This window comes from Salmo trutta, chromosome 16 (genome assembly GCF_901001165.1).
Source record: "Salmo trutta chromosome 16, fSalTru1.1, whole genome shotgun sequence".
Lineage (NCBI taxonomy): Eukaryota > Metazoa > Chordata > Actinopteri > Salmoniformes > Salmonidae > Salmo > Salmo trutta.
The window spans coordinates 51411132-51987847 of NC_042972.1; the positions used below are offsets into that span (position 1 = coordinate 51411132).

Here is a 576716-nt window from a genome sequence, read left to right on the forward strand (position 1 = left end):
AAAAGCCTATTTTATCTTGACGTCAGCGACATCTGCATGTTCTTTCATTTTTTTTCAACTTTAGGATTACTGCAGTTGACATTCGCCAAATCTGGGCAAGGGAGATAAGATGGGAATCTCTGTATGATATTCCTGAAGCTGCCAGGGGTACTTATGAATGATTTATAGGAGTGAGAGGAGCGGCAAGGCCAGTAATGTTGAGGAACTGCATTTCATCTTATTAGCGGCCCATGTAATTTATAGACAAAATTACTTGAAAAGATATCGCCCCATGCTTTGGAAAAATGTTTACTTGAACTGTCTGACGACTGAAATGATTGTTGAGATGTGGAGCTGCTAGCATCCAGATGTTTTAGCATTAAATTAGATCGGAAAAAAGCCGGAAGCATGTTGATTTGAAGAGCAAAGACCATCTGCAGCTGAAGTTGTAGTGAAATATTATAATTACAATAGATAGCACTATTTTCTCGTTTCCATTTCCATATCTGTCTGGATCCACATTCTGTACTCTGGTAGAAAATCGAATGGTTTTCAAATTACGGAAAATATCGACTCATAGAGAAAAGGACATATGTCTGTACAACCTACTGAATATACGGACTGATTAAGAAAGGGGAATTATATTTGTCCACATGTGACAACCATATTATTTAGTACCGGTATGTTTGGATACAGAATGTTTGGATACAGAATTGTAATGTTAGTCTATACTGTCCTACGTATACTATTAATAGGAACATACATTTTGACATACGTTAGTCTACTGTACAGTATGTGCATGTATTAGAATGAGGGATGCAATCCCTGTTTATATTAACCACCATTGTTGTCAGGGTAATATATGAATGCCAGAGCCTCAATTACCAAAGAGATGCAGTCATCATTTGGTTCAGTGAACTGTCACCCATTATGTGTGAAGAGACTCATTAATTTTGGAAAGACTTGTTGACTTCCATATTAAAGCAGCAGCGACAGCAGCAGCTTACAAACTGTTTCCCCAGCCTCTGCCTTGTGTATCGATTTTGCAGATGACAGGCAGAGGGAGAGTTTAGTGGCAAATGTTGGGAAGTTTTCTGTCTGAATAACGAAGCGTTCAGCATTTAACTCAAACAGCCTCTCTTTTCATTCCCTAGGAGGAAAGTTTAAACAACTGTCTCCAACATCTCCTCCGATTACCATCATGACAAAGAACACTGCTGCTTCTAGGTCTAGTGACATGAATGAATCAACAATATAAAAAAAAAGTATTCTATTGATTGAATAGCACTAAAAGATAAAGACATAAAATTGGCTTCTCAGACAAAATAGTCTGACTTACCGAGACACAGAATCCAAATGTGCTTTTAGTCACTAGGAAGAACAATCTTGAAGAACGATCTGGCCATGTACTCTTATAATCTCCATCAGGCACAGCCAGAAGAGGACTGGCCACCACTCAGAGCCTGGTTCCTCTCCAGGTTTTTTCCTAGGTCCCTGCCTTTCTAGGGAGTTTTTCCTAGACACCGTGCTTCTACATCTGCATTGCTTGCTGTTTGGGGTTTTAGGCTGGGTTTCTGTGTAAGCACTTTGTGACATCTGCTGATGTAAAAAGGGTTTTATAAAGAAATATGATTGATTGATTAGTTGATTGAAGCATTGGTCCTCTCAGACCCTTGAAACAACAGAAGAAATAATGAAAAACGTTGTACTAAGTTTATGTATTTAGAATAAGATTTTACTATAATCTATGTACACGTGCTGATATAATCCACTGGGCACAGACGTCAATTCAACATCTATTCCACATTGGTTCAACATATTTTCATTGAAATGACATGGAACAATGTGGGAAAAGATCTGATGTATAACTTACAGTAAGGCTACAATCTGCCAGTAATAGTAAGTCATGTGTCTGATAGGCCTATGGTTATGATGGTTATATATTGTTTATATTGATATTTCAATGTATGAAGTCTGGCATGTCAAGCCTTGAGCCTGTGTTTGCTTTATTGTAAGATTAAATGTTATATTTTATAAATAATAGAAAACATGCACATACAAACGACAACGTCGTATAAACATCAACTACATCACACCTGCCCAGACCCAGAAGCACACACACCCCCATCTCCAGCGCCTGCATCACTTCCCACCACATGGCCTGAAACCTCACCATTTTGTTTCTTTCCGTAGCCCACACACTTTCAATATTTAAATCATAAATTGTGTTAATGATAGCGGATTGATTGATTTCCAAAATTTGAGTGTACTTTTTTTCAACATGAGTAATGAGAAGAGAATGGTCAGTCCTGCTTTAAATTACGTGCAGCTTATAAAGGCTTTATAAAGCCTTCGTAAAGCCTTCATAAACACTACATAAATGTGTTATAAATAGGGTTGCAAAGGGTCAGAAACTTTACGGAATTCTTTCAGAAATTTTCCATGGGAAGTTAAGTCCGGGAATTTGGGGAATTTTGCTTAAATTCATCGAAAAAATAAGCTTATAACTGTGAACCTTTTTTTGTGGGACACATTTAAGGCAATTCTAGGTCTTGTGGCATATTTTGGTTAAACTATCCCCAATTCAATGGAATTGAAACCCTCTGCATGCACAGTGCATTCTTCCACCACATCAAAAAAAATCCTATTGTATTTGTCACATGCACCGAATACAACAGACCTTACAGTGAAATGCTTACTTACAAGCCCTTAACCAACAACGCAGTTTTAAGAAAATACCAACAAAAAAATAACAGATAAGAAAAACTAATAATTAAAGAGCAGCAGTAAATAACAACAGCAGAGCTATATACAGGGAAACCAGTTCAAAGTCAATATGCGGGGGCACCGGTGTCGAGGTAGTTGGGGTAATTATGTACATGCAGTTAGGGTTATTAAAGTGGCTATGCATAGATGATAACAGAGTGTAGCAGCAGAGTAGGGGGGGGGGTGCAAATAGTCTGGGTAGCCATTTGATTAGCTGTTAAGGAGTCTCATGGCTTGGGGGTAGAAGTTGTTTAGAAGCCTCATGGACCTAGACTTGGCGCTCCAGTACCGCTTGCCAAACGGTAGCAGAGAGAACAGTCACTGACTAGGGTGGCTGGAGTCTTTGGCAATTTTTCGGGCCTTCCTCTGACACCGCCTGGTATAGAGGTCCTTGATGGCAGGAGGCTTGACCCCGGTGATGTACTGGGCCGTACGCACTACCCTCTGTAGTGACTTGTGGTCGGAGGCCGAGCAGTTGCCATACCAGGCAGTGATGCAACCCGTCAGGATGCTCTCGATGGTGCAGCTGTACAACCTTTTGAGGATCTGAGGACCCATGCCAAATCTTTTTAGTCTCCTGAGGGGGAATAGGTTTTGTCGTGCCCTCTTCACGACTGTCTTGGTGTGCTTGGACCATGTTAGTTTGTTGGTGATGTGGACGCCAAGGAACTTGAAGCTCTCAACCTGCTCCACTACAGCCCCGTCGATTAGAATGTTTTTCCTGTAGTCCACATTCATCTCCTTTGTCTTGATCATGTTGAGGGAGAGATTGCTATCCTTGCACCACACAGTCACAGTCAGCTCTGACCTCCTCCCTATAGGCTGTCTCATCGTTGTCGGTGATCAGGCCTACCACTGTTGTGTCTTAATGATGGTATTGGCGTTGTGCCTGACCGTGCAGTCGTGAGTGAACAGGGAGTACAGGAGGGGACTGGGCACACACCCCTGAGGGGCCCCCGTGTTGAGGATCAGCTTGGCGGATGTGTTGTTACCTACCCTTACCACCTGGGGGCAGTCTAGGATGCAGTTGCAGAGGGAGGTGTTTAGTCCCAGGGTCCTTAGCTTAGTGATGAGCTTTGAGGGCACTATGGTGTTGAACGCTGAGCTGTAGTCAATGAATAGCATTCTAACATAGATGTTCCTTTTGTCCAGGTGGGAAGGGGCAGTGTGGAGTGCAATGGAGATTGCATCATCTGTGGATCTGTTGGTGCGGTATGCAAATTGGAGTGGGTCTAGGGTTTCTGGGATAAGGGTGTTGATGTGAGCCATGACCAGCCTTTCAAAGCATTTCATGGTTACAGACATAAGTGCTACTGGTCAGTAGTCATTTATGCAGGTTACCTTAGTGTTCTTGGGCACAGAGACTATGGTGAAAATGTCAGTGAAGACACTTGCCAGTTGGTCAGCGCATGCTCGGAGTACACGTCCTGGTAATCCGTCTGGCCCAGCGGCCTTGTGAATGTTAAATTGTTTAAAGGTCTTACTCACATCGGCTGCAGAGAGCGTGATCATACAGTCATCCGGAACAACTGATGCTCTCATGCATATTTCAGTGTTACTTGCCTCAAAGCGAACATAGAAGTTATTTAGCTCGTCTGGTAGGCTCGTGTTACTGGACAGCTCTCGGCTGTGCTTCCCTTTGTAGTCTGTAATAGTTTGCAAGCCCTGCCACATCTGACGAGCGTCGGAGCCAGTGTAGTACGATTTGGTGTAGTACGATTCAATCTTCATGAACATGTGCTGTGCACTCTTCCATCACATGTACTGTACAGCTGATTCTCACGATCTTGCACACTAACGAGATGCTATTGAGCCCATACTACTACACTGTCTGAGCCAAGGACTACATGCTTTCTGTAAGTTTTGATTACAGTACTGGGTGGGGTGAATATATTTTATATGACACATGATTTTTTGTTAACTAGTAAATAGTAGCCTACAGCAAAGTGTGTTTACTTAATTTCTAACTTGTTAACAATTTCTGATAGTTAGTTTTTTCTACCATTTTGGTTTTTGCTTGCTTGACCCTGCTAACTGAGGAGTGTTAATTCACCTGTTTCCATACATGTTTCATTTTAAAACATATATCTTACAAAGGAGTTGTTTAATCTAACTGCTTAACTATTTATCTGTACATTGAATTGTATTCTGTTTTTTTTTACTCATTTCTTTTCTAATCTTTACAGGAAAATGCCACAGATGCTATCTGATGTGAGGAGACATTTCACTGCAGCTAATGTAGATGGAAAAGCTGTGTACATTTGCAAATACTGTGCCAAATCATATGTGAAGAATGCAACAAAGATGCAGAATCATCTGGCCAAGTGCATAAAGTTCCCTCATCGCTCACAGCAAGCAACCTCTGACAAAAGTCCCTCTACTTCTAGTCAAGGTGAAAATGATGAATCAGACACCTTATCGATAGCAACAGCTCATGGTCCTCCTGGAGTCAGAAGTTTTTTTGACTCAATTGAGGAACGTAGTCAGAGAAATTATGATGAATGTCTTGCTCGATCTGTGTATGCAACTGGTTCACCTCTGATGCTCACAGGCAATGTGTATTGGAAAAGATTTCTGAATGTTCTTCGCCCAGCATACACCCCTCCAACCAGACATGCTTTATCTACTAAATTACTGGATGCAGAGTTCAACAGAGTTCAAGTGAAGGTCAAGCAAATCATACAGAAAGCAGACTGTATTGCAATCATCTCTGATGGGTGGTCGAATGTTCATGGGCAAGGAATAATTAACTACATCATCTCCACCCCTCAATCAGTATTCTACAAGAGCACAGACAAAAGGGACAACAGACACACCGGTCTCTATATTGCAGAGGAGCTAAGGGCAGTCATCAATGACCTTGGACCACAGAAGGTATTTGCACTGGTGACAGACAATGCTGTGAACATGAAGGCTGCTTGGTCTAAAGTGGAGGAGTCCTACCCTCACATCACACCCATTGGCTGTGCTGCTCATGCATTGAATCTGCTCCTCAAGGACATCATGGCACTGAAAACAATGGATACACTCTACAAGAGAGCCAAGGAAATGGTTAGGTATGTGAAGGGTCATCAAGTTATAGCAGCAATCTACCTCGCTAAGCAAAGTGAGAAGAATAAGAGCACCACATTGAAGCTGCCCAGCAACACCCCTTGGGGTGGTGTTGTCATTATGTTTGACAGTCTCCTGGAGGGGAAGGAGTCTTTCCAAGAAATGGCTATATCACAGTCTTCCGATATGGACAGTCCCGTCAAGAGGATCCTCCTGGATGATGTATTTTGGGAGAGAGTGGTAAGCAGCCTGAAACTCCTGAAACCTATAGCAGTAGCCATTGCACGGATTGAGGGGGATAATGCCATCCTGTCTGATGTTCAGACTCTGCTTACAGATGTAAGAGAAGGAATCCGCAATGCCCTGCCCACTTCAGTGTTACTCCGAGCAGAGCAAACTGCAGTTCTGAAATACATCAAAAAGCGTGAAGACTTCTGCCTGAAAACCATACACCCCGCAGCGTACATGTTGGACCCCAAGTATGCTGGCAAGAGCATCCTGTCTGGTGCAGAGATCAACAAGGCTTATGGTGTCATCACTACCGTGTCTCGTCACCTTGGCCTGGATGAAGGCAAGGTTCTTGGCAGTCTGGAGAAGTACACTTCCAAGCAAGGGCTTTGGGATGGAGATGCAGTATGGTAGTCGTGCCAACATATCTCATCAGCCACCTGGTGGAAGGGACTTTGTGGATCTGAGGCTCTTTCCCCTGTTGCCTCCATCATCCTCCAAATCCCAGCAACATCAACCGCCTCAGAGCGCAACTGGTCCTTGTTTGGGAACACACAAACCAAAGGACGCAACAGGCTGACCAACATAAGGGTTGGCTATCCTGGCAAATTTGAGGCTTTTTGAGCCTGACAACGAGCCGTCCTCAACAAGGTTGGAAAGTGACAGTGAAGATGAGGCCTCAGAGTCTGATATTTAAGAGGTGGACATTGAGGTCCAGGGAGAAGACATGGAAGTCTGAGAGGAAGACAACCAAAGCTTAGTTTCTAGAATATCATTTTACAGATACTATATATTGAAAACGTTTTTTGGAGATGCGATGGATCATTGAGAATCATTCAATATTCCCTTTCTTTTGTTGTTCAGTGAAATCATCCCATGCGAAGAGTCAACTAATTTAATTAAAGTTCAATTCGTAACAATTTAAATATATATATATATTGGAAGGATATAATAATTTGCAATTATGTCTACTTATGATAAGGTAAAAGGTTTATGTTTCTGTCTCCATATGATATTGTAACGGTTGTCGTCGGGAATGGAGGACCAAAACGCAGCAGGAATGTGGATGCTCATCTTGTATATATTTTCAGCCAAGAGAACACCAAAATAACAAACAAAGAACTCACGAACAACAAAACAGTCTTATCATGCTCACACACGCAAAACAAGAAACAATCTCCCACAACACTACACCAAACAATTACCCATATATAGGACTCTCAATCAGAGGCAACGAGAAAGCACCTGCCTCCAATTGAGAGTCCAACCCCTCATTAACCTACACATAGAAATACCACAAACCAGAAAGAACATAGAAATACAAAACATAGAACATAGACCAAAACCCGGAAATAATAAATCAAACACCCTACTACATAAATCACCACCCCGAACCACATAAACAAAATACCCTCTGCCACGTCCTGACCAAACTACAATAACAAATAACCCTTATACTGGTCAGGACGTGACAGATATGGTAAATATATCCAATTAAAAAAACATCTACATTTAAATGGTATTAATATTCATTTGCATATATTTCCGTTAATTCCCATATATTCCCATTAATTCCCATATATTTCCATGAATGCCCATGGAAAATTTCCACCTCTGAATATTCCTCCAAATGCGCAACCCTAGTTACAAATCATCTGTAACCGTATGTCATGCTTAAGGGTTCATAAATGTGGCATAACTGTGTGACATAACCACCAATGTCAAATGTGGCATAACCCACTATGTCAAATAGGACATAAACCTGTGCTTTATAAAGGGTGGCATGAGCACCGCTTAATAAAGGCTTTATAAGTCATATTAAATTGAGGCTTCACAAAGCATTTTTAACCCTGTCGTGCATCTTGGTAGAGCATTGCAACGCAGGGATAGTGGGTTCTATTGCCAGAACCCATGTCAAAATCTATTCACGCAAGACTGTAAGTCGCTTTCAGGCCCATCAGGTCTTTGACACATTCACCCACTCCACCGCTGAAAGATCATCCACAAAATGCTGGCACCATTGTAACAGGTAGTAATCAAGCCCTGATCTCCAGCATGGGAACAGAAGAGGAATACCTGGTGCGGTGGCCTCAGCTGGGACTACACCAAATCATCTTGGCTCTGACACACACACACACACAAGCTTTGCAGGTCCATCAACCCATTTAAATAGCTCTCACACCCTACAGTAACCTGTGGATCATGAGAGAACCTTCATTAATCAGCGGAACGTTAATAATCTATTTATTGACACTTTATGCAGTATCCTGTTATACTTAGTTTGAAGTGAGACACCGTCGGCCATTCATAACACATCCATAAAGACTCTATATCGCATGACACTGTACTTAATTTAAAGTTAGACCCCTTTGGATATTTATAACACATAAATGCCTTGTATCATATGACGCTGTACTTATTATAAAGTCAGACACCTTCGGCCATTCATAACACATACATAAAGGCTTAATGATGCAAACACAAATGTATTAACACTTAGGTAATTATCGGGATAAGGTAAGACCCAGATGCAGATCATGTCGAAGTAACAATGTTTATTACAGCAACAGAGGCAAAGGCAAAGGATGGCAGGCAGGCTCAGGGTCAGGTCAGGCAGAGGTTGGTAATCCAGATAGGGGCAACAGTACAGGACGGCAAGCAGGCTCAGGGGCAGGGGCAGGCGGGCGGGTTCAGGGTCAGGACAGGCAAGGGTCAAAAACCAGGAAGGCGAGAGAAAAAAGAGACTGGGAAAAGACATGAGCTGACAGGACAATCACTGGTAAGCTTGACAAACAAGACGAACTGGCAACAGACAAACAGAAAACACAGGTATAAGTACACAGGGGATAATGGGCGACACCTGGAAGGGGTTGGAGACAAGCACAAAGACAGGTGAAACAGATTAGGGCGTGACAGGTAATTATCACTAACAGGTCTTTATGAAGCCTTTATAAGCTGCACTTCATTTAAAGCGAGGTCGAATTGTCCAACCCATCGGGTATCTCATTACACCCCATTATGCCATGTCTTGAGAAATTCAGACAGACGGAATCAAAGTAAGTTTACATTGTAATACTTTTGACAGACAACTTTCTACCTTATTAAGTCTGTGTTTTCATTACACTAACTCACTGTACATATCAACCCCTCTGTGTCCAGGATTGTTTTTATCAGGCAAAGTTGAGCTGTATGAATAAAATGGAATGAAATATTTTCCTTCTCTGACATGTGCATCACCAAATACTTGGTAAAGTGGAGCAGCCACCAGAAATTTGGAAGGAGTCAGAGCCATTATGTGATACAATTTCCATTCAGAATTTTGCATTATGGTACTTCGCAGAACCATTTGCCTGGTTGTTTCTCAATGTTGGTCTGTGTGGACATGGCTTCCTTGCATTGTTTTCCCAAAAATTACTGAATAGGTATTTTGAGTTTTACTGGGGTTAGACCTGAGCCTCAAGGCTCCCATTTCATCTGAACCGCAATGCAGTATTTACGCGGTAGCTCTTTTGTCCATGGTCAAATACAATCATCAGAAAGTATTGGGTTGTCTAAAAACACACTACTAGATGCTAGCCTATAGATTCCCCTCACAGGTAACTGCTTTCTGATTTTAGAATAAGAAGTGTGTTTGAATGGGCACTAGTTTGCGAACAGAAACATTGAGCAAACATTGCTATGGTGGATTCGGTTGAATTTAACCTCAATTTCAGGATTCTCTGTGTCCATTTGTATGTGCATTTGTTCACCTGCTTGCAATGGTGAAGTTTTTCTTTACCACTGTAAGGTGTTGCTGTAGCGGTTCACAATGTCCCTAGGCAACAGTTATTATCTCGGCTATGATAAACATTGCACCCAAGAGGTCTTTATCTTGCCAACACTGCCTGTGTAACTTTTGTCCATCATCCTCTACTTGGCTGTCTGGCCTAAACCTAGACATGAGCTGTGATCCACATAGCCTACTCTGAGTATATCACACCAGCCGTGCTGCTGTTGTCTACTCCATTCCTGGAGGCTGACCAAAAAAATCTCTGACTTCATTTAGTGCCTTGAAAGGTTTCAGGTAAAAGCACGTCACAGCTGGATACGCAAAAAAAAAAGCAATAGTAATCTAATACAAATCCAACACATTTAAATCTCCCTGGCCTTTATTTTACTGGTTCCACATTGGCATATTTGCTCCTTGCCAGCCGTTATTACAGGTAGCAGACAACATCCAATTGACAGGGCAGGTTTATTTGAGTAGGCCAGGGAAAACAACTTTTTCAAATGGTTGAACAGGGCCATATATGCCAATCCAAATGTCACCCGAGGTGTTTACAAATCTAATCAAAGGCTCCATTTGTCATAGCTTTCTTATTAGTTCATGATTTGTTGTTTGTTTCTTTTTGTTGGAAATGCCAGCTATGCCGCTATGGATTTGGTTTTGAAATGCGTTTTGGAATTGTACAGTAGTTTCAGCACCAACTTTTCTTTATCAGACTACAGTAGTTTACAACAGTACTGAGGACACTTGTGTTTTGTTGCTTTGTTTAGTGACATTTTGTAATAGAAAAATATATATGTATTGGCATTACAGTCATATAATAACTTCTACAATGCTTTACAGTATATTTCAATGATAAACCAGAAAAAAGGTATTGGCAGCATTTGTACTTTGTTTACAGTGACAAATAAGCTCTCAAGAGGTATGCAAATATATTCATCAGTGCACTTTCACTCTCAAAGGTCAACCTGCGAGGCAATTAGCACACCATGTGACTGTACAGCTAAAACAAATTAAATAGGGCGGCAGGTAGCCAGTAACCAAAAGTTTGATGGTTCAAATTCCTGAGCTGACTAGGTGAAAAATCTGATGTGCCCTTGAGCAAGGCACTTAACCCTAATTGCTCCAGGGTCGCTGTCAATATTGGCTGGTCCCTGGCTCTGACCCCACTCTCTGAAGGTGTCTCAGGGGGTGTGGGATATGCAAAAAAACAAATGTTCAATTCACACGTGAAATAGGACAAATGGAAGCACCCACCTAAATATCTTATTAGAATTACCCAGCATCCCTTTCTTCCAGCATGAAGGTGTGTGTGGTTGAAAGGTGTGGCTGTCTAATTGTGACTCAGGAGGAGTTGCTGAGGGGTAAAATGTTCCTATGCCATTGTGTCCTCTACGGCGAGTCAGACAGCCAGTGACAGATATAGAGAGTTGATGAATAACTAAAACCCCTACAGATCTGGGTGTCAGGCAACAGATGCTGATAACAGCCACAGATTAGGTCTTAGATTGGTGACGGATCCCACCAAGATGGCAATGCTATATTTACCCCCTTCGCCTCCCCTCCTATATCATCGCTGCCTGTGCTGTGTGTGAGGGGGTCATTGGGTTTTGCCACATTGCATGGAGCACCGAGTGTGAAGTGTATATGAAATATTAATTGAAGAGGTAGAAAGAATGCAGGCTTTTGATAAGTAGGGCAAGGCAGAGGTGGAAAATAGAGAAGGGAGCTCATTCCTGTGTGGAATGCAGGTTTTCAACTTAGACTCACATGACATAGTGTGATATTAGAATGCCTTTATAGAGTTAACAAGGGGCTATGTGTATTTGATCCTTATTGTGATTTAAGGTTGTATCATAATGATGATGTCATAAGGCTCAGAACCATTCACTAATTTGCTTAGTCTAGCCGATCCATTACATTTTGCCCATGCTGTCACGTCCTGACCAGTAAAAGGGGTTATTTGTTATTGTAGTTTAGTCAGGACGTGGCAGGGGTGTGTTTGTTTTGTGTTGTCAGGTTTTTTGGGGTATTGTTCTATGTTTTGTATTTCTATGTTCGTATTTCTAGTTGTTCTATTTCTATGTTAGTTTTGGGAACGACCTCCAATTAGAAGCAGCTGGTTGTCGTTGCTTCTAATTGGAGGCCATATTTATATGGGTTTATTTTTCTCTTGTGTTTGTGGGTGGTTGTTCTTTGTATAGTCTATAGTACCTTACAGGATTGTCATTCGTTTTGTTTAGTGTTCACTGTTAAATAAAAATATAAGTATGGACACTTACCACGCTGCGTATTGGTCCGATATTTCGTACTCCTCATCTGAAGACGAAGCTTATGACACATGCATCCCAAATACATTTGTCCATCCACGCTTGAGGATCCAAGGATCCTCAAACATTGTTGGAGCCAAAATGTATTTTTCAGCCAAATATGACGACTGAAATCGACAGTGAATTTTCTTTGTAAAGTTTGCTTCTGGGCATGACTGAAGGCAGCCAGCACACCTTGAGGAGAATGTTTATTGAACATAAAAACACTCCTCTCAGCAATTATGTCAGTGGTAATAAGTAGAGAGGAGGAAAAGTTTCTGAATTTAAAATGAAAGAAGAAAAATACAAAAATAAAAAGCTATCCCAGCTAGCACATTTGGTTCCTTAGAAGTTGTGGGAATTCACCTGTACATGACTGACCAGCTGAAAGCTGTGTTCCCTTATTGATGTCACTTGTTAAATCCACTTGTTAAATCTAGATGAAGGGGAGGAAACAGGATAACAAAGGATTTTTAAGCCTTGAGACAATTGAGACATGGATTGTGTACGGTGCATTTGGAAAGTATTCAGACCCCTTGACTTTTTCCACAATTAGTTACGTTACAGCCTTATTCTAAAATGTATTAAACCCCCCCCCCCAATCAATCTACACACAATACCCCACAATGACAAAGCAAAAACATGTTCTTAGACATTTTTGTAAATGTATGAAATATCACGAAATAAGTATTCAGACCATTTACTCAATACTTTGTTGAAGCACTTTTGGCAACGATTACAGACCCAAGTGTTCTTGGGTATGATTTTACAAGCTTGACACACCTGTATTCGGGGAGTTTCTTCCATTCTTCTCTGAAGATCTTCTCAAACTCTGTCAGGTTGGATGGGGAGCATCCCTGCACAGCTATTTTCAGGTATCTCCAGAGATGTTTTCAGGTTCCAGTCCGGGCTCTGGCTGGGCCGCTCATGGACATTCAGAGACTTTTCCCGAAGTCACTGCTGCGTTGTCTTGGCTGTGTGCTTAGTGTCGTTGTCCTGTTGGAAGGAGAACCAGTCTGAGGTCATGAGCGCTCTGGAGCAGGTTTCCATAAAGGATCTCTCTGTACTTTGCACCGTTCATCTTTCCCTCGATCCTGACAAGTCTCCCAGTCCCTGCTGCTGAAAAACATACCCACAGCATCATGCTTCACCATAGGGATGGTGCCAGGTTTCCTCCAGATGTGACGCTTGGCATTCAGGCCAAAGAGTTCAATCTTGGTTTCATCAGATCAGAGAATCTTGTTTCTCATGGTCTGAGAGTCCTTTAGGAGCCTTTTAGCAAACTCCAAGCAGGCTGGTATGTACCTTTCACTGAGGAGTGGCTTCCATCTGGCCGCTCTACCATAAAGGCCTGATTGGTGGAGTGCTGCAGAAATGGTTGTCCTTCTGGAAGGTTCTCCCATCTCTACAGAGGAACTCTGGAGCTGTGTCAGCGTGACCATCGGGTTCTTGGTCACCTCCCTGACCAAGGCCCATCTCCCCCGATTGCTCAGTTTGGCCGGGAAGCCAGCTCTAGAAAGAGTCTTGGTGGTTCCAAACTTCTTCCATTTAAGAATGATGTTGTCCACTGTGTTCTTAGGGACCTTCAATGCTGCATAAACGTGTTGGTACCCTTCCCCAGATCTGTGCCTTGACACAATCCTGTCTCGGAGCTCTATGGACAATTCCTTCGACCTCATGGCTTGGTTTTTGAAACATTCCCAGAATATTCTGAGAACTACTTTCCCAGACTGTGTGGAATGTTCTGTGGAAGCACTGAAATTCCCACAGAAGAAGGTTGTTTCTTAACGTTCTCGGAACAATTTGAGAAATTGACTTTAAATAGAACTATGAGGAAACCAATAGGAAACGTTATGCTGAAGTACTGAAATTCCCACAGAAGAACATTGTTTCTTAACATCCGCTGAACTATTAGAGAAAATTGCCAATGCCAAACCAGTTGGAGAACATTCCTAGAACAATACCAACATTTTAATTAAATGTAACCATGTTTAAACTTTTAGGAAACGTTCTGTCAAGTTCCTTTTTTTGTCAAGATCCTTAAATGTGTAGAGAATGTTGACAGAGGAAAGCTGCATGATAGAGCATCTTTTTCAACTATATACAATTTGTTCTTACCATTATCTTCTATCTCGACCATTCTGTGGATGCTTTACCTAATTGTAAATGTTTATACAATTCTGGAGACAATAAAAACAATCAGAACACAGTTTAATCGCACAGCACTTGATCCCCAGAGCTACCCATCAAAATGCAAATACCAAATCTATTCAAGGTGAGTCCATGAAAACAACACTCCATTTGGAAGAACACAATCTACTCTCACCCTTGCTATTACACTCTGACTTTATCTGGCTCTCATCTCACAGAACCCCTACAGATAAAGACCAACCATTAAAATGCTGCACAAACGTGACTAACCGGGAGTTGAACCTATTCATGGAAAGTTATTCATCATCATGTAGGTGTTGTTCACTGAACCACCACAGCGACACAAGAACATGTATTATCACAGACTAATGACTAACTTCATTCATTGAGCTCTTACACTTCCCTTATATTATGAATTATATGTTTGAAAATAGGCTACCAAGCACTATCAGTGTTACTTCCCTGTGATTATCAAATAATTTTGTGGAGTACTGTAAGTTGTGTTTCTACTGTTCATGGGTAGAAGAGTCCACTGAGTTCTATGGAAGAGCGCCATTGGCATTAAGGCCATTCATTAGCTTGGCTTGAATAACCTAGCACTGCTCTCTACTGGCAAATAGGGTGTATTGCATTTGCAATAGGCAACAGTGGTTCATGAGGCAAACAAATCAAAGATTAAAGTTTTTTTTAAAAATACAATTCATTGTGTTATGCAGTATAAACTCCTTATTGTTTATATATTACACCACTGTATTGTTTTCCTAATGTTAAGAAGCATTCCTAATCCCTACTCAAAAGCTTTCTGAGGAAACGGTATACTAATAAACAGAGAATGCATGGGTACTAGCCAGGTGGTGATGAGTAAAACATCACACGTGGGATGATGTGAGACCATCCTGTCTGAAGTCACAGAGAAGAATGCATCTCTAGCCACGGGCAAGTCAACACCTGCATTTGGGTGACTGCTATGTTGACTGTGTTTGTTCTACTGGGATGTGGATCATTTGAGAGAAACCACAACACAAGACAGGATGGCAGACTTTGACTGGAGTCTGAACCACAGCTAGGCATTTTAGGTGTAGTAAAGATACTTACATGAAAGCACAAGGAGAGAGACTGTTTCACCTTCTCAGTGTCTTACAAACAAGATTTGTATTGTCTCTACCCACCTTGTGGTGTGTAGTAATAACAGATGGGATTATTTTAGAGGAGAGAACTGTAATCCCCTCTAATCCTGCTAAAAATCACAGGGATTTTTATGTTAAATGTGTTTGGGAAACAAAGGTTTATAAAGTCAGGTAGTCATGAGACATAAACTCATGTTATCCGTTCACCTTAAATTTAATTGATTAGATCACTTTATAAAACTTATGATGATGATTTCATGTGTTTACATTTCCATCTGTCTGTGATTATTAAAGTAGCCTATCCAAAGTGCATAATTTCGAACAGTGAAAAATGAAGTGTTATGACGTTATCATTATTAGAGTGGCCTATTTGAAGTGAGTAAAAGTTACAGATACAGCAGCGTGGCTACTCTGGAAACGTAAATGGTCCATGATCCCGGCAGATTTTTTTACTATCTGATAGAAATCACAACATACCATAAAGATATTTTACGTGTGCTCCTCATATCTTATGAGCTGGCAATGCGACCTGAAAACGTCTCCTTTAAAACTAAACCACCTTGAGCATAGAACAACATTTTTACATGAACATTTCAAGTAAGCACAGTTTGTAAGAGATAAGGCAAAATGACGTAACGTATAAGAAATGAACAAATCCAGATCTTTGAAAGAGGCAAAGACTTAGGGGAAAGATTCTAAACAAAGAAATCCATCCTAACCCATGCAACAGCCTCCTTTCACAGCCTCCTGCGTCTGAGGTAGACTAATCTTATAGGTCAAAACTCTGAATTCGGACTTGCCTATAGGCTGATGGACTTGTCACATTTGAACTAATTTCTTCCGTATCGAAAACTGAAGACTCAAGACAAGACAATCTTTAACAATTGGTGAAGTTGATGTTGGAGTTGACAAAGGCATTGAAAAGACATATGAAGGTATGTTAATTGTCGAGGATAAACTTTGATATAATTATGAATAGCCAGACACTCGAATCACACACAGCAGTCGTAATACAATTGTTTATTCTTAAATCTATGGATTATCCGCAGTAGTTTCTATTCAAGAAAATCTAGAGAAGTGAAACATACATGAAACATTGTTGCTCATTAACTCAAGTAAACTTAGAGGGGTTTTGTAGGATCTTCAATGTCCAGATAGAGATTGGCGAATACTATAGAAATATATATTATTTATGTGTTGTGCTTGTTTCTCTGTTTTATTTATCCTGATTTGGTAGACATGCTTATAATGAAAGTCGGTCCTTAATTTAGTGATGTGAAACCGGACTATATCATGTGACTGACAAACGTTATAAACTGTCTATTTATTTTCTAGTGTTATATGTTCCACCTCTGTCAGAAAAATATAACCTCACACAATAGCATTTTACATTGTAACATTGTTGCAACAAATAGACAAGACTACACGAGTAGTTTAGCCACTAGTTTTGATTTATCATTGAGACGGTTAGCTAGTATTTCCTAAAGCTGTTAATGTGAGGTCAGACATTACATCAGACTTCATGGAAATTAACCAGGAGGACGTCAGTTAATTAGAATTTTTTGTTTGGAATAGCACTGACATGATACTGATATTCTAATTATTGCACACAGACATGGATGAGAACACACATTTAGGTAGCTACAGTATGCTGCTAACTTTGAAAAGGAATGTCAGTTATTACTTTGATCTGATCCAGTCTCTTGACACAAAGAGTTGTCTGTTGTGACCTGCTTAGCCCAAAGGCTGGAAGGTGGCGATATTGAGTTCATTTTACCGTCCAAACGAATTGTATGCAGCCGGTAATACACTCATATCCCTCGTTGGCCGTTTGTATCTAAAACATTATCAATTCAAGCTGCAAAGGCTTCGATTTCCTCCTTAACTTTATTTAATGGTGATAAGGTGGAAAAAACGGGCAAAATACACGTAATTTCTTTATGAACACACAATTTTCCACCAACATGATAGAGTGGCTAATGCCAAGGAATGCTACTTCCTGATGTTGCGCCCGCGTCCAGCCAGGGGTAAACAACAGACAGCTGCAACCTGATTGGCTGAACGCGATACGCAGCATCTGGGATTAGTATTTAACCACTCTAGCATTGTGGTGGAAAATTGTGTTTCATAAGGAAGAATGCATATTTTCCTTGTTTTTTTCCCACCTTCTAAAAGTTAAAGTTAAGGAGGAATCGAAGCCTTTGCAGTCTGAATAGAGGAGAATGTTTTAGATACGAACCGGTCCACGGGGGATATGAGTGTGTTGCCGGCTGCATACAATATGTTTGGAGGTAAAATGAACTCAATATCGCCATCTGCCGGCCTTTGGGCTATGACCTGCAGAGACTGAGCCAGTCAGACAGTCAGTCAGTCATCGTGCAGCAGGCCAAAGGCATCTTCTACTTCTGTGCTATGACTCAAGGACAGTACTGATTGGCTTAGCCAGAACTGGGAAGTATGTTGGTCAAATCAAATCAAATTCTTTTAGTCACATGCGCCAAATACAACAGTGAAATGCTTACTTACGAGCCCCTAACCAACAATGTAGTTTTAAAAAAAATATATGGATAAGAATAAGAAGTAAAAGAAACAAGTAATTAAAGAGCAACAGTAAAATAACAATAGCAAGACTATATACAGGGGGATACCGGTACAGAGTCAATGTGCGGGGGCACCGGTTAGTTGAAGTAATATGTACATGTGGAAAGAGTTATTAAAGTGACTATGCATAGATGATAACAATAGAGAGTAGCAGGCCTACCACTGTTGTGTCATTGGCAAACTTAATGATGGTGTTGGAGTCGTGCGTGGCGGATGTGTTGTTACCTACCCTTACCACCTGGGGGCAGCCGTCAGGATGTCCAGGATCCAGTTGCAGAGGGAGGTGTTTAGTCCCAGGGTCCTTAGCTTATTGATGAGCTTTGAGGGTACTATGGTGTTGAACGCTGAGCTGTAGTCAATTGAACAGCATTCTCACATAGGTGTTCCTTTTGTCCAGGTGGGAAAGGGCAGTGTGGAGTGCAATAGAGATTGCATCATCTGTGGATCTGTTGGTGTCAGTGAAGACACTTGCCAGTTGGTCAGCGCATGCTCGCAGTACACGTCCTGGTAATCCGTCTGGCCCTGCGGCCTTGTGAATGCTGACCTGTTTAAAGGTCTTACTCACATCGGCTGTGGAGAGCGTGATCACAAAGTCTTCCGGAACAGCTGATACTCTCATGCATGTTTCAGTGCCATTTGCCCTGAAGCGAGCATAGAAGTAGTTTAGCTCGTCTGGTAGGCTTGTGTCACTGGGCAGCTTTTGGCTGTGCTTCCCTTTGTAGTCTGTAATGGTTTGCAAGCCTTGCCACATCCGACGAGCATCAGAAACGGTGTAGTACGATTCGATCTTAGTCCTATATTGATGCATTGCCTGTTTCAGGGTTCTTCGGAGAGCATAGCGGGATTTCTAATAAGCTTCCGGGTTAGAGTCCTGCTCCTTGACAGCAGCAGCTCTAGCCTTTAGCTCAGTGCGGATGTTGCCTGTAATCCATGGCTTCTGGTTGGGGTATGTACGCACGGCCACTGTGGGGACGACGTCATCGATGCACTTATTGATGAAGCCAATGACGGATGTGGTGTACTCCTCAATGCCATCGGAGGAATCCCGGAACATATTCCAGTCTGTGATAGCAAAACAGTCCTGTAGCTTAGCTTCTGCTTCTTCTGACCACTTTTTTATTGATCTAGTCACTGGTGCTTCCTGCTTTAATTTTTGCTTGTAAGCGGGAATCAGGAGGATAGAATTATGGTCAGATTTGCCAAATGGAGGGCGAGGGAGACTTTGTATGCGTCTCTGTATGTGGAGTAAAGGCGGTCCAGAGTTTTTTTTTTTCTCTGGTTGCACATTTAACATGCTGATAGAAATTTGGTAAAACGGATTTAAGTTTCCCTGCATTAAATCCCCGGCTACTAGGAGAGCTGCCTCTGGGTGAGCGTTTTCTTGTTTGCTTATGGCAGAATACAGCTCATTCAAGGTTGTCTTAGTGCCAGCCTCTGACTGTGGTGGTATGTAAACAGCTACGAAAAATACAGATGAAAACTCTCTAGGTACAGTTGAAGTCAGAAGTTTACATACACCTTAGCCAAATACATTTAAACTCAGTTTTTTACAATTCCTGCCATTTCATTCAAGTAAAAATTCCCTGTCTTGGTTCAGTTAGGATCACCACTTTATTTTAAGAATGTGAAATGTCAGAATAATAGTAGAGAGAATGATTTATTTCAGCTTTTATTTCTTTCATCACATTCCCAGTGGGTCAGAAGTTTACATACACTCAATTATTATTTGGTAGTGTTGCCTCTAAATTGTTTAACTTGGGTCAAACGTTTTGGGTAGCCTTCCACAAGCTTCCCACAATAAGTTGGGTGAATTGTGGCCCATTCCTCCTGACAGAGCTGGTGTAACTGAGTCAGGTTTGTAGGCCTCCTTGCTCGCACACGCTTTTTCAGTTCTGCCCACAAATGTTCTATGGGATTGAGGTCAGGGCTTTGTGATGGCCACTCCAATACCTTGACTTTGTTGTCCTTAAGCCATTTTGCCACAACTTTGGAAGTATGCTTGGGGTCATTGTCCGTTTGCAAGACCCATTTGCGACCAAGCTTTAACTTCCTGACTGATGTCTTGAGATGTTGCTTCAATATATCCACATATTTTTCATTCTTCATGATGCCATCTATTTTGTGAAGTGCACCTGTCCCTCCTGCAGCAAAGCACCCCCACAACATGATGCTGCCACCCCCGTGCTTCACGGTTGGGATGGTCTTCTTTGGCTTGCAAGCCTCCCCCTTTTTCCTCCAAACATAATGATGGTCATTATGGCCAAACAGTTCTATTTTGGTTTCATCAGACCATAGGACGTTTCTCCAAAAAGTACAATCTTTTTCCCCATGTGCAATTGCAAACCGCAGTCTGGTTTTTTTTATGGCGGTTTTGGAGCAGTGGCTTCTTCCTTGCTGAGCGGCCTTTCAGGTTATGTCGATGTAGGACTCGTTTTACTGTGGATATAGATACTTTTGTACCTGTTTCCTCCAGCATCTTCACAAGGTCCTTTGCTGTTGTTCTGGGATTGATTTGCACTTTTCACACCAAAGTACGTTCATCTCTAGGAGACAGAACGCGTCTCCTTCCAGAGCGGTATGATGGCTGCGTGGTCCCATGGTGTTTATACTTGCGTACTATTGTTTGTACAGATGAACGTGGTACCTTCAGGCGTTTGGAAATTGCTCCCAAGGATGAACCAGACTTGTGGAGGTCTACAATTATTTTCTGAGGTCTTGGCTGATTTCTTTTGATTTTCCCATGATGTCAAGCAAAGAGGCACTGAGTTTGAAGGTAGGCCTTGAAATACATCCACAGGTACACCTCCAATTGACTCAAATGATGTCAGTTAGCCTATCAGAAGCTTCTAAAGCCATGACATCATTTTCTGGAATTTTTCCAAGCTGTTTAAAGGCACAGTTAACTTAGTGTATGTAAACTTCTGACCCACTGGAATTGTGATACAGTGAATTATAAGTGAAATGATCTGTCTGTAAACAATTGTTGGAAAAATTACTTGTGTTATGCACAAAGTAGATGTCCTAACCAACTTGCCAAAACTATAGTTTGTTAACAAGACATTTGTGGAGTGGTTGAAAAACGAGTTTTAATGACTCCAACCTAAGTGTATGTAAACTTCCGACTTCAACTGTAGATAGTGTGGTCAACAGCTTATCATGAGATATTCTACCTCAGGCGAGGAATAGCTTGATACTTCCTTAGATATCATGCACCAGTTGTTATTTACAAAAATACATAGCCCACTTCTCCTTGTCTTATCAGACGCCACTGTTCTATCCTGCTGGTACAGCATATAATCAGCCAGATGTATGTTGAAAGTGTCGTCGTTCAGCCATGATTCCGTGAAGCATAAGATATTACAGTTTTGAATGTCCCATTGGTAGTTTAATCTTGCGCGTAGGTCATCTATTTTATTCTCCAAAGATTGTATGTTTGCTAGCAGAATGGAAGGAAGTGTGGGTTTATTCGATCTCCTACGAATTCTCAGAAGGCATCCTGCACTTTGGCCCCTTTTTCTCCACCTCCTCTTAACGCAAATCACAGATATCTGGGCCTGTTCCCGAGAAAGCAGTATATCGTTCACGTCGGGCTCGTCAGACTTGTTAAAATAAAAAAAGGATTCTGCCAGTCCGTGGTGAGTAATTGCAGTCCTCATGTCCAGAAGTTATTTTTGGTCATAAGAGACGGTAGCAGAAAAATTATGTACAAAATAAGTTACAAAAAACGCTAAGAAATAAACAAAAAAACACAAGTGGTTGGGGACACGTAATTACGTCTGCCTCTCTTCTCAGGCACCATCTTCCCCAGCTATCACATTTTGTTCCTTGGAAGTTGTCGAAACGTATGTTTTTGGTTTCAAATAGTTTGTAGGAAAGAAGCCATGCTTTTCCTGACCGGTAAAACTGAATGTTTTTTAAACGTTCTGAGAACAGAAGTGAAAATTTTTCCTGTTCTGGGAACGTTTATTTGTAGGTTGCAGTGAGGTTCTGAGAATATTTTACTCTGGATCCTTGAAAGTTTTCCTGGGAGGTTTTATTAAGATCAGTTGTGGCCAATAGGTCGTTTTCAATAAAATGTCACAATACGTTTGATTTGACTGCTGGGGAGGCAAGGAGACCCCCAGCTCCACTAAAACCATTGACAACTACGTGCCTTTTTCAAGGGATTGTTAAATACATTTTATAACTATTTGCTTTTAATATCATCACCGATTGGGCATAGTCAGAACTACAAATTTCTGATTTACCTGCAGCCTGATTAGTCCATGCAAAACAATTGCGCACATTCATCTCTACCATCAGAATTATACAGCAGGTAACTGCATGCTTTTCATGATCATTAAACATCAATGATCATGTAATTTCAGATACATGAAGGTACCAATCCATTTGGCATTTAGCTAGCTAAGCAAACAACAAAGTTTAGCTTGCTTCATCAGAGATTAGGCTTTTGTCAGTCAGACTACTGTCATCGCCACTATAGATGGCAAGCAAATCAAACAATATTTGGATATTGTCATCTAGTTTATCCCCTGGAGGTTCGCTTGTTAACTAGCCATATTGACGTGATCTGTTATTAGCTAGCTAGCCAATTTCGACGTGGTCTATCAATCAATGTAGCCTATATCATGTCTGTCAGCAGCAATTGTAATTAAACACTCTTAAAAACAATGTTGAAAAGGGGATCATGTTAGCGAGCTTCTCTAAGTAGGCCTACATTGGTTGGAGAAAAAAGTACATTAGGTCTACTTACCGTTATATGTTTAGCCAAATGTACAACGTTTCTACTGGTAGCTTGCAAAGTAAACATTATCAGCTAACAGTACCACGGCAACTGCACCCATACTTGTCAGGTATAGTTCAGTTTTATTTTATATCACGCAAATATCCAATTGATGGTGGCCAATATTGAGAGATATCGTGAGGCTATCCTATGTATCTGAAATTACATGAAAAAATGATGTTTACTGATCATGAAAAGCATGCAGTTAGTTGCTGTATAACTCTGATGATAGATGATAGAGATAAATGTGAATAACTGTTTTGCATGGAATAATTAGTGGGCGTGGCCAACACACCTGAACACTTAGCAAGATTGAGAGTGTTTTGTTGATGCTGAGAACGAATGTATCCGTTTTTAAATAGCATTCTTAGAACCGTCTCTGAACATCACTGAAGTTTTCTTGTGTTTTGTATGTAAAGTTTTCTTAACAGAATGTATGTTTTTAAATATCATTCTTACATGCTGACTTGGCCAGCCACGCGAGTGAGCCATTATGCGCATGTTGATTTTGTCTATCCCCACCAGACGCGATCACGACACGCGGGTTAAAATACCAAAATCTAATGTGAATCACTCTATCAATTTCGGGGCAGGTCGAAACACACATGAGACATTTGTGGACATTTAGCTAATTAGCTGTTGCTAGCTAGTAGTGCTGAGCGATTAACCAACATTTTGGTTATTTTTCATTTTTTAAACAACTAAATTACATATGTTGGTTGAATTATTTGAATTCCATTTCGTATTTTTTTTATGTGAGGTCAATGCGCACATTTCACAGTTTATTTAAAGATAAATCAGATCAAGCTTGAACTGTGCAATGTTGTAGGGAGTTGTAGTTTCCAACAGGCCAATAGTCCACATAATTTAGAGCATAAAATGTGGTAATTAACATGTACGGAAAAAAACATGTATGAAATGTATGCATTCACTATTAAGTCGCTCTGGATAAGAGCGTCTGCTAAATGACTAAAATGTAAAATGTACAATGACTATAATCCATTACGCACCTTTATTTGTCTGGTCTGTATTTCTTTTATGCCTGCTATGGAAGAAACAGGAATGCGGATTGTGAGGGGAGAGCAGCGATTGTGAGAGAGCAGCTGTTGCTTCGCAAAGTATCTCTACTTGAAAATACATGATCAAAGTGATTTATAGTTGGTATTCAGCAGTCATAAAAGTATGCCTTATTTACTTTGAAGAACTACAAAATAGTGATTTTGGCAGACTGCATAGGGAGCACCTCTATAGAGATGAGATGATGACTTGGAATGAAATAATAAAGTAATCAAATAAAACAAATGTAATATACTCAACAAGTGAAATATTTTGTTAAAGTAAACATTTTTGAATAAATTATGGTTAATATCTGATAAGCAGCGGTGGCGGTTCTAGCTTGTATGGCTCCCTGGGCCCCCCCTTCACACATTGCCACGACTTCCACCGAAGTCGGCTCCTCTCCTTGTTCGGGCGGCGTTCGGCAGTCGACGTCACCGGCCTTCTAGCCATCGCTGCTCCATTTTTCATTGTTCCATTTGTTTTGTCTTGTTCCCCGCACACCTGGTTTACATTCCCTAATCACATTGTATATATATATTCCTCTGTTCCCCCCATGTCCTTGTGTGGAATTGTTTTGTTACATGTTCAGTGCGACGCGCCAGGCTGGTTATTTCCCCCCTGGGTATTTGCGCATTTCTCTTTTGCATTTTGGCTGGAGGTTTGACGCTGTTGCGTCCGTTTGTTGTGCTTCTGCCCAATAAAGAGTGCGCCTGATCACAACTCTCTGCTCTCCTGCACCTGACTTCAACACCAGTAGCGCATATGCTGACATACATTTCTGAGAGCTTCCTTTCGTGTATAAATATCAGCATATCAAGCAGGGTCATGGTCTTCGATGGCAAGTCAGGCAAGTTCTTCAGTTCCTGTGCATGCTCTCTGCCATCCAAGTCTGAGTGTTCTTTATAGTGTAGTGTCATACTAAGGGCCTCACACTGTTCTGTCAGCTCCTCATTTGAGAGACTTTGGACGGTTGACAGCACTCCAAACTTCTCTCCCACATTTTCCAATGTGGAAAATCTTTCCTGAAGGGCTGAGGTTGCAGAATCAAGAACGACATTGAAAAATGTCACCTCCAGCTTCTTCAGGGCATCACTGAAAGGCTCATCAAATGAGTTGTATGAAAGTGCCGCTTTGTGGACCTCAGCCTTTTTTGTTGTAGAACGGCCTTTACATTCATACCCTCGCAAATATCCTTGGTTGGCGTTTGTGCAGTCATAAAGCATGTTACCCAATAGTTGCTGAGTCTTCTCTCTGTCTTTCTGAGAAGACTGACTGCAACATCCACATGCATACTGGGAGACTGCATCAGCTTGCTCACATGTTGGATCTGACTCAAGATGTCATACCACACCACTGTACAGATGCTGAAGAGTTATGATCCCATCTCCTCTGACAAGGACTGGGCCTCAATCTTTATCACAGGGTCTTTGGTTTGATCCCTCACCTCAATCAGTGCCTCTCTCACCGCTGCTGCCTGATACCTCAGTGGCTCGACACTTAACTTTACTCTCCCACCTTGTCTCAGTTCACATCCTCAAAGTGATGTCCACATGTTTTTTCAGGATGGCCTATCGCTGTGTGGAGGCTGAGAACAAGGTGTACAGTTTGTGTAAGATGCCAAAGTAGCCTATGGCATCGACAGAGCTTTTAGCTGCATCAGCCACAACCAGGTTCAATGTGTGAGCCCCACATGGCACAAATAGAGCTCTTGGATTTATTTCCAGAAGTTTGACTTGGACACCTTTGTTTTTGCCTCTCATGTTGGCCCCATTATCATAAGACTGTCCGCTGCAGTCCTCAAAAGGAATTTTTAGCTCCTCTAATCTTTTGAGAATCAGGGATGCCAAATGTTGCCCGTGGACTCCTCTGCCTCCAAAACCCCCATAAAATGTTCCTTTATGTGGAGCTCCTCCTTCAGTGACACAATTCTAATCACAACTGACAATTGTTCAGTGTGGTTGACATCTGAGGTGCAATCTAGAATGATAGAGAGGAATTTTGCCCGCTTGATGTCACTCACCATTATTGAAATGACCTTGCTGCTCAACAAATCAATGAGTTCAAATCAACGGTTAAGGTGCTCTTTCATGACTGGATCAAATTGTGTCATCAGTTCAACCTCTTTGAGAAAATGTTCATTTGATGGGGAGTGCAGTGTTTCTGTGTGGCCCCTTAGTGCCAGATTTATAATTGCCAAAGACTGCACAATAGCAGTCAGACATGTCAACACCTCTCTCCATCTTATCCTCTCAGCCTCCATAAGTGCCATCTCATGCTTAATCAATTGTTTCCCCTTTTTTGATCCTCATTGTCAGTTCTTTCCATGTTTTCATGCAGTTTTGGTGTTCTGGACTTCTGTCGTGTAAAGTCAGCAAAGAACTTGCAGTCTGTCAGTCCTGAGTTTGCTAAATTATATTTCTTCTTAGAAAAGAGTTTGCAGCAGAAGCAGAAGAGGCTGTTGTTTCTTTCAGAATACACCAACCAACTTCTAGGGATGTGTTCACCACTCACCAAGGTCTTCCTGAAATACTGGTGGTGGCAACTTCTTCCATCACTCTCATTCCTTGGGAAAACAAAGTTAGGTGGTACCTCTGCAAACTTGTTGTGTCCGAATTCTGTCAGTCAGAACTGAAACTTAAAACTTTGCAAAAGGGAAATGATTTATTGTGTTTATGTTATGCAGGGATGCACACATAAACACATGTGCTTGTAACCATACACACACACACATACACGCGCGCACAAACACCTGAAGAATCCTGCTGGGGTGAAGTGGAAGCAGATGGGTCTTCATCCTCATCCTCAGGCTCAGACAACATTTGTGAAGACACCAGTGTGGCTGAGGTGGATGGCTCCGCATCCTCGGGCTCTGAGATCATTTCTGAAGAGGCCTGTGTGGCTGAGGAGGTAGATGGCTCCTCATCCTGGCCAGTACCAAAGGGTGCTCCCAAAATATTTCAGAAGTCCCCCTGAATCTGCATTGAAATACAGTATATGAGTCTGACACCCAAACTCTTTTTTGTTGCACAATTTTTCAGAATAGGAACCAAATGAACCATACAACCGCCTTGGCTAATTCTAGTCATAAGACACCCCAAAAGACTCAATATATCACAAAAGATACAAAATATCAGCATAATATAGATGTATTTTAAGTTAGCCTACAGCATTGGAAATTCCCCTTACTGAGCTCAGGACTTAGTCAATACAATCACAGAAAACCTTTATGATGTCACCTCAATGAAAGTTAACCAAATCAATAATGTGCTAGTATCAGGGCAAGACCCAGATGCAGACACAGGAGGCAGATGGTTTGAGTCTCTGATATGTATTCGTATCCAAGGGGCAGGCAAGAGAATGGTCTTGGACAGGCACAAGATCATAACAAGGTCAGAGTCCAGGAGGTACAGAGTGGCAGGCAGGCTCGAGGTCAGGGCAAGCAGTATGGACACCTGGAGGGGGTGGAGACAAGCACAAGGACAGGTGAAACAGATCAGGGTGTGGCAGCTAGTTAGGTTGTAATCGTTTTGCTGCAGGCTACACACATTATCATGATGAAACTGTGAAATTATATCCAATGTTATGTAAGCTTGTTGGACAGAAAACGGAATATTGTCGCCCTATGTGTAATAGGGCGACAATAGGCTAACAAACATAGCAACATAGGCTAACAAACATAAGTGTTATACTAGCCTATTTCATTACATGCATAATATTATAATCATAAAGAGATGACATAGCTGCATACCTTTATCTTTTGCGCATTTCTCCTCTCCTCTTTTTTTCCTAAACTGGAAACCTGATGGTTTAGACCTTTTCTTATCCATTTGTGTTGATTTGGCACTCGAGCATCAATACATTACTCATCCTCCAACACTGTCAACCAACACTGTCAACCTCGGCCTTCCAGTGGCGAGACCTGAGGTCAACCTACCCCCGCCCCCCTCCCCATCTCCTACTTCTGAGTGGGAGACCTTCCCAGGCAGTAGCCTGCCTAGCACACAAACTAGAATCAGGGCGCCCACTCCGACAAGGTTAATTGACCCACAGTCCCACACGGTGACATGATATCATTGACGTGACGTGCAAATGAGCGATAGAAAACCTATCGCGCAAATGTCACCATTACGTTTTTTTTTTGCCCTGGGCGCCTGCCCATGTCGCCCATACCTAAATCTATCACCGATAAGCAGTAATGGACAGTCAATACCATCATGGGACGTTTCCCTTTAACCCTTTACACTTGTGGCTAAATTGAAATGTTTCTTAAAGAAGAAAATGAAAAGCATATCTATAACCATGGTAGCAATTGAAAGGGAAGAGTTTGGAGATCATGGGGAAATGATTAGACCAAAGGTGAGTACACAACAGTTCACCTGACACAAGACAGAATCCAAACATTACACTGTTGATTTTATGTGCATTTTACTGTACTATTCGCAGCCTTTGTTGATAACAAAATCTGAAAGTACTCTGCATACATTCGGTAACATGATAAATCTATTCCTGGAAAATTTGGGGTAGATGCAACATAAGACAAAACATTACAAGGGTTTGAGTGAGAGGACTAACTGGTGTCTCCAAGTGGACACACCTCTCCAAAGTGCACACAGTTCCTAAGCTATTTTAATGCACTTTTATGACTCAAAGAAGTGTCTTCAACTATAAGGTATTTTTTTGAGCTCTCCTACCTGTGCCGTTGAGGAACTAAACTAGAGCAACACAACCCTGCATCCCTGCCATCACACAATTACTGTTGTTTACGCAATCCAAAAACGGTCCATTTTAAATCACAATCTGGGTCAGGTGGGCCTGATTTGAAAGCTTGTTCTATTGCCAACATGGCTAGCTAAGTTATAAAATATAATCTTACAGTGTTAGGCTTTCACAAGGCAATTCAGAGAAACAGATTAGAGGTCGACCGATTAATCGGAATGGCCGATTAATTAGGGCCGATTTCACGTTTTCACAACCATCGGTAATCGGTATTTTTGGACACCGATTTGCCGATATTTTTTTTTTTGTTTTTTTTTTTTTATTATTATAATAATTTTTTTTATTCATTTATTTTACATTTTTTATACCTTTATTTAACTAGGCAAGTCAGTTAAGAACACATTCTTATTTTCAATGACAGCCTAGGAACGGTGGGTTAACTGCCTTGTTTAGGGGCAGAACGACAGATTTTTACCTTGTCAGCTCGGGGATTCAATCTTGCAACCTTACGGTTAACTAGTCCAACGCTCTAACCACCTGCTTTACATTGCACTCCACGAGGAGCCTGCCTGTTATGCGAATGCAGTAAGAAGCCAAGGTAAGTTGCTAGCTAGCATTAAACTTATCTTGTAAAAAACAATCAATCAATCACAATCACTAGTTAACTACACATGATTGATGATATTACTAGTTTATCTAGTCTGTCCTGCGTTGCATATAATCGATGCGGTGCGCGTTCGCGAAAAAGGACTGTCATTGCTCCAACGTGTACCTAACCATAAACATCAATGTCTTTCTTAAAATCAATACACAAGTATATATTTTTAAACCTGCATATTTAGCTAAAAGAAATCCAGGTTAGCAGGAAATATTAACCAGTTGAAATTGTGTCACTTCTCTTGCGTTCATTGCACGCAGAGTCAGGGTATATGCAACAGTTTGGGCCGCCTGGCTCGTTGCGAACTAATTTGCCAGAATTTTACGTAATTATGACATAACATTGAAGGTTGTGCAATGTAACAGGAATATTTAAACTTAGGGATGCCACCCATTAGATAAAATACGGAACGGTTCCGTATTTCACTGAAAGAAAAAAACGTTTTGTTTTCGAGATGATAGTTTCCGGATTCGACCATATTAATGACCTAAGGCTCATATTTCTGTGTGTTTATTATATTATAATTAAGTCTATGATTTGATAGAGCAGTCTGACTGAGCGGTGGTAGGCACCAGCAGGCTCGTAAGCATTCATTCAAACAGCACTTTCGTGCGTTTTGCCAGCAGCTCTTCGCAATGCTTCAAGCATTGCGCTGTTTATGACTTCAAGCCTATCAACTCCCAAGATTAGGCTGGTGTAACCGATGTGAAATGGCTAGCTAGTTAGCGGGGTGCGCGCTAATAGCGTTTCAAACGTCACTCGCTCTGAGACTTGGAGTAGTTGTTTCCCTTGCTCTGCATGGGTAACGCTGCTTCGAGGGTGGCTGTTGTCGATGTGTTCCTGGTTCGAGTCCAGGTAGGAGCGAGGAGAGGGACGGAAGCTATACTGTTACACTGGAAATACTAAAGTGCCTATAAGAACATCCAATAGTCAAAGGTATATGAAATACACATCGTATAGAGAGAAATAGTCCTATAATAACTACAACCTAAAACTTCTTACCTGGGAATATTGAAGACTCATGTTAAAAGGAACCACCGGCTTTCATATGTTCTCATATGCAAGGCACTTAAACGTTAGCTTTCTTACATGGTTGGTGTAACAGTGTAGGTTCCGTCCCTCTCTTCGCCCCAACCCGGGCTCGAACCAGGGACCCTTGCACACATCAACAACTGACACCCACCGAAGCATTGTTACCCATCGCGCCACAAAAGCCGCGGCCCTTGCAACGCAAGGGGAAACCCTACTTCAAGTCTCAGAGCGAGTGACGTCACTGATTGAAATGCTATTAGCGCGCACCACCGCTAACTAACAAGCCATTACACATCGGTTACAATGGCACATATTGCACTTTTACTTTCTTCTCCAACACTTTGTTTTTGCATTATTTAAACCAAATTGAACATGTTTCATTATTTATTTGAGGCTAAATAGATTTTATTGATGTAGTGTTCATTCAGTATTGTTGTAATTGTCATTATTACAAATACATTTAAAAAATTGGCTGATTAATCGTCATCGTACTTTTTGGTCCTCCAATAATCGGTATCGGTATTGGCGTTGAAAAATCATAATCGGTCGACCTCTAAAACAGATAGTAAGTTTGGTGCGCATAGAAAGTCATGAGGGCATTCAGGTGCATGTGCCGTGGCAAATTGTCTTACAAATAAACAAACAGGCTCATTCTGTTCAGAAAAACCCAGGGTATGACACCATGTGATCTTGTAACTGTACATCAAACATAGTGATCATAAATGTTGACACTACTGTATATGACATGAGTTTATGATTTGGAAATGTGAACTGCACATTTAGACTCATGGGTGTTTGGCGTGCTTGTGTGACATCAAAGCGGTATTTATTATAATCTTCAACGTCTTATCTTTCGTAATACAAGTCATCTTAATTTACAGCATTTCACTCACTCAGACGACCAAAAATTTGCTGAAATTGTCAAATTAGGGAGGGATGGGGGCAATTTCATGTTACGCGTGGTGCTCAGAACCCATACAGTGCTGTGAAGTGCAGAGCCAGAGCGCTTATTAGTGCCCAAATCTGTCATTTTCAAACCGTATACGGGTACAAGTGTAAAGGGCTACCGTTCTCGGAACAACTTGAGAAAATGAACCACAAGGAAACCTGTAGGAATTGTTACGCTGAAGAACTAAAATTCCCACAGATGAACGTTGTTTCTTAACCTTCTCTGAACTATTTGAGAACATTCCCAATGTCAAACCAGTTGGAGAATGTTTATAGAACATTTCCAAAATTGAAATGAAATGTAGCCATGTTTGAACTTGAAGGAAACGCTCTGTTAAAGTAATGAAATACCAAGAAAGTTATGTTTTTTTGTCAGGTTCCTTTAAAAAAACAATTCCAGAATGTTGTGAGAATGTTGTACGCAAAATAACCATAGGACAACCACGCTCTCACCAAGCACAAATAAACATATGGTTCTCAGAACAATATGTGCTAGCTGGGTTCAAGTTAAGAAAACTGACAAATGCATGACAAATCTGGCCACCTGCATAAGCTTGAACACACAGAGAGTGAGAGAGACAGAGACCGAGAGATACGCAGAGAGACACAGAGCGAGACGGAGAGAGACAGAGAAAGAGAGACACACACAGAGAGAGCGAGAGAGAGCCTCAGGTTTAGTTAGAAGTTTGTTATGAGGCAATGTTTGTGTAACGTACCATTATAAAGGGCACATGGCTGACTAGGCTTCAAACAAACAAGGATAAAAGGATTATAGACGCAGGCATTTCTTTAGGAAGCGGAAATGAACGAGTGTGGGAATATTTTGGATTTTCCCATGCGTGCCATCTCTTTCAATAACATTACCCATGCTTTCTATTTGAATAACACATTACTAGTGAGCGAATATTCAGTCATACAAGCGGCTGTGAAATTAGCGAGACTATTAAAGCAGGCTGAAGGAAGTGGGAAGTTTAATTAGCATGCTAACCATGTGGTCAGCCAACGAACCACACCATGAGGGTCTGGAGATTGAAGAAGACACATCTAAAGACCATAGATCTGCTACACACTACAGTTTGTTCTCGGATCTGGGAATGTATTAGTGGAATAACTTTAGTGGAATAATAGATTTAGACGAGAGGAAGCAAATATTTAGCTTCATAATATTATTATGTTTCTATTTCTGCTGCTGTATCCTTTGCTTTTGTCCCAGAGCTCAGAAAAATGAATTGAATTGATTCATATCCCATAGTCTAGACATCCGTTCAGATGTTTTAAGTGTCTTGTTATTTGTATGACAGATGCGGGGAGAGCTTAGCCCCCATGATGCTGTACAGTAGCAGCTCTAATAAAAGCTCCCATCTCATTATGCAACGCTCAGAGCTCCTGCGGCCCCTCCTGATGACTTCATGATGTGGAAACTTTTCCTGGGCGACCACAGAGCTCGTATTGGATAAGGCCTGCAGAAAGCTTAGCGGTTGGAGCAGCGTGGCTAACAGACTGTGCTGGGTGGATGGGGAACTATCCAGAGCTTTTGAGCTCCGACGAAGGCCTTGAGGCCGATACGTAAAGCTTAATAAAGAGCAGTGATAATAGCAAAAGCAGTGTGAGGGTTTCTTATATTTTCACATTTTTTCCTCAGGTTTTCTATTATAGCCAAGAATAATCCGATATGGGGATGCTGATTGGGGGAGGTACAAGGACATCATAATAGAGTGTAATGCTCCCAGGTTTATTATGATTTATTTCTGGTCAGGTCACCTGGTCAGGAAGTCCTCCTGGCCCTGTTGGTTCATCCAAGTTCAACAGAGCACCCTCTTGATTATTTTGTCTCATATGACAGTCTCTTTCCAACCTACTAATAATATCCCATAGAGCACACCATAAGTTTTCTACTCTTTTAAGGATCCCATCACTTAGTGGGATGCTGTATGAACTACACTGATTCCAAAGCCTGGCCTGCATGTGTTGGCTGGTCAGAATGTGGTTGTATGTTTGAGGTGTGGATACCACAGAGTTGTCAACAGACCCAGGGCAGCTGCACTAAGTAAAGAGTACATGGCGCCTACAAAGACACCACAGCAGATCTTAAACATTCTCTACCCTGCCTTTTAACAAAACCACAAACTCTCAAGAGGCCCAACCAAAAGTTGGAGGGAGAGAGGATCGCAAAGCACAACTTGTTGAGTCTTGATGTGGACAAAGAGGAACGAATGAGGGCAAACAGCTCATTGTCAGTTACTTAATATCTTGTCAACAACTTTGTGACAATGTGGATGCAGATTGGGACAGGTTTTTTTAATCTGCTCACCATATGTTGACCTGTGTGTGTGTGTGAGGCATTTGTCTTCACATGTATGATGTTCACAGGCTCCTCACAAAGACAAATGAACCATGAGAGTGAGTGGAAAATCCAGGGATTTTCTCTGTTTACAAAAGCTTTTAGCTTGTATTAATGATCGTCCAGGCTCAGTAGGGCCTGGTAAATGCATCTAGTGTTTTATTAGTGGAGCTATTGGATTAAAATGTTGCCTGATATCCAAGTCTTTGCCAGATTTGTACTACATTTTGAGCTGTAAAAAAGGTTCAAAAAGGTTCACAATGAACCACAGGACTCAAGGATACTTTAAACGAAGTACATTATTGGCCAATCATATCCAATTATCATGTATAAATACAGAAAACAAAAAATGTATTCACATAACTTCTATGTTGGTCTATTATAACAATGAGTAAAGGACACAACTTCCTGCACAATGTATTTACAGTGAACATTAGAATAGAGAATGAATTGTGCCTCTTGTAATGATCCAGCTCCTGTCCCCTGCCCACAGGAGGCCCAGATGAACATGGAGAGCCTGAGCAAGCCAGAGCTGCTGATGCTCTTCAGTGTCCTGGAGGGAGAGCTGGAGGCTCGCGACCTGGTCATCGAGGCCCTCAGGGTAAGAGCTATCCATCGTCTTTCCCCTTGTGTAATTTCCAGCCAGGACCCGAAGGCCCCTCAATGATGCCACCATTACCTATAATATGAGGTCTGAAGCATAAAGATAAAACTATGATTTATAATTATGTCTGAGAAGTTGTTACCAGGGTTGCGGTCAATTTGGAATTTCAGGATTTCATTCAATTTAAACAATGAATTTGAATTGAATTTGAACTGGCAACACCCCACAGGAAGCAACATTTTAATTGAAGGAAGTAGAATTGAATTCAAAGTAATTCAAACCCATTCAACTAAGACATGAAACATGAAAGTCTTATTCATTTGACAAATACTTTATCAAAAGTATATACCACTTATTAATGCAAAGAATATACATACCATTTCAAATATTAATTTGATTACAACTCAGATTTCCTTTATCATGAAATGTTAGATCAGGGCGTGGCAGGGGGTGTTTGTTTAGGGTGTTTCAGGGTTGTTTGGGTTATGTTCTATGTTAGTGTATTTCTATGTTATTTCTAGTTGGTCTATTTCTATGTCTAGTTTATTGTTTTGACCTTCAATTGGAGGCAGCTGTTCCTCGTTGCCTCTAATTGAAGGTCCTATTTAGTAGGGGTGTTTTTTCTATGGGATTTGTGGGTAGTTGTTTTTGTGTTCGTGCACCTGACGGGACTGTTTAGTGGCGGTTGTTGGTTTTGTATACGCGTTTCTTTTGTTTTCCTACTTTAATAAAATAAGAAGATGAGTTTACATGTTCCCGCTGCGTTTTGGTCCAATCCCTACGTGACATGCATCCACGCATGGTGTCCTAGAGTGCTACAATCCGTAGGCCGGAAAATATTTGGCAAAAATGTTTAGGGGGTTAGTTGTTTCCCGAAAATCCTGTTACTGAATGCATATCTATAATCCGTAACTCCTTGTCCATCCATCCAGATTGTATATATGTGGATATCTGTATAGAAACTGTCTGAACCAAACTTTTCTCCAAATCGGCACTGTATAATTCGCCTGTGGTAGACAGTGGTAGGCTATGCGTTATAAAATCCAGACGGATTGACAAGAAGTTACGGATTATAGATATGCATTCAGTGACAGTATTTTCAGAAACAATTACCCCCCCTTTAAAATGTTTGATAAATATTTTCAGGCCTGCATTGTACCCACTTAGGACACCATGACACAAGCTAATGGGTGTGTCTTCATGTAAAACGGTTGTTTATGAGATGATGATATGTCTATGGTGGTAAATTATGCATTTATTGTAGAAATTTATTTTGAGCTATCATGTTGTAACATTACTAGCGAAGGACGGTTCCTGGAAAGAGTAGGCCTACATGCTCAGATTGGCCTTTGCCGGTGAGATAGCAGGTTGGGCGGGTAACAGGTGTCTAGAGTGGAGCTATACCTGTGTTCAATGATAGGCATTATACACAACGTGGCCAAAAGTATGTGGACACCCCTGGATTCGGCAATTTCAGCCACACCCGTTACTGACAGCCATGTAATCTCCATAGACAAACATTGGCAGTAGAATGGCCCGTACTGAAGAGCTCAACGTGGCACCATCATAGGATGCCAGCTTTCCAACAAGTCAGTTTGTCAAATTTCTGCCCTGCAAGAGCTGCCCCGGTCAGTGGAAACGTCTAGGAGCATCAACGGCTCAGCCGCGAAGTGGTAGGCCACACAAGCTCACAGAATGGGACCACCAAGTGCTGAAGCGCGTAACGCATAAAACTCATCTGTCCACCGGTTGCAACACTCACTACCGAGTTCCAAACGGCCTCTGGAAGCAACGTCAACATGAGAACTGTTCGTCAGGAGCTTCATGAAATGGGTTTCCATGGCCGAGCAGCCGCATACAAGCCTAAGATCATGCGCAATGCCAAGCATCGGTTGGGTTTGGCGGATGCCAGGAGAACGCTACCTGCCTGAATGCATAGTGCTATCTGTAAAGTTTGTTGGAGGAGGAATAACGGTCTGGGCTGTTTTTCATGGTTCGGGCTAGGCCTCTGAGTACCAATAAAGGGAAATCTTAGCGCTACAGCATACAATGACATTCTAGACGATTCTGTGCTTCCAACTTTGTGGCAACAGTTTGGGGAAGGCCCTTTCCTGTTTCAGCATGACAATTCCCCCATGCACAAAGCGAGGTCCATACAGAAATGGTTTGTCGAGATCGGTGTGGAAGAACTTGACTGGCCTGCACAAAGCCCTTACCTCAACCCCATCAAAGACCTTTGGGATGAATTGAAACGCCAACTGCGAGCCAGGCCTAATCGCCCAACATCAGTGCCCTGCAGCAATGTTCCAATATCTAGTGGAAAGCCTTCCCAATAGAGTGGATGCTGTTATAGCAGCAAAGGGGGGGACCAACCTCATATTAATGCCCATGATTTTGGAATGAGCAGGTGTCCACATACTTTTGACCATGTAGTGTAGTTGAATGCCTGAACAGTTTTTTTTTTTATTGCTGAGAATATCTTTCATTCATTCAAGTGTTTATGTCATCTTCAAGTTTGTATTTTTTTTTTTACTGGCCAAGTCATACTGCACTTGTAAATATTGTAAATAAAATCCTCTCACTGAGGTGAACCGTCAACATCCTGTTGGACTCCTAATTCTCCACTCCACCGCCTTCGGCTCATGCTTCACAGGAGTCGCGGATGTAAGATAGCCAGGTTAGTGGTCCACAAACTGGGACAGGGGTTTGAGAGCAGAGTTAGCCATTACCTAATAGTCTCTCTTATCATGATTCTAGTGGTACTGTACTGTACACACGGGACAGCTGGAGACGAGACAGACTACCCATTACTTGACCTCCCATGATTTAACCTGACTTTAATTGATGGGATGTCCTTTAGCCAACCAGGGAAAAAGCTCTACTTGGCCACGGTGCTAGCCACTTATGCCAATTCATACTGTCCATGCACCTGGGATGTCTGGCTGTGGGAAGATTACCCTCCTATCTGTCTGCAGTCTGAGGATTGTCTCTGCTTGATAACCCACATATTCCATTCATCCTTTTTAAGGTAGACTCAGGAAGATCACATTCATATACACAATGTGGTTTACAGACAACAACAAAAAACAGAACAGCAGCATAATTAAAATCTGCCAAAAATGCTGCAGGCTCATCCTGACGTGTTATGATTTAGTTGTTCGACAAGTCATGTTGAGTTTATATTGATCGCCGTGACTGCTGATTAGTACCAAGTACAACACAAAGTGACCTGAGTAATACAACAAACTGTATCCAGGTGAACAAACTGCAGAAATCAAGGTCCCCCTAGATCATTCATGTGTTGTGTCTAGACCACAATCTACACATCTCCTGGGCACAGGCCATCTAAGGCAAGGCAATTTAATGCACCGTGCTGAGCGGGTGGAAGATTACTGTGAGCAGGGAGACTTGGAGTGAACAAATAAACAAAGGCCTTAACTGGAGCGGTCAGGATGTGTGGCTGACTGTGTGTCTTCACTGACACTAAATCCCCCTGATCTGTTAACTCATTCCTTGGTTGCCTAAGCAGTAGTCTCTTGTGGCCAGCAATGGTTCTGAGATGACCTCAAAACAGTATACACTGGAATATGGAAATCCCTTCTCGTGCTCACGTGAAAGAAAAGTGGGCCGCATTACAACAATGGATCCCGTAGTTACTCAAATGGAGAAAGGCTTAGAGGACTATAACAACATTTCCTCTTTTGGGTTTCAATAGGTGTATGTTTTCATTTCTCGACCACAAAACAAAGAACCGCGTGTCAGCTAGCATATGAACTCCCCAGTATTTGGAGCGACGGATCATGTGAACAATTGTTATTGGTCAGGGCGCTCAGTCTCTTACTAATTCTGAATCACCCCAGGAAGTCATGAGAACTATAGAGTACGTGGTTCAACACTGTCAGTCACAGGGGGATTTCCTTTTTCCAATGTGTCTAAAAGTTTGTTATATTCCCTTTTTTTTTATTTTATTGTATTTTTTTTTACTCATTTCTTATAATGGCATGTTTTGCTGGGAAATCAAGTTGGGTTAATATGACAGATATTCCTGTGTTCTGTTTATACAACGTTTGATGATCATGTCTGAAGCTATTCTCACTGTTAACCAGTATCCATCCATGGCTCATCTTACCTGCTTCATCTTATGCTGTGGCATGCTGCAGAAAGTTGGAGCCCAGCGGTGCCCATATTTGGCGCACACTAGTGTGGGAAAATAGGAAGTACAACATTTTAGAATTGGGACCGTTTTGTGCCTGTTATCAGTGCCACATTAGCGCAGGAATGAGTGAATAAGCTTTGGTTGACCTGGCTGTTAAACATTAACTACATCAGGAATGTGTTTAATGGCAGTCCTCCTCCTCCTCCTCCTCACACTCCCCCCTTCTCGAAAACACCACTGGAACACGAAACAGCCTCCCTTTGTGCTGGTGTGTGTGTGTGTGTGTGTGTGTGTGTGTGTGTGTGTGTGTGTGTGTGTGTGTGTGTGTGTGTGTGTGTGTGTGTGTGTGTGTGTGTGTGTGTGTGTGTGTGTGTGTGTGTGTGTGTGTGTGTGTGTGTGTGTGTGTGTGTGTGTGTGTGTGTGTTGAGTGAGAGCTGGAAACGTACAAGGCCTGGATGGATGACAACAATTGTCAGAGGAGTTGGCTGTAGCACAAACAGATCTGGGACCAGGCTATAACATAGTGAGAGAGGAGTAAGCTACAGTACATACAGATCTGGGACCAGGCTTGGTGCTTGGTGTGGGGACCATTGTGCTAGACGGTTGTGTTGTTATGTCTGATGCTAAGGAATGTTCCCTCTCTCTCCTGGGTCATACAGGTCAGATACAGGACCGGGGTATTGGGTAATGGCTAATGACTAGCTGTCATGCACCAGACTGTGCCCACTGTGTGTTTCAGAGAAATGTTTCAGGTCTTGCAGGACTCCTGTGCTTTCCTGCCTCTCCTTATTTTCCATCCTTTTTGATCTGCTCTCTCATATCCCAACGGACCGGATCAAATAACAGCATGATCAAGACTTCACAGCCTCTGTATCCCGATATCTTTACCGATGGACAGATATTATATATGACATTGGCATTTGTTTTGTTCCTGCCTAGCAGAGACACATCGAACTCTACTAGCTTAGCCGACTGTTCAGCCGAGCGCAAAATTGGGCGCACACTACCTGCCTTCCAGGACACCTACAACACCAGGTGTTGCAGGAATGCCAAGGAAATCATCAGGGGCCACCCGAGCCACGGTCTGTTCTCTCCGCTTCCATCTCTCAGACGCGGGCAGTAAAGGAGCATCATGGCAAAAACTGACAGTCTGGCCAATTGTATCTACTCCCAGACCATCAGGCTACTGAATAGCCGCCACTAGTCAGCTCAGAGGCAAGTTGCTGAAGTCACCATTGTTCCCCCTGCACTGGTAGTGTAAAGGTCTAGTCAGACCTGGCCCAGACCCCAGCAAGAGCAGCCACCCTACAAACGCTCTGACTGAAGACAGACAACATCTGTTGCTTCTTCCTCTCTCTCTCTCTCTACCGCTCTTTCCTCTTCTGCCTGCTCCCTCGCTCTCTTCTCCCCCCTCTCTCTCTCTACTTCTTCCTCCTCTGCCTGCTCTACCTCTTTCCCTCTCATCCTCTCTTTCTCTCTCTGCTGCTCTCTCCCTATCTCAATCTTCCTGGTAGGGATGGGAATCCCCACTCCCATAGAAAATATGGTTGATGTTTCTCTTGGCATGTTATGTTTGCCGCTGTGGCTGACTTCCTGTTTAGCAGACAGTGGAAGGAAGATTATTGCAGCAGGCTTGAAGGAAGGGAAAGAGCAGCATGCAGAAATTGAAAAAGAAACAGATTATGGCTTTTTTACGTTGCTGGGAAACCAGGTTACACTTGTGCATAGTACATGTATTGTTTATAGTACATGCAGCTGCATAGTACTAGTGACTGTCTGACGATGATGTTTGACTTTCTTATATACTTACAGAACTATAAAATATCTCAGGGACAGAGTCTGTTTATTCAGCTAGAAACTTAAGTGACTGTTAGTAAGAGCCGATTGAACAACAACAATAACCATTCTACACAATATAGCCCGCTTAGACACATATACAGTACTCTACCCCAGTGTTTCTCAACCCTCGTCTCCTCTCCTCTCTCAGGCCCAGTGCAGAGACACATATGTGGAGAAGCGCTATGGGAAGTACAACCTGAGCGACCCGTTCCTGGCTCTGCAGAGGGACAGTGAGGCGTTGGGGGGGCAGAGCCCTGGGGTCCACCAGGCTTCAGCCTGCTCTAGCCCCCTGGTTGTGCTCAAGCAGGTGGTCACCCACTGCAGGAGGATGCAGGAGAAGATGCTCGCCCAGCTAGCTGCAGCCGAGAGCAGACACAAGAAGGTAGGGCTGGGGGTTGTGACTGGGCCTTAGATGCCAACCCCTCCACTTTTGATTAGATTAAAGATGAACTAAACTAGCTTGCACCCGAAGCATATCTAATCAGAAGGGGTTCTTTTCCACCCAGGAAGTTGTATTTAGTTAGCAGATTATCCTGACCTGGGATCTTATCATTTCTGTGTCTTTGTCTCCTCCCTGTGGTTGTGTCAGGTCATTGCAGATCTGGAGGAGGAGAGGAGAAGGCATGCAGAGGACACCGCCGAGGGCGATGATGTCACTTGCATCCTGGAAAAGGAGAGGGAACGCCTCTTGCAACAGGTAGAGTTAACATCAATATCTGAGTGATAACTGCTATAGGATTTAGTTTTTACAATTTAACCTATTGTACTCTATTCTGCCTGTAGCTGGAGTTTGAGCGGGGCCAGGTGCGTCGTCTGGAGAAGGAACAGAAGAAGGTCCTGGAGCAGCTGGAGGAGGAGCGGGTGCAGCACAAGCAGCTCTCCTCTGCCCTGGCCAAAGAGTGCAAGTGGGCCAGCCAGCGGGCCCTGGAGGAGGACCACCGCCTGGCTGAGGCAAGCCGTAGGCTGGAGAAGGAGCAGAGGGAGATCTTGGCCCTGAAGGCTGAGCTGCAGAAGGAGAGGAGGAGGGCCCTGCAGATGGAGGCCAGGGTGGAGGAGTGGCTGGCTGAGTTCGACACGGAGAAGGAGCAGCTCCGCTCTCGGCTCAAGAGGGAGGAGGCCCAGTGCTGCCTGCTGCAGGAGCAGGTGGAGGCGCTGAGGAGAGAGCTGCAGGGAGAGAGGGGAGCTGAGGAACTGGATGAGAGGAAAGACTCTCCTGTGGACACCAGTGGAGGGTCACCACTACTACGACCACCACCACACTCCAGCCAGGCAGAGGGGGGTGAAGAGCCTAAAGTCAACGGGCATGACTGCCTCAGGGAGGACGCCCTTCCAGACAGACTGGGCCTGGACAACCGGAGTGAGAACAGCAGCCCTGTCCTGCTGTCTCCTGCCCTCCTGAACCAGAGCCTGTCCCCCTGCAGCACAGGGTCCTCCTCCCTCACCTCCTCCCCCTGCTCCTCTCCTCAGCTGGCCAAACGGCTGGCCCTGGCCACCAGCCCCAGCTACCAGTCCTCCTACCAGGCAGGCATCAACCAGCGCTTCCACGCTGCTCGCCACAAGTTCCAGGGCCACACTGATCCAGAGCAGCAACAGCAGGATGGAAGAGGGGGTGGCAGCCTGCCCCACTCCCCTAGAGACCTGTCCCCGTCCCCTGAGTGCATCCCCGTCCCTGTCCCCAGCCCGGCCAAGCAGCTGGCCCGCAGCACCGTCACCCAAGTCCTGTCCCGCTTCACAGTCCAGCAGGGGGCCAAACCTGCGCCACCTAACAGCTCTCCCTTCGGCACTGACTACCGTAACCTGGCCCTGACCCCCTCCTCCCCTGTCATCCCCAGGGCCTCTGGTGCTGCTCTGCCTCTGGGGGTCCGCTCCCCAACCATCCCCCGAGCAGACAGGGGCAACCCGCCCCCCATCCCCTCTAAGAAGCCTGGCCTGGCCCAGTCTCCAGCGCCATCCATCCCTGGTACCAGAGCCAGCCACTTTCCTGAGCTGTCAGGAAGCTGCGGTCTCACCAGCAGCCAGGAGAATGTTAAAGAGCTGGACATGGTGGTTTCCTCCATCAGTTAGCCTAGCCTGCTACTGAGTGCTACTAGCGCTGTGTTCTTTAATTCCGCTCACACGTTTGTATGCTGAGGCACGCTCCAAAACACTGTCAAGTTAACTGTATTTATTGGATTTTTGACATGCATTCTGCTTCATTCTTCTTGTAGCACTATAGATGTATTTGTATTTATACATTTTGGGTTTGTTGATAATATAATATAAGAAGAATAAGCAGTAGTACAGAGTAATGGGCCAACATGTATGTTAGTTGCTGGGTACTTTTCATACGTTTGCTAAGAAGAACATGTAATGTCATGGGACAATCAAATGTCTCTCTACTTATAATACAGCTTTTGAATTTAAGTTAGGAAATAAGTATATCTCTAAATCAAGATTTGGATTTAGCCTACTCTGTTGTTCTGGAAATACTGAACAAAATAAGAGAGCTTATCTTAAACTGCAGAGTTTAATACTGAAACTAGGCTGCTCACAAGCACATTATTATAATGTTGTATTTCCCGAAAATGGCACATGATTATAACATTCCATATCTTCAAGGCTTAATAAGTTGGCAGTATTCTGTGTATATGGAGTATTCTGTGTATATGCAGTATTATTAATACTATTATGTATTATGTGTAGTGTAACTACTATGAAAATATATTATATTTGCTCTCATACCAATCGTCTGGTCAAACATTTAGAATGTATATTTTTACACATCATGAGCACAATATATCTATTTTACACCCGCATATTGGTTTGTCATATACAGTTGAAGTCGGAAGCTTACATACACTTAGGTTGGAGTCATTAAAACTCGTTTTTCAACCACTCCACAAATTTCTTGTTAACAAACTATAGTTTTGGCAAGTCGGTTAGGACATCTACTTTGTGCATGACACAAGTCATTTTTCCAACAATTGTTTAAAGACAGATTATTTCACTTATAATTCACTGTATCACAATTCCAGTGGGTCAGAAGTTTACAGAAGTTGACTGTGTCTTTAAACAGCTTGGAAAATTCCAGAAAATGATGTCATGGCTTTAGAAGCTTCTGATAGGCTAATTGACATAATTTGAGTCAATTGGAGGTGTACCTGTGGATGTATTTCAAGGCCTATCTTCAAACTCAGTGCCTCTTTGCTTGACATCATGGGAAAATCAAAAGAAATCAGCAGAGACCTCATAAAAAATGTGTAGCCCTCCACAAGTCTGGTTCATCCTTGGGAGCAAATGCCTGACGGTACCACGTTCATCTGTACAAACAATAGTACGCAAGTATAAACACCATGGGACCACGCAGCCATCATACCACTCAGGAAGGAGACGCGTTCTGTCTCCTAGAGATTAACGTACTTTGGTGTGAAAAGTGCAAATCAATCACAGAAAAACAGCAAAGGACCTTGTGAAGATGCTGGAGGAAACAGGTACAAAAGTATCTATATCCACAGTAAAACAAGTCCTATATCGACATAACCTGAAAGGCCACTCAGCAAGGAAGAAGCCACTGCTCCAAAACCACCATTAAAAAAAAGCCAGATTATGGTTTGCAACTGCACATGGGGACAAAGATCGTACTTTTTGGAGAAATGTCCTCTGGTCTGATGAAACAAAAATAGAACTGTTTGGCCATAATGACCATCGTTATGTTTGGAGGAAAAAGGGGGAGGCTTGCAAGCCGATGACACCATCCCAACCGTGAAGCACAAGGGTGGCAGCATCATGTTGTGGGGGTGCTTGGCTGCAGGACGGACTGGTGCACTTCACAAAATAGATGGCATCATGAGGGAGGAAAATTATGTGGATATATTGATGCAACATCTCAAGACATCAGTCAGGAAGTTATAGCTTGGTCGCAAATTGGTCTTCCAAATGGACAGTGACCCAAGCATACTTCCAAAGTTGTGGAAAAATGGCTTAAGAACAACAAAGTCAAGGTATTGGAGTGGCTATCACAAAGCCCTGACCTCAATCCCATAGAACATTTGTGGGCCGAACTGAAAAAGTGTGAGAAAGAAGGCCTACAATCCTGACTCAGTTACACCAGCTCTGTCAGGAGGAATGGGCCAAAATTCACCCAACTTATTGTGGGAAGCTTGTGGCAGGCTACTCGAAACGTTTCACCCAAGTTAATACATTTAAAGGCAATGCTACCAAATACTAATTGAGTGTATGTAAACTTCTGACCCACTGGGAATGTCATGAAAGAAGTAAAAGCTGAAATAAATCATTCTCTCTACTATTATTCTGACATTTCACATTCTTAAAATAAAGTGGTGATCCTACCTGACCTAAGACAGGGAATTTTTACTTGGATGAAATGTCAGGAATTGTGAAAAACTGAGTTTAAATATATTTGGCTAAGGTGTATGTAAACTTCCAACTTCAACTGTAGCTACTATACTGCACATATAAATATTTAATTTGGTTTTTATACGGTACATTAAATATTGCCTTAGTATATCACTTGGCTATCAGGACTAGTAATCAGCACTGCTGAACGGGGAGAATCTCAATTGCATACTCCTCACATCCTCTCTCCTCTCCTCCTCAAAACCCATTGGAGGCGAAAGTCAGAGAGGAGGGACCTCTGGCTTTCTCATCCAATGGGTTTTGAGAAGGAGGCGAGGAGAGTGGATGCAAGGAATATGCAGTTGAGATTATCCCATTGTTTAGTAAGATAATCAAGTATTATAGTTATAGTATTATAGAGAATTTACTGTAATAGCTTGTGTTATTTACCCCATAGCTGTTTTGGCAATGATGAGGGGGTAGTTGTGGGGGGGAAATATCATAAAGTATTATATATTAGAAAAATGTATGGTAATATATTTATTATTATCACTTAATTATTTCCGCTTGCGTTTGTTGTTCATTTGATTGAATGTGAGAAAAGTCAGAGGAAATTAGTAGTGTGTCAAAGACAGTGAAAGTAGAAAAGGCCGTTTTTGGTGCTCCCAAAATCATATTTTACAGATTAGTATGTACTGTATTGCATTGCAAAACCTTTTAGACTTCCATGCATATGATTGAATGTTTATTTGTTTCATACCTTGCTTATCATATGATTTGTTACAGCATTATCCATGATGGATATAAAAGAAGAACACTCGCTTCCTCAACCTCACTGCATCTATTCATACATGTATATCTATTGATCAATTACGCTGACCCGGTAGTTTTAAATATACATTTAAAAATCAATCAAGCTTTTCTGTTTTTAACTGTTTGTCTATCGCTTTCTTCCGGTTTATGTTTTGAATCCCGCTGCTTGTGGTTCTATCCACCAGGTGTCCCTGTCTCATTACCAAGCAGTCGAAGGTACTCTCACTGTCTCTCATGTCCGCTGTAGAGCCCCCCAGCCAGCAGGTAACACTGTAAAATCACTGTGTACACACACGCACCTACTACATACACAATGAATGGAGCTCGCTCTAATCACAGCCAACAGAAAATGATTGGAGGACTTAACAGCTCTGGATGAAGTGGTAAAGTTGCAATTACCACACCACACACACTTCTGACTTACCCATGAATAAGGTACTCCTGTTAAGTACGAATCAATAGGATCAAACACATAACTCTTCCACTTTGATACAAGCTTTAATAAAATAAATACCTACATATTTTCCCTTTGAAAGAGTGGTGCTTTTCATTCACACTCAGTATTATATTTTAAGCGAATGCAACTTACATCATTGCATTAGTTCTATGTAATAACTCGAAACAGTAACATGCACATGAAGAAGTCAGGTTTAATGTTGTGGTATTCAAGGTCACACTTGAACCACTGAGGAACTGATCCAAATTCCATTCTCTATGCGTTGGTCATGACCTGCTGTGTGTGTGCGTGCGGCCTGGGATACGTGGGCCGCTGGGGCTTGGAGAGGGGAGAGGAGAGGAAACCTCAACTCCTACCCAGTCACTTCAGCACAGCACAGCAAGTAGTGGCTGATTAGGAATGTGAAGTTAGGAAATTGTTGCACAAATGGCATGTGAAATCTTGTGCGTTACTCTGCACCTCATTACCAGTGGTGCTGTTGCTATAACCCAAAACATGCATGCGGTATTCTTGTGGTGTGTGTACATCTGTTGGGTGTTGATTCAGTCTAGAGAAGCACAAAGGCAGCCACTACATGTTATAAAATTGAGATTCAAATTGTGGGGCATTAAAAAAAAAAAAAAACATTTTCAACTTGTTTCATGTGGTCTGTGGTACGAAATGTAACAGTACAGTACAGTTATGCAATTGCTGTCTGATCCAAAGTCAGTCCGTTAAGCTCAGCACTCTGTTGCTCGTATTTAACATGTCTCTTACATGGCTCAACATGTTACTTACTTTGGCCCGGTATCTAAAGCCAAAGCCAGATCATTTCAGTGACCGTACATTACGGAGTGTAGAGCAGAGACCATACGGCCGACCGGCAGACAGGCGGTTGCTCATCTCCTCTCCTGCCTGACATGCATGTGAACGGAGCGAGTCACCTCCCCTGCTCAACTCACCTCATTAACATTCCTTCGTGGGACAGCAGGGACGCGTTGCGAGGCCAACACAGACATGTCTGGCCTCCAGCAAAGCTCTCTCAGTAAACACAGTCCCTGGATGATGAGCTGTGAGTGGCCACGTCCGAGCTGCTGTGACAGGCTAGGGCTTGGCCCTCGCAGGGTTCAGGCAGGCCCTATTCGCTGGCCCGGGCCGAGGGAAGCTCAGGGGAGGCAGACTAAGCTCCCATATCTGATGGCAGCCTGTCATTTAACCTAGAGACATTTTTTTCTGTCCTCTAAGACTTGTTTGCTAATGCAGCACTTTTTCTTAGAAAAGAAAGTGGTTCTTTGAGTAAAAGAGAGCACTACAGTTGTGGTTAAATATATTGCCACCCTTGCACTTTTCTTAAATAATTCCGTATTTCTTCTCAAATAAGTGGACATTTAAAAAATATTTTGCCCTTATTATCCTTCTTATTGGATTTTCAACATTGCAGAACCAATTTTATTTTTGTAAACTTAAGTTTACTATTTTCATTAAGAAAATAAAGACAAATGACATGGACAAAATTATTGCCACCCCAGATCTAGTAGTTGCTCGCACAGCCTTTGGCCAAGATAACTTCAGACAAACGTTTCTTGTAGTCATCAATGAGCTTGTTGCACCTTTCTACCGACAATTTGGCCCACTCTAATTCTTTACATTTTCAGGGGTGCCCTTCACCAACTGCTGTTTTCAGATCTCGCCATAGGTTATGGACGTGATTCAGATATGGACTCCTCGCTGACAACTCCAGAGCAGTCCAGCATCTTTTTATGTGTGTCCTGGGTGCTTTTTGGTATGTGTTTGGGGTCGTTGTCCTGCTGGAAGACCCACAAACTTCATGGAGACCCCATTTTTGGAAACTGGGTTGAATATTGCACTCCTCCAAAACACATTGATAATCTGCTGATTTCATTTCGCTTGCACACGTTCAAGGCCACCAATGCCAGAGGCAGAAAAGCAAACCCACAGCATTATCAATCCTCCCCCATCTTTGATTGTAGGGACATGCTTCATTTATACTGGTAAGTATGTCGGTAAAGGTATGAACGAAATGGGTGCCTGAGAGGTCAAGGTGAACACATTAGCTTTCTTGAATTACAAAGAGAATTTACAAGCCCTTCGCGGATCTCCAACCACAGACCAAAAAATATGCAGAGTGACTGTTCGCACTGTAAGAGGAGATATATTAACAGGCCAAAGGAAGTGACATGCGGTGGTGGCTGGCTCAACCGTGTCGTCATCTAGGCCAGGGCAGACATCTGATGTAGCCGGCGGGCACAGGCACAGTCTCTCCCCTTCCCCTGTCCCCATCCCCCTGTCCAAAATTAGCCTGGACCATGAGCCTGGCCCAGAATAGGAGGCGGGTGGCATGGTGGCACGGCGCTAAGCCCTCCAGGTCCACAGCTGGAGCGCTCTAGACAAGGGGCCCATGGGGGCCTGCTGGCCCATCACCTGCTTCCTGTAAAGCAATTTGTTATAGAGTTGTCACTGTAAAATCTACAGCCTGTCCTGGAGGTAAAGAAAGACAGGGTCACATGTAATGAGGATACAGTCTGGCTGTGATGTAACCGAAGGAAGGACACACACTTTGGGCTTTGCATGTAGCTGTGGGTAGACTATGTGTGTCTTTGTATGTACAGTAAGGCACATATGTGCTGTGTTTAAGAATAAAAATATTTGTGAGTACAACCAAGATCTATCATGTCATATAATTAGGCAAACAATCATTTCATGAGGTTTCTGAATCACCCCACCCCCTCGCTCCCAGGAGAGACACACACATACCAGCACCACCTCCACTGTCTGTGTGCTGGTATTTTTAGGCAGCTGCTGTATTGTTTTTGACCTTTACTTAGGTGTGTGACTAATGCTTCTGGATTTGTGCTGATTAATATGACCCCACACACTCACACATGCTCCCATTGTCCAGTGGCCTCTTCCCTAGCTGCGCAAAGCCCAGGCACACAGCACCTAGCAACTACAACTGAACCGTGGTAAGTACAAGGCCAGGAGTGTCCTTGAACATAGCTCTTTGTTTCCACATTAACCAGATGAGCTGCTGAACACTATCTGCCCAGAGTCTTCTCTGTAATGAGGGCAGGATACCAATACACTTCCATTGAATAAAAAGATACTGTGAACTTGAACTGTGATGTTGAGTATTAAGTCGCCCACTGGGTGTTTGTTTGACAGGTGAGTGGCCATAAGTCAGGAGAAGTAGATGGATCTGACCTCAAGGTCAGGGTGAGTTATGCATGACCAGACCTCTCAAAGTGGAGCGGGCAGGCCAGCAGCAACACAGCTTCTGCTCTTCTTCTATATGCAGACCCAGGACATAACTTTACCTGGCATAAGGTCAACTTCTCTTGTTCTTCCCCCTAACCTATAGGATCTCCTACCGTCAAACAATAATAGCTCTTCAAATATAGACACCTCTACATGGATGTTTTGACCAAGGTCCATTGTCAAGGGGATTCAAGATTGCCGTGCTTCAAAGGAAAACATTTACTACAGCATCACAATTGATATGCTAGTCCATAAGCTGTTTGTTCTAAAGTATAGAGGTTATAGGTGAGGTTCATTTAAGGGTTAGGGTAAGGGATAGAGCGTTTAAAATAATTTATTTGAAAGACCTTGTACTTCCGTCCTTTGCAGTGTGGCCAGATAGTGGCAACCATTTGATCTCAAAGGCATCCAGCTGAGATCCAATGGCAGGCCAGGCCAAGCATGTGCTTAAACAGCCAACCAACCTCTGGGACAGATTATGAGGTCTTTCAGTCTATCTCTATGGAGATACCAAGTTCCTGGTTAATGATGTGTCAAAGCATGAAAGCTTGACCTCTCATAGTTGAAGGTGCCCCAAGCAAAACTTTCTCCAGCGCTTGCTGGGCTGACACAATGTAACTCCAGACATACCTGTTTAACTCCCACATCATAGCTTACAATGCTATGTACAAAACGTAACATCTAGATAAGGAAAGTTGACGTCATCTCAAGAACATCGGTAGATGTGATTTATGGAAGTTATCCACCTCATTGGAAAGCTCACAGCCACCCTTTTCGCAATGTATATGCTCTTGCATGTGCACTCACTGTTGTACAATACAGTGTCAATAATGTTCTGTTTGTTCTCTCATTTCTGTTGAATTGGTAATTTCACAGATACATCTGATAGGCCTAAGCGGTGTGCCAATGTGCAAAGTTATCTCCTAAAATAAACTACAGACTGTGTGGTCCCAGCTGTGTGGTCCTCATAGTAAATTGTTTTTTTATGGGCTTAACACAACACCATCATTTGCATGTAAGCAGTGAAATATAGAAAACCTTTGGGCTGTTTCTTAGTTGACATGTATTTAGATAATACACATTGATGTATTAGGCTGTGTTTCGTGAGGGAAATGGTGGACAAAGGAAATGAAGGGCAATTGGATGAAAAGGAGACCAACACCAAGCAACATGAAACTAGAATATCACCACTGTCATCCATAATTTCCTGAAGTCATTTCTGCAGTTTTCCATTTGGTTGGAGCCACGTCATACATGCTCTTGTATTATTACTTAACTATTATAGTGCGTGTAAAGGGACAATAGGGAAAATTCTTGCCTATTCGCATAAAAAAAATTGTTAGATTCCTTAATTATTTTAGTTCCATATGACTCGGTAATTGTTTTGTTTTTTTAAGTAATTGAGATGAAAAACCTAGTTGGGTAATTTTCCTCATGGCGCGCATCGAAACGGTTTGTCATCAGTCAATGAGGGTGTCAAAATCGTTCCAATATGGGGATCACCAATATTTAAACGGCTATGTAGGCAAGATAACTTTTACATGCCGATATCTATATATACCCAAGTCCCTCACCTCACCGTGCACATACCAGTGTTTGTAATTGTCTAACAAAAGGGGGGGGCATAGACAGCTGACATGCTGGTGCAGTGTTTTTTCCTGCGGCGCATCTTCAGTCCCGACTGAGAAGAGGAGCGCGGAGTAGCTATCTGTCTCATCCTCGGACAGATGAGTGACTGACTTTACCTTCCAGGGACAATAAATGGTTTCAGTGTCATCATTTTTCAGCGTCTGGTATACCTGTGTTTGGTGTTGGCAACTTTTTCACCTTCACCTGCTATTCAAGTCGAACGTCTAACAAATAGCCCAGGCTACAAAAGAACACGCAACAGCAGAGGAAATAGTTATCGTTGGCAACAGAACAACTGTTTGGACATTTGGGACGGTTTCTCAGAAGATGTGTCTTCATTCGATGTACTTTTCCTCGACCGACTTTTGATAAGCACTGACTCGATAAATAAGAGATAAACACTTAGAAAACATATTTTTTTCAAGGCGTCAATGAACTGACAATAACATCAAATGAGCCTTTTGAAACTGGATGGATAGAATGTTTCAACTTCTTTAGACAGACAGGTTTCCCCCAATGATGATCAGCAAACCGTCGCCAAGGACTTTTATTCTTTATTATATGTTGTATGCCGTCTGTACATGAAATTAGAAATGTTTTGTTTCTTCAAAACCCGAGGATATTCCAGGAACAGGACGGGGTCTCGTAATGGGATACTATCCCGACACCCCTCAAGGATATACTTCACCTTTATTCTGCTGCTTCTCATCTTCACACCTAGAGCAGATTCTTCTTGGTGGTGAGTGGTGTCTTCCATAATGCACTTGACGCTGCAGAAATAATCCTATCATTTCTAGCCAAGATTACATCTATAATTGAAGTCATTGACATCCAAGATTAGATATGAGTTTCCAGTAGTTCTGGATGACCAGTTGTCTTATTAATTAGCTAATTATAAGACGTTCCAAGACCTTACAAAAGTTAGGCCTATTTATGTTGGCTATTTAGGAGTCAAAAATACAAGTTAGGAGAAATCATATGGCCTAATGCATATATGCTATAACGGATGGATTAAATATATAATTATAAACTGGGTGGTTTGAGCCCTGAATGCTGACTGGCTGAAAGACCTGATATATCAGACCATATACCACGGGTATGACAAAACCTGTATTTTTACTCTCCTAATTATGTTGGTAACCAGTTTATAATAGCAATAAGGCACCTCGGGGGTTTGTGATGTATGGCCAATATACCACGGCTAAGGACTGTATCCAGGCACTCCACATTGCATATTGCATAATAACAGCCCATAGTCATGGTATAATGACCATATACCACACCCTTCGGCCTTATTCATTAATTATAACCTTACTGAATTATATGAATTTAATAAATAAAGCAAAAATTATAAGCTCATCATTAAATATGCAAAACGTTTTGAACAAAATCAAATATAAAGCATGTTTGGATGTCAATGAATTTGTAATTTTTCCTTTTGCAAGAGCATATTCCAGGTAGCTACATTTGCTTTTCACTTAAACCTTGTCTATATTTATCCCAAGCCTGAGAATGCTAATTATGTATTGGGGTGGCAGGTAGCCTAGTGGTTAGAGCGATGGGCCAGTAACTGAAAGGTTGCTGGATCAAATCCCCGAGCTGACAAGGTAAAAAATCTGTCGTTCTGCCCCTGAACAAGGGGGCAGTGTTCTCCACTGTTCTCTGGTAGATAAGAACTTGTTCTTAACTGACTTGCCTAGTTAGAAAAAAGAGATTTGAATTAGGAATGCAGGAGATTGGGAAATAAGTTACACTAAATTATGGGATATATCAGTTATGTGGCCAAAAAAATTCATGATTTGAATAGTTTAACAATAACTCCGTCAGCCCTATACCCTGCTGGTACTTGTGAAGAAATTGCTGCCAGGCTCCAATTCCAACAGCCACAGGGGGGAATGTGTCTGGATAGGAGTTTTAGAACATCAATAGTCTATTAAGTGAGATCAACCAACAGCAGCACACTGTCTGGTGTTCATAAAGATTAATGGACTCGGGGACTTTCCGCTATCAATCTTGCATATTAGAAGTGGCAGGTGCAGGCAGTGGTGCATGAAAAAGTGTTCCTTGATGATTTCTCTTGAGGGTAGGAACCAAGGGTGAATAAAGGAAGTGCTTACCACCTCACGTGAAACACTGTTCTTATGCCACAATACTCCAATCTTACTGCACACAACATGGTAAACCATAAATAGTTGTGTTCTTATAGTTGATCATCCAAACCACGATAATACCACATACATTTTTACTTTTTTTTCCTACATTTTATGTAGACAACAGTGAGACATTTTAGACATTTATATTTTCCTAAAATATCCCTGTGGTATTGTTGAAAAAGGCTTCTCTGTCTCACAAAATATTATTCTAAAAAGAAGGCAGTGCAATTAAACAGTGACGTGAGGCGGAGCAGGGAGACATGGTAGATCTCTCCAAGGACCTACATATTTATCTAATCATGATTTATATAGTCCGGGGGGTTATTTCCATCATGATTGTGATTATTCAGATAAGAAGTAGTGTGTTTTCTAGTGTGCTGGATTGATTGTCCTCTCTCCAAACTAAGTATGAGGCGTAGAGACAGTCGGGGTCTTTTGGCTCAGTTCTCTATTCTCTCTATGGAGAGAGTAAACACTGTGCGCCTCTGCTCTGCTTTATTGCTCAGACTCGGGCTGCGGGGAAGGAAGGCAGATTTTTTCGGGGGGGGGGGGAAGAGACAACCATAACAGGAGTGGAAACACTTTTCTGTTTCTGTATCGGTGGCACGACAAATAATGTAGCTGTGATTAAGCCTGGCGGTAATGATGTCCGGTCGTCGCAGGGAGAGGGCGAGTTAGAGGAGCGTGCCAGCTTATAGGAGACAATGTCACACTGTATGGCTGCTGCACTGCACTTGGGTGTTTCTGTTCTAGTCTCAGGGGGTCTCTCCTAGTTAACTGTGTGGATTCTTTCCTATCTGTGAACAAGCATCTGCAGGTCTCACATTTCATAACACTGTCCTCTGATGTACCGTTTATGGCATCTATAACCGCGTGGGATTGACAACGAAGCGGGACAGAATTGTTAAACGCATGCTTTGTAAGAATTCCTGCTGTTCAATCGCCAATTCAATTAATGAATAATACCCATTGATTCTTGAAGAATATAACTTGTCACACATCTTACTCGACCTAACTTTCAAATCTGTACGCCTATGTAGATATTCCATAAAAAATTAGCCGTTTCCAGCTACAGTAGTCATTAACAATGTCTACACTGTATTTCTGATCAATTTGATGTTATTTTAATGGACAAAAAATGTGCTTTTCTTTCAAAACAAGGACATTTTTAACTGGCCCAAAACTTTTGAACGGTAGTGTTTATACAAAAGTATATGGATACCCCTTGAAATTAGTGGATTTGGCTATTTCAGCCACACCAGTTGCTGACAGGTATATAAAATTGAGCACACCGCCATGCAATCTCCATAGACAAACACGGACAATAGAATGGCCTTTCTGAAGAGCTCAGTGACTTTTAAAGTGGAACCGTCATAGGATGCCACCTTTCCAACAAGTCAGTTTATAAAATGTATGCCCTGCTAGAGCTGCCCTGGTCAACTGTAAGTGTTGTTACTGTGAAGTGGAAACGTCTAGGAGCAACAACGGCTCAGCCGCGAAGTGATAGGCCACATAAGCTCAGAACTGGACCACCGAGTGCTGAAGCGTGTAGCACTCACTACCGAGTTCCAAACTGCCTCTGGAATCAACGTCAGCACAAGAACTGTTAGTCTGGAGCTTCATGAAATGGGTTTCTATGGCCGAGCAGCCATGCCAAGCGTCGGCTGGAGTGGTGTAAAGCTTGCTGCCATTGGACTCTGGAGCAGTGGAAACATGTTCTCTGGAGTGATGAATCACGCTTCACCATCTTGCAGTTTGACGGACAAATCTGGGTTTGGCGGATGCCAGGAGAACGCTACCTGCCCCAATGCATAGTGCAAACTGTAAAGTTTGGTGGAGGAGGAATAATGGTCTGGGGCTTTTTTCATGGTTCAGGCTAGGCCCCTTAGTTCCAGTGAAGGGAAATCTTAACGCTACTGCATACAATGACATTCTAGACGATTCTGTGCTTCCAACTTTGTGGCAACAGTTTCAGGAAGGCCCTTTCCTGTTTACGCATGACAATGCACCCATGCACAAAGTAAGGTCCATACCGAAATGGTTTATCAAGATCGGTGTGGAAGAACTTGACTGGCCTGCACAGAGCCCTGACCTCAACCCCATCGAACACATTTTTTACATTTTAGTCATTTTTTGGGATGAATTGGAATGCCGACTGCTAGCCAGGCCTAATTGCCCAACATCAGTGCTCGACCTCACTAATGCTCTTGTGGCTGAATGGGCGCAAGTCCCCACAGCAATGTTCCAACATCTAGTGGTAAGCCTTCCCAGAAGAGTGGAGGCTGTTATAGCAGCAAAGGAGGGACCAACTCCATATTAATGCCCATGATTTTGGAATGAGATGTTCGACGACCAGGTTTCCACATACATTTGGTCATGTAGTGTATCTTGTTCTTTAACACATTTTTTTAATGGACATCTGTTTTTACACAACAATATCCCCTGGCAGTTTTACTGGCCTACTGACAATGCACCTGTCTATCTGATCTGCAGGTATATTGGAGCCCTGGGTGCACGGGTGATCTGTGACAACATTCCAGGCCTGGTGAACAAGCAGCGCCAGCTGTGCCAGCGCCACCCGGATCTCATGCAGTCTATTGGGGAGGGTGCCAAGGAGTGGATCCGTGAGTGTCAGCACCAGTTTCGTCACCATCGCTGGAACTGCAGCACGCTGGACCGAGACCACACTGTCTTTGGTAGGGTCATGCTACACAGTAAGTCTGTTTCAGTGTGTTTATCTCTCTGTGTGTGTAATCACTTGCATCTTGGATGTAAGATTCACTACATTAATCTGATTCAACACATACAAGTTTTCACATTGGTGGTTGTAGGCAATAGCAGAACATTGTGAGGGACCGCTTCCTTGCCTTTTAGACTTACAGATATTCAAGCCTTAAGGGTATAGCTACGTATACCTCAGCTCAACACATAATACAACAGTTCACTTCCATATATGTCTCCTTTGTTTGCCCCTCTCCGATAAGGTAACAGGAGAACGTACTAGTTGTCATTTCCGGTTGTACAATACCCAGAGAGAATGTGTGCAAGTAAATGTATCTAGTTTCACCTTCTCCAGGAATGAGGAGGGTTGGGAGAAAGTGGATATTCTCCGAAAACTAGTAGCAGATAGAGTGATCCACAAGGGTGATGTCTAAACAGTAATAGGAGATGTAAATATTTGGGTAGATGTTTCTGGCAGGCAGACAAAGCCGTACTCCCTGACATATTGCCTGTGTTCTGGTTCATTGCGTGAGGAGGAATGAAAACTAGAGGTGGGTGGGAAAAGCAGACCAAATAACCCTGAATCTGCTCTCCTCTCAAATGAAAACATACCTAGTGACTGAGAAAGCTGCCATCTGTGCAAATTAAAGAGTGACAGATGTTTATTAAGCCTTTGCACAAGGCAGGAATCGTGGTCACAGGCAGGCAATGGTCAACCACAGAGTCAAAAACAAACAATACCTCACAACCATACAAACATAAAGAACTGAACTAAATAGGGAGCTGATGAGACCAGGTGAGACACGAACACAGGTGAAATCAATGAACAAAAATGAAAGACAGGGCTATGTTCCAGAACAAAGAAGAAAAAAACACAAGGTTGACTAAGAAAAGAAAAGCAGAACCTTACAGTACCTTCCCTGTCACAGCTGTTTGAAGGAGCGGACCAAAATGCAGCGTTTTCGTAGTTCCACATGTTTTATTAAATCAGTGAAACCGAATGCAACCATTAAACACTACAAGTATATACAAAACAACAAACCGTGACGCTGGAGGAACAATAACCTCACGAAGAACAATCACCCACAAACACCTGTGGAACAAACCTAACTTAAATAGGACCTCCAATTAGAGACAATGACAACCTGGTGCCTCTAATTGGAGGTCATGCCAAACACCACCAACATAGAAATGCAAACCTAGAACCAAAACATAGACATACAAAACCCAGACAAACACCCCCTGTCACGCCCTGACCATTTCTACCATAGAAAATAACACTCACTATGGTCAGGACGACCTAGGAGGGTGGAGCGGGCGGGCGGGGGAGCAGAGCGGACAGGTCTGGCAGGCTGGTTCGACGAGGTCATGGACTGACCCAACGTTCTGCGTCGAGGCTGATGTCCAGTGGATCTGTTCGGGAGTTGACCCCAAGTTCAGGGAGTGGGATGATCCGGACGGTTATGGTGAAATGCCTGAATCATCTCTGGGTCGAGGATGTCTTGGTCGAGGACCCAGGACCAGTATTCAGGTCTATAACCTTCCCAGTCCACTAGGTAGTGGATGCGACCTCTCAGGTGTTTGGAATCAAGGATGGCCCGTATGGCGTAGGCAGGTTCCCCTCCGACATCCAACAGTGGTGGCGCATTGCGGTTAGAGACTGGAGGATGAAGAGGACTGTAGGTGACTGGTTTTAACAGAGACACATGGAAGGACGAAGAGATTTTATACTGACGGGGTAACTGGAGGTGGTACATGACAGGGTTGATGTGATGGGTTATCTTGAAGGGACCAATGAAGCAACGACAGAACTTTTTGCAGGGGAGGTGGAGCCGGATGTCTCTGGTAGAGAGCCACACATGCTGTCCGGTGTGAAAGAGTAGCGTATGTCTGCAGCGTCTGTCGGAAAAGCGTTACTAGGTATTAGAGGCTTCCTGCAGATGCCGGTGAGCGGTCTCCCATACCCGCTCACAATGCCGAAACCAGTCGTCGACAGCTGGGCCAGTACCAGGCTCCTCCTCCCAGGGAAACATGGGGGGTTGGTAACCAAGGACACACTGAAACGGAGTAAGGCAGAGGGATGAGTGCATGAGTGCGTTCTGACCATATTCGGCCCAGGCTACATACCAACTCCAGTCGTGTGGAGAGCCAGAACATTGTTGGCGGAGGTACTTCCCTATTTCTTGGTTCAGGCGTTCTGTCTGCCCGTTGGTCTGGGGGTGGTACCCGGAGAAGAGGCTGAGGGCGACCCCCAGTTGGTCACAGAAGGCTCGACACACCCGGGAGACAAACTGGGGCCCACGGTCAGAGACGATGTCCTCCGGAATCCCACACAGATGGAACACCTGCTGGAACATACACTCCGCCAATTCCATGGCGTTAGGTAGATGAGGAAGAGGAACCAAACGACACATTTTTAAAAAATGGCCTACTATGACAAGGATGGTGGTGTTACCAGAGAATTCAGGAAGGTCTGTGATGAAGTCAACATCTATGTGGGACCAGGGTCTGTGAGGGATTGGCAAAGGTTGAAGCTTCCCGGAAGGGGGATGACGAGGGCTATTGGTTTGGACACAGACTTGACAGGAGAGTACGTAATCCCTTACGTCAAATGCCAGTGAGGACCACCAGAACTTCCGGGCTAGACGTTCAGTGGTTTGTGTAATGCCCGGATGTCCTGACCCCAAGGACGTGTGACACCATTGCATCAGTTGGGGTCTAACAGCTGCTGGTACGTAACTCTTCCCAGCTGGTGTCTCAGGAGGAGCCGGGTCTGAGGCTAGGGCTTCTTGTATGGCTGAGTGAACCTCCCACTGTACCGGTCCCATAATTCAAGAGGGAGGAAGAATGGGTTTAGGGTCTGAGTGACTGGTCGGAAGGTCAAACTGGCGGGAGAGAGCATCAGCTTTTACGTTTTACTTTCCAGGGATGTAAGTAACATGAAAATGGAAGCGTGCGAATAAGAGAGCCCAGCGGGCTTGTCTGGAGTTTAACCTCTTGGCCCCTCTGATATATTCCAGATTACGATGATATGTTACGATGAGAAAGGGATGTTGTGCGCCCTCCAACCCGTGGCACCACTCCTCGAGGGCCAGCTTGATGGCGAGGACTTATGTTCCCCACATCATCATTCCTCTCAGCAGGGGATAACTTCCTGGAGAAGAAGGCACAGGGATGTGATTTGGGAGGTGCTCCCACCCACTGAGAGTGTATGGCTCCTACTCCTACTTCAAAGGCATCCACATCCAGGGTGAAAAGAAGGGTCGAATCAGGTTGGCGAAGGACAGGAGCTGAGGTGAAGAGGCGTTTCAAGTTGTTGAACGCAGTCAGGGCGGTATCAGTCCATTGAAGTGTCTTGGTCTTTTGGCTGGTAAGGGCAGTGAGGGGAGCGGTAGTAGAACTGAAGTTCCAAATGAACCGGCGATAGAAGTTGGAGAACCCAATGAAACATTGGAGTTCCTTAACGGTGGTGGGTTTGGGCCAGTTACTGACAGCGGTGACTTTGTTCTCATCCATGCTGACCCCTCCAGGTGTCAGTACGAAGATGAGGAAGTTTACCGAGGTTACATGGAAGGTGCTCTTTTCAGTCTTCACATAAAGGTTATGGTCAAGGAGCCGTTGAAAAACCTTTTGCACATGCTGTATGTGTTCCTTCAGGGAGTAGGAGTAAATCAGGATGTCATCAATGTACACGATGAGAAAGCTTGATCATATCCTGAAAAGTTGAAAGTTGGAAAGTTGATCATATCCTGGAAAACCTCGTTCATAAAGGATTGGAAGACGTAAGGCCGTATGGCATGACCAGGTATTTGTAGTGCCCTTGAGTGGTGATAAAGGCCGTCTTCCATTCGTCGTCTTCGCGTATACGGACAAGGTTATATGCACTTCGCAGGTCAAGTTTAGTATAGATGTTGTCGCGGCCCACTTGTTCAAGGGTCGCTGGGATCAGAGGAAGAGGGAAATGGTCCTTGACCGTGACGTCATTCATTGAACGATAATCAATACATGGACGGAGACCACCGTCTTTTCTTCCAATGAAGAAGAAGCTGGACGCAGCCGGGGAAGAAGAAGGACGAATTAAACTGTTTGAGTGATTCATCAATGTAGTCCTCCATTGCCTCATTTTCCATGATAGATGGGGGGTAAACATGGCACTTCGGTGGGGACACTCCAGGGAGTAAGTCAATAGCACAGTCTCCTGGGCGATGTGGTGGCAGAGTGGAGGCCTTGATTTTGCTGAAGACATTGCTGTACTGGGCGTATTCAGATGGTATGGTGGGTGGCACAACTCTGCCTCGGCAGAGTCGTCAATGGTGGTGGCTCTGCAGGGTAGGCTGAGACAACTGGAGAAGCAGGTAGAAGACCAGGACAATAGTTTGGGGGATGAGAGTTCCAAGAGATGAATGGTTTTGGTGTGGAAACTCCAATCTGGAGGGTGACGCTCTGTGTCAAGTGTGTGATGAAGCCCGTGCCCAATGGCTGCCCGTCCAGGGTGTTAATCCTTAAGGGAGGGTTGACAGGTGTTAGATCAATGTCAAGCTCTTGTACTAGCTGGTGATCGAAAAAATGACCTGCTGCTCCCGAATCTATCAAGCCTTCTACGTACTTGGTAACCCCCTTCACGGTTATTAATACTGGGATGGAGAATTGCTTCTAGGAGATATTTAGAAATAAGGACACACCTACCTGCATGGCAGTGAGGGGACCCTTCTCATCTCTCCGTGTGGGGAGAACAGGGCAATGGCTGAGTAGACGATCTTTCCCTTCACAGTGTAGGCAGAGCCCTTCTTGGATCCACTCTTGACATTTGATATACTGGAGAGGAGCATGGCCCAACTGCATGGGCTCTGGAAGACTCGGACGGAATCATGGAAAGAGAAGGTTTTGGGTTCCTGGGTGGCAGAGTTCTTAATCGGTCGGCGATGAGGTGGTCGATGGAGATAGACATACGAATGTATTGATTTAAATCCTGAAGGTCACCTCCACAGGCCAGCTCCGCCTGAAGTTCCCTGTTAAGCCCTCTTCGGTAGACGGTAAGAAAAAGCAGCCTCATTCCATCCACTCCCTGCAGCCATGGTGCGGAACTCGAGGGCATACTCGGCAGCTGAATTGCGTTCTTGTTGAAGTTCTATGAGGAGGTCTCCTATAGGACGACCGGAGGGAGAGTGATCGAATACCTCTTTGAAGAGGGTGTGGAAATGGGGCTCGGATCCGAGTTCTGCGCCGTTGGCAGTCCATATGGCGGTGGCCCAATCCAGGGCTTTGCCTGTGAGTTAGCGACAACAAAATCCACCCTGCTCTTGTCGGTGGCGAAGTTAGTGGGGTGGTGCTCAATGTATTTCCTGCATTTCATCAGAAATCCCTGACATTTCCCAGGTGAACCATCATATTTTCCAGGCATGGTTATAAACGAAGGAGGGCTATGAGTTACGATACCTGGCATCGGAGGAGTAGGCTTGCGGAGAAGATGTCAAATTTCCTCCATAAGCTCCTCTTGCTGGGTTAGGCGCCGCTGTAGCTCCGCTGAATCCATTCCGTTTTTAGGTGAGGTATTCTGTAATGAATACTCAGGGAGAAAAAGGTGTAGATTCACGCGCAGGGGGCGGCAGATGTTTATTAAGCCTTTGCAGAAGGCAGGAATCGTGGTCACAGGCAGGCAATGGTCAACCACAGGTAGGTAGTCAAAAACAAACAACACCTCACAACCATACAAACAGAAAGAACTGAACTAAATAGGGAGCTGATGAGACCAGGTGAGACACGAACGCAGGTGAAATCAATGAACAAAAATGAAAGACAGGGCTACGTTCCAGAACACAAAAAACAAAAACACAAGGGTTGACGGTTGACTAAGAAAAGAAAGCAGAATCTTACAATAGGCCTGCTGTACATGGACTGATTGTACATGAACATTGTACGGAGACAACCAAACCTATTTGATTAAAATTTGTTTGTGCTCTATATTACATTCTATATAAATGTTAACAGTGTCTGCGTTCCAAGTTTCAAGGAGCGTAGACATATAGGCATGTTTGTTTCTGTGCAATGTCTTTGGACTATGCAAGTCCAAAGCTTTCAGTTGGGCGTATGTTAGTGTTCATAGCATGAAATCTGCTCTAGATGATGTACCATAACTGCTGTGTAACGACATGGTTACTACAACAAAACAAACTTTGCTGGTATAGTGTAACCGCCAGTATAAGACTGACTTTGTTTATATATAAAACCAACCTGGGGCCACGTGTTTGAAGAGTATATTGTTACAAGCAATATGTCTAAAAATAAGCAAAATCAAAAAGGGTAATTTTGAGGTAATAATATTCATATTTTTAATGTTGAATAAATGAATGTGAAAATGTGTATTTCAGAATCTAGACATGCTCGATATTTGAGAGAACACTATAAGGAGGATAATGACTCCAAGATGTTGTCACAGATCATAGGGAGGAGGCATGTATAGGTTTAAAAAGGGTCTAAAATGGCATTTTTCATCATTATTTTCTACACCCAAATTTTTATACAAAGGTAAAAAGGATGTTAATCACCCTTCCTTCCAATGAAGTTCCTATGTGAGAACTTAGCTCCCGCTGGCGTGGAATCGCCCAATGACATCTTCTTACACATAATCTCCTCCATCATATCACCCCAGGTAGCCGGGAGGCAGCGTTTGTGTATGCCATATCCTCGGCGGGTGTGGTCTATGCAATTACCAGGGCCTGCAGCCAGGGGGAGCTCAAGATCTGCAGCTGCGACGCCCACAAGCGAGGCCGAGCTAGAGACGACAAGGGCGACTTTGACTGGGGCGGCTGCAGCGACAACATCAACTATGGCATCAAGTTCGCCAAGGCCTTCGTCGATGCCAGGGAGAGGATGGTGAAAGACGCTCGGGCGATGATGAATCTACACAACAACCGCTGTGGGCGAATGGTGAGCAATGGCTTCGGGGTTAAGGTGCCTTTTTGCTTTTTTGATACGGGCAGTCCCTTTAAACTAGTGCTAGGACATGCTGTAACTACAGTGTAACAACATTGTTACTACAGTAGAACAGACATTGCTAGTACAATTTAAGCCACTCTGTTGAACTGATTTTTTTATAAATACTCTAGACATGAATAGTGAGTATACTAGGTTGGCCACAGGTGAGGCTTTGTCTCAACCTCTAACGAAATTGTCCAACCTTCTTGATTTCAGGCAGTGAAGCGCTTTATGAAACTGGAGTGCAAGTGTCATGGTGTCAGCGGCTCTTGCGCCCTCAGAACCTGCTGGTTGGCCATGTCGGACTTCCGGAGGACCGGGGACTACCTCCGAAAGAAGTACAACACGGCCATCGAGGTGACCATGAACCAGGATGGCACAGGGTTCATGGTGGCTGACAAGGACTTCAAAGGAACCACCAAGAATGAGCTGGTATATGTAGAAAATTCCCCTGACTACTGCCTCATGGACAGAGCAGCAGGTGGGTTAACTCATGCAATTAAAGATGTTAGGTAGGGCCAGGAGTTTTTCTTCACCACATGACCTGACAGAGAAAAACCCAGAAGTTTTAGCAATGTCTAAGTGGAAATTAATTTTAAGAGAAATTACATTTCAGTATATGATTCAACATAATATCACATTTAGTCATTATTAAAATGTATGGGACGTTATTTAAGTACTTATCACCAAACTTGGGGAAAATATTGTCATCAGAAACCTAGTTGCTCTAAGTAAAAAGTATTACCCAGACGCTAGATAATACAGAAGCCTACGCATCAAATACAGCTATGAGAATCCCAGACTCATCTGCCGAAGGCCTGCATACCTTCATAGCTTAGAGTTCATTTATTTGACCTTTAACTTCTCTCTAATTCCAACTGTGTTTTCTCTGCCTTGATAATCTCTGTCTCTCACGCCCCTCATGTCCTATCACTTCAGCAGAGCGTCCATAGAGCTCTAGAACAGCTAACAGGCTCTGGTTATGATACTTTGGATGTATTGTGTGTTACTGGCATCATCCTCATCTCTGTTAGGCCTATAGTTATAGGTTGACACCTAGTAAACTGCTGTTAAGAAGAGGAGCTACGCTACGCCCCTAGCCTACTACAAGGTGAAGCAATAATCTATTGTATAGGAATTCACACCCTAAGGATACAACAGGGTCATTTTTTAAATCCTTCTGTGGTCACTATTAAGCTCCACTCCCAAATGCTCAAGGGGAATACCTCCGCTCACACCTATTCTCACACCCCTTCACTCATGGGCCGGCTGGTCTGTCTTGTGCTCTCTCCACAGGCTCCCTGGGCACGGCAGGGAGAGTCTGCAACAAGTCTTCCAGAGGCACGGACGGCTGCGAGGTCATGTGTTGCGGACGGGGCTACGACACAATGCGCGTCAAACGAGTCACCAAGTGCGAGTGCAAGTTCAAGTGGTGTTGCGCCGTGGAGTGCAAGGACTGCGAAGACATGGTGGACGTTCACACCTGCAAGCCACACAAGAGACCCGATTGGTTGGACCTAACCTGACCCTGAGGCCCGGCCTTTCAAAGGATCTAGCAGTGGCCAACTGCATTGTGGGATATGTAGTCCCTACTCCCGACTCATTTCTGACCTCCATTACCTCTGGCATGGTTCTCATTTGACAACCCCTTCTAAAGTGACATCCTCAATAACTTTTTGCCAAGGGGCCATATCCCAATTTGGATTGGATGGTGCAGTACTGTATGGTACTGTTCTATAGGAAGGCAGTCTAAGAGAGTGGTTGGTCCAGGAGAGGGGATAGTTCCTATTTATGTTTTTGTTTGATCGTGTTGATCTGGGGAAATACTATTGTGTGCTGCTTCCAAGGTGCTGAGGACAGTTTTTTTCTACAGAAAATAATTTACACATGATCTGTTGTGGAAATGCAGCACAGGACATTATACTGTGAGCACACCAGAGATGGAGTTAGGATTGTTGGGTGGTGTATGTGTTGTTGGTTTTTGCTTGGTTTAAAACGATGTTCTCTTTCTATACCGGTGACCACTTTGCTCAGTGTTTCATTGTCTGCTTGAGACACTGGACATGGAAAGACTGACTTGTATTCAGTAGTTAGGAGCGTGAACTTTCAGAAAAAAAGGACATCATGCCTCACCCGACTGGTCAAATGCATCGGAATGGATGTACAACAGAAAGTTAATTCAACTCTAACATCCAACTGTTACCACGGGCCAGAGAGCTGCACTATGGACACTAATATAACCCAATATTGAGCAAAGCAATTCATTTAAACAAATGTTTCTGTTATACGAGTTAAGTGAAACAAAAATTGTCGTCGACCGAGATGGATAGTATGTCTTCTCTCCCTTTAGTGTGACAGTTACCCTATCAGCCTATTATTGTACGTGTTTCCTAAATGAATACGGTATGATGGACGGTAGCTGTTATCTCTTGCTTATTATTTATCACTGGTTACTGAAGCTGCTAGTTGCTATATCTCCCAAGTTAGCGTTCTCACTATGGGGCACTTTCATTATGCATCCGTATAGTCCTTTCACTCTCAGGGTTGTTTTGTAGGCTACGTGGGGCTCTGACTGATCTATGAGAAATGAAGTACTTTGTGAAACCCAGGCCGAGATGTTGCATGACGTAGAGGAGCTGAGAACCAGAGTTGATTTTTCAAATCGACATTCACAAATGCACATAGGCCTATAGGGCCAGCGGGATATGACCAATCGAGACCGAACAAATGGTACAACGATTGACCGAAAGCAGTGAGGTCCATGTGACGATCACAACTACTTGTTAAAGACGTTTGTAAGATGAATGAGATTTCAGTTTATGTTAAAAAGATCAACATTTTCAAATGCAAATGGTCACTGATATGATTTTAATGCAATGTTCTCAGAACGGTAGGGAGTCGCGGGCCAAGTTGTGCTGTGGCGTTAGTTGGAGTGTTATTGTCACCTTGGGAGGATCCTAAAATACCACACTTGTTCTATATTAAACCTTGTTGATCCTTCTGTCATTCACATCAGATCTCATCCATCCTCATATCGCTGACCACGTGACACTGTCATTGTCACTGACACACAAGGTGATATTCACTGAATCTACGACTCGCGGTTCTTGAGTAATTCATTAAATTATGATATATTCCATTTTTATTCCCCCCTCTAATGTCAGCGCTTGGCTCGGCACTCAACGAATCCGTGGTGTAGGTCCTCTAATTACAGCATTACTCTTCCCCCGAGCCAAACATGGGAATTATTTATCTATTTCATAGTCTGTGTAAACCAGGTGATATTATGCAGACTGTTTTCTTTACACAGAGCATTATTGTAAAAATGATTAGTCACATTAATCACTTTCGAAAAAGCTTTTATTGGTCTCTAAATCTTTTTAAAGGGCAGCGCAACTGTGTCCTTGTGGAAATGTCCTGCCAAATCTCATATAGTATACAGTGAACAGGAAGCGCTGGCTTTGCTTACATCAGTCTTCTAAAATAACCAGCGTGTCACTGTCTGTATTCTCCTCCCATCATTGTGATATCTAATGGGCATCTATTTAGTGACAGCATGATCACTCTAAAATTGTCTCGGGGGGGGGGAAGAAAGTTGAGGATGGAGGACCTAAATGTTTGGCACTAAGTGACACAATGTCATTTTGTTGCCCTTCAATAAAAATAAATGAGTCTATCATAGACAGGGGCGTAGGAGTGACTCTGACAACCTGAAAAACTGGTTTTAAATGCTAATTTCTAGTGACTTGTGAGAAAAGGTTACAGACAAATCTTATCTTACAAACGGGCAAATTTACAAGTGTTAGGGGGCCCTTGCAGAGGGGCACATACTCTGGTACAGTCCAATCAGTCTTAGGGCCATTGCCATTCATGCTGTACTGAATACCGGTCTGTTCATGTGGATATATTCAATTAAACAACCATTTTGTACTCATTCGCTGCTACTGTATGACTCATTTCCTATTATTTTCTCACTTCCTCTGTGTCAGGTTGTTACTACTGCTGCTCTACATACTGTATGGTTGGAAACTTAACATAATATTTTCCACTTATAATACAGTTATTAGACTGTACTATAAACTGGATGGTTCAAACCCTGAATGCTGATTGGCTGACAATTGTGGTATATCAGACCGCATTTATTTTTACTGCTCTAATTACATTGGTAACCAGTTTATAATAGCAATAAGGCACCTCAGGGGTTGCGTCGTGCCTAAGAACAGCCCTTAGCTAGTCATATACCACACGCCCTCGTGCCTTATTGCTTAAATAATAACCAGCAACATACACAGTTAAAAACTGTTTTATACAGAACAAAAATATAAATGCAACATGTAAAGTGTTGGTCCCATGTTTCATGAGCTGAAATAAAAGATCCCCAATATTTTCCATATACACAAAAGGCTTATTTCTCTCATATTTTGTGCACAAATTTGTTTACATCCCTGTTAGTGAGTATTTCTCCTTTGCCAAGATAATCCATCCACCTGACAGGTGTGGCATATCAAGAAGCTGATTAAACAGCATGATCATTTTACAGGTGCACCTTGTGCAGGGGACAATAAAAAGCCACTCTAAAATGTGCAATTTTGTCACACAACACAATGCCACATATGTCTGAAGTTTTGAGGGAGAGTGCAATTGGCATGTGTCCGCCAGAGTTACTGCCAGAGAACTGAATGTTCAATTCTCTACCATAAGCCATCTCCAACATCGTTTTAGAGAATTTGGCAGTACATCCAACCGGCTTCACAACTGCAGACCACGTGTAACCACGCCAGCCCAGGACCACATCCGGCTTCATCACCTCGAGGATCGTGTGAGACCAGCCACCCGGACAGCTGATGAAACTGAGGCATATTTCTGTCTGTAATAAAGCCCTTTTGTTGGGAAAAACTCCTTCTGATTGGTTGGGCCTGGCTCCCCAGTGGTCGGGCCTATGCCCTCCCATGCCCACCCATGGCTGCACCCCTGCCCAGTCATGTGATATCCATAGATTAGGGCCTAATTAATGTATTTAAATTGACTGATTTCCTTATATGAACTGTAACTCAGTAAAATCTGTAAGGAGTGACGCTGGAGAGAAGCAGGTACGGGGAGTCAAACATTTAATAGGGAACAGACATAGAACAAGACAGGAACAGCATCCGAACACGGGTAACATGGACATATGACAATCTATCCCGAAGCAGGGAACAGAGCTTGGGAACAGACAGATATAAGGAAGGTAATGACACAAGTAATTGAGTCCACATGAGTCCAATGATCACTAATGCGCGTGACGGGGAAGGCAGGTGTGCGTACTGATGGTGGCTTGAGGGCGTAATGCTGGGGATCCTGGCGCCCTCGAACGCCAGGGGGAGGAAGAGCGGGAGCAGGCGTGACAAAAATCGTTATAATTTGTGTTTATTTTTCTGTTAATTTTAATTAAAAAAGAATTACTCATGAAAGGTCAAACTGAAATGAATCAATCTCCACAAATATCAAAAATAAAATATCATCATGGCTGCCTCTCTCCTGCATGAAGTTAACACATGCAGTACACCCTCTAGGCATAAGATGCTATCATTTCATCAGAGATAAATCATATAATTCAGATTGATTCACACTATGACAGAGCATCAGTCTGTGAACTCTATGGGCTTGGAGAGGCACTTCTCACTATCTTACCTGTTATTTTGTGGCCTCTCTGCATGTCTGTCTGTTCATGGCTGTCTCTCTCCTGCCATGATCATGACGGCACCAAACAAAGTCTTAACACATGGAACACACCTTCATGACCCATAATCACTGTGATGAAGTTAAAGACATCTAAGCTGAAAGCACTCAAATTTGCCAGCTAGTTTGCCAAGGGTGGTTTCTCTTTTTTTGACTGGTGGCACATCCATTGCTACCTTGCTGACCCTATGCTGAAGATTAAGACAGTGATTGAGCAAGTAATTCTGTAGCTAGCAAGTATTCTTTTCTTCAAAACATTCACTATTAGTTTTTCACACAGAGAGCATTAGTTAGATAAGTTAGTTAGATAAGCTAGTTAGATAAAACCTGACACAACTAAATATGAATAAATGGTAGTTGTAAAGCTAACTAGCTACAAGCCAGGAGAAAGTTTATAGATGCTCACGTTCATACTAACGTATCAAAGTTTATTCACATTCATACACTTTTTAGTTAAACTTACTTTGTTGTTGCCAACAACAATTACTTTCCCTGGTGGGGTTAGTGATGATGTTGATGCTGCAACATGCTTTTTCTCTCACTCTCACACTGCCTCACTGCTTGTAACAACCAAGAATGCAACCTGGTCTCAGAGCATTTCGTATTATTATGTACGGAAATCTGAAATACTACATTTAGTATGATATGTTACCTTTGGTATGGTTACATAAGACAGATGGTTACCTAAAGCAAAAATGAAAGTAGGGCAGTTGGTTGGGATGGATGGGTAGGTATATATTGCAAATGTCTAGCAACCCAAAGGTTAAGAGTTGGAATCTCCTCATGGGCAACTTAAGCATTTTAGAAACTTTTCAAGTACTTACAACTTTTTATCTACTTCGAAACTACTTAGCATGTTAGCTAACCCTTCCCCTAACCCAAACCTTAACTATTTTATCTAACCCTTCCCCTAACCCTTTAACCTAACTAGTGATGTACCAATATGACATTTTTGGCCGATACCGATATCGGATATTTTCCTTGCCGAAAAAAAAATGATACCGATACCGATAACCAATATTTACAATTTTAGCGGCCTTTCAAGCATTCTAGTACAGTTAAATAGTTAACACACACACATGGACGCAGTGGTCTAAGTCACTGCATCTCAGTGCAAGAGGTGTCACTACAGTCCCTGGTTCTAATCCAGACTGTATCACATCAGGCCGTGATTGGGAGTCCCATAGGGCAGCACACAATTGGTCCAACGTCGTCCGGGGTAGGCTGTCATTGTAAATAAGAATTTGTTCTTAACTGACTTGCCTGGTAAAATAAAGGTTACACACACACACACACACACACACACACACACACACACACCACTGACCAAAAAGTTATTTTGTTGGCATTTACCTATATCCTCATTACCAAAACAAACATAATCAAAACCTACTTCTTTCACTTACTTGCTGTGCTGTTTCGTTGTTCATTTGTTCAGTCATTTCATTCTCAACCAGGATTTCTATGGAATGCCGTTTGGGTCTTTGCGTGTCAAAAAATATACTATTTAACACTGTTTGACGTGTCAAATAACACTATTTGACGTGCCAAATAAGCTTGTTGACCAACCAGGACCTAAATATGACTGCACGTCAAATAACAATTGAACACATTCATACATTTTTTAAGTAGTTATTACACATTGATTACACTATCACTCGTATTTCATATGTCACAACGATTCATCGATACGTATGCTATGATGCTGGTAAAGGTGTCTCGCGCACCTACAGTGCTGGTCATAAAAAAATCTAGCTAGCTCATGGATGCAAACAATGTTCTTCCCCAAAAACATAGCAAAAGGGCATAATCTGTTTCATTATCTATAGTTCGCTAGCTAACTATATAGCTAGGAGCCATTATCTAAAATAACCCTAATTTATAAGACAGTTCTTATTTGATTAATGGTGGTCGGACCCATCTATGTGAAGCTAGCCACAATAAGGATTAGCTACAATAGTGGAGTTTGCGGTTAGCCTTCAAAATAAAAGTATGGCATAATTCTACTATTTGTATTCATTTGCATCACTGTCAATTATATACTTTTTGAAGGCAAACCGCAAATTCCACTATTGTGCCTAATCCTTATTGTGGCTAGCTCACAACAAAAAAACAGGTCTGGTCGAGCATCACTAGCCAGGTGAAGCTAGCTGGCTGCTTATAATGTCAGCTTTGGGCAACAGGGTTAAGTAACTGGCTAGCTATTATTTTCATGAACTGAACTTCAATTTCCATAGGTGAACATCAAGTGGAAACCTAGCTAATACTTACTCACAAGGATTCCTAAATCATTGCTAAAAATAATGTAAATGACTGTAGTTTCTACTGGTCATTGTTTTCAGGCTGGTTGTATTGGTGCTAGCTACGTACCAAGCTAAAGCTAGCTACCCCAGCAGTTGCGGTCGAACAAATTATGCTTTATTACCAACGCGGTATTGTAAACACATCGTTCGTGGCCGGTGTTTGCTTGTTTGAAGACTTTTTTGTACAGCTTTGACAGTCTTTTTTGACACACAAACACCCAAACAGTGTTCCATAGTATGTATGTTGTGAAGCTAATAGCAGTGACTCTATTACTGTGCTACTCACGTAGGGCAACATCTGAAAAATAGCACACTTGGTAGTGTGTACTGGTGCGCGACCAGTCGGCGAAAGCCAACATCACCCACAATACAAAATGGTTGATTGTCAAGGGCAATGAATTCCATTATCTTGGCATTAATGGATTTCGCCTTTGAGTGGTCTCGCTGAAATTTTCTTACTCATTCAAATGACTGCTCGACTTGTTGATTGTGCGATCCACACAGCAGACATTGTGGGCTAGGTTAGAAATGCTCTGTTGCACATGTAGCGCAAAATTTTACGTGGCGTCATTACATCATGTACCTACGTTATATACAGTAGGAAGTTTACATAAACGTAGGTTGGCGTCAATAAAACTCGTTTTTCAATCACTCCACAAATTTCTTGTCAACAAACTATAGTTTTGACAAGTCGGTTAGGACATCTACTTTGTGCACATTGTGCATTTTTCCAACAATTGTTTACAGACAGATTATTTCACTTATAATTCACTGTGTCACAATTCCAGTGGGTCAGAAGTTTACATACACTAAAGTGACTGTGCCTGGAAAAATCCAGAAAATTATGTCATGGCTTCAGAAGCTTCTGATAGGCTAATTGACATCATTTGAGTCAATTGGAGGTGTACCTGTAAATGTATTTCAAGGCCTACCTTCAAACTCAGTGCCTCTTTGCTTGACATCATGGGAAAATTAAAAGAAATCAGCCAAGACCTCAGAAAAAACACCATGGGACACACAGCCATCATACCGCTCAGGAAGGAGACGCGTTCTGTCTCCTAGAGATTAACGTACTTTGGTGCGAAAAGTGCAAATCAATCCCAGAACAACAGCAAAGGACCTTGTGAAGATGCTGGAGGAAACAGGTACAAAAGTATCTATATCCACAGTAAAACGAGTCCTATATCGACATAACCTGAAAGGCCACTCAGCAAGGAAGAAGCCACTGCTCCAAAACCGCCATAAAAAAGCCAGACTATGGTTTGCAACTGCAGATGGGGACAAAGATCGTACTTTTTGGAGAAATGTCCTCTGGTCTGATGAAACAAAAATAGAACTGTTTAGCCATAATGACCATCGTAATGTTTGGAGGAAAAAGGGGGAGGCTTGCAAGCTGAAGAACACCATCCCAACCGTGAAGCACGGGGATGGCAGAATCATTTTGTGGGGTGCTTTTCTGCAGGAGGGACAGGTGCACTTCCCAAAATAGATGGCATCATGAGGAAGCAAAATTATGTGGATATATTGAAGCAACATCTCAAGACATCAGTCAGGAAGTTAAAGCTTGGTCGCAAATGGGTCTTCCAAATGGACAATGACCCCAAACATACTTCCAAAGTTGTGGCAAAATGGCTTAAGGACAACAAAGTCAAGGTATTGGAGTGGCCATCACAAAGCCCTGACCTCAATACTATAGAACATTTGTGGGCAGAACTGAAAAAGCGTGTGCGAGCTTCCAACGTATTGTGGGAAGCTTGTAGAAGGCTACCCGAAACGTTTGACTCAAGTTTTTTAATATATAAAAAACCTTTATTTAACCAGGGAGGCCAGTTGAGAACAAGTTCTCATTTACAACTGTGACCTTGCCAAGATAAGCATAGCAGTGCGACAAAAACAACAACACAGAGTTACACATAAACAAATGTTCAGTCAATAACACAAAAGATAAGAAAAATAGAAAGATCTATGTACAGTTTGTGCAAATGTAGAAGAGTAGGGAGGTAGGCAATAAATAGGCCATAGAGGTGAAAATAATTACAATTTAGCATGAATAGTGGAGTGATATATGTGCAGATGATGATGTGCAAGTAGAGATACTGGGGTGCAAAAGAGCAAGAGGGTAAGTAATAATATGGGGATGAGGTAGTCGGGTGTGCTATTTACAGATTGGCTGTGTGCAGGTACAGTGATCGGTAAACTGCTCTGACAGCTGATGCTTAAAGTTAGAGGGAGATATAAGACTCCAGTTAAACAATTTAAAGGCAATGCTACCAAATACTAATTGAGTGTATGTAAACTTCTGACTCACTGGGAATGTGATGAAAGAAATAAAAGCTGAAATAAATCACTCTCTCTACTATTATTCTGACATTTCACATTCTTAAAATAAAGTTGTGATCCTAATTTAAGACAGGAACTTTTTACTAGGATTAAATGTCAGGAATTGTGAAAAACTGAGTTTAAATGTATTTGGCTAAGGTGTATGTAAACTTCCGACTTCAACTGTAGGTATGCACGTCAGCTTTGACGTCGGTTTTGCACATCGGCATTAAACTAGACATCCAATATATCATGCATCCCTAAACCTAACACTTAAACATAACCCTTGCCTTAACCCCTAACCCTAATCCCAAGCCTAGCTAACATTAGCAACCTAGCCACCTAGGAAGAATTCATAATCATAACATATTGTGCGTTTTGCAAATTCGTACATATAATACAAATTGTAATTTGTAACATGGTGATGGACATCCACAAATTAATACATACCATAGGACACAAAATATCATACTAATGTGTGTTCTGATTTACTTACAGAATAATACAAAATGCTGTGAGACAAGGTTGGAAAGTGAGAACAAAGCAGTCAGTGGGGGCAGGGGAAGTGACTCACTTTCCAGCAGTGGAGGCCTTTAAAAAACATTTTTTTACCCACTTCGTACATTTGGGGAGACATGTCCCCCCCTGTCCCCCTGGCTCCTACGCCCATGATCATAGAGTATTAACTTCTTAAATCATCCACCAATTTTGATTGCATCAAAAAACAGTTTTATCAGTATGATGAATGAGCAGGCTATAATTACCCTTTATTTATTACAAAAAGTTCATGGGGGCCTACGGCCTTATCTGTCCTTTTTAACAAATTCTGCAGTTCACCCTGCACTCCTTGCCAAATCTGTTTTGTTGAGTAATAGAGGAAAAGATGTATGTTTACTTTAAGAAGTTGTCAAATGGCTCCCGGGACTGCATGCGGAAACGTGTTGAAAGTTACCTATGTCTTTGAGAAAACAGCCCGCCAGTTTCATTAGTTTAGTTTGGCCCTGAGCAGAGCCTCATCAACTGTAATCAAGATTTGTAGGTGCACACACTAGTCTTCACTGTGCTCTACAGAACAGCAGCTCCAGCCAAGTGACATCAGCACTAGCTGCTGAAAGAGAGTCAAGAGTCCAAGTCCTTTTCTTTCGCATCCTAAATTAAAGCTTCATGACAACACAGGCCCATATATCACACACAACCCAAATACGTAGCCCACCCTAACGCATGTAATCTACGATGAACTGCTTAATGGTTACGTTGGCTCATCCCTAATCTTATTTATTTCATAAATTCAACACCATATGAATCATACCACACTGATGTAATCCCATAATCGCTACATATTCCGGTTCTGGTCACACTGTGCTGCGGCCTAGGAGGCTGCTTTAGAGTTGGGTGGTGGGTCTGTCTTTGGTTGGGCCATGTGCTTATTACTTACCTGTCTGTCCGATCCAACCACAGCCCACTGCAGCGCTGCATAGCAGCAAGCTCAGGGTCCGTGCCAGTGAGAGGTCCCTGGGGCAGATTTATAGGGGAGTTTAGTGTATTATATACGTGACCTTCCGGGGCGTGCATGGCAAGGCTCCCAGGCTAGGTTCATGGTCTATTAACACACTCCCTGTCCGGGTGAGATTACCGGGCTGGCGGCAGAGGATTAACACATAAAAACCCTTATCTAGTGAGTCAACTGTCAAGAATGCGTCCCTCGCCGAGTTTTTGTCAGACGCAGGAGGCGGAGGTTCTGTCTGTCTGTTGCTGTAGAGAGGATGAACCGAAGATGGATACGAAGATAGTGTCTGCTCAGTTATAGGCCAACCATTTTCACCCTCTCATGTTCACACAAACCGTATCATGCTGGCTCAGATTTTTTTGTCTTTTCTAGTATGGTTTCCAGCAACTGTGGTGAATGTGAAACCAGGTCAGGTACGCAGTACATCTAAGCTTGGCTCAGTAGTGTAATAAGGTATTATTCTCCCAGCCATTCAGAGACTTATTAGCCTGGCCCCAGATTCATATTAAACCAACACATCTCACTATTGTTGTATTGCCTACATATTCAGAGGAATTGGCTAAAGCACTTAGATCGGGGACCAGGCTTGTGGCTAAGCCTATATGCCCTAGTTTGTCTACCCCGAGGCAGACAGCTTACCCTCTCCTCTCCAGCTTCTGACCTCTGACCACCAGCGTTGACCATCTAGGCCAGCCAGCTCCAGCGTTGTTTGGTTTGGTTGAGGTGACACCAAGTATATACAATACATCAAAAGGATGTATCAAAGGGACTTGGGTCCCACATCACTCTATTCAGTCTTCAAGTGCAGGAACACACCAAACGATCATCTCTATATATGTTATCAGGCGTCCCAACCAGAAGAATGAGGGCCAACCAGAGAGAATCAACTCCAAATCAGGGGTTGAAACCGGTTCAGGGAACAGAACAGAAAAATCATAATTTTTCGATGAACAGAATCAGAACCGAGAACGAAAGTGATCTATACTGTTCCGGAACAGAACCTTTATTTTAAAACAGAAACTGGTTAATGTTATTTTATATTCTAGGCATTTTTTTCCAGTCCCACAAAAAACGCAACCAGGTGCCTATGCAAAGCCCTCACTCTGAAACGTATTCCTGTGTCTGCCTGCCAGCCAGCTGAAAATCTTATCCAGTGTGTGCGTAGGCTACCTGCCCTTTCCCCCTCCGAAGCAAAGTCTAGTAGCCTACTGACGTTACAAGCGTGATTCAGAAATTAGGGAGAGAGATTTGTAATTAGAGAAGAATGGATTAACCTTTTCAATGCTAGTTAAGGATAATATAGGTAGCATGTTTCACATTGGATTTATTAACTTCAAAAAGGTAAGACGTGTTTTTATTTTAATTCTGGTGCCGCTTTGCACACACAAGCTTGTTAGCTAGCTAGTTGGTCCAACGTTAAGCCAACTCTCTGAAGTTCAAAGACATTCAAAGTTCCTTCACAGAAGCCGCTCCTCTGTAGGTATAATTATGTGGGCCTGATTCAGATAATGAATGTCATAACAACAAGATGCCCAGTGCTTCAAGCCAAGCCTCCTCCTCCACCCCCTGTTGCTCTCTGCCCCACTCACAAAATTTCAGTCGCACCTTGCGCCTTACACTCATTTGTCTAATGCATGTAAATAGCTTGCCCGCTCCATAGCAAGCTACTCTATCCACATTGATTGGTGAAGCAATTTAATGTTGAGCTAAATGTTAAAAATAAAAATTGATTTAAGAGGTTTCAAATGGAACAGAAAGGAACGATATAAAGAGTTACATTTTTTGGGTCAAACCTGTTCAGAACTTTTTTTAATCTGTTAATAAAGTTCTGAATCTTAATCTGTTCCAACCCCTGCTCTAAAAAGGAAATTCTCTCAGTGTAGCTTTGAGAGTATACTGTAGCTACTGCCATCTGGGGGTATGTAGTGTGAAGTTGGATTTTGCCCGTAATGCTTATCCAATCCTTTCAGAACCACACAAGAACCTAGGGGATGAGGGTTGTTTCAAACCCCACCACTTTTGTGTTGCAAATACTAACCCTAACCCAAGCACCACGCTCCAGCCCAATGAATTATGGGAATCACTCTCTATAAGTCTCTGTGTATCTCTCCTGACAAAGACAAAGTGGCTGTTTGTGTATCTTCATAGTGGGACCGATGAGAGTGTTTTGTCCCTGCTGTTGTTGTCATCGCCCCTGAGTCTGAGGAACATTCAGCAGCAGTTTGTTGGTTCAAACACAAACATCATCATTAGTAACTTTCACAAACCCCTGGAGCTAATACAACTTCAATAAGTGGCCAACTTCCTCAGCCTCAAATTGCACGTATAAATGTAAATATAACAGTTGAACAACCCCTAGTCTAGTGTTAGGAAATGGACTCTATCTTTCACAGTGTTGGGGAAAGGGAATATTGAGTGGGCCATAATGTCAAAGCTGGTTCGCATCCTACCACCAAATACAGCGAAACAGTTAGAGCATATAATATAGGTGGGTGTCTCTATAAACCAGGGTACGTACCAGTGAGCATTTCTGGAGCTATTACAAAGGCATTAATAATTATTAGATTTTTTTTCATGTGAATACATTACAATATAAAAGGGGAACATACAGTACCAGTCAAAAGTTTGGACACACCTACTCATTCAAGGGTTTTTCTTTATTTTTACTATTTTCTTCATTGTAGAATAATAGTGAACACATCAGAACTATGAAATAACACATATGGAAACATGTAGTAACCAAAATGGTGTGAAACAAATCAAAATATATTTTATATTTAAGATTCTTCAAAGTAGCCACCCTTTGCCTTGATGACAGCTTTGCACACTCTTGGCATTCTCTCAACCAGCTTCATGAGGTAATCACCTGGAATGCATTTCAATTAACAGGTGTGCCTTGTTAAAAGTCAATTTGTGGCATTTCTTTCCTTAATGCGTTTGAGCCAAACAGTTGGGTTGTGACAAGGTAGTGGTGGTATACAGAAGATTTGGTAAAATACCAAGTCCATATTATGGCAAGAACAGCTCAAATAAGCAAAGAGAAACAACAGTCAATCATTACTTTAAGACATGGTCAGTCAATCCGGAAAACTTCAAGAACTTTGAAAGTTTCTTCAAGTGCAGTCGCAAAAACCATCAAGCGCTATGATGAAACTGGCTCTCATGAGGACCACCACAGGAAAGGAAGACCCATAGTTACCTCTGCTGCAGAGGATAAGTTCATTAGAGTTACCAGCCTCAGAAATTGCAGCCCAGTTCAAGTAACAGACACATCTCAACATCAACTGTTCAGAGGAGACTGCGTGAATCAGGCCTTCATGGACGAATTGCTGCAAAGAAAACACTACTAAAGGGCATCAATAAGAAGAAGAGGGTATGAATAGCAAGGGTATGAATAGTAGACATGTAAATAAATCCTTTCACTGTTTACAGCAGGTCTTCACCTACCCAGACCTGTCTGATAAGCCTGATAGGGTGCCGTGGATGTGTCCAGCTTACACCTGTGCAAATCTCTGTGTGTATAGCAATGGAATTAAACATCCAACCAACGCCTCAAGTGTCGTGCTGTCGGTCAACCACACACCTGAGGTGGTTTGGGGTCCTGTCCAGAAACAGCCCCTACTGTAGCTCCTACCCCTAGACACTTGTGGAGATCTGAGAGAATTGGACAGGTGTAAGCAATACCGCCAAAATTCAACCAAGCCGATCAGAGAGTAAGGTGGAGCTCTCACCATGTCACCACCCATCAATCCCTCTAAGATCTCCACAAGTGCCTATACTCTTGGCAGTAGAGGCTAGGGGTTGTTTCTGGAAAGGCCATGGGTATTATGATAGCTCAGTAAATCAGTCAGTCTGGCACTGTCAAATACTTGCTTCCCCTGTCCTTGGGAGAATCTCAATTGCATTTTCTTGATTCGTTGCATGCTCTCTCCTCGTATCCTTCTCAAAACCCATTGGATGAGAATGTCAGAGTTCCCTCCCCTCTCACCTTCTTATCCAATGAGAGAGAGCGGATGTGAGGAATGAAGGAAATGCAATTGAGATTCTCCCCTTGTATACTCCATTCCTCACCTCCTTCTCAAAACACATTGGAGGAGAGGAGGAAAGGTTCCTCCCATCGGGCTCCAATGCACTTTCAAGGAGAGGCAAGGAGCGGAGGAAAGAAGGACAGAGGAAGCAAGAATCAAATCAAATGTTATTTGTCACGTGCGCAGAATACAACAATGCTTACTTACAAGCCTTTAACCTAACAATGCAGTTTTAAGAAAATATTGCTAAATAAACTAAAGTTACTTTATTGTTACTTTTTTAATTTGTAACAATAATGAGGCTATATACAGGGGATACTGACCGAGTCAATTTGTGGGGGTACAGATTATTTGCGATAATATGTACATGTAGGTAGGGGTAAAGTGACTATGAATAGATAATAAACAGCAAGTTGCAGCAGTGTAAAAACAAGGGGTGGGGGGGGGGGGGGGGTCAATGCAAATAGTTCAGCAAAATAATTGTTCAGCAGTCTTATGGCTTGGGGGTAGAAGCTGTTAAGGAGCCTTTTGGACCTAGACTTGGCGCTCCGGTACCGCTTGCCATGCAGTAGCAGAGAGAACAGTCTATGACTTGGGTGACTGGAGTCTTTGACACATTTTTGGGCCTTCCTCTGACACTGCCTAGTACAGTATATAGGTCCAGGATGGCAGGAAGCTTGACCCCAGTGATGTACTGGGCCGTACGCACTACCCTCTGTAGTGCCTTACGGTCGGATGCCGAGTAGCTGCCATACCAGGCAGTGATGCAATCGGTCAGGATGCTCTCGATGGTGCAGCTGTATAACGTTTTGAGGATCTGGGGACCCATGCCAAGTCTTTTCAGTCTCCTGAGGCGGAGACCCCAGGATCCAGTTGCAGAGGTAGGTGTTCAGTCCCAGGGACATTAGCTTAGTGATGAGCTTGGAAGGCACTATGGTGCTGAATGCTGAGCTGTAGTCAGTGAACAGCATTCTCACATACACTACCATTCAAAAGTTTGGGGTCACTTAGAAATGTCCTTGTTTTTTAAAGAAAAGCACATTTTTTGTCCATTAAAATATCAGCAAATTGATCAGAAATACAGTGTAGACATTGTTAATGTTGTAAATGACTACTGTAGCTGGAATCGGCCGATTTTTTTATGGAATATCTACTGTACATAGGCGTACAGAGGCCCATCATCAGCAACCATCACTCCTGTGTTCCAATGGCACATTGTGTTAGCTAATCCAAGTTTATCATTTTAAAAGGCTAATTGATCATTAGAAAACCCTATTGCTATTATGTTAGCACAGCTGAAAACGGTTGTTCTGATTAAAGAAGCAATTAAACTGGCCTTCTTTAGACTAGTTGAGTATCTGGAGCATCAGCATTTGTGGGTTCGATTACAGGCTCAAAATGGCCAGAATCAAGACCTTTCTTCTGAAACTCGTCAGTCTATTCTTGTTCTGAGAAATGAAGGCTATTCCATGCGAGAAATTGCCAAGAAACTAAAGATCTCGTACAACGCTGTGTACTACTCCCTTCACAGAACAGTACAAACTGGTCCTAACCAGAATAGAAAGAGGAGTGGGTGGCCCCGGTGCACAACTGAGCAAGAGGACAAGTACATTACAGTGTCTAGTTTGAGAAAGAGACGCCTCACAAGTCCTCAACTGGCAGCTTCATTAAATAATACCCGCAAAACACCAGTCTCAACGTCAATAGTGAAGAGGCGACTTCGGGATGTTGGCCTTCTCGGATAAACTTGGATTAGCTAACACAACGTGCCATTGGAACACAGAAGTGATGGTTGCTGATAATAGGCCTCTGTATGCCTATGTAGATATTCCATTCAAAATCTGCCGTTTCCAGCTACAATAGTCATTTACAACATTAACAATGTCTACACTGTATTTTAATGGACAAAAAAAAAGTGCTTTTCTTTAAAAAACAAGGACATTTCTAAGTGACCCCAAACTTTTGAATGGTAGTGTTGGTGTTCCTTTTATCCAGGTAGGAAAGGGCAGTGTGGAATGTAATTGAGATTGCGTCATCTGTGGATCTGTTGGGGCGGTATGCTTATTGGAGTGGGTCTACGGTGATGTCTAAGAATGTGATGTCTAGTTTTAACACACACACACTCAGCTTGAAGAGTTTAGTGATAATAATGATTTCATCATTGGTTATTGTTATCATTATTATTGTCAATGATTATGGTGACAGAACCCATTGTATTATATTATTGAATTAAATTATTATATCAACTATTAAAACTACAGAAATGCTGTTGTTTATCCTTCCTGGAAGGGTTAGCATGGCTATAAATGATAGAGAAGTTGACTAAAGCACAAACAGACCTGGCTACTAGGCATGACAAAAGAAACATGCAGTGTCCATGTTTCATATGACATTTTGAACGACATGTAGATGCTTTGTTGTTGCTAGGAGTTACGATCTCATTGTGTCTGTGTCTGTCTAGACTCTTATTCCTGTAACTACACAAGAGAAGCTGCTAGAAAATCAAACCTTTCAGAAAATGTGACCTTGATGCCACACATTGGCCCCGCTATAGAAAGACCCAGGTAGTCTGGACTTGTTTTACATGTATGTTCTCTGTCTAGGTAAACCATAGAGCCTCCTAGGCCTACATCCCCAAGACATAATCATAAAACAATTTCCATCTTGAATCGCTTTCTTATTTATTTTATTTGTTCACAATGTACAACAAAAAAATTCAAAACACAAACACATTAAAATGACATTCAATAACCAATTTATTGTGAGCTATCCGACTCATCATATGGTAGTTAGGTCAAACATTAGGACTTCTGTCTTCAGCATTTCATCATGTTACTCAAACATAACCCAAGAGTATGGAATTTAAATAGTGTACAGTAAATACACCCAGATAGTGCACAGTATAGCCAGATAGGAATGTTGATGGCTTTGACACATAAGTTGAATGAGAGCAAACCAATTATTTATTAGTGCTGTTCAAGCAATGTGTGAGAATTGACCATGATGCCAACGCACCACCGGCAACCAATAAACGGTCAGCTCTCACTGCTGTCTTGACTCATAATTGGGTTCATGTATACTCCAACATATAATACAGTTGAAGGAATTAGCAAATGAATGAGCATGTTCTGAAACCACTGGTATTCTACGGTGAATAAGGCACTGTATGCCCGCAACGTCGGTTCATCAATACAATAAATATCTGGCAGTACCGTGGGCAATGTCTTTCAATTTCATCAAGCCGATTATTTTCCAATCTGTCTGTTGAGCCAGTGAGGCACTTCATGCTACTCAAGTCCTGCCACAAAATACTGGCTATTGACTAGTCTTAGATCATGGTTCAGAGTATTTGCTGATGAGGATAAAGTGAGATCATACAGTACTTCAAACAAATAGTGTCCTGTTGTGATTGCTATTGCCTCATAACCAGTGCTTGACTTGGAGTGAAATAGGTGCAGGTACTCATTTTGGGTGCCGGTACTGTATATATTTTGGTGCAGGAGCTCCACAATACTTTTGAGCTAATATTTTCTAAGAGGAACAGGAGCTCAAGCAGTAGAACATGCCGGTGCCGGTACTCAGCTCTGGTGAGCTCCTGCCCAAGTTAAACACTGCCCATAACACCTGAGCAATACGAGCTGCCTCCAACTCATAGAAGAGAAACTAGAAATGCAGCTTTCCGTTATGTAATTGGCTGTGAGTGATGCCATGACTGCCCATGGTCTCACAAACTCCGCCCCATAGGAAGACTATGTACCATAAAGGTTATGCTTTTTTTTTTTAACCTATCTGAACTGTCATGCACTCTTTTGACACACATACTTTGTTCTAGTGAACAGGAATGTGTCTGTACATAACTGTGATCCTGGAAAACAGGCCTTCTAGTACCGTTTATCCTATTCTTTACCTCTATCTCGCTCCTGTTGCACCAGCTAACACAGGCAATACATTTGGCCAGATATTATCAACAGCAAATAGAACAGAGTAGGAACTGTAGTGTTAGCTTTCAGAATGATGAAACGTGAACCATCACTGCACACCAAAAAAAAAATATGAATTGTGTGCTCATTTAGAATCATTCATTTACTGTTTCGGCACTTCATCTATGAGAGAATGGCCCAATTTCGAGGTCAGACTTGAGAGTAAACTGTGGGTTGAAATACTCTCAATGTACCATTCTGTGTTACTCAACGTAACTTCAAGTTCATATTATAATAATAATAATAATAATGAAAAATGAATGACTGTGTGAATATCTGGTAACGTTTACTTTAAAGAAATCTGTCTCATGATACAAGACTTGGCCAACAGAATCATTACCAAAGTGTGTGCAAATGCTGAAGACAGGAGAGCAAACATTTCTGTCTATAGTTTTGGAGTGTTGGTGTCTGAGGAGTGTGTTTGTGTATGTGGTGTGTGCGTGTGTGTGTGTGTGTGTGTGTGATGGGGTCAGATGCGAGTCAGCTGATGCCAAAAACTGGACGGCATGAAGCTCTGCATCTTGTCAGCGAAGAAACCCAGGGGTGCGAAGAGGGTGCTGAAGAACTGAGGAATGAAACAAAGATATTTCAATACACTGCTTTCAATAGCCTACACAAGGGGTACTCAACTCCTACCCTACGAGGTCCCTGCTGGTTTTCTGTACTACCTGATAATTAATTGCACACACACCTGGTGTCCCAGGTCTAAAATCAGTCCCTGATTAGAGGGGGACAATGGAAAAAACGCAGTGGAACTGGCTTTGAGGTCTAGAGTTCAGTTTGAGGGGCCTACACCATCCCAAATCATACCACACAGCTCTATCTTTGTACATGTATATCTTTACAAGCTCAGTCACAACAATAACACAATTGTACATGTGCTAGAACTATATGTCTTACAATGCTATGTTGTGGCACTGACCTACATGGGGTGGCTACCCCAACACGACAGAAGTGACGAACGGAAATGAACACACTTTCATTTGAATTTTTGAGAACTGATATTCCCCTGTATTCGACAAACGACACAGACTGCTGTGGGGGAAAAAAAGAGACTAGTATGATGAAATCGAAGTGAGAAGACAAGCACTGGGTTGTTGTATTGAGGGGGCATGTTAGAATGTACCCTTCATCTAGGGCTGAATACCAGAGCTTGCATCACTACTACACCCTAGGGATCCAAGGTCTAATTCTATAAAACGCTCTCCCAAAACAAATAAGCAAGGAGAGAGGAGACCCGTAACCCTTGTTGAGGCCTCTATCGCCAGCTTAACCAATTGAAATTGGCCCACGACCGCGTATCTGAAAAATGTTTCAACCTCAATAGTTAAATCCACCGTAAACAACACTTTAATGTGTTTATGAAGCAATACGTTTGCGAGGTGAACAGATGGTTGTGACAGGATAGGGGAAGCAAGACCACAGCAAGGCTCTAGTATCTGGAACCACGGCCAAAGCTTAAAGCATGCAATGCCATGGGTCTCTCTCCCCCAATGCATTTAGTCTCAACCTACAGCGATGACACTGCCCAACGTGATAGAAATAGGCTAGTTCTCATGTCTAGTACAACCACAGGAATGGAAAATATTTTTGAAAACATACCTCACGTTAAGATATTAGCCCAATCGATCAAGGTTTTTCCAAATACAGGTCTGCAAATTGGAAAGTTATTGAGCGTGGCCTTCACACATTATTTTGTTGAAAGGTATTTTGTCCAACTATTTGCTGGTGTTTATAAAAACAAGCCTTTAGGTAAACATTTCAATAATCACAAGTCTACAGACACGTCCACCCAGACCAAACAGCGTGCAGTGACCATGAGTCAGATGTGTCAAAGTGTTTAAAAACACCCAGTCAAATAAGATACACTATATATACAAAAGTATGTGGATACGCCTTCAAATTAGTGGATTTGGCTGTTTCAGCCACACCAGTTGCTAACAGGTGTATACAATTGAGCCCACAGCCATGCACTCTCCATAGACAAACATTGGCAGTAGAAAGGCCTTACTGAAGAGGTCATTGACTTTCAACGTGGCACCGTCGTAGGATACCACCTTTCCAACAAGTCAATTTGTCAAATTTCTGTCCTGTTAGGGCTGTCCCGGTCAACTGTAAGTGCTGCTGTTATTGTGAAGTGGAAATGTATAGGAGCAACAACGGCTCAGCCGCAAAGTGGTAGGCCACACAAGCTCACAGAACGGGACCGTCGAGTGCTGAAGCATGTAGCGCGTAAAAATCGTCTGTCCTCGGTTGCAACACTCACTACTGAGTTCCAAACTGTCTCTGGAAGCAACTTCAGCACAAGAACTGTTGTCAGGAACTTCATGAAATGGGTTTCCATGGCCGAGCAGCCGCACACAAGCCTAAGATCACCATGCGCAATGCCAAGAGTTGGCTGGAGTGGTGTAAAGTTCGTCGCCATTGGACTCTGGAGCAGTGGAAACACGTTCTCTGGAGTGATGAATCACACTTCACCATCTTGCAGTCCGATGGACAAATCTGGGTTTGACGGATGCCAGGAGATCGCTACCTGTCCCAATGCATAGTGCCAACTGTAAAGTTTGGTGGAGGAGGAATAATGGTCTGGGGCTGTTTTTCATGGTCCGGGCTAGGCCCCTTAACGCTACAGCATACAATGACATTCCAACTTTGTGGCAACAGTTTGGGGAAGGCCCTTTCCTGTTTCAGCATGACAATGCCCCGGTGCATAAAGGGAGGTCCATACAGAAATGGTTTGGCGAGATCGCTGTGGAAGAACATGACTGGCCTGCACAGAGCCCTGACCAACTCCATATTAATGCCCATGATTTTGGAATGAGATGTTTGACGAGCAGGTGTTCACATCCTTCTGGTCATGCAGTGTATATAAAAATAAACTCTCTCTCGTCATACCACTCAGTCACCTACTTCTGAAGACTTTGAAAACATCATCCATCCTCCATAAGATGGAGTGAGTTACAAAGCACACTTTGAATTAGGTTAGGCCTAGCTCTACTGATCAACTGCCACCAATGACCCACAGAATAGGTAACCTAATAAAAGTTGGTTGAGGACAGACATGGCTGCCATATAGTGGGGCTAGGAGTAGATAAAGAGGAAGCGTGGGGGGGGGGGGGTGTCACCCCACTGTCCTGTTTCAGGCCGGGGATTTTTATCCTCTTCCGCAGAAATCTGTTTTTCCTCAGAGAACGGTGTGGGCCTGGGCCGTTCCCCTCCCTCCAGCCTCTGAGGCTTTCATGTAGTGCCTCTATCTGGCCCTTACACAAACCAGGCTCTCCACTGCGCTGTAAAAGTGCTATCTAGAGGCAGTCTTTCCCATAACAAAAGTGTGAGTGCGCGGCGGTCTCTGCAGGCTTGTTTTTGCCCAGGCTAATGGCCCTGCTCTGCTGCGTAAAGTGAGAGCTAATAAACAGGGCCACCGTAAACAGAGGATTAGCGTGAGAGAGGGCCTAGCCAAACAAGCTAAAAACAGAAACACTGACAGTCTGCCACACTGTCTTATAAATAAACAAGGGACTAAATCACATACATCAAACCCAATGCTTATACCCTGGAACTAATGCGCATGCTGTAAGCCTATGTCGAATTGTGTTATCAGCTGCTGGCTTACGCTCTTTCGGCCCCCATATATTCCCAGAATGTGCGGGAAAAGGGGCTCTGTGAAATGGGCTATGGGGGCAATTGGACTGCAGTTCTTTACTTTTGATGTTTAACAGGCACGGTGCATTAGGCAATTGAGCCTGGGCTGGAAAACTGCCCTTTGAAAAGGACTGAGTGGAGGTGTTAACCTGTTCTGCTAGTGACAGGCACACTCGATCATCCTAAACCTTAACCTCCACATTCCCTGGAGACCCTCCTGACAGGGTGCGGCTCTGTGGAAAACCGGCATCATCGAAGCCAGTTTCCTCCTCAGGTCTGCTATAGTAGCCGAGTACAGTGCTGCTGAGCGAAGGTGTTGTTCGCTTGTTCTCAACCAACATTTCCGTCTTTCTCAAGAGACTTGGAACCGGGAAGTGTGGCAACGCAAGACTAGCCTGTTCTGGTTGAGAAAGGCCCACGTCACTTATCTAGTCTGAACTAATCACTAGAGTGGCCCTCTTAGCTGTTGCTCTGTGGATGATCTTCAAGTCCTGCTATCCAATACATGAATGAACTACTAACTACCTGGCTGGGACAGGGTTTAGTTGGAGATGCTGCTTTTGCGCCAAGTCGCACAGTACAGTACTCTAGGAATCTACTTAGACAACAGGATATGGTTAAGCTATATTTTATTCTCACACCTTGGAGACAAAAACAGCTCGATTAAATGATACAATATTAAATCCTAAGAGATTCTGGCTGTATTTCTCTAGCGCTGTGCAGTGAAAGACACAGGACCCTCTTACAACCAGACCCAGGCATCCCATGACCCTCGTTGTTGACAGAGATGAGAGGCGGCGACTACACCAGAGGTCAACTGAGTACATGAGAATAATAACACGCATACAACATGTCTTAGTAATTTCATCGTTCCAATTAAAAACGCTTCTAAATGTAAAAACAGATCCAGTTTGATATCAGCAAATAACTCTAGGTTAATGTTATTTTCTATACTAGGATATGTCAATGCCACACCTCTGCAACTCCTGAGAAAGTTGATCACAAAGCAGAGAAATACCACATCCAGATTCCATTTATATATTGATAACCTTGTTTTTTTTTGCTAGCCCAAATGACCATGTATTCATTCAGTGAATGTAACATGAAAAGCCATGTGAAGCGGCACATAGTAAATATTACCCCCCCAACAACCAAAACGATCAGCGGAAGAGAATTGCACGACTTACTGCTTTGGCAAAGACGCCCATGAGCTCAGGAAACTGGTGTGTGAGCATGGCCAGCATGGCAGTGAACGAACAAAGGCCCGCTGTGAAGAGGATGAAGAAGGGAAGCTCTTTCTTTGGGTACACAGACACCTCGTGGAAGGCTGCAGAAGAGAATGAGAGAGGGGGGGACAGAGAGAGAGGAGAAGAGAGAGATAGAGGCACATATTATCATCAGAATTGACCATTGCATTGAGTTTACTGTATAGTAGTGACTTGTCCTACTACTTACAGGGCAGCAGTTCCCGATCTGCTGTTTCTGTGCACCCAGGGTAGGGGTAAAACAGGTGACCCTTCTCTAGAGGGTAGGGAATTATCCGAAAAGCTTCAGGGACAGGAGAGAAATGCAGAAAAACACATCAAGCATGAGAATAGATTGAATAGATTTTAATGTCAATTATTTTTTCATGCGAGTACTGCCAATGCATTGATGCATGTGTAACTATGTTGTTTTAATTGCCAGAAATGCAATCAATGAATTAATCAACCTACTAATTAATCAAACAATCAATCAATGTCCCAGTACGTACTGCCTTCCCAGGTGCAGTGTAGCAGGTTTAAGGCTCCCTCGGCCCTCTTCCAGTGCTGCAGGTGAAAGAAGGCGTAGGCCACCGCCTCGCTGTCCCCCCTCTTCAGGATGTGTTCTGGAGGCAGGATCAGACTCTTCATCTCTAATAAATACTACAGACAGAGAGGCAGACAGGAGATAACGCCGTTACAGTACATTACAGGCAAATGTGTTGACATAGACAGCAGACGCTCTTATCCAGGGTGGCTGACAACCAGTGCTAGGTAAACAACCGCATTTCGCAATAATAGTCGCTATCGGCAACATTTGTGCCGTTCAGAAGAGAGAAGTGTGAATGTGAGTGCAAGGAAGACAAGGGCAGCGTAGTTCATTTATTTTAAATGGGAATTAGTCAGCACCTCATCCATATCCTGTTGAGCAATAATTCCCTAGGCTAAGGCTATCTGACCGATAGACTGAAATATACTTTTCCTCGTGAGGTATTTGTTGAGAGCCCTTGTTTTGCAATTGTTCAAGTGGGGAAAATCTGAAGCCTCTCTCTGCTCTGTTACTGTTAGATTCAGAGTGTAACCTCCCCTTGTAAGTTCCTCCCACCGAGTCAGGCAGTACTATGCTGTGTGGTGCTGCCGACTTTCCTCCGTGTCTGGACTGTGTGTGTGTGTGTGTGGCGTTAATCCCCTCTGAACTGGTCCCCTGGGCTGTGGGGCCAGCAGGGACCGTTGGGGTTGGGCCTTCTGGATTCCCAGGCAGCCTGCTTCACAGGACTATGGGTCTTAGACTGACACTTTGGGAAGGTTACCCTAAAGCTAATCCTGTTTAATCCCCCCCATGGTCACAGGCTCAGCCAGCCAGCCAGCCAGCCAGCCCAGTGCAAAGCAGCCCAGAGCCGCCCTGCTCGCCCAGGAGGCTGCACCCAGGGCCCGAGGGGCAAATCAGCCCTCTGCACTGCTCTCCTCTTCCCTCAGGGACAGTTAGCTGGTGTGTTAGCTGGCTGGCTACAGTGTGTCTGCATGAATATGATGCTGATTGGTTATGCTTGGATAACTGTCTGAGTTTCACGTTTTTGAGAATGACTGTCTAGCACTTTTTAAAGACGTTTTCAGCGCACTCCACTTCTCGTTGCAGTGATTTATTTGAGTTGCAGTCGTTCAATGGCGTGCGCGACTTTCATGTCCTCGCCAAATTTGAGACTTTTACGCCAGTCAGCACTTAGGCTTACTGTACAGATCAGCTCTCCCACCCTGTCCCTGGAGAGATACCCTCCTGTAGGTTTATGCTCCAACCCCAGTTGTAACTAACCTGATCCAGCTTTTCAACCAGCTAATTATTAGAATCAGGTGCGCTAGATTAGGGTTGGAGCGAAAACCTACACGGTAGCTCTCCAGGAACAGGGTTGGAGAGGCCTGCTATATAGATGCTGAGCATACTTCATTCTGTTAGGAGCAGCACTTTTAACCAGGTATACCAGTGTGTTTAATAAGGGTAGAGGTGATGGTTACCAAAGCATTTGACTGGCAGCTGTCCTTCCTGGCATGCCCTGGCATAAGGGTGGGTAACACCTCGGCCCTCTGCGCTGCCTCCCTCCTCCGTACCCCCCCCCTCCCCCCTTCACCAGTCGCCTCTTTGATGAAGGGATTGAGTTTCATTGACGTTCCTCTTTTATCTTGGAACACTCATAAGCCGTAGCATAACTCATAAGCCTCCCTCAGATTTTAATCTTCGGCATTTAGCACAATGGAACAAGTCGACGACATCTAGCCGTCGTCTCATTGGCTCACGGTGCTGTTGAAGGATAGGTGACCTCTGAGGACGTCTGTCATGTTAGGTCACCCGAAGGTAGCGGTGGACTGAACTGGACGGATGCTGGAATAGGAGGATGATATTGACCCGAGAAAGTGATCTAAAAAGGTCCGTTTTGTATTGTTCCTTCCAATGATTAAGGTTAGGATCTGGTGAAGGTCAGCTGACCCTAGAGCTGTGCCAAGGCACTCCTTACTACCGTCCGTCTCCTCCAGTGAAGTGTTGGATCACACCTACTACTCCCTAAGTCAAGCCTCCATCCACCTGAATTCTGAACAAGGCTGAGGAGGCCATCGCCACAACATAGGCTACCGGGCACAAAGCAGCACACTCCAAATGCGCGAGGAAGTGTTAACCACAGGAGTGTGCTAAATATAAAACACATTCAGGTGTCCTTAACACTTGACCAGCCATACAGGCTTCCCTCTGTCCGGTTCCTCAACCTTCCTACTGTTCCTTGGAGAGAGAGGGAGAGAGAGAAGAGAGAGCGAGACTGATTGGGACAGACAAGAAAAAAAGTGGCGAGGAAAGGGGGAGCGAGCAGAGCGGTTAAGAGGTTGAGCACTGAAACAGCTGGGTGTGTGGAGCATTTAGTGCAGTCTGCTCATGTGATGTAGCGTGATGTCCATATATAATCCCCTCAGGCCTGCTGCGATGCTGGCCCTAACACTCCCCACGCCTGACCTCCCAGAATGCCCATAAATCTTGCCTTCATTACACCACTCTTCCAAGGCTGCCTGGTGGGGGCTGGCTGGTGGACTGACTGACTGCTGAGGGGTCACGTTGCCGAGGCCGGTGGGAGGAATCGGGGGGTCTCGCTCGTTGATTGAAGCAGGGGAATGCGGGGAAGCTGCTGGGAATGGAAGCCCACCCACAACAGAGCCAGAGCAGCTCGCTCCAGTCCAGTGAACAACTGGTATCTGTGTGTGAACACTGGCTGCTGGGAAGAAAACAACCCACGCCAGGCATGCCTCGGGCTCTACGGCTACAGGTGCACTCACTGACCATTTAGACAGACAAGAACAGGGGTCCCTTGTGAAAGAGATACACACCGTATCTTGATAAGATCTCAATGGGACTCACCTTGATAAATAAATAAAGACAAGTCTGACACAAATCATTTAGACCAGGAAATAATCCCGCTGCATAATCTCAAAAGCTTTGACTATAAGACCAAAGCACCCAACCTCTAGTGGACTCAATGAGTTGACTTGAAAACGGTGAGGCCGACAGAACATGCTTCACTCCCGCGCTCCTGAGGACAATCTGACAGACACGACTCTTTAAAAGTCGCTGTGTTAAGTCAGTCGTCATGTCTGTCTCTCTGTCCGTCTGCGTGTACCAAGGCGCATGCCACCCACCTGAGGATCTGCCTTTTTCAGCCATTTATTTCCTGTGTTTGAGGGGTGCAAAATCCAACTGTCACTTCAATATCACTGGATTGATTGCTTTCATTTGACTCCGGCGAACCTTTCATACTCTTGCTTGAGCCTGTCATTTTTTCTCCGTTAAAGGTACGACTGCAGAAATGTTTGTAACGGCCTGTCAAACACACCCTGGTAACGGCTGAAATGGACTCAATGGGAGACGTTGTCTTTCCGTTGCGTCTATAATGACGCTAAAGCTTCACCTGGGATTCAACGCATCGTTTCGATACTTACATCACAAGAAAGAGAAGAAAGATAACTTTATTTTGATGGGTGTTGATTTTTTTTGTGGAATTAAAAAAAGGAAATTTAACACAGATGTTTACAAGTTAGATGCGCTGAAATGAAACAAGTACCAAAAATGAACACTTGAATTATAGTGGTATTATGTCTGATCTCGCAAACAATGTACAGTATGTTTAGATAGGTGTAATCTAGAGCCGAGTGTGGTGATTTCTAATCTCGGATATCCTGCTATTGACACACTTGTTGAATTACGCAACAGAAAGTGACAACAACAGTAATTAATTAGGCAGTCTAGACAGCACAGGTGAGTGCAGGGAGGCGTAGACAGGGCATGTTTCTGCAGCCCTGTTCCATCCCGTTACGCTAATGTGTTCATGTATGAAAATACACCCATTGTATTTATGCAAATGAGGCAGCTCATTTGTTTTATTTTACTAAAGAAAAAAAAACACCTGATACCATTAGAAAATGTACAGTATCATCAGAAAGTATTCATACCCCATGACTTATTCCACATTTTGTTGTGTTACAGCTTGAACTCAAAATGGATGAAATAAAAACAATTCTCATCCATCTACACACAATACCGCATGACAAACTGAAAACATGTTTTTAGAAATGTTAGCAATTGTATTGAAAATGAAATACAGATATGTATATAAGTATTCACAGCAGTGAGCCAATATACGTTAGATTCACCTTTGCCATAGATTTTCAAGCCGATTTAAGTCCAAACTCTAACTAGGCCAATCAGGAACCTTAAATGTCGTCTTGGTAAGCAACTCCAGTGTATATTTGGCCTTGTGTTTTATGTTATTGTCCTCTTGAATGTTGACTTTTCTGGTGGAAAGCAGACAACCAGGTTATCCTCTATGATTTTGCCTGAGCTTAGCTCTATTCTGTTTCTTTTAATCCTGAAAAACTCCCTAGTCCACTCCTTGCTGGTGACAAGCATACCCATAACATGATGCAGCCACCACCATGCTTGAAAATATGAAAAGTGGTACTCAGTGATGTGGTGTGTTGGATTTTCCCCAAACATAATGGTTTGTATTCAGAACAAAGTTCATTTCTTTGCCACATTTTTTACAATTTTATTTTAGTGCCTTATTGCAAACAGGATGCATGTTTTGGAATATTTTTTATATGTACAGGCTTCTTTTCACTCAGGCAATTATGTTAGTATTGTTGAGTAACTACAATGTTGTTGATCCATACTGTTTTTTCACTACCATTAAAAGCTAACTGTTTAAAGTCACAACTGGCCATGAGCGGTTTCTTTCCTCTCCGGCAACTGAGTTAGGAAGGACACCAGTATGTTTGTAGGGACTGGGTGTATTGATACACCATCCAAAGTGTAATTAATAACTTTACCATTCTCAAAGGAATATTCAATGCCTGCTTCTTTTTTTTCTCTTACACATCTACCAATAGGTGCCCTTCATTGGAAAGCATTGGAAAACCTCCCTGGTCTATGTGTTTAAAATTCACTGCTTGACTGAGGGACCTTACAGATAATTGTATATGTGTGGGGTACAGAGATGAGGTAATCATTCAAAAATGATATGTTAAACACTATCCATGCAACTTATTATGTGACTTGTTAAGCACATTTTTATTCCTGAACTGATTTAGGCTTGCCATAACAAAGGGGTTGAATTGACTCGAGACATTTCAGCTTTTCATTTTGTATTAACTTGTAAAAATGTCTAAAAACATCATTCCACTTTGACATTATGGTGTAGGCCAGTGACACAACATCTAAATTCAATCACAACAAAATGTAGAAAAAGTCAAGGGGTGTGAATACTTTCTGAATGCACTGTGTATATATAAGTGCAATCTAAGAAAATAAGTGACATATGACAATACATGTTATACCTGAATTTCCACCAAAATCCCTGAACTCCATTAATTATGTGTCAGTGCCAGTAAAATGTTTTATGTGCTATAATTCAGTCGATATCTGATGGATTTGAACAATTCTATAAGGTTTGGAGTGTCTCCTGTCTACTATGAGATCTTCTTCAATGGGACAGAGATTGACAGACGGAGAGAACATATTAGTCTCTCCTAGCTCAACGGTCTAGGGCAGGGGTATTCAACTCTACCCTACAAGGTCCGGAGCTTGCTGGTTTTTGGTTCTACCTGATAATTCATTGCACACACCTTATGTCCCAGGTCTAAATCAGTCCCTGATTTGAAGGGAACAATAACAAAATGCAGTGGAACTGGCTTCAAGGCCCAGAGTTTAGTTTGAAGGGTCTAGGGTATCACCAGTTGAAAGCAGAGGTGCTGTAGATGTGCACTATCTCTGGGATCACTACTTTATAGTCTGACCCGCCCTGTTTGTCAGTGCCGTGGCAGGGGAATGAGATGGGGCAAAGGGGGGCTGAGAGGGGAGCAGAGAGGGGGGCAGCAATGCCCCTGGGGCGGGGTGGGGGACAGGGAGACACTCAGGATGAGGGCCCTCACATCAAAGCCTGGATCAAAGCACTGAGTTTCCCCCTCGCTGCCTGTGACTGCCACACATCGCAGCTCACACACACACACACACACACACACACACACACACACACACACACACACACACACACACTGTAGGGAGACTTGCGACCACTGTGTCCGTGCATGTGTATGTGAGTGAGTGAGTGTGAGAGAGAGAGAGTGTGTGTGTGTGGGGGATTGTGTGTTTTACTATAGGACATCCAAGCCTAATCCCTGTGGGAAGAGATGTGCAGGAATTGTTTCTGTCCGTCTACTGCAGGGGACACATCAGGGCCCCTTGTTGTCACCCAGACCAGAGCCCAGCCCAGTCATGTCATGTCCATGATCAACGAGGTTACACCTCAGGTTCCTGTTCAGTAGGTAGAAAGGATTTTGAAACGGGGGATGTACTACCTGATTTTATGCAGTAAAAATACAGATTTGTATTTTCTGTTGCAAAAGATCTTGCTACAGTATGCCCTACTGAACACGATCCAGATCTCACCAGGAACTCTTCATAGTCAACTGATAGATAGCTAATGGAATAATAATTAGGCTTATAGTTTTACCTTTGGAAAAATCCACTAAGTGCAGGGCACCATGTTCTACCGTGCTACAGAGAGAGTGCGTAGAAGTGGCTCACAGGTCCAGTCCTGACTACAGCAGCTACATTTACGATACAGTGCAATACTGACACCTGCTGGCTATCCTAGGTCATTACAAGTACTAAAAAGTCAGCACACTTCTGATAGAGACTTTGATGCTCTCTGCTGCCATCACCTCAGAAGAGAATGGAGTACAGCAAAATAACTAAATAGCCATCACCTGTGTTTGTAAAATATGACAGAATTTGCTCAAATAAAGCTAACGGAAAAAACATAAAGTCATATCAGTTGTTGCATTTCCCCCACTAATTGTTCAGGTTAGGACTTGACTAAGCTGATTCTAGATATGTACCTTTCTGGCAATTAATGGTTACGGTTAGGATTTGGATAGGGTAAGCTTATCCTAGATCTGTGGCTGAAGGTCTCGACTGACCTTTGGCACATGTGGGTTGAACTCCACAGCTCTGTGTATAGCCTCCACAGCGTTCATCTCCGCAGTGCTCAGGCCCCGCCGGGACGCTGCCTCAGGAGAAAACCTGGGACGGATGGAGAGAGAGAGACAGAGAGAGAAAGACACACCCGTGTTAAGACAGAAGTCAGGAAGACAGCTTCAAGCGTGGGGGAGGATCTCCTGCACTTCAGTCACAAAAAGAGTTGGATGTCTCACAAAAAAAAAGTATTGATCGTTAGTAGACAGAATTCCCCCTGTGCTACTTGTCTGACCTATAAAAACAGATGCATCTTTGTCAAGTATAGATCACGCAATATACTGTTTTTGTATGTCTTATAAAAATGGTACAATAATGGATCTTTAAATGAATATTTCCCCCACGGGGACACTTACTTCTCTGATACAGCCCGTGCTTTCAGCAGTGCAGACGTGTAGCATATAGTGGCTGACTTTGGCAAGCTGATATCTACAACGAGAACACATACCGGTTATTTCACTTTAAGCTCAAACTAGGAGTCTGGAAATCATGAACACAGAGGACTGGTTCAAAGTTATTGTAGTTTGTTGGCTTGAACCCTGTTTTTCCTCATGTGGTCCTACGTGGTTCAGTTGGTAGCATGGGGTTTTCAACGCCGGGATTAAGGGTTTGATTACCGCTGGGTCCACTAATATGAAAATGTACGCACTCATTACTGTCGCCTTGGATAAAAGCATCTGCTACATGCCATATAGCTTACCGTCATATTTGGCAAGGACTGCTTGTACATCAGCGTAAGCCTGCAGCTCCAGTAACGCCTCCAGGAGATTTTCATGTATATTCAACATTCCCAACAGTGGGAATTCTTTCATTAACTGGGAAAAAGTAAGGAACGGTAAGTGAGAGAAGGAATCATAAAATGTCAGGACTAACCAGTATTAAAAGTTGCATAGAAGAGGGCTAAAGACAGGAAAATAAACATCAGGGCCTCCAGGTCCACATTACTTCTGTTTGTTCTATCCTCTAAACTGCGACTAATTCAGACCTGGGATACCGGGGCTGCGTTCAGTATGACAAAACGGTGTAAAATGTTGAAATCAACAGAAATGGTACTGTACTGAAAGACCAGTTGAAAAGCTTTGTGATTATGGTGGCCCAGAGGGCGATTATGAATGGTGTGCTGCAGGAGTTTTGTGATTTCAGATGGTCACACCCATATCGATCCGGCCACACCTCGCCACACCCACCAAACGGGAGCAAACATACCACAAAGGCTGTTTTAGAACGATGCAAACCGTCACGCAATGTAGCAAATGTTGAAGCGAACTGAACGCATCCCAGGTAAGTGAACTCTCCCTCTAGCCAATCAATGGCTTCAATCAATAAAAATAAATCTTACATACACCGGATAGGTACAGTGAAATGTGTTGTTTTTACAGGGTTGCTCCAGGGCACAGACAGATCTTTCACCTTGTCGGCTTGGGTATTTGAACCAGCAACCTTTCGGTTACTGGCTCAATGCTGTAACTGCTAGGTTACCTGCATAAACAGCCATAATGCAGAACTCAAGGCCCTGATTTTAACACCCCTGGTTAAGGAAATGGCAACACTCACATCTCTCATCATTTTCACTGCCTCCTTGATGCGTCCCAGCTTGCGTGCACACATGGCCAGTCTGCGTTTGATATACACCAGCAAGTTGATGTCTTTGCCAGCTATGCAAGAGAGGAAATGTATTGCATTTAATTACAAAAGTCCCATCCCTGACTAATGATTTCAAAAGGTCAAAGGCCTGAGGCTTGTGATTTGGTCCTGTACTCTCTGTTCTCTCTTACCGCTCCGCAGTGCTTGTTTGAACAGCCGCTCTGCCTCTGTGATGGTGGTGGCTTCCTCCTCAGCCAGGAGTACATAGGCAGCAGCACACCTAAAAACCACAAGGAAGACACTTGCTATGCTTTCTACTTCATAGAATACACATATTTGTTTGGCTGAATAAGACTATTAATTTTGGATTTCCCTAAATGAGCATGCAATGTCTTTTGAACCGCAACCAAAACTGTCATGATGGTAGAGCTCACTCGTGGTTCATCTCTATGGCCTGGTAAGCTGCTCTGATCCGGGCTTGGGGATTTCTCTCCCGCCAGGCCTTCTGCATAACTGTAAGAGAACAGAAAAATATAACAAATACTGAATGTATTGCCTAGACATGGATCCAGAAGACTGTCCGCAGGCCAATAAGACCCAAAGCAGTCTTTTACAAAGAATTAAGGATTCTATTCCTTCCCAGAAATGTAAACTTTGGCTTTCACTATATCATAATATACCGGTTGAAAAGCTTAGATTCAAACCAGTATCTTCAGGCTTGAGTTGCTGAGTGTCGCCAGTGAAGAAGGTCTGGTGGTCTTGAGCAGACAGGTTCATATCGTAGTAGGTCAAAGGCTCTTTTCCAGTCACCCATGTGTACCTTTAGAGGGGTACAAAATAAAGAGTGTCAGGGGCAAAGTATTTACAAATAGCAATTTACCTTTAGATAGAAGGCCAGTGTAGCTGGGGATGTACGTACCTGCTGTATTCTGCTCCTCTGAATAGATTTAAAGGATTCCTCCAAACTTTACACTCTGCAAAAGACAAGTGTCATTACAGTGATGGCCTTGAACACCTGAGTCACATATTCACTGGCCACCAAATGGAAGAAAAATAGACTGAAACAGTGAGAGAGTACCTGAACTTGTCCAAACAGAAATGCTCATTTTTGTTGTCCATTGCAAAATGTTTTGTTGCGGTTTGCTACAGTGTGCTGTGCACTAATTAATTTGACCCAGGTTTGGGGAACCATACAATTGGTGAAATGTTTACCTGAGACACTGGGTCTAGGCTCAGCCTCTCCGTTGACTGAGGAGAACAGGCCAGTGGTCGTGCTGCTCTCCACCCCACCTAGGAGAGGCCGCAGATGGCTAACAGACACCTGCTCAATGAACGAGGTCCCATACTTACGGAAGTACCACCACTCAAATATCTGCAAGCAGGGGATTGGGACAGTCATACAGAGAGCAATGTACCAGTATACAAATCTTCTTGACAATTAAATTGATTGCCATTTATTTTTATCGTATCATTGTGCACTAGCTAACACATCTAGGTTACCTTTGGTGTTGGTATTTGAAATGCACATTTGCAAATGTGGAGTGTCCAATCTACAATCAGGGCTAAGTATATTCACCAACCCCATGCAGTGAATAACCCTGTAATCTTCACAACTCACCAAGATTAGGCCAGAGATGAGAGAGGATGTTCCAGTGAGTGCCACATAGAATTTAGGGGTCAGTGTATTCAAGAACACAGATGCTGAAACAACAGGTTATGTTAGATCAAATGCATAACACATAAATTAATGACACTGCACAAGCCTGACTGAATAATAAGACTGGGATTCAGATTTAACACTGAACGTAAATTAGAGGCTGATAATGCAGAGCCCACTACAGACAGAGCCTGAGTCCACTACAGACAGAGCCTGTGCTGGGTCAGTGTAGCTAGCTAGCGATGGTGAAGTACCATGCCCATAGATGAAGATAGATATAGCTGGTTAGCTATGTCTCTAGCGAATAGCCACACTGACTAAGAAACTCATGCAAATCTAGCAATCACTATGCATTGCTAGTTTGAATGATGTAAACTAACGACCTAGCTAGCCGGTTAGTTGTTATTCATAAGCGTAACAGCTAACGTTAGTTAGGTGTCTAATATCTAGCTAATATTTAATAAATAAACCAACCTGAGATGCTGGCTATGGAACTGTCAACCTTTCACTTCATCCACCGTCTCACGATTTATATTTGTTAGCTAGCAGGCTGGCTGGCTACATTAGCTAACTAGCTAGCTCTCCCATTCTTTGATGGCTCTGCATTACAGCTAACGTTACTTTAGCTAGCTAACTCACCTGAGGTAAGAGTGTCCTGCAGTTTCAAGGGGCTTCGCAGAACATAGATCATAGTTAAAACCATGGCAAACCAAACTGCACATATGTATGTCCATGACCAGGACAGCCACGATTTTAATTTCTCTGTAAATCCAATAGATTGAGGATTACTGCTGGTGGCGTCCTCCATGTTTTTACCGGATGGCTGTGCTGTAAACAGAGGAATCATGTGCCAGTGGCACCAAAGATTTGTTATAAGTAACCCAAGAAAGATCAGAGCCTGTCGTTTCCAATGGGAGCGAATTAATCATACTGACCAGAACAAGCAAGGAGGTGGGCAGAGCCAAGCACGAGATAGCGAGCTCCTATTGGCGCGTTCTAGCCTAATTTGCATATTTCCGTTAGGGAACGCCTACTCTGTGAAGTGCGCGTATGCAATAACACAATTCGCCCTCGCACTCCATCTAAACAACGCTTTTTTTTAACTTTGGAAAAGCCTAAAGTCGACAAAACGCAGTCCCATCTGTTTGTTACAGATTCTAGTTTTGGAAACAGAAAACTGAATGGAGATCAAATGTTTCATCGATGAGAAAATGTTCAGAATGTCGGACAAAAACCATCTCGCTCCATCTTCTCCCACTGCCGGCCACTGGGCTTCCTCTCATCACCATATTTGGTAGTGAGTGGAACGCCAATCGGATGTTTGACATTTATACATCCGGTGAAATATCTGGCACCTTGTTATGTCTATTGTGACACTGTGGAGATCCGCTTCCTCACTGTTGCAGATCAGCCAAGATGGCAGATTTCGAAGAACAGCTCACTGGGGAAGAGAAGGTAGCTACATAACTAGTCAGTATTTTGATAAGCTTTGTTCACTGTTTTACGATTTTTAGTAAATTAACTAGGTTGTTGTGTTCTTCCTAAATTATTTTGGCAGCAAAAATAACGTTAGCTAGTTTGCTAAGCTAGTTCCTAGCTAAAGTTAGCTTGCTGGCTGGCTAACGTTACCTAGTTAAAAACATATTTGAGCTAACTATCCTGTCTGCTAAGGAATAAACTGACGGAGTTAATTGAACCAACTATACTCCATACGCATCATGTAAATGATACCGAACGCAAGAAGCAGTTTGCGTAAACACGAGTCTGTAGTTAGATCATAGTTAAAACCATGGCAAACTAAACTTAAGACTTAGACACATATACCCACTGTGCTAGACACAACTCCGAAGAACATAGCCATAGGCATCATTCTATTCATTATCACATTGTCTGTCTTGGTGGTATTACATTGCTTCTAGCCGATTGACTATAACAACCAGGGCTGTCAAACATTAAATAAAAATCTTGATTAATGTCAAATTCAGAATTAGTTCAAATTAAGATGTAATTAAATCAGATTTAGTTTTTTTTTTTTTTTTACTTTATCATAATGACTTCTTGGTTTTGTCTAAAGTAACGGTTAGCACAATTAGGTAAATTGAAAAATAGCACTTGTTTTTTTTACTTAACAAAAATATAAACGCAACATGAAACAATTTTGAAGATTTTACTGAGTTACAGTTCATATAAGGAAATAAGTCCATTTTAAATAAGTAGATTAGGCGCTATTCTATGGATTTCACGTGACTGAGAATACAGATATGCATCTGTTGGGCACAACAACAAAAAAGGTAGGGGCGTGGATCACAACCAGTCAGTGTGACCACCATTTGCCTCATGCAGTGTGACACATCTCCTTCGCATAGAGTTGATCAGGCTGTTGATTGTGGCCTGTGGAATGTTGTCCCACTCCTCTTCAGAGGTTGCGGGAAGTGGAATACGCTGTTGTACACGTCGATTCAGAGCCTACCGAACATGTTCAATGGGTGACATGTCTAGTGATTATGCAGGCCATGGAAGAGCTGGAACACTTTCAGCTTACAGGAATTGTGCACAGATCCTAGCGACATGGGGCCGTGCATTAACATGCTAAAACATGAGGTGATGGCGGCGGATGAATGGCACAACAATGGGCCTCAGGATCTCGTCACGGTATCTCTGCATTCAAATTTCCATCGATAAAATTCAATTGTGTTCATTGTCCGTAGCTTATGCTGCCTGCCCATGCCATAACCCCACCGCCACCATGACATTGACATCAGCAAACCACTCACTCACAAAACGCTATACATGTGGTGGTGAGGCCAAATTCTCTAAAATGACTTTGGAGGCGGCTTATGGTAGAGAAATGAACATTCGATTCTCTGTCAACAGCTCTGGTGGACATTCCAGCAGTCAGCATGCCAATTGAACAATCCCTCAATTTGAGAAATCTGTGTCATTGTGTTGTGACAACTGTACATTTTAGTGGCCTTTTATTGTCCTGAGCACAAGGTGCACCTGTGTAATGATCATGCTGTTTAATCAGCTTCTTGATATTCCACTCCTGTTAGGTGGATGGACTAGCTTGGCGAAGGAGAAATGCTCACTAACAGGGATGTAAACAAATTTGTGCACACAATTTGAGAGAAATTAAGTTTTTGTTTGTATGGAAAAATGTATTTAAGCTCATGAAACATCGGACCAATACTTTACATGTTGCATTTATATTTTTGTTCAGTGGACATTGCATTGTTGTTTTTAGCAGTTTACCTTAGATTGTATTTGGGTTGCCCAAAGGCCGACAGATGGCGATATTGGGTCATTTCATCTTACCGTCCAAAGGGAATCTATGCAGCCAGCTATACACTCGTATCCCCTGTGGACCGGTTTGTGCATAAAACATTATCCATTCAGGCTGCAAAGGCAACAATTTCCTCAACTGGATTAAAGGCAAGAAAGCAGATTTTGTTGTTGTTGAAATATGCATACTTTCTTTATGAAACACCATTTTCCACCACCATGCTGCAGTGACTAATGCTACTCCCGGATGTTGCGTATCGCGTTCAGCCAATCACCAGGAATGAAAAAACACTGCTGCAACCTGATTGGCTGAATGCGATACACAACATTTGGGACTTGCATTAGCCACTGTAGCATGGTGGTGAAAAATAAGGAGGAAATTGACACCTTGCAGCCTAAATGGAGATTGTTTTGTGTCTGAACCGGTTCACAGGGGATACGAGTGTATAGCCGGCTGCGTAGATTCCCTTAAGATGAAACGACTGAAAATCGCCATCTGCTGGTCTTTGAGCCAGTATTTGGGATGTTTTCAGTGTATTTTAAAAGGGTGAGTAAACACCCCGACTGGCAGGTGTTTTTCTGTTGCTCATTAGGCAAATTTGATTTCAGTCTTGGTGTGTTTTCTGACAGCTTCCGTGTTTGTTGGAAGCCTATTTCACTTCCTCAAAATCCACAGAATAATCTAAGGACTCAAAATATCTGTAATTAATTAGACGTTTTTTGCACAGGATGTTTTATTTGACATCTAACTAGGGTCTTTGCAGTATTTCTGAAGTAAAAACACGGGTAATGTTTTGTATTAGGGTAAACAAATTCGTGCTGCTGGGCAGGTCTCTCACTGCCTATGCTATTGGATAGAGAGCATTCACCACAGCTGTTAACCCCGTGTTAGAAGGCAAATGGACATCGTCCAATCAAAACCCAACCTTAATTTTCTCCTTGTGACGCACGTACAGTGTCGTGAAAGTATTTGCCCACATTCTGATTTTCTCTATTTTTGCTACTGTATGTTATCAGATCTTTAACCAAACCCTAATATTAGATAAAGGGAGCTTGAGTGAACAAATAACAAAAATAATTGATAACTTTGTTGATTAAATAAATAAGTATGCAACATAATTCTTGTGTGTGGAAAAAGTAATTGTCCCCTTACACTCAATAACTGGTTGTGCCACCTTTCAGCTGCAATGACTGCAACCAAATGCTTCCTGTAGTTGTTGATCAGTCTCTCACATCACTGTGGAGGAATGTTGACCTACTCTTGAATGCAGAACTGCTTTAACTCAGTGACATTTGTAGGTTTTCAAGCATGAACAGCTCGTTTCAGGTCCTGCCACATCTCGATTGGGATTAGGTCTGGACTTTGACTAGGCCATTCCAAAACTTCAAATTTCTTGCTTTTTAGCCATTCTCATGTAGATTTGATTGTGTGTTTTGGATCATTGTCTTGCTGCATGACCCAAAGACAACTGGTGGCACAACCAGTTGAGTGTAAGGGGGCAATTACTTTTTCACACAGGGGAATTGGGTGTTGCATAACTTTGTTTATGAAATAAGTATTTCATTGTTGTATTATCTGTTCACTCAGGTTCCCTTAATCTAATATTAGGTTTTGGTTGAAGATCTGATAACATTCAATATCAAAAACATGCAGAAGTTGAGAATTTGAAAGGGGGCAAATAGTTTTTCACGGCACTGTATGTTCCAAACTCAGTTTTTGACGAGACTGACTTTATGACCAAAATTATCCTATTTACTTTGTAGTCATTTTGTATACTACAATAACGGTTTCTGACTCATATTGATGCCACATAGGACATTTTCAAAGGGATTTGTTGCTTTTAAAGGCAGTCGCTCTTGAACACTTTCAGATAATGCAATACAAATTGTATTACAATAACTCTGACAGCCCTAATTACAATACAAGGAACTTTTGACTTCTTACTTGGTGTAGGAATCATTGATCCCATGAAAAGTCCACACGAACATACTGTACAACCATATTCACAAGACTTCTGAAGGTAATACATTATCATAGTGATTGTGGCCATTGCGATTGAATCACCAAAAACTAAACAACCTTCATATGAAAGCTTGAAAATGGACTGTTCTTGCTGTCAGCCACATGCAGATACATGTTTGAAGCTGCCTAGTCCCTACTGAGGTGTAGCATTCCTATCACTTTAATGGCAGGCCCACAGCAGGGATACGGTCAGATACATGTACAGACCAGTAGAATGAGTGTATGTATTTTGCAAATACTGCTCTGTGTCGGAAGGTGCCTAACAGTCTTCGGGAGCATCTACAGTGCTTTCAGAACTATTCACACCCTTGACTTTTTCCACATTTTGTTTTATTCAGGTTGTAACAACAAAAATAATCTCACCAATCTAGACACAAGACCCCATATTGACAAAGTGAAAACATGCAAATGTATTGAAGATGAAATACAGATATCTCATTTACATAAGTATTCACACCCCTGAGCCAATGCATGTTACAATCACCTTTGACAGAGATTACAGCTGTGAGTCTTTCTGGAGAAATTCTATAAGAGCTTTACACATCTGGATTGTACAATATTTGCACATTATTCATTATTCTTCAATCTCTGTCAAGTTGGTTGTTGATCATTGGTGGACAGCCATTGTCAAGTCTTGCCATAGGATTTCAAGACTATTTTTTTTAAAGTCAAAACAGTAACTAGGCCACTCAGGAACATTCAATGCCATCTTGGTAACTTTGGCTTTGTGTTTTAGGTTATTGTCCTGCTGAAAGGTGAATTTGTCTCCCAGTGTCTGTTGTAAAGCCGATTTGAACCAGGTTTTCCTTTTAGTATTTAGCCTGTGCTTAGCTCTATTCTGTTTTATTTTTATAAAAAAAATAAAAAAAACTCCCTGTTCCTTGACAATGACAAGCATACCCATAACATGATGCAGCCACTACCATGCTTGAAAATATGAAGTGGTACTCAGTGATGTGGTGTGTTGGATTTGCCCCAAACATAATGCTTTGTATTCAGGACATAAATTTCATTTTAATTGCCACATTTTTGACAGGATGCAAGTTTTATTTTTATTCTATACATGCTTCCTTTTCATTCTGTCATTTAGCTTCGTATTGTGGAGTAATTACAATGTTGTTGATCCATCCTCTGTTTTCTCCTGTCACAGCCATTAAACTCTAGCTTTTTTTAAAGTCACCGTTGGCCTCCTGGTGAAATCCCTGAGCGTTTTCCTTCCTCTCTGGCTGCTGAGTTAGGAAGGATGCCTGCATCTTTGTATTGACTGGGTTTATTGATACACCATCCAAAGTGAAATTCATAATTTCACCATGGTCATTGGGATATTCAGTGTCTGCTTCTATTTTATTTACGCATCTACCAATAGGTGGCCTTCTTTGCGAGGCATTGGAAAACCTCCCTGGTCTTTGTGGTTGAATCTGAAATTCCCTGAGGGACCTTGAAAATAATTGTATGTGTGGGGTACAGAGGAAAGTTAGTCATTCAAATCACGTTAACACTATTGCACACAGAGTTAGTCGATGAAATTTGTGATTTGTTAAGCGAATGTTTACTCATGAAATTGAGGCTCAACAAGGCCATAACAAAGGGGTTGAATACTTACATATTGACATGACATTTCAGCTTTTCATTTTCAAATAATTTGTAAAAATGTCAAACACAATTCAACTTTGACGTTATGGGTTATTGTGTGTAGGCCAGTGACCCCAAAAATATATTTAATCAATTTTAATTTCAGACTAACACAACAAAATGTGGAAAAGCCACGGGGTGTGAATACTTTCTGAAGTCACTCTAGGCCTAACTGTGCAGCAGCATACACACAGCAGAACTTGTTTGTTTCAATTTTTGACATGCACTAGTGAAGAGTTGCAAAAATAGAACTATACAGTGAGTACTTTACTTGTATTGAATTAAGCTATATAACCCACACAACCTTTGGGTATGCACATACACAGTACCAGTCAAAAGTTTGGACACACCCACTCATTCAAGAGTTTTTATTTATTTTTACTATTTTCTACATTATAGAATAATAGTGAAGACATCAAAACTATGAAATAACACATTGAATAATGTTTTAACCAAAAAAGCCTTAACCAAATCCATATATTATATTTGAGATAGCTTTGCACACTATTGGCAATCTCTCAACCAGCTTCACCTGGAATTCTTTTCCAACAGTCTTGAAGGAGTTCCCACATATGCTGAGCACTTGTTGGTTGCTTTTCTTTTACTGTGCAGTCAAACTGATCCCAAATAATCTCAATTGGGTTGAGGTCAACTGATTGTGGAGGCCAGGTCATCTGATGCAGCATTACATCACTCTCCTTCTTGGTCAAATAGCCCTTACTCAGCCTGGAGGTGTGTTGGGTCATTGTCCTGTTGAAAAACAATGCAAACCAGATGGGATGGTGCATTGCTGCAGAATGATGTGGTAGCCATGCTGGTTAAGTGTGCCTTGAATTCTAAATAAATCACTGACTGTGTCACCAGCAAAACACCATCACACCACCACCTCCATGCTTCACGGTGGGAACCACACATGCGGAGATCATCTGTTCCCCGCATCTCACAAAGACACGGCGGTTGCAACCAAAAATCTCAAATTTGGACTCGTCAAACCAAAGGACAGATTTCCCCCGGTCTGATGTCCATTACTTGCGTTTCTTGGCCCAAGCAAGTCTCTTCTTATTGGTGTCATATTTAGTAGTTGTTTCTTTGTAGCAATTCGATCATGAAGGCCTGATTTCACGCAGTCTCCTCTGAACAGTTGTCTGTTACTTGAATTCTGAAGCATTTATTTTGGCTGTAATCTGAGGTGCATGTAACTCTAATGATCTTATCCTCTGCAGCAGAGGTAACTCGGGGTCTTCCTTTCCTGTGGTGGTCTTCATGAGAGCCAGTTTCATCACTGAGCTTGATGCTTTTTGCGACTGCACTTGAAGAAACTTACAAAGTTCTTCAAATTTTCCATATTGATGGCCATTAATGTCTTAAATTAATGGGGGACTGTTGTTTCTCTTTGCTTATTTGAGCTGTTCTTGCCATAATATGGACTTAGCCTTATTTGGTAAAAGACCATCTTCTGCATACCACCCTACCATGTCATAACACAACTGATTGGCTCAAACTCGTTAAGGAAAGAAATGCCACAAATTACCTTTTAACAAGGCACACCTGTTAATTGAAATGCAATCCAAGTGACTACTGCATGAAGCTGGTTGAGAGAATGCCAAGAGTGTGCAAAGCTGTGAAGGCAAAGTGTGGCTGCTATGAAGAATCTCAAATATAAAATAACACTTTTTTTGGTTACTACATGATTCTGTATGTGTTCTTTCATAGATTTGATGTCTTCACTATTCTTCTACAATGTAGAAAATATAAAGAAAAACCATGGACTGAGTAGGTGTGTCAACTTTTGACTGGTGCTGTACATAGGCCTACAATACTGTCGTTCCATCAACGGATTTCAGTCCACTCTAGACTTTTTCTTCAGGGGGGCCCTTGTTAAAATGTCCTAGCTCCCTCCACCCCCTGTTTAACTGTCAGTGCCTCTGACACCCCACATACTTACATATGCATTACAGCTGCTAAGAAAAGCTCCTTCCATCTAAGGAGTGGCTTGGACAGAGCAGAGGTAGCCAAGCCAGTCGCTGCTCTCATCAGGCAGCCAAGCCAGTCACTGCTCTCTGCTTCACTCTAGTGACCAGGGTATAATGGCTATGTCATTACACTGTCTCTGGGTATAGTATCAGTGGTAGAAATATTAATACGCAAATATCATATAGTTCCAACATTCTTTCGACTGACAGTCAGCCTTTAAAAGTTGTATGGCAAAAAAAGTGGATAATGGCCTGTTAATCACATTGTGTTGTCTTTCCCTCAGGTCCGCATTGCGGCTAATTTCGTCATCCATGCTCCACCTGGAGAATTCAATGAAGTCTTCAACGGTGGGTATGCTTAGAAATAGTATAATCATTGTACTGTTTATTTACTACCCAGACACTTCTTTTGTTATAGTCTGTTAATGCATTGCTGTTGGTAGTCTCTTGATAATGCCATCTCTTGATTTTAAGATGTGCGGATACTGCTCAACAATGACAATCTTCTCAGGGAGGGTGCGGCGCAGTGAGTAGAGTTCTTTTATTTTATTGATCTATGTTCTGTTCATGCATTGTTGTGCAAATATAACCTTTTAACCTGCTTTATTTCAACAGTGCCTTTGCCCAGTACAACATGGATCAGTTCACCCTTGCCAAACTTGAAGGGTATGATGATCAGGTAAGATGCTCAGTCACCTGAGTTGTGACTCTTACCCAGCTGTTTTGAAACTGGTTGGTCTCATACTGTGACATACATACATACATACATACATACATACATACATACATACATACATACATACATACATACATACATACAGTACCAGTCAAAAGTAGCCACCCTTTGCCTGGATGACAGCTTTGCACACTCTTGTTTGTTAGTATGTATGTTTGATGTCTTCACTATTATTCTACAATGTAAAAATAAGGAAAACCCTGGAACGAGTAGGTGTGTCCAAACTTTTGACTGGTACTTGTACGTATGTGTAAATATCACATTACCTGTAAGGTCAATGCAGCAACTGATGCCCTCTTTCTGTGTCCCTGTGCTCTGCTCCTCCCCCTCTCCAGGTACTGATCACAGAGCATGGAGACTTGGGCAACGGCCGTTTCTTTGACCCCCACAACAAGCAGTCATTCAAGTTTGACCACCTGAGGAAGGAGGCCAGTGACCCCCAGCCCCACGAGGGAGAGGCGTCTCTCAGACCCTGGAGAGATGCGTGTGACAGCGCCCTGAGGGCCTACGTCAAGGAGCACTACCCCAGCGGCGTCTGCACTGTACGTCCTGCCTTTCACCTGCAGGATAAGATTCTTTTTTTATTTAACCTTTTTATTTAACTAGGCAAGTCAGTTAAGAACGTTCTTATTTACAATAACGGCCTACACCGGCCAAACCTGGACGACGCTGGGCCAATTGTGCGCCGCCCTGTGGGACTCCCAATCACGGGTGGTTGTGATACAGCCTGGATTCGACATAATAATATTATCTTTAAAGAGCTTTTCATGCTGGAAACATTTAATTATTTCGGACTGTACAAGTGTAGTTGATAAAGATGAGCATGGTAAACATTGACAGAACCTTGTTTTATTCATCACAGGTTTATGGGAAAACTATAGACGGCCAGCAAACCATAATTGCTTGCATTGAAGGTCACCAATTTCAACCAAAGAACTTCTGGTAAATGACAGTGTACAATGCAAGTACACTTTAAGAAGTCTTAATTTAAAATCAATGTGTTTTTGTTTACAACATAATGCCCACTTCTATGACTAAATATGGGTAAGGAGTCAGGACTCATATTTGATTTGTGTTCTCAGGAATGGCCGTTGCAGGTCTGAATGGAAGTTCAATATATCCCAATCTACAGCTCAAGTCGTTGGAGTCCTCAAAATACAGGTAGGCAAGTGTCTGTCGTCAAGTGTCCTCCATTTTGTCCGGCTGTGTAAAAGCCTGTTCAAAGACAGCGGGTTGGGCACAGGCCCCTGAAAGTAAAATTGATTTACTGAAAATGTATCTTGCTCTCATGTCATATTGTATATTACTTCTCACCCATATCTTGCGGTTATAGGTGCATTACTATGAGGATGGAAATGTGCAGCTGGTCAGCCACAAGGATGTCCAGGAATCCCTCACAGTGAATGTGAGTTTCCCTTTCAGTAGAATGTGCCCACAATCAGTAGCACTAAAGGAATGCTTATTTTGCAAAGGACACTGGTAATGATAGAACTCTTAGTGTCAGTCAACCCTAGTAGAGGAGACACTTATGATACTCTACTGTGGTTTTGTGGCCGATTTCCTGTAAACCTGCACATAAGTGTTAAAAGGAAGTAGAAGGGTGCAGACTAACTGTTCATTGGTGCATGAGGGGAAGTAGGATGAAGTGTAAAAAAATATATATATAATAAAAAAAGTCATTTTATGAGAGAGTCTTCAATCTCTGTCAAGTTTACAGGCAATTGTCAAAGGCATGAATTCTGATGTTTTTGTTAGTCCTTTGGCATGACAACTCTTATCTTACATCAGAGGTGTGACACTTGTTTTGTGTTCTCTTGTTTTGACAGAATGAGACTCAGACTGCAAAGGAGTTTGTGAAAATCATTGAGGATGCAGAAAATGAATACCAGGTATGCAACTTATGTTTCCTCCCAGTAGTATTTTGATAAATTGAAATAAATCAAATGTTTTGTCATTGTCCCCCAATGAGGGGGCGAGAGTCTAAACATTTCTCTCATTTCCAGACGGCCATCAGTGAGAATTACCAGACCATGTCTGACACCACGTTCAAAGCCTTACGCCGACAGCTTCCTGTCACCCGCACCAAGATTGACTGGAACAAGATCCTCAGCTACAAGATTGGCAAGGAGATGCAGAATGCCTAGAGGACATTGTGTCGGTCGGTCGGTCTGTCTGTGTGTTACTGCAAAGACAAATCGCTTGAACGGGTGAAATCAGAAAAGGAGAGGGTGGTCTCATAAAATTTGTGGTCTAATGTGTCTATTTTGTCTGTGTTAAAGAATGCCACGATTTGATGTCAGGAGTTAGTGTACTTCCTTCGATGCGTTACGAGGTGATGCCTTCATTTTAAGAGGACATTTTGTTGGGTTGTTTAGCTCTGGCTCATTTGCAACAACAACAAAAATATTTCAACCAAATGCCTTTACTGACACTGAAAGTTTGGGTCATTGGGTCATCCCCTCCTGCCCGCACACACTCACGCTTCAAATTGTAGTCATACCCCTCAGTTGGTTGTCTGGGTAGCAATCTGTTTAAGCCCTGTTTTGTAACCCTACAAGCGCTGGGATTCAAACAAATGCAGATAAACGACCTGTGTTCTGTGGTTGATCTTTGGTTTAAGGTGGTTTCTGATTGAGCTGCCATCCGCTTCGTTTACGGCTAATTTGATCTCTGTTAATGTCTGGGGAAATTGCCTTTAACAGCATGCACACAGCGATAGGCTTTTAATCTGTGTTGGATTGAATTCTGACCTAATGTAAATTTGTAGGTATTGGAAAATCTTTCTGTAACCCAATGTCTCCTCTGAGTGAGGTGTATACTCCTTTTAATATGACAAAAATATAAGTGCACCCCCCCCCAACACCCAAAGAAAAGACCCAAGTAACAGTTCTGTTCAGTGCAGTCTTTCCCGTGGTAAAGATATGTACTTTGAACTGTTTGAAAAAAATGTATAATAATTCATCACACTGAATGAATCTTCATTTCACACACGAGGCAGGCCTACATGCTCGGCTCTGTGGTTTAATCAAGCCTAAACAAGTACAGTACCATCAGTATCCTCTCAGTAATTAGGCTAAGTTAATATATAATACCTATATTTCCTTTTTACCTCCTTTTAGCTTTTTACTCTTTATTTTTATTTTTTATATACAAAATGTCAAACATGTATAATTAACAAGAGGAATGAAGAAGTTGCACCAAATGCAATGCTGTAACTATTGTGATCATTAACTGTTAACCATAGTGTTTCCCATACCAGTGTGTAGAAATATTCTGATTGGGTGAAATTCAAATCAGAATTGGTTGCCAAATGTGTAAATGCTGAATAACACTGGAAATACAGTGAAGGGACAATTTGAATAAAGACACATTATTGTATATCACTTTATAATGAAGTACCTCTTGAAATGCACCGCTTGACTGTTTACATATGATACAGATTCATTGTCTGTGTACTGGTACATTTGTGTCCAATGCGTAAAAACATTTTGGACAATACACTATTTTGCCATATTGTCCTCTGCTTTCAGTTCTTGTGTCTAAACTATTCTATACAGTGCATTCGGAAAGTATTCAGACCTCTTGATTTTTTTTCCACATTTTACGTTACAGCCTTATTCTAAAATGGATAACATTTTATTCCCCCCCCTCAATCAACACACATTACCCCATAATGACAAAGCAAAAGCAGGTTTTTAGTAATTTTTGCAAATGTATATAGCAAAGGGTCTGAATACTTATTTTTTAAGTACACTGTTGACGCACCTTTGGCAGTGGTTACAGCCTCGATTCTTCTTGGGTATGAAGCTACAAGCTGGCACACTTGTATCTGGGGAGTTTCTCCCATTTCTTCTCTGCAGATCCTCAAGCTCTGTCAGGTTGGATGGGGAGCGTTGCTGCACAGCTATTTTCAGGTCTCTCCAGAGTTGTTTGATCAGGTTCAAGTTTGGGCTCTGGCTGGTCCACTCAAGGACATTCAAAGACTTGTCCCGAAGCCACTCCTGCATTGTCTTAGCTGTGTGCTTAGGGCTTAACCTTCGCCCCAGTCATGTCCTGAGTGCTCTGGGGCAGGTTTTAAAGGATCTCTGTACTTTGCTCCATTCATCTTTCCCACGAATCCTGACTAGTCTCCCAGTCTCTGCCACTGAAAAATATCCCCACAGCATGATGCTGCCGCCATGCTTCACCGTAGGGATGGTGCCAGGTTTCCTCCAGATGTGATGCTTCGCATTCAGGCCAAAGAGTTCAAGTTTGGTTTGATCAGACCAGAGAATCTTGTTTTCCATGGTTTGAGAGTCCTTTAGGTGCATGTTGGCCAACACCAAGCGGGCTGTCATGTTCCTTTTACTGAGGAGTGGCTTCTGTCTGGCCACTCTACCATAAAGGCCTGATTGGTGGAGTGCTGCAGAGATGGTTGTCCTTAATCTGGAAGGTTCTCCCATCTCCACAGAGTAACTCTGGAGCTCTGTCAGAGTGACCATCGGGTTCTTGGTCATCTCCCTGACCAAGGCCCTTCTGCCCCAGATGCTCAGTTTGTCTGGGCGGCGAGCTCTAGGAAGAGTCATGGTCGTTGGTGGTTCCAAACTTCTTCCATTTAAGAATGGTGTAGGCCACTGTCTTCTTGGGGACTTCCAATGCTGCAGAAATGTTTTGGGACCCTTCCCCAGATCTGTACCTCGACTCAATCCCGTCTCGGAGCTCTACGGACAATTCCTTTGACCTCATGGCTTGGTTTTTGCTCTGACATGCACTGTCAACTGTGGGACCTTATATAAACAGGTGTGTGCCTTTCCAAATCATGTCCAATCACTTGAATTTACCACAGATGGACTCCAAGTTATAGAAATATCTCAAGGATGATTCATGGAAACAGGATTCACCTGAGCTCAATTTCGATTCTCATAACAAAGGGTATGAATACTGAAGGTATTTCCGTAAAAAAAATATACACTTGCAAAATTTCTTAACCTGTTTTTGCTTTGTCGTTATTGGGTATTGTGTGTAGCTTGTTCATTTGATCAATTTTCATTTGATCAATTTTAGAATAAGGCTAAAGTTTAAAAAAATGTAGAAAAAGGGAAGGGGTCTGAATACTTTTCGAATGCGCTGTTATATAAACCTTGCCATCATAATACTCGCATGATAAATCTTATATTGACGTGCTGTTTTGGTGAAAACGGTATGGCCCAGTTAGATTATGAAAAAAATATATATATTTTGTATGGATTTAAACTATTTGAAATACACAAAACACAATCATACCAGAATGAACAGGGAAGGGTTGACAGACAACACAATCACTTCTCTTGGAATACTAAAATCAAAACCTAGAAAGCCATGTTTTAGATAAGAAATAAGTGATGTGCGATCCATGCCGGATTGTTTGCATCACGTACACAGTTTCACAGTTCCATTGTGATGGTTTCAATTGTAAGGATTATGTAACAAATTACCCTGGGAGGGACTATCATTAATTTATGTTAACGTAAAGACTTCTTTTTTTATCATGAGTATATTTATCTAACATGTATCAAATAAAGGCACTATGTGATTTAATATGAATACTACATAATTTGCACATTCATATTCTGTGAAAATGTGGTTTCAAACTACTTTTCGTTCCTGCTCTCAGTCAGCACTTTGCAGATATGTCCCAGAAACGCTGAAACAGTTTTTACTGAATGCACACGTGAACACACGGCGCCGAAAAGCGAATAGGGGGTTGCCATTTTGACCATCGCCAATACCTTTAATTAGTTTCCACTGTCTGCAAAACAATCATTTTTCAAAACACTATCAATCGTTGTTACGTTGCAACATGCCGTCGCTCATGGACTCGCTCGAATCCGGATTGGACTTCATAGAATTCCTCGGAGAGAGGAAATCAACTATGTCGGATAGAAAAGAACTTCGTGACATTTACAACATAGAATTCAAGTGCAGGTAATGAAAAGGATTGGTTTTCAAAGGCTGACTAACTGTGACACCTGACCTGTCATAGACGGCCTAATAGTACACGGTATGCTTCAGTCAGACAGCTGAAATATGACTACATGGTTTTGTTTTTCAGGGAAGGAATGAAAGACCCCCACTTTTCCAACGTTCTATATGCCCTGCTGAAATTCAACAAAGTCCGCATACGACAGGGGAAATTATATTTTAATGTCAAACCCCAGGTAATAATACATTATTGCACTTTGCAAACCTGATCAGCTCTATTCTACTGTAGTTATTGTGTTCTTGATGTGAGGCTCAGCCTCAAACTAAGGCACCACTCAATGTTTGGCCAAAGGGAAGACAAGTGAAACAGATGATTGATCGGCATATGGGGTATGTGCTTGTCAGGTAATACATAGAGCTCAATATCCCTTGTGGATATGCCCTAGACCAGGTATTCCCAAACCCAATAAAAAAAAAATTGTTCACATTTTCAAACAGTCCATTTATATTTTCCAACAGGGCTATACATTTGGGTGAGGTTTTTTTCTCGCCTGAGTAGCCTCGTTTAACTGCCAAAAATAAAATGAAACCATCTAGTGTTCAGTGAAGTAACAACACAATGTCAAATACAGGTTAGTCAAATAATTAACATCCAATCACATTTACCGTTACTCTCTCGCGGGAATTCCACTAACGGTCCGTATGTAGCCGAACATAGCTGCTGCTCATTCTGTTTGCTCGAAAATGGATAAATGGCAACAACAAAAAAGTAAGGCCCCTGTGACAACAATTTTGGACCCCCTTGTGGCCCCCCTAAATGTAGTGTATGAAATCATTTTTACATACATTTTTGCTATCGTTCTTTTTTTACATCCGTTATTAGACAGTGGCAACGCGGAACACTAATGATTATGAACATGGTATTTTGCCTGCTAATGCCTGCAATGCAGTGAAGAAAACGATATGACAACAATAACGTCTAATGTAACTGGCCCCTCTAACAGTACAACTGCCCCAGCTTGGCCCCCCCAGTTGAAATGGTCTAGAACCGCCACTGCAAACAACACTGTTTCACGACGCATCAGTGACATGGCAGGTGATGTTTTGAAACAATTACTGCTTCGCATACAAGCCAGTGAATTATATGCGTTTCAGCTGGATGAGTCAACAGACGTGGCGAGCCTGGCACAGCTCCTGGTATATGTCCGTTACGTTTATGGGGGGTCAATTAAGGAAGAGATGCTCTTCTGCAAACTACTGGAAACCCGGACAACAGGAGAGGATATGTTTAAAGTACTGGACAGCTTTGTGACATCAAATTGACTTTGATGTATCTGTACTTATGGTGCAAAAGCCATGACAGGGAGACATAGTGGAGTGGTAAAGAGCGTGCAAGCAGTTTGTCCCGACGCCACTTGGGTGCACTGCAGTATCCACTGAGAGGCTCTTGCTGCCAAGGGAATACCGGACAGCTTGAAAGATGTTTTGGACACTACAGTGAAAATGGTAAACTTTGTTAAAGAAAGGCCCCTAAACTCTTGTGTATTTTCTGCAATTATGCAGGTACTTTTCCGAAACGGATGACACAAACTGGATTCGTTATCTCATTCATGCCCTGCCTCCAGTCCATTTACCGATATCTGAACAAGAGAGCCTCATTGAAATTGCAACAAATGGTTCTGTGAAAATTTTATTTAATCAGAAGCCACTGCCAGATTTCTGGATTGGGCTGCGCTCAGAGTATCCTGCCTTGGCAAATCGTGCTGTTAAGACACTGATGCCCTTTGCAACCACATACCTACAGTATGTGAGAGTGGATTCTCGGCCCTCGCTAGCATGAAAACTGGATACAGGCACAGACTGTGTGTGTAAAATAATTTAAGACTGAGACTCTTTCCAATACAACCCAGCAGAGTTATGTGCATCCTTTCAAGCACAACCTTCTCATTATCCTGTGGTGAGTTATTCACAATGTTCGATGAACAAATAAGGTTTTATATGTAAGATAGTTAAATAAAGAGCAAAAGTATTGATTATTATTATATTATTATCTGTGCCCTGGTCCTATAAGAGCTCTTTGTCACTTCCCACGAGCTGGGTTGTGACAAAAACTCACACTCATTCTTATGTTTAATACATTTATCGTATAGTGTGTGTGTGGCAGGCTTACAATGATGGCAAACAAACAACATTTGAGAGTGCGCTGACCCTGGTGCTAGAGGGGGTACGCAGCTGGAGGTTGAATGTTTGGAGGCGTACGGGACTATTAAAGGTTTGGGAACCACTGCCCTAGACAATATCTTCTTCCTGGTCTCTGGTATGACAGGTCCGTGTGTACTACTGTGACCAGTGGAGGAGACCTTCAGTACGTCAACAACAGGACAATATCACACCTCAGGAAAATAGAGGAGCCCCAGAGCCTTTCTTTCCTCTCCTCCCATCCTGTTCCTCTTCCGCTACCACTGTTGACACTGTGTTGACACCCAAGAAGAGGCTTGCTAAAGAAATCCTCCAAAGCCTCAAGGTGAACAGGTGAGATATTGTGTGAGCTCCTACTGTATAAGACTGGTTGGTGACCAGTCAGATATGACAACAAGATAGACATTAGATTAGTTGCAGCAGTTGGTCCATGTCCTATCTAGATTGAATGGTGATCATGTAGATGATGATTTTCTGTGGTTTGACTGGTATGTCCTCCCCTCTCTCTCGCTCCCTCTCTTCTCTTTCTCTCTCTCTCTCAGGGCAGAGTTGACCTCTGACAAGGGCGGCATTGAGATCACTTCAGATCCTGGGATGACCAATGGTAAGGTCACGTTCAGCGTGGAGCGCCTGCAGGAAATGTTTGTAGTCAAGTTCTACATTTCTAACAACGGAGCGAGCTGTGTGTATTTCACCTATTACACAGCTCTGCACAGGATCTGCTGTTTTACACTGATGGACAAGAGGAGAGTGACTCGGGCCTGTCCGGTCTTCCTATGTCCAGGTGAGAAAAAGACGAGCACCATCTGTCTCAATGCACTGTCAAAATTGTCTGAATACATTAGGTTTTGCTAACAAAAGAACACCTTAAAATAAAGGAACTTCCAGTGAGTTTGCCCTCACCCTCTCTATTAAACCCTGCCTGGGTATGTGTTCTGTTGTAATTTCACAGGGGAAAGCTATGATGTAGAGGTTCACTATTGGCTGCATCATTATGGCCATTTCCCTGCCACCATGTACTTTGAGTTCTGCACGGAGTCAGACCCTCCAGGCTCCTCTAAGCCCTTCTGCATAGTGAGGGAGATGGAGGCATCAGCCAGGACTCACTTAGCTGTGGAGCTGGGGCCTTTCGCTCCCTTCAAGCCTTATCAAGTGGCGCCATACAAGCCTGTGGACACGGTGATAGTTGAGGGAGAGCCCCCTGAAAGGTACAGTAAGACAAAGTGATGTTTACCCATTTGTTTACCCATTTTCATCAATAGTCGTATACTGTACATACTTTGTTCTAATTCTAATGAGCTTTCTTTTCATATTGTTTATGTGGCTTGATAATAATATTCCTTATAGTCAAATGTTACATTTAATCGTTCTCATTTGTCACGGCAGATCTGTTGTCCAGCCTCTGAAAATGCTAGTGAAACTCAGAGACTATAAGTATCCCTTTTATCTGAAGGACCTGGCTAAACAGAGACTGGAGGACTCTGAGTACCTTTCACCTACAGCCAGACAGAAGCTCTCATCGGTGAGGTCAGTGTGCTACCTGCCTGCCTGCCTGCTGGGATCAATAACTTGATCCTCAGAAGCTGCCTAGACCCCATCCTCCCCAGACTGAGATCTTCTGTACTTGAAGGTCATTCTCATTGACAATTCTGTCTTGTCTCTGTCTATGTTCTTCCCAGAAACCTCCTTAAATGCCCTCTGAAGATGAGGAACTACCACCATCGCTTCCACCTCCTGCTGCACCTGGAGGAGATCCAGATGGAGGTGGACATCAAGAAATACGACCTCCATAACCAAACCATGACTCAGGACAGGGACAACAGAAGACTCCTGGTTCTACAAGTAAGAAAAGGCAAAAGGCCATAATGTACTGTATGTCTGCAGTCGTCAATCAATCAATCAAATGTATTTATAAAGCCCTTCGTACATCAGCTGATGTCACAAAGTGCTATACAGAAACCCAGCCTAAAACCCCAAACAGCAAGCAATGCAGATGTAGAGAGAGAGAGAGAGAGGACCATGATCAGAGAGGACAATGATGACTTAAAGTGATAGTTCATTCCTAACTAAATTGAGTCTTTTTTTTTTTTTTTTTTTACCTCAAAGTTGTGTAATGAGTTCCCATCTCGTGCTCTGTTTTGTTTAGATCCAGTGATATAACTCAACCCAAAATGAATGGGTACGATCACTGACTCTAAATATCACTCTAACCCTAAGTATGCTGAGTGTCTTTCTCCATGATATTCACCAGGTCCCGGGTGTGGCAGAGAATAGGCCGTCTGTCCTTAGGGGAGACTGCCTGAAGGTGGCCAAGTCTGAAGACAAGGTCCAACCCATCACAGTGTACACAGGCTACGTTCACAGAGTGGAGCTAGAAAGAGTCAAGCTGGGCTTCGCAAAGAGGTAAGAGAGAGACCCCCCCCATAATGTTACAATGCAATGATCTGTAGGATACTTCCCAACCCCCTCCCTGCCTCGCAGGCTGGTGCAGAGCTTCATCAGTAACACAAAGTTTGACGTGGAGTTCACCATCAACCGTTTCCCCCTGAAGCTTCAGCACCGGGCGGTGGACCTGGCAGAGAAGCACCAGATGGACGAGGTGCTCTTCCCATCGGGCTCTGGAGTCCGGACTACCCCCATGCCCAAACTCAGGTCTGGATCCCCCCCCCTTCCAGCCAATAGCAAAGCACTCACACTGGCTTTGCTCTGTTGTTGTGGGTAGATGGTTGTGTCATTATACAACAGGAATAGAGACGGTTTCTTGTAACACTCATGTAATAGCAAGAACCGTTCAACTCCATTAGTATGGAATCACAAACCAATTACGATTATGTATCTGCGGTAATTATAGTGTCGCTACACAAGTACGAGAGCAACTTCATCTAAAGTGTTACAATGACATTTCATATCAAATGACAAACTGTAGGTGTGAAGGAATGAATATCTCTCTCAGAGGAAGGTTAACGGACAGACGCTTTGGTGTGATTCCCATTATATAATGCAATTTTGTAAGGAGTGTCGCAATGACATTTCAAAACGTAGATTGTGAATTGCTCCTCTCATATTTCCAATTTTGTTCCCTCCGGCCTCTTGGTTTCATGTCAGTGACTAGACCTCATTAATGAGTTTGAAATCTAGACGGTCTGCCTTTTGTTAGCCTAAAAAGTCCCACGCTTATCACAAGATAGCAAGACATTTCCCCAAGGAGTTTTATTCAAATAGAGGATGCAACTGGCAGCTCTGTCTGTGTCAAGTTGGCGGGGCCCATATCTAGTTTCTACACCACATACCTTCTCGTAGTTTAGTGGCTCCATTTCTTCGGTTCAGTGTGTACTTGACATGCAAGAACATATTTTCCTATTCCGGATCAAACCGTTTGAGTGGAAACAGTTGATGACAGCAGATAAGCCTGGCGTGTGATCTAAGTGATCGTTATCTCCTTCTGTCTCCAGTATCTTCTTTTTAAACATATTTTTGATTGGAGAATACAGGTTCACACGTATGATATGACATTGTAGTAACAATGGTCCAATGTTTCCAACACATTTCTCCAGCATGTTTAATCGTCAGCTGGAGAACAACCCGGAACAACATGCAGCCATCCAGCGCATCGTGTCTGGGGCCTCAAAGCCTGCTCCTTACCTGGTGTTTGGCCCTCCAGGGACCGGCAAGACTATCACTCTAGTCGAAGCCATGAACCAGGTATAAACTCCCTCCATCACACAAAAATAAAGTATAACATATTGCATACATCTTCTATGATGTGTCTTAATATTTACCATTTCGTCTTCGCTCGCTTTGATGGGGCGGTGGAGCACTCATATTCTATATACCATATTTAACATTACATGTAAATAGCATAACATAGCACTACATAAAAACAATAGAAACAACATGTTCCCCCCCAAACCTGTCTTAAATTCGGAGTGCTGGAATTCATTCTGACTGTTGATCTTTCAATCGTGTAAATATTCCATAATAAATGATCAATTGCAAAACGAATGCATTTACTATGTTAAAATATGTCATAAGAAACCTCAGGACACTAAATGTAAATTGTAATAAGTCTGAAAATGTATATATTGATCCAGAAGCGCATAGACTGTAAATACTAAAATAAGACGATAATGTATTTTCTGACTGTAAGACATGAGTTGCCTGCCCAGTTAATGGCCCATCCAAACTACACCTAAACTATATTGAAAAATGTTTGCACGTACAGTATAATAATAGATGTAGCCTAAAGACAAAATTAAATTGACAATAGTCTGATGGGTCAAATCATCCTACAAAGGTCCATGTAGGCCAGAGGTTTTGATTTGCTATACCCTATTGGAAAGAGCAGATTGTAAGGTTTCTAATAAACCTGGTTTTGCCAATAAGCTCTCAAAATTGTGTGGATGGGCTCTTTTTCAAAACATAACAATTTCCTAGAATTATCGTGGCTCCACGTGTTCCTCATGTGAGTACTGGCGACAATCAGCGATAGCCATTTGGAAAACATAGAATTTATGTTTTATCCTGTTATATTCTTACTGTAAAATATACACTGAATATACAAAACATTAAGAACACCTGCTCTTTCCATGGTGTAGACTAACCAAGTGAATCCAGGTGAAAGCTATGATCCCTTATTGAGGGTGAATGGGTAAGACAAAACATTTAAGTGCCTTTGAACAGGGTATGGTAGTAGGTGCCAGGCGCATCGGTTTGTGTCAAGAACTGCAACGCTGCTGGGTTTTTCACAGTTTCCCGTGTGTATCAAGAATGGTCCACCATCCAGAGGACATCCAGCCAATTTGGCACAACTGTGGGAAACATTGGAGTCTGTAACAACCGTCGTTAGGAATGGACCAAGGCGCAGCGGGAATGTGGATACTCATGTTTATTGATGAGAAACAAGTAGAGCATCCACATGAAAACCAACAAAACAATACTCACGACGGCAACAGTGTGACACTCGGGAGCAAGACCTTTAAACAGGTCAACATTCACAAGGATGCGGGGCCAGAAGGACGTGTACTCAGAGGGCCAGATGGAATACTAGGACGTGTACTCAGAGGGCCAGATGGAATACTAGGACGTGTACTCAGAGGGCCAGATGGAATACTAGGACGTGTACTCAGAGGGCCAGATGGAATACTAGGACGTGTACTCAGAGCATGCGCGGGCCAACTGGCAAGTGTCTTCACTGTCATTTCCAACGTTTCCCTGACTGAGTCTGTAATACCTACATGTTTCAAGCAGACCACCATAGTCCCTGTGCCCAAGAAAGCGAAGGTAACCTGCCTAAATGACTATCGCCCTGTAGCCCTCACGTCGGTAGCCATGGAGTGCTTTGAAAGGCTGGTCATGGCTCACATCAACACCATCATCCCGGAAACCCTAGACCCACTCCAATTCGCATACCGCCCCACACATGACGCAATCTCAATCACACTCCACACTGCCCTTTCCCACCTGGTCGAAAGGAACACCTATGTGAGAATGCTGTTCATTGACTACAGCTCAGCGTTCAACACCATAGTGCCCACAAGGCTCATGACTAAGCTAAGGACCCTGGGACTGAACACCTCCCACTGCAACTGGATCCTGGACTTCCTGACGGCCGCCCCCAGGTGGTAAGGGTAGGCAACAACACATCAGCCACGCTGATCCTCAACACCCTCAGGGGTGCGTGCTTAGTCCCCTCTGTACTCCCTGTTCACCCACAATTGTGTGGCCAAGCACAACTGCTGACGACACAACAGTGGTAGACCTGATCACAGAAAACGATGAGACAGCCTATAGGGAGGAGGTCAGACACCTGGCAGTGTGGTGCCAGGACAACAACCGCTCCCTCAACGTGAGCAAGACAAAGGAGATGATCATGGATTACAGGAAAAGGAGGGCCGAACACGCCCCCATTCACATCGATGGTGCAGCGGGTCGAGAGTTTCAAGTTTCTTGGTGTCCACATCACCAACAAACGATCATGGTCCAAACACACCAAGAAAGTTGTGAAGAGGGCCCGACAACGCCTTTTCCCCCTTGGCATGGTTCCCGAGATCCTCAAAACGTTCTACAGCTGCACCATCGAGAGCATCCTGACCGGTTGAATCACCGCCTGGTATGGCAACTGCTCGGCATCCGACCGTAGTGCGTACGGCCCAGTACATCACTGGAGCCAAGGTTCCTGCCATCCAGGACCTATATACTAGGCGGTGTCAGAGGAAGGCCCTTAAAATTGTCAAAGACTCCAGTCACCCTAGTCATAGGCTGTTCTTTCTGCTACCGCACGGCAAGCGGTACCGGAGCGCCAAGTCTAAGTCCAAAAGGCTCCATAACAGCTTCTACCCCCCAAGCCATAAGACTGCTGAACATGACATTGTAACCCCCCCGTTTGTTTTTACACTGCTGCTACTCGCTGTTTATTATCTATGCGTATTCACTTTACCCCTACCTACATGTACAAATTACCTCGACTAACCTGTACTCCCCCACATTGACTCGGTACCGGTACCCCCTGTATATAGCTTCATTTGTTATTGTATTGTGTTTTTCATTTTTTACTTTTGATTATTTACTAAATATTTTCTTAAATATTGCATTGTTGGTTAATGGCTTGTAAGTAAGCATTTTACAGTAAGGTCTACATCTGTTTTATTCAGTGCATGTGACAAATAACATTTGATTTAATTGGCATTGTGCAGCCTAATAGCCTCGGCTACTAAGCACAGATAAATACAAAAAAAAGAGTATTTTTAAAATAACTTGTCTTAGTATCATGTTTTTTATGACCTTCCTAAACAAAATATTAATGTTTTCTTTGTGATTGTGTATATTAAATGGATTTATTCGGCTGGCGGCTATTTTTACTCGTGGAGGCCGGCTATTCTACTGTTAAATATGCATATGGTCATTTTGAACGTCCTAGCCGCTTTGAGGTAGAAATGTTCAAAGTTTTTGTATTTTATTATAAACTCAGCAAAAAAATAAACTTCCTCTCACTGTCAACTGCGTTTATTTTCAGCAAACTTAACATGTGTAAATATTTGTAGGAACATAACAAGATTCAACAACTGAGACATAAACTGAACAAGTTCCACAGACATGTGACTAACAGAAATGGAATAATGTGTCCCTGAACAAAGGGGGTGTTGTCCCTGAACAAAGTAACAGTTACTATCTGGTGTGGCCACCAGTTGCATTAAGTACTGCAGTGCATCTCCTCATGGACTGCACCAGATTTGCCAGTTCTTGCTGTGAGATGTTACCCCACTCTTCCACCAAAGCACCTGCAAGTTCCCGGACATTTCTGGGGGGAATGGCCCTAGCCCTCACCCACCGATCCAACAGGTCCCAGACGTGCTCAATGGGATTGAGATCCGGGCTCTTCGCTGGCCATGGCAGAACACTGACATTCCTGTCTTGCAGGAAATCACGCACAGAACGAGCAGTATGGCTGGTGGCATTGTCATGCTGGAAGGTCATGTCAGGATGAGCCTGCAGGATGGTTACCACGTGAGGGAGGAGGATGTCTTCCCTGTAACGCACAGCGTTGAGATTGCCTGTAATGACAACAAGCTCAGTTCGATGATGCTGTGACACACCGCCCCAGACCATGACAGACCCTCCACCTCCAAGTCGATCCCGCTCCAGAATACAGGCCTCGGTGTAACGCTCATTACTTTGCCGATAAACGCGAATCCGACCATCACCCCTGGTGAGACACAGCCGCGACTCGTCAGAGAAGAGCACTTTTTACCAGTCCTGTCTGGTCCAGCGATGGTGGGATTGTGCCTATAGACAACGTTGTTGCCGGTGATGTCTGGTGAGGACCTGCCTTACAACAGCCTACAAGCCCTCAGTCCAGCCTCTCTCAGCCTATTGCGGACAGTCTGAGCCCTGATGGAGGGATTGTGCGTTCCTGGTCTAACTCAGGCAGTTGTTGTTGCCATCCTGTACCTGTCCCGCAGGTGTGATGTTCGGATGTACCAATCCTGTGCAGGTGTTGTTACACGTGGTCTGCCACGGCGAGGACGATCAGCTGTTCGTCCTGTCTCCCTGTAGTGCTGTCTTAGGCGTCTCACAGTACGGACATTGCAATTCATTGCCCTGGCCACATCTGCAGTCCTCATGCCTCCTTGCAGCATGCCGAAGGCACGTTCATGCAGATGAGCAGGGACTCTGGGCATCTTTCTTTTAGTGTTTTTCAGAGTCAGTAGAAAGGCCTCTTTAGTGTCCTAAGTTTTCGTAACTGTGACCTTAATTGCCTACCGTCTGTAAGCTGTTAGTGTCTTAACGACCGTTCCATAGGTGCATGTTCATTAATTGTTTATGGTTCATTGAACAAGCATGGGAAACAGTGTTTAAACTCTTTAAATCTGAAGTTATTTGGATTTTTATGAATTATCTTTGAAAGACAGGGTCCTGAAAAAGGGATGTTTCTTTTTTTGCTGAGTTTAGTTTTCTCAAAGTACTGCTACAGTGTAAAATACACATATTTAGGAAAAGTCAGGGACAGGTGGGTTCAAGGTTTTTATTGAAATTAATTTATTGAATTTACGAAGTTTGAAAACGGTCAGATTGACCTTCTTGGCGGTTCTAGTGTTAAACGTTATGCCTGTGTTTCAGCTGAACAGAGTGGATCCTCTGTGCCACATCCTGGCATGTGCCCCATCTAACAGTGCATCAGACCTGTTGTGTGAGAGGCTGCTGGGTCACATGGACCCTCACTGTGTCTACCGTCTCTACGCCAGCAGCAGACCCCTCAGCACTGTGCCCCAAAACCTCCTGGTGAGGTTCACACATATCACATGAGGTTGTAGGCCACTTGCATGGGGAAAAAAAAGTGAAACAAATAAAATACATTGAGAATACAAGTCTCAACAGATTTTGATACTCACTGACATTTCACTGTGTGTCCTTTCCAATGACTCTCCCTCTCTGCGTTCTTCGGCGTTCCAGAAACATTGTAACTGGGACGCGAGCCAGGACAGCTTTGTGTTTCCCACAAAGGAGGTTTTGATGGGCTACAAGGTCATCATCACCACACTGGTGACAGCAGGACGGTACAGCTCATTTTTACAGTAGAAAGGCTGAATGGTTTTATACTGCTGTAAGAACCGATTTGCAGTGTGTAATTACTAAAGGTTGTTACATTGTACTTACAGATTATTACAGTTTTACACAAAATATATCCTTATTCCTGAAGAAGTCTCTGTTTAACCACTGTGTGTTGGTGTTCCTTTCCTAGGCTTGTGTCCGGCGGCATCCCAGTCGGTCACTTCACCCATGTGTTCATAGATGAGTCGGGTCAAGCAGTGGAGCCAGAGAGCATCATTGGGATCGCAGGTGAGATAGATAATAACAGGGAGGGTACTGCTCAATGTGTGAGCCCTATATTAGATTGTACACCATAGGCCTGGCTTGTGGTCAGTAGGGAACAACTCAGCAAAACGTTCTGTAACAGATAACGAAAATCGGTCATCGTATTGGATAAACTTCTGTTGCACCTCCTCTATTTCACTACATTTCAAAAAGCTTCATCCGGTTTTGGCCCTAGTGAACATGACCATATTGTCTTGATACTATCCAGTAGCCAATGGCTGTCTCTTGTATCCACAGGCCTGCTCCATCCAGAGGAGGGCCAGCTGGTATTGGCTGGAGACCCTCAGCAGCTAGGACCCATCTTACGATCCCCCCTGGCCCTGCAGTATGGAATGGGTAGGCTCTAATACGCAATCAATGAATCATACCCAATGACTATTGTCAATAAACAATCCACATTTCTGTCATGTCTCGTAGCTGGAATATCAGCAAGCTCCATGTACTATAAGCGGGGGTGGAAGTAAGGCGGTACGGTCTGGTGCGGCGTCCCAGCAAAATAAATAGTACTGGTAAAACACGAGCCTATCACAATAATTAAAACAAAAGAAAACTAGGCTATTATACCACTTTTTATCATTACTGCATGAAAAATGAACTTGAAAACGGGTGAGAGAACCTACGCTCCGAAATGTGATGTCGTTCGACGAGAACACTGACATTTTGTCAAGGCAGAGATGAGTGGCCGACACCGAGACGCGCGTGGACAGCAGGGTACGCATAAATTCTGCCCTAATGACATTTGCCAAATGTTATGACTCTTTTCTGTGTAACAGATGTCTCTTTCCATTCACCACCGTTTGGAGGCTGGAAATATGTTGCTAGTGGATGAACGTGCACGGGTAGCCTAGTAAAGGAGCCCTTTGAAGTGATTGTTTGACAATCAGATGAAACCATTATGACTGGTTGTGTTTATGCCACAGTGAAAGGTAATACATTTTATAAGTTAAATGACAGATCTTTACGACTATGCCAACAGAGATCCTATTGAATTAATAGGGGTTCTATATGTCATTCTATGATTAGGCCCAGAATTTTTGGGGGGCACACACACAAGCTTGTGCGCATATCGAACGTCCCGTACTGGGAAGAAATGAATTCTGCTTTCACCCATGACTATAAGATCAACTTTTGTGTATCCCAGGAATTTCTTTGCTAGAGAGACTGATGAAAGACAACCCACTGTATCAGAAGGATGGAGAATTTGGACACTTTGACAGTCGCTTTGTGACCAAGCTCCTTCGCAACTACAGGTAGCAGCTCTGGGATTTCTTCCATCCTGTTCTTTCCAGTGTTGCTCTTTTGTAACATCGTTTGATTAAATAGTTCTGAGCTCATCTACCTTAACTATTTTCTTTCCCCTCTTCCTTTCTTCTCTTCCTCCCCAGGTCCCACCCTGCTATTCTGAAGATTCCCAATGAGCTCTTCTATGAGAAGGAGCTGCAGGTGTTTGCAGACCAGTGGGATCGTGAAACCTACTGCAACTGGGAGCATCTGCCCAAGGAGGTGTGACAGTGTTCCTTTTGTACAGGTTCTGCTAAGCACCATCTCTGATTGAAACGTTTCCTTCCGTTTAGTGCCTACTGAACGTTATTCTGATTTGAGGTTTGTTAGGTGTGTGAGTTACTGTTGTTACACCTCTCCAGGGTCTCTTCTCCTCAGGCAGCTCAGTAATTATAATGTCAGCACGTGCTTGTCTGTCTGTCTGAGGCATGGCTGCTCCACTCTGACCACAGACCTATTCCTGAATCCCCATTAACATTAGTAGCAGCATATTTTAAAAAAAGCATCTCCCTCTTTCTCAAACATGCAGCAACAGGTCTATGTGGACTGCTGTTTCTCCTGATTTCTTAATGAATATTTAAAAATAAAATATGAGTGGCCATGTTGCAGAAAGCTGAATCTTAATCATTGGTTAAGTTGGGATTGTGTGGATGGTGGAAATGTCTCCAGTTTTGTTTGCATTCGTGTGGTCCTTCTGTGTAGGGGTTCCCACTGATATTCCATGGAGTGTTGGGAAAGGATGAGAGAGAAGGCAACAGTCCGTCCTTCTTCAATGTGTCAGAGATTGAGGTCCTGGTGGACTACCTCACCAAGTTGATGAAGACCCAGGGCAAGAAGGGCCTGCCCAAACTATCCCCTAAAGACATTGGCATCATCGCTCCCTATAGGAAACAGGTGAGACGTCATCCATGGAGTTAAAGCACCCATCATTAACTATACCTGATGTGCAGGAGTTTTACCAAAGTTAATCTGCTGTTTTTAACAGGTTGAGAAAATCCAAAAAGCTCTGAATTTTGTCAAAGAGTTGAGTCAATGGAAGGACATCAAGGAGCTCAAGGTGAGTCCTGTGTTATACATCAGTCTTACAACCTGAGGCCTTTGTTTAGATGAGGCGTTAAAGGTGCAATATGCAGAAATCGCTCCGCCATTTCCTGGTTGCTAAAATTCAAATTGTTCACCTAATTTCAGTTTATGTGACAAAACACATTGTACCATCTAATCCGCTGTGAAATATATTTTCAATAACCAAAAATATTGTATTTTCAGCTGTTTGAAGCTAAAACTAAAACTAAACGGGAAGCAAAGAAATAGAGCACATAGAACAGATCTACAGCTTCTTAGACTTTCTTTCAATGAAAAGGACATATCTATAATTTACATTTCTATGTGAATTTGGTCAGGTCACCCAAAAAGTTACATATTGAAGCTTTAAGTGTTGATGAAGCATGTTGTTGTTTCAGGTGGGTTCAGTGGAGGAGTTCCAGGGACAGGAGAGAAAGATCATCATGGTCTCTACTGTCCGCAGCAGCATCAACTACGTCAAGATGGACCAAGACTTTAACATTGGCTTCCTCACTAACGAGAAGGTCTTTCCTAGCACTTACCTTTTACTCACGCTTACTCTATATGATGTCTGTGTGTGCCCACATGCGTGCGTTTTGTGCTGCGTGTGTACGTTGTGTGTATTCATAAATAATAGTGTAATAGGGCATCATTATCATATTTCCCAGCATGCTCTATTGCAGGTTGATTTTTATATAATTTTGTTTCAATATTTATGTTTTTGCATGTATATTGACTGATTAACTAATCTTATGCTACTCAAATATAAATAACATACATTTTTCTCAACTAATCCAATATGTTAGTTGGACTAATTACACCCGTTACTGAAAAGGTAATTCCTGTTTAGATGCTTTAGGTAGTCTCCTTTCTTACTCTTCCCAAATCTGGCAGTCATTCTGAATGCAAGTTGCGGGTGAATAAATATTAAAAATGATGGATATCCCCACTCTGGCTGGATTCCAATAGGAATGACACATTACATTGCAAGCCAGCATAATGTGACTTGCAGGCCTGATGTGGCTTGTAAACCATGAATTTCAGGCCACTGTATCAGGGTAAAAACTAGGCCCTCAACATAAGGCCTTATGAAATACATGTATTGTCTTAAAGAATTCCATTTTAATGATTACATATTTGCTTAGGATCTTACTTGGTGAATGCAACAGGAATGAAAATGGATGAATGCAACAAATATAGTCATGGGTGGTAATTCTACAATTCACTCGAAAGGCAAGGCACTCTGGGAAATATGCAAATAATGCTTTACACTTATCAATATGTTAATTTAACACTGAAAAGTGTGGACCCATATAGACACTGGACCAGTGTTAAATTTAACACTCTCAGTGTTGATTTAACACTGGCTAATTTTCTGTGTACTAGACCCAAGAGAAAGTATTAGCTTTTCACCATGTCCTGCAGTGAAACACTAGGATTTAGAACGCCAGCAAACTGCAACTGTAAATCGCAATTTTTACATCACTGGCAGGAGAGAACATTTTGGAACTCCCAAAAATGGCTGAATTTATAGAGAGTAGCTCCGAGTCTGAGAATGAGTTTATGGCAGAGGATGAAATAACGTTACTTGGGGAGCCAATAAACCTAGTGAAGCCGTTCATGTTTGAGCCGATCGTTGCCCCAGATCAGAGAGTTCGTTCTCGTAGCGCTAATAGCACGGACATGCCGCCTGAGACACCAACTACAGGGCTCAGCGTGAAAACTCAATACCATAGACAATTTACTGATTCCTGCCAGTGAAGCGCTAGCATCAGTCGTTACTATGGCAATTTAAAATGGCACTGTCAATAGCTGAAATAAACCTTGTCGTCGATCAGAATACTAAATATAGAGATATTTTTATGTTAAATGAACATGTTTAGTATTAGTGGATTGAATAAATCTTTGCTAAGATTTACTTCCTAAGGTGTTTCCATTCCACTTTAAGTACAGTACCAGTCATGTTTCTTTTCTTTATTTTTACTATTTTCTACATTGTAGAATAATATTGAAAACATCAAAACTATGAAATAACACATGGAATCATGTAGTAACCAAAATAGTGTTAAACAAATCAAAATATATTTTAGATTCTTCAAAGTAGCCACCTTTGCCTTGATGACAGCTTTGTACTCTCTTGGCATTCTTTCAACCATCTTCACCTGGAATGCTTTTCCAACATTCTTGAAGGAGTTCCGACACATGCTGAGAACATTTTGGCTGGTTTTCCTTCAATCTGCGGTCCAACTCATCCCAAACCATCTCAATTGGGTTGAGGTCAGCTGATTGTGGAGGCCAGGACATCTGATGCAGCACTCCTTCACTCTCCTACTTGGTCAAAAAGCCCTTACACAGCCTAGAGGTGTGTTGAGTCATTGTCCTGTTGAAAAACAAATGATAGTCCCTCTAAGCTCAAACCAGATGGGATGGCGTGTTGCTGCAGAATGCTGTGGTAGCCATGCTGGTTAAGTGTGCCTTGAATTCTAAATAAATCACTGACAGTGTCACCAGCAAAGCACCATCACACCTCCTCCTCCATGCTTCACGGTGGGAACTACACATGCGGAGGTCATCCGTTCATCTACTCTGCATCTCACAAAGACACGGCGGTTTGAACCAAAAATCTCAAATTTGGACTCATCAGACCAAAGGACAGATTTCCACCGGTCTAATGTTCATTGCTCGTGTTTCTTGGCTCAAGCAAGTCTCTTCTTATTGGTGCCCTTTAGTAGTGGTTTCTTTGCAGACATTTGACCATGAAGTACTGATTCACACAGTCTCCTCTGAACAGTTGATGTTGAGATGTGTCTGTTACTTGAACTCTGAAGCATTTATTTGGGCTGCAATTTCTGAGGGTGGTAATTAATGAACTTATGCTCTGCAGCAGAGGTAACTCTGGGTCTTCCTTTCCTGTGGCGGTCTTCATGAGAGCCAGTTTCATCATAGCATTTGATGGTTTTTGCGACTGCTCTTTCAAAGTTCATGAAATGTTCCGTATTGACTGACCTTCGTATCTTAAAGTAATGATGGACTGTTGTTTCTCTTTGCTTATTTGAGCTGTTCTTGCCATAATATGGACTTGGTCTTTTACCAAATAGGGCTATCTTCTGTATACCACCCCTACCTTGTCACAACACAACTGATTGGCTGACGTATAAAATCTCACATATAGAATATCACATGTAAAATATATTTCGATGGTTACTACATGATTCCATATGTGTTATTTTGTAGTTTTGATGTCTTCACTATTATTCTACAATGTAGAAAATAGTAAAAATAAAGAAACACCCTGGAATGAGTAGGTGTGTCCATACTTTTGAGTGGTACTGCATGTCTCGTCTTTCTGTGCAACTCAGCTGACCCCACCATGTCCTCTCTTCTCTACAGAGGTTCAATGTGGCCATGACCAGAGCCAAGGCTCTGCTGATAGTGGTGGGAAACCCTGTTATCCTCAACAAGGACCCAACTTGGGAGCGGTAAGACCTTTGTTCTCCCAAGGGCCAAGGATAGTTAACATGAGGAGAATGTTAACTATCCTCTGTAGAATGGTATGAATCTACTCTGACTACTGAGGATGACAATTAGTGTAGGAGGAATATGATTGTAATATAATAATTCAATCTGACTCCATAATCACGTGAATAAATGCAATAGGCCTTAAGCATCTCTGGCAAGTCCAGCAAGAAAGTTAGTCTTGCATCACCTGTCCCATTAACTATAATTACACGTGTCTAAGATAACCGTTATGCAATTAACAATGTCCAGACACTATGTGCTAATTCTAGCCATCAAAGTTCCAGCATTGAGTCACGCTTAGCGCAGAGATGTAAAGTTACAACCCAAGCATAGGCTGTGTGTAGTGTAAATAAAAATGTACCATTAGACCATTACATCAAAGAATAATTAAGGAAAATATTACTCTGAAATATGAGGACTACCGTACATATTGTGTGTCCTGTATAGTCATAAGGATTTGGCGGATGTCCGGCCCCCTAGTAACCTCCCTAGAAACCTATCAGGGTCAGGGAGAGTTTAAGAGACAGGTTTATGGTACCCCCTAGACTCTCAGGCTCCGGTCGTGGGGGATGGGGAATGGAGTGTGCAGGAGGTGCTGATGACGGTCACCAGCAAGGAATTCGTAACAATTACAGTTATGCAATAAGAATACATTTATCAAAGAGTACACACCAGAAGTCTTACATTTTAAAAGATACAACATTATTAAGCATAACAAATACACCACTATGGCATACAAAGTATGACATTGTTTTACAATGACTCCCTGAACGAAGCAACTCTTTTTTTGTCCTAACCAGGACAGAACTCCACTTCAATAACCCCCATTGTTTAATTTCCATCACTCTGCTTTGCCAAAAAAATTCAACAAAAGCATAACAATTCACACACATTCTCTAGTCTAATCAACACAATAATAGGAGCGCACAATCTTGGCTGCTCCCACTTTGAACTGACCGGCTCCCGGCCAACACTTTAACACAGCAACTCTGGGGAAAAAATGAATCCATAACATGTACAGTACAATAAGGCATATCAACATTCACAGCTCTTTATGAACTCTTGAAACAATTGAAACATGACAATTTAGTTCACAGTAACATTCATTTTGTCAAGTTTCATCAGTCTTTACACCTCCGTCAGTAATCCCCAGGGCTTCATGGGAAGGTTCCGCCCTGGAAAAAGCCAATGGCGAAGGTGTGTTTCACTCCTGTGATATGCAAACATATGGCCATCCAAACCTGGACAATGCCATAAATTGTGATCAAATCATCAAGCTGTGCTGGCGTCAGCAAGTCACCAGACACAAGGCCCACCCTCTCTCATTTCTTTCCCACTACACTCTTCGGGAAAATAGGTGCTATCTAGAACCAAAAAGGGTTCTTCGGCTGTCTCCATAGGACAGCCCTTTTAAGAGCTCCTTTTGGTTCCAGGCAGAACTCTTTTGGGTTCCATGTGGAACCCTTTCCACAGAGGGTTCTACATGGAACCCAAAATAGTTCTGCTTACACCAAAAAGGGTTCTCCCATGGGGACAGCTGCAGAACCCTTTTGGAACCCTCCACCGCCACATACACATATTGGTGCGCTCTTCTCTTTTCTTACATACCAAAGTAGATTAAATAACCCAGGACAACTCCTAGTTACAGTTGCTATATGTATGGCTCAGTTGGTAGAGCATGGTGCTTTCAATGCCAGGATTGTGGGTTCAATTCCTGAGGCCACCCATATGTAAAATGTATGTACGCATGACTGTAAGTGGGTTTGGATTATTATTATTAATTTTAGCTCACTCAACACTGTCTGTTTGTTCAGGTTTATCAGCTATTGTGTGGAGGAGGAGGGGTACACTGGCTTCGATTTCACTGACGCTGAAGGAGAAGAAGATGTAGTAACACGACTGGCTTCCCTTAAAATCACGGTGGAGTCTTCCACAGGTCTGGCAGAGGAGAGTGACCTCTAGCAGTATGTCCATCCAGAGTGGAGGACTGAGCAGTAGCCCTCTGGACACCAGCAAAGCTGGGCAGGAGCTAGGGCTGTGGCGGTCATGAAATTTTGTCAAATAAAAAAAAAAGTCAAATAAATCCATTTTATTATACACCATCACAATAAAGCCATTATTTATTTTAGGCAGGTCTAAAGAAACATGATATGAAGATAATTTTTTTCAGAAGAACAGAATATGAGTTGAGAATTATTATTTTTTTCCAGGAAAGGCTCATTGAGATTTGAAATCTCTTTTTCAAGAGCATCCTGGCCAAGATAGGCAGCACCAAGTCATTACACAATTACAGACGGACAACATGAACAACTACAAGGAATCTAGTAAAAACCATAGAATTCACAAGAGTAAAACTAAATCATAAAACAGAAAATTAAAAACATTGACAGGTCAGGGAATCAGTCTCAAAATCCTTCATCAGTGATTTAAAAACACCAATCGGGACAAAGTTCTTCCAGGTTAAAAGTATTTGGTAAGGCGTTCCAAGCAGATGGCGCAGAGTACATAAAAGCCCTTTTACCAAATTTAGTTCTGAAATTTGGAGCAGTTAGCAGGATAAAGTCCTGCGAACGAAGAGAGTACCCACCACATTTCTGAACAATAAAAATGCCCAAATAAAATGGTAGTAAACCCAAAATGGCATTGTAAATAAAAGTATACCGGTGAGTGAGCCTACGAGTGACTAGAGAAGGCCAGCCAACCCTGGTATACAAAGTGCAGTGGTGCGTAAGGGTTTTGCAGTTTAAAATAAATCTCAATGCGTCATGGTAAAGGGTGTCAATTGATCTCAAACACTGAGGGGAAGAATTCATATATAAAATATCCCCATAGTCTAGTAAAGGCATAAATGTAGCTGATACTAGCCTCCTTCTGGCTTCAAAATAAAAACAGGCCTTATTCCTAAAATAAAATCCCAACTTCAGCTTAATTTGTTTTGTAATATGTTGAATATGCAATTTAATAGAGCCGTAATCAATAAAAATTCCAAGATATTTATATGAGCTTACAGTCCAAATCTCATTGCCCTGACAGGTAGTAATAGGGGAAAGGTTCAGAGATAAAAAAAATTAAATTACATTTATTTCACCTTTATTTAACCAGGTAGGCAAGTTGAGAACAAGTTCTCATTTACAATTGCGACCTGGCCAAGATAAAGCAAAGCAGTTTGACACATACAACAACACAGAGTTACACATGGAGTAAAACAAACATACAGTCAATAATACAGTAGAAAAATAAGTCTATACAATGTGAGCAAATGAGGAGAGATAAGGGAGGATAAGGCAAAAAGGCCATGGTGGCGAAGTAAATACAATATAGCAAGTAAAACACTGGAATGGTAGATTTGCAGTGGAAGAAAGTGCAAAGTAGAAATAGAAATAATGGGGTGCAAAGGAGCAAAATAAATAAATACAGTAGGAGAAACGGTAGTTGTTTGGGCTAAATTATAGATGGGCTATGTACAGGTGCAGTAATCTGTGAGCTGCTCTGACAGCTGGTGCTTAAAGCAAGTGAGGGAGATAAGTATTTCCAGTTTCAGAGATTTTTGTAGTTCGTTCCAGTCATCTATTTCTTGCTTTAGAAAGCACCATTAGTTTAGTTTTGTCAGTTTTTGAGGATAAGCTTCAATTGACTCAAGGTATGTTGAACAGTATAAAATCAGTTTGCAAGTTCTGGAAAGCTTTTGTGAGAGATGAGGCACAACAATAAATAACAGTATCACCAGCATAAAAGTGAAGTTGCGCATTTTTCACATTTTTGTCTAAATTATTTATAGAAATAGTGAATAAGAGGGGACCAAGTACAGAGTCCTGGGGCACACCATTACAGACAGACAATTTAATATGAGTATGTTATCTGGCTGTAGGCTGTTGGCTTGTTAATTTAGTAGATAAGAAATGCTTTTAAGTCCCATTCCATTATTTTATATTATAGGATTTTAAGTAAGAAGAATATAATTGAACTTAGCTGAATAAAACAGAAAGGATATTTTTCCCATTTCTGAGCGAGTGCGCATATGAAGTGGCGATGTTGAGTGTTAAAGTGATCATTTGAACAGGTCCTATACAGTGCACTGGGAAAGTATTCAGACCCCTTGACTTATTCCACTTTTTGTTACGTTACAGCCTTATTCTAAAATGGATGAAATTGTTTTTTTTCCCTCTCATCAATCTACACACAATACCCCATAATGACAAAGCATTGTTTGCAAATGTATTCAAAATAAAAAACTGAAATATCACATTTACATAAGTATTCAGACCCTTTACTCAGAACTTTGTTGAAGAACCTTTGGCAGCGATTACAGCCTCGAGTCTTCTTGGGTATGATGCTACAAGCTTGGCACACCTGTATTTGGGGAGTTTCTCCCGTTCTCTGCAGATTCTCTCAAGATCTGTCAGGTTGGATGGGGAGCGTCGCTGCACAGCTGTTTTCAGGTCTCTCCAGAGATTTTCGATCGGGTTCAAGTCCGGGCTCTGGCTGAGCCACTGAAGGACATTCAGAGACTTGTCTCGAAGCCACTTCTGCATTGTCTTGGCTGTGTGCCTAGGGTCATTGTCCTGTTGGAAGGTGAATCTTCGCCCCAGTCTGAGTTCCTGAGCGCTCTGGAGCAGGCTTTCATAAGGCCTCTCTCTGTACTTTGCTCCGTTCATCTTTCCCTTGATCCTGACTAGTCTCCCAGTCCCTGCTGCTGAAAAACATCATGATGATGCCACCACCATGCTTCACTGTAGGGATGGTGCCAGGTTTTCTCCAGACGTGATACTTGGCATTCAGGCCAATGAGTTCAATCTTGGTTTCTTCAGACCAGAGAATCTTGTTGCTCATGGTCTGAGAGTTTTTAGGTACTTTTTGGCAAACTCCAAGCGGGCTGTCGGGTGCCTTTTACTGAGGAGTGGCATCTGTCTGGCCACTCTACCATAAAGGCCTGATTGGTGGAGTGCTGCAGAGATGGTTGTCCTTCTGGAAGCTTCTCCCATTTCCTTAGAGGAACTCTAGAGCTTTGTCAGTGACCATCGGGGTCGCCTCCCTGACCAAGGCCCTTCTCCCTCGATTGCTCAGTTTGGTCGGGCGGCCAGCTCTAGGAAGAGTCTTGGTGGTTCCAAACTTCTTCCATTTAAGAATGATGGAGGCCACTGTGTTCTTGAGGACCTTCAATGCTGCAGACATTTTTTGGTAATCTTGTGCCTCGACACAATCCTGTTTTGGAGCTCTAGTTTTAGAAACATCTCAAGGATGATCAATGGAAACAGGATGCACCTGAGCTCAATTTCGAGTCTCATAGTAAAGGGTCTAAATACTTATGTAAATAAGGTGTTTCTGCTTTTTTATTTGTAAGACATTTGCTATATTAATTTAATCCATTTTAGATTAAAGCTATAATATAACAAATGTGGAAAAAATCACTGTGTGCTAGATTTAGAGTCATTTGGCAACTTTAAGGTTTGCATCATTTACAACTAGAATGTCTTACAAATAAAAAAAAAACATGATTTGACTATAGGCTATTGATGATTTGAAAGTCGCAAAAAAAGCTTGCTCTCTATTCCTTGCCTCTCGTCAAGTGATCATATTTTCACTATTCACAATCTAATCTTGTCTTTACTAATATGTCAAATTTGTTTCGATTTAGAATGGCCATTTAACAAATGGGGAGGAACGGGGCAGGGGAAAAAATACATGTCATCAGTATGCACTCGAATAGCGAATGGAGGCCGCTTTCCCACGGGTTCGTTTTTCAATCATGCATCAACCACTGTGAGGATAATGCAGCTTCTTGCTAAACGATAGGTTCATATTTTTGCGTCAAACTCTGTTTGCCATGGGCTCTCCAACCCTGTTCCTGCAGCTACCCAGTGCTTAATTTGGGAAACCAAGTGAAATCTGTTCGGGGACATCGATAGTAACATGTTTTCACAACAAAACATATTTCATGAAATTGAACACCCATCTCTCTGAGTCCTGGCGAAAGGAATGAAGGAGAGAGAGGAGGATATGGAAATGCACGGTGGTGAGATATATTCTGTAGCTAAAAGTAATGTCAGCCGATTCATTATGAAAATATAAAAAAACGCCCTAGGCTATTCAAAATCCAATAAAAATGTACTATAATTGTAGGCTTCGCCACCCTGCATAATCAATGAACCAACAGCATCGCCTAGGCCTAAATGTTTTCTCCCAGACTCATGGATAGAACGTTTTGGAGTGTAGCATAAGGTAACCAGTCCATCCAGTATGCATAATAATACTGTCCACACTCAAAGGTGATTACTAGAATTTATTTCATTTTGTAGTATAGGCTGCTAGACAATTATGTACCAAATACATCTTAAATGCGTAAAATGCAGTAGGCTATGTATTGTATAACGGCACAATCATTATTTTAATTCAGTTTTTGTTTTCGGGCTTGGGCTCATAGACCTATGCATAAGCTTTAATATGAATTAATGATCAACCTTTGAAAGCGCTGTCCATTTCGGTGTGTTAGGCTTTGAAACAACATCCTCAACGACCATGTTTTCCACTCAGTTTCAACCTGCTGTTTAACTTCTTTCTTCGAATTGATCATTCACAGTGAGGTACGTTTTAAAAGCATAATACTGTTTTGATGTGATTTTTGAATGCATTTGCATTGATGTCAGAGTGGTTAGAGGGACAATAGAGCCCTGAGTACCAGGCCATTAGCGACCTGATGGTTGTGAGCGAGTTGGGTACAACCAGCGCATGTCCAGAGTGGATAAAAGGAGATTCCTATGACTCAATGATCACATGAAATTTTACTGCGGTCATGACTGCCAGTGGCGGTAATATAGTCACCGCAACATCTCTTGAGAGCTACAAAATTATACTGGAGGTTCTGTACCTCTCAAACTGACATTCCACAGAGATATTTTTGCTGCCTTTTGTGAACTTGACATCAAAATGAAGTATAGCGTTCCAATCAATTGGCAACAACTATATTTTGGAAAGGTTTGGAAAGTTATGTCTCGATGGATGATTGAAATCCTTGCTCAGCAGAAACTGGATGAAATCTTCAGCCTGACTTGTAATAGGAAATGTCCCACTGACAAGTGACCAATGGTAATACCTACTACTTTAAAGGCAGTATCTCCGCAGAGCATATGATGGGAGTGTATTTAATATTCAAAATACATATTTTCTGCTTGTGGTAATGTATTTTTATACCGCCACTGTATTTTCAGCATGCCGACAATTGAACGACTACATTTTAGATACAGTAGCATGATGACTATTGGATCAGTGTCACCTGGTCTAACATTCATGTTTCAGTCGCTCAGGAATCTATAACCATGTACTGTAAGTTCATGTCTCACTACTACATCCCTAACTGAAGCAGTGGCTGCTAAACTGGAAAACAAGCAATAAATGATTTTGGATTCTCACATAGCTTTCATCGTCTTTGTGTAAAATGGAACAACTGGAATAGGGAGGCAGTGTATAATCTCGTCTCAAAAATAGTTTATTAACATTGTTCGTGTTCACTTTAATCAAACATTCACTACATCACTTTCCGTTTAAGCATTATTACAATGAGCTTTCTTATACAAATCTGGATTGTTATTTTAGATACTTCCAGAAAGAGAAGTTAGACACTGAGCAGATAGAAGCTGTTCCCATAGTGGAGCAACTGCTGTAGAGACCATAGTTTGACTCATGCAGACACCGACATAATAAAAGACAAGATTAGGTTTAGTAGTAGTGTGATCTAGGTTTAGTAGCAGCGTACACAAAACAGCAGTCTACATGCTTATCTTGATATGTAGTTTGCCTTCTGCTTTGGGGTTGAGGTTGGTTTTAACATTATGCTGGACATATAGTCTTTATTTAGATGCCCCAGGATTCCTTGGCATTTAGGTTGGCGTAAATGTCTGAAATCTTAAAAGTTGCTGTCCTTTTCATGGGTTGGCGACATGGAAACACTGTTTAAACATACACCCATACAAAAAGGTAATATATGGCAAATGTATGGAAAAAGTTCCATTTTGTGTAGACAAACATACTCCTGAAGGGACAAACTTATATTTCCTCTGAGCTTCACTCCTGAACAGTCACAATATTGGGTGATACAGGGATACCGCTTATAACACCGCCCGGGTTTCTGTCTGCTTGAACGTGAAGTCATTTTCCTACCACAGTAGAAGCTCTTTTAATATGGATGACTTGGCCAGCAGAGGGCTGTCAATCGAACCGGCTAATATTTTTTCGTTGGCATTATGGAATACCTGTTATCGCTAGCATCACACCAGGTCGCATGCAACCCTTTAAACCGGTCATGTGACATTGCTGATGGACATTTGGAAAGTTGAGCCCTGTTTGGTTGGACTGACCGGTTTATGGACACAGGCAGAAGAACGACAGACACAAACCAGGAGAAATAGGAACGCTGTGAAGAATCAGTAGAGAAAGGCTCATCGGGCTCCCGTTAGACAAATGGTCAACATCATAGGATACAAAAGAGTAAACTTAATGGTCATTTCCACTTCCATGCAAGTGAAACGTCCGAGCAATACAGAAAATAGACATCATGCATATTGGAGTTGTTGTGTAATGTTGGAGCCATGGTGGACACAAGTAAAAAGTTTAATAGAAATATGTGGTTTAAAAAGCTAAAGACCAAAAGAAGCCAGGATACAGTATATTCCAGCGCCAGTCTCAGGCATGCTATAGCTCCATTGGTGTTCCATTACGTAAATCAAGTCAAATGACAAAACGGTAACAAAAACCACAGCCTAGGTTGACCAGTGACTTCAGCAACCCCGATGCATTTTATTGTTCTCAGCAGTGCAATATAAAAATGACAGAAGACAAGAAATCATGTCCGAATGTAAAAGTAATTTCCAACTCAGTAGCACACCCTCCAAACGTTACTGTTAACATAACACAGTGCAGAACACGTCATTTTAGCTGTGCGACAGGTAGGGAGAGAGAATTGTTTGGGGACTTTCTTGGCAGCCAACAGAAGCCTCTCTCAAAAAAAAATTCTGGTCTTTCTTTCTTGTCAAATAGCGCCAAGCCAGAACAAACTGAGAATTGACAAACCAGTTCCTGAAAAATCAGGCAAAGCACACTGGGAGTTTCCTTCCTCAAATGAAATACAATCAACCACCGAGCTGAAGAGATCTCATCTATGGATGATCGAATTCTAACTGGGGTTTCAACCAGGTATGTTTTGGGAAACGCTGTGGCAAAGTGTACCTTGGAAAAATATTCAGTGAAATTCTTAATTTGTCAAGCATCATTTGCCCGACATTCTTTATGGCTGTGAGTGAGTGTTGAGCTTTGTAACATGACATGTGTCAAAGTTGACTGGCTGTGGCATGTTGGCATTGAGCAACCAGTCCGGTCTCTCTGCTCGGCTCTCGGGGAGGGGAACGCTAAAGTCACACAGGTTATCAGGAAAGAGAAGGCACTGAAAAACACTCATGTGGCTCCTCAGAATGCTGCTTTAGAATGCAGTCAGACTGGAAGTCTCCAGGCCTGTCAACCCTGACAGGATCTCGAGGCAGGATCCACCAGTCCCCCATACCATATCCCTCATACCCCAGTAGCTCCAGCCTTGTGACAAATACATTGGCATTCTCATTCTAAAAAGAGGATTGTGTCAACTCATACAAACCTACTGTAGCTACTGTAGACCATGCTCCCCTAATCATCAGGCGACACCCGTTTTAACTTGTCACGTCCTGGTGTGGTGGTACTTTAAAGTCATGTTCGCTTCTGTTTATGTGGGGATATTCAAGCTTCTCTGTACAGGTGTTCAGAACAACTGTGGAATAGCTGTTCAATCCAGACCTTATTAGAGGGAGCGGATGGACTTCTCTGCACACATATCAGTAGGGTCATGTTACAGTGCCATGAGGTGCTCTGACTACCAGTCCTTTACCATGTGTGTGTGTGGGGGGGGGGGACGGGACTGATTTCAGACTGTTATACGGACTAGCTGATATGTTCTCCTAAGTAAAATGAACTCTGAAGTCGTTTCTTGCGGCGAGTTGTCGACAACCCTCAAAGCCTAGGTTACATGCAGGAAAGCTCGGATTGCATTACAATACATACTGTGTATAATTAACGTGAGGAGGCCCTCCGCTCCCCTGCTAGTGAGTTGACCAACAGGTCAGGAGGCGCTTTACTTGGTGGTATGCAAGGACTTGAAAAATAACACAAAAAAAGGCACTGGTTCTAAAGAGCAAAACCTCTCCCCTGGAAAGTAGACCCTCTTACCATTAAAATCTATGCTAGCGGACAGGACGGGTTACAAATGAACAAGAGTTTGGATGAGTCCTGATTCCAACAGTGTGCATGTTGACAACACAAGCTCAGGGGACCGACTGTTTGTACAGGCCCAGGGAAGGACAGCCAAATATGTTGCATACAAATACATGTGCATTTATTATCTTCTCAAAAGCGACAGGGAAAAGAAACGCTTGTGGAAAAACTAGACGAAAGACAGTGTGCCCATTGCATGAAAGACAGTGTGCCCATTGCATGAAATAAGCATAACAAACAAAAACAATGCTGAGAAGTTTAAACACTAATTTCTAACCTGTGTTACAGACCAGTCCTTTTCCTTGTTATTTTACTTTCAGCACTTTCGGCCACCAACCTCTTTAGCGTGAAATGAGATACAGTACAAAGATGCCATTTGGTAAAAGGTCAGTCCTGCGTAATATATATATATATATATATATATATATGTTGTTTTGTCAGTTGACGACTGAGGTCTTCTTCCTCCTCACAACAGCAGGCAGGCACCCCTCTTCTTGCGCTTGCGCACCTGCAGCGCCGCCCTGGTGGCCATCTCAAAAACCTCTCTCACGCCATCCTTTGTCTTGGCTGAACACTCCAGGTAGCCAAAGGCACTGATACGGTTAGCCATGTCCCGGCCCTCCTCTGGCTTCACTGGCTCCTACAGGGTAAAAAGACAGGGTGTTAACTGGTGTGGCCACACACACACACACACACACACACACACACACACACACACACACACACACCTCATGGGACACTTGACTGTAATACCATCAAGACAATAAAAACACAATGTAAAATGTATTTATCCTAGTACATGTAGCCTACTGTGTTTAGGTTGCATCACCTCTCCCCTAGATTTAATGTTTGACCACAAAACCCATCAATCCTGGGAAATAGCATGACTCCACTGCCTGGGTACAACATAGTCACCACCAATGTTACTTTTAACATCACGCTAAAACACTTAAAAGTGATGACTTGTGGTGATCGTAAATCCTCTCTCACAACCCTCTTTGTTACACAGTTCCTGCTCTCTGAGAGAAAGAAACGGCTGACAGAGTCAGAGGGCTTTGTAACCCCCCCCCCCCATTATCATCAGCAACTGGACCTGGAGACGAGTACCACAGACAGTAGGCCTACACAGAGAACATGCCGTTATGCAACGTATTGTCTGCCGTCCATTAGAACCCGCATTGAGGAGAGGAAAAGACTTCAGACTAAACAAACAAGCTAATCAGTGACTTGTAACTTCTAGGAGCAGTTGCTCCTCCCCCATGCCATGACAGGCAGAGCAAAATCAGGCCCAGCCATTTCAGACCTGTCGAGCTACACGTTTTTCCAAGAAAGCAAGGGATGCCAGTGACTGAAGAGTCAAAACAGCCTTTTCCTGAAAAGTTTTCCACAGTCTAGTCAGTGACGACATTGGTCACTCAACCACCATCTTAGTTTGGCTGGTTATCAAGCCTCACGTACCCTGAAACAATGACTCGACTCAAAAGGGGAACACTAATATCCTTTGACAAATTGTCATCTTAAATGTTCTCCCTTCCAGAGGCCTAGTTGAGGACACCAGCCACATACACATCTAAAAAGTGTTAGATAGATATAAGGTTAGACAGACTACTTAATCCAACCCTTTCAGATTTACAGGAGTACCTCCTACCTAGGGGTTAGGAGCCTGTTTGAGGGTTTTGTGCAGTACACTCAGTATGGAACTATGGTACAGTACCTGCTTCATCTTGGCCAGCTCCCTCCGTGTGTGTTCGTCGTTCCTCAGGTCCTTCTTGTTGCCCACCAGGATGATTGGAACATTGGGGCAGAAGTGCTTCACCTCAGGGGTCCACTTCTCTGGGATGTTTTCTACCAGAGGAAGAAGGAACAAGAAGCAAGTAGATATTTCAGATACTTATGGGCAGTGGCGACCCGTCGCATTTTTATTTTTACATTTGGGGGCTTGCCTGTTTTGTGTGTTAATTTGGCATTAATGTGTAACACATCAGTTTGCAAACAATGTTCTTTTTCCAGGACCCTGTCTTTCAAAGATAATTCATAAAAATCCAAATAACTTCACAGATCTTCATTGTAAAGGGTTTTCCATGCTTGATCAATGAAGCATAAACAATTAATGAACATGCACCTGTAGAACAGTAGTTAAGACACTAACAGCTTACAGACAGTAGGCAATTAAGATCACAGTTATGAAAACTTAGGACACTAAAGAGGCCTTTCTACTGACTCTGAAAAACACCAAAAGAAAGATGCCCAGGGTCCCTGATCATCTGTGTGAACGTGCCTTAGGCATGCTGCAAGGAGGCATGAGGACTGCAGATGTGGCCAGGGCAATAAATTGCAATGTCCATACTGTGAGGGCTAGAAATGTCCGATAACTTGCAGGTGCCTTGGTGGAAGAGTGCGGTAACATCTCACAGCAAGAACTGGCAAATCTGGTGCAGTCCATGAGGAGGAGATGCACTCCAGTACTTAATGCAGCTGATCGCCACGCCAGATACTGACTGTTACTTTTGATTTTGACCCCCCCTTTGTTCAGGGACACATTATTCCATTTAGTCACATGTCTATGGAACTTGTTCAGTTTATGTCTCCGTTGTTGAATCTTATGTTCATACAAATATTTACACGTTAAGTTTGCTGAAAATAAACGCAGTTGAAAGTGAAAGGACGTTTCTTTTTTTGCTGAGTTTATAATAAAATACAAAAACTTTGAACATTTCTACCTCAAAGCGGCTAGGACGTTCAAAATGACCATATGCATATTTAACAGTAGAATAGCCAGCCTCCACGAGTAAAAATAGCCGCCAGCCGAATAAATCCATTTAATATACACAATCACAAAGAAAACATTAATATTTTGTTTAGGAAGGTCATAAAAAACATGATACTAAGACAATTTATTTTAAAAATACTCTTTTTTTTGTATTTATCTGTGCTTAGTAGCCGAGGCTATTAGGCTGCACAATGCCAATTAAATCAAATGTTATTTGTCACATGCGCCGAATAAAACAGATGTAGACCTTACTGTAAAATGCTTACTTACCAGCCATTAACCAACAATGCAATATTTAAGAAAATATTTAGTAAATAATCAAAAGTAAAAAATGAAAAACAATAAAATAACAAATGAGGCTATAAACAGGGGGTACCGGTACCGAGTCAATGTGGGGGAGTACAGGTTAGTCGAGGTAATTTGTATATGTAGGTAGGGGTAAAGTGAATACGCATAGATAATAAACAGCGAGTAGCAGCAGTGTAAAAACAAACGGGGGGGTTACAATCTCATGTTCAGCAGTCTTATGGCTTGGGGGGGTAGAAGCTGTTATTGGAGCCTTTTGGACTTAAACGCAGTTAACAGTGAGAGGACGCTTCTTTTTTTGCTGAGTTCATATCATGGAGTTAATAAAGCCACATACAAACATGGTCTCTTTTTTAGTTGTTTTCTTCAGTAAGGCAGCTTCAAAATGCAGGTGTTTCAGCCTAACTCTGGGCTTTCTGTGGTGGTGGGGCAAGCCAGCGGAAAATACAGAGCGTTGCGCCATGATTGGCTCGGTTTTCTGTCACTACGTCATGGCGGAGTCCAAGGGGAGACCTCGATAATTCTAGTCCTTTGTGTGCTGACATAGTTACATTAGAAGTGCCCTTCCAAGAAGGCCCAACGTCATTGGCCACAGATAAAATGACATCAAATCACATATGTACAAGAGCTTTGATTGGACTGATCATGTCAATGTCATACTTTCAAAATCCTAGTTGGCTGTCATGAATCAAGTCAAAAATCCACAGGCAAATCCTTTTCATTTGAAGAGAAATAATGAAGAGAAATTATAGATAACGTATCGGTGCTCATCGGCCATTACACAGCAAGTTGGAAATAGCAAATTCAACAATGAGTGGTTTGGAAGGAAGTGAGCACAGCACAAGGTGAGTCCAAAAATGTATTGTATGCTGCTGCATAAATTATGTAATTTGCCAGGGAGATATGTATACTGTAGTTATAAAAGTAATACTAAGTATGTTGTGTAGTAAGCTGTTAGTAGCCCATGTGGCTCACGCTAATAATTTGGTCACTTTTCCCTCTCTTAATTTCACCAACTGTTCTGACTTGGTGGTGCACATGTAGCCTATAGCCTGTTTTAGAGAAATGTCATCAGTGAATATTGTAAGAGCTTTCATTGTCTGCTTATATGCATTTTTAAAAAAGGCAGTAAATGAGGCTGAATTAACTGTTTCGCTGCCAGACAAGGCTCTGCTGATAGCCAGGTGTAGCAGTGGTAGGTTTGCGGTCCCAACATCTTAACAGTTTGTGGGCACCGTTTGTCACTGTTATAGTGTAATTCATGTAGGGTTTTGTGTAGTGGCTTTGCTGGCATGCATACATTTGATATTTTATTGTCCCACTAAGATGTACATGCTAAAATTGCTACTGCTTATGGGACACTGACTGGAGAAAGAGCTCAGCAGACAAGTCCATGCAGATCATTTATCCCACATCCCCCCTATACAGTGCATTCTGAAAGTATTCAGACCCCTTCACTTTTTTCCACATTTTGTTGTTACAGCCTTATTCTAAAATGGAATAAATTAATTGTTTTCCTCAAATCTACACACAATACCCCATACTGACAAAGCAAAAACAGGTTTTTAGAAATGTTTGTACATTTATTAAAAATAAAAAACAGAAACACCTTACTTACATAAGTACTCAGACCCTTTGCTATGAGATGTGAAATTGAGCATCCCGTTTCCATTGATCATCCTTGAGATGTTTCTACAACTTGGGAGTCCACCTGTGGTAAATGTAATTAATTGGACATGATTTGGAAACACACACACCTGTCTATATAAAGGTCCCACAGTTGACAGTGCATGTCAGAGCAAAAACCAAGCCATGAGGTCAAAGGAATTGTCCGTAGAGCTCCGAGACAGGATTGCGTCGAGGCACAGATCTGGGGAAGGGTACCAAAAAATGTCAGCAGCATTGAAGGTCTCCAAGAACACAGTGGCCTCTATCATTCTTAAATGGAAGTAGTCTGGAACCACCAAGATTCTTCCTAGAGCTGGCCGCCCGGCCAAACTGAGCAATCGGGTGAGAAGGGCATTGGTCAGGGAGGTGACCAAGCACCTAATGGTCACTCTGACAGAGCTCTAGAGTTCCTCTGTGGAGATGGGAGAACCTTCCAGAAGGACAACCATCTCTGCAGCACTCCACCAATCAGGCCTTTATGGTAGAGTGGCCTGACAGAAGCCACTCCTCAGTAAAAGGCATGACAGCCCGTTTGGAGTTTGCCAAAAGGCACCCAAAGGACTCTCAGACCATGAGAAACAAGATTCTCTGATTTGACAAAACCAAGATTGAACTCTTTGGCCTGAATGCCAAGTGTCAATCTGGAGGAAACCAGGCACTGCTCATCACCTAGACAATACCATCCCTGTGGTAAAACGATTTAATCCATTTTAGAATAAGGCTGTAACGTAACAAAATGTGGAAAAAGTGAAGGGGTCTGAATACTTTCCAAATCCACTGTATAAAACTGATACACACGGCCACAGTCACTTCCAGTTGAGCAAACACATTTAGCATGCTAGATACTGTGCTAGTTTCAACACACATTAAAACGACATAGCCAGCTGTTAGACAAGTACAGTTGGCTGTTGGAAATCAAAACATCAGAGAAAATCAGCAACTGAGTGTCCCCGGAATAGAAATACTGTACCTAAACTGTCGGGGCTGTCGATAGAGAAGCACATGAGGATGACATCTGTGTCGGGGTAGGAGAGAGGCCTCAACCTGTCGTAGTCCTCCTGGCCGGCTGTATCCCACAGTGCCAGCTCCACCTAAAACATGCCACAAAAGAGAAGAGGAAGTGTCAGGACTTCGCAGATACAGGCAAAATGGCTGCTCTTAAAAAAAAAAGCTAAATCTTTCTGAAGCAAATTTCTCTCAGACCTGAGAGTCCTATTTTTTTATATGATGTTGAGTAATAGATGCAGTAGCATGTGCAGATGAGCAAAAAGAAACAAAGCTAAATAAAAAAAACGCACTTAACCATCCTTGGTCACTAAATAATGGTGATTCCGGTTTAAGTTACCAAAAACAGGAGCGCCATGACTGGGCTTGGCAGTGTCGGGCCAAAAGCAGTGGAGCAAAGTGCTGGCACCTCTTTTACTGTGGAAATCATTACAAAGATACCGTAGCTGTAATTTTGTTTTCACCATGTTCTCATAGGGCAATGTAAAACACCATCAAAACAATAAAGCAAAACAAAGCATTCCAACTGGAAACAGTCATGCCTTAGAAACAGCTAATAGCGACTAATATGAGCCGGAGCAGTGTTTCAGTTTCACTGTTCCTCACAGAAAAGCTGCTTCCAAAATGGCACCCTGTTCCCTATATAGTTCACATTGGGTCCTGGCCAAAAAAGTAGTGGGAATAGCGTGTCATTTGGGATGTAGAAATACTGTATCTCTGAGATATCTCTCAAGTGACGCAGCAGGGATTTGGAGGAAGATTTGCATATGGGACACACTCTAGGTGTGAAGTCTTAGCAGTTGAACGTCTTTGGCGGCCGTGAAACTAGTTTCATCATAGCTCTGGTCTTGGGGGGGGGGGGGGAAGAGAAACCAGTGCAGCAGCTAACGACGGGTCGTTTGTCTCATTCCATGGGCAGGTTTTCACAGGGATGCAGAGAGGAGGCATGGAGGCTTTATCCCATCACACCACTGATTAATTCCATTAGGGAAATCAGGTGATTAAGGAGAATCAAACCAGATACCTTCTGTTCCTCAGGGGAGTAGACCAGAGCAACTACATTACAGTCTGCTGGATTCTACAACTGAATCATAATATTCAGCCACAACTTGCTTTTTACTGTATACATGATTTAAGCACTATTTGAAGAGAGAGAGAAAAAAAAGTCCAATGTCTTTGAGAGGAAGAGCCTGTCCTTCATACAACATACATCTAGTTAAAAGGTTAGTAACATAACTTTGAAAGTAGATCAATGTATGACCACAGTACACACATTATTCAACCATCCCAAAATAGCAGCTATCGCAGAGGTTTGTAGGGCGGGTGCGAGTGGGAGGCTACATACTCTTGGCATGAGAAATGGGGTTAGGAGCCATATCCCCTCTGGACACACTGACTGACTGTACAGCACAAGGTTTTGGGGGGGGGAAAAAGGACAAAAAAGGGCTATATTTAGAACTGGGCCCGGCCCCGCCCACTGAAGGTGAGAGAAAGAGATTACCATTCTCCCTGAAGGAAAATAAGATTTAAAATGTGGACTGTGGCGACTATATACTGAGAACACTGATCTTATCCACATCAAATTAAAGTGGGGTAATTCTGGGGGCGCAGTGCAGCCCCCTGGGAGAGCTAAGCTGAATGGGGTGCTGGGAGGTGGCATGATCCATCTTGCACACTTGGATCCCTGACTTTGTGTATTTCCTGTACAGAAGACAACAGTACATCAACCCCTCCCCCACATGCATGTTGCTCCCCCAGAGCAGGAAATGAGAGCCGTTTATCGGGCTGAGGGGCAGTCTTCAGGGGGTGGGGGATTGCCAGTGGACATCCATGTTCCCAGTCGGTGCAGGAAGCCCAGGAGTACAGTCATTTCCTGTTTTGCCAGGCTGTGATCCTGTGCTGGTCAGTACAGGAGAACAAAGCCCATTGACATAACATCCCATCTGCTGTGGAGGGGCCCTGGCCTCCAGAACACAGCTAGGCTACGCCCCAAGAGCCCCGCGCCACTCCCACTACACTCCATAACAAGACCGTTTGTTAACCAAAGCCTTATGATATATGTTTACTGTGTGGGTTGGCTGTTTGGTTCATGTGTATGAAGACTTTACACTTAAGTACGGATCATTTCTGTATTTATTTTTTTAAATGTATTTCCTGGATGGTAGTCTACACACCTGTTTGCCATCAACCTCGATGTCAGCGATGTAGTTCTCGAACACTGTGGGCACGTAGACCTCGGGGAACTGGTCTTTGCTGAAGACGATGAGAAGACAAGTCTTTCCACAGGCTCCATCCCCCACGATCACTAGCTTCTTCCTAATGGCTGCCATTACTGTGGAGAAAAGCAGGGAACACTTTACAGTCACGTCACTGGATTTTCAAAAAACTTTGACAACCCTAATAACTGTTGGATTGTAAATAGTCTGAATATCCTCAGCGAGAGAATAGAGCCGGGAAACCCGTGAGGGAATAAGAGTGTGATAAGGAATCAAGATGTAGCTAGTCTTAGTTCTGTTCTACCCCTGAAACAAGGGATTCTTTTTTTTTATTTTTTTTTAACAAACATTTGGACAACTGACACCATGACATCCCATTTCTAGAAGGAGGCTGTTTGATCTCCAGGTGGGGATGGGGGGGGGAGAGATGAGGCAAGCTGGGACAGGGAGGAATGCTGTGTCCCATCAGCCCATTCTCTGACTCCACCCTTCTTGCTTCCTACTATGGTCGGTCTGTGGAAAGGCAGGCAGCACGCGGAAAGGCAGGCAGCACGCGGAAAGGCAGGCAGCACGCGGAAAGGCAGGCAGGAAACTATAAGTGCTCCTCCAGCTGTTTCCTTAAACTATTACAAACAATATTGTTCCTTCTCTGTCCATGTCCCTCTTAAGTTGCCTGGTTACCTACATTTCATCAGTAGGGTATAGAGTAACTTTTAAAATGTGTGGTCTTTTTATTTATAATGTGATTTTCCCGTGTTTTATATATATTTTCACACTATGAGGTTAGACTAATACTGTGAAACTTATGAGAATGCCCTTTTAGTTCCAAAAAGCTGTTTGAAAACACCGGCTGAAAAATCCACCTGTTTTGTTGGGATGGAGTTTTAGCCTGCCTGGTGACCCAGTAAATTAGGCATAGTTAATAGGCCAATAAGAAAGAGTTCCAAACCTCTCTGCCAATAACAGCTAGTTTTCAGTTGTCCCCTCCCTACTCATACCACTCCCAGACAGTCCTAATAAAATTCTTAGTTGAGAAATGCTCTTCGCAAAGAAGCGGTTTTGTTTATTTTTTTACCATTTTAAAATAAAAACAATCATAGTAAGGTACTTAAAAAGTGGGTTGTGTGAAACACCAGGCAGTTTCAGAATAACTCAGACAAAGAGAGAGAGAGAGATGCCCTGCCGCTGACCAGATCCCAGCGCTGTGTGGGATAAACGTCCTTGATAAACGAGGCTTCTGTAGTTGTCTGAGAGGAAAGCAGAGCAACTATGCATAGTCATTTGGCTGCCTCCTCCTCTGCTTCTACCCCGACGGCTTGGCTGACAAAGCCCCTTTACCGAAAGCAGAGAAAGTATTGGACATGCATCATATTGCTGCCTTCTAGCAAAACAATTATATTCTCCTCCTGTGTTCTCTCCTGCTTGGCTGTCAGGATGATGATGCCGCCGAGTAGAGATAAGATTCAGACAAGCACGAAATCTGTCTAGATAATGAAAAAAGAAGAAGCATAAAATAGAAAATATATTAAATCTAATGACTGACTTGTATTAAGGTACAGAGGTTTCCCACCCCACACTGACAGCTCTGTGAACCACAGATTAACTCCCAAGGCAGATAGTAAACTGGGCTGGATAGGAGATGGACCAAAACGCTGGATGGGCCTGAGACTGAGGCCGAGCAAGTGGGAGGGGAGACAAGAGCACCAAGCCAGGCTCCCGAAGCTCACCCTGTGAAACAAAACAATCCACTTCCTGTGCTGGGCTACTGTGGTGGGGAGGGGGGCTGGGGAGGGGCCCTTGGCTGCTGCCCTATTTGTACAGGCCTCCATGGAGTCGAGCAGAGGAGAGTGCTGCCAAAGACTAAACACACAAAACCCTCCTCTTTTTGCACACCACTAATGATAAGACAGTGACTGCATGCATGGGCCCTTAGTGTCCAAGAATCACTAACAGCCATTAAGGAACATCTTGTATTGAAAAAGGTTATAATTCTTATATTTCCATGTAGACAACATCCATTATACACACACACACACACACACACACCTTTTTAAATGGCAAGCTTATGATGTTGCTGACAATTAGTGTTAAACACAATGCACTGGATCAGTAACACAGTAGAAGAAAGACTAGCCACTGTACTCTCCCTTTTCTATTCCGTCATCAAATTCAGACAATTACCCAACAAGTTATTGGGACAGCCACCAATTTAATACAGCAGAACCATCTGCAGAATGTGAAAAGGATAAGCCATCAATCCTGTCTTACTCATCCCACTTTCCACTAGGGGTAATGACCCACAAACTCATTTGCTAAAAAAAGAAATGAGCTTGATCCTCCTCTCCTGAGGCAAAATGGAGTGAAGTACGCCAAAATATTCTCTCAGTTGAGGAAGTTACAGTTCCTCCCTGAAATCACTGCTCTAGACATCCAGAGAATGAGTCACATGACGGGTGACTTAACTACACCTAAAACGCAACATGTCGGCACCATGTTTAATGAGCTGAAATAAGACCCCAGAAGTGTTCCATACTCACAAAAAAACTCATTTTTCTCAAATGTTTTGCACAAATGTGTTTACATCCCTGTTAGTGAGCATTTCTCCTTCTCCTCCAAGATAGTCCATCCACCTGACTGAGGTGTGGCATATCAAGAAACTGATTTAAACAGCACCTTGTGCTGGGAAAATAAAGGGACACTAAAATGTGCAGTTGTCACACAACACAATGTCACAGATGTCTCAAGTTGAGGGAGTGTGCAATTGGTATGATGACAGCAGGAATGTCCAACAGAGGTGTTGCCAGAGAATGTAATGTTCATTTCTCTACCATAAGCCAACGTTGTTTTAGAGAATTTGGCCGTATGTCCAACCGGCCTCACAACCGCAGACCACGTATAACCACGTCAGCCCAGGACCTCCACATCTGGCTTCTTCACCTGCGGGATCATCTGAGACTAGCCACCTTGACAGTTGATGAAACTGAGGAGTATTTCTGTTTGCAATAAGTCCGTTTTGTTGGGGGAAAAACTCATTCGGATTGGCTGGGCCTGGCTTCCCAGTAGATTAGGGTCTAATGAATTTATATCAATTGAATGATTCCCTTATATGAACTGTATGAGTAAAATTGTTGATATATATATATATTATACACTGAGAAATGTTTGGCACATCAAATCACAATAATGTCGCAGTATCGATTCACAATACATATAGAAACGTGAGATGCATATCGAAATGTGAGAATTGCAATGCATATCGTATCAGCACCTAAATATCGTGATATCATATCGTGAGGCCCCTGGCAATTCCCAGCCCTAATGTGTAACCTTGAATATATATATATCTTTAAAACAATGACACAGAAAATATATTTGTAGTCGCTGGGACGGCAGCCATGTTTTAATTCAACTAACATACCATTGAGACATATCCAGCTGTACATGTAGATTTGGAGGGATTTGTCGATCTTCGTTAATACCATATTGACTGAGGCCATAACACCGGGAGCTGTTTGTTATTCTCAGTTAAAATGTCAATGTTGGTAAAAGACACTTTCTCAAAACAAGAAAGAGGCTGTTGAGGTACAAAACAAGCTACTTTTCCAGGTATATAACATTCAGCATTGAAGGACTACTTGAATTTATGTAACTAATCTACAGTGTACAAAACTGAATATTAGGAAGGTGTTCTTAATGTTTTGTACACACACGTATTCATGGATGCCAGGTTTTCCCCCCAAAAAAGACAATGAAACAGAGAAACTAAAAGATACAGTACCAGTCAAGTTTGGACACACCTACTCATTCCAGGGTTTTTATTTTATTGTAGAATAATAGTGAAGACATCACAACTATGAGACAACGCATTTGGAATCATGTAGTAACCAAAAAAAAATTACATCAAAATATGCTTTTCAAACAGTCTTGAAGGAGTTCCCACATATGCTGAGCATTTGTTTGGTCAGCATATGACACCAATAACAAGTCTCTTCTTAGTGGTGTCCTTTAGTAGTGGTTTCTTTACAGCAATTAGACCACGAAAGCCTGATTCACACAGTCTCCCCTGAACAGTTGATGTTGATATGTGTCTGTTACTTGAACTCTGTGAAGCATTTATTTTGGTTGCAATATCTGAGGCTGGTAACTAATGAACTTATTCTCTGCAGCAGAGGTAACTCTGGGTCTTCCATTCCTGTGGCGGTCCTCATGAGAGCCAGTTTCATCATAGCGCTTGACGCTATTTGCGACTGCACTCTAAGAAACTTTCAAAGTTCTTCAAATTTTCAGAATTGACTGACATTCATGTCTTAAAGTAATGGTGGACTGTCGTTTCTCTTTGCTTATTTGAGTAGTTCTTGCCATAATATGGACTTGGTCTTTTACCAAATAGGGTCATCTTCTGTATACCACCCCTACCATGTCACAACCCAACTGACAGGCTCAAACGCAATGAGGAAAGAAATGCTACAAATTAACGTAACAAGGCACACCTGTTAATTGAAATGCATTCCAGGTGACTACCTCATCATGCTGGTTGAGAAAATCCCAAGAGTGTGGAAAGCTGCCAAGGCAAAGGGTGGCTACTTTGAAAAATCTCAAATATAAAATATATTTTGAATTATTTAACACTTTTTTGGTTACTACATGATTCCATATGTGTTACTTCATAGTTTCTACAATGTAGAAAATAGTTTTAAAAAAATAAAGGAAAACCCTTGAATGAGTAGGTGTCCAAACTTGACTCTTTCACTCACTCGGATACTTTTTCTGGTGAGATACATTCAGCCTCTTGAAAATTGAAGAAAAATGTAAAAAAAAAGATATTTTTTTTTCTTCCTTCAATTTGCAAGAGGCTGAATGTATCTCACCAGAAAAAGCATCCGAGTGAGGGAAACAGAGCCCTTCTGTATGTGTAGCCAGATGGCTATATCAGATGGCCTATCTGATAATGTCTGGTCAAAAAGAGTATGATATTGTTGCCGCCTGTAGCATTGAATGCAAGGGAAGCTAGCAAACATTTAGCCTCCCTTGATAAAAAAAGAATTCAATAATAGCCAATCAGCGCTGAGCTAAATTGAGTGAGCTCGACTGTGAATGGTTTTGGTCCACCCCCAAAAAAATATTTGTCAGAGGAAGCCAGTTTGGATTTGGCTTCGCACCAATCACATTCCATCAAGAGCAATAAGTAATTTACAGAAACAACTTGAATTGTTGCATCTCGTTGTTGTCCGGTGGATAGCTAGCTAAAATTGTCCCTTTCCTAAATGGATGGAGATAGGGATTTGGACTTGTGGTTTTACTCAATTATCCGTACTGGCCAATGATTATAAGGTGGATTTTGATAAACCATATATTTATACATTGGGGCCCTGGCTTAAGAGAATGGAAGTTAAATATGTAGAAGGCTAATGTTACCTAGCTAATGTTGCCCACCAAAAAGGAAGTTAGGCTAGCGAACAAGCTTTTTAGCCAGGTAGCGTAGGACAACAAAAAATAAGTGTGTATGGTATTGACAGTCATAGACCGTTTCGGCAACATGAAAGAGGATGGCATTGGCGTTTCTCTAGTAGGGTGAGTCAACATGTTTTTCTAGTTGCACGAATGTGCACGCACACACCAGAAGCATGGACAGCCACATCATATTTAGCTTACGTTGATTGGACTAAACAGTTTTTGGTATATTTTAGTTGTCACTGTATTAGACTAAGCAGAGGTGATTTGATGATGTTGAAATGGTGTTGGAATAGTGGAGGCAGCTCCTGTTCTTTGCTACTTGCGGTAACTCTGTGGTTCTAAAATCAATAGTTAAGTAGTACAAAAATGTTGGGAACATTAACTTGTTTGACCATGCTGTAGGTCACGTAACTGTTTGTTACATGCAATATGCTTTGTGAACTTCACCGAACAGAGGTTGCTCTCCGGTTTTGTGCTGAAACAAAAAATGTGTGGTTGAATTTATTCTGCCCCCGTCTTACCATTGTCTTGGCCTTAGGCCTATGTATCACGGTGGCAAGGCATATGAACTAACAGGTTATAGAGTACACAATGCAATCATCACAACACGTAGGTTGTAATATGGCTTTTTCCCCCCCTGGTCTGGCTTGTATCCTGTCTGATTTTACCCCCGCTACTGCCTACATCTAGCCTAATATTTGGTAATACACATCATGCATGACCAGAGAAGGAAACAGGGTCATAATTAAGTTCTGGTGAAACTAAACCACGCATAAACCAATATCCACCAGGATATCAAGGCCTTTTGACCTGTTCAGGGAGCATTAGTCTAGTGTGACACAAACAGTATATATTACAAGAGAAGAGTGATGCAACTGTGTGCGGGAGTGAATCCAATACTAGTAGAAGAACCCTCCCACTTCGAGTTAACATTTCACTTTTCCAAAGTTTTCCAGAGGCCTAAACCAGTCAGCCAGTAGAAGTTTTGCAACCAGAGCAGTGCGAGTAGTGAGTACTGAGAAAAGTGACCCAGGCACGGTCGGGTGGGGCAGCTTCTCTGTCGATTGTAGGAACAATAAACAACACATCAGGAGACCAGGAGTATGGGTTCACACACACCCGGGAAGAGCTTCTTAAAGGAAAATATATCCACCTTTTTGTAATGTGATGACCAAACAGACTTTCAGGAGTGGTATATAAGTGAAAACAACACAGGCCATAATCCAAACAGCATTGTTTCATATCTCTCAACAAGCTACAGTGTGAGAGGTTTCTTATTGTAGCCTACAAGTGCAGCATTTTAAGTCAGCTGACATGATCAAAAGGTCATTTCCTGATTAGGAAGTCTCACCAGCAAGTTAAGGAACTTTAGTAGTCTTACTAAACACAAATAAAACCCTCACAGTTGTAGAGAAACTTGTTTTGTATCCTGTCTGTAAGTCATAAAAATGTTACTGGAAATATTAACTTGTGTTTTACTACACCAGTCAGTATTGACATTTTTTATTTTAAAGGGTTTGTACCAAAATGTACACAATCCATTCTCCACTGCCAGCAAGACTGTAAACTCTCCTTCCAGACTCATATTAAGTATCTCCAATCCAAAATTAAATCTAGAATCGGCTTTCTATTTCGCAACAAAATCTCCTTCGCTCATGCTGCCAAACATACCCTCGTAAAACTGACTATCCTGCCGATCCTTGACTTCGGCGATGTCATTTACAAAATAGCCTCCAACACTCTTCTCAGCAAATTGGATGCAGTCTATCACAGTGCCATCTGTTTTGTCACCAAAGCCCCATATACTACCCACCATTGCGACCTGTATGCTCTTGTTGGCTAGTCCTCGCTACATATTCGTCGCCAAACCCACTGGCTCCAGATAATTTATAAGTCTTTGCTAGGTAAAGCTCGGCCTTAGCTCACTGGTCACCATAGTAACACCCACCTGTAGCACGTGCTCCAGCAGGTATATCTCACTGGTTATCCCCAAAGCAAACACCTCTTTGGCTGCCTTTCCTTCCAGTTCTCTGCTGCAAATGACTGGAACGAATTGCAATTAAAAAATAATTATTATTTTTATTTTTAAAATCACTGAAGTTGGAGACTTATCTCCCTCACTAACGTCTAGTATCTTACCGATCGCTGCAGCTGTACACAGCCCATCTGTAAATAGCCCATCTAACCAACTACCTACCTCATCCCCATGTTTTTTTCTGCTCTTTTGCACACCAGTATTTCTACTTGCACATCCTCATCTGCACATCTATCACTCCAGTGTCAATTGCTAAATTGTAAATGGCCTATTTATTGCCTTACCGCCTTACTTCATTTGCACATATATAGACTTTCTATTGTGTTATTGACTGTACGTTTGTTTATCGTCGCACTGCTTTGCTTTATCTTGCTTTATCTTGTTCTCAAATTGGCCTACCTGGTTAAATAAAGGTGAGAAATATATATATATATATTTTAAAAGACAGCCTAGACCACGAGGTACACTCACTGCATGGTTTTTGTGTGGGTGGGACAAGCATTAAAGTTGAGGTGACTGCGAAACAAATGTATTTAACCTCTGAGCTTGAGACGATTGTCCCACGTCCTCCGTCACCTAAGCCAATTATAAATGACCAGAGATGACAAATGGTTCATGATGAGAAGCACATTTATTATTTGTATTGCTGTTGTCCCGATATGCTGATAGTTGACGTAAAAGAGAAAATAAACATGTATTAAGAGTTTGGAAGCAGACAGTTTGGCGCCGAAAGTTTTTGTTGTGCGTTTCCAGTCAATATAGCCCGTCTTTCTATTCATGCCATTGATGATCAAACATTACTGCTGCGGTACATTGGGATAATGTGTAACAATTAAACGTGAAGGTAGATCATCAGAAATGGCTATGGTTACCATGCATTCCTCGTTAATTGTAGGGTTTTCTGGCCATTTCCTGGCTGGAAGTTTCACCGGCAGACGCATTCCAGAGCGCAGTTAATGAATGGTACGGATAATGCGGTAGTACCTTATCCCGGGTTGGCATACACATTTATATCCCTGGTGATATTTATGCTTAAAAGCATGTGTAGCACCTTTTATTGGTGTGTGCTTGTAGTGATTAATGTATGTTCATCGTCTGTAGCTGTGAAATTCATGCATTGTTAATTGGACACGATCTAATATGGCTGTTACATTATGAGAAGGACTATTGAAACTCCTGCCGTTTGTTGAATAGACAGGCAACAGGTCGGCATGCTGCCGGGTTAACCGGCATCCTTGAAGCCCGGGTTCGCTTCGATAGAGCTGTACTTATTTTGATTCATTCAGTTTGTCTTTGATCAACGCCGTTTGTTATTTTGTAAATATTTGTACAGCGGCGGGCGTTATTTCGTCACTTGCAAATACTGGGCAAGTAAAACCAGATCTACCATTGTGGCCTTCTCAATGTTAAAGTCCAGCCCTTGGGTCACTTTTACAGAGCATATCTGAGAAATGGGCTAAAGTTCACAGGTTGGCAGTAACCGTGGCTGCTGTTTGAGTGAGTGAGTGAGTGAGTGAGTGAGTGAGAGAGAGAGAGCACACAATGACCCAGGTTGGCTCCACTATAACTACCCATCACATGTCACATTACACATGCTAACACCACTGGCTATCAGTGTAACTAGGACCAGTCACATCTATCACTAGAGGTTGTATGGCAATAGACTTTGTTCTCTCTCAAGAGGATAATCACCATGTTAAATATTACTCGTTTAGCAGACGCTCTTATACAGAGCGACTTACAAGTAACGAGAGACTGCTATGGGCCTAAGCGCTACTGTAACGTGAAATGTATTTGCAAAAAGCTTATTAGGCCTAATGATCTTAGGATTTAGGCCTAGGCTCATAACACACATTGTTTTCCATCTTCAATCAAGCATAGTTAAAGTTGGAGTACCTCTGTCAGGCTTTTCAGGGCTGCCATAGACAAGGCTATTTAGTTTCACATAAGTTAATTCTCAGTGTAACGGTAGTCCTCATGGTTAGAGAGGAATCCTGGCACTGTGTGAAATTAGCATAATATGTGGACTGGAAGTTATACATTGTTTCATTCTCAGTCGGTGAATGGGTCTTTCACAATGTCACTCATATTTTTGGGGCGTACATTTTATACACACACTGGTTCTTTCACCTCCATTTCAATACAGTGTAAACCTATTTCGCTTACGGGGAACCGTTGATGTAAGAATCGAACACCCACTTCTAGAATTACAAACTCGTGTAAAAGCAAATTCCTATCCTTGTAATTTCCTTTCCTTTCAAGAATCAATGTTTATAAGAGCAATGACGGACAGATTTGATCCTTTTAAGAGCAATACATTCTGTGCCCTGTTCAAATGAGGAGAAAACAAAGTAGATTGGTCGGTGTATGGCCATTTTGTTATAAATCCAAAGACATGAAGTTGGTGGAAATAGTACAACAGAAGACAGACACTGATTTACCATTACATGCTTTAGCATTAGGCTCAGGGATAGTGAGACTGACAAGATAGAAAGTGTGCTGGTTGGTAGATGTCCAGGACATGGCGACCCTGAAAGGTATGCCATTGGCCATCCCACATGTGGAGATTCAGCAGGCTGATATCTCAAAATATGAGACCCAGGCTAAACTTGATTAAGGCGTATTTAGACATTTTTTAAATGTTGAAATTATGGCATGGGGTCTAATTTTATTTCATGGCAATTTCCTACCTTCCACTAGGGGCAACAAGCACCTTTTATCATCTAGTAGACCTTGCGATGAGCTAGAGCAGCGGGTCCAATCCCAGTGCTAGGCCCACTTTTTTTGTTAACCCTATCCCAAACCTTAACCACTCAGAATTATTACGTAAACTTAACCATCAATTTTAGTTTCGGTATCCCTTTTGCAGTTTAACTGACAGGCAGCTAACATACACCAAAATATGCCTTAATTATAAACCGTCAACACTCTCCATAATCTAGACGCAACCCGGTCCCACGCACAGTGAAAAACAGCCAGCCGTGCCACATCTCTGCTACTGCAGTTATGTCACTTTCACTCAACAACTCAGGCAAAGCAGTCCAAACAGGACCAACAGGTCGGCTCTGCAAGCCTTCTATTACAGCTCTACTCTTCAGAAAGAGGGCATAGGCATACAGCCTACATTCCTTTCCAAATCACAGAACAGTCTCAGCCTTAAACCTTGTTCACAATACTCATAAGCCTCTTAAATTGCACCGGATGTCATGCATTTCAATGGGGACGTCCACAACGGAGTTAACGCCCCCTTGCGGTTGAAGGCTCTGTTGCGAGACGGACTCTACATGCCTAGATTATTATTATTATTTATTTTTTATACTTTGTGTCGTCTTCAGTCCAGCCAGAGTCCATCGAAGACCGGGAAGTTACCAACCACAGATGAGGAAAATGTGGTTTTCGGCGGTGGCTTTATGGGATAGCTAGCAACTTGTAAACAATTACCCATTCCTATAAGTGATTAAGTACTATTTTAATAGCAATGTTAAATAATACACATTGGCTGCTAAGCCAATTATATTATATGACTGACTCCCGTTTAAGAATATTATGATGGTAATGACCTTTGTTTGATAATTATTAGGTGGAGGACGCTAGCTACAGTATCTTCAACCTAGCCTAGCTATTTGCTCTGCAGTGCAAGGTAGCTTAACTTGCTATAAATTTAGAGAAATTAACTAAACAAAACATGTTTTAAAACCTGAAATAATATATTTATCCCGTCTTGAATGAAGAGGTCATATTTTCCAATCTCCCAGGCTCTCCTCCATCTTGTGCTACAAACACTACACTTGTCTGTTCAGTAGCGGGGCCAGATGCCGCATTTAGAACTGGGAACTCAGAACTCTTAAAATGGGAAATCTCCGACTTCCGACTACAGTGCGTTCAAGAGAACTGGGAACTCTGGGGGAGGGAATCTCCAACTGAGAAAATTCATTTTGAATGGTCATCAAACTTGGAATTCCAAATCGTGAACTCTGGCCTCATTCTTGAGCTCGAACTTACAGACCTCCTGGTTTGGTCCGTGTAGCCCTTGGATATCAGTTTGGTCTTAACTGACTTGCCTAGTTAAGTAAATGGTGTACATACGTCACGATTTGTACAGGGCGTTAGCCCTTAGCCATGACTAATGCCGCGTTCACGTGCTTGTCGGAACTAGGAAACTCAGAAATGTCCGACTTGCTAACTGGTTATAGTTTTACACCTGCCACATTCAACTAATCAACTAATCTCCTAGTTCCGACTAGCCTGTGAACGTGGCATTAGCCAACTCAACTCCACGATTTACGATTGAGTTGAGCAGCAACTAGTGTGGGCAGATTGGAGGGCCGACGTCAAAATGAAGTCATCAAAAACTACGGATTTCAGAACACAAACAATAGCACGCAATTAAACAGAACATTGGGTGGTGTAACACTTTTCTGCCAATTGTATTAGGCTGTGGAAATGCCTCTAATAATTTCTTCCCGGCTGAGAAACTCAACCGCCCTTTCGTTCAGAAATGACAAACAACTCACCGCCCAGAGATAGATTATTTAAATTCCTACAACAAATAAACTCGACAGGGCCTGCGTGTTTTAAGTTGACCGCTTAAAAAAAATAGTTATTGAAACCTTTAAAATGAACATTATCAGTGTAATATGAAAAAATGTGGACTTGTTCTCAAATACTGATTAGCGAGGTTGCTGCTTTGAGTTCCGTCAGTAGCCTAGGCATATGCTGCATTCGTAACCAAGTGAGAAGTATGAATTTACCACATATGACTGGGAGAAAACCACTCGAACGCCCCTCCAACTCGTAATTACTAGTGGCAAACTCATATTGAACTCCCACTTCTTTCGCATGTTGACCTCTTGAATTCAATTACTAAGGATATGACCTCGATAACAGCCTTTTCGGCAGTTAAATGCAACAAAGCATTATACAAACAATCTAATATGTACATTTTGACACTAATTTGTTTACAAACACGATATGTATTTTTTGTTTATGTTTTAGCAGCTTGTTGGCCAATCAGCATCTCAATGATAAATACCAGTGAATGCATCCAACTGTTATTTTTTATTTCAAAACTGGTAAATTCCCACCTCCCACTTGGTTACAAACGCAGCATAAGAAGCAACAGTGTATCAACAATTACATCGAAATCAGTGAAACGGTAAAGGGCGTGATACAATAATGAGTCACTCTGGAATACCCAGGAATAGATTAAACCTAAATCTAAGAAATAAGAAACATAGGCTAACTTGTCGATTGACTAACTATCGCCACAAGCCACCACCTACTTTCCCGGCCCGAAGCAAAGTGGCCTAATCAATTATTTCCAAACGGACAATCCTTGTCCACCCCGCTAACTATAACAATTGAACATGATATTTAAACGAAAAAAATTACCTCTCTTCTGGCCGCTGTTCAGATTTTACTCCCGACTTGCCTTCCTTCTCTCTGGATCGTGACACCCTTGCTGCAGTATTCGGTAAATTAGCCTACATAGAGGGTGCTAAGAAACAGGACAGACAAACATAGGATCCTCCCACCGATCAGGAAAGGCAGTGGTGGCGCTTAATCTCTATTGGTTAGGGACGAGGTGCAGCAGTTGGAATCAGTGAGGTCCCCTCCCTTTCCACGGTCAAAAATAATGACATCATTCGTTCTAGAATACAGGGAGGGGGCCAAGGAAGGACACAAGTAGGGTGTGGATGAAATGGTCACCAAATCAGTTATTAACCAGCATCCTCAGAACTATTATTTCCCTATAAAATATATATGTTCTATAAGTAGTCTGTGTTACAGTATTTGTTCAATTTTAGGGTAGTTTATAGTTTATATTTAACTAGGCAGGTCAGTTTAGAACAAATTCTTAATTACAACGACAGCCTACCCCAGCCAACACTGGGCCAATTGTGTGCCACCCTCTGGGACTCCCAATCACAGCCAGATGTGATTCAGCTTGGATTTGAACCAGGGTCTGTAGTGTCACCTCTTGCACTGAGATGCAGTGCCTTAGACTGCTGCGCCATTCGGGAGCCCAGAATGACAAACAATACCTCTTCTCAGATTACTTTTTTTTGTCATCTGTATTAGACATGTAAGACATTATTATATATAATATTATTAATATTAACAACCCATCAAAATGAACATAAACGAAACATTATGGTATCAACCATTCATTTCCGTAATCACTCTAAATATCCCCTTTGTTTTCCCTCTAAACCTTCCCTTTCCAGTGCAGAGATTTCTGTATAATTGTAAGGGATTGCACACATTTCTGAAAGATTAACAGGGTTTATTCCTGGACTGCATGGTCATTACCTAACTGCATTAGGTATAATGCCATCATTTACCAAGTTATTATTTCAACATCTGGTTCAGAACAAATGGTAGTTTGTTCAAAGATTAATTTTAGAGGAGTTATGATATAGGTTCAAAGGATATGGAGAAATTAGTATAGAGATGTACATCTTATTTTGGTAAGGATACACTTGATCCCCTACCTCTTTATTATAAATAAAGCAATATTTATGATACAGCTATTAGCCAACGTTCTCAAAAGCTAGGGATAACATACTAGGGATAATGGCTACACATAACATGTAAAAAAACTAAAAAAACAGAACAATCAAAGAGAGAAGCAAGACATTTGAGGGCATACATTTGTCTTGGCAACTTCTCCCAACTTAAATGAAATGAAGACTTTGATATTAATAAGTTAACATATAAACATACAGTCCCTGGCCCACAATGCTCCTCGAGTGTAGTAAGGCAGTCAAGTGAAATTGATCACATCCTGACAAACAGATTATCTACTACAAGTTCTCAATCCAGAATAAAAAGTAGAAAACAGTACAGCACACTATTGTGGATCTTTTATATCTGGGAGACAATACTAAAAATAACCAATACAATCTATAGGAACACTTTGAGAGGAAGGAAACCATAGCTTCATTACGATTCAAAATGACATTGCACCTACATGCCAAAAGAGCCTTCGATATTTGAGTTTGGATCGAATATATTATATGATGATATTACAACAAAGGTCATGCACATCTCAGCCCTGCTTTGTCTTTTTTTTTGTCATGGTGACAAAACTAACAATAAGTTAAACAAAAATATCTCTAAACATACATAATTCAAGAAAAATCATTGCAAGTGCCATTGAATTCATAACCACTAATCAGACTGACTTTCTTAAAGTGCTTCAGGTTTCACATCCTCCATCATCATTCACTGCTGCTTTGACATTGGAGTTTCTGCAATACTGGCACAGGACTGGTAACAGACTGTTTCCTCTTCATTCTTTGTATCTTCCTCATGCAACATTCCCATCCGTGTTTCAGAATCACATGTGGGGGTCATAAGGTAATAAGGAGCTATTTAGAAAGACTAACCAAGCACTTCTATCAGAATATGGCCAAACCAATCCTGCTGCAATTATCAGCCAATTAATTAGAGAGATTAAAACATGAAACTACAGGGGGAGGGTTCTCGTTAAGTAGCGATCAAAAAGAGCAGGTTTCAGAAATGGACATGTTTTCGGTCGGTCAGGTAATGTCATTGAACACCTGTTACACGAGTACCAAACAAAACAATAATTAGAGCCCAGTGGGTTGTTGCAGAAGCCAGGAAGATGGGCCGGTTGACAGGTGTCAGCAGCCAGCAACTCCAACCTGAGGCTTCCCTATAAAGGGAGGTGTTTTCTTCACCCTTCCCCCAGGGTAGAGGGGGTAAGGGGGAAGGATTGACCCTGGTCGGTCCTAGGGAGTTAGTCCTCTCCTGGTAGGGTGGTGGGACAAGGCCTGTCATGTCTCTGTTTCGGGCCCTGCCGGTCCCGCCAAGGGGATCACATAACAAGTGATGTCGTCTCCTGAACCCAGCCTCTCATTGGGTAACCGCCAGCCCCTCTCCTTCAGGACTCCTCGCGACCGCATCAACAGGTCCTGGGCGGCCAGTGTGTATCTGGATGTAAACAGGGTTGCAGGTCAAAACATTGAAAAGTGCTATTTATTTCAAATGAGTATTTTTTATGTTCATGAATTGAATTTGAAATGTAATTCATCTCAAATATGTGTATATGAAGGTGTTCGTCAAAATGGTATTGCCATTTAAAAATGACCATACCAATTTGTACAGGCTACATACTGACCTCTAGTGGATATATCCTTTAATTACTCCTCATTTTCTAACCAATATTCAGTGTTTTTTTTTCATGGCTAGCTGAATATTCAATATATACCCTGTTTTTATTGGTAGCAACTCTAATAGTATAAGCCCTCTCACAATGTATCCCCCTAATAAGAATCACATCCTTCCATGAGAAGGCCCAGCTCCTATATACTGACAAGGCAAACGAGCCATTCTCTGCTTCCGGTATGTTGGTCAATCACCTCCAAGCATGCTCGCCTTGGGAGTCAGGTGAGTTTACAAAAAAGAGGGGGGAACGGTCATTGGTGGGAGTAGACTAGTCAAGTTGTTTGAGTCGTGCGTTCATTCAACTATATTGTTTGTACAATGTTGACTATCTTAATATATTTATGGTACTGTGTTTTTGCTTGTGTTGAACTTCGTGCATGTCCTGGTATTGTCTCGCGTTACCACAATGCTTTATTATTAGATTGTTTGGTATTGCTTGTAGCGCTAACACACTAATGCTAACATATGCATGCTCAATTACCAAACTGCTCAATTACCAAACTAATGGCGTTGCCATAGTTATGTCAAGCTGTTTACTGAAGCATTATAGTTCTGCTTACCATGTTATTATATTAGCTACCGGTGATATGGCAACGCTTCCATTCACCGTTACACTGTAGCTAGTGCAAAGCACCGGCAGTAATCTTTCAACTAACCATTATTTGCCGATACTTTCTTCGTTCTCGATTCGGAAGACACTTCTCTTACAAACTTCTGTTCCCAGTTGCAGGTGGAACTCCAAAAACCAGAGAATATTCAGAAAAATATTAAATTCTTTATTTGTATTGAGCGAGAAATCTTTGTTTTGGTCGCACTGTGTGACGCTCTGTCATTACTTCTACACGTGGCCGTGTTGCATAGAAACTGCTAGTTCCTGCAAAGATGTTGGGAAATGCAAGCTGTCTGGAACCTAAAATGTTGAAAACACTCCTCACGCTGTGAAATAAGTGGATTTAATATCTTTCTGAATAATCAATGTTTTATGGAGTACCACCTGCAACTGGACACGAACGTTTAAGATGTTTTTTTTTTAATCAAATCGAGAAAGAAATTATCAAGTAAAGGCTAGTTGGAAAATTGCTACCAGTGCGTTGCACAAGCTGTTGTGTAATGCGCAAGGAAGCATTAACATATCACTGTTACAATGTGTAGCTAGTTATTCTGTGTCTCTGCATTTGGTTGGTTTCTGAATGTGGACCCTCCATTGACATGTTGACCTAGTCCAGATATTACTCAGTCCTCATGTTCAGGTTTTACCTGGTCTTTATACGCCTATATTAGTTGAATGCCCCATTCCCCTGACATTCTTTGGCTCTGTTGTGTTCATCCCTGTGGTTCTTCAGACATCCCTGAATCAGTGTGTAGTTCAATGGCTCTCAAAAGGGAAGTACATTGCAAGGATAGGAATATTTATCTTCCACATGTTTTGATAAGCGGTTGATTCTTACAAATGGAGTGTATCTTGCCGGCTTGCAAACTCTTGTTCAACATAAATCTAATTAATAGATTATATTTGATACATGCAGACATGCATGCAAGCTGCCCAAGCAACATGGCTGTATACTGTTTTTAGATTATAGACAGAAAGCAGCACGACCAGATACTGTACTGTGTAGATTATAGACTAGAGATTACAGTACATACCTCACAGGATCAGTGGGCTCGCAGCAGGACAGGAAGCCTGAAACTGCGTCTGCTACCTCCCTGTCTGTGGTCACGTCCCACAGCCCATCTGTACCCATCACCAGTACGTCATTCGGGCCATGCTTGTACTCAGACATGTCGTACACTATCACCTGTAGGAGCCACAGTTAACGGAGGGAGGAAGGGAGGAGCCACAGTTAACGGAGGGAGGGAGGGAGGAGCCACAGTTAACGGAGGGAGGGAGGGAGGAGCCACAGATAACGGAGCGACGGAGGAGAGAGGGAGGAGCGACGGAGAGAGGGAGGAACGACGGAGGGACGGAGCGAGGGAGGAACGACGGAGGGACGGAGCGAGGGAGGAACGACGGAGGGACGGAGCGAGGGAGGAACGACGGAGGGACGGAGCGAGGGAGGAACGACGGAGGGACGGAGCGAGGGAGGAACGACGGAGGGACGGAGAGAGGGAGGAGCGACGGAGGGACGGAGAGAGGGAGGAGCGACGGAGAGAGGGACGGAGAGAGGGAGGAGCGACGGAGAGAGGGACGGAGAGAGGGAGGAGCGACGGAGAGAGGGAGGAGCGACGGAGGGACGGAGAGAGGGAGGAGCGAGGGAGGAGGGACGGAGCGAGGGAGGAGCAACGGAGGGACGGGGCGAGGGAGGAGCGACGGAGGGACGGGGCGAGGGAGGAGAGACGGAGCGAGGGAGGAGCGACGGAGAGAGGGAGGAGCGACGGAGAGAGGGAGGAGGAGGAGGGAGGAGCGACGGAGAGAGGGAGGAACGACGGAGAGAGGGAGGAGCGACGGAGAGAGGGAGGAGAGAGGGAGGAGCGACGGAGAGAGGGAGGAGCGACGGAGAGAGGGAGGAGCGAGGGAGGAGCGACGGAGCGAGGGAGGAGCGAGGGAGGAGCGACGGAGAGAGGGAGGAGCGAGCGAGCGAGGGGGGAGGGATGGAGCGAGGAGGGAGGGATGGAGCGAGGGAGGAGCGACGGAGCGAGGGAGGAGCGACGGAGCGAGGGAGGAGCGAGGGAGGAGCGACGGAGCGAGGGAGGAGCGAGGGAGGAGGGACGGAGAGAGGGAGGAGCGAGGGAGGAGCGAGGGAGGAGCGAGGGTGTGACGGAGAGAGGGAGGAGCGAGGGAGGGACGGAGAGAGGGAGGAGAGAGGGAGGGACGGAGAGAGGGAGGAGCGAGGGACGGAGCGAGGGCGGAGCGAGGGAGGAGCGAGGGAGGGATGGAGCGAGGGCGGAGCGAGGGAGTAACGAGGGAGGAGCGAGGGAGGGACGGAGCGAGGGAGGAGCGAGGGAGGGACGGAGCCAGGGAGGAGCGAGGGAGGGACGGAGCCAGGGAGGAGCGAGGGAGGGACGGCGCGAGGGAGGAGCGACGGAGGGACGGCGCGAGGGAGGGGCGACGGAGGGACGGCGCGAGGGAGGAGCGACGGAGGGACGGCGCGAGGGAGGGGCGACGGAGGGACGGAGCGAGGGAGGGGCGACGGAGGGACGGAGCGAGGGAGAGGCGACGGAGGGACGGAGCGAGGGAGGGGCGACGGAGCGAGGGAGGAGCGAGGGAGGAGGGACGGAGCGAGGGAGGAGGGACGGAGCGAGGGAGGAGGGACGGAGCGAGGGAGGAGGGACGGAGGGACGGAGCGAGGGAGGAGCGACGGAGGGACGGAGCGAGGGAGGAGCGACGTAGCGAGGGAGCGAGGGAGGAGCGACGGAGGGACGGAGAGAGGGAGGAGCGACGGAGAGAGGGAGGAGCGAGGGAGAGAGGGAGGAGCGAGGGAGAGAGGGAGGAGAGAGGGAGGAGCGACGGAGAGAGGACGGAGCGAGGGAGGAGCGACGGAGGGACGGAGAGAGGGAGGAGAGAGGGAGAGAGGGAGGAGAGAGGGAGGAGCGACGGAGAGAGGGAGGAGCGAGGGAGGAGGGACGGAGCGAGGGAGTAGACACGGAGCGAGGGAGGAGCGACGGCGGAGGGAGCGACGGGAGGGAGGGAGGAGCGACGGTGGGACGGAGGAGCGATGGCGCGACGGAGGGAGGGAGGCGCGACGGAGGGAGGGAGGCGCGACGGAGGGAGGGAGGAGTGACGGAGGGAGGGAGGGAGGAGCCACAGAGGGGGGAGCGACAGAGGGGGGAGCGGAGGAGCGACAGAGCGAGGGAGGAGCAAAGGAGGAGCGACAACGGAGCGACGGCGGAGCGACGCAGGGACGGGAGGGAGCGACGCAGGGACGGGAGGGAGGGAGGAGGGGCGGGAGGGAGGAGGGACGGGAGGGAGGCGCGCCGGAGGGAGGGAGGAGCGACGGAGGGAGGATCGAAGGACGGAGGGAGGGTGGGAGTGACGGAGGGAGGGGGGAGCGACGGAGGGATGGAGGGAGGAGCAACAAATGGAGGGAGGAACAACAGATGAGGGATATTCAGGATATTCAATAAAATATTGGACAAAATGTTCACTGATGAGCCAAAATAAAGTAAACGTGTCATTAGATGTCCTCCAAGCTTTGGAACAAACTGGGATGCTTCTAGACGAGCCATAATCTTCCATATGGTGTATGATACATGGCTCTAGACACTAGAGGTCGACCGATTATGATTTTTCAACGCCGATGCCGATTTATTGGAGGACCAAACAAAGCCGATACCGATTAATCGGCCGATTTAAATTTATTTTTTATTTGTAATAATGGCAATTACAACAATACTGAATGAACACTTATTTTAACTTAATATAATATATCAATAAAATCTATTTAGCCTCAAATAAATAATGAAACATGTTCAATTTGGTTTAAATAATGCAAAAACAAAGTGTTGGAGAAGGAAGTAAAAGTGCAATATGTGCCATGTAAGAAAGATAACGTTTAAGTTCATTGCTCAGAACATGAGAACATATGAAAGCTGGTGGTTCCTTTTAACATGAGTCTTCAATATTCCCAGGTAAGAAGTTTTAGGTTGTAGTTATTATAGGAATTATAGGACTATTTCTCTATACGATTTGTATTTAATATACCTTTGACTATTGGATGTTCTTATAGGCACTTTAGTATTGCCAGTGTAACAGTATAGCTTCCGTCCCTCTCCTCGCTCCTACCTGGGCTTGAACCAGGAACACATCGACAACAGCCACCCTCGAAGCAGCGTAACCCATGCAGAGCAAGGGAAACAACTACTCCAAGTCTCAGAGTGAGTGACTTTTGAAGCGCTACTGCGCGCACCCCGCTAACTAGCTAGCCATTTCACATCGGTTACACCAGCCTAATCTTGGGAGTTGATAGGCTTGAAGTCATAAACAGCACAATGCTTCAAGCACAGCGAAGAGCTGCTGGCAAAATGCACGAAAGTGCTGTTTCAATGAATGCTTACGAGCCTGCTTCTGCCTACCACCGCTCAGTCAGACTGCTCTATCAAATCATAGACTTAATTATAATATAATAAACACACAGAAATACGAGCCTTAGGTCATTAATATGGTCGAATCCGGAAACTATCATCTCGAAAACAAAAGCGTTTTTCCTTTCAGTGAAATACGGAACCGTTCCGTATTTTATCTAACGGGTGGCATCCCTAAGTCTAAATATTCCTGTTACATTGCACAACCTTCAATGTTATGTCATAATTACGTAAAATTCTGGCAAATTAGTTCGCAACGAGCCAGGCGGCCCAAACTGTTGCATATACCCTGACTCTGCGTGCAGTGAACGCAAGACAAGTGACACAATTTCACCTGGTTAATATTGCCTGCTAACCTGGATTTCTTTGCTAAATATGCAGGTTTAAAAATATATACTTCTGTGTATTGATTTTAAGAAAGGCATTGATGTTTATGGTTAGGTACAGTCGTGCAACGATTGTGCTTTTTTCGCAAATGCGCTTTTGTTAAATCATCCCCCGTTTGGCGAAGTCGGCTGTCTTTGTTAGGAAGAAATAGTCTTCACAGTTCGCAACGAGCCAGGCGGCCCAAACTGCTGCATATACCTTGACTCTGTTTGCAAGAGAAGTGACACATTTTCCCTAGTTAAAAGAAATCCATGTTAGCAAGCAATATTAACTAAATATGCAGGTTTAAAAATATATACTTGTGTATTGATTTTAAGAAAAGCATTGATGTTTATGGTTGGAGCAACGTGTACCTAAGCTATTATATGCAACGCAGGACAGGCTAGATAAACTAGGAATATCATCAACCATGTGTAGTTAACTAGTGATTATGATTGATTGATTGTTTTTCATAAGATAAGTTTAATGCTAGCTAGCAACTTACCTTGGCTTCTTACTGCATTCGCGTAACAGGCAGGCTCCTCGTGGAGTGCAATGTAAAGCAGGTGGTTAGAGCGTTGGACTAGTTAACCAACCGTAAGGTTGCAAGATTGAATCCCCAAGCTGACAATGTAAAAATCTGTCGTTCTGCCCCTGAACAAGGCAGTTAACCCACCGTTCCTTGGCCGTCATTGAAAATAAGAATGTGTTCTTAACTGATTTGCCTAGTTAAATAAAGGTGTCAAAAAAAAACCGGCCAAATCGACGTCCAAAAATACCGATTTCCGATTGTTATGAAAACTTGAAATCGGCCCTAATTAATCGGCCATTCCGATTAATCGGTCAACCTCTACTAGACACAGACAGCATGACATCTCTCACTCACCTCTGGGCAGCAGGAGAGAAAGGGTTTGATGTAGATGTTGGAGTTGTACACCTTCAGGTCATGATCCCCTAGGCCACGTGTTACCCCAATGGTGGCCATGACACGGGCCTACGCACAACATAAACACACACATAGTGAGTGATCTGGGTTAGTGCCTGTGGGTGTTCCTTGATTCTAGGAAAATCCACTTATGAGGGATTAGTGACTCAGGAGCACTTTTCTGCGTGGGAAAATAACGTTCTCAGTGTGTCTCTTTTACCACACAGCTAAAGACTGGGAGAGTTCAGCAACAACCATGAACTTGCATTAGAAGTCCTCCCACACATACAGCGGAATGAATAACTAAAAGTTATTATCTTGCTATATCTGTCCTGCTGGTGAACTAACAGCTAAGCATACATGAAGGTTTCTGCCTGTCAGGGGTAACATATGATTAGGGCAGGTGGACAACAGTAAACCTACATTTTGTTTGAAGACCAAGGTATACTGTGCTGTGCATATCAAATGTCCCATGACTTGGGCAGGGTTTTACCTGGTCAGGTGGTAATGTGGTTCTTAACAAACTACTGTGGCCCTGTCTATGGCAGACCTTACAGCACCATGCATATACTGTGCTGTTCTGTTATGATGTCCACCAGTACCCAGTCCATAAACATGACAAAGTCCTTCACCTTTTTACCCTCCCCATATATAAGCGGGAACTTGAGGTCGTCTTCTATGATGGTCTTGTAAGCCCTGCAACAAACCAACAGGATCACAGGTTAGGGATTAGTGATTATATTCTTCACGAAGTATATAGCCTACTTTTTTTTTTACATCTTGATCCTGTACACTGTCAGAGGCTTTTATAGGGCAACGAGTTTTCCTGGTCAGGTTTTGTGGTCTGTAAAAACTCCTGGCCCTTACCATTAAAAATACAATGGACCGAAAAGTAACAAATTGAACTCCTTATGTTAGACAATAGCTGTAATTTACCAGCCGTTCATTGTGTGGTCCCTGAAGAGCATCTTCTTGCCCAGCTCCTTGTGCTGGATTCTGCGAGGGAACTCCAAGTGTGTGAACTCATTCCCAAGCAGCTCCGGTCTCAGTAAGCCCTGCAGGGACACAGAGCAGAGCTAACATTGACAAAACTATGCATGACAAACTGTCATGTCAAATTGACTTGTGACGAAATGGCTCTTACGAATCATACTTTTGTATATATAGTGTATGTGGATATCACTTCAAATTAGTGGATTTGTCTATTTCAGCCTCACCCATTGCTGACAGGTATAAAATCGAGCATGCATACAATCTCCATAGACAAACATTGGCAGTAGAATGGTCTTACTGAAGAGCTCAGTGACTTTCAACGTGGCACTGTCATAGGATGCCACCTTTCCAACAAGTCAGTTCGTCACATTTCTGCCCTGCTAGAGCTGCCCTGGTCAACTGTAAGTGCTGTTATTGTGAAGTGGAAACGTCTAGGAGCAGCAATGGCTCAACCACAAAGTTGTAGGCCACACTATGTCACAGAACGGGACCGACAAGTGCTGAAGTGCATAAAAATCGTCTGTCCTCTGGTTGTAAAGCTCGCTGCCATTGGACTCTGGAGCAGTGGAAATGCGTTCTCTGGAGTGATGAATCGCGCTTCACCATCTGGATGGACAAAGCTGGGTTTGGCGGATGCCATGAGAACGCTATCTGCCTGAATGCGTAGTGCCAACTGTAAAATTTGGTGGAGGAGATAATTGTTTGGAGCTGTTTTTCATGGTTCTGGCTAGGCCCCTTAGTTCCAGTGAAGGGAAATCTTAATGCTACAGCATACAATCTACAAATACATTCTAGATGATTCTGTGCTTCCAACTTTGTGGCAACAGTTTGGGGAAGGCCCTTTCCTGTTTCAGCATGACAATTCCCCCATGCACAAAGCGAGGTCCATACAGAAATGGTTTGTCGAGATCAGTGTGGAAGAGCTTGACTGGCCTGCAAAGAGCCCTGACCTCAACCACATCGAACACGTTTGGGATGAATTGGAATGCCGACTGCGAGCCAGGCCTAATCGCCCAACATCAGTGCCCGATCTCACTAATGCTTTTATGGCTGGATGGAAAGCAAGTCCCTGCAGCAATGTTCCAACTAGGGATGCACCGACATACCGCTGACCGTTATTTAAATGTTTTACGGCCTTAAAGCATTTTATTACAGTTAAATAGTAAAAAAAAAACACACACTGACCAAAACGTTATTTTGTTGGCATTTACAGCCAGTTGTGATACAGCCTGGATTCGAACCAGTGTGTCTGTAGTAATGCTTCTAGCACTGAGATGCAGTGCCTTAGACCGCTGCACCACTTCAGCCCATAATCAAAACCTATTTCTTTCACTTACTTGCTGTACTGTTTCATTGTTAATTTGTTCAGTCTCAACCAGGATTTCATCATACATGTCAAGCATGAGGTTTCAGCTCTGTCTGTCCGTGGCCTTTTTTCCTCGGTGCGCACTGTCACTGTGTCCGTTTCCATCTTGTCCAGCTGTGGCTGTAACATTTCACGTAAACCCCGTTTCTTGTCTGCATCGAAGTAGTGGTCCTTGTACCTAGCATTGAGCATGGTGGTTCACAGCCTCTAGGAGAGTACTTTTCCAAGTTAACCCGATGGTCTGTGTTGGCATTTTTGTTGAGCAGGCGTTTCAATGCCATGACAGGGTATCACGTCTGCTGCAGATGCAGTTGAGCTTATTTCTCGAGTCAGTTGTTTGATTGGAGCTAGGAATGTTCATGTTTCAAACATGTTCTCAAATGCCATTGCAATGGCAGCAGCGGTATGAGGACCAGCACATTCTTGAGCATACAATACGGCTTTTCTCAGTACGAAATCCTCGTCGACCCACTGTGCTGTCAGACTCATAATGCTCATGGGGCTGACATCGCTGGTCCAAATGTCAGTCATGAAGCTAATAGCAGTGCCGCCCATAGCAAGTAGCTCATGGATGTGAGTTTCAACAATACTGTGTAACTCCGGTAGGGCAACATCTGAAAAATTGCGCCTACTTGGTAGTGTGTACCGGTGCTCGACCAGTCGGCAAAAGCCAACATCATCCACGACAGAACGGTTGATTGTCAAGGGCAATGAAATCCATTGTCTTGCCGTTTTATGGATTTCGCCTTTTGAGTTGTCTCGCTGAAATGTCTTACTCTTTCAAATGACTGCTCAATTTGTTGACTGCTCGATCCAAACAGCAGACATTGTGGACTAGGTTAGGAATGCTGTGTTGCACGTGTAGCACTATATTTTTCGTGGCGTCATTACGTCATCGACCTACGTTATATAGGTATGTACGTCAGCTTTGACATTGGTTTTACACATCGGCGTTAAACTAGACATCGGGCCGATTGTTGGCATTTTTATCTAATATGCTTACCGATATATCGTGCATCCCTAGTTCCAACATCTAGTGGACAGCCTTCCCAGAAAAGTGGAGGCTGTTATAGCAGCAAAGGGGGGACCAACTCCATATTAATGCTGATGATTTTGGAATGAGATGTTCGACGAGCAGGTGTCCACATACTTTTGGTCATGTAGTGTATCTTTTTAGTGTAAATGGAGCAACAAACATATCCTAAAGGAAGTATCATAGCAGTAGGAAAAGTGACAGTAGAACATTATATAACTGTGAAACACAAACTTGGTACTTTTCATCCCCTTCCCTGAGGGTTCCACCACTCTCCCACACAGCCATCCACTCCAGCTTAATTTAGACCAACAGACAGTCAATGAATAAAGATGTAGTCTGAATCATACGTTAAATAACAATACCCTCCCTCCCCCGTGCATCTTCCTCTTGGCCAAGGCACCCTTGAAAAAGCTATTCATATCTCGTGGTGATGGGACTCACCTGGTTAAAGGGATATTCCACTTTCAAACCAAAGTTTGTCAGATGTTTTCAAACCTCTAAAGTCTGGAAACATCTGACACTTTAATTTATGAGTGAAATCTCTTATTAAAAAAAGGAAAACATAAATGCATTAACCCCGTCCTCACCAGATACTGCAGGCGCTGCCTCTCGGACTCGGGTGTGAACTCGTTGGACATGGGGAAGACCTCATCGTTACGGATGATGATGGCTCTGTAGAAACAGAGTAAGAACCAAAGTAGAATGAGTAGTGATTCTATTTATATGGGAGGGACAACGTACTGTATAAAGACAGACACCATAATGTGACCCCATATCAGGAGGACACTCAGGACAGACAATGTGGGGTTAAGAGGGTCAGCACAGCATGATAGAGGATGATTATTGCGCCAAGACACTGATCTAAAGTCAATTTGTTCCCCCCTAATGGTTGAGGTTAACATTTGAAAACACTATACCAGTCCTAGATCTGTGCTTATGGGCATATTCTACCAGGAGTTTACAGTAAATGATGAATGGTGTTGCCGTACAAAGAGCGGCCAGCAGAGGTCATAAGAACTGCTGTTTGAGAATTTGAGCATGACCAATGGGAACAGCTTTCTTTGAATCAACGGCTATGGGCATCATGTTGTGTCACTTCCTTTAACCTCTCTTTCAGTCATTCAACTCTGCATTGAAAACACTGAATTGAACAAGTAGGCCTGTAATACATTAGTCATTATGGGCATTAATCAATCTGCTGCTATTAGAGTTTGACCTGCAGTTGACCTACCTGCTGTCTCCTGCATTGGCAACATAGAGCTTCCCCATTAAATGGATGGCAGCCAAGGCACAACATCCACCAGAGATGGTAAAGGACGTCTTCTCTTTCTCTATCAGTTCATCCTGTAATCAACCGGAAACAAAAGGTTATTCACTCAATGGGTAATAGAAGGAATTTAGCAGCCCTATGAGGAGGTTATACTTAACATGAAATGTTTATAATTATTGACAGATAAAGACTGCCTAAAAATAAATCTGTGCATTTGATTCTGGAAACCATTTTTTCTCTTGGATGCCCAGGCGTCGCTGAGACGAGTAGAACACTATTTCACAAATTTAAGGTGCTATGCCGTTAGCGTTCGCCTGTGTCTTACCATCTGTTTGAAGGCGTTTTCTATGATGCCCATGATCAGACTCTCCAGACTGACAGTCTTCTCCGTGTGGAAGCGGATAGAGGGGTCAGTGATGGCATTAGGGTCCTCTGGGTCCTGGGTGGAATTTGCTCCCTTCTTCACCTCCACCTGGTAGGGGCTGCCGTTCTTGGCCAGGCAGATAGGGGGCATCACGGAGGGGTTCTCCAGCAGGTGGGCGATGTCCCCCAGTCTGTCTCTGATGAGGCGATGGAGGAGTTTAGATGCCATGATGGCACACCCTGAGCCTGCATGACCGTCGAACACGCCCCAGTACTGCAGTGGGATCCCTGTGCCGTCCTGGAAAAGGTTGAGCAAATTAAGTCAAATCAAGATCAAATAATATCAAAACATGCATTTTAGATGTATCAATAGACAGGCTAACAGTAAGAAATGAGAGAAATGGCAGGAAATGCAACGCTGGCCAGGGATTCAGTCTCTTTAACAGGTCTCTCTTGCAAGAGTTTATCTCGGTGAGAATTACAAACTCGGAGAATGCCTAAAGTACATTTCTGTCAGAGAATGGATGGGAATACTTCTCATCCATTCTGTTTTGAGCCTCACCGTTTAGCTAAAAAAATATATACAGTACCAGTCAAAAGTTTGGACACACCTACTCATACAAGGGTTTCTCTTTATTTTTACTATTTTCTACATTGTAGAATAATAGTGAAGACATCAAAACTATTAAATAATACATATGGAAGTAACCAAAAAAGTGTTAAACAAATCAAAATATATTTGAGATTCTTCAAAGTAGCTACCCTTTGCCTTTGACAGCTTTGCACACTCTTGGCATTCTCTTAACCAGATTCATGAGGTAGTCACAAGGAATGCGTTTCAAATAACAGGTGTGCCTTGTTAAAAGTTAATTTGTGAAATTTCTTTCCTTCTTAATGCGTTTGAGACAATCAGTTGTGTTGTGACAAGGTAGGGGTGGTATACAGAAGATTTGGTAAAAGACCAAGTCCATATTATGGCAAGAACAGATCAAATAAGCAAAGAGAAACGACAGTCCATCATTACTTTAAGCCATGAAGGTCAGTCAATCCGGAAAATTTCAAGAACTTTTAAAGTTTCTTTAATTGCAGTCGCAAAAACCATCAAGCACTATGATAAAATGTAAAATGTAATGAAACTGACTGTCAAGATCCAGTTAACTGCATCTCAGATTGCAGCCCAAATAAATGCTTCAGATTTCAAGTAAACAGGCACATCTCAACATCAACTGTTCAGAGGAGACTACGTGAATCAGGCCTTCATGGTCAATTTCTACAAAGAAACCACTACTAAAAGAAACCAATAAGAAGATGAGACTTGCTTGGGCCAAGAAACATGAGCAGTGAACATTAGACTGGTGGAAATCTGTCCTTTGGTCTGATGAGTCCAAATTTGAGATTTTTGGTTCCAACCATCATGTCTTCGTGAGACAAGGAGTAGGTGAATGGATGATCTCTGCATGTGTGGTTCCCACCGTGAAGCATGGAGGACGAGGTGTGGGGGTGCTTTGCTGGTGACACTGTCTGTTTATTTAGAATTCAAGGCACACTTAACCAGCATGGCTACCACAGCATTCTGCAACGATACAAATTCCCATCTGGTTTGGGCTTAGTGGGACTATCATTTGTTTTTCAACAGGACAATGACCCAAAACACACCACCAGGCTGTGTAAGGGCTATTTGACCAAGGAGAGTGATGGAGTGCTGCATCAGATGACCTGGCCTCCACAATCACCCGACCTCAACCCAATTGAGATGGTTTGGGATGAGTTTGACCGCAGAGTGAAGGAAAAGCAGCCAACAAGTGCTCAGCATATGTGGGAACTCCTTCAAGACTGTTGGAAAAGCATTCCTCATGAGGCTGGTTGAGAGAATGCCAAGAGTGTGCAAAGCTGTTATCAAGGCAAAGGGTGGTGGCTACTTTGAAGAGTTTGTTGAAAACTTTTTTGCTTACTACATGATTCCATATGTGTTATTTCATTAGTTCTGATGTCTTCACTATTATTCTACAATGTAGAAAACTGTAAAAATAAAGAAAAACCCTTGAATGAGTAGGTGTGTCCAAACAACTTTTTCCACATTTTGTTACGTTACAGCCTTATTCTAAAATTGATTACATCGTTTTTCCCCCTAATCAATCTACACACAATACCCGATAATGACAAAGCAAAAACAGAAATATCACCTTTACATAAGTATTCAGACCCTTTAATCAGTACTTTTTTGAAGCACCTTTGGCAGGGATTACAGCCTTGAGTCTTCTTGGGTATGACACTACAAGCTTGGCACACCTGTATTTGCGGAGTTTCTCCCATTCTTCTCTGCAGATCCTCTCAAGCTCTGTCAGGTTGGATGGGGAGCATTGCTGCACAACTATTTTCAGGTCCCTCCAGAAAAGTTTGATCGGGTTCTAGAACGGGCTCTGGCTGGGCCACTCAAGGATATTAAGAGACTTGTCCCAAAGCCACTTCTGCGTTGTCTTGGCTGTGTGCTTAGGGTTGTTGTCCTGTTGGAAGGTGAACGTTCCCCCCCCAGTCAGAGGTCCTGAGCGCTCTGGAGCAGGTTTTCATCAAGGATCTCTCTGTACTTTGCTCCGTTCATCTTTCCCTCACCTGACTAATCTCCCAGTCCCTGCCGCTGAATAACATCCTCACAACATGATGCTGCCATCACCATGCTTCACCGTAGGGATGATGCCAGGTTTCCTCCAGACGTGATGCTTGGCATTCAGGCCAATCTTGGTTTCATCAGACCAGAGAATCTTGTTTCTCATGGTCTGAGAGTCCTTTAGGTGCCTTTTGGTGAACTCCAAGCGGGCTGTCATGTGCTTTTTACTGAGGAGTGGCTTCCATCTGGCCACTCTACCATAAAGGACTGATTGGTGGAGTGCTGCAGACATGGTTGTCCTTCTGGAAGGTTCTCCCATCTCCACAGAGGAACTCTGGAGCTCTGTCAGATTGACCAACGGGTTCTTGGTCACCTCAATGAACAAGGCCCTTCTCCCCTGATTGCTCAGTTGGCCAGGCGGCCAGCTCTAGGAAGAGTCTTGGTGGTTCCAAACTTCTTCCATTTAAGAATGATGGAGGCCACTGTGATCTTGGGGACCTTCAATGCTGCAGATATTTTTTGGTACTCTTCCCCAGATCTGTGCCTTGACACAATCCTGTCTCGGAGCTCTACGGACAATTCCTTCGACTTCATGGCTTGGTTTTTGCTCTGACATGCACTGTCAACTGTGGAATCTTTTATATAGACAGGTGTGTGCCTTTCCAAATCATGACCAATCAATTGAATTTACCACAAGTGTACTCCAATCAAGTTGTAGAAACATCTCAAGGATGATCAATGGAAATAGGATGCAGAGGCGCTTAATTTTGAGTCTGAATACTTTCAGATTTTTATTTTTAATAAATTTGCAAAAATGTCTAAACCTGTTAGTTTTGTCATTATAGGGTATTGTGTGTGGATTGATGAGGGGAAAAAACTAATTCAATCAATTTTAGAATAAGAGCTGTAAATTTACAAAATGTGAAAAAGGTCAAGGGGCCTGAACTTTCCGAATGCCCTGTAGATCTATTTTTTGCCTGTTTTGCATGTTATTTTGGCAGTTAAAAAAGCCACATACAAACATGGTCTAGTTTTTTGCTTTCTTGAGTAAGGCAGCTCCAAAATGCACGTGTTTCAGCTCAGTGTTTTCTGTGGTGGTTGGGCATCCAGTGGAAAATACAGAGCATAGGGGTTGGTAATGTTCTCTTGTTGAGCCGTGATTGGCTGTGTTCTGTCACTCATGGGGACACGAAGTCAATGCAAAATCAACGGGGAAAGCTCGAAAATTCAAGCCCCTTGGGGTGCTGCCATAGAGTTACATTAGAATTGCCCATCCAAGAAGGCCACAGATAAAATTACGTCAAACCACGTTATATCTACCTTAGCTTTGATTGGACGGATCATGTCCACATCATACTTTCAAAATCGTAGCTAACAGCTCGACAAGCAGTCATCATCATGAATCAAGTTGACAATCTATTGGTAATCCTTTTCAAACCTTGTCATATGAAGAGAAATTATAGATCAAATGTATCGGTGGTCATTGGCCATTGGACATAAACATTACACAACAAGTTGGAAATTGCAAATTCAACAATGAGTGGTTTGGAAGGATTCAGTGGCTAACTGCAAGCGTTGCAAAGCAATTGATAGCCTGCTATTCAGCGGAGTGGGTGTGTGGTCCAAGTCTGGGTTTAGAGGTCTCTTTTCTAAGCTTAAAAGGATAAACATGCACAACACACCATGGGCCAGAAAAGGTTGAATACATTGGCCATGCTTATGCCACTTTGACTTATGCCACTTTCTTAACAACTGGAAACTCGGAACTCTCAGACTTCAGTGAGAATGCAGAAAAAATTAGCTCTGACTGGGAAAACATGTTTTGAATGGTCATCCAACTCGGTATTCCAAGTCAGGAACTCAGGCCACTTTCCAGAGCTCCGACCTGAAGATCACTGACGTCATGATTCATAAATCCAGAGAATGCCAAACTTTGATTTAAGTTTGATGGTAAAATTTGCCCACAAGAAGGACCGCCACGCCACCTTCCTGTTTAAGTGAGCACAGCACAACAAGGTCCAAAAATGTCTTGCTGCATAAAAAATGTAATGTGCCAGGAGATATGTATACTGTAGCTAAGAAAGTAATACTAAGTGTATGTTGTGTAGTTAGCTGAAGCCCATGAGCCTCGCCCTAATAATTTGGTCCCTTTCCCACTATTAATTTAGCCTACTGTTCTGACTTGGTGGTGCACATGTAGCCTATAGCCTGTTTTAGAGAAATGTAATCATCGAATATTGTAAGAGCTTTCATTGTCTGCTTATATGCCCCTTTATTTATCCTACGGTTCTGACTTGGTGGTGTACAGGGAGAATACTGTAAGAACGGCCCATTACAGAAGTGCTGAACAAATAGTTATATTGACTACGTCCGTCCTAGCTCGCTCATTAATGTCTTAATCGAAATTACGGATTGCCTCTTATTCGGTCATCATCCCCTTATGCCATAGTTTGTACATCTCAGTTATCAGTAGAAACCACATTTGTTTAAACAAGTCAGACCTAACAGTTTGTTGGCACCATTTGTCACCGGTATAGTGCAATTAATGTATTGTTTAGTGTTGTGTTGCGTAGTGGCTTTGCTGGAATGAATTGCAACAATTGTTTGAGTTTGCCCCACCAAGATTTACATTCTAAATTCGGCAATAATATTTCTTACTTTATGACACTATCACTGTAAATATGTGCTCAATGACAGCAGTCACTGTGCTGGATTAAGACAGTGAATATTCCACTTGATTTCATTCACTTCCACAGGATTTCATCATGGCAGTAAATCCCACTAACAAGATGTCCACCTATCGGGTAAATCTTACTTCTCACCTATACTGTCTTCCTTTACATCTATGCCAAGAAGTAAAAGTGTTTAGTATAGTAATAGTGTCCCGTCAGACGGTTAGAGCATATCTACTGTACGAGCCCAATCCACAGAATGGATAGCAGTATGGGGCATCTGTTGACCTCTTACTAGAGTGGAGGAGGGGCACAGAAGAGATGATGTAATTTAATTAACAGGAGGGACAGAGGGTAAACATGGAGAATAGAGGAGGGGAGGGGGTTGCGAGGCCACCAGAAGGACTGAAAGGGATTGACACAACACAGACCCAGTACAATACTGTATACTATAGACTGCTGTGTAAATACATTTGAGAGATTATGGGGCAATCTCTGAGTGAGTGGGTTTTGGTTTTGTGTGCTAGGGGCAGTAGCTGCTCTACGGACCCACAGAAAGCTGTTTCTAAATATAGCAGCACACAATGGCCAATGTCTTAATCAAATTGTCTTTTCTTTGTCAGTTGAAAAAAATGAATCCCCAGCTACCCAGTGATGTCTGGAGACATTTAAACAGAGATGGTTTTATTAGAGAGAGCGAGACCTGTGAAAACCTTGCTGCAGTGCAGCGTGTCACCAAAGGTCCCATCTTAACAATAGGGCAGTAGTCCATAACAAAACAAACATTGGACCAGATGTGCCTATACTCAACCTGGTCTCAGAGAATTTCTTATTATTCTGTACATAAATCCATGACAAGCCATTTAGTATGCTATTACATTTTGTATGGTATGTATAAATTTAGGGATTTCCATCACCCATTTCGTACGATATGTTACGAATTATAATTCGTGAAAAACATACATTATGTTACAAATGCTAGCTAGCTGGCTAACGTTAGCTGAGGCTAGGGATTATGGTTAGGGTTAAGTTTAGGAGTTAGGTTAACCCTTTGACACGTACGAACACACGCTTGTGATCATTCTACAGTGGTCACTCCAACCGGTATGATTAGAACACTTATTTAGAACGACCAGTTAAGATTGACGCAACAGTTGAGGTGGCCACTGTTTTTCTTCAGAAACATTTTGCACAAACAGTCTTTACAACGTTATGTCGTCAATGTGAGCAGTTAATTTTTGGATGCAATGTTCAGATATTCACAGAAATGGCGACAGCATAGCACAAATCTCATTCACCCCAGAAAATGTAGGCTACATAAGTCGTAGCGCTAACTGAGGAAAGAGTGACCTAACACGAGGTCATATTTAGCTAACTCTCGGCTGACAGAAACCATAATCTGAATTAGCTAATAGTAATTACTATTTACAATTCATCACATCACGGGTGAGCTCACCAGTGAATTAAATAATTGAGTAAAACACTTTCTAAGAATCTAAAGTAATCCAACGATGGGTAGTTTATGGTGCTGCCATTTTTTTGTGTGTGCTAACCAAAGATAAGAGGTTACAAGATGAGTTAGGTCTGTTTGCAGTATGCAGGTTGAAGGTGGTGTGTCATCTACCATCATTAACTTACGGAAGTTTACTCGATAGAAGAGGAACATCCCTTCACCTCATTTTATTATAACATCTTTGGTCTGACAGGCATTTACATAACAAACAGAATGCATTGTATGATGTCAACAAACATGGCGCCACACTTAACTGGCAATCAGCTTAGCATTAGCTCATCATAATCAGTACAACCTTCAAAAAAGTATTTTATGCACATGCATGTGTCCATGAATCTATGTAATAATTGGAAAGCATGATTTGTCACCGGTACTTGAAAACGTGAATAAAATAGTAAATACATTATGCTCCATACATACATATGGTGTGCTACAGTAGAAACAACACAATATACAGAAACTATAATGATAACATAATAATGCACTTCATTTGACTGGAACACACATGGCCAAAGTTATTATTAGTAAGGAAAACAACAATGAAGGCAATGTGGGCACCAGCTGGAAAATGTGCCAGGGAAATGTACATCATTCTGTTCTGACTGGAGATGTGCAAATGTCTGGATACTTGATCCCTCGTCGAAGAGAGAAGTTTGTCCAGCTCAGTGATGCCTCATACTTAAATTGTTGTCAACAGTGAAATGGGCTACTTCTATGTGAATTAATGAGGAGGGGGAGCACACCTCAAATCAAACTGTTAGAAAAGAATTTGAAATGGCAATTTGAAACACAGCCTATAGATAATTAGCAGACCGCGTGCTTTGGTTTGAGGGCAGCATGGGTTAACTGCCCTGTTGTGTAACAATCACATGGAACAGTGAGTATATTCTGACATCACACACATAAAAAAAACTCACATTGGGGCAATCGTTAGAGATATTTGGAATTCACTCGTGAAAAGGGTTAAGATTAGGGTTAGTGGGAGGGTTAAGATTAGGGTTAGCTAATATGCTAAGAAGTTGCTAATTAGCTAAAATTGTCTGTTATTTGATTCGAACTCGAAACCTTTGAGTTGCTAGACATTCGCGTTATGCCATCCATCCACCAACCACTCTACTTTCATTTTTGCATTAAGTACCTATCTGTCTTATTTAACCATACCAAATGTAACTTATCATACCAATTTGGATGTCCTGGATTTACATTTACTATGTTACATCTAGTCTATCAGACCAGGCTGGTATGCTTTACCCTCTCTCCTATTGTAGTGCTGTAGACCCAGTCAATGAGCCTTACCAGTGTTCTACTTATATAATTACCAAAACTGATTCTCATAATTCTTTGATTCCAGTAGTCTCACCCCATTGTCGTCCAGCAGTGTGGAGTTGCGCTGTTTTTTGCTGCTCAGCTTCTTCACGTACAGCAGCTCACAGGACGCCTGGTCCTCATTCAACATGCTCTTCCCAGCATTGATGGTCCTGAGGGGAATGGGGGTAGAGAAGGTATGGGGAGATCATACATCTATAAGAAAATATATATGCATCCCCTTGGTTCAGGTGATGGACAGAAAAAAACACCCAACCAAGGTGTGTCTCAGATAAATCAGTGTTCAGAGTGGCAGACGTTGTTTCATTTTATCACGGGGAGATAGTAATGTTATGATTTATGTACAAAACATAAGAAAGAAGCACATACCCACTGGGCAAAAACTGGCTGAATCAATGTTTCCACGTCATTTTAACAAAAACATTCAATGTGATGATGTTGAATCAGTGTGGAAAATGGATTGGATTTGAAAAAAGTTAGCAATGTAAGGGAATTTCTTTTTTTTTTTTTTACCCAACTTTTAACCTACAATCCAACGACATGGTGAAATGTTTTGTTGAATTCACACTAGTTGACAACTCAACCAAATGTAAAGCAAAACTAGATGTTGAACTGACGCCTGTGCCCAGTGGGTAGTGCTTAGGGAAGCTGCAGGACTGCGACTGGAATGAGTGTTTTCATTACTGGCCTATCCCTAACGATAATGGCTTTATAAAGCATGACTTCATATTCTGACCATCTCAGTGGACCAGTGGCTTGTACAGAATGTGGGAGTAGACACTGTAGTAGTCTGAGGAGTGGTGGAAGAGGTAGTGATTTTTGCTCATACTTGTGTAATATTATACCATCCATTAACATGTATTAGATATAGATCCTTTACAGGGCAACTGAGCGCAAGAACCAACTTCTCTCGTTGAAAACAGCCTGTGGCATCGATACGAGTCAAACATTTATCCCAGAGCTAAAATTTACTAAAAAGTCTAAGTAGGATAATTTGGGTCATAAAGGTAGTATATTCCAAAACAATTGTTTGGTGATATTTGTGTATCTGAGTTCGTCACGACTTACATGGGGTTGGATTTTTATTTTGATTATGCCCACTAACACGGGATTGTAATGCCTATGGAGATTTGTCATGCACGGACAAACACCGTGAGACGGACCTGCTCCCATTACGCAGCGCCTAGGACTTGTTTACATAAGAAAATGCGTCGCCAATGTTGTTGAAAGAACACTTAGCCCCTGAACCCTTTATGGAGTGGCCACTTGCTGATGTGTAGTGATCACTCAAGTCTGATCAGTGCTCGACTTTGACTGAAACAGGTGCCGGTAGCCTACTCAATTTGGGTGCTGGTACTATTTATATTTAGATGCAGGAACTCCATAACACTTTTTAGCTAATATTCTATAAAAGATGCAGGAACAGAGGTAGGCTAGTAGAAAATATGAGGTGCCAGTACTCAGTTCTATGACCTCCTGCCCATGTAAAGCATTACATTACATTACAGTCATTTAGCAGACGCTCTTATCCAGAGCGACTTACAGTTGTGAATGCATACATTTTATTACATTTTTTTTTTGTACTGGCCCCCTGTGGGAATCGAACCCACAACCCTGGCGTTGCAAACACCATGCTCTACCAACTGAGCCACAGGGAAGGCTTGAGTCTGCCACTGTTTTGGGCAAAATGACAATTAAGACGATGCACCCTTGTATCCCAACTGCCACTTGTCAATATTCCAAAATTCCAAACCCATTCGTGAGCATCCTGTTTTGTAACATGATTCGCTATGAAACACTGGCAGACATACGCGCACTCTGGTAATATATAGCAGCAGAGTTGATAACTAGTAGTGAACTGCAGACTTTCATACACATTTTTGAAATGTAGAAATGCTGCACCAAACACCTTACATGTTGACCAAACTGCTCGCGCGCGCGTGTCCGCAATTGATTTTAGTCTACCCACACCAGACGCGATCAGGACAGGCAGGTTGAAATATCAAAACAAACTCTGAACCAACTACACTAATTTGGGGACAGGTCGAAAAGCATTAAACATTTATGCCATTTTAGCTAGCTAGCGTGCTGGCTCTCCACAGTCTGTGAGTAAGACCTTTAAACAGGCCGCAGGGCCAGACTGATTACCAGGACGTATACTCTGAGCATGCGCTGACAAACTGTCAAGTGTCTTCACTGACATTTTCAACCTCTCCCTGTCTGAGTCTGTAATACCAACATGTCTCAAGCAGACCACCAAGAACACTAAGGTAACCTGCCTAAATGACTACCGACCCGTAGCACTCACATCTGTAGCCATTAAGTGCTTTGAAAGGCTGGTCATGGCTCGCATCAACACCATTATCCCAGAAACCCTAGACCCACTCCAATTTGCATACCGCCCCAACAGATCCACAGATGATGCAGTCTCTATTGCACTCTACACTGACCTTTCCCACCAGGACAAAAGGAACACCTATGTGAGAATGCTATTCATTGACTACAGCTCAGCGTTCAACACTATAGTGCCCTCAAAGCTGGTCACGAAGCTAAGGACCCTGGGACTAAACACCTCCCTCTGAAACTGGATCTTGGACTTCCTGACGGGCCGCCCCCAGGTGGTAAGAGCAGGTAACAGATCCGCCACGCCGATCCTCAACACGGGGGCCCCTAAGAGGTGCGTGCTCAGACCCCTCCTGTACTACCTGTTCACTCATGACTGCACAGCCAGGCACGACTCCAACACCATCATTAAGTTTGCCGATGACAACAGTGGGAGGCCTGATCACCAACAATGACGAGACAGCATATAGGGAGGAGGTCCGAGACCTAGCCATCTGGTTCCAGGACAACAACCTCTCCCTTAACGTGATCAACACTAAGGAGATGATTGTGGACTACAGAAAAAGGAGGACCAAGCACGCCCCCATTCTCATCGACAGGGCCGTAGTGGAGCAGGTTGAGAGCTTCAAATTCCTTGGTGTCCACATCACCAACAAACTAACATTGTCCAAGCACACCAAAACAGTCAAGAACAGGGTACGACAAAACATATTCCCCCTCAGGAGACTGAAAAGATTTGGCATGGGTCCTCAGATTCTACAGCTGCACCATCAAGAGCTTCCTGACTGGTTGCATCACTGCCTGGTATGGCAACTGCTTGGCCTCTGACAACAAGGAACTGGAGAGGGTAGTGCGTACTAGGGCTAGGCTGTATACTGTATTTTATTATATACCGGTATTTCTGCACAGACCGGTTTGGGTTTTTACTTTACCTTCTATAATGGTATTTTAATGTTTGGATTGTTAAATGTGATATGCCATGTGTAACGTCCATTTCTATAGTTTACTTCGCTACTTGAGTCATCCCTCTCCGCTCTCTCCATGCCGCTTTCCACCCAGACCTAGTCCCACCCCATGTCACTGAAGGTGTGCATTTGTTGTTGCTTGACCACGAGACACTTTCCTTCAGTCTGCATGGTCAATGCAGCACATGCAACAATGTTGATGACAACAATGTTGCTTCCACTTTGATCTTAATATAAATCCACAAGCGTTCTATCATTACAACATTAGTTTGTGTTTCTTACATCTGCAAACAGCTAGTTTGTATTTTCTTAGCAAGTTAAGCTAAATCGTGTTAGCCACTAATGCTAATCGCTAGTTAGCTGGCTAGCTAAGTACTGAGTCAGAGCAAATGTAGCTAGCTAATACAGCCTTGTACTGGTGCAGGCTTAAATCGGCATGTTGTTTGCGCAACAGTATCTTCTAAATCAAACAGGAATAGCCGAAGCATGAATATGTTGGCTATATGAATAAAGATGTAATGTAGCCAAAGATTATAGGGTCCCCTGAACATCACTTTGGTTCCTACCCTGTCACAAAAACTCGTCCATGGCATTTTCATTTGTTGTCATGTCAAACAACACTGTATTTAAAGTGCCCACTATTATTTATATTCTAACTATAGAATTATAATAACCATTCTATTTCCATGATTCCAAAAGTTCACCCAAGTGTTTTGATCTAAATCGCAATTGCAGCATTTGGTTAAAAATAAGGCCTAGTATTTTCTTTGTGTAAGTGCAGGAAATGCAGACATTTATGGAAATGCAGAAAATTATTTTAGGTTGAATTGAACAGTATAAAAAAAATTGAATGGAGAAAGACCCATTGAAATAACTTAGTATATATGTGTTGCCACCCTAGGGTCATGCACTTCTCATGAAGCAAATGTAGAACTTTTATAAATCAAAAACATAAAATACCGTAAAAAAATAGAAAGATACCATACAATATGATATATTGGCCATATCGCCCAGCCCTAGTGCGTATGGCCCAGTACATCACTGGGGCCAAGCTTCCTGCAATCCAGGACTTCTATACCAGGCGGTGTCAGAGGAAAGCCCTAAAAATTGTCAAAGACTCCAGCCACCCTAGTCATAGTCTGTTCTCTCTGCTACCGCATGGCAAGCGGTACTGGAGCACCAAGTCTAGGTCCAAGAGGCTTCTAAACAGCTTTTACCCCCAAGCCTACACAAATGACACATTATACAAAATAAATGTGCAAGACTATCCACCTTCTCTAATTACCTGGCTCCACTGTACCTTATTTTTAATAAAATCAATATCTTGTCTATTTACAACATTAAATGTACACCAAATATGCACCTACAACTACTCATACCTCCCAGACAGTTTACCTAAACCCTTCAATAGATACTTCCATGCTAATTCCGAAATCCATCTATATGCAGTTGAAGTTGGGTTGGAGTCATTAAAACTCGTTTTTCAGCCACTCCACAAATTTCTTGTTAACAAACTATAGTTTTAGCAAGTCGGTTAGGACATCTACTTTGTGCATGACACAAGTCATTTTTCCAACAATTGTTTACAGACAGATTATTTCACTTATTCACTGTATCACAATTCCAGTGGGTCAGAAGTTTACATACACTAAGTTGACTGTGCCTTTTAAAAGGCTTGGATAATTCCAGAAAATTATGTCATGGCTTTAGAAGCATCTGATAGGCTAATTGACATAATTTGAGTGAATTGGAGGTGTACCTGTGGATGTATTTCAAGGCCTACCTTCAAACTTAGTGCCTCTTATTCTGACATTTCACATTCTTAAAATAAAGTGGTGATCCTAAATGACCTAAAACAGGGAATTTTGACTAGGATTAAATGTCAGGAATTGTGAAAAACTGAGATTAAATGAATTTGGCTAAGGTGTATGTAAACTTCTGACTTCAACTGTAACACAAGTCACTGCGATACCTCTAGCCTCCCCTCTGTCACACCTCACATAGTCAATTCTCTATCAGATACAGACGTACCATACTCTGGAATTCATATCTTCACATTGCCAAAACCTCATCATCCCTCAATAACTTCAAGAGAAGACTGGGTGTTAGCCTGATGAACCAAACTACAAAATAATCCCCTCCATGTAGGCTAACTCTCACACACATGCACACGAACACATAATCAAACATGTTTTTTTTTTGTATACTGACTATATCATGTACAATTATAATTAATATGCTTAGCTGATTGAACAAAAACATGTCTGTACTTAGATGTGGTGTGATTTTCATATAAGCCCGTTTGCACACTGTTTTTACCAATTTCTGTACTGTTTTGTCTTTCACTTATTTTCTTTAATGCGAATAAATAAAACCCATTTCTAGGAAGCGGTAGCCTAGTCGGTATATTGTTGCGGTGTCTTAAGAGTGACAAACAACAGCAACTGCCGGGGTAAGATAACAACACCCACAAGACTGAAATCTCGTTTTTTCCTTAATGAGCAACAGACAAACACATTGGGAATCGATGAGTTCGCTCTTTAAGATTATTTGGCCACAGAGGATAGTTTCCAGCTCTCTCCCTTCACCTCAGACAACTGCAGTGTTTACTTTTCAGGACACTGAAATGGAATGAAGTCATGCATTGCATTAGAGCAAAGCCATTATCCTTGCGAAGAGGGGCTGCCAAAAGGTTTCACCCCTGTTGTACCATTAAAGCTGAGAAACAATGACTCTCTGCCACTTCGGTGCGAGGATCCAACAGGGTCAAGCCACTCTGTTACATAACATTTTTAGATTAAATTACTGGCATCTCGCACAATTTGGAGTATTACCCTTAAAGTGTCCCCAGAAACACTTTTACAGAGAGGATTAATGATGTAGTAAGAGTAGTGTAGAGAGAGGAGAGGGAGTCTGTTTGATACAGTTGTGCCCTGACGCCAGTCATATACGATAGAGGAGAGATAATGCGTCACCAGAGAGGATGGGTGATATCTAACCAACTGGTTTGTTTATTTATTTATTAGGATCCCCATTAGCTGTTGCTCATGCAATACTCTTCCTGGGGTCCACACAAAACATAAAATGTGACATAATACAGAACATTAGTAGACAAGCACAGAACTAAATAGACAAGGACAAAACTACACGATCTGGTACATAATGTACAATGGCCACCTATCTAGGATCATTAGGATGAGTGTATTTGAGTGAGCAGAATCAAGATGCTGACTGTCACCTTTTCACAATGTTCTCTCACTAAACAAGGACAAATTAAAATGCTTAAAGGCTCAGACACACCGGTAGGATTGTCAAACGTTCGCATGTTGACAGTACTTAGCCCCTCTGAACAGAGTGTCGGCAGTCACTCTTTTGTGTTCACACAGCAAAGATCTTGAAGTCGTCAGCCACTCAGCCTTGTTAAAATATTCCAAACCAGAAGGTGGCAGTAGCGTTGTTTGGCAATGCATGTCCGTGTGTGTTGCTTTATGGTCTAGATAGCCAATGTTAGCTAGCTAGCAGCGCTAATGTTGCTATTGTTGTAGAAAGCCCTTATTGATACTAAATGGCCACAGCTAGATAACTAGCTAGCAAGATGACAAAGAAAATGTAATTCACTCTCCATAATCGCATACAGCCCATAGATATTTATTTTGCTGGCTAATGTTAGCTAAATGGTTAGCATGGCTTGCTAGCTGTTGTGCTAGCTAGGTAAGTAAAGACAGTGAATTGACTCTCGGCAGCCAGCTGCAGGCTTCATGGAAAGAAGCAGAGCCTGAGCAGAGTCCCCATTTCTGTTTTTCAGAGGAAACGTAAGTTAGGTTGAAAGTATTGTATCCCTGAAAACTAGAAACATCTGTTTTCTGCCGACTCTGTGGAGAGTGTGTGCGCATTGTGTCTGTGCACTTAGCTAGCTACCATGAACCTATACATTGCATATACAGTGTGACTGGCTCATTTAGCAAGCTGCAAAGGGGTGGATGAAGTCACAGGGAAATGTACCCTTTTTTTCTAGTTGTTGGTTGCCTTTCAGCTCCCCACTTGTGCGCTCTGATTTGCTATGAGTAGAAATGTCTCTCTACTGATGGCATACCGATTCACCATGAAGAAACAGGAGACATACAGTGTGTACTGTATGTCCCTTAATGAAGCTTTCATAAACCCTTAATAAAGCATATAGCCTACAGCTAGTTCAGAAATCATTACTAAGCTAACCTATATCTTGCTATGTTAAGGGTGGCAAAAGGACTACGTCACGTTTGGCAAAATAAATGATATTTCAATGGGTAGAACCATTGTTGAGGGAAATTATCCATGTTTGGTTTGATGCTCTGAGATCAGTGTTCTAATATAAGGCAGAAAAAGCTATGGCTGCCCAAATCTGGATTATAAAAAGCCATCCAGTTTGTAATCAGTTGAAAGCAGTAAACTGGCACCGTAGTGTAGTGGCCAGGGGTGCATTAATCCTGATGACACGAACATGAAATAGAAGTCATCGTGAGCCTCAAAGTTTACATGACCACGATGACTTCTAATTCATGTTCCAAAGTTTGAAGCTAGGCCAGGGTCATGTAGTTCCATGTTTTACATTTTTTTACAACACATCTGCAACCGGTTTGTCAATATCATACTTTGGGTTAGAGGCCTGTTTATGTTAGCCTGCTGAATGCATAGTCTGTTTCTGCTAAAGTCAAGTCCTTTGTCCGAGTTGGCACTAAGGCTGTAGGCCTATTCCTTAGAACCATGCATCTTTTGAAAACATTTTTTTTCACTAAATGTAACATCTCCCTAGGCAAATTCATGAGATTTCTTTTGCGTGAGTCACATATGCAATATATTTTATCATAACTCATTTGGCAACCAAGGAATGTACTCTATGCCTACAAGTAAATAGTCACCCATTTGAGTGAGTCCATAAAGTGCAAGCCAGTCATTCCCTGGCCGTACATTATTAAGAAAACAAAACAATGAAGATGCGGTTCTATTCAATTTGACATTTTTATCTTATCTTTCAGTCATTGTAAACATGTAACTGAAATGCTTTTCCCGTGTTAAACGAGCACATCTGTGTTTGAATCTTGTTACACATCTGTGTTTGAATCTTGTTAACTCATGTAGGGGACTTTCAAAAGAGGAAGCCTCGAGTTTCACTGAGTTCCTCATCGGTTGCCTATGTTTTTTTTAAGAACAGAGAGATGAGAATCGGTCATTCCTTTTTCTAAGTAATGATGACACTTCCTTTACCATCTACATTTTGTGTTCCACTTATATCATTCATTCTCTCAACACAATTTAACCTACCTCACAAACCAAGAGTGATGATGATTACATTTTACTTAACCACTGCCTCATGTTTGACTTCATCTCATGTACAAAAATGTGATTCAAAAGGAGAAAGTCACATTTCTTGCAAAGTGATCTTGGGGGTCAGAATAACCCTTCACGAGTTTGCATATTCATTTATAATGAGTTTTCTAAAAAGCCACTCATGAGTTTATCAAAGTCAAGATGATCTCTTCCTGTCTGTGGTTTCCTGTCACTGCTTTTCAAGCATGGTGCTAACAGTGAGTCATTGTATTGCAGGACCTGCATCACATGGCCTCAACTTCTCGGAAAAAATAATAGGTAGTGGAAAAGGTTTATTCATGGCCAGATGGCAAATGGCCCAACAATACAAAAGGCTTTTAGGGTAAATTCACACACTACGAAGACCGAAGGTATGGAGCAGTGTTGCAAAAAGGGTGGCTCCTTGTAATTCGCTACTTCATTCACATACATTTGTACTACCTGAAAATTGAGACGTGGCGAATCATTCCTTCCACAGTGTAGGGGCAGTGTGTTCACTTGGTTCCTTGATCTGATCTGTAGTCTATATAGTCTATTCATCAAAGTAGCCTATTTTGCATTGATAACCAAATATAATCTCAGCGACTGTTATAACAGTAAAGCAAACAACAAGAATCCACCCAAAAAGGTATTTTGTTTAGAAGTAATAACTAGTGATTCCAGGCTATTGTGAAATGGTGAACCTGCTGTAGCCAACTAGCTAGCAATGTCCTTTTTTCTCCCCCAAAACATGATTGTTCTATTTTTAGCTGATATTGAAATGAATACAAAAATAGCATATCAAAAACTGGGATAATGTTTTAGGTTACACCGGCCAGTATAAGAATATTTGCCAGGGCATATTTTTATAAATTATAAATCTGATTACGTCACATGGCGATGTGGGAAGCTTAAAAATGCTGGCTAGCTTGCTATGTTTTTAGCCAGACTAAAGACCATGCAGCTAGCCAGGGCTGCCAGCTAGCTACTACTAGCAAGGGAAGGTGACGCTTCCTTGCTTTCATAAAATGAAATGACCAACAAAAAAAACGTTGTATTTACCCCCTTGTGAATGGGAGTGGGACCGGTGTGAGGATATGTTACCAAAAGGTGTCAGCTGCTCCAAAAAATTCCACTCCACCCACATGCACGCACATAGATAGGGGCCAGTCAGCCCTGACCCCCGCGGCGGCAGGTAGCCTGGTGGGTAGGAGCGTTGGGCCAGTAACTGAGTACTCAGCCCACCACCTCAGGACATCACATGTAGATGTGACCTACTCTTGAGGAGGTTGGCTAGTTGGTTCGATATTTTAGTTATAATAGTTTTGGTTTTGCCTGTGGTTGGGCAACCCCTGATTTTGAATACAAACAAGTACGTTCTGGAATAAATAGAATGAAATGCCTTTGTCGCTTATCCTGTATCCTGCCCATGGAAAAAGGCTGTATGGCCTAGTGGGCCTGTTTTGTTCATACTTTGTCTTAGATCTTTTTTTAAATTTCTTTCCTTAATGTGTTTGAGGTAGGGTGGTATTCAGAAAATAGCCCTATTTGGTAAAAGACCAAGTCCATATTATGGCAAGAACAGCTCAAATAAGCAAAGAGAAACGACAGCCCATCATTACTTTAAGACATGGAGGTCAGTCAATCCAGAAAATGTCAAGAACTTTGAAAGTTTCTTCAAGTGCAATTGCAAAAACCATCAAGCGCTATAATGAAACTGGCTCTCATGAGAACCTCCACAGGAAAGGGAGACCCAGAGTTACCTCTGTTGCAGAGGATATGTTCATTAGAGTTAACTGCACCTCAGATTGCAGCCCAAATAAATGCTTCACAGAGTTCAAGTAACAAACATCAACATCAACTGTTCAGAGGAGACTGTGTGAATCAGGCCTTTGTGGTCGAATTACTGCAAAGAAACCACTACTAAAGGACACCAATAATAAGAAGAGAATTGCTTGGGCGAAGAAACACGAGCAATGGACATTAGACCGGTGGAAATCTGTCCTTTCGTCTAATGAGTCCAAATTTGAGATTTTTGGTTCCAACTGCTCTGTCTTTGTGAGACGCAGAGTAGGTGAACGGATGATCTTCGCATGTGTGGTTCACACCATGAAGCATGGAGGAGGAGGAGTGATGGTGTGGGGGTGCTTTGCTGGTGACCCTGTCAGTGATTTATTTAGAATTCAAGGCACACTTAACCAGCATGGCTATCACAACATTCTGCAACGATACGCAATCCCATCTGGTTTATGCTTAGTGGGACTATCATTTGTTTTTCAACAGGACAATGACCCAAAACACACCACCAGGCTGTGTAAGGGCTACTTGACCAAGGAGAGTGATGGAGTGCTGCATCAGATGACCTTGGCCTCCACAATCACCTGACCTCAACCCAATTGAGATGGTTTGGGATGAGTTGGACCACAGAGTAAAGGAAAAGCAGCCAACAAGTGCTCAGCATATGCGGGAACTCCTCCAAGACTGTTGGAAAAGCATTCCTCATGAAGCTGGTTGAGAGTGTGCAAAGCTGTCAAGACACAGGGTGGCTACTTCGAAAAATCTAAAATATATTTTGATTTGTTTAACACTTTTACTTGGTTACTACAAGATTCTATACGTGTTATTTCATAGTTTTGATGTCTTCACTATTATTCTACAATGTAGAAAATAGTAAAATTAAAAGAAAAACCTTTGAATGAGTAGGTGTGTCCAAACTTTTGACTGTTATTGTATATACTACTTTACTAATATGTATAGCTTATGAAACGTGATCGTTGATCAGATCTGATATGAAACTTGGAGGCGGTAAGCTGTTGTCTTGAAATTGAGATAAGGAGGGTGGCAAAAAAAGATTTAATGGGGGGAAAGACGCTAATAAAAGGTTATAAAAGGATGATGAAACAATTTAACTTAAAGTAGCTCACAATAGAAAAGTAAACACTAAGACTCAGGTCTTGTTTAGGCAGTGTTCAAGCATACCATTGACCATGACCTGGCCTTTTCTGGCTATTGTACATTCTGCATCTAATATAATTTGACTAAAGGCTTTTAAAGTGGAAGGTAGTGTCTGGTTACAGATAATTGATGCCAGGCTCACTGAGATGGATTGCTGCTATAAGCATAATTCAAAAGACTTCTGAGCTCCAGCATGCCAACTTTGAAAAAAGGTTAGAGTCGTCCTTTGAATTCCTCTACAGTAAGTCTCTGTTCCCACCCAAAAGCTTTCACAGCATACTGTATGACGTGACAGATCTGTTGTTTGCAAATCGTTTATTAGGCAACCGCTCCGAGGAAGTGCTTGTGTGTGAATGCACTGTGTGATCGAGTACAGTACAGACTGGGGTATGCACCCAATGTGAAAATATTCAGCATAACAGCTCCATATTGTTCCAAGTCTGGAAAAGCATTGCTAGCTGTCTGGTTTTCCATAGGGGTTATAATTTAACAACTGAAACAACTGTATTGCGATGATGAACATCAGGACACTGCTGCTTCGCATTTATCTCAGCCCCACTCAGTTAACTTTGTCTTTATTTTTAACTTGCATTTTTTGAGGTAAGCCCAATTTGAGACCAGGGTCTCATTCTCAATGGTGCCCTGAGAACAAATAATTCACAAATCAATATGATAATTCAATAAAACTGAAAAAAATAAACTTCGAGATAAATTATTACAAATCGACCAAAACACTCAGAAGCTTCAGTGAGTTCATTCCTCATCGGCATTCTAAACTGCCCTATTGGCACCAGGGATTGGAGATTTAATGAGATTTGTCAATTATTCAAAACAAGAGGGACATCAAGATTTGCTGCCCCATATTTGTATACTTTAGCAGAGAAGTGAGATGTTGGAAGCTTGTAAACAAAAAGGGAGAAATGAAGTGATCTACGGGAATTTAGAGAGGTCCAGACGACCTTCTTATAAAGGATGCAGTGACGAGTATTAAACCTGTCACCTGTGATAAAGCAAAGAGCGCTATGGTACACTGCAGCCAAAGGTTTTAGAGTAGCGGCTGCTGCATTCTGATACATGGTGTCGCCATAGTAAGGAGCTGGCAGGAAAGTTGCCTGTACAACTGCTTCCTGCTATTTGGGGAGAGGCTACTTTCAATATCAACTTTTTAACTAGCTCATCTGTTTATTTTTTTTAAACGTCAACATTTTGTCAATCCAAAAGCCCATATATTTATAGGCGGGAACCTGCTCGCTGAGAGAACCATCCAATGCATAAATATGTAGAAATATGTAAGATGTTTTACAACAAATAGAAAACAACATAAAACATCCATTTCCATCAATAATTTTTCCGACATAGCCTGGTCGGCAGTAGGGGCAATAGCGTACATGCATACAGATGAATGTTACAGATTTTTGCAGATAGACCAATATTGTTTATACTGAACAAAAATATAAACGCAACATGCAACAGTTTAAAAGATTTTACTGAGTCACAGTTCATATGAGGAAATCAGTCAATTTAAAAATTAATTAGGCCCTAATCTATGGATTTCAAATTACTGGGAATATAGATATGCATCTGTTGGTCACAGAATGGGCCTCAGAATCTCGTCACGATATCATCGATAAAATGCAATTGTGTTCGTTGTCCGTAGCTTATACCTGCCCATACCATAACCCCACCACCACCATGGGGCACTATGTTCACAACGTTGACATCAGCAAACTGCTCGCCCACACGATGCCATACATGGTCTGCTGTTGTGAGGCCGGTTGTATGTACTGCCAAATTCTCTAAAACGACATGGAAGGCGGTTTATGGTAGAGAAATTAACATAAAATTCTCTGGCAACAGCTCTGGTGGACATTCCTGCAGTCAGCATGCCAATTGCAAGCTTGCTCAAAACTTGAGACATCTGTGTTGTGTGACAAAGCTGCACATTTTAGATTGGAATTTTATTGTCCCCAGCACAAGGTGCACCTCTATAATGACCATGCTGTTTAACCAGCTTCTTGATATGCCACACCTGTCAGATGGATGGATTATCTTATCAAGCCATTTAGCACCGTTTCATAAATGTATTATGTCCAGGTCTAAAACCAGACTGGTACACACCTTTCAAAAAATGTTGAACCAGGAACAGATATAGCTCTTGGTTCTCTCCAGACCTGATTGCCCTTGACCAGCACAAAAACATCCTGTGCCATTCTGCATTAGCATCGAATAGCCCCCGTGATATGCAACTTTTCAGGGAAATTAGGAACCAATATACACAGGCAGTTAGGAAAGCTAAGGCTAGCTTTTTCAAACAGAAATGTTCATCTTGTAGCACAAACTCAAAAAAGTTCTGGGACACTGTAAAGTCCATGGAGAATAAGAGCAGCTGCCCACTGCACTGAGGCTAGGAAACACTGTCACCACTGATAAATCCACTATATTTGAGAATTTCAATATTCATTTTTCTACGGCTGGCCATGCTTTCCACCTGGCTACCACTACCCCGGTCAACAGCCCTGCACTCCCCACAGCAACTCGTCCATATACTACCCACCACTACGACCTGTACGCTTTCGTTGGCTGGCCCTTGCTTCATACTCGTCGCCAAACCTACTGGCTCCAGGTCATCTACAAGTCTCTGCTAGGTAAAGCCCCGCCTTATCTCAGCTCACTGGTCACCATAGCAGCACCCACCCGTAGCACGCACTCCAGCAGGTATATTTCACTGGTCACACCCAAAGCCAATTCCTCCTTTGGCCGCCTTTCCTTCAAGTTCTCTGCTGCCAGTGACTGGAACGAACTGCAAAAATCACTGAAGCTGGAGACTCATATCTCCCTCACTAGCTTTAAGCACCAGCTGTCAGAGCAGCTCACATATCACTGCACCTGTACATAGCCCATCTGTAAACAGCCCATCCAACTACCTCATCCCCATACTGAATAGATGTATTTATCTTGCTCCTTTGCACCCCAGTATCTCTACTTGCACATTCATCTTCTGCACATCTACCATTCCAGTGTTTAATTGCTATATTGTAATTACTTCGCCACCATGGCCTATTTATTGCCTTACCTCCCTTATCTTACCTCATTTGCACTCACTGTATATAGACTTTTCTTTTTTCTACTGTATTATTGACTGTTTGTTTATTCACTGCTGTCCTGTGTTGTTGTATGTGTCTTACTGTTGTGCTTTATCTTGGCCAGGTCACAGTTGTAAATGAGAACTTGTTCTCAACTAGCCTACCTGGTTAAATAAAGGTGAAATAAAAATTAAGAATATAATTTGAAGTTAAAACCGTTATTAGCTGAGAGTTTGCCAGTGATTCGAATAATTTTGCAAGGCAAGATAGTTTAGAAATTTGGCAGTAGTTATCTAGGTCCGAAGTATCCCTGCGTTTGTGAAGGGGCAGGACTTGCACCACCTTCCAGATCTTAGGGATAGCACCAGAAGCAATTTTTAAATAAAACATGTGGGGCAAAAGGTTCTACAATGAGGGGGGGTACAAAACTGCAGGAAAAAGGGTTGAAGCGAATCAGCTCCAGCAGATTTTTGTTTTAACATTTTTGCAACATCATTGACATGAAATGGTTCAAATAAAAATAAAAAATTAGCATCATTCTCTGCTATCTGTTTAGAGGTCAATAAGCTTAAATAGATGCCCCGAGGGGATTACATTGACATTGCAACACTCACTCTTATCCAGAGCAACTTACAATAAGTGCATTCAAATAAGGGGGCATGAACAATTTAACAACACGAGCCAAAGTCAAAGCCAAAAACCACAGTACTGCTGTAGAGTAAAAGAGCAAAGATTAAAAGTTCAACGCAATAATAGAAACAGTTCAGTGCAAAATCTATTGTAAGTTTTGCCTCAATTACAGTGATGCATTATGCGGTGTGTGTGTGTGTGAGGCATGGTTAAGTGCCCCATCATAGGTGATCAAGGTAAAATACATTTCTAGGAACTGGAGTGCTAGGAGCTGGAGGAGATGAGGGGAAGGACTCTCTCTGGAGTCTAAAGGAGCTGGAGGCCAGAGTGTCTTTTAGTCTGAAGAGACAGTTCTTTAGTCTGCAAGGTAAAATGAACACTGCTGTCCTGTCCTGTCCTGGTGGAGAGTTCATTAATGTAGGGTCAAAACAGAACAGTGTTGTGACTTTGATAGGTGACTCCAAGTGATATCAAAATGACCATACTTTCACAGATACTGGACTTAAATCAATGAAGTAGACCCCTCCAACTACCTGCTCTTTATTTAGCCATCTTACATATAAAGCCTTATTTGGGCATCAAAAATTGTGAATAACTCACCACAGGTTAATGAGAAGGGTGTGCTTGAAAGGATGCACATAACTTGAGAGAGTCTCAGTCTTAAATTATTTTTCACACACAGTCTGCTAGTGAGGGCCGAGAATCCACTCTCACATAGATACGTGGTTGCAAAGGGCATCAGTATCTTAACTGCGCGATTTGCCAAGACCGGATACTCAGCGCAGCCCAATCCAGAAATCTGGCAGTGGCTTCTGATTTAAATTCAATTTTCACAGAACAGCTTGTTGCAATTTCGATGAGGCTCTCTTGTTCAGATATTGGTAAGTGTGTGCCAGCCACAGTCAGAGGCTGACACTAAGATAGCATTGAATGAGCTTTATTCTGCCATAAGCAAACAATGAAATGCTCACTCAGGGGCGGCTCTCCGAGTAGCCAGGCAACATCCGCACTGAGCTAAAGGCTGGAGCTGCCACTTTCAAGGAGCGGAACTCTAACCCGGAAGCTTATAAGAAATCCCGCTATGCCCTCCGACGAACCATCAAACAGGAAAAGCGTCAATACAGGACTAAGATCGAGTTGTACTACACCGGCTCTGATGCTCGTCGGATGTGGCAGAGCCTGCAAACCATTAGACTACAAAGGGAAGCACAGCCGAGAGCTGCCCAGTGACACGAGCCTACCGGACGAGCTAAACTATTTCTATGCTCGCGTCGAGGCAAATAACACTGAAACATGCATGAGAGCACCAGCTGTACCGGAAGACTGTGTGCTCACGCTCTCCGCAGCCAATGTGAGTAAGACCTTTAAACAGGTCAACATTCACAAGGCCGCAGGGCCAGATGGATTACCAGGACGTGTACTGCGAGCATGCGCTGACCAACTTGTCTTCACTGACATTTTCAACCTCTCCCTGTCCGAGTCTGTAATACCAACATGTTTTAAGCAGACCACCATAGTGCCTGTGCCCAAGAACACTAAGTGTCAGAGGAAGGCCCTAAAAATTGTCAAAGACTCCAGCCACCCTAGTCATAGACTGTTCTCTCTGCTACCACACGGCAAGCGGTACCAGAGCGCCAAGTCTAGGTCCAAGATGCTTCTAAACAGTTTCTACCCCCAAGTCATAAGACTCCTGAACATCTAGTCAAACGGCTACCCAGACTACTCACATTTGCCCCCCCCTCCCCCTCCCCTCTCCACACCACTGCCACTCTCTGTTGTCATCTATGCATAGTCACTTTAATTAACTCTACCTACATGTACATACTACCTCAACTACCCGGTGCCCCCGCACATTGACTCTGTACCGGAACCCCCCTGTATTTATTGTTATTTTTTACTGCTATTCTTTAATTACTTGCTACTTTTATCGCTTATCCGTATTTTTTGAAACTGCACTGTCGGTTAGGGGCTCATAAGTAAGCATTTCACTGTAAGGTCTACACCTGTTGTTATTCGGCACTTGTGACTAATAAAACTTGATTTAAGTGGACTGGAGGCAGGGCATGAAAGGGATAACGAATCCAGTTGTTCGTGCCGTCCATTTCGGGAAAGTACCTGCATAATTTGAATGCAGACAGAGAAGAGAGCAAACTTCTTAATCATAGCCTCAATATTGTCCTGTACATTGAATATAGTTGCAGAGAGTCCCTGTAATCCTAGATTCAGATCATTGAGGCGAGAAAAAGCATCACCCAGATATGCCAGTCGTGTGAGAAACTCATCATGCAAGAGGTCAGACAAGTGAAAATGATGGTCAGTAAAGAAATTTTAAGCTCATCTCTCAATTAAAAAAAAAACGTGTCAATACTTTGCCCCTTGATAACTAGTGCAATTCTATATGTTGTAAAGCGTTACATGGTCGCTGCCCATATCATTGAATAATGCAGAAAATACACGAGAGTTCAGGGGCCTTGCTTTAACAAAGTTAACCATTTTCACTGTTGTGTCCAAAACGTCTTTCAAGCTGTCAGGCATTCCCTTGGCAGCAAGAGTCTCTCGGTGGATGCTGCAGTGTACCCAAGTGGTGTTGGGAGAAACTGCTTGCACGCATGTCTCCCTGTCATGGCTTTTGCGCCATCAGTACAGATACCAACACATCTTGACCATCAAAGTCCACTTTTTGTCACAAAGCTGTCCAGTACTTTAAAAATATCCTCTCCTGTTGTCCTGGTTTCCAGTGGTTTGCAGAAGCGGATGTCTTCCTTAATTGACCCCCCATAAATGTAACAGACATACACCAGGAGCTGTGCCAGACCCGCCATGTTTGTTGACTCATCCAGCTGTAACACATAGAATTAATTGGCTTGTATGCAAAACAGTAATTGTTTCAAAACATCTCCCGCCATGTCACTGATGCATCATGAAACATTGTCCCAGCCATATCCGCGGTAGCAGGAAGAATTAAGTCCTCCACAATAGTATGGGGCTTGCCTAGCCACTCGGTAGCTCACCATATATGACGCTTCTAGCCCCTTCTTGTTAATAGTATCTGTTGCTTTTATACATGTCTTACTACTCGAAAGTTGTCTTAATTCTCACTCAAAAAGCTCCCATGGCTTATTTTTCAAATTGGCATGTTTTGTTTCTAAATGTCTGCCCAAGAGTGAAGGTTTCACCCACGAGAGAGTAACGGTTAATGTGATTCGTTGTTAATTATTTGACTACGCTACCTGTATTTGACATTGTGTTGTTATTTCGTTGAACACATTTTATTTTTGGCAGTGCAACGAGGCTACTCAGGCGAGAAAAAAAACCTCACCCAAATGTATAGCCCTGTTGGAAAATATAAATGGACTGTTTGAAAATGTGAAAAAAAATGTCATTTGGCATACCCCCGACAGCATTGCGCATAGCCCAGTTTGGGAATACCTGATTTAGACCATATGCAGGCCATATAAAGTTAAAACCTGTGCTGCTGGTAAAAGTTTGAGTAGACTTTAGCCTACTAAATAAATGTAGGCTATTTTTAAAGCCTATAGACTATTCTATTATGGGAATTGTTTATTTAACCCATTTAATCCCATGGGACACATATAGTGAAAGAAAAACCTTTTGTACTTTACAGGCTGTAGAGAAGTTACATTTGTACTTATCAAATGTTTCATATATTATTATATGATTTCTCAAAATGGTCACAAGACCACAAGCATAATTCTCCAAGGTGTACTTTTCAGATGAATTTGGCACCTGAACTCTGTATGCAACAGCTTTAGCAACAAATACATTGTTGACATTTTAAAATATTTTCTTTGTAAATATGTTTAAATGTCTAGTTTACATACTGTATGTGTCTTAATTTTCAATACATTGAATCCATGATGCGCGTGGTATATGAAAATAACTTAGCGGTCACATTTGTGACCAATGGGACAATACAGTGGCACTAATTTATTATATATATACAAATGTATGTGGACAATCCTTCAAATTAGTGGATTTGGCTATTTCAGCCAAACCCGTTTCTGACAAATGCATAAAATCGAGCACACAGCAAGGCAATCTCCATAGACAAACATTGGCAGTAGAATGGCCTTACTGAAGAGCTCAGTGACGTTCAACGTGGCACCGTCATAGGATTCCACCTTTCCAACAAGTCAGTTCATCAAATTCATACCCTGCTAGAGCTGCCACGGTCAACTGTAAGTGCTGTGAAGTGGTAAGCCACACAAGTTCACAGAACGCTGAATGCTGTAGTGAGTAAAAATCATCTGTCCTCGGTTGCAACACTCACTACCGAGTTCCATACTGCCTCTGGAAGCAATGTCTGTGCAAGAACTGTTCATCGGGAGCTTCATGAAATAGGTTTCCATGGCCGAGCAGCCGCACACAAGCCTAAGATCACCATGCGCAATGCCAAGAGTCAACTGGAGTGGTGTAAAGCTCGCAGCCATTGGACTCTGGAGCAGTGGAAAGCCTTTTCTTGAGTGACGAATTGCGCTTCACCATCTGGCAGTCTGACGGACGAATCTGGGTTTGGCGGATGCCAGGAGAACGCTACCTAAACTGTAAAGTTTAGTGGAGGAGGAATAATGGTCTGGGGCTGTTTTTCATGTTTCGGGCTAGGCTAAAAGCTAAGGGAAATCTAAAGGCTACAACATACAGTACAATGACATTCTTGATGATTCTGTGCTTCCAACTTTGTGGTAACAGTTTGGGAAGGCCCTTTCCTGTTTCAGCATAACAATACCCCCATGCACAAAGCTAGGTCCATACAGAAATGGTTTGTCAAGATCTGTGTGGAAGAACTTGATTGGCCTGCACAGAGCCCCGACCTCAACCCCATCAAACACCTTTGGGATGAATTGGAATGCCGACTGCGAGCCAGGTCTAATCGCCCAACATCAGTGCCCGACCTCACTAATTCTCTTGTGGCTGAATGGAAGCAAGTCCCTGCAAAAATGTTCCAACATCTAGTGGAATGCCTTCCTAGAAGAGTGGAGGCTGTTACAGCATCAAAGGAGAGACCAACTCCATATTAATTCCCATGATTTTGGAATGAGATGTTTGACGAGCAGGTGTCCACATAATTTTGGTCATGTAGTTTCTTTAATCATAGCAGATTATTCTTTTTCAGTAGATTGAAGTGGCGTTGGGTTATGGATATTGTCACGCCCTGATCAGTTTCACCTGTCTGTGTGATTGTCTCAACCCCCCTCCAGGTGTCGCCCATCTTCCCCATTATCCCCTTTGTATTTATACCTGTGTTCTCTGTTTGTCTGTTGCCAGTTCATCTTGTTTGTCAAGTCAACTAGTCTACGGGTGCTATCATGGGCTGGAGTCCGTTCTGCCACGCCCATTGTCTGAAGTCGGCGCAACCTTGCTCCGAACCTCTCCGCCATTCTCGCGGAGTACCAGGACCTCCGGGAGTTGTTCAACAAGTCCCGGGCCACTTTCCTTCCGCCGCACCGCCCCTATGACTGCAGGATTGACCTTCTCCCTAGCACCACGCCACCCTGGGGATGTCTGTACTCTCTGTCGGAACCAGAGCTATGGAGACCTACATTGGGGACTCCCTAGCTGCAGGATTTATCCGTTCCTCTTCCTTTCCCACAAGGTTCTTCTTCGTGGAGAAAAAGGACAAGACCCTGCGCCCGTGCATTGACTACCGGGGACTCAATGACATTACTGTGAAGAACCGTTATCCACTACCACTCATTTCCTCTGCCTTCGAGCCACTCCAGGGGCCACTGTTTTCTCCAAGCTGGATCTACGAAACGCCTACCACCTGGTGTGGATACGAGAGGAAGACCGCCTTCAACATTCATTGCGCAGCCGTCTCAGCCGAACCCTGAACGGGGGGGGCATATAACCGGATGTTTGTGCCTGACGCTGTCCGCTCTGTGGTCCTGGAGTGGGCCCATTCCTCCAGGCTTGCCTGTCACCCGGGCTCCCGTCGGACCCTGGCCTTCGAGCGACAACGCTTTTGGTGGCCTACTATGGTTCCGGATGTTGCCGTGTTTGTCTCCGCCTGCACGGTCTGCGCACAGAACAAGACTCCTTGGCAAGCTCCAACCACTGCCTGTCCCTCACCGTCCCTGGTCCAATATATCCCTGGCATTTGTCACGGGTCTCCCCCCGTCTGAGGGCAACACTGCCATCCTGACGGTGGTCGACCAATTTTCCAAAGCCACCCACTTCATTCCTCTCCGCAAACTACCCTTGGCCAAGGAGACGGCCCAGCTTATGGTGCAGCACGTCTTCCTGGATCCACAGACTCCCGATGGACATGGTCTCCGACCGGGGTCCGCAGTTCTTGTCCCAGTTCTGGAAGGCGTTCTGCATGCTCATTGGGTCATCGACCAGCCTGTCCTCCGGATTCCACCCCCAGTCCAACGGCCAGTCGGAGCAAGCCAACCAGGACTTAGAGACGACTCTTCGCTGCCTAGTTTCCACCAACCCTACCACCTGGAGTCAGCAACTGGTATGGGTTGAGTACGCCCGCAACACCCTTCCTTGCTCTGCCACGGGTCTCTCGCCCTTCGAGTGTTCCTTGGGATATCAGCCTCCGCTCTTCCCCAAGCAAAAGGAGGAAGTCAGCAATCCCTCTGCCCAGATGTTCATCCGCCGCTGTCGCCGTACCTGGAATAGAGCCCGGGCCGCTCTGTTGAAGACCACTTCCAGGTCTATGCGACAAGCGGAGGGGTGTACTGTCACGCCCTGATCGGGTTTCACCTGTCTGTGTGATTGTCTCAACCCCCCTCCAGCTGTCACCCATCTTCCACATTATCCCCTGTGTATTTATATCTGTGTTCTCTGTCTGTTGCCAGTTCATCTTGTTTGTCAAGTCAACCAGTATTTTTATTGTCAGCTCCTGCTTTTCCCAGTCTCTTCTTTTTCTCGCCTGCCTGACCACTCTGCCTTCCCCTGAGGCTGCCTGCCGACCTGTACCTTTGCCCCACCTCTGGATTATTGACCTCTGCCTACCCTGACCCTGCCTGCCGTCCGGTACCGTTGCCCCACCTCTGATTTACTGACCCCTGTCTGCCTTGACCTGTCTATTGCCTGCCCCTGTTGGATTATTAAACCATTGTTAATTCGACACTGTCTGCATCTGGGTTTTACGTTCATACCTGATAGATGTACTTGATCAAGATGATCTTCCAGATGATTTTGCCACTATCCACCAGCCTTTACATAATGTTTAAATCAGTGATTCTATCCGTAAAATATTTTGTTATTTCTGAGGGAATTGGCCGTGTATAGACCCGTAAACTGAATTAGTGTAATAATTTAACAAATATTTAATGTCGATAGATTTGTTTATTGTCTCTTGCACAAAGGTATACCTGGGTTATGTTAGTTTTGCTGAATAGTCACAAGTGTAGACCTGGTTTATCAGCGTAATGGGACATGTCGTTCGTTCTAAATGTTCCATTGCCATACTGGCTGGCAACGTTCTTATCCCTTGTTTGCTAGCGAGCCAACTACGGTTAATTTAGTCACATCCAAAAGTCACATGCAGCCAGAATAACAGCAAAGTAGCTATATTTGCATATGCTGTTTTCTAGTGACATTTATTTGGATACATCCATAACAATGAGCTAATGAGGCACGATTTCACCTGGCATAGAAAAAAGTACTCACTTGTCAGGACACTGCTGTTCAGAGGAGCTTGCCAACAACACAGCTACAGTAACACAAGGACTTCAAACTGAAGCTGGAAAGACTGCAAATTAGTGGCGTAATCTTTTTTTCAATTGACATTTTTTTGTATATGCCTATCTGTCTCGTCCCGACTTGTTCATTACTATTGGACAGCAGAAGATCAAATTTCAATATTGAAACAATGTTGCAAATATTGGAGAGACAGACAGGAAGGTTTATACAAATCTCTGCTGTTGAAAACACATTTTCAAAAATGGGAGATCATTTCTACATGCTTTTTATAGTGGAGATCAAGTTCATAAGTTGCCTGGCTGGGCTGATGAGTGGATTGCGCAGTCAGAAGGAACAGAGTAAATAGGCATTTTAACATCATAGATTTAGCCGATGGCAACTTGTGGAATCGACACCGGCTGGATTGCGGTTTTAACCAATCAGGATTAGACCCATTGGGTTCAAGCACAGGTGCATACTTTGTAGGTACATTGCCTTTGGAAAGTATTCAGACCCCTTGACTTTTTCCACATTTTCTTACGCTGCAGCCTTATTCTAAAATATATTGAATTGTTTATTTTCCTCAATCTTCACACAATACCCTATAATGACAAAGCAAAAACTGTTTATAATTTTTTGCTCATGTATATAAAAAAATATATATATATACACACACACACACACACACACACACACACACACAACTATTCAGACCCTTTACTCAGTACTTTGTTGAAGCACCTTTTGGCAGCGATTACAGTATCGAGTCTTCTTGGGTATGACGCTACAAGCTTGGCACACCTGTATTTGGGGAGTTTCTTCCATTCTTCTCTGCAGATCCGTCAGCTATTTTCAGGTCTCTCCAGAGATGTTTGTCCAGGCTCTGGCTGGGCCACTCAATGACATTCAGAGACTTGTCCCGAAGCCCCTCCTGCGTTGTCTTGGCTGTGTTCTTAGGGTCGTTGTCCTGTTGGAATGTGAACCTTCGCCAGAGTCTGAGGTCCTGAGTGCTCTGGAGCAGGTTTTCATCAAGGATCTCTCTGTACATTGCTCCGTTCTTTCTTGCCTCGGTCCTGACTAGTCTCCCAGTCCTTGCAGCTGAAAAACATCCTCACAGCATGATGCTGCCATCACCATGCTTCACCCTAAGGATGGTGCCAGGTGTCCTCCAGACGTGACGCTTGGCATTCAGGTCAAAGAGTTCAATTTTGGTTTCATCAGACCAGAGAATCTTGTTTCTCATGGTCTGAGAGTCTTTAGGTGCCTTTTGGTAAACTCCAAGCGGGCTGTCATGTGCCTTTTTCTGAGAAGTGGCTTCTGTCTGGCCACTCTACCATAAAGGCCTGATTGGTGTAGTGCTGCAGAGATGCTTGTCCTTCTGGAAGGTTCTCCCATCTCCAGAAAGGAACTCTAGAGCTCTGTCAGAGTGACCATTGGGTTCTTGGTCACCTCCCTGACCAAGCCTTTCTCCCCCGATTACTCAGTTTGGCTGGGTGGCCAGCTCTAGGAAGAGTCTTGGTGGTTCCAAACTTATTCCATTTAAGAATGGAGGCCACTGTGTTCTTGGGGACCTTCAATGCTGCAGAAATGTTTTGGTACCCTTCCCAAGATCTGTGCCTCGACACAATCCTGTCTCGGAGATCTATGGATAATTCCTTTGACTTATTGGCTTGGTTTAATTTTCGCTGACATGCACTGTCAACTGTGGGACCTTATATAGACAGGTGTGCGCCTTTCCAAATCATGTCCAATAAATTGAATTTACCACAGGTGGACTGCAATAAAGTTGTAGAAACATCTCAAGGATGATCAATGGAAACAGGATGTACCTGAGCTCAATTGAGTCTTATAGCAAAGGGTCTGAATACTTTATTTTTAATACATTTGCAAAAATTCTAAAAACCTGTTCGCTTTGTCATTATGTGGTATTGTGTGTAGATTGCTGAGGAATTGTTTTTATTTAATCCATTTTAGAATAGGGCTGTAAAGTAACAAGATGTGGAAAAAGTCTGAATACTTTCACTGTATGTCAATTGGAGCTGAAGTACAGGTGTAGACCTAGTTTGTGTAACTACGCCAGCCCAGGACATCCACATCCGGCTTCTTCAACTGCGGGATCGTCTGAGACCAGCCACCTAGAAAGCTGATTAAACTGTGGGTTTGCACAACAGAAGAATTTCTGCACAAACTTTCAGAAACAGTCTCATCTGCGTGCTCGTTGTCCTCACCAGGGTCTTGACCTGTGACTCATTTCAGGAAACTAGGCGTATGTAGCGCGTCCCTACTTCACAGGAGAGCCATTTGAACATAACTTTTTTTTAAATCAAAATGCGTTTTTTGGCAGAAATGCCTTCTGGGTGTGTAGGTAATCCTGTCTAACGCAAGTTTTGAAATCAGTGGAATTAGAGTATGAAAGCTAAGGAGATGGAGAAAACACCTGTCTTCGGATTATATCTTCAAACTAAGGGCAATCATGGTATCCGTGACAGAGAGGGAGAAGCGTCCATGTATCCCAGCATACATGTATACGGTAAGATAGTCTAGCTAGCTACATTTTCAGATATTACATTTCTAATTTTGTCAGAAAGTCATTTCCATTTCAAGTTAAAGTGTATTGTTAGCTAGCTAGCTAACGTTAGCTGGCTGGCTCACTAGCTAACGTTACAAGTATGATCTGTGTAGTAATATTATTCGTATCTCAGAGCCATTTGCTTTGCTAGTTATTGCCTAATGTTAGCTAGCTAACATTGAACCTGGTTGGTTAGCTACCTGCAGATTCATGCAAGGTAGTAATGTCATGAGTTGGGATTATGGTTCATTGTTTAGCTAGCTAGCTACATGTCTTAACAAAAGACTCCACTATGCAAGTAACTATTTCAATAGAATGTTAAATGATGTCACTGCAACAACAGTTGATAGACGTAGCTGGGAAATTCGCTCTGGCTATCTACTCCGATTTCAGAGCACTCTCGTCCGAGTGTGCAAGAGCTCAGAAAAACTGACAAATTTACAAACACCTAACACCCGTTGAATATGGCCGGTGTCAGGAAACGTTGGCAAAAAAGCGTAAATTGTTGCAAGCAGCACAGTTGCAATCACCAACGCTCTAGATAACATATAAACAGCCCAAATAGCTCTGCTAGGACGAGTAAAATGGTCAGAGTGAGCTGTTCTCTCATTTCTGTCTGGAAGTAGCTAGCAAGCTAGCCAAGGTTAGCCAGTTTGCTTGGGTGGTTGACTGCTATTGTTAGGATAGAACGCTTGGATATGGGTGGGCTCAGCTCTCGGAACAAATCTATGCGGGTTGGTCGGGTTGTGGAGAAAACTATCCTGATGTTGGGTATCGGGTGGAGCTCGGAATTGATGTCTCCGGCATGGGGTGGGTGCGACTCCAACAAAAACTGACCCGTGCAGGTCAGGACTATCTCCAACTGGAGAGTTCAGAGTCAATGTGTGATCATTGTTTCCACTCGGTCCATTACAGCAGTGGTTTGTACTGCACTTTAGAAACAGTGTGAAGGAGATGGACGTAGTAATTCTCCATTGAAGAAGAGAGCAACTAAATTCTTCTCCATTGCAAAATAGAATATAGGCAATACGAAAGTACACTAGCCTATATGTACACTTTTATTGTCAGTTTGGTGAAATAAATACATTCTGTATGTATGACGCTGTTTACAATAATCACAGACTCCATGATGCATGTTTTTGTAAAACGCTGTGTATAATAACCCTTTAATAATTGTGTGACGCATTTTCCTACATTCGCCTTCGCTCTATGCTGCTGCTGCTTGGGAGTGAGAATCCTTTCTTTCATCCTGCCTGCAATTGTAAAATCCCTGCTTCTTCTTCGCTTCATTGCAAACCCCCCCTGTATGTCTGTCTGTCTCGCCCCTTGGATGACTCAGCTCTTTCTCAGATTTATTTCTCAGGGTCTTTGAGGAGACGGCCGGGGGTGGGTTTCATACAATGGTATAACCCACCTAGGTCTGGAAATGTATGAATCCACCAGTCAGCCTCCACTGACTCCCCCTCTTGAGAGATGGCAGGTCTGGAATGATGCTGGGAGTTTTTTTTTCTCTCCCCTGAATCAACCAGGCAGCACATTCTACCCAATAGAGTGAATGAAATTACCTTGGGAGGTGATAGGTACTGCATGCTTTGTATTAGATGGTTTATTGCTTTATTGTCACTGGAAACACAGGTAGGCTTATACTGTTGTAGAAACATGCAGGACTAACTCAATATCACATGATGTCTCCCTGAGAATATAAACTATGTATAAACTACAAACATTTGTATAGGGTAGAATGCATAAGCTACATAGAAATAGGTTTTACTGAACACTTCATATGCTGTAATCAGTAGTTACAGTTTTATGAAGAGTAGGCAACACTTAAAGGCATTTTATAACACTTCCACACAGGTACTCTTTGTCAACTGTTCTTTGCACTTTGCATGTTCAGAGACAACCTTACCTTTCAACTGTACCGGGGTAAAGTTAGCATGATGTTTGATATTAGTTTGTTTGACATTCATGTCAAGTAATGTTGATAATTCTCCCTCCCTCTTGTTACTTTCTAGCATGCCTTCACTCCTAAAACATGTAGGCTACATTACATGACATTTTTGTGTCGACTATGGGACTTATTGAATCTTTATGAAAGAAACCAAACGTATTTTGACAAATTCAAGCAGTAGGCCTAGTACACAGTCTATCCCTATCCTATAAGATACTAATTTCCACCGGAATAGCTTTCAGGCACATGATCCTATTAATATGTGTCCAGTCAACAAAGAATAGGATGATAACAGTGATGTGGACTGATTATGATAGTCTACTACTGGAGAGATCACTTACTCTAAGTATGTAGCATTTCAATGTTTTTGTTTGTTCTACATGTTGTGAGATCCTATAAAATACAATATACTGCAAAATATGTAGCTGATTATTGTTGCAATGTCAGTCTATGCAGTGAGTGGACATTGAGGGATTCTCACTGTTTTAAAGTAACCACACCATAGGTTGCTTCAGCGTCATCAGCTACAGCAGCAGCAGGCTGTGCAGCCTGGTCTCATTGACTACACGTAATATAGTAAATGTTAATCCGAGACACTCATCAGTATAATATGCTACTTGATACGGTTACATAAGACAGGTTACTTTGGCAAAAACGAAAATAGGGTGGTAGGCTTTTAACTCGAATTTCTAGCAACCCAAAGGTTGCGTGTTTGAATCTCACCACAGACAGTTCAGCATTTTAGCAACTATTTACTACTTTTTAGCTACTTTGCAACTACTTAGCATGTTAGCTAACCATTCCGCTAACCTTAAAACCCTTTAACCTATTGCCTAACCTTAACCCATAACTTCTAGCCTAGCTAACGTTAGCCACCTAGCTAATGTTAGCCACAACAAATTGCAATTTGTAGTATATCATACGAATTGTAATATGCAACATATCATAGAAATGATGGACAGACATCGAGAACTTAATACATACCATACGAAACGTAACATATCCTACTAATTGTGGTATCCCGGATTTTCGTTTACTATCTTATGTCTACCCCTGAGTCCAGGTTGCAGCTGTGCTCTCGGGTGAATTTGCAATAGCAGCACAGAGGCCATATTCGCCATAAAACTGTTTATTGTCAACAGTGCAATTTATCCTTGGCCTACAACATTCAATCTGATAGTTGCATTTTAATGTTGGGGATTTTTTGTAAATCCCTATGAATGACATGTCGAGAAACCACTCACTCTGCGTATCCCGTCCGCCAGGGAAGCCTGCTGTCCCTCTTCAACGTCAGCACCGGTCGAGAAGCATGTTCTGTCGAGTATTGAAGAAGCTCTGGTGTAAGATCCAGAAACTCAGGTCGACCGTAGGGGAACCGTGGAGGCAGACCGTCCTGGTGACAGTTCTGGTGGTGAACGTTCCCGGATCCGTGGTGCTGGTGATGACCGTGGGGCATCATTCCACCCACCAGCGTGGACATCGCATTTTTGACTTTGCTAATCATTGCGATAGAAATAATAAACCGATACAGAAATGAATGAAAAGCCTAATAATAGTACCGTAGTGAATAAAAAAATACAACGATGAACAGCATTTCAGGAAGCAATCGGTCCCAGCCCCATGTGACGTTTGACAGACACTGTTTTCCTCATTGAAAATATAGCCTACCCCTTCCCCACTCAGTGCGTATACTAATCTCAGAAGGCAGGGTTTTAGTGAACGCTGTTGTGGGGGGGAGACGCACTGCAAATTGCGCGCCAGTCTGGATTGGACACAAAATAACCATTCCCTGTCACAATGAAGACAAGATCACTCTTGAGCAGTGCTGTTGATCAATTATCAGTGTCGTGTATTCATGTCTGCAAAGGGAAGCCAGGCATCCGAAATCAATTTACAAAAAATAATAAAAAACAATGTATCTTTCGTCTCTCATAAATGGCATTCAATTCGCATGCGGCTGATTGTATCTCACTGGTTAAAGCATACGAGCGAACGAAACAGCGCCCCTCTGTCTCTGTATGTGTAGCATATCTATATGATACTGTCTGGTCAGAAAGAGTATGACATTGTTGCTGGTATTAGCGTTGAATACAATGAGCATTTGGCCTCCCTTGATAGAAAAAATCTATAAAATAATAGCCAATGAGCATTGAGCTAAACTGAGTCATCTCAATTGTGAATGGTCCTGGCTCACCAAAAAAAAAAGTGTCAAGGGAAGCCATTTAGGATTTGGCTTCACATCAATCACATCACAAGCCAAACATCATTATTGATAGAAAAAAACTTGAATTGTTGCATCTCATTGTTCCGGTGGCTAGCTAGCTTGCTAAAATCGTCCCTTGCCTAAATTAACCATGTATGGAGATAGGGATTTGGACTTTTACTTAATTCTTTGTACTGGCCGATGATTATAACGGTGATTCTGATCCAACCATAAATTAATACATTTATGCCCCTGGCCTAAGAGGATGGAAGTTCAACATGTAGGCATATGTATGCTAATTTTAACTAGCTGGCCTGGCGTATCATTGCCCATGAAAGGAAGTTAGGCTAGCGAGCAAGTATTTTGGCCAGTCTGCTTAGGACAACAAAAACTAAAATCAAACAATTGAAAATATATACAAATAAAAGTTTGACAGAGTCCTAGACCATTTAGGCAACATGAAAGAGGAGGATGTCATTGGCATTTCTCTACAAGTAGGATGAGTCAACATGTTTTTTCTACTTGCGCGCACACACAGAGAAATCAGTACCATGGACAGCCACATCATATTTAGCTTATGTTGATGGTCCCATTACGGCTCTGCTTCTCAAGAGACGGGGAATAGTGTTGCCTCCCTGTATTCAGGTATAGGCCAAGCCTACTACTGTCTCAGCTAAGAGGTCTAGACCTTTATGGCACAGGGCAGGTAGCTTGTGCATTTGTCCTCTAATTGCAAAGTTGCTAATTCCAGAGTAGAAAGCCCCCAAATGATTACACTACTACAAGGAGTTTATTATGGTGGACTGCCAATTCCACCACAATCTTGATATTTTTTCAAGGGTAATGCATATTTTTAGGTCAGAAAAACATAATCCAAAAAAACGTGTGTTATGCTCATTTAAAAGCGGTAGCCTAATCTCAGACGGATCAAGTCGACTTTTCTCTAAAAGTATGACTGTTGTGGTGCTCTTATACTTTTTAGTTACACTGTAATTAGTTCCAGTGTTGGCTCCCGAGTGGCACAGCGGTCTAAGGCACTGCATCTCAGTGCTAGAGGCGTCACTACAGACCCTGGTTTGATCCCGGGCTGTATCACAACCGGCCGTGATTGGGAGTCCCATAGGGCGGCACACAATTGGCCCAGCGTCGTCCGGGTTAGGGGAGGGTTTGGCCGGGGTAGGCCGTCATTGTAAAATAAGAATTTGTTATTAATTAACTGACTTGTCTAGTTAAGTAAAGTATTTTTGTTTTTAAATGACTCTAGGGCATTGTAGAGTAAATATTTCCCCAATAGAGGGAGCCAGAGTATAGGAGATGAGAAGCAGTTTGGCTGATGAACAGATGAAAATGTAACATAATAATAGTTATTTAGCAGACGTTTGTAAACAGACTTGCAGTTAGCACATATTTAAATTATGGAGTGGCAGCGGATCTGACTTTTCCTCGACCTTTCTTCCCGACAACTAAAAGGCAGGAAGGATGTGGAGCAGGGCAGTTACCTACTATCCACAGTCTCATCTCTGCCTTTAAATTAGGCAGTATATGGCCCATGCAATAATTCAACCCACAACTCTTCTGTAGAAAACACCATGCTCCAATCAACTTGACCAATTGAGCCAAGTGTGTATGAAGGGATACAAGCCACATTACTTGAGTACGCAAAAACATTTCTGTTGTTATCCCTGATGGCAATTTGCTGAATAGGATGCATTCATATCATTTTATTGCATGTTTTTGCTTACCGTATCTAATAACTGGGGTTATGTTGCTGTGTTCACTGTTGGTGAATTTGCAATCGCAGAGTAGAGGCTGGCAACAATGCCAGGAAGCAACACTGGCAAACAATATCAGAAAACGAAATGAGAATTTTTGCCTATAAGGAAGAGCAATTTAAAAAAAAACTTTTCTATCATGTCTAAGACTACTCCCAGCTTACCAACTGGCTGTGGTTGGCATTGAAGATGTAATCTCAGAGCTGATAAATGGCCCTCTACTTGGTTGTCAGGAGGACTGATCCACTGGGCACAAATGTGTAACCCCAGACCTGAGCTGTATCATTTGGAAACAGGGAGAATGACAGGTGAATTTTTTTTTTTAATCTCCTCCTCGCTCTCTCTGTGTGGGTGTGTGCTCTGGGAGAGGCAGCCAAGACCATCAGGTAAAGCCAACTTGAGATAGACGGGGAGGGAGAGAAGCGGAGAGTGAGTGAGGGAAAGAGAGGGAGAGGGAAAGAGAGGGAAGGAGAGAAAGGGGGAGAGGTGTGTGTGTGTGGGGGGGAGTTAACACAGAGAATGAGATCATAGGAAGTCCTGTGTAAATCATCTGTGGTTCATATTGGATAGATTTACAGTACATCATTGAATCATATGTTGTCTGGTTAAACTGTAAATTAATCATCGCATTTGGTATTGAAATATAGTCATCCAAAACATACACATCACTATAGTTATTTTTACAGATGCAGTACTGAGTAGGCTACTAGTTAGTATTCACAATCTTATCATTTTACTGCAGTCTGATTGGTGGAACTTTGTCTCTGAATTTAGCCTCATTCAATATGAAGCACTGGCACAGTGGGTGTTGATAAGTGATACTAGAATGAATTCCACAAACCAGGACATATTGGTTCATATTGGTACAGCACAAGCATTTCTGATTGTTTCAACTTTTCATCCTCTATTTAGCATTTCGTTACGTTACCTTTGATAAAAAGCAAAACGGGTGAACAACTCTTGAAATATGATAGCAATGGCCGTATGGTGGGGCTGCCCCTTATATTAGGTTCTATACAACAAATTGCAGCAATATCTTCCATAGTCTTCTATTTTCCATAATCTTGCAGTTGAGAGAATTGCCACTGAGAGTAAAAGTAGTTAGAAAGTGCAAACTACTGTACATTGCAATGCTCCTTGATGCAAACCCATTAGTCAAGGCTGCAGCATCTTGATGGAATAGCTACTTGGAAAGACCTGGCATGAAGCCTGATGCCTCTCTCTGCCTTTCTTCTGAGGGTCCTCTCTCTGTGGTCAAAATGACAAGAGAAAAACAGGTGTCAGTGAGTCTGCCGATCTGTTGAGTCAAGGGGCATTCCCTTACGGATAAACCACATGAATTTCACATGTGAACACATGTCATTTGTGAAGTTAATGTGACAACATGGGAAGCCACATGATAACATAAAGTGTTACTGGGCAGTATGCTGATTGCTTGAGACTCAACCTCACTTGGGATTTGAACTCACAACCTCCTGGTTGTTAGCCAGCTGAAGATCCTGCTGCTCCACCGGGTCTATGTATAATGGAGATTCTCTATATATTTATTCCCAATAATAGATCTCTGAACTTTGTGAATTGCAGTAAATATATAAAGTAAATGTATCTATAAAATGACCAGTATGCCGCTGTATAATGGGTTTGCTGACAACGTCGCACAAATGATGCTGCCGAAAGCAGTGCGTTGTTATTATTACTAGAGTGTTGTTCCCTGGCTTACAAAAAGGTCAAAAGTACACTTCACAGGTATGTTGAACAAAAATATGAACGCAACATGCAACAATTTCAAAGATTTTACTGTGTTACAGTTCATATAAGGAAATCAGTAAATTTAAATTAATTCCTTAGGCCCTAATCTATGGATTTCAAAGATACCTTAAAAAAAGGTAGGGTTGTAGATCAGAAAACCAGTCAGTATCTGGTGTGACCACCATTTGCCTTATGCAGAGCAACACATCTCCTTCACATAGGCTGCTGATTGTGGCTTGTGGGATGTTGTCCCACTCCTCTTCAATGTGTGTGCAAAGTTGCTGGATATTGGCGGGAACTGGAAAACACTGTCGTACATACCATACCGCCACCATGGGGCACTCTGTTTACAACGTTGACATCAGCAAACCGCTTGCCCACACGATGCCATACACGTGGCCTGCGGTTGTGAGGCCGGTTGGACGTACTGCCAAATTCTCTATAACCACGTTGGAGGCGGCTTATGGTAGAGAAATTAGCATTCAATTCTCTGGCAACAGCTCTGGTGGACATTCCTGCAGTCAGCATGCCAATTGCACGATCCCTCAAAACTTAAGACATCTGTGGCATTGTGTTGTGTGACAAAACTACACATTTTAGAGTGGCCTTTTATTGTCCCTAGCACAACGTGCAACTGTGTCATGATCAGGCCGTTTAATCAGCTTCTTGAAATGCCACACCTGTCAGGTGGATGGATTATCTTGGCAAGGGAGAAAGGCTCACTAACAGGGATGTAAGCAAATTTGTGCACAACATTTTAGAGAAATACGCTTTTTGAGCTCATAGAACATTTCTGGGATCTTTCATTTCAGCTCATGAAACATGGTACCAGACCTTTTTTTTTCAGTGTACATATATGAACTCACATGGTACAGTTCGGTACCTTGTAGGTATAATGGGCCATTTTTCGAACCAATATTTTGAATATAAGGGACTATCGTCACTGCACTTTGATAGGTGGAGGTAATGTATTGGTGGGGTTCATTAGCATATTTGAGTGTGTGCTCATATATGCGCATTTGTGCCAACTGTCAGTGAAAGTGTTGTAGCAGTTGAAGTGTTTGATGGTTATGCCTATGCAAGTTGAGCATCTGCTTTGACACGGTCTGTTCTACAGCCGTTTAAGGGAATGTGGCTGTGCTGCACAAGAGGTTATTGTGCATTTTCCAGTAACCTAATGGTGACTTGTTTCTGTGAATTTGTAATTTTTAATTTCTTGACTGTAAACTACTTGTCAGTAAGTTACTGTGAAAGTCACAATAACTTACTGGCAAAATGTTGCCAGTAGCAATCCTTGCCAGTAACCTACTGTTGGCAACATGCACATCACTTGCTGATTCACAGCATACAGTGCCTTCGGAAAGTATTCAGATCCCTTGACTTTTTCCATATCTTGTTACGTTACAGCCTTATTCTAAAATGCATTAAATAAATACACATCTTTAGCAACCTAAACACAATACCCCATAATGACAAAGCAAAAACAGGTTTTTAGGAATGTTTGCAACAATAAATATATATATATGAATATAAATAATGTATGTACATAGGTATTCAGACCCTTTGCTATGAGACTCCAAATTGAGCTTAGGTGCCTCCTGTTTCCATTGATCATCCTTGAGATGTTTCTACAACTGGATTGGAGTCCACCTGTGGTACATTCAATTGATTGGACATGATTTGGAAAGGCACACACCAGTCTATATGAGGTCCCACAGTTGACAATGCATGTCAGAGCAAAAAACAAGCCATGAGGCCAAAGGAATTGTCCGTAGAGCTCCAAGACAGGATTATGTCGAGGCACAGATCTGGGGAAGGATACCAAAAACATTCTAGAGCATTAAAGGTCCCCAAGAACACAGTGGCCTCCATCATTCATAAATGGAACAAGTTTGGAACCACCAAGACTCTTCCTAGAGCTGGCCGCCCGGCCAAACTGAGCAATCGGGGGAGAAGGATCTTGGTTAGGGAGTTGACCAAGAACCCAATAGTAACTCTGACAGAGTTCTAGTTCCTCTGTGGAGATGGGAAAACCTTCCAGAAGGACAACCATCTCTGCAGCACTCCACCAATCAGGCCTTTGTGGTAGAGGGACCAGACGGAAGCCATTCCTCATTAAAAGGCACATGCAGCCCTCTTGGAGTTTGCCAAAAGCCACCTAAAGACTCTCAGACCATGAGAAACAAGATTCTCTGGTCTGATGAAGCCAAGATTTAACTCTTTGGCCTGAATGCCAAGCGTCACGTCTGGAAAAAACCTGGCACCATCCCTATGGTGAAGCATTTGGTGGCAGCATCATGCTGTGAGTCAGGATCGAGGCAAAGATGAACAGAGAAAAGAACAGAGAGAAACTTAATGAAAACCTGCTCCAGAGCGCTCAGGGCCTCAGACTGGGGCGAAGGTTCACCTTCCAACAGGACAACGACCCTAAGCACACAGCCAAGACGACACAGGAGTGGCTTCGGGACAAGTCTCTGAATGTCCTTGAGTGGCCCATCCAGAGCCTGGACTTGAACCCGATCAAACATCTCTGGAGAGACCTGAAAATAGCTGCGCAGCAACGCTCCCCATCCAACCTGACAGATCTTGAGAGGATCTGCAGAGAAGAATTGGAGAAACTCCCCAAATACAGGTGTGCCAAGCTTGTAGCGTCATATCCTAGAAGACTCGAGGCTGTAATCGCTGCCAATGGTGCTTCAACAAAGTACTGAGTAAAAGGTCTGAATACTTATGTAAAGGTGATATTTCAGTTTTTTATGATCAGGGGTAAAAAACATTTTTTATACATTTTAGAAAAAGTATGTAACCTAACAAAATGTAGAAAAAGTCAAGGGGTCTGAATGCTTTCCGAAGGTACTGAATATAGCAGCAACAGCCTATCAGAAGATTGCAGGCGTGGCTCATTGCTGGTGTGGCTTTCTGCTAGCTCCTTTTGGTTTCACATGACAGGGAATGTCATCCCAGTTAATATGCTCTGTTGTATTTTGTTCATAAACATTATGCTTTTATACTGTCAGTTCTGCAGCCTTGTTAAATATATACCAATGTATATGGACACCCCTTCGAATTAGTGGATTCAGCCATTTCAGCCACACCCGGCAACCCAGGGACCCCCATTATGTTATTTTGACCTCCCGTCATTATAATTGGATGAAGTGTAAACTCTGACATAGCCTATTAGCTTTAAAGGTAACTCCAAACTAGTGCTGTGTTGATTATGGCATTTTGGGTAAGTATTAATTGTCATGCAAATGGCCACAGTTATTGTCATTTTTGTAGAATATTTGTTTTGCTTGTAATGCATCAGTGCATCAATTAGCCAATCAGCATTTCTCATTGAAATTCCCGACTTGCTAACTGGTTGAATGCAGCATGTATAATCACAACCAATTAGCAAGTCGGATATTTTCGAGTTCCTAGTTCCAACTAGCACATAAACGTGGCATCATCCCTGAACTCCAACTTCTCCCACATGCTGACCTCTGACATCACCTACTAAGGAAATGACCTCATAACAGCATTTTTGACATTAACAACAAAACATTATTAATAAAAAAACGATCTATAAATGGTTTTTGAACTCCAATTGGTGTTTCTCAACGAATTTCAAACACTTCATATGTGACATTTCACATGTGACACATGTTTTTGGAACACTTCACATGTGACATTACAAATGCGAAATCATGTTATCACATTAACATCACATAAGATCAAACCATCCCAAACCTTTTGTAAGCAATGAAATGGTTTGGGGCTTTTAAAGTAAGTGGTACGCTGTCCAGCTAAAATATAACCCCATCTGTGATTTGAGGTATGCTGATCTTTCTCCTGTGCCACAGTCTGCAGCATCCCCCTACACATTCAATACCTATAATACATCTCTGCACTTAGCAAAAGAGTGCCACCTGTACTGCTATTTTAGTTATCAGTTATTCTGACTATTTTCTCCTCATTGATTTAATTGACTTATTTCAGCAATTGTAGGGTTTTCTGTATAGTTGTCTAATGTTGGTGGGGCATATTATTCTGTTTTTATGTTACTCCTGAATCACTACTATAAATATAATAGTTTTTCTTGAGTGTATTATTAACAAACTTGACATGTACTTTGAAGTCCAAAGTAGAGGTCGACCGATTTATGATTTTTCAACGCCGATACCGATTATTGGAGGACCAAAAAAGCCGATACCGATTAATCGGCCGTTTAAAAAGAAATGTTTTGTATTTTTATTTTTTTGTAATAATGACAATTACAACAATACTGAATGAACACTTATTTTAACTTAATATAATACATCAATAAAATCAATTTAGCCTCAAATAAATAATGAAACATGTTCAATTTGGTTTAAATAATGCAAAAACAAGGTGTTGGAGAAGAAAGTAAAAGTGCAATATGTGCCATGTAAAAAAGCTAACGTTTAAGTTCCTTGCTCAGAACATGAGAACATATGAAAGCTGGTGGTTCCTTTTAACATGAGTCTTAATATTCCCAGGTAAGAAGTTTTAGGTTGTAGTTATTATAGGACTATTTCTCTCTATACGATGTGTATTTCATATACCTTTTGACTATTGGATGTTCTTATAGGCACTTTAGTATTGCCAGTGTAACAGTATAGCTTCCGTCCCTCTCCTCGCACCTACCTGGGCTTGAACCAGGAACACATCGACAACAGCCACCCTCGAAGTAGCGTTACCCACGTAGAGGAAGGGGAAACAACTACTCCAAGTCTCAGAGCGAGTGATGTTTGAAACGCTATTAGCGCGCACCCGGCCAACTAGCTAGCCATTTCATATCGGTTACACCAGCCTAATCTTGGGAGTTGACTGGCTTGAAGTCATAAACAGCGCAATGCATTGCGAAGGGCTGCTGGCAAAACGCACGAAAGTGCTATTTTGAATGAATGCTTACGAGCCTGCTGGTGCCTACCATCGCTCAGACTGCTCTATCAAATCATAGACTTAATTATAACATAATAACACACAGAAACACGAGCCTTAGGTCATTAATATGGTCGAATCCGGAAACTATCATCTTGAAAACAAAACGTTATTCCTGTTACATTGCACAACCTTCAGTGTTATGTCATAATTATGTAAAATTCTGGCAAATTAGTTCGCAACGAGCCAGGCGGCCCAAACTGTTACATATACCCTGACTGCGTGCAATGAACGCAAAATGACACAATTTCACCTGGTTAATATTGCCTGCTAACCTGGACTTCTTTTAGCTAAATATGCATGTTTAAAAATATATACTTCTGTGTATTGATTTTAAGAAAGGCATTGAGGTTTATGGTTAGGTACAGTCGTGCAACGATTGTGCTTTTTTCGCAAATGCGCTTTTGTTAAATCCTCCCCGTTTGGCGAAGTCGGCTGTCTTTGTTAGGAAGAAATAGTCTTCACAGTTCGCAACGAGCCAGGCAGCCCAAACTGCTGCATATACCTTGACTCTGTTTGCAAGAGAAGTGACACATTTTCCCTAGTTAAAAGAAATTCATGTTAGCAAGCAGTATTAACTAAATATGCGGGTTTAAAAATATATACTTGTGTATTGATTTTAAGAAAGGCATTGATGTTTATGGTTGGAGCAACGTGTACCTAAGCTATTATATGCAACACAGGACAGGCTAGATAAACTAGTAATATCATCAACCATGTGTAGTTAACTAGTGATTATGATTGATTGATTGTTTTTATAAGATAAGTTTAATGCTAGCTAGCAACTTACCTTAGCTTTTTACTGCATTCGCGTAACCTCGTGGAGTGCAATGTAAAGCAGGTGGTTAGAGCGTTGGACTAGTTAACCGTAAGGTTGCAAGATTGAATCCCTGAGCTGACAAGGTAAAAATCTGTCGTTCTGCCCCTGAACAAGGCAGTTAACCCACCATTCCTAGGCCGTCATTGAAAATAAGAATGTGTTCTTAACTGACTTGCCTGGTTAAATAAAGGTCTAAATATATATATATATATATATATATATATATATATATATATATATATATATATATATATATATATATATATATATATATATATATATATATATATAAAAAACAATCGGCCAAATCGACGTCCAAAAATACCAATTTCCGATTGTTATGAAAACTAGAAATCGGCTCCAATTAATCGGCCATTCCGATTAATCGGTCGACCTCTAGTCCAAAGTGTAGGAATACAGGTGAAATCATTTACTAACCCAGACATGGTGGCGTAGCAGGAAAATTGGAATGCCATGAACCAAGAGGTTGTGAGTTCAAATCCCAGGTAAGGACATGTCACATAAAAATTACTGTATAAATTAACATACAGACTGTGGTCAGATACAAGAGTGTTTTCAACGTACATACAGTATGTTAAAAGCACTGTCTGTGTATCATAACGACTCATTTTTGTTTGCTGGTGAATGACCTGTAAAATCTCATGTTAAAATTTGTGAAAGGTTATGTGATCACGTGAAAATTGACATGTTAAATATCATCACATGTGAAGTGTCCCAAAAACACATGGTTTCACATTATTTCACATGTGGAAATGTTACATGTCACATTTTCCACATGTGAAATCATCTGGTTTTCCTTAAGGGTTAACTGATGCTGCCGCTGAATAATTGATGGACAGCTACATCCCAGAAGCCATTATGCATCCTATTTGTCCTCCTGCACTTTTCTACTGGACGTCACACTGTCTTCATCACATCCGCGGTGAAGACAGGGAGGGGTTCAGGCAGAGGACTGCCTGGGGAGGAGTCGAGGAGGTTACTCCACTCACAGGGCCTGTTATTTTAAGCAAAGACGCCACAATCATTGCCCCTGTTTGGCCCGGGAGTTTTTCAGTGTTCTTTTCCCCCCCTCTCAAGGCGAGAGACAGCAGGGGCTGACAGTGTATGAGGGGTCACACAGAAGACTCATTAGTCCCACTTTGCAGATCTACTCACTACTATCACTATTATTCAGAGCTAATGTCCTTCACTGAGATGTCAAATGCACATATTATAGCATCCCCATGGAATTTGCTTTAGCTACAGGAGTTGCCCGTTATGTGATCCCGGCAGATATTAGGAACAGTATTGAATGGCCATGAGGCTCCATGGCTATCCCTCTATGTGTTCAGCTTATAAAGACCTATGCTGGGGCCTCTGTGAAGTATGCCCATAATAAAGATGTGTGGGTATGCCTCGGGGGCTGGGATTGCATTGATCTTTCCTCCCCATGCAGCTTGTGGAGCCTTACCTCATGGTTGAAGCCATCGAATCGCATGACTTCATGAGAGCAGTGTGTCCACAGAAATGTGTGCGTGGTATGAGCTTCTGCTCCACTTACTGTGTAAATACACATTAGCACTGGAGATTAATGAGGTAATCTCCTTTAATTTATGTTTATTTATGTCTGTGTGTGTGTGTGTGTGTGTGTGTGTACGTTGGGTGTGTGTGTGTGTACGTTGGGTGTGTACATGCGTGTACGTGTGTGTGTGTGTGTGTGTGTGTGTGTGTGTGTGTGTGTGTGTGTGTGTGTGTGAGTTTGTTTGTGGCGGGGATCCAAAGCTCCCTGTTAAAACTACACCTTCTGGTAGGATTTGTGTTTTGACGGACACGTGTTTATCAAGTCGAGAAATGGCGACCAAGCTGATGAGTAGTTGTCACACTGAAGCATTTGTAGGACTAGGACATGATGAAGGGTCCTTTGCATGACGGCATAATGGAAAAGCATTACGCATTCTGTGAGGAGTGACGCTATATCTGCGGCCATGACGTCAGTAATTTCCTTCAATAACGACACAGAGTATATGTAATGCCATTAGTCAATGATAATGGCCAGACGTCCCCCCGCCCCCACCACCAATCACGAATCATCAGTCATGCAGTGATTTTCATGACCTGCCCACTGGCTCTTTGCACTGTGTGTTTGTGTGTGCGTGTGCGCACATTCTCAGAGAGGTAGATGACTTGAGTTTATGATGATAACACTCTGAGGGTGTCCAAAAAGCAATCAAAGTCAAAACCAAATGTTTGCCTCCTCTCTCCGCAGGCTATTTCAAAGCAGGATATTGATTATTCCGCCCATTCCTGTCTTTTGAGGCAGACAAAAGACAGCGCTTGAGAAATAGAGAGATAATGCAATTACTAAAGAGAAAGCTTTTTAGACTGAGCGGTAATGCTTTGGGAGGAGAGAGAGACAGGAGCGTACTCCCAACCTTAGAGAGTGTGTTAGGGACCTAATGCGTATCAGAATACATCAGCTTCTCTCTGAAGATGTTTTCATGCAGACAAACAAACTCAGGGCTTCTCTGAAATCCTAACAAATAGTATTTCCTTTTACTGCTTTGTGTTACAGCCTGCCCAAGGCACCTCTTTTTAACCTCTAATCTCATCAGTTTCCTCCAAACTGATAATGCCCAAGTCTGAGAATGCTGTTTTCTACTTTCCTTTGGGCTTCCTGAAGGCTATTATTGAAATGTGTTATACATGCAGTGTATATTAGCATACTTGCTTGGATGAGTTCAAACATTTTGAAATGGAAAAGCTGATTATTAAAAGTGTGTTTTCTCATCGAATCAGAGTTTATCTGCATCAGGGATAACATCATCCCAAATTGACAGTAGACCTAGATCTGAGGGGTTTCAGAATTATATTTAGCCTACATGGTAAAACATGTCCTATAATATGCCATTCATTTCATTTTAATATGTGACAGTAGCAATTTCGTTGGCACCGTATCATAGATACGTAACATCTTCAATAAACCATCACATTTTAGGGGATAACTCTGATAGCCTATTATTAGTCCCTTATCATACATCTATTGCACGACGCCAAGGCGGCAAGTGAAAATGCCACTGAGTGGCGCCAAATCATTGAAGTAACGTCGTTTGAAATAATACACTTGTCTCAGGTGCGTATCCTACTCTGCCTCCCGTTGCTAACGCTCCCGACCCCTCATCTCAAATGCCTCGTCTGGAACGGCGAAGAAACACACCCACAACAAGTTAACAAAACGATACTGGGTGAATTGCAACAATACTAATATGTTCTGGAGAAACAATGATTGACTATACGTTTTTGCTTCCAAGCTGTCGCCCTTTTGCGGTTGGGAAGTTCTGAAAAAGCGCAAAAGGACCTGGAACTTTAGAAGACCTCCAGTTGCTTTCCACTCTACTGATCAAGCCCGGGGGTCCGGTCGAGCTTTAAAGTCTATGCAATACATTTTAGACTTCTCTCGACTCAGGGATTCGTGCTCTCGGAAAGCTTGATTTCTACATAATTGTCCTAGGTTATGTTTTGTCGTGGTGGGCACCTTCATGCGATAAGGATATGGTATTTCTTTAACATTATCCTGGTTTTGTTTTTGACAATGGAAAGCAAATGAAAGGGGCATTTCACGGGATTAATTGACAGCGCAACGACAGGTAGGCTATGCGTCATTATAAATATATATTATATTTCATTTATCTAGGCTACATAATTTTGCTAATGTGAAAATAATCTAGGCTACTTGGTGTTTTATATATCCTAATAATGATCGCAAGTGCTTATTGTGATCTTTATTTTCAAAAGCATAAAACGTATGTGCACGGTATGGAAAACACATCCTGTGGACTGGAGTATATTAATTTACAGCCATTTCTACATACTTTACAAAATTAGACTTTGCTACGTACTGAATCATAAAACCAATCTCACAGATGTTCAAATATCCTTGTTTGGGGCTATTATTATTTTTGTTTGTGAAAACTATCATTTTAAGTGCTTTATTTGTGAAACGGATGCATGTAATCTACTGTCACAGATGGGGATTCAAACCAATACAGTCGTTATAAATAATGGTTGATGACAATACGGGTTCACGTTGGTCTAAATTCATGTAATCTATGAAGGTGTTGGTATTAGTTTGTGCATGAAATGTGAGGATCAAAAGTTGGCACACGGTTATTAATACTTATATTTCTCCCATGTTCACTGATACTGTACATTAGTTGTGATGGGTTTCATTTCAATAATGAAATGAAAAGAAACATGAAGTGATTTTTTTTCCAGTGTATGGCACAGGTCCTGGTGCTGCTCCAGTACAACTAATTAAGGTCTGTGAGGGGATAATTTCACTCATAAGGTGAACGTCATAACTGAGGCTGTTTTATGAAAGAAATTCGAATAATTACAGCATGCAATGGCAGATGTATTTTTCTCTTTCTTTCTTTCTTGCTCTCGCTCTCTCTGTGTGAGCAACACAATTTTTGGGGTGCAGTTGAGGGAATATTTGACGCTAACACTGCAATGAAAAAGCTTAACACGGAGACATATGACTCATATGACTAATGCCTTTGTTTTTAAACATTCAACTCAAAATCAAGTTTTTGATACATTTAAAATTAAATCTATTGTTTTTCGAAAGTTATTTGTTCTAGAACAAATGGTATTAGTACCAGAAGGCCAAGCCTTAGTGGACCAAAACAATTTGTGTGTTGACAACTAGGAAAAGCTTAGCTAAGACACACTGCACATTGAAGGAGGCAGTAGATCTGACTATTCACAGTATGTGCTTTAAATGTGATTTTTCTCCTTTCTCGTCATGCTCTAACAAAGCAGCTGTCTGATTTAAGGAGACAGAGGATTGTGGATTTGTGTTTTGGAGACACAAACACTGTCCTCAGAGCTAATCAGCCTTGCTTTTCCTTGTCTGCTCCTGTAGATATTCATGATTATGCCACCACACGCAGCACAGTGGTGCACGTTCCTTCTCTCTCTCTCTCTCTCTCTCTCGCTCTCTCTCTCCCTTTCTCTCTCTCTCTCTCTCTTTCTCTCTCTCCCTTTCTCTCTCTCTCTCCCTTTCTCTCTCTCTCTCTCTCTCCCTTTCTCTCTCTTTCTCTCTCTCTCCCTTTTTCTCTCTCTCTCTCTCTCTCTCCCTTTCTCTCTCTCTCCCTTTCTCTCTCTCTCTCTCTCCCTTTCTCTCTCTCTCCCTTTCTCTCTCTCTCTCTCTCTCTTTCTCTCTCTCTCCCTTTCTCTCTCTCTCTCTCTCTTTCTCTCTCTCCCTTTCTCTCTCTCTCTCTCTCTCTCTCTCTCTCTCTTTCTCTCTCTCTCCCTTTCTCTCTCTCTCTCTCTCTTTCTCTCTCTCTCCCTTTCTCTCTCTCTCTCTCTCTCTCCCTTTCTCCCTTTCTCTCTCTCTCTCTCTCTCTCTCTCTCTCCCTTTCTCTCTCTCTCTCCCTTTCTCTCTCTCTCTCCCTTTCTCCCTCTCCCTTTCTCTCTCTCTCTCTCTCTCTCTCTCTCTCTCTCTCTCTCTCTCTCTCTCCCTTTCTCTCTCTCTCTCTCTCCCTTTCTCTCCCCTTCTCTCTTTCCCCCTCCTTTCTCCACATCCTCTTTATCTCTGTCTATCTCCTCCTTCCTAGTTCTCTATTCCATCCATATGTCCTTATTCCATCCATATGTCCTTCATCCCCCTGACATGCGTTGTGCGGTCAACTGTCTTTCTGCAATTAGTGCGATCATCTCATTTCATCCCGTGGAACACAGATGGCAATAACCTTACGGCTCCTGTTGCGCAGCGACGATACAACTCTGCTGTGATTAATTGAAGTCCCTCCAGAGAGTCAGAGGAGGTGTAGATCTTCGCCTTTCACACCCGCTGACAGGCAACCCTTTACATTGTTTTATAGATTGCCGTATGTAGCCCCCGGAGTTGCTTGTGGTCCCATTGTTGTTCTGAGGGGTTTTTATTGGACTGTGTTATTGTATTGCTGACAGCTGGAGCAAAGGCCACCCTGGGACAGTTCAACTGCACTGGATGTAAACAGTGCTGGACAATTCATGAGAATGGATTGGGTTTGTGGGTTTGGATGCTGGGTTGGTGGTTGAGGTGTCTTTGATAGGGTTTGATCCAATTAGGCTCTCCCCTTTGGCCCATTATCCAGTAAAGTGAAACTTGGTCAAATTGGGACACCTACGTTGGCGCCATTTGTTCCAAATCTGTACTAGCTAGATGTGTGATGAAAGTGGTTAAAAGTGGATATGATTGCACTGTAACTCGGTGCAGTGTTATATTTGCAACAAGGTCTCACAGTCTCATGTCAGAATTAGAAGTTGTTCAAAATGTCAAAATTAGAAATGTTTAAGGTTAAATTCAGGCATTAACTCTGAAATCTTAAGGTTATGCATTAACTCTGAATGGTCAAGGTAAGAGTTAAGGTTTGGGAAAGGCTTTAAAAAAATCTATATAGCTGAATTTGAACATGCAACCTTTGGCACCAGAGGCAGATGCTTACCTACTTGAAGGTAACAGCGCTCACTGTTGCCTCTAATGGCCGGTTTCCATGTCATCTTCCGACTTCCTCAGACATGGATGGACTTCGAGTCCATAAGCAGCATAGCCAAGACCATTCTCCAATGTGAAGCTACAGTACTATCAAATAGAGGATGGCTCTTGCAGACCCATTTCAACTTTTCTCAGTGGCAAATATTATTTATTAACCTTTATTTAAACAGGGGAAACAAGCTGAGACAGAGTCTCTTGTACAGTTGTGTCCTGTGATAGAACAATAAAAACAACACAAAATTAAAACAAATTAAAAGTACAAGATGTAGATTAAAATGATTAAAATAGATAAACTTCTATATGAAAAACACAAATTACAAAAAGCAATTACAGTTTATAATATAAAGTTCATGTAATGTGCATTTAAACTGTCTTACAGGCACCAAAATATCTAACTGGAGTTCTCTCTGCAATTCATTCCATGAGTGTGGAGCATGATATTCAAATGCGGTTTTGCCTAACTCTGGGGTATCTCTAGCACTAGCATGTCCTGTGACCGAGTCTGATAAATACTGTTTGACCACTGGATTTTTGAGTTAAGATAATTAGGAAGTTTCTGTAAGACAGCTTTATAGACAAATATCAACCAGTGTCTGCCCCTTCTAAAAGTCAGGAAGTCCCAGCCAACCGAAGTGTACAAAAGGCAATGATGTGTGCAAAAGTTTGCACCAGTAACAAAGCGCAACGCTGCATCCACTGCATCCAATTTCTTCAGTACTGATGCTGATCCATGCATATATATATAACATCACCATAATCAAGCACTGACATAAAAGTGGCCCGCACAATTTCCTTTCTGTGCTGTGATGACAGACAATATTTATTTCTATAAGAAAATCTAATTCTCAATTTCAGCTTCTTTACCAGCTCAGTTACATGAGTTTTAAAAGAGAGATTATCATCTAACCAAATTCCAAGGTATTTATAGGTAGGAACACGTTCCAAAAGAGCGCCATCATGGATAGCAATGTTCAGATTTTCCCAATTGTATACTTTTGGATTGTGAAAATACCATATACTTAGTTTACTTGAATTAAGCACCAGCCTAAGATCTACAAGTGCATCTTGAAGCAATTGAAAGTCAAACTGCAGGAATGTAAATGCTTGAGCGAGTGATGGGGCTGTGGCATATAGTACTGTGTCATCAGCATAGAAATTAAAGTTGCATTTTTTTCTCACTGAGTTCCAGATATCATTTATGTATATAGTGAGTAATAAAGGACCTAAAATCAAACCTTGTGGGACTCCTTTGTGAACAGTGACAAAATCAGATTTTTACCCCATCTGCAATAATAGCCTGAGATCAATCACTGAGATAATTCTGAAACCACAAACATGTATCTGAGGCCAACCCCAGTGAGGTCAGTCTTTTCAGCAGAAGAGAACGATCAACTGTATCGAAAGCCTTTGACAGGTCAACAAACAAAGCAACACTGTTCAACTTCTTATCCAAAACTCTTACAATATCATGTACAACCAGTGTGGTAGCTGTGTTAGTACTGGGCCCCGGTCTAAAACCGGACTGAAATTTGTTCAGTATGCAGTTGTCAGACAAGAAACAGCGCAGCTGTACATTTTATAGTCTGTACACGCTCTCTCTCTCTCTCTCCTTTGGTCTGATATTGTCCTGGTGCTAAAAGAGACATTGTGAGAGATACAGCAGCCAGGGTATGTTTTCATTTTTTTTGGTTAAAGAAGCTGTCACAATAGAGGAGTCTGAGCGTGGCAACAAATAGAGGAGTCTGAGCGTGGCAGGCAGACAGAGCTGGAGCTGTGAACACTTGATATGCATGAGACCGCAGGTGATTTATAGAAGAAGAGACTATCAGGGATAAGAGGCTTGTGTCTAGTTTTAAGGAGAAACTCCTAGGCAGCATTTGTGTTCTCTTCCAGCTCTTGGCTGTCAGATTAATATGAAAAGACACTGTGCTCTGTTTGCATGCAGGAGACTAGCAAAATATGTATTTAGCATTTTATGAATGTTGCACATTTATGTAGGCCATGTGAAGTCCAGCCAGAACTTGTACAATTAGCTTACTCAGGCACACTCAGGGAACCAGAACCAAAGATAATCTTAAAAAACAAAACATTGCACTGTTGGAGTTGTCAAAAAGCCTTGATAAACCAACTTACACGTACATGTACGGTAGGGTGAAAACACGCTTAGGTGATGATATTTCTGATCCAAAAAGTTGGATTTCGTAACTTAATACTCCGATAATAAGCACAGAGCTCTAGTGCCGCTTTCTCGCAGCGACTTGAGGATTTTACACATTGTGGTGGTCGTCTGCAAAGTTGTTTCTGCGGGTCGCAAAAAGCCCAATTTTCACAAACTGAATTAAATGTAAAAGACTTTGAAATTAAAATGCTTGCGGTATGCTTAGTACTCCGTTGACATTTGACAGAGATATGCTTGTTTTTGTGAGAAATCCTTGAAAAATTAACCGGAATTTTGCATTAATATGAAAAGCGTATATTATAATATAAAAATACTGGCCTCCATTGATTTAGTAACGCTAATTCTGTCTTTCATAGAAGGGTAAAAACTCCAATAACCTTTGAACCGATTATGAAAGAGACATGAGGTTTGGACTATTGGTTTTCTTAGAGGAGTTTCTACACAAATAACATTATTTGACCCATTTGTCAAAAGATGTGTTTTTGATTGGACACCCTATGTATTTCCCCTCAACTGACCCTACAAACATCATCTGCTGCATGTCACTTTCATGAGCAAAATCAGCGCAGTACTACAATGTCCTACTACACAGAAGCAATCAATGATCAAAGATCAGAAGTGCACCCTCTATACATTTATATGGACAGCAGATGTCATGACATTTCTCCAAGCAGCCTTTCTCCGCAGCTCGAGAATTAACGAGGAAACAAGTCGAGATCAGATCATGGAAGTAACGCACCCGTTGTTTGACAAAGTAACCGTAATAATATTACCCAATTTCAAAATGTGACACGTTATTTTACGCCATTACTCCTAAAAGTAATCTGATTAGGTAACACGCTACTTTTGTAACGCATTACCCTCAACACTGGTCTTCACAAGGCAGCCAGCCATCCACAGTATTGCACCATATTTGAGCAGTTCAAAGCACTTCAGTGCAAGGCCTTGCCAGCTGTGTTCTTCATGGGCTAATAAGTTTAGGTGTGTCATATATCACGTTATACAGCATGTCCTGCCTCCCCGTGGAACCACTGAGGTGGATCCGACAGCATTTCAGGAGAATATCTAAGCTCCATCATGGCTAGCGAGAGAGTAGCTGTAGCAGCAGCATCATCGTGACACTGTACGCTCTGCTTTGTCGTGTGAGGAGGTGGGGGAGCATATCCCATGGTTTATAGATGCCATTTAAAGGAGCATGCCCAAGCTTGGCTGGCTGCAATGAACTGTAACCGCAACAAAACACCAAGACAATAAACAAACAAATTGCTTGCCTGGGAGCCAGCAGTGTCCCAGTCACTATGGGCTAATGCTCATGCTGCGTACGGTAAAGAGCGGTGAAGGAAGGCAGGTTGCTGCTGGCTGCTCCTCAGAGATTCGACTGTGAAACAGAACTCCATCTTATATTTATTCATGCTTATTTGGTGTCACTTTACTAATGTGTGTGTTTGTGTGTGTGTGTGTGTGTGTAAGATTGTGAGGGTGTGTTGTGTTTGCAATGGAGGGACTCCAGGTTTCTTTGTTACAGGTTTGTAAAATGGAGCGGATCTCAGTTGCATCTGTTGTTCCAGCCAGTGTACCTGATGTGGCTGCAGATTGGAGTCCTGCGGGGGCCTATCACGTAAAGTTCATATGGCATTGTTGTGAAACGCCGTGTAAACAGCTTGCACAGTGCCCGGGGGGCAGGAGGCCACATTGCATTCAACAGATTTTTTTTTTACCGTTTTGAACTTAGATTCCAAGTTATATCGTCTAACCTACTATGTGTATTTGGTTGCAACATTTGTCAACATTTGTAAAACCTTTTGGCAACCGACTCATGTTTGGTCACAGTTAAAGTCAAATGAAGCAAGAAGGACATAATTCTCTGCCATAGCTCCACTACTTCCACCTAGCAGCACATACTGTAAAATAAAAAAAATCCATTCCTTTTACCCAGGGGTGAAAGTAAGGTGGTATGGTCCGGTACGGCGTCCCGGCAAAATAAACAGTGGGGGTACGCCGTACCGGTAAAACATGACCCTATCACAATAATTAAAACAAAATGTCAAGAAAACTGTAGGCTATCACACCACTTTTTATAATTACCGCATGTCAGATGCATGAAAAATGTGCTAATCTTTTTGAAAACAGGTGGTATAGCCTACGCTCCAAAATGCATTTTTGTTAAGGCAGAGATGAGTGGCCGACACCGAGACGCGCGCGGACAGTAATTGACGCATACATTCTGGCCTAATGACAATCACCAAATGTCATTACACTTTGTGGTATTTTGTGTAACAGATGTCTCTTTCCATTCACCACCGTTTGGAGGCTGGAAATATGTTGCTAGTGGATGAACGTGCACGGGTAGCCTAGTAAAGGAGCCCTTTGAAGTGATTGTTTGACGATCAGATGAAACCATTATGACTGGTTGTGTTTATGCCACAGTGAAAGGTAATACATTTTATAAGTTAAATGACAGATCTTTACGACTATGCCAACAGAGATCCTATTGAATTAATAGGGGTTCTATATGTCATTCTATGATTAGGCCCATAAAATATTTTGGTGCACATGCTTGAAGTCCCGTACCGCAAATAAATGAATTCTGCTTTCACCCCTGATTTTACCACATAATTGAGTTTATCTTATTGCCAATCCCCACCATATGATGAACTACTGTACAATAAAGGAATTAGGGGAGTGAGTGTGCAGGAGAATCCTCCGTCCAGCCCCTTGAAGTGGAAAGCATTCAGCACTCAGCTGGAGTCTGAGCCCTGTATACCCAGCAGCTTCAGGACAGCTTAGGAGCTCACTCCCCCTTCTATAGAGGTGCCTTTCAGCACCGCTGCCAACCATTTCCCCATCCCCTTACCATCCCTATCCCCATCCCCTCCCTCTTCACTCGTCCCATTTGAGCATGTCGACATTTGGCAGCCATCACTCCCAATACTTTACCATTGCAGTGAATTCCTATTAACTCATTCTCCATGGCAGCAGGCAGGGCTAGAGAACCCAATCTCACTCCCCAAGCTTTTACGATCATCCCTGTGAAAGGCCTAGATTGGGGAATTGGAGCTTTGGAGAGGCCCAGTTCTACGCTGCGCTCCTTTAGGGAGGAAGAGAGCTGTCATTTTGTCATTTGTTTTTCTTAAACGCCAAAGGCTCCCTGGCAGAGACTTTTTTTCTTTCTCTTTCTGCTGCTGTTGTCAGGCTCCACCTCATGCCTGTAATCACGAGGCTGCAATTTGGGCAGAAAATCTGAATTACGGGGTTTAGAAATTAGCCTGTTATTTTCTACGCTTGTTATTTCTTTGTTGAGAAAGGGTGGGGGAAGTCGACCCAGCTCTGATTATAGTTCAGGGAATAAGATGCAATAAAACCTGGGATCATGTCAAAGTTCTCTCATTTAAGGGCCTGAGTCCATGCGGTTGTTTACTGCAAGTTCAAATGGACTGTTGTGACTCAGAGACTCTCCTATAAATTGGTTTAGGGGATTGACTCCTCCACAGCAACCTGGAAAAAAAGGAAAGGGGTGTCGATTTCATGACCTAACACAAAGACTGTTCAAGTTTCTCATCATCAGCTCCCTTTACAGAAGAGCTGGGACTTCAAAGAAATGCCTATCATCAAAAAGATTTACCCGTGTCATTAAATATATTGTACAGAGACTGTGTATACGCCTTTATCTATCTGTGGTACAAGATGGGAATGAGAAACAGAAATCAGCCATAGTTTTATTGGTATCTTTCTGAAGATCGAATTAGCTGAAGGGCAACTTCATTTCAGTTCCTCACTTTGATCAAAATATTTTTTTTCTGGTTATGTATGCTGAACAAAAACAACCTGCAACAATTTCAAAGATTTTACTGAGTTACAGTTCATATAAGGAAATCAGTCATTGAAATAAATTAATTAGGACCTAATCTATGGATTTCACATGACTGGGAATACAGATAAACATCTGTATGTCTGTGGAATGTTTTCCCACTCCTCTTCAATGGCTGTGCGAAGTTGCTGGAACACGTTGTCGTACACGTCGATCCAGAGCAAATACTGCCAAATTCTCCAAAATGACGTTGGAGGCGGCTTATGGTAGAGAAATTAATAATCAATTCTGTGGCAACAGCTCTGTTGGACATTCCTGCAGACAGCGTGCCAATTGAACACTCCCTCAAAACTTAAGACGTCTGTGACACTTGCTCTGCATGCACTCTGCTCATGGTGGCAAAGTCTGTGAGTATCCATAGCAATGACTCTGCTTGGGCTTCTCTGCTCAATGAAGACACGAGACAGCAGTTCGCTGTCTTTTTGTCACTCTAAACCGGCAAAACTCAAGGAACATGATTATCTGTGAAAGAGTCTCTCCTGCCTTATATTTGATGAAGTTGAAGCACTTCTGACACCATGTTATGATCTTAGTCAGATAGGACTGTACACGCGCAAATGGCTCAGCTTCAAAATGTTAGTGATCAATTTAGTGATACCTGAGCTCTGGCCATACCTTAACCCGATGTATAATGCCAGGGTCCGTCGGGCTCGAGTCGGTAGCAGAGCTCTAACTTGTACTACATTCTGGGAACCAGGGTTTCCTTTTATATATCCAGTCATTGCGCAACCATTCTAAATGCAATTGCGTGATGGCCACCATTTTTTTTATTTTGGTAATTGAAGCACGCCTCCCATTTGCCATTCAAGTGCATAGGCAACAGTAGGCAGGCTATCAGCGTGTTACCCACCACTTTGCAATGTAAGCTGGAGGCAGTTTAATTGTTTAAAAATCAGAACGTTTTAGTTGATGTTATGAGGCATGTCTCATAACAGGCAAATATATGCACTATAGAAACGTGGAGGGAAATATTTTATAAAGACCAGCATTTCTCTCATATTCTGTATCAACTTTCTTCTGTTGTCCAGAGTCATATTAGCGACACATCCTAGTTGTGGCGTCTTTATAAATAGATCAATAGATTCCACCATCTTTCTAAGTTTCTAACAGAGATGTTCATATCTGACATGTGGAATTGCTCCCATCAGTCGCATCAGGTGCACTGTTTAGAATTGTATTTTTGCAAATGACATTTTATTGGCTGCTTCATTACAGGAGATGTTCTGTTAAGATGAGTTACCATAGTCTAAATGTGACTTCTGTCATTCTGAACACTGTGAGTGAATGCCCTAACAGGTTACGCACCCAATGCATATGGGTCCAGTACATTTCTCAAATGGCGGTAATCAGAGGTGTGGACTTGAGTCACATGACTTGGACTCGAGTCAGACTCGAGTCACAAATATGATGACTTGCAACTCGACTTTGACTTTAACACTCGTGACTAGACTTGGACTTGAACCTAATGACTCGACCTGACTTGATACCCTCCCCAAGCCCAAATATAAAAAATTATGCTAATAAAAAAAGTGTGCAGCACATCAACTCTTCATTTAACGGATTACAGTTTGAATCAGACAGCAGCCAATCAAACTGTGCCAGCTGAGAAAAAGTTGTGCGTGTGTAACAGTGTAGGTTCCGTCCCTCTCTTCGCCCCAACCTGGGCTCGAACCAGGGACACCCACGACTGACACCCACAAAGCATCATTACCCATCGCGCCACAAAAGCCGCGGCCCTTGCAACGCAAGGGGAAACCCTACTTCAAGTCTCAGAGCGAGTGACGTCATTGATTGAAATGCTATTAGCGCACACCACCGCTAACTAACTAGCCATTTCACATCGGTTACACGTGGCAGTGCAGAGGAATGTCGGCGGGTGAATTCAGATGGAGCCCTTGGAAAGATGATACCAAAAAGTATTATTTTTGGATATAAAGACAACGCTGTGTCAACAAAAAAAGGATTGTAACTTGCATAACATGCGGGAATAAAATTACAGATGGAGGCGCAACAATTTCCAACTTTGTTCGACATTTGAAGCTGCACAAAGAACGGTAAGTCATGGCTAATATAGCCGACAGCTATTATATTTGAATACTTTACTAGTATATTATGTAGGCTAGCGTAACGTTAAATCAATGAGCCTCCACACAGTCAGTGCGGGAACGTGATCATTGCACCCAAGATTGAGCTACAACTGGCTAGGCAGTTGGTAGCCTAAATCCTGCCTGATGTTACTGCTGTTCCTAAAACCATTGCATACGTTAGCCTACTGTAACCACACAGAGAGAGAGTGTGTGAGTGTGTGTTAAGGTTGGACGATTGTGTACAAGCCTACACCGCCCGATTGCACCCCATAGCGATCCTCAATAGACGATCACTATTTGGGGGGGGGGGGGGGGTCTTTCTCATGGCTCCCCATGTATTTCCATGGAAATATTACGTTTATTTGGAAAGTAATAAATATATAGATGTTTTTAAAAGCATTCATGATTTGCGTAAATGTAATAAGCTAACTATTACTCTTGTTGAAAATATGAAATGTTATTACATTTGGTGAAGAGCACATTATGACTTGTTTAGGACTCGAAACTCAAAGTTTAGGACTTGAGACTTGACTTGATACTTGACGGTCTTGACTTGAGACTTGACTCGGACTTGCCCGTCTTGACTTGGGACTTGACTTGGGACTTGAATGCTAAGACTTGAGACTTACTTGTGACTTGTAAAACAATGATTTGGTCCAACCTCTGGCGGTAATTTAAAATCTTCCCGGTCACGTTGTCCGGCACCACATTTTCCTAACATGAACCCTGCTGGGGACGCATCCTTTCATAGTTTGTTTAAAATAATAGCCGATTTGATTGAATTCAAATGCATGTAATACTTTCTGTATGTTAGGTTTTGACTAACCTTACGTTGCGGGTGTAAAATAAACGCCTGAAACGGAAACTAAAAAAAACTGTCAGGGGAAGTTTTTTTCTGCACTGTTCAACCAATCCAGTAATAGTGGAGGAGAATTTAAGATGGGGTGTCGCCTTGTTAACGTCCAAAGGTGGAAGTCGTCACAGGGTCTCTTTCCATTTCCCCTGCAGAGGCTAGGTTTGACAGACAAGCATTCCAGTGGCCTACACTCTAAATATGTATTGTCATAATGCAATAGGAGAGAAATAATGTTGAGAAGTAGCATATATGAGTTAGGAACTTAATACGTTTACAATCATGGAGGATAGACAGGATAACCAACAAGATATCACGGTTTTACCAAGTTGACGTTTATCAACGTTTCTCCAAAATTCAAATTTCGAAGTTAAGGGTTAAAGTTTTCGATAGGGTTAAAACATAAAGTTTAGGTATTTATTCCAAATAGCTACGTTAAGAGTTACGTTTTGGGATAGGGTTAAGACATTTATTTTTATAAACAAGTGTCTACCACTGGGATCGTGTGACCTTCAGATCCGGAGTCATGGGATTATGCCCATCCACGACATCCTAGCAGAACCCAAGCTTACTTGATGGTATAACCGCTCACAGGGGCCGGTTTTGAATGCATTTCCCAACTTCCTCAGGATATAGACAGACGTACAATTTTGTACTCAATCTTGAGCGATCTCGCTGGGATAACAATGATGGAAAATGTGCATTCTTTTTTCCACTGCATTGCCTTTGCCAAATGACAGAAACTGCTAAATGATTAGTCAATTATGTGTGTCTCTCTCTCTCTCTCTCTCTCTCTCTCTTTCTCTCTCTCTGTACAGTGTGCAGTTGACTAATTTCTCTTGGGCTTTGGACTTTGTAGTGAGAGAAGGGCGAAAAGGAGCAGAAAGTGAAGAAGAGAGGGGAGAGGCAGCTCTCAGCTTTTCGGCTTAGAGGCTGCTCACATCATAGAAGCCTGATATCTCCTCATCTTCTCCATCGGTCCCTCTCTGTGTTTTATCCCCAGCCCTGTGTGAGCACTGCATGTGAGGCCTGCTAGTATCTGTAGTGTCGCTGTGTTGTCAGTACGATCAGTGTTTACTCTCAAAGAGTTCAAGGCACTTCAGATGGAGCTATCGTAAAGCAAACGTGATCCTCTTCTTTCTCTGGAGAAAAGACAACACAGATGTGCTATTTTTGCGCCTTCCAGATTCCGTTCTTCTCTGTGGATGTCAGTAGAGTGGAAAGCAGCTGTCAGTCAGAAGGGCAGTGGGTTCTCCTCTCCGCCTATTTTCAACCCCCTGTCACAGAGTTCAGCTGTCATGGATTGACAATAAATGCTCCCCTTTTACCATTTATAAAAAGCTGTGTTTTAAATTGATATCAGAAAGACTCAAGTTCAACCACATCCGCATTTGCATACAAGCACAACAGTGACTGGTTATCCATGTCAGTTCCCACTAGATTAAACATGGGTAGGAAAGATATCAGATTAAAGATTGGCCATGAGGATTCACCACAGCAAATCCTGTTGGGGGAGGGGGGGGGGGTGACTTTTTGGCCCTCCACCTTCCATAATTAGTAACATAATGGACATGTTTTCTCCAGTTCACACCCCCCTCCCCTGGCCCTAATTCAGTGTTTCCCAAACTCGGTCCTGGGGACCCCAAGGGGTGCACGTTTTGGTTTTTGCCCTAGATCTACACAGTTGATTTAAATAATCACCTCATTATTAAGCTTGCATTATTTGAATCAGCTGTGTACTGCTAGGGCAAAAAACAAAACATGCACCCCTTGGGGTCCGCAGGACAGAGTTTGGGAAAAACTGCCCTAATTCATCTAAACTTTTAAAGCAGGGGCCTCAATTATGCATGTCCCCACGGTGCCCCCCTCCTCCCTGGGTACAACTCGAGCAGAGTGAGTCTGGATGGACATGCTGCCAGGCCTCTCATTAATTGATGCCACAGTCGGTGCCCCAACTCTCCTTCAGTAATGCACTCTCCTTCTCCTGTTTCCCTCCCTCTGTTACCATGTCTTGTCTCTCTCCCTGACAGAGCGATGAGGGGTTTTCAGAGGCGGTGTTGCGTCATGATACTCTTCGGGGTGATTGTAGAGTGTGTTTTTCCCTCAAACCTCAAGGGAACCCAGGCCTCTCTGTACAATGAGGGGTGATATTGGAAGAGAGGAATTCCAACAATGGTCAGACTACAGGAGTGTCAGTAGACAGCTTTTTTCTTTCCTTCTCTTTTTTTTGGTAGACTTCCTGCCCTCCTTTTCTTCCTCCTGAGCCAGGTCCTACACTGTCCTCCTGTCAGTCTGGCATGGAGGTGGTTACTGAACCTTCTTTTCTGCAATTGTAAAAAGACACACAGTCTTTTTACAATTGTAGAAATAAGAGTAAAAACAAAACAACATCAGACTAAGCAAAAACATGAACAAAGAGAGGGCTGGGCTCAAGGAAGGGAAAGAGTGTGATGTATCAGTGTATGGGGAGGATAGGGTTGTGGTTTGGATAAGAACCCAGTTTAGGGTAAGATGTGGGATTGGGGTTAGGATATGAACCCAGTTTAGGGTAAGATGTGGGATTGGGGTTAGGATATGAACCCGGTTTAGGGTAAGATGTGGGATTGGGGTTAGGATATGAACCCGGTTTAGGGTAAGGGGTAGGGTAAGGGTTTGGGTTAGGTGGTGCTCAGTATGGTGGAGAGAGGGGGGGGGGGGTGTAAGGGTAAGATATGGGGCTTTAGGAGGGACTGAATGATGGTGATGGACTCAGAGTCATGGATGGCTGGAGGGAGTTCCAGAGCCTAGGAGCAACCCTGGAGAAGGCCCTATCGCCAAAGCTCTGGAGCATGGGCCTGCTGTGGTGGAACAGAGTGTGCGTGGGGCTTTGGAGGTCAGAAGGAGGATCTTGTAATCAATACGTTGGGAGACAGAAAGCCAGTGGAGTTCATGATGCGCTGCCAGAACTTAGTGTGTTTTGAGGAGTTGGTCTGCAGAGTTTGAACCATCTGCAGCTTATGGAGGGAGCTTGAGTTGATGCCATAGAGTGGTGAGTTGCGGTAATCAACACAGGAGGAGATGAATGCATGTATGAGGGTTTCAGTGGCAGGAGAGGGAGGACCTGACTTTGGCAATGTTGCGTCCTTTGGTGTGTGTGTTCCCAAACAAGGACCAGTTGCGCTCTGAGGCGGCTGATGTTGGTGGGATTTGGAGGATGATGGAGGGAACAGGGGAAAGAGCCACAGATCCACAAAGTCCCTTCCACCAGGTGGCTGATGAGATATGTTGGCACGACTACCATACTGCATCTCCATCCCAAAGCCCTTGCTTGGAAGTGTACTTCTCCAGACTGCCAAGAACCTTGCCTTCATCCAGGCCAAGGTGGCGAGACACGGCGAGACACCATAGGCCTTGTTGATCTCTGCACCAGACAGGATGCTCTTGCCAGCATACTTGGTGTCCATCATGTACGCTGTGGCGTGTATGGGCTTCAGGCAGAAGTCTTCACGCTTTTTGATGTATTTCAGTACTGCAGTTTCCTCTGCTTGGAGCAACAGTGAGGTTGGCAGGACAGTACAGATTTCTTCTCTTACATCTGTAAGCAGTCTGAACATCAGACTGGATGGCATTGTCTCCCTCAATCCGTGCAATGGCTACTGCTATAGGATTCATGAGTTTCAGGCTGCTTACCACTCTCTCCCAAAATACATCATCCAGGAGGATCCTCTTGATGGGGCTGTCCATAACGGCAGACTGTGATATGGCCATTTTTTGGAGAGACTCCTTCCCCTCCAGGAGACTGTCAAACATAATGACAACACCACCCCAAGGGGTGTTGCTGGGCAGCTTCAATGTGGTGCTCTTATTCTTCTCACTTTGCTTGGTGAGGTAGATTGTTGCTGTAACTTGATGACCCTTCACATACCTACCAATTTCCTTGGCTCTCTTGTAGAATGTATCCATTGTTTTCAGTGCCATGATGTCCTTGAGGAGCAGATTCAATGCATGAGCAGCACAGCCAATGGGTGTGATGTGAGGGTAGGACTCCTCCACTTTAGACCAAGCAGCCTTCATGTTCGCAGCATTGTCTGTCACCAGTGCAAATACCTTCTGTGGTCCAAGGTCATTGATGACTGCCTTTAGCTCCTCTGCAATATAGAGACCGGTGTGTCTGTTGTCCCTTGTGTCTGTGCTCTTGCAGAATACTGGTTGAGGGGTGGAGATGATGTAGTTAATTATTCTATTCCCACGAACATTCGACCACCCATCAGAGATGATTGCAATACAGTCTGCTTTCTGTATGATTTGCTTGACCTTCACTTGAACTCTGTTGATCTCTGTATCCAGCAAATGAGTAGATAAAGCATGTCTGGTTGGAGGGGTGTATGCTGGGCGATGAACATTCAGAAATCTCTTCCAATACACATTGCCTGTGAGCATCAGAGGTGAACCAGTTGCATACACAGCTCAAGACATTCATCAGCATTTCTCTGACTACGTTCCTCTAATTAGGAAAAAAAACGTCTTATTCCAGGAGGACCATGAGCTGTTGCTATTGATAAGGTGTCTGATTCATCATTTTCACCTCGAATAGAAGTAGAGGGATTTTTGTCAGAGGTTGCTTGTTGTGAGCACTGAGGGAACTTTATGCACTTGGCTGGATGATTCTGCATCTTTGTTGCATTCTTCACATAGGATATGGCACAGTATACAAATGTACACAGCTTTCCTTCTACATTAGCTGCAGTGAAATGTCTCCACACATCAGATAGTGCCCGTGGCATTTTCCTGTAAAGATTAGAAAAAATATGTAAAAGAAAATAATATAATTCCATGTACAGATAAATAGTTAAGCAGTTAGATTAAACAACTCCTTTGTAAGATACATGTTTTAAAATTAAACATGTATGGAAACAGGTGAATTAACAGTCCTCAGTTAGCAGGCTCAAGCAAGCTAAAACCCACATGACAGCAAAAACTAACTAGCAGAAATTGTTAACGAGTTAGAAATGATTTTAACACACTTTGCTGTAGGCTACTATATACTAGTTAACAAACAATCATGTATGTCCTATAAAATATATTCACCCCACCCTGTATTGTAATCAAAACTTACCAGAATGCATGCCGTCCTTGGCTCAGACAGTGTAGTTGTGTGGGCTTAGCAGCATCTCATTAGTGTGCAAGATCTTGAGAATCATCTGTACATGTGATGGAAGACTGCACTGCATATGTGATGGAAGAATGCGCTGTGCATGCAGAGTGTTGCAATTCCATTGAATTGTGGATAGTTTAACCAAAATATGCCACAAGACCTAGAATTGCCTTATGTGTATCCCACAAAAAAGGTTCACTGTTATCTTCTTGGGGCTATGTGGGACGTTAGCGTGCCACCCGTGGCGCACCCTATCAACAGCAGGTGCATTTCAAGAGCGGCAAATTTGAAACCAAATAAATGTCAAAATTCAAATTTCTCAAACATACAACTAACTTACAGCCTTTGAAAGATAAACATCTTCTTAATCTAACCACGTTGTCCGATTTCAAAAAGGTTTTACGGGGAAAGCATAAAGTTAGGTTATGTTAGGAGAGTACATTGATAATAGCTGTGTGTAATGCATTGTCGATTCAAAGACAGGCGTCACCAAAACCATAAAATCAGCTAAAATTATGCACTAACCTTTTACAATCTCCATCAGATGACACTCCTAGGACATTATGTTAGACAATGCATGCATTTTTAGTTCTATCAAGTTCATATTTATATCTAAAAACAGCGTTTTACTATGGCGTTGATGTTCAGGAAATCGTTTCCCTCCAATACCGGCAGTCAAGTCATGACAACAAAATAATTAATTAATATTAGAAAACATTGGTAAAATATTATATTGTCATTCAAAGAATTATAGATTTACATCTCTTGAACGCAATGGACTTGCCAGATTTAAAATTAACCTTACTGGGAAATCACACTTTGCAATAATCTGAGCACTGCGCCCAGAAAAATACGCATTGCGATACAGACTAACCGCCATGTTGGAGAGATCTAAAATCTAAAATACTATGTAAATAATCCATTACCTTTGATTCTCTTCATCAGATGTCACTTCCAAAGAATCCCAGGTCCATAACGAATGTAGTTTTGTTCAAAAAAGCTCATCATTTATGTCCAAAAACCTCCGTGTTGTTAGCACATGATCTAAGCCAGCCGGACTTCACTTCACGAACGGAAAAAATATATTTACGTTCGTTCAAACATGTCAAACGTTGTATCGCATAAATCATTAGGGCCTTTTTTAACCAGAACATGAATAAAATTCAAGGCGGACCATTGGGTTCTCTTTTAAAACGTTTCGGAATGAGAGTACCCACCATCAACTCGCGCGCAAGGTGTCTAATGGGCCATCACCGTTCCAAGGCTCTTCTTCAGTCAGATCTCACTGTAGAAGACTCAAAACACTTTGTAAAGGCTGGGGACATCTTGTGGAAGCAATAGGAAGTGCCAAAACATTCCTCACCCCCTTTGTTTTTCAATGGTATAGGCTTAAAGTCAATTCAACACATCAGGTATCCACTTCCTGTCAGAATCTGTCTCAGGGTTTTGCCTGCCAAATGAGTTCTGTTATACTCACAGACACCATTCAAACAGTTTTTGAAACTTTAGGGTGTTTTCTATCCATATATAATAAGTATATGCATATTGTAGTTACTGGGTAGGATTAGTAACCAGATTAAATCGGGTACATTTTTTTATCCAGCCGTGAAAATACTGCCCCCTATACCCTAACAGGTTATAAGCAAACTGTTTTGATGAATTTAAGCAAAATTTCTCAAATTTCCAGGCTTAACTTCCCATGGAAAATTTCCAGAAAAATTCCAGAAATATCCCGGAAAGTTTCAGACCCTTTGCAATCCTAAACACAACCCTCGCCAGAAGAGAAAAATAAGCACGGGGCTGCGGAAGAGTCAAAAAGGTTAATCGGATAGGTATTCCAGAGGGAGGTATGGCGAGGAAAATCCAAACTAGATACATCTCTAAGGAAATAATCCAGAGGTGGGTCAGGGACCCAGTAGGCCAGCGATCAGAGGAAGAATCCAGGCAGGTTTAGGTGATGACAGCAGCACAGTCCAGACTCGAAGGTAGGCAACTAGCAAGCTAGCTAGTACTTATAAGCCAACGTTATAAAAGTCACAAAACTCCGGTAGCCCTACTTCACAAACAACAGGCCGAAAAGTAGACAAAAACAAACACTTAATGAAAAAACAGACAAAGAACTAACAAATCAATGTTAATGAGTAAACACTGTTACTAAACACAACGCCAGCAGATACTCTCGCCCGGAAATGATGTGGACATTTTGAACACCACAGCAACATTAACAATGACCTCTCTTAGTGACAGTCAGCATGATAATTGACAAAAAAACAATTTATGGTCTTTACGTTAGTGGCTTAAGGTGCATATCTGTAACCATAGATTACACAGCAAAATCATCGATGGCGCCCAGAGAGCCATAAGTATTTTCTTTGAGTGGTTCTTCCGTTGCGTGGGTAATGTTGGCCCCCATAATGAGACTGAGAGGAAATATGGCCCCCGCCCTAACTCTTACTGAGACTAATTGTTATGCTTTTAAAAGACATTAAAGATGCTGTCATGGACGCAGTGTTTGTTCGTGTGTGTGCCTGCGTGTTGCTTTGAAACACAAACCCACATGAAGAAGGCAGACGCCTACTCTTCAGTGCAGGCCTGACCACTGTATTAGAACTGTGCAAGAAATCAATTCAGGAAATATAGAGGCAATTATTTTGTCTCCCACACATGCTGACAAAACAAGAGCCAATGTAGGCGAGGAACTGCAGAATTAAAGAGGGAAATAAGTCTCTGTGGGCTGGGGACTGCGCATGCATGTGGGTGATTGTACATCTTGGCGAGTCTAATTAATGAAGTGTGTGAACTGATTGTCTCGTTAAAACCACCAGTTATTTTATTATCCAGTCCCATAATAGGAGAGGAGTACCAGCCCATACGAAGCAGGAACCTTATAATGATAGGGAATTTCGCAATGGATATTGCCGTTAATAAACCATGCGACATTTTGATACTATTTTGGTGCTTGATGCTACCTTTTCTGACAGCTGGTTAAGATAGCATACCGTGTATGAACTGTATGTCTTTCTGTGCTGATTAACATAGCTGTTTGGGTAACCAAAGTACAATGACCTGTCGAAGTGTAAATGACCATTGCAGTATTTATTTATAACATTTTTAGGGGGTAAATCAGCTTTAATACTGCAGATAGATTATAGCTTCCATTAGTGTAATTGTCTGCATCATTTCCAATCCCCCAAATATTTTTTTGTAAATATATACAGTGCATTCGGAAAGTATTCAGACCCCTTGACTTTTTCCACGTTTTGTTACATAACAATGTATATACAGTACCACTGTTGGCATTGCAATTGACAGGTGTGTCTTGTTAAGTTAATTTGTGGAATTTCTATCCTTAAAACCTCTTACATCTACACGTTCCGCTAGCGGAACGTCTGCTCCAATATCCAATGATGGGCGGGGCGCGAAATTCAAACTCCTCTAAATCCGAAAACGTACACTTTTCAAACATATGACTATGTTACAGCTATTTAAAGACAAGACTCTCCTTTATCTAACCAAACTGTCCGATTTCAAAAAGGCTTTACAGCGAAAGCAAAACATTAGATTATGTCAGCAGAGTACCCAGCCAGGAATAATCACACAGCCATTTTTCAAGCTAGCATATCATGTCACATAAACCCAAACCATATCTAAATGCAGCACTAACCTTTGATGATCTTCATCAGATGACACACCTAGGACATTGTGTTATACAATACATGCATGTCTGTTCAATCAAGTTCATATTTATATCAAAAACCAGCTTTTTACATTAGCATGTGACGTTCAGAACTAGCATTCCCACCGAACACTTCCGGTGATTTTACTAAATTACTCACGATAAACGTTCACAAAAAGCATAACAATTATTTTAAGAATTATAGATACAGAACTCCTCTATGCACTCGATATGTCCGATTTTAAAATAGCTTTTCGGATGAAGCACATTTTGCAATAATGTAAGTACATAGCCCGGCGTTACAGGGCTAGCTATTTAGACACCCACCCAGTGTAGCCTTAACCAAAATCACATTTCCTATAAGAAAAATGTTCTTACCTTGCTTGTTCTTCATCAGAATACACTGCCAGGACTTCTACTTCAATAACAAATGTAGGTTTGGTCCCAAATAATCCATCGTTATATCCAAACAGCGACGTTTTGTTCGTGCGTTCTAGACACTATCCCAACGCTAAATCTCGGCCACGAGCATGACGCAAAATATGACAAAAAATTTCGAAATATTCCATTACCGTACTTCGAAGCATGTCAACCGCTGTTTAAAACCAATATTTATGCAATTTATCTCGTAGAGAAGCGATAATATTCCGACCGGGAATCTGCCTGTCTGTAAACTGAGGAAAAAACCGAAAGCCGGGGGCGGGGCGTGTCACGCGCCTAAGGCTTAGTCCATTGACTGACCACTCAGCATTTGCTCTCGTGTGCTTCAGCCAGGGCTTTGAATGACATCATTCCTGTTTTTCCCGGGCTGTGAGACTCCATTGTTGACGTGAGAAGTGTCACGTAAGAGCAGAGATCCTTTGTAAACGACAGAGATAATAAAGAAGGGCAAGAAATGTTCAGACAGGGTACTTCCTGAACAGAAGCATCTCAGGTTTTTGCCTGCCATAGGAGTTCTGTTATACTCACAGACACCATTCAAACAGTTTCAGAAACTTTGGAGTGTTTTCTCTCCAAAGCTAATAATTATATGCATATTCCAGTTTCTGGGCAGGACTAATAATCAGATTAAATCGGGTACGTTTTTTATCCAGCCGTGAAATTACTGCCCCCTAGATGTAACAGGTTAATGCGTTTGAGCCTATCAGTTGTGTTGTGACAAGGTAGGGCTGGTATACAAAAGATAGACATATTTGGTAAAAGGCCAAGTCCATATTATGGAAAGAACAGCTCAAATAAGCGAAGAGAAACGACAGCCCATCATTACTTTAAGACATGAATGTCAGTCAATTCTGAAAATTTCAAGAACTTTGAAAGTTGCTTCAAATGCAGTCGCAAAAAGCGTCAAGCGCTATGATGAAACTGGCTCTCATGAGGACCACGACAGGAAAGGAAGACCCAGAGTTACATCTGTTGCAGAGAATAAGTTCATTAGAGTTACCAGCCTCAGAAATTGCAGCCCAAATAAATGCTTCACAGAGTTCAAGTAACAGACACATCTCAACATCAATTGTTCAGAGGAGACTGTGTGAATCAGGCCTTCATGGTCGAATTGCTGCGAAGAAACCATTACTAAAGGACACCAAGAAAAGAAGAGACTTGCTTGGGCCAAGAAACATGAGCAATGTAATATAGACCAGTGGAAATCTGTCCTTTTGTCTGATGAGTCCAAATTTGAGATTTTTGGTTCCAACCGGCGTGTCTTTGTGAGACGTAGAGTAGGTGAACGGATCATCCCCGCATGTGTGGTTCCCACTGTGAAGCATGGAGGAGGAGGAGGTGTGATGTTGTGGGGGTGCTTTGCTGGTGACACTGTCAGTGATTTCTTTAGAATTCAAGGTACAATTAACCAGCATGGCTACCACAGCATTCTGCAGCAATACACCATCCCATCTGGTTTGCGCTTAGTGGGACTATCATTTGTTTTTCAACAGGTCAATGACCCAACAAACCTCCAGGCTGTGTAAGGGCTATTTGACCAAGAAGGAGAGTGATGGAGTGCTGCATCAGATGACTTGGCCTCCACAATCACCCGACCTCAACACTATTGAGATGGTTTGTGATGAGATGGACTGCTGAGTGAAGGAAAAGCAGCCAACAAGTGCTCAGAATATGTGGGAACTCCTTCAAGACTGTTTGAAAAGCATTCCATGTGAAGCTGATTGAGAGAATGCCAAGAGTGTGCAAAGCTGTCATCAAGGCAAAGGGTGGCTACTTTGAAGAATCTAAAATCTACACTTTTTTGGTCACTACACGATTCCATGTGTGTTATTTCGTAGTTTTGATGTCTTCACTATTATTCTACAATGTAGAAAATAGTAAAAATATAGAACAACTCTTGAATGAGTAGGTGTGTCAACTTTTGACTGGTACTAATATATATATATATATATATATATATATATGTGGTCATGACTACTAAAAATATACTTTCCTTTATTATTTTCCATAACCCTACCACCCCTTCCCTGATTGGAGTAAACTAATGTACAACAACACTTAGACTTCTACTTCCAGCTTTTACATCTATATACATTTTACGGACACAATGTATTTTCCAAGAGTTATCTTTTGATTGTTTTTCTAATCCCATCCTTCAGCTACCCTCAACCTCACCCCCATCTAACTCTGAAAACCATGCAGTTTGATTTTTATTTACCATTGTCAGGGTGTGTGCGTACTGGTAGCGAAGTCAGGTGCAGGAGAGCAGATATAAGTGAACAGGCGCACACTTTATTGAGGCAAAAGTGCAAAACGCGCAAAAGAGTCACAAGAATTATGTTTAACAATAAACATCTTCGTGAAAATAACACGGAAAGAAACAAGTCAGTCTGGCGTGTCAACAAAACACACGTAACACAAACAGTCTTTCACAAAGACATGATGGGGAACGGAGGAATAAATACATGTAGATTGATTGGGGAATGAAAACCAGGTGTGCAGGGAACAAGACAAAACAAATGGATACATGGAAAATGGAGCGGCGATGGCTAGAAAGCCGGTGACATCGACCGCCGAACGCCGCCCGAACAAGGAGAGGAGCCGACTTTGGCGGAAGTCGTGACAACCATGTATTTTGAACTGTGCTGTTTCACAAAAATTCGGGAACTTTTCAAATCACCCAGCAGTGCTATTTGCAGAGTTAGCTACAGTTAAATGTTACAATTCTTTAGCCATATGCAGTATTTATTTTTGTGGAACAGGTCCACATGCAGAGAAAGTTCTGATAGATCTTTACTCCAATGAAGTTGGCTTCCGGCTCTGGACACACATCCCCAATAATCTGACTTTCAACCCAGAATAGCACTCTTTTTTTTTAAAACACTGATAATCTATTATCTGTTTTTTATAACTGAGTGTAAATTCTGTCATTTAGTTCTCTTATCTGCTCTCAACGGCCTAATAAATCCTGTGAAGACTTTTGCTACGTAGAGATTGATCAGTTCTTTTCTTTTGAAATGAGGTGTGCAGAGCACACCACTGTAATACATGCTGAAGAGAGATCAAATGGAGATATAATGTAGTCAGTCAGTCCTTATGCAAAGATGTACAGTTCATCCTCCCTGTACATTTTAAGTGGATGGCCACATTAAACAAATCTTCATGAGAACAGTACCTAGTAATGCCTTATACTGTTACAAAGCTAAAATGTTTAGCTTTCTTTCAACCTGGACTCAGGGGTAGACATAACATGGTAAACATAAATTTAAGACACTCCAATTAGTATGATATGTTACATTTCTTATGATGTATATTAATTTGTGGATGTCCATCATACATTTCGTATGATATGTTATGAATTACATTTCATATGATATGTTTTGAATTGCAAGTCATACAATATCATACGAATTACAGTTCGTACAATATGTTACGAATTTGCTAAACGTATGATATGTTACTAATTCCAATTTGTTGTGGCTAACGTTAGCTAGCTGGCTAACTCTAATGTTAGCTAGGTGGCTAATGTTAGCTAGGCTAGGGGTTAGGGTTATTATTAGGAGTTAGGTTAAAGGGTTATGCTTAGGGTTAGCTAACATGCTAAGTAGTTGCAAAGTAGTAAAAAAGTACTAAGTAGTTGCAACATTTTGAATGAATTCTTATTGAATTTTAAAACATACAATTCACCTGCAGTGAAGCCGCTCAATACATTCCAGTCATTTATCAGACGCTAGAGCGACTCAAAAGAGCAGTTGCTAATTAGCTAAAATGCTAAAGTTGTCCGTGATGACATTCGAATACGCAACTTTTGGGTTGCTAGATGTTTGTGTTATACACCTACCCTTCCACCCTGACCAACTACGTACTTTCATTTTTGCCTTAAGTAGCCTTTTGTCGAATGTAATTATACCAAACGTAACACATTATACTAATTTTAGTGTCTCAGATTTACATTTACTATGTTACGTCTAGTCTGAGAGCAGGCTGTTTTTATTTTTATTCATTATTTATCTATGATTTGAATGCACGTTTTGCAGTAGTATGTACTGCTATAGTAAACAGTATGAAAAATAGTACATCGTAGATTTCATTTTCAAATTTAAAATGCTATTAACCACCTATTCATGAAAAATACATATGCTCAAATAATGAACTTTACAGTTGACATGCTATAAGATTTCAGCTGCCTGATTACTGAAATTGTTTTTATATAACTAGTGGTCAGGAAACATTTGAGTATTTCCTGGGGCACTGCTGTCATTCATTGTTGTCTCTCTCCCTCTGGGAACATACCACAGAGTTGACTACCGACTCTACTGATGTGTCACGACCTCAGCTTTCATTGAACATAAGTATGTCCCTATGTGACGAACACAAAGCGGTTTTGTTTCACATCCTCCAATTGGAGGACAGTCCAATCTGCGAATGAGCGTTAAGGCTGGACTCCTGAGCCTCCAATGGCTGTGGATATGTAACCCGATACCCCAGAGTCATCCAAAACCAACTGAATATAAGCATGAAAGCGGGGCTGTCAGTCAGAACAATCACGATGTCACGTCCTGACCCTAGTAAGATGTCATTTTCTATAGTAGAGTTGGTCAGGGCGTGACAGGGGGTGTTTTGGGTTGTTCTATGTTTCTATTTCTATGTTTAAGTTCTAGTTTTTCTATTTCTATGTTGGGATTGTTTGGGTTGATCTCTAATTGGAGGCAGCTGATCCTCGTTGCCTCTGATTAGAGATAATATTTAAGTAGGGGTTTTTCTTCCTGGGTTTTGTGGGTAGTTGTTTTCTGTTTAGTGTATTTCACCTGACGGAACTGTTGTCGGTCGTTTTGTTGTTTTTGTTAAAAAATATATTCATGAAAAGTAAATATGTGCACTCTACACGCTGCGCCGTTACAGAACCCCGTTACAGAACTACCCACCACAACTGGATCAAGCAGCGTGCTCGGGAGGAAATGGATACCTGGTCTCTGAAGGAGAGGCTACACGAAGCGATTCAGTCTAATGAAAGATGATTTATAAGCAAATTACCTTGATATGCTTTGATAAAACAATTACATTATAGGGGACTTAACGTTTAAGAGGTAAATCGTTTGGGAAAGGCACAATTCCACAATACTGGAAGATTAATTATAGGGCCACTATTCCACTGGCTGACAGTCCCGTTGTTTGCTAATGGGGAGGTCTAACTAATGAGGAATCAAGAGTAGAATGGTGCACTTGGTTCATCTCATTGACAGTGTGTATGGTCTTGATGGTGTTGGAAATGGAACGAGGAGCTGTCTTGATGGACACTAGCTAAGTTAACATTAGGAGTGGTTGGATCCTGCTCTGACAGGGCCGAAGGCACTTCTGGGAATATAATAGATTGTTGTTGTTGGTGGATCTAGACTGATATGGACACTTGTATCATGGTAATGGGTCTAATAAGAAGACATCTCGCCAAGTGCCACTGGAGCTGCTGGAAGCTTGGTCTGGGAAGGCTTCCTTAGCGTGTCCTTAATTTAAGGAGCATGTTCTGTTCTGTGACGTAACTGTATGATCCTGACAGGATAGTCTGTAATACTGCAGCGGTCCAGTGTTCCAACCGCTACTGCAAAGGAGAATAAATCTGCCGTGAAAAGGGAAGAAATGGAATGGTTATGGTTCATTGCTAATGAACAGTGGTATGGAGCCAGCCACACTCTCTCGCTCTCTTTCTCTCTCTCTCTCGCTCTCTTTCTCGCTTACTCTGACAAAAAGACTGTGGTTTTATGTTTTCCATGTCTGCTCCCCCATGCAACCTACAGTGCATCTCTTCTAGCACTCAGATGCTGCACGCTACATCCATACCATCTAAAGTCTACAGTACCATCCTATGTTATACTAGACCTACTACAACTTCAATTTACTAAGCATACTGTTTGTGTGTGTCTGTGTGTGTGCTTTTGTGTCTGTGTTTGTGGGCGTTTTTCCTGTGTATGTTTTGTGTGTGTTGGGGTGGATGTTGTGGTATTTTGTGGCTTTAGATGCACTATGTGAAAAGGCCTGGTGGAAGCATCTTCGAAGGTGGCAGACAGAGCTCAGACACAGCTATTCATCACCCTGATGCAGAGAGTTCATTAAAATAGCCTCAGCAGTCTCCTCAGAGCCACAGCTGGCCTCCCGGCCAGAAAAAGCAGCCTCAGCCCAATAAAAACTAAACACAGACACACACACATGGCCAGGACTGATCCCTTACTGACCACAGCACAAATATAATACCCTCCCTATGGATAACCAAACAGTGAGAAGGGAAGGAAAAAGGGGATTGGTGTCCAGTTGTCCAGTCAATGGGCCAAGAGCAGACAGGTGGCCGGGTCTGTTGGAGATTAGTCTGGAGGTCTACGGTCACCATAGGCCTGGGTTGGTCTGTGAAGCCTTACATCAGTGACATCCAGAGGTTTCCCATGATCCCAGGCCCCTGCCTGCTGTTCAACGCCAAAGCCATCCCTAGACATGTGACTCTCCAAACGCTCTACGGTACCATGACCTGAAAATGAGGTTGGACTGGGGGTGGATTGGGCATCAGGCACCACAGACTGCTGCCGTGTGTGTGTGTGTGTGTGTGCGTGCGTGCGCGTGTGCGCGCATGTATTCGGCTCTGTTCTAGTGGATGGTGGCTCAGAGCAGATGTGGCATTTAAATGGCCTTCTTTTTGGGAAGCAGGTGGCTGAGTGTGATAGATCATTCATGTCATCGCCAGCTCGGCTTTGTTCTGTACCTGTAATACTGCCACGGTGGATCCTCTGTGTATATGGCGCTTTTAGAGGCTCTGCAGGGAGAAATCAGGGCCTGAGATGATGAAGGAGCCTTTTCAACCTGAAACCCATCCTGTGGTACCTCAACAGTTTTCTTTCATTTCCAGTAAAACAAGAAAAGTCCACTAGCCCTGGCAGCAGACAGAGCACATATGGGTTATCATGTGATGCGAAGGGAAAAATAGAGTTTATAGCCATAATTACGATTAACGTTCATCCTGAAATACTAAGCCCACTTTATGATCTTACAATGATTATTTTGCGATATTATTACTGTGCTGTGAAATGAACTGAGCTGATTATAATTATGTTGAATCCGACTTTATAACGATGTGTGCTCTCCTAGGGGCCCATTCCTCCTCCTCTCTCTTCTCCCTCTTTCTGCTATCTCTCTCTATTCCAAGGGAGGAGAGGAGGGCATACGTTCCAATAGCCTCACAATAAACACAAATAATGACTCTGTGCCTCTGTTTGAGCATTAGTGCTATTTGCCTTCCCCTCATGAACAGCTTTCTAAATACACACAGCACAAATCCAGCTTGGCTTTCCCTGTCACTCTGTCTCCAAACGTCCAGAAGCGTTTTGAACTGGCCTGCCGTCATCCCAGATGCATGGAAATCTGTCTGAAATGATTTTTCAACCTGTCTGTTTGCGTGTGTGTAGTGAATGTGTGGTTTGTGTGTAAAAGAGAGCTAGAGAGACAGACGGACAGCACACGTGAGAGAGAGTAGAAAGAGAGAAAAAGTGAGAGAGAAAGTGAGAGAGAAAGAGCAAGTGAGAGAGACAGGGAAATTGGGTTAAGGTGAACACTACTGAGAATATGAGGGAGCTTATTATGTGTTTGTAATGACAACATTTCTTTCAGGATTGAGAGTTCCAGAGCAATGTTTGGTAATATCTGTAATTCTCATTTTTTTTGCAGCCCGTTCGCTCTGCTGACACTTCCTATGTAATTATGCGTAGTCAAATGTTTATTATTCTCTAACAGCTTGCCATTCGATGTAATAATACAAAAGCATCCCTTGTTTGAAATGATTCCCCAACAAACACTAATTAACTCATAGAAGAAGGTGAGATCTTCCAGCTCTCCAATCAGGGGTGGCAGCAGAAAAAATTGGGTAATTGAGCCCCTACTGCTTTTACTCTCAACTCCTTTCTCTCTCTAGTCTCTTTCTGTCTTTTTCATACTCTCTCTCTCTCTCTCTCTCTCTCTCATTACCAATCCCCCATCTCTCCCAGTCCTGTTCATAGAAGGGGAGCTGCTGTAGTTCTAATGTGGTCCACGGTGCTGTGGTTAAGACTCAATTCATGGATCATTGGAGCTTGTCTTGTGGAGTGTGACTGTGGCCAATCCCCTTAAGACGGCAGCCTCACTCAGCCTCTCTGGACGACCAAGGCTGGACCCTCAGATGTAGAAAGCCAGTGCAGGAGTCTACTGCAGCAATAGTAAAACAAGTGTATGGCTGAGTGTTAAGAGATGGTCAAACACCAAGTATAAGCAGGAGAAAATAAGGACAAAATGGTCAGATCCATCATTGATTAACCAATTGGGAAAATCTGGCTACCTGGCAGTTTGACACATTTTTATTTCCGTAAAAGAGACACGTTTAGAACAGTGGAACATCTAGAGCTTCCTGTTGTAAGACAATAGCAGCGGCTCATTGACCGCTACAGAAAGTGTTCTCTCTGTAAACGTATAGAGGTAGCACTCCCAGTAGGTTCTGTCAATGGTGGCAATGTGGAGCTGTCCATGTCAGACTTACAGTATACCCACTTCAGGGAGAATCACTATACCTTAGATAGAACTAGATCAACCTCTCTGCATCTACAGCTCTATGTTCTCTCAAGCAAGGCCAACTCCTTTGACAGTTTCTTAGCCCAGCGCTGTAGTTATGTTACAATGTAAGAACATACTCTATTCACGCCCCTGTGTAGCATTTTGTCAAAAGATAAAAGCTTTTCTTTATCTCCCATTGTATCAATACAGATCACAGCATGATGGTAAGCTCTATTTGTTGTCTGGTTCTGCTGAGGAGATGTTCAGTGTGTCAATGGTAATGAGTAGCCTTGAGGTAATTAGGAACACAGCATAGTGAGGGTGTACATCCTGGGGAAACCGGTGGAGATGAAATGAGGATGAATAAATAAAAGGGGTAGGAAAACAAAAGAAGGATGGGAGAGATGGGGACCTACTGGCTGAGAAACAGATGCCCGGGCTGTATTGTTGAGATGCTCGCCACTGTTTGGCAGGGGAAGTGGGGAGACTGCCAATTCATTAAGCAGCTTCTTCGTTTGTGCAACAAGACGACTTCACACTGTTTCTTTGTCTTGTCACTTGTCTGCTTGTCTTGTCACTTGTCTGCTTGTCTTGTCACTTTCTGGATGTTTGTGTGACGGAGGGAGGAGGAAGGGAGGGGCGATGAGGAGGAAGGTAGATTAGATGTCGTCACCACCCATCACATGTCTGAACTGAAGTGAACTTTAGATTGCAGCATGTTTGTGATGTATGTTCTGATGGTTTTGGAGCTGCTCCCATTTCTCTCAGTGAGTCAATACGAATGCAGCACAGACACTCTCTGTCCTCTGACTGACAGCCACAACACAACAGCGGTGGAGAACCATGTTTTAAGACTTTGTTTATTCTTTTGTATTTTGTTTGTGATAATCCAGTCTCCTATGTTGAACATAATCAACGGCTCACTCAAAGTGGATGTAATAAAGCCTCTCTTGAAAAAGCCAAATCTTGACCCAGAAAATATAAAAAACTATCGGCCTATATTGAATCTCCCATTCCTCTCAAAAATTTTACAAAAAGCTGTTGCGCTGCAACTCACTGCCTTCCCGAAGACAAACAATGTACAGTCGTGGCCAAAAGTTTTGAGAATGACAAATATTAATTTTCACAAAGTCTGCTGCCTCAGTTTGTATGATGGCAATTTGCATATACTCCAGAATGTTTTGAAGAGTGATCAGATGAATTGCAATTAATTGCAAAGTCCCTTTTTGCCATGCAAATTAACTGAATCCCCCAAAAACATGTCCACTGCATTTCAGCCCTGCCACAAAAGAAGCAGTTGACATCATGTCAGTGATTCTCTCGTTAACACAGGTGTGAGTGTTGACGAGGACAAGGCTGGAGATCACTCTGTCATGCTGACTGAGTTTGAATAACAGATTGGAAGCTTCAAAACGAGGGTGGTGCTTGGAATCATTGTTCTTCCTCTGTCAACTATGGTTACTTGCAAGGAAACACGTGCCGTCATCATTGCTTTGCACAAAAAGGGCTTCACAGGCAAGGATATTGCCGCCAATAAGATTGCACCTAAATCAACCATTTATCGGATCATCAAGAACTTCAAGGAGAGCGGTTCAATTGTTGTGAAGAAGGCTTCAGGGCGCCCAAGAAAGTCCAGCAAGCGCCAGGACCGTCTGCTAAAGTTGATTCAGCTGCGGGATCAGGGCACCACCAGTACAGAGCTTGCTCAGGAATGGCAGCAGGCAGGTGTCTGACAAAAAAAAACTTTTGGCCACGACTGTATTCGAAATGCTTCAGTCTGGTTTTAGACCCCATCATAGCACTGAGACTGCACTTGTGAAGGTGGTAAATTACCTTTTAATGGCGTCAGACCGAGGCTCTGCATCAGTCCTTGTGCTCCTAGACCTTAGTGCTGCTTTTGATAACATCGATCACCACATTATTTTGGAGAGATTGGAAACCCAAATTGGTGATAAGGGGTTGCTATACAGTATTTGGTCACATTGGTTGCTCTACAATACAACTGATGGCCCTAACCTTAGACATGTACCTACAGACATATTGCTCACTGAGATGGGCACACATACTAGGGCCAGAAGCATAAAACCAGGGCCTGGAGTTTTTCCTGGTCAGGTCACACGGTCATCAGGGGCCTGACTAATGCCACAGAAGACAGACCATATCACCCATTGACCAGTAGAGGGGGTCAGTTCACAAACCCCCTTTGTGATGCGTTGGAGGACAGTCCCTTATACTCCATAATTATGTTCCTACCTCCAAACTCTGTTGAGGATTTGCAGGATGCACATCTGTACAGGATTTACAGGATGCACAGTTTAGCAGGCCTTTTCCGAGGTATGCAAGACAACGGAAACGTGAATACCCCGGAGTGTTTATAGTTTGTTTAATCTCAATGTTTACCGTTGGACCTGAATGGCGTGAGATGTGTGCGAGGCTGGAGCTGTAGAGCTGCCTGTCTGCATCAGTGTTTGTACTTGTGTGGTAGATGCCATACAATCTGACATGATAGAGCTGCATTGCATGGTTCAATATGACAAGGCACTCAGATTGCAGGCTGATGTCAATAGCAGATTGCCACCAAGCTGCCTCTTCTGAGGGAAGGCCAGGGGAAAGTGTCTGGACTTCCTGATTGACTGGCGTTGTTGAATTATGTAGTAGTAGTTAAAGGTGGTTAGCTGGGGTAGCTAAACCATGTTAAGCCCAGTCAGGAACCACTATGAAGTTCTACTCGTCATGAAATGTATGTATTTTAATGCTGTTACTGTAGGTTCCTCAAATTTAAATCAGGACCTTAAAGCCAGTTTCAATGCTTTCTTTCATTCTTCCACTCTAATCAGGGACTGGTTTAGAGCTGGGACACCAGGTGGGTGCAATTACTTATCAGGTATAACCAGCAGTACTCCGGAGCTCCAGGGTAGGATTATCTATCTATCTATCTATCTATCTATCTATCTATCTATCTATCTATCTATCTTTCTATCTTTCTATCTTTCTTGTACAACGCTGTGTACTACTCCCTTCACAGAACAGTGCAAACTGGCTCTAACCAGAATAGAAAGAGGAGTGGGAGGCCCCGGTGCACAACTGAGGAAGAGGACAAGTACATTAGAGTGTCTAGTTTGAGAAACAGACTCCTCACATGTACTCAACTGGCAGCTTCATTATATAGTACCCACAATACACCAGTTTCAACGTCAACAGCGACTCCGGGATGCTGGCCTTCTAGGCAGAGTTGCAAAGAAAAAGTCATATCTCAGACTGGCCAATAAAAATGAAAGATTAAGATGGGTTAAAGAACACAGACACTGGACAGAGGATCTCTACCTAGAAGGCCAGCATCCCGGAGTCACGTCTTCCAGCTACAATAGTCATTTACAACATTAACAATGTCTACACTATTTCTGATCAATTTGATGTTATTTTAATGGACAAAAAATGTGTTTTTCTTTCAAAAACAAGGACATTTCTAAGTGACCCCAAACTTTTGAACGGTTGTATATATGTTTTTAATTTAACCTGTGTTTAACTTGGCAAGTCAATTAAGAACAAATTCTTATTTACAATGACGGCCTACCCCGGCCAAACCTGGACAACGCTGGTCCAATTGTGCTCCGCCCTATGCGACTCCCAATCACGGTCGGATGTGATACAGCCTGGAATCAAACCAAGGACTGTAGTGAAACCTCTTGCACTGAGATGCAGTGCCCTAGACCGCTGCGCCACTCGGGAGCGCAATACCCATGCTGTAGATGGTCCGTTTTTTTTATTCTCACTGGCTGTTATTGTATTTTTGTGGCATGTGTCTTTGGTGTGGTCCACATTTCCAAAGTCAATGTGTTGAAATAGGTGCGGGTGTGAAAAATATTTACAAATGTTCTGTTTTCATTCTCTTACATTCCTTGTGGGAATTTCCTTTTGATTCTGTTATGTTTAATCATAGAGGAATTTAAAAAATGGGAACAAAAGCACATAGAGAACAGGAGAAAAACACTTTGATCATGTCCTAGATTAACAGGAGATGAAAGCTGAATGAAACAAACAAACCCATGCCTCACACACAGCATTCCAGCTATGGGAACATGCTATTTTTCATGTTATTTTCCATGTTCTATGTTCTACTTAATTTGGTTCCAGTTATTTTCTTTACCAGTGACACTGTTGGCCAACCAGAATATGGGGGTTTGATTTTTAGCCACTGAGCAGAATAAAGAACACATCTCCAGTAGGTCTGAGTGATTAGGCCAAAATATCATATCACAATATTTTTCATAGTATGGCGATATTTTATGATATTTTATGTTTCTGTATAATAAAAGTTCTAAATATGTTTTATGAGTACTGCATGACCCTTGGATGGCAACAAATTAATTCCAAGTGGTTTTACTGGGCTTTCTCCATTCGGATTGTTTTATACTCAACCAAACTAGGACAAAACTGACAGTTTATTTAGCACTATATCATATACCTTTGTAGGTGGTATTGTAAAACTCCATACCGGGATGTGGATCCATATACTTCAAAAGTGGATATCAGCCAGCCCTAATCTCCAGTCTGAGTACAGTATTTCCTCACAGGTACATTTGTTAGATTATTCCCTTGATCCATGCTAATGTTGTTTCCTCTCGCTTTTTTTCAGGAACATTTTTAAAAGGTCAGTCCCACAACAAACCCTTCTGTTCCTTGTCTTTCAACCCTGCTACCAACTAGTGATGAGAGTAGAGGCTTAGGTATTTCTCAGCTGTATGTCCCCTGGAGGAGGTGATACTGAGACTGAGGCAGAGACACAGACAGACAGACAGACTTGGGTTGCCAACTTTCTCATTACCAAATAAGGGACAAAAGGTGGCGTGCCAGTGCACGGTGCCATGGCGGTGTGGGTATGGTGTTGTGTGAATGAATATACAGTGTATATTCAATTGGAAAGGCAAAACATTTTTAAATTCCATTTAGCCTATAGCTTTGCTAAAACTGTGTCATTATGTAAACTTATGTGAATAAACCTCAAAAGAAATGATCAAAGAAATCACAATTTGTATTTTTATAGCAAAAAATAATAAACATTTCAAATGCAAAACAGGAAAAGACAGGCATGAGTCACTCACCAAGTCTACTTTTTTCCATGGATATGATTTGCTGCTCTTGACTGATTCAAGCAGTCCTTTGTCCTTTTGCCTAGCCAGAGAGAAGTCCTTACATGACAAGTCACAGTTCACAGATTTTTGAAGTTCATTTTTTGATCAGCTCTTTCACAGAGCCTCTGTGCTGCATCTGTTTCTTGAGTCTGACCATTTAATGGTCATCAGAGAGAAAATCCTCTCTACAAAGGCATTTGAGCCTGGCACACTGAGGACAAATGAGACAATCCTGAACATGTTGATCAAGTTGGCTTTCCCTAGGTTTTGGAAAACTGCCACCCACTTCTCACTGGTGGATTTTGTGGTATCTTGTCTGGCTTTCTGTATTTCCTCCTGGCTAGCACAAAACTCTTCATAGAGATGGTCCATACTGACCGTCTCTGTCATTTTGAGGGCAACCCCCACCTGCTCCAGGTCAGTGAAGGATAGCTCCTCATAGAGGCTGATCGGTTTCACCAATACATTTTCTGGTGAGAAATCAAACCACTTGTCAATGTATGTAATGACAGTGTCATAGAACTTCACAAAGTCCTGTTGCTGCTTGGACCTTTGTGCTGACAACTGTTTGTCCATCAGCTGCTTGGTCTGGTATCCAAAAAAACCTGTCCTGTTCCTGCTGAAGCATCTTCATTTTGAAATGTTGGACTTCCTTGTAAACATCTGTGATGCAGAGCGTTGTTTCCTCCAGCTTTTTTACGAGTTGGTCAAAAACACACCCCACGTTGCGGAAAAAGCACAGATAAATCTCAGCAGCTTCCGTTTTTCCTTCACACTCAAAAATACTCTTCAGTGCCACAGGACAAGTCTCCCCAAGGGACCTAAAGTGTAAAGTAAGAGCTGGCCAGCTTTGCAGGTGACGATCGACAGCTGGATGAAGAAAGAGCCATTGTGTGCAAACATGTTGCAGAATTTCACGCCACTCAATGCCAACAAAGGCAAAAAAATGCACACAGTTGCTCTCTGAGCTAGATGTATGCCATGTGCAGTTTTATCACTGTCTTCATAAAAGTAAAGTAACTTGCACTGCACTCCATCAGACACAAAGAAATATCTCACGCACACTGGAAACATTTTTCTATTTCCCTTGTTTGAGGCATCACTGGCAACTGAGAAATACATGGGCTTACCTTTGGTCGGGGACAGATCATCCAAAATATCCCGCACAGTATTTGGTCCTAAAACATTCATTGAAATCATCTCAGCTTTCATTCTAACCAAGTGCATCTTCTTCACAACATTTGAGTGATGAATCAAAGCACCGTTGAGCTTAACAAGACAGTCAGTGCTGTTGTAGGTGAGTCCGTGTTTAACCGTGTGGTGCACATACGAGGCTTCACTTGCCGGGATGTTGTCATTTTCCGCAGTAAACGTCACGAAGAATGCACCGATATTGCTAGCACCTTTAGCTAGCGTGGCCTTGTGCATTTCTGTGGATGCATGCTGAGTTAGGTCATTCTCCCCTTCATGGCCAATTGAGAATTCCCGACGGCATAAAGTACAGAAAGCTTTCGTCGAGTCACCACTGACAGCCTTAACCCACATCTTTGTTGTCTCCCATTGTTTGTTGTAGCTGCACAGTCTTTTATTTTTTGCAGGTTTGTCCATATTTCCTTGATATGCCAAACCGACCGAACAACAATAGAAATTACTTTGCAGGAATTGGCGCTTTTACACTATGCTGTGATTGGATGAATATACGAGACAAGAGAGGTCCCGTATGGGACAAACCAATTTAGCCGAATATAAGGGACATCCCCAAGCAGGAGCATGCCTATTTAGTATTCTTTCTTTGTAACTCAGTTATAAATTATATCTGATTAATACAAATCTACATACACTATATGTGTATACAATGGAGGAGGGCTGATTAGTTATTTATTAGACCCACTCAAATAATTAGTTATATTGTTACAGAAAAACAAAAGGGGTCCAAAACTTCAGTCTTCAATGTTATGTTAAGGCTGTAGGTCCTGTTTTATAACTCCAGATAGTAGAGACAAGGTACAGTCTAGACTAGAGTACAGTGCTGTCTATACACTGCTATTTTCAGTTGTCATTGTTAAAGTTAATTTACATGACTTATGGCAATGGCGAAGCTCTAACTAGATGCATCTGCGTAGCGTCCTCAAACTTTTGAAAAATGTTAAGGAATTTTGACACGGTTTACCTGTTCGTTAATAGTGAGTTGGAAGTTAAAACATCTCTTTTATTGCCAAAACAAAAGATTGCCAATCTTGCAAAGCCTCAGACGAGGCATGGAAAAGTGCCCCCCTCTGAGAGCACTTCTTTGGCTTTGGCGGATGCTAGCTCGGAAGAAGCACCAACATGGTTCAGAATGGAGAGAGACAAGGGTATAACAAAAATCCACGAGACACTTTCTGAACGCCTCATCAAAATGTATGTGCTGGTCGATTAAACTCCACGAAAATTTGATTATTGCGAAAATGTCCAAAAGCGCTCAAATTTGAGATTTAAAGGTTTCCCAGAGGCCGTGGAGAGAAGAGACGCCCTCTCCATTCGCTCACCCACTGGAAATCGAGAGGGCCCATCGCACTCTATGGAGGCGGCTGCCTGGCCAGGTTACATTTCTACAGTACCAGGACACTGTCCGCATCCTCTCTGCTGCCCGAGTAAGGGAGAGCTCAAGTACGGAGATGGCAAAATCATGATATTTGCTGGATCTTTCTCCCAGTATACTACACAAGAGGAGGATGGCTTTCTCCCCACTGAAGAGGCTCCTGCATCAGGCTGGCTTAGCATACGGCTTGCGCTACCCGGCGACTTTGTGGATTGAAACCAAGAATGGTTAGCGCACATTTTACTCTGTGATGATGGCTGAAAACATACATGCAGAAAGAACTCCCTGACGCCTTCTACATCATGAGGAACTGACTTTTGAACTTGGATACAGTGGATAGTGAACTGTTTGAGCATGAGGATACAATGAAATGACTCATAGGATCGACTGGCTGGCTGGCTGGCTGGCTGGCTAGATGGCTAGCGTGATAATGACTGGCGAGGTACTGTAACGTTGGATCATAGCTAATGTTGGCTGCGCTATTTAACCAGCTCGCTAAGTTTACAAGGGTGTGACTATAGCTACAACCACACTATGCCAGGCAGTTACATTCTTTCTGTATACTTTTATTTTACGCATATAGGTCCAGTCCGCTTTGGTTAGATAGTTATGTGGCTTTAGACTGGGTTTCAAGACTAACTATGTTGTTTATATTACTTCAGAGAATTTTAGCTACTGTTACATTTGCTGGCTTGTTTATTGTTAGAGATGTATGATGGCGTTAGTGATACCTGGGCAGGGATAAGCTACACACTGGCTGGCCGCCTAATTGCCAGCTAGCTGATAGCTTTACAGTTGTGTGTGTGTGTGCGTACATGCTCAGGATGATGGTGCTTGTTTAACTAATTGTCCCTATTTTATATTTGAGGGATGATAGTTATCGTCTGGTAAAGGTTTTCATTTATTCATCATAGCTTTATGTCTTTTTTCCTGTGCTCCTTGGGTGTGTTTGTGGTCATTGCTTTTGTCGCCGCGAGGCACAGGTTTCAGGGCACCTTGGGGAATGCCGATTGGTTGACATTTGGGTGTACGGGTAGGCGCTGTTGGTGACCATGAATGCATCCTCTGTTTTTTTGTCTTTTTGTTGTTGACATGCTATAGTGGGGCTAAATGGTCCGGTCATTATTGTTGCCGATGTTTGTCGCTTTGATTCAAATTTTATTTTGTTACTCGACTGACAACATTTTCATGTTACAGGGAACAATCAATGCACTTCTAATGCCATATGCATATAATTTAGAATGAACCTAATTCGGGCGATGCTATGCATAGCAGGTACATCTAGCTTAAAGACTAGCGTCTAAGGGTATGGGTTCTTTAACTCCCTCAGCTGGGGAGGGGGTTGGGTGGGTTTGTGGTAGGGTCAGGGTATTAGTTTACGAGATGTTTAATATTTTATACTTTCGTCAATTTCATTTTGTACAATTTGTATACGCTCAACGCAATTATGTTTCTATCTTTTTCCCTCTTTCTTATTTTCTTAAAAAATGTCGGCACCTAATAACTATACATTTATGACACTTAACATTAGGGGTACTAAATGCCCAGTCAAGCGCAAACACATTGTGAATGATCTAAAGCAGCGTACGGTTGATATAGATCTTCTTCAGGTGACACACCTGACTGACTCTGAGCATGATAAACTGAAGAGAGAGTGGGTTGGTCAAGTGTCCTATTAATCTTTCACCTCTCGGGCAAGAGGGGTGGCCATTCTCATTAATATGCATTGCTCCTTTCAGCTACAATCTCAGATTAAAGACAAAGGGGGTAGGTTTGTCATCATTCAATGTTTCATTAACACTGAGCCCATTACCATTGTGAATGTGTATGGGCCTAACCATGATGATCCTACATTTTACAAAGACATATTTTTGAAGTTAACGTGTCCCTCATCAGAGATAATAATGGCAGGGGATTTTAACTTGGTACTGGACCTTTCCAGTGATAGATCTTTCTCTAATAGTATCAACCTCACTCAAGCAGCTAAAATGTTAAAAGCAGAAATGAAAGACTTTGGACTTGTAGACAAATGGAGATTTCACAACAAAAGGTAAAATGATACTTATTTTACTCCCCTGTCCATAACAGTTACTCTAGAATCGACTTATTTATTTTCCTGCAGACAAGGTGTCATGTCCTGACCAGTAAGGGGTCATTTTGTTATTATAGTATGGTCAGGACGTGGCAGGGGTGTGTTTGATTTATGTGCCTTGGGTTTTTGGGTAATGCTCTATGTTGTCTATTTCTATGTTTGAATGTCTATTTAGTCTAGTTCTATGTTCAGGTTTGGTTTGGCCTTCAATTGGAAGCAGCTGTTCTTTGTTGCTTCTAATTGGAGGCCATATTTAAGTAGGGGGTTTTTGTCACTGTGTTTGTGGGTAGTTGTTCCAAGTATAGTCTATGTACCTTACAGGACTGTTTTTCGTCGTGCTTTTGTTCAGTGTTCATTTCTTTAATAAATCAAGAAGATGATTCACATCCCCGCTGCAGTTTGGTCCGATCATTACGGCGCTTATGACACAAGGGAAGTTTAACTACTAGGTATAAGTATTAACCAAGATGTATATCAGATAATTCTGCCCTGCTGGCTTCCTTACCAGTCAGTAAAACACAACCACCGTCAAGAAGGTGGAGGTTTGGCACATACTTACTAAATAATGCCACATTTGTAACATTTATGAACACTCACATCAACATGTTTTTTTAGCACCTGTAACAACTCTGCCTCCCCCTAATTTTATGGGAAGCTCTCCTTTCATATCTGAGGGGGGAAATCATTTTGTTTAGTTCAGGTGCTCGTAAGATGTATAAGGTTTAAGTAGATTTGTTGGAGAAAGAAATTAGAGATCTGGAAAATGAACATAGTATAACATTTAACGACTCAACTCTACAAAGATTGGAATATAACACCCTGACGACCCACAAAGCGGAAAACGCACTTAGGAGAACAAAACAAAACTACTATGAACATGGAGATAAAGCAGGAAAGTTGCTTGCTTGGCAGATAAGGCGAAGAGGAAGCTAGTAGAGTTATTAGCTCTATTAAGCAGCCCGATAACACAGTTGTTCAGGTTCCTGAGGAAATTAGTCTAGTCTTTAGGGAGTTTTATGAAACATTGTACAAGTCTGAAGGGGATGCCCCTGCCACAATGCATGAGTTTTTGAACAAAGTCAATTTACAAGCTTTAACTGATGAGGATAGAGAGTAATTGGAGAAAGAGATCACATCTGAGGAAATTAGGGAAACCATTTTCAACACTTCTGGGGGAAAATCACCAGGGTTAGATGAATTCCCTATTGAATTCTATCGATCCTTTTTACCCAAACTAATTGAGCCTCTTTGCAATATGTTTAATTATGCCATAGAGACAGAAAAGCTCCCAGACACACTTGAACAAGCACTGATCACAGTTTTGTTAAAACCTGGGAAAGATCCTCTGCTTTGTGGGTCGTATAGACCAGTATCTTTATTGAACACTTCATGTAAGAGTCTGGCAAAAATCTTAGACTAGATAAGGTTCTTCCTGACTTGGTTGATATGGACTAAACAGGCTTTGTAAGAAACTGCTCATCTCTTGATAATATCAGAAGATTATTTAATATTATGCACTATGACCAAGAAACTGTAGTGGTGGCTTCATTAGATGCAGAAAAAGCTTTTGACCACATAGGTTCAATATTCATCCTCACTAAAACAGGTAGTTTCATTCTATGTATGTAGGTCTGATTATTAGATGAATGTACAAATGTCCGGTAGCTCAGACCCTGACTAATGGAAATGTTTCCTCCTAGTTCTCCCTATCACGTGGTACAAGACAGGGTTGTCCCGCTAGTCCTCTCATTTCTTCTTTGGCTATCGAGCCAAAGGCAGAAGCGTTAAGATATCAACCATCCATCCATGGTGTTTGTTCAAGTGGGCGTTAACATCTGGTCTCGTTAAATGCTTATGACATTTTGCTTTACCTCACTAAACCAGAAATTTCACTCCGAGCATTAGTTGACATGCTGAAAGAATATGGGACCTTTTCAGGATATAAAAAAAACCTATTGAAGAGTATTATCATGCCTTTTAACAGGGCATCTATGCAGAACCCAATCTTAAACAATCCGTTTTCTTGGAGACCTCAGAAAATGACATATCTAGGATTGCAAAATCCTTCTGAAAATATTAAGACACGTCAACTGAACTATACTCCACTTCTCAAAAAGGGCTAGATGTCCCAGTGGTTAGATGTGCCAAGGACGGAGACATAACACTTTGGTACATTTAGAAACTACTCTCACAGTAATTATATACTTTGCACACGACCTGCACCATCTTTGAATAAAAAAATCCTGAATGTATTTACATGAAATGTCTTGGTTCTTCGTATATTTCTGTCGGAACCGGTCCACCTCGGAAAGGGAGTTAGGCCTTTTTGCGGCACACCAGTCAGGCTCTGATTTTCCAAAATGGTTCCAACAAGTCTCATACTGTTGTCGTTCTTTGTAGTTGTCCGGTATCCGGTGACTTGTCATGCAGTCCTGAACAGAACTACAGAGTTGATTCTACTTCCATTCGCTCTGGAAGATGCTTCTTTGAAGATTGGCTAGCCAGCCGTGTCGATGGTTCCCAGTGGGGTGATGAGAGTAGTGTAATATGATGGTTTGAAGAGAGTAATAGAATGGTCCCAGTTAAATTCACTTCTCTAGGTACTTTACTTAGGACAGCTAATCAGCCGTACCAGTGATTGTCCGGGAGGTGTCTTTATCGTCTCTACCTCGTGTTGAGATTCAGAGCTCAAACCACTTTAAACTTGAGCTGCAGCTCTATGTCTCTCTGGTCTAATATGTTAATTCTTAACCCATAATTTCATACAGTTCGTTCAAAAGGGGCGGTTCCATCAGGCTGGCACGCTCTCTGACCTTACTCAAGGGGGTGGTGACTACTTACTGTGCACAGTTATAGAAACAATTTCTTCTTATGTTTTCTAAAATCACATCCCTCTCTTAACAAAAATACTTTCATCATTTTTCATATAGCATATAGCATTTTAATGACGTCACAAAATAACACCCAAAACAGAATTAGTGTTCTTTTAGGTTGCATCTGACCTTTCCACAGATTCTATGTTAGAAATATTGTTCCAGTAGTTACTTTTGAACATCTTAGAGTTTAGGCGTGAAAAGTCTTCTTAAAACAAAGCACATTCCTTGGGTGAATTTGGAGAGGGACGTCTGAGTGTTCTGTCCTTGATTTACAACTGGGTGTGAGTTGTTAACCCTCACTAGTTCCCACCTCTGTGGGTCAGAGGGGGTCTGGTTGAAGTTATTTCTTGCAAAGCTGATTCAACCTATTTGGATTCTCACAGGACAGTCATGACACACAACAGTCCATCATTACTTTAAGACATGAAGGTCAGTCAATCTGGAAAATTTCAAGAAATTTGAAAGTTTATTCAAGTGCAGTCGCAAAAACCATCAAGCGCTATGATGAAACTGGCTCTCATGAGGACTGCCACAGGAAAGGAAGACCCAGAGTTACCTCTGCTGCAGAGGATAAGCTCATTAGAGTTACCAGTCTCAGAAATTGCAGCCCAAATACATGCTTCAGAGTTCAAGTAACAGACACATCAGGAGACTGCGTGAATCAGGCATTCATGGTCAAATTGCTGCAAAGAAACCACTACTGAAGGACACCAATAAGAAGAAGAGACTTGCTTGGGCCAAGAAACACGGGCAATGGACATTAGACCGGTGGAAATCTATCCTTTGGTCTGATGAGTCCAAAGGAGACGCAGAGGAGGTGAAGGGATGATCTCCGAATGTGTGGTTCCCACGGTGAAGCATAGAGGAGGAGGTGTGATGGTATGGGGGTGCTTTGCTGGTGACACTGTCTGTGTTTTATTTAGAATTCAAGGCACACTTAACCAGCATGGCTACCACAGGATTCTGCAGCGATACGCCATCACATCTTATCACGTTTAAGGTAAGACCCAAATGCAGACTGTTGAAGTAACAATGTTTATTACAACAGGGGCAGGCAAATGACATGTCAAGGTAGGCAGGGGTCAATAATCCAGAGAGGGTGTAAGGCAGCAAGCGTGCTCATGGTCAGGCGTGCAGGCGTGCTCATGGTCAGGTCAGGCAGAGGTCCGTAATCCAGAGTAGTTGGGCAAAGGTACAGGACAACAGGCAGCCTCAGGGTCAGGGCAGGCAGAATGGTCAGAACCGGGAAACTAGAAAACAGGAGCAAGGAACAGGCTGGAGCAGGGAAACAAAACACTGGTAGGTTCTACGAAACAAAACAAACTGGCAACAGACAGAGAACACAGGTATAAATACTCAGGGGATAATGGGGAAGATAGGCGACACCTGGAGGGGGGTGGAGACGAGCACAAAGACAGGTGAAACAGATTAGGGTGTGACATATCTGGTTTGCGCTTAGTAGGAGTATCATTTGTTTTTCAACAGAACAATGACCCATCATACCTCCAGGCTGTGTAAGGGCTATTTGACCAAGAAGGAGAGAGATTGAGTGCTGCATCAGATGACCTGACCTCCACAATCACCTGACCTCAACCCAATTGAGATGGTTTGGGATGAGTTGGACCGCAGAGTGAAGGAAAAGCAGCCATCAAGTGCTGAGCATATGTGGGAACTATTTCAAGACTGTTGGAAAAGCATTCCAGGTCAAGCTGGTTGAGAGAATGCCAAGAGTGTGCAAAGCTGTCATCAAGGCAAAGGGTGGCTGCTTTTTTGTTCTTGATTTGTTTAAAAAAAAATGTTACTACATTATTCCATACGTGTTATTTCATAGTTGTGATGTCTTCTCTATTATTCTACAATGTAAAAATAAAGAAAAACTCTTGAATGAGTAGGTATGTCCAAACTTTTGACTGGTACTGTAAATTATCCTGTTTTTGCTTTGTCATTATGGGGCATTGTGTGTAGATTGATGAAGGAACAAATGTTTTGAATCAATTTTAGTGTAACGCTGTAAAGTAACAAAATGTGTAAAAAGCCAAGAGGTCTCAATACTTTCCGAAGGCACTGTAAATGTTGATATTAGTTTTTACTTCAACATTATTGTGATTTAAAGGATAAGTTTTTTTGTTGTTTTTACTACCAAATCTAAAAATGTTATGTAAATGTTTTTTTTATAGAAGGTTCCAGCCAGGCATGTTTATTTTTGTGATTTCACTTGTTTTTGAGAAACCTCAAACAGTAAATCACATCCTTATTCTAGTTGTGTAGAATGGGGGCCCTGAAGAAACGAACAAAGGCAAAAAAAACACCTAAATACATAATTTTAGAAATGGCAAAGCTCTCAGTGTAGTGATGTAGGTCTTAAGATGTTATACACATGTTATATTCAATTATGTTGCGACTTTCTGTTCGATTTTGTTTAAGACCCCTTTTCCATCTGTTTGACCAGAAATCAAAGCCTTTGTTTTACCAAATGTTTATGATAAAAAATGATCGAAGCATATATATATATGAATTAAAAAAATATTTAGACCCGTAGCTGTCATTTGACACCATATGTGACTCACCACCTGGATTCGGTCTTATGTAGCAACAAAAAATTTTTTTTTTTTTTTTACATTGGATAAAAGTAGAGACTCAGAGCTACAAATTGGTATATCATACACAGCATTTTGAGGAACAATGGGAAAGTAATTCTGCTTTGAAAGTTGATACACTTGTAAACTCACTTTTGAGAAAAGGGCCTTTGAATATTTTGATACCTACTGGAGAACTCTACTTTCTCTACACCCATTCAACATTGTTCACACCCTCTTCAGCCATCTCCACCCATCTCTTTAAGGATCCATATGAGGTCATTTTTTAAAATATTTTTATTTTTTTAACTAGGCAAGTCAGTTAAGAACAAATTCTTCTTTTCAATGATGGCCTAGGAACAGTGGGTTAATTAACTGCCTTGTTCAGGGGCAGAACGACAGATTTTTACCTTGTCAGTTTACCTTGTCAGTTAGGGATTTACCTTGTCAGTCAGTTGTCAGTTTACCTTGTCAGTTAGGGGTTAGATCTTGCTACTTTTCGGTATCTAGTCCAACGCTCTAACCACTAGGCTACTTGCCGCCCCAATGTGTCATGTGAGTAGTGTAGTAAAGATTAAGTCTAAAAGTGGTAGTAGCCTACAATAAGGAAACATTCCAGGTAAACAGAAAGTGGCCAGATAAAAATATTTTATAAATATTAGATGACGCTTACCCAGACACACTTGTCAAAATTGATGGGTCATGTGAAAGAAATGCTTTAACCCCCAGCCACATCGAGTGCTGGAAAAAGTACTAAAACTGTCATACTTGAGTAAAAGTATTAATCATTTAAAATTACAATTTTTTTCTCTTCATTTTTTTTGTTGAAGGATAGCCAGCGGCACACTCCAACACTCAGACATAATTTACAAACAAAGCATTTGTGTTTAGTGAGTCTGCCAGATCAGATGCAGTAGGGATGTTCTCTTGATAAGTGTGTGAATTGGACAATTTCCCTGTAAAAATGTAACAAGTACTTTTCGGTGTCAGGGAAAATGTATGGAGTAAAAAGTACATTATTTTCTATCAGAATGTAGTGAAGTAGAAGTTCCCAAAAATAGAAATAGGAAAGTAATGTAGAAAACCCCCCCCAAAAATATTTAAGTAGTACTTTAAAGTATTTTTACTTAAGCACTTTTGACCACTGCTCAAATGGCTTCACACCAGTACATTAGCATACTTTATATACTGTTACACATGCACTTATCACATAGTATTCCATACATACATTAAGGCCATGCAACCTGAGTTGAAACCTGAATGATGTGCACATGTACAGTACATAAACAGATGCATGTGCCATTTACAAAACTGTTCAAAATTTTGGAGTCACTTAGAAATTCTTGTTTTTGAAAGAAAATTATTTTTTTGGTTCACTAAAATAACAGCAAATTGATCAGAAATACAGTGTAGACATTGTTAATTTTGTAAATGACTATTGTAGCTGGAAATGGTTGATTTTCTATGGAATATCTACATAGGCGCACAGAGGCCCATCATCAGCAACCATCACTCCTGTGTTCCAATGGCATGTTGTGTTAGCTAATCCAAGTTTATCATTTTAAAAGGCTAATTGATCATTAGAAAATCATTTTACAATTATGTTAGCACAGCTGACAACTGTTGTTCTGATTAAAGAAGCAATTAAACTGGCCTTCTTTAGACTAGTTGAGTATCTGGAGCATCAGCATTTGTGGGTTCGATTACAGGCTCAAAATGGCCAGAAACAAAGAACTTTCCTCTGAAACTCATCAGTCTATTCTTGTTCTGAGAAATGAAGGCTGTTCCATGCAAGAAATTGCCAAGAAACTGAAGATCTCGTACAACGCTGTGTACTGCTCCCTTCACAGAACAGCACAAACTGTCTCTAACCAGAATAGAAAGAGGAGTAGGAGGCCCTGGTGCACAACTGAGCAAGAGGACAAGTACATTAGAGTGTCTAGTTTGAGAGACAGACTCCTCACAAGTCCTCAACTGGCAGCTTCATTAAATAGTACCCGCAAAACACCAGTCTCAATGTCAACAGTGAAGAGGCGACTCCGGGATGCTGGCCTTCTAGGCAGAGTTGCCTGGAAGGCCATATCTCAGACTGGCCATTAAAAAGAAAAGATTAAGAAGGGCAAAAGAACACAGAGGAAGATTGGAAAAAAGTGTAATAGACAGACAAATCTAAGTTTTAGGTGTTCGGATCACAAAGAAGAGCATTCATGAGATGCAGAATTAATGAAAAGATGCTGGAGGAGTGCTTGACGCCATCTGTCAAGCATGGTGGAGGCAATGTGATGGTCTGGAGGTGCTTTGGTGGTTGTAAAGTGGGAGATTTGTACAGGGTAAAAGGGATCTTGAAAAAGAAAGGCTATCACTCCATTTTGCAACGCCATGCCATACCCTGTGGATGGCGCTCAATTGGAGCCAATTTCCTCCTACAATAGGACAATGACCCAAAGCACAACTCCAAACTATGCAAGAACTATTTAGGGAAGAAGCAGTCAGCTGTTATTCTGTCTATAATGGAGTGGCCAGCATAGTCACCGGATCTCAACCCTATTGAGCTGTTGTGGGAGCAGCTTGACCGTATGTTACGTAAGAAGTGCCCATCAAGCCAATCCAACTTGTGGGAGGTGCTTCAGGAAGAATGGGGTGAAATCCCTTCAGATTACCTCAACAAATTGACAACTAGAATGCCAAAGGTCTGCAAGGCTGTAATTGCTGCAAATGGAGGATTCTTTGAAAGGACACAATGATTACTTCATATTTATAACCTTGTCAACGTCTTGACTATATTTCCTATTCTCATTTTGCAACTAATTTCATGTATGTTTTCATGGAAAACAAGGAAATTTTTAAAGTGACCACAAACTTTTGAACGGTAGTGTATTTATGTGAATGCGCCATATATTTGTGTGGTGGACACTTGATACGGTCATATGCTATTGTTGTGGTATGTCACAAAATCATGTTACGACCACACATATCAATATTCATTTTATATATCAATATTTTGCTAAGTCTTGCTAGGTGGATGGGTCTCTACAGAAAATGGTACAGTCAAATGGTTACTTGCATAGTAGCAATATCAGAAATAATTAGTGTCAAAATAAAATAATATACAGTATGTACAAGAACAATATCAGTGATAGACGAGGTAGTTATATGCATACAATCAGGGGTAAAGTGGCTGAGCAGCAGGACAAAAAAAATGTAGCAGCAACGTATGGCGTATGTGTTAAGAGAGAGTCATTTGAATAGAGGCGTGCAGATAGTGCTGATGACTGGTCCGTCCGAACCACGCATGAACAAGGGAATCCATATTCGAGAGCCTGTTTCTGTCCTGCCCTTGACTTTGGCTCAGGACATGTGATGTCCATAGCCTTTTTGTCGCAAAACTCCTTGATCTTCTCAAAACATAAGTTTGTCTAGCTGTGTCCAGTCCAGGTGGTGCTTGAACAGGCAGACCATCTATGGGAGGAAGGATGTCAGCGTTACGTAGCAGCTGAAACCTAGTCCCGACAGTCCGAACGCTCCTTGGCGACAACAACACCAGGCTCCAGAGCATCGAAGCTGTAAAACAGGAAATAACAAAACAAATTGAGAAGACATTACAACCCTGCACAACATCAATTCACCTCCCAAGTTTAGATAAGAAGAATAACCTCATGCAATGCAATGAAAATGATTTTCACCTGTAGTGCTGGTACTGCTTGATCTGTGGCAGCAGCCTGAAGTACAGAGTCAGATGTTGTTGCCAGCCATAGCTTTCCACCAGCACCGTACCATCCTCCAGTCCAACCAGCTGTGGGCTGTTGACCCTATCACAGTGCTGTCCTTCACAACACCAGCAATCTCAGACAAAGTGTTCACTCTGGTCTTTCTGTAGCGCTGCTTGATGAGGCCGAAGCACCAGTCGGGGGCAAACTTGGTGTGGCCTGTGATCAGGAAGTGAAGGTCCAGATTGTGGTGGAGCTTGTGCATGGTCCACCAGGCACAATACCAGAGCACAAACTTGTTCTTATTTTGGCCATTGCAGTTATCACAATTCAGGTCCACACATATTTTCCCAACTCCGTAGTTGGTGAAGAAATGGTGCATGTAGTTGATGACTGCGCTGCTGCCTTTGCTTGCTTGGGCCAGCTCTCTTTTGATGGGAGGCATTAGACCATTCTCCTTGTATGACTGGTGGAGGAGAGTCAGGTGTGCTCTACTAATGCTGAAAGACAAATTCCAGATACAAATATTTGAGCATTAGGCTATAACTAGCAATGTGAAATGGCATTCTGAGAAAACATCACTAAAGTTACACACAATTCATACACGTAAATTAATGTTAGCTAGCAAGCCAGCCATCTACCATCAGCTAACATTAGCTAGCTAACAGCAAGCTTTAACTTTGGGTCTTTTGTTTAGACATGTCACATTAATGTTTGCTAGCTAAAAAATGAACTATAATCACAATCCATAGAGTAACGTTACTAGCAATACAAACCGATTGTCATAGCTAAAGTTAACCAAATAAGTTAGGTTCAATGTTAACTTTAGCTAGCAAGCCAGCCATCTAACCTCAGCTCACTTTAGTTAGCTGACAGCAAGCCTTAACTTGCAATGAAAATAACTTTCTGACAAAATTAGAAACGTGTAATATCTGGAACTGTTGCTAGATTCTTACCCATATACATGGATGAAAGCTTCACGGCAGACTGCAACCCCTTTCAATAAATAAGACGTCCTGTGTCATTTCCGTTTAGTTTGCACAGCTTGTTTGGCCCGTTGTGTTCCACTGATTTCAAAACTACTTACGTGACAGCAACACTGTTGATCGCCATTTCTTTCCCATCACTGTCATCAGAAGACTCTACAATGTCTTCTTCAATGAAAATGTTTTTACCTAAATCAGGTATTTCCTCATCGTCTGACTCATTTTCAGAGTCAGAGCGAGTCAGCATGGCACAATCGTCCTCCAGAAAGTAGTCCATCACAATTTTTTCCCACTGACTTTTGTCGATAGTGCCTGATAAATTCAGAGCAGCAATGTTATTGAGAGCAGGAGCAACATATTTGCAGTTCTTCATGGCTAACATTATATCTTTAGAAAAAACTGCGGTAGAAAGGATTATCTACACATAACGATCAGCTCATATTATAGATACAAGATGCAACACCGCAGAACAATCTGAATCTCATCTCTTGGCATGTCCAGCCCACTCATTATCTCAGCCAATCATGGCTAGCGGGAAGGTTCCTGACTTTTTCTTTGGCTAAACCAACTAGGCTTTTAATTTAACAATTTAACAAAGAAAGTTCACATGTTTGAGAAAGACTTTCTGCCCAAAAATGCATTTTAATTAAAAAAAACATTTTGTTTTATGTTTAAGCGGCTCTCCTGTGAAGTTGTAACTTGCAACATACGCCTAGTTTCCTGAATCGGGTAATATATTTGATGTGCTCCTATGAACTTCACATTAGTGCTCATGTTTTCTTTTTTTACATGGAAATGCCGTAAGCAAATGCTACTGGTTATGGTTTGTCCAGATCTGTGTCGTTGAGGGGACACAAATCACATAGCAAAATGAATCTAACCTAGGTAACCATGTTTATTCTGAATTACAGTATTCGGTCAGTAGAGGAGCGGAGACCCAGATAAATAAATCAGTTAGAAAGCGACCATGCACATTTATGCAACACCTCCCCAGGCCTCTTGTCTCCTCTCTTCTCCTCTCTCCCCCTCCCTGTATAAAATCTGCTCTCTCTGCTGCTGCTGGACTCTGTAAACAATGTCCAAACTGGATTGATTAAAGCTTCTTTCCCTACTAAAACCCATCTGTTGGGCCAATCAGGGCCCACTCCACTGCATCACCCAATCTGTGCCCCTGAGCTGTGTTTAATCCCAGGGCTTACATTAAAAGAGCAGGCTTGTAGTGGGGTTTCACTCTCCACGAGCAGGACAGGACTAATTCAGATCAGCTTTGAGAGCAGTGGTTACAGGAATTAGGCGATGGAGCCTCAGTCAGCCACATGATCCACAGCACCAGCCACCAGCCACCAGCAGCCCTCACAGATTGAACTGTTGAATTGAGAATTTCATAGCCCCAGCCTCCCCATTCCCAACGTATGCATTACTTGTCCTCTGGGCCATATTGAGTATGTGCGGCAGCGCTAAGTGGAAAAGAGTGTTAAATGTGGTTAAAGGGGATGGAGGGGATAAGGACATGTAATACGAGGAAATTCTCTCTCTCTCTTGCTCTCTCTTCAGGACTATGGACAGGGGCAGAGCCAGCCGTGATGCTGCACCTTAGTAATAGTGAATAGTGGAGTGCTGCTCACTGACCCGTGTCTCCTGTCAGACCAGGCTGAGCATATGGCTGCAATGTAGAGACACTACTACTCACTGCACCCCAGAGCCAAATCGCATAGCACATGAGGAAACGGTGCACACTGTTAGTGGGTTTTGATGCGGCTGGCTCACAAGTTCTGGGTTAATTGACACACAGTAACCATCTACATGTCTCTTGACGTCTATCTCACTGCTGCCAGTGACAGCTGACAGAAACACACATTGAAGCAGTGCTTGTGAATCTGGTTCAGTTGCGGCCAAATATGTGACCCGATTCAGGAAACAAGGCTTATGTCGCAAATCACGACTTCACAGGAGAGCCTTTTGAATGTTTTTTTTTTTTTGGCAGAAACGCCTTCTCGAACATGTGAAGTTTCATGTGCCTTACTATCAAACTTGTATGTCATCTGTAAATATGAATAAAATTGTTAAATTATGATCCTAGTTGGTTTAGCCAAAGAAAAAGGCAGCATCCTTCCCGCTAGCCATGATTGGCTGAGATAATGAGTGGGCTGGACATGCCTAGAGATGAGTTGGGATTGGTTGGTGTTGCATCTTGTGTCTATAAAATGAGCTGCTCGTAATCCATAAATAATAGTTTCCACGGCAGTTTTTTTTTTCAAAAGATATAATGTTAGCAATGGAGAACTGCAAATACGTTGCTAATGCTCCCAATAACACTGCTACTCTGAATGTATTAGGCGCTATCGACAAAGGTCGATTAAAAAAAAGTTGGGAAAAAGTTGACTCTCATTTCATAACATGTTTTGAAATCAGTGGAACAGAACGGGCCAAACAAGCTGTGCAAACTAAACGGAAACAACACAGGATGTCTGATAAAAGGGGTTGCAGTCTGCCGTGAAGCTTTCATCCATGTATACAGGTAAGAATCTAGCTACAGTTTCAGATATTATACGTTTCTAATTTTGTCAGAAAGTTGTTTTCACTGCAAGCTATAGCTTGCTGTTAGCTAGCCAGCTGGAGTTCGATGGCTGGCTTGCTAAATAACAATGAACCTAACGTTATTTGGTTAACTTTAGCTTGGTATGACAATCGGTTTGTATTGCTAGTAACGTTACTCTATGGATTGAGATTATAGTTCATTTTTTAGCTAGCTAACATTAATGTGACATGTCTAAACAATAGCTAGCTATGACAATCGGTTTGTATTGCTAGTTAAAGCTTGCTGTTAGCTAGCCAGCTGACGTTAGATGGCTGGCTAGCTACAGTAGCTAACATTACCTGTCTGAACTGTGTGTAGTGATCTTATCTCAGAATGCCATTTTGCATCTATTGTATAATAATGCTAAAATATTTGTATCTGGAATTTGTCTTTCAGCATTAATCAGTAGAACACGCCTGACTCTAATCCACCAGTCATAGTCATCAAAAAGAGAGCTGGCCCAAGCAAGCAAAGGCAGCAGCACAGTCATCAACTACATGCACCATTTCTTATGAAAATATGTGTGGACCTGAATTGTGATAACTGCAATGGCCAAAATAAGAACAAGTTTGTGCTCTGGTATTGTGCCTGGTGGACCATACACAAGCTCCACCACAATCTGGACCTTCACTTCCTGATCACAGGCCACACCAAGTTTGCCCCTGACTGGTGCTTCGGCCTCATCAAGCAGCGCTACAGAAAGACCAGAGTGAACACTTTGTCTGAGATTGCTGGTGTTGTAAAGGACAGTACCGGGATAGGGTCAACATCCCACAGCTGGTTGGACTGGAGGATGGTACGGTGCTGGTGGAAAGCTATGGCTGGCAACAACACCTGACTCTGTACTTCAGGCTGCTGCCACAGATCAAGCAGTACCAGCACTTCAGGTGAAAATCATTTTCATTGCATTGCATGAGGTTATTCTTCTTATCTAAACTTGGGAGGTGAATTGATGTTGTGCAGGGTTGTAATGTCTTCAGATTTTTTTGTTATTCCCTGTTTTACAGCTTCGATGCTCTGGAGCAGGCAACGCTGACATCCTTCCTCCCATAGATGGTCTGCCTGTAAAATCACCACCTGGACTGGACACAGCTAGACAAACTATATTTTTGACAAGATCAAGGAGTTTTGCAATGAAGAGGCTATGGACAACACATGCCTTGCGCAAGGGCAGGACAGAAACAGGCTCTGCGACTGTAAATTACCTTGTTCATGCGTGGTTTGGACGGACCAGTCATCAGCACTATCTGCAGTGCCTCTATTCACATGACTCTCTTCTAAAACACACGCCATACGTTGCTGCAATTTTCTTTCTATCCAGCTCAGCCACTTTACCCCTGATTGTATGCATATAACTACCTCATCTATCACTGATACCGTTATGGATATTGTTCTTGTACAAACTGTATATTTGATTTACATTGAAACTATTTCTGATATTGCTACTATGCAAGTAATCATTTGGCTATACCGTTAACACCTTCTGTAGAGACCATCCGCTTAGCAAGACTTAGCAAAATATTAATATATGTGGTTGTAACATTATTTTGTGACATACCACAACAATATCATGTGACCGTATCAAGTGTCCACCACTTAAATATATGGCGCATGCATCTGTCTATGTACTGTACATGTGCACCTCACTCAGGTTTCAACTCAGGTTGCATGGCCTTAACTTATGTAAGGAATACTATGTGATAAGTGCATGTGTAACAGTATATAAAGTATGCTAATTTACTGGTGTGAAGGCATTTGGGCAGTGATGTAAAAATACTTTAAAGTACTACTTAAGTTGTTTTTTGTGGTATCTGTACATTACTATTTATTTTTGGAAACTTTTACTTCACTACATTCGTAAAGAAAATAATGTACTTTTTACTCCATACATTTTCCTTGACACCCAAAAGTACTTGTTACATTTGGACAGGAAAATGGTCCAATTCAAACACTTATCAAGAGAACATCCCTGGTCATACATACTGCCTCTGATCTGGCAGACTCACTAAACACAAATGCTTCCTTTGTAAATTATGTTGGAGTGTGCCCCTGGCTATCTATCCATCAATAAAAAATAATACAATTGTGCCGTCTGGTTTGCTTAATATAAGGAAGTTGAAATTGTTTATACTTTTGATACTTCAGTACATTGTGCCCCTGGCTATCCGTCAATAAAACATTTTAAATATAATTCTTCCGTCTGGTTTAATAAAAGGAATTTGAAATTATTTATACTTTTACTCAAGTATGAGAATTTAGTACTTTTTCCACCACTTGATGTGGCTGGGGGTTATAGCATTTCTTTCACATGACCCATCAATTTAGACATGTGTATCTGGGTAAGCATCATCTAATATTCTTATCTGGACACTTTCTGTTTATCTGGAATTTTTCATTAGTGTAAGCTACTACCACTTTTAGTCTTTAGCACATCAACTCATGTGAATCCTTAAAAAGATGGGTGGGGCTGGCTTCTGTTATTATGAAGTGCTTTGAGAGACTAGTCGTGGATCATGTCACCTCCACCTCACCGGCCAACCACCCTAGACCCACTTCTGTTTGCATACCGCTTCAACAGGTCCACAGACGACGCAATCGCCATCGCACTGCACACTGCCCTATCCCATCTAGATAAAAGGAATACCTACAGTTGAAGTCGGAAGTTTACATACACTTAGGTTGGAGTCATTAAAACTCGTTTTTCAACCACTCCACAAATTTCTTGTTAACAAACAACACTTTTGGCAAGTTGGTTAGGACATCTACTTTGTGCATGACACAAGTCATTTTTCCAACAATTGTTTACAGACAGATTATTTCACTTATAATTCACTGTATCACAATTCCAGTGTGTCAAAAGTTTACATAGACTAAGTTGACTGTGCCTTTACACAGCTCGGAAAATTCCAGAAAATGATGTCATGGCTCTAGAAGCTTCGGATAGGCAAATTTACATCATTTGAATGAATTGGAGGTGTACCTGTGGATATATTTCAAGGCCTACCTTCAAACCCAGTGCCTCTTTGCTTGACATCATGTGAAAATCAAAAGAAATCAGCCAAGACCTCAGAATAATTTCTTAAGACCTCCACAAGTCTGGTTCATCCTTGGGAGCAAATCAATCCCAGAACAACAGCAAAAGGACCTTGTGAAGATCCTGTCGGAAACATGTACAAAAGTCTCTATTTCCACAGTAAAACAAGTCCTATATCGACATAATCTGAAAGGCCGCTCAGCAAGGAAGAAGCCACTGCTCCAAAACCGCCTTAAAAAAGCCAGACTATGGTTTGCAACTGCACATGGGGACAAAGATCGTACTTTTTGATTGTACTTAAATGTCGTCTGGTCTGATGAAACAAAAATAGAACTGTTTGGCCATAATGACCATTGTTATGTTTGGAGAAAAAAGGGGGAGGCTTGCGAGCCGAAGAACACCATCCCTACCGTGAAGCACGAGGGTGGCAGCATAATGTTGTGGGGGTGCTTTGCTGCAGGAGGGACTGGTGCACTTCACAAAATAGATGGCATCATGAGGCAGGAAAATTATGTGGCTATATTGAAGCAACATCTCCAGACATCAGTCAGGAAGTTAAATCTTGGTCGCAAATGTGTCTTCCAAATGGACAATGACCCCAAGCATACTTGCAAAATTGCTTAAGGACAACAAAGTCAAGGTATTGGAGTGGCCATCACAAAGCCCTGACCTCAATCCAATTTAACATTTGTGGGCAGAACTGAAAAAGCTTCTGCGAGCAAGGAGGCCAACAAACCTGACTCAGTTACACCAGCTGTCAGGAGGAATGGGCCACAATTCACCCAACTTATTGTGGGAAGCTTGTGGAAGGCTACCTGGAGCGTTTGACCCAAGTTAAACAATTTAATGGCAATGCTACCAAATAATAATTGAGTGTATGTAAACTTCTGACCCACTGGGAATGTGATGAAAGAAATAAAAGCTGAAATATCTAATTCTTGCTACTATTATTCTGACATTTCACAATCTTAAAATAAAGTGGTGATCCTATCTGACCTAAGACAGGGAATTTTTACTAGGATTAAATTGCAGGAATTGTGAAAAACGGAGTTTAATGTTTTTGGCTGAGCTGTATTTAAACTTCCGACGTCAACTGTTTGTAAGAATACTGTTCATTGACTACAGCTCAGCATTCAACACCATAGTACCCTCCAAGCTCATCATCAAGCTGGAGGCCCTGGGTCTCAACCCCGCCCTGTGCAATTGGGTCTTGGACTTGCTGACGGGTGGCCCCCAGGTGGTGAAGGTAGGAAACAACATCTCTACTTTGCTGACCCTCAACGCTGGGGCCCCACAAGGGTGCGTGCTCAGTCCCCTACTGTACTCCCTGTTCACCCACGACTGCGTGGCCATGCACGCCTCGAACTCAATCATCAAGTGTTCAGATGACACTCAGGAGGCTGAAGAAATTTGGTTTGACACCCAAAACCCTGACAAACTTTTATAGATGCACAATCGAGAGCATCCTGTTGGGCTGTGTCACAGCCTGGTACGGCAACTGCACCGCCCTCAACTGCAAGGCTCTCCAGAGGGTGGTGTGGTCTGCACAACGCATCACCGGGGTCAAAATCCCTGCCCTCCATGACACTTACAGCACCCGATGTCACAGGAAGGCCAAACAGATCATCAACGACATCAACCACCACTGCCTGTTCCCACCGCTACCATCCAGAAGGCGGGGTCAGTACAGGTGCATCAAAACTGGGACCGAGAGACTGAAAAACAGCTTCTATCTCAAGGCCATCTATTGCACCTTGCCTATGCTAGTTATTACTGCACTGTCGGAACTAGAAGCACAAGCATTTCGCTACACTTGCATTAACATCTGCTAACCATCTGTATGTGACAAATTAAATTTGATTTGAAATTTGATTTGAAGAGGGTGTGAACAATGCTGAATGGGTGTGGACAAAGGAGAGCTCTCTAGTAGGTACCAAAACATTCAAAGGCTCTTTTCTCAAAAGTGAATTTACAAGTGTATCAACTTTCAAAGTAGAAATACTTTCCCATTGTTCCTCAAAAATGCCCCGTTTGATTTACAATTGTGTAGCTCTGAGTCTCTACTTTTATCCAATATAACAAACTGAAATTCAAATTTTGCTACATAAGACCGAATCCAGGTGGTGAGTCACATTTATTGCCACCCTTTCACTTTTCTTAAATAATTCCCTATTTCTTCTAAAATAATTAGTAATGTAAAAAAAAAAAAATTGGGTCTCCACACCTTGTTTTTCGTATTTTCTACATCGCAGAACACATTTTATTTTTGTAAACTTCAGTTTACAGTTTTCATTTAGAAAATGAAGACAAATGGCATGAACAAAATTATTGTCAACCCGGAGTTACTACTTGGTTGCACAGCCTTTGGCCAAGATAACTGCTGACAAATGCTTCAATAAGGTGTGGAGACCAGTGGTGATTTTAGCATGTAAATCTTGGTGGGGCAAACTCAACCAATTTTTTTAGATGCATGCCAGCAAAGCCACTACACAACATTTTATTATTTATTAGAACAAAGTGGTCTAAAAAGGAAAATACAATCACGAGGATCAACTTTTATAGACAATATACCGACGCACAGACAGCACATTGCGCAAACAAAACAACCCTCGCAATATCAACTGGAATTACATGGGTCTATTACTGAATTTTTGTTGAAAAAATATACTTCAATGGGAAGAGACTGTCACTAGAAAACATGGTTACACACCCAACAACATTATATTGTATCCCCATCTGGTGAAGAAAAGCAAATGAGCTCATTTTAATACATAAAGTAAGCAAAACAACAAAATCATTCCAACATTGGCTAAAAGGATGAATAAGATACTAATGAGATATACCTATATAAGCAATATATCAATTTGAGATGTACAAACTATAACATAAGGGAACGATGAGCAGATAAGAGACAAGCATTAATTTTGATTAAGACATTAATGAGCAAGTCGTCAATATAACTATTTGTTCAGCACTTTTAAAATGTACAGCGACCGAATTCAGAACATGGGCCGTTCTTACATTATTCTCCCTGTACACCAAGTCAGAACCGTAGGATAAATAGCAGGGGCATATAACCAGGCAATGAAACCTCTTACAATATTCAATGATGACATTTCTCTAAACAAGCTATAGGCTACATGTGCACCACCAAGTCAGTAGGTTAAGTTCTGAGGGGGAGAGGGACCAAATTCTTAGGGTGAGCTACTAAAAGCTTACTACACAACATACGCTCAGTATTACTTTCTTAGCTGCTGTATACATATCTCCCGGGCATATTACATCATTTATGTAGCAGTATACAATATAGATTTTTGGACTCACCGTTGTTGTGCTGTGCTCAATGGAATGTGGCGTGGCGGTCCTTCTCGTGGGCAAACTTGGCCATCAAAACTTGTCATCAAAGTCTGGCATTCTCTGGATTTATGGTGCTTTCAAGACAACTGGAAACGGAAAAAAAACAAGGTCGAATCATGACATCAGTGATCTTCAGTTCAAAGCTCTAGAAAGAGGCCCGAGATCCCCACTTGTAAATCCGAGTTGGATGACCGTTCAAAACGTAATTTCCCGGTCCGAGCTCGTTTTTTCCCCCGAGTTCCCAGTTGTTTTGAATGCAGCTGACGTCATGCTGGATTGACAGCATGGTCAATGTATTCAACCTTTTCTGGCCCATGGTTTTGCATGTGTATGTTTATCCTTTTCAAATCAAATTTGATTTGTACAACAGGTGTAGTAGACCTTACCGCAAAATGCTTACTTACAAGCCCTTAACCAAAAATGCAGTTTTCATGAAAATATAGTAAAGAAAATGTTTCCTAAATAAACTAAAGTAAAAAAATAAAAAAGGAACACAATAAAATAACAATATTGAGGCTATATACAGGGGGTACCGGTACCGAGTCAATGTGATGGGGTACATGTTAGTTGAGGTTGTAATTTGTACATTTAGATAGGGGTAAAGTGGCAATGCATAGATAATAAGCAGTGAGTAGCAGCAGTGTAAAAACAAAGGGGGGCTATTCATTTGATTAATTATTCAGCAGTCATATGGCTTGGGGGTAGAAGATGTTAAGGAGCCTTTTGGACCTAGACTTGGTGTTCCGGTACTGCTTGCCGTGTGGTAACAGAGAGAACAGTCTATGACCTGAGTGACTGGAGTCTTTGACAATTTTTGGGACCTTCCACTGGCACTGCCTAGTATATAGGTCCTGGATGGCAGGAAGCTTGGCCCCAGTGATATACTGGGCTGTACGCACTACCCTCTGTAGCACCTTATGGTCAGATGCCAAGCAGTTGCCATACCAGGCGGTGATACAACCGGTCAGGATGTTCTCGATCATGCAGCTATAGAACGTTTTGAGGATCTGGGGACCCATGCCAAATCTTTTCAGTCTTCTGAGTGGGAACAGGCATTGTCGTGCCCTCTTCAAAACTTTCTTGGTGTGTTTGGACCATGTTAGTTTGTTGGTGATGTGGACACCAATTTACTTGAAACTCGATCCACTCCACTTAAGCCCCGTCGATGTGAATGAGGGCGTGTTCATCCCACCTTTTCCTGTAGTCTACGATAATCTCCTTTGTCTTGCTCACATTGAGGGAGAGGTTGTAGTCTTGGCACCACACTGCCAGGTCTCTGACCTCCTCCCTATAGGCTGTCTCATCGTTGTTGTTGATCAGGACTACCACTGTTGTGTCGTCAGCAAACTTAATGATGGTGTTGGAGTTGTGCTTGGCCGTGCAGTTGTGGGTGAACAGGGAGTACAGGAGGGGACTAAGCACGCACCCCTGAGGGGCCCCCGTGTTGAGGATCAGCATGGCAGATGTGTTGTTGCATACACTTACCACCTGGGGGCGGCCCGTCAGGAAGTCCAGGATCCAGTTGCAGAGGGAGGTGTTGCTTGCCTCGAAATGAACAAAATTGCATTTAGTCCGTCTGGTAGGCTTGCGTCACTGTGCAGCTCGCACCTGGGTTTTCCTTTGTAATCCGTAATAGTTTGCAAACCCTGTCACATCTGACAAGCATCAGAGCTGGTGCAGTAAGATTCAATCTTAGTCCTGTATTGACGCTTTGCCTCTTTGATGGTTCGTCTGAGGGCATAGCCAGATTTTTTATAAGCATCCGGATTAGTGTCCCGCTCCTTGAAAGCTGCAACTCTAGCCTTAAGTTCGGTGTGGATGTTGCCTCTAATCCATGGCTTCTGGTTGGGATATGTACGTACGGTCACTGTGGGGACGTCGTCGTCGATGCACTTATTGATGAAGCCGGTGACTAAAGTGGTATGCTCTTCAATGCCATAGGATGAATACTGGAACACCTTCCAGTTTGTGCTAGCAAAACAGTCCTGTAGCTTAGCATCCACATCATCTGACCACTTCTGTATTGAACGAGTCACTGGTACTTCCTGCTTTAGTTTTTGCTCGTAAGCAGGAATCAAGAGGATAGAATAGCTTTAAATGCATCTCTGTGTGTGGAGTCAAGGTGGTCTAAAGTTTTTTACCTCTGGTTGCACATGTGGCATGCTAGTAGTAATTAGGTAAAACGGATTTAAGTTTGCCAGCATTAAAGTCCCCGGCCACTAGGAGCGCCACTTCTGGATGAGCATTTTCTTGTTTGCTTATGGCCTTATACAACTCGTTGAGTGCAGTATTAGTGCCAGCGTTGGTTTGTGGTGGTAAATAGACGACTATGAAAAATATAGATGAAAACTGGTAGATAGTGTGGTCTACAGCTTATCATGAGGTACTCTACCTCTGGCGAGCAATACCTCGAGACTACGTTAATATTAGACATCGCGCACCAGCTGTTATTGACAAATAGACACCCACACCCCTCATCTTACCGGACATAGCTGTTCTGTTCTGCAAATACACGGAAAACCCAGCCAACTGTGTATTATCCGTTTCGTCGTTCAGCCATGACTCTGTGAATCATAAGATATTACAGTTTTTAATGTCTCGTTGGTAGGATAGTCTCAAACAGAGCTCATCCAGTTTATTCTCCAGTGATTGGACGTTGGCTAATATAACTGATGGTAGAGGCGGGTTACCCACTCGCAAACGAATTCTCACAAGACACCCTGATCTAAGCCCCCTGCATTTCCTTCCTTTCTTCATGTGAATGATGGGGATTTGGGCCTCATCTGGGAGCAACATTATATCCTTTGCGTCAGACTCATTAAAGAAAAAATCTGTGTCCAGTTCAAGGTGAGTAATCGCTGTTCGGATATCCAGAAGCTATTTTCAGTCATAAGAGATGTTAGCATCAACATTATGTACAAAATAAGTTACAAACAATGCAAAAAAACACACAAAATAGCACAATTGGTTAGGGGCCTGTAAAACGGCAGCCCACTGCCCCTCCACCACAGAAAGCACTGAGCTAGGCTGAAAGACCTGCATTTTGGAGCTGCCTTACTCAGTAAAGAGATCATGTTTGTATGCAGCTTTGGGTCAGTCACAGTGGTCAGGTATTCTGCCACTGTGTACTCTATGTTTAGGGCGAAATAGCATTCTAGTTTGCTCAGTTTTTTTGTTAATTCTTTCCAATGTGTCAAGTAATTATATTTTTGTTATCTCATGATTTGATTGGGTCTAATTGTTTTTCTGTCCTGGGGCTTTGTGGGGTCTGTTTGTGTTTGTGAACAGAGCCCCAGGACCAGCTTGCTTAGGGGACCCTTCTCCAGGTTCATCTCTCTGTAGGTGATAGCTTTGTTATGGAAGGTTTGGGAATAGCTTCCTTTTAGGTGGTTGTAGAATTTAACGTCTCTTTTCTGGATTTTGATCATTAGCAGGTATCGGCCTAATTCTGCTCTGTATGCATTATTTGGTGTTTTACGTTGTACACAGGGGATATTTTTGCAGAATTCTGCATGCAGTCTCAATTTGGAGTTTGTCCCATTTTGTGAAAACTTGGTTGGTGAGCTGCAGACCCCAGACCTCACAACCATAAAGGGCAATGGGTTCTATAACTGATTCAAAAATATTTTTAGCCAGATCCTAATTGATATGTCAAATTTTATGTTCCTTTTGATGGCATAGATGGCCCTTCTTGCCTTGTCTCTCAGATCGTTCACAGCTTTGTGGAAGTTACCTGTGGCGCTGATGTTTAAGCCGAGGTATGAATCATTTTTTGTGTGCTCTAGGGAAACGGTGTCTAGATGGAATTTGTATTAGTTGTCCTGGCAACTACACCTTTATAGGAACACCATTATTTTTGTCTTACTGAGATTTACTGTCAGGGCCCAGTTCTGACAGAATCTGTGCAAAAGATCTAGGTGCTGCTGTAGACCCTCCTTGGTTGGGGACAGAAGCACCAGATCATCAGCAAACAGTAGACATTTGAATTCAGATTCTCTCTCTCTCTATCTCTCTCTCTGCACTCTCTCTCTCTCTCTTTTCTTAGCTCATCTTACACGCCAGCACTCGATGCTAATGGCGCCTGTGAAGCTTAACTGAACCCAAATTAAGAAGTGTGATGTGACACACCTCCCCCAGGGTTAGGGGAGAAGCTCTGTGCTACATTTATTAGTCAGTGCCTGCCCCTGGAAGTAATAGTCCAAGAATGTCTCGAGTTGGAAGTCTCTTAAACAAATTCCCCCTCCCCATGTTGTGAGCCCTTTCCTCTGACCCATATGATGGTGTTACTCAGTTCACAATGATAGCAGGTAGGTATTTCATCAAAACAATATTTTGGTGCTTTGTGGAAAGGAAGAATACCAGAATATTATTCAGAGACTGAAGGCCATATTTTATAAATGTTTTTATCTTTTATCTTTCTGTCAAAGGAAGCACCCTGCTTTCATTTTTTATTGAAATTGCAATATTATTGCCCTCTTCAAAATTGTCCAAACAGTGGCTGTTGAAACACAAATCATTGAAGGTCACACAACCTTGTTTGGGAGATTAAAATGAATTTGTAGAATGAAGAACAAAAGCGGAGTTAAAGCCTTCAAAGGATGGCTGTGTAATTGATAACACAGCACATATCAACATTCACCTGAGTCTAGGCATAACGCTATTATAATATGTGCTGTACTATCATTTCACAGTGAACGCACTGAAAGCATTTTTCAACCTCTGGGCCTTGAGCTTCTTCCCCGCAGCATGGCATGACATGCCACCAATTTTAGCACTGCAACATCAAGGTTGCTCACGTTTCAATTCTTCAGTTGAGGTTTTGACTACTACACTTTTGTCAGTTCTTCAAAATTAATCTAGCATTTTTCATCTGAGGATTTGACTTACTGTATTTTCAGCGCTAACTGTTTTTTTAGTGGCCTTTAAAGACATTTAAGAGTTTCCACCAAATGTGTCTCTATGTGAAGAAGTGTTACAAGGTGTTCCAGCCGGGAGAGAGAGAAAGAGATAGCAGGGAGAGAGGGAAGAGATAGCAGGGAGAGAGGGAAGAGGGATTAGTGGTTGCTCATTAAAGGGATAGTTCACTCAAATTACAAAATGACACTTTGGTTTCCTTAGCCTGTAAGCAGTCTATGAACAAGGTAGGACATCAATCCATGCTTTGGTTTAGTTTCCCTGGCAATGTTTCGACATGCTAACATTTTAGCAATTGTGGCCCATTCCCATTTAAGTCATGGGACTGATTTATTTGAATTCTTCACGCATCATGTTCAGATCATCTATAAGGAACTTTGTTGAGCTTCACAATCAATTTAAGATACTTTCGGATAATTTGGACATGATGCCAGAAAAATACTAATATCAGTCCCATGACTTGGAAACAGTGACAGGGAAACTAAACCAAAGCGTAGATTGCTGCCGTACCTTGTTCATAGACTGCTTACAGTACACGGAAAACAATGTGTAATTTTGTAAATTGGGTGAACTATCTCTTTAAGTGGTGCTCTGTGTCACGGTTCATATTTCAGTAATCCTACCTGACCCTATAGCCAATGAAGACCAGGGATCTTTGCCCTATACATAGAGGGATCACAAATGCATGTGGATGATGCAATGGATTTCATTGTGTCTGTTAACAGATCATTTGACGCTGTAATTAAAAACACCTCTCTCACAGCTTGGAATTAATCAATCCCCCTGAGAGGAGAAAAGAAGGAAGATAAGCTGAGAAGAATATCTTTAGAGCTCCCGGAGAGCCAGAGGTATATGGATACCATGAGGAGAGAAAGAGAGGGAGGAGGAGGACTATAGATAGTATGGCTGGAATAGAACGACAGAGGCGAGAGAGAGAGAGAGAGAGAGAGAAGGATGGGAAAGAGAACAGAAAACAAGTATGTTGTTGAATAGGTATAGGACACACACACACACACAGAGCAAGAGAGAGGGACCATCTGTGCAGCCCCTGGGCTTTTCCCTGTAGTCCCTGCCATAGGTCTGATAATGCAGGGACATGGGGACATGCTCAGTGAAGCAGTCATTAGTACCGGGGGATGACATCTAAGCCCCAGGTCACCTGCAAGGGACTAACTGGCAATTACGCATGTGTACAGTAGGAGTAGGACATACATAATGGTTTTACCTTCTACCCTTCCCTGTTGCTGTTTCCAGTGGGAACATTGATGCACATAGCCTACCGTGGCATCTATAACAAAAATCCCCATTCCCCCCCCCCCCACTCACGAACAGTGTAGATATGAGAGCAGCAGAAGTGCCAGTCACGCAACAGCAGTACTGCCTCTTCATCTTGTCAGTTTTCTTCTGCAGTGCCGTCACACAATCCCAGCAGGGCCCATGTTTGGCTGGCTAGCAGACTTGGGCAACACTTTACTTGACACCCAGTTTCATTACACGTTATGTCACGGTCATAACCATGTATAATATGTCAGAACAGCTGACATAGCTTGTCATAACCTATCAAAATACAGTATGGTCATAAAACTGTCATGACCCATATATTTTTACTTGTTATGACATTGTGTTATTTTATGGCTTGTTATGACACCAACATAAGAGTGTCAAAATCCACATTTATTCAAATAGGTTTTTCTCTGCCAAGAAGTTTCCTTTTGTTTTAAAGTGTGTTACTTAAATCCGTTGTTGTTGTTGTAATGAATTCTTTACAGTCATGTTTTTTTCATCATATTTTAAATAACACTGTCATGAAGCATTATGATCGTCCTGTGTCACTTGGACTAAGTAAATACACTTTATGACACTGTCAAGAAGCATTATGACCATCCTGTGCCACTTTACATGGACTAAGAAAATACTCTTTATGACACTGTCAAGAAGCATTATGACTTATCATAATCATATAAGCCAGATAGGCTAATCACGTACATGCCCTTATATCAGTCATCAGTCAAAAAAAGGGTGTCTTGTCCTCCTCCTGAACTCTGCCCCTGCGTTCATCCTAGTCATCAGCAACAAGACATTGGGGTAGGTGCATGTCTGACATCAATGTGTGTTCATTTACAATGATAATGTAATATTGTCGCAATTTGTGTTTTACATACTGTTGACATGTAGAGTAGGGTGTAATGAATGTTTTGCCTTGTGTGGTAGGTTTTGTGGTGTTTGCCACTCTTATGTAGGTGTAATAACCAGCCATAAAATAACTACAGTACCATGGTAGGTTTTGTTGGTTTTTATATTCCTATGTAGGTGTCATAACCAGCCATGAAATAACACTATATATCACAACCGGTCTAAATATACGTCATGACAGTGTTATGACCATATTATAACAGGTTTTGACAAGTTATGTCAGCTGTTAGGACGAATGACATGGTTATGACCGTGTCGTAACATGTTATGATGGTGAGTGTCAAGTAAAGTGTTACTCAGATTTGTTCTTGATCTGAGCTGTATGTAAGGGACTTGCTGCTGGGTGCGATTGCGTTAAATGTATATATTGCAGCGTTTGTCTCAACTGATGCATGTGGACTCAATTTGTTGTGTACTATTGCCATTTCAGTTTATTGTTGGGACTTGATTGCCTAATGCGGCTTGAAACGATGTTGTTTCTTAGTGTAAAAAGGGCAGGGTATTTGCATAATGAAAATATATTCTTATTTAATGCACCTGCTGTACATACCACTTTAGTATATGTAACATATATGGATTTTCTCATATGCGCCCAGTAGATATTCTGTGATTATATTCAGCAGCATTTCCTTGAGGAGTCGAGGGAGAGCCTGCATTCTCGCTTACCTGGCTATAAGTGAAATTAAACAGTCAACTCTATTCCCACTTGCAATTGTGTGCACACTCACCAAAAAAACGTGCCCTCATTTTATACTTTATATTAGCTCGCATAAATAGGCTGAAGCGTGCCCCGAAAACAAACAATGGAAGACTCCCTGCAGGAAATGCACAACAGAGCAGCACAGAACAAAATCTATTGAAGGGAATTTTAAATGGAATTAAGCAGGCCTGTCAAAAATTTGAACTGGCTTTGGGTTGAAAAAATATTATTTTAGCTTTCTCTCTTCTGCCTTGCTGCGTCTCCTTTTCCCAGAATGCACGAGGCCCTGCCAAGCGTCTGCAGCCAGATGTACAGCGGCTCACTGCAGATCTACTGCACACAAAAAAATAACTCACACAGAGTACAGCATAATTCCCCCACCGCTTACGAGGAAACACTCGCTAGCGACTGATGTTCTCTCATATCTAATTAGTGGGTTTCAAGCTCATTGCTCGGGTGTTGTCTTGGTAACAGATTTTTCATCTGTTTTTATTTTTTAGATTTTCTTATTTTTACATGCATGAATTTGCACTTCTGCCCATCTTTAAGGATGTGGTTTAGCTGACCTGGACCAGGCCTTGAGAGACTGAAGTTGGGGTGGTTAAATGCCATGATGTACTGCTGCCAGACACCCATTGGGTCCCCCATGGTGATGAGAACAAAGACTTAATGCTGGTAATGAGTCAAATTAAACCTCAAAATTGCACTGAGATTTAGCTTGTCCAAACATGTCAGGCAACTCAATTAGCAGACACCCAATTATTGTTGAGCTGCTCTCACAGGGGTTAGTGTTGTAAACACTTTCATTAACTACCAGCCAAATTAATATAATCTTAAACTATAAAACTAAACAAACAACAACAGTAGATGGTGAGCAACATGGTTGACTTGTTAATTGTCTCTAATGGTTGACTTGTTAATCCACATAAACCAGAAAATTCTTGATTTGTTCATTCGAATAGGATTTTATCGAAGTGTTAGTTGATGTTGAACAGCAACCATTGCGTGAAGAAGTTAAGACCCTGTTCAGTTTGTGTGACTGTCAATGAAAGCACTACAATGTACATGAGACCACCCCCATGTTTACAAGCTGTAGTTGTCTGCTCCGTGTGCTTTGTCGCCTTGCTTTTGCCCGAATGCTAATTTTTATTTTGCTTTCATGGCCTCACCCTTGAAAAAAAATGTTGTCTCTGTTTTGTCATCGACCAGCCCTTCATGCGTGACTGGCTGGGACTAACAGACTTTATTTTACCATGCCCAGATTAGCCTGCTAATCCTCAGTCTGTCTGTACTCTCGTGCCTGTTCTTGCAGTTGGGTCTCCCAGTTTTTTGGGCCATTGCTCTTAGTTTGTTCTCACCACAGGAGGTTGGTGGCACCTTAATTGGGGAGGACAGGCTTGTGGTAATGGCTGGAGTGGAATGGTATCAAATACATCAAACACATGGGTTCCATGTGTTTGATGCCATTCTATTCATTCCAGCCATTATTATGAGCCGTCCTCCCCTCGGCAGCCTCCACTGGTTGCCACGTGTTGTGGCCGTGGTCAATAATACATCAGTAAGCTACTTCCGGAGGAGAAAATGGAATGAGAACCCTGCCTGCCTCCACTGTAAATTATTCAGCAGGAATGAACCTCAGTCACTGGAAGGTATTAGTAGACATTTAGGTGCTAGAGCATATTGTTGTGTTAGGGTCTGGGAGTCCTGGCCTCCATCCCAATCAGGTGGTCTAAGGAGGCACTCACACAGCTGCTGCCAAAGGGTCACTAATGAGGTCTTTTATGTTGTTTTTGGACTGTGCAGCCCTCGTATTTATGAGTCTATGCTAATTTGCACTCACAGAAACACCAAAGAGGTGCTCAGCAGTATTTAAAGGTTTATTATTAGAAAGTCTACTATTTTTTCTCCGAAGCCTGTTGTGTGTCACAAACATCATGAGTGTTTATGACCCGTAGGCCCATGGTGACTCACAAAGAACAATGCCTTAGGGTGCCACCATAGCACAGATCACTAAGAGCCATGCCTAAGGGTGCCACAATAGCACAGAGCACTAAGAGCCATGCCTTAGTATGTCACCATAGCACAGAGCACTAAGAGCCATGCCTTAGGGTGCCACCATAGCACAGATCACTAAGAGCCATGCCTGAGTATGTCACGATAGCACAGAGCACTAAGAGCCATGCCTTAGGGTGTCACCATAGCACAGATCACTAAGAGCCATGCCTTAGGGTGTACCATAGCACAGATCACTAAGAGCCATGCCTTAGGGTGCACCATAGCACAGATCACTAAGAGCCATGCCTTAGGGTGTACCATAGCACAGATCACTAAGAGCCATGCCTTAGTATGTCACGATAGCACAGAGCACTACTAGCCATGCCTTAGGGTGTCACCATAGCACAGATCACTAAGAGCCATGCCTTAGGGTGTACCATAGCACAGATCACTAAGAGCCATGCCTTAGGGTGTACCATAGCACAGATCACTAAGAGCCATGCCTTAGGGTGTACCATAGCACAGATCACTAAGAGCCATGCCTTAGGGTGTACCATAGCACAGATCACTAAGAGCCATGCCTTAGTATGTCACCATAGCACAGATCACTAAGAGCCATGCCTTAGTATGTCACCATAGCACAGATCACAAAGAGGCATGCCTTAGGGTGTCACCATAGCACAGATCACTAAGAGCCATGCCTTAGGGTGAACCATAGCACTGAGCACTAACAGCCATGCTTTAGGGTGTACCATAGCACAGAGCACTAAGAGCCATGCCTTAGGGTGTACCATAGCACAGATCACTAAGAGCCATGCCTTAGGGTGTACCATAGCACAGATCACTAAGAGCCATGCCTTAGGGTGTACCATAGCACAGATCACTAAGAGCCATGCCTTAGGGTGTACCATAGCACAGATCACTAAGAGCCATGCCTTAGGGTGTACCATAGCACAGATCACTAAGAGCCATGCCTTAGGGTGAACCATAGCACAGAGCACTAACAGCCATGCTTTAGGGTGTACCATAGCACAGAGCACTAAGAGCCATGCCTTAGGGTGTACCATAGCACAGATCACTAAGAGCCATGCCTTAGTATGTCACCATAGCACAGATCACTAAGAGCCATGCCTTAGGGTGCACCATAGCACAGATCACTAAGAGCCATGCTTTAGGGTGTACCATAGCACAGATCACTAAGAGCCATGCTTTAGGGTGTACCATAGCACAGATCACTAAGAGCCATGCCTTAGGGTGTACCATAGCACAGATCACTAAGAGCCATGCTTTAGGGTGTACCATAGCACAGATCACTAAGAGCCATGCTTTAGGGTGTACCATAGCACAGATCACTAAGAGCCATGCTTTAGGGTGTACCATAGCACAGATCACTAAGAGCCATGCTTTAGGGTGTACCATAGCACAGATCACTAAGAGCCATGCCTTAGGGTGTACCATAGATCAGATCACTAAGAGCCATGACTTAGGGTGCACCATAGCACAGATCACTAAGAGCCATGCTTTAGGGTGTACCATAGCACAGATCACAAAGAGCCATGCCTTAGGGTGTACCATAGCACAGATCACTAAGAGCCATGCCTTAGGGTGTACCATAGCACAGATCACTAAGAGCCATGCCTTAGGGTGTACCATAGCACAGATCACAAAGAGCCATGCCTTAGGGTGTACCATAGCACAGATCACTAAGAGCCATGCCTTAGGGTGTACCATAGCACAGAGCACTAAGAGCCATGCCTTAGGGTGTACCATAGCACAGATCACTAAGAGCCATGCCTTAGTATGTCACCATAGCACAGATCACTAAGAGCCATGCCTTAGTATGTCACCATAGCACAGATCACTAAGAGCCATGCCTTAGGTTGTCACCATAGCACAGATCACAAAGAGCCATGCCTTAGGGTGTACCATAGCACAGATCACAAAGAGCCATGCCTTAGGGTGTACCATAGCACAGATCACTAAGAGCCATGCCTTAGGGTGTACCGTAGCACAGATCACTAAGAGCCATGCCTTAGTATGTCACCATAGCACAGATCACTAAGAGCCATGCCTTAGGGTGTCACCATAGCACAGATCACAAAGAGCCATGCCTTAGGGTGTACCATAGCACAGATCACAAAGAGCCATGCCTTAGGGTGTACCATAGCACAGATCACTAAGAGCCATGCCTTAGGGTGTACCATAGCACAGATCACTAAGAGCCATGCCTTAGGGTGTCACCATAGCACAGATTTTGTCATCTTCAATATTCAGAGACCATCATCCGGGACCTAAGAAAAAATGTATGACCGAAATGAAAAGGTGTAATAACTAATTTTGCCTCTGGACAGTACTATGGAGGTACTCTAGTGCCATTTTAGCAATGTCCAGACTACGGTGGTTCTTCCTTTAAAAGTTGTGTCAAACAGCAGCACAGCTTGTGGGGTGCTGCGGAATGATATAGCATGTTGGAGTGCGTGACATCATAGTATTTTACTGTCAGCCATTGTTGCCATTAATGCTAGTTAATGGTAGTCTGACCACTAGAGGGCATCTTTGAGAAGTTAAGTTATTCGAGTCCTGTACAGTCCTGTTTACTGTAGCTGTTTTAGCGTAACTTACTTATTGGCATACAGGCCTACTTCAGTATATCAATAATTCATTAATTTGTACATGTCATCACACAGCATACAAGTCATCCATGTCTTTAAATACAGTCAAGCGTTTTAGTACATAAAATGAAATAACAAAGGGAGGCTTGAATAATTAAACAATGAATAAACCGCAACATGTCTGCTAAAGCGATTGAATTCACGAATGCTTTTGACTGTTTTCAATATTGGTTGTACTAGAGACTTTAAAACCATTTTTGTTTGAACAAACTATGGGATTGATTATAATTTGTATTTGTTGTGCTGTTTATACAGTTGGAAATGTAGCTTAATTAAATTGATTAATATTGTGGTGTTTCTATTCCAAGAAAAACCCAAATGCATTTTACAATAGCCTATGTAGACCTCAGGGTTTCCGTTAGGAAAATATGGCGCTGCACAACGTGACCGGTCAGGATTAGGCCTAGGCAACTAAGCAACTGCAAGTGAAGAGCTAAATAATCCTAACATTTCCACACCCTAATTAAAGGCTAACCAATACCCAAATGGATATTCAGTGAATATTTTAATCTGATTGATTTATCAAGACCAGCTTGTCTCAAAGCAGCATGAAACAGTGCTGAAATAATTGACCACAGGCTATTGCTATTTAAATCTTATTATAACCATTAGATTTTACATTTTAGTAGACACTCTTATCCAGAGCAACTTACAGTAGTGAATGCATACATTTCATTTCATGCATTTAAAAAAAATGTATTTACTTAACTTTTTTTTTTTTTGTACTGGCCCCCCATGGGAATCAAACCCACAACCCTGGCATTGCACACACCATGCTGGCATTGCAAACACCATGCTCTACCAACTGAGCCACAGGGAAGACAGATGACTTTGGGTGTTTCAATAAGCAACAATTTGTTGATTTCAATTGCATTAGCCTACTTTATTCCAATATTTATGTCATTCAGTGATATTTATTCCCATAGTAATTCGTTATGGATCCACCCAGATGTGGTTAGAAAACAGTGCATGTGGTGGGCTATGCAAAGAGATGGGTGAATTGACATGCCATTAATACATTTAAAGTCACTAAACTCTGCAAGAGTCTATTGTCCTGCTGATAGCCAATTAAGGGTGGATGGTTTCTTTTGCATTCCAATTTATTGGAAAGGCTGCTAAACCATTTACAGCGTTGTTGCGTACTTACAGTACAGTGCACTTTCACTCCATGTTCTGCCTGACTCGCTACCAATTCCACCAAATTATTCTTTCTATTGTTGTTATCTATTCGGTAACATTCCACAAGTAAATATAATATATAGAACGCCTACAATAAATAGCTCAGGTCTTAAAAATATGTGAAACCTTTTTTATTTATTTTATAATTTTTTTAGTAGCGGAGGCCTTATGGCTTCGCCATCAACTTGTTATTTTAGCAGATATCACTTGCGTATATTCAGTCAACACATATATTTTAAGAATATAATGGAATATAACAGACCATTTTCATTTCTCTTAGTATAAGAACAGTTTTAGTAAGTAATAAGTTATGGTGCAGTTACAGCTTCTTCTGACAAAGTAGAAATAAAAATCTATATATTTTATGTGCATGTGGGACGGAGGAAGAGCAATTCTTACACTATTGTTCTAAATTCAATCACTCTCTTCTTCTTCATCCTCATTATTAGGTTCATTCTAATTCAATTGTAATACATTTTGTCACTCCTGTTCAACAACTCCAAATCACATTTGCATGTGCTCCAAAGGAATACCTTGAAATAACATGATATAGGTTAATTAAATAATCAAAAGTTGATATACAGTACCAGTCAAAAGTTTGGACACCTACTCATTCCCGGGTTTTTCTTTATTTTTACTATTTTCTACATTGTAGAATAACAGTGAAGACATAAGAACTATGAAATAACACATATTGAATAGTGTTAAACAAATCAAAATATATTTTACATTTGAGATTCTTCAAAGTAGCCACCCTTTGCCTTGATGACAGCTTTGCACACTCTTGATAAAGTAAAAATAAAGAAAAATCCTTGAATGAGTAGGTGTGTCCAAACTTTTGACTGGTACTTTTAGTATTTTAGGCATAATGTGAGTTGATACATTTTTTCGTTAGGGCAAATCTGGTCTGTGATATTGAGTTACAAATGTAAAACTTTAGAGTACTTAAGCATTGAATACATTGTAAGTTTGCCCTTTTTTGGCCATTAGGCTACACTTTACAATAGGACTCAACTCTGACTGACCACAGCATCTATTGGTAGTCTAAACTTTGGCACAAATTGGGGGATTTTTCACACCTAGCCAAGCAATTAGACTATCCTTTTGTAAATTAATGGAGGTGTGAATGTTTGTCAGTCTCTCTCCTATCGCACTAGAGTCCTGCATCAGGCAAAAAAAATCAGCTGGCGAGTGGTTCCGGAATTGAGAGAGAACTTGGGTAAATAAAATGGTGCAATTACGCTTAACATGTGGACTGACGATTTTCAAAAAATAGGGGACTTGACGTTACCCACCATGGAATGGGAAAGTGCAGCTAAAAACTGCAGATAACATAAGGCCAGCTATTGTGAAAGAATACTTGTGGATCTTGTTGATTTCCTCTATCGCTTCAAGAGGCCTACTGTCCACCTGGTAATTGTGTGGTTCCAAAGGATAAAGCGTCACCTTCAGATGGATGTGTGGTCTGCTACCAGGCACGGTGGATGACATCCTTTTCCTGCACAGCAAGTTGAAGAAATCCACTGATGAATGGACTGTTTTTGAAGTTATTGTTGTAGTATATTTATTTGTTGTCTAATATTAGAAGGCTCTTTAAAGCGATTGGAGATGTCAAGGTGCATTGTGGGAAAAAAGATGTTCTTAATTCATGGCAGGGTTTATTTTCAGCCAAATGTTGAATAGACATGGAGACAAATTAATTAATGCAGGAAAAGAGGAATAATAGCCTACTGTCTGTATTCATAAAAAAAATGGATTATTAAATTTATATTATTTTGTTGGGTAACAGATCGGCTCTTGGAACTCATTAAGAGGCGGCTTCTATCTTCAATATAAGCATTCATTGAGAAGGGTAAACCCATAGATCTTAGGTCTGCAGTAAATTACATTTGATTACCAGGTTCATTTTTCATTAAGTTAACATAATCCAAGCCTTCTGGGAATGTTGTAAAGTCCAAAAGCTATGGGTGGAGTTATACATTTGGCTGTCAGAAGTATTACAATGGAAATTAACTTTTAATCCGTCGGTCTGCATATTTCAAGACATGGCATTAAGGGTGCAGTGAGATACCCTATGGGTTTGACAATACTTTTTGCTGCGAAATAGACTACTAAATAGCCCAAGCCTAAACAAATATATTAAATGGCCTAAATAAAAAAAGTACATTTCAGAAATAAATGAAGTAGCTCAGGTCTTGAAAATATGGGCAACCTTTTTCCCCTCCCTATCCTCGCTGGACTCTCTTTCATTCAGTTTCTTCTTCTTCACATTAGCAAAGAAGGACTCCGGTTTTCAGAAACTACATCTATATAGAGGGGCTTTCACTCTTTCACACTGTGGTAAATAAAGCCAGTTTGTTATTTAGGATGATTTATTGCTGTTTTTAGAGGGAGAGAAACCAAAAGCCCACCTTGCCTATTTTTTGGGGAAAATCATCAGTCCACATGTCAAGTGTAATTGTGCCATTGTATTTAAGTTCTCGCTCAACTCTGGGACCACCTGCCAGCTAATTTTGTTTTTCCCTGATGTAGGACTCTATTGCCAGAGAAGAGAGACTCTCGGACTGAAACATTCACACCACCATTAATTTACGAAAAGATAGTCTATTTATGCCAGAGATTAGACTACCGATAGATCAGCATTCTAACTCCCCCTTGTGATAGTGTGGTGCAATGACAGAATTAAGCAATTTACCACAACCTGCCATCATCTACCACAAACGGTTACAGCATAAGTTTGAAACTTTTAATTGAGGAACCACTGTATGTCCTATGGTGTGCAGCACTGCATGAAGCTGTGAAAATAAGAACAAACTACATTTCAACAATGCACTTAGCTGAGCTTTTAAGTTCTGCTCTACGTGAAAAGGCGGTGCTTGCTTCCACCACACTGACTTCAATGGCAACTCGGTTCTCTCCTTTGGTCTTATCATATGGACATAGATTTACTCTGAGGATGTTATGTCAGTTTGAAAAGTTTTTGGAAAAGCTTGAATGCTTTCAAGTTTAAATTGACCTATTTAAGATTCAATGTAGGGCTTCAGTGTGGGATTCTGTAAAAAGTGCTTGCTAAAGGAAAAGGAGCATCAAGATTCTGTCATTCCTCTGAGCGATGAAAGGTTATCTCATGCAACATTTAATTTGGAGAAGGCATTGAGGTCAGCAGAACTAACGTCCTCCCATTGCTTTGTTATTGCCAGCTTGGTTTGGCACTGAAACCAGTGGGGTTCCATCACTTTCCACATCAAGTGCCTCAGAGTTAGACGATTATGCCAGTCAATTATTGAGGATCATTGAAGGGGAGATGTAAGAGACAGGTCCATGCTGTAAGAGGGTGGTGCTTGGTATGGCTGATTCAGCCCCATAGTCAGTCACATTTTATGCCCTCAGTTTCCTGGGCACTCGGTTGTATTGGAGTTTAATCATATAGTGTGAGCATCACAGTTTATTGTGTTTATTCTAGAGTGGCTTATATTGCTTTAAAGCAGCAGCATAATTTTCTGCTTCAGCAGACACATTGTTGGATGAAATGTGGAAATAAAGCCTGAAGATCCACTTAGCATGACTTTGATCTTATTACAGCTTAGGCCCAACTCATGCATTCAATTTATGTCTGATTCTCTTCACGGATTTGAATATTCATTTAAGGGCAATGGACCCATAGTGCAAAATGTCATTTGATGTATGAGTCTACAGTATATCAGAAGTGACAACTGCTTTAACGAACCCCCCCCCCCCCCCATAAACAACCAACGAGCAAAGCTTATTAGGGAGTGTATTCCTCTAAAATGTAAATTACTCTGCAATATATCCGCAAAATATTGAGTCCATCTTGAGTCAATGTAACTGAGAGTAAGCTAGTTAGCATGCCATTCAGGGAGTTGATTCTTTCTTCAAAATATTAGAAAAAACATCAAAATGGCCAGAATATAAGCAGGTAAAACAGAAAAAATGAATCGTTTTTCACGACGACATCAAGGCGTCTGGGAAAAAAGTAATGTTTTGGTAGTGTACAAATCGTCTTCTTACAGCAAATATTCAACCTGCCGATATGGTATGTATTGCGATTCTCACAATTCTACAGTATATGTATTGCGATTCGATATTGTGATTTTATTGCGATTCGGTGTTCCAAACACATTGCTCACCATATGTTGGCTGCATAGGAACAAAAGATTGCCATGAGAAAACGAGTTTTGAACAGTCATGGAAATAAATAGCTGAAAACAAATTGGCTCCCTATTTAAAAAGAGGCTGGAGAACTGCATTCACTCATAAGGTGAATGCACCAATTTGTAAGTCGCTCTGGATAAGAGCGTCTGCTAAATGACATGAATGTAATGTAAATGTAAATGTAACAAGCTATGGAGGAAAAAATGTCGTTTTGATACAGGTACAGCCAACTAGCGCAAAAATAATATAGCAATATTGTCAAAACGATACGATATTATATATCGTGAAAAATAAAATCCTGATATGCAACTGTAGCAATTTTTATCCCTCATCACTAACGTCAATGCAACCAGTTTTTCCTGTTGGGTAGTCCAGCTGTAGCCATCCTTGCGATCTTGGGTGTATACTGTAGCAACACAATAGTTATCTGACCCCTCACCCCTGACCTTTTCTCTATGTTATGCACCCTGAGAGCAGTGTCCCAAAACATGCTGGGAGAACAACGGATGAGTCAGGAGAGTGTGTGTGTGTGTGTGTGTGTGTGTGTGTGGGCCATTGTTAAAATAATTTTTCTATCCCAATGATAATAATCAACAATCAATAAAGCCTTGACTAATTCCCAAGGTTTGTAAGACACTGGGTAAAGAATAATTAGGCAAGGACACAGCTTTCTGCAAAAGGTTCGTACAGTTTATTCAGAGAACGTTCTGCAGTTCATACACAAAACATCTATCATATACCAGGCTCCTCATTTACGCACACACATTACACACTAAGGAGAGTTAATTGTTCTTCCCCAGAACTCTCAACACCGTAAATTCTTACCCAGCTGACAGTTTCAGTACTCTGAGATTAGGGAAACCTGGAGGGTTCGAGCTAGGTCAGGTCAACCACAGTTTAACAGTTCTTTATGTTTACTTAAACACACAGACCTCCATTCCTCTCTTATCCTCGTCAATCTCATGAGACTTATACTTAACCCTTTAGTTTCCTATGCTACAGGCTATATATATCCATGCTACATAACTATTAATTAATAATGGATTATTGATTCATTTACCTTTATTAGATAATTCTCTTATCAGCCATATAAATCCAGAGAACCCAGAGTGTAGCCAAGAGTTGTTCAGAACTCTGTTAAAGACTATCCATGGCAGGCAGTGGAGCGCCAATATTATTGAGATGACCTTTGTCATACCATACACCGGAGGGAATGTTTTCAGACAGGTCAACCTGCCCAATGTTAGCACCGGTAACAGGGCCAACAGGGCTTTGTCAGCCTCTGCCTGTACTGTAACTAATGTTGCAGACACCGAGACCCCAGTGGGGAGTAAACTCTGAGATTCTACCACATTTCTCTACCCTGGTTTGCTGAATTCTGTTGGGGCTTTTTTTCTAACTTCTAACCCCAATTTGGTTCTCAGCATTAGACAAGATAAAGGTCGCAAGTCGCTCTAAGTGTGTTTGTGGTGGGTTACTGAACCAGAAGCAAGTATGCAAATCAGGTGGTGTTTAGACAGGAGACAGAAGAGCGGGGGAGAGAGCGAGAGGGGAGAAAGGGGGAAGGGGGGGTAGGAGAAGGAGGAGGGGAGAGGGAGAGTCTGTGTCTATGAAGGGGAGGGCAATTTGTTAAGCAGATCTCTTGAAACCATTGTTAAATAGTGCAAACTAATAGCCCTTAGAATTCTGTCGCTGTTTCCCTGGAAGCACAATGGTGCTAGTTCTAATTGATTGGTTCAGAAACAGAAACATGGGAGCATGGCAGGCAAAGCTGCCTCTAGCCTTTTGGGGGCCCAAAGTGAGATTTGTATTTTTGGGGATTTTAGTTGCCTCCCTCTTGGCGGTGGAGAGAACGTTTAGCAGTTTTACATATACTTTTCTGCCATTCTACTCATTTTGCCATGGAGTGGAGAGAGTTATGCCATGTTCATATGATATCTGGGTGACTAACAAAATCAATGGGGGCCCACTGGAGGGCCCCTGGGCATTTTCCCTTTGTGCCCGATCCGTAATTCAGCCATGATTACAAGGTTTAGACACCAAGCTGGACTAATTTACCTAGAAATCTCAGTGACTGTCAGTGACTGAGGAAAACTGCTGTCCCTGACTGCGCGTAGTCTGTGTTTAGGCACTGATGGCAGGAGTTCTCTACGCTAATCACACTAGCACTGGGTGGGTGACTTGCACTCACAAGCCTCACCCCCAAAATATGTAACAAGCTTCCCCATTATGTTCTTTACTGGGTGTAACCTTCACTTTTATACAAGATGAGTCAAGGGTGGATACATCATCTTTTATTCATAATTTCAAATCAATCTCAAATAAGTCTACATCTGTTCATGAAATCATTGAAATTCCTATCTCTGTGGGTTACGCTTTGGGTTCTTAAATCTTGGGCTCTTACCTAAGTAGGGTGATGCCATGAATAGAAATCCACTCTACTCTCCATTCCGCTGCCAATCTAGCCATATGCTCGAATGTTAATTGCATTTGAGTTCCAGAATGTTGGTGTTTTGTTTCCTTGATTGCATGCCACACCTTGCTTAAAGGGATAGTGCAAAATTCTGACAATGACTGGAAGTCTACAGGCACAGAAGTATACTTCCAGTCTTCATGCTAACTCTAGTTAGCATTGTTAACTCTAACTTCCTTCCTTCATACATACTGCACGCAGATACATATAAATGGTATCAATGAGTTCATCTGACTCTGGGTAATTAGAAAAATGGCTTAATTGCCAGAATCTCACAGTATCCATTGAAATAGTGTTGCACGGTATACCAAATTATTATTTTTTTACATTCTGTACTTCTGTCAAATGTGTCTCATGTAATTGAGAGGATCAAGTCAGTATCAGCGCAGCCCCTTTATAGCGTGAAGAGCAAAGTGCCTGCTCCACTTACTCATTCATTGCTTGAGCTGTCTGGGCTGCATTAGCTCCCTAGAAATGTGAAACCGGTAGCTTCGAGCTTTAACTATAGGCTAACTTTCCTTGCTAGCTTACAGTTGAATTCACAACCTTAGTACCCATAACGCAAAATATGCTAATTTAAAAACTGACTGTCACCAAAAACGTTATTAATCCACGTAATCTCTTTCGCCACCAAAAACAAATTCCCTTCTTCATCTTCCTTTGCCTACCGTCTGGTTTCCACTAGATGCCACAGCCACAAAGGCAGATTCCACAGCCACATTCTGCCTTGCAAATTATGCCATTCATTTCTTAAAGAGACAGCGCACACTTTTCGAGAAAAAAAAGAGGTTGCTTCTTCTCTGCAAATGTTGTCAATCAGAACAATAAAATAATATGTTTTCTTAGCAGTTGCCAATAAAATAAGTTCTAAATGTCAGGGATTGTTTGTCATCTGTAGCCCCATGAAATCAGATAAAACGAGCTCTGTGACTTTGGCTAATACGCCTTCTTTTTTTTGTGGTATTGTTTTGGTATCGTTTTTGTAACGTTTTGGTATTGAGTATTGTAAACGTAACAGGTATTGTGATTCTAAACCTGGTATCAGTATCGAAGTCAGAATTCTGGTTTTGTGACAACACTACCTTTAAGTATTCCCAAATAATCTGAAATTGAGTCAGTGTTGAGTAAAATCGAGGGCTGGCACTCCTTCATGCCGAGTGGTATTGAGGTTGACCATGTGCCACCATTGGAAAGTACAGTACATGCAAATGGTATACTCACGTGTGCTACCTTTGAGCTGAGTCTGGGTGTTTTCCTTAGAGTTCAGTATGGCATAGTGGTCTTTAGGTCATCAGACCTTGAACCTGAACCATGAAACTCAAAACCACCTCAGGCCTGTATTAACAGGCCCCCCTGCTCTCCTCTCTGACTTCCTGCCATGAAAGCGTTTCAGTCCTTTCCCCTTTACGTCTCATCCCTCTCTGTACTGTAGCAGATATCTGGGTCCAAAGACGCGCAAAACTGGTCCAGGCCCACACTGTACTGAAGCCTAGCCTAGCGTGTCCAGTCAGAGTCCAAAGGGTAGGAGCTCAGCAGAGCATGGACACACCTCACCCACCATCACCCCATCACACACCTACCATTACACGCAGGAAGGAAGTTTGAGGGATGGCTGCTTGGTTCAAGGCTGCTAGCGACATCATCACAGTGGATTCACCGAACACTTACTAGCTCTCTCTGAGCCACCTCTACAGTTTGGCTACAGTATATCCCTTCATGGAGGAATGAAAGGGAGTTTAGAAGCAGGAACAGAAATAAATCTGTCCGACATCTTCCCACATGTAGGGGAGTAATTCAAAGAGACTAATTAAAGAAGAGAAGTCGGCTAAGCCACTCATCTGAAACCATATCACTCCGTATAAAATCAGGTACAGAGTGCAACCCTAGCCTACATTGCTGACTCACTCCGTGTTCCAATACGCTGGAGTGTTTGAGGCCTGTTGTCATGTTGCTCTCAAAGTCTTATCAATGCTAGGATAATTTTTCTTGCAGAGGTTCAAGTAGCGTTTCACTTTGTATCTAATTTGTTTTGGCAGCTTGCCTTCAAAAAAAACTCGATAAGGTGATTCAATGTTGATATGTAGGTTTGGTAGAGACAATGTACAGCATTTTTTTATCTACAGTATATGGTATGAAAAATGTCTTGAAATTCCATGTTGTGGTTTCATTTTTAGTAAATCAGAGCTGCTATGCATAATGTATTGCCTTCGGGAGGCACGACACGTTGAGGGGGTTAATGTGTGAATAACGTCTGATTTCTGTGCAATGTGATTACAGAAAACATTTAATGACCGACCTTGATATATATAATTCAATGAAACCGGGTTCTGTGTGTGCTTTATTACGCTCAGATTGTTATTTTTCTCTATCTAATCTATTAGAAGGATGCTTGTTGATCTAGTTTCTGTTGGAGAGACACGGCTTGGCTCAGGGGGCATGACAAGTGGCACAAAGCCAGTTGCGTCACACATAAAAAAACTATCCACAACAACAACACTGATTTATTTTGCCCTCCAACTCGAACACACCGGCCTTGTCCACCCGGTTGCAGGCATCGGTTGTTAGCTAAAACCCCCAGCCCTATTGGTCCCATTGACTCATCTCCATCATTAAACAGGAAACGCTGCATCTTTAAGCCTCGGAGATGTACTGTGTCTGTGTATTATATTACTATGTATAGCATGCAGAAAGACCATCCCTCAGCCTCTCTCAACTAGTCTGTTGATGTAGTGTCCCAAATCTGAACGTGCGTTTCCCAACTCCTCCATCATTTGCATGTATAACCATGCATGCCACATGCGAGGAACTCATGAATGGTATGTCATACATGAATGGTATGACAACAATAGTCAGAGTTGGCTAAAACACATACAGATCTGGGACCACCAGTTACCAGGCTATAGATCCCCCTGTTCAGTTGGTTTTCCATTCCTCTCCAAACCATTCTGATACGCCACCTGGTGTTCATCATCTCTATCAGGGGCGATAATTGTCCTGTTTGCCAAGCCCCTTCAGCCACCTGAACACAATGGTCTGTTTAGGTAGATTAAGGTTTTACCCAGACCTGGGTTCAAATAGTATTTGTTTTATCTTAAATTATTGCTGTGCTTGATTGAGATTGCCTGGTTCAATGGAACCAATGGAAGTGTAAACCCTGCCCATATGGCACTCCAGGCAGGCGTAATTAAACATTTTTTTTTACCTTTAATTAACTAGGTAGATCAGTTAAGAAAAAAATATTATTTTAAATGACAGCATAGGAACAGTGGGTTAGCTGCCTTGTTCAGGGGCAGAACAACAGATTTCTACCTTGTCAGCTCAGGGATTTGATCTTGCAACCTTCTTGTTGCAAGTCCAACACTCTAACCACTAGGCTACCTGCCTAATAAAACACCAAGAGAAAGAAAACAAATACTCTCCGAATCCAGGTCTGATTGCACTTGACACTGTCCATCAAACCAGCATCCTCTACATACAGTAGAGAAAACTATCCTTTAGATGCCACCCAGCTCTATTGTGGTAGATGGCTCCCTCTCTACTCCCTACACAAGCCACTGCCAAATAACCAAGAGTTAAGCTCTTAGCATGAAACCAATCTTTTCACTAATTTGAGTGGATACACTGGCAAGGAGTAGAAAGGATGCCTGTGATTTGCGACTGTTTTTCCTGTGAGAGGAACGGGCTCTGTTGGCAATAAGATGAACCGCTGATTGCATTGTTTGTTCTCCTCTCAAAGGGCATCTTACACAGCCACAATGCATTACTGGACAACAGACCCTGAACACTACATGAAGATTACTGAGCTGGGAAACACTAGCCAAGACAGACCACCCAAACACTATTACTCAGGCACCTCCCTCCCAGGTAGGGAGAGCAGAGAGCGAGAGGAAACGAGGGAATAAGGGAAAGACAGACATCATTTATAAAGAGGGAAAGAGGAAGCGGGGGAATAAGGGATAGTCTGACGTCATTTGTTCTATTTATAGATCTTCTAGGACTATAGAGAAGTTCACAGCACAATAGCTTGTGGTGGGTTTGCGGTTGCTGCAGTGTTACTGTGGCTATGTGTTTAAGGGAATAACAACAACACATCATTTGAGGGAAAATGACAAGCACCCATCTAATGTATGTTTACACATGAATACAAAAAAAAGGTATTTAGCTAAATCAGTTCGCACAGAATCAACATGGCTATGTTTATTTGTCTCTGTGAAAAATGCTATGGGAAACATACATCCTCACAGTTGATCAAACACCAACTGGCGTCATGGTGTGGGAAGGAAAGCACTGCAGCGTTCAATGCATATGTTACCACAAGCTCATGTATAATTCTGTTTTTTTGGGAAGGAAGCCACACTGTACTGTATCTGCAGGATGAGACACCCTGCTGTGTTTGATACCCAACAGCATAAGTGGGCCACCGCCTAAAGCCAGATTCTCCAGATTGTGGTTTTGTGAGTTGCACCGTCCAGTTGCACCGTCCATCTTTTGTCTCTGTGCAGGGCAAAGCTAGCCTCGCGAGCTTAAATAAATATGCACTGACTCCGTATGGACCCCAGGAAGAGTAGTGGCTGCCTTAGCAGCAGCTAATGGGGATCCTAATAAAATACGAAAATACTAAATGTAAGCTAGGGAGATCTAAGTGGCTCACGAGCCTAGGGCAAAGATGGAATGGAACCTATTTGTATTGGACTTGTACTGTATGTAGTTTGTTGAGTCTTTTCGCTACGTCATGCCTGTATGTCACTCCAAAAAATGTCCTAATGACTGATGTAAGTTACTGATGAAGTTTTCCCCACCCTGTCTTTTCAGTATGCGGGAGAGAGACCTACGGAGAGTGTGCAAAAGGGGTCTGCTGCTGGCCGTCTGTGTGGTGTCTCTCTGGGGACAGCTGACCCTCGCATCGTCACACAGAAGTCACATAGGTATGTCCAGACAATTAAATAGGGTAGATATGTATCTCTATGGGTAGGTTGCACACATCATCATCATCATACTGATGGTGTGTAATAACATAATACATTTATGTAATAATGTAAACCATTAAACTATTGAAATGTAAATGCAAAGCACTTATTATGTAACAACAAGTTATTACAGAATACACAATACTTAACGTAAAGTATTTCCTAATCAGTATAATGGATTTGATTTACATTGCTTTACATCCACCAGGTGCTCAAAGCACTTGACATTTTATGGGGAAGAAACTTCATCCACTAAGAGTAGCACCCACCTTTGTGATACCAGGCAGCCATTTTGGCCCAGAAAGCACACCACAGCACAATGCTATAATATATCAGTGATGAGGTAACACAGTGGACATGTGAGGATGTTCATAATGGTCAGTAGCTAGGATAATGTAGCCTACTGTTAAAGCACTCAGAGTGACTGGTTCCAGTTCATCGCTCCAACAGACCTCACTGTAAATACTGTTGTAAGTAGTAGACACTCAGTTGTGTGACACCCAGTGGGTGCTTAGGGGCCATTTGTTGATCTGGAGTGTCTTCAGGCTTCGGCACTTCGAACAAAAAGCCAAAATAGCAAAACAACAACAGACATGAACGCAAAAGGTAGACCCTTACAGAAAAACCACATGATTTCACGTTAAATTTCCATGTTATGCAAATGTGAAATTATGTGAAATCATGTGTTTTTTGAACATGTGGTTATGTGGATTTTCTATGGAGTGATTTCAGTTCCAACAGAAATTGTATTTAACTTTGAATTAGTATTAGGATATTTAATTTGAATGTAATATTTTTGAATTTGTAATGCATAAATTAAATCATTGAATACATACATTTAACTTGTATTTCATAACAATATTTATATATTCAGTTTCAATATGGTAGATATTGCATGCATTGTATCAAGTTTAGCAAACGATCATTTCAAGGCTATCAAAGTTTTATATATTCAACTTATCAGATGCATTCAGATTCAGTTTTCTAATTCAGTTTTCTAAATTCAGATTCAAAACTAGAGAAAACATCCTGGTAGAGGAGAACAGATAGACTCAAACACTCACTGTGGTGAACAGAAACTTCTGCCGGTTTCTGAAGCCAATGTGGCATGTTGAATTTATTTTATTCCAATAAATTTGGCTCTAGCATTTGAAGCGCTCTGGCTATAAACTATTGACCCCATTCCAGAAAGCTAAGACGCTCTGGAGCATTGAAGTGCCTTCTGTTCCCTTCTAAGATGATCACAGGCTGCGTTAGACGGGAGTGTCAAAAAAACTAACATTGGGCCCGTAACAATATAGTTGAAATGCCCTGTCATAGCCCTTCTAAGAATAACCTTTCCACTCCCTATTTAATCTTGCTCTTGTAACTGACTAGGTTCAAACCAGATCGCCTGCATGTCACAAGACTGTGTTAGCCCACTTAGCTAAAGCCTATAGGGATAAGTTCAGGAAGTTAACGTATAGGAAGACATGCTGCGTGCTTAACAAGTACCGCTTCAGTTTATACCCAGACTCAAACTCAGGACCTCTGCCTAGCAAACAGACATGACCTCCCTCCTGAAGCCTTCCAACCCACCGCTCTATTGAAAAAGGCCTCCTTCAGTTGCGCAAGGAGCGACACTTCAGGCTGATGAGTGAGTTTCACAGATCCCCATCTGCTACATTCACTCCCTTAACTCACTCCACAGTGACCCCAGCGGTTGAACCAGCGCAACTGTAGATCCGAGTTCAGTGGTACCATTGTAAAGAACGTCACGCTGCCTGCTTAGCGAGCACCGCTTCCCCTGATTCAACTCATATGGAGACTCAAACTCCGGACTTCTACCTCAAAAACACACAAAACTGCCCTCCTGAAGCATTACAACATATTGTGCTATTAAAAAAGGCCTTCAATTATGCAAGGTGTGACACTAATACAAGTCTTCAAGATCCAGTAAGGTTACTCGTGGGGTTTGGTGATCCATGCTTATGTGATGAGAACCTTGCCTGAAACCTGAAGATGTGTTTGTTTGTGTTCGACAATTTGGGCAAATTCCAGATGGGCTGGTTAATTTTTTGCCCAGTGGGCCTGTCTAACAATTTTTTTGTTGTTGCACAAATTATAATTATCTGGCTAATAATGGGGGGCCTCAAGGAAAATAATGGGCCAGTGTGGGGGCATCAAGGAAACAATGGGCCGGTGTGTTAGAAATGCTAGGGCCAATTTTTTGCCCCAGTCCGCCCCTGGTTTCAAGTCTTCTGCAAGGGTAGTTTTCTTTTTTTGCACGCTTTGTAGATAATAATAAAATGCAGTACACCAGGATCTTTATAAAACATAGCTCTTTATTAGCTAGCTATAACTGGCATGTTCAAGTGTCTCTGGCCATGGTCAACTGCAATGACCTCATGACCTGGGTGGTCTTAATCATAGCGCAGTATGACGGTAGAATGCAACCAATTACAATTCAGTATGTTGACACATGAATATTACATCCCCCTTCTTTTAAAAAAAAAATACAAATGTTCTACATATTTTAATATAAGTGTACATATAAGTGTTTCATTTCACAGCTCTGGGCTTGACCTTTCTTCCTGACCTTGTGTGGTATGAAGCTGAGCATGTTTCTGTGTCAGTCAACAGTTGTGGTGTTGCAGGTAAGTATGGTGTGTGTTGTGTTTGTGTGTGTGTTTAGTCCATCACGTTCTCTTTCAGGGGAACAGTTCATCTCATCAGTGTGTTGTTCTTTTGTGTTCAGTAGGTGACTACGATTGCGGCGGTACACCGCGCCTTCTGCGGTGCGGACGTGATACGAACGTTCAGTGTCAGCTGGATGAATGACGACTGATGGCTATTAGTAGTCATGCTCCTGGCTTCTAACTGACTCTCCGTTGTTCAGTGGTGGCAGTGGTCTAGTTGACCTGTTGTAGTATTGCTTTTGGTGTTGTCTCTGCACGTTTTGCACGCCTTTCCTTGTAGCTAACGACCTCTGGTTGCAGCTGCTGGTTGCTGCTGGAAAGGTTTGAGCGAAGTCTGAGGCTCATCAACAGCTGGGCTGGTGATTTGAAGTTGTCAGTTGGAGTACTCAAGGAGAGTGAGGTAGGGGTCTCTCGTCTGCTTTCGTTTTGTCCATGAGTGATTTAGCAGTCTGCATAGATTTTTCAGCAAGGCCATTACTTTGAAGGTAATGTGGGCATGTGGTGACATGTGCGAACTCCCATGCTTTTCAGAAGGATTCAAACTCCTTTGATTTGTAACAGGGGCCATTGTCAGATATTAAAGTCTCTACGATGCCATGCCTGGCAAAGGTTGCTTTCAGCTTGTGGGTAACAGCTGCAGATGTAGTGCTGTGAAGCTTGTCGAGATTGAAGTATCTGCTGTAGTAGTCCATATTTAGGATGTAGTCCTCGTTGTTCCAGGTGAACAGATCGGTTGCCATGACCTGCCAGGGTCTGTCTGGGATACAGTGAAGTAACATTGGTTCTTTGATGTTTGAGGGACATCGTTCAAGACAGGTGGGGCATTTACCATCAATGTCCTCTATTTGTATGCACATTCTGGCCAAAACAAAATGTCCCGTGCTCTCTTTTTTGTACTGTTCCTTGCCCATGTGTCCAAAATCTCCTCTCTGAGACTGGTAGGAATGATGATTCTCTCCTTTTAAAATTATTCTGTTGATCTGTGATAGTGCATCACAATGGTTCCAGAACTCAGACGCTCTGAGGGCATTTTCTCCTCTTTCAAGCCATCCATCCTGTATGACTTTCTTCAGCTGTGTGAGTTGTGTGTCCTTTTCTGTTTCTGCTCATATCTCCTTCAGATTTGTGTCACTAACTGGTAAATTGCTGTACACAGTGTGCACCTGCATGTCCATGCCTTCACTGAAGCTGCTGTCCTTGTAGGTAAGAAACTTCCTGCAGAGTGTGTCTGTGACAGTGATGTCTTTGCCTGGACAGTGAATGATTTTGAAGTTGTATTTTTTATTATTGTAGAATCATTCTCTGTAGCCTTGGCAGAGGTGCGGCTAGTGGTTTCCTCATGATTGACTCAAGGGTCTTCTGGTCAGATTCCTTAATGACTTGTCATCCATAGACGTACTGATGGAAACGCTTACATCCGAACATAATGGTGTACAGCTCCTTTTCAATTTGAGCGTAGTTGATTTCACAGTCAGAGATTTGGAAGCGTAGCCGATGGGCTTTCCTTCTTGCAGTAGCACTGCACCTAGTCCATACTTCAACGCATACACTTGGAGTCTGAGCTCTTTGTTGGTGTCGTAGTAGGCAAGAATTTGTCCTAGTTCATTCGTGATCAAGTCTTCCACTTTCTGGAAAGCAATGTCATATTGCTTGTCCCAGAGAAACTCTCTGGACTGCTTTAGCAGCAGACGCAGGGTTGAGTTGGCGTTGGAGAGGCTGGGTGCAAACTTGGCTAAGTCATTGACCTTGCCAAGCACTTTTTCCAGCTCTGCACGGTTCTTTGGTGGCTCCATCTCCTTTATGGCTGAGATTTTCCGTGGATCCGGCTTGATTCCATTCACTGTGAGATGATGTCCGAAGTAGCTGACCTCTGTAGCACCGACTGTGCTCTTCTCAGGGTTTAGCAGGACTCCTCTCTCACAGGACCTTTGCAGCATCGCACTGAGGTTTCTGTTGTGTTCCTCTTTGGCTCGACCATAGCCAAGGATGTCGTCTACAATTTCCACAACTCCGTCGAGGCCTTTGTACATCTCGTTGATCTTTCGCTGAAACTCGTCTTGGGCCTCGATAATCCGAAAAGGCAGGCGACGAAACCTGAAGCGTCCAAACGGTGTGTTGAACGTTGTGAGCTTAGATGACTCTTCAGTGAGCTCGATAGCCCATTAGCCCGATCTGGCATCCATGAAACTGAAGTAGTGTGCTCCCACTAGCTTGTGTGTGATGTCATCTAGCGTCGGTAAGGGATAATGTGGGTCGAGATATACTCTGAGCTTGCCTGTGCATGGTTTCTCCACCACCACTAACGCGTTGACCCAATCTGTTGGTTCTGTAACCTTGGTGACGTTGTCAGATTGCTCCATGTATTCCTGTGAAAACATCAGCAAACTCATCCATGACATTCTTTTTCTGTCTCCACTGGTGCCGTCACTTATAACACTAGCTTGATTAGGTCAATGTCAAAACATGCTTTAAGACCTAGCAATGCAGTGTCAACAATGTAAAAGTCCAACATCATTTCACTTTCCTTGTATTTGCATTTGAAAGTGCATATGCCTTTTACTGTGAGCTGTTCACCACCATAACTAGTCAGTCTCCACGAGGTGGGCTGTAGCTTGCACTCAGATGTCAAGCTGCGGTACTCATTCAGAGGAATGTTTACTTGTGCACCAGTGTCTAGTTTGAACTTTAGCTCTGTGCCTTGTGTTCCTATCTCAATGTCAGCAAAGGCTTGCGCTGTCTCTGATATGACTTTTCTGTGTCACTGAATCAATAAACTGTTCATCAGTATTTGACTCTTTGATTGACATTTCAGCTTCACTCACTGTGTGTACTGTTTTCCACATTTAGTACACTGTTTGCCTTTAGCTGGGCAATTTTCCTGTTCCCCATGCAGTTTGTATCCACAATATTCACATGTTTTGGGGCGTTTTGAGACTGTGTCGCTCTGTTTTGGAGTTCTGTCTCTCTCCGTTCTGAAGCGTGCTCTCTGGGCACCGGAGGTGTGCTTTGATGTCTGCCTGACTGCGTGCACTGCCTGTTCACTAATGTGCTCGTGTTGCCGCCAAAAATGGATTTAATCTGAGCCTGTGCTAGCTCGTGAGATCTGGCTATGTCGATAGCTTTGTCCAGCTTTAGCTCAGACACAACATTCAAAAGTTTCTATCTCACTCGCGGTGAGTGTATTCCAAATACCATCCAGTCTCTGACCATCTCATCCTTGTTTGCATAATCACAGTCTTTCAAAAGCCGACGCAGCTCAGTCACAAACAATTCGCTAGCTCCCTGTACTTTCTCATGGAATTTGTACCTAACGAAAATCGTAATGGTCTTTGGCACAACATATGCTTCAAAAAGATCGGATTATGTTTTCAGTACTTTGGATTCAGCCTCAGTAAGTGTCCATGTGTTGTGAATGGCTCTCCCTTTTTCACCAATCCACAGGAGCAGGTAGCTGCACTTTACCTACTCCTTTTTCCTTCAGGGGACCCATGACCATTAGCTCCACATGCTGTTTGAACTTGCGCCATGCATCGGATAAAGTTGTAGACCCAGTCCATCCGAGGTGAAGGAACTCCAGCAAAATCCATCTTTTAGTCCTTTTATTCTGACACCATGTCTTGTTTTGCATGCTTTGCGCAAAATAATAAAATGCAGTATGACAGTATTTTTATGAAATGTAGCTCTTTATTAGCTAGCTATAACTGGGATGTTCCTATGTCTCCGGCCATGATCAACTGCAATGACCTCACGACCTGGGTGGTCTTAATCAATCATAGCTCAGTATGATATGACGGTTGAATTCAACCAATTACAATTCTGGGTGTTGACACATATTACAGTAGTCATTATGAGGTTAACATGTGTCTGACTGGGTTAAGACTGTGTTAGCCTATTGAGCAAAAGCCTACGCATTGGTCCAGTGACTTGGATGGGTCTATTCATGGCGAAGGTGAAAAGGGTGTGAAGTGTAACACAGGTGGTTCGGTGATCACGCTCATATGAGGAGTAACTTGTCTGAGACCTGAAAAGTTGCATTGTCTGGTGCACTGGAGACTTGGGTTAGAACCCCATCAGTTATACTAACACATCTTCATGTCTCAGCCAAGGTTGCTCATCACAAGCTTACATGAATGGTTAGCTACACATGGTAATCATTCTGGTAACTATGAGGCTACTCATCACATGGATGAATCACCAAACAACCTCTGTTGTACTCTCATTAAATGGGGTGCACAGATCCTTCTGTTTGCCACAGAAAGTGTTGTTGTTGTGCAGGAGGCCTGATTTCGAATCCAGTCAGTTATATTGTTGCTATGATCTCTATGTATGAGGTCAAAGGGGGGTGAAATGTAACCGAGGTGGTTCGATGAACCTTGCTGGAGACTTGAAGACTTGTTGGCTTCCTGAACTAATCCCTATGGGCTTTATCTATATAAGTGGGCAAACACAGTCTTGTGACATTCAGGAGACCTGGTTCAAAACCAGTCAGTCACAAGATCAAGATGAAATAGGGAGTGGAAAGGCTAACCTTATAAGGGATATGACAGGGCTACTCAACTATATTCTTATTAGGGACAAATTGTGTTTTTTGTGACACTCCCTTGTAATGCGGCATGTGATCATCATATAGGGGATCAGAAAGCACATCCATACTCCAGAGAGTCTAAGCTTTCAGGAATGGGGTTGTAATAGCTTATATCAGAATCACTTCAAACGCTAGAGCCAAATTCATAGTTAAAATTGAACATTCCACATTGGCATTAGAAACCCCTAGAAGCTTGTTTACCACACAGAGTGTTTGATTATTTCTGTTCTCCTCTACCTTTCTTTGCTGGCAAAGTACTAGGATGTTGTCTCTAGTTTTGAATCTGAATTTAGAGAACTGAATTAGAAAACTGAATCTGAACGCATCTGAGAAGTTGAATAAATGAATGTTTGATTAACTTGAAATGATTGCTTGCAGACTTGATACACAGACAATGAATGCAGTATCTACCATATTGAAACTGAATATATACAGTGCATTTGGAAAAAATTCAGACCCCTTGACCTTCCACATTTTGTTATGTTACAGCCTTAATCTAAAATTGATTAAATAGATTTTTCCCCTCAATAATCTGCACACAATACCCCATAATGGCAAAGCAAAAACTGGTTTTAATTGTTTTGGGCAAAAAAATTAAATATATATTTATTATTTACATAGGTATTCAAGACCCTTTACTCAGTACTTTTGTTGAAGCACTTTAATCAGCGATTACAACCATGAGTCTTGTTGGGTATGACGCTATATTTGGGGAGTTTCTCCCATTCTTCTCTGCAGATCCTCTCAAGCTCTGTCAGGTTGGATGGGGAGTGTCGCTGCATAGTTATTTTCAGGTCTCTCCAGAGATGTTCGATCGGGTTCAAGTCCAGGCTCTGGCTGGGTCACCCAAGGACATTCAAAGACTTGTCCCGAAGCCACTCCTGCATTGTCTTGGCTGTGTGCTTAGGGTCGTTGCGCTGTAGGAAGGTGAACCTTCGCCCCAGTCTGAGTTCCTGAGTGCTCTGAAGCAGATTTTCATCAAGGATCTCTTCATCTTTCCCTTGATCCTGACTAATCCCTCAGTCCCTGCCACTGAAAAACATCCCCACAGCATGATGCTGCCACCACCATGCTTCACCGTAGGGATGGTGCCAGGTTTCCTCCAGACATGACGCTTGGCATTCAGGCCAAAAAGTTCAATCTTTGTTTCATCAGCCCATATAATCTTGTTTCTCATGGTCTGAGAGTCCTTTAGGCTGCTATTGGCAAACTCCAAGCGGGCTGTCATGTTCCTTTTACTGAGGAGTGGCTTCCATCTGGCCACTCTACCATAAAGGCCTGATTGGTGGAGTGCTGCAGAGATGGTTGTCCTTCTGGAAGGTTCTCCCATCTCCACAGAGGAACTCTGGAGCTCTTTCAGAGTGACAATTGGGTTCTTGGTCACCTGACCGACCAATGCCCTTCTCCCCCGATTGAGCAGTTTGGCCGGGCAGCCGGCTGTAGGAAGAGTCTTGGTGGTTCCAAATACAAGTTCAATTTATTAATTCAATTATTCAATTTGTGCATTAAACATTCAAAAATATTCAATTCAAATTTAACATCCTAATACAAATTCTAATTTCTGTTGGCACTGAAATCGCTCCATCATTTTCACATGAAATCATGTAAAACCATTTGTTCTTGGAGCACTTGAAGTGATGATATTTCATATGTGGATTTTCATATGTGATCACATAACCTTTCACAATGTTCACAGGCCATGCAATGCAAACAAAAATGTGTCATTATGATACACAGACAGTGCTTTTAACATACAGTGTTCTCAACTTATATATCTGACTACATTGTGTATGTTTATTTATACAGTAATTATTACAGTATTTATCCCCTTACCTGGGATTTGAACTCACAACCTCTTTCCGATTTTCTCGATACTAATACAGACATTGTGGCATAACTGATTTCACCTGTATTCTTACACTTTCAAAGTAAATCTCAGCTTTGTTAAAAATACACAAGAAAAACAATTATATTTATCACAGTAATTCAGGAGTAACATTAAAACAGAATCATATCCCCGACCAACATACAGAACTATACAGAAAACCCTCAAATTGCTGAAATATAGTAAGTAAATCAAATGAGAGAATAGTCAGAATTACTGATAAATAAAATAGCAATGCAGATAGCACTCTTTTGCTAAGTGCAGAGATGTATTATAGGTAATGAATGTGTAGGGGGATGCTGCAGACTGTGGCACAGGAGAAAGATCAATGTACCTCAAATCCAGGTTGTGAGTTTAAATCCCAGGTGGGGTTATATTTTAGCTGAACAGAATGCCATTTACTTTAAAAGCCCCAAACCATTTTATTTCTTTACTTACAAAGGTTTGGGATGGTTTGAATTTATGTGATTTTAATGTGACAACATGTTTTTGGAACGTTTCACGTTATCACATGTGAAATGTCACGTGAAGTGTTCCAAAGCACGTTTCACATGATTTCATTTGTAAAATTTTGCTTTTCAAGTGTGAAATCATGTGACTTTCCACATGTGAAAACATGAAACTACACTTTTAGCAATTGCTGCAAATTTGTTGCTGTAAATTTGTCATTTGACTGTACATTTCTAGTAATAGTATACTGTATTAGTGTTTTGCTCTAAATTTACTGTCAATTGGCTCCCAAGTGGCGCAGTGGTCTAAAGCACTGCATCTCAGTGCAAGAGGTTTCATTACAGTCCCTGGTTCAAATCCAGGCTGTATCACATCTGGCTGTGATTGGGAGTTCCATAGGGCGGCACACAGTTGGCCCAGCGTCGTCTGGTTTTGGCCAGAGTAGGCCGTCATTGTAAATAAGAATTTGTTCTTAACTGACTTGACCAAGTTAAATAAAAAATGGCAATGCACTTTGATACTTTTTGACTCGTCCTGCAAATTAACTTGGCATGCATCACTTGCAATTGCATTTACTTTAGATGCGCTTATGGCACAAATTTTCAGTAATTTTATAGTAAGTTACCGGCTACTGAGTTGCAGTGAAAATAGTGGAAACAACTTTAATGTATTCCTACAGCTGAACTGTATTTTGTCAGTACAACCACAAAAAGTAAGTATACAGACATTCTATTTCAGGAAAATTAGGCATACTTTCTGAATTGATTGGAACTTAAACAGAATTGATCTCAACACTGGTTAGCACGCTTGGGACACAACCACATCTGGGAATTGAACTCACAACCCCTTGGATGTCAGCAACCTGAATTTCCTACATCGCCACCAGGTCTGTGGCCATGACAGAGATTGGCCACAGTTTTAGTGGCTAAAAGTTGCCTGGAATCAAGTAAATAATTATGAGATTATCTGACAACACCAACGAAAAAGTAGTGCTCAGGGACACTTGATGTTAAGGCCTAGCTTCAATCAGATCAAGCGTAGACATGCGATAGCCAACACCTGCATAGCTGGTGTTTTGGCGGTGTCGGAAGTGTAACTGTTTTAGAGCTGTCAAATCGGTGAGCGGCTGCTAGTGTGGTCATTGTCACAATCTTACTCACTTTAGAAGTACCGAACAAGGAAATGTAGGATAAATATAAATAATTACACTTGTTGAAAATAATTTAAGATATTAAGGTGTAGATTACATATCACATTCCAGTGCAGCCAATGGCAATGTCCAGTCAAACGTACACATAGGGTACATTCAGAGGTACACATAGGAACTCACATGGTACTGGTCGGTACCTTTTAGAGTACATGTGCTGCGTATAATCTTGTATAATGGTACATTTTTCTACCCAATACATTCAATATAAAGCTGCATTCATAATGATGTGGGAGGTGGGAATTTACCAGTTGTGAAGTCGTAAATATCAATGGGATGCATTCACTTTCTTTAAACTCGCTGAGAAACGCCAATTGGAAGTTCAAAAACCATATTAATAGATTGCTTTTTATGAATAATGTTTCGTTGTTATTGCCGAAAATGCTGTTATCTAAGTAATTTCCTTAGTAGTTGACGTCAGAGGTCAACATGTGGGAGAAGTCGAATCTCAGGGATGATAGATGCGTTTCCCACTAGTAATTACCAGTTGGAGGGCCGTTCAAGAGGATTTTTCCCAGTCGTATTTGGTAAATTCCTACCTGGTTATGAACGCAGCTTTAGGTACAATCGTTACGGTACTTTTGGTGAGTTCGTAATCAAGTGGGAGGTGGGAATTTACCAGTTGTGAAGTCGTAAATTCCAGTTGGATGCATTCATGTGCTTTGAACTCATTGAGAAACTCTTAATGGATAACAAGCTGTGTAAACCAGGGGTATTCAACCAGGGTTCCGCAACCCCCTAGTGTAGTATCTGACATTGGCTTTGAAAAAGCACCTGCACATACCAGTCGTGGCAAGTGACGCTGGTTGCTGGCATGCTTTCTTGACTTGGACATTCATTTCTGCTGACACATTGCTAACCTTTGTTTAACCAGTTAAACAGCTTCTATTAGCGAACGTGTATTTGGAGTAGGGCTGGCACAATTATCGTATAATAAATCGTCATAATACATCAATTGTAGGAGAAGGGGGGATTCAACTTTCTATTGAAGTAGATATAGTTTGCCGAATAGCAGTTTTAGATTTTTACATGAAGTGGGTAAAGTTGGTAATCATTTTATGAGCAGAACGTTTGGGAGGAGAAGCTTCATTCCTAAAAAATCTAAGCGGTAAAAAACATTATTTTTAAGACAGAGGTGTCACCAATGTCTTCTAAAGATGCATTTCAAGTAAAAGAAAAAAAAGACAATTCTGACAATAACCTTGGCCATTTTCATGACAATTAATTGTTACTAAGGCTGTGGTGGTCATTCAATTTTGTCAGCCGGTGATTGTCAAGCAAATAACTGCTGGTCTCATGGTAATTGGATCGTTAATTAACAAACGCATTTAGCATCTTCTGGCTTCCACAAATAGACTACAAGCCACTGATGCAGGCTTTTCGAATAGCTACATTTAAAAAAGTTTAATAAATCCATGTAATATTGCCTACACTATCACAATAAATCCATTATTTCATTTTAGACAGGTCTAAAGAAACATGATATTTAGAAAATGTAGTCTGTTTCAGAAGAACAGAATAGCATACTCTGAGTTGTCCTCAGTGGTGATTTTAGCATGTAAATCTTGGTGGGGCAAACTCAACAACAACAATAAATTAGGATGCATGCCAGCAAAGCCACTACACAACACAACACTAAACAATACATTAATTGGACTATAACGCTGACAAACGGTGCCCACAAACTGTTAGGGCCTACATAAAGCTGTCCCAACAGCAGAGCCAACACCTTACCACTGCTACACCTCGCTATCAGCGGAGCCTTGTCTGGCAGCAAAACAGTTAATTCAGACTAATTTACTGCCTTTAAAAAAACATAGCTGATATGGCTGACTTGCTTAAACAAATGTGGTTTCTACTGACAATTGAGAGGCACAAACTATAGCATAAGAGGACGATGATCGGATAAGAGGCAATCCATAATTTCGATTAAGACATTAATGAGCAAGCTAGAACGGACGTAGTCAAGATAACTATTTGTTAAGCACTTTTGAAATGTACAGCGTCATAATTCAGAACATGGGCCGTTCTTACAGTATTCTCCCTGTTCACCAAGTTAAAACAGTAGGATAAATTAAAGGGGCATATAAGCAGGCCATGAAAGCTTTTACAATATTCGATGATGATATTTCTCTAAAACAGGCTATAGGCTATATGTGCACCACCAAATCAGAACAGTAGGCTAAGTTATGAGGGGAAAAGGGATAAAATTATTAAGGTGTGGCACATGGGCAACTAACAGCTTACTACACAACATACACTTAAGCTGTGTTCAAATATTCATACTAACCACACTTTTTGTAATGAGAATTGAGTATATAGTATACTTATTGGTCATAGTATGGATATAGATAGTATGCCAAAGGTTTACAGATATTGTACTAAATTTGCCAAAATACGAAGTATACACCCAGAGGACACTATTTCTGTACTTTTAGGGCCCATAACACAATTCTTCAGAAAATGGCGTGGCTTCACAACGTTTTCAGATTTGAAGAAAATGGCAGAAAATAAAAATTCATTGAACTAACTAATGACAAATGTTGCAAAAATATTGAGCAATGAAATGACTTTTCAAATAAGTTACATTACACGTTGTTGGCTGACAATTTGTTAGCTAGTTACCTAACATTAGTTAGATATTAATACATCAAACTTGCCAGGCACCATATTAATTATCAAACTAACTAACCAATGTTTATTCACTTGATTATTCACATCATTCTTAGCTAAGTGGTATAGTCGTTGTGCGTTTCAATCGACATTGTTAATTCTGGCTATCTATTTCAATTTCTGAGCACTATCGCTCACCGTTGAATATGCTGATGTCAGTAAACATTAGCAAAAAAAAGCGTAGTAAATTGTTGCTAGCACCACAGTTACAGTCACCAATGCTCTGGATAACATGAACAGTATAATCAGCTCTGCTATCTCGAGTAAAATGGTCAGAGTGAGGTGTTCTTTCATTTGTGTCTGGAAGTAGCTAGCCAACGTTAGCCAGTTAGCTTGGGTGCTTGACTGCCGTTAAACGCTCGGTTCAAGCCTACTTCTCGGACAGAGCGTCCAGTGTGCTCTCTGAACGATCCGAGAGCTGAACGCTCTGAATTTACAATCTGACAATGTTCTGGATTCACGAATGCCCAGGTGCAGTCTGGCACTACAGATTGAATTTACGAAGACACCCAAAATCGTAAAATGTTTAGATAGTAATTTGTTATGATAACAAGCTAGCAAGAGGTTGCATAGCAACAGCATCAACTTTTGGTAGACAGGCGAAGCTCTAGTACTCTCAACTGAATCGACACCATTCATTTACAGTATACTAAAATGAACTAATAGTATGTGGTATATACTCATTAAGTATGTTGTATTCAGTATGTTAGTATGGGTATTCAAATAGTTTTAGTATTACTTTCTTAGCTACAGTACCAGTCAAAAGTTGACACGCCTACTCATTCAAGGGTTTTTCTTTATTTTTTACATTGTAGAATAATAGTGAATACATCAAACTATGAAATAACACACATGGAATCATGTAACAAAAACAGTGTGAAATAAATAAAATATATTTTATATTTGAGACTCTTCAAGTAGCCACCCTTTGCCTTGATGACAGCTTTGCACACTCTTAGCATTCCAACAGTCTTGAAGGAGTTCCTGCATATGCTCAGCACTTGTTGGCTGCTTTTCCTACACTCTGCGGTCCAACTAATCCCAAACCATCTCAACTGGGTTGAGGTCAGGTGATTGTGGAGGCCAGGTCATCTGATGCAGCACTCCATCACTCTCCTTTTTAGTCAAATAGCCCTTACACAGCCGGAATGTGTGGTGGGTCATTGTCCTGTTGAAAAACAAATGATCGTCCCACTAAGCCCAAACCAGATGGGATGGCGTATCGCTGCAGCATGCTGTGGTAGCTATGCTGGTTAAGTATGCCTTGAATTCTAAATAAATCCCGACAGTGTCACCAGCAAAGCACCCCCACACCATCACACCACCTCCTCCATGATTCACGGTGGGAACCACACATGTGGAGATCATCCGTTTACCTACTCTGCGTCTCACAATGACACAGCGGTAGGAACCAAACATCTCGGATTTGGATTCATCAGACCAAAGGACAGACTTCCACTGGTCTAATGTCCATTGCTCGTGTTTCTTGGCCCAAGCAAGTCTCTTCTTATTGGTGTCCTTTGTTTTCTTTGCAGTTATTCGACCATGAAGGCCTGATTCATACAGTCTCATCGGAACAGTTGATGTTGAGATTTGTCTGTTACTTGAACTCTATTTGGGCTGCAATTTCTGAGGCTGGTAACTCTAATGAATTTTTTCTCTGCAGCAGAGATAATTCTAGGTCTTCCTTTCCTGTGGCGGTCCTCATAAGAGCCAGTTTCATCATAGCGCTTGATGGTTTTGCACTTGAAGAAATGTTCAAAGTTCTTGTAATTATCCGCATTGACTGACCTTCATGTCTTAAAGTAATGATGGACTGTCATTTCTCTTTGCTTTTTGGAGCTGTTCATGCCATAATATGGACTTGGTCTTTTACCAAGTAGGGCTTCTGTATACCACCCCTACCTTGTCACAACACAACTGATTGGCTCAAATGCATTAAGATAGAAAAAAATCCATATTAATATCCCAAAAATTTACTTTTAACAAGGCACACCTGTTAATTGAAATGCATTCCAGCTGACCACCTCGTGGAGCTGGTTGAGGGAATGCCAAGAGTGTGCAAAGCTGTCGCCAAGGCAAAGTGTGGCTACTTTGAAGAATCTCAAATATATTTCGATTTGTTTCACACGTTTTTGGTTTCTACATGATTCCATATGTGTTATTTAATAGTTCTGATGTCTTCACTATTATTCTACAATGTAGGAAATAGTAAAAATAAAGAAAAACCCTTGAAGAAGTAGGTGTGTCCAAACTTTTGACTGGTAAGGAACATATCTCCCTGGCATATTTCATCATTTATGCAGCAGCATACAATACATTTTTGGACCTTGTTGTGCTGTGCTCACTTGAACAGGAAGGTCTTCGTTGGCACATTTTGTCATCAAACTTCATCAAAGTCCGGCATTCTCAACTGGGAACTCGGATAAAAACAAGGTTGAATCATGATGTTAGTGTTCTTCAGGTCGGAGCTTTAGAAAGAGGCCTGAGCTCCCGACTTGGATTTCTGAATTGGATGACCGTTCAAATATGCATTATTCCAGTCGGTGCTTGGAGTTCCCAGTTGTCTTGAACTCACTGAAGTTCGAGATTTCCCAGTTCCGAGTTTACAGTTGTTTTGAAAGTGGCAGAAGTCATGCTGGATTGACAGCATGGCCAATGTTGAATGTTTATCTTTTTAAGCTTGGAAAAGATATCCATATACACAGACTAGGGCCACACATACACCCCAGGGAATAGCAATATTAACAATTTCCAACTTGTTGTGTAATGTTTATGTCCAATAGCCGATTAGCACTGAAACGTTTTATCTATAGAACTCAGGATATGACCCAGATGCAGATAGTTCGAATCACAGATGTAAATGAACAAAACAGGGGGCAGGCAGACGACAGGTCAAGGGCAGGCAGAGGTCGGTAATCCAGGGCAGAGTCAGACAGGTACAGAATGGCAGGCAGGCTCAGGGCAGGCAGGCTCAGGGCAGGCAGAGTGGTCAAAACCAGAAAAACTAGCAAAACAGGGGCAAGCGCGGAACAGGAGTACGGTGAAAAACACGCTGGTAGGTTTACCATGACAAGACGAACTGGCAACAGACCAACAGAAAAAAATAGGTATAAATGCACAGGGGATAATGGGAAAAATGGGCAACACATGGAGGGGGGTGGAGACAAACACAAGACAGGTGAACAGATCTCTTCAAAATTTCTCTTAAAACCTCTTAGTGACCCCTTCGAGACAGGATCCCGTTAACGGGATCGTTTGACAAAATAGCATGGCGCAAAATTCAAAACAACAAAATTCAAATAATTTCAATTTCTCAAACTTACACCATTTTAAAGATACACTTCTCCTTAATGTAAACACATTGTCCGATTTCAAAAAGGCTTTACAGCGAAAGCAAAACATTAGATTATGTTAGGAGAGTACATAGACAAAAATAACCACACAGCCATTTTCCAAGCAAGGAGATATGTCACAAAAACCCAAAACACAGCTAAATGAAGCACTAACCTTTGACGATCTTCATCAGATGACACTCCTAGGACATCATGTTACACAATACATGTATGTTTTGTTCGATAAAGTTCATATTTATATCCAAAAACAGCATTTTACATTGGCGTGTGATGTTCAGATAATGTATTCCCACCAAAACTTCCAGTGAATGACCACATCAATTTACAAAAATACTCATCATAAACGTTGACAAAATACATAACAATTATTTAAAGAAATATAGATACAGTACTCCTTTATGCAACCGCTGTGTCAGATTTTAAATTAGCTTTTCGGCGAAAGCACATTTTTCAATATTCTGAGTACATAGCTCGCCATCAAAGCAAGCTATACAACCCTTTGTCCATAGGCAGTCCACTGATTGACTGAGCTACTATTATCTGCCCAGTAACAGGAGAAGGCTGAAAGAACTTTCTGAAGGCTGTTGACAGCCAATGGAAGCCTTAGGAAGTGCAATGTGACCCCACAGACACTGTAGTTTCGATAGCGATTCAAAAGAAGAACTACAATTCTCAGATCTCCCACTTCCTGGTTGAATTTTTCTCAGGTTTTTGCCTGCCATATGAGTTCTGTTATACTCACAGACACCATTCAATCAGTTTTAGAAACTTCAGAGTGTTTTCTATCCAAATCTACTAATAATATGCATATTCTAGTTTCTGGGCCAGAGTAGTAACCAGTTTAATTTGGGTATGTTTTTCATCCGGCCGTGAAAATACTGCCCCCTATCCCTAAGAGCTTTTAACATGACCAGGATTGAAAAGGATTTGCCAGTAGATTGTCGACTTAATTCATGATGATGACTGCCTGCTTGCTAGCTAAGATTTTGAAAGTGTAATGTTGACATGATCAAACCAATCAAAGCTACTGTAGATATAACGTGATTTGACATCATTTTATCTCTAGCCAATGACCTTGAGCCTTCTTGGATGGGCACTTCTAATGTAACTCTATTGCAGTACCCAAGGGCCTTGAATTTTCGAGCTCTCCCCGTAGAGTTTGTGGTTACGTAGTGTCCCCATGAGTGACAGAACCCTGAGCCAATCACGACGCAACTGGAGGACATTACTATCCCCTATGCTCCGTATTTTCCGCTGGCTGCCTCACCACCACAGAAAGCACTGAGCCAGGCTGAAACACCTGCATTTTGGAGCTGCCTTTTTCAAGAAAGCAACAACAAAATCATGTTAGTATGAGGCTTTTTTTACTCAAGTTTATTCAAATATGTATTGTTTGCAAACTGATATGTGACACGTATTAATGCCAAAATAACATGCCAAAAAGATGGGGCTCAAGACAATGACAGGTTGCCGCTAGTTGTCCTTATGTTAGGCCCTGATCTGGCTATGCTATATGGCTGTGGGCTACACTAGCTCATCTAGCAGACAAGATTTGATTAGAATTCCGTGGCATATTTTAGATTATATATTCAAAATATTATGTATTTTACCCCCTTTTTCTCCCAAATTTCAATCTTGTCTCAATTGCTGCAAGGTCCCCAACGGGCTCGGGAGAGGCGAAGGTCGAGTCATGCATCCTCTGAAACATGACCCGCCAAACCACGCTTCTTAACACCGCCCACTTAACATGACGAGTAGGTATAACGAACAGCAAAAGCACTACCCTATGTCAATCTACTATCCCCATAGTACAAAACTTGACCTATTCTGTGCAAGAAATAAATATTCCAAACATAGTCTGGGAGAGTTGTGGGATGCGATAGATCCCCAAAAGAATACAACCACTAGCATAAAAAACGGTTTTAAGTAATAAGCCTGACTCAACAGATGATGAAGTTTAGCTTAAAATGTTGATAAACTATTAGGTTATTTCTTCACATTATAAGCGTAGCAATGCGCACACGCAGTAGGCAATAAGCGCAAATGTTCCATTAGCAGGAAAACCCCATTCTCAAAAATGACCATAAATGCGATTATGCATGTAATGCTCTTATTATAAAGCTGCATTTATATGGTGACAAACTTAAAACTCACGCATTGGCTCTAGGCTCTACACCCGTTGTACAGCGGATCAATGTGTGTCATTTTAATAATTAGTTGGCCACTTTAGTTGTCATACAAACCTTATCAAAACATATAGGCCCACGGGCTAGGCGACTGTGATTTGAAAAAGTTGCAAAAAAGGCTTTTGCTGTTTCTTGCTTTAAGCTAGGCATCATTCACAAGTGATAATATATCATTCACAAGTGATAGGCTAATATTGTCACCAATCACACTATTCTTGATTTAATCTCATCTTTACTTTACATATACAAAATAATATATTTGTTTTGATTCAGTATGGACCATTATCATGCACCTGTCGAAACAGGGCAGCGGAAATAAATACATTTCGCCTGTGCACTTAAATAGCAAATGGAGGACACATTTCCCATGGTTCATTTTCATGCCAGCCAGGTAGGCTATACTCATGTTGTAAAGAGAAGCAATGTGCTTATGATTAGGAAAGTTTAGAAATAAATATAGTAGGCCTAGCCTATAGAAAGCTGATGGGATCTTATTCTTTTTAGTAGAGGCAATTACTCTGATTTCTCAAGCAATTGCATAGCCTATAGAAATGTTGCTTAACATGAGCTCATGGGCTCTCATGAAGTGTTTGATTAGATTTTTGATAACATTTGCATTGATTTCAGAGTGATTAGAGGGACAATAAAGTGCTGAGTACAAGGCAGTTAGCAAGTTTCGTAGGCTACGAATGACCATCAGCAGCAGCAGAGCTTGGAGAAGCCTAGTTACCATGACTAAACGGTCACGTGGAATTGGACTGCCATCATGACCCGTGAACGCCGGTGTGGCGGTAATACGGTCACCGTAGCAGCCCTAATTGTTACCCAAAATTCCATAATTGTCACAGCCCCAGTTTGGAGTTACCTTTCTAGCTGTGGCTATGTTAGTTTACACTTCTTCAAATTATGATGTGGGGAGGGTCAAAATAATGAAAAACTATCAAATCAATTGATGTTGATTAGTTGTCATTATCATTCACCGGATGATCAGAAAAGACGTGGAAAAAAAATGTTTTGCTAACGTAATGGGGGTCCCTGGTTTGCCTGGGCGGGGGTCCCCTGGGTAAGGAAAGTTGAAGAGCCCTGGCGTAAATCATAAACTAAAAGTACAGCTATCATGCTTCTAAACAAATTATAGTGTTCAAAAACCATATGAATAGAATGCTTATTATAAATAATGCTTTGTTTTTGCATCAAAAATACTGTTATCCGGGTAATTTCCTGAGTACAGGGGTAGGCAACCCAGGTCGTGGGGTGCTGCAGGCACTTCATGTTTTTGATTTGACCGACCGGGAAGACCAGGTGTGTTGAATTTAGGCAATCACTGAACTGATCAATTAGCTCAGTTGGTTAGGTGTGGTGCACAGTTGAAACAAAATCCTGCAGTATCTGCGGCACTCCAGGAACAAGGTCGCCTACTCCTACCTTAGTAGGTGATGTCAGAGGTCAGCATGTGGGAGAAGTGTGAGCTCAGGATGATAGATGAGTTTACCACTAGTAATTACCAGTTGGAGGGCTGTTCAATTGGATTTTTGCCAGTGGTATGTGATAAATTCCCACTTCCCACTTGGCTACAAACGCAGCATAAGAAATGTAAGCGGGGGCAATGTGCATCGGGGGGGCTCATTAGCATGCATGTTAGATTTGTGCCAACCGTTATTTCAAATGATGTACCAGTATAAGTGGTTTTATCGTTATGTTGAGCACCTCTTTTGACACTGTTAGTTTGGCAATTGTAAGAACGTGTGGCAATAAAGATCTTTACTCTTACGTGCTTACTGTGCAGTTTCCAGTAGTTTAATGACAGCTGGTTTATAGTAGTGATGGAGAAACAAAGCTTCCTGAATGATTGAGGCTTTCCAGACAATTTTGTCAAAAATAGGTTCATTTCTTAAGGCCTTGATCAACACATTGTACACTAGTGGCACCTGCTGATCAAAATCATTTTTTACATTTTTCTATTTCACCTTTATTTAACCAGGTAGGCTAGTTGAGAACAAGTTCTCATTTACAACTGCGACCTGGCCAAGATAAAGCACAGCAGTTCGACACACAACAACACAGAGTTACACATTGAATAAACAAACAGACAGTCAGTAATACAGTAGATAAAGAAACATCTAAATACAGTGTGCAAATGAGGTAAGATAAGGGAGGTAAGGCAATAAATAGGCCATGGTGGCGAAGTAATTACAATATAGCAATTAGACACTGGAATGGTAGATGTGCAGAAGATGAATGTGCAAGTAGAGATACTGGGGTGCAAAGGAGCAAGATAAATAAATAAATACAGTATGGGGATGAGGTAGTTGGATGAGCTGTTTACAGATGGGCTATGTACAGGCGCAGTGATCTGTGAGCTGCTCTGACAGCTGGTGCTTAAACCTAGTGAGGGAGATAAGGGTCTCCAGCTTCAGTGATTTTTGCAGTTCGTTCCAGTCATTGGCAGCAGAGAACTGGAAGGGAAGGCGGCAAAAGGAGAAATTGGCTTTGGGGGTGACAAGTGAGATATACCTGCTGGAACGCGTGCTACGGGTGGGTGCAGCTATGGTGACTAGCGAGCATGTGTAATCTACATTAAGTGTCCTTGAGCACTGTTATGTTCTTAGTCAGATTTTTTTTACTTGATTTTGGGCAGCTTTTAGCTAAGTGCGGAAATGTATTTTTGCCAATAAGTTATGGTGGTGTAGTTGCACTGTAGCAAGATATTTTGGGGAGGTAGAAGCTCCGAAACTCACAGATAACACTGTTAAATTAAGAATTTATGCTAATGCTAGCAATCAAGAGAAAACTCTGAAACTCTTATGTAGGTTTCATAACTTAAATAACTTAAAATAACGCAATATATGTAACAGGTCTAAATATGTGTCATGACAGTGTTATGACCATATTATGACAGGTTATGCCAAGATATGCCAGTTCTTATGACATATTATGACCAAGCGGTTATGAGTTCAAATCCCATTTAAGGCTGAGTCACAATTGTGGTCATAGTACAAAATTAAAGGAGATTTTACAGTAATTGAAATCAGCATAGACAGGTTGGTTGTGTCACGTCCTGACCAGTTAAAGGGGTTATTTGTCATTGTAGTTTGGTCAGGGCGTGGCAGGGGGTGTTTGTTTTGTGTGTTTCGGTGTTTTTGGTTTATGTTCTATATTTTCTATTTCTATGTGTATATCTAGTTTTCTATTTCTATGTTGGGTTTTTGGTAATGACCTCCAATTAGAGGCAGCTGGTTGTCGTTGTCTCTAAATGGAGGCCATATTTAGTTGGGTTTGTTTTCACTTGCGTTTTGTGGGTGGTTGTTTTCCTGTATAGCCTGTGTTGCCTTACGGAACTGTTTTGTCGTTTTGTTTATTTTGTTCAAGTGTTATCTTTAAATAAATTAAGAAGATGAGCACTTTACCCGCTGCGCCTTGGTCCAATCCTTACGACGCCTATGACAGGTTGCTTAGCAACAAAACCAACGTGTGCACAAATATGGGGCAAAACAGACGAGGCTTAGACTGTTGATGGCCACATCGATGCAAAAAGTGAAAAAATCTATTCTTGTCAATAAATACATAGCGAATCTCCATTATGTCCACAAACCTGGTAGCTCAGCAAGAACTTCAGGTACAGTGGCTAGCAACCAAGAGGTGAGTTCAAATCCCAAGTGAGTTTGATTCCCAAGTAATCAGCATATAACAGCATACTGTCCTTTAACATTAACATCTTAATTACGTTGTACAAATACAGAACTTGTCGTAGATTTACCGTATTTTCACTGCAACTAGACCAAAACTTCCATTGGATCATGACACAACATTCAGACAATATACTAAAACCCTACTTGGGGATGTCTCTGGAAAAACCGGGAACTAGACAAAACCTGCCGTGGACCATGACTGTTTAATGTAATTTATGCCTTCTAAAGTAAAATATTCAAAATGACATTTGACATCTGGGCTTTCACATGTGCTCAAATGTTGTGGTAACACTTTACTTGACACACAGCGTCATAACATATAATGACACGGTCATGACCATGTCATAATATGTCATAAGAGCTGACATAACTTGTCATAACCTGTCATAATCAAATCAAATCATATTTGTGCCGAATACAACAGGTGTAGACCTTTCAGTGAAATGCTTACTTACGAGCCCCTAACCAACAATGCAGTTTAAAAAAATATGAGTAAGAATAAGAAATAAAAGTGACAAGTAATTAAAGAGCAGCAGTAAAATAACAATAGCGAGACTATACACAGGGGGGTACCGGTACAGAGCCACCGGTTAGTTGAGGTAATATGTACATGTAGGTAGAGTTATGGTCATAATATGGTCATAACACTGTCATGACACATATTTGGACCTGTTATTTATATTGTGTTATTTTAAGGATGGTTATGACACCTACATAAGAGTGTCAGAATTTTCTCTTGATTGCTAGCAATAGCATAAATTCTTAATTTAACAGTGTTATCTGACAAAGGTATTCATGTGAGTTTCGGTGCCTCTACCTCCCCACACAATGTTTTCACCGTATCAGTTGCGGCTGGTAATATCAAAGTCATTGCAATAGTGTGTGGTTTCATAGCCTAGCCAACTCACGGTTGGAAATGTTTCAAGAGCAACGGTCAAGTGTGGCCTTTTCCCATGATCTAGGGGCGTGCTCTGGTTGACTTTTTATCTTTTAGATTTGAATAATTTTCATTTTGATTTTTTGTAAAGTGACACAGGATGGTCATAATGCTTCTTGACAGTGTCACAAAGCGTATTTTCTTAGTTCAAGTAAAGTGACACAGAAGGGTCATAATGCTTCTTGACAGTGTGAAAAATAAAATGTTCTTAGTCCAAGTAAAGTGACAGGATGGTCATAATGCGTCATGACAAGTTATTTAAAATGTTATGAAAAAAAAGATAAAGAATTAATTACAACAACAACAAAGGATTTAACAAAATTTCAAACGAAAGGAAACTTCATGGCAGGGGGAAAAAAACTGATTTGAATAAATGTGGGTTTTAACACTCTTAACTTAAGTAAGGGTCATAACCAGCCATAAAATAATGCAATATATGTCACAACAGGTGTGAATATATGGGTCATGACAGTGTTATGACCATATTACGACAGGTTATATGACAAGTTATGTCAGCAGTTATAACATATTATGACATGGTGTTATGACTCTGGAAGTCACATAAGGAGTTACCAATGCATCCACATGTTATTCCATTTATTTCACATGAGATCATGTTTTCACATGCTCAAATGTTATCAAGTATAGTATAATTTTATCACATGTGGAAATTTTGCATCCCTATGTTGTCCCATTTTTTCACATGACTTTAACATGAGATCATGCTCTCACATGTTGTCATGGGTAGTTTTATGTTATCACATTGCTTCACATTATCACATTAACGTCACATTAAATCACGTGATCATTTGAGAGCTCATGTGTTCGCATGTGAAATTCATGTGGTTTTTCCGTAAGGCAGGGGTTCCCAAACTTCTTTGGTCCCCGACCCCATTTTGAAAACTGAAAATTCTCGCGATCCCAAACAATGCGAAAAAAATTGTCATTAACAGCCAGTGTTTACTTTCTTATTTTGGGCTATGGCAAGTCATTTGAAAAACATTCTAACAGTATTTCTGATTGTCTTCTCAACTCACTATCACATATTTTTTATGTGGGGCTATGACAGTCAATTGCAAATTGGTCTGACATAATGTATCTTATCTCACCACCACTAATGAGATGGGTGTGCTTGATGCATGTTGCGTCGGAGCTTCTCAAACTCAAGGGGCGTGGTCGACAGTGTGCACCTCATCTCTTCTGTCACATCCAACCTGGGATCGATCTTTGGTTTTCATGCAGACGAGAGCACCGATGGTGCTTTCAAGACAACTGGCAACTGTAAAAAATACAAGGTCAAATCATAACGACAGTGATCTTCAGGTTGGAATGTCGGAGCTCTAGAAAGAGGCCAGAGTTCCCGAGTTGTAATTCCGAGTTGGATGACCATTCGAAAGGATTTTTCACTGTCGGAGCTTGTTTTTTTTTACTAGTTCCCAGTTCTGTGTTCTCAGTTGTTTTGAACGCGGCATTAATGCTCAGAGGGAGATAACAGGGTATTCCCTTTGAGTCATGAACCAAAACAACAGTTCCTCTCTCAACGTGAAAAATCTTTCCTACACTCCCCCTCGATAACCATCAAGCCTTGGTGTGAAATAGAACATTGTCATGCTCTGATCCCATATCTCCACATTGTTTTGCAAACAGGCATGCACGCTGTGGATGTGGTTTGATGTAGTTACCTGCTGCAGTATATCTCCGAGTTGTTTTAAAAGCGGCATTAATGCTCAGATGGAGATGGCAGGATATTCCCTTTGAGTCATGAACCAAAAGTCCTCCGTAGTGACCTGTGAATGCATTCGGTCACATGACAGCTCGATCAACTGTTCGATTACACTTACTGGCATGTCAACTGAGCCAGGATCACAGTCAAACAAGAGCGCAGAGTCCTTGCCGCCATTCCGGAATAGATGGAGCCCCATTTGTGCAAAAATGCACCATTCAATCCCATTGAATCTGTTTTTCGTCAATATAGCCACGCAGCACACTGAACATCCCCTGTGCCGTTTCATGCTCGAGAATCATGAGACAGAGCAATATGTCTTCGTGAATAGCGTCCCTCGACACGTATAGCGAACAAAAGTCAATGCATGGGCATCTAGGCCCTGACAGCTAACACCCATTTGGAGAGCATGAGCTAGGGAGTTTGAGTTGTTCAGTCAGAATTTTCTCTTGATTGCTAGCAATAGCATAAATTCTTCATTCAACAGTGTTATCTGACAAAGGTATTCATGTGAGTTTCGGTGCCTCTTTCTCCCTACACATTGTTTTCACCGTATCAGTTGTGGCTGGTAATATCAAAGTCTCTGCAATAGTGTGTGGTTTCATAGCCTAGCCATTCACGGTTGGGAATGTTTCAAGAGCAACGGTCAAGTGTGGCCTTTTCCCATGATCTAAGGGTGCGCTCTGGTTGAATTTTATCTTTTAGATTTGAGAAATTTTCATTTCGATTTTTACGGTTAACCACATTACAATGATTTTGAGATACAAAGACGATATTAGGATTTTTTTTTTCAGGACTTTGAAAATTCTCCCACAACCCCATTTTCATATCAGGCAACCCCTCATGGGGTCGCAGCCACTAGTTTGGGAACCACTACCGTAAGGGGAAGCTGTCACTTCACATTAGAATAATGAGCTAATTTCACTGGGAGTAAGCAACAGATACAACTAATGACAGCCGACTGGAGACACGTATCTGCATTAGACAACACAACATCAACACTGGAGCACAAACACTGTGATCTGATCTGAGATTAAATGAAACCCCAGGTTACTAGAGACAGGGAAAACAGAGGATAGACTCCATAAGAACCTAATGTTACACATGTTCTCATAATAAACAGACTTGAGCACATTATTAGTCTTCTAAAAATCTAAAAATAACGAAGTCTACTAGTATGCAAGCACCTGTAGTATGGCCATAGAAGTTGGTGCACCACTATGTGGAGTGTGATTGATTTTGAAGAGACGGCCAGGCCATACAGCCACTCGACAGCCCTGGGAAGTGGACTAGTTGCCAGCCACTGGTCTCTTCGGGCAGAGCCAACACTGAGGTAATCACATGGCGGGTCCCGCAGCTCCAGAGGTCAAATCAAGGTGTGCCAAATAAACAAACCTCTTTAGCCCCACTGCTTACTGAGGTGGGGGCCTTGCCAGAGCAATTGGACCTGACGAAATAGCACAGCTGAGCACAGTAATAAGACTGCAGTCCCCCAGAGTACCATCCACATTCATTAGTTAGTCATGAGGGGGGGGGGGGGGGATTGAGAGAGAAACTAGTTACTTTTATGCTGGTGTGATCTATACAATTTAGATCGCTACGTCACAAGTGTGCCTGAATCACTCAGAACACATCAATCATGTGGATGTCTTTCAATAGCTGTGTTTCATTAAAAAAAATCGTATTTTGTAACCATGAGCATTTTAATAGTTTTTTTCTCATTTTGAAAACAGCAATCAGGCTCTCTCTGATTTGTTAGTCAGTCAGTAGCCTGAGGGCCAGATGCTGAAATGCAGTGGAATGAAAAATGGGTGTGAGAAACACATTGGCCAAGCTGATTGTGTGATGCGGTGTGACGGCTCTGCTTTTCTGGAGACGAAGGGATCTAAACAGAACCATTTACAGACCATACACTCTCTTACATTTCACAGTGAAAGGGATTAAACACATGCTCATAGATACTCTATAACTCTAAATACTCAACATTTATTTGACATTTTTGGTGGGTTTATATTGGGTTTAATACTAAGGTTTCACTAACGTCACATGGGACTATCAAGATATGCCTATGAGTTGAAATTGTGCAGTCAGTCCTCTTAATTTGCATTCTAGTGCCATATTTGCATATTTGCTTTCTAATGCATTCTAATGGATCATTCTCACACTGATTCTTATGCTCCAAGGGATACAAATATGCATTAGGATTTTAGTCAAATTCATTTACTGTTTACTGAGACAATTTCTTTACAAATCCGAATGGTCATTTAGTGATCTTGATGTCCAATGAGTAATTAACGTAAATCTAACATCCATATTACAATCACCATGAATGTTTCACTGAGAAATGTCACATCGACAGAAACGTCGACCAAACACAGAGAGGTTGAGTTAATTGTGTGTGCTGAACTATTCTTACATGACGAGCATTATGTAAACCAGCCATGACTCAGCTCTTTACCTTTCTCTGTCCAAGTGCTCATCTGTTTAGAATAGAAACCAAATATTTAAGTCAGCCAAGCCTATGCTGATATTGACTATTTAATTCTGTGTTGGAACGACCCATAACCTTTTCCTGCCTACAGCTTTTCCATTTTAATCCCCAAATCAAACTGTAATGCATTCCTGCATCCATATCCCCTTTGAACGATATAATATACTGTCAACTAAAATTTGAAATTGACTGACTGATGTCTGGACTCTGTACTCTGTATTCTGTGCTCTATACACACACAAAAATGCTGGGTTAACCTCTAGGGGCTATGTGGGACGCAAGCGTTCCACCCCTGGTACACCCTATCAACAACAGGTGAAATATCAAGGGCGCCAAATTTGAAAACAATTAAATGTCATAATTCAAATTTCTCAAACATACAACTATCTTACACCCTTTGAAAGATAAACATCTCCTTAATCTAACCACGTTGTCCGATTTCAAAAAGGCTTTACGGCGAAAGCATAAAGTTAGATTATGTTAGGAGAGTACATTGACAATAGCTGTGTGTAATGTTTTGTCAATTCAAAGACAGGCGTCACCAAAAGCAGAAAACCAGCTAAAATTATGCACTAACCTTTGACAATCTCCATCAGATGACACTCCTAGGACATTATGTTAGACAATACATGCATTTTTAGTTCTATCAAGTTCATATTTATATCCAAAAACAGCGTTTTACTATGGCGTTGATGTTCAGGAAATCGTTTCCCTCCAATAACCGCCAGTCAAGTCAGCACAACAAATTAAATAATTACTATTCGAAAACATTGGTAAAATATTATATTGTCATTCAAAGAATTATAGATTTACATCTCTTGAACGCAACCGGCTTGCCAGATTTAAAAATAACCTTACTGGGAAATCACACTTTGCAATAATCTGAGCACTGCGCCCAGAAAAATACGCTTTGCGATACAGACTAACCGCCATGTTGGAGAGATCTAAAATCGAAAATACTATGTAAATAATCCATTACCTTTGATTCTCTTCATCAGATGTCACTTCCAGGAATCCCAGTTCCATAACAAATGTAGTTTTGTTCGAAAAAGCTCATAATTTATGTCCAAAAAGCTCCGTGTTGTTAGCACATGATCTATGCCCGCCGGACTTCTCTTCATGAACGAGGGGGAAAAAAATATTTACGTTCGTTCAAACATGTCAAACGTTGTATAGCATAAATCATTAGTGCCTTTTTTAACCTCTTATGGCTAGGGGGCAGTATTTTCACGGCTGGATAAAAAACGTACCCGATTTAATCTGATTATTAGTCCTGCCCAGAAACTAGAATATGCATATAATTATTAGCTTTGGAGAGAAAACACTCCAAAGTTTCTAAAACTGTTTGAATGGTGTCTGTGAGTATAACAGAACTCCTATGGCAGGCAAAAACCTGAGACTGTTCTGTTCAGGAAGTACCCTGTCTGACCATTTATTTGCTTTCTTTGACATCTCTTCCAAAAACTAAGGATCTCTGCTGTTACGTGACAATACCCACGTCTCCAATGGGGTCTCAGAGCCCGGGAAAAACAGGAATGACGTAATTCAAAGCCCTGGCTGAAACAAAGGAGAGCAAAAGCTAAGTGGTCTCTCAGTGGGGAAATGCTTACGCTCGCGACCCGCCCCGCCCCCGGCTTTTGGTTTTTCCCTCAGTTTACAGGCAGGCAGATTCCCGGTCGCAATATTATCGCTTTTCTACGAGATAAATTGCATAAAAATTGGTTTTAAACAGCGGTTGACATGCTTCGAAGTACGGTAATGGAATATTTTGAAATTTTTTGTCACTTTCTGCGCCATGCTCGTGACCGCGATTTAGTATTCTGATAGTGTCTAGAACGCACGAACAAAACGTCGTTGATGGACCATAACGATGGATTATTTGGGACCAAACCAACATTTGTTATTGAAGTAGAAGTCTTGGGAGTGCATTCTGACGAAGAACAGGAAAGGTAATAACATTTTTCTTATAGGAAATGTGATTTTGGTGAAGGCTAAACTGGTTGGGTGTCTAAATAGCTAGCCCTGTGATGCCGGGCTATGTACTTAGAATATTGCAAAATGTGCTTCATCCGAAAAGCTATTTTAAAATTGGACATATCGAGTGCATAGAGGAGTTCTGTATCTATAATTCTTAAAATAATTGTTATGCTTTTTGTGAACGTTTATCGTGAGTAATTTAGTAAATTCACCGGAAGTGTTCGGTGGGAATGCTAGTTCTGAACGTCACATGCTAATGTAAAAAGCTGGTTTTTGATATAAATATGAACTTGATTGAACAGACATGCATGTATTGTATAACATAATGTCCTAGGTGTGTCATCTGATGAAGATCATAAAAGGTTAGTGCTGCATTTAGCTGTGGTTTTGTTTTTTGTGACATTATATGCTAGCTTGAAAAATGGGTGTCTGATTATTTCTGGCTGGGTACTCTGCTGACATAATCTAATGTTTTGCTTTCGCTGTAAAGCCTTTTTGAAATCGGACAGTGTGGTTAGATAAAGGAGAGTTTTGTCTTTAAATAGCTGTAAAATAGTCATATGTTTGAAAAGTGGAATTTGTATTTCGCGCCCCGCCCATCATTGGATATTGGAGAAGACGTTCCGCTAGCAGAACATCTAGATGTAAGAGGTTAACCAGAACATGAATAATATTCAAGGCGGACGATTGCATTCTCTTTTAAAACGTATTGGAACGAGAGTACCCAACATGAACTCGCGCGCCAGAGTCTAATCGGCCACCACCGTTCCAAGGCTCTTGTTCGGTCAGATCTCACAGTATAAGACTCAAAACACTTTGTAAAGACTGGTGACATCTAGTGGAAGCCATAGGAAGTGCTCAACGATTAATAAGCCCCTGTGTGTTTCAATGGCATAGGCTTAAAGGTAATTCAACACATCAGGTATCCACTTCCTGTCAGAATTTGTCTCAGGTTTTTGACTGCCATATGAGTTCTGTTATACTTACAGACACCATTCAAACAGGTTTAGAAAATTCAGAGTGTTTTCTATCCAAACCTGAACAATAATATGCACATTCTAGCTTCTGAGTTGGTGTAGGAGGCAGTTAAAAATGGTTACATATTTTTTTCAAAATTCTCAATACTGCCCCCTAGCCCAAGGTATAGGGGGCATTATTTTCGATTTCGGATGAAAAGCGTGCCCAGAGTAAACTGCCTGATACTCGGGCCCAGAGTAAAATATTTGCATATTATTATTTGGATAGAAAACACTCTGAAGTTTCTAAAACTGTTTGAATGATGTCTGTGAGTATAACATAACTCAAAAAGGCTTTACGGCGAAAGCAAAACATTAGATTATGTTAGGACACCACATAAACAAGAAAAGCCACACAGCCATTTTCCAAGCAACTAGATGCATCACAAATACCAGAAATACAGCTAAAATATTCACTAACTTTTGATGATCTTCATCAGATGGCACTCATAGGACTTCATGTTACACAATACATGTATGTTTTGCTCGATAAAGTTCATATTTAAATCCAAAAAACCCATTTTACATTGGCGTGTAATGTTCAGAAATGTTCAGAAATGGCTCCAAACCATCCGGTGAATGAGCACAATGAGCACACATATTACAGAAATACTCATCATAAACTTTGATCAATATAGAAGTGTTATGCACAGAATTATAGATACACTTCTCCTAAATGTAACCGCTTTGTCAGATTTCAAAAAAGGTTCACGGCGAAAGCACAATTTGCAATAATCTGAGTACAGCCCAGAAGACACCAACAACTAGCAAACAGAAACCCGCCATCTTGGAGTCAATAACACTAAGAAATTACATTATGAATATTCACTTACCTTTGATTATCTTCATCAGAAGGCACTCCCAGGCACCCCAGCTCCACAATAAATGTTCGATAAAGTTCATATTTATGTCCAAATACATCCATTTTGTTCGCACGTTAGGTTCACTATCCAAATCCACAACGCGCATGCTTACTTAGTCCAGACGAAAAGTCAAAAAAGTTATACTACAGTTTGTAGAAACATGTCAAACGATGTATAGAATCAATCTTTAGGTTGTTTAAAGATATATCTTCAATAAAATTCCAACCGGACCTATCCGTTCTCTTTAGGAGTGAATATGAACTCAGCTCGCTCCCAAGTCCTTGCGCGTGACTGAGCCCATGCCTTATAATGGGACACATACTTCCTTGGGCTGTTATTCCCATCAAATTCACCATAGAATCTTCAAACACCGTTCTAAAGGCTGTTGACATCGAGTGGAAGCTTTAGGAAGTTCAAAATGAACCCATAGTCACTGTATACAGTCAAGGCAATCACTTGAAAAAACTACAACGTCAGATTTTCCACTTCCTGGTTGGATTTTTCTCAGGTTTTTGCCTGCCTTATGAGTTCTGTTATACTCACAGACATCATTCAAACAGTTTTAGAAACGTCAGAGTGTTTTCTATCCAAATCTACTAATAATATGCATATCCTACCTCCTGGGCCCGAGTAGCAGGCAGTTTAATTTGGTTACGTTTTTCATCCGGCCGTGAAAATACTGCCCCCTATCCCTAATAATGTTATTACTTTTATATTTAAATATGTAATGTGTAACAATATTGAAGGTACATTTTAATTTGCAGTGTACAAACTTAATATGATGAACTGGAATGACATTTACTCAAACAGGTGGCCAAATGCTGGGTTATTGAGGTATGAGCCACCAGGTCATATCAGAAGACTGGAGGCGTGGCTTAGTAGGAGTGGAGTTTTCCAATAGTTATTTTTGGCCACCCATGAGATTGAATGTCATTCCAGTTCATGTTCTGTTGTATTGTCATCATATGCTAAGGTTGAGTATTGACACTTTAGTAGCTTTTATGAGGCTTACTCAAGAATGTGTTTGTCACGTTCGCTGTCTTCAAACTCCCTGTCATAAATGAGCCAAGACGCAGCGTGCATGTAATTCCACATATTTAATGGAAGTGAAACTTTTAACAAAAACCAGGTAAACAGAAATCAAACGTGACGCAACTGTGGCGCACACAAACACTCACAAAAAATAATAATTACCCACAAACTCAGGTGGGAAAATGGCTTCCTAAGTATGATCCCCAATCAGAGACAACGATAAACAGCTGCCTCTGATTGGGAACCATACTAGGCCAACAAAGAAAAAGAAACATAGATATGCCCACCCAAGTCACACCCTGACCTAACCAAATAGAGAATAAAAAAGGCTCTCTAAGGTCAGGGCGTGACAGTGTTCCTCAAGTGCCTATGCATATCCCAATGTTGGAAGAATTATCACTTTGTTATGATATTTAAAGGTCCTGAACAGTCGTCGTGAAAATTACTTTTTCTCTCCAGGCTAACTACCAGGAGGTAAACATTTTTCTTTGCAGGACAAAGATTCTCCAGACTTTCAGGAATGCCTGAATTGCTTCACCTTGCTTTTCTAGTTGGCTGGATGCAAGTTTCACCATGTATTTATTTCAGATCTCAAGAAGTACAAGTTTCACCATGGCACGGACTGTGGTGATTTAAAACATATATATATATATATATTTTTTAAGTATGACCTCATTACGTCTGTCTGTTTTTATTGACATACGATAGTTATATGGAAACACACCGTAGCAGGCAAATGTCACATTTATTTTCTATACACACTTTGTAAATGTCAACAAAAAAATCACTGGACAAGTTAATGGAAACATGGCTAATGTTGCATTTTTTTTATGTGATCTTCACCGTGCCATAGAGAGAATTAATGTGACGAGACTGACAGCTTCTCTGAGGTAGGGAAATTCATTTATCAGGATCATTCAAATTGATATATCAAATGAAATGGCAGTAGAAACAAGGGTAAAACAAAGTAAATGTACATAGTTTGCTGTTTTCGCAGCTGCTTAATGTGATTGAGTGGCTAGCTAGTAAAGGAAAAGTGCATGGAAACCATTTTTGCTTAGATCGTTTGAAATGGACGACCAGCTCGTTTTGGCTAGAACTTTAGAATCTCAGAACTAACAACTGGCTTTTGCTCAAACTATATTGTCTGTTGGAAGGATGAAAAAAAACACATTTACCATTAAAATAACGTTTTTAATGAAAACATGTCATTCGTCTTATTAAAAAATATGTTGGTTACTGTTTTAGAAAAGCAATAAGGCCCTCGAACCCAGGAATTATTGTGAACAACACCCTCCTAAGGGCTGTTTACCCGGCCTTCCGCTTCGGGCCTTAGAACAGCCCTAAATCGCGAGTTATTAAGACGGTAATCCCTGTGTTCTCATGACTTATTACTTAAGTAACTAGCTTCCAATGGGGTGTGGGATAATATTGGAACTCTATTTGGAGTAGGAGAGGGGAGAGTGATCAGTATGGAGATGTGTGAACCACTGGGCCACCGCAGGGGGTTTGCTAGCACAATGAGAGATAATTTGAGATCATTTAGAGACACTCGCCACAAACTACACTTGACCTGATAAATACAATAGTAACCACTCTTGTGTGATATAGTTGTTGTTGTGCATACAAACCAAACAATGCTTTTTAGATATTGTTCATTTTCAAGCAAATCTACTTATATGGCTCTCTGTTATGACTCAACCTTTGGCATGATAAATAATTCACCTAATGTGGCAATGCTTCTAAACAAGCCCAGAAGAAGAACAACAACATAATGCAGTGTGCACATGAAATGTTGAATTCTCTAAGCTGTCCCCTTCTTCTTACACAAATGGTATTTCTACATCAAATGTCCTTCTACAGCACCTCAGTCCTTCCTGAATAAACACAGCATCATACCCCTCAATCTCTCAGCTCATATACCCAGCTGCCATTCGGAGAGATCTATAGTATGGGACGTCTGAGGCTGTTCTAATCTCAACGGTCTGCCACTGGAAAATAAAGCCACCTGACCCCCTGTCTGTCACCCAATAGTGCATTTCAAATAGGCCCCACATCTCCATCTCTTCCATCTCCTCTCCCCATTGTGTCATCCACCTGCTCTCTAAAATGTCACCCCGATCCATTGCCACGACACACACACACACACACACACACACACACACACACACACACACACACACACACACACACACACACACACACACACACACACACACACACACACACACACACGGCTCTGACTTCTCCACTACGTCCAGCACTGTCCCTGGGGAGGACGTGACCTGCTCTGCCACTAGCGACGCTGCCCGCCCACTGGCCATCAGAATGTCAGCACCAGTCCCAGAGCTATTCTGTTCTCTCTGCCCTGCTTTGGCTGTAGGCCACTTGAAGTTCGCCATTACAAATCTACAAGGCTCCCCAAAGGCCCACATTGCATCCAGAGTACACTCTAAAAAAAGCTGGATTAAAAACAACCCAGCGCTGGGTTATTTTGACCCAGCCATTTGGACCACTTCGTTCGGTTGTTTCCTTTGAAAACTGGAGGTAGCTTTCAGATAGTTATTTTGGGTCACCCGTGAGAGTAAATGTAATTCCGTAACTGTTGTGTTGTATAGTCATCATATGTCAAGTTTGAGCACTGAGAATTGTATAGCTTTAATGAGGCTTACACAAGAGCATGAGTTCCTCAATTGCCTATGCATATTTCAATGTTGGGATGGATACAACTGTGTTATAATATTTTAATAATGTTATTACATCTATATTAAAATAGGTACGTACTATAATGAACAGGAATTACATTTACTCTCCTGGGAGGCCAAAAATAACTATCTGAAAGTCACGTCCCCCAATGGGCCTCCAGAAATAAACCTATGGTTAAAGAAGATGCAGCTGGTGGTTCAACCCGACATGAAAGTGAATAAAAGCCTAACTGAAAGTATTCAGACCCCTTGACTTTTTCCACATTTTGTTACTTTACAGCCTTGTTCTAAAATTGATTCCATTTTTAAAATCCTCAGTCATCGACACACAATATCCATCATGACAAAGCAAAAACAGTTTTTTTAGAAAAACAGAAATACATTATTTACATAAGTATTCAGACCCTTTGCTGTGAGACTCTGAATTGAGTTCTGGTGCATCCTGTTTCCATTGATCATCCTTGAGCTGTTTCTACAACTTGATTGGAGTCCACCTGTGGTAAATTAAAATGATTGAACATGATTTGGAAAGGCACACACCTGTTTATAGAAGGTCCCACAGTTGAGAGTGCATATCAGAGCAAAAACCAATCATGAGGTCTAAGGAATTGACCGTAGAGCTCCGAGACACGATTGTGTCAAGGCACAAATATGGGGAAGGGTACCAAAAATGTTGCAGCATTGAACGAACCCAAGAACACAGTGGCCTCCATCATTCTTAAATGAAAGAAGTTTGGAACAACCAAGACTCTTCCTAGAGCTGACCGCCCGGCCAAACTGAGCAATCGGGGGAGAAGGGCCTTGGTCAGGGAGGTGACCAAGAACCCGATGGTCACTCTGACAGAGCTCCAGAGTTCCTCTGTGGAGATGGGAGAACCTTCCAGAAGGACAACCATCTCTGCAGCACTCCACCAATCAGGCCTTTGCGGTAGAGTAGCCAGACGGAAGCCACTCCTCAGTATAAGGCACATGACAGCCCTCTTGGAGTTTGCCAAAATGCACCTAAAGACTCTCAGATCATGAGAAACAAGATTATATGGGCTGATGAAACCAAGATTAAACTCTTTGGCCTGAATGCCAAGCGTCACGTCGGGAGGAAAACTGGCAATATCCCTACGGTAAGCATGGTGGTGGCAGAATTATGCTGTGGGTTTTTTTTTTCAGCGGCAGGGACTAGGAGACTCATCAGCATCAAGGCAAAGATGAACGGAGAAAAGTACAGAGAGATCCTTGATGAAAACTTGCTCCAGAGCGCTCAGGACCTCAGACTGGGTGAAGGTTCACCTTCCAATACTACAACGACCCTAAGCATACAGCCAAGACAACACAGGAGTGGCTTCGGGACAAGTCTCTGAATGTCCTTGAGTGGCCCAGCCAGAGCCCGGACTTGAACACGTTTGAACATCACTGGAGAGACCTGAAATAGTTATGCAGCAACGCTCCCCATCCAACCTGACAGAGCTTGAGAGGATCTGCAGAGTAGAATCTGAGAAACTCCCCAAATACATGTGTGCCAGGCTTGTAGAGTCATACCCAAGAAGACTCGAGTCTGTAATTGCTGCCAAAGGTGCTTCAACAAAGTACTGAGTAAAGGGTCAGAATACTTATGTAAATTTGATATTTCTGTTTTTCCATTTTTAATAAATTAGCAAACATTTCCAAAAACCTGTTTTTGCTTTGTCATTATGGGGTATTGTGTGTAGATTGATGAAGGAAAAAATCAATTGAATACATTTTAGAATAAGGCTGTTACCTAAACATTTTTTGAAAAGTCAAGGGGTCTGGAATACTTTCTGAAGGCACTGTAGTTAAATTAACCCATGTTTCGGTAGTGGAGTTCTTTTCAGGACGGATGGCCTATTGGGGGCGTGGCTTTCAGGCTAGTTATTTTGGGCCACACGTGAGAGTAAATTACATTCCTGTTCATATAAAGTTTCTACACTGCTAAGTAAATACAGATTTCAATATTTTAGCATTATATTTTCATATGAATGTAATACAATTATTATAGGAAGGTCAAAATAATGTTTTCAGGAAATGTGAGGATATTTGTATGAAAGCAGATCAAAACATGATGATGAAGTATGAAAAATGACTGTTGCTTCTACATTGATGAATTTTAGACGTAAAGTTACTGGTCCCCTCCTCCATGTCAAAAACTGATTATTTATTAACTGCAGAAGACATGACCTTAACTCTCATTTTAATACACCAATGGTAACATGATATTCTCTTATCTAATTTAAATAAGTACTGCCTTGTAACCATCATCGGAGAAGGCGTGTTTGCAGAGGGGTGTGGTTTATATAGCTAGATATCTACTCTACTGGTGCCAAGATTTGACTGTTAAAGTTTACCCTATTCATCTATGGCAATATACTTTTTTCCCCCTTTCAACTGTGTTTGGTGTTAGCTAGTTACTGGCTAGCTTGGTCTTCAGTCAGCATGTTGTCAAGTCAACACATCCGCCAGTGCTGCTGTGAACCACATCACGAGAGACATGCCAAATGGGAGATGTACACTACCCTTCAAAAGTTTGGGGTCACTTAGAAATGTCCTTATTTTTTAAAGAAAAGCACATTTTTTGTCCATTCAAATAACATAAAATTGATCAGAAATACAATGTAGACATTGTTAATGTTGTATTCCATTTTTTATGGAATATCTACATAGGCGTCAGAGGCCCATTATCAGCAACCATCACTCCTGTATTCCAATAGCATGTTGTGTTAGCTAATCCAAGTTTATCATTTTAAAAGTCTAATTGATCATTAGAAAACCCTTTTGCAATTATGTTAGCACAGCTGAAAACTGTTGTTTTGTTTAAATAAGCAATAAAACTGTCCTTCTTTAGACTAGTTGAGTATCTGGAACATCAGCATTTGTGGGTTCGATTACAGGCTCAAAATGGCCAGAAACAAAGACTTTCTTCTGCAACTCGTCAGTCTATTCTTGTACTGAGAAATGAACGCTATTCCATGCGAGAAATTGCCAAGAAACTGAAGATCTCGTACAACGCTGTGCACTGTTCCATTCACAGAACAGCGCAAACTGGCTCTAACCAGAATAGTAAGAGGAGTGGGAGGCCCTGGTGCACAACTGAGCAAGAGGCCAAGTACATTAGTGTCTAGTTTGAGAAACAGACGCCTCACAAGTCCTCAACTGGCAGCTTCATTAAATAGTACCCGCAAAACACCAGTCTCAACGTCAACAGTGAAGAGGCGACTCCGGGATGCTGGCCTTCTAGGCAGAGTTGCAAAGAAAACGCCATATCTCAGACTGCCCAATAAAAATAAAATATTAAGATGGGCAGACACTGGACAGAGGAACTCTGCCTAGAAGGCCAGCATCCCGGAGTCGCCTCTTGACTGTTGACATTGAGACTCAATATATATTGGTTGAGATGATTTTACTGTTACACTGCTCACTCCATCCAAGTTGCTTGACGTATCCGTTTCAAAGAGCTGTCAGTCAAGGTGAGCTCATGAATATAAGATGAGAAATTATAATCTTTCCAAAAACCGGCAATGTCGAATAAAAATGAAGCGGTTGAAGTGTTTCCATTACCCATTTAGGCAAATTGATAATAAATTGGCGACAGCCTGTATGCCCTCCAACTCTCTCATGCCATGCTTGAACTTGCACTCCTGTAGATCTAAAATAATTGGATGGTGAAACTTGCATCCAGCCAACCAGAAAAGCAAGGTGAAGCAATTCAGGCATTCTTGAAAGTCAGGACAATCCTTGTCCTGCAAATAAATATTATTTTGAACTTCCTGGTAGTTAGCCATGAGTACTTTTCAGAATGACTGTTCAAGACCTCTCCCAACATTGGGATATGCATAGGCACTTGTGTAAGCCTCATACAAGCTACAAAATTGTCAGTGCTCAACCTTAAAGAAACAGGAGTGGAGGATCAATTCTTTGCAAGAAGTTGGCATTTACAATTATATGTGGAGTGGAGCTATATAGTTAAGTGATGACATCACGTGTCCAGTATACCTTCAAAATTATTTGACAATCATTCATTTAAAAAAAAACATAGTTTACATCATAATTTGTCAAAATTTTATTTTAAAATGTTTTCTTTTACCGTTATTTTACCAGGTAAGTTGACTGAGAACACATTCTCATTTACAGCAACGACCTGGGGAATAGTTTCAGGGGAGAGGAGGGGGATGAATGACCCAATTGTAAACTGGGGATGATTTGGCCGTGATGGTTTGAGGGCCAGATTGGGAATTAGACAAAAGAAAAATCCACCCCCTGAATGTATAAAATGTAGTTGATCTTCAGAACATTGTTCCTATATCTGCGTTTTCCATTACACATGTGGCAATGATTTTTTCTTTACTACATTGTTTTTGTTGAATTAACCTGGGTCAATAGAAACCTGCCTACTGTTACACAGGTCGGAGAGGCAGGCAGCAAGGTTTAGACAAACCCCAACTGGTGCAACCCAAATGCTAGCCTAATAGAATGCCGAAATAATGTCTAGACACTTTTGTCCAGGGTGGGTGAAGTTTATATATTGCCTGGCTGGGCTTTGGGACAGTGGGATGCACATTGATAATTTAAATGGTACTGTTAACATGCATTACCAGAGGATTGTGGTGAATTACTCCCTGCTATCAACCAATCAGCATCCAGGATCCAAACAACCTGTTTTATAATTACCTCTAGCTACCCTGCAACTCAAAATAAATCTGTTGGGTTTTAGACTTTGATAGAAATGGGGAACGGGGAGACTGAGCCTCGATCCTCGATCCTCAATCCAATGACAATGATTTGCAATGATGATGAATGCAATTAGTGGAGAAGTGCTAACAGCATAGCAGTAATTCGGTCTACACTGAGAGCCTTACCCGGCAATTAGAACCCAATTTAAGTTTAGTCAATTGTCTTGTTGTTAACTGGGAATGCTTGGTTAAGGCTGAGCACCAAGGGTATCACCTTCCAAATTGGCCGTTGTCCCATTCTCTTGCACTCCTCAAGGGATTTTAACATTCTGTTTGAATTTCTAATGCCTTGAATAATTTAAATATGCCAATGATGGCCATTATATACTATAAAGATTATGTGGTCATAATGTGCCAAAGTGAGGATTATGGCTCAGAACAGGTTCCTCTTGGTTATGTGTTATTAGCTCAGGATGGGAGTGAACTGACATATTCAGCCCAGGTACAGTGAGGGAAAAAAGTATTTGATCCCCTGCTGATTTTGTACATTTGCCCACTGACAAAAACATGATCAGTCTATAATTTTAATGGTAGGTTTATTTGAACAGTGAGAGACAGAATAACAACAAAAAAATCCAGAAAAACGCATGTCAAAAATGTTATAAATTGATTTGCATTTTAATAAGGGAAATAAGTATTTGACCCCTCTGCAAAACATGACTTAGGACTTGGTGGCAAAACCCTTGTTGGCAATCACAGAGGTCAGACGTTTCTTGTAGTTGGCCACCAGGTTTGCACACATCTCAGGAGGGATTTTGTCCCACTCCTCTTTGCGGATCTTCTCCAAGTCATTAAGGTTTCGAGACTGACGTTTGGCAACTCGAACCTTCAGCTCCCTCCACAGATTTTCTATGGGATTAAGGACTGGAGACTGGCTAGGCCACTCCAGGACCTTAATGTGCTTCTTCTTGAGCCACTCCTTTGTTGCCTTGGCCGTGTGTTTTGGGTCATTGTCATGCTGGAATACCCATCCACGACCCATTTTCAATGCCCTGGCTGAGGGAAGGAGGTTCTCACCCAAGATTTGACGGTACATGGCCCCGTCCATCGTCCCTTTGATGCGGTGAAGTTGTCCTGTCCCCTTAGCAGAAAAACACCCCCAAAGCATAATGTTTCCACCTCCATGTTTGACGGTGGGGATGGTGTTCTTGGGGTCATAGGCAGCATTCCTCCTCCTCCAAACATGGCGAGTTGAGTTGATGCCAAAGAGCTCCATTTTGGTCTCATGTGACCACAACACTTTCACCCAGTTGTCCTCTGAATCATTCAGGTGATCATTGGCAAACTTCAGACGGGCATGTATATGTGCTTTCTTGAGCAGGGGGACATTGCAGGCGCTGCAGGATTTCAGTCCTTCACGGCGTAGTGTGTTTTCTTGGTGACTATGGTCCCAGCTGCCGTGAGATCATTGACAAGATCCTACCGTATAGTTCTGGGCTGATTCCTCACTGTTCTCATGATCATTGCAACTCCACGAGGTGAGATCTTGCATGGAGCCCCAAACCGAGGGAGATTGACAGTTCTTTTGTGTTTCTTCCATTTGCGAATAATCTCACCAACTGTTGGTCTTGTAGCCCATTCCAGCCTTGTGTAGGTCTACAATATTGTCCCTGACATCCTTGGAGAGCTCTTTGGTCTTGGCCATGGTGGAGAGTTTGGAATCTGATTGATTGATTTCTTCTGTGGACAGGTGTCTTTTATACAGGTAACAAACTGAGATTAGGAGCACTCCCTTGAAGAGTGTGCTCCTAATCTCAGCTCGTTACCTGTATAAAAGACACCTGGGATCCAGAAATCTTTCTGATTGAGAGAGGGTCAAATACTTATTTCCCTCATTAAAATGCAAATCAATTTATAACATTTTTGAAATGCGTTTTTCTGGATTTTTTTGTTGTTATTCTGTCTCTCACTGTTCAAATAAACCTACCATTAAAATTATAGACTGATCATTTCTTTGTCAGTGGGCAAACGTACAAAATCAGCAGGGGATCAAATACTTTTTTCCCTCACTGTAGGTTATGTATGTAGGCCTATGTATGTACTAGTTACATGGAGCATGGTAAGTGCATGTGGAAAGATAAGTTATGTGAGTCCAATGTATCTGTCTAATTCTCAATTTGTGATTGAAAACATTTCGGCAAGTGCTCATTAAGAGTATGAGTTCATAAAGAGTGAGAGTAACATTTGGGAGAGTTCTGGTGGAAGTATGAACATTTGACAGCAAATGTGGTGAGTGATGATTGGCTCAAATCACTTCATGGGGAGTTAGGATAGGCTCATAACACTTTCTGGTAAACTGTATTTCTAAGTCCTATTCAGCCTAAAATAGCATCTAATGGGGATCCAAATAAATGCCCCATTGTACAACATATTTCTTCCATTCCCTCTGGGGTATCCGAGATGTTTATGTTATTGTTTATTATTGTGATTATGCTTTATTTCTCCCCCACAGCTGAGGCATAGTGCTCACCAAGTTTAACATCTGATTGAATGTTTCAAATAGTCTAGCATCTGAGTGTTTTGGCACAGTGCTATCCCAACATGGCTAAGAATATGTCAGTCAAGTTTAATGTCCTCCTCTAAAAGCTATTTCCCATGCTGTTATTACTGTTGAGGATTGAAGGCCCCCGATCTTAAATTAAAGACATTTGCTTTAATAACTATCCTTTGAAACCTCTTTCCCATGAAGGAGTAGCTAGATAATATAAATCCTTTCAGACATTTACGAGTGTTCATTCCCAGCCAAGCAACATTGAACAGTGTTTTTAACAGCAGCAACCACAGAGCCCTAGTCTCTTCTTCCTCTCCTCTCTTTACAGCGATGCTTTGATATGCCCCAGTAGCTGTTCAGCATGGGCTGAGTCGTGGCTGAATAAAGTGAAATATAAGCTTCAGAAATGCAGTCCATCAATCGCCTCTCCATCTTTCAGCCATGATCCATGACTCTTTTACCTCTCGGCTTGCATCTCTCTGCAGGAATGAAGTGCAGTACAGCCCACCACAGCGTCCACACTGAAACCATAAAAAAACACAAACAAGGCTGAGCAGGAAGTTTATGTGAATGAAGCATAACATTTAATGGGTGGGACTGCTGGATTGTTTCCTGAAATTGCTTATTTAAAAGGTCTGTCAAAATGTTTCAGCAGGATTACCTAACGTTAACTAACTCACTTTTGCACATCGTGCTGGTAGGTACAATTGACCTTATTTTAGCGCCCAAAAAACGTAATACTTCCAGATCAGCGTCGTAGGGGTCAGTTTTAAAAAAAACTTTTCTCCAATACTATTGATCCATTACCATGTCAATCAGTGCTTGAATAGAAACGTAGTTCACACCCCAGATTTTGATGTCAACACAGTCGCTACAGTCCCATTAGTTTTCATTGCAGCCTCGTTTGAATGTCGCAGTTGCCCAAATTAGTACGGAATGGGGTAGTCACTGTTATTAGGGAAAGGCACGTTTATTGTTAGAAAATTGTCAGGTCAAATTCACCGTGACCTGGTGGTATATTTAGCAACTCGCCCTACAGGTTGGTTGGTGAAGACCCAAATCCATTGTTCTCTAAGGCAATCCACTATTTAGTATGATAATGGAAATTACTGCACATAATATACAGTAGGTCATTTTCCACCTTTGGTCATAAGTGAATTTCTAAACTGATATATGTGAGGCGGCCTACGATAACCATTCGTATTTAAATCATGACTTCCTCATTGTTGCCGACTGGAGATAGAACTGTAACTGTGTGCCACTCTCACGCAGCGAACAAGGACCATATCCCCTTTGTTGCTCCACAGCTCTGGGTGTCTCATCTGTTTAGGATGAAAAAACACGGCTTACACTTTGCGAGAGGAGACGGCAACCCGTTTAGAGGTGACACGGCGGTTCTCTGACGGATATCAAGTATGTATGGCATGTGAGATGAGAGAATATAGAAATGAACAGGATTCACATGTTGCTGCACTATAGGCTATGATCTCTCTATTGCTTTCGTCTGCTCGGGCCTGTTGGAGGGTTGTCACCACTGTGCAGATGACAAGGATGAGAAGGAGAGCGGGCGCCATTGCTGTCTGGGGTAGTTTGAGAGATAGTGTCTCTGTTTTATATGGTAGTTGTAATGTTCCAAAGGAGGATTTGTAAATGGTTAATAGCCTTTTTACAGGTAATAAGCTTTGATGAATGGAACTAGAATGCCAACAAGAGTAGCTACTAGCAAGTGTCTGTGCAATGCTGTAATACAGACTCAAAACCAACACTGGTAGAATGTGCATGTACTGCAGAATAGCTCTTGACGTGAAAACAATAACGCGCAGCAGTGTATGTCTGGAGATCCCAAGTTTACACAGTGGTTATTGATTCTACCAATAAAAAGGAGCTTGGCAATCAGAAACGCCTCTACTCACCAACACAGTTTATTGCGAGGCATACGATGCTCTCAAAGCCAAAGTTTAATAATGTTGTGCTCCTCCACTCCTGCATTTACAACGACTGTCAAGAGAATGGAAAGCCATTCTGAGACACCATTTATTTTGAGTAGGCTTTGGATACTGTGTGTGCCCCTGGATTTAATAACTTTGGAAGCCATTCACTTCTGCATGATTCCTCGAGGGAGCTGGATTGATCAATCAGTGGTTGGGCCCTAACATTGTGGCAGAGAGATGAATGTTGCTGACAAGGACTTCATCTACACTGCTTGGCCATACATTCACCAAGTGTCAGTACCCAGTCATCCATTTCTCTGCTCTCACAAATGGAGAGAATGCAAATATTTTTATTTGTCTATGAGAGTCTGACTTGTGACTGAAGGTATCATGATACAAGTTAATGTTGTAGTAATGGTCAAGTAAGGCACACTCATCTGTTTATAGTTTATGGCTTTTGTATTGTACGCTATATGTCCTCTATATTGCTCCTTTTTTCTTGATGAGCATCTTATGGAGTAGAGGTATTCAACTCTTACCCTACGAGGTCTGGAGCTTGCTGCTTTTCTTTTCTAGAGGATAATTAATTGTACCCACCTGGTGTCCCAGGTCTATATCAGTCCTTGATTAGAGGGCAACAATGAAAAAATGTAGTGGAACTGGCTTCGAGGTCCAAACTTGAGTTTGAGAGTTAAAGAGCATCTTGTGCCACTGTTCAGTTGTCACGCATTTTGTCGTGTTGAGGAAAGGAGGACCAAAATGCAGCGGGATTGTGGACACTCATGTTTATTACTGATAAAACATGTAAGGTATCCACTTGAAACAAAACAAAACAATAAACAATACTCACAACGGCAACAGTGTGGCAGGCTCAAACAAACGCAGTGCACACAAACAATCTCCCACAAAAGACACATACAAACACACCCTAATATATGGGACTCTCAATCAAAGGCCAATGGACAACACCTGCCTTCAATTGAGAGTCCCAACCCCAATTGACCACACATAGACATACAACAGCTAGATCAATCATAGACATACATAACAAGGAACAGTGCCCAAAAACCCCGGAATACACAAATCAAATCTCCTACAACAAACACACCACTCCGAATACCATAAAACGAATACCCTCTGCCACGTCCTGATCAAACTACAATAACAATTAACCCTTCTACTGGCCAGGACGTGACATCAGTAGTTTAGTACTATACCTGTGCAACAAAACAAAACCATTGAAAAACTATAGAAGACTGTGTAAAGTCAACCAAACCCGTCCAAGATAACATTTGGTATCTTGGTCGGGTTTGGTTGACTTTATACAGTGTTGTGACTTTACTTTCATTAATCTGATGACTGTTACTTATCTAATTAACTAACTATGTTTATTTGTTACCCAATTAAATTAATCATGTAACAATTAACTCATTAGGATTTGGGGCACCATGAGAGCGGTTGTTTAAATAGTTACCATCTCCCGAATTAAACTCTAAAGGTCTACCTATTACATCCATAAAACAGTCAATGTATTAATCATAACCTCGTATCATATCATCATTCTGAACAGTCGTAACCTCCTGCATCTGCAAAAACCCCAGCCTTACTTATGATTCAGCACTATACAAATTGGTTTAATTATTTATTTACTAGCTAACTAAATGATAAGACAGGATAAACATACACACTTATGAGAAAAGGTCCCTAGCGGACTGACACCACCTATTGTGGCTTGTTACAAAGGAGATGGACAGGGAGGGAGAGAGAGAGAAAGAGACACTTATCGTTGATACATTTTAGTAATCATATACTTTGCACACGAACCGCCTCCTGTTTGGAGTAAGAAATCATGAATGTATTTACGTTTAAATGCCTTCGCTCGCCGTGGATCTCTATCGGAACCAGCCCTCCACAGGAATGGTGTTGGGCCTTTCAGCGGCACGCTTCTAAGGCTCTGATTGTCCAAAAAGGTGTTTCTCTGTTTTTCTCCTCTCATTCGCTCCTGAAGCTTCATTGAAAATAGGCTAGCCAGCCATGTCGATGATTCCAGTGGTGTGATGAGAGTAGCATACTACGGTGATTTGACAAAGTAGTAGAATGGTCCCACTTAAATTCACTTTTGAAGAGATTCTACTTAGGACAGCTAATCAGCCGTACCAGTGATTGTCCGGGAGGTGACGTTATGCTCTCAAACCACTTTAGATGTGGGCTGCAGCTCCACACCTCTCTGGTCTAAATGATGATTTCTTTACCAATCCTTTCATGCAGTCTGGTAGAAAGGGACAGTTCCATCAGGCTGACGGGCTCCCTGACCTCACTCGGGGCGTGGCTACTCACTGTGCAAAGTATATAGGAGACAATTATCTCTTATGACTGCTAAAATCCCATTCCTATCTTAACAAAAACACGCTCACAATTTTTCATATGTCATGCACAACTTAAAGGATTGAGATTTTGTACATGTAGTGTATATACTTTTCAAGTTACAGCATTTCCTTTATAACACTTTTAATGACATCACAAAATAGCAACCAATATGACATTATTATTCATTAGCTTGCCTCTGACCATTCCCCACGTTCTCTGTTTGGAATATTTTTACAGTATTCACTTTAGAACATATTAGTTTCAGCTGGATCCAACAGGCAAGCTGCTGCAAGTGTTGAATCGAAGTTGGCTACCAGAGGAGTCAGTATGCATGCGAAGTCACACAGTGACTTCAGGAGGACCTGTGCCAACTGTTTTGCAATAGTAGTTGACTGCAAGTGTGCCTCAGGGTTGAGAAGGCACGGCACCACATCAAACAGTTACTGGCTGTCACCTTGAAGTTGGTCGGTGTGGGTGGCTACTTTGAAGAATATATTTTGATTTGTTTAACACTTTTTTGGTGACTACATGATTCCATGTGTGTTATTTCAAAGTTTTGATGTCCACTATTATTCTACAATGTAGAAAATAGTACAAATGAAGAAAAACCCTGGAATGAGTAGGTGTCCAAACTGTTGACTGGTACTGTATGTTGGGATGACATTATGGACAGTATATGGATAGAATATTTTATCTGAATGCTGCCATCTATCCACGGTTTTTGGTTTGGATAGGTTTTAATCGTCGTGGTGGGAACAACATCCCCTCTTCACTTCCTGATGAACTGTATACGTTACAGTCCACATGATCAAAACACTCTTGAAGCAAGCATTCTGATTGGTCAGACCAGCGTTGGAGAGCAGACAGGCAGTCATATATTCAGCATTTAGTGGCTGTACTGTATTGTACCAGCTCTCCTTAGTCTTAAATGGTTCATGAGCAGCTTGAGCGTACACTTTAGTCATCATTTATTCATGTTGTGCTTCTATTGTCTACATGTTTTGATGGATGCTGTGGTCTGGGCACATGCCCGGTGACTCTGTTCAGTGTTGTGATTTAGCCTCCCCTATTCCGTGGGTTGAAAAGAGAGATTAGCTCAAACAGGAAATAAGGTTAAGCACATTTAGTTTTCTTACATTTCTGGTTCAAATAAGAAGTCAGTGAAGCTAAACCAGAGGATTCGTGCCTCAGTGGACAGATAAGTTCATTTCCTGTCTGTCAGAAATACAGACACAGACTATTCCTGTCAACAAGACGGTCAGGAAATAACATTACATTTGTGATGTTAATTCAACTTGAACATTTAGGATAGGCCTACTAGCTCAGCATCCCTGATAGTGTTGCCCAGCCTGGGTCCTGTGTGGAGTGAGTTTGTTTGATCTCTGTTCCCCCGCAGCCCAAATGGCCAGGTTGGTTCTGCCATTAGTTCATAAGTGACTGGCTGTGAATTGCTGTGGCGATTACAGGTAATTGGGCTGCCTCTCTCTCTCTTTCTGTACTTCTCCAAAAAGCTTTTTCTGCCTTCAGCAGTGTCTGTGAGTGAGTAATGAGTGTGAGGACGTGCTGGGGCTAGTGCAACTGATCATCACTTTACAAGATTAGATGAGTTAGAATTCACTTTACTGTATGTGATGTGAAGAAGCACAATCTTTCAAAGAGAAATTATATTTATAGAGTATAATCCTGTGGCTTGCCATTGGATTTGCATTGTTCACATATTGGTGCTTTAGTGCGCATGTACACTCTTAGAAAGAAAACTTAAAGTAGAACCATACAGGGTTCTTTGGTTTGTCCCCATAAGGGAACCCTTTTTGGTGCTGGGTAGAACCCTTTGCAGAGGGTTCTATCTATAACCCTCTATGTAAGGTTCTTCAAAGAACCCTTTGTTTATGGTTCTACCTAGAACCCTCTATGAAGGGTTATACCAAGAACCATTTTATCTTTGGAGGGCTCTTCCTATAAACAATCTATGAATGGTTCCAACTGCCTTAGTCTTTAAAATTAAATGATTTATGACAATACATTACAGTACATATATCGTAAAGCCTTTCTTTGAGGGCCTAGTTGCAGTTGAAGTCGGATGTTTACACCTTAGCCAAATACATGTAAACTCAGTTTTTCACAATTCCTGACATTTAATCCTAGTCAAAATGTCCTGCTTTAGGTCAGTTAGGATCACCACTTTATTTTAAGAATGTGAAATGTTAGAATAATAGCAGAGAGAATTATTTATTTCAGCTATTATTTCTTTGTCACGGGCGTCGTAGTGATTGGACCTAAATGCAGCGGGTACGTGAATGCTAATTTTCTTCTTTATTAAATAAATGAACACTGAACAAAAAGAACGATGAAAACAGTCCTGTCAGGCAAAGAGCTAAACAAGAAACAGCTACCCACAAAACCCATAGAAAAACACCCCTACTAAATAGGACCTTCAATTAGAGGCAACGAGGAACAGCTGCCTCCAATTGAAGGTCAAAACAATAAACTAAACATAGAAATATAATAACTAGAAAATAGAACATAGAAATACAAAACATAGAACACTACCCAAAAACCCCGACAACACAAAACAAACACACCCCTGCCACGTCCTGACCAACCTACAATAACAAATAGCCCCTTATACTGGTCAGGACGTGACATTCTTTCATCACATTCACAGTGGGTCAGAAGTTTACATACACTAAATTAGTATTTGGTAGCATTGCCTTTCAATTGTTTAACTTGGGTCAAACGTTTCGGGTAGCCTTCCACAAGCTTCCCACAATAAGTTGGGTGAATTTTGGCCCATTCCTCTTGACAGAGCTGGTGTAACTGAGTCCGGTTTGTAGGCCTCCTTGCTAGCACACACTTTTTCAGTTCTGCCCACTAATTTTCTGTGAGATTGAGGTCAGGACTTAGTGATGGCCGCTCCAATACCTTGACTTTGTTGTTCTTAAGCTGTGCTACCGCACTGTCCATTTGGAAGACCCGTTTGCGATCAAGCTTTAACTTCCTGACTGATGTCTGGAGATGTTGCTTCAATATATCCACGTAATTTTCCTTCCTCATGTTGCCATCTTTTTTGTTAAGTGCACCAGTCCCTCCTGCAGCAAGCACCCCCACAACATGATGCTGCCACCCTCGTGCTTCATGGTTGGGATGGTATTCTTCTGCTTGCAAGCCTCCCTCTTTTTCCTCCAAACATAACGATGGTCATTATGGCCAAACAGTTCTATTTTTGTTTCATCAGACCAGAGGACATTTCTCCAAAAAGTACGATCTTTGTCCCCATGTGCAGTTGCAAACCGTAGTCTGGGTTTTTTATGGCGGTTTTGGAGCAGTGGCTTCTTCCTTGCTGAGCGGCCTTTCAAGTTATGTCGATATAGGACTTATTTTACTGTGGATATATTTACTGTGGATATATATACTTTTGTACCTGTTTCCCCCAGCATCTTCACCAGGTCCTTTGCTGTTGTTCTGGGATTGATTTGCACTTTTCGCACCAAAATATGTGTCACGTCCTGACCAGCAGAGGGAGGTATGGTATCAGTTTTGGGTGAGGATGTGGCAGGTTTTTTGTATGTTAAGGGGTTTGTGTTGGTGATTAGACTCCCAATTGAAGGCAGGTGTGTTGAGTTGCCTTTGATTGGGAGTTCTATATAGTGGTGTGTGTTTTTCTTTGGGGTTGTGGGTAGTTGTTTTTGCACTGCATTTTTGTAGCCTGTAAAACTGTTGCTGTTGTCATCTTTATGGTTTTGTGAGTGGATGCTTTACTCCTTTTTTGAATTGAAACATGAGCATCCATATTCCCGCTGCGCCTTGGTCTTCTCTCCATGACAACTTCTGTGATAGAACTACCCACCACCAAAGGACCAAGCAGCGGAGAAGAGGACAGAGGCAAGTGAAGGAGGAAAGTTGGAAGCAGCGTGCTCGGGAGGTGATGGATTCCTGGTCGCTGGAAATACTGGAGGAGAGGATTGAATGGACATGGGAGCAATTGCGGGTGCACTGCGACAACCTGCCTGGATGGCAGGTAGAGCCCGAGAGGCAGCCTCAATCATTTTTTTGGGGGGGGGGCACAAGGGCTGTTTGGCGGGGTGAGATGGGAGACCCAGGCCAGCTCCCTGTACCCTTTTTGGAAGAAAACACACTGGACAGGTCCCGTGCTTTGGGGAAGGTGCTGTGGTGAGGCTTGGCATTTTCAGGCCGGTAAGCGCAGTACCAGCGCCCCGCATGTGCCAGGGGAGTGTGAGCATCGAGCCTGAAGGGGTGATGCCAACCCTGCGCTCAAGACCACCAGTGCACCTTTACGGTCCGGTGTTTCCCGCTAAACGCACTAGCATTGAGGTGCGTGTCTCTAGGCTGGCACGTCCAGTACCAGCCCCACACATCAGGAGTCTAGTGCGTCAGCCCAGCCTCGCCAGTCAACAGTCACCAGAGCTGCCCGCCAGTCAAGAGTCACCAGAGCTGCCCGCCAGTCAAGAGTCACCAGAGCTGCCCGCCAGTCGTAAGTCGCCAGAGCTGCCCGCCAGCCGTAAGTCGCCAGAGCTGCCCGCCAGCCTTAAGTCGCCAGAGCTGCCCGCCAGTCAAGAGTCGCCAGAGCTGCCCGCCAGTCGTAAGTCGCCAGAGCTGCCCACCAGTCAGGAGCCGCCAGAGCCGCCCGCTAGTCAGGAGCCACCAGAGTGGCCCGTCTGCCCGGAGATGCCAGAGTGGCCCGTCTGCCCGGAGATGCCAGGGTGGCCCGACTGCCCGGAGCTGCCAGTGTGGCCCTCCTGTCCTCCGGCCCAGCTCGAGTGGCCCTCTTGTCCTCCGGCCCAGCCCGAGTGGCCCGCCTGTCCTCCGGCCCAGCCTGAGTGGCCCGCCTGTCCTCCGGCCCAGCCCGAGTGGCCCGCCTGTCCCCCGGCCCAGCCCGAGTGGCCCGCCTGTCCCCCGGCCCAGCCCGAGTGGCCCGCCTGTCCCCCGGCCCAGCCCGAGTGGCCCGCCTGTCCCCCGGCCCAGCCCGAGGGGCCCGCCTGTCCTCCGGCCCAGCCCGAGTGGCCCGCCTGTCCTCCGGCCCAGCCCGAGTGGCCCGCCTGTCCTCAGGCCCAGCCCGAGTGGCCCGCCTGTCCTCCGGCCCAGCCCCAGTGGCCCGCCTGTCCTCCGGCCCAGCCCGAGTGGCCCGCCTGTCCTCCGGCCCAGCCCGAGTGGCCCGCCTGTCATCCGGCCCAGCCCGAGGGGCCCGCCTGTCCTCCGGCCCAGCCCGAGTGGCCCGCCTGTCCTCCGGCCCAGCCCGAGGGGCCCGCCTGTCCTCCGGCCCAGCCCGAGTGGCCCGCCGGTCCTCCGGCCCACCTCGAGTGGTCCGTCTGCCAGGGTCAGCCCGAGTGGCCCGTCTGCCCGGCGCAGCTATCGGCGCAGCTATCGGCGCCACCGAAGTGGGCGACGCCGAAGGTGGAGCGAGGTCCACGTCCTGCACCTGAGCCACCTCCAGGATGGGTGGGTTAGGGAGGGAGGGTGTAGCACAGTGCCGTCATTGATGGCAGCCACCCTCCCTTCCCTCCCTTATTGTTTAGGGGTTATTGTTTATTGGTTTTGTTGGGGTTACATTTTTTTTGTGTTTTCTGTTGTTAGTTGTATTCCGGGGTCTGCACCTTGAGGGGGGGGTACTGTCACGTCCTGACCAGCAGAGGGAGGTATGGTATCAGTTTTGGGTGAGGATGTGGCAGGTTTTTTGTATGTTAAGGGGTTTGTGTTGGTGATTAGACTCCCAATTGAAGGCAGGTGTGTTGAGTTGCCTTTGATTGGGAGTTCTATATAGTGGTGTGTGTTTTTCTTTGGGGTTGTGGGTAGTTGTTTTTGCACTGCGTTTTTGTAGCCTGTAAAACTGTTGCTGTTGTCATCTTTATGGTTTTTTGAATTAAAACATGAGCATCCATATTCCCGCTGCACCTTGGTCTTCTCTCCATGACAACTTCTGTGACAGTATGTTCATCTCTAGGAGACAGAACGCTTCTCCTTCCTGAGCGGTATGACGGCTGCGTGGTCTCATGGTGTTTATACTTGCATACTATTGTTTGTACAGATGAACGTGGTACCTTCAGGCGTTTGGAAATTGCTCCCAAGGATGAACCTGACGTCTTGGCTGATTTCTTTTGATTTTCTCATGATGTCAAGCAAAGAGGCACTGAGTTTGAAGGTAGGCCTTGAAGTACATCCACAGGTACACCTCCAATTGACTCAAATAATGTCAATTAGCCCATCAGAAGCTTCTAAAGCCATGACATCATTTCCTGGAATTTTCCAAGCTGTTTAAAGGCACAGTCAACTTAGTGTATGTAAACATCTGACCCACTGGAATTGTGATACAGTGAATTATAAGTGAAATAATCTGTCTGGAAACAATTGTTGGAAAAATTACTTGTGTCATGCACAAAGTAGATGTCCTAACCGACTTGCCAAAACTATAGTTTGTTAACAAGAAATGTGGTTGAAAAACGAGTTTTAATGACTCCAACCTAAGTGTTTGTAGACTTCCGACTTCAACTGTAGTAGTCCTATCTAAATGGGTCTTGTTTGAGATCATACTGTATCTTATATAGTGCTCTAAACGCCTTTAACCTCGTTTCAGTTAAGCCTTTGTATCTACAGTATCTATTGATTTAAATATATATACATTTCTAATAAGTATGAACTCAGAAGTTAGTCATGCAGCTGACCAAATTATGCAATATTTTACATATGAGTTAACAGAGATTAATGACCAACTAAGAACAGCATGTTTCCTTGGATAGTTTCATTAAATATAACTTGAGATGGATTTTCCATGATGTCTATTATTTTATGATGCATGTGCGGCAATTGTCTGCGCTATTATCAATAAGTATGACTGACAAGTTAATTGATACATTTATTTTATCTACGATGTTGTAAGAACTGAAATTACATTTTTCTGATTGATGCTGTTTTCATGGTTCTTAGGTTCAATGCTGAATTTCCTTTATTTCTGTTGTGGCTTGACTTTCTCATCCTCAACCTCTATCAGTGTTTTGTATACTGCGGAAAACAAATGCAGAGACAATTTGGAGAACACAAGGTCTATAATTTATCTGCTGAAAGACAAGTGACTGCCACACTGCAATGCTAATTTCCCTATGAACAAATATCATGAATAAACTCACAGGAGATGTGGCTATTTTTTCCATTAGTTTTTTTGTTTGTTATTTGTCATCACGTTGGGGCGGCAAGTAGCCTAGTGATTAGAGCGTTGGTCCAGTAACCAAAAGGTCGCTGGATCGAATCCCTGAGCTGATAAGGTAAAAACCTGTCATTCTGAACAAGGCAATTTACCCACTATTCCCCGGTAGGCCGGCATTGTTCTTAACTGACTTGCCTCGTTAAATATGATTTTTTTTAGCAAACTATTGATGAAAATTGAGCAGGGAAATTGAAAGGAGAGCGTAATTTACATTTGATTCTTTCAATAACGCATGCATACAGTACACACTTATTTATAACATTAAATGTGTATGGCAGTAAAGAGCATTTTCAAACTACAGGTCCACTGTGTAGATTATTTTAAATGTTAAATCATTTTGCGTGTCCGCTATACTTGTCAGTTTAGTTCAATGATAAAATACCCTCAATAGATGCTACTTGCCTCACTTAGATTTATCAGAGTTTCTCTCCTCTGGGAATCATAGCTCTACATAACTGCTGGATACATGTTGGCACTTATCAATCAGGGATCAATGAATATGATTGCAGAGAGGAGCACTGTGCTAAAAGTGCTATTGATTGCCTGGAGGTCCGGACCTCATGCCAGTCCTCGTTAGTGTTGCCTGCAACCCTGATCCTCTATCCTTCCTGCTGATGTGGGTGCTGGGTGATTTTAACTGATGACAATCCTAAGTGCTTTAAGTTAAACGTATTGATCACAGGTGTGGGGAGCCATTTGCCCAGTTGTCTGGATGAGCACAGCAGGACAACACTGCAGGAGAAGAAGAGGCAGCTTCTATCTAGCTGGCACATTGAGCATTATCCTATACTATTGGTATTGTTGCACTATGCATCCTCTCCATTGATCTCAAAGTGATCCTAAAGAGCCTGATGGTATATAATGGGCATCCAGCCCATCATATTTCCCATATTACCCACCCTTTGCTTTCACCTTCTCCCAAGGGCCATTGGCTGAAGGTATACGATCAGTATCAGCAGTCAACCTGCTTATGGCCTGTGCATTGTTGTGCATAGTTACCAGCCAAGGCTCGCCTCACCCCTCACCTCACCCCTGTAATACATCCCCTAACCACCCTCACCTCCCCCCTCCCTGCTGCCCACATGGCCTGGTGTGAGGTTTGACTCCCGAGTCAGTGACCTTGGCCAGAGAAGGCTGGAGAGGCCGGACGACTTGGCTAGCGGACATGGCTGCTCAGTTTGGAGGTTTGAGGGGTGAAGAGGAGTCGTTTCTCTGAGGTAAAATGCTGACTGCACTTTCTAGTGAACAAGTTGATCAAATGAATACAGGCAGCTATTATTATTATGTTATTTCACAGTCTGACTCTTTTGGGTGTTCTCAAATTCTCCTCTTGATCACATACCAGATAATTTCCTTCAACTTGGACATTCAGTTGTTCTGTTTATCTTCCAATAATGAGTGTCACAGAGCTCTACTAGACCGTTATCGATTGCCTATCAGTCACATGCAGCTAACTCTCCCTCTTCAAGAAACTTTGAGTATTCAATTTGAGCAATTGAAACTTTGGAAATTAACTTTGACCCAGGGGTGTGCCTATGGCTTAAACATAATCACATCACAGGCGAAGATCCTCACCTGTGTTTGCATCAGTAGTTTGTGTTGGCTGGAAAGCACTCAATCGCCAATTGTTGACTGGACTTTTGTTGGAATGTGAATGACCCCTTATTGATTGGAAACAAAATGTTTTTAATGTTGTAGATGAGATTTTTGGATCGCTCACTAATGTCAAGATGGAGGCCAGTTTTCAATCTATTTTCAACTCAGGTCCTAAATTGAAAATCTTTACGGACGTAATTAAGGCTGATCTGAAAAGAACAATGAAACTTTTCATCGTTTTCTCCCCTTCTAGCCCTGACAATGATGTTCAAATAACTAGACATTCACATAAGCCTACTAAGAAGAAAGGTAATGAATATAAAATAGACACAAATAGATGTTGTATTTAATCTAAAAAACAAATGTGTACATAAATTCTATATTCACCTGTGGTAAATGTGTACATACATTAAAGGGTATATTCACCTGTAGTAAATGATTATTCTAAATATAAAAAAAGGCTAATTTGGTAAATAGCATAATACGTTCCATACACATGTCTTTAAATCTGGAGTCAAACATAATTTTGTAGTCTTTCTTATGGCCTGTGCCATAAGGAAGTATTTAATAAAATTCTCACTGGAGAATAAACTGGATGAGCTCCGTTCGAGACTATTCTATCAACGGGACATTAAAAACTGTATTATAAACCGGGTAGTTTGGATACAGGATGCTGATTGGCTAAAACAGCATTTAGCCTTGTGTATGTTAGACCGTATACCATGACTATGATGTTTAGCCTTTTCACCTTGGTATCATTGTGCCTTTTTACCTCGATAAAATGGCTATATCAACAATAGTTTGTCATGCCGATGTAGGAAAGAAGCATTTAGATTTACTTGAGAGAAAGCGAAACGAAAAGAACATTGTGAAATCAACAAAGTGGGCACTTACCTAAAAAATAGGGATACATTGTGAGTTTGGGAATACAACAAAAACGGAGCTGAACGACATTCTACGGGACTTTTATGGTTCAGTGAGAAACATGAATGGCGAAGAATATAGGATTTAGCAGCTACGCTGGACTCAGAGCTGGTTGGAACCGACATATCAACGACCCCCATCTCAGTTTGGCATGGAGTATACAGAAAGACACTGAATTCACAACGAGTAATGTGTTTGTCGGCGTAATTAAAAAGTTGAGGAAAGTGGGGCCCAACAAAGCTGCCCACCAGTGAACAGATATATATGTATGTAACTGTAAGGTAGCTAGCTAAATCATTCTAATGTACCCTAACAATATAACCGGTAGCTATGTAGGCCTAACTATTAGCTAATTTTATTTTATCTGATATGTTTCAAGTACACAAAAAAAGCAGATGGGAGTGAACACGCTCGCAACAATTTTGCCAAAGATCTGCGAAATAGCTGGCATATCGCAGATTTACACAAACCACTGCCTCTGAACCACCATGATCCAGAAACTCTCGGCTGCCGGACTAGAGGCACAAGAAATAATGTAATAATGTCTGTCAGTGGACACAGATTCGAAACGTCTCTTTAAAGTTACTGCAGGCCAAATCTGGAAGCGAGGAAGCGGTGGAGCACTATTCTCTCTGACAGCACAGCAGCAGCTCTACCAGCTAAAAGAACGGCATTCATTTCCAGCAGCATGGAGAAAACAAATAAAAACATGGGGCAACCAACAACAAACATTAACATGGGACAATTTTTTCATTTGTGCACAGTAAATGGAAACATTCAGAGCAACATTAATAAATAATTGCCATGTGTTAGTCACTCTAGAAGTGGCGCTAATGCTTGTTTTTGGAAATACATTTAATGTAAGCTTGCTAGCTAGTCTGTGGTTATGTTGCATAGCAACCAGTCTAGCAACAATACTTTTGTACGCACTACTTTTTCTGGCGGAATGTATTTATTATGAATTTATTTATTAAAGCAACATTTTCAATTTAGATGTGAATTTCCTTGCCTTTCTGTGTTTTCAACCGGTTTATAAAAGCAATAAGGCACCTCGGGGGTTAGTGGCCATAGGCCAAAATACCATGGCTAAGGGCTGTATCCAGGCACTCGTCGTGCATAAGAAAAATGTGCATGATGCACTCACTCGTCGTGCATGATGAGCTTGGAGTGCCCTCCAAGCTCATCACTAAGCTCGGGGACCTGGGACTGAACACCTCCCTCTGCAAGAGGGTTCTGGACTTCCTGATGGGCTTCAAAATTTGACATGGGATCTCAGATCCTCCAAAAGTTATACAGCTGCACCACCGAAAGCATCCTGACTGGTTGCATCACCACTTGGTATGGCAACTGCAAGGCACTACATTGTGTAGTGCGTACAGCCCAGTGCATCACTGGGGCCGAGCTTCCAGGACCTCTATACCAGGCGGTGTCAGAGGAAGGCCCTAAAAATGGTCAATGACTCCAGCCTCCCAAGTCATAGACTGTTCTCTCTGCTACCACATGGCAAGCTGTACCAGAGTGCCAAATCTGGGACCAACAGATTCTACCCCAAGCCAAAAGACTGCTGAACAGTTAATCAAATGGCTGCCAGGCCTATTTCCTTTTTAATTGTTTTATTATAATTTTTTGCTCGGACTCTCTTGCACAGTCTTGATGTACACTACACTGACACTCCATCACACACAAAACACACACATATGCATATTGATGCCACACAAACACACACGCACACGCACACACACACACACACACACACACACACACACACACACACACACTTCTGCTACTCTCTGTTTATTGTCTATGTCCAGTCATTTTACCGTTATGTTCCCCAGCAAGTCGCTCAAACAGAAGGGGGAACTAACAAAGAGTCACAGACAACAACCAAAATGAAACGGGTGGGGTTTAGGTGTGGTTCTGAAAAGACACTCATGGGGGTGTCCACTGAAAGTTGACTAGCAACAACTACTGGAACCTAAAAAACACCCACCATGAGCGACCACTAAATTTGCCCAAGAATAGGCAAACAAAAGATAAACCCACGCCAAACTTAAAGACAGGAAGCCAACCAAAAAGGTGGAGCAAAACGAAATCAGGGAAATCAGATAAAGGCTTGTTTGTCTAGAAAACAAAATCAGGAGCACCAACTAAAAGTGTTGACCTTCCGCATCTATCAAGACAACTGGAGCACCTGGGTCAGCACAGATGACACAGCTTCCCACAAATGAAATGGCAACCAGAACAGGTGTAACACAAATGGACTAACGAGGAGACACCAATCGGTGCACCCTACGTACTAACGAGCTATAAGTCCAACCTCAAAACATAAATAGAAAAACCGTTATTGTTATTTTATTGTGTTACTACTTTTCCTTTAGTTTATTTAGCAAATTTTTCGTACTTTCTCTTTTCAAATGTTATTGGTTAATGACTCGTAAGTAAGCATATCACGGTAAGATCTACCCTTGTTGTATTTGGTGTATGTGACAAATAAAATGTGATTAGATTTTCACTCCACGATTCCTTTCATCGAAGGACACATGAAAACATACCATCGACAACGTATTTCTGCTGACGTTGCTGTGTCATTGTTGCATTCCTAGTTCACTCATCTCCACTGTCTCCATTTTATACTTGGAATTAATAATTCAGCACCAATCTATATGGGTTACTTTAATATGAGGTTATCTCTTACTTCATGAAGCAATTACTATATTGTCCGTGTTCTCACCATGGAAGATGTAGCCCTCAGCTCGTAAAGAAGGATTTTTCTTATGCATAATACATCAGGTGCAGGAAAGAAAATGCCCCCTACATGGAGAACAATTTAACCATGAATGTACGTCAGAGATGTATCTGTGCATGAGCTGCAGGTCAGCTCTATAGATGTCCCTGCCTGGTAGGTTCAAATACACTTCCTCCTCCCCACTCTTCTCTGGCTTTCCCAAAGGCCTTTTAAGGTCAGGAGGAGTATTCCCAATCAAGCTACCAATTGCTATAAGATTAGACTCTGTAGGGTACAGCCAGTGCCAGTGCCTTCACTGGAAACACTTATCTCCCTCACTAGCTTTAAGCACCAGCTGTCAGAGCAGCTCACAGATCACTGCACCTGTACATAGCCCATCTATAATTTAGCCCAAACTACTACCTCTTCCCCTACTGTATTTATTTATTTTATTTATTTTGCTCCTTTGCACCATATTATTTAGATTTGAACTTTGAACTTTCTTCAAACTACAAATCTACCATTCCAGTGTTTTTCTTGCTATACTTTATTTACTTTGCCACCATGGCATTTTTTTTGCCTTTACCTCCCTTATCATTTGCTCACATTGTATATAGTCTTATTTTTTTTTTTCTACTGTATTTTTGACTGTATGTTGTTTAACTCTGTGTTGTTGTATGTTGTCGAACTGCTTTGCTTTATCTTGGCCAGGTCGCAATTGTAAATGAGAACTTGTTCTCAACTTGCCTACCTGGTTAAATAAAGGTGAAATAAAATAAAAAAGAAAGTATTCATACCCCTTGACTTATTCCAGATTTTGTTGTGTTACAGCCTGAATTCAAAATTGATTCCATTGCTTTTTTTTACACACAATATCCCATAATGACAAAGTGTAAACATGTTTTTAGATTTTTTTTTCAATTTATTGAAAATGAAATACAGAAATATCCAATGTACATACAGTACCAGTCAAAAGTTTAGACATACCTACTCATTCCAGGGTTTTCCTTTATTTTTACTATTTTCTACATTGTAGAATAACAGTGAAGACATCAAAACTATGAAATAACACAAATGGAATCATGTAGTAACCAAAAAAGTGTTAAACAAATCAACAGATTTTCCAACATTCTCGACGGAGTTCCCACATATGCTGAGCACTTGTTGGCTGCTTTTCCTTCACTCTGCGGTTCAACTCATCCCAAACCCTCTCAATTGGGTTGAGGTCGGGTGATTGTGGAGGCCAGGTCATCTGGTCTCCTTCTTATTCAAATAACCCTTACACAGCTTTGTGTTGTGTTGGGCCATTGTCCTGTTGAAAAACAAATTATAGTCCCACTAAGCGCAAATCATGGCGTATCGCTGCAGACTTCTGTGGTAGCCATGCTGGTTAAGTGTGCCGTGAATTCTAAATAAATCACTGACAGTGTCACCAGCAAACCATCCCTACACTTTCACACCTCCTCCTCCATACTTCACGTTGGGAGACATATGCAGAGATCATCTGTTCACCTACTCTGCTTCTCACATAGACACGGTAGTTTCAACCAAAAATCTCACAGTTGGACTCATCAGACCAAAGGACAGATTTGGAACACTGACCTGTACACCAGACGTGCTACCTGTTTTCAACTCTCTAAAGACAGCAGGAGCGGTAGAGATACTCTCAATGATCGGCTATGAAAAGCCAACTGACATTTACTCCTGAGGTGCTGACCTGTTGCACCCTCGACAACTACTGGGATTATTATTATTTGACCATGTTGGTCATTTATAAACATTTGAACATCTTGGCCATGTTCTGTTATAATCTCCACCCGGCACAGCCAGAAGAGGACTGGCCACCCCTCATAGCCTGGTTCCTCTCTAGGTTTCTTCCTAGGTTTTGGCCTTTCTAGGGAGTTTTTCCTAGCCACCGTGCTTCTACACCTGCATTGCTTGCTGTTTGGGGTTTTAGGCTGGGTTTCTGTACAGAACTTTGTGGCATCAGCTGATGTAAGAAGGGCTATATAAATACATTTAATTTGATTTGATGATTTCCACTGGTCTAATGTCTATTGCTCGTGTTTCTTGGCCCAAGCAAGTGTCTCTTACTTGAACTCTGTGAAGCATTTATTTGGGCTGCAATTTCTGAGGCTGGTAACTCTAATGAACGTATCCTTGCCAGCAGAGGTAACTCTGTGTCTTCCTTTCCTGTGGCAGTCGTCATGAGAGCCAGTTTCATCATTGAGCTTGATGGTTTTGCGACTGCACTTGAAGAAACTTTCAAAGCTGAAATGATCCGTATTGTCTGACCTTCATGTTTTAAAGTAATGATGGACTGTCGTTTCTCTTTGCTTATTTGAGCTGTTCTTACCATAATATGGACTTGGTCTTTTACCAAATAGGGCTATCTTCTGTATACCACCCATATCTTGTCACAACACAACTGACTGGCTCAAACAGATTAAGAAGAAGGAAATTCCACAAATTAACTTTTAACCTCTCTGGGCTAGCCCACCTACTCAACAGCCAGTTGAATCCCGTGGCGCGTTATTCAAATACCTTAGAAATGCTATTACTTCAATTTCTCAAACATATGACTATTTTACAGCATTTTAAAGACAAGACTCTCGTTAATCTAACCACACTGTCCGATTTCAAAAAGGCTTTACAACGAAAGCAAAACATTAGATTATGTCAGCAGAGTACCCAGCCAGAAATAATCAGACACCCATTTTTCAAGCTAGCATATAATGTCACATAAACCCAAACCACAGCTAAATGCAGCACTAACCTTTGATGATCTTCATCAGATGACAATCTTAGGACATTATGTTATACAATACATGCATGTCTGTTCAATCAAGTTCATATTTATATCAAAAAACAGCTTTTTACATTAGCAGGTGACTAGCATGTGACTAGCATTCCCACCGAACACTTCCGGTGAATTTACTAAATTACTCACGATAAACGTTCACAAAAAACATAACAATTATTTTAAGAATTATAGATACAGAACTCTTCTATGCACTCGATATGTTCGATTTTAAAATAGCTTTTCGGTGAAAGCACATATTGCAATATTCTAAGTAGATAGCCCGGCATCACAGGGCTAGCTATTTAGACACCCAGCAAGTTTAGCATTCACCAAAGTCAGATTTACTATAAGAAAAATGTTATTACCTTTGCTGTCTTCGTCAGAATGCACTCCCAGGACTTCTACTTCAATAACAAATGTTGGTTTGGTCCCAAATAATCCATTGTTATATCCAAATAGTGGCGTTTTGTTCGTGCGTTCAAGACACTATCCGAAAGGGTAAATAAGGATTACGAGCACGGCGCATTTCGTGACAAAAAAATTCTAAATATTCCATTACCGTACTTCGAAGCATGTCAACCGCTGTTTAAAATCAATTTTTATGCAATTTTTCTCGTAAAAAAGCGATAATATTCCGACCGGCAAAGCCTGTTTACATTCAACGAGAGAGAAAGTAAAAGCATGGGATCCCCTCATGCACGAGCCTTAGTCTGACGGCCCTCTGATCGGCCACTATCCAAACGCGATAATGTGTTTCAGCCTGGGGCTGCCTCGATATCATTCAGCTTTTTCCCGGGTTCTGAGAGCCTATGGGAGCCGCAGGAAGTGTCACGTTACAGCAAAGATCCTCAGTTTTCAATAAAAAGAGCCAAGATGAACAAGAACTTGTCAGACAGGCCACTTCCTGTTCAGAATCTTCTCAGGTTTTTGCCTGCCATATGAGTTCTGTTATACTCACAGACACCATTCAAACAGTTTTAGAAACTAGGGTGTTTTCTATCCAAAGCCAATAATTATATGCATATTCTAGTTACTGGGCAGGAGTAGTAACCAGATTAAATCGGGTACGTTTTTTATCCGGCCGTGTAAATACTGCCCCCTAGCCCTAACAGGTTAACAAAGCACACCTTTTAATTGAAATGCATTCCAGGTGACTACCTCATGAGGCTGGTTTAGAGAATGCAAAGGGTGGCTACAAGGCAAAGGGTGGCTGCTTTGAAGAATCTCTTTGAAGAATTTTTCATTTCTTTAACACTTTTTTGGTTACTACATGATTCCATATGTGTTATTTCATAGTTTTGATGTCTTCACTGTTATTCTACAATGTAGTTCTACAAAATTGTAAAAATAAAGAAAAACCCTTGAATGAGTAGGTGTGTTCCACCATTTCAAAGGGCACTGTAAGTATTCACACCCCTGAGTCTATAGTTTGCAGAAGCACCGTTGGCAGAGATTACAGCTGTGAGTCTTTCTGAGTAAGACTCTAAGAGCTTTCCATACCTGGATTGTAGAACATTTACCCATTATTCTTTTCAAAATTCTTTAAGCTCTGTCAAATTAGTTGTTGATCATTGCTAGACAACCATTTTCAGCTCTTAGATTTTCAAGTAGATTTAAGTCAAAGTGGCCACTCTTGAACATTCACTGTCTTCTTGGTAAGACAATCCAGTGTAGATTTGGCCTTGTGTTTTAGGTTATTGTCCTGCTGGAAGGTGAATTAATCTCCCAGTGTCTGGTGAAAAGCAGGCTGATTCAGGTTTTCCTTTAGGATTTTGCCTGTGCTTAGCTCCATTTAATTGATTTTTTTATCCTGAAGAACTGCCCAGTCCTTAACGATTACAAGCATACCCATAACATGATGCAGCCACCACTATGCTTGAAAATATGGAGAGTGGTACTCAGTAATGTGGATTTGCCCCAAACATAACACTTTGTATTCAGGACAAAAAGTGAATTGCTTTGCCATATTTTTTTATCATTACTTTGTTTTGAGATATTTTCTATTCTGTACAGGTTTCCTTCTTTTCACTCTGTCAATTAGGTTAATATTGTGAAGTAACTACATTGTCGTTCATCCATCCTCAGTTTTCTCCTATCACAGCAATTAAACTATTTTAAAGTCCCCATTTGCCTCATGGTGAAATCCCTGAGCGTTTTCTTTCCTTTCTGGCAACTGAGTTAGGAAGGACGCCTGTGTCTTTGTAGTGACTGTGTGTAATCAAATCAAATCAATCAAATCAAATTTTATTGGTCACATACACATGGTTAGCAGATATAAATGCAAGTGTAGCGAAATGCTTGTGCTTCTAGTTCCGACCATGCAGTAATATCTAACAAGTAATCTAACAATTTCACAACAACTACCTTATACACACAAGTGTAAAGGAATGAATAAGATTGCGTACATATAAATATATGGATGAGCGGTGGCCGTGCGGCATAGGCAAGATGCAGTAGATGGCATAGAGTACAGTGTATACACATATGAGATGAGTAATGTAGGGTAGGTAAACATTATATAAAGTGGTATTGTTTAAAGTGACTAGTGATACATTTATTACATCCAATTTTGTATTATTAAAGTGGCTAGAGATTTGAGTCAGTATGTTAGCAGCAGCCACTCAATGTTAGTGATGGCTGTTTAACAGTCTTTTTCAGTCTCTCGGTCCCAGCTTTGATGCACCTGTACCGACCTCGCCTTCTGGATGATAGTGGGGTGAACAGGCAGTGGCTCGGGTGGTTGTTGTCCTTGATGATCTTTTTGGCCTTCCTGTGACATCGGGTGGTGTAGGTGTCCTGGAGGGCAGGTAGTTTGCCACTGGTTATGCGTTGTGCAGACCTCACTACCCTCTGGAGAGTCTTACGGTTGTGGGCGGAGTTGCCGAACCAGGCGGTGATACAGCCCGACAGGATGCTCTCGATTGTGCATCTGTAAAAGTTCCTGAAGAGGCCCTGTTACGCCTTCTTCACCACACTGTCTGTGTGGGTGGACCATTTAAGTTTGTCCGTGATGTGTACGTCGAGGAACTTAAAACTTTCCACCTTCTCCACTACTGTCCTGTCAATGTGAATAGGGGGGTGCTCCCTCTGCTGTTTCCTGAAATCCACGATCATCTCCTTTGTTTTGTTTACGTTGAGTGTGAGGTTATGTTCCTGACACCACACTCCGAGGGCCATCACCTCCTCCCTGTAGGCCACTTCGTCGTTATTGGTAATAAAGCCTACCGCTGTAGTGTCGTCTGTAAACTTGATGATTGAGTTGGAGGTGTGCATGCCCATGCAGTCATGGGTGAACAGGGAGTACAAGAGAGGGCTGAGAATGCACCCTTGTGGGGCCCCAGTGTTGAGGATCAACGGGGTGGAGAGGTTGTTTCCTACCCTCACCACCTGGGTGCGGCCCGTCAGAAAGTCCAGGACCCAGTTGCACAGGGTGGGGTCGAGACCCAGGGTCTCGAGCTTAATGACGAGTTTGGAGGGTATGTCGTGGAATATTGCCTCAAAAATATAACACTCTTACAAGAACTTGTGATTTCAATATAGGCTTTAATACAAAGTAGCAAAGCCGAGCTGGTCCATGGAACAACTGACTCCCCTCAGCACTGGCTTTGCTTTTACACACATACAGCATATGGGTACATCCCATATGTAAATGGATTTACTCCCCTTAGTCCTTCTGCCACCATTAGCTTTTAGTCCGAGTTATTTGCTTGTTTATACCCAGTAATGCCCATCTCTGCTTCTGGTTAGATTATAATGGTGGCAGGACCCCTTATGTCATACAAAAAATAATACATTTATTGTATACTTATATTTCACCTGTTGGTCATTTTACCACCATCCTCCTTCCTGTGTCCTTCTGACATTAGTATGTCTGACTGTCATAAATGTACTTATGGCCCTGACTTAATGCATCCATTAGTTGTGTCCAGCTGCCATAAATGTACTTATAGCCTCAGCTAATGTATATCCAGATGCAATAAATGTACTTATTACCTCAGCTAATGTATGTCCAGATGCAACCAATGTAACCATTGTTCCTGTGTTTCCTTAACATAGCAGTTGTACCTAGTTACATTACATTAACATTGCAGTTGCACCTAGCTACATTACATTAACTCCCACATGTACTATGGTGTTAAATGCTGAGCTGTAATCGATGAACAGCATTCTTACATAGGTATTCCTCTTGTCCAGATGGGTTAGGGCAGTGTGCAGAGTGATCGTCGTGTGATCGTCTGTGGACCTATTGGGGCGGTAAGCAAATTGGAGTGGGTCTAGGGTGTCAGGTAGGGTGGAGGTGATATGATCCTTGACTAGTCTCTCAAAGCACTTCTTGATGACGGAAGTGAGTGCTACGGGGCGATAGTCGTTTAGCTTCAGTTACCTTAGCTTTCTTGGGAACAGGAACAATGGTGGCCCTCTTGAAGCATGTGGGGACAGCAGACTGGGATAGGGATTGAATGAATATGTCTATAAACACACCAGCCAGCTGGTCTGCACATGCTCTGAGGACGCAGCTAGGGATGCCGTCTGGGCCGACAGGCTTGCGAGGGTTAACATGTTTAAATGTTGTACTCACGTTGGCCACGGTGAAGGAGAGCCCGCAGGTTTTGGTAGCGGGCCGTGTCAGTGGCACTGTATTGTCCTCAAAGCGAGCAAAGAAGTTGTTTAATTTGTCTGAGAGAAAGACGTCTGTGTCCGCGACAGTGCTGGTTTTCTTTTTGTAATCTGTGATTGACTGTAGACCCTGCCACATACGTCTCATGTCTGAGCCATTGAATTGTGACTCTACTTTGTCTCTATACTGACGCTTAGCTTGTTTCATGTTTTTGTTTCTGTCTATAGGCTGGGAGCAACAAAATGGAGTTGTGGTCAGATTTGCCGAAAGAAGGGCGAGGGAGGGCTTTGTATGCCTCGCAGAAGTTAGAGTAGCAATGATCTAGAACGTCGCCAGCCCGGTTCGCACATTCGATATGCTGATAAAATGTACATAGTTTACATAGAGTCCAATGAAGTTCTTTCAGGGCGGTCGAGGTGTCTGTTTGGGGGGGGATATACACGGCTGTGATTATAATCTAAGAGAATTCTCTTGGTAGATAATGCTGTCGGCATTTGATTGTAAGGAATTCTTGGTCAGGTAAACAAAAGGACTTGAGTTCCTGTATGTTGTTATGATCACACCACGACTCGTTAATCATAAGGCATACACCCTCGCCCTTCTTCTTACCAGAGAGATTTGTTTGTTTCTGTCGGCGCGATGCGTGAAGAAACCGGGTGGCTGTACCAACTCTGATAACATATCCCGAGTGAGCCATGTTTCCGTGAAACAGAGACATCTCTGATGTCTATCTGGAAGTAAACCCTTGCTCGAATTTCGTCTACCTTGTTGTCAAAAGACTGGACATTGGCGAGTAGTATACTCGGGAGCGGTGAGCGATGTGCTCGTCTACGGAGCCTGACCAGAAGACCGCTCCATCTGCCCCTTCAGGGGCGCAGTTGTTTTGGGTTGCCTACTGGGATCCGATCCATTGTCCTGGTTGGTGGTCCAAACAGAGGATCCGCTTCGGGAAAGTCGTATTCCTGGTCATAATGTTGGTAAGTTGACGTTGCTCTTATATCCAATAGTTCTTCCCGGCTGTATGTAATAAGACTTAACCTCTCTCGGGTATGTGGGACGATTTCGTCCCACCTACGTAACAGCTACTGAAATTCCAGTGGCGCGATTTTTGAATCGTTAGAAATACTATTACTTCAATTTCTCAAACATATGACTATTTTACAGCTATTTAAAGACAATAATCTCGTTAATCTAACCCCACTGTCCGATTTCAAAAAGGCTTTACAACGAAAGCAAAACATTAGATTATGTCAGCAGAGTACCCAGCCAGAAATAATCAGACACCCATTTTTCAAGCTAGCATATCATGTCACATAAACCCAAACCACAGCTAAATGCAGCACTAACCTTTGATGATCTTCATCAGATGACACACCTAGGACATTGTGTTATACAATACATGCATGTCTGTTCAATCAAGTTCATATTTATATCAAAAAACAGCTTTTTGCATTAGCATGTGACGTTCAGAAAAAGCATAACCCCCGCAAACTTCCGGGGAATTTACTAACAGTTTGCTAAATTACTCACGATAAACGTTCACAAAAAGCATAACAATTATTTTAAGAATTATAGATACATTACTCCTCTATGCACTCGATATGTCCGATTTTAAAATAGCTTTTCGGATGAAGCACATTTTGCAATAATCTAAGTACATAGCCCGGCATTACAGGGCTAGCTATTTAGATACCCACCCAGGTCAGCCTCCACCAAAATCACATTTCCTATAAGAAAAATGTTCTTACCTTGCTTGTTCTTCATCAGAATACACTGCCAGGACTTCTACTTCAATAACAAATGTTGGTTTGGTCCCAAATAATCCATCGTTATATCCAAACAGCGACGTTTTGTTCGTGAGTTTTAGACACTATCAGAATGCTTCTTCACGGTCCCGCGCATGGCGCATTGGCGTGTCAAAAATGTCTAAATATTCCATTACCGTACTTCGAAGCATGTCAACCGCTGTTTAAAACCAATTTTTATGCCAGTTATCTCGTAGATAAGTGATAATATTCCGACCGGGAGTATGCATTGAGCCTAAACAGCCGAATAAAATTTCTCCTCAGGAGCGACTCATGCACGCGCCTCATTCAAAGGTCCTCGGAGCAGCCACTTACAAAAGGTGATAATGTGTTTCAGCCTGAGACTCCCTCGTAAACCTTCAGTTATTTCCCGGGCTCTGAGAGCCTATCGGAGCCCTGGGAATTGTCACGTTACAGCTAAGATCCTTACTTTTCAATAAAAAGATGTAAGACGCACGACTCCTTGTCAGACAGGGTACTTCCTGCTTGAAACCTTGTCAGGTTTTTGCCTGCCATAGGAGTTCTGTTATACTCACAGACACCATTCAAACAGTTTTAGAAAATTCAGAGTGTTTTCTATCCAAACCTGAACAATAATATGCATATTCTAGCTTCTGAGTTGGTGTAGGAGGCAGTTAAAAATGGGAACATATTTTTTCCAAAATTCTCAATACTGCCCCCTAGCCCAGACAGGTTAACCTCTCTTGGGTAGTGGCAGTATTTTGAAGTTTGGATGACAAACATGCCCAAAGTAAACTGCCTGTTACTCAGGCCCAGAAGCTAGTATTGGATAGAAAACACTCTAAAGTTTCCAGAACTGTTAAAATAATGTCTGTGAGTATAACAGAACTGATATGGCAGGTGAAACCCTGAGGAAAATCCATCCAGGAAATGGGACATTTTTGATGTGGGTACTTTTCTATTGAATGCCTATACAGTATGTATTTGGATAGGACCCAAATTGCAGTTCCTATGGCTTCCACTAGATGTCAACTGTCTTTAGACATTGTTTCAGGCTTGTTTTCTGAAAAACGAGGAAGAATGAGAACATTCTTTCAGTGGACTCTAAATGAACCAGAGCTGTTTTGAGCGCATGACCGATTGCGCGCCGTTCGTTGTTTTTCTTTTCTATTGAAGACGCTATTGTCCAGTTGAAATATTATCAATTATTTAGACAATAGACAACCTGAGGATTAATTATAAACATCGTTTGACATGTTTCAACGAACTTTACAGGTACTATTAGGATGTTTTCGTCTGCATGTCGTGACCGCCTTTGAGCCAGTGGATTACTGAACAAAACGCGCCAACAAAACTGAGTTTTGGGACATAAAGAGGGACTTTATCGAACAAAACGAAAATGTATTGTGTAACATGGACTCTTGTGACTGCAAACATATGAAGATCATCAAAGGTAAGTGATTCATTTTATCGCTATTTCTGACTTTTGTAATTCCTTTACTTGGTTGTAAAATGTTTCTATGCTTTTGAAAGTGGGGCTCTCCTCAGATAACCGCATGGTATGCTTTCGCCGTAAAGCCTTTTTGAAATCTGACACAGCGGCTGGATTAACAAAAAGGTGATCTTTAAGCTGATGTATAACACTTGTATATTTTATGAATGTTTATTATGAGTATTTCTGTATTTAGAATTTGGCGCTCTGCAATTTCACCGGATGTTGGCCAGGTGGGACGCTACCGTCCCACCTGCCCATAAGAATTAAGATTTCCTGGGGTAACAATGTAATAAATAATACATAAATAAACAAAATACTGCATCGTTTCCTAAGAATGCGAAGCGAGGCGACCATCTCTGTCGGCGCCATAGTAATATTTGGATGGTGTAATGATACACCATCCAAATTGTAACTATTAACTTCACCATGCACAAAGGGATATACACTGTCTGCTTTTTTTACCAATCGACCAATAGGTGCCCTTTGCGAGGCATTGGAAAACCTTCCTGGTCGATGTTGAATCTATGTTTGAAATTCACTGTTCGACTGAAGGAACTTACATATAATTGAATGTGTGGAGTACAGAGATGGGGTAGTCATTCAAAAATCATGTCAAACACTATTATTGCACACAGAGTTATTCCATGCAATTTATTATCTGACTTGTTAAGCACATTTTTACTCCTGAACCTATTTAGGCTTCCCACAACAAAGGGGTTGAATACTTATTGACTCAAGACATTTCAGCTTTTCATTTTTTATTAATTTGGAAAATTTTTAAAAACATAATTCCACTTTGACTTTATGGGGTACTGTGTGTAGGCCAGTTATAAAAATCTAAAGGTTATGAATGTTAAATTCAGGCTATAACACAACAAAATGTGGAAAAAGTAAAGGGGTGTGAATACTTTTTGAAGGCACTGTACATATAAAGATTGTGTATTTTATGTTTTGTTTACACAGCCACCCTAAGAACCCAATTCAGATTTTCTTTCTACGGTATATCCAGTTTTACATGTGACCCATATCAGATTTGCGCATTCACACTGATGTAGCCTCTGAAGTAGCACACAGATGGAATGCTTATTTCCTGTCACTATTCCTTTAAAATGATGGGGTGGTTTTCATGGCAACGGCAGGTCATGTTCTACAAGAAAAACTGATATGCACATCTAGACAGAGGTTGCATAAAGAGGATCAAGTTTGCATCAGGATTCAGATCCACTTTGGCTGCGTTTCACCAGGCAGTCAAATTCTTATGTTTATTTCACTAATTGGTCTTTTGACCAATCAGATCTTGCCAAAAGAGCAATTAATGGAGAAAAAATATCAGAATTGGGCTGCCTGTGTAAATGCAGTCATTTGAGGCAGTATAAATCTAAAGTCAAAAGATCAGATTACATGTGTTTCTTTGCTGTTTACACATTCGTGAAAAGATCAGATAGGTATCAGAAATGCTAATAATTGGCAAAATATCTGAAATGGGCTGCCTGTGTAAACGCAGCCATACACTCTGTGTAGGGTTCAAATATGGACTTCAAACCCAGTACCACTGCTTTAAAAAAATGATTCCCCTCTTATCAAGGAGACTGATTTAGACCTGGGTGCAATTAATTATCAAGTAGAACAGAAAAAGAGCAGTTTCTGGACCTTGTATGATTTGAATACCCCTGCCCTATATAGTGCTCTATAGTGCCCTAATCTGACCAGAGCCCTATGTGGCAGCCCTATGTGACTCTTGTCAAATATGGGTCAAATATGCATAGTGCATTAAGGAGAATAGTGTAATTTGAGATATGTCCTTACAGACACAGCTTTGGCCTACGTGGTCTGCTGTCTGCAGGAGCTGGGTTGATGAACATGGAACATGAACATGGAGCCATCTCTGTTTGTGTTTGCAGTGCATGTCAAAGCAGGGACCTGTGAAGTGATCGCCGCCCACCGCTGCTGCAACAAGAACAAGATTGAGGAGAGATCCCAGACGGTCAAATGTTCCTGCTTCCCCGGACAGGTTGCTGGGACAACAAGAGCGGCTCCATCTTGTGTGGACGGTACAGTCATTCTTTATTTATATATATACAGTTGAAGTTGGAAGTTTACATATACCTTAGCGAAATACATTTAAGCTCAGTTTTTCACAATTCCTGACATTTAATCCAAGTAACAATTCCCTGTCTTAGGTCAGTTAGGATCACCACTTTATTTTAAGAATGTGAAATGTCAGAGTAATTGTAGAGAGAATTATTTATTTCAGCTTTTATTTCTTTCATCACATTCACAGTGGGTCAGAAGTTTACATACACTCAGTTAGTATTTGGTAGCATTGCCTTTACATTGTTTAACTTGGGTCAAATGTTTTGGGTAGCCTTCCACAAGTTTCCCACAATAAGTTGGGTGAATTTTGGCATATTCCTCCTGACAGAGCTGGTGTAACTGAGTCAGGTTTGTAGGCCTCCTTGCTCACACACACTTTTTCAGTTCTGCCCACAGGTTTCTATGGGATTGAGGTCAGGGCTTTGTGATGGCCACTCCAATACCTTGACTTTGTTGTCCTTAAGCCATTTTGCCACAACTTTGGAAGTATGCTTGGGGTCATTGTCCATTTGGAAGACCCATTTGCGACCAAACTTTAACTTCCTGACTGATGTCTTGAGATGTTGCTTCAATATATCCACTTAATTTTCCGTCCTCATGATGCCATCTATTTTGTGAAGTGAACCAGTCCCTCCTGCAGCAAGCACCCCCACAACATGATGCTGCCATGAAGCACCCCTATGCTTCACAGTTGGGATGGTGTTCTTCGGCTTGCAAGCATCCCCCTTTTTCCTCCAAACATAATGATGGTCATTATGGCCAAACAGTTCTGTTTCATCAGACCGGAGGACAGTTCTCCAAAAAGTATGACCTTTATCCCCATGTGCAGTTGCAAGGATGAACGAGACTTGTGGAGGTCTACAATTTTTTTTCTGGGGTCTTGGCTGATTTCTTTTCATTTTCCCATGATGTCAAGCAAAGAGGCACTGAGTTTGAAGGTATGCCTTGAAATACACCCACAGGTACACCTCCAATTGACTCAAATGTTGTCAATTAGCCTATCAGAAGCTTCTAAAGCCATGACATCATTTTCTGGAATTTTCCAAGCTGTTTAAAGGCACAGTCTACTTAGTGTATGTAAACTTCTGACCCACTGGAATTGCAATACAGTGAAATAATCTGTCTGTGAACATTTGTTGGAAAATGTACTTGTGTCATGCACAAAGTAAATGTCCTAACCGACTTCCCAAAACTATAGTTTGTTAGCAAGACATTTTTGGAGGGGTTGAAAAGCAAGTTTGAATGACTCCAACCTAAGTGTATGTAATCTTCCGACTTCAACTGTATATATTTTTATTGACAGTACAGTATTAGCAACACAGTAATTGGCAGTACACTGTTCCAGAATCGGTGTTGTATCACACGTATCACTCAGAATTAGTGCGGTTTCAAATGATTGTCAATCATCAACAATTCAAAATTTGACATAGGGTAAGATATTTTCTTCTACTATTACGTTTAGTCACTTACATTTTCCTGCATCTACCGATCAATGTAAACAAAATGCTGGAAAATCTAAACAACATGCTTCAAAACAACCCAATTTAAGTAAATATTGGACAGGGTTATTTTTACCTAGCGTATGCATATCCCAAAGTTGGCAAATTTATCAATTTGTTATAATATTTACATAAGTGCTACAAAATGCTATATTCAAATATGTGATGTACTAAAATATTAAAGGAACATTGAAATTTGCAGTGTAAAAACTTAACATGATGAACATTAATAAAATGTACTCTCACGGGTGCAAGAAGAACTCTAGAAGCAACACCCAAATAGGTCTGTCTTTGGATTACCCAAACATGGGTTATTTTAATCATCAGTTGGGTTTGTTTTCACTTTCCTGCTGGGTTGACCCAGCAGATGGGTATCTTGTATATAATAGGTTCTTTTCAGGAGGCTTGGCCTATTGGAGTCGTGGCTTTCAGATAGGTATTTTTGGCGTGAGAGTAAATGTCATTCCTGTTCATCATGTTACATTTGTACACTGCAAACTTACGTTTCAGGCTGTCTGCTGTCTGTCTATCACTGGAAACAATAAAGCCTGGCGTGCTGATGCGCTTGCTCATTGAAGTATAGTGGGCCAGGTCATTTAATATCATGTCAACAGAGGCCCCTGCGACAGGTGAATCGATCCCTATCCTCTGTACTGTAATGGCTCTGACAGTAGCTTCCTCCCATCTTGACATCACTGACTGAAGCTTTAGAAATGTCAAGGGAAACCTTACCCTCTGCAGGCCTCTTCAGAGGCAGCTGTAGACCTTGGAGGCCTTTTCTGCTCCCACTGTGCCAGTCTGTGTTTTGCCCTCCTGCCACTTTGTTCATCAGCTTAACATTGACCCACACCCTGTAATTCACTCCTGGAAACACACAGCTCAGCCAGTCAGGCAGCCAGTCAGTCAGCTCGCAGTCATGGAGGATCTCTCTCTACTCTACTGTCAGTCATGGATCAAAAGGCTTCACTCTCACTGACATGTTTGTAGAAACAGATGTCTTGTTGTGGGTTCAGTTGTTACAGTAGTCTAGTAGAGGAAGTGTCTTTTCACTGCCTTGTAATGTGCACAGATTAACTGGTTGCATTCCTCTCTCTTTGCCTCTTGCAGCATCCATAGTTGCACAGAAGTGGTGGTGCCAGATGCATCCATGTATGGATGGGGAGGAGTGTAAAGTGTTGCCTGACCTGAAAGGCTGGAGCTGCAGTACAGGAAACAAAGTAAAGACGACGAAGGTGGGTGCATAATGTAAGAAAATCACATGCGCCGTTTTAACACATACAGTTTTTTATTTTTAATACATTTGCAAAAATGTCTAAAAACCTGTTTTCAATTTGTCGTTATGGGGTGAAGTGTGTAGATTGAGGGATAAAAAAAAATACATTTTAGAATAAGGCTGTGACATAACAAAATGTGGAAAAAGTCAAGGGGTCTGAATACTTTCCGAAGGCACTGTATGTACACATAAGTGTACACGTGTGCACTTACACACACACACACACACACACACACACACACACACACGCACACGGGGCAGATGCGCTCACAAACACACACACATAAACACACTAGGGATGTGACACATTTTCTTTTGTTAACGTTTAAACTGCCCCCAAAAATTGTTTTACAGTTAAAATGATAAGAAAAATTCTAAAAATTCCATTTGAATTCTCAATGCAGAATATGGTCCTATTGCGAATGACCGCTACAGGGCAATGAAGTTCTATCTACCGTAGTCATATAATGAACAAGAATATTTTTTATTTTATTTTATTATTTAACTTTTATTTAACCAGGTAGGCAACTTGAGAACAAGTTCTCATTTACAACTGCGACCTGGCCAAGATAAAGCAAAGCAGTTCGACACGTACAACAACACAGAGTTACACATGGAGTAAAACAAACATACAGTCAATAATACAGTAGAAAATAAGTATTTTTACAATGTGAGCAAATGAGGTGAGATAAGGGAGGTAAAGGCAATAAATAGGCCATGGTGGAGAAGTAAATACAATATAGCAATTAAAACACTGGAATGGTAGATTTAACAGTAGATGAGTGTGCAAAGAAGAAATAGTTAGGTGCAAAGGAGCAAAATAAATAAATAAATAAATAAATACAGTATTTAAGCAGTAGTTGTTTGGGCTATTTGTAGATGGGCTATGTACAGGTGCAGTGATCTGTGAGCTGCTCTGACAGCTGGTGCTTAAATCTAGTGATGGCGATAAGTGTTTTCGGTTTCAGAGATTTTTGTAGTTCGTTCCAGTCATTGGCAGCAGAGAATTGGAAGGAGAGGCGGCCAAAGGAGGAATTGGCTTTGGGGGTGACAAGTGAATTATACCTGCTGGAACGCGTGCTATGGGTGGGTGCAGCTATGGTGACCAGCGAGCAGAGATAAGGCGGGACTTTACCTAGCAGGGTCTTGTAGATGACCTGGAGCCAGTGGGTTTGGCGACGAGTATGAAGCGAGGGCCAGCCAACGAGAGCGTACAGGTTGCAGTGGTGGGTAGTATATGGGGCTTTGCTGACAAAACGGATGGCATATATAAACGCAACATGCAACAATTTCAAAGATTTTACTAAGTTACAGTTTATATTAGGAAATCAGTCAATTGAAATAAATGAAGTAGCCCCTAATCTATGGATTTCACATGACTGGGCAGGGGGGCAGCCATGGGTGGGTCTTCGAGGGCATAGATTAGGGGCTAATTCCCACACACTGGGGAGCCAGGCCCAGGGTTTTAGCTGATAAGCCCTAGGCCTATGGGACAAGGCACACATGCGTACGTCTATCTGCGGAACCGGTCAGGAATTTGGACACACCTACTAATTGAGGGGTTTTCTTTGTTTTTACTATTTTCTGTGTTGTGGACTGGTGGTGAGGACATCAGAACTGTGGAATGGCACGTGGAGTCATGTAGTAAGCGAGGGAGTGTTGAACAGATCAACAGATTACTCACTAGCTAATATAACGTGTAGGATCTGTGTAGTAATATTATTCGTATCTCAGAGCCATTTGCATTGCTAGTTACAGCCTAATGAAAGCTAGCTAGCTAACATCGAACCTAGTTGGTTATCTTTGGCTACCTGCAGATTCATGCAGGGTAGTAACATTATGAGTTGGGAGTATGGTTCATTGCTTAGCTAGCTAGCTACATGTCTTAACAGAAGATACCACTATGCAAGTAACCATTTTACTGTAGGGTTTACACCTTCTGTATCCTGTGCATGTTACAAATAAAGGTTGATTTTATTTGATATAGTGTGGGTTTATCAGAGATGGTAATTTGAAGAACAACATGGACCAAAGTCAAATTAGGATATAACGTTAGGCCAATGAAACAGTGTCCAAGTTAAAAAATTCTCTGGTAGAATGCCCTGCTTTTATTTCGTCACACTCATAGCCATTAGCTATGTTCTCTTATTAGCTTGCCATTCACTTGTAATTAATGATCTTGTTGTGAGTTTAATTTCCTGTAATAGTGATTACAAATTAGTTAAAGTTAAGGCGTTGTCAGCTGTATGATATGGTCATTATTTGAACTGGCTAGCCAGCTAACTTAATGTTAGCTAGCTAGCTAACAACCTAGAAACGAACCAAAACATTACTTAGAAAGTTGCTTTTATTTGCCTGGTTTGCTAGATTGACCAATATAAAAATGGGTTTATGGTGTTAAAATACACCAGTTAGGCTTTTTTGGACCACCAGGCTGTGTTACTTTCCCATTGTTACTCAAGTGTATTGTATGATGTACCATTTTCTAGCTCTAAGTCTCTAATTTTATCCAATGTAAAAAACATAATTTCAAATGTTGCTACATAATACCGAATCAAGTCGGTCGGTCACATTCTAGAGTGGCCTTTTATTGTCCCCAGCACAAGGTGCACCTGTGTAATGATCATGCTGTTTAATCAGCTTCTTGATATCCCACACCTGTCAGGTGGATGGAATATCTTGGCAAAGGAGAAGTGCTCAGTAAGAGGGGTGTAAACAAATTTATGCACAAAATTTGAGAGAAATATGCTTTTTGAGCATATGGAAACTGTCTGGGATTTTTAATTTCAGCACATGAAACATGCGACCAACACTATACATGTTGCGTTTATATTTTTGGTCAGTGTAGATATGTCATTAGCGAATTGAAGCTGATATCCTCAACCATTGACAATGGCAGCGTATCATCTGCAATCATTTCTGTAATCAGCACTGTGATTTTTTTTCACTCCGTCCTTTATCGCGCTTCTTGCGTATGAAGCTGTCTAATGCGCTGCTGCCAGAAACTGTTTGAGTCTCATGGTGCGTCCCTTTTAGATGGTGAAGCCTTGCACCTGTACTACCATTACTGTACCTTAATTCCACCTTGCAAAGTTTACATTTCATCTCTTTCTCATTTAACTTTTCAAAGTATTGCCAAAAAGGACTTCAAATCAAATCAAAGTTTATTTGTCACGTGCGCCGAATACAACAGCTGTAGACCTTACAGTGAAATGCTTACTTACAGGCTCTAACCAATAGTGCAAAAAAGGTGTTAGGTGAACAATAGGTAAGTAAAGAAATAAAACAGTAAAAAGACAGGCTATATACAGTAGCGAGGCTATAAAAGTAGCGAGGCTACATACAGACACCGTTTAGTCAGGCTGATTGAGGTAGTATGTACATGTAGATATGGTTAAAGTGACTATGCATATATGATGAACAGAGAGTAGCAGTAGCGTAAAAGAGGGGTTGGCGGGTGGTGGGTGGCGGGACACAATGCAGATAGCCCGGTTAGCCAATGTGTGGGAGCACTTCGCTGCCGTCGCTTGCCTTCCCTTGCCGTTTTTCCAACTGTGAACGATGATGACGCGTGGAGCGTTTTATGGCAAATAATTTGACAGATGCATACACTATCTCCTATTAACTTTACATCATTGTTGCATTAGGTATTTGTTTCATAAAAAAATGTCCTGTTAGTGCACTCCAAAAAATGCTGAGTTAAAAACAATCATTAAAAACAGTTATTTTGACCCAGCCAGTTGGGTTGTTGATGTTGGGTTATTGAGCAATGATCCACCTGGTAAGATCAGAAGACTGGAGGCGTGGCTTAGTAGAGGCATATCCCAAAGTTGTCAAAGTTAGCAATTTGTTAGAATATTTAAATAGTGTTATAAAATGTTATATTAAAATGTAATGTACTAAAATATTAAAGAAAAATTGAAATGTACCGTGTAAAAGCTTAACATGATGAACATAAATTACATTTACTCTCACAGGTTGCCAAAAATACCTTCTTTTTGCACCCGTGAGAGTAAATTTTATTAATGTTTATACACTACACATTCTAATATCCCTTCAATATTCTTGCACATGACATATTTTAATATACAATTAATAACATTATTATTTAAGTATCATAACAAAATGCTAACTATCCCAACATTGGGATACACATTGGCACTTGAGAAAATCACCTAGCGTAAACATAATTAATGTCACGGCTGTCGAAAGGAGTAGACCAAAGTGCAGCGTGGTTGTAATTGCACATTTTATTAAATCCGTGAAACTTTGCAATACATAAATAACTGAATTGACAAAACAACAAACCGTGACGCAGAGAGAAACAAACACTACTCAAAATATAATAACCCACAGAAACCAGGAAGAAAAACCCCTACTTAAATATGATCTCCAATTAGAGACAACGAGGACCAGCTGCCTCCAATTGGAGATCAACCCCAAAAAAACAACATAGAAATAGAAATCTAGAACTTAAACATAGAAATAGAAAAACACAAAACACCCCCTGTCATGCCCTGACCTACTCTACCACAGAAAATAATATCTTACTATGGTCAGGACGTGACAGTACCCCCCCCCCCCCCCCCAAAGGTGCAGACTCCAAATGCCACTAAACAAAAACCCAAACAAAAACAAAAGGGAGGGTTGGGTGGGTAACTCCTATCTATTTCGGCTCAAATGCAGTCCACATAACCTTAACCTCCAGCAGAGGAGGCGGCTCCGGTTTGGGGCGTAATCCCCGCTCCACCCACTAATCCCTCTGCTTTAGTACCACCGGACCGTGGATCGTCGTCGAAGGAACCGGACTGTAGATCATCGCTGGAGGTTCTGGGCTGCAGGCCGTCGCTGAAGACTCTGGGCTGTTGGCCGTCACTGAAGACTCTGGGCTGCAGGCCGTCGCTGCATGTTTTGTACTAGGGAGCTTCGCTGGAGGCTCCGGACTGGAGAGCGTCGCTGGAGACTCCGGACTGGGGAGCGTCACTGGAGGCTCCGGACTGGGGAGCGTTGCTGGAGGCTCCGGACTGGGGAGCGTCGTGGAGGCTCCGGACTGGGGAGCGTCGCTGGAGGCTCCAGACTGGGGAGCGTCTCAGGAGGTTCTGGACTGGGGACCGTTGCTGCTGGCTCCGTGCCATGGATCACCACTACAGGTTCCGCGCCATGGATCATCACTGGAGGCTTTGTGCCATGGATCATCACTGGAGGCTCCGGGCCATGGATTATCACTGGAGGCTTCGTGCCATGGATCATCTCTACAGGCTCCGGGCCATGGATTATTCCTACAGGCTCCGGGCCATGGATCATCACTGGAGGCTTCGTGCCATGGATCATCTCTACAGGTTTTGGACCATAGATCATCACTGGAGGCTTCTTTCATGGAGCTGGAATCGGTCTCACCGGACTAGAGAACGTCGCTGAGAGTTCTGGACTAGGGAACGTCGCTGGAGGCCGGGTGCGCGGAGCAGGCACAGGGTATACTGGGCCGTGGAGGCGCACTGGAGGTCTGGAGCTTATGGCTGGCACAACCCGTCTTTGCTGGATGCTCAACCCAGCTCGACAACTGCAAGGCGCAGGCACAGATCGCACCGGCCTGTGAGTGCGCACTGGCGACACAGTGCACATCACCGCATAACACGGTGCTTGCCCCGTCACTCGCTCCCCACGGTAAGCACGGGGAGTTGGCTCAGGTCTCCACCCTGACTCTGCCAAACTCCCCGTGTGCCCCCCCCACATTTTTTTTGGGGGGGTGCTTCTCGGGCTTCCGTCGTTGGGCTAGCTCCTCATAGCATCGCCGTTCCGCTTGCGCCATCTCCACCTGCTTCCATGGCAGGGTCTTGTCCCCTGCCATTATCTCCTCCCAGGTCCAGGATGTCCTCCATTCTCTCCAGGATCCCTGCTCCTCCTGGGCACGCTGGTTGGTTCTTTTGTGGTGGGTTATTCTGTCACGGCTGTCAAAAGGAGCAGACCAAAGTGCAGCATGGTTGTAGTTCCACATTTTATTAAATCCGTGAAACTTTGCAATAAATAAATAACTGAATTGACAAAACAACAAACCGTGACGCAGAGCGAAACAAACACTACTCAAAATATAATAACCCACAGAAACCAGGAAGAAAAACCCCTACTTAAATATGATCTCCAATTAGAGACAACGAGGACCAACTGCCTCCAATTAGAGATCAACCCCAAAAACAACAACATAGAAATAGAAACCTAGAACTTAAACATAGAAATAGAAAACATAGAAAAACACAAAACACCCCTGTCACGCCCTGACCTACTCTACCATAGAAAATAATATCTTACTATGGTCAGGATGTGACAATTAAACTACAGTTTCAGTGTTCAATCAAAATATGCGTCGACAATAAAACAGAACAGATTAAAGGGAAGTAAATGTACTCTCACGGGTGGCCAAAACAAACTATCTGAAAGCCATGCCCCTACTAAGCCACACCTCCAGTCTTCTGATCTGACCAGGTGGATCATAGCTCAATAACCCAGCTAAGTGAACCGACTGTCTGGGCCAAAAATAGCCCAACTTGTGTTCTGTCCACTATTTACCCAGCATTGGGTTGTTTTTAACCCAGCATTTTTTAGTATTTTTTAGTAGTGTGGTAGTTTTTTGATAACTGCACTATGATTTTAATTTTTTGATTTTAGGAAGAAAAAAAATGTATGTTAATCCCAATTTCATTTAAACGTTAGTTCACACCCCTATTACACACACACATACAGGTTTTGCTTTCTCTAAAGCCCACCATGACATAGAATCTTCAGCAACTAAAGTTGTTGATTTATCTTCTACATAACCAACAGTCAAGTATAAGTCAAAGTCAACAGAAGCTGAGATGCGATAGTCCGGCGTCCCATTGTGACATAGCTACATGGCTCTGAGACACCATCCGCTGGCACGCACAGCCCAACTCTTCGCAAATTCCTAACCAAAGTGAATCCGGTACACGTCCTCTCTTCATTTGAATGTGTTCACAGTTGTAGAAATTGCTTGAGCTGCTCTGAGAATTCGAAAAGTATGAAAGCCAATATTCTAGAAAAGTGCTGTGCTCTCGCATACATGTTTTGAATTTGCTAGACGCAAAAGCCCTTCTTACCAACTATAGATTGTGTGGCTGAAAAGTGTTGTATCTGTAGGGAGCAATATATTTGAATTTTATACGATCAAAAGGAGAAATTCTACTGAGATACTGTAAAATATGTGTATGTTGAAAGAACAGTATCTAGAGATTGCAGTGAGAGACCCCCCCACACACACTTATGCACTTATTCCAAAAAAAAGTGTCATTCTGAAGTACAATACATGATCAAAAGTATGCCGACACATGCTCGTCGAACATCTCATTACAAAATCATGGGCACTAATATGGAGTTGCTCCCCCCTTTGCTGCTATGTCAGGCTCCACTATTCTGGGAAGGCTTTTCACTAGATGTTGTAACATTGCTGCGGGGACTTGCTTCCATTCAGTAACAAGAGCAATAGTGAGGTCAGCACTGATGTTATCCGATTAGGCCTGGCTTGCTGTCTGTGTTCCAATTCATCCCAAAGGTGTTTGATGGGGTTGAGGTCAGGGCTCTGTGCAGGCCAGTCAAGTTCTTCCACACCAATGTCGACAAACCATTTCTGTATGCACCTCACATTGTGCATGGGTGTATTGTCATGCTGAGACAGGAAAGGACCTTCCCCAAACTGTTGCCACAAAGTTGAAGCACAGAATGGTCTAGAATGTCATTGTATGCTGTAGAGTTAAGATTTCCCTCCACTGGAACTAAGGGGACTAGCCCAAACCATGAAAAACAGCGTTTTTGGGCAGGTCGCATTCTCTTGGCATCCGCCAAACCCATATTTGTCTGTCGGACTGCCAGATGGTGAAGCGTGATTCATCACTCCAGAGAACGCGTTTCCACTGCTCCAGAGTCCAATGGCGGCGAGCTTTAAACCACTCCAGCCGACGCTTGGCATTGCGCATGGTGATCTTAGGCTTGTGTGCGGCTGCTCGGCCGTGGAAACCCATATCATGAAGCTCCCGATGAACAGTTCTTGTGCTGACGTTGCTTCCAGAGGCAGTTTGGAACTCGATAGTGAGTGTTGCAACCAAGGACAAACTATTTTTATGCGTATGCGCTTCAGCACTCGCCGGTCCCATTCTGTAAACTTGTGTGGCCTACCATTTTGTGGCTGAGCCGTTGTTGCTCCTAGACATTTCCTCTTCACAATAACAGCACTTACAGTTGACCGGTGCAGCTCTAGCAGGCCAGAAAGTTGACGAATTGACTTGTTGGAAAGGTGGCATCCTATGACGGTAAGGCCATTCTACTGCCAATGTTTGTCTATGAAGATTGCATGGCTGTGTGCTTGATTGTATACACCTGTCAGCAACGGGTGTGGCTGAAATAGCTGAATCCACTCATTTAAAGGGGTGTCCACATACTTTTGTATATATAGTGTACATATGACAGCTTGACAGTAGGCTCTGGTGATGAAGATGAACAATAAGCCTCCTGAAATAGAAAATACACATCTAAGGCTAAGACTACTGTATTTTCCAGCTCCTACAGGGGCTGAAAACATGCCCACCTAGGAGTGCCAACATTATCCTTAAACATCTCTTCCTGCCTGCCTATTGGTGTACAGAAAACTCTCTTGCTTCCATCTGACCCACTTGCATTTGGCACTTGGATAAGAGAACAGGCTTGGGTCGGGGCCTGCCTTTGAAAACATTTGAGTAGCCTTGGATGTAACTTCAAGAGAGTCAGCGAAGAAACAAAACATTGGCAAAAAAGAGAAGAAGAAAAACCTCAACAATAAACAAGCTGAGCCATGCAGGTGGATGTTCAGAGCAGGATAGGGTGACTTCCAGAGATTAATAGAGGCTATGTGTGTCTGTGCTTTAGGGTGAGTGTGGGGTGGGTTAGGAGGGGGTTGTTTGTGACACAGTAGGCCCAGAGCCATCCATCACAGCCCAGTGTTTGACTCACCAAACACCTGTACTTGAGCTGCCTTCTCCATTATTCATTGTGCTGAGGGCTTGGATGAGGCAGACCTTTTTATTTTAGCCAAGTTAATAATGTATACCCCTTCTCTCTCAAAGAGGGAGGCAGAGAGGCAGGCAGGCATAGAGACATGCGGCCTGGGGTGCAGGTGGCTGCTACAGTACTAGGGTTGGGAGGTATCCAGATTTTCATATCGGCCAGATTTTCACATCGTCATTACCGTCCTTTTCTCATCCCCAGATTTAAGGTATTACCGTTTTAGTACACAATGATGCGCTTAAAATGCAAAAAAAGCCCATTGGGCGTCTATTACTATATAGAATGCTAACAAACTTAGCACAAGTACTAGTGCATTTCCATAGAGCTTGCTAGCTAAATATGCTAACGAGCACAAACGAAAATAAACTAATTGCAAAGACTGGGAATCTAGCTCATAAAATTATACAGGTATAGGTAGTATCTACCAAATGTCATTTTTGGTGAGTTTGCAAATGTAAGCAAATGTGAATGAGAGACATTGTGCAAATGAACGACATTTTGAGGGATAGAGCTTTTGTAAAGAATTTTTGTAAAAATTGACTTTTCATAGCAGGTTTAGTTGAACTTACCCAGCAGATTATGATAATTCATGTAGCAGGTTAGAAGAATTATGATAAGATAAGGAAAAACGTTAGGGTTAGCTAAAATGCCCACAAAAAATTTAAAATAAATACATTTGACATCAATTTGACAAAAGCTGTATCCCATCTAGACATGAAATCACATTTTATTACCGTTAGGGCCAAGAACGGAGAGGAGAAAAAACAAAAGGAAATTAAGACACCAGTGGCAGCTGTACAGATAACTCGTCCAAAGCACTTTGACTTCTCAAACATGGCAGAAAGCTAACACTATATGATGCCATATCTCCTCATTACTTTAGTTACTGTAACTAGCAAATTAAATCAAATACACAGCTGGACTCACCAGCTCCCGCTTTCTCCCGTTGCGCTATTTACAAAGAAACACGTGACTGGCTCCACTGTTCAGGGGAACTATGGTAAGCTTCATAATGTAAAATCATGTGACAGGTGAAATGAAGAAAAACGCAAACTACTTTATATCCTAATGAATTGCACAGGTTGACTGCAGGTATTTACTTAAAAAGTAGTTCCATTTATTGAAAAATGTCCACTAATAGTTTTGAGGGTATTGATGGCGTTGAAAAACCATCCCCTGGCTATTTCCAAATTCCCCGGTATACGGTATAAACGGTAAACTGCCCAAGCCTACACTAAAGTAGGGCCTGACAGAACCTCATTCCGTTTGATTTGGGGACCCTGTGGGCTCCATGTTCCCCATCACCACCGCCCACAGAGAGACAGCGGGAGTGGGGCACCATACACCCATACACTAGACTACAGGGCTCAGGGACATTTTTTCACCAGGGACTTAGCCACATGGTTCTGTAAAAAGGTGACATCCGTGAACATTGATTATGGGCTCTATTCAATGGAATGTGCATTGTGTTATTTAAGAAGTAGGTTTTTGTTCAGTGGTCTTATAAAATCCCAGAATGGTTTTGGGTTCTGAATATATCTATATATACAGTATCTCACAAAAGTGAGTACACCCCTCACATTTTTGTAAATATTTGAGTATATCTTTTCATGTGACAACACTGAAGAAATGACACTTTGCTACAATGTAAAGTAGTGAGTGTACAACTTGTATAACAGTGTAAATTTGCTGTCCCCTCAAAATAACACAACACACAGCCATTAATGTCTAAACCACTGGCAACAAAAGTGAGTACACCCCTAAGTGAAAATGTCCAAATTGGGCCCAATTAGCCATTTTCCATTCCCGGTGTCATGTGACTCGTTAGTGTTACAAGGTCTCAGGTGTGAATGGGGAGCAGGTGTGTTAAATTTGGTGTCATCGCTCTCACACTCCCTCATACTGACTTGTCACTGGAAGTTCAACATGGCACCTCATGGCAAAGAACTCTCTGAGGATCTGAAAAAAAGAATTGTTGCTCTACATAAAGATGGCCTGGGCTATAAGAAGATTGCCAAGACCCTGAAACTGAGCTGCAGCACGGTGGCCAAGACCATACAGCGGTTTAACAGGACAGGTTCCACTCAGAACAGGCCTCGCCATGGTCGACCAAAGAAGTTGAGTGCACGTGCTCAGCGTCATATCCAGAGGTTGTTTTTGGGAAATAGACATATGAGTGCTGCCAGCATTGCTGCAGAGGTTGAAGGGGTGGGGGGTCAGCCTGTCAGTGCTCAGACCATACGCCGCACACTGCATCAAATTGGTCTGCATGGCTGTCGTCCCAGAAGGAAGCCTCTTCTAAAGATGATGCACAAGAAAGCCTGCAAACAGTTTGCTGAAGACAAGCAGACTAAGGACATGGATTACTGAAACCATGTCCTCTGGTCTGATGAGACCAAGATAAACTTATTTGGTTCAGATGGTGTCAAGCGTGTGTGGCGGCAACCAGGTGAGGAGTACAAAGACAAGTGTGTCTTGCCTACAGTCAAGCATGGTGGTGAGAGTGTCATGGTCTGGGGCTGCATGAGTGCTGCCAGCACTGGGGAGCTACAGTTCATTGAGGGAACCATGAATGCCAACATGTACTGTGACATACTGAAGCAGAGCATGATCTCCTCTCTTCTGAGACTGGGCCGCAGGGCAGTATTCCAACATGATAACGACCCCAAACACACCTCCAAGACGACCACTGCCTTGCTAAAGATGCTGAGGGTAAAGGTGATGGACTGGCCAAGCATGTCTCCAGACCTAAACCCTATTGAGCATCTGTGGGGCATCCTCAAACGGAAGGTGGAGGAGTGCAAGGTCTCTAACATCCACCAGCTCCGTGATGTTGTCATGGCGGAGTGGAAGAGGACTCCAGTAGCAAGAAAACTTGTGTGTATCATAGAGCAGAACAACTGACACCTTCTTCATGAGTCTCCCCTTTCAATATTGGTGACATTTTAGTTTGTAGCTCCAAAAGTTCGTTCGGGACAGTTTGTTTGTGAAAAGTCTCCTTCAAAATGAGGACATCCGTGACCTATGCCCAATTGCAGGGTGATTTTCTAAATTGTTTGTTTTAATATCTGTTTTTGTATATACAGTTGAAGTCGGAAGTTTACATACACTTAGGTTGGAGTAATTAAAACTTGTTTTTCAACCACTCCATACATTTCTTCTTAACAAACTATAGTTTTGGCAAGTCGGTTAGGACATTTACTTTGTGCATGACACAAGTCATTTTTCCAACAATTGTTTCCAGGCAGATTATTTCACTGTATCACAATTCCAGTGGGTCAGAAGTTTACATACACTAAGTTGACTGTGCCTTTAAACAGCTTGGAAAATTCCAGAAAATTATGTATGTCATGGCTTTAGAAGCTTCTGATAGGCTAATTGACATAATTTGAGTCAATTGGAGGTGTACATGTGGATGTATTTCAAGGCCTACCTTCAAACTCAGTGCCTCTTTGCTTGACATCCTGGGAAAAATCAAAAGAAATCAGCCAAGACCTGAGAAAAAAATTGTAGACCTCCACATGTCTCGTTCATCCTTTTGAGCAATTTCCAAATGCCTGAAGGTACCACGTTCATCTGTACAAACAGTAGTACGCAAGTATAAACAACATGGGACCATGCAGCCATCATACTGCTCAGGAAGGAGACAAGTTCTGTCTCCTAGAGATGAATGTTCTTTGGTGCGAAAAGTGCAAATCAATCCCAGAACAACAGCAAAGGACCTGGTGAAGATGCTGGAGGAAACATGTACAAAAGTATATATATCCACAGTTAAATGAGTCATATCGACATAACCTGAAAGGCCGCTCAGCAAGGAAGATGCCACTGCTCCAAAACCGCCATAAAAAAGCCAGAGTACGGTTTGTAACAAAGATCGTACTTTTTGGAGAAATGTCCTCTGGTCTGATGAAACAAAAATAGAACTGTTTGGCCATAATGACCATCGTTATGTTTGAAGTAAAAAAGGGGAGGCTTGCAAGCCGAAGAACACCATCCCAACCATGAAGCACAGGGGTGGCAGCATCATGTTGTGGGGGTGCTTTTCTGCAGGAGGGACTGGTGCACTTCACAAAATAGATGGCATCATGAGGATGGAAAATTATGTGGATATATTGAAGCAACATCTCAAGACATCAGTCAGGAAGTTAAAGCTTGGTCGCAAATGGGTCTTCCAAATGGACAATGACCCCAAGTAGACTTCCAAAGTTGTGGAAAAATGGCTTAAGGACAACAAAGTCAAGGTATTGGAGTGGCCATCACAAAGCCCTGACCTCAATACCCTAGAAAATGTGTGTGCAGAACTGAAAAAGCGTGTGTGAGCAAGGAGGCCTACAAACCTGACTCAGTTTCACCAGCTCTGTCAGGAGGAATGTGCCAAAATTCACCCACTTATTGTGGGAAGCTTGTGGAAGGCTACCCGAAACGTTTGACCCAAGTTAAACAATGTAAAGGCAATGCTACCAAATACTAACTGAGTGTATGTAAACTTCTGACCCACTGTGAATGTGATGAAAGAAATAAAAGCTGAAAGAAATAATTCTCTCTACTTTTATTCTGACATTTCACATTCTTAAAATAAAGTGGTGATCCTAACTGACCTAAGACAGGGAATTTTTACTAGGATTAAATGTCAGGAATTGTGAAAAACTGAGTTTAAATGTAGTTGGCTAAGGTGTATGTAAACTTCTGACTTCAACTGTATATTGATTGGTTGATAGAGATAAATAAAACTAAACCAATCTGTTAGTAGTCAGACTTATTGCACCTGTTACTGGAATGGTTGTTCCAATTTAGATCATTGAGGTTGTCTCATTTTTCAAACCTCCCTATTCTGGCAGTCATTCTGTGGGTGATTCCTCTTGTTGAATATCATAACTCTGGCTGGATTCCAATAAGAATTACACATAACTTTGCAAGTCAGTATAATGGGACTCGCATGCCTGATGTGGCCTGTAAACCAGGGGTTTCCTAACACAACTGTGTTAGGGTATAACCAGTGCTTATTTTGTAAATCGGGAAGTGCCGGATCAAAAAGTGAGAGCAAGAGTGGGGTGACCTGGGGAGCTCTGAGGTATCGGAACGCATGAGAAAAATATCACCTTTATAATAAAACATTCAATGCATAGCATCGCATTTGCTTAGTGGCATAGACGAGTAGAGGCACTACAGAAGTTGCACACATGGGAAACATTTTTTGTGGCCTTGGGTATGATAAATTTTGGGCCTTTTATAAACACATTTCATTAATTTTACATGACTGGAGACTTTGGCATAATCTGTTTTAATGCCGCGTTCATCTGGAAACTCTGGGCTGGGAAATCTCTGACTTCTGACTTCAGTGCGTTCAAGACAACTGGGAAATCGTGAAAAAACGAGCTCCGACTGGGATGAATTTTCTTTTAACGGTCATCCAATTCGGAATTCCAAGTGAGGAACTCTGGCCTCTTTCTAGAGCTCAGACTTTCCAACCTGAAGATCACTGACGTCATAATTCTAATTGGTTTTTTCCGAGTTCCCAGTTGTCTTGAAAGCACCATAATACTGCACAAATGATCGAAATGACAAACTACTTTGACACTGACAAACTGAGAATCTGAGATCAATGAAAACGACCTTGTCTTGAATCCATCATTAGCCTAGGCTAGGTGTGTGGAGACACATATTCTATGCCACAATATGAAGAGGAAATGATAGTCCTAAAAATGTTTTCCAGTTTCACTGACTCTCCCAATGATGCGCAGCTCACTTGCTGGTGATGGCCTATGCTCTCATTCCAAAAGCCTCTCTCTTGTTTTACTTTGTAAAACAATATTTGGAATGTGATCAAATATTTTGGTAGCCTACAGCTGATATATTAGAGTCTTCCCTTTTCAACAGGAGCCATTTGCTTTCCAACCTTTGTTTTCCCACGATTGAAGGCTATATGAAATACTTCGAAAAGACAGTTTTGTCTGCATGCTGTTTGTTCACTGACAGATTGCCGTGTGTTCCCGACTGTAGGCTATGCCTTGTTATCGGACTACACTCCACAGCTAGGCTATTTGTAAAATAAGCTATCGATCCTCTGTGGTAATTTTTTTTGCCACTGTTCTTTCAGAACAGACAGCAGTACTGTGGCTCTGTAACTTTGGCAGCTCCTCCAGAACCCTTTGCGAAACTATGATTCTATTAGGAAATAAATTATGAAGTGCAATGCTGAAGAGATGAAAGTTGCAGGCTCATGTCTATCAGAGCAGAAGGGGAGAGATCATAGAAAGTGAATTTCATTCTAGTTATGTGATTTTTACATTGCACGAGAGGTACCGATTCCTGACAAATAGGTTCCGGAACAAAACAGTCCAAAACTGAGAGGTGCCGGATCCTGTTCCGGCAGGATCTGGTTCAAATTAAGCACTGGGTATAACTAGGCCCTCAACAAAGGACTTATGATATACAGAAAAGGTCAAAGTTTGGACACACCTACTCATCCAAAGGTTTTTCTTTATTTTACTATTTTGTACATTGTAAAATAGTAGTGAAGACATCAAAATAAAAAAGTGTTAACCAAATCCATATATATGTTATATTTGAGATTCTTCAAAGTAGCCAGTAGTTGATGACAGCTTTACACAAGCTTGGCATTCTCTCAACTAGCTTCATGAGGAATGCTTTTCCAACAGTCTTGAAGGAGTTCCCACATATATTGAGCACTTGTTGGCTGCTTTTCCTTCACTCAGCGGTCCAACTCATCCCGAAACATCTCAATTGGATTGAGGTTGGGTGATTGTGGAGGCCAGTTCATCTGATCCAGCACTCCATCACTCTCATTCTTGGTCAAATAGCCCTTACACAGCCTGGAGGTGTGTTTTGGGTCATTGTTATATTGAAAAACAAATTATAGTCCCACTAACTGCAAACCAGATGGGATGACGTATCGCTGCAGAATGCTGTGGTAGCCATGCTGGTTAAGTGTGCCTTGAATTCAAAATAAATCACCAACAGTGTCACCAGTAAAGCACCATCACACCTCCTCCTTCATACTTCACAGTGGTAACCACACATGCTGAGGTAATCCGTTCACTTACTCTGCGTCTCACAAAGACACGGCGGTTGGAACCAAAAATCTCAAATTTGGACTCATCAGACCAAAGGACATATTTCCACCGTTTCCACCAATGCTCATGTTTCTTGGCCCAAGCAAGTCTCTTCTTATTATTGGTGTCCTTTAGTGGTGGTTTCTTTGCAGCAATTCGACCATGAATGCCCGATTCACACTGTCTCCTCTGAACAGTTGATGTCGTGATGTGTCTGTTATTTGAACACTGTGAAGCATTTATTTGGGCTGCAGTTTCTGAGGCTAGTAACTCTAGGTGCAGTTAACACTAATGAACTTATCCTCTGCAGCAGAGTTAACCATGGGTTTTCCTTTCCTGTGGCAGTCCTCATGAAAGCCAGTTCCATCATAGCGCTTGATGGTTTTTGCCACTGCACTTCAAGAAACTTCGAAAGTTCTGGACATTTTTCTTGACATTTTCCGGATTGACTGACCCCGTTCCGCCTGCGGAACCCCTAGCCAACAGCCAATGGCATCGCACAGCGCGAAATACAAAACCAACTAAAATACCACAATTCAATTTTCTCAAACAATCAACTATTTTACACCATTTTAAAGATAAGACTCGTTAATCTAACCACATTGTCCGATTTCAAAAAGGCTTTACAGCGAAAGCAAAACATTAGATTATGTCAGGAGAGTACATAGACACAAATAATCACACAGCCATTTTCCAAGCAAGCATATATGTCACAAAAACCCAAACCACAGATAATGCAGCACTAACCTTTGATGATCTTCATCAGATGACACTCCAAGGACATTATGTTATACAATACATGCATGTTTTGTTCAATCAAGTTCATATTTATATCAAAAAATGCTTTTTACATTAGCATGTGATGTTCAGAACTAGCATACCCACCGAAAACTTCCGGTGAATTTACTAAATTACTCATGATATACGTTGACAAAATACATAACAATTATTTTAAGAATTATAGATACAGAACTCCTTTATGAAATCGCTATGTCCGATTTTAAAATAGCTTTTCGGCGAAAGCACATTTTGCAATATTCTGAGTACATAGCTCGGCAATCACGGCTAGGTATTTTGACATCCGCCAACTTCGGGGTCACCTAAACTCAGAATTACTATTAGAAAAATTGGATTACCTTTGCTGTTCTTTGTCAGAATGCACTCCCAGGACTTCTACTTCAACAACAAATGTTGTTTTGGTTCCAAATATTTAGTGTAAAAAAAATTCAAAATATTCCATTACTGTACTTAGAAGCATGTCAAACGCTGTTTAAAATCAATTTTTATGCTATTTTTCTCGTAAAATAGCGATAATATTCCAACCGGGCAACGTTGTATTCATTCAAAGAGAGAAAGAAAAACATGGCGAGTTCTCGTGACCACGCATCTCCAGTCTCACTGTCCCCAGGCTGACCACTTACAAACTCTGCTCCTATACTTTGCCCAGAGACAGCAGACACCCCATTCCACTTTCTGGCGGCTTTAGAGAGCCAATGGAAGCCTTAGAAAGTGTCATGTTACAGCACAGATGCTGTAATTTCGATAGAGATGTAACAGAAGGACACCAAATTGTCAGACAGGGCACTTCCTGCATGGAATCTTCTCAGGTTTTGGCCTGCCATATGGGTTCTGTTATACTCACAGACACCATTCAAACAGTTTTAGAAACGTTAGTGTTTTCTATCCAAATCTACTAATTATATGCATATTCTAGTTTCTGGGCAGGAGTAGTAACCAGATTAAATCGGGTACGTTTTTTATCCGGCCGTGAAAATACTGCCCCCTATCCCAAAGAAGTTAAAGTAATGATGGACTGTCTTTCCCCTTTGCATACTTGAGCTGTTCTTGCCATAATATGGACTTGGTCTTTTACCAAATAAAAATAAATATTCTGTATACCATCCCTACCTTGTCACAACACAACTGATTGGCTCAAACAAATTAACTTTTTACAAGGCACACTTGTTAATTAAAATGCCCTTCCAGGTGACAACCTCATGAAGCTGGTTTAGAGAATGCCAAGAGTGTGCAAAGCTGTCATCAAGGCAAAGGGTGGCTACTTTGAAGAATCTCAAATATAAAATATATTTTGATTTGTTTAACACTTTTTGGGTTACTACATGAATCCATATGTGTTATTTCATAGTTTTGATGTCTTCACTTTTATTGTACAATGTACAAAATAGTACAAATAAAGAAAAACCCTTGAATGAGTAGGTGTGTCCAAACTTTTGAATGGTACTGTATATAATATATTGTCATAAATCATTTAATTGTAAAGGCTAATAAGGCTGGTGGAACTGTTCATAGAGAGTTCTAGGAAGAACCTTTAGATGATAAAATTGTTCTTTTAGGACCCTTCATAGAGGGTTCTATGTAGAACCATATACAGGGGGTTCTATGAAGAACCCTACATATAGGGTTTTAGGTAGAACTGTCTGCAAAGGGTTCTACCTAGCACCAAAAAGGGCTCCCCTATGAGGACAAACCAAAGAACCCTGTTTGGTTCTACATAGCACCTTTTTTTCTAAGAGTGCAGGGGTTAGAAGCCTGTCAGTCATGTCATGAGTCATACCCTCATACCCGCTTTCACATCATATCAATCAACACACATCACACCTAACAAGCGGTGGACAGTGCCAATTCTCAGGAAGATATTAATTATGTTACTTTTAGAAATAATTACTTGGATGTTGGTGATGAGAAGGTGTAAGGTTGTATAAGACCTAAAAAGGGCTTACTGTGTTTGGACTAAGAGCTGAGTGGAATAGCTTGAATGAATCCGGGAACTTAGGACCCATGGTCGTTGTTTGTGCAGTAGGTCCACTGTCGTGTCAGAGTTGACTTTTTACTCATTGTAAGCCTTGCCACACGTGATGTTACATGGTTGAGAATTCAATGCTAGTGCAGATACTACTATGTCAATCCCACTGTGTCATTCAAATCCTATTGTAGTTTGAGAGGGTTAAAGGAAAACTCCACCCAAAAATTATATTTTAGTATTTAATTCATTAGTCCATTGTTGATATAGAAAACATTTTGGGACTATGTCAGCAATCAAGTTTTCAGTATATTTAACTTTCAAAATACAGAAATAGAGCTGGTGTGATGCATTTCACATCATATTTTTAGGTGGCGTTTCATTTAAGCGCTGGAGGTTTGCGTGTAAACTTCGCTTACTGATTCACATGAAACCCATTCCAGGATATCATGCCAATGGATGAGGCCTATATGTAAATGTGGGCCCAAAGTAATGTGTATGATTCAATATGTAAAGCTGTGTGAAATCACATCCTCCTTTCAAAACAATTTCAGACCAAACATTTATACAAATTAGCTTTTCCATTTCATTTTTACCACAGACAATGTGCCTCTAACAGCAATTGAATTAATTTGATTTGGGTATGTCATGGACCCCCACCCATACACCATGTAGAAACACTGGTAACCTATAGACTCTTTATAATATACAGTAGGGATACTACTATTTGAGAAGGTGTGGTCACACAAATTGGCAAAGGTCCGGATGGATATTGTAATTTATTGGCGTAGTAACAAACCCCCACCTCACAACCCATCGGACCCCAAACTTTTCAAATAATGTCACACCACTCTTTTTGGTATAGAGAACATTTAGCAGTTTTAAAGCTTATTTCCTGCAATTCTACACATTTTGCCATATCTTATGTGTGTTAATATGATACCTGAGTAACACAACAAAATGAAAGGGGTCTCCCTGGGGTTCGAGGCCCCTGGGCACATGATATGGCCATGATAACCACAAGATGTAGATAGCTGGTTAGCTTAACTTACCTGCTAGCTAACATGGGTTAGCTGATCAACTGGACATTTCTGACAGGTTATAAATAGCTTTCTAATGTCTGTCAGTGAATGACATTCCAAGAGGATAACTGCCCATGCACTACCACATTTCAAAAGCCTGACTGAGTCCCCCCCCCCCAAAAAAAAACAGTTAGCCATCTGCCTTTTGAGTATGGCTGATATAAAGCCTTTTAATAGTTTGGGAGATAAAATATACCATCTGGTATTTCCATCAATACCGAAGGAGTCGATGTATGGCCTGAAAGATGCCCTAAATCATTGTATCGATCATTGATCTGTTTCTTAAGGCCCATTAGGCTCTGTCTGAAAGCTGAGATTGACTCTGCAGTTTGGGCTTTTAGTGCACCAGTAAAGACAGCGGAGTGAGACCCTCCACCTTTTGATGACTCTTTTACAGCTTTCACAGATAGACAAGACACCTTCTGTAGGCAAGCCAATAATTGAGTATATTTCTCTACATAGGACCCCTAAAAGATTATGAAATCCGTACAGTCGATAAGTAGAGGACAAAATCAAAATAACAAAGATTGTGCTTCTTTATCAGTGGTAAGCATTTGTTTGTTTGTCCGTGAAACTTTGAATCGGGTTAGTTTGAGCCTGACTAGTCAAGTGTGGTCTTTTATCCCTTTATAGGCTTACACAGCTTAAGCATCAAAACCTCCTTTGTTCTTCTTTTCATTCATGTGGTTCGCCCACTGGTAACCCCAGTCTCCTCCACAAAACCCTCACATCAGCACCCAAAACTGCTCTCACATAACTAGCATGCAAATTGTTTTTCATTATATGATTCTCTAGGTGTTTAAATCTGAGCACATATTGCGTGGATATAACTAGAATTCCAATATGTAGCAGCATAGCAATATAACAAGAATATGTAACACCTTTTGTTGTCATATGGGTCTGGTTACTCGTTATGGTTTGTGAATCAGGACTTATCCACTTTGTTGGCTTTTAATTCTTCTAGTAGCTTCGTACTGTAGGATGCATGCTTTGCCAATCTGTGGTGTAGCTAATGGTGAGACTGGAGAACCTGCTGGCTTGTACGCATTGAGCCTCTTCTGTTTGAAGACTTCACGCAGTGTCCTGGAATGGAACCAAACCACACAGTCACTCCTCTCCACACGCACATACACACACAACCAGCATCCTGACGAGTGTCACTGCCATGTGAAGATTAAACTGTGCCTCCTGAAACAGCGAGGGGTGAGTCTTATGTTCCCTGTTTCAGTGCCCGTGAACACAAAATTACAGGCCAATGTATTTTTAGATGTTAGATGTTTGTGTGTGTGTGAAATCTGTTAGAGAGTGAGACCCTCCATGGGCCGACTGGGATGAGGCATACCTTGGAACAGTGTGCTGTGGGGCACTGACACCTCATGTCACCTGACACTGTGCCGCTTTCCAGGCCAAGACCGTGGAGCCCCTGCCACTCGCTAATTGAATGACACTAATAGGTGCCCAGACACAAATAGGAACACCTATGCATGCGTGTGCCACTCTCTGATAACAAGCCCCACTTATAATTATGTATACTAAGGGCTCTAGTTTCAGCTGCTGTTAAGGCGGCGCTAGTGTCAAACGCATGATAGTTTGCAATTCTGTCATGTAAACACTGGCGCACTGGCATTTTCTAGCTCTAACGCCAGGGTTGGTAATTTACCTGTCTTATATCAGCTTGCTTGCGCTGAGGTGGGAGGGTGAAAATATTTAAAGCGTGTCATTAAAAACATGCACCAATGTGTCAATTTCAAGCAGCACTACTGGTGATATTTAAGACTTACCAAAAGCTGGTTTTAGAGGAAATGTTTAGGAACATCAAGTTATTAAGATAGACTGCTTATTGTTTTTCCTCGGTGTTGAATCCGCTTGTAGTCTAGGCTATTTCCCTGTTCGTTTGTTTATCTTTCATGTGGCAAAGTCACAAACAGATCATATCAATGGCGATGGTAAACTAATCGTATTATAACGTTTGGGCAATGTCCAATTGTCCATGGCTCAAACACACAGTGAACTTTCGAAATGTGAATGCAATGTGTGCAGGTGATTATTTCCATGTTGAAGCCAATGTTTGTTGTTACTAGGCCTATTGTAGGGTTACTGTATACTCTTTAATAAACCTTCAATGGATAGGACAAACATCCATGCCTCCTGCCGAAGATGTGATTTATTATATATCATGCTTCTGACCCAATCCTATTTAGAAATATTGTTGTTTTAAAAAACAGATTGATTGATTGTTTTTTGTTTAATTTTATTAAAATGATTCACCATCCATTGGTTTATGTTCAGAATGTACAGTGCCTTCGGAAAGTATTCAGACCCCTTCACTTTTTCCACATTTTGTTACGTTACAGCCTTTTTCAAAAATGTATTACATTATTGGTTTTTCTCATCAATCTACATGCAACACCCCATAATGACAAGTGAAAACAGTTTAGAAGTGTTTGCAAATTTATTAAAAATAAAAAGCAGAAATAGCTTATTTACTTTACATAAGTATTCAGACCTTTTGCTATGAGACTCGAAATTTTGCTCAGGTGCATCCTTGAGATGTTTCTACAACTTGATTGGAGTCCACCTGTGGTAAATTCAATTGATTGGACATGATTTGGAAAGGCACATACCTGTCTATATAAGGTCCCACAGTTGACAGTGCATGTCAGAGCAAAAACCAACCCATGAGGTCGAAGAAATAGTCCGTAGAGCTCCGAGACAGGATTGTGTCGAGCCACAGATCTGGGGAAGATTACCAAAACATATCTGCAGCATATCTGCACGGTTACATTGACACCCCCCCGCTCGTCCCCAAAAACAGTGGCCTCCATCATTCTTAACCTGTTGAGGATCTTATCCCGATCTTATCCCGGTATTGGGATTCATTGTCATGTGACCATGGCGGGGAATTCAAAACTGCAAGAATAATCATTTCAAATAATCAAATAATCAACTATTTTCCTCCATTTGAAAGAGAATCTAACCACGCTGTCCGATTTTCAGAGGCTTTACGGAGAATGCATAAAGTTAGGTTATGTTAGGAGAGTACATTGACAATAGCTGTGTGTAATGTTTAGCCAATTCAAAGAAGGGCATCAACAGACAGAAAACTAGCTAGAATTATGCACTTACCTTTGACAATCTGCATCAGATGACACTCATAGGACATTATGTTATACAATACATGCATTTTTAGTTCCATCAAGTTCATATTTATATCCAAAAACAGCATTTACAGTCGCGGTGAAATTCAGAATTTTTTTCGGCTCGAATGCTCCCAGTGAATCCAGCATTACAAATCACTCTCAACCAACTCTATAAGGCCATAAGCAAAGAAGAAAATGCTCACCCAGAAGCGGCGCTCCTAGTGGCCAGGGACTTTAATGCAGGCACATTTAAATCAGTTTTACAACATTTTTACCAGCATGTCACATGTGCAACCAGGGGAAAAAAATCCTAGAGCACCTTTACTCCACACACAGAGATGCATACAAAGCTCTCCCCCGCCCTCCATTTGGCAAATCTGACCACAATTCTGTCCTCCTGATTCCTGCTTACATGCAAAAACTAAAGCAGAAAGTACCAGTGACTCGCTCAATACGGAAGTGGTCAGATGAGGCGGATGCTACACTACAGGACTGTTTTGCTAGCACAGACTGGAATATGTTCCAGGATTCATCCAATGACATTGAGGAATACACCACCTCAGTCATCAGCTTCATCAATAAGTGCATCGATAACGTCGTCCCCACAGTGACTGTACGTACATATCCCAACCAGAAGCCATGGATTACAGGCGACATCCGCATCGAGCTAAAGGCTAGAGCTGCCACTTTCCTTTCAAGGAGCAGGAGACTAATCCGGACGCTTATAAGAAATCCCGCTATGCCCTCAGACGAACTATCAAACAAGCAAAGCGTCAATACAGGATTAAGATTGAATCCTACTACACTGGCTCTGACGCTCATCGGGTGTGGCATGGTTTGAAAACTATTATGGACTACAAAGGGAAATCCAGACGTTAGCTGCCCAGTGACACGAGCCTACCAGATGAGCTAAATGCCTTTTATGCTCGCTTCGAGGCAAGGAAAACTGAAGCATGCACAAGAGCACCAGCTGTGTGATAACGCTCTCGGTTAAACCTTTTAACAGGTCAACATTCACAAAGCCGCTGGGACAGACGGATTATCAGGACGTGTACTCAAAGCATGCGGGGACCAACTGTCAAGTTTCTTCACTGATATTTTCAACCTCTCCCTGACTGAGTCTGTAATATCTGCATGTTTCAAGCAGACCACCATAGTCCCTGTGCCCAAGGAAGCGAAGGTAACCTTCCTAAATGATTACCGCCTGTAGCCATGAAGTACTTTGAAAGGCTGGTCATGGCTCACATCAACAACATCCTCCCGGACACCCTAGACCCATTCCAATTCGCATACGACCCCAACAGATCCACAGATGACGCAATCTCAATCGCACTCCGCACTGCCTTTTCTCACCTGGACAAAAGGAGAACGTTGTTCATCGACTGCAGCTCAGCGTTCAACACCATAGTGCCCACGAAGCTCATCACTAAGCTAAGGACTCTGGGACAAAACACCTCCCTCTGCAACTGGATCCTGGACTTCTTGACAGGCCACCCCCAGGGGGGTAAGAGTAGGCAACAACACATCTGCCACGCTGATCCTTAACACTGGGGCCCCTCAGGGGTGTGTGCTTAGTCCTCTCCTGTATTCCCTGTTCACCTAAACACGACTCCAACACCATCATTAAGTTTGCTAACGACACAACAGTGGTTGGCCTGATCACCGACAACGATGAGACGCCCTATAGGGAGGAGGTCAGAGAACTTGCAGTGTGGTGCCAGGACAACAACCTCTCCCTCAATGTGAGCAAGACAAAGGAGCTGATCGTGGACTACAGGAAAAGGCCGCGGGCCGAACAGGCCCCCATTAACATTGACGGGGCTGTAGTGGAGCGGGTCGAGAGTTTAAAGTTCGTTGGTGTCCACATCACCAACGAACTATCATGGTCCAAACATACCAAGACAGTCGTGAAGAGGGCACGACAAAACCTTTTCCCCCTCAGGAGACTGAAAAGATTTGGCATGGGCCCCCAGATCCTCAAAAGGTTCTACAGCTGCACCATCGAGAGCATCCTGACTGGTTGCATCACCGCCTGGTATGGCAACTGCTCAGCATCTGACCGTAAGGCGCTACAGAGGGTAGTGCGAACGGCCCAGTACATCACTGGGGCCAAGCTTCCTGCCAACCAGAACCTATATAATAGGTGATGTCAGAGGAAAGCCCATAAAATTGTCAGAGACTCCAGTCACCCAAGTTATAGACTCTCTGCTACTGCACGGTTACATTGACACCCCCCCGCTCGTGTACACTGCTGCTACTCGCTGTTTGTTTGTTACCTATGCATAGTCACTTCGCCCCACACCTACATGTACAGATTATCTCAACTAGTCTGTACTCCTGCACACTGACTCGGTACCGGTATATAGCCTCGTTATTGTTATTCTTATTGTGTTACTTTTTATTTTTGCCTACTTGGTAAATATTTTCTTCTTGAACTGCACTGTTGGTTAAGCATTTCGCGGTAAAGTCTACACTTGTAATTCGGCGCATGTGGCAAATAAAGTTTGATTTGATTCGAATACTTATGTAAATTATTACTTCAGGTTTTTATAGTCTTTTAAAAAAAAAAAACGTTCTTTCTTTGTCATTATGGGGTATTGTGTATAGATTGATGAGGGGAAAAAAACAATTTAATCTATTTAGAATAAGGCTGTAATGTAACAAAATGTGGAAAAAGTCAAGGGGTCTGAATACTTTCCGAAGGCACTGTATATGGTTCGAACGCAATGCAATTTCATCTGCTATTTCCAGAGAAGTGCAATTTTGATCTATAAAATGCTTCCATGATGTTGATAAAAACAATACATTTGGGAGCAGTATAACTGTGAGTGGACATTCACCCTTTCTCTTTATTTTGGATCTTTGTCCAGCTCCTGTGAACATTTTTGATGTGCGTAAAACCCTCCATAGTCTAAGTTGCCCTATCTGTATTATATGCCCATGGGGAGCAGTTATGGTGCCTGGAACTGTATTTAGACAGCCTATTTTAAAATAAGTTGTTTCATTTTCATTATAATTGTATTAGTTATACACCGTCTTTTTAGGCCTTATCAATAGCCTAGTGAATTGAATCTTGCTTATTGACTACGTTTGTTATGTATATGTCCCAACTGCAATTTACAGTAGTCCTAGACCCTTTATCAGTGCGAATGCTATAGCCTATGTTTAACAATGTATTTCCATATTGAAGCAATACAATTAGAACAATGTGTATTGCAAACATGTTCAACATACAATTTAGCAAATATGAGGCAGGCTATTTAACAAACTAAGCTATAACGGACTAACATTCGAATTGGAATTGATGACAACGCAATACATAAAAGACTGTAAATACACAACTTGAAGCAACCACATATTTAACCATGGAGCACGTTCTGATTGGTGAGTGAGGAGTCAAGCCTTGACACACCCACAACATGTTTATTCATCAAAACCCAGCCCTTTCACACCACCGCCAGCTACTGCGCCTATATTCCGATTGTGAAAATAGCTAAAATATTTATGACATACCCCTGAACCTATAATTCTATTTTTGAAATAAACTAGGGCTATAAATGTGTGTTCTACTTAAAGGGCAAAACACCAAAGAGAGGACAACATTCCTTTTATGACCATGAAAACAGCAAAGATGGCACATGTCATAGTTACTGTACTTTGTGATGGCCCTTTGGATTAATATTCAGTGAAATACTTATGCTAGCAGGGTGTTAAAATGGATCATGTGCGTCATGTTTTGAAATCAATCTACACCATTACCGTGCGTACAGTATATCTCATTATATAAGACCTATCAGACTTACTGTACCACTTCTGACATACACTACACTACACTAAACTACACTACACTATTTTACTCAGACACCCTAGGACAGGTGGGTGATGGTCGTGGCAGCTGGGGTTTCAAACACAGCCTGGTGTATGCAGCATGTTTGACAGATTGATCTATACAATAAGACAGATCTAGATTTACACAGTAATAGACAGTGTGGTGTGGTGCTTAGTACTTAGAGATGGACTTTTTGGAATAAACAACGCTCCATCCATGTTGTGTAATTAATCACTCAATCTTCTTATCATGGGTTTGTAGTCCAGCAGCGGGGTCAGATTGACTGAGGTTTTTACACACTGCCATGTGTCATAAATAGCACCAAATCCTAGTTTAATCTGTAACGTTGTCCATTAGTATTAACTAACATCCTGCTATCTCCCCTGTTTACAGGTCACACGATAGTGCTGTCTGTCCTGGATCTGAAGACTTGGCATCAGTCATCTCTTCCTTGACAGAAACCACAGGGACTTCTTGGATGTGAAGACTATGTATTGAAGGATTGTGGGATGGAACCAGGGACCAATAAGGGAAAAAAAGGAAACACTGAAATTCCACTGAATGGATGCAGAGACTTGACTTGGAGATCCCATAGAACCACCTATCCAGACTACCGGACTACTGATTAGATCCCATAGAACCACCTATCCAGACTAATGGACTACTGATTAGATCCCATAGAACCACCTATCCAGACACTGGACTACTGATCAGATCCCATAGAACCACCTATCCAGATCCCATAGAACCACCTATCCAGACTACTGGACTACTGATCAGATCCCATAGAACCACCTATCCAGACTACTGGACTACTGATCAGATCCCATAGAACCACCTATCCAGACTACTGGACTACTGATTAGATCCCATAGAACCACCTATCCAGACAACTGAACTACTGATTAGATCCCATAGAACCAGCTATCCAGACTACTGGACTACTGATTAGATCCCATAGAACCACCTATCCAGACAACTGGACTACTGATTAGATCCCATAGAACCAGCTATCCAGACTACTGGACTACTGATTAGATCCCATAGAACCACCTATCCAGACAACTCGACTACTGATTAGATCCAATTCCTAGCCATTATTGTTTATGTTTTTTCCTCCAATGAACTGCTACAGTAGGTGATCCAAACCTGCAAGGTATTTATTCAGTAAAAACAAAAACTGTGGATTATGCAAGCAAGATAAACCTTAATGCGAAACATGTGACGTGACATTTTTAAATATTTTTCCTTTTTTTGCCACAGAGAGCTCAATGACTCCAAAACAAAGTGTTTGTGTTCGAGATTTAGATCATAAGCATATCCATTTATTTTTAACCGTATGAAGCAGACATCTCTTCTTTTTAAGGTTTTTGATTTTTAAAAAAGCATTAAGTGTTCGGGTTTAGTAATTCTGTTGGACAGTCAGGTCTGCTTTTGAAGACTTGAGACATCAAAGGAGATGCCACAGTGAAAAATAGTACTAACTACTATGTTGCAGTGCTTGAATTAAAGGCACCATGGTTTCAACAAACCAATTAATATGACATAAGCTGAACTCCAACTGTTTTAATATCTGTTTTTAAAAGCCTGGTGACCAACATTGAGTAAAAGTGTCAGTATTATCTCAATAAACCTATGTCAAAAGGATGTCACTGAATCGAGAAAGGGTTTGGTTTTGTATCATCGTTTCAAATGTCTCTACAACTCAATGCATTTTACGAAATCGCCAACGTCACCTTTACAAGACAACCAAATAACGTACAGACAAAATAACAATCAAAGAAATTCAACACTGAATTGTGCATACAACTGCCGCATTACAGGTACTTGTTTGAGCTATATCAGCACAGTACTGCATGCCAAACTTACTGTGAGGCCGGATAACAACAACACTAAAAGGGGTCATTCTTACATTGTTCTGTCATGAGTGTTGATGATACATTCTGAAAACAAAGGTCAGAATGGAAAACCATGAACTGCTTGGAAAGGCAAGATGTCAGTGAAACTCGATCCTACTGCACTGATGTCATAGCACCTCTCCCACTGCTAAAGCTCAAATCCTTTCATTCTTTGGGAAACCATGAACTGTCACAGAGGTCAGCATTATGCATTCATTCCCTTAGATTACGTGATTTATATTCAGATGGTGAAACCAAAAAATCCTGTTTACATCGGTGTCACAGTCCCAGACAGCCTCTGTGGGACATGTCTTGTGTAAGGCAAGGGTAATGCTATTAGCATAATAGAATTTTCCAAGGATCCACACTGGAACTAATTTACAATTAGTCAGTCCTGCAAATAGTGGAATAATTGAAGGGGAAAAGCACTCAGAATTAATTTAGAGTTGTGTTCATCAAAGAGCTCCGATCTCAACAATGCCAAATCCAGAGATGGACCCAAATTATAATTTTCTGTTGATATGCTGTACCATCAACCCAGTATTTTGATTTCTATACCCATCAAGTAATTAATGGACAGGATTAGACTATAAATGGCACTCTGCTCCCCCCCACCCCCCCATCCCCATTTAGGACGAAATGTGCATGGCAACTGAAAATAATAATTAAACATATTTTTTTGTTGTTGTTGACATTTTGCTGTAAAATAATAAACAACAAATCTGGTCCTGCTGCTTGAGCGACCCACAGTGCAGTAGTACTAGTACACCTTTATTGTCAAAAAGGGCAACCAACTAAAATGGTCAGTTTCTTAAAACAATTGCTGGCATTTTTTTAGTCCCCATTACCTTGCCTTCTTCCAAAGTTGATTAACAAATGCCCGTTTGCACAAAGATGCTTTAGCATTCTGAGCAATTTCCTGTTGGGATTTCTCACAGGCGGCTTCCTAAAATTCGTAGTGCATGTCATTAAAAAACGTAAAGAAAATAAACCGGCTACGGAATTCAGGACGCACAGTCTTGAGCAGGGGGTGGAACCAGGTGGGGCAGGATTTGTCATCCTCAGCCCTCAGTCCTGCCTACTGTACCGTCTGACTGTTTGTGTTACAGCCATAATCTGTGGGGGGGGCAAGGGTGAATAGCACATTCTTCCATTTCCACACCGATATATACTGCCATTATCGTTTCTGATATCCTTATCAACATGCAGCTCCATCCCCCTCCCTTTGTAAACCAAACACAGGTTAGAGAGAAGCAGGCATCTCACAGGAAGAACAGATATACGGAGGACACAGGTGGAGCTGTGCTGATTATTCTCCGATGGTTTACCGAACGCCAGCAGACCCTGTAATGTTAGGATATGCAACCTCATAATTTGGGGTTCTGCTTCTGCTGTAATGATAAGGACAATTGAGACATGAATATCATATATCTGTTATTCACAGACGGTTCCTGGGCATGCATTGGTGACCGTATTTATGGAAATTAATGTATGTATGTGTTTATCAAATTCATTAGAGATGCCGTATTGTCGGATACATCAGGGACATATTTGATGAAGTGTAAATTGACTTGTGTAGCAGCTGTAGGTGTGGGAGTGGTGGGATGGTGCATTCAGAGATTACTGCTCAGTAAAGGTGAGGAATAACATCCTAAGAGAGAATAAACTTTTAAAATAGCTACACTTTAGAGTGGAAGCTAGATATTTTTTTATACCAAAATAAATAGGGCAAAACACATCACAACAAGAGAGACACCACAACACTACATAAAGAAAGACCTAAGACAACAACATAGCAAGGCAGCAACACATGACAACACAGCATGGTAGAAAACACAACATGACAACAACATGGTAGCGACACAACATGACAGCAGCACAGCATGGTACAAACATTATTGGGCACAGACAACAGCACAAAGGGCAAGAAGGGCAATACATCACGCGAAGCAGCCACAATTGTTAGTAAATGTGTCCATGATTGAGTCTTTGAACGAAGAGATTGAGATAAAACGGTCCAGTTTGAGTGTTTTTTGCAGCTCGTTCCAGTCGCTAGCTGCAGCGAACTGAAAAGAAGAGCGACCCAAGGATGTGTGTGCTTTGGGGACCTTTAACAGAATGTGGCTGGCAGAACGGGTGTCGTATGTGGAGGATGAGGGCTGCAGTAGATATCTCAGATAGGGGGGAATGAGGCCTCTACCATCGTCACGGCCAGACGATTGTCTGCTGCAGGCTGACACTCATTTAATCTTAATAATCCTAATTATTCACCTACATAAAAATGGCACTGGAAGTTAAATAGGTTCTGTGAGACATTTTGCAATTCACTGTTTCAGTGATTGCTTTAAATGAACATGAAAGAGTTATGTGAGCTGTTGCTTTTAAAGTAGCTCAAGAAAAGTAATTTAGTCAGTGTGAAGAGAAACACACAGTGTATTTTACCTTACTTCAAGTTACCTTTTATAGTAAACCTACTGGTATTTAAGTAAACCAAAAAGCCCTTCATCATAATGCAACACAATGAAAGGGGTTTCCAGAGACTCTCATCAGGCCGATGCTTTACTCAGGGCATTTAATATTTTGTCTGTCAATTCTCTGCTGTAATTAAAATAGTATATTCAACTCAGGATGCTCCTGATAATGAACGCAATTAATTAAGTATACATTTTAGGAGAGACATGCTCCCAAATACCAGACCGCGGGGAATAGAGTGATACGGGGTGATGCGGTTAGCAATCCAGGTTGCCTCTTGTTTGGTTAGAAATCATTAAATTACAGTAATGACTAATTTCTCATTCCAGCATGCAATACGCCAGAGACCAACAAGGATTTAATAAAGAGCTTGCAATGAATAACAAACACTGAACGCCTCAGAGAAGAGCTACGTGATAATACAGAGTAAAAAGTGCATTAATAAAACAATACAAAAACATTCCTAAATCATTTGAGATAAAGGCGATTTGCATAATTCATTAAGATTAATCAGACGACAATCCACTGTGGCGCTTGATAGAAGAGAAGAGAACACATGAAACCGATCCCAGAGAAAGGCCCTTTTCAATCTACAAACCATGATGTGAATCTACCCATGGATAGGAGAATTAACCTTTGTGCAGTATGATGCCCCGGACGTATTAAAACAAAATCCTTCAGTGATTCACCTTTATGCGCTCTAATATTCTATTAACATATGAAAGGCTTCTTCAGACATGAATCCTCCGGGTTTTGCATGTCTGGGCAGAAAAGGCTTTCAACAAAGTTTGAGAGCAAGAAATCATTTCAGTGTGTTTTGAAACCACAGCATGAATCAAAGAATGTTCTTGACATTTCGAAGAGATGCTCCAAGTTTTCAAGTAGCAAACATTAGGACAGAAACGTGTGCCACAGAAGAAAAATGACCAAGCATTTGATGACAGTCTCAGATCACAATGATGCAAAAACTTCTGACGAGGGGAGTGAAGGCTTTATTCATGCCATATTCTCTATTGCGGAAGTATTTAGTGAGCTTTTACCATGAATGGATTTTCTTTAAGGGTATTTTTTAAGGATGTCTAAATGGTCAAATGTGTAATATTCAGGGGTTGTGGTGTGGTGCTTACTGCTTTGGGGGTTGGAACCGGATCAGGGAACAGAACCGAAAACCGGGCAAAGAACAACATTTTTCAAGGAAGAGAAACGGAGCCAGGAACTAAAGTGATCTCTAGTGTTTTGGAACAGAACCGCTATTTTCAAATCTTGAGAACCGGTAAATAATGTTATTTTTTTGTTACAACAATAGTATATAATTCTGCAATGTTATAATGCTAATAATAGCCTAAATACATTCCAATTCACATCACGTCATGAAGAATCAGCGCTTCCCCTCGTTTGCTCTCTCCCCACATGTGAAATGTCAGTCGCATCATCTCTGACCAATTAAACATGTAAACAACAAGCTTACCCGTTCCATAGCCAGCTGCTCTATCCGTGCTAATTGGTGGGGTAAAATAATGAGCTAAATGTAAAAATGTTGATTTCACAGGTTAAAAAATGAACGAAAAGGAACTATATGAACCACTACATTTTTGGGGTTTGAACCGGTTCAGAACTTTATTATGCTGGTTGGAACACTGGGACAGAATGAAAAAAATAGCGCTTCTGTTCGGAACGATTGGAAAATCTTTTAAAACCCCTGGTAATATCGTCATTTTCAGTCATTCAGCAGACGCTCTTATCCAGAATGACTTACAGGAGTAATAAAGTGCCTAGCTCAAAGGCACATCGACAGATATCACCTAGTCAGCTCAGGGACTCAAACCAGTAACCTTTTGGTTACTGGCCCAACACTCTTAACCGTAAGGCTACTTGCTGCCCACCTAATATGTTGAAGATCTAGGGATGCAACGCTTAGTAGGTTGTTAACAGCATAACCTTTGAGTCTTAGGGCCTAAGAAAGTGCACAGTAAGCCTATCTACCCCTATTACAGCAGTATCACTGTTATAGCAGTATTCTTCATGTACATTCATCAGCCCAATACAAATGGAAAGTAAATACACATGGAAGGTGAGTTACAATTTCAAAAATTAAATCAACAGTTGACACCTCGCCATTTTTGGAGATCGGTCTTAAACTTGGCAGTGCAACGGTAGCTAGCAAAAGTGTGTAGAAGCAGTTGCTAAATAACTCTAAACAATCATATTGGCTAACTGTGGGGGAAAGCAATTAACTTATTTACCGTTAATTAAGATGGCGCTGTAGAACAAGGTTGATGTTTTACGTATTCCTAACCAATTGTGTTTTTTTGTTTGTTTCTTTGCGTTATTTGTAACTTATTTTTAAACTTATTTTGTACATAATGTTGCTGCTACCGTCTCTTATGACCGAAAAGAACTTCTGGACATCAGGACTGCGATTACTCACCACGGACTGGCAGAATCCTTTTCTTCCTTTAACGTTTCCGATGAGCCCAACATGAATGTTATACTGTGTCCCCGGGAAAAGGCCCAGATCCCCGCCATTTTCTTGAAGAGAAGGTGGGGAGAAAAAGGAGCCAGAAGGCGGGCTGCCTTCTGAGAATTCGTAGGCGATCGAATAAACCACCACTTACCTCCATTCTGCTAGCAAAAGTGCAATCTTGGGAAAATAAAATCGATGACCTACGCGGAAGATTAAACGACCAACGGGATGTTCATAACTGTAATATCTTATGCTTCACGGAGTCGTGGCTGAACGATGACATTGTCAACATACAACTGGCTGGTTATACGCTGTATCGGCAGGACAGAACAGAGGCATTTGGTAAGACAAGGGGCGGCGGACTATGTATTTTTGTAAATAACAGCTGGTGCACGATATCTAAGGAAGTCTCAAGGTTTTATTCGCCTGAGGTAGAGTATCTCATGATAAGCTGTAGACCACACTATCTACCTAGAGAGTTTTCATCTGTATTTTTCATAGCTGTCTACATACCACCACAGACTGATGCTGGCACTAAGGCCTCACTGAATGAGCTGTATTCCGCCATAAGCAAATAGGAAAACGCTCACCCAGAGGTGGCGATCCTAGTAGCCGGGGACTTTAATGCAGGGAAACTTAAATCCGTCTTACCAAATTTCTACCAGCATGTTAAATGTGCAACCAGAGGGAAAAAAACTCTGGACCACCTTTACTCCACACACAGAGACGCATACAAAGCTCTCCCTCACCATCCATTTGGCAAATCTGACCATAATTCTATCCTACTGATTCCTGCTTACAAGCTAAAATTAAAGCAGGAAGCACCAGTGACTCGCTCAATACGGAAGTGGTCAGATGAAGCAGATGCTAAGCTATAGGACTGTTTTGCTAGCACAGACTGGAATATGTTCCGGGATTCCTCTGATGGCATTGAGAAGTACACCACATCAGTCATTGGCTTCATCAATAAGTGCATTGATGACGTCATCCCAACAGTGACCTTAAGTACATACCCCAACCAGAAGCCATGGATTACAGGCAACATCCGCACTGAGCTAAAGGCTAGAGCTGCCGCTTTCCGGACTCTAACCTGGAAGCTTATAAGAAATCCCGCTATGCCCTCCGACAAACCATCAAACAGGCAAAGCATCAATTCAGGACTAAGATCTAATCATACTACACTGGCTCTGACGCTCGTCGGATGTGGCAAGGCATGCAAACCATTACAGACTACAAAGAGAAGCACAGCCAAGAGCTGCCCAGTGACACAAGCCTACCAGACGAGCTAAACTACTTCTATGCTCGCTTCGAGGCAAATAACACTGAAACATGCATGAGAGCACCAGCTGTTCTGGAAGACTGTGTGATCACGCTTTCCGCAGCCGATGTGGGTAAGACCTTTAACCCTCCTGTTGTGTTCCGGTTGAATTGGACCTATTTACAAGTTTTCTCTCTGAAAAATGTAGTTTAATCTGATCGTCATAAGGTTCCATGACTTTGTCCACACAGGGCATATGAACACACAAAATACATTTTGATGATTGCCATTACATTTTGTGTTTTATTTAACATTTGTACACCTGTGATGTTCCTGGTCAAAAATGACCGGTCATTAGAAATTAATGGGTGAGACTACAATTAGTGTATAAAATTGAGTTCAGGCACATGCCCATTGATCAGATGGACACACTTCCTCTCCCAGACCACCACATGCATCTGTGTTTGTGCACACACACCACACCTCACTCCCCTTCTTGGCTTCCATGGCAACCCCCACGGGAACCTTTCCCCAATATAATTTCCCCCCCCATGGGATCTACACCTGTTGGCATTCTCACAAACATTCGCAACATTGTTTCAATAATATGTAGAACTTTTCTCACAGCTCTGGTATATAAAGCTTTCTTGAGGCCTTGCTCACAATACCTTCTATGGCAGCACAATGACCAAACAATATACTGTATGTGAGGCTCTTGATCATATCTTTGATCATGACACTGGTGAGGAGGAGAGAGTCCTTGTTAAACTTTTACACAAAGTAGTCTGTGATAAATAGCACAATATGTTTCATCTGAGTATTTGTTATTGTCAAAATAATCCATACAATATGCTTTTTTTACCCAAAAACAAGTTGTATGAGCTCAGATCAATGAGGCCTGCAGGCTCTAAATAGCAAATACAAATTCAAAACTTGTAATGTTCACAAGAACTTAAGTTGGTAAAAAGATCTAACACAATATTTGGTGATAATATGGGTATTATTATGGATTTATAATCAGCTATAATGGGGCGGTCATTTTGGACTGGGAACACAGAATTAATTAACATGAAACGAACACAACAGGTGGGTTAAATAGGTCAACATTCACAAGGCCGCAGGGCCAGACGGATTACCAGGACGTGTACTGCGAGCATGCGCTGACCAACTGGCAAGTGTCTTCACTGACATTTTCAACCTCTCCCTGTCAGAGTCTGTAATACCAACATGTTTTAAGCAGAACACCATAGTCCCTGTGCCCAAGAACACTAAGGTAACCTGCCTAAATAACTACCGACCCGAAGCATTCACGTCCGTAGCTATGAAGTGTTTTGAAAGGCTGGTCATGGCTCACATCAACACCATTATCGCAGAAACCCTAGACCCACTCCAATTTGCATACCACCCCAACCGATCCATAGATGATGCAATCTCTATTGCACTCCACACTGCCCTTCCCATATGTGAGAATGCTATTCATTGACTACAGCTTAGCGTTCAACACACTCAAAGCTCATCAATAAGCTAAGGACCCTGGGACCATACACCTCCCTCTGCAACTGGATCCCGGACTTCCTGATGGGCTACCCCCAGGTGGTAATGGTAGGTAACAACACATCAACCACACTTATCCTCAACACAGGGGCCCCTCTGGGGTGGGTGCTCAGTCCCCTCCTGTACTTCCTGTTCACGCATGACTGCACGGCCAGGCACGACTCCAACACCATTATTAAGTTTGCTGATGACACAACAGTGGTAGGCCTGATCACAGACAACGATGAGACAGCCTATAGGGAGCAGGTCAGAGACCTGGCCGTGTGGTGCCAGGACAACAACCTCTCCCTCAACGTGATCAAGACAAAGGAGATGATTGTGGATCATAGGAAAAAGAGGACCGAGCACGCCCCCATTCTCATCAACGGGGCTGTAGTGGAGCAGGTTGAGAGCTTCAAGTTCCTTGGCGTCCACATCACCAACAAACTAACATGGTCCAAGCTCACCAAGAAGGTTGTGAAGAGGGCCCCTCAGGAGACTGAAAAGATTTGGCAAGGGTCCTCAGATTCTCTCAAGGTTCTACAGCTGCACAATCGCGAGCATCCTGACTGGTTGCATCACTGCCTGGTATGGCAACTGCTCGGCCTCCAACTGCAAGGCACTACAGAGGGTAGTGCGTACGGCCCAATACATCACTGGGGCCAAGCTTCCTACAATCCAGGACCTCTACACGAGACGTGTCAGAGGAAGGCACTAAAAATTGTCAAAGACTCCTGCCACCCTAGTCTTAAACTGTTTTCTCTGCTACCATAAGTCAGTAGAACAAATTCTTATTTTACAATGACGGCCTACCCCGGCCAAACCCTCCCCTAACCCGGACAACGCTGGGACAATTGTGCGCTGCCCTATGGGACTCCCAATCACAGCCGGGTTGTGATACAGCTCGGGATCAAACCATGGTCTGTGTTGACACCTCTAACACTGAGATGCAGTGCTTTAGACCACTGCACCACTCGGGAGCCCATTAATTAATATGGGAATATATATTCCCATTGATTCTTGAAGAATGTAACTTATAAATGCTTAGTTCAACTGTCAAACCCCATCAGAACCCAAGAAATACATTTTGTAATACCTCAATGTTTTTAAACATTGTAAAAGTACACACTGTATAGCTTCATATCATGTTTAAAGCTATAGTTTTGGGATGGTCAGGCCTTGCATCCATCCCTCAGCTTTCCTCTAGGCCCATCCCCCTAGTAGGTAAGTACAGCACTTGCACTTTAAGAGACGCATGAACAAGAAACAACATCTCCAGCTCACATAAACACCATCTGGTGAGTTTGTTGAGGCTGCACCTTGACAGGATGAATTTGTCTGGAAAAACTGTCAGATACGTAGAACAAAATTTGATTTCCCCACCTCGTAATGAATGCAGACAATGTGTAATGAAAAAAACATTGGATCTTGAAAACACTTGAGATCAGCTGTAATGGACTGCCTGTGAAAAAAGGTTTACTTCATGTTGATCTAATTGTTTGGTCTCTCTCTCTCCATTCTCAATATCTCACGATATCTTTCCTATATCATCTAAATTGGACGTTTGCCCTAATTCACTTACTTTAGGTGGGAGGCTGACGTTATTCTGACGGTTGTTTTTTGTTCTCGTCAGCCATAAGCAGTTCAGTTTGAAGTGAGGCAGCTTCTCTTCTCTCTCTCTGCTGTGACCTGCAGCACAATGGGATTATCATGCTTGGTGCCAAGCCATAGTGGCTGTAATTTTAATATCAAAGTACAGTATTCCTGTATGCCTACACCTGATACCTCCTCCTCTTCATGTTCCTCACGCTTGACTGGACTGAGGCTATTCATCACGTGTATCATATCACACAACACGGCCCTCAAGCTTCTACATCCAGTCAGTCGGTCACTCACACTGTCCACTAACTACAGTATGTGTTCCCCCTTCCAAAGGATTCTCTCTACCTGCCCTGGAGAACTCTTCTCCTTGCATACACTATTGATGGATTCAGGAGAAAGTGGCAGCTGATTATGCAGGGCCTCACTTCCTGATTTTTCCCTCTCCATGACACATAATGAATGTCTGGATCTGTCCAACTAGCTTAGACGGAGCCCTTCCCTCCCTGTGTGTTACTGTAGAGCAGAGGTCTTCAACAAAAAACATTTATTAAAAAGAATATTGGGGGGCCAATTACAATCACCGCTGAAGTTTTCCAAGAGTTGTTTTATTCATTTATTTTTATATAGAATTTTCATTGAAGACCCCTGTAAAGTCAATAGGAAATCAGCTCAAATAAATTTTAATTTGGGAATCTGTTTGAAGTATTCCCAGGCATAAATACAGAGACGTGATTGTATCCCAATGTAATCAAGGTTTGAAATGATTATGTTTTTGCCAAATACTATATCTGTTTGGGCTTATTGTGGTCAATTTGCATGGTAGAAATGATTTATGATTATGTTGGCTCTCGAGTGGCGCAGTGGTCTAAGGCACTGCATCTCAGTGCTAGAGGTGTCACTACAGACCCTGGTTCAATCCCAGGCTGTATCACAACTGGCTGTGATTGGAAGTTCCATAGGGCGGTGCACAATTGGCCCAATGTTGTCTGGGTTAGGGGAGAGTTTGGTCGGGGTAGACTGTCATTGTAAAATAAAAAGTTGCTCTTAACTGACTTGCCTAGCTTAAATAAAGGTTCTATAAAAAATGATATGGCCCCCAAACCACCCGCTAAAGAAAAAAATACCCTATGGCTGAATGTAGTTAAGGACCCCTGCTGCAGAGGTTCCTCTCCTTGAGTACAAAAAATACTATTGTCTGGCATTAATGCCGGCCAGAGCGTCTGTTCTGTTTGGAACCCTCATCAGAGGCATTCTCCACTCCCACACTGCATTATCACAATGCTCTGGGGTCAGCTGAAAGGGCCTGCTGTAATTTCAAAAATAAATTATATTTTGTGATACTTACTGAGAGAGATGGAAGGTGGGGGAGAAGGAAAGAGAGGACAGGAGGACATATATATATAAAGAAGAAAGTAACTTCCTCTCCTCGCAACCTGCAAACAGGTTAATGGGAGTGAGACTTGCAATGAGCTGATGATGACTATCGGGATGGGGTGAGAGGGAGAGAGAGAGACACACTGGAAATGTAATTCTGATGGAACTTCTAACAGACTTTTTTTCCCTCCTTGGCCCCATTTCTTAATGTGTGTGCATTCATTTTTTTATGGCCTGTAAATAGCTCCTTGAGGAGAGAGAGTAGATGTTTGCCTAATGGGCAAGTGACAGTACAGTAGCACAAGGTGGGTTGGGTCAGATAAAGCAGTTGATGAGTTAGTTACAAGATGAGTTGATGATTCTGGTGAAATTAATTATTTATTTCCAAAGTTCTCCTTCGGTGAGGTCAATGGCCTGTCATTTGGAAGATGGTGGAAGACTTGTGATGATGGAACCAACTGAAATGTGTCTTATCAAATGTTCTCTCACCTATTTTAGTCATAGACGGGTTGTTTATGTTTCCTGACATCACTGACATGTTCAGCCATGATGATGTGTACTAAATGGAGACTGAAATCACAGGGAAGTAATGAAACTTGAAGCTATAGCTCCCTGCTGGTTGCACCTGACTGAACACTGCAGTATGCACAGCATCTTCCCTCCAATGCAGACAGCCGGGCTCTCGTTACATAAGCAAGGCAGGGATATGAGAAAATATCTGTTCTTGCTTTTGATGTAATTTGCAGAGATAGCATGTGTCCACATTTCAAACAGCTCTGGTAGAAGATTATATCACCTCTCCCACAGTTCATTTTCAAAAGGCTGTTTTATTAGAGGGTGAGACGAGAGATACAACTTTAAAGGGAAGATAAGGTCTGGAGGAAAGTTGGGGCTTGTAGGATGTTTAATTTGTTTTTATCTTATTTTATTATTTGTCCGATACATTTTTATGTAATTGTACGTATAAGGCACGCAAAGAGCATGCAAAAGGTTACAAAAAATGTGGCCATTACCACTTAATAATAATAAATTTCTTAGGCTTGCCAATGCATTGATATTTAACTTATTACATTCTAAAATATGTGATAATAATGTGGACTTGCCTGACTAAATGATTTGGATGTACGCATGCTGATTTTCTGTAGCCTATGTGGCCGATGCAAGCGCACATAATAAAACAATGAATAGCGGTAGCATTGATCTCACCATTTGAATCTCACCATAACAGTTTTTGTAATGAGAAAGTGACCAAAAACCAGGTTCCCTTATGTAACGGAAGGATTTGTATCGAAAGCCAAATTGAAGCCAGCATTAGATGTTGTCGTCCTCATAATAAGGGAACGGGGTTTTTACCGCAACAGAGTAGCGCAACACCCTTCAATTTAAGCCGCCTGAAACAATTGAGTGGCCACATCTCTCACAAAAACAGATACAAAATTAAATCACGGATAATTATAAAGGGCACAGGAGAACTTATAAATTGGCTACAATAATTACAACGACTTTTCCAGCACAAAATTATTTTCAATGTAGGCTTATTCCAGTACTTGAATTTCTGAGCTCCAAATTAAAGTAGGCTCCTTCAAGCCCCTGGTAAGGTTTAAAATTGCAGGTGTAACATGGAAACCAAAATGTATGTGTTATGTTATTTCATTTCATTTCAGGATCATATTGAGAAAATTCCCACTACTAGGCTATGTAATTTGTTGTCATTATATCCAGAATAATTAATAGGAATAGCGTTGGGTGTTGAGCAATAGTCTATCCTACACAATTGCGCACAGTAGCTCCGTGTCCAATCCGAAGCACAAAAACATATGAAAGCATTAACCCATTACCTTGATGCTTTTTCTGTTACATCTAACAACACCATGTTGTAAATCAAGCAGACAATAGATGATCAACATCAATTCGCTAGAGATCCAACGTGGATCCAAGCACAACTGTCTTCAACGGAGTAACGAATGAGACACCAACACACTTTTTCCAGCACTTGGGCTGTTGTTCACTTGACTGTCATTCAGAAAATTCCTTCCTGGATTAGATGATGATGTGTGAAAATATCACGCCGTAATTAAACAGCTCGACACCAAATGCGCATCCAACAAAGTATTATGCATAATTAATGAAGAACCACATTAATGACAGAATCGATTTAGGTTTTAAGTATCAAGGTAAGGTGACTCTTTCGGTTATAAGCATTCGACATACATTTTGGGGATTTGTGTGCCCATGAAAACTGTTTTCACTCTGTAATATAAGGAGAAACGAAATGTTACGGAGATACACTGCATGTCTGAGATCTCTATACAAAACAACTGTCCGACAGCTAGATCCAGGATTCTTGCAGGGTTCAAGTCCAATGTCTATTTTAACTGATTAATGCATAATATATGATATAACAACAACAACTTACAATGCCATAACAGCAAGGACAGAAAGGTAATGTTTTATGTCACACGATTTTGGACAAATCCGTCAAGACACCAACCACGAGAAAGGGTTAAACATAGGTTTTAAATCAATTCATGAATTGCATTAAGTATAGCTATGTTCTCCCCTTATATCATAATGACATGAAGAAAATTGGCAGATTATTATCAATGACTTATCAACAACTGTAACATGTTGTCCAGTGTAGGACATCCTCATTGGTGCCCTAGTTTATAGAAAGACCCATATACAAGTGGGCCTTGATGATGAACACAAACGATTTATTAAAGTGAATAAAACCAGCTCACCATGGTTTCCACAGTGATTTAAGATGCTTTGCCCACTGAGGTATTTGGAAACCTCATCCAACAGATGTTCCAAAAATAATTATCTATTCTTGCACAGTTCTCAAATATCCCAGAATCCCTGTGTTGCTATCCTGTGGGAGGCTGGTCATCCGTGTTCCATATCCTTGGCTCTGTCTCTGGTTCTTTAGTTACCTGGGGCACTCCACTCCATCTGTACAAAGGACCCAGGAGCACAGAGGCAAGCTCACCAGCAACACACTACAGTCTGTTCTGCAAGCCTACTGGATTCCTCTCATACTCCACATGACTTAGAAGTCAGTGCATATTTAGTGTTATTCAACCATACAAAAACTCAAGGTTTAGTTGAAACATTTCACAATCCAAATAGCCATACATTATTTGTGGTTTAAAATACCCCTTATTAAAAAAACACATGATTTCACATGACATTTCCACGTTTTGCACATGTGAAATCATGTGAAACCATGTGTTTTTGGAACACTTCACATGTGATGATACACTATATATACAAAAGTATGTGGACACCCCTTAAAATTTGTGCATTTGGCTATTTAAGCCGCACCCGTTGCTGACAGGTGTACCAAATTGAGCATACAGCCATAAAATCTCCATTGACAAACATTGGCAGTAGAATGGCCTTACTGAAGAGCTCAATGACTTTCAAAGGGGCACCGTCATAGGATGCTACCTTTCCAAAAAGTCAGTTCATTAAATTTCTGCCTTGCTAGAGCTGCCCCGGTTAACTGCAAGTGCTGTTATTGTGAAGTGGAAACGTCTAGGAGCAACAATGTCTCAACCACAAAGTGGTAGTCCACACAAGCTCATAGAATGGGACTGCCAAGTGCTGAAGCCTAAAAATCACCTGTTCATGGTTGCAACACTAACTACAGAGTTCCAAACTCCCTCTGGAAGCAACATCAGCACAATAACAGTTCGTCGGGAGCTTCATGAAATGGGTTTCCACGGCCGAGCAGCTGCACACAAGCCTCAGATCACCATGCACAATGCCAAGCTTCGGCTGGAGTGGCGTAAAGCTCACCGCCATTGGACTCTGGAGCACTGGAAACAGATTCTCTGGAGAGATTAATCACGCTTTACCATCTGGCAGTCCGACGAAGGAATCGTCGTTTCCCAGTTGCCAGGAGAACGCTATCTGACTGAATGCATAGTGCCAACTGTAAAGTTTGGTGGAGGAAGAATAATGGGCTGGGGCTGTTTTTCATGGTTTGGGCTAGGTCCCTTAGTTCCATTGAAAGGAAATCTTAATGCTACAGTACAACATACAATTACATTCTAGACTATTCTGTGCTTACAACTGTGGGGCAACAGTTTGGGGAAGGCCCTATCCTGTTTCAGCATAACAACGCCCCCGTGCACAAAGCGAGGTGTATACAGAAATGGTTTGTCGAGATTGGTGTGGAAGAATTTGACTGGCCTGCACAGAGCCCAGACCTCAACCCCATCGAACCCCTTACAGATGAATTGGAATGCCGACTGCGAACAAGGCCTAATCGCCCAACATCAGCGCCCCTACACACTAATGCTCATGGCTGAATGGAAGCAAGTCCCCACAGCAATGTTCCAACATCTAATGGAAAGCCTTCCCAGAAAGGTGGCTTTTATAGCAGCAAAGGGGGGACCAACTCCATATTAATGCCCATGATTTTGGAATGAGATGTTCTACGAGCAGGTGTTTACATACTTTTGGTCATGTAGTGTATTTCACATAGATTTTCATGTTATCGCATAACATTTCAGATGTGGATTCACATTTTCACGAGATTTCACAGCTGATGACCTGCAAACAAAACTGAGTCTTCATGAAACACACACACACAATGCTTTTAACTTTCATATTATACCTTGGATTTGAACTCACAACCTCTTGGTTCACTACATTCCAATATCTCTGCTACACCACCATGCCTGTGTCAAGAAGTGATTTCAACAGTATTCCTACATTTTGGAATTTAAAGTAATTCTCAGATTTTTTAAAATACACTCAAGAAAAACAATTATGATAGTTAATTTCACCTCAGATTGCAGCCCAAATAAATGCTTCACAGAGTTCAAGTAACAGACCCATCTCAACATCAACTGTGCAGAGGAGACTTCATGAATCAGGACTTCATGGTCAAATTGCTGCAAAGAAACCACTACTAACGGACACCAATAATAAGAAGAGACTTGCTTGGGCAAGAAACATGAGCAATGGGCATTAGACCGGTGGAAATCTGTCATTTGGAGTGATGAGCCCAAATTTGATATTTTTTGTTCCAACCGCTGTGTCTTTGTGAGACGCTGAGTAGGTGAATGGATAATCTCTGCATGTGTGGTTTCCACTGTGAAGCATGGAGGAGGAGGTGTGATGGTGTGGAGGTGCTTTGCTGGTGACACTGTCAGTGATTTATTTAGAATTCAAGGCACACTTAACCAGCATGGCTACCACAGCATTTTGCAGTGATACGCCATCCCATCTGGTTTGCGCTTAGCGGGACTATCATTTGTTTTTCAACAGGACAATGGCCCAAAACACAGATCCAGTCTCTGTAAGGGCTATTTGACCAAGGAGAGTGATGGAGTGCTGCATCAGATGACCTGGCCTCCACAATCACCCAACCTCAACCCAACTGAGAAGGTTTGGGATGAGTTGGACTGCAGAGTGAAGGAAAAGCAGCCAACAACTGCTCAGCATATGTGGGATCTCTTTGAAGACTGTTCCAGGTGAAGCTAGTTGAGAGAATGCCAAGAGTGTGCAAATCTGTCATCAAGGCAAAGGGTGGCTACTTTGAAGAATCTTAAATATAAATGTATATTTTGATTTGTTTAACACTTTTTTTGGTTACTACATGACTCCATATGGGTTATTTTATAGTGTTGATGTCTTCACTATTATTCTACAATGTAGACAATATTACAAATAAAGAAAAACCCTTGAATGAGAAGGTGTTTTATATGGTTATAGCATATGGCAAATGGCATATGGTTCTTTGGTATCTCATGCACTTATGTCAGCCTTTATTAAGGCTGCAAAACTCAAACAGCATGCAAGCTTAATGTTTAAGAACAGAATACAACAGACCATATTAACTGGGCTGACATTCCCTCTCATATGGGAAACCAAAAAGAGCTTACTGAAAGCCACGCCTCGAGTAAGCCACTAATGCAATCTTCTGATAGGCTGTTGCTGATACAGTATTCTGCCAATGAACAAGTGATGCGTATGTTGTCAACAGAAACGTCATTGAAGGCAAAGTAAGTGTCACTGGCAAGGATTGTTAGTGGCAGCTAGTGTCATGTAGGTTACTGGCAACGTTTAACCTGTAAGTTATTGTAACTTTTACAATAACTTACTGACAAGTAGTTTCCAGTAAAGAAATGACAAATTCACAGCAACTTCTGGCAACAAGTTGCACAATAACCTCTTTACAGTGCAGCGCATAACAGACACATTCTCTTGCAATGTTTGCAGAACAGAGTCAAGGGAGTTGCTGAACTTACATCGGTAGAACCATCAAACACTTAAACTGCTCCAACACTTCCACAAATACAAATACACAATATGCTCATGTTAGGATTGAACCTTACATTCAAAATATTGGGTTGAAGAATCTCCCATACATATTAGGTACCTAACTGTTTATATGTGTTGCTGTGAAGTGTACCTTTTTATGTTTTTTTTTTACCCCAGGGAACAACGCTCTACCCTAACCATACTATTTTTTGTGTTAATATATGTTCCAAGAAAAAAGTATGAACCTGGTGGCACTGCAGAAATGTCGATGCACTCCAACCGAGAGATTGCAAGACCAAATCTCCAAAGAAGTGTACTCTACTTCTGCACTTTATGTGGATGTGACAGTAGCTAGGTTTCCATCCAATTGGCGATAGATTTTCATTTGAATATTCTAAAATGGATTTGTTGTGGATAAAAGGCTGTGTGTGATGACGTAGTGCACGTAAACATACTTTCTGCGGATATAGTCCCTTCTACCAAATAAAAAACACAAGTTAAATGGGTTTCCTTCACATTTTGTATTCTACTGATGGTTTTCTCACAAAAAAATGTGTGTTAAATAGAGAGTACGTGCTCACTCTGTTATTGACATATGCGCTCTGGCCAAAGGTATGTAGATACGGTGCGGGTAAAGCATACATGATGTGATTATTATGGACAAAAGAGTGAGATTATTTTTATTGGTCAAATGGCAGCCAAGCATCGATGATCATATCACCAGAATAAGACCCTAGATATTTATTGGAAAGGAGCATCAAGCTCATCCCCTTGCACTTTAACCACACTGTAAAGTTTATCTTGACTTATTTCATCTGTAGCCTAATCATTTGCATGCTTTCCTGACGTGTTGTAGTAGCAAGACCACACAACATGTCATCGCGTGACTCCAAGTTTACTTTGAGTTGATGGTTATTAGATAAATATTTGCGAATAAAAGCAGTCCACCGACATTTCTGCGTTATTAATTTTACCGACACGATAACATCGGGCCTTGTCTAGCATATTTTGTTTTGTTGACATTTGGAAAGTTTACCGACACATTTTCTGTTGCCATCATTCTTCATCCATTCTTTAATTTTCTGTTGCCATCATTCTTTTAACTCTAATACAAAGGTTGGCTGGAAACCAGGCTACTGATTGTGATAATTGTACAATTATTTATTCGATTTTGGACAGCTTTTCGAAAAGTGCAGAAATGCATTCTTGCTAGTAAGTCTGTGGCCATATCTCTTTTACGCTCACAGCTCTGGTGGTTTAGCTGCACTGTAACAGGACATTACACGTTAGTAGCAAGTAAGGGGTTTATAGTTCATATCCCAGTTTTGTTCATAGTACATTTTACAGTAATTGAATTTTACAGTAATCAGAATTTTATAGAAATATAACCTTCAAGGTGTTATATATATATTTACTTTATTTTTACTCAAGGGACCATGACACAACATTCTTCAAAAGTCCTAAAGATGTCCTTGGGATGTGCCTGGAACAAACTGGTAACTAGACAAAACCTCTAGGGGACAATGAATGTTTAAATAAAATGTATGTCAATTAAATGACATTTGACATCTCGGTTTTCACGTGTGCTCAAATGTTGTCGCATGTTGAAATGTTGCATCCCCATGTTGTCACATTTATTTCACATGAGATCATGTTGTCATATGTTGCTTCACATGTTGTCACATGTTATTACATTAACTTCACTTTAAATCACACGTGATCATGTGAAATTCATGTGGTTTTTCAGTGGACAACACTGAACTGTTATGGGAGCAGACCCTTTGAAATTGATGTGATCAAGGATGTAATCAGGCACGGTGATGGATAGCCCTTACATACCTATTTAGCACTCAATTAAGAAATTACTTTTCAGAACTTAACATTAAACTTTACAAGATTATATTCAATAATTTGTGAGAAATGCAAGGCCAAGCGATTTGTTTCAACTAGAGCTCACACTAGCTCAGTGTGAGCTCTTAATGCTGTGTGAATCCTTTTCAAAAGGAATTTAGGATCTGAGAATGGAAATCTAGTTTTCTGCTCTTAACACATTTACCTACGTGAATAATTTAACAAAGAAGCATTTGAAGAGGAGCAAATTGAAACAGCATGCAAATCTTTTGAAAACAGCATCTGCATTTTTCAGAAGGTGGTCAGTGGAATTAAGAGGGTTTTTAGCTTCGTAAGACAGAAACACAGAATAGTTCTAGCACATTGCGTGTTTTTACCCAGGCTAATCGACCAGAAGGCTGAATGATAAAACATGATAAAAACCTCCCTCTACCACAGTATACAGCGTATACTGTGATAGAGGGAGGTTCAACAAAAAAAAAATAATTCAACTAAAATAACCCACCCAGCCAGACTATGTGATGAGCGCTAGAATGGATTTAGATATGGTTGGCTGCCTTCTCAGTCCTTTCAATGTTCGTGTTGGGGTGGCTGTCTTTTCTCTACAGATCAGTAAAAATATTGTCATGACATGGATGTAGAGTGACTTCTGCAACCCCAGGGCCTGTGTTTGAGATAATGCTGTGTTGTTGGTGAAGAGAGGAGGTGAGGATAAGAGGGTTACTGGATGTGCTGGCTGGCTGGATGGTCAAAGACAGAAGAGTATGAAGATAGGCTGAAACTGCTTTTCCAATAAAAATCCTTAATCACACTTGTAGGCAATGTCATGAGCAGAAATACGTAATTGGGTCTGACAGTTGTCTTGCGCCGAATAGCGCATTTCCAGGCCATCAAATCAAAGGCACTCCTTCGATATAAAGTGTTTTGTGATGAAAATGAAAACCTGGAATTTCGTCACTTTCCGGAGGTTGGAGTAATAACATGTCGAACTACTTAAGACATTGCCTCAAATCTAGGTTGTGCCTTTCGATTTTCGAGAAAATTAACAACTAACAAAGAATTTTGACTTCTCAAACCCCAGCCTGGTCTACTTAGCCTGCTTAGCAAGCGTTCCCGGAAGTCTCACGATGTTGGGTCTCTGGGTTTACAAACTCTGTGGGATGGTGTTGCTACCTTACATTTGTGATTGTCTGGCTACAGATGTAGGATCTTAATTTGAGCCAGTTTTCTACAGCAGGAAAATAATCCAGCAGCTACAGGAAATATAAATTATTATGTGGATTATAATTAATGGACATTTTTGTAGGGGTTGATACATTTTTTGCAAAGAAAATTCTATTCTGAAATTACAAACTTCAGAAGCCTTTTAAAAACCTAAAATACACTACACGTTTTAAATGTCCTGCATTGCTGGAAGGTTCTCCTGCCACAGGGGATCAAGATCCTACATCTGTACGCTGAATCACACAGGATGCTAATGTAACATGTTAGATGTTCCCAAACTCAGCTACTAGAATATGACAGTGCCCACTCCCACTCCTCTCCTAACTCCCATCCCTCTTTGACTAGAGTAATATTCAGTAGAATTTTATTTAAAAAAAGTATAATAACTGGATAATTGGAGAATAATTGGTAGTGATTCAGAATAATTTGTTAGCAGCATAGGTAAATGCGTTTACAGTAAAACACAGTTGCCGTCTAACATCTCAAACTTAAGTCACACATGGTTCATTTGGAACCCGAAGCCAAAACACCTCCATCTCAGAAGAGTCATTAACATTCAGACATGTCAAGAACATTACATTGTATCAATCATAGTAGTGCTGAATAATGTGCAGAGCTGAGCATTATTTACGAACCCATGGTTTCCTGAAGGATCTGAGTCTATGACAATCACTATCATCCCTGAGAATCTCTTGACAAACAGTGTGACGTGTGATGTGAAGAACAAACATGGAAAAAAAAAATTCCACAACAATTTTTCTTCCTATTAACAAATTTGAAATGTATATTTTGTTAGACCAAAGTATCAGCTATCACATCATGTAAAAGAACATTCTCTTAATTATTTTTTTTTTTTCATAAAATGCAACTCCGTCAGATAAAAGGCATTTTGATTCGTTCTTATGTTGAAAGTTTGTTTTTTATACTGGATAAAAGTAGAGACTCCGAGCTAGAAAAGTGTATAGCTTACACTACAGTCGAGGAACAATGGGAAGTAATTCTGCTTTGAAAGTTGATAAACTTGTAACCCCACTTTCGAGAAAATGGCCCTTGAATGTTTGGTACACCTACTGGAGAGCTCTTCTTTGTCTACACCCATTCAGCATCGTTCACACCCTCTTAAGCCTTAGCCCCACCCATCTCTTTAAGGATTCACATGTGAGACCATGTGCTAAACAGATTGAGTAAGGTACTGATTTCAAGACTAAAGGATGGTTTATATTATGTCTATTGACATGTCTGTAGACAATCTAAGTTTATTTGTCACATGCCCAGATATAGCAGGTGTAAACGGTACAGTGAAATGGTTACTTGCATAGTGGAGTCTTTTGTTCTGACATGTAGCTAGTTTAACAATGAACCATTATCCCAACTCATACCGTTAGTACCCTGCATGAATCTGCAGGTAGCTAACCAACTGGGTTCAATGTTAGCTAGCTAGCTAACATTAGGCTATAACTAACAATGCAGATACAAATAATATTACCACACAGATCATACATGTAATGTTAGCCAGCGAGCCAGCCAGCTAATGCTAGCTAGCTAGCTCACGGTATGCTTTAACTTGGTAATGAAAACGACTTTCTGACAAAATAAGAAACACATAATATCAGAGAATGTAGCTAGCTAGATGCTCTTACCCATATACACTACCCGTCAAATTGTGAATAATAGTGAAGACATCAGAACTATGAAATAACACATATGAAATCATGTAGTAACTAAATCAAAATATACTGCTCAAAAAAATAAAGGGAACACTTAAACAACACAATGTAACTCCAAGTCAATCACACTTCTGTGAAATCAAACTGTCCACTTAGGGAGCAACACTGATTGACAATACATTTCACATGCTGTTGTGTAAATGGAATAGACAACAGGTGGAAATTATAGGCAATTAGCAAGACATCCCCAATAAAGGAGTGGTTCTTCAGGTGGGGACCACAGACCACTTCTCAGTTCCTGGCTGATGTTTTGGTCACTTTTGAAAGCTGGTGGTGCTTTCACTCTAGTGGTAGCATGAGACGGAGTCTACAACCCACACAAGTGTCTCAGGTAGTGCAGCTCATCCAGGATTGCACATCAATGCGAGCTGTGGCAAGAAGGTTTGCTGTGTCTGTCAGCGTAGTGTCCAGAGCATGGAGGCGCTACCAGGAGACAGGCCAGTACATCAGGAGACATGGAGGAGGCCGTAGGAGGGCAACAACCCAGCAGCAGGACCGCTACCTCCGCCTTTGTGCAAGGAGGAGCAGGAGGAGCATTGCCAGAGCCCTGCAAAATGACCTCCAGCAGGCCACAAATGTGCATGTGTCTGCTCAAACGGTCAGAAACAGACTCCATAAGGGTGGTATGAGTGCCCGACATCCATAGGTGGGGGTTGTGCTTACAGCCCAACACCATGCAGGACGTTTGGCATTTGGCAGAGAACACCAAGATTGGCAAATTCGCCACTGGCGCCCTGTGCTCTTCACAGATGAAAGCAGGTTAACACTGAGCACATGTGACAGACGTGACAGTCTGGAGATGTTGTGGAGAACATTCTGCTGCCTGCAACATCCTCCAGCATGACCGGTTTGGCGGTGGGTCAGTCATGGTGTGGGGTGGCATTTCTTTGGGGGGCCGCACAGTCCTCCATGTGCTCGCCAGAGGTAGCCTGACTGCCATTAGGTACCGATATGTGATCCTCAGACCCCTTGTGAGACCATATGCTGGTGCGGTTGGCCCTGGGTTCCTCCTAATGCAAGACAATGCTAGACCTCATGTGGCTGGAGTGTGTCAACAGTTCCTGCAAGAGGAAGGCATTGATGCTATGGACTGGCCCGCCCGTTCCCCAGACCTGAATCCAATTGAGCACATCTGGGACATCATGTCTCGCTCCATCCACCAACGTCAAGTTGCACCACAGACTGTCCAGGAGTTGGCGAATGCTTTAGTCCAGGTCTGGGAGGAGATCCCTCAGGAGACCATCCGCCACCTCATCAGGAGCATGCCCAGGCGTTGTAGGGTGGTCATACAGGCACGTGGAGGCCACACATACTACTGAGCCTCCTTTTGACTTGTTTTAAGGACATTACATCAAAGTTGGATCAGCCTGTAGTGTGGTTTTCACTTTAATTTTGAGTGTGACTCCAAATCCAGACCTCCATGGGTTGATAAATTGGATTTCCATTGATTATTTTTGTGTGATTTTGTTGTCAGCACATTCAACTATGTAAAGAAAAAAGTATTTAATAAGATTATTTAATTCATTCAGATCTAGGATGTGTTATTTTAGTGTTCCCTTTATTTTTTTGAGAAGTGTATAATTTATATATGAGATTCTTCAAAGTAGCCACCCTTTGCCTTGATGACAGCTTTAAGGACATGAAGAAGGGCTCCTTATGGTATAGCTGACCCTGATCACTCCTGATTAATTTAGGATTTTAGACAAATCTGACGAACTGACCAAATCTCCAGACACATCTGTAAGGAATCACAGTTTTGAGAGAAATATCAAATATTTCCAGGGGCTATTGCAAGAAATTACATAAGATCATTTTTCAGTTAATATCCATTGTTTCTAAAAATTATGAACACATTTTGAAGAGTTTAAATTTGGATTCTTTGCTCCGGATAAGGGCATTTCCAGGCATAAAGCTGACATTAAAATTAATAATACTGAAAGTAAATATATATATTTTCCTCATTACATTCCCTTAAATACTGGACAAGGATTGTCACAACTTTCAATAATCCCTGAAATATATTTGGGATCCCAATTCCTTTGCAGGCAACTGATTCTGGATTCGATGATATCCTCTGGGACAGCAGAAGAGAAAAAGGAGGACTGTGTGGGTGACCAAAGATAGACCATGTCGGAAGATGCATAGAAACAGTCTATCTAATAGAAATCCCTGATCCCACTAGGAAACTATGGCAATGGTGACAAGCTGACCACAGGACATGTGATCATGTTATATTGCCAAAACTGGTCATGTGCAGTACAAAACTCCCTCAACAAAGTGAAAGGTTGTTTTGATATATTTGAAAGAATCTTACAAATTGATATAACTAACAATGGTCAAACTCTGCCTCTTTCCAATTTACATCAATTCAAACAAATTCTGTCCTATTCGGCTTAACATTGTTTTGATACATTTTTACTTGCATACAGTACAAATGTACTCACTCTTTTGAGCTTCAGTTTTTAACCATCTCTGGGTTGACGGTGTTTAATTAATATGTACACTGGTAGTACTGTGTCCAGTGTCCAGAAAGACAATGGCCGCACTCTCCACTTGCTTGTTATGAGTCAGGGTTGTTAGCCATTTTTTAATTTCCCATTAGACACACAAAATATAAATTGATGTTCTCTCCCAGGTAACTCATTAATTAGCTTTGATGCATGTGAAGCTCGAGTGAAGGCTTTTTGCCAAGAATTGGTTAGCAGTTTATGCATAAAATAAATTACAGATGAACAGATGGTTACATTAGGGACTAATGATATTGACACATTATGTGTGTGTGTGTGTGTGTGTGTGTGTGCATGCGTGCTTGTGTTCGCATATGTCTGTGCATGTGTTCTTGCATGTTTGTGTATGTGGGAATATAAAAGCACAGAAGGCAAGACTACCACCTACTGTATCTGTGTTCATAGTTATGTATAAACATGTAATGAAAAGAGCTATTGGCAATTTTTATTTAACCTGGATTTAACTAGGCAAGTCAGTTAAGAACAGCGGCCTAAGAACAGTGGGTTAACTGCCTTGTTCAGGGGCAGAACGACAGATTTTTACCTTGTCAGCTCGCTCGGGGATTTACTGGCCCAACGCTCTAACCACTGGGCTACATGCCGCCACCAAAAAAAATGAAACAATACAATTTAGCAATGTATTACATTTGAGCGAGAGATAGTTTGAGGGAGAACAAGTATGGTGCAATTCTACCCAATTCTACCCTAGAGTTTCAGAATGCATCCCAACAGAAGTTCTCTTTCATTGTAAAACTGGTTGTTTGGATCCTGGATACAGATTGGATATTCCAAGCCGTGCTGTATTTGCCATCACAGACATGCCTATGCCTGCTAATAGTATCAAATGCTATCTATGCGCAACATTTCTGTAACCACCCATAGTTTTTATGTGGTAAAGTCATATCGTATATAATAAAAAATGAATGACAGCTGAGAAGGAAACAGGACGTTTTGGTGTAATTTTACAAATACTGACAGATAATTGTTCCTTTTGATCTTTTTGTGTCTGTAAAATTAATTATGAGGGAAATAGCAGTTGAAACGCCTTTATGCTCAAATATCGATTTAATAACCATCACATCAAATTAAATTTGGAGTCACGCAATGATATGGTGTGTGGTCCTCCAACTACGACTCAGGAAACCATGCAGTTTATTAGGCAACAGATTAGATAAATTATGATGAACTTCATAGGGTGATGAAAGTGCACAGTGATGAGCTTGATTTTGCTTTCTAATAAATATTGAGGGTCTTATTCTGGTGACATGATGATCAATGGTTGACTGCCGTTTCACAAATAAAACTATTCTTATGGATAACAATATCATTATGTAGACTATACAAACTGCACAGCCTAACCGCACTGTATCTGCGAGCTGTTGGCTAGAGCGCAGGTGCTAAAACCAGATTAGGCACACTTTGTCACGTCCTGATCAGTAAAAGGGGTTATTTGTTATAGTAGTTTGGTCAGGGCGTGGCAGGGGGTGTTTGTTTTGTGTGTTTCGGGGTTTTGATGTGTGTTCTATGTTCCCTATCTATGTTTTGTATTTCTGTGTTTTGGCCTAGTATGGCTCTCAATCAGGGACAGCTGTACATTGTTGTCGCTGATTGGGAGCCATACTTAGGTAGCCCTTTTTCCACCTGTCTGGTGTGGGAAGTTGTTTTTGCATTGCTGTGAGTAGCCTGCGAAACTGTTCGTTCGTTGTGTTGCTTCTTGTGTTGGTTTTTGCTGGTTCACCATTTATATTAAAGTATAATGAACCCAACCCATGCTGCGCCTTGGTCTCATTCCAACAACGGACGTTACACACTTGATATTTAACGCAACAGTTTTTGTGACAAAACTATCGGTAGAGTTAAAAATATGAAGGAAACACATTGAACTTTAGATTTTTATTTGGTATATGAAAACTTAAGTGAGAAAGTCCATCACACACTACTTCATCACACACTGATTTTTATCTGAAATAAGGTAATATGGTGGAACCATACCACCGGTGGGAAAAAGTATACACTTCATACGGATTCTTTAATATTCGCATTAAAATCTGTTGCCAATTGGATGGAAACATAGCTAATGTAATGTTAGCTGCAAAGTTCCGTTACATTTAGCCAAATAAAGATTAAACTGTAACACTGTTGCTAGGTAGCCAAAAAAACAAATGTTTTGGGGGGCATAGTATGATCAATGGGGGGTAAAGAACAAGAAGAAAAAAAGAGTAAAATGACATGCGCCAGTGGTTTCAACGAATATTCAAGAATATGAGACGTTCCGTAATGAGAAAAATACAGTTCAGCAGACCAAGTAGGCCATGAACTGCTTCAATGACTGGTGTTGGGAGAAAGGCAGTGAAGTAGATCACGGAAGAATTGCAAAACAACAGCTGAATGTTATTCTACAAGATTTTTATGGCACTGTGCGTAACTCCAAGGGTGTTGCGCACAGTAGCTATAGGTACATTAAGGACTCACCGCGCAGTCTGTCCTGGTGCTTGATGAAGGATTCCGAATTCACATTCATCAAATAATGTTTTTAATTTGTGTCCTCAAAAGACGGAGAAGAGAAGGGGGAGTCAAAACGGATCACCACAGTGCTCTATCAGAGGAAGATTTCCGTACCAGTGAGTCACCTGACCCACTCCTCAGAAAACTGTGGTTTGATGTCCAGTTCCACTTTGGGCGCCACGGGAAAGAGGGGAAAATGAATCTGACAGTAGACTAGTTTCGAAAGTGGTGACTATTTAACATTTTCACACGTACCAACAAACAGGTGTGATCATTCTAAAGTGGTCCCTGCAGCGAACGCTCAAACCTGTTTGATTCGAATGCTTATTAGAACATCCAGCTTCGATTGACACAAGTCAGCATTTGAGCTGGCCACACTTTTTTCACAGAAACATTTTGCACAAACACAGTCCTTACAAAGTTATGTTGTGAAAGTGACCAGTTTATTTTTGGATGCAATGTTCAGACATTCAGAGAATATCTACAGCATAACACAATCATCCAAACTGAAAAATGTAGGCTACATTTGTCCTAGCGCTAACTGAGGAAAGATTGACGTAACACAAGCGGTCATATTTAGATAACTCTCAGCTGACAGAAACCACAATATGAATTAGCTAATAAGAATTACCATTTATAATTCGGGTGAGCTCACCATTGATCTAAATATTTGAGTAAAACACTTTCTAGAAATCGTAAGTAATCCGAAGATAGGTTGTTTGTGCGCCCTGCCATGTTTTTTTGTTGTTGTTGTGCCAACCAAAGATAATAAGAGGAGATGAGATGAGTTTGGTCTGTTTGCAGTATGCATGTTGAAGGGGGTGTGTCATGTACCATCGTTCATATCCCATCATTCACTTCCGATAGTTTACTCGAAAAATGAGTGAACCTTCCCTCAGGTCATTTTGTTATAACATCTTTGGTCCGACAGACGTTTACGTGAAACACAGAATGCATTGCACGTCAACAAACATGGCTCCACACATAGCTGGAATTAGCTTTGCTCATCAAAATCAGTACAACCTTCAAAAAAGTATTTTACTCACATAATATGTGTCCATTACAATCTATGCAAGGACTTGAAAACATGTGAATACAACAGTAAATAAATATTTACCACACAAAACATTTTCTGATAGTGATTTATTGATTCTTTGTTATGAGCAATGTGAAGACAGAATTTGTCCAAGATATTATAGCCTCTAGTAAAACAAGTTTTTGTTGTTGTTTTTCAACCACCACCAATACTTCAATAAAATAGACAATTATAACGTATTGGCCTATGTGTTTTCTTGCTGTGTTTTCATCCAGTGAACTATTAAGGAGTGTACGCTTGCATACAAAAGCTGCCCTCAATCTTCAGTTCAAAAGATGTCCAGTTCCAGTTACGATATCGGCAAATAATGTTCAATACTGTTTGTCTGTGTGGTTTCTGAAAGTACTTCTCTGACACAATTAGCATTGTTTTACAGAGCTAATAGAACAATGTAGCTAGCTACATAAGCACGATTGAATATAACACCATAAAGATGATGAAATTAGTAACGTTACCTCACAGTTATAAGGAATACACACAAATATACTATGCTCCACACTTTTTTAACCAGGAAAGTCAGTTAACAACAAATTCTTATTTACAATGACGGCCTACCTGGGAACAGTGGGTTAACTGCATTGTTCAGGGGCAGAACAACATATTTTTACCTTCTCAGCTCAGGGATTCAATCCAGCAACCTTTTGGTTACTGGCCCAATGCTCTAACCACTAGGCTACCTGCATACAGTGAGCTACAGTAGAAACAACATCACACGACATACAGAAACTATTATAAAGTAATAAGGCACTTACTTTGACAGAAACGCACACATTTCCAAAGTTATTATCATGTAGTAATGAAAACAACAATGAATGCGATGCGGGCACCAGATGGAAAAATGTAACATGTGTGTGCAGGTCCAGTTCTGACAGAAGATGCGCAAATGTCTGCAGACTTGATCTGCAGAAACAATTGGGAAGTACTTGGGGAAGTTTGTCGGGGACAGTAATACCTAAAAAATAAATTGTGAATAAAAAGTGAAATGACCTACTTTTATTTGAATTAATGAGGTGGCGGAATACAGCTTAATTCAAACTGTTGTTAGAAGATAAAACTTGTACGAAAATTATTTGAAATTGACAACTTGAAACAGAAAAAGTTTACATACACCTTAGCCAAATTCATTTAATCCTAGTAAAAATTACATTCAAGGTCAGTTAGGATCACCACTTTATTTTAAGAATGTGAAATGTCAGAATAATACTAGAGAGAATTATTTATTTCAGCTTTTATTTCTTTCATCACATTCCCAGAGGGTCAGAAGTTTACTTACACTCAATTAGTATTTGGTTGCATTGCCTTCAAATTGTTTAACTTGGGTCAAACGTTTCGGGTAGCCTTCCACAAGCTTCCCACAACAAGTGGGTGAATTTTGGCCCATTCCTCCTGACAGAGCTGGTGTAGCTGAATCAGGTTTGTAGGCCTCCTTGCTCGCACATGCTTTTTCAGTTCTGCCAACAAATTTTCTATAGGATTGAGGTCAGGGCTTTGTGATGGCCACTCCAATACCTTGACTTTGTTGTCCTTCAGCCATTTTGCCACAACTTTGGAAGTATGCTTGGGGTCATTGTCCATTTGGAAGACCCATTTGCGACCAAGCTTTAACTTCCTGACTGATGTCTTGAGATGTTGCTTCAATATATACACAGAATTTTCCTACTTCATAATGTCATATATTTTGTGAAGTGCACCAGTCCCTCCTGCAGCAAAGCACCCCACAACATGATGCTGCTACCCCTGTGCTTCACGGTTGGGATGGTGTTCTTCGGCTTGCAAGCCTCCCCCCTTTTCCTCCAAACATAATGATGGTCATTATGGCCAAACAGCTCTATTTTTGTTTCATCAGACCAGAGGATATTTCTCCAAAAAGTACGAACTTTGTCCCCATGTGCAGTTACAAACCGTAGTCTGGCTTTTTTATGGCGGTTTTGGAGCAGTGGCTTCTTCCTTGCTGAGCGGCCTTTCAGGTTATGTCAGTATAGGACTCGTTTTACTGTGGATAGAGATACTTTTGTACCTGTTTCCTATAGCATATTCACAAGGTCCTTTGCTGTTGGTCCCATGGTGTTTATACTTGCATACTATTGTTTGTACAGATGAATGTGGTACCTTCAGGCGTTTGGAAATTGCTCCCAAGGATGAACCAGACTTTTGGAGATCTACAATGTTTTTTCAGAGGTCATGGCTGATTTCTTCTGATTTTCCCATGATGTCAAGCAAAGAGGCACTGAGTTTGAAGGTAGGCCTTGAAATACATCCACAGGTGCACCTCCAATTGACTCAAATAATGTCAATTAGCCCATCAGAAGCTTCTAAAGCCATGACATCATTTTCTGGAATTTTCCAAGTTTCTTAAAGGCACAGTCAACTTAGTGTATGTAAACTTCTGACCCACTGGAATTGTGATACAGTGAATTATAAGTGAAATAATCTGTCTGTAAACAATTGTTGGAAAAACGACTTGTTACATGGTCAAAGTAAATGTCCTAACCACCTTGCCAAAACACTAGTTTGTTAACAAGAAATTTGTGGAGTGGTTGAAAAACAAGTTTTAATGACTCCAACTTAAGTGTATGTAATCTTTTGGTGAGAGGTTAAAGCTTTTGGTGAGAGGTTAAAGATTTAATATTTAACAATTTTAACCCACCAAACTCATATTCATTATATAAATTGGCACGTTTAATTTTGTCTGGCTTAGCATTCCAAATACAATTACATTTGTTTGGCTCATATGATTTAAAAAACGAGTCGTATGGAGTAGGCAGCACCATTTGTAAGTAAGTAAACTGTGATAGGACCAAAGAGTTAATCAACGTGATTTTTCCATAAAGAGACAAGTATTTACCACTCCATGGTTGCAGAATCTTATCTATTTTTGCAAACTTTCTATTGAAATTGATTGTGGTAAATTCATTTATATTTTTTGAGATGTGAATGCCAAGTATGTCTACTTCACCATGCACCCATTTTTTTAGTAAACTACAATGTAGTGTAAACACTGTGTCCTTTAATGATCCAATAAGTAATATGGTGCACTTGTCATAATTAGGTTTTAGTCCAGAGAGGCTAGAAACATGATCAAGATCTTTAATGAGACTGTGCAGGGGTCCAGATTGTGGATTTAAGAAAACAGCATTTTTACATAGATTTACATAGATTTCTGAATGGTACTCTGAAGTATCCGTTCTAACCACAAAATACTTTTATCTTCAGGGAAGCAGAGAGATAAAAAAAGAGACATGGATGAACTGACTCTCCAGCAGGCGGACCGGATTCCAACAGAAAAGATCACGACACATGGGCGTAAATATATACACTGCTCAAAAAATAAAGGGAACACTTAAACAACACATCCTAGGTCTGAATGAAAGAAATAATCTTATTAAATACTTTTTTCTTCACATAGTTGAATGTGCTGACAAAAAAATCACACAAAAATAATCGATGGAAATCCAATTTATCAACCCATGGAGGTCTGGATTTGGAGTCACACTCAAAATTAAAGTGGAAAACCACACTATGGGCTGATCCAACTTTGATGTAATGTCCTTAAAACAAGTCAAAATGAGGCTCAGTAGTGTGTGTGGCCTCCACGTGCCTGTATGACCTCCCTACAACGCCTGGGCATGCTCCTGATGAGGTGGCGGATGGTCTCCTGAGGGATTTCCTCCCAGACCTGGACTAAAGCATCCGCCAACTCCTGGACAGTCTGTGGTGCAACGTGGCGTTGGTGGATGGAGCGAGACATGATGTCCCAGATGTGCTCAATTGGATTCAGGTCTGGGGAACGGGCGGGCCAGTCCATAGCATCAATGCCTTCCTCTTGCAGGAAGTGCTGACACACTCCAGCCACATGAGGTCTAGCATTGTCTTGCATTAGGAGGAACCCAGGGCCAACCGCACCAGCATATGGTCTCACAAGGGGTCTGAGGATCTCATCTCGGTACCTAATGGCAGTCAGGCTACCTCTGGCGAGCACATGGAGGGCTGTGCGGCCCCCCAAAGAAATGCCACCCCACACCATGACTGACCCACCGCCAAACCGGTCATGCTGGAGGATGTTGCAGGCAGCAGAACGTTCTCCACGGCGTCTCCAGACTCTGTCACGTCTGTCACGTGTTCAGTGTGAACCTGCTTTCATCTGTGAAGAGCACAGGGCGCCAGTGGCGAATTTGCCAATCTTGGTGTTCTCTGGCAAATGCCAAATGTCCTGCACGGTGTTGGGCTGTAAGCACAACCTCCACCTGTGGACGTTGGGCCCTCATACCACCCTCATGGAGTCTGTTTCTGACCGTTTGAGCAGACACATGCACATTTGTGGCCTGCTGGAGGTCATTTTGCAGGACTATGGCAGTGCTTCTCCTGCTCCTCCTTGCACAAAGGTGGAGGTAGCGGTCCTGCTGCTGGGTTGTTGCCCTCCTACGGCCTCCTCCACGTCTCCTGATGTACTGGCCTGTCTCCTGGTAGCGCCTCCATGCTCTGGACACTACGCTGACAGACACAGCAAACCTTCTTGCCACAGCTCGCATTGATGTGCCATCCTGGATGAGCTGCACTACCTGAGCCACTTGTGTGGGTTGTAGACTCCGTCTCATGCTACCACTAGAGTGAAAGCACCGCCAGCATTCAAAAGTGACCAAAACATCAGCCAGGAAGCACAGGAACTGCGAAGTGGTCTGTGGTCCCCACCTGCAGAACCACTCCTTTATTGGGGGTGTCTTGCTAACTGCCTATAATTTCCACCTGTTGTCTATTCCATTTGCACAACAGCATGTGAAATTTATTGTCAATCAGTGTTTTTTCCTAAGTGGACAGTTTGATTTCACAGAAGTGTGATTGACTTGGAGTTACATTGTGTTGTTTAAGTGTTCCCTTTATTTTTTTGAGCAGTGTATATTGATTGCAATTATTCCTGAATGAGTTAGCGTTCATGTGCAAAGGATTAGCATTTCAATTAATATAATTATCAACTGTGTGTAGTGATCCCTTTTTCCGTTCCCGCTGTTCTCAGTCCACACCCACTTCCCTTTGTCCACCAAGCCATCATATCGGCTTAACGCACTAGGGAATCTTCCCTGTCATTGGTTAGTAACAGATCTACTGTTTGTTTGTTTATGCATTTCTGTGATTAGTTAGTTAGTAAATAAATGATTACGTCAATAGGTGTATGAATGATTCATAGTAAAGGCTGGGTTCGTGCAGATAACCAACAATTTACGATGTTTGGAATGAGAATGACTTGAGGTAAAGGATAATTAATTAATAAGACTAATTGATCACATATTAAAATATCTGAATAGTTATTTTAGGAAAATTATAACTTTATAATCTTTAGATTTTCCTTGGTGCCCCGACTTCCTAGTTAATTACATTTGCATGATTAGTTTAATCACATAATAATATTTACAGAGAATTGATTTGATAAAATATTAGTCTTCACTTTTAATGATGCCAAAGACACGACACAGCCCTGCAAGGGTTAACACGCTTAAATGCCTTATTCCCGTCGGCCACGGAGAATGAGAGCTCACAGTCCACGGAAGCGGTGGTGGCCCACATCAAAGGTGTTTAGTTTGTCTGGGAGAAAGACGGTGTCCGAGACGTGGCTGGTTTCCCCTTTATAATCCGTGATTGTCTTGAGTCCCTGCCACATATTTTATTTTTGGTTTCACCTTTATTTAACCAGGTAGGCTAGTTGAGAACAAGTTCTCATTTACAACTGCGACCTGGCCATGATAAAGCAAAGCAGTTTGACACATACAACACAGAGTTACACATGGAATAAACAAACACAGTCAATACAGTAGAAAAAGTATATACAGTGTGTGCAAATGAGGTAGGATAAGGGAGGTAAGGCAATAAATTGGCCATGGTGGCGAAGTAATTACAATATAGCAATTAAACACTGGAATGGTAGATGTTCAGAAGATGAATGTGCAAGTAGAGATCCTGGGGTGTCACTCCACTTTGTTTCTGTACATTTTGCCTGTTTGATTGCCTTACTGAGAGCATAACTGGATTGTTTGCACTTGACCATATGTGACCGACCAGCTCAAATCGGTTTTATGTAGCAACATTTGAAATTGTGTTTTACATTGGATAAAAGTAGACTCAGCTACAAAATGGTATATCATACACTGCATTTGAGGCACACGGGGGAAAGTAATTCTGCTTTGAAAGATGATACATGTTTGAGAAAATGGCCTTTGAATGTTTTGGTAGCTAACGGAGAGCTCTCCTTTGTCTACACCCATTCAGCATTGATCACACCCTCTTAAGCCATCCCCACCCATCTCTTTAAGGATTCACATGTTAGGTCATGTGCTAAACAGTGAGTGGTGTAGTAAAGATTAAGACTAAAAGTGGTAGCCTACAATAACGAAAAATTCCAGGTAAACAGAAAGTATCCAGATAAAAATATACTGCTCAAAAAAATAAAGGGAACACTTAAACAACACATCCTAGATCTGAATGAAAGAAATAATCTTATTAAATACTTTTTTCTTCACATAGTTGAATGTGCTGACAAAAAAATCACACAAAAATAATCGATGGAAATCCAATTTATCAACCCATGGAGGTCTGGATTTGGAGTCACACTCAAAATTAAAGTGGAAAACCACACTATGGGCTGATCCAACTTTGATGTAATGTCCTTAAAACAAGTCAAAATGAGGCTCAGTAGTGTGTGTGGCCTCCACGTGCCTGTATGACCTCCCTACAACGCCTGGGCATGCTCCTGGTGAGGTGGCGGATGGTCTCCTGAGGGATCTCCTCCCAGACCTGGACTAAAGCATCCGCCAACTCCTGGACAGTCTGTGGTGCAACGTGGCGTTGGTGGATGGAGCGAGACATGATGTCCCAGATGTGCTCAATTGGATTCAGGTCTGGGGAACGGGCGGGCCTGTCCATAGCATCAATGCCTTCCTCTTGCAGGAAGTGCTGACACACTCCAGCCACATGAGGTCTAGCATTGTCTTGCATTAGGAGGAACCCAGGGCCAACCGCACCAGCATATGGTCTCACAAGGGGTCTGAGGATCTCATCTCGGTACCTAATGGCAGTCAGGCTACCTCTGGCGAGCACATGGAGGGCTGTGCGGCCCCCCAAAGAAATGCCACCCCACACCATGACTGACCCACCGCCAAACCGGTCATGCTGGAGGATGTTGCAGGCAGCAGAACGTTCTCCACGGCGTCTCCAGACTCTGTCACGTCTGTCACGTGTTCAGTGTGAACCTGCTTTCATCTGTGAAGAGCACAGGGCGCCAGTGGCGAATTTGCCAATCTTGGTGTTCTCTGGCAAATGCCAAATGTCCTGCACGGTGTTGGGCTGTAAGCACAACCTCCACCTGTGGACGTTGGGCCCTCATACCACCCTCATGGAGTCTGTTTCTGACTGTTTGAGCAGACACATGCACATTTGTGGCCTGCTGGAGGTCATTTTGCAGGACTCTGGCAGTGCTTCTCCTGCTCCTCCTTGCACAAAGGCGGAGGTAGCGGTCCTGCTGCTGGGTTGTTGCCCTCCTACGGCCTCCTCCACGTCTCCTGATGTACTGGCCTGTTTCCTGGTAGCGCCTCCATGCACTGGACACTACGCTGACAGACACAGCAAACCTTCTTGCCACAGCTCGCATTGATGTGCCATCCTGGATGAGCTGCACTACCTGAGCCACTTGTGTGGGTTGTAGACTCCGTCTCATGCTACCACTAGAGTGAAAGCACCGCCAGCATTCAAAAGTGACCAAAACAACAGCCAGGAAGCATAGGAACTGAGAAGTGGTCTGTGGTCCCCACCTGCAGAACCACTCTTTTATTGGGGGTGTCTTGCTAATTGCCTATAATTTCCACCTGATGTCTATTCCATTTGCACAACAGCATGTGCAATTTATTGTCAATCAGTGTTGCTTCCTAAGTGGACAGTTTGATTTCACAGAAGTGTGATTGACTTGGAGTTACATTGTGTTGTTTAAGTGTTCCCTTTATTTTTTTGAGCAGTGTATTTTATAAATATTAGATGACGCTTACCCAGACACACTTGTCTAAATTGATGGGTCATGTGAAAGAAATGCTATAACCCCCAGCCACATATTGCCAAGTGGATGGGTCTCTACAAAAGGTGTAAACGGTACAGCCAAATGGTTACTTGCATAATAGCAATATTATAAATAGATAGATAGTAGTAGTGTCAATATAAATAAAATAATATACAGTATGTACAAGAACAATATCAATAATATCAGTGATAGATGAGGTAGTTATATGCATACAATCAGGGGTAAAGTGGCTGAGCAGCAGGATACAAAAAATAGTAGCAGCAACATATGTGTTAGGAGAGAGTCATTTGAATAGAGGCACTGCAGATAGTACTGATGACTGGTCCGTCCGAACCACGTATGGACAAGGGAACCTATATTCGGAGAGCCTGTTGCTGTCCTGTCCTTGACTTTGGTGCAGGGCATGTGATTTCCATAGCCTCTTCATCGCAAAACTCCCTGATCTTCTCAAAAACACAAGTTTGTCTAGCTGTGTCCAGTCCAGGTGGTGCTTGTACATCTATGGGAGGTAGGATGTCAGCATTGCACAGCAGCTGAAACCTGGTCCTGGCTGAGTTCGAACGGTCCTTGGCAACAACAACACCAGGCTCCAGAGCATCAAAGCTGTAAAACAGGAAATAACCCCCCAAAAATTACACTACAACATCAATTCCCCTCCCAAGTTTAGATAGGAAAAATAACAGCACCAACATCAGCACCAGTGCCACTCCAGCAACAAAGAGGTGCAGAATGGTTGTTCCTGAAGATGTTCCTGAACATGGCAATGTACAACTAAATACGAACAAAACTACTAACATTAGCAGACATGACTCGGCTAGCTGTAGGGTAGCTAGTTTAGCTAGCAGCAACCATATTTTTTTAGAATTGATTTCCCTAACAACATTACCAATAGAATCTTTAGAATGAACGACCAGCCAGCATCCATAACGACCAGGTTTCTGTCCAGACTATTTCCTTCAGTGGAAGAATGAAATTGTATGAATTTACTTACTAAAATAAAATGTTTAATGAAAATGTGTCATTCATTGTTGCTATCGCATTGGGCCAAACAACACCATTTACTTGTCTGTATTCATGATACAGTACTGCCTCTTGTGCTTTAATGCTTAATTATACTCCAGGTGTGGTCTTCTCGGTTCTAGAATGTTCACCTTTGTTCAGAGTGTTCTTGACACAGCACCGCAATTTTTTTACCTATTCCATCAAACTCCAAGTGGGTTCAGTTCCCTTTTAAGATCTTCACTTTTGTTCTTCACAGCTTGATATAGCCACTACAAGGATGCATCAATGACATATAGGCACAGAAATAAAAAATAAATAGGCATGGTGTCAATCATCATTCATATCCTCATAAAATATTGAGAATCATCGTCATCCACATCCCATGGCATGAGTTACAATCCATTTCCACGTAACATGTTGAGGGTGAAGAAACAGAGCCCCATTCATTTTCAATGGAGGGAAGTGAAGTGGACGGGGGGACCGTTGGGCGATGCGAGCATGGGCGAGGGAGTGTCAACAGAACAAAACCAAAGTTGGAGAAAGCCCCTACTGGATTGGCTGTTGATACCTAGAACTACCTAGCCTGCTTGCTAGCTCTCACATGAGGGCGAACCTACCATGGCTATCCAATTGTGTTGTGGAAATTGGGCACTAAGGCTAGATTTCAGGTAGCCTCGCAAGCTGCCTTATCTCACAAGCTTACATTAACTATTCATGTAAGCTCACAAGATCAGGTGGCTTGTAAGGATATCCTTGGAGTGATAGCCAGTGATAGTCAGTGGAGTGATAGCTTTGAAATGCTAGTGGTTTCGCAACAAATTAGTGAATTATCATCTTTGGGTCTTTGATAGACCTACTTAGTGAACATTCAATGTTTGGAAGATATAGAAAACAAGTATTGTACAAATAGTAATAGTTGCAAATCAACTTTATTAATGATGTTATTTAGATACAGGTTAACCTCATGCCTGGCCAGTTTCTCTCTTTAGCACACCTCTCAACATAACTCCTATCTCTATGAAAATAGAAGCATGAAAAGAAGGGTATGAAATAAAAAGCACTCATATGTGCCTCTGATGTGGCTGGGGACATTGCAATTATAGAAACTATTGACTTTTGTCTCCCCAGGTATGATCAATTGCAGCAAAAATAATGACATCTCTGTGTTGTTTTGACCCATTCAGAGTGAAGGCAATTTATTTCATGTGACAGGAGGCTTGCCTGGGACAGCATGCCGTCAGAGATATAATGGCAGAGATCAGGAAAGGAGGAGGAGAGGAAAGGGGGAACACTACAAGAAGATAGGGGGAACCTGGAGAAGGTTATTACATGATATAATTACTTTTTTTAGTACGCCCAATACATATTTTTTTTCATTCTCAATGTTACTTGACTCTATACCTTCTAAATACCTATGTGGAAAAGGGAGTAAATGAGAAAGTACAGATAATAGAACAGTTGTTCTATGATATAGGGAAAATAATCACCTTCTTGGTTCCACTTCTTAGCATGCTGAAATTGTTAGTCATTTGCCCAAATGTCAGTTTTCTGAATTTGTTCCGTTTTAGCCCAAGTTTCATTTGACAGCACCCATGAGTGTTATGTTGAACCTCTTTGGTTTCAATTGGATAACAGGTTGAATTGATGATTGCAGAGTTGTTCTTTCTCACCAAAGTCCTCTTTTTAAAATGAACTCCTCTTCCACACCCACATTCACACATCAATGATTTAGCTACACTGTAACACAGATAAATGCAACGATTTTGGACAGTAGAAAAAGTACTCCAAGTCCTCTTTCCCATTCATATAAAACAATCCATCACTAACCACCCAACCCTGGGCCTCTCTCTGCCTTGTCTGCAAATCTCTTGATTCCCAATCCTGATTCCAAGTTATGGAAAGTAACAGGAAACAACAGGGAAATAAGACGACAACAACCAGGTAAGAATATTCAAGAAGATTTATTCACCACGTGCACAGGATACAACTGGTGTAAAACAGTGAAATTCTTGCGAGCTCTTTTCCAACAGTGCAGTAATAAATATAAATAATATAGATCATGAATATAGAATAAAAAACAAGAGATACAAGATAAGAAGGCAGTAATAACACATAAATAGTTTATCTATAGCTGGTAAATACTGATCTAAAGTGTGATGAATTTTCCTGGTTATGTAGAAACTATTATTATTTACTGAAGAACTACCAATAATAGAAGTTAATAAGCAGAAGTTAAGTAGTACTTGTTAAAGGCCATTTCACCTCTTTTTAGCAGCACCGTATACTTATTAAGAATGTACTTGTAACTTTCATATACATTTATAAAATGTATGTGGGCCAACTTCCAAACTTACATTTTGAGTATTTTGTATCTGGGTAATTACTGTCATTGCCTGTTGTTTCCTATTACTTTCCGTCCTGACCCAATTACTTCAGCTCTGTACTTAAACCCAATCCCGCCCCTTATCCTAAACCGGGTTTGTATCCTAACCCCAATCTCTCCCCCGCCCCTTACCCTAAACTGGGTTCGTATCGAAATCCCTACCCTACCCTCCCCATACACCACACTCTTTCCCTTCTTTGAGCCCACCCCTCTCTTTAATCATGTTTTGTTTAGTCTAATGTTTAGTTTTGACTCCTGTTTTGCTGTTTTTCCTTTTTCACTTCTATAATTGTAAAGTGACTTTGGGTCCTTGAAAAGCACTATACAAGTCCCAACCAACCCACATAGAATTGGTACGAGAGACGATCCGTGACAAGTCAAATAACATCAATTTATTTTGGTGTTTTTATGACTCCGGAGTAGTAAGCTATTAGGCTATTCCATTCCCTGCATTAATTAATTTGTCTACATGTCTATTCAACGTTTCGATAAAATGAAACCATGCCATGAATTAAGAACGATTGGCCTATTGTCACAACTTCCGCCGAAGTCGGCTCCTCTCCTTGTTCGGGCGGCGTTCGGCGATCGACGTCACCGGCTTTCTAGCCATCGCCGCCCTATTTTTCATATGTCCATTTGTTTTGTCTTGTTCCATACACACCTGGTTTTTATTCCCCAATCACACTACATGTATTTAGTCCTCTGTTCCCCATCATGTCTTTGTGTGTAATTGTTCGTTGTTACTGGTGTATGTTCACGCGCGATACTTTTATTGTTTATGTTCCGTGTTTTTGGGCACTTATGTCATCTTTTGTGCCTATTGTTGAACGGAATAAAAGTGCGCCTGTTTATTCTACTCTGCTCTCCTGCACCTGACTTCGCCTCTCTTACACAGCCTTAACATCGATCTTATTTTCACAATGCAATGTGGCACATTCAACTCAAATTGCTTTGAAAAAGAGCCTTCTAATTAGCCTTCTTACCAAATGAAAGTCCATGGTCGACATAACAAAATAATACCCTTACATTCAATCTGGTTTAGATAATTAAATAGTTTAGTTGAAACTTAAACAATTCCCAGAATCAAATAGGCTATGGGCTATAAAAAGAGCCTATATTTATTTAGTAGGCTTTTGGCTACCTGGCTACTCACATTTTTACTAGCTGCACAGGTTTAAACTTTATATGGCATGCGTATGGTCTAAATGAACGAAAGCCTGAATTAATGTAAGAATTAACTGAATTATCGTAAATGAATACCTGCTTTGGCCTCCTGAGTGACACAGCGGTCTAAGGCACTGCATCGTTGTGCTTGAGGCGTCACTACAGACCCAGGTTCGATCCCAGGCTTTGTCACATGACCGGGAGACCCATGACCCGGAAAGCAAACTTTCCGGTCAGAGGCTCCTGTCCAAACAAGTCTGAAGAGCGGCAGGGGAATTTATCATGCCTTTCAGATATTGGGGCGAGATATGAATATTCATGAGCACGTTGACGCGTTAAAGTTAATGGTTCATAAAATGTTTCCTAATGTTGTGATACTACCCAGTTAGCAAAATGTATATCTGGCCCACATGTGGTTTGGAATTATGGCCCTGCAGTGGCTCAGATGCTGCAGCCATAACTCTACATCTACAGACCTGCACCATGATAACGAGAACTTTGCAGATTGTAAAAGCACGTAGTTGTGTGTTTTTGGAGCCTTTGTTACTATTTCCATCTCAGGAAGATAACTGCTGCTACAGGTAAATTACTCAAAACCTCGTGATATTTCAAAAAAAGTGTCATCTTCACCCTTCTATAACATGGCATTTATATGATTAGGGTCCTAAATACTGACATTGTATTTTAATATAGTACAGTACAGTTAGCACAATAAAGCACATTAAATTAGAATACTGTACTGTAATGTACTAAAGTCTAGTATATGCATGTTAGCTTACTCAATCATGCACCATAACGTACAAGTGCATTGATACTTCACATGAATGTTCTGCAATGGCAACACAGCTAACACTGTTACACATATGGTTTTAAAACAAGCTCACATCTCAAATGATTGTTGCCCAAATGAGCCTTGTAAATACAAAATAGAAACATGACTTGCAGATTACAACAAGCCCTGAAACAACAAACACTAAAAACATTGTAACATAAACTAGTCACTAAGACAGCAACATTGATGGTGCAAAACAACACCTGTCCAGCTTAATGACAACATAGTTGTAATGAAAATGTAGCACTATTAACATCATATAATCACTTGGTAAAAATAAAAATACAAGCTAGATTCCCCATGCGCAGCTGATCTTAATTTCAACTAAAACCAGACCCCCCCCCCGACCCCCCCCCCAGTTACAAGCATAGCGTTTATGCTGTAGTATTGGAACAAACATTTGTGAAACATTTTTTATCCTCTGGTGGTTATCAGAAGGCCACCAAGAGTATCTACATATTGTTCAACCTCTCACTTCTTTGCACTGGACGTGAGCCGGTTTCTCCTCATCGCAGCTTACATTTTAAATTGGGGAAAAAAATAATCATTGGTTTATTTAGTTGTTTCTATACTTTCTAGTATTCATGAAGGACTTTGGCAACAGTAGAATGTTACCTGTCTCTTTGAGCTGCAGTTGGCAGAAGGGCACCTTTCCATTGATTCCCTACCAGTTCATGGTCTTTGAAAGATCATGGGAGCCATGTTCCTCCACACACTCTCTTTCACATCACAGCCACCTTCAATCCCAAATAGTCAATCTGTAACCAGAAAAGTGACCATAACATATGGATATTTCATGTTAATATTAAGTAATTCACCTAATTTTAATAGCCTATTGGCTGCTGAAAACTAACATTTATTTTCAAATATCAAAAACACAAACACTATCTTAGTTTTGGATAACTAAGGCTCCATACAGCTCTGGATATTGGTTATGTCTCAGATAATAATACCACAAACTTTTAAAGCATAATTATAATGGCTGACTTGTTCAGGAGATGGAAATGCAAAAAGAGACCAACACTTTCTAGCTTTTGTTAGGAAGAGACAATGTTGCTAAACATTATAGATAAAATAAGCACTTCCAACCAAGGCCAAAACAACAAGCAACACTGGGGACACTTCAATCGCCTGTGAGGATGCATGAGATATAGCTCGAGATGTACACTACCAGACAAAAGTTTTAGAACACCTACTCATTCAAGGGTTTTTCTTTATTTTTACTATTTTCTACATTGTATAATAATAGTGAAAACATCAAAACTATGACATAACACATCATGTAGTGACCAAAAAAGTGTTAAACAAATCAAAATATATTTTACATTTGAGATTCATCAAATAGCCACCCTTTGCCTTGATGACAGCTTTGCACACTTGTTTATCAAATATTGTTAGCTAGCTACAGTGTTCACCATTTAATAGCTAGCATCCTCAGTAGTGGCCCCTACAGCTAATTCACACAACCTAAAAGAAAAATGAGAAGAAGCTAGCTACTAGCTAGTACACCTGCTCATTTTACTTGGGCAGCTAAGGATATGTTAACTTAGGTAGTTAGCTAGCGATCACAAAGAACAAGCTCCGATTTAGCTCACAAATGTAAGTCAAATAACCGCACAGCAAATAATTGCAGTTGATAGCCTACTTGCTATAAGTCCAATATAAATCGTGCTAGCTTTTAAGGCTCCCTGACAAGCTAGCTAGCTGACATATTTGACTAGCTAGCTCATTGCCAGAAATTCATTGCTAGCTAACCTAGCCAGGTTACCTTGCCTACACTACATTTTTCACAGTCCAATTGCAGTTTCACAATGAAAATATATTATTGACAGCTAGCTAGCTAAGCTATATAAAAGGTTAGGTAGGGAAAAATAGCTAACCTGACTAGTTCATTAAGTTAGCTAGCTAGCTATTGGATGCAACCGATCCAACAACAGTGTTATTGTCACATGTAGCTAGCTAGCAATGCTGCAAGCTGGTAACTGATCCCTGGGTTCTCCTCTCGAAATAACAGGGGTCTTGTAATTTAAGTGGTTGTTCATGTCATTATGACTTGGGGTTGGTGCCAAAGAGTTGGAGGTATTCACTTTGAATAATCTAACAGAGTAAAACATTTGGTACACAAAAAAATAACAATGGTTATTCACAATAGTGAATGTTCTTTACTTTAAAGATAATAAAAAAAAACATCAGAGTTAAACTATGTTAAAGGCATGCTTAAGGTTATGAATGGAACCTGTATGGCTATATAAAGAACCATTTCCTTAGGTTCAAAAGAACCATTAAACCATTTAATAGGTTCAACTTTATGTAGCACCGAAATAGGGGGTTAATTGCAATCCATTGTCAAGGCAAATATGTTTATTGTCATATGCAAGAAATATAGTAATACCTTACAAGGAATTGCTTACTTGCATGTCAGCCAACAACAGCAAGTACAAAATATACTAATACAATCTAAAATATTAGTAACAATGGATCAAAGAGTATAGAGAATGTGCAAACAGGCAGTTAACGTGAAATTGATATGTACGTGTGAGATGTCGAGTGCATAAAATGTTGAGTACAATAAATTAAATATAACAGTGAAATTGATATATACAAATGAGATGTCAAGTGCATTAAATGTCGAGTGCATATTTAATAAACAAATTATATGAAATACACTACCATTCAAAAGTTTGGGGTCACTTAGAAATGTCCTTGTTTTTTACAGATAATTTTTGTCCATTTAAAATAACATCAAATTGATCAGAAATACAGTGTAGACATAGTTAATGTTGTAAACAACTATTGTAGCTGGAAGGCCTTGTGAGGACTTGTGAGGCGTCTGTTTCTCAAACTAGACACTCTAATGTACTTGGACTCTTACTCAGTTGTGCACCGGGGCCTTTTATTCTGGTTAGAGCCAGTTTGCACTGTTCTGTGAAGGGAGCAGTACACAGCATTGTATGAGATCTTCAGGTTCTTGGCAATTTCTTCGGACGGTAAGTTGGTGGTTGTAGATATCCCTCTAGTGGTGTGGGGGCTGTGCTTTGGCAAAGTGGGTGGGGTTATATCCTGCCTGTTTGGCCCTGTCCGGGGGTATCATCGGATGGGGCCACAGTGTCTTCTGATCCCTCCTGTCTCAGCCTCCAGTATTTATGCTGCAGTAGTTTATGTGTCGGGGGGCTAGGGTCAGTCTGTTACATCTGGAGTATTCTCTTGTCTTATCCGGTGTCCTGTGTGAATGTAAATATGCTCTCTCTAATTCTCTCTTTCTCTCTTTCTTTCTTTCTCTCGGAGGACCTGAGCCCTAGGACCATGCCTCAGGACTACCTGGCATGATGACTCCTTGCTGTCCCCAGTCCACCTGGCCATGCTGCTGCTCCAGTTTCAACTGTTCTGCCTGCGGCTACGGAACCCTGACCTGTTCACCGGACGTGCTTGTTGCACCCTCGACAATTACTATGATTATTATTATTTGACCATGCTGGTCATTTACGAACATTTTAACATCTTGACCATGTTCTGTTATAATATCCACCCGGCACAGCCAGAAGAGGACTGGCCACCCCTCATAGCCTGGTTCCTCTCTAGGTTTCTTCCTAGGTTTTTGGCCTTTCTCAGGAGTTTTTCCTAGGGAGTTTTTCCCAGCCACCGTGCTTCTTTCACATGCATTGCTTGCTGTTTGGGGTTTTAGGCTGGGTTTCTGTACAGCACTTTGAGATTTCAGCTGATGTACGAAGGGCTATATAAATAAATTTGATTTGATTTGATTTGATTTTGATACTCAACTAGTCTAAAGAAGGCCAGTTGTATTGCTTCTTTAACCAGAACAACAGTTTTCAGCTGTGCTAACATAATTGCAAAAGGGTTTTCTAATTATCAATTAGCCTTTTAAAATGATAAACTTGGATTAGCTAACACAACGTGCCATTGGAACACAGGAGTGATGGTTGCTGATAATGGGCCTCTGTACGCCTATGTAGATATTTCACAAAATCTGCTGTTTCTGGCTACAAAAGTCATTTACAACATTAACAATGTCTACACTGTATTTCAGATCAATTTGATGTTATTTTAACGGACAAAAAATGTGTTCCAAAAACAAGGACATTTCTAAGTGACCCCAAACTTTTGAACAGTAGTGTATATGTTGGCATTATATCGCAAGCCACAATTGGCCCAAATTTGGCCTGCCGTATTTGGCCCACATAGGACTGGCCCATTCCGAGGCAAAGCCAGCAGTGCCAAACAGTTGCCGCAAATGTCCCAGAATCGTCTGCTATTGTTACGTTCCCCAGCAAGAAAACCAAAAATGTTGCTCGAACAGGAGGGGGAACTAACAAAGAGTCACTGACAAAAACCAAAACAGGTGGGGTTTTAGTAGGGGTTCTAAAGTCCACTGAAGGCTGCATAGCAACAACAACTGGGACCTAAAAGACAAGAGTTTCCACAAGATTTGCCCACCAAAAGGCAAACAGAGGTAGAGCAAAAGGAAATCAGGGAAATCAGATAAAGTATGGTTTGTCTAGAAATGTAAATAAGGTGCACCAACTAAAGGTGTTAACCATCCGCATCTATCAAGACAAACTGGAGCACTGGGCCAGCATAGGTGAAACACCCTCCCATTAACGAGCTGGCAACCCTTTTTTTCACCTTTATTTAACCAGGTAGGTTAGTTGAGAACAAGTTCTCATTTACAACTGCGACCTGGTGTCACAACTTCCACCGAAGGTGGTTCCTCTTCCTGTTCGGGCGGTGCTCGGCGGTCGTCGTCGCCGGCCTACTAGCTGCCACCGATCCCATTTTCCTTTTCATTTATGTCTGTCTGTTTTTGCACACCTGTGTTCAGTTAGTTGATTTCGGTGGGTTTATCTACACCCCGCTGCATGCTAGGCTTTGTGCGGGATTATTTGTGTGTATTGCATGTTAGGGGTGCGTGCCTGCACCACGGGGTTTCGATTTATTTTCAGAATATGTTACCGTGTGCTTTCGAGACTTTGTTTTTGGAGTCGAGGTTTCTCCTCTATGTGTGCGGTTTATTCCCTGTGGGTGGCGACTACGTTTGTGCGTGTTTTTCCCACTTGTTTGTATTGTGAGTTCGGGACCGCCTTATTAAACGTTTTGTGCCACTGGAACTTCTTCGCTCTCCTGCTCCTGATTCCTACTAGGAGGCGTTGCTACACCTGGCCAAGATAAAGCAAAGCAGTGTGACACAGACAACAACACAGAGTTACACATGGAATAAACAATAAACAAGCCAATAACACAATAAACAAATCAATGACATACTAGAAAAAAAAGAAAGTCTACAGTGTGCGAAATAGGAAGCCGATTCTAGATTTAATTTTGGATTGTAGATGCTTAACCTCTCTGGGGTATGTGGGACGCTCATAAAATCTCATAATTCAAATTTCTCAAACATAACTATTATATCCCATTTTAAAGATACACTTCTCGTTAATCCAACCACATTGTCCAATTTCAAAAAGGCTTTACGGCGAAAGCATAACATTAGATTATGTTAGGACAGCGCCGAGACAAGAAAAAACACACAGCCATTTTCCAAGCAAGGAGAGGTGTCACAAAAACCAGAAATACAGCTAAAATGAATCCCTAACCTTTGATGATCTTCATCAGATGGCACTCATAGGACTTCATGTTACACAACATGTATGTTTTGCACGATAAAGTTCATATTTATATCCAAAACCCCCATTTTACATTGGCGTGTAATGTTCAGAAATGTTTTGCATCCCAAAACTTCCGGTGAAAGAGCACATTTACAGCAATACTCATCATAAACGTTGATAAAATATTCAACAGTTATTCAAAGAATTATAGATACACTTCTCCTTAATGCAACCACTGTGTCAGATTTCCAAAAAGATTTTCGGCGAAAGCAAATTTTTCAATAATCTGAGTACAGCGTTCAGACAATAACATCAACAAGCAATACAGATACCCACCATTTTGGAGTCAACTAAAATCAGAAATAGCATTATAAATATTCACTTACCTTTGATGATCTTCATCAGAATGCACTCCCAGGAATCCCAGTTCCACAATAAATGTTTGCTTTGTTCGATAAAGTCCATAATTTATGTCCAAATACCTCCTTTTTGTTCGCGTGTTTAGTCCACTGCGCAAAATGTCACGACGAAAAGTAAAAAAAGTGATATTTATGTTTGTAGAAACATGTCAAACGATGTTTACAATCAATCCTTAGGGTCTTTTTATCATAAATATTAGATAATATTCCAACCGGACAATAGTGTATTCATTACAGAGGAAAAAGAAGGAACGGCGCGCCTGAGTGACCGCGCAGTAAACAACTCATTGGCCTCAGGCAGTCCACTTGTTGAGTCAGCTCTTATTCTGTCCCCAGCTACAGTAGAAGCATGAAACAATGTTCTAAAGAATGTTGACATCTAGTGGAAGCCTTAGGAAGTGCAAAATGAACCCTAAGTCACTGTCTACTGTATAGGCAATCACTTGAAAAACTACAAACCTCAGATTTCCACACTTCCTGGTTGGATTTTTCTCAGGTTTTTGCCTGCCATATGAGTTCTGTTATACTCACAGACATCATTCAAACAGTTTTAGAAACTTCGGAGTTTCTAGAAGATAGTTCTATCCAAACCTACTAATAATATGCATATCCTACCTTCTGAGCCTGAGTAGCAGGCAGTTTACTACGGGCACACCTTTCATCCGGACGTCAAAATACTGCCCCCTACCCTAGAGAAGTTAATGTGAGTCTGGAAGGAGAGTTTACAGTCTAACCAGACACCTAGGTATTTGTAGTTGTCCACATATTCTAGGTCAGAACCTCCCAGAGTAGTGATGCTTGTTGGGCGGGAGGGTGCGGGCAACAATCGGTTGAAGAGCATGCACTTAGTTTTACTAGCTTTTAAAAAAAGTCTGAGGCCACAGAAGGAGTGTTGTATGGCGTTCAAGCTCGTTTGGAGGTTTGTTAGCACAGTTGTAACGTGTGTTATAAGGATTGGACCAAGTTGCAGCGGGAACGTGTATACTCATGTTCTTTTTAATGTAAAGAAGGAAAAACAAACAAATCGCATATACAAAAACAATGAACGACATACAACAGTCCTGTCTGGTTTACAGACACAAAACAGGAGACAACTACCCACAAAACTACCCATTACAAACACACCCCTATACATAGGACCTTCAATCAGAGGCAACGAGGAACAGCGGCCTCCAATTGAAGGCCAATCCCAATTAACTAAACAACCTAGATCTAACATAGAAATACACTAACCTAGAACATAACCCAAAAACTCCGGAACATTCTAAACAAACACCCCTCTACATAACACATAGCCCAACAAACCCCGAAACACTCTAAACAAACTCCCCCTACCACGTCCTGACCAAACTACAATAACAAATAACCCCTTTTCTGGTCAGAACGTGACAACAGTGTCCAAAGAAGGGCCAGAATGGTGTCGTCTGCGTAGACGTGGATCAGAGAATATCCAGCAGCAAGAGCGACATCATTGATATACATAGAGAAAAGAGTCGGCCCGAGAATTGAACCCTGTGGCACAGATGTTTGCTTTAGAATATAGGGTCAAGGCCCCATAGGTACACAGAAACCTTGGTTAAACTATAAAAAAATACCAGTAGGTTACATAATAATTCATTACAGTACAGTGCTGAAGTAACTGGGTAATGACCAGAAAGTCAACCACCAGACCCCGATCTGAACGTCCGCGAGTAGCCAGCAGGTTGTCCAGCCGGATGGACAGGTCCACCAGCTGGTCAAACGTGAGGGTGGTGTCTCTGCAGGCCAGCTCCTGACGGACGTCCTCGCGCAGACTGCAGCGGTAATGGTTGATCAGGGCCCTGTTGTTCCATCCCGCTTCGGCAGCCAGGGTCCTAAACTCCAGGTCGAACTCCTGGGCGCTCCTCGTCTCCTGCCTCAGATGGTAGAGGCGCTCACCCGCCGCTCTACCCTTGGGAGACTGCCCGGAAACAGCGGGTGAACTCCTGAAACTGGTCCAACGCCGCATCTCCCTCTCTCCACACGGCGTTGGCCCACTCCAGGGCTCTCCCGGTCAGGCACGAGACGAGGGCGGACACCCTCTCACGGCCCGATGGAGCCGGGTGGACGGTGGCCAGATAGAGGTCTAATTGTAATAAGAGCCCCTGGCAGTTCGCAGCCCTCCCGTCGTACTCCTGGGGCAAGGAGAGACGAATCCCACTGGATTCAGGCGGGAAAGGGGCGCTCAAGAGAGACCCCGGTTGTGCTGGTGGAGGCACTGGAAGAACTCCCTGTCTCTCCCAGCAGTCCATTGTCTGGACAACGCGATCCATGGCGGTGCCAAGATGGTGAAGTATTACTGCACGCTCCTGGATGCGCTCCTCCACCTCAATGGCCGGGGTACCTTCTCCTGCTGACTCCATAGTTCGGGTCGGTGATTCTGTAACGGGTGCGTGCTGGTGGCAGGGAAGTCAGGTGCAGGAGAGTGAACTTGGTATACACAGAGGAGTTTAATGAATATACAAAAACTCTGAAAACCAAAATATACAAAATAAAATAATAGGGTGCAAAACCCATCGCACACCAGAACATAACTTGCACCAATACATACAACAAACAATCACCGACAAGGACATGAGGGGAAACAGAGGGTTAAATACACAACATGTAATTGATGGGATTGGAACCAGGTGTGATGGAAGACAAGACAAAACCAATGGAAAATGAAAAATAGATCAGCGATGGCTAGAAGGTCGGTGACGTCGACCGCCGAACACCGCCCGAACAAGCAGAGGGACCGACTTTGGCGGAAGTCGTGACACTTTTCATGACCCTGTGATGTCCAAATAAATATACTGGAGCTAGACATAAACATGGTCCATGTCTTGTTGTCATAGTTGGTGAGTTTATAAGTAGACTACAACTTCTACTATTGTGTGTGAAGGTTAGTATACATGATCTATTGACATGCGTGGGATGGGTGGATATAGTACCTTGTTTGAGTGTGTGTAGATGGGGACAAAGTAGTAAAATGTTGGCTAATTACTGTCTAGTGAATGTCCTAAAGACTAATCCTGTTCCTGATGTTGAGGATGACCTTGACTACAGATTTAGTAGTACAGATCCTGTAGACCCATTGGACGAAAGCCTTCAGCCGGGAACAAGCTCAAGCTCAACATCATCTGACTCGGAAGAGGAAAAGACTGCACAGGGCTGGCAAGAGCCAAAGTGTATAGTCTATGACTCCAAGGCCATGGAGCTCATGAAGTTCTGCCAGATCAGCTGCCATTTTCCAATATAAGACAAGGTTCACCAGCTAAGGAACATTCAGGAACCTGCCTGGAACATTCAGCCAACACATTAGTAGTATTATAATATAAAATGCGTTGTATGCTCACAACTGCATTGTGGTATAGATATTGCTAGCGCTTGTACAAATGTATACAATGGAGTTTGATCAAATATTTTATATAATCTTTTTTTTAGAAGTGTACTGACAAGTGACAAAATTATTCCAGCTGTATCAGAAACCAGCAAAGTGTTGACTTCAACTTCTGGATCCATTCATTGTGATATTCATGAAGTGTATTGGGAAGTAACTAGCAACAATGTAGCTGCTAAAACAAATGATGCAGGGAATTGGTGTATAATTTCAACATTCATTTGTTGGCAAGTCAACGTGTTTCAATAAAACAGTATATTAGTCTGTCAATGTAGCAAATAAGTAGACATGGCTTTTGTTTAAGATTAAGTGTATTTGCTCTGGAGACCGAAGGGAGTTTACAAAGCAGTATGTAAGAACAATTATGGAAATGTAAGGCATATACAGTGCATTTGGAAAGTATTCAGACCCCTTGACTTTTTCCACATTTTGTTACATTACAACGTCTTGTTTCCCCGCCCCCCCATCAATCTACACACATTACCCTATAATGACAAAGCTAAAAGGTTTTTAGAAATGTTAGCAAATGTATTAAAAATAAAAAACAGAAATATGACATTTACATAAGTATTCAGACCCTTTACTCAGTACTTTGTTGAAGCACCTTTGGCAGTGATTACAGCCTCGAGTCTTCTTCGGTATGACTCCCACATAGCATGGTGCTGCCACCACCATACTTCACTGTAGGAATGGGTTTCCTCCAGATGTGACGCTTGGCGTTCAGGCCAAAGAGTTCAATCTTGGTTTCATCAGACCAGAGAATCTTGTTTCTCATGATCTGAGAGTCTTTAGGTGCCTTTTGGCAAACTCCAAGTGGGCTGTCAATTGGCTTTTATTGAGGAGTGGCTTCTGTCTGGCCACTACCATAAAGGCCTGATTGGTGGAGTGCTGCAGAGATGGTTGTCCTTCTGGAAGGTTATCCCATCACCTCACAGGAACTCTAGAGCTCTGTCAGAGTGACCATTAGGTTCTTGGTCACCTCCCCGACTAAAGCTCTTCTCCCCCGATTGCTCAGTTTGGCCGGGTGGCCAGCTCTAGGAAGAGTCTTGGTTGTTCCAAACTTCTTTCATTTAAGAATGATGGAGGCCACTGTGTTCTTGGGGACCTTCAATGCTGCAGAAATGTTTTGGTACCCTTCCCCAGATCTGAGCCTCGACAAAATCCTGTCTCGGAGCTCTACGGACAATTCCTTTGACCTCATGGCTTGGTTTTTGCTATGACATGCACTGTCAACTGTGGGACCTTATATAGACAGGTGTGTTCCTTTCCAAATCATGTCCAATCAATTGAATTTACCACAGGTGATCTCAAATCAAGTTGTAGAAACATCTCAAGGATCATAAATTGAAACAAGATGCACGTGAGCGCAATTTTGAGTCTCATAGCAAAGGGTCTGAATACTTATGTAAATAAGGTATTTCTGTTTTTATGTGCAACAACACGGCCTTGTGTGAAAAGAGAGCTACCGACAGCAAAACAACTTACTCATTTGCTCTCCTGGTCCAGCTGGTCTAGGCTTCCGCCGCCAGTTGATCTTGGAGGTTCTGAAGAACGTCTCCAGCACACCTCTATCCATATGTGCGGCGAAACTTCAATGGTCTGTCACACCCACGATCCATGGGGTCTGCAGTGACCCTCCAGTAAAAGCTGTCCTCGATCGAATTTGTTGCAGCTCAGACGTTCCTCTTCTGTCAGCATCGCTCAACAGCACCCGCATAGCATCACCAGTTGGAGTTTGAGTTGGCTCCACATCTCTGCTTGCTGGTCTTGCTGGTAGGGCTGCCATCAGGCTGTAGTCTTTACAAAGTCAGGGAAAATTAGTCAACCTAGATATCCTGCAATGTCGTGGAAGATCAGATCATAATCTAATGGCTCTATTGAACAATGACAACCATATCTACTCGCTGCTAGCGTGATCGTGCAATCGGCGAAATACAGTCCACAATAATTGCTATAATACATTTTTAGATCAGACTGCAGGCTCAATCAACAAACAAAGTCGTTGGTTGAAAATAAAAAAATACTGCTATGGTGCATAATTATGTTTGAAACAAATCTCTTCACCCATAATTATGTAGGGAGACTGGAAAAACACCTCAAATAGTGTCTAGCGGTGAGGTTTCCCTTTAAATACAAAGTCTTTCTAGGCAAGTTCCAAGTATATTCTTAATAAGTATATGGTACTGCTGAGAAGAGGTAAAATGACTTTAATAAATACTTACTACATAACCTCTGCTTATTGGCCTCTATTCCATTTACATTTATTGATAGTTATTAAGTAAATAATAATAGTTTCTTCATAACAACCAGGAGCACTCATCACACTTAATATCAGTATTTAGCAGCTACATGCTAACTTTTAACGGTTATTACATTTCACCTCTTCTCGGCAGTACCATATACTTATTAAGAATGTACTTGTTGTTTCCTACTACTTTCCAGAATGTACTTGTTGTTTCCTATTACCTTCCAGAATTTACTTGTTGTTTCCTATTACTTTCCAGAATGTACTTGTTGTTTCTTATTACTTTCCAGACGTTACCCTGTTATTTTAGCACTGTAAACCAAAGTGCTACCCCATTTTGTTTTGGACTGCTTGCTCCTACGCTCCCATGACTAGTGGTTCCTTTCAGACACACAAACCCAACCTGTGTTTGATTCTTTTCTGAGGGTCCCTTTCTGGAGAGCTTAGCTCTGCCTGCTGTATCTACACTTTCGTTGGTGTTTGATCACACAACAATGCCATCTCTTCTACTGTATATGAGATATAAACCTTTTCCTGGAAATGAAATGCCTCTGGTGTCTTTTCTTTTTTTGCTAGTTGTGGCATCATAGGGGTGTTGCTTGGTGATGGAGCTTATCCTACAAGTGTTTGTGTCATGAAATGAGGAAATAAGGTATAAAGAACCTGTATTGTTGTACATTCCATCTGAAAATGGCTTGCTCGCAAATGGCTTGCCCGCAAATGTATTTTTGTGTGTTTTTAAGCATGACTTCATTTTTCCTTGTTTGGATTGTCATTGTCTACTAACAGGAGCATCGCAAACAACATTGGGGTGCAACTACGGAGTGTCATGACGTTGGCCTCTTTGGGTACAGGAAGGACAGTTGACCCCCTCCCCTTTGTACCATCACCCAACCTACCTTCCCCCCCAACCCAGGGTTGTAAAAATTCCAAGAGGAGAATCTACTACAACATGTTTCATAGAGAGACAAAGGAAATTCTTCCAACTCATAGAATTGGAGCACCTAGCGACATGTGTGTTCTAGAGAAGATATGGAAGATTGATGAAGACTCCAGCTACGAACTGATCCGCTTGGTACAATTCTGTGATACTCAGAAGAGACAACATAGCCATATTACCCTAAAACAGTCTACATGATAGCCTCAGCGATGAGACTGAATCCACATGGGTGTATACAATGTATTATTAAGGATAAAGCTATTTGTAATACATTGAGATGCTATGTACTGATGTTAATGTGATAGAATTATATTTCTGTAACCAAGTCTAGCTCAGTCATAGGCACGCCCCAGGGACACATACAGGACCAGGCGTCATTTGACAAGCCTGTTCTCTGGGTACTATAAAAGACCCCCTGATTTACATTTCTACAGACCAGGCCTCCACTCCATCGTGAGTTTGGCCCAGAGGTTTGACCAGCCAAGTATTCTACTGAAAGTGAACCATACCACGTGGTTAACTTTTAGACTATCGATATCGACAGAATAAGAACAAGTCTTTGATATTAATTATTAGTCTGCAGCTAAGTAAATTATATCATCGAACGCGAAGACCAACCACATCCATTCTATGACGACATTCATGAATGTCGCTCTGACAGATCCATTCTAACCGAGAGAGAGAGAGAGAACGCTGACAAACTCTCCATCAGAACAAAACTCTCCAACAAGAATCCCGACAACACATGAGCGTAAATATATATTGATATTGCAATTGTTCCCGAATGAGTGAGCCTTCAATTGTCAATTGTTAATATTAATGAACTCTGTGTAACTTCTCAGCTTACCGTTTTATGACCCATTGTCTAACAGACCAGCCATGCTTGTTAGCCAGTAGGGCACATTCCCCTACCAATCCTGTGTGACGATAATTACTGTTTGTATGTTTTCTGTTAATTACTTAGTGTAGTAAATAAATGATTTTAAGACAATTGATGTATGGATGATTTTAGTAAAGACTGGGTTCGTGCAGATAACCAAGAATTACAACTTTCATGATGAGACTGAAACAACATACGGGTTAAGATTGACTGCTATCGATGTAAAATATTACTAAGTATTTTAAGAGTTTATTCAGAGGATAACAGCTCTATAAACGTTCTTCTGTGGTGCCCCGACTTTCTAGTTAATTACATTTACATGATTAGCTTAATCAGGTAATATCAATTACAGAGAAATAATTTTATAAGTTAGCATGTCATATCACTTAATCCGGCATAGCCAAAGACACGACATATATGGTGCCCCCGTGTGAGGACTCAAACTAAAATGCACGTTGGCTCATTTTGATAATACATATATGGAGCCCCCGTGCGAGGAATCTAAGATAGAATTGGACTTTGCTGTGAAATTCTATATATCAATTGTGCAAACAGAATTGTACAAACAGCCTGCTATCTAAACAAAGTGATTGTGCATTTTCCATTGAGAGAAGCTATTTAAAATAGCCCCGGTCTTATATCGATAGCAGTGAGGAATAAATTCCAGTTTTAGTCCGTTAGGCCAAACGGTACTATTTCAGTCGGTAAATATTAACTTCTAGAGTAAGGTTAGAATTTAGAAGTTAACTGTCCGGTAACCGAGCCGAATAATTTGCCTACAGCACTAGGACAGTGTGGGCAGACCGTATGCGTATCTGTATTTTAGTACCGTGTCGCTCCGGTCAGCAGAAACGCTAGCAGAATATGCTGAATGGGGTTAAGGTGAGACGTCACTAGAAAACCCACCCTTTCCATAAGTGAAAGGATCCTATTTTGGTGCTTGGAAGGATACTTCTGAACCAAGTAGCAATAGCTTAGCATTACGGGCAAGCTAACAGAGAGGGAACATTTCCTCTCTCCGTACCACGTTTAAAATTCCTCCGTAGCGCGACGGAAGTCCGACCTTTGTACTTCCGTTTAAATTTCATCATTCTGCACCCTGGTGGTGAAGAATTGCCAGCACATCTCTAGGGGAAATTCAAACGTGGAGCACGGGATATGACGTCTCATTCAATTTAACTAACAAGTGAAATTGCCAGATTTACCTTTTCAAGTGGATCTTTTTAAAAAATATCCAAAATTGATTGGGCGTCCATAATGAGACATGATTAACTTTTTCCAAACTTAACTTAGATGAAGCAAGGTTCTCAGGTTAATTGAAAGTTAATTCCCAGATAGCCTATACAGGTTTGATATATCATAAATAGATTAATCAGTAAAATCTGCTTTAGCAAGGCACATTCAGTAAAACCCATTACTGACGGGAGTGAATCCCATGTGGCTTCGGCCTTAAGGGAAAGTATAGTGGTGAATGTACCCTAAACATTTAAACTACATTACTGTTAGGATAACTCCGCAATCTGAATTGCTTGGGTATCATTGCCTCATTCAATTTATTTAGTTAAATTGTCGAACATACCTTTCTAGGTTCTTCCAACTGAATGAGACAACTTAAACTTTGCATATTAACCTTGATGAAGCGACCTCTCAGGTAATTCAAAGTTAATTCCCAGATTGCCTATACAGGTTTGATATATCCTAAATAGATTAATCAGTAAAATCTGCTTTAGCAAGGCACCTTCAGTAAAACCCATTACTGACGGGAGTGAATCCCATGTGGCTTCGGCCTTAAGGGAAAGTATAGTGGTGAATGTACCCTAAACATTTAAACTACATTACTGTTATGATAACTCCGCAATCTGAATTGCTTGGGTATCATTGCCTCATTCAATTTATTTAGTTAAATTGTCGAACATACCTTTCTAGGTTCTTCCAACTGAATGAGACAACTTAAACTTTGCATATTAACCTTGATGAAGCAACCTCTCAGGTAATTCAAAGTTAATTCCCAGATAGCCTATACAGGTTTGATATATCATAAATAGATTAATCAGTAAAATCTGCTGTAGCAAGGCACAGTCAGTAAAACCCCTTTACTGACGCTCAGCCCAGGTAGGAGCGTACCCTAGTGGTGAAGGGTCCCAACATTTGACCTACGGTTTACACTTATGATATCCAATCAATGGAGATTGTAGGAACCAATCGTCTCATTCAATTTAATAAGTTAAATTGTCGAACATACCTTTCTAGGTTCTTCCAATTAAATGAGACAACTTAAACTTTGCATATTAACCTGGATGAAGCAAACTCTCAGGTAATTCAAGTTTAATACCCAGACAGCCTACCCAGGTAGGACTAATCATTGGCATTGATTAATTCAATTTGCTTTTGCAAATTCATTCACGCCCAACTTCCACAGTACTGTACAGTACTGATGGTTCATTAACGTCTATAAATAGATTAAAATCGTCTTTGCAGCTCCCCACGTTCCAAAACCAAATTTTGGAAAATTAGGAAAAACATTTTTCCTTTCAAATGTTCTAATAATGTGCAAGCTATCAGAGGGGGTGGTCCCCACTCGCCCGCTAATTAGTGAACCTCCACCCGTAAATGGATTGATCTCTGACCTCAGCAGCGATAACAACCCTAATTATGTCATTAGTGGAAAAGCAGACAACAATGTTTTCCAAAATCAACCATCGGGCGCAGGCCTCGTAAAGGTTCTCTCCAGTCTAGCTCTGATGTCTTGCCATCCGAGATTGCCATCTGTCCAATACCGCAGTGCACAGCTGAAGCACGAGCAGGTAATGGTAGACATAAAGGGACAGGGGGAGAGAACCGGGAAACCAATGACCAAGGCAGACAAGGGAAAAATTCTGCTAGCTATGGAACTGCGTTCGAAAACTGAACAATTAAATGTAATTGCAAAAACGTATGACGATGAACAAGCACAAGCTCTTCAACAAAATCGTTTTCTACAGGAACAAAATCATAGGCTACAGGAACAACTCGATTTAGCCAAAACTAAATACGATGATGTCCACGCCAAACTAGATAAATCTGAAGAGTTATCTATAAACAGGAGCGCTCAACTTGACAACATGCATGCTGTTTTGTTGAATGTTACTCAAAATAACACGGTGCTCCTCAAAGCGCTGCAGACCAAAGACGATCAGTTAATGAACACAATGACAAAGTTGGATGATAAATCAGCAGAACTTATTGAAGTCGCTGACCAAATGAATGATGAGAGAACTCAGGTGATGAGGTTGGAAATATTGATTTCTAAGCAAGCAGAGGAAATCTCATCACTGAATCTCTCGCTCCGTACTCAAGACCTCTATCTGCAAACCATGACAGATAAGTTTGAGACCGAAAGGAGCAGGTGTGACACTCACGTGTCCAAAATCAGTACTCTAAGCGCTCAAGTGGACTCTGCAATGCAGCAGAATTCCACCCTTAGGTACCATCTGGAGGAAATCCAGAATGGTCACGCTCTACAGCGCGACTTCCCATCCAAGCAACCGGAGCCCTGTACTCACAGGAGTGAAGACAATAGGTTTCAGACATTGCCTCCCTCATGTGTCCCTCAGTCTTCTCCTCTTTGCCCTTCGGCACCGAGTTATATGGCGCCTCTTGGCCAACAACAACAAGGCTTGGCTTCCTCTCTTGGCCTTTCGGCCCCAATCTCTCCACAGGATGAAGCCAACCCTCTCCGCCCGCTTGGCGCGGAATACCTTGACAAACTCGTCAAGAAATTCCCCACCTTTGACCCCGTTCCAGGTCAGCCAAACGATACTGAGACGTTCCTAGCTGACATAGAGGACGCGTTGGATGGCTACCCAAACGCTACGGGTTCTGACAGGGTTTACCTGTTGAAGCGAATGTCAAATAGACACGTGACAAGGTTCATTCGTCTACAACAGCAACACGTGCTAAATGACTACACTAAACTTGCCACAGCTTTGAAATTAGAATTCAGTGGTTCTGCGACTCGCAAACACGATAGCTCACTGGCTAACACCGTCAAACAAGCTCGGAACGAACACCCACAAGCTTACTATCATAGGCTTCGTTCAGCTTACTTTGGCCTACTCACAGAAACAGGAATGGAAGAGCTTTTACCATTCAAACAAATGTTTCTGTCGAACATGTATCCCACCTTCATTACCTACTTGGGCCCTGCCGCCCACGTTGGCTTGCCTATCTTACAACTCAGAGAGCTTGCAAGCACAGCTTTTGAGGCATCAAAAGTTCACAACGCTAAGAGCCCTGACCACTCGGTTTTGAAGTTTAACCAGGAGCACTCACTCCAGTTAGAGGGTGCATTATCAGGTATTGGAGCGTCGAGAGATGACGCACAACAACAGTTTCTACCACGACACCATGATTCCAATAACCTCCGCGGTCGAAATAACTGTAAAGTACGTAGCCATCAACATGACTACCGCTACAATCGACCCGTTCGCTGCGTTCCTGCACCCAACCCACAAAAAGTGTCAGAGCACAAGAGTAACAAAGGGTTGAAGGACGATCAAAACGTAGACCAATGTTCTCCAGAAGTCCCACTACGGGAAGAACTTAAGCGAGAACAATTTGAGAAAAGGGTAAAAGATAAGTCACAAGGACTAGACGGGGAATTACCGGACACCAGGTCCGCAGGAATTAACACCCATAGCAAGGACGTTAAAGTTCAAATTTCTCCCGCTCTCATTCAAGACCCTATCCAGGGCCCGCTTGATCAAGAAACAAGCCCCCGGGCTTTGTCTATAGACTCTGATACAAAAGTTGCGAAGAAAAAGGTCAAACGCTTCGTTAAAGCCAAGCCCACTCAAAATCGGAAAAGTCAATCTGCTTCCACCTTGAACAGACATGGCACATCACGTCGTTGCGAACGACCACTCCACTTTGTGGGGAATATGTCCACTAACCACGAATCTAAACGGCCATACCTGGAAACAGTCCTGGAGGACTGCTTAGCTTGTCATGCGCTAATTGATTCGGGTGCGACAATATCACTCATCTCTCAAACATTGTTTGATGATCTCAAAAGGGCTTTGAAGCCAACTAAACGTTGGTTAAAAGTGGAACGATGCGACACTAAACTTCGAGGGGTCACTCAGACTACCTCGCCTCTCACATTGAGAGCCATGCTGAAACTACACTTCCAGGACGTATCGCTCGTTCACCCTGTGTATGTTACCAGCCTCGAAACTGTAACCCTCCTACTTGGAGCAGACTTGATGGATCGGTTACTCCCATTGATGGATTGGAAAACCAACCAGGTATGGTCACATGCCACAGTGCCTTCTCCACTGACCACACTGTCTTCCCCTAACGCTAGCTGCAACGCAGTCCTTCACGAGGGGTATCTGTCGAAAGCACCCCTTGGGAAAAAGACGTTTAGAAACCTCTTGGTACAAAATCCGATCCATGGAGATATTACGATATCTCGACACATTCCATCAGCCAACCTGATTGTCCATTCTTTTCATGATTTCGAGCCAGCTGTCTCTGTGAATAAGCAACTTCCCTCCTCCTTGCAGTCGTGCAATACGATAGTTGATATGCACTTCTCTTGCCCTTTGGACACTTCCGCAAGCACTGCGGCCGTCCCAGCAAGAAAAACATCGATGCGCAGAGTATACTCTGCTTCCGATGATACACCTTCCGCTTTGTTGGGGACTGTCACCCCTTACAATGACACTAATGGCGTCAGTCCAGCAACTGACCCGATGACTCCCACTGGTGAAACACTTTGCAATATCACAGACCGATATCCTCGTCTCAGTTCGCAGGTAATGAAGAGGTTGCCACACGCGGACGCGGTGGGGACTGACATGCCTCGACAGCCACTGAGCGTTTTGAAGCACAAACACCAGGAGATTTGGTTGAAAGGTTACAGCCATTCTCATAACAACGCGGCCGCTGAAAACTCGTACGTAGGGTCCAATCTTCTTGTTTGCGCATCGGACACCAACACCACCCGCTGGTGGGGGGGTCCCGAGGCACAAAGGGGGGGAATAGTAGCCCAGACCCATGATGAGCCTCATCGAGGCCGGTGGGGGGGGTCAAGACTACGGACAACACCGTACGAGGCCGCCAGAGCATAAATCAAATCTAGTTGTAAACTCTCCTATGAGAACAGTGAGGAGCAGACAGGCCCCTAGACGGGGATTATCTTAGAACACATCTAAGATAGTAATGAAGTGTACCACACTGGTCGTAAAGGAAGTCCAGTGGACTTGTCCACCTCCAAAACAAATGGCATCAATAATCATTCTTTGCCATGTGTAGGTTCAACTACAAAACAACTAGTAAAATGCTCCAATCATGTGTTCCGGTAGATAATATTTCAGAATAAATCGGTAGGATAACTGGTCCCCTTGAGTACCAGTACCAATACTAGCAACAGTCAGTCCAGCTACAATCAGTAAGAAGGTTAGAGATTTAACCAATCAAATTACCATTGACAACAGCGACATAGGAGTCACTCAGAGTGCAACACGTGGAGGGGAATCTCCAGTGCACTCTTCCAATGGTTAACACACATGTCACTAATAAATACGACCCTCCATTCAGGAGGAAAATTATTAGAAGTCATGAACCATGATCACACCACGTATGACTGGTCCAATACTTAAAGAGTACTTCCGTCGTGAGGTTAGCTCCTCCGTGGATAACATAGCTATGAAATAGACTTCATACCTAACGCCACTACAATAGTGGAAGACACCGTGACTTGTAGAAAACTACTACAGACTCCCTTGACACCAATTCTGACTGACCTCCAGGCATTGACCTGAAAATTACCTGACTACGTCAGACTCATTCTGAACAAGTTGTAATCTGCCCGGATACTTGGTTTTCTTCCCTTGACATGCGCGCTTGTGTAAGCATAAGCGCACATGCACAACGGAACATCCAATTAGGATTTATGCTAGGACCACTTAAGGGCCCAAGCAATATACCAGCCTTAGTAAAGTTGAACATTTACTTCTAGGCCTTTGACTCTACAGCACTCACCAGTTTTCTTCCCAGAAGTCCATAGGTCATCCCTGTAGACTGCCCAAAACTAGTGCATTACAGCTGTAGACTTATCATATAGTTATCAACTTAGGATAGCGCCTAAGCAACACACCAAGTAGGAAAAACCCTAGATATGGCATTAGAGACAATGCCATGATAATCATTTTGCCAGAACATTGGACGTATATAGAATACAGTCCAATTAGATGATTTTTTTTTTGTGTGAGAACTATATATATATATATATATATATATATATTTTTTTTTTATTTTTTTTTATGCTTTCATTCCTTTTCGGTTCAGTTCCTTTGATGCATAGGAAGTGATAGAGCCATAAACAAAGTCCCCATACAACCATCCCTTAGTGCCACAACGCCGCTCATTGGGGAATGAATGTAATCATATATATTTCATGAGTGTGTGTGCGTTGTTAACATCTGCCTAAGTTACTGCCCAGATCTTCCAGTCTGGACGACGGGTCCGGAACGGCGACCCCAAATCCGGACACCCACAACCTATCCTTGGGGCGGCATGCCGCTGTCAGAGAGACTACCAAGGTAAACCACCAGAGGGGGGGACTGCAACGGCGATCAACAACCAGGACATCCCCTGGCCCTCCCTGGGGTACTTTGCAGCTTCCAGGGAACCTACCAAGGTACACCACTAGAGGAGACCGCAACGGCGACCACCAACCGGACATCAACTGCCCATCCTTGTGGTGGACGGCTCCGCTTTCAGAGAGCCTACCAAGTTCAACCACCAGAGAGGACTGCAACGATGATCTACCAATGGGACATCATGTGGTCATGATTTTATGTTGATTTGTAACTTGCAGGATAAACAAGATCCAAACCACCAGGGGGGGTATGTCATGACGTTGGCCTCTTTGGGTACAGGAAGGACAGTTGACCCCCTCCCCTTTGTACCATCACCCAACCTACCTTCCCCCCCAACCCAGGGTTGTAAAAATTCCAAGAGGAGAATCTACTACAACATGTTTCATAGAGAGACAAAGGAAATTCTTCCAACTCATAGAATTGGAGCACCTAGCGACATGTGTGTTCTGGAGAAGATATGGAAGATTGATGAAGACTCCAGCTACGAACTGATCCGCTTGGTACAATTTTGTGATACTCAGAAGAGACAACATAGCCATATTACCCTAAAACAGTCTACATGATAGCCTCAGCGATGAGACTGAATCCACATGGGTGTATACAATGTATTATTAAGGATAAAGCTATTTGTAATACATTGAGATGCTATGTACTGATGTTAATGTGATAGAATTATATTTCTGTAACCAAGTCTAGCTCAGTCATAGGCACGCCCCAGGGACACATACAGGACCAGGCGTCATTTGACAAGCCTGTTCTCTGGGTACTATAAAAGACCCCCTGATTTACATTTCTACAGACCAGGCCTCCACTCCATCGTGAGTTTGGCCCAGAGGTTTGACCAGCCAAGTATTCTACTGAAAGTGAACCATACCACGTGGTTAACTTTTAGACTATCGATATCGACAGAATAAGAACAAGTCTTTGATATTAATTATTAGTCTGCAGCTAAGTAAATTATATCATCGAACGCGAAGACCAACCACATCCATTCTATGACGACATTCATGAATGTCGCTCTGACAGATCCATTCTAACCGAGAGAGAGAGAGAGAGAACGCTGACAAACTCTCCATCAGAACAAAACTCTCCAACAAGAATCCCGACGACACATGAGCGTAAATATATATTGATATTGCAATTGTTCCCGAATGAGTGAGCCTTCAATTGTCAATTGTTAATATTAATGAACTCTGTGTAACTTCTCAGCTTACCGTTTTATGACCCATTGTCTAACAGACCAGACATGCTTGTTAGCCAGTAGGGCACATTCCCCTACCAATCCTGTGTGACGATAATTACTGTTTGTATGTTTTCTGTTAATTACTTAGTGTAGTAAATAAATGATTTTAAGACAATTGATGTATGGATGATTTTAGTAAAGACTGGGTTCGTGCAGATAACCAAGAATTACAACTTTCATGATGAGACTGAAACAACATACGGGTTAAGATTGACTGCTATCGATGTAAAATATTACTAAGTATTTTAAGAGTTTATTCAGAGGATAACAGCTCTATAAACGTTCTTCTGTGGTGCCCCGACTTTCTAGTTAATTACATTTACATGATTAGCTTAATCAGGTAATATCAATTACAGAGAAATAATTTTATAAGTTAGCATGTCATATCACTTAATCCGGCATAGCCAAAGACACGACAGGAGGGAATACAAAAGCACACCACCTCCCAGGAATTCTCAACCACTCGAGAGAATGTTGTCTCCCTTGTGAGAATGCAAGTATTGAATATACATCCCCATTGGTGCTTTACAAGATTGAGGTGTGTATTTAAAGGCTATGAAAGTGATGCGTGGCAGGATGGCTTGGGACGGAGATGAGGATTGACCTCAGGTAAACAACACTGGAGCTGGAAAAGGGGGTGGGACTACTGTGGAGCTTCAACAGCGCATCAGACGGACCACTGGAAAAACTGAGACAGGCACTCAAAATACACAGGTAAGTGAAACGTTTTAAATTATGTTACTGAATTTTTTTTAAGGACCAAGATTGCTGGCTTTTTAATGTACAGTTGAAGTCGGAGGTTTAAATACATCTTAGCCAAATACATTTAAACTCAGTTTTTCACAATTCCTGACATTTAATCCTAGTAAAAATTCCCTGTCTTAGGTCAGTTAGGCCACTTTATTATAAGAATGTGAAATGTCAGAATAATAGTAGAGAGAATGATTTATTTCAGCTTTTATTTCTTTCGTCACATTCCCAGTGGGACAGAAGTTTACATACACTCAATTAGTATTTGGTAGCGTTGCCTTTAAATTGTTTAACCTGGGTCAAATGTTTCGGGTAGCCTTCCACAAGCTTCCCACAATAAGTTGGGTGAATTTTGGCCCATTCCTCCTAACAGAGCAGGTGTAACTGAGTCAGGTTTGTAGGCCTTCTTGCTCGCACACGCTTTTTCAGTTCTGCCCTCAAATTTTCTGCACTCCCGTGCTTCACGGTTGGGATGGTGTTCTTTGGCTTGCAAGCCTCCCCCTTTTCCTCCAAACATAATGATGGTCATTATGGCCAAACTGTTCTATTTTTGTTTCATCAGACCAGAGGACATTTCTACACAAAGTACGATCTTTGTCCCCATGTGCAGTTGCAAACCGTAGTCTGGCTTTTTTATGACGGTTTTGGAGCAGGGGCTTCTTCCTTGCTGAGTGGCCTTTCAGGTTATGTCGATATTGGACTCGTTTAACTGTAGATATAGATACCTTTGTACCTGTTTCCTCCAGCATCTTCACAAGGTCATTTGCTGTTGTTCTGGGATTGATTTTGACCCTTTTGTACCAAAGTACGTTCATCTCCAGGAGACAGAAGGCGTCTCCTTCCTGAGCGGTATGACGGTTGCGTGGTCCCATGGTGTTTATACTTGCCTACTATTGTTTGTACAGATGAATGTGGTACCTGCAGGCATTTGGAAATTGCTTCCAAGGATGAACCAGACTTGTGAAGGTCTACATATTTTTTCTGAGGTCTTGGCTGATTTCTTTTGATTTTTCCATGATGTCAAGCAAAGAGGCACTGAGTTTGAAGGTAGGCCTTGAAATACATCCACAGGTACACCTCCAATTGACTCAAATTATGTCAATTAGCCTATCAGAAGCTTCTAAAGCCATGACATCATTTTCTGGAATTTTCCAAGCTGTTTAAAGGCACAGTCAACTTAGTGTATGTAAACTTCTGACCCACTGGAATTGCGATACAGTGAATTATAAGTGAAATAATCTGTCTGTAAACAATTGTTGGAAAAATTACTTGTGTCATGCAAAAAGTAGATGTCCTATCCGACTTGCCAAAACTATAGTTTGTTAATAACTTCTCTAGGGGGTGTGGGACGCTACCGTCCCACCTGGCCAACATCCAGGGAAATTTCAGAGCGCCAAATTCAAAAACAGAAATACTCATTATAAAAATGTATAAAACATACAAGTGTTATACATCGGTTTAAAGATGAACTTCTTGTTAATCCAACCACGGTGTCAGATCTCAAAAATACTTTACGGTGAAAGCAAACCATATGATTATCTGAGAACAGCGCTCAGCAGACAAATCATTACAAACAGTAACCAGCCAAGTAGAGGAGTAACAAAAGTCAGAAATAGCGACAAAATGTATCACTTACATTTGATGATCTTCATATGGTTGCACTCCCAAGACTCCATGTTACACAATAAATGTTAGTTTGTTTGATAAAGTCCCTCTTTATATTCAGAAAACCTCTGTTTTCTTGTTGCGATTTGTTCAGTAATCCATTGGAACAAAGCGCGGTCACAGCAGGCAGACAAAAATCTAAAAAGTACCATAAAAGTTTGTAGAAACATGTCAAACGATGTTTATAGTCAATCCTCAGGTTGTTTTTGTCATAAATAATCAATCATATTTCAACCGGACAATAGCTTCATCAATAGAAAATGAAAAACAAGAAAGGCACGCTCCCGGTCACACGCAGGACTCATGTCTGGAAATTTCCACTGGCCTCTCATTGAAAGTGGTGTTTCTCCCTAATTTTTCAGAGTAAAAGCCTGAAACAATGCCTAAAGACTGGCCACATGGAAGTCATTGGGATCGTGAACTGGGCCATAAGTCTTTGTATGGTGTATAGGCTTTCATTGGAAAAACAGCCATTTCAAAATAATAGCACTTCCTAGATGACTTTTCCTTTTGTTTTCGCCTGCCATATAAGTTCTGTTATACTCACATACATTATTTTAACAGTTTTGGAAGCTTCAGAGTGTTTTCTATCCAAATCTACCATTTATATTCATATCTTAGCGTCTGGGCCTGAGTAGCAGGCAGTTTACTTTGGGCACGCTTTTCATCTAAAATTCCGAATGCTGCCCCCTACCCCAGTGAGGCTTTAACAAGACATTTGTGGAGTGGTTGAAAAACAAATTTTAATGACTCCAACATAAGTGTATGTAAACTTCCGACTTCAACTGTAACTCATTTTTAACATACCACATACTTGCTATGTTTTTTAAGAATGGACAAGTGCTTTCAAAGGATGGACAAGTGTTTTTAAAGTTGTTTGTATAACTATTTATATTTGGAGAATGGACTATTATTGTTAAAATAGGCGGTTATCATGAAGAAATAATTTCTCCCTCTTGTAAATATTGAGTCTAACAGTTGAGACATATTTACTGTTCCCTGTTTCTTTGTGCCTCAGGCCCACTCGGAAGAGTGGACAGAACCGGAATAAAACAAGTAGTGGAGTGGGCAGGCTGCCCGAGTTTCCCCACCCCCTAAAACAGGAGAAAGAACATTTTTCCCTTTTTGTGGAATTGATTTCCACCCTAATCCATTTAGTGGATGGCCTGCATTTGTGCTACACATTAATCAACCTATTCCGTCCAAAATAAATGTTCATCCTTTTTGTTTGTGTTTCATGGTTTCTGTGGTTCCCAACTGGTCACTACTAATTGAACCTCTAGGAGTTATTAAGAGTCCTGGTGTTCAAACCCTCCTCCGGGTGGTGTGGTCTGTATTTTATGACATTTGTGCTGCTGGGTATCCCTGATAAGTGAAGTAAAAAAAATATATATAATATATTTTTTATTGTCACATACCGGATAGGTGCAGTGAAATGTTTTGTTTGAGTAACAAGGTATGCTATGCTACCCGCTGTGTTGTTATGTGAAATAACATTAAGACTATGTTACACATAAGGCAATGCGCCATACACACAGGGGTTGTCGATAGTTTGCCTTGCATGGCTACACAATGCGGTATTGCTAGCTGAAGTATTTCATTATTAAAAGTAGTTCAACCTATGCCCTGGTTTGTAATTCATAAAGGAACAAACATAACACTAACTATCTTTGCTCTATCTACTGACCCATACTTTATAATATTGAGCCTGGCTCGATTAGACACCGGTGTCCTCTTCTCATACCTTTTTATAGAGGTTTCGGTTATAAATGAACAATCACGCCTTCTACACCCTTCACTCAGAGGAGTCTGAAATCCCTACAAGGTTCTTGACCTGCCTCCAAGGGTAAGTCATCAGCAGACTGCAGAAGGCTATTATTCCCTTGTCTCGTCCATGATGAGAGAGTGAGGAGAAAAGTGTGAAGTGCACATTTCATGGTGCAGTTTTTTAATTAGATATCAGCCGAGGAGGATCTTTGAAAACAAGAGGTGGGGGGAATTTGAGGGCTCTTGTTAATTCCGTTGCTGTCCGCTTGCATTTAAGTACTCATTAATCTGAGAGAGCACACCCTGTTGTCTTACTGGGCATTTTGTGAAAACCAGCCGTAGCAATTTTTTCAGGCAGCGTTGAGAAATTGTGGGTGATGTGGGGAGAGAGAGAGAGGGAGAGAGAGAGAGAGGTTGAGAGAGAGACAGAGAGAGAGAAAATGAGAAAGGGTCAAGAGAGAGCGAGAGAACACTAACAGCATACTGAAGTCCTGCTCTCACTTCACACAACATGCCTAAACCTGAAAGGAATCCATAACATTTTTGCACACAAGTAGAGTTCTTGTTCTTGGACAGTGACCTTCAATGTGTCCTACATATACCAATCAAGTTGTGTCTGTTCATCATTAGATCTCATATAGTTTGAGTTAATTTAACTAATTAATTTAACTAGTTAATTTAACTGTAATGCTATAGAATGGGCCAATGTCTGAGAAGACATTCAGAGAAGATTACAATTTTTTCCACTTTTGCCATTTGAATTACAATAATTTCCAATGAATCTCTCACACACACGCACACATACACACATATGATTATACTATTTTAAAACTACTGATCCTTTGTGTATCGATCCCTTGTGTATACAGTTGAAGTCGAAAGATTACATACACTTAGGTTGGAGTCATTAAATCTCGTTTTTCAACCACTCCACAAATTTCTTGTTAACAAACTATAGTTTTGGCAAGTCGGTTAGGACATCTACTTTTTGCATGACACAAGTCATTTTTCCAACAATTGTTTACAGACAGATTATTTCACTTATAATTCACTGTATCACAATTCCAGTGGGTCAGAAGTTTACATAAACTAAGTTAACTGTGCCTTTAGACCGCTTGGAAAATTCCAGAAAATTATGTCATGGCTTTAGGAGCTTCTGATAGGCTAATTGACATCATTTGAGTCAATTGGAGGTGTAGCTGTGGATGTATTTCAAGGCCTACCTTCAAACTCAGTGCCTCTTTGCTTGACATCATGGAAAAATCCAAAGAAATCAGCCAAGACCTCTGAAAAATATTTGTAGACCTCCACAAGTCTGGTTCATCCTTGGGAGCAATTTCCAAATGCCTGCAGGTAGCAGGTTCATCTGTACAAACAATAGTATGCAAGTAAAAACACCATGGGACCACGCAGCTGTCATTCCGCTCAGGAAGGAGACGCATTCTGTCTCCCAGAGATGAACGAACTTTGGCACGAAAAGTGCAAATCAATCCCAGAACAACAGCAAAGGACCTTGTGAAGATGCTAGAGGAAACAGGTACACAAGTATCTCTATCCACAGTAAAACGAGTCCTATATCAACATAACCTGAAAGGCCGCTCAGCAAGGAAGGAGCCACTGCTCCAAAACCGCCATAAAAAAGCCCGATTACGGGTTGCAACTGCACATGGAGACAAAGATCGTACTTTTTGGAGAAATGTCCTCTGGTCTGATGATGGCATCATGAGGATGGAAAATGATGTGGATATATTGAAGCAACATTTCAACACATCAGTCAGGAAGTTAAAGCTTGGTCGCAAATGGGTTTTCCAAATGGACAATGACTCCAAGCATACTTCCAAAGTTATGGCTTAAGGACAACAAAGTCAAGGTATTGGAGTGGCCATCATAAAGCCCTTACCTCAAACGTATAGAAAATCTGAGGGCAGAACTGAAAAAGCATGTGCAAGCAAGGAGGCCTAAAAATCTGACTCAGTTACACCAGCTCTGTCAGGAGGAATGGGCCAAAATTTACCCAACTTATTGTGGGAAGCTTGTGGAAGGCTACCCGAAACATTTGACCCAAGTTAATAAACAATGTAAAGGCAATGCAACCAAATACTAATTGAGTGTATGTAAACTCCTAACCCACTGGGAATGTGATGAAAGAAATAAAAGCTGAAATAAATAATTCTCTGCTATTATTCTGACATTTCACATTCTTAAAATAAAGTGGTGATCCTAACTGACCTAAGACAGGGAATTATTACTAGGATTAAATTTCAGGAATTGTGAAAAACTGAGTTTAAATGTATTTGACTAAGGTGTATGTAAACTTCCGACTTCAACTGTATGTTCTTTCCTCACTAGCTAACGTGGTCATCACACCATCATTTAAAACATGCTAGCCTACCGTGTGTGGCTCACAAAATGGGTTCATGTTATGGATGTCGATATAATCCTGTTTCATTTTGTCGTGCTAAGGAGTTGGGTTGATGTTGAAATAGATGTAACATGTTTTCTTTCCTCCTCAATTACACCAATGGAATCTCTGTTTACTGAATGCATCACCATGCGTGCACAGACAACATGAATTGTAATTGCATGGCACATATTTCATTTGGAGCACAGTAGCTAAGTCACTGGTAATTGCACGGGAGGTTATATTTTCGTCATTACCGGAGAGCAATTGGCAATTTATATGCTCTGTGTTGGAGATAAGTGACCGTCAACCAGGAACACATACGCATTTATTACAGTGACCGTTCGTCCAACGCAAAGAGCAAATAATCTAGTGGAGAGAGAGAGAGGCCAAGCCCTCTAACAATCAATATTTATGTCTGGCTAGATGTGGTGGCCCTAGTCCCTCCTTCCCTCCATCCATACTCTCTCCTGCAGGGTGTGGGAGTTGGGGGTTGTGGGGGATATTAGACAGTGGAACCTCCAGTCTCCCATCTCCTGGTGCCTTGAGCCCCTGTCAATACCGCTCCAACCCAGCCTGAAGGAACCTACCTCTCTGCTGGGTTGGGGTTGGGGGTAGGGTGGGGTGGTGGGACCCATCTCAGTATCAGACCGCCATTAATCCACTGCCTGAGCAGACAGCATCCATCTCCCCTCAGCACCTGTTTGACAGAGGGTAAAAACGCTGGTGGATATACGGGGGCCTCGGATCAATCCCTTCGATCCCCCTTCCCATGCCAGGAGTCATCCATCAGCCCCTGGCTGTTGTTGTTGTGCTTTTTCAGTCGCCACCCGTCCCTCGCATAATGATGCAGCCAAGGTGTGTGTTTGTCCAGTCCTGGTCCTGGTCCGTGTCCCATCCAGGGAAAGAGGAATGTTCACCTTCACAGGGAGGGCGAAGGTACAGTATTACCATTATCTGGAATAACCTGTGTGCCCTACTGTTCCCTGCTGTCTCTTCCCTGGAATTCAAATGATACGTGGCCAGCCAATGAGAGGATACAGCGCCCTTGTTGCTGACAGGTCGGTGGCAGCAATGAGGTTTGTCCTCTGAGTGTTTCCACCACCACACACTACATTACATCTGAAGAGTGATTGGTGCTCGGAGGGACAGGGTCTCTCTCCTTCAAATGGCCTATAAGGGGGATGGTGATGATGTTTAGAATCGTCTTCTAGTCTCAGCTACAGAGCTGCAGGGGCTGCAGCATGGGGTGCGTGTATCACTCAACACCCAATAAATCCACTTTGCCAGTCTCCTCCAATCTTCTAATCATTATTTCATTAGAGAAAATAAAAATAATACGTCACCAGGCTAGTTTAAAATGTGACGGACTGGTTGTGTCAGTAATAAAAGGTCTGATTACTTCAATAAATACTGCTACGCACTAAAACCCCAAAGAATGGAGCTAAATAATTGGGCCAATAACTTTTGCTGAAGTTTCATCTTTTCCCATCTATTTATATGCTAAGCATGTCCCGCGGGGTCCCTCTCCTCCTCTTTAATTTCTGCGATCCTTTTTAAATACATTTTCTTTTATCTCAGAAGTTATTTGAATGCCTCTACATCTTCATTTATTCTTGTGATATAAATTATTCAATGGAAAGCAAACAGTAAAATATGCTAAATTTGATTAAACATTCAGTGCACCTACAAGATTATGTTGTAAGATAGTAAATAAATAGTGTGGAAGCAATACAGTGCAGCGGAGAGGACACCCAGGGAGAGGAGGTAGAGGTCAGGTAAACGGGTGTTCTATAAATTGCAATATGATGAGGGAGGGAGATGGGCTAGTTCCAACCAGTCAATAGGCCAACTTCAACACTGGGCCATCTCTAAGCCTCTCATGGAAAATATATGTTTGATGACAGGTAATTTATGGGTTGGTGGCCACCCAAGGCAGAGCCGCAAACAGACTAAATGACTCTGTGTCGTCCAGGCTAATGGTGTCAGCGGGGAGTTTACACTATCCTATCCTCCACTGTTGCTGCCTACCTGCCACCAACAGGGCTGCATAAACACCTCGTAAACCAGACCTGGGTTTAAACAGTATTTGAACTTGCCTGGTGAAATGGAACCAATGGGCTCAAGCAAACACTCAAAATACAGTATTTGAAAGATTTTCCCTGGTTTTGACCCCAGACTAGTTTCTACTTATTCAGCCCCCATTTTGATCAATTTACCATTACATGGTTACTGTGCAGCAATCAGTTCAGCCTCATGCATTCTCTATTCCATGTCACTGACTACTGTACCCATAGCTAAAAAAAAATAGCTGCTCAGCTGAGCATATTGAAGTTAGAGGAGAAGAGATATTATAGCTAAACTCTCATATTGGGACTGTTTCTCCTACTGATAAGAGAACAGCACTGTTCCCCTCTTTTGCAGGTGGCAGGGCCTGAGTTTGCTATGCAGCACCCATCCTGTGATCCATGTGACCCCCAGAGCAGAGCAGGTCCTGGGGCCAGGGGTCTGGCTGACTGGCTGTCTGAGGAGAATACAGATTAACGTACAACATGTCCTGAACTCTGGCCCTTCCACTTATTACTGTATTTCTCATACCTTCTTCCTGGGGAGGATGAATTGTATTGTACTGTATATCCTGCCGGACACTACAGTATTAATATGAATATATAATTTGTGTATATACTGAATACATTGTAATGCACCATTACCTTGCATCCACTGTCTGAATGTGAGGTTTTGAGGGTTGACAGTACATAGTTTAAGTGTTGCTATAATGTACATGGCAAGTTCTGTTGCTATCTACAGTGTATTTGGAAAGTATTCAGACCCCTTTCCACATTTTGTTAGGTTACAGCCGTATTTTAAAATTGATTCAAGAGTTTTTTTTCCACTCATCAATCTACACACAATACCACATAATTACAAAGCAGACACAATTTTTTCAAAACTTTTGCAAATGTATGACAATAACAACAACTGAAATAATCACATTTACATAAGTATTCAGACCCTTTATTCAGTACTTTGTTGAAGCACCTTTGGCAGCAATTACAGCCTTGAGTCTTCTTGGGTATGACGCTACAAGCTTGGCACGCCTTTATTTGGGGAGTTTCTCCCATTCGTCTCTGCAGATCCTCTCAAGCTCTGTCAGGTTGGATGGGGAGCATTACTGCACAGCTATTTTCAAGTCTCTCCAGAGATGTTCGATCAGGTTCAAGTCCGGGCTCTGGCTGCGTCACTCAAGGACATTCAAAGACTTGTCCTGAAGCCACTCTTGCTCTGACATGCACTGTCAACTGTGGTACCTTATATAGACAGGTGTGTGCCTTTCTAAATCATGTCCAATCAATTGAATTTAACACAGGTGGACTCCAATCAAGTTGTAGAATCATCTCAAGAATAATCAATGGAAACAGGATGCACCTGAGCTCAATTTCGAGTCTCATAGCAAAGGGTCTGAATACTTATGGAAATAAGGTATTTCAGTTTTTTATACATTTGCAAAAATGCCAAAATAACTATTTTCACTTTGCCATTATGTGCTATTGTGTGTATTGTGTGTATTGCTAAGGGAAATGTTTTATTTAATCCATTTTAGAATAAGGCTGTAACGTAACAAAATGTGGAAAAAGTCAAGGGGTCTGTAAACTTTCCGAAGGCACTGTAGATTAATTACTAAGTATGTAATTATACAGTCACTCAAATGGATTGTCTATTTTCATTATTAGTGGCTCACAAAAATCCATTATATTAACAAATTACGTAGTGTGCGAGCGTGTTTGAAAAAGTGCACTGAAAAAAAGATTTCTTAATGGTCTTTGTAAACACATTTTGAATGATTGTCTTTAATGTGTCTCAAGAGTCCATGAGGGTTTGTGGTTGGTTCTGCAGTAAAGTATGGCGGCTAAACTGGCCAGTGGCCACCATCATATCAGACCTGTGTTAGCTATATGAATATGTCAGAGTGACATGGTACATTTGTGAGTGAGTGTAGTGAAGTGATGCTGTATCACACCTGTACTGGTGAGTCACCCAGTATTTAGCTGGCCCAGCTGCATGTGAGAGGCATAAGAAACAAAGCTCACTTCATCATAATGAACAATGTGGATGGAACAGGCCTGTGTAATGAATAATCATAGCATGCAGAACACACTAGAATGCAGAAAGAGGAAGAACAAGAGAGAAAAGGCAGATGTCTGTCATGAATTATACATCTGGAAACGTGCCATTGTGTTCTTCAAATAAAAGTCTCTCTGTCTCTGTCTCTGTGTCTCTGTGTGTGTGTTAGATTTTTGGGTTAAGGTTAGGGTTAGGGTAAGAGTAAGAGTACGGGTTAGGGTTAGGTTTAGGGTAGAGAAAATAGGATTTTGAATGGGACTGAATTGTATATCCCCACAAGGTTAACTGTACAAGACGGTGTGTGTGTGTGTGTGTGTGTGTGAGCCAGAAGTCCTGGCTTCATGGCCTGATGTTCCCACATCCACAACCTCAGCAGAGTGCACCGCTCCGAGCAAAGACAACGATAGTGTGTGTGTGTGTGTGTTTGCATGTGTGTGCATTTACCCTCCACTCTAATGATAACAATAAATGCTCCTAAGGGAGTTCTAATCTAAGGAGAGTTTCACATCACAAATATTCATCTGAAAATGCCATGTGTTCCTAGAAACTGTCTTCCTTCATTTCAGTACACAGACTTCTCTTTGACCAATGAAGAAGGCCAGTGTGCAGAAGCCATCGTACCGCTAAAATAAAAGTCCACATAAAACAAACATTATAAAACGGATTGTTTTGATCCTGGAAGCCGACTGGTTGATATGCATGACTTGTTAATGTTATAATTCCACTGTCCTGCAGCCCAGGCAGGAAATTCGAAACTTCAACTCCCTCTGGGAAAAAAGCATCTACACATACATTTTTCATGCTACTATTTGGTTTGTAACAGTTGGGGGTTGTATAAGCCTACCTGTCTGCCTCACCGACCTGTGCAACAATGTATAATTTTATAAATGCAATCTCTCCTGTGCCAGTAGCTTAGCTAGCCCAAGAATGAACATGAAACTAATAATTCACCATGGAAACCATAAACACGCAGAATTCCATTCATTCATTAACCAGTGCAGTGCAGCTTATGTAGGCCTATTGGATATTTATTAAATCATTATTTATTGAAGTTCTTGTCTCTCATCATCATTGAATCTCTGATAGCTAGCTACATGCCAATGATTTGTTTAGCATACTGTAGCAATGTCGAATGAATAGAATGATTAGAATTCAGGACTGGGTCAAAATAATAGAAAATAACTAATGATCAGCCTGCTTGGGTAGCAACTTCAGAATGCAAAAGTTATCTGATGTGTTCCTGGAGGCAAGGGAAATAATGTATGTGAGTGGCATTCGGTGTGAGAGCTCACTCAAGAGTTATTGGCAGCCCCTAACATGGAGAAAAGAAAGCGCTGGAGTGCCATTTGAGCCGACAACAATGTAAGTGGACGTCCCATTCTCCACCAACAAAGAGGCAACAATTGGCTGTCACCAACCAGCGCCAGGACCTTGGACAGTTCCTCCACTCATGTGCCATCAACGGAAATGTCACTATTAACATGATCAACTACCTTGGTTAGCTCGGACTCGCCGTCCATAATAGTTGTTGAACAGAAATGTAGGCCTATATATAAAATCTTTATTTATTGAAGTTCTTGTCTCTCATCATCAATGAATCTCTAGTGGCTAGCTACATGCTAATGATGTGTTTAGCATAGCAACATCAAATTAATAGAATGATTATAATTAACGACTGGGTCAAAACATGAGAAAAATTACTAACGACCAGCCTGCTTGGGGAGCAACTTCAGAATGCAAAATCAACTTTACTTATTTAAAATAGTGTTTTTACTGAAAAGATTTCATAAATATTTGTATAGATATGCTGGCAACCGTTAGGAGGTAGTTATCACAAGATAATCCCCAGTTTTGAGAGCCTTATTGATTTTATAAAATGGTTGCCAAAATATTTATAAAATATTACATTTTTTTCATTAAAAACATTATTTTAAATAGTAAATACATTTTTGCATTCGAAAGTTACTACTCAATCAGTTCTCATGCCTTATTGCTTAAGAACTTAGCCAGCCTTCTTTCTGCTTTACAAAGACACATGAATCAGCCAGGCAGCTCTGGAAGGATTCACACACACACACACACACACACACACACACACACACACACACAATCGTTGTGTCCTTGCTCGGAGCGGTGCACTCTGCTGTAGGTTGTGGAGGTGGGAACATCAGGCCATGAAGCCAGGACTTTTGGCTCAGCATCCCCAGCTTCTAACATCACCTCCTGGCTCTGGGTCTGGTTGTAAACCAACTACTACAAGGCTTCAGTACTGGAGCTGTGAGGATGCTTCCATTGAAGAACATCCCCAATGTTTTTCTAGATGAATGTTGTCATACAAAGGACAAATCTCATTGCTGCCTGCCAAACATCTGTCAACAACAGGGGCACTTTGTCCTGTCCTTGGCTTTGTGGGTGTCATTTGAAAGAGATATTCAATCCACATTTTTTTGTGATAGGCTACTTTACAAAAGTTTTACTAGGTTTCCCAATAGATCTTTAGTCTCTGCAATTAAGTTATTGTAGCCCTAAGGTTTTTATGTAGCTTTTATATTTCTAAACATTATTCAGCATGTTCAAGGTCATCTGACATTTAATCAGTGTTGGAAAAAGTACCCAATTGTCATACTTGAGTAAAAGTATAGATACCTTAATAGAAAATTATTCAAGTAAAAGTCACCCAGTAAAATACTATTTGGTTGTAAATATACTTAAATATCAAAGTAAATGTAATTGCTAAAATATACTTAAGTATCAAAAGTAAAAGTAAATATAATTTCAAATTCCTTCAATTAAGCAAAGCAGGCGGCACTATTTTCTTGTTTTAAAAATGTATGGATAGCCAGGGGCACACTCCAACACTCAGACATTACAAAAGATGTATTTGTGTTTAGTGAGTCTGCCAGATCAGAGGCAGAAGGGATGACCATGTGTTGTCTTGATACGTGCATGAATTGTACCATTTTCCTGTCCTGATAAGAATTCAAAATGTAACAAGTACTTTTGGGTGTCAGGTAAAATGTATGGAGTAAAAAGTACATAATTTTCTTTAGGAATGTAGTGAAGTAAAAGTAAAAGTTGTCAAAAATATAAAGAGTAAAGTGCAGATACCCCAAAACACTACTTAAGTAGTACTTTAAAGTATTTTTACTTAAGTACTTTACACCACTGCATTTAAAAGTATAGGTGCTTTCATCTAGTTTGTTACTGCCTGATGCAATGAAACACACTATTGGCTACGGACTACAGTGGATCAATGAATCGTTATGAGTGTAAAAATGTATGAAATGTATTGCAATTGTCAAATTGAAAGCATTGATTTAAAGGTGCAATATGTAGAAATCACTCCGCCATTTCCTGGTTGCTAAAATTCGAATAGTTTGCCTAATTTCAGTTTAAACAGCGATGTATAGTATAGAGAATCATTGTACCTTCTAAACCGCTGTGAAATATATTTTTAATAAGCAATAAGCAAAATATTGTATTTTCAGCTGTTTGAAGCTAGTGTTCGAAACCGAAGGTAAAAGTCTCAAAAACTAAACTTAACAACGGGAAGCACAGAAATAGCACATATAGAACATATCTACCACTTCTTAGACTTGCTTTCAATTAGAATGACAGATCTATAACTCACATTTCTTTGTAAATTTTGTCAGGTCGCTGTTCTGAATTATAGTTACTACGTGACGGGAAGTGCAGTGGGAGGTGTGTCGCCATTGCACTTCGATTGACACCATATTGTTTCTGAAAAATCACAGTGCATTGTGATTCAATTCCGGGTTTGGGATATTATGTGCCCTGGTTTGGGTGCATCCAACAATAGCAGGGTTATTTGTGTTTTGTTTTGTTTGAGCTGTATGTATGAAATGTGCTAATGCTACCACAGAGGAGTAGAGCTGGTGAAATCTCAAACAAATGTTAACACACAGAAATCCAGGATTATTGCCTCAAATCGAATGAATGTATAGTAGTGTAATGTCATCTAATGTCAAGGTACCCAATGGTTTATTTTCTCCTACATTAGAGTTATATCCCCCCCCCCCCCCGATGATATTGGTGTTCTGGGATTGGAACCCTGCCCATATTGTCGTTGTATTGCTATGCACAGTGGGTGATCAGGGCGGGGGGCTGTCTGACTCACCTTAGCTCTCCCCAGCCTTACTTGACAGATTGCATGGATATTGGCTGCCTGCTTAAGAAATAACACCTCCCATCAGATTGATAAAAGAGCTCCGGAGGAGAGGCGGCTCTACTCTCCTGTCTCTCCTCTGCTGGTTGTTTACATCTCAGACGCAGTCTCAGGGATGATCATGTATTCACTGGGGATTTGGGGGGATGTGGGATGTAAGTGCTCACATGGGAAATAAGGGTCACTTCTTCAATTTCAGACGTGGGGGGGATCTCTCGTTCTCGCTCTCTCTTTCTCTCTATGGCCTCTTATGTGTGGAGATGGAATGTGATTGTGGGTGTTATGTGGTAGATTGTGTCGTCTGTGAATCCCTTAATACATTACCTGCATGTTGGTAATCTTGGTTGTATTATTGCTTGCGAAACTGAAGGAATAATAAGTGAGGTCAGGGTGTCAGGGGAGCAAGAACACAGGCCTAGCTGATCATTCACACAGGTTTTCTGTTGGGGTTATCTGCTGGAAACATGTATTCTAGTGAACAATGAGTGGTTGGAAATACATGTACACGCCACGTGTATTCACATGAGTACACACACAAACACACGCACATGCCACACGCACACACTGGTCGATCAATGCAAACCATATAGTGCCTACAGTATTACTGTAGGCTTGTTGCATTGGAATGACAACGTTTATAATTGATTGACCATCATTTCCCTAATGGACTTGAAATTTGTGCCCTTTTGCGACAATAAATACATTAGGTAGCTTTCTGCATTATACACGGAGTGTACAAAACATTAGGAACACCTGCTGACAGACCAACCAAGTGAATCCATCTCTTATTAATGTCACCTGTTAAATCCACTTCAATCACAGCGTTCTCGCCAGGATGTTTTAACAAGGTGGCGCTGCTGAGTGGGGGAACTCCTGTAACTGCCATTTCCTGCAATCTAGATCAAACAATGGTCTTATATAATAAAAAATCTAATTATTTTAATAAGGTGGTTCTGATGCGGTTGGGGCTTAGAGATTTTTTTTCGTTTTTGAACACCTAAGCTGTGTTCGAATACCCATACTAACACAATGTATACTACATACTTAATGAGTATATACACTACATACTATTAGTTCATTTTAGTATACTGTAAACAAACGGTACCCTTTCATTTGAGTGTACTAGCGCTTTGCCTGTCTACCGGAAGTTGATGCTGTTTCTATGCAACCTCTTGCTAGCTTGTTAGCATAACAAATTACTAGCTAGACATTTTCCGACTTCGGGTGTGTTCTTAAATTCAATCTGGAGTGCCATAGTGCCCTCAGAGTGCATTCTGGGCATTCGTAAATTCAGATTGTCAGTTTCAGAGTGTTTCGTTCTGGGAGCGTTCAGAGCGAACACTAGCCGCTCTGGCCGAGGAGTAGAGTTGATTCGAGCGTTCTGGCCTTACAACGGCAGTCAAGCATCCAAGCTAACTGGCTAACTTGCTAGCTACTTCAGAACACAAATGAGAGAACACCTCACTCTGACCATTTTACTCCCCCTTGTTAATATACTGGCAAGTTTGATCTATTAGTAGCCAACTAACGCTAGATAGCTTGCTAACATACCGGGTCATACTTCTGTAATGATATACTATGTGGTTCGTAACGATAGCGTAGCTAACAAATTGTCAGCCAACATAACGTGTAAGTTAACTTATTTGAAAGTCATTACTTTATTACATTGCTCAACATTTTCTTAACATTTGTTGTAATTAATTAAAGCAATGAATTTATATCCGCTCTCGTTGGACTTCGGCTGCATATTTTCGCAAGTCTGAAAACGATGTGAAGCCACGCCCATTTTCCAAAGAAGCATTATGGGCCCTAAAAGCCAGGAAATAGTGTCCACTGTTTGTGTACTTCGTATTTTGGCGAAAGTAGTACGACATCCGGGATCTTTTTGCATACTAACTATATCCATACTATGACCAATAAGCATACTATATACTCAATTTACATCACAATTAGTACGGTTAGTGCAGTTCGTATGAGTATTCAAACACAGCTCCAGTCATAGATACCTAGCTAAGTTATCAAGCTAGCTACATTAGCTAAGCAGTTGTGTTGTTGAATACGATCATTATTTGCCTCATTCCAATTTTTGGCACCACCATTCATGACAAATTGTTCACATATTTTTGAACTTCGTCTACAATTAGTGTAATTTTCGATTAAAAGATACATTTACCTGGTAAATCTAGAATTGCATCTTTCCCTAAGGTTATTTTCCCTCTCAGTCTCGACTGTAACCCCAGACCCATTCTCTATAACATTAGCAGCAGGCTCATTCTCCTTCTGTGCCGACAAAGGTAGAGCAGCAGCAGCGCTGGGCACAATGATAGCAGTGGATGAGCCTGCCGCTACAAAAAAGCTGAGGAGGGTCTTTTGCATTGGAAATACTGGTTGTTGATGTTTACTAGTGGGTCTAGGCTTGCTCAATGACATGTTGGTGGTTAATGTCCTAGCTAGCAGGCTAGCTAGTACAGCAGCTACCTCAGTTGAGTCTCAGGTTATTGACAGCTGTTAATCGCAGGGTTTTTCTTTTTGCGGTGTTGTTTGACTAGTCACAACATGAAAACGTGGCACATTTGTAATTTATATTAGAAATGTATGGAATTTTTGATCTTGACGTTTTTCAGAGGGGAAGGTGATTGCTCTTACATTATTACATAGCGGCAACAAACAAAAAAAAACATAGTGGCCCTGTAAAGTCAACAAGGTGGCGCAGCACCTTTCTTACATTCTTTGGGTAGAACCCTGAATCAGTCTGTAGATGAAGGGGAGGAGACATGTTAAAGAAGTATTTTTAAGCCTTGAGACAATTGAGACATGGATTGTGTGTGTGCCATTCAGATGGTAAATGGACAGGGCAAAATATTTAAGTGCCTTTGAGTGGGTTATGGTAGTAGGTGCCAGGCACACCAGTTTGAGTGTGTCAAGAACTGCGACACTGCTGGGTTTTTCACACTCAACAGTCTCCCCTGTTTATCAAGAATGGTCCACCACCCAAAGGACATCCAGCCAATTTGACACAGCTGTGGGAAGCATTGGAGTCAACATGGGCCAGCATCCATGTGGAATACTTTCGACACGATGTAGAGTGATAAATTGAGGCTGTTCTGAGGGCAAAAGGGGGTGTAACGCAATATTAGGAAGGTGTTCCTAATGTTTTGTACACAGTGTATATAACAAATGAGACTGCGTTTTACATACTGCAGCCCCCTCTGGCCTTACATGTCTGTTGAATTCACCCACACAATTCCATTAAGTAGCTTGAAAGAAAGGCAGTCACCCAGGCTGGATGTTTGTGATGTTATTTTTTCACTTACAGTACTGTACTTAAAAATTGCTTTGCCAGCTCCAGTGTGAAATCCACTGTGAGTTCTCTCTACAAGAGAGAACCACCAGCTTTCTCGGGGTCGAACACTCTTAATTATGTTCAGTGTAAATTAAGGAGCCGTGGAGCTGGTTGGCTGGCTGGTTGACTGGCTGGCTGGCTGGTGTAAAGCGCAGGCAGGCAGGCCTCATGCGTGGGTGACAAAGCTTACAGCGGCGCTGCTGCACTTACAGCCTTGGGCCTGGCAGAGACGAAAAGACCACAAGAAATAGACAGAACATAAGGGTCTGTATGCTAATTTGTCAATTCAGTAAAGCTGGCAGGAGGATAAAGAAAGATGCCATGCTCTGACATTGCTGCACAGAACTGAGAAATGGTTGTGGGTGACAGATATTCCAATACATTATTTTTTTCTCCCTCTTATGACATTGAGATTCTCAATGACTAATACTGAAAGACCATGCACATTGCCATGTCTCAGTGCTTTGCTGATAAATATTACATACTATGTTTAAACACAGACACCCACTTCAGGACGCTGCGGGAATAGGATGAAAATGGATGATGATATTGAGGTTTACTGCTAAAAACTGAAGCAGATTAAACTCTAGCCTTTTACTTAAAGCTGGAATCCTTAAAGGGATACTTCGGGATTTTGGCAATGAGGCCCTTTATGTATCTACTTCCACAGAGTCGGATGAACTCGTGGAACTACCATTTTCAATGTCTCTGTGTCCAGTATGAAGGAAGTTGAGGTAGTTTTGTGAGCCAATGCTAACTAGCGGTAAGGCAATGACTGGAAGTTTATGGGTATCTGCTAGCAGGCTCACTGTCACACACCTTATATCAGCTGAAAACACTTATTGCTTCTTAGTCCTTGTGTTCATATATCCATGTGATGGACAAAGCATGGTCATTACAACTGGGTTTTTCTACAGACTAATAACATTTGTACAGTGAAATGCATGAATTAGCAGTTAAAATGGAAGGTAATATATAGGCAGGTATATTATGTTAATTTTCTGTTAATGATGGCCTAGGCTAGCTGTGTAGTGCTGGGAAGAAAAAAAAATAACTTGGGGTGTCCAGGATCGGATTTGAGAAACACTGTGCTAAAACGTTATGTCCAGTGATTTCCATGAACTGAAACAATTACCATAAACCATTACTTAACACGAGTAAAGCAGAGGTAAAAATGGAGTGAGTGAGTGGGTGGATATTGATGTGCCTTTATAGGCTGGCCTGGTTGGCATCCAGACTTGACAGCCTTCTGTTCACAGTAATAAATAGACCCACTCTGCTACAGCTGTCTGGACGTTGTTGATTTCTTCAGATCAGTAGCTGATTCAAAGGCTTCATTTTAAGAAGGGGGAGCACTGGCAAGGAGAGGGACGGGAGAGAGCGTAGACTAGAAAGTGAGAGATGGAGGAGGAAAGTAAGAGAGAGAAAATGGGATTTGGTCTGGGTGTTTTGGGCTGCATGCTCCATTTGCCCTCTCTGACAGAGAAGGAGAGTGACGCGCATTGGCAGGAATTGAATCACTAGATTAAACACCCCCTCCTGCTCCCCCCCCTCCTCTCCGAGTCATATAGAGAGGGAGATGCGGGGAGATTGCAGCAGAGATGTTCTTGCAGAGGGGGACACTAAGTAGCCTTTGTCAAAGGCAAGATTGATAGGGTGATTAAATATCCTGGAGTAGAGTATCAGTGGCCACTCCTGACCATTAGTGCCATAAGAGAGTTGCAATAAGAAGCTGTCTGTGCACAGTCCTGTTAGCCAACTTATCCCAGCCGCTCCAGCATAGTATATGGTGTTTCTATGGTGTTTATTTCCCTCCTGTGCTGTTATTTACCCTCAAAGCAGTGATGTACAGTGAGGACTGGTGGCTGGGTAGGCCCTGGCTAAGCCATGGTAGCCAAAGTAATATCCAAAATAATGGCCTGCCCAGCATTCTTATACATGACCCTAAGCATGAAGGGATGTTAGATGTTTTCTTTTCTTTTTATCTATTTGTTCATTTTCTTACATTTTAACTGCATTGTTAGGAAAGGCCTCGTGCACTACATGACCAAAAGTGTGTGGACACCTGCTCGTCGAACATCTCATTCCAGAATTATAGGCATTAATATATAGTTGGTCCCCAATTTGCGGCTATAACAGCCTCCACTCTTCTGGGAAGGCTTTCCACTAGATGTTGGAACATTGCTGCGGGAAATTGCTTCCATTCAGCCACAAGAGCATTAGTGAGGTCGGGCACTGATGTTGGCCGATTAGGCCTGGTTCGCAGTCGGCATCCCAAAAGTGGTCGATGGGGTTGAGGTCAGTGCTCTGAGTAGGCCAATCAAGTTCTTCCACACCAATCCCGACAAACCGTTTATGTATGAAACTCACTTGGGGCATTGTCATACCATCCTCCACCAAACTTTACAGTTGGCACTATGCATTGTGGCAGATAGCGTTCTCCTGGCATCTGCCAAACACAGATCCGTCTGTCGGACTACCAGATGGTGAAGTGTGATTCATCACTCCAGAGAACGTGTTTCCACTGCGGCCTGTGCTTTTTGGTCTTAATGTAAGGTTAGGGTTAGGCATAAGGTTAGCAGTGTGATTTAGGTTAGGGTTAAAATCACATTTTGAGAAATGTAAGAAATATGCAGGGTTTTTGACTTTGTGGCTGTGGTAACTAGTGATGACCCTCCTGTATGCTGCCTCTGTCTGGACTTAACTTTCATTAGAGTTGATCCACTCTTCGAACCCTCCAAACGGCGTATTACATTATTAGTCCAACTTAGATTTTTTTTTAGGTGCAGTATAATGTCCGTTAGCTTCTCCTTCGTTCAGTTCAAGGGATGCGAGTGCCAAATGATATGGACATGATGAAATGTGCAGAGCTTACCCTAGGTTTCCCACACAATTGTGTTTCGGCAATACGCATGAGCAAAATATGAAAACGTCTCAATTTAACGAATGAAGCTACATCAAGCTAGGCAAAGCTGACCTGCTGACGCTGACCATTAACAGTGACTGGCGTCAGGAACGGCCGTGCTCGTCAATGATTTGAATGGATGGAAAGGAAGGCACCGTTCCTGAGGTTTTGATGCAGTTTTAGTAAATGTTGAGATTTTGAGCATAAAAACCAACAGGATCATTAGATAGGGGCGGGGCGGTGGCAATAAATGTATAAAACTAAAAGCTTACCTTAAATTGGAAGAGTTGCAGTGTTGGATAGCCTTAGCCAGCTAGCTAACATACAGTTGAAGTCAGAAGTTTACATACTCTTAGGTTGGAGTCATTAAAACCGTGCTTCTTTCACATGCATTGCTTGCTGTTTGGGGTTTTAGGCTGGGTTTCTGTACAGCACTTTGAGATTTCAGCTGATGTACGAAGGGCTATATAAATACATTTGATTTGATTTGATTAAAACATGTTTATCAACCACTCCACAAACAAACTATAGTTTTGGCAAGTCAGTTAGGACATCTACTTTGTGCATGACAAGTCATTTTTCCAACAATTGTTTACAGACAGATTAATTCACTGTATCACAATTCCAGTGGGTCAGAAGTTTACATACACTAAGTTAACTGTGCCTTTAAACAGCTTGGAAAATTCCAGAAAATGATTTCATGGCTTTAGAAGCTTCTGATGGGCTAATTGAGTCAATTGGAGGTGTAGCTGTGGATGTATTTCAAGGCCTACCTTCAAACTCAGTGCCTCTGCTAGACCTCATGAGAAGGTCTGGACAAAGTTTGAGGAGCATGAGACCACAGCCTGCCAGCCTGTCAAGGTGCTGCATGTACTGGAAGAAATGACTCTGGTTGATTTGGTCCAGTACCATGTGGGTCAGCGCTGTCATATCAGTGTCCCCCAACTTTCACCAGGGAGATTCTAAAGCTTCCAGATGCTCCTGCATTCCCCCAAATCTAAGTAAAAGAAAGTCAATTGTACTATAATTTAAACTTTGTCCCTACTTGCAGAGAGCTTAAAGGTGTCACCAGCATTGTCATCTGCTATTGAGAATGGCACAGTCGAGCAATCTGCCTGTCCACTATGGAAGGAAATGAGGAAACCATGTGACTGCTAGCCAGTTTAGGGAGGAATGCCATGAGCGTGGGGAGTCATCTAAGCAGGCCATAACCATGAGAATGCTTAAAGGTGAGCGGCAAACCAAAGCTATGACAAAGGGTCTTCAGCTTGAGCCAGAAGTTCTACAGAACTACTCCAAATTATTTAATGTCTTGGTCAAACCTTGTGGTTTCATTGTGCACCCAAATGCACCACATCTTGGGGCAATTTCTGATGGGAAAATCTATGACCTGCATCGCCGCCCTTCGGGCTAGCCGAGATCAAGTGCCCTGATGTTGAGAGTGTAACTGATGTGAAGGACTGTAAGTTTGTCAATGACCAGGCCAAGCTCCTTCACAGCCACAAGTATCACTGTCAAGTCCAGGGTCAACTGGCTGTAACCGGTTTAGATTGGTGCGACTTCATTACAAGCACTTGAGTTTGGAGAGATGATGCTTTGATAGAGATGAGAAACTTCACCTCTTCTACACCTACACAGCTGTGTACCTTAATTAAGGACAGACGTTCCGCAAGCGGAACGCCTCACCAATATCCGATGGTAGAGCGTGGCGCGAAATACAAATACCTCAAATTCTATAACTTCAATTTCTCAAACATATGACTATTTCACACCATTTTAAAGACAAGACTCTCGTTAATCTAACCACATTGTCCGATTTCAAAAAGGCTTTACAGCGAAAGCAAAACATTAGATTATGTCAGGAGAGTATCCTGCCAAAAATAATCACACAGCCATTTTCAAAGCAAGCATATGTCACAAAAAACAAAACCACAGCTAAATGCAGCACTAACCTTTGATGATCTTCATCAGATGACACTCCTAGGACATTATGTTATACAATACATGCATGTTTTGTTCAATCAAGTTCATATTTATATCAAAAACCAGCTTTTTACATTAGCATGTGATGTTCAGAACTAGCATACCTACCGCAAACTTCCAGTGAATTTACTAAATTACTCATCATAAACGTTCACAAAATACATAATTATTATAAGAATTATAGATACAGAACTCCTTTATGCAATCGCGGTGTCAGATTTTAAAATAGCTTTTCGGCGAAAGCACATTTTGCAATATTCTGAGTACATAGCCCGGCCATCACGACTAGCTATTTTGACACCCACCAAGTTTGGGACAACCTAAACTCAGAATTACTATTAGAAAAATTGGATTACCTTTGCTGTTCTTCGTCAGAATGCACTCCCAGGACTTCTACTTCAACAACAAATGCTGTTTTAGTTCCAAATAATCCATAGTTATATTCAAATAGCTCCGTTTTGCTCGTGCGTTCAGGTCACTATCCGAAGGGTGACGCGCATTTCGTGACAAAATAATTCAAAATATTACATTACCGTACTTCGAAGCATATCAAACGCTGTTTAAAATCAATTTTTATGCTATTTTTCTCGTAAAATAGCGATAATATTCCAACAGGGCGACGTTGTATTCATTCAAAGGCTGAAAGAAAAAAATTGAGAATTCTCATGAACGCGCCTCTCAGTCTCACTGTCCCCAGGCTGACCACTCACAAATTCTGCTGCTGTTCTTTGCCCAGAGACAGCAGACACCCTATTCCACTTTCTGGCACCTTCTGAGAGCCAATGGTAGCCTTAGAAAATGTCACGTTACAGCACAGATGCTGTATTTTCGATAGAGATGCAACAGAAGGACAACAAATTGTCAGACAGGGCACTTCCTGTATGGAATCTTCTCAGGTTCTGGCCTGCCATATGAGTTCTGTTATACTCACAGACACCATTCAAACAGTTTTAGAAACTTTAGAGTGTTTTCTATCCATATCTACTAATTATATGCATATTCTAGTTTCTGGGCAGGAGTAGTAACCAGATTAATTCGGGTATGTTTTTTTATCCAGCCGTGAAAATACTGCCCCCTATCCCAAACAGGTTAAAAGGATGTAGTGTAGCATCTGAGCCAATCCTATTTGGCAGGGCACTGTTTCCCAAGGCAATGTACAGATGATGTACTGTAAGTAACTAATCAACATTGTATGTAGAGGAAAATGTATTTTAATGAATGAATTTGTATGATCTTTGTATGAACCCACAACCAGGGTTGTGGGTTCGATTCCCATGGGGGACCAGTATGAAAATGTATGCACTCACTACTGTAAGTCACTCTGGATGAGAGCATCTACAAAAATGTAAATATAAGCAACATTGCAATAGAGTAAATTGTTCTGATTTAAATTGTGGGATCTTTGTTATGCCATGACAGGCTACACATAACATGTCACATAATATTCAAATGTATTTATTGAATAAAATCTACAAATAAAAAAAATAATTAATACATTTTGCAAACACTAAATCCCAAAACACCATCTTATTCATGAAACCTATTATTCAATATACAAATGATCCCAAATTCATATCTTGTCTGTGAACAGATCAATGTATAAAAATCACAAAAAAACACATTCATGGAACTAAAATCATCAATCATTCATTTGTAGTGTGTGTGCACTGCCGTGCTTGAGCATGTTTTCACACTGGCTTATCACTCTTGAGATGCAGAGGGCCCTGGCAGTTCACAATTAAGCAGCAGTTCCTCCACAGTTGATTGACAGAGCCTGCCAGAGTGAGTGGGATAATCATGTCCCAGATATGGCACTCCTTCACCCTTCTAATGGCTCTCTCCACTAGCACTCTGATGTTCAATGGCTTGCGTTTGCTCCATGTCCTTCTGTGTTAGTGGAGTTGCTCTTTTGAATGGGGGAATGAGGAGCGTTGCCCACACATCTGACAGCATCCTCCCCATGATGAACCCCTTGTGTGCCATGCATCCATCACCAGGCTCAAACAGCTAGAGGATGGCTCTTCCCATTCCAGCCTTCTGGGCCTTGGACCAGTAGATTAACCTGGAGGCAGAGGTGGCAATGGGCTCCCAGAACACTATGAAGACCTTCTCTGAGTGGAACCGGGTATAGAACCTGAAGTTCTCATCGCATGCACATAATCTTTGGAGCTGGTGAACAGAGAGCTGTAGTTCTAGCTCCTTGATTCGATCCAGTGCAGCATCCAACACACCTAAAGAAAAGGAAAGGGTAATTTACATGACAAAATTGTATCATTATTCAGTTTGATTGTCAGTACCATGTCACAGTAAACCAACTCTGACTTAGTCTAGGTCTCAAGAATATATATAATCAAGTATGTTATGGTACTGCTATTTGGCTTAAGAAATGTTGGTTCAAGGAACTAAAGGGGACGGTGGCTTAAGTTAGAAAGCAGAGTGGCAGAACAGATAGCATGCAAGCTTGCTAGTGAGTTAGTAGTTTTGCTTTTGTTATTTCAAAAGCTGAATACAGGTAATCCAATACCTGAAGCATAGCTACCATTTGCAGAACTACAACGCTGAGCTACAACACATCATCAGTCATCTGGAAAACAGGGCTTTCAAACTATTGCGGACTACAAAAGGGAAGTACAGCTGCAAGCTGCCCAGTGACATGAGCCTACCAGACGAGCGAAATAACTTCTATGCTCGCTTCGAGGCAAGCAACACTGAAGCATGTATGAGAAAATCAGCCGATGTGAGTAAGACCTTTATTAAACAGGTCAACATTCACAAGGCCGCAGGGCCAGACGGATTACCAGGACGTGTACTCCGAGCATGCGCTGACCAACTGGCAAGTGTCTTCACTGACATTTTCAACCTGTCCCTGCACGAGTCTCTAATACCAACATGTTTCAAGCCAGACCACCATAGTCCCTGTGCCCAAGAACACCAAGGTTACCTGCCTAAATGACTACCGACCTGTAGCACTCACATCTGTAGCCATGAAGTGCTTTGAGAGGCTGGTCATGGCTCACATCAACACCATTATTCCAGAAACCCTAGACCCACTCCAATTTGCATACTGCAATCTCTATTGCACTCCACCCTGCCCTTTCCCACCTGGACAAAAGGAACACCTACGTGAGAATGTTATTCATCGACTACAGCTCACAGTTCAACACCATAGTGCCCTCAAAGCTCATCGCTAAGGACCCTGGGACTGAACACCTCCCTCTGCAACTGGATCCTGATAGGCCGGTGCCAGGTGGTAAAGGTAGGTAACAACACATCTGCCACGCTAATCCTCAACACAGGGGCCCCTCAGGGGTGCGTGCTCAGTCCCCTCCTGTACTCCCTGTTCACCCATGACTGCATGGCCAAGCACGACTCTAACACCATCATTAAGTTTTCCGATGACACAACAGTGTTAGGCCTGATCACTGACAATGATGAGACAGCCTATAGGGAGGAGGTCAGACACCTGGCAGTGTGGTGCCAGGACAACAACCTCTCAAGACAAAGGAGATGATTGTGGGCTACAGAAAGAGGACCGAGCATGCTCCCATTCTCATCGACAGGATTGCGGTGGAGCAGGTTGAGAGCTTGAAGTTCCTTGCTGTTCACATCACCAACAAACTATCATGGTCCAAACACACCAACACAGTCGTGGAGAGGGCACGACAATACCTATTCCCCCCCAGGAAACTGAAAAGATTTGGCATGGGTCTTCAGATCCTCAAAACGTTCTACAGCTGCACCATCGAGAGCATCCTGATTGGTTGCATCACTGCCTGGTTTGGCAAATGCTCTGCCTCCGACCACAAGGCACTACAGATTGTATTGTGTACGGCCCAGTACATCACTGGGGCCAAGCTTCCTGCCATCTAGGACCTCTATACCAGGCGATGTCAGAGGAAGGCCCAAAAAATTCCTAAGGACCCCAGCCACCCTAGTTACAGACTGTTGTCTCTGATACCGCATGGCAAGCGGTAACGGAGCGCCAAGTCTAGGTCAAAAAGGCTTCTTAACAGCTTCTACCCCCAAGCCATAAGACTCTTCAACAGAGTGTGTGACAAATCAAATATTTTTGATGACAGGCATAGTCATGGTCTACTGCAGTCAGTGCAGAGGCTAACACTTGTGTCCATAGCGGAGACATCCATCTTCGGTTCCCAGTCATGCACTTGCTCTATCAAAGGGAAAGACACCAGAAGTTGTTCGTTTTTTTGGTCATGTTGCTACAGATACGACTCAGTCATGAATTATTTTTGGCATAGTTGCTGTGCAAAAGAACTGGTTTTCGTACTAAACAAAATGGATGCTATGCAGCTTGGATTATGTTCTTGTCACTTGCTAGCTATCATTGAACCTGGAATGACAGTACACTAGCTGCATTTTAATTTGTTTGAGGTTTTTTTCTTTAGGCATTAACTTGGATATGTCCATGATAATGACGTTGATGTTTGATTTCGACTGGCTCAGAAAAAGTTGTCTCGTCATGTCGGGGCACTGTTCACCCTAAATAAAAGGTTAAAAACTCTATGTCTGGTAATACAGAGATCGAAATTCAAAGTAAAGCATTGTTTCTGAAGTTGGACAGGCAGACAGCGAGGATTATATTAAACCCCACTGTACCAAACTAAATGGGCTCCCGAATGGCACAGCGGTCAAAGGCACTGCATCTCAGTGCAAGAGGTGTCACTACTAGACCCTGGTTCGACTCAAGTCTGTATCACATCCGGCCGTGATTGGGAGTCCCATAGGGCAGCACACAATTGGCCCATTCTCATCCGGGGTTGGCTGTCATTGTAAATAAGAATTTGTTTTTAACTGACTTGCCTAGTTAAATAAAATGTAAAATAAATGCTAGGCTGGAAGCAAAAGGATATGTGCAAATTGAGATAAATACAAGAGATGATTCAGACAGCAACATGAACATGATATTGTAATGGGAGGCACGGTGATCATTTTCAGATGGAACTGTTAGCAGGCATATGTGTGTCTGTGAAGGCCAATACAGCATGGCTTGGAACGCTGCTCATCCAATCAGCTTCCAGGATCCAAACAACCAGTTTCATAATTATTTGGTGTGTGTTCGTAAATTCACTCTGGCCATCTACTCTGATTTCAGAGCACTGTTGTCTGAGTGTGCCAGAGCGCAGAATAACTCATGAATTTACTGATGTCCAGACCTGTTGAATATGGCCGGTGTCAGTAAACTTAGGCAAACAAGTGAAATTAAATTGTTGCCAGCAGCACAGTCACCAACGCTCTGGATAACATGAAAACAGCCTAAACGGCTCTGCTAGGGCGAGTAAAATAGTCAGAGTGAGGTGTTCTCTCATTTGTGTCTGGAAGTATCTAGCAAGCTAGCCAAAGTTAGCTTGGGTGCTTAACTGCCATTGTGTGGTCAGAACTCGCCGAGAGCGAAACGCTCTGAACTCGCCGAGAGCGAAACGCTCTGAACTCGCCGAGAGCGAAACACTCTGAACTCGCCGCCAATCTGACAATGCTCTGAATTTATGAACGCCCAGAGCTCACTCTCAGGTACTCCAGATTTAATATATGAACACACCCTTGGTGACGTGAATATTTTCACTATAATCTTATCTAAAAAGGTGAACTTTTTTAAATGTTTCACTATTTAAATTGTTCTGAAATTCACTAAGTCAGATGATCCGATCCCCTTCCTCAGAGGAGCCTCCACTGCTATATTGCTGATAACAATTCATTATTTTGAGCAACGAGAGACATTAAGTGTCACTTCCGATTAAAAAAACCTTAAGTCTAACCCTTTGCAAAAATGTTTTGATCGAACATTGAATTTGGCCTTACTGCTATTAGCCCAAAGAATCCCATTGAATAACACATTCATACATAGCAAAACAGATACACATTTTTATCAAAAGGAATTATGTTTTGAAGCATCTGTCCTATATCTTAGATTTAAGAAACCTCCGGAAGTGTTTTATTTAAAAAATGTTGACCCATATTTAACCCTTTTGTTTTTGCCATAAAACTCTTCATAATTCCTTTTTTTTAACCGATATCAGGTTACCTTCAAACAAGTCTTGTGAAGCTTGTGGGCATTGTAGAGCAAAATAACATGTACATGTTCATGAGAGTCTCCGCTTTGGATAGTGGGGTGATATTAGTTTCTAGCACAAACAGATGTCTCTAGCTTAGATGGAAATTATGGGAATTGTTGTATTAGGCTAAGTACAATGGCATGTGGGGGCATCAATCGACTAACGGGTTAAGGTCAATCATTTAAAACAGTTCCCACTGGGCACAGATGTCAATTCAACAGCTATTCCACGCTGGTTCAATGTAATGACGTGGAAACATTGATTCAACTAGTGTGTGCCCAGTGGGTTCAATCATTTTAAAACTGATTGACATTAATAAAAATGACATTTTTAGCATGCAGTTCTCAAGTTGAATTAAGCAATGTAACAGGAATTGACAAGAAGTGACTGGAGTCAGAGTGAAAGAAAGTTTTACTGTCACTTCTCTGTTGATTGCTATTGGAATGTTTGTGTGTTGTCCCATGCATTGATTACAATTCATTAAAATAAAAATAACCAGTGCACTTAATATACAAAAGTAATGATAAAGATACTGTAACATATACACACACACACACACACACACACATATACCTAAGTCAAAATAAATGTAATTAGTTTGGCCACATCACCTTGGATACTGTTTTTCTTTTGTGTGTGTGCAAACAATAATGCAGCTTCTATCTTGCAATACTAGCTGAGTTAAGGTAGCCTACTTCAAATAACATGTCACACTAGGAATGATAGAACTGTTGCTATTGAAGCAGGTTTTTATTGTGGAAAAACTATTGAAATCATATAATGGCTACCGGCTCTATTCAATCTGTAACAAATGCAAATGTAACTTCCAATTGAGCCTACATACTCGCCGTTTACCGTGAATGCAGTCTGCTAAAGCAGGAACATTACCTTTAAATTTGAATCACGCTACAATGCTGATTTCCTGTGATGCAGATTGAATAGAGCCCTTGGTTAATCTTGAAGAGCAGCTACAGACCAGGCTGTGAATAAAACATTCCTGGCTTATGGTCAGTTCTTGTCACGCTCGTCATACGAACTGGAAGCATACTGTGACCAACGTGCAGCGTGATCTGGGTTATACATTTTATTTAAGTGAACCGCACAAACCAATAAAGAATAAACGACACGTGCCGCTCAAGCAGTGCTCATAGGCAACTACACAGAAACAAGATCCCACAAAACAGTGGTGAAATGGCTGCCTAAATTTGATACCCAATCAGAGACAACTATGAACAGCTGCCTCTGATTGGGAACCATACCAGGCCAACATAGAAACAGAGCATCCTAGATACCCACCCTAGTCACACCCTGACCTAACCAACATAGAGAAAAAACAGGCTCTCTATGGTCAGGGCGTGACAGTTCTATTGCTGGTGTGTGTTGAAAATGCTCACCAATATCACACATTTTCATAATGTTCTGCATTGCAGATTTGATTGAACTTCAGCCTTTAATTTGGACTGTCTGCTTTTCCATCTAATACAAATTCTGTTCATCTCAATAGCAGACCTTTCACTCATTATTGCTCCTTCCCCTTGTGATTCACTCATGGACAAGAGGGAAATACCACTCAAAAGTTTTCCATCACACTCTCTCGCATATAACCTTTACTTCAGCTGAGCCCTATACTACAAATCAGGTTCGAGGTAAATTTGGTCAACTCTGAGTTTAACTCGAGATAACCAGTACCATAAAAGTGTCTCACTTTTTAGCCAGGTACAGTTCTATGGCAGCAATTCCTTCAGAACTAACCTGCTCCGGGGCAGGCTATCTCAGGGCTAACTGTATTTATCCTCAATGAAGTATCTGAGCCATGTATTGAAGACCAATGAAATCAGATACCCTCCCTTTTGCAAAGATTGTGTCCGTGTTCGAGAGCTTCAAAACTGTGATGTATCATGGGTAAATTATGATTAAGTGACTAATCTACAAATAATATTGAGTAGTTTATTATGATGCAAGGTGATTTGTAGATTAGTCAGTCTCGCTTCGCCTTTAAAGTTGACTGCAATGTCGAACTGTCATCATCCTCTTCATTTGAGGAAGAGGACTGATTAAATATGTTATTAATCAAATATTTTTTTGTCTGTTAAAAAAATAGTTATTTTAAATACCTTTCACATTACACCTTTAGTAATGACAGCATTTGCTTTCCAAACTGTATGTTTTTCACCTGATTGTATTTAGAAATTTGCAAAAGGCAAACTGACAGCCACAACCAACCATAGACATATAATCCATAGATGGCAGTTCCCATTCAAGTCAAGACTAGCAACCATTGCTGTACTGTACCCATGTTTGGTAACAGTCAAATTGCCAGGGTTAGAGGTTCCAAAAAAACAACAAAACAAGCTGATCCACAGATAGAAGGAGTGAGAGGAGTGGGGAAAAGGTGCTTGTGCTTTGATATGCACACCAAAGACGACATTAACGATAAGTAATAAAATAAACAAGGCACTTCCAAAAGCCTAATTCACACCTTAGCCTGCTGAATTTGCAAGATAACTTTTCTTTCATTTCGATTTTGTCACAAATGAAAATGTTGCACTGACTCACCTATGGATTGATGTTTCGGCATTGTCTCAATGAAGAGTTTGGCATTCGACTAGCCATGTGCGATGTGCACGCACAGTTACAATCCTGCTAGAGTTCGCAGCAGACGGACAAGCAATATTCACCGTTGTAGTACATATGAAGCCTGACCTAGATTGTTAAGCTAACTGAAGCTGGCTAGCTTTATAAAAGTCTGAGTAGATCTAGCTTGCTTCGTAGTATACCACTCTGGTCTCTTCTCTACCTTGGTAGCATGTCAGAAACCTTCATTGGTTTTTCTCATATGCAACATTAACATTCTGAGAAATCAAAGGTCAGTTTTCTTTTCTTCCATGAAATGAATGAAAATCCATCTGGTTTGAAACACATTGTCATGCTTTTCTACACAAAGGCAGACTACCAGGGGACTGTATAGCACTTAGCTTTGGAGTAGGCTAACTGGGGGTGGTTGCTGTGGATAAAATAAATATTGTGGACATTGGCCATCTCACCTCTGTGATATCACAGCTGTGATCTGAATCCCTGCGAGGCGCTGGGCATTGGAGGTTCAGGTGGAGGATAGAGATAGCCCACTAGTGCTAGCTGGAAATCGATCGAGCCAGGCTGGGGTCGGTTGTGCCACCTCCTTCCTTCTCCAACATGATAGCATGGATAAGCATCACTCTGGTAAGATTTTGCAAAAAGATAAGCATCAAGGAACATGAGATAGGCATCAAGCTAATTTTAATACATCGCATTCAATAGAGGGAAATTAGCATCACATTATGGACACCTAGAGAACGGCATCACGAATATGATGCCTAAGGGAATACATTGCATTCAATAGGGGGGATTAGTGTCACACGATGGATGCCTAGAGAAAGGCGTCATGAACATGATGCCTCAACAATCCATCTGTGACGCTTTATCAAAAAGTTATATTCGTCACGTGGCATGATGCAACTGTCAATACATTGGATTCAAGGTAAAAAAGTTGATGATAAAGCTGCAGTGGGTAAATTGTCTGTCGGTTTTTATAGCTGTTCTCTCTCTCTCTCTCTCTCTAATCCCCTCTCTCTCTTTCTTATCTCTCTCCCTCCATCCTTCCTTCTCTCTCCCTCTCTTTGCCTCCCTCTGTCTATCTTTTCTACCTCCTCTTTATCCCCTCCTCCTTCTTTTCTCTTTCCCTCCCCCTTCTTTCACCCTCTTCCCCCTCTCTCCCCTCCCTCCCTCCTCTCTCCCGCTCCCTACTTCACCCTTTCCCTCTTTCTCTCCCTCCTCCCCCTTCTATTCTCTCTCCCTCAATCCCCATCACTCATCTCTCTCGCCCTCTCCCTCCTCTCTCTCCCTCCTCTATCCCACCTCCACCTCTCTCTCCTATCGCAAAAGACTGGGTATTGACACATAAGTCAATATATTGTTTTGAAGGCAGAAAAGTTGGTGATAAAGCTGCAATGGGTACATTGGTGAAAGACTCAGGCAGGCAGGCAGGCAGGCAGGCAGGCAGGCAGGCAGGCAGGCAGGCAGGCAGGCAGGCAGGCAGGCAGGCAGGCAGGCAGGCAGGCAGGGAGACAAACTCTAATCTCAACCCTAAACCTAATCCTAGCTTCATTTCCACATCTCGGCTCAACCCTAACCTCAGCTGTATGGTAAGGGTTAGGGTTGAGGTTGGAGTTCGGTTTGAGCCAGGATGTGGACAAGAAGTTAGCTTTCGTGTTATGTCTTGAGTTAGGGTTGAGCCAAGATGTAGCGAGGGTTGAGGCTAGGTTTAGGGCTGTGCTGGGATATAGACATGAAGCTAGATTTAGGGTTAGAGTTGAGCTGATAATTGAACATGAAGCTAGGGTTAGAATTGAGGTTTAGGGTTGAGGTGGGATGTGGACATGAAGCTTGAGTTAGGGTTGAGGGTTAGAGTTTAGTTTTAGGTGAGGCTTGAGACACAATGTGGACTTGAAGCTAGGGTTAGGTTTGAGGGTGGGTTAAGGGTTGACCAAGGAAGTGGACATTAAGCTAGGGTTAGGGTTAGGGCCTGAGAATGAACAATTCACCCCACCCCCCACTACATGGCAAAAAGGTAGGCCTCACTTGAAGCCTGGCCTAAAGTTAATGTGCTTTTGAGTGACAACAGCAGAATAGTTGAGGCTAGAAACACAATTCACATATTGGATCGTTCAGCAGACGCTCCCGATGAACGCAAACCTACACCTGACCGTGTAAAATGAACTCTTCACAGTAAAAATGTCCATATAAAAACATAACCTACAGCCCTAATAGAACCATGACACCCCCATGGACTCAAATCAGCTGGCTAACCGTCCTTCCACAAAACCCATTGTGACCTTATAGGGATGCCCTTGGTTGATGCCCTTGCTTCCTCTGGCAACAGAAAGTGGCTGAAGTCATCCTCAACATAGTCCTTCATTCTCTCCCTGCAGTAACACAAAAACACTGTCTTCCATCCTCTGTCAACAGTCAATTCTTGAAGGGATTCTTCAGGTTTTTAGCAATGAGATCCTTTATCTACTTCCCCAGAGTCAGATGATCTCGTGGATACTATTTTTATGACTCTGCATGCTGGCAGATACAGTACCATAGACTTCAGTCATTGTGCTAACACTAGTTAGCATTGGCTAGGGAAACGACTTCTAACTTCCTTCATACCAGACACAGAAACATAACAAGGGTATCCACGAGTTCCTCAGACTCTTGGGAAGTAGAAACATTTCCTTTAATGTGAATACTTGAAACTCAGGGCATGGTTGAAGAGTGTCCCTAGGAGCCGTATGTTGAATTTCAGCTTCCTGCGATTACAGGAAGTGATTTAATTGGGGACCATAGTGCACCTACGACACATCGCTGAGTGTACCTATTAGGAGATGCGTGGGTATGAGGGTGTGAACGATGCTGAATGGGCATAAACAAAGAAGAGCTCTCTAGCACTTAACATAATCTTTCAAGGGCATTTTCTCTTACTTGTTCATGAAAGCAGCATAACTTTTCCATGCTTCCTCCAATCACAGTGAATACCATTTTGGATCTCAAAATCTTTTGTAATCTGTAAAAACAAGCATTACGGATTTTTTTGACATAACCCCAGTTGGGATGGGTCGTCACATATTAGCCTGATTATAATTAAAATATGTCAAACAGTATTTATTTTTTTATTTTTTTTTGCCATGATATGTTAGGCTGCTCCTTTCCATTCTGGAGTGTTTGATCTAATGCATTCTGAGAAATGTAATTTTTACCTAATATTTAATAACATTATTACAGACAACCTACAAAATTATTTTAGAATGTTTCCAGACCACTATAATTATTACAATTTTGTAGGAGGATGAGTTTTAAAAATGAAATGTTACGGAAACAATACAATACATGTCAAAATAAACATGTTCAAAATGATGTATGTGTAACGTGTACGCTGGAAGTTGGGAAGCAAGTACAGCGAGTGAATTTAATAATACATGGAACAAAACAAGAAACACGAGTAGCGTACAGACATGAAACACAGAAACATAATCAATAATGCCTGGGGAAAGAACCCAAGGGAGTGACAGATATAGGGTAATCAAGAAAGTGATTTAGTCCATGTGATTCTCATGAGGTGCAGGTGCACGTAACGATGGTGGCAGGTGAGTAAACTGGCGACAACGAGCGCCAGAGAGGGGAAGCGGGAGTAGATGTGACAGTATGGAATAAGTGAAACATTTGAATTTCAATGAATTTTATTGAATTAAAGTAATTGTCCAGTGTTAAATGTTTTCTATGAAATATTAACTATAATTTCTTACAATATGAGTTAAATAGTGTTCCCTCCAAAAAATTGTAATTAAGTAAATGTTAAAAAGCAGCTTTTCTGTGTTGGAATGGTGTGGGTGTACCCCATCAACAGAATGTTATGGGCATATATGTCATAAAAATATGAATGCGAGTAGGCTGCTGATTTTCCAGCTCATCCTACTCTAAACCGCTGATTGGCCAGATCATCCTCCTCAGGAGTATGACATCATTCTCAATGAGGAAATAGCTAGCATTTTTTAAATGGTCTGTTTAAGATACAAGTTTGAGGTGGTTTTCATGTCCATATCCCGGGTCAACCCTTAAAACTCCAATGCATTAATTTAGGTGTCATTTCCGGTATGCCTTTCTCTAGGCATCCACAGTGTTTTTTTTTTATTGTTTTTATTTAATTAGGCAAGTCAGTTAAGAACACTACCTGGGTTTGGCCTATCAGGAAGTCCAGGATCTAGTTGCAGAGGGAGGTGTTCAGTCCCAGGGTCCTAAACTTGGTGACAAGCTTGGAGGAGACAATGGTGTTGAATGCTGAGCTGTACTCAATGAACATCATTGTCACATAAGTATTCCTCTTATCTAGGTGGATGAGGACAGTCTGGATTGCAATTGATATTGCGTTGTCTATGGATCTGTTGGGGCGGTATGCAAATTGCAGTGGGTCTAGGGTGTCTGGCATGATGGAGTTGATGTGTGCCATAACCAGCCTTAAAAAAGCATTTCATGATTACAGATGTGAGTGCTACAGGGTAGTAGTCATTATGGCATGTAGCCTTAGAGTGCTTGGGAACAGGAATGATGGTAGTCATCTTAAAACATGTGGGGATTAAAGACTGGGAAAAGGACAGATTGAAAATGACTGTGAATATGCCTGCCAGCTAGCTGATCTTTGCATGCTCTGAGAATACGCCCTGGAATACCATCCGGCCCCACAGTCTTGCGAGTGTTGACCTAATTAAAGACCTTACACATGTCGGCCTCAGAGAGCGTGATCACCAAGTCCTCCTGTTCGGTGGTTGGCCCTCACACACTTTATGGTGTTGTTATTGTTAAAGCGTGCATACAATTCGTTGACTTCGTCTGGTAGAGTGGCATCATTAAGCAGATCCCGACCGGGTCTTCTAGATTGATGCTTATATGTTGATACCAGGCTGCCTCCTCTCACCGACCCCTCCTCAATGTCACAGAGAGATCTATCTTGCCTTTGGGCTGCAAGGAGACCACATCAGACCCCTTCTATCTCTCACCCCTTTGCCCTCCCCCCATCCCCCCCACCCCTCTATCCACATGTTCCTCAGGCAGGGAGCCATTGACTGGGCTCACTCCGCATCGATTCTGAGAAGTGGGTTGCTTTTGATAAATAGCATCAGTAGGTTAGCCCCACAGGGATGAGAAACTGAATGAAGTCTGAGTTGGAGTTATTCATATTTTCACCTGATTAAATCATCTGTTTTTGATTGAATAAGTTATCAAATTGATCTATTTATTATTTGAAATTTGGTATCATCACATTAGCTATTGACATTCATGTCTTGAAAGATGTATGTACTTTTCAATATATTCAGCTCGGGTTTAATAACTTTAATAACTTCCCATGTATTTCGCAGCACTAGTCGCGTCATGAGTCTGTTCGCAGCAATGTCTCGTCAATACAATGTGAATTGAGTTAAGGGGCCAGGCCTTCTTTAAACCGGAATGTCTCTGTGAAGAAAGGTCAGATATTCTGTGAGTAGCAGTCTGGCTGACTGAACCAGACCAAGACCAAGGTGAGATAGCGCATTTTATTTTACTGGTTTTAAGTCCTTCTCCACCTCCCTACAGCTCCAGGAGGCAGGTGACCTCTGGATGCTTCCCTGCCAACCTTTACTTTTAGGTGGTTATACTGACCTGAAAATTCCTCTATCCTGATTGGATAAGGGACTGGAGATGCAATCTGGTGATGAATACTGAAAAGGTCAAGCCTTCCTCTCCAAAGACACGTCACTCCATTGTACAGCACGCTGTGAAAAATGCATCTGATAGACCCTTTCTCTTTTTTTCCACTGAAATGTCTTGTTCCTGGTGCAGTCTTTTGCATCTCTATCTCCTCCCAACTCCCTGTCTTCCCCTTGATATGGAAATAGGGTAGTGATAACACATGCCCTCAAAAGAATCACATTTTTCAAGGGATGAAAAAACGATTATAGGATTGCTACAGAACAGGGCAGACTTGAGTGGTCTAAACCTGTAGAGGTGCTAGTTGTGTCTTAATTAACATATCCCGACTGAGCAATGGCTTTCTTGAAGAAGTGGATTTAAATTATGAGGATTAGGATATGCAGGGACAAATGTAGGACACAGAAAGGGAAGCAATAAACCACTGGATTTCCCAGTCTCAATGAATACATAATGCTATTCTCTATAGTATTGAGAACCAACGCCACCTGTTGTTTCAACCCTTTGTATTTTCTCCCACCCCGTAACCTCTCACTTTTTATTCTCCCTAACATTTCCCTGAAGACAGAGAAGGCATCAGTCCCTGTTCTGTTTGGTCTGTGTAATGTTGATATATCTCACTCAGGGCCTAAATGTCAGTCTGGGAGTGTCAAGCCCTTTTTGGTAATGGCCAAGCAGTTGCAAATGTCAGGCAACGCTTGTGTTGATGAGTGGCTGTGCCTGAGTGTCCCACACAGCTCCCACAATGCAGCTCCGACAGTCACCCACGAGTAGGACTCACCCTCTGTGCCCTAGCATTTCTTTCTTTGATATGGTGCAGAATAGCATACCAAAAGCAAATCAAAACCCAAGCTTTGTTTGAGATAATGTTGTCTTGACTTTCTACATGCTAGTACAACAAGGTTCCTGGTGTGCAAACGTTAAACAAATCCTCAAACCTCAAATCCTCAATCCTCAACCATCTGCTTTTGAGGGATATAATGTGACATTTTGGTTGAATGCTAACTTGAGACATGTATGTAACTTGAAATGTCTCCCATAAGTATTGAATAACGATTTACAGTCGTGCATGCGTTTCATCTTACAGTTCAGCTCTATTACATTAGATAACAATCAAACTGATTTATGCTTTTGCAACTGTCTTCCACATGCTGTGAATCTCACAGGTTTTTACTTTCAGAAAACAACACTTCTGTGTTTAGAGTTTGACATTGTTTGTGTGATTGTTACCTGGCAAAGTAAAAATGTTAGCGCCATGCAGCTGTTCCTATCAATAACACCTATTGTTGAGCATCTGAAAGCACCAGCAGCTGTACCAGGAGGATGACTCATGCTGCAGGATCTCCTCAGACGGTTTTCACACGTCTTCTTTTCACTGTCAGATCTTAAGCCCTGACACCTCGTCTCCAGATGAGATGGGATGGTGTAACTCTTCACAATCCTCTGTCATATTGGGTGCCACTTTTCTTCTCGCTGCCTCACAAAGTCCCGGCTCTCCATTGATTGGGGAGCGAAAGAAATGCTCCATACCTCGATCTATCTGTTTATACGGGAGAAGATGTCAAAGAAGAAGAATCACAGCTTGCAAGTCTGTAATTCTGATTGCATTCAGGAGATGAGGCCCGCTGCAGAAAAAAATATTCTGACTTCAGAGGGATAGATCTCCCCACACTCCCATCTGTGGCTTGCTCCCTGCCAACGCAGAGTTAGCCTTTCCTTTTATGCGCTGCCCCTGGGATTATTATATCAATCTACGTGACCTGATTACCAGCCTGCGGTTCACTGCCAAAGCACTGGATCAAGCGATCCCTCCATTTCTAAAGGATAATTAACCCTGGCGTGTCAGTGTCCTATTCCCCCACTGAAGCCTCCACAACTTACCTCAGCTACTTTGTTTTCACACAGCCCCAAGGTCTGACCTCTCTGTCCTCACAGGGTATATCAATGGTTATACAATGGATGGGTCTAATCCTGAATGCTATATAAAGCATCTAGACATCTCACATATCTTACATCTCTCCGACATTTGCAATATTGTTCCAATATTCAAATTTGATCTCCAGCTGTCCGATAGTAATGAACGTGTCGGGAGTCAGGATGAGATAGACAGGCAGGCAGCTTTTCTCAGACAGTCGAAAATATGAATCAGCTGGCAACATTTTTATGGATGTAGACAAAGAAATGTAAATTGAAAAAAGGTTAAACGAAACGAGGTGCAGCTAGTTTGCAGTCTTTCCAGCTTCAGTTTGAAGTGATTGTGTTAGCTGTGTTGTTGGCTAGCTCCTCTGAACAACAGTGTCCTGACAAGAGAGCACATTTTCTACGCCAGGCAAAATCACGCCCCATTAGCTTATTGTTATAGATGCATCCAAATAAATGTCACTGAAACAAATGCAAATGCAGCTACTGTTGTTATTCTGGCTGAACTGTTTGACGTGACTGTAAATTAGCCGTAGTTGACTAGCTAGCAAGCAAATATGGCAATGGAACATTTAGAACGAACGACTGGGTCACGTCCATAGATACAGAACAAAAAGACTGAACGAATGGGTTGCGTCCACAGATACAGAACAAAAACACAATGACTGGGTCACGTCTCTGGCAACAGGCCGATATTACGAACGACCAGCCAGCTTGGGTAGCAACCCTAGATTTGTGTCGTCAGGACTATTTATTATGGAAGGATGAAATAGCATGAGTAAATTCATCAAAATAGCATTCTTAATGAAAATATGTCAATCATTATTTGAATATGTTGATAACCCAACTTTGTCTTGGGCCTAAAAACACCTGTCACCAATATATCCTTCAAACACCGGCTTCACAGGCATCATCACTTAAGAAGATGTTAAATAGCTCTATTAGGCCTACAGTAGGCTTGTGTAATATAAGTGTGTATAAAGCATATAGCAATACTTTATGGCTATTGTAAGACAATGTGGCACCCCGATATGTTTTGTGACTTGGAGACGTAGATTAGCACTGCAAAGGGAGTGACGTTGACGTCTTAAACCCAGATGGGTGTCCTACACCGGATAGGCATTATAGTGCCCTGTCATTAACAGGTGTGCAATTAATTCCCCATGATGGGCTAGTGTGACAGTAATGAAGGTTGACAGTGTGGGGGCTTGTTCCCATGGGACCAGAGTGACGACAGCCGGCCAGACGTGTCCTTGTCGTGTGTGTTTGTCTCATCTTCTGCTCTTCCCCCCCACTTAACTTTGAGCTGCCGTGATGGTGGCATTTGTAGTCCTACATGTTGAACTATATTTAGTTTGATGGTTGTACACAGGGTGTAATGTTATACATCCATTCAGTGAGATAGTCCACTGGCCTATTATTCCTATCAAATGACAGTAAAAGGTTGTAAAGGTACAGTTATGTGTGGTTTATGAATAGAGACCATCATTGATTGCATAGACACAGCAATAGGGCTGTGCCGGTCTGGTTTCACACATCTTAGTAGATGTACACTGTAGGATCAGGCTAACTCACTCCTAGCCACCATGCACTTAGCCACTGTAGAATTCAACGTTAGTAATCAAGTATCTTTAGTTGGCAGTAACTTGAGTGTTGTCTACGACTGCCAATATGTTGTCAAACCCAAGTGATACACAAACAGAACAGAAACTGAAAAGACAATTTTGGCATGTTGTTTTAATTTAGAACTCAGAACACAGCAGGAGTGTGTGTGTATGAGAGAGCGACAACATCAGACATCCTCTTATTACTGAGCACACTGCAGGTCTGAGTGGTGCATTATATTGCTGGCACAGTTGTTGGAATTGTGTCCTCCAGTCCTTACCCAATAAATGCCTGAATTTTTCATTACAAAATTGAGAAATTCACAATGTCCCTCTATTAGCATTCAGGAATAATTGATTCATAAGAAAATATGGAATATAAAGCAGGATGGGTCTCCTTTTACACAAAAGATCCACCTCACCCTCACCGTTCGCCCGTTCCTTCAATAATTTTTTCATCTGCCATTTGTATGCTTTTCATTACCCATCTGCTCCCTTATGACATGCCAGTAATAGCCTTGGAGCCATGCTGGTAAACAGTTTTGACAAATTAAAATCACCAAGCTCAAGTGAAGGGCCTGTGCTGCAAACTATAGGGAGAAGAGAGGAGAGGAGAAGCACGAGCCCGGCTTCCTAGTGACAAGGCCAAGCCAAGTACACATCCGCTGCAGGGCAGGCAGCTACTGTACTCTAGGCAATTTAATTGTAATGCCACTGGATGATAAGAAATGAGGAAGATTTCTCTTAGTGAAGGATATTCAACTGAAAACCAAGCTAGCACTTCATGTTCACATCCAAAACATGCAGCTACAGTATCCTACTGTTTCATTATTCCTTTTGCTGCTGTGCCAGTTCCCTCCTGCAGTTGAAGAGATTTCTCTAAAGGATGATTATCACTTCAGATGCACATGCCAGGACTGTGTATGACAAGGACATATGTGGAACACACAGTGAGTGACTGAGTAATCCATTAATGACTAGAAACATTAGTAATCTTCCACATACACACAAGACAGTTCTTTTTGACAGGCATATTTGACAGGCATAGTTAATCCATCTTCGATCCATCTAAATATACTCCAAGGCCCTGTTTTTAGGCTGCTGTCTCTGTACTACTGTACATTTCATTAAAGACCCAGAATGAGCCTTCATATTGTTGTTATGTGAAGGATGATGTAGCATTTGCAATTTTTTTCTTCTTAAAATAACAAACCACACTTGTGTATTTATAATGTCTGGATTGTATTGGTCTATTTTCATTTATTATTCACAATTGAAAGAAGCAATGACAAAATATTTGGTTTATGCATGCAGTTTGCTAGCATTGATATCCTTTTACAATTGTAGGGATAGTCTTCCAATGTGACATTCAGATGCACATGGTAATCTAATTAGCAAAAACAATACAAATATGTGGAATTACTGGTAAAGAAAAAGGTGAAACACATTGTTGTATTGTAATGTCTTTATGAAAGGAGAGGCGGTAGCATTGGACAACATTTGAGTCATTTAGCAGACACTATTATCCAGAGCGACTTACAGGAGTAATTAGGGTTAAGTGCCTTGCTCAATGGCACATCGACAGATTTTTCACTTAGTCAGTTCTAGGATTCAAATCCGCGACCTTTTGGTTACAGGCCCATTGCACTTAAACGCTACGCTACAGTCCCTGCCGCCCATGATGACAACCCATGATACCATGTAACTAGCAGCTTGACATTGTTCTCAACTAGCTCTCCTGCAACACTGTCGCCTAATTGTGTGAGATTATCGCGACCAAAGCATTCCTTAACTTCCTACCTCAACAAGAATCAGCTCGTCACTATCCATCTTCATTTTCCATCATGACGGCCTGACAGGGGTTTCCATCATGTGTCATTATTGGTGCATGAGGCAACTCAGCGAAACATTCCTCCACTCTGGGAAATGCATCAATCACACACTCCTTGTCCGGCAATGACAGGCCTGTGCGTGCTACAGTAATGACAGCCCCGTGCATGTCACACGACCATTAGGATGTGTCTGAACCACAGTAGAGAGGAGAGAGAATAATCAATGCATTTGGTAGGTAATTAAGATTAGGCATTGAATAGAGAATTCTGCACATTAGTGCGATGGCAGTCTGAATGGCTTTCAGGCTGATGTTGATAATTGGTTGATGATATTGGTATTGGTACTGCAGTCAGACTGCAGTGTGAATGGAGACAGGTATGTTGCGACCTCAATTGTGGAGACGGCAAAAACGTTGAACAATGGTGGCTCAGTCAACTGGATAAATGACTGCACCATATTTCTCAGCTGATAATTAGTATTTTCTGGTCACAGTGATTCAATTACACAGTATATTACAAAAACGGGGGCAGGCAATCGACAGGTCAAGGGCATGCAGAGGTCAGTAATCCAGAGCAGAGTCCTAAAGTTACAGAATGGCAGGCAGGCTCAGGGTAGGCAGAGGTCAGTAATCCAGGGCAGTGTCACAAGGTACAGAACGGCAGGGGTCAGGGCAGGCAGAATGGTCAAAACTGGGAAAACTAGAAAACAGGAGTACGGGAAACCGCAGGTATGCTTGACGAGACAAGGTGAACTGGCAACAGACAATCAGAGAAGACAGGTATAAATACACTGGGGATAATGGGGAAGATGGGCGACACCTGGAGGGGGTGGAGACAAGCACAAAGACAGGTGAAAAAGATCAGGGTGTGACAGACCTAACTGATAATAAACCCAGGATAAGGGTTATTCAAGGGTACATGACATTCAGCCACATTTCATGGACATTGTTTATTTTAAATAAAGGGGAGAAGGAGGGGCTGTGTTGATAAAAAAGTCAGATTGAAAAATGGAGTGTTACTTAGGTCATCTTTTAGATCTCAGATCTTGTGACCTGATTTGACTTCAATTAAATCCTGAGGGGTGCTTCCGAGTCAATCTGTGATCTTTATCGCAACCCTGGCACTTAGATCTCTATCGCTCTGCGACCCATGGGAAAATGGAGGCACCTTTCATAACAATGGGCTTGGAATCTATGCTATTTCTGGCCACCCCCCTGTTCCCTAAACAATGATGTGACTCTATTGAGGGCCGCGACCTTGACTACAAGAGTTTCAGGGAGCCCAGGACTGTCTATTTTTACAAGTTTTTTATTTCTCAAAATCTGTAACATATTAATGACCTGAGGAGTGCTTTTTTCTCATCCAGGGATAGCAGCACTATCATAGTGCCGTAGTGTTATTTAGACAGAGAGGTAAATATGTTATTATATTCCTTGTATAATATTTGCACTGCTCTGATTCGCAGAACAAAAACACATTGGATTAATCTGTCTCTCCCAACTATGAGGTTTCAATAGAAATACAGCCTAAATTGTTTTGAGCAACTGGCTCGGCTTGCAGTCTCTGAAAAAGCTAGTGGTTGACAGACACGGTGAAGAAGAAGGCCTGGGTTTGATATGATTGGAGCTCCCCTCCCTGTCTCCGTTAATCCAACCTCTCCTCCCTCTCTGCCAGCCCTCCTCTGATGGCTAATTACAGGCTTTGATCTGTGTTTGTTCCATCTGTATAATATTTAACGTACTGTAATTACGCTGAATATTCACTAGGCACGTCACCTCCTGCAGAGTCATACTGTAGCGGTAATACCCACATGAAAAAAGCATGTAGTATACTATGGTATAAATACTGTAGTATTCACTGTAGTGTTTTTGCAGACTTTACTGCAGTATTCACTTTAGTGTTTTTGTGGACATGACTGGAGTATACTGAAGTATTTACAGTTTACTATAGTATACATTGTGTAGTATTACTATAGTTAAAAAACTATAGTACACACTATAGTAAATACTGTAGTGTTTACTATAATGTTTTTGCTTTATTATACACTACAGGTCACAACGCCTACTCATTCAAGGGTTTTTCATAATTTTTACTATTTTCTACATTGTAGAATAATAGTGAAGATATCAAAACTATGAAATAACACATATGGAATCATGTAGTAACCAAAAAAGTTTTAGACAAATCAAAATATATTTTACAGTGCCTTGCAAAAGTATTCTTCCCCATTGGCGTTTTTCCTATTTTGTTGCACAACCTGTAATTTAAATGGATATTTATTTGGATTTCACATAATGGACGTACACAAAATAGTCCAAATTGGTGAACTGAAATGAAAAATACAACTTTTTTCAACAAAAAAACAACAACAAAAAAAGGAAAATTGGTGCGTGCATATGTATTCGTAGTTTTGTAGTTCGTTCCAGTCATTGGCAGCAGAGAACTGGAAGGAGAGGCGGCCGAGGGAGGAATTGGCTTTGGGGGTGACCAGAAAGATATGACGCTTCAGAAGTAACATACTTAGTTAAATAAAGTCCTACCTGTGTGCAAGTGTCACATGATCTGTCACATGATCTCAGTACATTTACACCCATTCTGAAAGGTCCCAGAGTCTGCAACACCACTAAGCAAGGGGCACCACCAAGCAAGCGGCACCATGAAGACCAAGGAGCTCTCCAAGTCAGGGACAAAGTTGGGAAAAAGTACGGATCAGGGTTGGGTTATAAAAAAATATCAGAAACTTTGAACATCCCACGGAGCACCATTAAATCCATTATTAAAAAATGAAAAGAATATGGCACCACAACAAACCTGCCAAGAGAGGTCCGCCCACAAAAACTCACAGAGAGGCAACAAAGAGACCAAAGATAAACCTGAAGGAGCTGCAAAGCTCCAAAGTGGAGATTGGAGTACCTGTCCATAGGACCACTTTAAGCCGTACACTCCACCGAGCTGGGATTTATGGAAGACTGAACAGAGAAAAAACATTGCTTAAAGAAAATAATAAGCAAACACGTTTGGTGTTCGCCAAAAGACATGTGGGAGACTCCCCAAATATATGGAAGAAGGTGATCAGATGAGACAAAAATGTAGCTTTTTGGCCATCAATGAAAATGCTGTGTCTGGCGCAAACCCAACAACTCTCATCACCCCGAGAACCTTATCCACAGTGAAGCATGGTGGTGGCAGCATCATGCTGTGGGGATGTTTTTCATCGGCAGGGACTGGGAAACTGGTCAGAATTGAAGGAAAAATGGATGGCACAAAATACAGGGAAATGCTTGAGGGAAACCTGTTTCAGTCTTCCAGAGATTTGAGACTGGGACGGAGGTTCACCTTCTATCAGGAGAATGACTCTAAGCATACTGCTAAAGCAACACTCAAGCAGTTTAAGGGGAAACATTTAAATGTCTTGGAATGGCCTAGTCAAAGCCCAGACCTCAATTCAATTGAGAATCTGTGGTATGACTTAAAGATTGCTGAACCCAACCAACTTGATGGAGCTAGAGCAGTTTTGCATTGAAGAATGGGCAAAAATTCCAGTGGCTAGATTTGACAAGCTAAAAGAGACATACCCCAAGAGACTTGCAGCTGTAACTTTGGAAGGGGGGGGGTCAAGTGTACCGTTTTTTTGTCTTATTTCTTGTTTCACCCAAAAATATTTTTCCATCTTCAAAGTGGCAGGCATGTTGTGTAAATAAAATTATACACGCCCCCCCCCCAATCTATTTTAATTCCAGGTTGTAAGGCAACAAAATAGGAAAAATGCCAAGGGGTGAATTATTTTGCAAGACACTGTATATTTGATTCTTCAAATTGCCACCCTTGCCTTGATGACAGCTTTTCACACTCTTGACATTCTCTCAACCAGCTTCATCTGAAATGCTTTTCCAACAGTCTTGAAGGAGTTCGAACATATGCTGAGCACTTGTTGGCTGCTTTTCCTTCACTCTGCGATCCGACTCATACTAAACCATCTCCATTTGGTTGAGTTCGGGGGATTGAGGAGGCCAGGTCATCTGATGCAACACTCCATCACTCTCCTTCTTGGTAAAATAGCTCTTACAGAGCCTGGAGGTGTTTTGGGTCATTGTCAGGTTAAAAAACAAATGATTGTCCCACTAAGCCCAAACCAGATGGAATGGCGTATCGCTGCAGAATGCTGTGGTAGCCATGCTGGTTAAGTGTGCCTTGAATTCTAAATAACTCACAGACATTGTCACCAGCAAAGCACCAACACACCATAACACCTCTTCCTCCATGCTTAACAGTGGGAAATACACATGCAGAGATCACCCGTTCACCCACACCACGTCTCACAAAGACACGGCGGTTGGAACCAAAAATCTCAAATTTGGACTCCAGACCAAAGGACACATTTCCACCAGTCTAATGTCCATTGCTTGGGTTTCTTGGCCCAAGCAAGTCTCTTGTGTGAATGCTGCAATTTCACCGGATGTTGGCCAGGGGGGACGCTAGCATCCCACCTACCCTAGAGAGGTTAAGAGCTAACGTGGGCTAATCCCTGTTCTGCGGTTTATACTATTGCGCATTTTCATCAAGACTAAAGGGGAGATGCTCTACCCATGACTTCCCTGTGGAGTGGCATGCTTTGGCAAGCCCCCTTTTTATGGTTTGGTTAGCTCTCTCAGTAATCCCATTACTTTGTGGGTGGTAGATACAAACAAAATCTGATCTATCCCCAATTGGGCAGCCACCTGTGCAACCACATCTCCTGTGAAATGGGTGTCATTGTCTGCGGAAAGAACTTCCAGCATACCAAATCTAGGGATGATTTCCCTTACCAGATTTCCCTTACCAACTGTGCTTCACAGTGCACAGTTGGAAATGCTTCGACCTACTTGGTAAAACAGTCAATTATTACCAGGCAGTATCTCTTTCTTTCTTTTTGTTCAGCCATGTCTATAAAATCCATAGCTAAATGGGTGAATGGGCCAGCCGGCGCTGAAGATTTCCCTGGTTTCAGGGGGGTACCCTTACCAATGTTGTATTGCATGCATGTAGTACATTTATACACGTGTGTTTTGCACATTTCAATCAGATTTGGACAAAACCAGTTGTCAGATATTAGTCTGACCAGCTCCCCCCTTGGGAAAGGTGACACACAGAGACGAGAGGCAGAGGCAGAACTGGTTTGCCAGAGAGTGATTGCATCCACAGGACATCAGGGCCTCTGGAACAGCCCCTAGATTCCCATAAGGGGTGATTAAGTGCATCAGCAGCATGGTGTTGGTCCAGATCAGTGATTTCAGTCATACATGGGGTAGTATGCATAACGGCATTAGTATGGCAGAGAGAATCAGCATTCTTAGCAGCAGCATCAGCATCAGCAGCAACATTACCTAAACTAATGCTATATCAGTGTTGCCTGTGTGGGCACGAACCTTAAGAATAGCCAACTCAGCTGGAAGCAACATGGCCTCCAGCATGGCTTCAATCTGTTAACGGTATTTAATAGAGGTACCAGATGTGCTAACAAAGTCCCTACCCTTCCAAATGCCAACCCAGGAGAGGCAAACACCAATGGCGTATGCAGAGTCAGAATAAATGTTAACCTTCAAACCACTTCCTAATATACATGCTTCAGTAAGGGCCAGTAGCTCAGCTTGGTATGCTGAGCAATGTTCAGGCAAGGGCTGTTCAATCAACAATGTCCTATCTAGTGGAACTATACCACACCATGCATGTTTCCTACCAGTATCCCTATCAATGAAGGCAGAGCCATCAACAAAGAGAGTAACATCAGGGAGCTCAAGAGGTTCATCGTAAAGGTCAGGCCTGGCCTTAAAATCACGTTGGACCAGGTCAGGACAGTTGTGTGGTTCTCCATCTTCCAGAGACACGTGCAGTTGTGCTGGGTTAACAACAGAGCACCGTTGAATTGTAAGGTGAGGTTGCGTCAGAAGGCACTCATACCCAGCAAGCCCTGCAGTTGTTGATGAGGGCAAATGTTTCTCATATGGCCTGTATGTGGCCTGGATGTACAGTTGAAGTCGGAAGTTTACATACACTTAGGTTGGGGTCATTAAAAGTAGTTTTTCAACCACTCCAAAAATGTCTTGTTAACAAACTATAGTTTTGGCAAGTCGGTTAGGACATCTACTTTGTGCATGACACAAGTCATTTTTCCAACAATGGTTTACAGACAGATTATTTCGCTTATAATTCACTGTATCACAATTCCAGTCAGTCAGAAGTTACGTACACTAAGTGGACTGTGTCTTTAAACAGCTTGGAAAATTCCAGAAAATGATGTCATGGCTTTAGAAGCTTCTGTTAGGCTAATTGACATAATTTGAGTCAATTGGAGGTGTACCTGTTGATGTTTTTCAGGGCCTACCTTCAAACTCAGTGCCTCTTTGCTTGACATCATGGGAAAATCAAAAGAAATCAGTCAATACCTCAGAAAAATTATTGTAGACATCCACAAGTCTGGTTCATCCTTGGGAGCAATTTCCAAATGCCTGAAGGTACCATCTGTACAAACAATAGTATGCAAGTATAAACACCATGGGACCACACAGCAACAAAGGACAACAAAGTCAAAGTATTGGAGTGGCCATCACAAAGCCCTGACCTCAATCCTATAGAACATTTGTGGGCAGATCTGAAAAAGTGTGTGCGAGCAAGGAGGCCTACAAACCTGATTCAGTTACACCAGCTATGTCAGGAGGAATGGGGCAACTTTCCCCCAACTTATTGTGGGAAGCTTGTGGAAGGCTACCTGAAACACTTTACCCAAGTTAAACAATTTGAAGGCAATGCAACCAAATACTAATTGAGTGTAGGTAAACTTCTGACCCACTGGGAATGTGATGAAAGAAATAAAAGCTGAAATAAATCATTCTCTCTACTATTGTTCTGACATTTCACATTCTTAAAATAAAGTTGTGATCCTAACTGACCTAAGACAGGGAAGTTTTACTAGGATTAAATATCAGGAATTGAGAAAAACGGAGTTTAAATGTAGTTGGCTAAGGTGTATGTAAACTTTCGACTTCAACTGTATGTTCAACTGTATGTTCGGGGCTGTATGTTTCTAAATCGACCCTGTAATGTTTCACCTCATATTCAACATGGTTTGATAGGCGCCTCAATGTATCCCTCGATTGATCCAGTTGTTGTTTTATGTTCTATTGGCCGCCGGCACGCACTCGGGAGTCCTTGTGACTCTCGCGAGACTCATCTTCTTCTTCACCTTCAGCTCCACTTTAGTGTTCTTTCAATTGTTCACGTTCTCTCTCCTCTCTCTTCTTTTCTTCCCACTGTCTTACGAATTGTTAACTTCTTGCTCTTTCTTCACTTTCCACTCTCTCTCATCTTATCTCCTCTTCACTTTCTTTGTTAAGTTACTTCCACTTATCCATTTTGTCTCTGTCTTCATCATCACAATGTCGTCTGATTTTGTCAACAGCTTTATCCATTTCTCATTGCACCTTCTTTTCTTGAGCTGCCATGAGGTCCTTTGCCGTGGTAACTGTAGGGTAGAGAGGAGGGGATTGTGTCTTGGCATCATTCCATATTTCTCCAAGTTCTTGATACATTCTACCCAGTGCCAGTGGTGGAGAAGAATTATCGCCTGGAGCTACTAGTTTGTTTGGGAGTAGTGGATAAATTCCTTTAAACCTATCTCCGCAGTAGGGAGGGGGTGGTGGAGCATATAGTGGAGCGCTGCATTCTAGAGGAAACTTCTCTGTCTTGACGGAGGCAGTGTTATTAATCTTTGTCAATTCATTTTCAAACAGGTAACTTTCTGTTGAGTCCAGAATAGGTTACCTTCAGTTTTTAAAATCGACAAAGCAGTCACAGAAAACAGGGTGGATTTTTTTCTTTCCCTTTGTCTTATTTTCCTGTCTTCTTTTCACATGTTGATATTTGGTTTTGTTAAATGAATAGTCCGTAGGCCATTCATATTCAAAAGCCTCTTTGGTCCACTCATGCCATTTCTTGAAAACCTAGGTTAAGCTTTTTCCATAGTGGGGTATTTCCCAATAAAAAACTGTAGAGGGGTGGCGGGTTTCATTGCAAATGGCCCCTCAGACAACTCTGAGCTCCCGTCTGCCATATCTCAAGTTTGTATTAATTTAGTATTTTTATTTTTATTAACTAGGCTCTGCATGTAATGTAAAGATAAATGAACTGAAAAATATCCCTATATGTGTGTATAATCTACCCCTTATGTTGTGTAAGTGTATTGAGAACAGGGTGATAAGTAAATTATAATTGAATACCATGAAATGTATGGGTGGTGTAAAATAATTGTCCTCTATGGAGAAACCACGAAATAGTAAAGGGTTGAAGATTATTTATAACTGGTATAAACGTTGGTGTAACCTCCACAACAATCCTGGTATCTCTGTGATAATCTTCTCCTTCCAAGGGAGAAACTATTACTTCAAAACTATTTCTCTTTAAAATTGCATAGGTCATTAACACATGGGAAGGTGTATTCCCTACTACAGCAATGGTGTATGCTTTAAGGTTTATCCCCCCACAGGCAACCCTTCGAGCATCTGATCCAAAAGTCCACTCCACTCTTTCAAATACACAGGCTTTATATTGTCTATAACTAACTCCTGATTTTTTAATTTTTTTACATTTTTTTTGTCATTTAGCAGACGCTCTTATCCAGAGCAACTTACAGTGGTGAATGCATACATTTCATACATTTTTTCCAGTACTGGTCCCCCGTGAGAATCAAACCCACAACCCTGACGTTGCAAACACCATGCTCTACCAACTGAGCTACACGGGATTCTATACCCTCTATGCCCTAAGTCCTATCACCAAGTCTCATAAACATAATCATAACCATTTGACCCAGGAATGTATAACCTATTTCCACCTAGGTGGTCTGTGCTTCCTCCCATGAATTGCGCAACAATAGGTTCACGCTTTCAATTATTTCATAATTTCAGAAATGTAAGTTCATATAAATTTAACAGCAAGGCGCCACTTACTTGCCAGAATGACTCATTAACCACAACGTGCTATAGCAAATTACAGACTTTAGATATAACAGGTGTCTGCTTACCTTGTAATTTTGTAGCGCTTGCTCGTGGATCAATGGTCAGTCCAGCGAAGTGGTCACTCGCTCCTGGCTAGCTCGCCAAGGTGTTGGTCAATTTCTTCAACAAATGAAAGAAAACAGACTTTTGTTTAAGTATTAAAATTCTCCTTTAGTAATACAATTCTAGGCAGAAGTTGGTAGAGAGTACAGTATATGATAGCTCTCCCCAGGTTCTGCAAAATGTCTAAGACAAAGTCCTTGTGTGACTTTCCCTGGCAACAACATTTGAATAAATCTAACCTCCCCCTGACAGCAGCAACCATCTTGTCAGCAATTAAAGGCTCAGAAGTGGGTTTGACCGAAACTTGACCTTTCATCACAAGTATAGGGCCATAACAAGGTGAACGAGTCTAAACATCTTTTGACAGGTGGCTGTTTTCATCAGGCCTGTGGCATCCTTGTGTTCTCAGAAAACCAGTCGTATTCTCAGAACCTCAGATAGCCACAGCGGGGCCCAGTCAGGAGGAGTCTGAGCGTAGGCAGTTTCCGCCTTCTGATGGGCACAACACTCAAAACAGGTGTTAACACACACACACACACACACAGAGGTCTCCTAAAGAGGAGACATTACAGTTTATCATAACACAATCTATTAACCCTTTAAAAATGTATGAGGCCTCGGTTTAACCCCTTCAGTAATATAAAATGTAAGTTTACACACTCCCTGGAATGTCATAAACCCAGCAAAAAAAGAAATGTACCTTTTTCAGGACCATGTCTTTCGAAGATAATTCGTAAAAATCCAAATAACTTCACAGATCTTTATTTTAAAGGGTTTAAACACTGTTTCCCATGCTTGTTCAATGAAAAATAAACAATTAATGAACATGCACCTGTGGAAAGGTCGTTAAGACACTAACAGCTTACAGACGGTAGGCAATTAAGGTCACAGTTATGAAAACTTAGGACACTAAAGAGGCCTTTCTACTGACTCTGAAAAACAACAAAAGAAAGATGCCCAGGGTCCCTGGTCATCTACGTGAATGTGCCTTAGGCATCCTGCAAGGAGGGATGAGGACTGCAGATGTGGCCAGGGCAATAAATTGCAATGTCCATACTGTGAGACGACTAAGACAGCGCTACAGGGAGACAGGACGGACAGCTGATCATCCTCGTAGTGGCAGACCATGTGTAACAACACCTGCACCGGATCGGTACATCTAAACATCACACCTGTGGGACAGAATGGAAACAACAACTGCCCGAGTTACACCAGGAACATACAATCCCTCCATCAGTGCTCAGACTGTCCACAATAGGCTGAGAGAGACTGGACTGAGGGCTTGTAGGCCTGTTATAAGACAGGTCATCACCGGCAACAACGTAGCCTATGGGCACAAACTCACCATCGCTAGACCAGACAGGACTGGCAAAAAGTGCATTTCACTGACGAGTGAAATTTTGTCTTACCAATCGCAGTTTTGTCTTACCAATGGTGATGGTCGGATTCGCGTTTATCGTCAAAGGAAATAGCCTGTACTTTGGAGTGGGATCGATTTGGAGGTGGAGAGTTCTTCATGGTCTGGGGCGGTGTGTCACAGCATTATCGGACTGAGCTTGTTGTCATTGCAGGCAATCTCAACGCTGTGCGTTACAGGGAAGACATCCTCCTCCCTCATGTGGTACCCTTCCCGCAGGCTCATCCTGACATGACCCTCCAGCATGACAACGCCACCAGCCATACTGGTCTTTCTGTGCATGATTTCCTGCAATCAGGAATGTCAGTGTTCTGCCATGGCCAGCGAAGAGCCCGGATCTCAATCCCATTGAGCACGAATGGGACCGGTTGGATCGGAGGGTGAGGGCTAGGGCCAATCTCCCCTGAAATGTCCAGGAACTTGGAAGAGTGGGGTAACATCTCACAGCAAGAACTGGCAAATCTGGTGCAGTCCATGAGGAGAAGATGCACTGCAGTACTTAATGCAGCTGGTGGCCACACCAGATACTGACTGTTACTTTTGATTTTGACCCCCCCCCCCCCCCTGTGTTCAGGGACACATTATTCAATTTTTGTTAGTCACATGTCTGTGGAACTTGTTTAGTTTGTCTCAGTTGTTGAATCTTATGTTCATACAAATATTTACACATGTTAAGTTTGCTGAAATAAACGCAGTTGACAGTGACAGGACATTCATTTTTTTTGCTGAGTTTACATGATGGATCATTAGCTTATACACTTTCACACATGTAGATGGCCGGGCAAGGTAGGTATGAAGCCAGAGACAGCAGTGGGGTCAAACTGTAGAACCCAAAAATGGATTTTATCAAACAAAACCATGCTATATTTTATCTCTGGGACCCTCAGGATGACTAATCAGAGCAAGATTACTGAATGTAAGTACATTATTTACATTTTGAGGTGACTGTATCAAAGCAGTTGCTGTGATAATTTTTTTGTTGTTGTGCACTCTCCTCGAACAATATCATGGTATTTTTTCCACTGTAATAGCTACTGTTAAGACTCCATAGTGTTTATCTGTAAAGCAAACATTGGTGTAATATGCCGCTTTACCACTTGCTCTATAAATGAGTAGTATTTTGATTTCAATCCCTATTTCTTTACATTAATTTATGAATATTGACAAATGTAAACATACATATTTGCTGTTTTCCTTTTGCTGTTTGTTTTGGTTGTGTTTCAGATTAGAAATTAATGGTTAAACTCGTATTGTTTTATTTTGAAGTTACTTTTATTTTAAGTAAGAACACATTTATTTCTCCATTAATATGGATTAACCTGTCTGGGGTAGGGGGCAGTATTTTCACGGCCGGATGAAAAACGTACCCAATTTAAACAGGTTACTACTCTGGCCCAGAAACTAGAATATGCATATTATCAGTAGATCTGGATAGAAACACTCTGAAGTTTCTAAAACTGTTTGAATGGTGTCTGTGAGTATAACAGAACTCATATGGCAGGCAAAAACCTGAGAAAAATCCAAGCAGGAAGTGGCCTGTCTGAGAATTGTAGTTATTTTGATTCTCTATCAAAACTACAGTGTCTGTGGGGGACATTGCACTTCCTAAGGCTTCCATTGGCTGTCTAAAGCCTTCAGAAAGTGGTTTGAGCATTTTCCTGTCACTGGGCAGATAATAGGAGTTTCTGAGTGGACTGCCTGGCAACAAAGGGATTAGATATGCTTGGTCCCGCAAGCGCGCCCCTCCTTTTTCTTCTTGAATGAATATGCTATTGTCCGGTTGGGATATTATCGCAATTTTACGTTAAAAATAACAAAGATTGATTTTGAACAGCGTTTGACATGCTTCTAAGTACGATAATGGAACATTTAGATTTTTCGTCTCTCGTTCCGCGCTCGCGCGGTATGCCTTTGGATAAGTGACCTGTACGCACGAACAAAACGGAGGTATTTGTACATAAATATGGATTATTTCGAACAAAAACAACATTTCTTGTGGAAGTAGCAGTCCTGGGAGTGCATTCTGATGAAGATCAGCAAAGGTAAGAGAATATTTCTAATACTAATTCTGAGTTTAGGTTGCACCGAACTTGGCGGGTGTCTGAATAGCTCACCGTGATGGCTGAGCTATGTACTCATAATATTGAAAAATGTGCTTTCTCCGTAAAGCTATTTTAAAATCTGACACAGCGGTTGCATCCAGGAGTAGTCCATCTATAATTCTTAAAATAATTGTTATATATTTGTCAACGCTTATGATGAGTATTTTTGTAAACTGATGTGCACATTCACCGGCCGTTTTGGTGGGAATACATTTTCTGAACATCACGCACCAATGTAAAATGCTGTTTTTGGATATAAATATGAACTTTATTGAACAAAACATACATGTATTGTGTAACATAATGTCCTAGGAGTGTCATCTGATGAAGATCGTCAAAGGTTAGTGCTTCATTTAGCTGTGTTTTGGGTTTTATTGATACATGTCCTTGCTTGGAAAATGGCTGTGTGATATTCTTTGTCTATGTACTCTTCTAACATAATCTAATGTTTTGCTTCGCTGTAAAGCCTTTTTGAAATCGGACAATGTGGTTAGATTAATGAGAAGTTTATCTTTAAAATGGTGTAAAATAGTTGTATGTTTGAGAAAGTTGAATTATGACATTTTGTTGTTTTTGAATTTTCCGCCCTGATATTTCACTGGCTGTGTCCCGTAGGTGGGACGCTGGCGTCCCACCTAGCCCATAGAAGTTAATATGGATGCGACCATGATTACAGATAATGCTGAATCAATCGTGAATAATGGTGAGTGAGAAAGGTAGATGCACAAATATCATGCCCTCAAGACATGCTAACCTCTCACCATTACAAAAACAGAGAAGGTTAGAATTTTTTTTGGGGGGGGTATGATATTTGTGCACCCAAAACAATAGCAAATGCATCCATCAAATTTGCAGAGTCACAAGCTTGACGTAGTCATTGCGTGCTATGAATATGGGACCAAATACTTAACTTTTTACTACTTTAAAACACAGAGAAGTGAATTTGTCCCTATCATTTTGCTCCACTAAGATGGGAGGACAATGTACAAAAAGTGCTGTAGTTTTTAACTGGTTCACCCGATAACGATGAAAATACCCTCATATTCAAGCTGGCAGTCTGCCCTTCAAGCTCATAGTCATCGTTTGATTGCCCCAGCCTGATGCAATGCCGTTCCCAGACAAATATCAAAGCTTCAGACAGTTCAAAACCATGCCATTAAGATGGCATTCAGGCTCCCTAAACACAGAAATAATCAATACTCACATGAACAGGCAGGGCGATTGACCACAGAGGAGAGGATGGCTGTTCTAGGGCGGAAGTTTGTCATCAGGTTGGCTGAAAATCCATTGTTGAGACCGATGATTCAAGATGAACAACAAAACCCTCCCAGAGTTTTTTAAGCACCCCCCTCTCCTTGCTTTTAAAATGTTTTTTTTTCTGAGCTCAATATTTTAACATTTTAAGTTGATTTAACAAATTTTAACACATTATCATGCTATTATTGTGTTATTACCATTTCATAACTTTTAACTTTTTTATGAGCAAATCTGTGGAAAATGCTACCCAAGTTCTATCAACACATTGACTGTAGTACTCGCGCTGGTAAAACATTGGAACACTAATACTCAACTTTTCAAAATGCCTACTATGCCCTCCCCTGCCCTCCCTCCGGCAAATCAGATCATGACTCCATTTTGCTCCTCCCTTCCTATAAGTAGAAACTCAAACAGGAAGTACCAGTGCGAGGAAGTTCCAGGTAGCCTCTGGGAATAACATCAACGAATACATGGATACGGTGACTGAGTTCATCAGGAAATGGATAGGAGATGTTATACCCACTGTGACTATTAAAACCTACCCAAACCAGAAACCGTGGATAGATGGCAGCATTCACGCAAAACTGAAAACGCGAACCACTGCAAGGTGACTGGGAATATGGCCGAATACAAACAGTGTAGTTATTCCCTCCATAAGGTAATCAAACAGACAAATGTCAGTACAGAGACAAAGTGGAGGCAGGATGTAACGGCTCAGATACGATACGTCTGTGGCAGGGTTTACAGACAATCACAGACTACAAAGGCAAAACCAGCCACGCCGCAGACACCGACGTCTTGCTTCCAGACAAGCTAAACACCTTCTTCGCCCTGATAAAAAAGTGCCAATGACGCTGCCCGCTACTTAGGACTGTGGGCTCTTTTTCTCCGTGGCCTATCCCAGTCTGCTGTCCCCACTTGCTTCAAGATGTCAGCAGAGGGAGCATGTCCCTATCCACAGCGACGGGACAGCAGTGGAGAAGGTGGAAAGCCTCAAGTTCCTCGGCGTACACATCACTGACTATCTGAAATGGTCCACCCACACAGACAGTGTGGCCCATAAAACCCTCACAAACTTTTACAGGTGCACAATTGTGTCCCGATTCAGGAAACTAGGCGTATGTCGCAAGTCACGACATTTGAATGTAAAACATATTTTTTTATCAAAATGCATTTTTTGGCAGAAATGCCTTCTTTAACTTCTATGGGCTACATGGGACGCTAGCGTCCACCTGCAGGACACAGCCAGTGAAATATCAGGGCGGAAAATTCAAAAACAACAAAATGTCATAATTCAACTTTCTCAAACATACAACTATTTTACACCATTTTAAAGATACACTTCTCCTTGATGTAACCACATTGTCCGATTTCAAAAAGGCTTTACAGCGAAAGCAAAACATTAGATTATGTTAGGAGAGTACATAGACAAAAATAATCACACAGCCATTTTCCAAGCAAGGACATGTATCAATAAAACCCAAAACACAGCTAAATGAAGCACTAACCTTTGACGATCTTCATCGGATGACAATCCTAGGACATTATGTTACACAATACATGTATGTTTTGTTCGATAAAGTTCATATTTATATCCAACAACAGCATTTTACATTGGTGCATGATGTTCAGAAAATGTATTCACACGAAAACGTCCGGTGAATGTGCACATCAATTTCCAAAAATACTCATCATAAGCGTTGACAAAATATATAACAATTATTTTAAGAATTATAGATGGACTACTCCTGGATGCAACCGCTGTGTCAGATTTTAAAATAGCTTTACGGAGAAAGCACATTTTTCAATATTCTGAGTATATAGCTCAGCCATCACAACGAGCTATACAGACACCCGCCAAGTTCGGGGCAACCTAAACTCAGAATTAGTATTAGAAATATTGTCTTACCTTTGCTGATCTTCATCAGAATGCACTCCCAGGACTGCTACTTCCACAATAAAGGTAGTTTTTGTTCGAAATAATCCATATTTATGTCCAAATACCTCCGTTTTGTTCGTGTGTTCAGGTCACTATCCAAAGGCATACTGCGCGAGCACAGTACCTGAGACGAAAAGTCAAAATGTTCCATTATCGTACTTAGAAGCATGTCAAACGCTGTTTAAAATCAATCTTTATGGTATTTTTTACGTAAAATTGCGATAATATTCCAACCAGACAATAGCATATTCATTCAAGAAGAAAAAGAAGGAACGGTGCACTCGCTTGACCGCGCATATTCAATCCCTTTGTTGCCAGGCAGTCCACTCAGTAACTGAGCTCCTATTATCTGCCCAGTAACAGGAGAATGCTCAAACCACTTTCTGAAGGCTGTTGACAGCCAATGGAAGCCTTAGGAAGTGCAACGTCACCCCACAGACACTGTAGTTTCGATAGAGAATCAAAAGAAGATCTACAATTCTCAGACTTTCCACTTCCTGCTTGTTTTTTTCTCAGGTTTTTGCCTGCCATATGAGTTCTCTTATACTCACAGACACCACTCAAACAGTTTTGGAAACTTCAGAGTGTTTTCTATCCAAATCCACTAATAATATGCATATTCTAGTTTCTGGGCCAGAGTAGTAACCTGTTTAAATTGGGTACGTTTTACATCCGGCCATGAAAATACTGCCCCTTACCAGGCCTCCTTTAACCTGTTGGGGTGTAAGGTCAAAATGCCAACTTTGATAAATTATGGTTTTAGATACAAATGTCAAGTATATTTCAACAATCCTTCCTCCTAAGGACAATTCTATGGATTTCATTTTGTAAAAATCCCCCAAATCATGCTTTTTTTGGGGGGAGGGGGGTGTTCGTGAGGAATCACTGTTATGTATCATCACCTGAGGAGCACTGTCAGATGAAGGTGAAAGGCGTTATTGCAAGAGTATCAAAATACAGAGCCTCAGAATACAAGGAACTCTTGTTTAATGAAGTAATGATGCAATCTCACTTATAAGTACATTTTTCCCCTGCAGAACATGTTTTTTAACCTTTATTTAACTACGCAAGTCAGTTAAGAACAAATTCTTATTTACAATGACGGCCTTCCGGGGAACAGTGGGTTACCTGCCTTGCTCAGGGGCAGAACGACAGATTTTTTTTACCTTGTCAGCTCAGCTACCTGCCACCCCATGTTAGTGCATCAGTGATGCAACTGGAAATAACTGTGTCTTGAGGAGCTGAGAAATGTCGGTAATCATATCCGTGGTAGTCAGCTAGAGCATTTAACAAATATATGGTAGAGACACTATAAATATTCCTTTTGATAAGCATAATAGGTCCTGTGTGGATGAGTTGGTAGAACATGATGCTTGCAACGCCATGGGTTGTGGGTTTGATTCTCTCTGGGGACACCCATCTGTAAAATGCATGACTAAGTTGTTATGGATAAAGGTGTCTGCTAAATTATTATAATAATCCTTGTCTTGCACAGTTTCACAGCCCCCTGATACCAGCACAGGTCCCTGGGATCTTGCTGGCCGATTGTTCAGGTTGATAGCTTACACAGATTTAGTCAGTTCTCAAGTGTTTGTTTTGAGCAATTATCCAAGAAGAAAGGGCTGTATCTTGTCGATCCCTGGTACAAACAGTTGAGTAGAACAAACAGTACAAACTGCTCTAGTATTTCCTTAGGTTCTACTGTAACTCCAGTGGCACGACCACTATTACAGGTGATTGATATGTTCAGTATTTTATGTAGGCAACAACATCTAGGTTCAGCCACACAATAATAGACATGTCATTGTTCTCTCAAAACGCGACAAATAAAGCAGACTAAACACTATCTAATGTGAGCGATTACGGCGACAATCATGAAAATGTTCTTCTATGTTATTTCCATTCATTTCAATTTAGTATTAATTTAACACAGACATTCATCAGCCCTATTTTTATTTTTTTCATTGTTTTAGTGTTTTCAGGTCATTACTCTCCAAGAAAATTGTGCCAGGACCACTGAAATCCCAAATCAGTCATGTAGTGTAACCCAGGGGACTGGGACAGTGGCTCCTCTCTATCAACCGATGCTGCATATGAACGTGGCACATGATGGATTTCAGGGCTACGTTCATTCCATCTCTTGAACTGCAGAGATTGCCTGGGGAGGCTGCTGGGTCCCTGACAAGCAGAGTCCCCTTCTTCTCCGATCCTCCCTCTGTCATCTTGATCAACATTCAGCAGCTCGCCCCGTATCCATCACATGGGCTGACACCTCCCTTTTGAAGCATTTCTATCCTGTAGCTAGGCTTACTAAATTAACGATGAAGATGGATGATGATGATGATGATTACTAACACCATCATTAGTTGTTTGGTTGTCTAGTTGACCAGTATGCAACTATGTTAAATACAGAATCATCTCAGAAATGACAATGCCAGCCTGGTCTCATAAACTAGACATAACATATATTATGCTTATTTACTTTATTGTGTTCTTCTTCTTCTTACTTTTATATCTTTTTTGTTCTACCTTGTTATTTTTAGTATTACATTGTTTTTAATTACTGCATTGTTGGGGTTAGAGCTTGGAAGAAATGCATTTCACTGTACTTGTGCATGTGACAAAACTTGAAACAGTAAAATTAGTATGATATGTTGTTTGGTATGGTTACATAAGCCAGAAGGTTACTCAAAACCTCTTGAGCGTCTCGTCCCGCAAGCGGGATCAACATCCAGCGAAAAACTCCTAGCGACATTAGCATAACAAAATTTAATATTATTTTTTTTCAAATATAGGTCTGTCTCATATCGTTTTATAGATACACCTCTCCTGAATCGACCCACGTCGTCCGATTTCAAAAAGGTTTTACAGGAAAAGCAAAACATTAGATTATGTTAGAGGAGTACATGGTAAAAGTAGCAACATAGCAATTTTTCGACCAACCACATGCATCACAAATAACCAAAAAACAGCTAAATGCAGCACTAACCTTTTACAAACTTCATCAGATGACACACCTAGGACATCATGTTACACAATGCATGCATTCTTTTGTTCAATAAAGTTCATATTTATATATAAAATCAGCATTTTACATCGGCACCTGACGTTGACTAACTATTTTCCCTCAAATGCATCCCGGGAAACAGTGCTACAATTTACTAAATTACTATTCGAAAACATTTTTAAAATGTAATATTGTCATTCTAAGATTTATAGATGAATATCTCTTGAAAGCACCTGTCATACCAGATTTAAAAATAACTTTACTGGGTAATCACACTTTGCGATAAAAGGGGATGCGATACTCAGAAAATTAGCTGGTAAACCTAGCTCGGCGCCATCTTGGAACAATCGCATATCACATCTAATCTTGTATACTATTGTCAATAATCCCTTACCTTTAGTTGTCTTCATCAGAAAGCACTTCCAGGAATCCCAGATCCACAACAAATGTATTTTCGGTCGAAAAGTCCATCCTTTATGTTCCATTAGCTTGCTGTTGTTAGTGCGTCTGAAGGCTGTATCCAACTGCTCCGTCGGGCGCGGGACAGCGGTTTCGAAAAATAACTTTTTCCCCCCATTTAGGTTCGTTCAAACATGTCAAACGTTGTATAACATAAATCTTCAGGGCCTGTTTCAACAAGAGAGCCAATAAGATTCGAGGGGGACGATTGTATTGTGTTTCAAAACGTTTCGAAAGGAGGGGGTAGACAGGGCCGCCGACGTCACAATGGTGATGGCCCTCCTACTGTGACCAATTTCCACAGCGTCTCATTCATTCAGTTTCGACAGTAGAAGGCTCAAAACACTTTGTAAAGACTGGGGACATCTAGTGGAAGCAATAGAAAGTGCTCAATGAACGATAGCTCACGGTGTGATTAATAGGCAAAGATGTGAAGTTAAGTCCACAATTCAGAATTCCACTTCCTGTTTCAATCGGTCTCGGGGTTTTGACTGCCATATGAGTCCTGTTATACTCACAGACACCATTCAAACAGTTTTAGAAACTTTAGGGTGTTTTCTATCCACAGGTATTAATTATATGCATATCCTAGCTTCTGAGTTTGATTAGTAGGCCGTTGAAAATGGGCACGAATTTTTTCAAAATGCGCTGTGGCGCCCCCTATCCTAGGGTGAGCCCAAGAAGTTAATAAGGCAAATACAAAAGGAGGTTGGTTGTTTGGGGTGGATGGGTAGGCATATCACACAACTGTCTAGCAGGTCTAGCAACCCAAAGGTTGTGTATTAGCAAATTTTCAACTACTTTTTATCTGCTTTGCAACTACTTAACATGTTAGCTAACCCTTCCCCTAACCCTAACCTTAACCCTTTAATCTAACCCTTAACCTTAACACTAACCTTAACCCTTAGCCTAGCTAACATTAGCCAGCTAACTAAGTTTAGCATTAGCCTCCTAGCTAACGTTAGCCACAACAAATTGGAATTTGTAACATTTCATACGTTTTGCAAATTCGTAACATATTGTACGTTTCGCAAATTCGTAAAATATCATACAAAATGAATGAATGCCATCCACAAATTAATACATATCATACTAAATGTAGAGTCCTGGATTTGCATACAGAATAATACGAAATGGTTGACAATGCCGAACAAAGTCTAAGCAATATTGTATTTACATTTTACCATTGCTACAAAATTGCAAGAAACCGGTTTTCAATCCACCTGCAACTCTCCTGCAACAGTTATCCAACATTGGATGGTTTGACGTATAAAGACTACATAATCAAATGCCCACAAAATGACAGAAAAAAGAGAAGTAACGGCCGTCTGAACGAGTAGACCAAGGCGCAGCATGGTTAGTGCTCATCATGCAATTTATTGGAATGACCACTGAATCAAAAAACCAAAGTGCAACAGCGAAACAGTTCTGCCAGGTAACAAATGACTAAACAGAAAATAACCACCCACAAAACCCAAAGGAAAACAGGCTGCCTAAGTATGGCTCCCAATCAGCAACAACGATATACAGCCGTCCCTGATTGAGAGCCATACCCGGCCGAAACAAAGAAATACCAAACATAGAAAAAAGGACATAGAATGCCCACCCCAACTCACGCCCTGACCAACCAAAATAGAGACATAAAAGGATCTCTAAGGTCAGGGCGTGACAGAAGTCAAGATCTCAGATCAGCTGGTGCATTGTACAACGTATTGTGAAAGTAAACATTTGCAGGTTATTGTGCCCGAAAGGTTAATGTGAACTAACCTGAAAATAAAGTTTCAGAGTGAACATGAATAATTATATAATTATGCATGCTAAGCAATACAGTGCTTGGTTGCACAGCATGTAAGTAAAATGATTATCTAGCTTCAGATTAGTGGAATTGAGTGATTGTGATAGCAACACCGCAAATGACTTCCCAGGAATATAATGCCTTGTATTATTTTACTGTATATATTTTTTATACTTTTAAATCAGCCTAAGTAGGTAGATACACTTGAAACCCAGAAGTGACATAATAAGTGACTTCTCGTCGTTGCACACTTTACCTGACCATAAATCAGCCATGTATTTTTCATTCAACAATTAAATGCAGTGATTTGGTTCCAGACACAACACATTTTGTGGAATGGTTGTGAACCCAACAGACCTTGTCTTTCTGATATCATCTGAACTTTGGTTTGGAAACATACACTCTTTGAAGAAACCTTTTTGGTTGCAGGTAGAATAACCCTTCTGGTTCCAGGTATAACCCTTCTAGCTGGAACAAAAAAGTGTTCTCTTATGGAGGCAACCGAAGAGCCCTTTTAGAGCCCTTTTTTCTTAGAGTGTAGGTTAGTGCAACATAGGTAGGTTTAGGTTGCCCTATATTACATTGCACATTGATATGGTGTCTCCAAATCCCTCTGGTACTCAAAAGCTGAAATCTGGTCATTTATTTATAACCAGCTTATTTATAACCAGCTTAGATTTTGGTCAACATTTGGTGAGAAACTACTTGCACTTGTTTCACTGATGTTAGATTCACAAAGCATGCTTATGCAAGACAATGCAATAATTCCTGCCACCTCCAGCACAGCTAGGATATCTTGTGATATTCTGTTTCTGCTGTCCCAATATAGACCAGATTTCTGGAGAATTTATTTCTGACCTAGTTGAATATAATCAATACATTTCCATAATAACGTTGTTGGGTTATCAGTGTTGTACAGATTAAGTTAATTAGTTTACTTAATCAAAATTACCCATGTCAAATAGCTCTTTCATTGGTTAGATTATATATTCAAGGAATGAGATTGATAGTAAGGATGAACTCAGTGTAAATAAAGATTAGATACATGCAATTTAAAATGCTTGCCAAACAGCATTCTGCATATTTTCTGATAACCACCCCCCACTGATCCCATCATTGTAACCAATGTGTAGATGAAACATGGTAAACAAATAGTGTAGACCTGACTGTTTCTGGCATTAGTCAAGGAATGACTTGCAAGAATGTTTTGCTAATGATATTTCAGTGGGAGTTTGGAATCACTTTCCTGTCAATGAATAGAGAAGACAAAGCATGTAAACGTAATGCAGACTCTTTCATGCAAACCACTTTCCTTTAACAGTGAGGTTTTATCATCTCTTAATCTAGTGAGGGTGGGAGAGAGAGTGAGAGACTGCATTGTGTTCATAACACAGAACCAAAAACCTAAGTAGTAAACACCATTGAATCCAAAAAATGAAAAATGTTCCTCTCCCCATCTATATTTGCTCCTTAGCTCCTCTCCTTCCTAGCGCTGCCATTGCCATTCCCTCAGCATGAGTGCTTTCACTTGATGTCAAATTAATGACATTTCATTGCTACCACATTTTGTCTCAGAACTCTATGCGTAGGAAGATCACATTTATGAACTGTATATCCTAGAATTATATTTGTTTAGCATATTTACATAAAACATATCCAGCCCATCTATATATTTTTCTAAATGTCAATGTTTTATTCATACCTTCTCTATCATTTGCTTCTCATATCCTACCAACAGTTAAACTGCATAAACTGTCAAAAATAGTGATTTGTTTCATTGGTATATTACACATCTAATCTAATTTGCCCTTTGGGTAGTAGAAAAAAACACTTCAATTGAAATAAAGAGACTCTCGATCATATCCACCAGTTATGGTAGTTATTTCTGAAATCAAAAAGATTGAAAAGGTAGCTCCGTTAAACGCTTTCCACAAGTCTTATACAATTCATTCAAGTTCATTTTCACAAGGCTTTCCTCTCTTTTTCATACAGTGCAACGTCATTGCCATAATACGATCTTAACCTTTGCTGCCCTGAAAAAAATACAGTGATCAGGAAAACAGTAACAGTATAACATACTGTGGTTGTGCCGCATGTACTGGAGGAACCATAAATCACCAATGAGATCCTGGCCATGCCCAGTCATCAATTAGATCTTCATTGATTGACAACCCTGCCAACCACATCGACTGCCTATACAGTGTTCATGGGATCATCCATGCTAACTGATTTAGCCCTCACACATGGGAAACATCCATCTGTGAGCTACTGCAGTAATCTTTAACATACTCTCTTTTGACTACACCACTGTAATCTCATATTCAAGACAGGGTATCAGAGTGCACTGCCTGCAGGGGCTGTTATGAAATATGTCTTCCATAAACTCTTGGAACGGGTCCAGGATGTCCTCTCACACTGCTGCATTATAGATGAACCAACTGACGCTGTGATGATACATTTGTCACATCTATATACAATCATTTTTAAAGGATTGTCACTCTTCATGCACCCCTGGAGTTCAGATTTTGTCACTTGACATTTACTTGAAGTTTTACGACCGGTCTGAGCTCTGATGTCTCAATTACCGCTAAACAGAGCCTCTACGCTGTGAAGGGTTGGAGGCCGCCTGCCTTATGTATCTCCAAAGTAACATTTTCAGGCCCCATTGACCAACGGCATCTTATATGGTAATAGTGAGATGTTGTTGTGACACCTTAGATAAGAAAATACCAACATAAATGAGAGAAAGCTCAACTCTACTGCATTCTATTTTTCTTTTATAGCAGATTAATTTGCAGATTTTGCATGAAACCATTTGGTCAATTCTTTTTAATTTATTTTATTTTACCTTTATTTAACCAGGTAGGCAAGTTGAGAACAAGTTCTCATTTACAAATGCGACCTGGCCAAGATAAAGCAAAGCAGTTCGACACATATAACAACACAGAGTTGCACATGGAGTAAAACAAACATACAGTCAATAATACAGTAGAAAAATAAGTCTATATACAATGTGAGCAAATGAGGTGAGATACGGGAGGTAAAGGCAAAAAAGGCCATGTTGGGAAATTAAATACAATATAGCAAGTAAAACACTGGAATGGTAGATTAGTAGAAGAAAGTGCAAAGTAGAAATAAGGGGGTGCAAAGGAGCTAAATAAATAAATACAGTAGGGGAAGAGGTAGTTGTTTGGGATAACTTATAGATGGGCTATGTACAGGTGCAGTGATCTGTGAGCTGCTCTGACAGCTGGTACTTAAAGCTAGTGAGGGAGATAATTGTTTCCAGTTTCAGAGATTTTTGTAGTTCGTTCCAGTCATTGGCAGCAGAGAACTGGAAGGAGAGACGGCCAAAGGAGGAATTGGCTTTGGGGGTGACCAGAGAGATATACCTGCTGGAGCGCGTGCAGCAGGTGGGTGCTGCTATGGTGACCAGTGAGCTGAGATAAGGGGGGACTTTATCTAGCAGGGTCTTGTAGATGACTTGGAGCCAGTGGGTTTGGTGACGAGTATGAAGCGAGGGCCAGCCAACGAGAGCATACAGGTCGCAGTGGTGGGTAGTATATGGGGCTTTGGTGACAAAACGGATGGCACTGTGATAGACTGCATCCAGTTTATTGAGTAGGGTATTGGAGGCTATTTTGTAAATGACATCGCCGAAGTTGAGGATCGGTAGGATGGTCAGTTTTACGAGGGTATGTTTGGCAGCATGAGTGAAGAATGCTTTGTTGCGAAATAGGAAGCCGATTCTAGATTTAACTTTGGATTGGCGATGTTTGATGTGAATCTGGAAGGAGAGCTTACAGTCTAACCAGACACCTAGGTATTTGTAGTTGTCCACATATTCTAAGTAAGAACCATCCAGAGTAGTGATGCTGGACGGGCGGGCACGGGCAGTGATCGGTTGAAGAGCATGCATTTAGTTTTACTAGTATTTAAGTTGGAGACCACGGAAGGAGAGTTGTATGGCATTGAAGCTCGTCTGGAGGGTTGTTAAAACCTGTTGGGGCCACGGGTTAGCAATGAACCCTGAGACGGGATTGCTAGCAAGGCTGGAAATTCAAAACATCAAAAATCTAATAATTTCAATTTCTCAAACAATCAACTATTTTACACCATTTAAAAGATAAACATCTCCTTAATCTAACCACATTGTTCGATTTTCAAAGAGGCTTTACGGCAAAAGCATAAAGTTAGATTATGTTAGGACAGTACATAGCCACAAAAGTACAAACATCCATTTTCAATTCAAGGTCAGGCGTCACCAAAAGCAGAAACCAGCTAAAATTATGCACCAACCTTTGACAATCTCCATCAGATGACACTCCTAGGACATTATTGAACTTTGAACTTTCTTCAAACTACAAATCTACCATTCCAGTGTTTTTCTTGCTATACTTTATTTACTTTGCCACCATGGCATTTTTTTGCCTTTACCTCCCTTATCTCACATCATTTGCTCACATTGTATATAGTCTTATTTTTTTCTACTGTATTATTGACTGTATGTTGTTTACTCCATGTGTAACTCTGTGTTGTTGTATGTTGTCGAACTGCTTTGCTTTATCTTGGCCAGGTCGCAATTGTAAATGAGAACTTGTTCTCAACTTGCCTACCTGGTTAAATAAAGGTGAAATAAATGAAAAATAAATAAATAAATAAATTATGTCATACAATACATGCATTTTTTGTTCCATCAAGTTCATATTTATATCCAAAAACAGCATTTTACAGTAGCGGTGAAATTCAGATTTTTTTCTTCTCTGAAATGCTTCCGGTGAACAACGTTACAATTTTCAAAATTACTATTCGAAAACATTGGTAAATTATAATATTGTCATTCAATTAATTATAGTTTAACATTTCGTAAATGCTACTGTATTGCCAGATTTCAAAATAACTTTACTGGGAAATCACAAGTTGCAATAAACCGGGTGCTGTGCTAAGAAGAATAGGCTAGGCTATATAGGTTAGCATCATCTTGTAACCATGTAATATCAATAATACTATCGTCAATAATCCCTTACCTTTGATTATCTTCATCCATTGGCACTTCCAGGAATCCCAGGTCCACAACAAATGTGGTTTCTTTTGACAAAGTTCATAATTGATGTCCAAATAACTCCAAGTTGTTCCATGTTGTTAGCGCTTCGGTGGCTACTAAAAAGTAGCGCAGGGGGGATGTGAAGTCACAGCGAAAAGTTAAAAAAGTTACAAAAATAATCTATTTACGTTTGTTCAAACATGTCAAACGTTGTTTAGCATCAATCTTTAGAGCCATTTTTAACGTGAAACATCAGTAATGTTTCAACCCGACCTCACCTGTGTCTAGATTAACGTTTTTGAAAAATGTCTCGTGTCTCATGATTGCGCAGGTGCAGGCAATAATGGAAGTGACGACATCCCAGGGACGTCAACTTCACTGCATTCTTATTTGCTCTCTGTTCATCATAGACGCTTCAAACAACTTTATAAAGATCGCTGACATCTAGTGGAAGCCGTAGGAGTTGCGAAATTAATCCTTTCTCACTGTGGTATCTATAAAACAATGACTCAAAAAAAATAGTACAGCCACAAAATTATTTTTTTCTCTCAGGTTTTCTCAGGTTTTTGCCTGCCATATGAGTTGTGTTATACTTACAGACACCATTCAAACAGTTTTAGAAAATTCAGAGTGTTTTCTATCCAAATCTGGTAATAATATGCATATCCTAGCTTCTGAGTTGGTGTAGATGGCAGTTAAAAATGGGCACATATTTTTTCCAAAATTCTCAATACTGCCCCGTAGCCCGTAGAGGTTTAACAGTGTCCAAAGAAGGGCCAGAAGTATACAGAATGGTGTCGTCTGCGTAGAGGTGGATCAGACACTCACCAGCAGCAAGAGCGACATCATTGATGTATACAGAGAAAAGAGTTGGCCCAAGAATTGAACCCTGTGGCACCCCCATAGAGATTACCAGAGGCCCGGACAACAGCCCATCTGATTTGACACATTGAACTCTGTCAGAGAAGTAGTTGGTGAACCAGGCGAGGCAATCATTTGAGAAACCAAGGCTATTGAGTCTGCCAATGAGGATGTGGTGATTGACAGAGTCGAAATCCTTGGCCAGGTCAATGAATACGGCAGCACAGTATTGTTTCTTATCGATGGCGGTTACGATATCGTTTAGGACCTTGAGGACCTATACACCTGTTCTGAAAGGCCCCAGAGTCTGCAACACCACCAAACAAGGGGCACCACCAAGCAAGCGGCACCATGAAGACCAAGGAGCTCTCTAAACAGGTCAGGGACAAAGTTGTGGAGAAGTACAGATCAGGATTGTGTAATAAAAAAATATCTGAAACTTTGAACATCCCACGGAGCACCATTAAATCCATTATTAAAAAAATGGAAAGAATACGGCACAACAACAAACCTGCCAAGAGAGGGCCGCCCACCAAAACGGACCAGGCAAGGAGGGCATTAATCAGAGAGGCAACAAAGAGACCAAAGGTAACCCTGAAGGAGCTGCAAAGCTCCACAGCGGAGATTGGAGTATCTGTCATTAGGACCACTTTAAGCCGTACACTCCACAGAGCTGGGCTTTACGGAATAGTGGCCAGAAAAAAGCCATAGCTTGAAGAATAAAATAAGCAGGCATGTGAGTGACACCCCAAACATTTGGATGAAGGTACTCTGGTCAGATGAGACAAAAATGTAGCTTTTTGGCCATCAAGGAAAACGCTATGTCTGGCGCAAACCCAATACTTCTCATCACCCCGAGAACCTCATCCACAGTGAAGCATGGTGGTGGCAGCATCATGCTGTGGGGATGTTTTTCATCGGCAGGGACTGCAAAACTGGTCAGAATTGAAGGATAGTGCTAAATACTGGGAAAATATTGAGGGAAACCTTTTTGTCTTCCAGAGATTTGAGACTGGGACAGAAGTTCACCTTCCAGCAGGAAATGACCCTAAGCATACTGCTAAAAGAACACTTGAGTGGTTTAAGGGGAAACATTTCAATAAATTGGAATGGCCTAGTCAAAGCCCAGACCTCAATCCAATTGAGAATATGTGGTATGACTTAAAGATTGCTGTACACCAGCGGGAGCAATCCAACTAGAAGGAGCTGGAGAAGTTTTGCCTTGACGAATGGGCAAAAATTCCAGTGGCTAGATGTGCCAAGCTTATTGAGACATACCCCAAGAGACTTGCAGCTGTAATTGCTGCAAAAGGTGGCTCTACAAAGCATTTACAACATTAACAATGTCTACACTGTATTTCTGATAAATGTAATGTTATTTTAATGGACAGTACCAGTCAACGTTTGGACACACCTACTCATTCAAGGGTTTTTCTTTATTTTGACTTTTTTCTATGCTGTAGAGACATCAAAACTATGAAATAACACATATGGAAACATATAGTAACCAAAAAAGTGTTAAACAAATCAAAATATATTTTTGATTCTTCAAAGAAGCCACCTGTTGCCTTGATGACAGCATTGCAAACTCTTGGAATTCTCTCAACCAGCTTCAGTCAGAATGCTTTTCCAACAGTCTTGAAGGAGTTCAAAAATATGCTGAGCACTTGTTAGCTGCTTTCCCTTCACTCTGCAATTCAACTCATCCCAAACCGTCTCAATCAGGTTGAGGTCGAGTGATTGTGGAGGCCAGGCCATCTAATGCAGCACTCCATCCCTCATCTTCTTGGTCAAATAGCCCTTACACAGCCTGGAGGTGTGTTGGGTTATTGTCCTGTTAAAAAAAACAAATGATAGTCCCATTAACCGCTAACCACCCACACCATCAGACCTCCTCCTCCATGCTTCACGGTGGGAACCACACATGCGGACATCATCCGTTCACTTACTCTGCATCTCACAAAGACAGTGGTTGGAACCAAAAACCTCAAATATGGACTTAACAGACCAAAGGAAAATGTAATTTGTTAAAAAAACAACAGAAAAATCACATTTACATAAGTATTCAGACACTTTATGCAGGACTTTGTTGAAGCACATTTGGCAGTGATTACAGCCTCGAGTCTTCTCGTGTATGACGCTACAAGCTTGGCACACCTGTATTTGGGGAGTTTCAACCATTCTTCTCTGCAGATCCTCACAAGCTCTGTAAGGATTGATGGGGAGTGTCGCTGCACAGTTATTTTCAGGTCTCTCCAGAGATGTTCGATCGGGTTCAAGTCCAGGCTCTGGCTGGGCCACCCAAGGACATTCAGAGACTTGTCTCAAAGCCACTCCTGTGTTGTCTTGGTTGTGTGCTTAGAGTTGTTGTCCTATTGAAAGGTGAACATTCACCCCAGTCTGAGGTCCTGAGCGCTCTGGAGCAAGTTTTCATCATGGATCTCTGTACTTTGCTCTGTTCATCTTTGCCTCGATCCTGACTAGTCTCCCAGTCCCTGTCACTGAAAAACATCCCCACAGCATGATACTGCCACCACCATGCTTCACTGTAGGGGTGGTGCCAGGTTTCCTCCAGACGCGACACTTGGCATTCAGGGCAAAGAGTTCAACGCTTGGTGCCGTGACCCGGATCACTGGTTGCTGCGGGAAAGGAGGAGGTCAAAACGGGGGTGAGTGTAACCGATGTGAAATGGCTAGCTAGTTAGCGGTGGTGCGCACTAATAGCGTTTCAGTTGGTGACGTCACTCACTCTGAGACCTTAAAGTAGTTGTTCCCCTTGCCATGCTTCGTGGGTGGCTGTTGTTGATGTGTGCAGAGGGTCCCTGGTTCGAGTCCAGGTAGGGGCGAGGAGAGGGACTGAAGCTATACTGTTACACAACCCTATTGGATTCCCAATCACAACCGGTTGTGATACAGCCCGGATTCAAACCAGGGTGTCTGTAGTGAAACTTCTAGCACTAAGATGCAGTGCCTTGCACCACTTGGGAGCCTTGGCAACATGTAGAATTGCAGGAAATTTGCCTTAAAACGGCACATTTTCTCTCAGCTCTATGGCAAAATGTGTAGAATAGAAGGAAATTTGCATTCATAATGTAACATTTTCTCTTCGGCCCATGACAGAATGAGTAGAGTTGTAGGAAATTAGCTTAAAACAGCTAAATGTTATCTCTGCGGCCAAGATGAGGGCCTTGGTTGGCGACCACGCCGTTGCCCATGGCCACTCCCACGACCATCACCTAAGCCCGATTTTGATCCATTAAAACCCTGCTAAAGCAAAATGGAAACGATCCCTTACTGAAAATGCATGCCAACATACCACTCTGTTTTTTATATAAATAATTACTGTAGCTAGTGAATTAAAGGCCCAGTGAAGTAAAAAATGTGATATGCCTGTGTTTTGTAAATATTTCCACACTAGGTTGGAATAATATTGTGAAATTGTGAAAATTATGATAATGCCCTTTTGTAAGAGCTGTTTGAAAAGAGCACCTAAGAGCACCTAAAATTGGTTTTGGTGGGATGGAGTTTTGGCCTGCCTGGTGACATCATCAGGCGGTAAATTTGTTAATAGATCAATAAGAAAGACAGATCCAACCTACCCTCACCACTTAGACCTCTCCCAGACAGTCCTAGCTAAATTCATGCATGAGAAATTGCTCTTTGCTAAGAAGCAAATGTAGTTTATTTTTGACCATTTGTATTGAAAACAATAACAGTAGGGTACTTAATAGTTACCCAGAAATTATTTGACAAGGCAATAAAAATGGCTGCATTGGACCTTTAAGGAAAAACATAGATAGGGGTGTTTTTTTCGTTGATCCTGAATTGAATGTATTTCTGATTGACCAAATCTGAAGCCTTCCGCAGGCTCGCTGAGAGAAGCCACATTTACATCTTTTGAGTTCTCAGTTGAATCTCCTTTCCAGAGATGACTGGGTTAATATGTCATTCTGTCAACCCACTAAAGCCCTGTCACAATCTGTATGCATGCTGGTTAAAGGGCAATCCTAGCATAATCCTTACCACACATAATTCCCATTCACTTAACGTGGAAAAATGGGCTTGATTTTTTTGTCTACATTTAACAGTGACACTCAAGTTGCTGATTATCACACCAAGTCCGTTGTCATTGTAATCACTTCCAGAGAGCAAATATTAGTAGAAAACTTCTCAAATATTTGTAAATAAGTTAAACATGCCTTCAGAAGGCATTCACACCCCTTTTCTTTGTCCACATTATGTTGTGTTACAAAGTGGGATGAAAATGATTTGAATTGTCATTTTGTGTCAACAATATACACAAAATAATCTTATGTGAAAGTGGAAGAAAAATTATATATATTTTTTTAATTTATGGAAAATAAAACACGAATATATCTACATTAGATAAGTATTCAACCCCTGTGTCAATACATATTAGAATCATCTTTGGCAGCGATTACAGCTGTGAGTCTTTCTGGGTAAGTCTCTAAGAGCTTTGCACATCTGGATTATACAATATTTGACCGTTATTCTTAAAAATATTCTTCAAGCTCTGTCAAGTTGGCTGTTGATCATCACTAGACAGCCATTTTCATGTCTTGCCATAGATTTCCAAGCCGATTTAAGTCAAAACTGTAACTAGGCCTCTTAGGAACATTCAATGTTGTCTTGATAAGCAACTCCAGTGTATATTTGGCCTTATGTTTAGGTAATTGTCCTGCTGAAAGGTGAATTTGTCTCCCCGTGTCTATTGGACAACAGACTGAACCAAGTTTTCCTCTAGGATTTTGCCTGTGCTTAGCTCTATTCCGTTTCTTTTTATCCTAAAAAACTCCCTAGTCCTTGCCGATGACAAGCATACCCATAACATGATGCAGCCTCCACCATGCTGTGTTGTGTTGGATTTGCCCAAATTATGAAGTATGTTTAGAAATATTTTGATTCTGTACAGGCTTCCCTCTTTTCACTCTGTTATTTTTGTTAGTATTGTGGAGTAACTACAATGCTGTTAATCGATACTGATTTCTCTCCTATCACAGCCATCACACTCTGTAACTGTTTTAAAATCACCATTGGCTTCATGGTGAAATCCCTGAGCGATTTCCTTCCTCTCCTGTAACTGAGTTAAGAAGGACGCCTGAATCTTTGCAGTGTCAGTCATGTGCTGTTTAAGATGAGAGAGGACGATTTATTTTTCATGAGCATGGCCTTATTACAGCATATTGGATGGCTTTCATTCATATTCCATTCACTTTGTTCAATGGAACAGCAATAGGTTTAGGCTGCTACAAGATACTCAAATTTTCCCTATACCCATCATGAGGTTGCTACAACCTAGCCTATGAATGAAAGTTTACAACGTATGTGCACACAGATCGAGAGACATTTGAGGTGAAAGACAGTGACAGGTTGTTTATCCCCGTTTTTGTCTGTTTGCTTCCGTTTTAGAATTTATTTTCAACAGAATCTGTGGAATGAATACATCCAAGCCAAACCGCTTCCCACAGCCTACATCATTGTCACCATATTAGCTAAAGTAACGTCATAGTCAGCATAGCTAATAGAACTAATGTGTTGGTAAACCTGCTATAATCATGCCGTAACGTTAGTGTACAGTCTGTAAGCAGTTACACTGGCGGGACCCGGTGGTAAATGAAACAAAAACATTTTTCAATCTCTCTCTCTCTATTTCTCTCTTGCTTCTCCTTCATTTTGGAAGAAATTAATTTGTTCAAAACGGTTCAATTCATTTCTTTATCTCTCTTTGAGTCAGCTACGCACCACATGTTATACACTGCAGTGCTAGCTAGCTATAGCTTATGCTTTCAGTACTAGATTAATTCTTCCTCCAGAAGTTGTCATAATTACTGTGTAGGTCTATGGAAGGGGGTGAGAACCGTGAGCCTCATAGGTTTTGTATTGAAGTCAATGTACCCAGAGGAGGACGGAAGCTAGCTGTCCACCGGCTACACCATGGTGCTACCCTACAGAGTGCTGTTGAGGCTACTATAGACCTTCTTTGCAAAATAGTGTTCCCTTCTCGACTTAGGAACCTTACAGATAATTGTATGTGTAGGAACAGAGATGGGGTAGTCATTTAAAAATCATGTTAAACACTATTACTGCACACAGAGTTAGTCCATGCAACTTATGTGACTTGTTAAGCACATTTTTACTCCGGAACTTAGTTAGGCTTGTGATTGCTTTTTATTATTTATACATTTGTTAAAATTTCTAAAAACATAATTCCACTTTGACATTAAAATGTAATCCATTTTAAATTCAGACTGTAATACAACTAAATGTGGAAAAAGTCAAGGGGTGTGAATACTTTCTGAAGGCACTGTACAGAATATGGAGGTATTCTTGAATCCACAAAACAGAAATGCAGATTTTAATATGAATACTTCAAACAGCCAACAAAAAACATAAATTGAGCTTGAAGCCTGTTTTTAGAGCTTTGTGCACAATGGAAAGTTTTTATTGAACATTTTGTCTCTTGGCTGAGACACAGAGAGAGAGAGAGAGCGAGAGAGAGAAAGAGAGAGAGAGATTCAAATGAATTTCCATTTCAGAAAACTGGCTGGTCCGAATAAATCATAATAAAATTGGAACTTGTGGCCTGTCATCTCCCAACGATCTGCTACCTTGGGACAGTGCTGAAACCTCTCCCATCATATGCCCCAGTGAAGCAGAGATTATGGAAAAGAGCACGGAGAGGCTTTCTGTGCCAGAGGGAAAGTTTTTCAAAAGGGGATTAAAATACAGCTCACTTTTTAAAAAGGGCTTCCTCTTTGCCATGTATATATTTGAGCCCATGCCTGTTTCCCCTGAGAATTGGCTATCCTGAGTCATAGTCTTTATCTATTCTTGTGCAATTCATTAGTAATTGCATAGTCTTGGAAATTCATATGACCATTTTCAATCTGTCTGAATCAGCACAAATATATTATTATCCAACATCTGTTGGAAAGGCCTGTGTTCTTGGTCACTCTTACAATGTCGCAACAGGCATAACTGTAATTATGACTGTTGCCATTACTTTGTTGCTGGCCAGCATGTGGCTAGCATGTTACAGTCAATGTGCAGTGCAATGTTTCAATGTTAACTGGCCATGAAACAATGTAAAATATAGGAAATGCAGTTGGATAGATGTCCTTTGGGTGGTTGACCATTCTTGATACACACGGTAAACTGTTGAGCGTGAAAACCCCAGCAGCGTTGCAGTTCTTGACACAAACTGGTGCACCTGGCACCTACTATTATACCCTGTTCAAAGACACTTTGTCACACCCTGATCTGTTTAACCTGTCCTTGTGATTGTCTCCACCCCCCTCCAGGTGTTTCCCATCTTCCCCATTATTCCCTGTGTATTTATACCTGCGTTTTCTGTTTGTCCGTTGCCAGTTTGTCAGGTCAACCAGCATTTTTGTTCTCAGCTCCTGCTTTTCCCAGTCTCTCTTTTTCCCCGCCCTCCTGGTCTTGACCCTTGCCTGTCCTGACTCTGAGCCCACCTGCCTGACCACTCTGCCTGAGCCTGCCTGCCGTCCGGTACCTTTGCCCCACCTCTGGTTTACTGACCACTGCCTGCCTTGAACTGTCTATTACCTGCCCCTGTTGGAATATTAAACCACTGTCAAATCGACATGTCAGCATCTGGGTCTTACCTTGAATTGCGATCTTTTGTCTTGCCCATTCACCCTCTGAATGGCACACATACACAATCCATGTCTCAATTGTCTCAAGGCTTAAAATACTTATTTAACCTGTCTCCTCACCTTCATCTACACTGATTGAAGTGTATTTAACAAGTGACATCAATAAGGGATCATACTGTGGCTTTCACCTGGATTCACTTGGTCAGTCTACGTAATGGAAAGAGGTGTTCCTAATGTTTTGTACACTCAGTGTATACAGTATGTCACACTATAGTGCACAGCAGTAGCAGAATGAGGGAATGGCACAGACAGGAGCAGAATGAGGGAATGGCACAGACAGGAGCAGAATGAGGGAATGCCACAGACAGGAGCAGAATGAGGGAATGCCACAGACAGGAGCAGAATGAGGGAATGCCACAGACATGAGCAGAATGAGGGAATGGCACAGACAGGAGCAGAATGAGGGAATGCCACAGACAGGAGCAGAATGAGGGAATGCCACAGACAGGAGCAGAATGAGGGAATGGCACAGACAGGAGCAGAATGAGGGAATGGCACAGACAGGAGCAGAATGAGGGAATGCCACAGACAGGAGCAGAATGAGGGAATGCCACAGACAGGAGCAGAATGAGGGAATGCCACAGACATGAGCAGAATGAGGGAATGGCACAGACAGGAGCAGAATGAGGGAATGCCACAGACAGGAGCAGAATGAGGGAATGCCACAGACAGGAGCAGAATGAGGGAATGCCACAGACAGGAGCAGAATGATGGTAGCCCCCAACATGCCTTGCACCCAATGCTTATCAATTAGATGGAGGAGAAATGTCAGCCCCTCAAAGTGTGGGTCCCGCTGACTTTTCTGTGTATTGTTTGTCACATTCCAGAGACGTAAAGCATGTCAACATGGCACAAAGCAAACCTCCAGTGCTTTCAAATTGGCCCGGAGGGAGTTGTGGGCACACTTTGGTCTTTTCTCGAAATGGCAAGATACTCTGAGGACAAACTTCATCTAAAAATGCATCCGTCATATGGAACACATCTCTCTGCATCTTATGAAAATCTCTGCAAAAAAATCTTGCTCCAGTATTTTCATTTGCTATATATTATGCATGGCTTTAGCAAATTAGCAACGCTACACACTTATTATAGTAGCTATCTATATAGTCTGTGTACCCTGATGTGTTACTCTATTGGGCGCTGGATCTGATAAATGGATACTGCTATTTTTCCTTTATAGCATTTTGAGAGAACATTGTGATTTGCACTGGATCTACAGGAAAAGGCGGCCCGAACAGGCCCCCATTAACGTCGACGGGGCTGTAGTGGAGCGGGCCGAGAGTTAAGTTCCTTGGTGTCCACATCACCAACGGACTATCATGGTCCAAACATACCAAGACGGTCGTGAAGAGGGCACGACTAAACCTTTTCCCCCTCAGGAGACTGAAAAGATTTGACATGGGTCCCCTGATCCTCAAATGTTTTTACAGCTGCACCATCGAGAGCATCCTGACCGGTTGCATCACTGCCTGGTATGGCAACTGCTCGGCATCTGAACGTAAGGCACTACAGAAGTTAGTGCGAACGGCCCAGTACATCACTGGGGCCAAGCTTCCTGCCATCCAGGACCTATATAATAGGCGGAGTCAGAGGAAAGCCCAGAAAATTGTCAGAGACTCCAGTCACCCAAGTTATAGACTGTTTTCTCTGCTACCACACGGCAAGCGGTACCTGAGCGCCAAGTCTAGGACCAAAAGGCTCCTCAACAGCTTCTACCCCCAAGCCATAAGACTGCTGAACAATTCATAAAAATCGCCACTGGACAATTTACGTTGACCCCCCCTCCCTCTTGTACACTGCTGCTACTCGCTGTTTGTATGTTACCTATGCATAGTAACTTCGACCCCACCTACATGTACAGATTACCTCAACTAGCCTGTACCCCTGCACACTGACTCGGTACCGGTGCCCCCTCTATATAGCCTCGTTATTGTTATTCTTGTTGTGTTACTTTTTATTATTACTTTTTATTTTAGCCTACTTGGTAAATATTTTCTTCTTCTTGAACTGCACTGTTGGTTAAGGCCTTGTAAGTAAGCATTTCATGGTAAAGTCTACACTTGTTGTATTCGGCGCATGTGGCAAATAAAGTTTGATTTGATTTTGATATTTCATATTTTCCAAACAGAAGCTACTGTTCTAATATGTATCTTTGTTCAGGGAATCCAGCAACATCTAATTCCTGTGGCAATATTAAAAACACCATGTCATAATGAAGATGGAGCTGTGTTTTTGTGTTCCATGAATAGTATCCGGCAATCTTTCTGTAGCAAGGCATGTTCTTATTTGCTGGTATTGTTGACTAGACTAGAACGGTTTAACTAAGGCCACTGCAGAAAGGCCTGTTACAGTGTATAATGGCAAAGGCTAACCTGCTCTCAACTGCCAGTTATCAATTTGAAAATGAGAAAATCTATTGATGTTTGGCTCATTGAAATATTAATATTCACAACTAACCCCTGCACAGTGATGAGAATTTCAAGTGGAGTACTGAGCAAATGCATTCAATGCTGCATTATCAGATAACTCACAAAATATTTTCAGCTTTCGAGCTCTGCCTTTTAAACTGTAGCAATATCACACATATTTTATTACCTTTACACAGTTCACCTGTTCTTGTTTTTTTTTCCCCAATGTGGCATCAATTATTCACTCATACAACAGGAAAAATAAATCATACCTTGAGATTCATTCTGAACGTTTTAATCTCTTCTCTCACACAACACAGGTCGTATCAAGTGCCATCTGCAATTCAATTACTTCTTCAGCGCCAGGATGTTTCATTTGCAACAAAAAGCATTTTTTTGTATCTTGTAAAATAAATAGATTACATTGTAAAATTATGACATTGTCAGATTATGTCCCATGTGACTGCTACACAATCTTCAGAAATCATGTTTTCTTTCAAGGAAATTATAATCTGCTTTATGTGCTTTGGGGGAACTAGAATGGAGATCTTGGGAAGTTTTGCCCTGTAATCGGTTTAGTGGAGATAATCAAGTAATTGAGGGAAATGCTCAAGTCTGCAGCATGTTTCTTGGAAACTATACCCGGCCATGGACATCATTATACCACTTCAAGGGCTTTTGAGGTCAGTGGAAACAATTTAATCCTAATGTTAAACATTTGTTTCATGACATTACAGAAAAACAGCAGAGAGGTCAGGGTTGAGGTCAGAAGTATTATAGGTTGGCTAGTAGAGTAATAACCTCATAAATTAGAGAATGTCGAGTTCTCAAATTGACAGTTTATTGACTACTGTCTGACTGTAGCCTCCACCAAATAAATCAGATAAAAAAATCCTAGCTCACTGTCGGGACATGAAAAGAGAGAACAATACCAGAATGGCAATATAACAGATATGCAGTGCCCAGCCCCCTGCCCCCGCTGTTCCACCAACCACAAGGCCACCTGACACTGATTCCAGGCATTCTCTTGATTGGCAGACAGCAGGGGGACTTGGCATGCTGGACCTCGCGAAACCCAACACAAATCGATAAACCTATCCTACCCTTATGGAAAAAAAACACATTCATTTCACATGATCACATGTGAAGAAACATGTGAGAACATGATCTTGTGAAATAAATGTTACAACATGGGGATGCAAAACGTCAACATGTGAGAACATGAAACTCACATGTGAAAACATGATCTCATGTCAATTAATTTTGACAACATGGAAAGCAACATTTCAACATGTGATACCAGGAAAATTACAAGTGACAACATTTGAGCACATGTGAAAGCTGATATGTAAAATGTCATTTAGAAAACTTCACTTTAAAAGGCACAATTGACATTAGTTCAATTTAAGCAGTCATGGTCCCCTCCAGCTTTTGTCTAGTTTGCGGTTTGTTCCAAGGATTTCCCAAGGACGTGTTTAGGACGTTCTCAGAACGTTGTGTCATGGTCCCCTAAACGTTTTTTGCCTAGTTGCGTTAAAAATACAGTAAATCTACAACTAGTTACTGTATTTTTACAGCTAAATTAAGATGTTAAAGGAAGCTGTTTACTTCAGACAAAACATCCCTTTGGATTTTAACTCACAACCTCTTAGTTGCTAGCTACCTGAAGTTCCTTCTGAGCCACCAGGTCTATGGACACAGAGGAGACGGACTATACATTTATTGCCAAGAATACATTTTAGCATTTTGCCTAAAGTTGTAGTACAAATAAAGTAAATATATACAACAACTTGAAGGTGTTATTTATATAGAATTGCAGTATGCTACTGTATTCAGAATTCAATTACTGTCAAATCTGGTATAATTATGTGCTGTGAACAGAATTGGGACTCAGCCTTAAATGGGATTTGAACGATTAACCCATTGCTCGCTACAACCTGTAACACTACAGAAACTGGATGTGGAGGTGCTGGACTGACGAGTGGTGCAGCGGTCTAAGGCTCTGCATCTCAGTACTAGAGGTGTCAATACAAACCCTGGTTCAATTTCAGGCTGTATCACAACTGGCTATGACTGGGAGTCCCACATGGTGGTGCACAATTGACCCAGTGTTGTTAGGGTTTGGCTGGGGTAGACTGTCATTGTAAATAATAATTTTTTCTTAACCTGTTTGGGATAGGGGGCAGTATTTTCACGTCTGGATGAAAAGCGTGCCCAAAGTAAACTGCCTGCTACTCAGGCCCAGAAGCTAGGATATGCATATAATTGGTAGATTTGGATAGATTTTGGATTTGGATCTGTGAGTATAACAGAACTTATTTGGCAGGCAAAACCCCGAGGACAAACCATCCAGGAAAATTGTTTTTTGAGTTCACTGTGTTTTCAATTGGGTTTCTATGGGACCCTAGATTTCTGTGGCACTTGGTTGCAGTTCCTATTGCTTCCACTAGATGTCAATAGTCTTTAGAAATTGGTTGATGTTTTTCTTTAGAGAAATGAAGAAGTACGGCTATTCAGAATGAGGGTCCAGCCTAGTGTACTCTTGTTTGGGGCGTGCGACCTGAAGCTCGCTCCACTTTCATTTTAGCCGCAATTGAACACAATGTATTCCGTCTTAAATTTGATCGATTATTGACGTTTTAAAATACCTAAAGTTGGATTAGGAAAGTTGTTTCAAATGTTTGGACCAAGATTACAGGTAACTTATTAGATAAATGATAGTCATGTTGGGCGAGTTGGAACCGGTGTTTTTCTGAATCAAACGTTCCAAATAAATGGACATTTTGGAGATATAACGACGGAACTAATCAAACAAAAGGACCATTTGTGATGTTTATGGGACATATTGGAGTGCCAACAGAAGAAGCTCTTCAAAGGTAAGGCATGAATTATATCGTTATTTCTGAGTTTTGTGTCACGCCTGGCAGGTTGAAATATGATTGTCATGTGTTTGTTTGATGGGGTTCTGTCCTCAGATAATCGCATGGTTTGCTTTCGCCGTAAAGCCTTTTTGAAATCTGACATGGTGGCTGGATGAACAAGAAGTTAAGCTTTAATTTGTTGTATTGCACTTGTGATTGTATGAAAGTTAAACATTTTTTCTTTTGCGCTCTGCAGTTAAATAAAGGTAAAAAAAACATGTGGTTGTGAGGCCGGTTGGACGTACTGCCTAGTTCTTTAAAACAATGTTGGAGGCAGCATATTGTAGAGAAATTAACATTCAAATCTCTGGCAACAGCTCTGGTGGACATTTCTGCAGTCAGCATGCCAATTACATGCTCCCTCAAAACTTTAGACATCTGTGGCATTGCTTTGTGTGACAAAACTGCACATTTTAATTAAAGTGTGCCTTTATTGTCCCCAGCACAAGGTCATGATCATAGTGTTTAATCAGCTTCTTGATATACCACACCTGTCAGGTGGATGGATTATCTTGGCAAATGAGAAATGCACACTAACAAGGATATAAACAAATTTGTATACACAATTTAAGAGAAATAAGCTTTTTGTGCATATATGAAACATTTCTGGGATTTTTTACTTCAGCTCGTGAGACACTTTACATGTTGTGTTTATATTTTTGTTCAGTGTATATTAACACACTCAAAAATAAGAGTACAGTTAGGGTACTGTATTGTTCCCTGGGGTACAAAAGGTCAAAGGTGAACTTCACACTTAACAAAAAGGTCCAAGGTACAATCTCCCATACCTTGTAGTTATAGGAGAATCTTCAACCCAATATTTTGAATATAAGGTATGATCATCACTGCGCTTTAAAATATACTGTAGGTGGGGGCAATGTACTAGTTGGGGCTCATTAGCATATTTCGGGCTTGGTTAAATGTATGTGTATTTGTGCTAACCGTCAATGAAAGTGTTGGAGCAGTCAATCTTTATGCCAATGCAAGTTAAATAACTTCTTTAACACTGTTCTGTAAATTTTGCAAGAAAATCTGGGAGTAATGAGATGCACTGTAAAGAGGTTATGGTGCATTTTTCAGTAACTTAATGGAAACTTGTTGCCAGAAGTTGTGAATTTGTCATTTCTTAACTGTAAGCTGCTTACCAGGAAGTTATTTTAGATTTGCTAAATGACACTTACTGCCGCTAGCAAGCCTTGCCAGTAACGTTCTGTGCCCTAACTGACATTTCTGTTGACAGCATGCACATCACTTGCTGACTGGCAGCATACTGTAGCAGCAGCAGCCTACTAGAAGATTACAGGAGTGGCTTATTTGAGGTGTGGCTTTTAGCTAAATCATTTTGGTCTCCCATGAGTGGGAATGTCATCCCAGTTAAAGTTGTGCGTTCATAAATAGTCATCTTGTATATTGTTAGTTCTGCAGCCTTGTTAAAGGGAGACATAAGTGCATCTCCAACCAAATAACTGTTTGATATTTAATTCATTGCTGGTGCCCATGTTACAGTAATACTCACTTACCAACCTGTCAGGGACTGTGACATATTAGTTACTATGAATTTGACAGTAACATGCAAGCAATTAGTCGGTTACTGAAAATTTAAGATCAACTTCCAGTGAACCAGATGTCATTAAGCCTTAGGAAGAAGCAAAGTACCACACTTGATTGCCATGGCATCTTACAAACACTGCAGAACTAACAGGGTCAAAAGAGCTGCTCAACATTTGGCAACATAACAATAAAACTCCTTAAACTTGCAGAACATTTCGACTGATGGTTGGCACAAATACAAAATAATTTTAGATCATGCCCCCAAATATGTTAATGAACCCCCACCAGCACATTGCCCCCACCCATATTTGAAAGTGCAGCAATGACTGTACCTTATGGAGTTTTCCATATAGAACTGGGAAAAAGCCACTAAAACAACCCTTCAACTGGCTTTCTGAAGGTTTGGCACTTCAATATATTGTGCCAAAAAATGGTTCATTACTCTCAGCTTCATTATCTGTTCACCATGGACATTAGTGACATCTGCTGGTCAGTAATAAATAGCAGCGTGTGATTAGCAGGTATACTTTTTTTTCTCCACTGTTTTCATCAAAACTCTGGTGCAGGGATAAGTAGTTGATTTAAGTAGTCTATAATTAGTTTGAACACCAAGTTCAAATCATGTTTGCTTTCAAGCTCACTATTTTTCAAAAACTTAATCCACGGAATTACTTAGGATGCTTAAGACAGAAGTTTATACTATACTAAATTTAAGAAAATTATTTGAACAACAGTGCAGAAAGTGTGGTTTCACATAAATCAATTTTCAAAATAGTGTACCTTTAACAAGATTTGACCTCCTACCGGCACATCCCTGAATCCCTACTCTACCTGCTAAGCTATTGGCCAGTTGAAACCTTCTGTACAAAATCCTAACTACACTGTGAAAAAAATATAACTGCAACAAGCAAAAATGTCTAAGATTTTCCTGAGTTGCAGTTCATGTAAGGAAATCAATTGAAATAAATGAATTAGGCCCTAATCTATGGATTTCACATGACTGGGAATATAGATATGCATCTGTTGGTTACCTTTTTAAAAAAGGTTGGGGCGTGGATCAGAAAATCAGTCAGTATCTGGTGTGACCACCATTTGCCTCATGCAGCGCGACACATCTCCTTTGCATAGAGTTGATCAGGCTGTTGATTGTGGCCTGTGGAATGTTGTCCCACTCCTCTTCAATGGCTGTGCGAAGTTGCTGGATATTGGCGGGAACTGGAACACGTTGATCCAGAGTATCACAAACATATTCAATGGGTGACATGTCTGGTGAGTATGCAGGCCATGGAAGAACTGGGACATTTTCAGCTTCCAGGAATTGTGTACAGATCCTTGCGACATGGTGCCATGCATTATCATGCTGAAACGTGAGGTGATGGCACGACAATGGGTATCAGGATCTCGTCATGGTATCGCTGTGCATTCAACTTGCCATTGATAAAATGCAATTGTGTTCATTGTCCATAGATTACGCCTGCCCATACCATAACCCTTCTGCGAGGCGCTCTGTTCACAACATTGACATCAGCATATCACTCACCCACACGACGCCATACACACTATCAGCCATCTGCCCGGTGATGTTGAATCTGGGATTCATCCGTGAAGAGCACACTTCTCCAGTGTGCCGGTGGCCATCGAAGGTGAGCATTTACCAACTGCAGTCAGGTCAAGACCCTGGTGAGGATGACGAGCACGCAGATGAGCTTACCTGAGACGGTTTCCAGCAGTTTGTTCGGTTGTGCAAACCCACAGTTTAATCAGCTGTCCGGGTGATTTGTCTCAGACCATCCCGCAGGTGAAGAAGCCGGATGTAGAGGTCCTGGGCTGACGTGGTTAGCCATGGTCTGTGGTTGTGAGGCCGGTGGCACGGACTGCCAAATACTCTATAATGACATTGGAGGTGGCTTATGGTAGAGAATTGAACATTAAATTCTCTGGCAACCTTTCTGGTGGATATTCCTGCAGTCAGCATGCCAATTGCACGCACCCTCAAAACTTTAGAAATCTGTGTCATTGTGTTGTGTGACAAAACCTCACATTTTAGAGTGCCATTTTATTTTCCCCAGCACAAGGTCCACCTGTGTAATGATCATGCTGTTAAATCAGCTTCTTGATATGCCAAACCTGTGTCATGACTGTCCTGTGAGGATCCAGATGGGTCGGATCAGCTTTCCAGTGGATGACTTCAACCAGACCCCTTCTTGTCACAGGTGTCATAATGAGTAGACCAAGGTGCAGCGTGGAATATGTTCATCTTGTAGTTTTAATGAAAGAAGAATGAACACTTACAAATTAAACAAAAAAATGACAGCAGACAGTTCCGTCAGGTACTTTACAACTAAACGGAAAATAACTACCCACAAAACCCAAAGGAAAAACAAGCTGCCTAAGTATGGTTCCTAATCAGAGACAACGATAGACAGTGTCACGACTCCTGCTGATGGTGACTCCTCTCCCTGTTCGGGTGGCGGTCGTCGTCACCGGCCTACTAGCTGCCACCGATCCCTTTTTCCCTTTTCTGTTGGTTTTGTCTTTATTGGTTTCACCTGTGTCCTATTAATGATTAGTTGGGTATTTAAGCCCGTTTCCCCACCTGTTCTGTGTGCGGGCTTATTTCTGTCGTTCACTGTGTTTTGTGTAGTGGAACGTGTTTTTGGATACTTGTATTTTTGATTACACCCTGTTGTTGTTTTTGGGTGTATACTCTCTTTGACGGTGCATTTATTAAAGCACGATAACAAACGCTCTTGTTTCCTGCGCCTGACTCCACACCCACTACATCAAGCATTACAGACAGCTGCCTCTGGTTAGGAATCATACTCGGCCCAACACAAAGAAATACAAAACATAGAATGCCCACCCACCTATCACACCCTGGCCTAGCTAAACAGAGAAAACACAGCTCTCCTAGGTCAGAGCGTGACACTTCTCCCCCGCGGAGGGGGGAGGGGAGCTGGTGGGGGGTTGACAATTCACACGCTGTTGTAAATCAGGGATTAGAAATTTCAGCTATCTCCCTCTACAAATTCACACATGAGTGTGCATTTGTTTCACAGATGTTTCCCGCCGAAACTCTAACATGTTCCAAAGCAAAAATTGGAACAATATTTCTAACATAGAACGTGGGGAATGGTCAGAGGTGATCTAAAGTATAATAATGTCATTTCGGTTGTTATTTTATGTCATTAAAAATATTATAAAGAAAATATTGTAACTTGAAAAGTGTACGAAGTCTCCATCCTTTACTTGTGTATGATATATGAAAATGATTAAAGTATTTTTGTTAAGAGAGGGATGTGATCTTAGAAACTATAAGAGGAAATTGTTTCTATAACTTCTTATGGATGGGTGGCAGTATTGAGTAGCTTGGATGAAGAAGGTGCCCAGAGTAAACTGCCTGCTACTCAGGCCTAAGATATGCATATTAGTAGGAGATTTGGATAGAAAAAACTCTGAAGTTTCTAAAACTGTTTGAATGATGTCTGTGAGTATAACAGAACTCATATGGCAGGCAAAAACCTGAGAAGAAATCCAACCAGGAAGTGTGGAAATCTGAGGTTTGTAGTTTTTCAAGTGATTCCCTATCCAGTATACAGTGTCTGTGGGGTCATTTTGCACTTCCTAAGGCTTCCACTAGATGTCAACATTCTTTAGAACATTGTTTCATGCTTCTACTGTGAATGGGGAGAGAATAAGAGCATATGGAGTCAGATGACTGAGAAAATGACATGAGCTCAATCCCGTGAGAGTTAGGTGTTCCTTTTCATTTCTGAAGACAAAGGAATCATCCGGTTGGAATATTATGGAAGATTTATAATAAAAACATCCTAAAGATTGATTCTATACATTCTATACGTCGTTTGATGTTTCTACAAACATTTCGTCTGAACTTACTGTGCGAGCACAGTGCATTTGGATTACTCGACTGAACGCGCGAACAAAAAAGGTATTTGGACATAAAGGATGGACTTTATCGAACAAAACAAACATTTATTGTGGAACTGGGAATCCTGGGAGTGCATTCCGATGAAGATCATCAAAGGTAAGTGAATATTTCTAATGGTATTTGTGACTTTTGTTGATTCCAAAATGGCGGGTATCTGTATGGCTTGTTTGATGTCTGAGCGCTGTACTCAGATTATTGCAAAGTTTGCTTTCGCCATAAAACTTTTTTGAAATCTGACACAGCGGTTGCATTAAGGAGAAGTGTATCTTTAATTCTGTGCATAACACTTGTATATTTGATCAAAGTTTATGATAAGTATTTCTGTAAATTGATGTGGCTCTCTGCAAAGTCACCGGTGGTTTTGGAGGCAAAACATTACTTAACATAATGCGCCAATGTAAACTGAGATTTTTGGATATAAATATGAACTTTATCGAACAAAACATACATGTATTGTGTAACATGAAGTCCTATGAGTGCCATCTGATGAAGATCATCAAAGGTTAGTGATTCATTTTATCCCTATTTCTGCTTTTTGTGACTCCTCTCTTTGGCTGGAAAATGGCTGTATGTTTTTTTGTGACTAGGTGCTGACCTAACAATCGTTTGGTGTGCTTTCGCTGTAAAGCCTTTTCGAAATCGGACACTGTGGTTGGATTAATGAGAATCTTATCTTTAAAATGGTGTATAATACTTGTATGTTTGAGGAATTTAATTATGAGATCTTTGCTGTTTTGAATTTGGCGCTCTGCACTTTCACTGGCTGTTGTCATATCGATCCCGTTAACGGGATTTCAGCCGTAAGAAGATAACTTTGTACAGGTGAGTAGTCACTCTGAAGTCTCAACACGAGGTAGAGACAAGGAAGTCACCTCCCAGACAATCACTGGTACAGCTGATTAGCTGTCCTATGTGAAGTATCTAGAAAAGTGAACTTAAGTGGGACCATTCTACTACTCTTCTCAAATCACCATAGTATGCTACTCTCATCCCCCAATGGGAACCATCGACACGGCTGGCTAGCCCATCTTCAAATAAGCAGCTTCCAGAGCGAATGGAAAGTTGAATAAACTCTAATGGATGATGGCAGAGGAGAGCAACAGTAAAAAGAGACGGGTGGGGACCCCTTTTGGATAATCAAAGCCTTACAAGCGTGACGCAGAAAGGCCCAACACCCTTTCTAAGAAGGCCTGGTTCCGACAGCGATACACGGCGAACCAAGGCATTTACACATAAATATATTCATGATGTCTTACTCCAAATGGGTGGCGGTTCATATGCAAAGTATATGATTACTGTGATAGTAGTATATCCACACACTCTCAAATATACGGTTGTTGTACAGTGTTGTTCCCTGGTGTACAAAAAGGTCAGAGGTACATATAGAAACTCACATGGTACTGGTCGGTACCTTTTATGATAATCTAGTATAATGGTAAATGTTTCTACAGAATATATTTAACATAATGCTGCGTTCGTAACCATGTGTAAGGTTCGAATTTATCAGCTGTGAAGTCGTAAATACCAGTTCGATGCTTTCATGTGTTTGGAAATTGTTGAGAAACGCCAACTGGCTAATGGCAAACAAGCTGCGTCAACCATAAACTAAAAGTACAACTATCATGCTTGTAAACAAATGATATAATTCAAAACCATATTCTTACCATTGTTCTTACATGTAACTGCTGAAAATACTGTTATCGAGGTCATTTCTTTGGTTGGATGTCAGAGATCAGCATGTGAGAGAAGTCAGAGCTCAGGGATATTATAGGCATTGTTGATAACGGAGCTCCAAGGCATCAGTCGAAATCGCTAAGCAGTGTGCCGAAGCAGTGTGTGTATCACTTTATCAGAAGTACTTCATTAATGATATCCAAAGCTTTGTTTGATTCTGACCTCTACTGGACACCGTTCTTACAAATATATACGGAACAAAAATATAAACGCAGCATGTAAAGTGTTGGTCCCATGTTTCATGAACTGAAATAAAACATCCCATGAATTTTCCATATACACAAAAAGCTTATTTCTCTCAAATTTTGTGCACACATTCGTTTACATCCCTGTTAGTGTGTATTTCTCCTTGAAGATAATCCATCCACTTGACATGTGTCGTGACTTTACTTTCATTAATCTCATGACTGTTATCTATCTAATCAAACTATGTTTATTTGTTACTCAATTAAATTAATAATGTAAAAATTAACTCATTAGGTTTTGGGGCACCACAATAGCAGTTGTTTAAAGAGTTACCATCTCCCGAATTAAACTCTAAAGGTCTTTACCTATTACATCCATAAAGCAGTCAACATATTAATCATAACCTCGTCTCATATCATCATTCTGAACAGTCGTAACCTCCTGCATCTGCAAAAACCCCAGCCTTACTTATGATTCAGTACTACACAAATTGGTTTAATTATTTATTTACAAGCTAACTAAATAATAACACAGGATAAACATACACATTTAATACATTAGAAACAGGCCCCTAGCAGACTGACACAATATTGCGGCTTGTTACAAAAGAGATGGAGAGGGCAAGAGAGAGAGAGAGAGACATAATACTTTGGTACATTTAGAAACTACGTACAGTATGTTCTTGGTAACAAATAACCTTCTTGTGGCACTGCTGAGCCAATAATGCAATGCAGACTGAAAGTTTGCAAGTTCAAATTCTGAGAGCATTCATGTACACTTTGGGCTAGATTCTATCAGATCTGCACCATCTCTGTGGGTGTTAGCATTCACGTGTTTACAGTTGATCTGATTTGAATCTAGACCTTAATGTTCAGTGTCCCTCGTTGGTGTTGTTCCGTGCAATAAATCTGTGGCCGATCTCTGTAATGGCCACAGGCCTGGTGGTGAACCAGGATATTCCGGTTGCTGGCATCCAAGAGGTTGAAAGTTCAATTCCTAGGTGTGTTTGAGTCTTAAGCGGGCTAACCAATGTAAGGTCATGTCCATTTAAATTCCAGAAAGTGAACCCAATGTTCCAGGTATTGAAAGTAATTGCAATTAGAATTTTGTCTATTTCCTGAATACAGTTTGTTGTTGTACAGTATATATTTACTGTACAAATACAATTCAGCTGTATAAAAACAGTAAGTTGTTTCCACAATTTTCATCGCAACTCAGTAACCGGTAACTTACTATAAAACTACAGGATTTTTATAAAACAGTTTGTGTCATAAGCATATCTAAACAAGTATCCTATACATTTAAATGCAATTACAAGTGAGGGGTGCCAAGTTAATTTGCAGGACGGGCCAAAAAGTCCCCAAGTGCATTACAATTCACAGGAAATACATAGCAAAACATTATTACCATAAAATGACACAAGTTGTGTCATGTGAAAATGTCTATTTTTGGAACACTCCATGTGACATTTCACATGTAAAAAATGTGTTTTGGAAAACTTCACTTGTGAAACATCATATGTTAAAACATGCTTTTGGAGCAGTTCACATGTGACATTTCAAATGTCAAAACAAGTTTTCTGGAACATGTGTCTTTTGGAACACTTCATGTTACATTTCACATGTGAAAATATGTGTTTTTGAACACTTCACGTGACATTTCACATGAAAACGTGTTTTTTATTACACTTCACATGTGACATTTCACATGTGAAAACATGTTTTTGGAACACCATGTGACATTTCACATGTGAAAAACTGTTTGGAACATTTCACGTTTGAAAATATGTGTTTTTGGAAACTCACATTAACTATACATGTTTTTACATGCAATTGCAAATGTTACCAATGTTCAGTCAAAGCATGACCCAACCTGGGCTTTGAATTCACAACTCCTTGATTTGAGGTACGCTGGCCTTTCTGTTGCACCACAACGTCAATATTATTCCCGTCCACATTCATTACACTTACAGCTGACCGAGGCAGCTCTAGTAGGGCAGAAATTTGATGAACTGACTTGTTGGAAAGGTGGCATCCTATGATGGTGCCACGTTGAAAGTCACTGAGCTCTTCAGTAAGGCCATTCTACTGCCAATGATTGTCTATGGAGATTGCATTTCTGTGTGCTCAGTTTTATACACCTGTCAGCAACAGGTGTGGCTGAAATAGCCACTAATTTGAAGGGGTGTCCACATACTTTTGTATAGATAGTGTATTTTAGTTATCAGTTATTCTGACTATTCTCATCATTTATTTAATTGACTTATTTCAGAAATGTGGTGGTTTCTGTATAGTTGTATAGTTGTTGGTGTGGCATATTATTGTTTTAATGTAACATCTGAACCACTATGATAAATATAATAGTTTTTTTAGTGTATTTTTAACAAAACTGAGATTTGCTTGGAAGACCCAAAGTGTAGCAATACAGGTAGAATTGACACATACATGGTGGTGTAGCAGGAAGATTGGAATGCAGTGAAGCAAGAGATTGTGAGTTCAATAACAATTAATGTTGAATAATAATTACTGCATAAATAAACACACAATGTAGTCAAATATGTAAGTTAAAAGCACTTTGTGTGTATCATGAAGACAAGTTTTTGTTTGAAGGGCATCACCTGTAAAATCACATGTGAAAATTTCAATCCACATGTAAAAGGTTATGCAATCTTGTGAAAATCGATGTGACAATTAATACAAAAATATATATATTTCACCTTTATTTAACCAGGTCGGCTAGTTGAGAACAAGTTCTCATTTGCAACTGCGACCTGGCCAAGATAAAGCGAAGCAGTTCGACACATACAACAACACAGAGTTACACATGGAATAAACAAACATACAGTCAATAATACAGTAGAAAAAGTCTATATACAGCATGTGCTGGGGTAGGATAAGGGAGGTAAAACAATAAATAGGCCATGGTGGCGAAGTAATTACAATATAGCAATTAAACACTGGAATGGTAGATGTGCAGAAGATGAATGTGCAAATAGAGATATTGGGGTGCAAAGGAGCAAGATAAATAAATAAACAGTATGGGGATGAGGTAGTTGGATGGGCTATGTACAGGTGCAGTGTATGTACAGTTGCAGTGTTCATGTCAAATATCATCACGTAAAGAGTTCCAAAAACATATGGTTTTACATGATTTCACACTTTAAAATCCACATTGTCATGTGAAATATCACATGAAGTGTTCCAAAAACAAACGGTTTCACATGATTTCACACAACAACCGAACATCAGGACACAGGCACATAACTGTCCAAGCCGGTTGCTACAGTAGTTATTGACCCATGTAGGTTACCTGACCATGTAATTAGACTCATATAACACCTTTTGGTCGATTAAAATTAAACGAGGTGAATCATGATCACTAGTCATACAGTTGAAAATGTGTCCTGAATATTTAATCAGGGACATAACAGTGGAACAGAGAATGTTAACCCATGATGCTGTTAATTTAATTTATTCATCGAGCTGCCATGGCATCTTAGTTCTGAAATTAACACCTTGTAATTTCCTATATTAAATTTCACACATTCAACCTTGAAGTGAATTAAGAATGTAAGGACTAAGCAGCACGCCTCAGCCCTCAAACATCCCAGGGGCTGGTATCCTCTGTCTGATCCCCTGGAAGACATTTCACCTTTTACATCTAGCCTAAGGACCACGGGGCAGCTTCTTTTCACACATATACTACAGGTCAGCATTATAACTGACCCAGAAGAACACCAACCATAGCCATTGGCTCTTACCACGGTACCAGGATTGGAGCTGCACTGTTCAGATATTATTCAATCATATAAATACAAGCGTAGTGTTGATCAGGTTTTTAAAGCTGACTCATAATAGGGTAATCTGACCATGTGGCAATCTATTATAATCCTGTGCTAACAACAATCCTAAGGTAGTCTACAGTGCAGTGTTAGACCACTTACCACTGTATCAAGAATGACACTTGAGATAGCCAAGTTGTTCTTATAATGACACAGCCATAACTGTCGTATGCTTGTCTTAATAACATAATTTATTAGGGTAGTTATCTTAATGGCCATATTTTAATGCACAGCTGACCACCAATTATTATTTCAAAAAAGTATAATTGCACAATATATTATGAATCAGTTGAAAATATCCACCATTATTTTGAGGAAGTGTGCTATTGCATGTCTGTTATTGCCTGTGTGGAGTTATGGGAGAGAAGCATCCCAGTTGTCTTGGTGTTTTTCACACTGATGTGAGTTTTAAGAAGCAACAACACTCTTACCAAACTCCTCAAACCAGACCAGAATATTTGTGGTTACTTTTAAACAAGTGGTCTAACTAACAAATACTCCACCTTTTAGTTAAAGAAAAACATTATATATGATGGGCTCATCCGCGAAAGAGACCTTGGTCTCAGCATGACTCCCTTTCAAAATAAAGGTTAAATAAATGGTAGAAAAGAGAGAAAGAGACTTGAGGCAGGTTCTACATGGATTTTCTGCAATGCCAGATGAGCTGGTTCCACAGCATGGTGCTACTGAGTACTGTAGGCGTGCTGGCAGTGTGTTCCTGACAACAGGGCTATTCAACACTGCTGATTGTGCTGTTATTTATGGTCCAGTATAAATGGGAAAATAGAACACCATTATTGAATAACGAACATGGTCTCTGATCTTTCCCAAGACCAAGTTATAGAATGACAAATAGGCAATAGAGCATTCACCATTGTGGGTTCTTTTTTCGGCCATTACTACTTCAATGATGAGCATGTTGCTATATTTTGCTCTCAAGGAAGGATGTTTGATCCCATTAATAGTGGAAACACCGGTCGAGTGACCACCAGGCTACTGTTTTAGATGACGTCATGGATAATTGATCAACAGAATTGTAATTTCAGGGACCAGTGTCCAATGTCCACTTTGGCCTGTAACCTTGTGGTCAGTGGAGGCTCTTCAGAGGAGGAAGCGGGGGACCATCCTCCTCAGTGAAATTTCATAAAAATAAAAATAGTGAAACATTAAAAAAGTTATCCTTTTTTCCTGACATTCATATGTCACCAAATAATTTATTAAAATACACTGTTTTGCAATGAAGGTCTACAGTAACTTCCACAGCACTGTCTTGGGTAGCACCATGGTGTAGCCGGAGGACAGACTGCTTTCGTCCTCCTCTGGCTACATTGACTTCAATACAAAACCTAGGAGGATTGTAGGCTTCACCCCCTTCCATAGACATACACAGTAATTATGACCACTTCCGGAGGATGTCCTCCAACCAATCAAAGCTTTTGCAGTATGAACTGACTTCCATACAATCAGAGAATTAGCATCAGACAATGAACCTAGTGTGTTGTATTGGGATTGTGCCACAGAGCATTATGGGGGTTCTATGTGTTGAGAAGCTTGGTGACATTGTTGGATAGAGATTAAGAGTGAAGAGTGATAGCATTTTTGGGATATTATCCAATTCAAATTAGTTTTTTCAAATTATAGAAGACGGAGGATGTATATTATACATTGTTTTCTTTATTTTTGTGTACAGTTAATGCAATTTATTTAAATTTGCCTTGCTAACTTCAGTAGCTAGCTAGCTACCAGCGCGAGTGTGCGGTTTTCACTGCCAGAATGGTAGAATGGCCAACACTTGCGAAAATGTTGTGGACCCCTTTTTTTTCTCTGGGGTACACGGAAAAGGCGCGAATTAAAAGTGAGGTATCGACCTCTGCCTGAGATCAGTTTCATGAAGAAGGATGAAAAGGTGAGGTCGTTCAATACCGACTGGTATCAAAAGAATAGCTGCCTGTATTGCTGGCATTGCCTGTTTTTTGGAAAGTCTGAGCCTTGGTCGAAGGTGGGTACAGTGACCTGAAAAAAAATTATTGTTCAGCTAAACGGCAAAACAAAAACAGGGAGCATATAAATGTCTACATTAGATTCTGGTAAAAGTTTTCATTGATTATGACAAAGGTCTGCGTATTCAAACTGCCCAACCCAACAAGAAAGTAAGAAGAAACAGGGATGTTCTCAAGCGTCTTATCAACACCACTGTGTTTCTGGGCAAGTAAGAATTTGCTTTTAGAGGACACGACGAGAGGGAAAGTTCCACCAACAAGGGCAACTACAAGGAGCTTGCAGGGTAATTGCACGTTACAATGCTTTACTTGCTGGACATATCGAACTTTCGACTGTCTTTTCAGGGAATGTTCCATCGCACCATCCATTAAAATTTAGATTAAAGAGGGAGGTTGACGCAGCGCATTTTTTAGCATGTGCTCAAATAGGCTTTCCACTTTTCTCCGGTATTTATTTAGCAAAGATGATAACACAATCACTCCGGCCAGACACAAGCAAAAACACATGACAGAAATGTCGCAGCAGCCCAGGCTACACCTAAACATTAGAAATCTGACATGCTGTATGGGATGAAAACTAAACTATTTTTCAGTCTGATCAACTGTAGGCTACTAATAAGAGCAGCTGCATACATCCTATGCGCTCTGTTCATCTGGTCAGGATAAACTAATTGGTAATGTTATGTATTCATAGTCCATTTGTGTGTCAGGAGAAAATGTGAATGTGATCAAACTTAGTTTATATTCAAAATTGGGCTGGCTAGGCTGCCTATACATTTTAAATCCAAAATTATTAACTGGAATTAATCAATCAACAAAGTAGTGATTAAAGATGTGAGTAAATGTTTTATAAGGCCTATAGTTGCATAGGCCTGCATGATGCAAACATGCATAAAGCAAGCTCAGCCCTGTGAGTTCTATTGTCTATCAGTTGTTGTCTATGTGTCTGGGTAGAGGAAATCCCCCTCCTAATCTAGTCTAAATACACTGCTCCAAAAAATAAAGGGAACACTAAAATAACACATCCTAGATCTGAATGAATGAAATAATCTTATTAAATACTTTTTTCTTTACATAGTTGAATGTGCTGACAACAAAATCACACAAAAATAATCAATGGAAATCCAATTTATCAACCCATGGAGGTCTGGATTTGGAGTCACACTCAAAATTAAAGTGGAAAACCACACTACAGGCTGATCCAACTTTGATGTAATGTCCTTAAAACAAGTCAAAATGAGGCTCAGTAGTGTGTGTGGCCTCCACGTGCCTGTATGACCTCCCTACAATGCCTGGGCATGCTCCTGATGAGGTGGCAGATGGTCTCCTGAGGGATCTCCTCTCAGACCTGGACTAAAGCATCCGCCAACTCCTGGACAGTCTGTGGTGCAACGTGGCGTTGGTGGATGGCGCGAGACATGATGTCCCAGATGTGCTCAATTGGATTCAGGTCTGGGGAACGGGCGTGCCAGTCCTTAGCATCAATGCCTTCCTCTTGCAGGAACTGCTGACACACTCCAGCCACATGAGGTCTAGCATTGTCTTGCATTAGGAGGAACCCAGGGCCAACCGCACCAGCATATGGTCTCACAAGGGGTCTGAGGATCTCATCTCGGTACCTAATGGCAGTCAGGCTACCTCTGGTGAGCACATGGAGGGCTGTGCGGCCCCCCAAAGAAATGCCACCCCACACCATGACTGACCCACCGCCAAACCGGTCATGCTGGAGGACGTTGCAGGCAACAGAACGTTCTCCACGGCGTCTCCAGACTCTGTCACGTCTGTCACATGTGCTCAGTGTGAACCTGCTTTCATCTGTGAAGAACACAGGGCGCCAGTGGCGAATTTGCCAATCTTGGTGTTCTCGTGCAAATGCCAAACGTCCTGCACGGTGTTGGACTGTAAGCACAACCTGAGCTGCACTACCTGAGCCACTTGTGTGGGTTGTAGAATCCGTCTCATGCTACCACTAGAGTGAAAGCACCACCAGCATTCAAAAGTGACCAAAACATCAGCCAGGAAGCATAGGAACTGAGAAGTGGTCTGTGGTCACCACCTGCAGAACCACTCCTTTATTGGGGGTGTCTTGCTAATTGCCTATAATTTCCACCTGTTGTCTATTCCATTTGCACAACAGCATGTGAAATTTATTGTCAATCAGTGTTCCTTCCGAAGTGGACAGTTTGATTTCACAGAAGTGTGATTGACTTG

At 41.8% G+C, this 576716-nt stretch overlaps 8 protein-coding genes across 11 annotated transcripts; 5 read left to right on the forward strand and 3 right to left on the reverse strand.

Moving 5' to 3' along the window:
- The first annotated feature begins 15970 nt into the window (after positions 1–15970).
- LOC115150988 (CTTNBP2 N-terminal-like protein) lies at positions 15971–42838 on the forward strand. Of its 2 annotated transcripts, none has more exons than XM_029694872.1 (5): positions 15971–16312; positions 33989–34116; positions 40263–40496; positions 40704–40811; positions 40898–42838. In XM_029694872.1, exons 2-5 carry the CDS (start codon positions 34018–34020, stop codon positions 42176–42178), a joined length of 1722 nt encoding a protein of 573 aa, XP_029550732.1. In that variant the 5' UTR covers positions 15971–16312; positions 33989–34017; the 3' UTR covers positions 42179–42838. The 2 variants fall into 2 exon arrangements, with proteins under 2 accessions (XP_029550732.1, XP_029550731.1); XM_029694871.1 differs by having other exon boundaries at positions 34009–34116.
- A 7688-nt stretch (positions 42839–50526) lies between these two features.
- wnt2ba (wingless-type MMTV integration site family, member 2Ba) lies at positions 50527–66386 on the forward strand. The gene is made up of 5 exons (XM_029694873.1): positions 50527–51342; positions 55250–55470; positions 62127–62404; positions 62669–62933; positions 63749–66386. Exons 1-5 carry the CDS (start codon positions 51185–51187, stop codon positions 63976–63978), a joined length of 1152 nt encoding a protein of 383 aa, XP_029550733.1. The 5' UTR covers positions 50527–51184; the 3' UTR covers positions 63979–66386.
- A 14605-nt stretch (positions 66387–80991) lies between these two features.
- Positions 80992–98920, reverse strand: st7l (suppression of tumorigenicity 7 like). 2 transcript variants are annotated; one of them, XM_029694875.1, is made up of 15 exons: positions 98635–98920; positions 97957–98039; positions 97551–97710; positions 97258–97312; positions 97043–97158; positions 96773–96851; positions 96530–96618; positions 96309–96409; positions 95455–95569; positions 95111–95183; positions 94700–94802; positions 87703–87853; positions 87405–87497; positions 87137–87276; positions 80992–82872 (listed from the first exon to the last, which is right to left on the reverse strand). In XM_029694875.1, the coding sequence occupies exons 1-15, from the start codon at positions 98840–98842 to the stop codon at positions 82777–82779; spliced, it is 1662 nt and encodes a 553-aa protein (XP_029550735.1). In that variant the 5' UTR covers positions 98843–98920; the 3' UTR covers positions 80992–82776. The 2 variants fall into 2 exon arrangements, with proteins under 2 accessions (XP_029550735.1, XP_029550734.1); XM_029694874.1 differs by having other exon boundaries at positions 97019–97158.
- A 427-nt stretch (positions 98921–99347) lies between these two features.
- On the forward strand, positions 99348–111150 carry LOC115150992 (F-actin-capping protein subunit alpha-1). Its single transcript, XM_029694876.1, has 10 exons — positions 99348–99450; positions 107190–107253; positions 107380–107431; positions 107521–107584; positions 107977–108183; positions 108504–108583; positions 108724–108802; positions 108975–109046; positions 109468–109530; positions 109645–111150. The coding sequence occupies exons 1-10, from the start codon at positions 99412–99414 to the stop codon at positions 109783–109785; spliced, it is 861 nt and encodes a 286-aa protein (XP_029550736.1). The 5' UTR covers positions 99348–99411; the 3' UTR covers positions 109786–111150.
- Positions 111151–113313: 2163 nt separating this feature from the next.
- mov10a (Mov10 RNA helicase a) lies at positions 113314–133087 on the forward strand. Its single transcript, XM_029694878.1, has 21 exons — positions 113314–113584; positions 113712–113817; positions 115908–116113; positions 116323–116564; positions 116733–116988; positions 117167–117307; positions 117460–117622; positions 118032–118183; positions 118262–118432; positions 119335–119482; positions 124397–124558; positions 124730–124833; positions 125019–125116; positions 125390–125488; positions 126294–126402; positions 126538–126655; positions 127136–127327; positions 127419–127490; positions 127894–128019; positions 130886–130974; positions 132829–133087. The coding sequence occupies exons 1-21, from the start codon at positions 113460–113462 to the stop codon at positions 132974–132976; spliced, it is 3027 nt and encodes a 1008-aa protein (XP_029550738.1). The 5' UTR covers positions 113314–113459; the 3' UTR covers positions 132977–133087.
- Positions 133088–138476: 5389 nt separating this feature from the next.
- On the reverse strand, positions 138477–162300 carry LOC115150994 (rho-related GTP-binding protein RhoA-D). The gene is made up of 5 exons (XM_029694879.1): positions 162150–162300; positions 149228–149385; positions 147019–147139; positions 143019–143149; positions 138477–141944 (listed from the first exon to the last, which is right to left on the reverse strand). The coding sequence occupies exons 2-5, from the start codon at positions 149381–149383 to the stop codon at positions 141771–141773; spliced, it is 582 nt and encodes a 193-aa protein (XP_029550739.1). The 5' UTR covers positions 149384–149385; positions 162150–162300; the 3' UTR covers positions 138477–141770.
- A 918-nt stretch (positions 162301–163218) lies between these two features.
- Positions 163219–213572, reverse strand: ppm1j (protein phosphatase, Mg2+/Mn2+ dependent, 1J). The gene is made up of 10 exons (XM_029694880.1): positions 213127–213572; positions 184440–184557; positions 176252–176587; positions 175888–176000; positions 175244–175328; positions 172198–172316; positions 171894–171957; positions 171223–171330; positions 166596–166747; positions 163219–164717 (listed from the first exon to the last, which is right to left on the reverse strand). Exons 1-10 carry the CDS (start codon positions 213384–213386, stop codon positions 164561–164563), a joined length of 1512 nt encoding a protein of 503 aa, XP_029550740.1. The 5' UTR covers positions 213387–213572; the 3' UTR covers positions 163219–164560.
- Positions 213573–226521: 12949 nt separating this feature from the next.
- Positions 226522–414463, forward strand: LOC115150996 (chemokine-like protein TAFA-2). 2 transcript variants are annotated; one of them, XM_029694881.1, is made up of 5 exons: positions 226522–227014; positions 310739–310851; positions 382919–383068; positions 385718–385855; positions 413210–414463. In XM_029694881.1, the coding sequence occupies exons 2-4, from the start codon at positions 310740–310742 to the stop codon at positions 385852–385854; spliced, it is 399 nt and encodes a 132-aa protein (XP_029550741.1). In that variant the 5' UTR covers positions 226522–227014; position 310739; the 3' UTR covers position 385855; positions 413210–414463. The 2 variants fall into 2 exon arrangements, with proteins under 2 accessions (XP_029550741.1, XP_029550742.1); XM_029694882.1 differs by having other exon boundaries at positions 385718–385842.
- Positions 414464–576716: the final 162253 nt, after the last annotated feature.

Excerpts from the sequence above, each read along its gene's own strand:
- LOC115150992 (XM_029694876.1), top strand. The coding sequence starts at position 99,412 with ATGGCAGATTTCGAAGAACAGCTCACTGGGGAAGAGAAG. Across the intron at positions 108,803-108,974 it reads TTGGAGTCCTCAAAATACAG|GTGCATTACTATGAGGATGG; the intron begins GTAGGCAAGTGT and ends TTGCGGTTATAG. Across the intron at positions 109,531-109,644 it reads ATGCAGAAAATGAATACCAG|ACGGCCATCAGTGAGAATTA; the intron begins GTATGCAACTTA and ends TCTCATTTCCAG.
- st7l (XM_029694874.1), bottom strand. The coding sequence starts at position 98,842 with ATGATTCCTCTGTTTACAGCACAGCCATCCGGTAAAAACATGGAGGAC. Across the intron at positions 97,711-97,956 it reads TCATCTCTGGCCTAATCTTG|ATATTTGAGTGGTGGTACTT; the intron begins GTGAGTTGTGAA and ends CCCTGCTTGCAG. Across the intron at positions 82,873-87,136 it reads TGGGCGTCTTTGCCAAAGCA|TTCTTCAGCACCCTCTTCGC; the intron begins GTAAGTCGTGCA and ends TTCATTCCTCAG.
- LOC115150996 (XM_029694881.1), top strand. The coding sequence starts at position 310,740 with ATGCGGGAGAGAGACCTACGGAGAGTGTGCAAAAGGGGTCTGCTGCTG. Across the intron at positions 310,852-382,918 it reads GTCACACAGAAGTCACATAG|TGCATGTCAAAGCAGGGACC; the intron begins GTATGTCCAGAC and ends TTGTGTTTGCAG. Across the intron at positions 383,069-385,717 it reads GGCTCCATCTTGTGTGGACG|CATCCATAGTTGCACAGAAG; the intron begins GTACAGTCATTC and ends TGCCTCTTGCAG.
- LOC115150994 (XM_029694879.1), bottom strand. The coding sequence starts at position 149,383 with ATGGCAGCCATTAGGAAGAAGCTAGTGATCGTGGGGGATGGAGCCTGT. Across the intron at positions 143,150-147,018 it reads CGACAGCCCCGACAGTTTAG|AAAACATCCCAGAGAAGTGG; the intron begins GTACAGTATTTC and ends TTCCTCTGGTAG. Across the intron at positions 141,945-143,018 it reads AGCTGGCCAAGATGAAGCAG|GAGCCAGTGAAGCCAGAGGA; the intron begins GTACTGTACCAT and ends TTTACCCTGTAG.
- wnt2ba (XM_029694873.1), top strand. The coding sequence starts at position 51,185 with ATGAAATTAGAAATGTTTTGTTTCTTCAAAACCCGAGGATATTCCAGG. Across the intron at positions 51,343-55,249 it reads AGAGCAGATTCTTCTTGGTG|GTATATTGGAGCCCTGGGTG; the intron begins GTGAGTGGTGTC and ends TCTGATCTGCAG. Across the intron at positions 55,471-62,126 it reads TGGTAGGGTCATGCTACACA|GTAGCCGGGAGGCAGCGTTT; the intron begins GTAAGTCTGTTT and ends ATATCACCCCAG.
- ppm1j (XM_029694880.1), bottom strand. The coding sequence starts at position 213,386 with ATGATTAGCAAAGTCAAAAATGCGATGTCCACGCTGGTGGGTGGAATG. Across the intron at positions 175,329-175,887 it reads GCCAATGCAGGAGACAGCAG|AGCCATCATCATCCGTAACG; the intron begins GTAGGTCAACTG and ends CTGTTTCTACAG. Across the intron at positions 164,718-166,595 it reads GAGCCCACTGATCCTGTGAG|ATACACACTGGCCGCCCAGG; the intron begins GTATGTACTGTA and ends GTTTACATCCAG.
- mov10a (XM_029694878.1), top strand. The coding sequence starts at position 113,460 with ATGCCGTCGCTCATGGACTCGCTCGAATCCGGATTGGACTTCATAGAA. Across the intron at positions 119,483-124,396 it reads TAGTCGAAGCCATGAACCAG|CTGAACAGAGTGGATCCTCT; the intron begins GTATAAACTCCC and ends CCTGTGTTTCAG. Across the intron at positions 125,489-126,293 it reads GGCCCTGCAGTATGGAATGG|GAATTTCTTTGCTAGAGAGA; the intron begins GTAGGCTCTAAT and ends TGTGTATCCCAG.
- LOC115150988 (XM_029694871.1), top strand. The coding sequence starts at position 16,274 with ATGTTGGAGTTGACAAAGGCATTGAAAAGACATATGAAG. Across the intron at positions 40,497-40,703 it reads CCGAGAGCAGACACAAGAAG|GTCATTGCAGATCTGGAGGA; the intron begins GTAGGGCTGGGG and ends TGGTTGTGTCAG. Across the intron at positions 40,812-40,897 it reads GGGAACGCCTCTTGCAACAG|CTGGAGTTTGAGCGGGGCCA; the intron begins GTAGAGTTAACA and ends TTCTGCCTGTAG.